This window comes from Rhipicephalus sanguineus, chromosome 11 (genome assembly GCF_013339695.2).
Source record: "Rhipicephalus sanguineus isolate Rsan-2018 chromosome 11, BIME_Rsan_1.4, whole genome shotgun sequence".
NCBI classification, from domain to species: domain Eukaryota; kingdom Metazoa; phylum Arthropoda; class Arachnida; order Ixodida; family Ixodidae; genus Rhipicephalus; species Rhipicephalus sanguineus.
The window spans coordinates 40,031,676-40,608,391 of NC_051186.1; the positions used below are offsets into that span (position 1 = coordinate 40,031,676).

At 46.4% G+C, this 576,716-nt stretch overlaps 9 protein-coding genes across 14 annotated transcripts in view; 6 read left to right on the forward strand and 3 right to left on the reverse strand.

Annotated features, from left to right (window-relative positions):
* The window catches only part of LOC119374424 (poly [ADP-ribose] polymerase tankyrase), a 119,286-nt gene extending 20,529 nt beyond the window's left edge, over nt 1-98,757 (forward strand). For both annotated transcript variants that reach the window (XM_037644511.2, XM_037644513.2), the window contains exons 8-49: nt 7,872-8,012; nt 13,981-14,052; nt 14,145-14,259; nt 14,404-14,521; nt 15,839-16,002; nt 16,904-16,991; nt 17,864-17,974; nt 18,699-18,827; nt 18,972-19,049; nt 22,823-22,986; nt 25,249-25,355; nt 25,879-25,970; nt 27,080-27,254; nt 32,851-33,059; nt 35,978-36,217; nt 37,178-37,243; nt 37,346-37,402; nt 37,657-37,776; nt 37,899-38,045; nt 38,818-39,213; nt 40,354-40,433; nt 43,130-43,251; nt 43,770-43,992; nt 44,150-44,309; nt 50,097-50,173; nt 50,842-50,983; nt 51,829-51,918; nt 56,161-56,310; nt 60,483-60,712; nt 63,349-63,619; nt 69,529-69,843; nt 73,590-73,804; nt 79,224-79,329; nt 79,541-79,704; nt 81,978-82,119; nt 83,823-84,002; nt 84,496-84,703; nt 85,822-85,929; nt 88,020-88,216; nt 90,640-90,732; nt 96,960-97,095; nt 98,298-98,757. In XM_037644511.2, coding sequence (XP_037500439.1) covers nt 7,872-8,012; nt 13,981-14,052; nt 14,145-14,259; nt 14,404-14,521; nt 15,839-16,002; nt 16,904-16,991; nt 17,864-17,974; nt 18,699-18,827; nt 18,972-19,049; nt 22,823-22,986; nt 25,249-25,355; nt 25,879-25,970; nt 27,080-27,254; nt 32,851-33,059; nt 35,978-36,217; nt 37,178-37,243; nt 37,346-37,402; nt 37,657-37,776; nt 37,899-38,045; nt 38,818-39,213; nt 40,354-40,433; nt 43,130-43,251; nt 43,770-43,992; nt 44,150-44,309; nt 50,097-50,173; nt 50,842-50,983; nt 51,829-51,918; nt 56,161-56,310; nt 60,483-60,712; nt 63,349-63,619; nt 69,529-69,843; nt 73,590-73,804; nt 79,224-79,329; nt 79,541-79,704; nt 81,978-82,119; nt 83,823-84,002; nt 84,496-84,703; nt 85,822-85,929; nt 88,020-88,216; nt 90,640-90,732; nt 96,960-97,095; nt 98,298-98,425 — 6,326 coding nt within the window. In that variant the 3' untranslated portion in view covers nt 98,426-98,757. The remainder of the gene's footprint in view (nt 1-7,871; nt 8,013-13,980; nt 14,053-14,144; nt 14,260-14,403; nt 14,522-15,838; nt 16,003-16,903; nt 16,992-17,863; nt 17,975-18,698; nt 18,828-18,971; nt 19,050-22,822; nt 22,987-25,248; nt 25,356-25,878; nt 25,971-27,079; nt 27,255-32,850; nt 33,060-35,977; nt 36,218-37,177; nt 37,244-37,345; nt 37,403-37,656; nt 37,777-37,898; nt 38,046-38,817; nt 39,214-40,353; nt 40,434-43,129; nt 43,252-43,769; nt 43,993-44,149; nt 44,310-50,096; nt 50,174-50,841; nt 50,984-51,828; nt 51,919-56,160; nt 56,311-60,482; nt 60,713-63,348; nt 63,620-69,528; nt 69,844-73,589; nt 73,805-79,223; nt 79,330-79,540; nt 79,705-81,977; nt 82,120-83,822; nt 84,003-84,495; nt 84,704-85,821; nt 85,930-88,019; nt 88,217-90,639; nt 90,733-96,959; nt 97,096-98,297) is intronic.
* A 5,658-nt stretch (nt 98,758-104,415) lies between these two features.
* Nucleotides 104,416-125,921, forward strand: LOC119375545 (synaptotagmin-14). The gene is made up of 11 exons (XM_037645741.2): nt 104,416-104,994; nt 105,503-105,679; nt 106,529-106,687; nt 107,862-108,082; nt 109,105-109,317; nt 110,800-110,911; nt 111,929-112,086; nt 112,902-113,091; nt 113,935-114,050; nt 116,900-117,064; nt 117,667-125,921. The coding sequence occupies exons 1-11, from the start codon at nt 104,979-104,981 to the stop codon at nt 117,697-117,699; spliced, it is 1,560 nt and encodes a 519-aa protein (XP_037501669.1). The 5' UTR covers nt 104,416-104,978; the 3' UTR covers nt 117,700-125,921.
* Nucleotides 125,922-128,337: 2,416 nt separating this feature from the next.
* On the forward strand, nt 128,338-130,245 carry LOC119373609 (peptidyl-prolyl cis-trans isomerase sig-7). 3 transcript variants are annotated; one of them, XM_049410747.1, is made up of 2 exons: nt 128,338-129,611; nt 129,711-130,245. In XM_049410747.1, the coding sequence occupies exons 1-2, from the start codon at nt 128,483-128,485 to the stop codon at nt 130,079-130,081; spliced, it is 1,500 nt and encodes a 499-aa protein (XP_049266704.1). In that variant the 5' UTR covers nt 128,338-128,482; the 3' UTR covers nt 130,082-130,245. The 3 variants fall into 3 exon arrangements, with proteins under 3 accessions (XP_049266704.1, XP_049266703.1, XP_049266702.1); XM_049410746.1 differs by having other exon boundaries at nt 128,338-129,643; nt 129,734-130,244; XM_049410745.1 differs by having other exon boundaries at nt 128,338-130,245.
* Nucleotides 130,246-132,270: 2,025 nt separating this feature from the next.
* On the reverse strand, nt 132,271-169,344 carry LOC119373610 (serum response factor). Its single transcript, XM_037643662.2, has 7 exons — nt 168,550-169,344; nt 163,756-164,025; nt 138,929-139,079; nt 137,387-137,479; nt 135,652-135,849; nt 133,295-133,353; nt 132,271-132,592 (listed from the first exon to the last, which is right to left on the reverse strand). The coding sequence occupies exons 1-7, from the start codon at nt 168,886-168,888 to the stop codon at nt 132,539-132,541; spliced, it is 1,164 nt and encodes a 387-aa protein (XP_037499590.1). The 5' UTR covers nt 168,889-169,344; the 3' UTR covers nt 132,271-132,538.
* A 6,699-nt stretch (nt 169,345-176,043) lies between these two features.
* LOC119374612 (uncharacterized) lies at nt 176,044-181,837 on the reverse strand. Its single transcript, XM_037644778.2, has 4 exons — nt 181,669-181,837; nt 181,288-181,499; nt 178,147-178,203; nt 176,044-176,126 (listed from the first exon to the last, which is right to left on the reverse strand). The coding sequence occupies exons 1-4, from the start codon at nt 181,713-181,715 to the stop codon at nt 176,110-176,112; spliced, it is 333 nt and encodes a 110-aa protein (XP_037500706.1). The 5' UTR covers nt 181,716-181,837; the 3' UTR covers nt 176,044-176,109.
* A 265-nt stretch (nt 181,838-182,102) lies between these two features.
* LOC119374613 (ubiquitin carboxyl-terminal hydrolase 34) lies at nt 182,103-334,845 on the forward strand. The gene is made up of 76 exons (XM_049411107.1): nt 182,103-182,315; nt 182,604-182,694; nt 187,166-187,353; nt 192,354-192,469; nt 192,571-192,621; nt 193,782-193,931; nt 196,897-196,964; nt 197,144-197,336; nt 198,402-198,539; nt 201,355-201,573; nt 202,582-202,711; nt 207,529-207,629; nt 212,410-212,580; nt 214,312-214,472; nt 215,147-215,248; nt 220,319-220,568; nt 221,067-221,194; nt 221,815-221,904; nt 222,250-222,348; nt 225,725-225,807; nt 225,866-226,020; nt 229,395-229,671; nt 232,491-232,576; nt 233,886-234,113; nt 237,112-237,327; nt 238,148-238,345; nt 244,470-244,580; nt 245,957-246,097; nt 247,136-247,249; nt 251,506-251,592; nt 252,308-252,502; nt 253,180-253,308; nt 254,015-254,155; nt 256,369-256,524; nt 257,671-257,769; nt 258,735-258,914; nt 261,396-261,585; nt 263,803-263,966; nt 264,402-264,467; nt 265,080-265,226; nt 267,494-267,628; nt 268,894-268,988; nt 272,828-272,997; nt 273,988-274,138; nt 275,737-275,815; nt 275,964-276,017; nt 276,900-277,055; nt 277,674-277,738; nt 278,551-278,674; nt 279,553-279,618; nt 280,205-280,285; nt 281,013-281,095; nt 282,618-282,699; nt 289,574-289,732; nt 291,374-291,562; nt 292,636-292,740; nt 292,846-292,887; nt 293,683-293,787; nt 294,396-294,543; nt 295,148-295,245; nt 296,534-296,566; nt 296,711-296,759; nt 298,351-298,436; nt 300,505-300,588; nt 302,001-302,107; nt 303,590-303,767; nt 305,347-305,580; nt 306,433-306,664; nt 316,013-316,117; nt 317,711-317,832; nt 321,987-322,110; nt 325,509-325,588; nt 327,881-328,015; nt 329,536-329,652; nt 329,898-330,042; nt 333,024-334,845. The coding sequence occupies exons 1-76, from the start codon at nt 182,273-182,275 to the stop codon at nt 333,215-333,217; spliced, it is 9,864 nt and encodes a 3,287-aa protein (XP_049267064.1). The 5' UTR covers nt 182,103-182,272; the 3' UTR covers nt 333,218-334,845.
* A 14,314-nt stretch (nt 334,846-349,159) lies between these two features.
* Nucleotides 349,160-387,264, forward strand: LOC119374428 (glyoxylate reductase/hydroxypyruvate reductase). Its single transcript, XM_037644517.1, has 8 exons — nt 349,160-349,414; nt 361,962-362,089; nt 362,597-362,669; nt 364,002-364,118; nt 368,115-368,287; nt 370,876-371,035; nt 385,135-385,265; nt 386,836-387,264. Exons 1-8 carry the CDS (start codon nt 349,344-349,346, stop codon nt 386,964-386,966), a joined length of 984 nt encoding a protein of 327 aa, XP_037500445.1. The 5' UTR covers nt 349,160-349,343; the 3' UTR covers nt 386,967-387,264.
* LOC119375485 (transmembrane protein 135) lies at nt 378,945-451,231 on the reverse strand. 2 transcript variants are annotated; one of them, XM_049410917.1, is made up of 13 exons: nt 449,895-451,231; nt 444,963-445,099; nt 402,888-402,977; nt 401,737-401,770; nt 400,561-400,629; nt 399,935-399,981; nt 397,113-397,151; nt 396,470-396,581; nt 395,349-395,462; nt 394,274-394,411; nt 393,029-393,130; nt 392,041-392,108; nt 378,945-379,116 (listed from the first exon to the last, which is right to left on the reverse strand). In XM_049410917.1, the coding sequence occupies exons 1-13, from the start codon at nt 450,048-450,050 to the stop codon at nt 378,969-378,971; spliced, it is 1,254 nt and encodes a 417-aa protein (XP_049266874.1). In that variant the 5' UTR covers nt 450,051-451,231; the 3' UTR covers nt 378,945-378,968. The 2 variants fall into 2 exon arrangements, with proteins under 2 accessions (XP_049266874.1, XP_037501594.1); XM_037645666.2 differs by lacking the exon at nt 378,945-379,116 and adding an exon at nt 390,319-390,490.
* A 25,521-nt stretch (nt 451,232-476,752) lies between these two features.
* Nucleotides 476,753-576,716, forward strand: part of LOC119374972 (muscle-specific protein 300 kDa) — a 118,768-nt gene continuing 18,804 nt past the window's right edge. The window contains exons 1-12 of one of the 2 annotated variants that reach the window (XM_049410994.1): nt 476,753-477,746; nt 564,334-564,395; nt 565,821-565,916; nt 566,942-567,025; nt 569,059-569,151; nt 570,107-570,294; nt 571,308-571,504; nt 572,328-572,563; nt 573,495-573,800; nt 574,538-574,789; nt 575,553-575,676; nt 576,490-576,695. In XM_049410994.1, the coding sequence (XP_049266951.1) occupies nt 476,780-477,746; nt 564,334-564,395; nt 565,821-565,916; nt 566,942-567,025; nt 569,059-569,151; nt 570,107-570,294; nt 571,308-571,504; nt 572,328-572,563; nt 573,495-573,800; nt 574,538-574,789; nt 575,553-575,676; nt 576,490-576,695 (2,811 nt within the window). In that variant the 5' untranslated portion in view covers nt 476,753-476,779. Of the gene's footprint in view, nt 477,747-499,542; nt 500,301-564,333; nt 564,396-565,820; nt 565,917-566,941; nt 567,026-569,058; nt 569,152-570,106; nt 570,295-571,307; nt 571,505-572,327; nt 572,564-573,494; nt 573,801-574,537; nt 574,790-575,552; nt 575,677-576,489; nt 576,696-576,716 lie in introns of those variants that run through there. The other variant, XM_049410995.1, reaches the window with a different exon arrangement.

The window sequence follows — 576,716 nt, forward strand, 5'->3', positions numbered from 1 at the left end:
CCAGCAGTATCGGTATGCATGTAGCTTGGGAATAATCATGAAGAACTGGAGGGGTTACATAAACCATCCGAAGCCTCCCATAGTGCCCCCCTCTGAATAGCACAGATGTTGCTCTCAATTTCAAACCTCAGTCAGGTCTTTGAAATGTGTGAAACGTTGCTGAACTCGGCAAAACCCCGCTTTCCTAGCATTAAAGGCACTTATCAAAGGCACAATTTTTCTTTCTTGCTGTTGCTCACAGTTGTCTGTCATGCCAGCCACTGCGGCTGGTAGCATGAGATGACAGGTTTGATCCACGACTTCATCATCCCCACTTCAATGTGGATGGAATTCATAAATGCCTCTGTACTTGAGTTCAGTAAGGAACCTCAGGGAACTCAAATTGAGTGGAAGGCTTATCTTTGCAGCATGTCTCGCAATCAACTGGGCAGTCTCTGAACATTAAACACCACGGTTCAATTTGGTGGCTCTGTAAACGCCACTCTCGTTCTGATCATGTCGTTGGGGCGACTTGCAAGGCAACGTTTCGTTTTCTTCATTGAGCATGTGACAACTGTTTCCTTACTTCCTACTGTTTCCTTAAATTCACGTAATATGCACTACTGTTGAGTGATGCATTCCTATTTTTTCAAAGGTTGGTTGATGCACGTTCAATAGTCAAAACTAAATTTTGCTAGTTTTGTGCATCGGGAGGGTTCGGCACCACTCCTTCCCAGATTTCTTCGGGTCCTCGTCTTTGGTTTTGGGCATCGTGCTGTCGGAGTTGGTTGTCCTGGGAGCTGGTCTGGTATTCGCCTCCTCTGTGTCAGGCTTTGTGGAAGTCCGCTGGCTTCTTTCTCTCTTTATTTTTTTTTCTTCTTCGGAGATCACAATTTTCTCTTCCTGTTTGGGTGGACAGTGTTTACTGAGCTGGGTTTGGCTGGTTGGCAGTCTCTTGCCAGATACGAGACTCCAAAAAGTCACAAAAATGATAATCTTTGTTTCACTAATGTTTTGTACTAACACGTAAGTTAGCTGCATTAGCCCAGCCCGCTCTGTCTTTTTATCAGTTAGGGCTATTGTTGTTCATCTGTTCTAAAAAAATTGCTTTAACTGCCAACCCAGGTGACTCATGTTTGTCACAAAAGTAGTTGCATATGTACCATGGTTTCAGCAAAGCTGGAAAAAGTAGAAAGATTACTTTTGAAGAATGGACATGCCACAATGATATTTCCGGCAACTGATTATGTGTGGTTGTGGACATGATGATTTGAGTGACATGCACTGAATAGCAATCTGTTAAATGAAACAGTAATCAAACTGCTCTGATGCACTTGGCTTGGTTTCATAAACAGTATCTGCTTCGTGGAGATCCTGAAGATCACTAGTTTTTGAAATATCTGTTTGCAGAATTGTAAAAGGAAATATATCTGCATCGTGCTTGTTCCTACCAAGAGTTTTCACACATCTTGGAATGTGAATAGAAATGTTGGTCTATAGGTTATAGACCAGCACCAGGTGTTCTGGCGCCAAGTGGCTTCACAGAATGCACTCACAATATCAAATTTTTCAAACTTTCTTGTTTGATAGAATACTATGTGCAGTGCAAAACTTCAGTAAGACTGCAGTGCGGTGCACATACAAAAAGATGGATTTTTTAAGCTGGAGACTATTTGTTGTGGTTTTCCATGCTTAATCCAAAGTTTAGTTTTGGTACACGGCATCCTAATAATCAATCGCTTACCAAGTTTATTTTTTAAAAAAGTGTTAGGTTCTGAAATGTGCGCACAACATGACTTCACGATGTCCACCTCTGCAGATGACATGTTGCCAAATAAAATGGCCTCCTTTGTCCTTGCGTAATTAAAAAAAAAAAAGTTCTTTCATCTCTGCTGAAACTGGTGGTACAGAGCTGGTTGTAACTGCATGCCTGTAGTTTTTCCGGCCCTGTCAGTGTTTTTCCACATTGACTTTAGTAGCCAATCTTGTACCCTAGTTACCTGTGCACACTAACTGCTGATAACCATAACCTTAGTCGCACCTTTGCACTTAACTGCAAGGAATACCTAAACACATTGTACTAAATACTACGTACTTGCACACAAGTGTCACTTTGCAAAGCAATGACTTCATTTGAACCCTTGAATCTCCAGCAAAAAAAGTTCCATGAAGTTCCTTTTTAGCCCAACGTTTCTACGCATAATTTATGTCGTCTCACAAGTTTAATGGCAATTACCTCGAGAAGCAGTGAGGAAGGAACATGAGCCATGATGTAAAGCCTTCTTTAAGGTGTGTGCTAAACTGTGCTTAGCATGTCCAGGTAACTAGGGTATTAGTATTTGCAAAACGTGTGCTGGTGTGTTATCATTGGGCTGGTGTCTTTTTGAATGACTACTAGCAAGCTTGTGTGGAAGCCTCCCCACCTTTGCATTTTGTTCCTCTTACTGTCGTAGTGCATGGCTCTGTTGGCTGCAGTTGTTGCGGTTCTCTTTAAAGTGACACTTAAAGGAGGCTGCTGCCCCACATTTCTTAGCAGTTTTTTTCCTCCTGCACTGCTGTGCTGCCACCTCTAGCATTATTTTTTTTCTACCCCTATTGACCTCTTTTTTGTTTGTTTATATTTAGCACCATTGCTGTAGGCCTTTGTGCCAGCTGTGAAAGAGGGGGACGTTACAATGTACAGTCATGGACAATTCAAACGGGAACAAGTTGGGGTTAACCAAAACCGTTCGTCCATTCTCATTTCTGCCAGTGTGTGTAATGTTGGCATGATTTCGGTTTGCATACTTAAGTTGAGGCCTAAACCATCTTTGACATCCATGTAATTAGTGGTCTGAGATAGTGCTCTTAAGTTTTCACTCTCAAAACCTATTCCACTTGATAATCTCTCGTTCACGTTTCATTCGTCCATGGCTCTACAGCATATTGCAAAAGAATAAAGCAAAAGCCAGTGGCCAACTGCCCTTTACTTTTACGTAAGAGGCTTTGCTGTGCTGCATTTTACAAGTAGCAGGCTATGCTGCATATGTTTTTCATATTTGTACACTTAGAACCAAAAGGTGATGTATCACATGAGACCAGAAATGTGGGTATGTGTCACATAATTTTCTGTAGCATTAGCGAAATAAAGGGAATGAATCAAGGGGCCTGTTTTTGTTGGACACAGCCATATGACGAAGCTAACAGATAATGAGGCTGAAGAAAACTTGGAAGGCATACTTGTAGTTTTAAAGAGCAATAATTATGTCATGAAACAGGATGAAGACACTACTTGTCGCCAGTACAAGCCAAACAAACAACGTCCACATCATGTTTCCAGCACACCACCAGTTGCACTTCTCCACATTTTCTTAACATAACAAGTAACAAGACTCATGTTTTGCCACCCATGTGTTTGGCAGTTTAAGTACTCTTGGCTTTTGGAACATAATTACCAGTTGTACTACTTATGCCCCCTGCCCACTTGAGAACTTTCATTTATGCACAAGACACAGGGCAATGCAGGCATATCAGGGCCCTAGTGAAGTGGTGTGATGTTATCAGACAGTGCAGGCATATCAGGGTCCTAGTGAAGTGGCAATGTTACCAGGCAGTGCAAGTGTATCAATGACCTCGTGAAGATGATGCAACCGGGCAGTGCAGGCATATCAGGGTCCTAGTGAAGTGATGATGTTACCGGGCAGTACAGGCATATCAGGGTCCTAGTGAAGTGACGATGTTACCAGGCATGTGAGGGTACTAGAGAAGTGGTGATGTTATCAGACAGTGCAGGCATATCAGGGTCCTTGTGAAATGGCAACGTTACAGGGCAGTGCAGGCATATCAATGCCCTTTTCAAGTGATGTTACCAGGCAGTGCAAACATACAATGTCCTTGTGAAGTGGCGATGTTACTAGGCATAGCAGGCATATCAGGGTCCTAGTGAAGTGACAATGTTACCTGTAAGGGCAGGCATATGAGCGTACTAGTGAAGTGACAAGGTTACCAGGCAGTGTAGGCATATCAGGGTCCTAGTGAAGTGTAGGCACATCAGGGCCCTAGTGATGCAACAATGTTACCGGGCAGTGCAGGCATATGAGGGTTCTAGTGAAGTGTCGATGTTACTGGGCAGTGCAGGCGCATCAGGGCCCTAATGAAGCGACAATGTTACCTTGCAGTTTAGGCACATCAGGATCCTAGTGAAGTGTCAATGTTATCTGGCAGCATAGGCACATCAGGGTCCTAGTGAAGTGACAATGTTACCACGCAGTGTAGGCACATCAGCGTCCTATTAAACTGTCGATGTCGGTCAGGGTCCTTGTGATGTGACTATGTTACTGGGCAGTCCAGGCATGAGGGTCCCAGTGAAGTTTCAATGTTACCAGGCAGTGCAGCCGTATAAGGGTCCTTGTAAAGTGACAATGTTACCGGGCAGTGCAGGCGTATTAGTGTCCTTGTGAAGTGACGACATTACCATGCAGTGCAGGCATAGAATGTCATTGTGAAGTGGCAATGTAATCAGGCAGTGCAGGCATGTCATGTTCCTAGTGAAGTGACAATTTTACACAGCATTGTAGGCACATCAGGGACCTAGTGAAGTGACGATGTTACAGGGCAGTGCATGCATATCAGGGTCCTAGTGAAGTGTCGATGTTACTGGGCAGTGCTGGTATGTCAGGGTCCTAGTGAAGCGACATTGTTAATGGGCAGTGTAGGCACATGAGGGTCTTAGTGAAGTGCCGATGTTACAGGGCAGTGCAGGCATATCAGAGTCCTTGAGAACTGTCGTTACCAGGCAGTGCAGGCATGTCAGGGTCATGGTGAAGTGACATGTTACCAGGCAGTGCCGGCATGTCAGGGTCCTTGTGAAGTGTCGAGGTTACCAGGCAGTGCAGGCATGTCAGGGAACTGGTAGCGTCAATGTTAACGGGCAGTGTAGGCACATAAGAGTCCTAGTGAAGCGACATTGTTACCGGGCTGTGTAGGCACATCAGGGGACTAGTGAAGTGACAATTTAAGAGACAGTAGGATTGGGCGTGTTGGTATAACATGACAAAGAGTGCTTAACAGCGCAAACGACCGGAGGGGATAGAAGAGACAAGACAGAGCGCTGAACTGCCAACAATTTATTTCTTGCGAAGCTCTTCGCTTTTATACAGTCACCATTTGCACTAGTCATGCGCAAAACACAATGATAATGCATAAGTACATCACACCGACAAGCGAAGGAACAACTTTTCTTTATCGGTGAGCGCGACAGAAGGGGTGCTAACACAAGCATCTTTCAATGCGCATATCTTTTCTGCCTCTATGATCTCGCGTGTGGTGCGATCCCTGCATGTAGCAACAATAGTACACTCTGAAAATATCGGCCGGCAGCCACACGTGCTGCAGTGAACGGACAGCCATCCTTGTTTATAATGATTCACATTATACATATGTTCCTTCAGCCTCTCATTTATACAACGACCTGTTTGACCGACGTAATATCTTCCACACGATAACTGCAGCTGATACACCACATTACAGATACAAACTCTAAATTTATTTGCATGTTTAGTAGTGCAACCGAGGGTGGGTCTGGATGGAGGAACGGACAGCTTGCACAGGCGACTCAATTTTTGGGGGGCCGTAAAGACCACCTTCACATTAACTCGCTGTGCCACTTTCTTAAGATTGTGCGCTATCTTGTGCATATAAGGAACCACGGCGAAAGCCTGTCTAGCAGTGACAGGTTGGACTACGTTATCGTTCCCTTTGGCCTGAAGTTCACGCAGCACAAGATAGCGCACAATCTTAAGAAAGTGGCACAGCGAGTTAATGTGAAGGTGGTCTTTACGGCCCCCCAAAAATTGAGTCGCCTGTGCAAGCTGTCCGTTCCTCCATCCAGACCCACCCTCGGTTGCACTACTAAACATGCAAATAAATTTAGAGTTTGTATCTGTAATGTGGTGTATCAGCTGCAGTTATCGTGTGGAAGATATTACGTCGGTCAAACAGGTCGTTGTATAAATGAGAGGCTGAAGGAACATATGTACAATGTGAATCATTATAAACAAGGATGGCTGTCCGTTCACTGCAGCACGTGTGGCTGCCGGCCAATATTTTCAGAGTGTACCGTATTTACTCGAATCTAACGCGCACCTTTTTTCCGGAAAAACGAGTCCAAAAATCGCATGCGCGTTAGAATCGAGTACCGAAAAAAAAAAGAAACTGTTATCGTATTGCCATCGACATTTCAAAATGGCCGCCTCCTACGATTTCTGCCATTTTTTCAGTTCGTACGTGTGCTGAGGAGATTGTCATCCCGTTCTGTGTTCGCATCGACGGCATGGAAGTGCCGACTCCAAATACTCGACGAGTGTACCACGATGCCGCATTTAAAAGAATAGTTATTACATGTGCAGAGAGACGGACGGAAATCGGGCCGCATCGCGGTCGTTCGGATATAGTTCGGAGTTCCCGAAACGTGCGTGCGAGCTTCACGAAAAGGTTTCAGTGGACCAAAGCAGGGCTGGTTTCCCGAAATCGAAGAGCGTTGACAGCGATACGGAGTTGTCCGACAGCGACGAGGACTGATCGATTACGCGACTCGTATTGCCGCGGTGACAGTTTTAGCGGCAAGGCCCGCTTTTTGACTTTGTGTTTTACTTTTTTGAAACTTTAGTTCTTTAAAACCCAAATGCTTGTTCTTCTGAATGTGCGAAGTTTGACTCCTACGGACTTTTTTTGTTCTTTTCTCTCACTAAAAATGGGTGCGCGTTACAATCGATGTATTCATTATGACGACTAAAACTGCGCTAAAAACACAAAGACAAAGACGAGGAAAACAGGACTCGTCTTTGTCTTTGTGTTTTTAGCGCAGTTTTAGTCGTCATAATGAATCTTAACCAACTAGCTCGACTTGGTGCTCTACTTCAATCGATGTATTACTTTTTTTTTTTTTGGTCGCGGAAAACGGATGCGCGTTACAATCGAGGGCGCGGTAGAATCGAGTAAATACGGTACTATTGTTGCTACATGCAGGAATCGCACCACACGCGAGATCATAGAGGCAGAAAAGATATGCGCATTGAAAGATGCTTGTGTTAGCACCCCTTCTGTCGCGCTCACCGATAAAGAAAAGTTGTTCCTTCGCTTGTCGGTGTGATGTACTTATGCATTATCATTGTGTTTCGCACATGACTAGTGCAAATGGTGACTGTATAAAAGCGAAGAGCTTCGCAAGAAATAAATTGTTAGCATTTCAGCGCTCTGTCTCGTCTCTTCTATCCCCTCCGGTCGTTTGCGCTGTTAAGCACTCTTTGTCGTGAAGTGACAATGTTACCGGGCAGTGCAGGCATATCAGGGTCCTTGTGAAGTGACATTGTTACTGGGCAGTGCAGGCATATCAGGGTCCTTATGAGGAGACTGTGTTACCGGGCAGTGCAGGCATATCAGGGTCCTAGTGAAGTGTCGATGTTACTGGACAATGTAGGCACGGCAGGTTCCTAATGATGCGACTGTTAGTGGACAGTGCAGGCATATCAGTGTCCTAGTGAAGTGACGATGTTACAGGGCAGCGCAGGCATATCACTGTCCTAATGAAGTGACGATGTGAAACAGGTAGTGCAGGCATATCAGGGTCCTTGTGAAGTGACAGTGTTACAAAGCAGAGCAGCCATGTCAGGGTCCTAGTGAAGTGGCAGTGTTACCGGGCAGTGCAGGCATATCAGAGTCCAAGTGAAGCGACAGTGTTGCCAGGCAATGCAGCCATATAAGAGTCCTTGTGAAGTGACGACATCATAGGGCAGTGCAGGCATATTAGTGAAGTGGCTTCGTTACCGCTCAGTGATTGTGATGTCATATTTCTCATCTGCTGTGTGCCATTCTGTGCTTGTGTTTCTTCCTGTTCTTTCTTGCCGTCGGAGCAGTGGATGTGTCCTTTGTGGGCAAGGAGGAAGAAGAAGAACTGTCCGAAGCTTCACCGCCGGCCACAAACTTTCGGGGTCGTCGCCGAACAAGCCAGAAAGAGGATGTCGACATGGAGGAGGACGAAGAAGACTCAGACTCTGGTTCGTGCTGCAGCTGAAACATTTTGTTACGAAGTGGCACCAGTAAAAAAGCAGAGGAATGTGTCTGCGGGAGGTGCTTAGTCAGTTCCTACACATACAGTGAACTCCCGTTAAGACGAACTCAGTTAAGATGAATTCTCGCTTATACTGAACAACACGGGACCATTTGTTTGGTTTCCCATAGACTCAGTGCAAAAAAAATCGCTTAGACGAACCGCTCAACTGTACTCTTCTTTTAAGACGAACTTTCGCGGTGATCGACAACGCTAGCGATTCTGCGAAACGAACACTGCAGTCTTGGTGGGGCATTCAGGCGACTGAGAAAAAGCAAAAAAAGATTTTAAAAAACGCTTCCTGGAGCAAAGACGCGAAGCAAATCGCGACGCGGAGAGCGCGAGATAAACGAAGAAGACCGGTCAGCGGATAACGCTGGTATGCCCTCTCACCCCCAGCCTGTGGGTGGGGGAGGTCTGGGCTTTATCAGCAAAGAAAGCAACAAAAAGAGTAGGGGATTTACAAGTTCGACCTCCAAGCCATTGTGTCCTTTTGTATTCCCCCCCCCCCCCCCCCCCCGTTCTTTCTTCCGTTTCCCAGCTGGAGTACAAAGGAGAACAGAAGAACACAAGATCTTGGGGCCCCTCCGCCGTGGTCAACGGGCAAACCCAAGGGGAGTGGGGAAAAAAAAAAAAAGCGACAACAGGAACAGAAATGGTCGGTACATTACAATCGAGTACGAGTACGAAACCGAAACCACGATTGCGGTGCACTCCCGTCAGAGGGGTCAGGTGCATTGTCATCGCCATCACACAATGGCGGCCGAGCACATGTATTTTGTGGTCAATTCGCGTAGGACATGTGTGCGTTGTATCTGTTCCCAGTGAAGGTGCAAATTGTGATGAGCCATTTTGATTATGGAAGCGCACGTCAAAGGAAGGCTATTTTGAACAGGGAATATAGCTACGTCGTGTCTTTTTCGTGTGCTCGAGGCTTGTGACCGTGAGTAGCGCGATGGGATATCTTCAGCTGCACGTCGATCAGGAAAAGTGACTACGGTCCGAAAACCGGAAAATATGCGGACCTCGAAGAAAATCTTGCAGACTTTCTTAAGCAAGTCGGTGTATAATGACTTTGTCAGGACAACAGCACGCGACGTATCCAGAAGTGATCTTTGAGCCAGCAAAACAGGCTCACAGAAGAAAAAAAACTGCCAGGACAATAAATTTTACATTCTTTGAAGGAAAATTGTGCTTGTCTCTTAATTTTTTTTCTAATCGTCAACAAAGGAGCTTGTTACAGTTTTATCATTAAAATGTGGTAGCAAATATCTTCGTGAGCATTTTTATTTTTGAACACGCAAAATCGAGTGCTCGTAAGATTCGTGTAAATACTCTGCTTAAAGGCATAGTTTTTATTTAGGTGAGCCAAATAAATGCTTGTTCTTGTCTTTTTGCCCCCATTGTAAGACTACTCCATTCAGTGTTTTCAAGTAACATATTTGGATGCAGTGTCATGTTAGCATGTCTCTTTTTGGGGGCACTTCTGATAAGACGAACTCCTGATAAGACGAACAGATGACCGCGGTCCCTTCGAGTTCATCTTAACGGGAGTCTACTGTACTGATCTGACACATGCAATATAAGCTCATTAGCATGGCTAAAGAAAGACAAACGCTGGTTTGCTGGTGCCGACATAGTCAAATAACGGGGCAAGAATATAGTTAACTCAATCTAACGAAACCTGATTACGAATTTCCCAATCTAACGAAGAAATCGCCATTCCCTGGCCAGTGCCCATAGGGTTCAGTCAACTCATATTAACAAAGCTACCACATCTTTAAACCCAATTTAGCACAGTTTTTCCAGGGATGAACGAGTAAAATTTGCAGTTATTTCATTCTAATTTTGACACAGACGGGTTTTCTTCGGGCGTGTGCTGTAAGCTTATTGTGTTAAAACACATAGTCGCCTTACCCTAGCTCTATTTTAACCAGTTTAGATGAGAAATAACTGCTAAGGCATTCGAATTCTTCTTTATGCAAGTTAATTGATGGCTGACTCACACATCCACTACCACTATTATCGATATGCCAGGCCTCAACCATTAGACGCATTTCTCCGTTCCTGTGCCTGTACAAAACTGCGCATTCATCGAATTTTGGTGGACATTTACGCTCTCGACAATGTAAAGACAGATTAGATAGTGAGCCTCTGGTTTGCAATCTCTTCTGTTCCAATGATCTCTGGTTTACACAGTGGCCCGTCTGTCCTACATAGAAGAGGCCACAACTAAAGAGAACTTTATACGCCACACCTGTACGGCAATCGATGAATTTGTTGGCGTGTTTTGCGAAACAAATGTCAGTCTGCTTCTTGTCTGTTACTCGCTCATTCTTTCTCTGCACCGCGGCGCATATCTCACTTAGCTTATTGGCCAGCCGTAAAAACAACATTAACGCTGCACTTACTTCCCACTTTCTTTAGCCTGTGGATATGCAATGATTGTAAGGAATACCTATGACGCGTTTTTTTTTTTTTTTCCTATTGATATCTGCAAACATGTTCGGATTTAACAAAACAGACTTTTTTAAATGTTCAGTGACAGTGGCCACTGCAATGTGAGGATAACCTACATCTAAAAGACGCGGAACCTGGCTTTCATTTGTGCTCACACGACTTGGTGAGGCTAGATGTAAGGCATCACATGGCAATACCATTTTTTTACAACCTTAGAATGCTTCGACGAGAACAGCGGTTTTGAAGATCTAGGAGAATACCGCCAGCACACGTGGTTCTTCTGAAACGTTAAGGAAATGTGTAGAAATCGTATTCCATCATTCTGAGGCTGTTCTTTAGTAAAGTTCAGCCCTCCTCCACTTAATTAAAATTTTTCGCTCACGAAGAGTTGCCGGTGGTTCCTGCATCTTCATAAAAAACGAGAAAGAGCACAAACCGCAGGACAACAGGGTAACAGGGCAACAGTCTTGTTGTCCTGTGGTTCATGCTGTTTCTCATTTTCTAAGGACACGTACCAAGCAGCCCAAATAAGCACAGTGATGTGATAGCTGCGCCAATTGCGCCAAACTGCGCCAAGACGTGAAAGCTGCTACATCCTGCTACATCTCCGCTGTTTTGCGCCAAAACTGCGCCAAACTATAAGCACACTAGTGGAAAAACGTGCGCAGCGCGCCGCCGCCGGCAAAATGCGACACTCCAAAGCTGCCGCGCGGCAAAATTTTCGTGCCGCGAGAGGAATGTGTTCGTGCATCATTTTTCTCGGCACACTGCCCGGCGCTTTTTGGGGACATAACCATAACCGACATAACCCTCTCCAGACTGCTGCAAATTGGCGTGACCCCCCAAAAATGCACCTTGGAAGGAGCGGCTCGCCGCGAGCTGGTGTGACCGCACCGCCGCAGCAACATAGAAGTAAAATTTCAGTTGTTAGTACAGTGACGTCGACGCCTGTCTTATTTTTGCACCCTTTTTTAAGTTCCGCTACTCGAACGAGTGTTATACCCCTGTCACACAAACAACCTTAACCGTGGTTAAGCTGACTATGGTTACGGCTGACCCCAATAGGGGTAGCCACACAGTAGAAATAACAGCATGGTTTTGCAGCGATAAAGCGACATGCTACACAAGAGGCACATTGAGGCCACGAAGACGCATCGGAATTCAGCAGGTGTACTGAAAGCTCCAAAGACCTGCATATCAGACGTATTTGGACATGACAAAAATTGCAACCCAATCCGATCCAGGCTATTTGAGAACCCAAGTAAACCAATTTAGGAGGCGTTGATGTAAACGTAACCGGCTGATACGAATTCGTGAAATTTCCCAGCCGAATTCCACTGTGTCGAATGGGCCGAAATTTGGATGTTCCGAACTCTTTTCCGCGTCGCGGCGGGTGATACGAACTTTGGTACCGAATCCGTCTAGCGACAGCCGAGAGCAGAATGCTGTTAGCTTCGGAAGTACGTGCGCGGCCAGTGCGCACACTGTCAGAACTGTGGTTATCATTTGCCATAACCGCTGTGGGCGAAACCGCAGTCGCTCTTGACACTATCATGTATGGCGACAACGAAACTGACGGACTCCGAAAGTGCACGTGCGTCCAACGCCCACCCAGTCCAAGTGGCGCTGCTTCCCGCAAACGCCGCGGATAAAACAGCAGCAGATGCGATTATAGATAGCAGTACAGGCGACGCAGAACGTAGTTTTGAAGGCACGTGCGCAGCCTGCGCAGGCGGATTGAAAACGGAACTACCGTTTGCCGCAACCGCCGCGCACGAAACCACGGTCGCTATCAACGCGATCATTGATAGCGACTACGAGCTCCGAAGGTACGCGGCTAACGCAGCGGTAGATTAAAGGCTATATAGTCGTAGAAAAAGGCACGAAGCAGTGGTGTAGCCAGGGGGGCGAAGACCCCCCCCCCCCCCCCGCCGTGTTGTTTTTTGCTATGGCATACAGAGCCCAAAATGACACTTGACCACATCTGTCTACCTGGCCCCCACTTCAAATCAAGGAGGTGCCGCCCCCCCCCCCCCCCCCCTCCCCAGACAAAAAATTCTGCCTATGCTCCTGGCACGAAGCCTTTCGGCTTTCGTGTCGATCTTCACTTGTCACTATGGTTGAGCGGACTTCACTTAGTTTTCAGTTGGCCTCATGCGAAGCTTTGACGCGTGCTTTCGCGGCAGCCAGCTGCACCGTCCCTTATTTGTCCGTTCACGTGTGTCCCAGAAAGGCATACGCGAGTTCTTTTGACAGAAGTTAATGTTTTGTGCGTATATCGTGGTTTGAAAACAGGTCTTGCTAGTCTTTTGATGATATCAAATTTTGGGCGATATGAATATTGTCGTTCCCCCTTCAGATTCGTATCACCGAGATTCTGCTGTAGTTGGGAAACCCTACCTGCAATGTTAGTTTGGCCACTCTAAGCCATTATAAGACCGCAACGCCAATGGCAGCCTGCATTGACACCCTTGTCCAATGTTTACGCTTACGGGGCTGTTAGGTGAACCAATGGTGTTATGCAAACAGCCATTATTGGACAGAACTTTTTATTTCAAAACAGTTCCTCCTTATTTGCCTGTTTTGCTTGACACGGTTCATTTTTCCCCTTGGCAGTGAGCTTTTAGCTGATCCAAAAGCTGTTTTCCCTGCTCCCAAACGCGTTTTTGGCTGCTCCAAAAGCCCTTTTACCTGCTCCAAAACGCACTTTTTGCTGCTCCAAAAACCTGCTCCAAAACAGCTTCAGTCAATCACATCACTGTAAGCACTCTAGTGTAGTCCTGCATCTTCTCTGCTAGTCACTCCGGCCTTGCGTGGTTGAGCCGTTACTACACCAGGGCCCAAAGTGGCCCATTGTCAGCTGTGCACCCTATCTTGCAAGTAATCTATGGTGACTCCAAAGGTTTACCCAGCTGAGATGATGGTTGCTTATTTCTGCCTCTGCCGGCCTGCCCGGTTGTCGGCGTGTCAATGTTGCAGATTGCACTATCTTAAAGAAGTGTGAACTGAACATGTTTGCTTGCTTCTGTTTGTGCTGTTTGTTGTGCCAGTGTTGTGAATGCCAGTGTTCGCAGCCACCTAGTTGGATGAGTTCGTGTTTTCCGTTGTGCACAGACTCCGTGCTCGTTAGCTTCGTTAGTATACGAATGTTTACTGCAGTAACTCAAACCTCGATATAACGAACATGGATATAACGGATTAACAGGTATAACGAATTATCTGTTATAACGAAGTAAGTGAGGAATAGTCTTGTCATAGATACTGTGTTACAAATAAACGTTTATAACGAATTTTCGGATATAACGAAGTTATTTTCATGGCAGATGTGACTTTGTTAAAATGAGGTTTGAGTGTATATAGAGCTGATAAAACTGTTAACATTGTTATGGCTGTTACGGGCATTGTATTCAGTGTCTTGCATTTCGACAAAACCGACTTTTTTCATCTTTCCCCAGATACCGGGAGGCGCTCGAAAGGTGCCAAGGGCCGTCCTGTGGGCTCGCGCGTCAAGTTGAAAGGCAAAAAAGGTGCGTTCACTTCGAGAACACCCCTGTGGTGGTTCGTACTCGAGGGTACAGTTGCTCATATGGGTGTTTTTCTTTTTCTCTCTTGCGACTAGCATCGAAACCTTCCTCTTCATCCAAGTGGAGCTCAAGTACAGCACCTGTCGAAGCCCTGAGGCCAAACCCCAAAGTGGCCCTCCTCGAAAAGGACCCATACTTTGAGTCACCTAGGTAAGGGCGGACCACCGTCGCTCTTGATGTTACTTCCGGACATTGAAAAGTTCAGTTGAAAAGCTCCATTTGTGCTGGGCTGCTGCAGTAAGAGTGAATTGACAATCCGAACGTGAATCTGGGTTTCTTTAATCTTTGCTGCAGCCCCGATCCAGTGACGGTGTCCACACTGGCAGACAGCAAGCTCCTCATCCGTGCAGTGCTGCTGGGTGATCACACATTGTTGAAGAGTTTCTTGGCAGACCAGGACCGCATGTGTTCAGTGAGTGACGAGACCTCTTAAACTGCGCATCAGTTGCATTTGTTGTGATTACTACACAGAGTACTGGCCAAGGTCTCGCGAACCCGCATTGCGGCGCAAGACGGCAAAGCGCGTGACGACAGGTACGAGTCAACCTCCGAAGATCCGTCGTTGTCGCTGTGGTCGCAAACAGTTTCCACCAGGGCCTAATCTGACATCTCTTTGGTAGTGACAACACAGTTGTTGGCATTTAAAAAATATTGCAAAAGCTGTACGTCGTCAGGGGCTGCTCCATGCGCATGCAGTGAAACCACACGCGCACGCCATCAAAAACAAAGAGCGAACTCCATATGTGGTGTGGCCCCACATATGCGGCGCGAACTCGAAGCGTAGCGACATGGAGCAAGGCTTTTTTTCTTTAGTGGCGTCACTTGGTGTCACGTTAACGAAGTGCAGTTCAGAGACTACTGCAACAACCGGAGAGTGGCACCGCCAACACAAAAGCCGATTCTCTTTCTTTCCTTTTTCCTTTTTTAAAGCCGGCGCGGTTAGTGTGGTGGCTGGATGAGGTTTGAAGGGAGGGGCACGCCTGCACACACGCCCGTGGCGGCAGGAAAGCCGGCTCGAGGGGCGCAGGCCTCGCCTGCTCGCCTCGCACACACCCGCACGCACAAACGAGCGCTCGCTCTCGTCGCACAGTCGCCGAGACTTTGAGCGCGCTGCGCCGCCGCCGCTTCGTGCTCACATTGGCGGGGCAACTGCAGAAGATGCATGCAGCTCCTGCTCATGCCAAAATGACAAAATTCGGGGCAAAATCCCTAGGTTGTTGGCGGCGAAAATTCATTATATCAAGGGTGTCTCCCGCTGCCACTTTGTTACATAAAGGCCACAAATACACGTGTGTCTATGGAATAAACGGCGGGGAATAGAAAAACTACGTAATATCGAGGAATTCGTTGTATGGAGGTTCGTTATAAGCAGGTTTAACTATATATTCCTGTGCTGATTACAAATATATGGTTATTTTTTTAGTGCAATATGCATAGTTCCTTGAAATATCAAACATTCCATTTGCCATTTTGAGAGCGAGATTTTTTGTGAACTGAGAGAGCTACAAAGTAAATAAGCATATCACAATAACAGAACGAATAATCAGTTATTGAACGATTGCAGCAGCAGATTTTTCACCACTAGCCCTAAGTGTGACACCCTGGGGTGCTGGCCACAGAGCACCTTTGATGCATGTAACATGCGATGTGGGGAAGAATAAGGGCTTGACATTCGGCCGAGGCGAATTCGTTTGTGTGAGCGTCTTTTCGCTTTCTTTGTGCGTTGCAGTTGGGGCTGGTCCGCAGCGTGGATGTGAGGCTTAGTGCTCTAGACTACAGCGTGATCCGGGAGGACTACCACTCCATGCGCCTCCTCCTGGCTGCCACTCCGGAGCGGCTGGCTCCTCCCCCGACAAATATCCTTCTCTGCGAGAAAGGACCCGACAGCTACAGGTGATCACATACACTTCAGTGACTTGGTCGGTTTGAAGGGACAAGGCCACACACGGTGAACACAGTAGAACCTCATTCATACATTATTTTTTAAAAAAAAAAAGACGAGAAGAACGTACTATTCAGGAAAACGCACTATCCAAATTTGGTAAAACATTGCGCAATTTCACTTGATAACAATGTCGCGAACGTTTGCACTGGGAAATCCTACAAAACGGGAACATATCAGCAAGGTTCTACTGTAGCTGTTGTATTGCCCTTCCCTGTGCAGTTGTAAGCCAATATTTCCTTAGCAAGTTGTTGCGCAGTTGTGTGTGTGAAACTAATGGTGCAGTTCTCCGGTATGCTTGGCTGTGCATGCCCCATGCAGCTATAGTTGTAGTGGCTGAGTGCACAGGCAGCTGGTGTTCCCTATGTTGTAGGCGATATACGCCCAGTGCAAAGGCTGTGCAAGTCGTGATGGTTGGTGACCTTGTTCTTGACATCTTCTCATGCACCTTGTGTTGGTGGATGCATTATCTCAGTTTTGAAGACACACGTAAAGCAAGAAGCAATGCTTGGTGACCTTTCTTTTAAAAAGGCAGATTGCAGAAGTGAGAAATTTCATTCAAAATAACTCGTTGGGCAGTTTCTTAGAGTTCAAGGAAGGCTCTCCATCTTCAAATGTATGCAACTTTGTAAGACCAGCTATGCAGTTTGAATCATCTACCAGTTCAAATGAAAGAGATCGCAAATTACCCAGATTCTACTGTATCTTTGTGTCCTGTGCACTTGATGAAATAAATGTAACAGCTTTACATTTACAAAAAAAGTATTTCTCCTTCAATTCCAACTTTTGAGATTCGGATGTGTCCTGAAATCTAGTTTTACTGTGATGCCTGATGCCTGACATCTTTTGCAGATGGTTGGCAGCCGATTCGGGTGCACCTTGGCAAATCCCGCTGGTCAGAACGGAAGTGGCCAAAAATGGAAACTGCGCCTTGCTCTTGGTAAGTTGCGAGTTCGGCTTTGCAATTGTGTTAGCGCTTAATGTTACACTTGTTAACAGTGCCTTTGTGGAGTTTGCAAGAACTTGCTGCTGGTATGCCAACTCGTTTGCGAACTGATCATTCCCGTTGGGCACTGAACATACAGGTGTGTGTGCAGAGCATTAACTGTAAATTAAAATTGCTAAATGGTATATATGGTATCTCCTGTGTAGATCCCAAATGTCAACTGTGTTGTTGGAAACCTGTGGAATAAGCACTGGCATTGCACACCTCATTGCAGGGGTGTGTAATGTCGGCCTGGTTGTTGCACGGCCTCCGATGTGCAACACAACGCAACGTGACTATGGCAAATAGATACAGGTGCATTGTTGGCTGCCTCTCTTGATATGCTGTCTGGCTTATCTTCACAGACAGGAAACATGCAACTACGTAGCTGAATCGCAGGCGCTCCAATTAGTTTTGGCCTTTGTTCTTTCGTGCAACATTTCGTGCAACTCGTTAAATGGAACCTGAAGGGACCGGGAAAATGTGTTCTCTTTAGCAGGAGTTTCATTTACTGAGAGATGAACGGGAGTAGAATTCAAGTACAAAACCAATCATATTGGAGATGAAAAATTCTCGAACACCAGTTGTTGCTGGAGCCCCGAGGTGTCGCTGGAGCGGCACCCTGTGTTCAAGAATTTTTCTTCGCTTGAAGCTTCCATCTTTCCCTGAACTTCTGCAATCATATTAGAGACAGTTCTTCCGGTTAAGCAACAATTCCATTTAAGAGACATGCGGTTACTGAGAGTCCACTGTACTGCATTCTGATTCCTTCCAGAAACATTGGGCAAATTTGTAAGTGTTTGTCTCTTGTCATTGGGGATTTGCAGGACAGTGACCAGTACGTCCGAGAGTACGGGATCGATCGAAAGCGTGCTGTCCAGCTTGCCATCAAGCACGGCGTCTCGTTTCAGACCGTGGACCAGCTTCTTACAGGGCAGGTGGGTAGGCCTTGTCTGTGCCTTTGCTGCGTCGTGCTAAACGGGAAGAGTGCGTCATAGTGATAATCTTTCTTTTGGGTTATGCTGTGAAGACTTCTCTAAAAATTACTGGAGGCAACCCTCACACAAGTTCTCATGGGACCTCGAAGGAATGGTGGCTCATTCGACACTGAAATAAGAAGCAGTAGCACTTGGATATGCCCAAGTGCTGTATTCTTGTCTTTCGAACGTCTTTGTGTTGTTGTGGATCAATCACTTTTAACAGCAGATTAGCTTGCAGGTGCAACAAGTCACAATTAATATGCATGTGTTGCATTCCCTTACACTTGTATGCTGCTATGCGAACATTTTTGCCGGTTTTCTTTCCCCAAGTTTTTGCAATTTTATAGTTAACATTGCTTAAAGTAAACCAAAAGATTGTCTGTCTCTTTTTTGTGTGTGTCTTCATGCTGCAAATATGCCTACATTCTCAGGTCATCAGGATGGCATAAATGCCATTTTTTAAATGCATCCCTCCCTCCATTTCTTAAAATTTATGAATTTATGTTAGCACACTACGCAGTCTAGCTTTTTTTCTCCTTTTTTTTTCCTTTTTGTCATTTGCAGCAAACTCAGGCTTGCTAGGCCCCTGTGGTTTCTAGCATTTTTTTTTTTTCATTATTTAATATTTAGCCGTGTGGAGGGCTCTCCACTTACGTTTAAACACGCGAAATTTCGATTTCAGGAGCCACCGGAGGAACTGTGGAGCCACATTGTCGAGGCCCTTCGTCACGGCGAAATAACCTTGGCGGGGTCATTAGCGATTCGAGCCGAAAAGCACGGCCTGCCCCCACTGAACCCACTCTTCCGTCAGGTATGTTTGATCGCCTGTGCTGCCCACTGTTGTCGTTCAGTGAAATTTTTGTTGCTGGCGCCGTCTCCTAATCTCGTTAGCTCTATGACCGTAGTTGTTTTGAGGACGAATTTTCAAGAAAAGGGTTGATTGTTATTGTCGCAGGTATTGTTGAACCGTCAGCAGCCACTCTTGGAATTTCAGCCATCTGCAGTGCTACAGAAGACATTGGGGCCCTATGAGGTAATAGTTCTACTCCTCCAGGTACTAAACCAGAAAACTGCTCGTTGCATGAATCTGACCTTCAAGCTTGGCCAAGGTCATGCGAGTCTATCTCATCTTTGTGGCACCACGAGTGAAAAAAAAAAAATACAAAAGGCGTGCGAGCTGCGCGTCTACTTTGTCCATGTCATCTTTGCGCCGTTCGCGTGAGCAGCACGCAGTAGGGCCATGAAGGCACGCATCACGTCTCGTCGCAAAGCTGGCCAATGAGCTTCAGCGAAACTCTAGTTGCACTGAAGAAAATGTGCGCTCGTATGCGTGTCCTCAAGCAGGAACAACAGGCAGCTGCGCGCGAGACATGCTGCAGCTCATTGGTGGAGGCTTGTTGACAGGATCTTGTAGTTCTTGAGCACAAAAATAGAAGCACATCATCACTAAAGCTGCTAGTCTTATTTTGTAAAACTTCGTACATGTACTTTTTACTTTGTATAGTATTTCAGTGTGCTGCTGTCGCATTAATTGCTTCGTCATTCTGACAAGCGGTGCTGTTGAAACTATGTCACAAGTGTAGTCATAGACTTGGCATGCTTACTCAACACAGTTTTCAATATGCAACTGTTGCTATGCAGTTATTACCTTGTCTATCACAACCACAACTCGTGGAGTAAGGTTATGTCAAATTGTGTAAATATTTGTGCAGCTGCACTCTTCCGGTGTACAATGTGGCGTTTCACTTGCAAGCAAAAGTGATGCACTGTGGCTGCTGGTTCTTTCGTGCCTCTGCCAGAACCAGACCCATTTCATGCAATTATTGACCTTGTGGCACTCCACGTTGCCAAATTCTTTGACGTACCACCTGTGGGGATTGAGGTTTGCCCGTCGCCATTGCGCGGGTTTTTCGCCTATTTCTGCCATCCTCATGTCCGATCATGCCGCTCCCTTCCTCCGCCGTCCTACGGCGCTGGGCGATCGGGGGTGACGTTAACCCCCCTCACCCCAGCGCCGGATCTCGACGGTGGCGCCGCATTCGAGTCTCACGAGACGTTTTGCGCGGCGGGAGAGTGAGACTCTCTCTGGACCTCGTAGGGTAAGCATATATTTTCTTTCCCGTCCGTCAGCTCCTTTGTTTGGGCTCACTCGGACGGAGTTCGCTAATGGTGCCTTGCACCAGTGGCGAGCGGTTACCTTACGTTGTCCTTTCCGAACGCTAGGCTGAAGAGCGGTGCGGTGCATTCGCGCGTGGTCATACTACGCCGAAACCGTACCTATCGAAGCCAACGTGAGTGGAGTTTGCCCTCGCTCGAGTGATCGGGCCCTGTGGTCGCAGATCGTAAGAGTACGCAGCATAGTTGCGAGGGACCGTTTCCCTCAGCGGCGTGTCGCCGTGAGCCTTTTGCCCGCGGAGACGTGCTCGCGGCACCCTTTGTGTTGTACTTTCGCCCGTGGCGTGGTTAAGCCTGTTTTGCTTCTCCCGCCGCCTTTGGGAGTGGGCGTTGTACTGCGTTTTGTGGTGTTGCCGCAGGCAATAAAGTGTTGCGGATCTCGAGAGCAGTACCGTGTACTTGGCGCGCTGCGCTCGGCGCCTTTGCGCTCGAACGTGTGTGTGCAGCGGCGCGCTAGTACACGCGAGGCGACGGCAGACGTGGCCCTGTGGCTCGCTAAGTCCGAACCCACGCTAGTGGCCGTACTCCTGTGAGATTAATGCACACTACACACCTCAACACATCCAGCACACCGACAGTTCACAACTTATCGGGTAGCAACATTACGGGAATGGCATCTGAAGAGGGGATGCAAATACATGGGTGTGTGTGGATTCTTTGCTGAGGCTGGATGCCAGAAATGTTAGATATGGGAAAACACATGGAGTACAGCCTCGTTGATATGCTCCCGTTGTGTACGATTTCCCAATGCCAACGTTCGCGATATCGTTATCGAGTGAAACTGCGCGGTGTTTAGTAAATTTGTATTGTAAGCTTTCCTGGATAGTACATTTCTCCCCATTTTTCTATTTTTTTTTTATTACGTATGAACGAGATTCTACTGTCACGTGTTATCTCGGGGGTGCTTGCAAAAACGGATTGGGAGAGAGTGAGATGGGCACAGGAGACCGTGGTAGGACGGGCAAAATCAACAAAGTTTGTAATGAGCAAAACGGTGACAAAGGAAAAGGCGTTAAAGACACTGAATAATTCCAGACAAGAACTATTTACATTCTACAAAAATCTCAGTTCCTATCTAGAACTGAAACTAGCTAAACACTGCGTTATAGCTAGGCTTAGACAAGTCTCCAACTCAGTCTGGCCACTATGGGCCTTGTGACAATCGAACGTTCTTACAGATCGTCGCGACGACTCGAAGTTCCCGTTGCGTCAATCTCTCGTCGAGACCGTCGTCAACGTCCTCAGTAGGCCTCCGTGTTCATCGTCGGTTGCCTTCGTCCAGCCCGCTGCTTGCTCTCGTCGCGTGCGTCCCCAGTAGTCTTCTCCGTCCTCGGTCCGTCGAGGTTAGGCCTAACTGGACCTTGGTCCCTTGCTTCAGGACTCGACAGGTGACGGGCGTCTCCTTGACTGAACTGTGGTCGGCAGCCGTCCTGCCGAGAAGAGAAGGGCTGCTGGCGATCCCGGAACTGCTGTAGTGAGGGGCGACGGGTCCGGGCAGCCTCGCTTGGAGCCTTCCAAGGTCGACGGCCACTCCCCGGGCCTTGCGTTCCACCACCTCCAGAACCGAGTACCAGCCGCCTTCGCCGCGGGTGCAACGCTTGCTCCTTCCTCGATCTTCTCCGTCCGGCACCCCACAGCAAAGTGCCACGATCATCCTTCGTCGTTCACCATCACGGCTCGGGTCGCATGCCACGAGCCCCCATCTGGCCAATCCTCTGCGTCGACGTGGCTGGTGCGCATGCCATCGGGTGACTTTTGCTTCTCGCGCACCGTTGCCGCGCTTCCACGTTCGGCACGCGCCTCGTGCCCTTCCTTTACTCATCACATCTACCGTAAACAGCGGCTCTGCTGTTTACAGTAGACCCTCGGTAAACGAAACGGACCAAGAAAGTATGTTTCGTCTAACAGGAGTTCCGTTTACTGAAACGGGAACTGGGTTCCAGCATTCAGGTACGAAACCAATTGTATTAGAGGCAGTTTTATTTAAGCATACTTGAGGAGAACTTCTTGGCCTAGTTGGTATTGCATACTGGATGACATTTTGCCGCTAGTGGAGACACCGCACACAAATCTCTCTGACGTGCGGCAGGTATTATATTGGACAGACTGGCCGCTGTCTGAATATACGAGCCAGGGAATGTGACTGAAATCTAAAGAAAGAAAATGGACTCGTGCATGTTCGTGCGCACTGCAAGGTCTGCTAATGTGAACCACGATTTCATAAGGTCAGGATTCTGGGTAAGAGCAAGCATCAGACAGCACGGGATTTATTAGAAGCCTTTTGCATTAATAAGTTAGGTGGTGGATGTATCGGCGACACGCCGATACAGCTGCAGTCTTCAGAGAGCTGGCTATGTTAGGCAGTGTTGGTTGTTCTGCGCATTTGTGTGTCACATGTATATGTAAGCTCCGTTTCATGCTTGAAATAAATCATCTGCAAGTGCCGCCCTTGTCGTCGTGTTCGTGTCTTTCTTGTGTGTGTTGTCTTTACTAGCGGCAAAATGTCAAACAGTCAATTTAAGCTGCAATTCCATGTAAGAGATTTCTGTTTATGAGAGTCTACCATATATAATTTTTTGATAATGTACTTAGTACTGTTGTCATTTTGTGCCTTGCAAACACCGTCTTCAGGTGACGGCCCTGCACTGCGCTGCAGTCAACCCTGAGCACAGCTACCTGGCTCACCTGCTGAGCAGCGTGCCGCACCTCGAGGTCCAGGACGGCCAGGGGTGGCAGCCCCTGCACTATGCCGCTGTGGCCACCTGCACCGCGCCGCTGGAGCTCCTGCTTGCCAGGTGGGCGAGGCAGCAGGTCATGGCCATTGCTGTCTTAGTCTTTGAAATCGATGATTGCATTGTTTGTTTGACCAATGTGCTGTTTGTGGCCTAGAGTTTTCCATAGGGGTGTGTGAATATTTGAACTTTCGAATCTTTTTCGAATAGTGTTTGCATTCAATTTGATTCGCACTGGGATTTTACTATTCAAGGTATTCAAACTTCCGGAAAGTAAACATAATGGTTTCATGCGCTAAAAATAAAGTCACAGCACTTCTCAATGATATTTTGGAACTATAGCGTGCTCTCATGTTGACATTCACATGAAAACAAACAAAAAGGCAAGCGCAATGCACCCTCATGGAAAGTAAAATTTATTCTGCTGGCTTTAAGGTCACTTCTGGATACGCCTCGATCGAGTACCATTTCAGGGGCTGTTACCTTGACGAGCTTGGTCTACACGGAGCTTTTTGTTCATGTTTTGCAAGCTTGTCATCGAGGTCCGGATATTTTCTCATTTTTGGTTCGTAGAAGCCTTTCCTGGTCGACGTGCAGCTGAACATATCTTTCCTTCGTTTGCACCACTCACAGACGCGGGTTTCGGGCACGCAAAATAGTCTCAATGTAGCTGTCCTCAGCGTGCGACATATGAGCTTTCATAACGAAAGGGCTGCGTCACCATTTCCACTTGCAGGGAACAAATTCAATGCACGCAGACCATACTCGAGCATGAAATGAGCCTGTGCGGACTAGCTTTAAAATGCTATTGGTCGCCATTTGGTGATGATGTCACCATGTCACTACATCTGCCACTGGTGGTCGACTGTTGCTAATGCTGCGAACGGGGTTTTGATTTCGTACTTGATCGACTTGTTTTGCGAAACGTACTTTCAGAATAATGTCTTGGCGCTGCGAAATCAGCCTGTTATATAAAATTCATTAGTGTTGCCCTAGAAACGGTGAAATATCACTCGAAGCTCGCGCCAATACTGCATGTTACCTCCCCCGCGTCATTACATGACAGCTATCAGCAAAGCTTCGTTTTCACTCGGTGGACAGCGCACTGCCGCCAGGCATACGGGTTACCACGCAAAAGTAATTATTTTATGGCCATGTTTTGCACTACACTTACACGCAAAAACGCTACTTGGCCAGGTTTGCGAAAGCGCACACTTGTCCTGCGTTCGTAAAAGCCATGTGAGAAAGACATGCGACTGTTCCCACGGGAATGAACGCCGATGCCAACAACTGCGATAGAAGGCACTCGCAGCTGCGGAGTAGGAGAGGGATAGCGGAAGAGGAACTCCCGACTCGGAGCACACCGTTGCCCGCCACATCAGTTGGCCTTCAACTTCTGTGCAGGCTGTGTTGCAGCAGCCTACAACACTGCCTCCACAGATATTGCAACACATAGCTACAGTAAGTCCGATGGCAACGTTGTATACCTAGCGTCGACGTTGTCGGAAGGCTCGTTGACGTTGTGATTTATACTACCTCGACGAGGAACTATAAGAGGGCATGTAAGGTGTTGTCGACACCACATTGGTTTCACCAAATCTTGTGAATAAACACAATTCGGCATCCGCATTATCGCTTTATAACACAAGTCAGGTACACCGCTTTGCAGCACCTCTCCGTAACACCAACCTAGAGAAAGGAAACTCTTTCATGTTTCCACCTCATAAGAATATGCTTGGGGATCCTCTTCAACTTTTTTCTGTAATTTCACTTGGAAGTATTAGAAAAATATTCGATTCAATTTGCACTCATACTTTAATATTCGAATTCGCTTCACACCCAAAATTTTGCTATTCACACAGCTTTAAGTTTTTCATTGAAATTGTTAGGAGGAACGCCAACACTCCAGTCGCTCAGCTACCAAGGAGTGATAGGTAATACGTGGATTTTCCTCACTTTGCTGCTTAATTCACGCATCATTCGCAGTGTAGAGTCATGCTCTCTACACTGTAGGATGCCAATTTTCTGTGGGATACAAATAAGGACATTATTTTGCTAACCCTACGTTACCTGACTCGACCTTGCCTAAAACAGTGCAGAGTTTCGTGTTGTTCTTATGACACATGTAGGGAAGCCAACCCAGAAGCATTGTATCATTAACAGTACTTGAAATGATATTTAGCATGCATTTCTTTTTTTAATAGTGGGAACAGCCTACAGGGAGTACACTGGTTTTTTAACTGTGGATGCCTTTGTGAAATGATGGATTACGTTGACACCTCTAGTAAAATTTTACAATCTGGTTTGTGTTCTTTCCATGTTCAGGGGCACTTCTCTGTATGCCATCGACAAGAATGGAGACACTCCACTGCACAAGGCCGCCTCTGCAGGCCGTTCAAGTAACCTGGAAGTGCTTCTTCGATTCGCTACAGGCACGTCTGGCTCTTCTTTGCTGCAATTTATCCCTGACTAAAGGTACGGTTTTTTGGGCTAGTTGTTTAGATACATTAGAAGGGGTCATAGCGCTTGAAGGTATGGACAAGAGAGCGCTATGACCCCCTGAAATGTATCCAACCAACTAGTCCGAAAAGCCGTACCTCTAGATTTCATTTCTAGTACATCGGGCTCCTCTGCATGTAGTAATCGTTCTCTCTTGTTCATGTCTTCAAACGCTATGACCCCTTTAAATTTATCCTTGACATTGACATCTGCATTCTTTGCATTCCTTTCCAGTGATGAGTGATTTGTTTTGTTGCATGAATTTACATGGATGTGTTGCACTCTCTAAGTGTGCAACAAATCCATGCAACTTTGCTTGTACTTGGCGGATTCTAAATGTTTTTGCAGCAGTTGATTCGTGAGGCAGTAAACACTGATAGTGAGGTCATTTGGTGATTACTTAAAAGTGTTGCAGGGCTCCCTTAACGCACTGCGTTTTGCGCGTGGTTGCTGCAGGTGCTGAGAAAGGCAGTCTGTTCAGCGCAGTGGACAAACCCAACAACGAAGGCTGGACTCCCTTACACCTGGCTGTCAAGAACAACCACCTGGTAGGTTGGACTTGGGTTGCAGTGACTACATTTAAAAACCGCAACGCCAGGTTCGCGGCAGAACCGGGTGCTTCGTACCTTTTTCTCGACACCTTCAATGCATACTTTTCTTTTTATATTCATTGGAGACTTGTTATGAGGCGTAATGTTCAGCATGAGTTGTGTAGTGTGCTGTGTATGAATTCAGTGTATTGTAGTTCAGTTGTTTTATATGCCAGGGGTTCTCAAACTTTCTGGCCTCGGGAACCCCAATGGCTTCTCTACAGTGCTGGGCAAACCCTAACATTTCTGTTCAACCCTTAACTTTAGTGACGCTGCCGTGTGCGTCTCGCTATTCATTGACTCCCGATGTGTGGCTGTGATGTGCTGTGGCTTCGGTAAATGCAAAATGCAGTGCAAATTTTCTTGTCTAAATCAACACATTAGGTGTTAATGGGGACAAAATGGGAGCCGGTCGTATTCGTTCCGACCGCTCTCGAAACTCTAAAATTCCCTTCATGGAACCCAGTTTGAGAACCCCTGCTGTATACAATGATTGTTGATAGACGGGATTCAGCTAAACCTGATTTACGTAGACTTTAAAAGTCACATCTCTGTTGCTGCAATGATGTCTGTGATGATGCAGTGTTTTAATCACTGCTTCTTCTTAAAAAATCAGTCACCAGGGCCATTAAGACTGTCAGCTAACACCGTCGGCGTGTCGTTACTTAGGAGAAGCAAGCGACGAAAACTTGTGACGGACGCCAATGCCGAGCTCAAGATCCGACAGAGTGTTCGATGGCTCTGTGAATCTGGCTACATGGATGTTGGCTTGGAACATTTTTTTATCGAGATTATTTAGACACACTTTCTGGGTTAAAAGGACTCAAGGCAGATTAACTCTGCCTAACTAAGGTCCATACACCCATCCATAAGCTCAGGAGCAGTGACAGAAACGTTAGCAAAAACAGCAGGGACAGTAGTAAACATTAGAAAAAAAATTGCAAAATGTACTAGCTGAAAAAAAAAAAAAATCTCATTCCAGCTGTGACCCTTGTAATGCTCCAGAATACTGGAAGGCTATCCAGCTTTTACAAACGGCACCTGCACATTTGCTCTCTGCTCCACAGGAAGCCGCTCAAGTGCTGATGCGTTACAAGGCGGAACCAAACCGCATCCGCGGCGCTCCGTACAGCCAGATCAGCCCGTTGATGTGCGCGGCTCAGCAAGGCAGCTGCGACATGGTGCACGCACTGGTTGAAGGCAGCGGTCGAAGGCTGGACGAGGGCACCGTGGAACTCCTAGGTGCAAATTCTGTTTGATGCATTTCGTCTACCTGTTTACTGAATTCCATCTGCAATCTGTCAAAGCAATTTTAATTCATTAATTAATTTATGTATAGATGCTGCAACCTTCACCAAGGGTTTTAGCAGAGTTGATTTACATTTGTAAAGTTTTACAATTTGGCAAATACTATAACAAGAGACAGGGAATGGAACTATACGCTTTAGCAATGCAACACAGTGATTCACAGAAATCAAGCACACGAGCATAAAATGAAATATTTAACACCACGAAATGTACACAGGAGCACATAATAATTTTAGCACCACATTCAAGATATAGCACTACCAGAACTGTGAGAAAAAAAGGTTCATAAGGATGGTTCTGCAACGACTTCGTTATATGTTTATTCCATTTCGTAATTACCCTAGGAAGAAACGAATTGTTAGATGTAATATTATTGGTGCAGAAATGGGTAATTGTGAATTCTTTTGTGTGCCCTTCCCTCTGTTTTGCGTAGGCAGATTTGTGGATGTCTAAACCAAAATGATCCCAGAGATAGGGATAATCAAACTTTGCGAGTGGTGTCAGTGCATGTGCGTTGGGCATCTTTGCAAGGGTTTTAAAATTGCTTATGCGGATAAATACCGGCAACAGTGCAGTGTTGCAGCACCGATACACTTCATATCACTGAACAATAGATGTGCGAATCCCAGGAGCAACTCTGAGTGGGCCTGTTAGGAAGCAGCCTGTTGGCTTTGGCAGCCATCCTCTAACGGTTACTGCATAATATATTTGTACAAAACATTGCATTGCTCAAGGAACGCGATGTTATACTCTGTTAAACCTAAGAAAAAATGTCCGCTTCACCTACAGAACTGTGGTGCGCCTGCCCTCACCTGTGAAGCATAGTCATGCTAGCTGGTTCCCGCTCGAACCACAAGTACTTTATATTAACTAATGTAAATAGTAAGCATATTAAGAGTTAAAGGCTCGTTGTTAGTACCTAAAACATCGCATTTGGCTGAGCAGTGATTACTCGAATGAGCAGTATTTACTCGAATCTAGGCCGGCCCCCCCACTTTCGCACATCGTTTTTTTTTTTTTTTCGAAAAAAAAACATCGGCTTAGATTTTAATAAACACGGTAATTACCATCATCATGAACTGGCATGCGCTCGCTTTGTCTTCATCATCTACTTCGCTCCCACAACACGTGCGCCAGTTTGGCCAGTGTGGAATACATAACTAAGATGGGCGAGTCTGTTACATGATTAAAAATCACATGACGAAAAATCGTAACATCTAGTCACGTGTCTAAATCGTGCAACATCACGTAGTGCCTAGTCACGTGACTAAACCATGGAACATCACGTTACTAGTCCCGTGAATAAAATCAAGTAACATCAAGTAGCAACTAGTCACGTGACTAAAGCTCACGTCACTAAAAATCTCGTAATATCACATAACAACCGCTCACGTAACTAAAATCATTGTAACATCGCGTAACAACTACTCACGTGACTAAAAGTCACATAATATCCCGCAGCAAGTAGTGGCGTGACTAAAAAATGACATAACTAGTCACGTGACTACAATCGCATAGCATCACGTAACTACAGTCGCCGACCGTTTATTCTGACTCGGCGGGAACCGCCGAAAAGTCCGAATAATCGGGAGTCCGAAAAAAAGGATTCACCAGAAAAAAGCACTTTTATTGGCCCAGCGGCCGGAAAAAACTTGTCAGAGCGTGCCTGTACACATGAACGCTTACACGCCACCAAGTCGGCCTGTATTTCAGCCAATGTTTGGCCACCCGTGATGGTCGGCAGTAGCACTGTAACGGCCTATGCTAAATCCGCATTTGATGACTGGTGTGGAAGGTGCGTCATCACGGCAGTCACTGTCCACATGCGCTGGTTCGAGTAGCTGACGGATATCTGATCGCCCAACTCGGCGAAAACTCCCAAACAACTTCCACCTGGTGAATAATCGCCGCTTTTTTCGCCATCGTCACGGCCTTGTAGTTGCCGCGTTTCTTTAGTTCCGACGGCGCACATGGAACGGGCAGCGTCGGAGCAATTTCAGCAGATCAGGCCTCGCACGCCAAGCAACAAAAAAGGGAGCGGGACACTAAGCTCGGGATGCAGATCAGGCCTAGCCACAGAAACATCTGACAACGCAAACCCTCACACGCCAAAAGGAAACGACGTTGGGCTAGTTGATGTTGCAGCGTTTCTGTTGTCGTACTCTCTTTGTCCGAATTAGGATCCACGTCGTACTCGTACACGCTGTCATTCATCTCACACGCCGCACCGAGCCGATTCCAATCTTGGCTTGGCTTGGCCTGCTGTTCGGCCGTGGTAGCCGTTCAATGGATACTTGACTGGCTAAAGCCAAAAGGCAACCGTTACGTGTAGCGAACAAACATAGCCTTCGAGATCGGTAATTTCTGCGTGGATTTTTGACACTGGCACGATCTCCAGTTATAGCCAGTGCAACATTTCAGTGCTGGCAACCTATCAAAATTTTGTAAACATTGCTGACAACTTGTCATGGCGGTCAACGTCGCACTCGATCAGCAAGCCGGAGTCCAAAAAATCGAACGGCGGACTGTGGGGCGTCCGAATTTTTGGTCGCGAGTTTACATTACTTCAATGGGACGAGTGGCGGTGCCGCGAAGGTGTCCGAATAAACGAGCATGTCCGAATTTTCGGCGTCCGAATAAACGGTCGGCGACTGTAGTCATCTGACTACAATTACAGTAAAACCTCGTTAATTCGAAGGCCTCGGGACCGAGAAAAATATCCCAATTAAGCGGGATTCCCAATTATCCGAAACAACGCGAAATCAAAGAAATCAGCCAGAAAACGTGATGTACGGAAGTCACACCTTTATTGTGGCAAGTCAGCCTACTTGGAGAAAAATTCCTCCATGCGTGACTGACGCGTTCGGTAGTTCCCAGCACTGAAAGTCATATTTTCCAGCCTGTCAATGAGGCGCAGCATCTCAGCCTCGCCGCCGTTGCACTCGACGAAGCTGCGCACAACACTCAAGGCATCGATGACATCCGCCAAAGGGGGTGCTCGGGAGGGCTCGTCATCGCTGTCAACATTAGAGGCCGAATCGGTCGATCTCGCAGCTATCTCGCTGTCGATGTCGGCGTAACACATCTGCACTGTGCACTCGACATTTGCGTACTCGGAGAATCCAATTGGAGTGCACTCCTCGTCCGCGTGCAAAGCCTCATATCGAGCGCAGAGAGTCTCCCCTTCTTCATCAAACGGGCAAGTGACAGCGGTGACAGCAAACTCAGCGGAGGTTGCCTCTTCTTTCACAAAACCGGCGTGCTCAAAACACCGTCGAATAACGGTGGCCTCCACCTGCCTCCATGCGTGAACAATGAGGCAAATACCACCGAGGAGGTCAATGTTATACTCCTTTCCGTTGTCATAGCAAAGGAGCATTCGCTTCAACAGATTGTAGCGATATATTTTCCTGGTATGGTGTATGACGCCCTGGTCCATCGGCTGCGATAGCGACGTCGTGTTCGGGGGTAGAAAGACCAGCCTGATTGCCTGCAGGTTCTGAATGTCGCCGTGAGCTGGGCAATTATCGACGACGAACAAAACGCTGCGCCCTGCGGCCGCAAACTTGCGGTCAAGGTGCCGCACGTATTCTTCAAAGAGTGCAGCCGTCATCCAAGCTTTCTTGTTGTTTTTATAGATCAGGTCATCCTTGGATGGCAGTCGTGCATTTTTGAAACAACGAGGCTTTTCTGTCTTCCCAATAACAAGCAGTGGCAGCTTGTGCCCACCGCACATGCTTGCACCAAACAAAACAGTGATTCTATCTTTGTTCTGTTTCCGCCCCTTAATGTCTGCCTCCTTCAAAGCGAACGTCTTCGTAGGCAACATTTTGTAGAACAGAGCAGCTTCATCAAGGTTGTAAACATCTGCTGCTTCGTACTTGGCGAGTAGTGGAGCCAAGGTGTGCTGCTTCCAGCCGTCGACAACAGACTGATCCGCGCTGCCACTCTCGCCACAAACAGTCACGAATGTCAGGTTGTTGTGCTCCTTAAATCGGCAAAACCATCCATTGCTGCATTTAAACTCAGAATGTCCAAGTTGCAGCGCCAGCTGGTTGGCCTTCTCACGCAATATGGTCCCATTCACAGGAAGGTGTGCTGCGTTGGCTTTCTGCAGCCAGTCGATCAGAGCTGCTTCAACGTCGGCGTACGTAGGCGGGCGTACTCGTGTACGCTTTGACGAGTGCGTCTTGCTGTAAGCATCGAGAATTTTCTCCTTATTCTTGATGTTGCACAGCGTTGACAGAGGCACGTGGTGCTTTTCGGCGAGAGCCGTTTTCGACGCCGTCAACTTGCTGGCCTCTTCAATTAAGCACACCTTTTCGTGCAGGGACAACCTCTTGTACTTCGGCATCTTCCTTCCAAGCACACCTCAATCAACTAATTCATAGGGAAGACACTCAAGCGGAGACAGGAGACAAATGGAGCAGTCGCACCGAATCGCACAATGCTCGCCAGCCGACATCCAAATGGCACAAAGACTCCTCAAAACATTCACTTCGCTAGAGTGGCTAACATCGCTGTTGAGATGATGATGATCATGATCGCAACCGCACGCATCGCCGCCTGGCAATTGCTAAAACATGGCGTCCACGACGTATTTCCGGTAAAAAAAACATGGCCTTCGAGATCCGTACATCAAAAAAAAAATGCATGTTTTAGTTACAGCCTCCGAGATTCGCAACATCCTTTGCATATCTTGGAAGTCGCGGCCAAGTGTGCCAATTAACCGGGAAGTCGCAGACTGGCCGCACCAATTATCCGGTTAAATTTACATGTAAAAATTTGGGACCGCGCAAATAATACAAATTATCCGGGATTCCCAATTAACCGAGTACAAATGACCGAGGTTTTACTGTACGTAGAATCGCGTAACTATTCATGTGACTAAAATTACATGACATGTTCCCGCAAAAAGCCACGTTACAGCTAGCCAAGTGACTAAAATCGCAACATCACGTAACACATGCGTAATGTGGGGAACAGACTGTAGCCGGAAAAGAATAGCCAATCCTAGCCATACGTAGGGCTATTCGCAAAAACTTAGCATCCCCAGCAAGGACAAAAATAAAGTTTCATCTCTCTCTCTCCAGCAAAAGCTTGGCATTACTAGCAAAAACTTGGAAGAAGCTAGGTTGAACACTAGCTCCGCTGTTCGCTCCAGTTTTGCGTCACTAATGCAAGCTGCACACTACTTTTTTTTTTTACCTGTAACAGTGACACAAACGTGTATCAGTATGGGAAAGTCGACTGTCTGAAACATTCCAGAGATGTTTGACGTCACGAAAATGGAGTAAGTGCCATTGGATGGAGCACTTATGCAAATTCTCATTGGGAGGGACAGCGATAACTGTAGGCGGAGCTGACATTTTTTCTTAGGTTGTAACCGAGTATAGATGAGCCATAGGGTAGGGGTGCTTGCTCAAAATTTTGTGGTATTATCCAACATCCTCTACCACAAGTGTACGTGTTATGAGTTAAACTTTGTCCTCGTCGACTAAAGCGCGGCTTCTCCACACGCGCGTTCCAGACGAGTGTGGCCGCAGCGCTCTAACCCACGCTGTGCTGAATGGCCAGACGGCCGTGTGTGCCAAGCTGTTGCGTCTCGGCTCCAACCCCAACCGAGCCGACGTCGGGGGCAACTCGCTGGTGCACTATGCGGCTGCCTACGGCTGGCTGAGCTGCTTGCGCCTGCTTGTCGAGGCTGGGGCTGCACCACACAAGCAAAACAGCTCAAAGGTGAGCTTGCCATATTTGGTTGAATCTTTGAGCACGCTTTTCTTTTTTTACAGTGTTAAAGCTGTTTGAGATCACGACATCTGATTTTGGTGGCATGGTCCACCGCCACGGCGGTTGTCCGTAACCATTATCGCACACAATGAGGGAAAAAAAGTCCGGGATTGTGCGGGCTTTGTAACCGGGCTTTTTGCATGCTGTTCGAGCCTTCTGCTACAGAGCCATGCCAATGCTTGAAACATCTTTGCAAAAGGACCCTACACAGGCGTCATGTCGGGCAAGGAACCACTTTAACAGATGTAATATAGCGTGGTAGACGAGTAAATTAACAACCTGGCATCACACAATGCGAATTGCATAACGAATAGGTCATTTAATGTTTTTCATCCATTACAAAGGGCTCAGTGAAATGCTAAAAGAACTTGTTGTTGGGCTAGTTGGTAGATCATTTTCAAAACTTAATTAGAGCGCAACCACACGACACATTCACACACCCACACACCCAGACATCAACCACGCACAGCGCTCACTTCCAACTGATTTATTGATTGCACGGGCTTGAATATATACATGTGGCACATGCGCGCATTAACATCAGATAAGGCCAACACACACACAATCAAGGCATACATTTCCTTCCTGCTCCTTCCATCTCGCAGTCTAGATCTGATGAAGTGAAGTTCACTGGGAAACAGAGATAGCGACGGGGTGCTTACACAGCGGTCCTTGTCTTTTTCTATGGAAAATGCCTCTAACACTTCACGTGCAGTTTTCCTTGTGCTTCTGCCCAGAATCTTTGTCTCAGAGAATCCTGCGTCACAGCCACACATTATAGCATGCGCAACCAGGTGCGCATACTTGTCATCTCGTTTTATTAATTTTTGGGCGTGTTCCCTTAACCGGTCATTAACACATCTTTCGGTTTGACCGATGTACACCTTGCCGCAGGATAGGGGTATCGAGTACACGACCCCCGTGGAACATTTTACAAAAAGCCTCTCATGCTTCTTCTCGCAGCCGCGCTTTTTGCTATCGCAAATACGTTGGCACAACTTCCCGATTTTCTCGGGCGCCGAAAAGACCATCGGTACACCGTGCCTACCCACGACTTTCTTGAAATTGTGCGAGAGCTTATGGATGTATGGCACAACATCACAACAGTGTTAGAGGCATTTACCATAGAAAAAGACAAGGACCGCTGTGTAAGCACCCCGTCGCTATCTCTGTTTCCCAGTGAACTTCACTTCATCAGATCTAGACTGCGAGATGGAAGGAGCAGGAAGGAAATGTATGCCTTGATTGTGTGTGTGTTGGCCTTATCTGATGTTAATGCGCGCATGTGCCACATGTATATATTCAAGCCCGTGCGATCAATAAATCAGTTGAAAGTGAGCGCTGTGCGTGGTTGATGCCTGGGTGTGTGGGTGTGTGGGTGTGTGAATGTGTCGTGTGGTTGCACTTTAATTAAGTCAGTGAAATGCACATAATGCCTTATAGCTGCGCAGCAGGTACCTCGATTCTTTGCAGTATGGCATAGTGGGTGCTTCCCTACTTCGCAAAATTGATTATTTATGATGTAGTGGGCACCTTGCAACTGTACTTGTAGTAGTCGCCTCAAGAGAGTTTACAACGAGCTCAAGAAAGGCCGATCCCCCAGCTTTTACTGTGACTATGCTGCGTGTTCCACCCAGGCCTGGCGCTTTTTTCTGATAAAGCGAGTCCAAAAATTGTCGATAAAGCGAGCCCTACGGTATAGTCAAGCACGAGACCAAAACCACGTTTATGGAACGGGCAACAGCCAGCGTTCAGAGGGGCAGATGTAGTGTCATCTCCATCCCAAAATGACAGCGGAGCACATTTTGTTGCCAGTTTGCACAGGATCATTTTGTGCTTCACTACAACCTGTCAGCTCTGTTAAGTTTCTGAGGCCTTAGCTTCACACTTGCGAAGATCGTGTGACAAAAGTCCAAGTTCTACTTAGAACTGAATTCACTTTGGGCTCACTAAGACAAACGAGCAAACTCTCATCGTGACTTCGCTTGAAGTGCTCGTGCTTGTCAAAACCACCGATCACAAAACAAAGGCAGCTGTACTCACAGGAATAAGAAGGGTCTGTAACGAGCACACGTTTGGCTGCCACTGATTGATGTGCATTGCGAAAGACCCAAACTCGGGCAGCACTCTTCTCCAGCTCGTGTGTTTGGGTCTCGTTGATAGAAGTTAAAAAAAAGAAATCAGTGCCCCATCGACTCCTTCAAAATGGTCATACAGCGAATGAGCCATGCGTGATGACTCCCCCCCCCCCTGCGGCGTTCCTTGCAGTGGCCCTTGCTGCTCTCGGTACACTCAAACCTCGATATAATGAACTCAGATATAACGAATTATCGGTTATAACGAAGTAAATGAAGAATAGTCTTGTCATAGATACAGTGTTAAAAATAAACGTCTATAACGAAGTTATTTTCGTGGCAGGTGTTACTTTGTTATAATGAGGTTTGAGTGTAGTGGTGGCAACCCTTCTTTGCCAGTTCGGAGTCATTGGCTCTCCACCGGCGCTTGACCTCCACTTTGCGAGCTCACAACGCTGCGTTTTCAGCACGGTGACATCTATAGACTAGGGTATACTATTGACTAGCAAAATCACATGATGTCGTGAATCCACCACTAGATTTGAAATTGTCTATGCTTACACCTGATTGGTCAAAGTGAGATCACGTGACCTGCCGGCTCGGCCAATGGTTTTCTGCGTACACCGGCTACTTACTACTACAGCACAGGCTACTATAAGACGGTTTCGCTGTACAAAATAACAACGTGGTTTAACGTAGTCTGATGTTCTCACTACGGCATCTCTCATAGCTCCCAAGTTATGGGACATGAAATTCCGTGCGTAACCGTGACGATCACGTGCTGGTGCACAGGCGACACCGGTGCAGGTGGCCTTTCTCAAGGGTCACATGGGTGTGGTAGACTACCTGCTGGACCAGCCAGGTGTGGAGCTGAGTGCCGACAGCCCCACGGACTCTGCTGCCACAGGGCGGACCCTGGCCATGCGTGCGCTGCGTTCACGCCTCAGCGGCTCCGTGTATGCCCGGCTTCAGTTTCTGCTCGAGCGGCAGGGCTCCGACGCCAACAAGGTTGACCAGGAGGGCAACAATGCCGTGAGTCGTACTTTTCGCGTCATAACTGTAGTGGCAGTACTCTGCATCGCACAACAAGCCTGAGTGTGTGTAATACCGGTGTCACACTGGCAATTTTGATCGCGGTCAGGGCCGATCTGGATTAGGCTCAATCTGGATCCGCTGCTGCTACACGGTCACGTTGTGATCAGGCCCGATCGGGTCAAGACGATCGCGATCTGCGCATTGCAATCTGGCTCCGTGATCCCGATTTCGCTTGCGTCTGCACCAAACTTGATCCGGATTAGTTTGGACCATGTAGCAGGGATGATTGTTGATTGTAATCAAGAAATCCGATCTGCATCGACCCTGATCGCGATCAAAAGTGCCCATGTGGCACCAGTAATAGTGTACTTGAGTGAAAGAGTTGAACTTTTTGACTACCGAACAAAATTGACCGAACAAAATTGTAAGCAAGAAAATTAGATGCAGTGTGCAGAATCTTATTTCACGAGGTTCCACAAGTGCAAAAGATAAGACATTCCGATGAAAATTTCCTTTTTCAAAGCATAAATATGGGTGTCCACAAACGAGGACCTTGTTTGCAAATATGACAAACACAGCCATTAGGTGCAAATGCTGGCTTTCAGTGCTTCAAATATTTTTTTAATGGTTCCCAAAGACCAGTAGCATAACTTTTGTTCACATTAATTTGTATGCCAAAAACATACTAATTGCAAACCTTCAAGCAGTTAGGCCTAAGCAGCTGCGCAATCTGCCCATCACAGTTTTATTTTGTTTGCAAATCGGCCGCTATTGTTGATTTCTGCTGCTCAGTCTTGGAGCATGGATAAAGGACACTCTGGGCAACCAAGGCATGAGTTTTCAATGACACTGAGCAGTTTGCTGTTGTGTAACTTGCTTAAGGAGCCGTGTCCACGAATGTGGGTGGAGGTAGGGAAGAGGGGCTGAATATAGTTTTGAATCATTCTGCCTTTCCAGTTGCACCACCTTGTCCTGGCCGACAGCGAGTTCAGACACCGACAGAGATTGGAAGAATCGGACTTGGTGGGTGGCATGCACATGCAACTGCCACGTTTCTTGAAGTGTGGTGGTCCACATTACATTGAGCAGCAAGTTTTATAATCCCATCCTTTATTTTTTTTCCAGAAACAACCATCATCAGACACTGCTCACATAGAAGCTATGCAAGCTCGGCTGGAAAAGGTGGGTGATTCATTGAACTTTTCAAACTTTTCATATTGCGTGGGATCGTTTGGGAAAGAAGTGAGGTCTTTTTTTTTTCCCGTTGGTCTTCTAGCATCGCTGCAAGCAAATGTCTCAATGTAATGCTGTGTATCCAATAGATAGTCATTTAGCAGGACTTTGCTAATTATGCAACAGCATAAACACATGCATAAATTGAAAGTTGTAAAACCTACAACGTTGCTTTTTCTTGTCTTTGTTTCTGTTGTCTGCAGGAGCGTAAGGAGCACAACCGTTGGTTGGAGCAAGCCACCTCGCTGCTCCTGAACAGCGGCTGCAGTCCAACCACACTCAACAAGGAACAGCTGAGTCCGCTGTCCCTCGCCCTTCACAAGGTGGGGTTTGCACCGCTCTGCTTCCGTGTTCACCAAAAAATTAAAAAAAAAAAAATTTTTATTGCCTCCGTGATTTGACTAACAGCAAATTTCCTTCTCCGTGTTCGGTCGCGTGGCGATAGGGGAGCCTCCTGGTCGTGCAACTGTTGGTGGATGCCGGCAACCAACCCGAACTGGCTGCTCTGGAAGCCTCCCCAGACTTTCTACGCCAGGTGGCCCTCTTTGCCAGGCAGAGGGATGTGCTGCCGTTGCTCAATGCCCTCCTCAAGGTGCGTTTGCTACAAAGTGGTGGAACGAAGCACAGATGGGTAGGCCTTTACCGCAGAGGGGCTGCATTTTGCACAAGCCTGTGAGGCATCTGTTTGTTTTCAAATAATGTCTAGTAGAAGAATGGCGTGTAACACGCCGCGGTGGTTTAGTGGTAATGGTGCTTGACTGCTGACCCAAAAGCCGTGGGATTGAATCCCGGCCGTGGCTGCCATGTTTTGATTAAGGGGAAATGCTAGACGCCCATGTGCCTAGATTTAAGTGCACGTTAAAGAACGTCAGGTGGTCGAAATTTCCAGAGGCCTCCCACTACGGACATCCCTCATAGTCATATCGTGGTTTCAGTACATAAAACGGCAACAATTATAAAGAATGGCATGTAAAGATCGTGAAGCTGGCAGGCAAATATTTCTGGAGCCCTCCACTATGGCATCCTACATAATCATATCATAGTTTTGGGACGTAAAACCCCAATTACTAAGAATGGCATGTAACAGTCCCCCCCGCACCCAGAAGGATTGTGCTGTGTACATTTACGTCCATGTTCCTGTTATTGCAATTTTTCAGGTGTAAAGTTCTGCTCAATGCAATGGTGAACATTTACAAGCTACTAATACCTTTCATTGGTTTTCTGTGTGAAATACTCAGCAAATAAACAATGAAGACAGATGGGGAACAATGTATGTTAACAGCGTGTATCGTTAATTGATCTTTCTCTAAAAATCTCGATCTTTGAATAAAAAACTAGCCTGATCGCTGACTCTTTGCACTCAGCCTCCGCCCCCACCGCCCGAAGGAGCCAAGCCGGAGGAGCAGCCGCGGTCTCTTCGAGACGTCCTTCGCGCACAGGCCAACTCGCACGACCGCGAGGGCTTCACCCCTCTGCTGGTCGCCCTGCGGACCCTGGGCGAGCTGCGCAAGCCGACGGAAGAGCAGAGTAGCCGACTGCACACGCTGCTGCGTTTCCTCCTGGAGGAGCTGGGTGCCGACGCGGCCGCAGCCGTGCGGGGGGGCCCCTCTGCCCTGCACCTGGCAGCTCGCTGCTCAGGAGCGGCGGCCGTTGACCTCCTGCTCCAGCACAAGCCCCTGCTCGAACCGCCTGACCAGGAGGGCCTCACGCCACTGGCGCGAGCGGTGGCCAGTGGGAACAGCGCTGCTGTGCACTCCTTGGTGAGTTTGCACATGTTTGTGCAGTGTGTTCTTTGTTTAAATTTTACAGTGAAAGCTGTTCACAACAGATCACAACAACAGTTGATCTTGGCTTCGTTGTCCGCACCTGTGCTGGAGCGCAGGTGTGGCAGGCTTGACTTCACGTCGCGTGATCCGCTGTGGAGAAGCATCAAGGCTGCGCTTGCTCGGAGCCTTGCTGCTACAGTACCACATGACGAGGCGAAGGTTTAAAAAGCCTCTAAACAACCCAGAGGTCGAAATTTAGTTAGCATTGCAGTTGTGCACGGGTCTACAGCGAATGCTAGTGGAATTACACGTGTTTGATCATTGAAAAGCAGCCCTTGCTCATTTCACTCTTTTCTTCACTGTGCTCCATTCGTTGGCTTGTCTCGACCTCTCCGAGTACTCCTCCTTGCCATACAAAAGAGCAGGGAGTGCAGGCACCTTTCACTCTTCGTAACTAAGAGTTAAACCTCAGCCTGTCATCGCCTTTGCAGGACTGGGTACACAAACAGGTTTTGTTTACTGTGTAGTGAAGAAGAAGGAGAAGCGCTCTTGCGTCTGCCGCTGTGTGTGCAATCAATCTTCACGTTCTACCAGTGTTACCTTAATTGTGCAAGACATTAGTGCCTGATAACAAATTATGACGTGAAGCGGAGGTGCTGTGACCTTCATCCGCAACCTTTCATAGTTATTGGTCATTTTCAGAAAGTGGTGGAACAATGCTAAGTGGCGTAGGGTTACACACATCAAGGTGGCAGGCAACCATGGGTGGGAGACTGGATGGAAAGGGAGCGAAGCCCACATGCATGGCATGATCGCCATGGTGCATGCTTGAGACTCCACATGTAGTGACCGAAGAGACGTCAACAAGGCAAATTGTGTATGGTGCGGCTGAGCTGTGCTTGTACAGCGGGCATGAAACAAAGCATTTTACCCAACTAGGTGCACGTACGTGACAGTGTTGTGCTTCACGATTACAATTCTATACGTTTGATGTTATTTTCAGAGGAATAGGGGGTATTGGAACATTTTCATTTAACGACAGTAGGGTGTTAATGTAAAACACGGCAGCAGACTGTTGTGCTGAGCTAGAGGGTGTTTTCATGGGCTGCGAATGATGCTAACTAAATGTTGCAGGTTGCCGCTGGGGCCAGTGTCAATGTGGATTTGCACGATGGTGGGTCATTCCCCGTGAGCCTCCTGGTGTACGCCGCCATGTGAGTGCCTCCCTTTTGTTTTCAGCCTGTAGTTGCATCCGCCGTGTAATAGCTTGTTGCTTTTTAACAGCGGAGCTGTTTAAACTCTTCGTTCTGCCGTTTCGCGTGACCAGAAAGCTGTCATAGTCATGAATGGCCTCTACCTTACATAGCATCTCGCATCACCTAGCGCGTGCAACGCAATAACTAGGCCGGCACGCTTTCTCTTCTAATTGAGCCAAGCCATGCTAAGATCAAGATAATTAAGACCTTGCTAATTAGGATCTTACTAATTAAGACCTTGCTAATATGCTAGGTTGGCCACAAGCTCCAGTTAGTCCAGCCTTGCATCACTAGTGCAAGCTGCCCACATTTTCTTATTTGTAGGGATGGGCGAATAGCAAATTTTAGGTTCGAAGCGAATCCGAAGCGAATAGTGATTTGGTCGAATAATTTCGAATCGAATAGTTCGAATAGTATATAGGGCATATTATTATGAAAAATGAGCGTTTTTGTCATGACCCTTGCACAATATTTTTAAGAATTGGAACTAGGTATGAGCGAATGAATATCACTTTTTTGGTTTGAAATTAAGTGGAAGCAACCTTGAATAGTATCAAGATTTGAATAGCAGTAGGGTGCAGGTTAGAAGTGGTACAATATGTTACAATTTAAAAATTACTATACTTAGCGCATATAAGCCCATATAACACGATTTAGACTTTAAAAAAAAAATGTACACTTAACGTTGAAGTGTGGCTTCGCGGCAGTGCCGATTTCTTCTGTAAAGGTGGTTTCACGGTACAGCAACCTGACGCTGCAGTGAAACCACCTTTACAGGGGGTTACGTGCGGTCAAACATACATATATTCGTTCATTTCGAATACTTCGAAATTTCGAACAATATAAATTCGTGTCGAAGCGAATTCGAATACTGTAATATTCGTTCGAATATTCGAAACACCCGAATATTCGCCCATCCCTACTTATTTGTTCATATTGTCACAAGCCAACGACTACAAAGAGGCAGAAACACTACCAGGAAGAGAGAGAGCGCTCAAATGACAACGTTGACGTGTGTAATAGGCGATCCTCAAATCTAATCACGGCGTTAAAGTTAGTTTAGTACAGTTGACAAAAGTACGCAAAAGTACCTCTGTTGTATCTTACGTTACGTTATGTAAGCATAATGGGTTCAAGGGGCTCTCATTGTGCATTAATAACCAGTTTTAGTACTGCTCATGTAATATCTGTATTGGCGTTGCATACTTAAGAACACCAAGTTTTGCTTAGTGTGTGCACAGAACTTAACCTCACGCACACTGTGCGAAATGCGGCATTCTTACGTATGCAACACCATTACAGACGCTACGTATGGAATACTAAAACTCTGTATGTATGCGCCGATATAGCCGAGATGAAAAAACGTCTTGGATTTACTTCGTCGTATCCAGTAATTCATTATGTTTAATTATAAGCTAGCCCGAATGAACTTGTGCTCTTGCGCACTGTGCAAAACGCGGCATTCTTACGTATGCAGCGCCATCATGGATGCTAAACACAGTACTAAGGCTCGCGAGTTATGTGCTGATATAGTTGAGACGAAAAAACATCTTTAATTCTCTTAGTCATATCCAATAATTTTTTACCGGCTGAAACTGTTGCAGCGTTATCGCTCGGTTTCGTATATCGGCACCTTCTTGAATGTTGTTGGCCGTCCTGTAGAGCAATGACGTTTTTTGTAATCAGATTGCACGAGAGACGTGAATGTTGGCGTACATCCTGAAAAAAAAAGAAAAATGGGAGCACCAGTGATTCCATGTACAACGATGCACGCATAAATAGCCAAGGCGTTCAACTCCTACGTCATATTTCGATGATCGACGACTGCACTATCATTTTGTTTCGAGTGTTACTCGTTTTTGCCAGGCCCAGGTTCACCAACGGAAAGTTTAACATTTACCAACGCATTGGGCTGCTGTATTCTTCTTTGTCACCGGCGCGTGGCAGTATCGTTAATAGGAATGGACGATGAACAGGTTCCGAGGGCAACCACTTGATCCCACTACAGCACTGTCACGTTTAAGTGGCATTTTCTTAGCCAACACTGGAGACTTCAAGTTGCCATGTCTGCACAAATGTTTGCTCATTGAGACGCTCCAAACCATTTCAGTCCCGAATTAATTCTTTTGCACGTGAGCAACTGATCTTTACAATTTGAAAAGCGCATGATCATGATAGAAGAAATATATGAAAACATCTGTGCTCACCCTTTTCAAACAAAATTTACTTGACTGAAATAGTTGAATAATTTAATTATTATTTAATATTATCTTCAGTATTATTTATTAATTTATTACTTCAAAAATTATTCCGAAGGGATAGCATAATACCTAATAGTCAAAGTTCGAATGTTCGATACAAAACTAAAATAAGTGCCTTGCTTCTGTACAGCGGAAGAAGACAGCTTGGCATATTCAGAGAACAGCATGAGTGATTCTGTTATTTCTTTGTTCATGTGTGGCGTAATTTTTTTCCATCTATCAGGTTGCCAGCATATGTAGGGCAGATGCTAGATATGATTTGTAATGGAAGATCGTTGTTTTTTTTTTTGTTTTTTTTTAAGCATGGGGTTGCCCACTGATCTACAAAAGTTACAATTCCAATTGGAATCACTGGGCCTGAAAGGACTAATCGACACATTTCTGTCTCGGCAGGCACAATCTCCCCGGTGAACTCATTCAGCTTCTCCTGAAGCACAAGGCCAACCCGAAGGCTGTCAACCATGCCTCTGGCAACAATGCCCTCCATTATTTGGTCTCGCACCGAAGCAACCCAGGTGAGCGTTGTGCATCATTCGTGGTATTTGTGTGGTATGTCGGACGAAGAACTCCGAATGCTCGTTTTGTCGAAATCGGTCCTGTCCTGCTTGCTAACTGCAGCTGAGGGGTCATGGAGTTGCTGCATGTTGACCAAACGAGACTGAGACCCTTTTTGTGAAGCTGACGTCCTTTCTCGTTTGAAGCCATTTATGCATTGCCTGAATTGATGAGAGGAGCACTTTAAAGGGCCCCTAAACAGCCTCTGAAACTACAAAGAACAAGTACGTTATTCTCTCTCTGGCGCAATTCAGGATGCCAGCAGTATGTTACAGTGACGTCACTGTTGTAACTGGTTGCTACTAGGTTTTGATATGTTGCAAGTAGGTTTTCCTATGTTGTAAGTCAAGTGCCCCTTTTGCATTCCCCTGCCAACACCCATGGCTCCTCTGGAACTAGTCAATACGGTAGTTGCTGCTAGCTCGTTTGACTTCTGTCGCCTGCAGCAGACTTTTTTTTTTTTTTTTTCGTGAAACAGAGCTACTGGACACCGTGCGTGCGCTCCTGGACGCCGGCATCGACGTCAACTCGGTGAACGCCAGGGGTCGTTCACCGCTGCACCTGGCCGCCAACGCGCACACCGGTGCGGCCGAGTGCTCGACGGCCCTTGAGGAATTGCTGCTGCAGAAAGGGGCACGGGTGGAGGCCAGGGACGTCCGAGGGCGAATCCCATTGCACTACGCTTTCGTCAAAATCCACAGGTAGGTTGTTTGTTCTTTCGGTTTTTCTAGGAACATAGCCGTTCTTTCTCACTTGGGTTCGTATGTCACACAGTTCAGCAGGTTAGTCCGGCTTTACGCCTAAAACCTTCCTAGTAGTGTTTACTTCCTCTTTCAATGTTTTCTGACTTGCTTGCAGACACTGGGACAACACGCCATGTGATCCCCTGGAGCTGGCTACCTTGCTGCAGACAACTACACAGGCTTCATTGCTTGAACTTCAGGACGAGTTTGGCATGACTCCGGTGCACTATGCTGCCATCAGAGGATCGTCCATGTGCATGAATTCTTTCATTAATGTAAGTTGGTGCCTCCGGAGCTCTTTATTTCTTTGCCAAATCGTGGTTTCTTCTAAAGGGGATGGACTGTTACCCGCCTGGGTCTAACATGGGAGGGTCATGAATGCTAAGGACGGAGAGCCGATGGTCAGTTCGAGCGACGCAATGGATACCAAGATGTGGAAAATGCAGCTGAGCACAGCAGAGGATTAGGTGGACTGATGAAATTCAGAAATTTGCAGGCGTAAGATGGAATAAGCTTGGGCTGGACAGCATTAATTGGAGGTCATTGGAAGAGGGCCTTGTCCAGCAGTGGTTGTAGTCACGGAGGAGGAAATATTTAGGAGGCGAAACTCCCATTAGAACGGGCGTCGGCGGGCGTCCAGATAACGTCACAAAAGATACAAAAATAACATGCGACGAGGGAGGCACTTCAATTGGCGGCGCCTTGCGGCGCGAAGCCGCAACCGCCAAAAAAGAAAAAGAAGCGCTACTGGCCGGGCGAGTACGCCCGCGCGCATTCTCTTTAGCAACGTTAGTGAGCAGACGACAGTGGTGTTTGCTTCGGCAGGCACGCAAATTTTCTTTATGGATTGCCTTCTCCGTAACCTTTCTTTGTATGTAGCGACCGTGGCTGTTATAACGCTGCTGCTCTTCTTCGGCATTTGGTTGCCTGAGATGCGACGCAGGTATTTTGTTGAAACCTGCAAAAGCGGGCGCAAGTGTTACAGGGAAAATGTTGAGCAAGAAACGAATGCGGCCCAACGCGCTCTGCGTCCATGCTCCGTGACTGCTGCGGAGCGGGAGCAACGTGCCTGGCCGGATCCCTTGGAAACAGAAACTGCGGCATTTCTCTTGGGCGCTGCTAGATGCCGCCAGCGTGAAGTGGCTCTCCGGCAATGTGACGTTATCTGGCTGCCTCAAGAAGCGGAGTTGCGCCTCTTAAATGTTTCTTCCTCCGTGGTCGTAGCATGGGCTGAAGATGATGATGATGATGACAAGGTTTCGGGCATGACGAACAGTTTATTGTGGTGCACAAATCACACAGTGACAGCTGTGCCTGCGAGGTTTTACGTCTAATGTTCACGCGGTGAGATCTTTAAAAAGGCCAAGTTTCTTCGGCCCGGACAAGCCGGCTGGACTCTTTTATCTGCTTCGTGTGCAAGTGTAGGTGACAATCATAACATTGCATTCCTTCAGCGGCCGCAAGCTCAAAAACTAGACCGACATTACGGAAATATTTTTATTTGTTCAGTGTCCCGAGAATTGAGTGTTTTATTCTGGGGGATTGAAATTCTTGGACTCTTAATAATCGGAGCTTGCCTAAAGCATTTTCTGATCGGCAGAGCAACATATCTGAAATTTTTGGTGAGGATTAACTGAAAAAAAAAAAATGTTATCTAAGAATATTACATGTGTTGTTTTTGTCTTATTTTTTACTGTACACTGAAACCTTGATGTAACGAATACGTACAAAATGATGATAGTTTAAAGCAGCACAAAAGACGGAAGTACAACACTGAGAAGAGCACAGGACAAGCGCCTTGTCCTGTGGTCTTCTCTGTCTTGTGTTTCCATTCTTTGCGCTGCTTTAATCTATGAACCCTAACCAACGCGTCCAGTCTTATACGCTTTCGCAGTATATAATGAATTATCAGTTATAACGAAGTTAAGTGGAATCTCGTTGATACGTTTTTCACGGGAACCGGAATATAAAACGTATTATGCAAAAAATCGTATTAACCAAAGAGGTTAAAAAAAAAAAGGCGGAAAATATGGATACTGCGTCACCGACTCACTTTTACTGAGCAACATTGAAGTGGCTGGTCAATTTGCACCGCACTTTCTTCTTTCCGTCGTTATATGCAGCGGCCACACCTGGCAGCGATCTTTTCGCCACAATACTGACGCTGCTGCACTCTCAGCGCCAGGATTTCTAGATATATGGGTGAAGAGCCACTTTCGCGGTCGTATTATCCAATTTCGGGCAAAAAATGTGATCATGTTAAACGCATGAAAATACGCTACAGTAATAGCTCGTTAACTCGAAGTTGTAAAAACCAGAAAAAATTTCAAGATAAGCAGTTTTTCGAGATAAGCAAAGTTGCACAAATTCCACTGAGAAGTCCAGTTCTATCTAAAAATGTTATCACTAATGACCAGTTTCTTAACAGAAGCACCCAGCTGGCTCTTTGTAAAGGTTTTAAAGAAAAATAATGACATACCAGAGCTATCAACCAGCTGTGTTTTTCGGCACTGCCTTTTTATTTAGCGCAGAAAGACAGACTCAGGCTGGTCTGCCTCTGAGTAACACTTGCACCTAGCAAAGCTTTCTCGAGTTGCTTAACACATTGCATGTGGCGATCATCCGCGCCGCTGCACTCAACCTTATTTCGCATCAAGCGAAGCATATTTCTTGTTTCGGCTGATGTCGTCACCCCTCGAGTAGATGCGTCGACACTGCCGCGATCACCGTGCTTGACACCACGTTGTTTCGCATAAGAAAAGGGTCAAACCAGCCGATGTTGCAGGCGAGATCAGTGTAGCCCACCGCTAAGTCCAGAGAATCGCCCTTCGCTGGCACAATTGGCTCCTCTCACACAATGCAACCACACAATGAGCGCCGTTTTGACGTCCGGAAACTTCGAGTCTCGAATCCGCTTCTTTGATTAGGGCTACCTTTCTTTGCAGCATCAGTAACTTGCTTTGCTTTGGTGGCGTTATCCTCGCCACATCGCACAGCCGACGAAAAAATCCACGTGACGTGCCTTGCATAAATAAAATGCTGAAATCGCATCTCTGACGGTAAACAAAACGACGTGTACGACCCGTGCTATTTTGCAGAGCCTCTGCCTCTGTGCACGTGTATAGCATCACATAACGTGACACAGGGTTGCTTGACAAAACTGTTATGCCGCTAGGTTCAGACTTCACTTTCGGGAACAGTGTCCACTTCGTCGTAAGCGCGGCAGCCTCGTGCGAACCTTGCGAAACGTATGACATTTTGCCGCTAGTACAGTAGAAGCTCGTTATAACGAAGCGGAATATAACGAACTAATGGATATAACGAAGCAATCGTAATTCCCCTTGAAATTCCCATAGACGCCCATGTATTTAAAACCTCATTTTAACGAAGCTAAAATTACCTCGCAATGGATATAATGAAACTTTTTTTCCCCCACCGATCATTTACTGATCATTTTGGTAGCCGGCAAGTCAATGTCTTATAGCGCGCGACGGTTTACGTCCCATCACGGATGCGGTAATTCAAAACTCGCGCCTCACGCTCCCGAGGAGCCGCCTGCCAACACGGCCAACACGCGCGAAGGTGCGCATCTGCCTGCCTCCCCTTTCCAATGGAACTCGTGGACCCACCCGCGCACGTCACCCGGCCTCCCCTCTCCTGCGGAACTCGTGGACCCGCCCGCTCTCCTGTTGCGCGCGTGGACGTGTGGACGGCGACGCGGCAAACCGAAACCGCGGGGCGGGCGTTGTTGTTGCTTGTCGTTCGCTGCGTGTGCATCGGAACAGCGTCTCTCTCGGTTCCCGCCGCTAGACAGGAGATGGACGACGGCAACGACAAACGAAAGCGCAAAACGATTACAATCGAGCAGAAGGCGGCTATGTTGAAAGGCGTTGAGTCCGGCGTCAAGAAGAAAAAAGTTGCCCAAGATTTCAGCGTAGCGTTGAGCACGGTACCGCAAGCGTGTAATCGACCGAATTCTACTCAATATGAGCATGAAGCGCGAGACTACAATCGACCTCTACATGGCGATCAAGATGCTACAGGCTGCTTGGATGTCTGTAACAGCAAGCACGATCGCCAACTGCTTCCGGCATGCCTCATTTGGCGTCAGCAGCGGGGGTGACAGCGAAGATATCGGTGCTGCCGCCAATGAGGGTGCCGCGGGTGACCAAGACGTCGTGGGACGCTCTCCTTGACACCGGAGTTGTGCCCGACTGCGACATCTTCTGCACGTACGTCAGTGCCGATGCTGATGCGGTGACAACCGAAGAGCGGACAGAGGCTGAAATTGTGCGCGCGGTGACGGGTGGTGAATGACGACAGTGACGAATGTGTCGACGACAGCCCGGAGTTGGCTAACCCGATGTTCCGATGTCCGCGCAAGCGCTGGATGCGGCAGACCTGCTGCGCCGCTTCTTCGGCGCTCACGATGACGGCGAGGACGGACTCGACATAGCGGCAGCGGCCGAAAAAGCCATCATCCGTCTGAGGAAGACACGGCAGAAGTCTATTAAGGACTTTTTTTTCTGCTAAGTGAGCCGCCAGGTGGTGTGCCGAGTTTGGCGTGAATAAAGTAGCAGTTCTTTGCTGTTCTTTCTTTGTTTTCTTTTGCTAGTTTCTCTCCGTGCGACGGCCGTTTTTCGTTTGCGTGGCGGGCTGCTGTGGGATTTGGTGATGAGTACATCCTCTCTTGCGTGCTAATTGTCGATAGAAATGGATATTGGCTATAACGGACTAATGGTTATAACGAAGTAATTACGACTGCCCCTTCAACTTCGTTATAACGAGGTTTTACTGTATTTTGTGAAACGGTTCGGCAGCGAAGTTTTTGTTCCACTCTCAGTCGAGATTTAGAGATAACCGAAAGTGGGCACGGAAATACTTCGAGATAAAGGGTGTAGTGTACACGTACCTCACAGGAGTACGGCCACTAGCGTGGGTTCGGACTTAGCGAGCCAAAGGGCCGCGTTTGCCGTCGCCTCATGTGAACTAGCGCGCCGCTGCACACGTACGTTCGAGTGCAAAGGCGCCGAGCGCAACGCGGCAAGTACACAGTACTGCTCTCGAGATCCGCAACAGTTTATTGCCTGCGGCAACACCACAAAACGCAGTACAACGCCCGCTCCCAAAGGCGGCGGGAGAAGCAAAACAGGCTTCCCCCACGCCACGGGCGAAAGTACAACACAAAGGGTGCCGCTAGCACGTCTCCGCGGGCAAAAGGGCTCACGGCGACACGCCGCTGAGAGAAAATGGGTCCCTCGCGACTATGCTGCGTACTCTTACGATCCGCGACCACAGGGCCCGATCGCTCGAGTGAGGGCGAACTCCGCTCGCGTTGGCTTCGATAGGTACGGTTTCGGCGTAGTATGACCACGCGCGAATGCACCGCACCGCTCTTCAGCCTAGCGTTCTGAAAAGGACGACGTAAGGTAAGCGCTCGCCGCTGGCGCAAGGCACCGTTAGCGAGTTCCGTCCGAGCGAGCCCAAAAGAGGAGCCGACGGACGGGAGAGAAAATACGTGCTTACCCTATGAGGTCCAGAGAGAGTCTCTGTGCCCCCCTGCCGTGCGAAACATCTCGCGAGACGCGAAACTCGAGCGCAGCGCCCCCGTCAAGGTCTGACGCCGGGAGAGGGAGGTTAACGTCACTCCCCCGCTCGCCCAGCGCCGTAAGACGGCGGAGGAGGGGAGCGTCGTATGATCGGACGTGGGGATGGCAGAAATAGGCGAAAAACCAGCGCAATGGCGACGGGCAAGCCTCAATCCCCACAAGGGCAATAAATACATTGCACCTATGGGAAATCGTTCGGTACCGCAGAAAATTTCGACTTAGCCAATTTTTCGAGATATGCGTGTTCAAGTTAACGAGGTATTACTGTATTTCCAAGGGATGTTGGCCGGGAATAACAAGAACAACGTATTAGGCCGAGAAACACATTATACAGAATCGTATCGAGATTCCACTTTATTTTTGCGTCAGATGTGACTTTGTTGTGATGGGCTAGAAGTTTACGTATAAAAGGGGAGGTTATTTCATGGGTGTTTCTATTTCCTCCTGCTGCAGAAGGTGAAGTCAGTTGATATCAAGGACAAGGCTACCAACACACCCTTGGGCTTGGCAGTCCTCAACAACCACCCCGCGTAAGGCACTGCTAACCTCTTGTTAATGTTGCCCGGGCATGACAGATTGCATGTTGTAGTGTTTTATAAGGGACAAGTTAAGTGCAATGGTGTTTTTTTTTCCCTACCTTTCGTGCCATTCTTAGGTCCGTATTCACGAACCAACCTTATCCTTATCTCTCGCTTTCTTTACCGTTTCTGTGCCCTTAATGTGCTACATAAGCAAATAGTAAGCCAGTTCTCGCTAACCATCCTCGGTTTAAAGTTTAAATTTTGATGAAATTATCTTCATTGTGTCTTGTTTTATTTTTTTCTTTCTCTAAATGTGGTGCTCTAGTCCGCCTTGATGGCACAGCAGTTAAGTTACGGTGCTCGGCTGCTGACCCGAAGGACACGGGTTCGATGCCGGCCGCGGTGGCTGCATTTCAATAAAGGCTAAATGCTAGAGGTGGTCTAAATTTCTGGAGCTCTCCATTGCGGCGTGCCTCATAGTTATATCGTGGTTTTGGCACATGAAACACAGCAAATTATATTCCATAATTAACGTAATGCCCTACTCTCTAGCCACCACTCCTAACTTGTGTGGAATATCCCCCGAAGGCGATCGTTCGAAAGTGCATGACTGGTCCGGCACTCTGCACCGTGTTGCTTTTTGTCACTCTGAACAAAGGTGCACGTTGTCCGTGCAGGTGCGCGCTGTTGCTGCTGCAGAAGGGTGCCCTCCCAACGTTGGACCTGGTAATCCAGCGGAACGAGCCGTCGCAGCCGGGCCTGCGCTGGCTCTACGTTCGCAAGAAGATCCGCGCCCCGCTGCACTTACCCATCTTGCAGGTGCGTCGTACAATCGAACTAGTACAATCGTACTAGTTCGATTGTACTATCGAAACTAGTACGATTGTACTATCGAGGTACAATCGAAACTAGTTTCGATTGTAAGGTCGATCTAAAAATCCCCACGTATTGCTGCAAAGCTAGCTTTTCTGCATAGCTCTGAAGCACTGCCGTGAAGCCAGCTTTGCACACCGGAATTCGAGATTTTCTTCAGCGACATCGAAAATAAATTTCTTTAATGAAATGCTCTCACACTTTTATTTTTTTCTCTTGATGTGCGATTTCAGGGGGGTCGACTTACCGTCGTGTAAATACGGTACAAGCCCCGGAAAAGTAAAAATTTTAAAAAGAACTAGTGTATTTTGCAAAGCTGCTTTCCTTGCAATACCGTCAAGCAGTGCTGTCAAGCAAACCTCCACCACCGTAGAGGGCGGTAAGAAAAATGCAGAGGAACCAAGATGGCGTCGAATGGTTGAACAGCACAGGAATGGTGCTCGCTCGAAGTTGGGCTTGTTTCGGTGTTTGTTTGGCTGGCGCAGCAGCTGCCGCTGCCCGTTATTACCCGATTTGACGTACTTTTACAATGTATTTGTCGTTCCTAATCACAGGAAAGGTACAATCCAAATATACGATTTTTCGAAAGTCATGTTTTCTTGCTTTTTTTTTCTTTTTTTTTTCAATTTTTAAAGGGCGCGTCCCCCCGTAACGTTCAGTAAGGACATCAAAGTTGTAAAATTTGTGTGAGTCTTTTGTCGTAAAATTTGTGAGCATCGCATTTGCATGGAAAACAACTCAAGATCGTTCTTCCTGACTGCTTTTACTCTTTTTCTTCTATGTTTGTGCAGGAGCTCGTGAAGCGGTCATGGCAGGGAATTTTGCAGCAAATCATCGAGCATCTAGAGCTTGGTGGCAAGGGCCTGGCTCTCGCTGTTGAGGTGTGCGCCCATGTTCTGTCTTGTGCTCGCGCTTCCCGATGTTCGTTTTGGAAGATTCCTTCTGAGAATGCAACATTTTGTCGACAGGAGCTATCTTGTGTAATTTTCTAGATATGCTTAACAAAAAAAAATGGCATTGTACTCAGTTTCATAAATCAGGTGCAACACTATGAAAGCTAGCCAGGGGTCTTGCAGTACGTTCAAACCTCATTATAAATAAGTCACATCTTACACGAAAATAACTTCGTTATATTCGAAAATTCGTTATAAACGTATATTCCTAACACTGTATGTATTGCAAGACTGTTCTTCATTTACTTCATTATATCCGTGTCTGTTATATCGAGGTTTCAGTGTAGATGCTTTTGCTCCCAGAAATAGATCAACGATTTTACCGCCTGTAATGTGATTTTTTTTTTTTTTTTTCGTTTTTAGACAGAGTACAGTCAAACCTTGTTAATACGTACCCGCTTTAAACATACTAATGGTTAAAACGTAGTTGCGACGAATCCCCGACCGAGTCTCATAGAAATTAATGCATTCTCTGACCGCTTAAGCCGTAGTGGTTCGTCCTATGCCTATCGGTTAAGTGCGTACGTGCGCGTACCGCGATAACTTTTTCTGCCATAAATGTTTACAGCGCCGCTCAACTTGCCGACGCCATAATGTGCCACAAAAGGTCTTCTATCTTTTCTAGAATCGCAGAGAGCGGTCGATCAATGATTCCAACTTCCGCGCGATTGCGGCGACGTCCTTGCGGATAAGCATCAGGAAAGAACCAAGGCGTGATGGTGGCCGCCGACGATCGCGCGCCAGTAACCCTATCACCTTCAGCTATCTGCTTGGGCACGCGTGTGGCGCAGCGCTACCTTAAACCTACTGCACAATTTTGATAGGCGACAACCTCTGCGCTTTGTGCCGCCGATCACTGACGCCTCGTTGTGCGGGACGGCGTTGAAGTGCGCGCCGCTTGGTAGAAACGAAAGCAGCTTACTGTTGCTGAGTTCAGCGTCGCGGGCGCCGAGAAATCTCGCTGCATTGACAATTTCACGCCAAGCGCGAGTACGGTACAGCAAGCGTAGAGCTGTTGTAACCATACTGCACGCTTTTGTTAGACGGCCGCCTAAACGCGCCTCCGTCCGCTACCAGGAGTGCTGGGGCACGTGGAGATGCGGTGTGCACATCGCTTGCAGAAACCTCGTCATCGCTGCGATAACCCAACCACAGTAAAACCTCGGTGATACGATCACGGCTCGTACGAATTTTGGGGTGATACGAATTTTTCTGTGGTCCCGGCCAAGGCCCATTAGCCTGCAATGTATTCGAGTACGGTTGTTGCGAACCGATTTGCACCCCCCGACGTTTGATACGAACGTAGCACACCGGTACGAACAGGTCAGGCCCGTAGCCAGGGGAGGGGGGGGGGGGGCTCGACATTTTTAATACATGGTGTTTTACCACAAATAAATCATGAAAATAGGCGCTTTTCTTAAATAGTCAAGGCTTTCAGCAAGTGCTCCCCCCCCACCCCCGAAAAAAAGTCCTGGCTACGGGCCAGGCACAGGTGCTGCCCGCGCTGTCGCGGAAGGCGCGGCAGTCAGGCGCGGGCACGGGCATGCGCGCTGCTTGACCATCAACGGTGCGTCGTTGCCTCCGAGATAGTGCGCGCAAATCTTGGATGCGTTTAGGCGCCTTCGTGTTTAGATTACAGATGACGTTGACGTCACGTTTCTTTCTTCTTCTTCTTCTTCTCCCCCCCCCCCCCCCCCCCCCCCCCCCGCCCGCCCGACGCGTTGACGCGTGCTCCTGTGCTCGAGGCAGCAGCGTCTTTGTACTGTGTTAACACGTGCCTGCCACGTCGATGCAAGCCATGTCCCCGCAATCAGACGTTCTATGAAACAAGACTGAAACTGAGGCTGCGGGTCCGTCATGAAGTCCCATTAAAGGTGGATGAAGACCCCAAGAGACGAAGCGGGCGGTCTTGGCGAATGAGCTTGGCCTCTATCTATCGTGTGCAAAGCGATTCTTAAGTCACTTTCGCCGCAGTACTTTGTTGTCATGCAGAAAAGCGTAGTAAGATTCGGAAAGGGCTACTAGCGGTCACGGGGCACAACACATCTGGCTCGTTAATTACACAAGCACGCATGCACCGTATATTTACGAGTACAAGTATGATCGCCGACGTCTAAAGACTTTACTGGCAATCATTCGGAGCTGTTCATGACGTCGCTGCGGCCCTGAGAAACACTGAATCAAAACGTATGCCAACTTTCTTTTGTTGCATACTAATTTTCCATGTTTTCTGGTGATACGAATTTCGGATCATACGAATATTTTTGGTAACCCCGCGAGATTCGTATCATCGAGGTTTTACTGTAGCTAATTGCCACATCTGTGCGCGGTCTGAAGCGGAGTGGGGTGCGAAGAACATTCACACGGCAAGCGCGCGCGTACGGTACAGCAAGCGGCCCCGCATCGCAGTGACGGCGTGAGCCGAGCAGGCGACGCGCTGCACGCAACTAGCCAGGGACGATCGGCTCCACGCGGCCATACCGTGTTTCAATGAAACTTGTCAGCTTTAGCTTAGTGGCAGATCGCAATGCAGGCGCGTACACATGTATGGCGGAGAGCCGATACTGTCCGTTCTGTCGCTATGTCAGCCGCTGCGTATCGCGGACCCTGCAATAGTTTCGAAATGAGCCTTTGGCGTCTATAGGACGGTCGTGCGAGAGAGCCAGAATCTTTTCTGCACAAAAATAAAGAAAAGGCGTTGTGGTGGGTACCTGAGGCAATATCTGCTGTGGTACTGTGTTTATTTTTATGTTGGCGGTGATGGCGCACGTCAGGAGATGCAAATTTGTACTTGCTGGTTAATGCGTACTACCGTTTAGTACGTAGTTATGCCGCGTTCCCGTCAGGTACGTATTAACGAGGTTTCACTGTAATACTTGAAGACGCCTTGTGCCTTAGAAGTAAATTAACCCTTTTATACGGCTGTCAATACATTGTTCTGGATCCCTGTGCATCTCGTTGTTTTCGTATCATGGCCTCTGCAACCAGTTCCAGTAGCGCGCAGCTGGAGTCAGCCGCGGAGGCCACATTTACGATGACAAAATCCTAGCATGAGACGCGCGGAATTGGCACATTTTGCTGTCCAAACTGCTTGCATAGCTTCCCCAATGCCTGACGCATCAAACGGCGTACAGTGTCAACACTGTTGTCCTTAATTTTGCCTTCATAGAATAATTTATCAGTGTTATCTGATTTAGTGATTAACTTTAGCGACATTGGCTAACTCTGCTGGTTCGGGGCTGCTCCAAGTGTGGCAGTACAGTGGGCCTGGGAATGATATGTGGAGCACATGGAAATTAGAAGACCACAGGAATGCACTGTATGAATTGTGATAAACATAAACTTCGAAAACAATTTTTTTCCAGGCAGGGAAATTGTGTTTGAATGCGCAAAACTCTTTACGGAAACGAAAGTGATGGGACAGAGCACAAGCTATAAAATTCTGCGTAGTAATTTTTGTGGGAAATTCTGCGGAGCAGTGTTCTCCGCGGTGCTACGTTGCTTGTTTTATTCTTGCTTCCTGACAAGCATGAGAAGACTGCAGTTATTGTTGCAGAACAAACCTATCAACTGTGAGGCCTTCAACTTTTAAGGTTTCAAAACCAGGGCGAAGGTGACATCTCGTCAGTGTTGCCTTCAACCTCATCTGCCTATGCGCTTATTGTAATTTTAGTCTACAAGTTTTACGTAGTAACTTTCTTGCATGTCCCGCAATTAACATACAGTCCACCTTTCCATCTATTATTCAGGATACAGCTTACTTCCTTTGAATCATAGACTCCGTAATGAAGGGTACAGCGACGTTTCTTGTTTGACAATTTCTCGTTGCTTCGATCGGATTTGTTTTCGTTCTTTCCTCTCTTGTTCAGCATGAATGCAGACTGGAATCAACCACCTGATTATATTCTTTGAAAGCTCTTTGTCCCGTTAGTTGTGATTGATGTTTTCTGCGCGTGTGTTCATGCGCACATTTATTCTCCAGTTCATGCCTGAAATGCTTTTGAGGAGTCATGTTGGCGTTCCTTCCGTCCCTGTTTTTTGTCTTTTTTTAGTGGCAATTAAGACTCCTAACCATCGGGTGCCCTATGGTGATGATCAAGTTTGATCGACTCACTGAGTGAATGGTTGACTTTAGTGTTTGATATTCTGGAACTGCTGTCTCCTCTGCAGGCGGCCCTGAGGAGTTGTTCTTACGAGCTGGCGTTGAGGCTCATTGCCAAGGTGAAGCATGGCTGGACCCTGTACAGTGACAAGCAGACCATGTTGCATGTTCTTGCACGAGAGGCTCCCAGGGATGCCCAGCTGGAAATGCAGATCAAGGTAGGTCTCGAAGGAGGTGACGCCTCTCGATTATCCACTTCTGGCCGAGTGCTTCCCGTTACTTCATACTCAAGTAGGCAAAACTCTGCAGGGTTACTGTATTTATCTGATCATAATGCACCCTCTAAATCAAAGAGGCACTCGATCTCTTACAAAAAATGAATTGCCCATCTTTGAGCTTTTAGAATTGGGGAAAAGATTCAGCTTGCAGGAATTAGTTGCAGACTGCCATAGGTGATGGTAGACATTGGGATTTTTTTTTTTAGCAGTGGTGGTTTACCGTACCATGAGTGCAACAATAGCATATTGTTGTGATTGGCACCTAGCTATGTTTATCCGCAACATCTGTATTAGCCACTATAATCATCTCATGTTACTATACAAGAAAATAGTGCTGGATGAACAAGGACGGCAGAAGAAGACACACCCCAGTGACAGAAGTGACATGGTATGGATGTCCTTAGGATACCCCCGACAGGATTTCGGATATCCACTGTATTTCCGAAACAATTCCGGCGGACATCCGTCGCAGGTCATTCTGGCCACATTTTCGTGATCCCAAGGTCATCCCTAGCAAGTCCCGAAGGACACTGTGGACATGACAGGGAGATTAAAGGATCTCTTTTATTCAGGGTGTTTTCTAAAAGCAGTCTTGATTACACTTTCTTATGATCTGAAATTACTAGTATGCGCTGAAATTGCTAAAATTGGACTAAACTACACGCACAAATTTTTGTTACGAAGTGCATTTCTGACCAGAAGCACTCAAATTAGCACCTGAAAGTATAGCAAAAGCTTATGCATGCTTTAAACTGCTGGAATTGGGGCAATTTCATGAAATGAAATTCAATAGAAGGCAGCATATAGCTTAAAGGGGTACTGACACAAAATTTCGCGGCCGAGATAGCCTGCTGGATCGATTTCCGTGTACGTGCGTGTACCATCTGCGAAATATCGACAGCGAATAAAGCTTGGAAGGTATTTTATATGAATATTGAAGTTCGCGTGCGCGATCCAGCATTATAGGGCGCACCTATTGCATTGACACCCTCGGAGGTGACCCGAGGTGACCCCCCTACTTCCCCTACGTAACCGTTGTAGCCGGTACAACAAGTTGTGATGACGTCGTAGCCGCCATTTTTGTTTTGACGCGCTCGCCGCTGTGCTGTTGTTGTCTCAAGGAAATCGTCGCCAACAGACGACGATGAGGAGGACGACGACAACGAGGACGATGATGGCGACGACATCGCGCAGCACGTGCGGCAAGCGTGCGAATGCGAGGAGGCGACGCGAACAGCGCGGAAGTGCGTCACACTTCTGTGTGCTGACGTGATCGAGCGCTGCAGCCGCTAGGTGGTGATAGTTGCACCCGGAGGCTTGTCGTTTTTGAAACCGAAACTGACACTGGTCGGTAATGAGGAGCCTGTAATTAATTATCTGTCGCGCGCTGCAGCAAACGATGTGCCGTGTTATGACTAACAGGCCCCCAGCAACACATTGCAGCAAAAAAACGAGAGGCCAAAATTTTTGTGTCAGTACCCCTTTAAACATCTGCTTGTGCTAGGGAAACTCTGAGCCAAGTGTATTGCAAACACACACCTTTTTATTTAAGAACAAAGTTGTTCAAAATATACGTACATTGCATACTGTGACTAAGCATTGCATAACAAATAAGAAGTCGTGCTCATTGGAGCGAGAAAGAACTGACTGAAAAAATAATAGCTTTTTTCTCAGATTAAAATAAAATATACAAAAGTAAGATGTATGTTTCAAATGAAGGCTTTCATTCTACATGCACAAAACTTTCATAAAAGTCAAATCAGTACACTCACATCATCATTTCAACAAGTTTGCCTTTACACAGTAGCTTAGTTAACCCAGCTTGTAATTACACTAACCACAACTACTTGCTGTCCTAAACATAAACTTGCTTTGAATTGTACGGTCTGAAACAACTGCCTATACGACACCCTGCCGTGCTTTTACCAGACGCACATTTCCCAAAGCAGATGTTTGCCAACGCATTGCCAAAGCAGATTGAGAACACAAAATGCCTATGAAGGACGTTTTTTGAGGATGTCAGAGAAAGGATATTTTTTAGGATATCCTTTGTGGGACATATTCAACTCAAATTGCACTGGATGTCCACCTGCTATCCCTTGCAAGTCCATTGATGTCCACGGATGTTCAGAGTTGTTTTGGATGTCCGACGGATACAGTCAAACCTCGTTACAACGAACACCACATTAACGAACATTTCAAATTAACGAACTTTTAAGAAATCCCGTGCCGACTGCTTATAGTTTCAATGCAAAAATATTTCACTACTGCGAACTTCAGAATAACGAACGTTTCAGAATAACGATCGTTATTTAATTCCCGTGTAATCTTAACAACACCTCAGTACTACGAACTTGCATCCCGAAATGCGAGGATTCTTAGATTTCAGTGTATCGGCCATGGCAGTCGGAGCTGTAAGGTAGCAGACGACGCAGCGCAAAGAGCAGACACCCTCCCGCAAAAACCGGAGATGGCGCAGGAGGAGAAAGACGCGGGCGGAGAATTTTTTTTTTCCCTCCGTTGCGGAGGCGACAACGCATCAGGTTTTGTAAAGGCCCAACCGCATGCATTGCACGCGACTTTCGAGCGAAGGCGGCTGCGAGCCTGCGACAAACGGGCTCCGTCGCGCTGTCACGACCGGGCAAATTACGAAAAAGAATTACAGAGTACATGAATGACATGCCAAATTTATTATTGTCTTGTTTGAGATAAGGATGCCATAAAAGCGTTTCGTGGCTTTCTTTTTTCGCAATCTTATTTTTAACCGCGACAGTAGTATCTGCTGTGATCCCATGGGGCGCCCGGAAGCATACGCTGCCTACGCTACGTCGCACTTTGCAAACTGCGTTATGTTGGGGTTAGTCCACGAGGCGCATCTCGACAATGTTTCCTCTTGCTGTCATAGAACGTTTAAGAAAAGCCGCAGCGCCTCACATCGTTACTTCGCAGGGAGAAGGGCTAGCTCACACGACGACGATGTTGACATTGCAGCAAGCTACCATCGAAACATCAAAACGAACCGTCGATCAATATTAACGACAAAATACGGCCGCTGCCTCGCTCTCCGCGTGAGATGGGGCTGTAAATAAGGTAGTCTATAACTTGTATTCCTTGAAGTACGCGCCGATTGGAAGCATCACAAGCAAATTGCAACCGAAGCGAGGGTCAGAGATGCCGCCATTTTGCCGATCCGGGCGACAAGCGATGTTTCCTGGCTTTCCAGAAACCTGCGACGCAACAAGCGACGGCGATGGATGGCCCTCCGTGGCAGCAAATCCTGTCGGCTGTCGCTCAAAACTCGCGTGCATGCAGTTGGGCCTTAAAGGATTGCAGCGATGACATGGAGGACGATGTCACGGTAGCACCCGAAGATCGCGACGAGTCCGTGTCGGCCACAGATGCGTTGGACTACTTGAGGAAACTCCACTTATTCATAGAAAAAAGCAGAACAGCGACCGAAGCGGCGCATAAAAATGCGGACGGTCTAGAATCGTTCGTGACGCAGAGTTTGTGCTGCACCCGTCAAAAACGGTCACGGCCTATTTCAAATAAACGTGCCTTGTTTGACGTTCACGTGTGCATTGTTGTGAGAAACGAGTTCAAGGACGTACCGTTGCAAAGGTAGGACGTTTGCGTTACTGAAATTCTATTGTTATGGTAAATTTTTCGGCTTTCACTATAACGACCTTTCAGAATAACGAACATTTTTCCGCGGTCCCCTGAAGTTCATTATACCGAGATTTCACTGTATTGTGTTTTCATTGGGATGACACAGGCATTGTGTCGTGTCTTCTTCTTGTGTCCTTTGTCCAGCGCTGTTTTCTTCGATAATAATGTACCAACTACACCAAATTTCAAACGTACCGAGTCCTGAAGCTCTCGCAGCCGAAATGTTTTCTTATCGTGGTACAATGAACACGTATTGGTAATACCCTATCGTAAATGGTGTGGCATTACCAGCACTGCTAAAAGACTGTATTGTTGTCTTTCACGACTATGTATCAATGCAGCTAAGAAGAGTGATAGATTGGGTTAATGCCTTATCATGACAGGAAGCAAAAGCGCTTTGGTTGCATGCTGATCATGCATGCAATTGCTGTTTGGTGCCGTAGGTGGCGCAAGCTTTGATGGACAAGGGAGTACCAGTGATGGCACGGGACGAACACGGATCTTCGGTGCTGACGTATGCGGCCATGAACTGGAACTACACCCTGTGCCAGTTTTTCCTGGACAAGATGGGCATGGTGGCGGCGGCGTGCGCCGACCAGGACGCCTCCCTGCGCACTCCATTCACGGCCGCCTTCTGGAAATTGCAAAGCGACCGCCTGCCGGAAGACATGCAGTGAGTGTCGCCAATCGTAGCCATCTTGCCGATCACACTTTTCGTAGTGGCTTAGCGGCTACAGTGTTGGTTGCGGGTTTTATTCCTGGACCTGGCGGCCTCGTTTCGATGGGAGCAAAATACTGTTCTTGCATTTGTGTACACATTAAAGGAAGTCCAGGTGTTCGAAATTAAGCTGGAGTGCACCAGTACAGCATGCCTCTAATCTTATTGTAGTTTTGGCACATAAAAGCCCAGAATTTAACTTAAATTTTGTTTAAAAGTAAACATACAACAGTAGCAGCACTGACAGTGTGAATGCACCACCAGAAAAAAAATGTTCCACAAAACCTGTCAATTTTACTAAGTTTTATTCATTCTTGTACCTTAAATTTACACTGACAAAAAAACTATATCTAGCGTGATGAACCACACAGCGCGAGTAAACAACGGGGACACAGGAAGGGAACACACACAGCGCTGACTTACAACAAAATTTATTGGAGCAACATTTCACATATATACAGGGGATCAGCCAACCACTGCGCATGTCATAGCAGATAACTTTCTAATCAACTTGGAAAAGCCGACCGGAGAAATTGCAATTCTTTATCTGATAAAAATATTGACGGCGAACTAACACATTTGTCACCCAACCTTTGAATCATCTCTGCTTCAATTATTTCACGGACATATTTATTTCTATGTTTACAAACCATGTCAGCTTCCTGAAAGACTGGTTTGCACGTGCAGTCATTACAGTGCAGAGCGAGAAGGCCTCCCTGTCCTTTCGTGACATTGCTGGCATGCTCACGGAACCTTTCATTGATACATCGGCCCGTTTGGCCGATGTAATGTTTACCACAACTTAGCGGTATAGAATAAACTACGCCTACTGCGCAGTCTTGAAAAGGCGCTCGGTGTTTCTTTGCGCAAGAAACTTCTTCATCGATAGCTCTGTCTGGTTGAGTTAACCTACACAAAGAGGCCAACTTAAGCGGCGCAGAGAATACAGTTGGAACATGTGACTTCTGAGCGATTCGTTTGAGATTGTGTGCCACCTTATGAATGTAAGGGATGACCACTTTCTTCTTCTTGTTAATTGGTCGCGCCTCAGGTGGTCGCACCAGTTTTTTGAGCAGACCTTCAGCTACTGAAATTTGCAAATGCATCGGATAGCCCGCTAGAGATAAGCGCTCAGATTGGAGCTGCACTGCTTCTATCATTAGATGGGCACATGACTTTGACACAGCATTTCTGAAACAAAAAGAAGCCACACTTCTTTTCACCAATTTGGAGTGAGCTGACTGAAAAGGCAGTAGCGGTTTACCGGCCCTAGGATCATACCGCCAACATACGTGCTCAGCACCAAAATTCAACAACAAATCAAGAAAGCGCAGTTTTCCATCAACCGGAAGTTCATGGGTAATGTTTAAAGGATTGAAGCAATCCCGAGTCATATGAAGAATGTCAGCAACTTCTGATTCAAGTGAGGCGCAGTTAGACTGAAATAAAATCAAGTAGTCGTCTACAAATCTAAAAACTTTTTTAACAGAGCTCTGTTCAATCATTCTGGACAGGTCATTGTCAACGTTTGCTAAAAATAAATCACTTAACACTGGTGCTATGGCCGACCCAATACACACGCCTTGCTTTTGCAAGTACGCTTGTCCATTCCAAATTACATAGGTAGACTTTAAATACAAAGATAAAAGTTCTAAAAATCCGCTAACATGGATGCCAGTGTCATTTTGGAAAGGAATGCTTCCATATTTGTCAATAGCTGCCTCAACGCTACGCATTAAACCGGCCTGTGGAAGTGACTAGTATAAGTCTTTCACGTCAATTGAAAAAGCACTGATGTTTCTTGAAGCCTGGTCTTCCAAAAACCCGACAACCTCATCAGAGTTCTTGAGGGCAAAAGGGTCATTACAAGGCAGCTTGTTCAAGCATTCTTTTAAAAACAATGAGACTGCCTTTTGCCAAGACTCACTTTCCGAAATGATGACCCTTAATGGCCAGTCAATTTTGTGCGTTTTAGCACTGAAGAACACACTCAGGTGGTCCCTTTTGCTACTACTGATAGCTTTTGCCAAACCAGTAAGGTTCATAGTATTGCACAACTTTTTCGCTTGCATTCGCAACTTTTTCAGTGACACATCGTCATGGCAATCAAAAACAGCCAAAAGGGCCTTATTGGCCTTTTCTTTGAAGGACCTATGCGTTAGCAGTAAATTGTCAGATGAAGTATATTTTTTAAATGTTTATCAGTGATATAGCTATACAACATGTGCACTTATAACAGGGTAGCAACTTCATTTTAGGGAAGCTGAACTGTCTCCTAGCGTAGTCAATTTGTAATGGCACCTGTATTCAAACGCTAGTGTGCAAAAAACGAGGCTTTGCTGACAGTTGTGGAGAATCGATGCTAAACAAGACACGATCGTACAAAGAGGTTGGAACGGAAGTGCACTTGGTCGTCTGTTTTCATTTGCACATCTTGATTAGAGCAGATTCTCCTTGGCAGTCGTGTTGAACTAGCTAGCTTTAAAATTGCTGCTCATTGAGAATCATCAACAAGCTCTTCTGAGCGTGCTGTTTCGTATCTCATCTGCACAGCAGAAAACTTCATGTTGACTTGCTTCTCATCCGCGCAGGTCGTGGTGCCTTTCGCTGCTCGAAGCAGGTGCCTCCGCAGACCTGCTGACTTGCTTTCCCCTCCAGAACTTAGAGTTTCCGGGCACGACGTGCCTGACGGACGACACGCGCATCCACACGGCATCTCCGACGGCTGCGCGCCTGTCGCCTCTGATATTGGCAGTGTGCAAGCGCAACTACGCGGTAGTCAGAATGCTGCTACGAGCGGGGGCCAACGTCAACTTCCGAGATGGCCAGCAGCGCACAGCCCTCATGTACGCCGTCAGACTGGTACGTATCTGTAAAGCATGAGGCCTGATTCCTTTTTTTTTTTTTTTTTCTGTGGAAAAAAAAAATATTATGAGCTGCACCTGGAGAGCCAGACTATGGGTCCGTTCGGTTCACCTGCACCAATCTGAACCGGTTGACGGCAGTGGATGAGACGCTCGGAAGTTGTGCAGCTAAAGTTCAGTAGTGCAGGCGTAGCATGACACTGGAAATGAATGACGAGATGCCAACACGGTGCAAGCCTTACTTTTGTTTGCCTAGTGTACCCCGTTCACGTAACTTTCAGAGGTGGCAAACCACACATACATGGACAGTTTATTAAGTGCGAACAAACCCCACATTGCATAGAAATAGTACCGTAAAATCCTGAGTTGTGCAGTAATTAATGTTTCCAACGCGAGTGTAGAAAAGAGCATTGAAGAAAAATGTCCTGGGTTTGCTTCTATCCGCTTTTTCATGTTAGTTGTACGCTTCTTTTAAATAAATTTTGGTGCTATGTTTTATTTTCACTATACTGTTATTTTAATGACTTGCCATGTGCCAAATAGGCAACATTTCATTTATACAGTCGAACCCGGGATATCGAACTCGCCAAAAAACGTTTATTAGTTCGATATACAGTTAAACCTGGATATAACGAAATTGACAAATTCCCGAGAAAATTCGTTATAAACAGGTTTTCGTTATATCCAGTTTCAGCACGAAAATTCGGAAAAGAAACGCACAAATTAAACACAAGGGGAATTGAAGGCAGAGCTCACCCGAAACATTTATTTAGCGGCAAAAAACTGTGTTATTTTGCTCTATTGCTTGTTTGTGAGGGATGGCAATACTGAACATTCGTAGGACATTAATACAACGCTGCTCCGTCATCGTCTAGCCGTGGCCTCCGAGATTGGCTCCGGCAACGCGCAGTCGCGTTGCCGGAGCCAATCTCGGAGGCCACGGTCTCGCGAACCCGCGGGAAGCGGCGCAAGACGGCAAAGCGCGTGACGACAGTGACGAGTCGACCTCCGAAGATCCGTCGTTGTCACAGGGTCGCGGACAGTTTCCACCAGCGCCCAATCTGACATCTCCTCGGTAGTGACGACAGCTGTCAGCTGCGAAACTGACCTGGTTCTAGAGACGCTGGGGTGGGGAGCGGTGATGCGGCGGGGAGCTTCGACGGCGCCGGCGGGGTGCGGGCCTAAGGAGCTTCGCTCCTAAAAGAAATCTCAAAAGCTGCACGTCGTCAGAGGCTGCTCCATGTGAGCGCAGTGAAACCACGCACGCGCGCATGGCGTCGAAAACAAAGCGCGAACTTCATATGCGGTGCGGCCTCACATACGCGGCGCGAACTCGAAGCATAATGACACGGAGCAAGGATGTTTTTTTTAGTGGTGTCACCTTGTGTCAACTCAACGAAGTGCAGTTCTACGAACTGCAACAAGAGTGGCGCTGCCAACGCAAAAGCGGGTTTTCTTTCTTTTTTATTTTTAAAGAAAGTCGGCGCGGTTAGCGTGGTCGCACCCACGAGAGGCTGATGAGGTTTGGGGGGGGGGGGGGCACGCCTGCGTGCGCGCCCGCAGCGGCAAGAAAGCCGGCTCGAGAAGCGCAGGCCTAGCCTGCCTGCCTCACGCACAAACGAGCACTCGCACTCGCCTCGCACTCGCCGGGGCAAGAGTGCGCCATGCACAACGTCGCCGCTTCGTGCTTTCGTCGTGGGGCAACCACAGAAGATGCATGTGGCTCCTGCTCGTGCCAAAATGACAAAATACGAGGCAAAATCCCTAGATTGTCGGCGGTGAAAATTCGTTATATCAAGGGTGTCTCCCACTGCCACTTTCTTACATAGAGGTCGCAAATACATGTGCTTCTGTGGAGTAATGGCGGGGAATAGAAAAACTTCGTAATATCGAGGAATTCGTTATATGGAGCTTCATTATAGGCAGGTTTAACTTGTGGGGATCGAGGTTTGCCCATCGCCATTGCGCGGGTTTTTCGCCTTTCTGCCGATCCGCATGTCCTCTCATGACGCTCCCCTCCTCCGCCGTCCGTCGGTGTTGGGCGAGCGGGGCGACGTTAAACCCCCTCACCCCGGCGCCGAATCTCGACGGTGGCGCCGTGCTCGAGTCTCGTGAGACGTTTCGCGCGGCGGGAGTGAGACTCTCTGGACCTCGTAGGGTAAGCACGTCTTTTCTTTTCCGTCCGTCGGCTCCTTTGTTCTTGGGGCTCGGACGGACTTCGCTAACAGTGCCTTGCGCCAGCGGCGAGCGCTTACCTTATGTTGTCCTTTCCGAACGCTAGGCCGAAGAGCGGTGCGGTGTGTTTTGCGCGTGGTCATACTACGCCGAAGCCGTACCTATCGAAGCCAACACGAGCGGAGTTTGCTCTTGCTCGAGCGATCGGGCCCTGTTTTGGTCGCTGATCGTGAGAGCACGCAGCATAGTCGCGAGGGAACGTTTCTCTCAGCGGCGTGTCGCCGTGAGCCCTTTTGCCCTCGGAGACGTGCTAGCGGCACCCTTTGTGTTGTACTTTCGCCCGTGGCGTGGTTAAGCCTGTTTTGCTTCTCCCGCCGCCTTTGGGAGCGGGCGTTGTACTGCGTTTGTGGTGTTGCCGCAGGCAATAAAGTGTTGCGGATCTCGAGAGCAGTACTGTGTACTTGCCGCGCTGCGCTTGGCGCCTTTGTTGTGCTCGAACGCACGTGTGCAGTGGCGCTCTAGTTCACACGAGGCGACGGCAAATGCGCCCCTGTGGCTCGCTAAGTCCAAACCCACGCTAGTGGCCGTACTCCTGTGAGCTACGTGGTCACTACAAACTGTACAGTTAAACCTGCCTATAACGAACCTCCATACAACGAATTCCTCAATATTACGAAGTTTTTCTATTCCCTGCCGTTACTCCATAGGAGCACATGTATTTGCGACCTCTATGTAACAAAGTGGCAGCGGGAGACACCCTTGATATAACAAATTTTCACCGCCGACAACCTAGGAATTTTGTCCGAAATTTTGTTATTTTGGCACGAGCAGGAGCCACATGCATCTTCTGCGGTTGCCCCGCGGACAACTGCGAGAAGCGGCGGCGTCGCGCACGGCGCGCTCGAAGCACCGGCGACTGCGAGGCGAGAGCGAGCGCTGTTGGTGCGTGCGGGTGTGCGCGAGGCTCCTCAAACCTGCTTTCTTGCCGCCGCGGGCATGACCTCTCCCCCCCCCCTCCCTCCCTCCCTCTTTCCCTTCAAACCTCATCTAGCCGCTCGCGGGTGCCAACACGCTAACCGTGCCGGCTTTCTTTTAAAAAAAAAATCGACTTCTGCGTTGGCAGCGCCATTTCGGTTGTTGCAGTAGTCTCTGAACTGCACTTCGTTAACGTGACACCAGGTGACGCAACTAAAAAATAAAATATCCTTGCTCCGTGTCCTAACGCTTCGAGTTAGCGCCGCATATGGAGTACGCTCTTAGTTTTCGACGCCATGCGTGCGTGCGTGGTTTCACTGCGCGCGCATGGAGCAGGCCCCGACGACGTGCAAATTTTGCTATTTTTTTTAATGCCGACAACTGTGTAGTCACTACCTAGGAGATGTCAGATTAGGCGCTGGTGGAAACTGTCCGCGACCATGGTGACAGTGACGGATCTTCGGAGGTCGACTTGCCACTGTTGTCACGCGCTTTGCTGCCTTGCGCCGCGGGTTCACGAGACCGTGGCCTCCGAGATTGGCTCCGGCAACAGGCCGTTTCGTTGCCGGAGCCGATCTCTGAGGCCACGGCTAGACGATGACGAAGCAGCGTTGTATTGATGTCTACGAACGTTCAGTATTGCCATCCCTGACAAACAAGCAACAGAGCAAAATAACGCAGTTTTCTGCCGCGAAATAAATGTTTTGGGTGAGCTCTGCCTTCAGTTCTCCTTGTGTTTAATTTGTGCGTTTATTTTCCGAATTTTGGTAATAAAACTGGATATAACGAAAACCTGTTCATAACGAATTTTTTCGGGAATTTGTCAGTTTCGTTATATCCAGGTTTAACTGTATGGCGTAATTCGATATAGGCCAGCTATAGGATTTGATGACACAAAGGCACATACCAATAAGAAAAGTACTTTATTAATATGGTGGCTTACTTGCGTGCCCTACTTTGGAACAAATTAGTCCTGGATTTTCTTCTGTTTTAACGACTTCGCTGCCTGCGACAGCACACACGCCTCCACATTGTCCGAGTTGGAGCAGCTCATGCCGCAACCTTCCATATTCACGCAATAGCGCAGGACCAACGCAAGTGCACTAAGCACTTCGGAGTGATTCACTAATCACTTCGGCACTAATCCTTGTCGTGCCGTTCTTTGAACCATTGGAGCCAGCCGGAACCGCCTTGGAAATCGTTCCTGCCAAGCAAGAAAGCAAGGTCCTTGGCTTTCTGCTCGATTATAGGGCCGGACACCAGGATGGTTTGCGACCGAACGTCCACAAACCATTTGTAAACGGCTGCTTCGACATCTTCGTACACAGCAGTGCGCACACGTCGGGCGCCACGGGCACCTGGCCTTTTGTCTGACTTGGCCCTGATGTCTTTCTTGTTCTTCAGGATAGTACTCAAGGTGCTCCTTGGAATCTTGTACGCGGCGGCGACGTCGGACTTCTCACTGCGCTCGACTCTATTTATGATTTCGAGTTTCGCTGCGAACGGCAAATTCTGCCTCTTTGCACAAGCCATGACGACAGTGCGCCAAGAAAGTTCACAGAGCGCCAACAGGCAACACCACCAGCACGGACCACGCTGAATGAAGACTCGAGGAAAAGAGGCAGCAGCAGACATGCAAGCATAAAGAAAGAAAAAATTTTCTGCGTCTAGGTTCCCCAAGAAAGACTAAAAATGGCGCTCACTTGTACCGCCTCCGCGCCTCGGAGAAAGCATGACGGCCTCCGATTGGCTGTAAGCGCTGCGAGCAGGCCAGGATCATTTTTTGCAGGGGGTTGTTCGCCCGTGCACAGCCAGGTCTAAACCACTTTTTCTAGGGTGGCGCCGGCAGTTTTCCCCGCCACCGCGAGGGAAAGCCAACTTGCTGGGGCACTTTTGAGGCATATGGAGTTTGATATATCAGTTGTCATTGCTATTTTTGTTTGATGTAACAGTAACTTTTGCTATATATTCTCAATGTAAATTTACCGTGTTTAGAAATTCCTTGCTATTATGTGCGAAGACCACGATATGATTACGAGGCGCGCCGTAGTGGGGACCGGATTAATTTTGACCACCTGGAGTTCTTAAATGTGCACCTAAAGATAAGTACATGGGTGTTCTTGCATTTCACCCCCATCAAAATACGGACGCCGTGGCCACAAGAATCGCACCCGCATCCTAGGACTTAACAGCGAAACAGCTTAACTTCTGAGCTACCACCGCGAGCAAAGCAACATTGCGATGTATGTACACACCAGATTTTCCGTTCGATCGCCCACTACTAAGCGCAAGGCATCATTAATAATCATCATCAACAACTAATATCCTCTAGCGGGCCCGGGCCATGCCCGGTCATGAACACGCGCACCCTGGATAAGTTTAGTAATGAACGTCTGGGCCCGGGCCAGGCCTGGGCTTGGAACCATGGACCCGGGCCCGGCCCGGGCTTGGAACCACGGGCTCGGGCTGGGTTCGGGCTTAATAAAGCGGGCCCGGGCCGGGCCCGGGCAGAAAAATCAGGCCCCTGCAATGCTGTAAGCTCTGCACCTCTCCTTTTCAAACAAACAGCGTGGTTCAGAGGGCACCATCGCTGCACGCTGAGAGGAGTGGCAAGGTGCAGCGCCTCGTGAACTGGTTCAGGTGGTGCGGGGGAATTGAATTGACCCAATAATAATGTTTAACTCAGTTATCTTCAAGGTAACGTTTATTCTTTCTATATAGTTTTGAACCTGCTTCACGGTGTCATGCACTTTGCAGAACGACATCAAGATGGCCAAGCTGTTGCTGAACGGCAGCTACGACCCTGAGCGGGACACAGACCCGTACGGGGACGTGCGGCGCACGGGCTTCAAGAAGACGAGCCCCGTGGACCTGACGCACCAGGACATGTACGGCTGGAACGTGATGCACCACGTGGTGGCGCCGCTGGCCAACTACACCTTCTGCTGCCCCGCTATGCTGCAGCTGCTGGTGCACGTGGGCACGCCGCTGGACGCACCCGACAGCAATGGCGTCACTCCACTGCAGCTCGCGGCTGCGCGCGGCGTTGCCACAATAACACACGCTCTCCAGGTAAGGGGGAGCCCCGTGCTTCGCTCAATTACCATGATGATGATCATCATCATCGGTCTAATTTACAGTGTATATTACAGATGGGTTTCGGTGCCGCCACATTGTGCTGTTAACGTTGCCGTTTTGTATCGGTAACAGTTAAGGGGAGACACTGGTCCGAAAATTTTTTTTTTAATTTTCAGTATTTCCAGCTGAAATTTTAATACAATATGTATCTTTCACAGCTGAAAACAAATATGCAATTAGTTTTTTGCTATCACTTTTAGATTTTTAAATATTGACTGTTACATAAACTTGCATTCTGCCCAGCCTTTTGACATCTTCCTCATAAAATATTGTTACAAATTTGGCATGACAGCATTCTATGAAGGCCAGGGAGTGCAACAAAACCATAATTTTATTTTTAGCTTCATTGATACCAGAGTTATGGCCTTTGTTACTCATCAGAAATCTGAAACTGTTGCTTAACTTTGTTGCTAATTAAATCCCTGTTCTAAGTTAAAATATCACATTTTTTGGTTTTGTTGCACTAATCGATGTATAAGCTTTCAAATGCTGCAAGAATTATCAAAATCCGACTGCTACATCAGAAGATACTGTGGGCAATGGCTTAGGGTGTGATGAAAAATGTTGTTTTGAGAAAACGACAAAAGAAGTTTAGGAACATGCTGAGCATTTATATTCAACAAGAAAAGGTGTGAATCTGTGTATTAACCATGTTAGAAGCCACCAGGAACGTAGTCATCATCATTCTCCTTGGTGCGCTTTCTTTTCATGGCATGTTCGAAGTTTTCAGCATGCTCATGCTTCCTCTCTGATGCCACTAGTCGGCGACTGTCCTTTTCTGAGCATCTTTCAGCGGCCACAACACTCTGCTGCAGGTGCAGCTCCTTCAATATGGCGGCATCTGCTCTCCCTTTGCCAGCGTTGAACCTTGCGACGGCTTCGGCCACAGCAGCTTCAACAGTGAAAAGGGACGCGTGTTTGTTCTTGGACACGAGCGACCAGATGACGGAGTGCAGGCTCTCGTTTGGGTTCTGCGTTTTGCCTCGCTGACAACGCTCCAGCAATTTCTTGTCAGAGAGGCGCGTGTAAACAGGCCGCAAGGCATCAACCACATACTCCGGCAGGTTGTACCGATGCTTCGGAGGAGTCTCCTGCTTGGCAACAGCCCTCTTGTACGTGCACCATGACTCTTCACCAGTTGGGCAGTGCTGAGGGCTTGCATCAGTAGATGCCACGTGATAAAAGGTTGCCCAGACAGCATTATGCATGGCCTCTATGTTTCCTTGGTTACTTTGTAAAATAAAGCCCATCCATAATATGAAGTGAGCTTCGTGACCAGCTCGCCTGTCAGTTTGCCCTTGCCGCCAAGGCTTGGCTTTCCTTCGGCTCTTTGTTTTTGCAGGAGGTTTCGAAGAGCTGTGCCCATGCGCTTATGCACATGGTTGACACAGTCCTCTTTTTCTATTGGCACGAAGCCATATACCTGTGCCTCCTGCAGACTGTTGAAGGCCCGGCTGTTTCCATCGCACAACATGGTTGTGTAGCGGAGCCCATGTTTCTCCAATGAGCGGCCAAATAAAATTTTTGCTGCTTCCACCTCCATTTGTCCTGGCCTACTGGAGGTATTCTTTTGGCAAGTGTGGCCAGCTAGCCACTCGGCATACCTTGGGTTGTCCTCCTTCGGCCCTAGCTGGCAGCCCAAACAGAAGTTTGACAGGACGACGAAGTCGAGCACATAACCCGTGAATAGTTCAATCACAGTCCCTACACAAATATGGGATGAGTGGCCCCTGGTCAGCCAAGTCCCATCAAAGGAAACGGCAATGTTACCAGGATTTCCAAAGTTAAGTTCGGAATACACCGTTTTCACGGTGCTCGCGCAGTCCTCAATAACACGCGCGGCAACCTTCTGCGCGGCAGGGTTCATTTTCAATTTCACATAATCCTGGTATGTCTTGGTATGTAGGCCTCTCCGTGAAATATTTAGGGCGGAAAAAATATTCAGCGCAGTTTGTCCGTTTCCTGTGCTCATTGCCGCGCGAACCGCGAGCACATTAATTTCAAAAGGGCCGTGCGCTGCGTCCCCCCCTGCTCTCGGCGAGCTCCATACGGTCTTCAGTTTGCCGCACTCGTCACATGTCAGAACAAGTTTCGCGGCGATGCCATATTCGCGGTCTTCCTTGGAGATTCTGCTAGGCCCGCCACACACACCGCACTTCATACACTGAAGAAGTTCGTTCACCAACTCTAAGCTAACGATGGTGAACGGCGTACCAGACGTTGTGGCTCCATCCGAGTCTTGGAAAAAAGGCCGCTTGCGTTGTGTGGCAGACTTCGATGAAAGGTCTTGCAGAACATCACTCGCACGACACTCGAGGGCCACTTTTTCAGCGTCGGAAACCAGGGGAGTGTCAACGCGCACAGCTCTCGTGTGATCATGGGACGCGGCTATCGCGTCTGCGATCGCGGGTGCCGCGGCGGTGATAGCGCTGGCACAGCCTGCTTCGTCCGAGTTCTCGGCGGCAGAAGGTCTCACTGGTGATAAGGTGCGGGCTCTCGGACGCTGTTTTCGCCTTTTTCCGAACGCCTGAGCACTCCGGAACTTCCGATGACCGCCTGCCATTGCACCGAATTCACAGCCGTTGTTAGGCCTCTACGCAAAATGGCAGCTTGCACGCCGCGGTCTAGCAGACGAATCCCTTCGCGTCCAATGGGAAACCGGGAACTGCCCCACGTGACAAAAACGCACCAATGATGTGCGAGTATTTGGTTTTTCTTTATGCGTGATAGCTGCGTTGTTGCTAGACGAAAAACGTTCTTCTGCTAGGAACAGATAATAGAAAAATGCGTCTTTAAAATGAGACCAAAATGGCCGCGCTACTTGGCGCGGTTCTCACGCGCTGCGGCGTTGAATACGACCGTTTTTGAGGTGGTTTCGGAAGCGAAAATGGTCATCAAACTGACTTTGCGGCCCAATAACTCGACAAATACGCATTACAGGGCTATAGTATTTTAGGAGCAGCTTCCTTAGAACTTAATGATTATGAAAAAAAAATACTTCAAAAAATCGGTTTTTCAGAAAATTTTCGGCCTCCCATACCCGTGTCTCCCCTTAAACGAACAGTGCTCTACATAGTAGACATATTCGCACAAAAACAGTTGGGTTCGTGCATTCGATGTTTCGTGACCTTATTGATTCACATTGCGATATACAATAATTAGAAAGCATTTAACTAACAGCCCAAGGTGGTGGCACCCACGCGTCTAACGTAAAATTGTTTATAGCTAGCCTGAATGTCTGCGGTGTTCACAGATAACTCTTAGCGGGTCTGTGCCACAGATATTGGGCAAGCACCACTACTCGCCACTGGTCCATTAAATATGAAGAAGGGCTGTTTTGGATGTGGCTGTAGTGATTTGACCGCTTGTGAGTGAAGTAAAGAAAAGGCACGAGTTCAATGTTTAGGACTGCTAGATTTTTCAGACAATTTAGTGAGTCCGAAAAATCGGACATTGACTGTATTCTGCACAGAGGACAAACAACGGGCAACATGATAGTTCGTCTCCACAGTTTTTACGCCTTGTGTTTGGTTGTCCATACGCCTCCCACACACCTCGTTTTTCAAGAAAAAGCGTAGCTTTTCGTGTAAGAGTCGCGGCAAGTTTCTGTGCAGGCTAGCATCCATTGTGTCCATTGTGTTGATTGAGACCATGTGTGGACATGTTCTTGCCTTTTGCAGAGCGCCATGCAGTTGGCGCATGACCAGGTGCCCAAGGTTGCCGTGCACTCTCTGCCTCCTGCGGTACACCCCAAGGAGCTTGGAGAAGTCAAGTTCACTTCAAATTTCGTCGACGACTCAAAAGCATTCTTGGAGAAGTTCTCCGCCGCGGCCACTTCCAACCAGAAGGACTCGCGGGAAGCAGTCCCTGACCCTTTTGCCAACATGGACGATGGGTAAGCTATGTTCAGCGGAGCGCAAGCTTGTTCACGTCACATATAGAATATGCATGCTTTCTTCAGAATTGATAGAGAGGCTGCATTGTTATCGTCCAATCTTTCTTATATGCAATCTTTGATGTTGAATACTGCAGTCACCAGCACCTAAGCTGTAGGCGCAAGTACTATGCACAAAAACTAGAGCTGTGCGAATAGCAAAATATTGGGTGCGAAGCGAATTCGAATATTGAAGTGTGAGAGCGAATCGAATCAAATATTTTTCAAATATTTCTAGAATATTTCTCGAATATGTTTCGAATACTTCGAAGCGAAATTGGACAAAAAAAAGTTAGAGAGGATTCCTAAGCATATTATGAGATAGCAACATGAAAGTGTTTCTTTTTGCTAGGTTGATGAAGCACTGGTGGGGTGGTGTTTCATAGTTTTCTTATCAAGAATGAGGCAATCTAGAGGCCGAATTGTATTTATGTACATGATCTGGTGCAACCAAAGTGTTGCCGACGACACTTTACACGTGATGGGCAAATATGCCATTTCCTCAGCCTCTCCTTGTAGTGTGCACGTATCTCACAGGAGTACGGCCACTAGCATGGGTCCGGACTTAGCGAGCCACAGGGCCGTGTTTGCCATTGCCTCGCGTGAACTAGCGTGCCGCTGCACACGTGCGTTCGGGCGCAACAAAGGCAGTGAGCGCAGCGCGTTGAGTACGCAGTACTGCTCTCGAAATCCGCAACACCACAAAACGCAGTACAACGCCCGCTCCTGAAGGCGGCGGGAGAAGCGAAACAGGCGAAACCCACACGAAGGGACGCCATCCGACCCAACGCAGTGTGGGTGAAGCTCGTCGATACATATCCTGTGATAACGTGGCGAGCCGCTCACAGCAGTGCTTAGGCACAGCGGGCTCGGGCTGTTGGCCGTGTGCCCGCGGAGACACCTGATCCCGACATGACAGGGCCTGCTCATTGACGACATAGAGCAAGCTCCGTGGATTCACATCCTCCTCTTTCAACTTCTGTGGAAGCCCAACTGATGTGGTGGACAAGGGTGTGCTCCCTTCAAGTCCGGAGTTCCGAATCTGCCTCGTAGACGTCGATATATAAGAACATCTGAAATTTTAGATGCTAAAAAGCTTCGGCTTCTGATTTTTCGGACTTCCTGCTCAAATTTCAGGTCCAAAACACTTCTGCCACATCTTTCATCTCCATGTTGGAACCAGCGTTTTCTTTAGTTAGTACATTTGTGACCGTAGCAGAGCTTGAAAGGCAGCTTTGCCGCAATACCAGGGTGTGATGAGGTGAAGCATATTAAAAATCTACGGACCACGTCCAATTGGACGTTAACTGTGTCTTGGCAAAGTTCGACCGTAACTGAGCTTGAAAGGCAGCTTTGCCGCAATACAAGATTGTAATGAGGTGAAGCATATTGAAAATTTGAAGGGGTCACTTTCAATTAGACATTGACTGTATTTGTTTTTGGGAAGTTTGAATAGTTTGAATAGTGAAATTCCAGTGCGAATCGAATCGAATAGCCACGGCCGCTGGATAAAAAGCGCACGGGTACGGCCTGCCGCGTGCTCCGAAACCTGCGTGACGGGCCTAGTTTCCCGGACCACCGCCGCGGCGCCACCGAGGGGGGACGGGTTTCGCGGACGCCCGCGGGATCACATGCGCGGCGCGCTTGCGGCAGTTATGCTTGAGCGCGTGCGTCTTCATGTGACGCCCGAAATCTTCTTCTAAAATTTATCTAGCATGTACACATCAGTTAATTACCGATATTTCTTGTACATTCTTGCAGCGCTTGGGAATTTTCGTTCTTGCCTTGCCAAAGGTGCAACTTCGCGCACCGATCGCTTTTTGCGGAAGTTATCGCGTGGGCATATTTTTCTGGTATCCTAGAAGACCACAAGTAACCAACCTGGAGGCGCTGCACCTTTCTTGATGCATCGAAATTCTTTATTTTGGCTCTGAGTATGTTGCTTCAGATTTAATTATTTCATTTCAAAAACGTGATCTCAGAAACTGCAGCGGCCACTGTTTATTTGACACAAAAATAAGATAAACTTCTTCCTTCCTCCAAACATGTTTATAGTACACATACGGTACGGTATCGCATGCAACTGCCATGAAGTTATGCTTATCATATGTGCGACCATCTCATAGAAGGAGATTCGAGTCATTTTGAAATTTCAGTGACTACATCTTCAGTACTGACAACTGGGCGAGCTGTTACTGATTAATTAATATGAAAACTGTCAGACGGAAATAGTGATTAAAAGCCTGAAAAACACACGAACACAACTGCTTGCATTCCTGCGCTTTTCAGTATTTCTGTATCTTCCCATTACGCCGTTTTCATGATCGTGCAACGAATTCAACAGTGAACATAAAATCTGGACGAAATGTGAGAAGTTACAGTCGAGCCCGACTATATCGAACCCGTTTATATCAAATTATCCCGTATATCGAACAATTTCTGAGCACGGTAAATTTACATTGAGAATATATAGCAAAAGTTACTGTTACATCGAACGAAAATAGCAACGACAACCGATATATCAAACTCCATATGCCTCAAAAGTGCCCCAGCAAGTTGGCTTTCCCTCGCGGTGGCGGGGAAAACTGCCGGCGCCACCCTAGAAAAAGTGGTTTAGACCCGGCTGTGCACGGGCGAACACCCCCCTCCAAAAAATGATCCTGGCCTGCTCGCTGCCAGCTGGCAGAGTTCCCGGGTGCTATCAACGGATCGACATTCAACGAGTTCGTCAGTGCAGACGATGATGTCGCCATCATATGGCAGCTACAAGATGAGGACTATGTTGCATACGTTGTGCCGACCGTGAGCCAAAGCGACAGCAATAAGGAAATTGACGATGGCCCGTTGCCTACATTCTCCGAAGGAATTAGTGCACTTGGGTTGGTCCGGCGCTATTGCGTGAATATGGAAGGTTGCGGCCTCAGCTGCTCCGACTCAGACAACGTGGAGGCGTGCGTGCTGACCCAGGCAGCGAAGTCGTTGAAACAGAAAATCCAAGACTATTTTGTTCCAAAGTAGGGCACGAAAGTAAGCCACCATATTAATAAAGTGCTTTTCTTATTGGCATGTGCCTTTGTGTCATCAAATCCTATAGCGGGCCTATATCGAATTATGCCATATATCGAACTAATAAACGTTTTTTGGCGAGTTCGAGAACGAGAGTGAGAACCCGGGTTCGACTGTATTTTATTTATTACGAATTCAGGGCTCATCCCTGCTAGCTGCAAACGGCGGCGTGTTGCAAACGTTGTTGAAATCCAGTAGCCGTGACACGTACCATCTTCCTGTTTTCTCTTACCCCCCTCTCTCTCTCTCTCTCTCTCTTTCTCTCTCTCTTTTTTTTTTAATATATATATATATATATATATATATAAGTTTCCACCTTTCAGCCCACGGCACCTTTGTCATCGGTTCCGGTTGTTTACGAATGCTGTCGCCTTGCGGTGGCGTGCGTTGCCTCGCAATGCCATGTGGTACTGATGTTGGTTGCTGTGAAAAGCACGTGTATCCCTTTTATTCAGAGAGTTGGGTTGTCGGTGGTCATTAGCGGTACGGGGCACAGACTCAAACTTACCTCAACAAAACATGCGGAGACAAAAAAAGGGCAGAAAAGCGGCTGGTAGGCGACGACAAGACTTCATTTCAAACAAATATACGTGGCAGCCAACACACACATTGCGAGCGACTCACAGGGACAAAGTTAAGGTGGGTCGCTTTTGACAGCTGTACGGTAAACAACAACAACAAAAAAAGTGTGTGCGGGGGGGGGGGGGGGGGGGTTCCAGACCAAGACATAACTCAAGATACAAACCCATATCGTGGTTTTGTAGCTTGAGTTAAAGAAAACTTCAGTTGTAGCTTGATTCTTCAAGATATTAGCCACTCCAGTGATCGGCCTTATATATATACATCAATTTGATGACATTGCCCTGATAAGAACTGTCAAGAATATTTGCAAGCCACTTCTAATGAATATATAATTCCGCAGCCTTTTCAACAAAGTTACGACGAGTGCGTCACTATATTTGTAGAATCCGCTAGTATCAAGCATCCGAAGCTGAACTACTTTTCGGCACAGTATCATGTATCAGACATCATGAAAAGAATTCAACGTATGTTTTTACATGCACTTCCCGTGTATAAAGAACATGAACGTGTATTGTCAGATGTTTCAAATAAATACTTGTCGAGCATTTTCAGAGAGGTGCTGAAGAAATGTCACGGAAATCAATATGTTAAAATAACAAACGATGCATTCATTACACGCACATAAATATAACAACCACTTTTTCACACATTCAGCGCCATATAATGTTGCTACGCGCATTGTGGAATATTCTTTCAGACACAAAGCAAAAAGTTAGTCCTGGAAAAAAATGCCAGGAGCTCGGCACGTACACGGAAACTTGAGTGGCTATTTAACCTAATTACGCGAACAGACTCGATTGAATGCATGATATGTCATGATCGACTGTGATAGATGAGATAGAAAAAAAACCGCTTAGAACAGCCGAGTGAGACCGCTGTTGTGACCACCACCAACTAATTTGCTGCGGCTGCTGCCCCAACGGAGCCGTTGGCACCCGTTTCCCCTTCCCCGCCCCATCGCGCCGCAGCGGCCGCAACTGCAACTAGGGCCAACACGCGCTCTCCCATAGAAAACCGCCCGACGCGGCAGGCCGTACCGTGCGCTTTTTATCCGGCGGCCGTGGAATAGCAATCACTATTCAAAAAATATTCGAAATTTCAAATATTCGCACACCCCTAACAAAAAACGAAACTCAATGAAGCTGGCAAGAGAATTGGTCTCTAACATAACAGAACATTCAATGTGGAAAACATGTTACAATGTTTGAAATTGATGATAATCAGTTCCAGCCTTGACAAAGACAAGTCCACTTGTCAAAAATTCGGCTAGAGCACACACCTCTCTGTTTACGGATTTTTTCAATGTTTGAAATAGTTATTTGTGCAGCAATCTGAGTAACTTGTGCAGCGAGGAAAGGAGAATAACCGCACAAAGGATTCTAAAGTTTTGATAATAAGGCTTGAATACGGAAGCTTGTTCCATTCTAAAATGGTTTTGGGGAGCAGTTTGAGAAGTTTGTGTTTCAGTTTTCAGCCTTCCTTGAACAGTCTCAGCAGGCAGTCGTTAAATGGGAAGCTGCCACCAGGTGTGATAGAATGAACTATTGCATGAAAAAGAGAACAATTATAATGTGGTTTTAGTGCAGCACAGTGAAGTTGTACGTATTTGTTTGTTACCACTGCGCTTTGAAATTACTGCTTGACGCCCCCTCATAGTCCTCTTCATTCCTCCGTGCAGTTAGTTGTAAACATAGTTAAAAGTGTGTGTGTGTTCTTGCCTACCATCTTGCAGGGAGGTGGTCACGGACAAGGCTCAAAACGTGCCGTACGACGCACTCCTCACCATGGTCGATCTGAGCTATGGCCAGTTTGGTCTGTACAGTTTTTACAAAATGCAGGTACGTACCCAAATTGGTAGCGCTGTCAGGGTTGTTCAGCATCTGTTCCGAGTGCGAGTTGCTCACAGTCGGGGGTTGTTACTTCGTGAAATTTGCACACTTGAGCATAAATTGTCACTTGGTTAAAATGTCAGCTCCGCCCACAGTTACGTTTAATAGTTCGTTATGTCAAATCTCTACTGTAACCTGGTCCTGTCTTTATCTTCCGCAGCTTATTCAGCGAGGAAGTCTCGTGGTGCTATTCTGTCGCTGGGGCCGTGTCGGCGACTCCGGCCAGTGGTCCCGATCGTGCTTCAGCGCAGTCACTGAGGCAGCTCGTGAATTTGCGCGCCTCTTCCGCTCAAAGACTGGCAACGCTTGGGAGGACCAGCAAAGGTGAACGAAAATAAAAGTTCGGAATTAAAGTTCCATGGTCTTTGAGTGCCAAGAGCCGAATCGGGGGCAGTGTGTCTCTTGCAAGACGCTTGTTTGGCAAGCCTGGCCTAAATCTGTCAAGTTAAGCTGGTCGTCAGGGTCACATTGCTTCCTCTGCTTCTAGTCAGTCAATCACTTTAATATTTATAACGAACTTGAAAGTGTCGCGAAAAGTAGTCGTTGTATCAGTAGTTCGTTGTATGTGGACTCGCCCTTAAAAACATGCACTTAGCGGCCAAGCCGTTTTTTTTTTTTTTTTTTTTTTGCACTTTTATTAAAGTGCTAACAACCCCTTCGGTGACAAGCTAAGCCTTTTCGCGTCGTGAAGCGACGCCGGCTGCGTGCTCACGAATGAATTAACCGCCTTTGCCATGAGCTGACACCATTTCACCGAAGTGCGGTACCGCGACGTGGAGCCGATCATCCCTGGCTAGTTGTGTGCCGCGCGTTGCCTATTCGGCTCGCGGAGTCACTGCCGGGCCCCTTGCTGTATGCCGTTTGCGCGTTTGTACGTTCTTCGTGCTTGCTTCACTCCGGACCGTGCACAGGTGTGGTGACTAGCCTCTTCGTTCAACGCGGCGAAAACAAGCATTTTGCAAGCAACGCGCACTCTACGTCTCCGCAATGCTCTCGTGGCCCTGCACGACGATGCGCGGCGCACTTTAGTAGACACCTAGTCAAACACACAGTATACGCTCGCAGTATACGTTTCTCGGTGCCCGCGCCGCTTAACAACAGCGAGCTACTTTTGTTTCTACAAAGCGACGCGCACTTTAAAGCGGTCTCACACGACGCGGCGGCGAACTTGCGAACGGCAGCATGGCGCGCTCGTACCGCCGTCAACCCGCAGTGTACGGCAGATATCTACAGATGACTGTGATAAGGTTGTGGGCTATAGCATAATGGCACGTTCTTCGACGGCCGCCACCTCGCCTTCGCTCATTTCTGATGCTTATCCTTGAAGGCGTCGCCGCAATCGCGCGGGAGTCGTAATCACCGATCGACCGGTCTCTGCCGTTACCGAACAGACGGACGACTTTTTGCGGCACATTGTGGCGTCGACGAGTTTAGGGACGCAGTGAACCTTTTTGCGATGGAAAGTTATCGCGGTTATCACCTCTTGCATTTATGCCTTTTTGCGTTCCAGGCATTGTTTGGTTCATCGCAGGCGGTCGTAGCTGCAGAGAACGGCGTCAGGAAAGGTTACCTTGCGAAAGCTGACCGCAAGGCTTCATGCTGCCTACTATTTATTTTTTCCTCACTGCCATTCTGCCACTGAAGAAACGCCTGGAAAGTGAGCGACCTCGCTCGCAGCGTCCGAAATCTGCGTGCGGTGCTCGCCGATCTGGGATATCTTAGTTGCGAGCACCGTGGTCGCGAGTAAACTGGAGCGGGACACGCATGAGCGCGCGCCCCTGTCACGCTTTAGAAGGAATGTGTTAACTTTTTTTCGCTTCGTATGCGCCATATTTTTACCGCGACCGTGTCTGAAGTGTTCGTTGTAAAAGTAGGAGGCTTTGAAAAATGTTCGCTATATGTGGACGCAGCTTCAATGGTTAGCATAGGAAAATCGTAAGTGCAACCAGATATGGTCGTTATAACTGATAGATCGTTATAAGTGGGTTCGACTGTATAAAATACGCTTGGTGGCACAGACAAAAATTCATCTATCGGGCTTTATAGAGCCTGCTTGCTCGAATGTTGGCAAATTGGACATGAAAAACGGAAGGGTATAAAGTGTGAGATGTTCCTTCTTATCCTAAATCTACTAATAATGCTTTAACGGAGTCAAAATTGAACATTTTAACAGCTTTTTGTACACAAAACGCTTTCGCACACAAATGAAGATTAACATATGGTCATGCACACCAGAGTACGTGAACATGAGGCCACAGTATATGGAATACCATTCCATTTGCTCCACATGTAAGGGACCTGACATATTTTGAAATGGCCAATTTTCATTGGCCGTTTTGGATACGAAAAACTATTCGGAAAAGTGCCCTACGAGTGCTTTTCTGAATAGTATTTCGTGCTCCACGGTACGGTACAGGCCCGCATATGTTTTAGGGTACAGGTAACTGTGTCACAAAATGGCGCTTACAAACCACGAGATCAAGTCCAAGGAAGCATTTCTGCTTTAGCATATTTAGGTGCTTGCTGCTGTCTCACAAGTTGTACAATGTGAGCATTTGCCTTGTGTATTGAGTGTCTTGCCTTGTGCATTGATGCAGCTTCAAGGCCCAGCCGCGTAAGTACCGGGCCGTGCAGTGGGAGAAACGCAAGAGCCCTCCGCCCAGCAATATTCCCATCAGCCTTGGCGATCCGTGCAAGTCGCTGCTTCCCCCGCCCCTACAAGATCTGATGCGTAAACTGGTGAGTGAAGCTGGCCCTTGTGGCCTCTTTAAAAGAGCTTCGGTGTGGTATCCAGCTTCAGCTTTGGCTCTACAAGTTTCCCTTTCAATTATATGCTATTAGCCAGCTGGTCAACTGAATTTAATGAAGCTTAATAAGAACTTGTTGTTGGGCGTGTTGGTGAGTACTAAATTCTAGGAAGGAGCTGGAACAAATCAGCCAGTGAACTCTGGGAGGCGTATCATATAAAAAAAAAAAGGTACCAACTGTGTTAGCGACACGTCTGTCTGGTTGTATAAAAATGAGATTAGGCTTTTTGATGCCACATGCCTGTAGCCTGATAAGTGGTGACGTCTCGTTACGCACTCGTCATGTCTGCGCACCAGTGTGCTATTTATTTCATTGCAACCCTTGTAATAAACTAGTTATTGATAGCGCCTCTCCTGTCTCTCACATGTGTCTGTCTTTTTTAGCACTGAACCACGATGTTAATGAAGCTTTTTGATCTTCAAAAGACTGGGCTCAAGGGGCCCGTGGTCGTAGATTCTGGTTTAGCTCAGAAATGTTTTATAAAACTTGATTTACACTAGCACATACAGGAGGAAGTTGGGAGATGCTTGTAATTTATAAAATGCAGTGGATGACAAATTGCTCTCATAAATCTAATGTCGAAGACACATCCTTACCGTCCGATTGAAGCCTTCGCAAAAGTCTTGACAATGGTAATAGGGTGGTACAGTGGTTATGGTGCTTGGCTGCTGACCCGAAGGTTGCGGGTTCGATACTGGCCACGGTGGTGTCATTTTAAACTGAGGTGAAAATGCTAGAGGCCCGTGGACTTAGATTTAGGTGCACAGGAAAGAACCCCACATGCTCAAAATTTCAGGAGCTCTCCACTACAGCATGCCTCATAATCATATCGTGGTTTTGTCGCGTAAAACCTCAGCAATTAACATTGTTACTGGGGTGGCTACTTGGGTACGTCAGTTTGTGTTCTTGGATTAAATATGCTGGAATTTTAACATGCAAAAGCCAGAACACACTAACAGCGCATTATCCTTGTGGATGCCATATTTTGGGCTGTGAGCATTGTGGAAAAGCAGTCTCGGCACTTCTCTCAAAGGTTATGTTGCACATTCTGTTTGAAGACGAAATCGTCAGCACAAGAACAACTGAAATATGGAACGTTCCATATTGTCGCACTGGTTATTGTTGGCAAATGCCTTACAACGAACTTCCGCATTTACCTAATGACTTATAAAAAAAACAAAAAAATTGATGTTTGCGAAGTAAATTTGTCTGACCTGTACGGGTTCTTCCCAGCCTAAAATCGACCTCTAGAGCTGTCCTTGATTTGCATTTAATTATTAAAATGCCACTATTACAATGCAAAAGCTGAAATGAGGTGTTGTGCGGGTGTATCATGCAGAAGTGCATGACGTTTTGTGTTGGGAGACAACTAATGATGTCTTTTATTAATCTGGTGGTTTTGTCAAAGTGTATGACAACGTTTTGTTTATGGTGATGGTTTGTCAAAAGTGTACAAGAGTGTAAACAAAATGCCTGTCCCTTTACTGCTGTGTTTGCCAATACCGGGGTGAAGAACTCCTTCAAGCCATCCTTGAATGGCTTTTCCCTTCGCCTCCCATCACATGTGTTGTGATAATCTAATCAGAATCTAAATCGATCAATCAAATCATGTGCGAGTGTTGTTGGGGATGCAGGCGAACCCCGACATGCTGGTGAGCACCCCACTGCAGCTGGGTGCCCAGGGTCAGGTGGCACTGGAGCTGCTCAGTGCCGAGTCCCTGTCCACTGCGCTGGCCCTGCTTGAAGACATCCATCAGTTGGTGCGCGAGAAGGCCTCGCTGCAGGCGTCCCTGGAGCGCTCAGCTGAACAGCAGGTAAAGAGCCCTGTGACATATCATGGACTAAACAGTATTTTGAAGCGGGTCTGGACGAGCTCGGCTGAGCAGTATTTCAGTAAGTTCAAGTGAGCCCGGTTGAGTAGTGTTTTGGTGAGTCCGAGTGAGCCTAGCTTAGTAGCCTGGTGAGTCCAAGTTAGCCTGGACCAGGCATGTTTTGGTAAGTTAGCCCATTTGAACAGTCTGCTGAGCCTGGCCGAGTAGTTTTGTTAGTCCGAGTGTTATAGCAGTTGTTGTTATAGTGCTACTTAACCATTTGGGTCTGGGTTGGTCTGGCTCAGTGCAAATTTGGTGAGTCTTGAGTCCTAGTGAGCCCTGAGCAAAAAATGTAGTTTGTGAGTCTGAGTGAGCTTCGCTTATCTTGGCGAACTATGACAAGTGCTGATGCTAGAACACTCTTCTAAGCACTTGGTGATGATTTGTGCTTTTCCTGACTACACTTAACCTTGGACCCGCTCGTGTTTGCAACCAGGAGGGCAAGCTCCAAGAACTGCTGTCTCGCCTGGTGGAGAAGAGCGAGGAGCTGTACTGCCTGGTGCCCGTGCGGGGACGCCGCTTCGAGCGGCTCGAGCCCCTGTTCGAGGAGCGGGGCGTGTCGCGTCATGCGGACCTGGTGCACAGCCTGGTGCACCTCCACCTTGCCCACCAGCTGCTTATCGGAGCACAGCTCAGAGCACCTGGTGAGTTGGAAGAAAAAAAAACGCCAGGCCTGCGCAGAACACGCAGCACAGTCACAGCGAAAGCTGGAGGAACGGCCTTTCTAGAGCCTGTTGTATACTCTTGTGGAGATACTACTACATGTACAGTTGCAAGGTGCCCACTACGCCATAAATTTTGGGAAGTAGGAAAGTACCCACTATGCCATTATTCATCATTCTGCAAAGATGCGAGCTACCCGCTACATGTCTGTAAGGCATTATGTGCACTTTGTTGATGCTGTGGCTGATGACGATGAAGAATTACGGCTGAGCCTTTTGTAATGGATGGGAAGCTTTAAACCACCCACTCACTACAAAATTCGCATTGCGTGAGGCCTGGTTGTTATTTTACTCTTCTAGCGATTCCTTGCCCGACATGACACCTGTATACGGTCTTTTTGTGAAGGAGATTCAAGCACCACCGTGGCTCTGTGGTAGAATACTCGACTATCATACAGAGGGCCTGGGTTCAAATCCTGCTCGATCCTGGATATTTTTTTTTTTTTTTTTTGTAATTGTGCATGATAGCAGTTACGGACACCAGTGCCGGTGGACAACTGTGCCAACAAAATCGGCGGTTATTGTGATCTTATAACAGCTTTCGCCGTAAGAAGGAAACTGTTGTTCTTCTCTGCATTTGAGAAGGGGCAATGGTGCACCCTTGTCTGCGCAGCCCAATGTCTTGCTTGTACTGTATGAGTATGCTTTTTTTTTTTTTATAATCATATCTAGTCTGAACTGAATGCAATTAAAAAACCGTGTTAGTCAATATGGTGATCATGAGCAAGTTCTGAGAACTGGGCAAATTGCAAGATCTCTCACTAACACTGGACGCTGCCATCAATTACTGCGCTAAATAACACAAAGATAAACAGAACGCCTTTATCCATGTCATTTAGTGCTGCCTTCAAGGTGCAATACGAACTCGCCCAGCAAACCACCTTTCTGATATTTTTGTACCTGTGTAAACTGTGAATGCCAGGTCACAGTGATTATCGGTGTGCATGTCATTTACTGCGAATGGCACTGGATGTGTAGTGGGCCAGGGAGATAAGTTGACATATGTGCTGATGACACGTTTTTCTTCTTCTTCCTCGCAGAGGTGCACCCACTGGACTACGTGTACCTCAGCTTGCGCTGCAAGATGCAGCTCCTGACGGAAGAGGGTGCCGAAGTCCAGACTATGTTGCAATACGTACACAACTCTTGTGAGTGGACTCTCTCATCGTTTTTCTGCGTTTGCACCGTTATAGCAATCAGCCCTAGAATGCCAAAGTAATTTAATATTAATGGGAACTAACAGACAATAATGCCAAAGAAAGTATAGGGGTGTTATCTCTAGTACTTAGAATATAAATGTGAAGAAAGTAAAGTGGACGAAAAGATAACTTGCCGCCGGCAGGGATCGAACCTGCGACCTTCGAATAACGCGTCTGATGCTTATTCGAAGGTCGCAGGTTCGGTCCCTGCCGGCGGCAAGTTATCTATTCGTCCACTTTACTTTCTTCACACTTTATCCTAATTACAACGAATAACATCCCCTATACTTTCCTTGGCATTATTGTCTGTTAGTTCCCATTAATATTGTCTCTAACTAAGAAACGAGCCTTTAAAAGTAGTTTAATGAGTGTCTCGTCAGTGCATAGGTTTTTGCTTGTGGCCTCTCTAGCGTTGCCTAAAGCAGTGGTTCTCAGCCATGGATGTTTGGGGACCACTTTTGGACTGGTGGAAGTGATGAGGGACCCCTTGCAGTGAGAGGAAAGGGGGAGATCATAAATTAACACAGCATGCAGCATGCAATAGGTGCCTTTTGTTTCACCCTGACAAAGAGTGGTCAAACTAAAGTGCCACGCCAATTTGATTTAGACAGCTTGTCAATAAGTTGTGCAGTCTGCAAGCACATTCAACCTCTTTCCAGTTACGTTTGCTCTTCAAATATGCAAGCCTGGAAAAAGCATGCTCGCATGCATATGTCGTAGAAAACTGCAACAAAAGCTTTACAGTAGAGCTGTGCGAATAGCAAAATTTTGGGTGCGAAGCGAATTTGAATACTGAAGTGTGAGTGCGAATCGAATCGAATATTTTTCGAATATTTCTAGAATATTTTTCGAATACTTTGAAGCGAAATTGCAGAAAAAAAATGTTGGAGAGGATTCCTAAGCATATTCTTATAAGATAGCAACATGGAAGTGTTTCTTTTCGCTAGGCTGATGAAGCACTGGCGGGGTGGTGTTTCATAGTTGTATTATCAAGAATGAGGCAATGTAGAGGCTGAATTCTACTTATGTACATGATTTGGTGCAACCAAAGTGTTGCCGACAACACTTTACACGTGATAGGCAAAGATGCCATTTCTTCAGCCTCTCCTCTTTCAACTTCTGTGGAAGCCCAACGGATGTGGCGGACAAGGGTGTGCTCCCTTCAAGTCCGGAGTTCCAAATCTGTCTCGTAGACATCCATATATAAGAACATCTGAAATTTTGGATGCTAAAAAAGCTTCGGCTTCCGATTTTTCGGACTTCCTGCCGAAGTTTCAGGTCCAAAACAGCATTAATTGAGCCCCCACCTCTGCCACGTCTTTCATCTCCATGTTGGAACCAGCATTTTCTTGAGTTAGTACATTTGCGACCGTAGCGGAGCTTGAAAGGCAGCTTTGCCGCAATACCAGGGTGTGATGAGGTGAAGCATATTGAAAATCTAGGGACTACTTCTAATCGGACGTTGACTGTGTCTTCGCAAAGTTCGACCGTAACGGAGCTTGAAAGGCAGCTTTGCCGCAATACCGGGGTGTGGTGAGGTGAAGCATATTGAAAATCTAGGGACCACTTCCAATCGGACGTTGACTGTGCCTTGGCAAAGTTCGACCATAACGGTCTTAAAAGGCAGCTTTGCCGCAATACGAGAATGTAATGAGGGGTCACTTTCAATCGGACGTTGACTGTATTTGTTTTTGGGAAGTTCGAATAGTTCGAATAGTAAAATTCCACTGCGAATCGAATCGAATAGCAAACACTATTCGAAAAATATTCGAAATTTCGAATATTCGCACACCCCTACTTTACAGCCATCTCGTGGAGAGGGGGAAACATAAGTCAGCTACACCGCAATGCAAAGGTGTTTAGGGGTGAAGCATACAAAAAAAAAAAATCTGAAGGGATCGCTGTCACGAGACATAGATTGCCATGTGTGTGTGCGTGTGTTTTTTGAGGAGGGGTTTCACGGACTCCCAAAAATGGCTTTGCGGGCCCCCATTTGAGAACCATTGGCCTTCAATTTGTCTCTGTGCTCGTCCTCGCAGCTGAGAAGCCTCCCAAGGTACTGCGGATGTTCCGACTGACGCGAGACGGGGAGAACCAGCGCCTGGCCTCCTGTGGGGTGGACAACCACTGGCTTCTGTGGCACGCCGTTCAACCGTACAACTTATTGGGCATCCTAGCCTCTGGGCTCGAGCCGAGGCTTCTGGTCGATCACTGGATGGGCGACCACCAGGCCAAGGTAGCTATCTCAACGGCGAGCACTGCGCATTTGCCTACCATTGCACAGTTTGGTTACCTAGTCGGTTAGTGTTGCCTGTCTAAAGAAAACTGGTGTGTTTTTAATTTAAGTGTGAAGCACTTTAGGGGCCCGGGCTGTCATATGCTGTCGTCGCTTGGCATAACGCAGGCAAAGCCATGTACTATAGGACAGCCACCTGTGGCATATATTGAGCGCACGCTTGCGCCAAGGAGAAGTCTTCTTCCTCTTGTTCTTTGAGCGCCTTGATGATGATATTAAGTGTGGAGGATGCTGTCGTCGCTTGGTGTAACGCAGGCAAAACTTGATAAAAATAGAAAAAAAAGAGGAAGCAAACAAGAAACAGAAAGAGAGAGAAAGAAAGGGAGAAATATGAAGAAAAATAGAAAGAAAGAAAGAGAGAAAGAAATAGAAATAAACAGAGACAAAAAAGCCAGAAAAAACAGAGAGATGAGAGAAATAGCACGCCGTTAGTATGACGAGGAATGTGCCGTCTGTGGCAGAGCCGTTTCGCGCTGCGCGCTGGGTATCAAGGGGTCGTAAGTTCTACGCCCAGTGACGAAACTTGTTCTTCTAGATTTCTCTTTGCCGTATGTTAGTCTTTATATTTTACAACATCATATCCGTGACGGAAATGCGTCAGTGGAGCCGTGGTGGACCCCGGCATAAAACACTTTCGTGTTAAAAGAAAGAAACGAGGAAGAAATAAAGAGAAACAAAGAAGGCCGCTCAGCTCTGCACTTGCTTCAGGCTTGGCACCCCTAGTGGAAAGCTGCCTTAATTTTTTTTGTTTCTCAGGGCCGCATCAACATCATAGACAACTCTGAATGATTGCCAGTAAAGGTTTTGATGCAAGCAATCATACTGGTACTCGTTATTATACAGCATGTGCATGCGTGTGTAATTAAGGGACAAAATGTGCCATGTCCCACGTCAGCCATTAGCCCCTTCCCAATTTTAATATGCTTTCCCACATAACGCAAGTGTGCTGTGGTGAAAGTGATTTCAGCGTGTCTCGATAAGCGATAGGCCACATGTGGTCTCTTGTTTGGTGTTCACTTTCTTTTTTTCAACTAGCAGAAAGTATGCATTATACGAATTTACACTACAGTCGAACTCCGCTACAACGAACTCCGCTTCAACGAAATTTCCGGTACAACGAAAAATTCTCGGTTCCCCGTCAACAGTCCATAGGAGTCAATGCATAAATATGCTCGCCACAACCAACACTTTTTCTGCTGCCGTTCCGCTTCAATGAAATTTGACGATGCCATTCGGGGCTCAGAAATTTAATTTACCGTGCAATAAACACAATCTCGGACATTTTGATGCATTTTAGAACATAAAAATACGAATTCAAAGTCTGAATCGCGTGTTGGAACCACCAGAAACCGCCACTGTTGACAGCATGGGGGCCGCCATTGCTTCATAGCGACGGCGATCATACTGCCCTACTTTCGCAACTGGCTTGAGTTGCTTCTGAGTCGCAGACAATCCGAAGCCAAAGCTCAGTTGTCAACACTGGGGTGCAATCGTAAAACGATAGCTTTTCCAATGCCTTTCCAATACTTTTCGTGCTTTTCGCGCTTCGCTAGTGGTCAGAGCGACGATACATCCGCCACATCCGCGTTATCAACACGAGCAGACATGGGGTGCAGTCGCGGAATGGTGCCTTTTCCAATGCCAATGCTTTTCGTGCTTTTCGCGCTTGGCCAGTGCAGCCGGTGGTCGGAGCAACAATTCGTCCGCGTTATCAACGGGATCAGCAAGCCGCGAGTGGTGGATAAGAATAGCATAGAATAAGGCGAAAGTCATCGCTCTGCGATAGCACGCCTGCATGTCGCCGTTGTTGGCGAATAGCTAGTGTTAGCGTGTTGGTGCAACTGTGCAGTTCGTGTTGCGTGCCCGTGCTTGTTTGATTCGTTCGCGGAAGCCGTTGTTTCTGCGTGCTTTTCAATGTAGCGTCGCTATGCATATATGAGAATCGCGTCGTAACGCTGCTGGGGACGCAAAGGAAGCAGCAGACACTTTTTGAATATTGGAATTAATAGTTTCACTGTTCTATAGCTCAGATCAGCCATATTTTTTTCGATTTCACTGCAACGAAACGTTCGCTTCAACGAACATTTTTCCGAGCACCGTCAATTTCGTTGTAGCGGGGTTTGACTGTATAGAGCAGTTTGGATCAAGCGACTTAAGACATTCAAAACGTGGCAGGCCAACTGAACATCCTAAATTTTATCTAATTAACCAACTTTGTTTGAAACAAAACAAACCGAAATTTGTTTGAAAACTAGGAGTCCACTGTATAAAAGAAATAGTTGTGGCAACGCTGACCAAACGTTTTGAAAATATAATAAATCTGAAATGCAGCTTCACGAGCAACCTTTTTCAATTGCGTACAGGGAATCTGTTTGGCTGACCGCTTCGAACAAGCACGTTGGCTATGCCAGTCTGGCTCTGTGGCGCCCGGTCCCAAGTACATGCTGTTGTGTGAGGTAAGCATCCTTCGCGGGTTTGGTGCATTCGCTTTCATCCATCACCTGCTGCGGTATCTTGGTGGCTTGGATATTGATTGCACCATTAAAGCTGAAGGTCACAGGTACGGTTCCTGGCCACTGTGAACAGTAATCGAACCCGTGTCCTTGTGGTTGCATTTCCGTGGGGTCGAAGTACATCAACACCAATGTACTTCGATTTACCATTGTAAGCCCCCCATTTCACTTTTTTTTTTCTTTCGTTTTCATTTCTACTTCTCATTACTAGGGGGTGTGCAAATATCACATTTTCAACTTCGAAGCGAAATCGAATAATCAAAATCAAGTGCAAATCGGATCGAATATTTTTCTGATGTTTGCAAATGCGAACAGTACAACTGCTCGCTTTTGCAAAAAAAACTTTTTCTCCATCCATAAAAAAAAGTAAGCTTGTTGTACAGCAAATAATATACAGGAATGTAGCAGTTTATCTATTTGTGCATGAAGTTTGGCAAATTTTAGCACAGGTGTGTAATTATTTGTGCTCATTTTCAACTTTTTACGAAGCTTTGTGGTGTCCAAATATTTCGAATAGTAAAGGTGCCTTGCGAATCGAGTCGAATATTTGAAGTTTCGGATATTCGCACACCCCTGCTCATTACCTCATAATTGCTGCAGTTCAGTAATAAAACCAGTTCTGCCCCCTATGTTCTCCTTTCTTTTCAGGCTTCATTACCTGTTGGCTTCACGTAGTTTTTAACAAAAACTGGCCTTCTCAATTGGTTCCCTTTTGTTTGCAAACATTACAAATTTTCTTTAAAATTGAGAACTGTCGTAGTACTCTGCATGCTGGGCTGGTGTCCGTTTCTGTAAGCCCTCACTTGCTTCTTGAGCACATCTCTTAGAATGTCCAGATGTCAGTGCGTGTTGAGGAACACCAGATGATCAAATTTGTGGAGCCTTCCACTATGGTGTGCCTCGTAATCATATTGCTACATGCATACTGCCAGCCCCTTGCACCATGCGCGTGTGCGCCGGACGAAGAGAAGGAAGATCTCTCTCTCCTCGGGCTCTTGGCTGAACCGGTCAGCGCTGCAACCACTCCTGTAAATATATCGTGTAGATAATCTACGGGCTACAGTCTACCGAGTCTTCATTCACGTAACATTTGGTGGAGGTGGAACGTTCCCCGTCCTCACCACGAAGCTTCGCAGCGGCCTCACCGTCCAGTTTCCGGCCATGGCTACCACTGACAACAGCTCGTCTCGGTCTCCAGCTGCGGCGCCCACCACAACGTACCTTACGGTGTCCCACCCCCGCGACCCCGGTACATTTTCCGCCCAAGCTGGCCTTGACGTTGACTACTGGCTCAGCATGTACGAGCGTGTTAGCCAAACTCACCGATGGGACCCCACCATGATGCTTGCCAACGTAATCTTCTACTTGGGAGGCACCCCGCGTGTCTGGTTCGAGACCCATGAGACCGAGCTCACCAGCTGGGACATTTTCAAGGAGCGACTACGCGACATCTTTGGGGACCCGTCCGGTCGCCAAATGACAGCACGAAAAGAACTTGCCACCCGTGTCCAGTCATCGACCGAGTCGTACGTCTCGTACATTCAGGACGTACTCGCGCTGTGCCGAAAAGTGGACGAACAAATGTCCGAGGTTGACAAGGTGGGCCACGTACTCAAAGGCATCGCGGACGACGCCTTCAATTTGCTCGTCTACACAAATGTGTCGACCATCGACCTCATCATTAAGGAATGCCGCCGCTTCGAAAGGGCGAAAAGCCACCGCGTACTGCCTCAATTCGCTCGGCTACCGAACACGGCTGTCACATCAACGTGCTCCGATCTCGGCGCCACACCACCCTTTGAGGAGAATGTGACGCGCATCGTTCGACGGGAGCTTGAAGGCGCAAGTCCAGCGCCCTTCCACACACCTCCCTTTGACCAAGCCGCTGCCCAAGCAACCCCCACGGTCTCTGTTATTCAGGCCGTCGTGCGTCAAGAAATTGCTAATCTCGGTTTCCCTGTCGCCTGCTCCGTCTCTCGACCCGAATACCGACCGACGCCAACGAGTGCACCCCGCAACGACTCCTATTTCCCTCCAAGATCCCGCAACCCATCGGAATGGAGAACTCCCGACGACAAGCCCATCTGCTTCCGCTGCCACCGGGTGGGTCACGTCTCCCGTCACTGCCGAACCACCTGGACGCCGCCTTATTGGGGCCAATTCTCGTCGCCTTCTCGCCCATACGCTGCACCTCACCGGTATCCGCCCAGCCGTACGTACGCTGCCTCTGACGCACCCAACAGCCGCCCTACTGCTCGGTCACCGTCGCCCCAACGCCGTCGTTCCCCGTCGCCTCAACCACGCCGCTATTCATCGCCGCCGAACTACGTCTCGTCCCGGACGGAAAACTAGGTCGTGCAGCTCCTGGAGGTAGTGCTGCATCATTTTCGTCTGAACCAAATCCTCCGTTGACGCTCCCTACGAACACGAACTTAATTGATCTGCAAGTGGACGGTATTTCTATGACAGCGTTAATTGATACTGGAGCTCAGGTGTCTATCATCAGTGCGCATCTCTGCCGTCGACTTAAGAAAGTACTCACGCCTGCTACAACTAAAGCCGTACGCGTCGCCGATGGCGGTACTGTTGCCGTCACAGGAATGTGTACCGCTCGAATAAGCATTGCCGGCCGCCACGTTCCCGTCCTCTTTACCGTGCTCACCAGTTGCCCTCATGACCTCATCTTAGGGATGGACTTCCTCTCGACACATTCTGCCCTGATTGACTGTTCTGCCGGTACTCTTTGCTTGGAACTTCCTCTTCTGCCCGATACTAGCCCCAAGCTCCAGAACAGCCTTTGTATCACAGAATTTATTCGCATGCCACCTAAAGCCCTGACATTCGTCGAAATGGCAACGTCTTCACCGGTGCTTGACGGGGACTATGTCGTCACGCCTATTGCTGATGTCCTTCTGGCGCGCGACATCACTGTACCACACTGCGTTGTCACCGTAACCGCTAACCGGATACATCTCCCTGTTGTAAATTTCGGCTTCACGAAGCAAGTGCTACCCCAAGGCATCTCAGTCGCCACGCTCCGATCATTATCAGATGACCACGTCACCATTTTCGCTGCGGACGTGTGCTCAGATGTTCCTTGTCGCCCGCCGGATACCACACGCCTCGACATGAAATTACGTCACATGATAGCCCCGGACCTCGAACCTGAGCAATCAGCCGCTCTAAGCCGCCTTTTGGCTTCTTACCGCGACATCTTTGACGTCGATAATCGACCACTAGGCCAGACTTCTGTTGTAAAGCACCGCATAAACACCGGTGATTCTCTTCCCATTCACCGCCGACCATATCGGGTGTCTGCCGCAGAGCGCACGGTCATTCAACAAGAAGTGAACAAGATGCTAGCCAGAGGCATTATTGAACCCTCGTCGAGCCCTTGGGCGTCTCCCGTCGTGCTGGTTAAAAAGAAAGACGACACATGGCGCTTCTGCGTTGATTACCGCCATCTTAATCGAATTACGAAAAAGGACGTTTACCCTTTGCCCCGAATCGACGACGCTCTTGATTGCCTACACGGCGCGCGCTACTTTTCTTCAATAGACCTACGCTCTGGCTACTGGCAGATTGCTATGGACGAGAAAGACCAAGAAAAGACTGCGTTTGTAACTCCCGATGGCCTCTACCACTTCAAGGTTATGCCGTTCGGTCTGTGCAACGCCCCAGCCACGTTCGAGCGTATGATGGACTCTCTGCTACAATGATTCAAATGGACAACCTGCCTTTGTTACCTCGACGATGTCCTTGTATATTCGCCTACATTTGAAACCCACCTTCGGCGTTTGGCAGCTATTCTTGACGTCTTCCGCAAAGCTGGCCTCCAATTGAATTCGTCGAAGTGCCACTTCGGTCGCCGGCAGATTACAGTCTTGGGCCACCTCGTCGATGCTTCAGGTGTGCAGCCGGACCCAGAGAAAATTCGTGCAGTCACGAGCTTTCCTGTACCCCAATCAGCCAAAGACGTCCGGAGTTTTGTGGGACTCTGTTCCTACTTCAGAAGGTTCGTGCAAGATTTTGCAACAATCGCTCGACCACTCACTGAACTTCTGAAGAAAGACGTGCCTTTTACGTGGGGTCCCGCTCAAACCGCCGCTTTTTCTCGCCTCGTCACACTTTTGACAACGCCGCCTATATTGGCCCACTTCGATCCATCCGCTGCGACGGATGTCCGAACCGATGCTAGTGGTCACGGGATCGGAGCCGTCCTAGCCCAACGACAACAGGGACACAACCGCGTTATCGCGTACGCCAGCCGCCTCCTTACAGCTGCCGAGCGCAACTATTCCATTACAGAGCGTGAATGCCTTGCTCTTGTCTGGGCAGTCTTGAAGTACCGCCCATATTTATATGGCACGCACTTTTCTGTAATAACGGACCATCATGCGCTCTGTTGGCTTTCGTCACTAAAGGATCCTACTGGCCGTCTTGGTCGCTGGGCTCTGCGACTCCAAGAATATAGCTACACAGTGACGTACAAGTCGGGCCGCCTACACCAGGACGCAGACTGCCTGTCTCGCTACCCGGTCGATGAATCGAGCACCATCTCTGACACCGACGCCGACACTTGCGTTTTTTCACTTTCCTTACTAACAAACATCGGCGACGAGCAACGCCGTGATGCGTCCTTGCGTACTATCATCGAACGCCTAGAATCATCGTCTACCGACCGGTCCCATCGCTCGTTCGTCCTCCAAGATGGTGCACTCTACCGCCACAGTTTTCACCCAGATGGACCAGCCCTGCTGCTTGTTATTCCGAAACACCTCCGCTCGGCTGTCCTTCACGAACTTCATGACCTTCCAACGGCCGGTCACCTTGGTGTATCGCGCACTTACGACCGCATCCGCCGACGCTTCTTTTGGCCAGGGCTTGCACGCTCCGTCAGAAGATATGTTGTGGCGTGTGAGAAATGTCAGCGCCGCAAAACACCATCGACGCTTCCCGCCGGGTACCTTCAACCCCTTGACATTTCGTCAGAACCGTTCTTTCGCGTTGGCTTAGACCTACTTGGCCCGTTTCCCGTGTCTTCCTCTGGCAACAGGTGGATAGCTGTGGCCACAGACTACGCCACGCGCTACGCCATCACACGAGCTCTTCCAACAAGCTGCGCCACCGATGTCGCCGACTTCCTCCTACACGACGTGATTTTGCAACATGGAGCTCCACGCCAGCTGCTTACGGACCGTGGTCGCACATTTCTGTCGAAGGTCATAGCCGACATTCTGCGGTCATGTGAAACGAGGCACAAGCTTACTACGTCCTACCATCCGCAGACAAATGGCCTCACGGAGCGTCTCAATCGAACACTTACAGACATGCTTGCGAAGTATGTTTCTTCCGACCACTCCGACTGGGACCTTGCTTTGCCATACGTGACATTTGCGTACAATTCTTCGCGCCACGACACTGCCGGTTACTCTCCATTTTTTCTCTTGTTCGGCCGACAACCAACGTTGCCCCTGGACACCACCATCCCGTTTCCCGCAGTACCGACCAGTGAATATGCCCTTGACGCTATCACCAGGGCTGCCCATGCACGTGAAACCGCCCGCACTCGCCTTTTGACTTCTCAAGGAAACCAACGGCGGTTGTACGATCGCAGACACCGAGACGTGCACTTCTCGCCAGGTTCCTTGGTCCTGCTGTGGTCGCCCACCCGTCACGTTGGGATGTCGGAAAAACTGATGTCTCGATACACAGGTCCATACAGAGTCGTTCGTGCGGTAACCCCGGTGACTTATGAAATCGCTCCTGTCGCCTCGTCGCCTTCCTCTTCCACACCGGCCAGCGATATCGTACATGTCGCACGCTTGAAGCCCTACCACTCTCCCAGTGACGTTGACATCTGATGCGCCGAGACGGCGCTTCTGCCGCCGGGGATTATGCTACATGCATACTGCCAGCCCCTTGCACCATGCGCGTGTGCGCCGGACGAAGAGAAGGAAGATCTCTCTCTCCTCGGGCTCTTGGCTGAACCGGTCAGCGCTGCAACCACTCCTGTAAATATATCGTGTAGATAATCTACGGACTACAGTCTACCGAGTCTTCATTCACGTAACAATATTGTAGTTTTGGAACGTAAAGCCCCAATTATTATTGTTATTATTATTATTATTATTATGATCTTTGAATGTGCGTGTTTGTTTACGGAACAGGTTGCCCTGGGTCGATGTCGGGACCTGGACCTTGGTCCGTCCGGCAACACGGAGCCCGGTTCTCCCGGAAGTCATGAGAGCACTCGGGCTCTTGGTCGCTGGCAGCCCCATATCCTGGGCACAGTCACGTGGCACAGTGAGTGAACGGTTGTCTCTCATTCACTTTCTGGAACATAGGAATTTGGGCTTGCTGTTTGATATTTCAAGAAATTTAGAACGCCACAACAGTGAGCATCTTTCACATGCTCATTGTCCGTTGCATGCTGCCACTACAGTCAGTTACAATCTAAGAATAAATACAAGCTCTGCCTGTAAAACCGCAGAGCTCTTCTCAATCACCTATGTGCAAAAGTCATGCAAGCTGTTTTCTTTTCGAACCATAAGTACTACTTCTGGGCTAATGTAAATACCACGCTTATTGAAGAATAAAGGTTCGAAGTGTATAGTGATTTGTTCGAATAATTTCAAATTGAATAGTTCGAATAGTATACAATTATAAAGAAAAATGAGCATTTTTGTCATGACGGAACTAACCTGCACATTATTTTTATGAACTAGGCATGTGTAAACGTCACTTCCTTGGTTCGAAGTGAAGTGGAAGCAACTTTGAAGAGTAGGGTGCATGTTGTAACTGGTAGAATACGTTACGCTTTAAAAATACTATGCTTAGTGTATATAAGCCCCTATAACACACTTTTAAACTTCAAAAATAATTAATTGAGGTGAAGATAATATGTACATTTAACCTTGAAGTGTGGCTTCACAGCAGTGCGGATTTTCGTTGGATGAGTGGTTTCACGTCATAGCATCCCCACGCTGCGGTGAAACCACCTTTACAGGGGGTTATATGAGCTCAATTATTCATTCATTTCGAATACTTCGAAATTCGAATAATATAAATTCGTGTCGAAGCAAATTCAAATGCTGTAATATTCTTTCAAACATTCTAAGCTGCCCAATATTTGCCCATCCCTACTAAAATATGACCTTTGGCACCCATGTCAGAATCTCTCATGAAATTTGCCAAGTCGTTCAAGTTTTCGACTTAATACCAGCAACACGAACACGTGTCTGTATGGGTACACCAACTGTCTGACTCATGCGAAGAGTGCTTGACGTCACGGAATTGAGCAAATGGGATTGGACGGAACGTTTGCGCAAATTCTCTCTGGCCGTGACAGTGATGGCAGGGGGTGGAGCTTGTGTTTATTCTAAGGTTTTATAAGCCTGTGCAAATATTCGAGCTTTTGTGAACTCAACCGAATGTCTCGTATTAAAATAGGTGGAGTTGTCGGTGTCATTTTGCGCGCCTACAGAAACTCGTGCCATGCGATGCAGGTTCTACGGTGCCGTTGGGTCCCAGCAACAAGGCCGAGCCTCACCAGAGCCCCCTGAATTACAATGAGTACGTAGTCTACAAGCCGGCCCAGGTGTGCCTCCGCTACCTGCTGGAGTTTGAGGACTGATCAAGTGGCAAGAACAAGACAACAGAGACAACCTTTTTAGAATCGGGGAAGGGCGTTGGGGAGGGGAGGGGGGGGACACTTTTCACTGGGGAAGCGGTTCAAAGAGCCCATCTCTTACCACGGGAATGAAAATGTTTTTCTTCTCTCATCGTCGTTCATGGCCATTGGGACGCATACCACCTCATTGTGCAGGAGAATGTTTAAACGCGCGCACTTTTTTTTTTTTTTCTTCTCTCTCTCTCTTCCCCCTAATATGTACAGTCCAAGGCCAATAATTAGTTGGCTTTGGCAGCAAGAGAACTGCCTCTCAATAAAATGTCAGACGTAAGCGACTTGTGTGCTTTCCTTCGACACTTTGTGCCATAGATGTTGGCCGAATGGGAGCAAATGCCTTGGACCGATGTTTCAATAGGGGAGCCTACTACATAATACCCATATGCGCAAAGATCCACACGACAGCGACGAGCAATGCGACGTAGAAACAGTCGCTTACCAAAGCAGACCCCATTGGCACAACAGCTTCAGTAATGAATTTCTAATCTCCATTTCAAACATCAGATGTAACACAAAGGCTAGGGAGACTTCTTGCACTAAATGTGTTCGCACCAAGAAATAGTTCGTGGTCTTACCGCCCATAATGCGATTTCCTTTTTTCTTTTTTTAGGCTGAGTTATGCAAGATGTTTTGTGCCTTAGAAACTAACTGCGTTATACGGCTATCAATATGTTGTTCCACATCACTTAGCATTTGGTTGTTTTCGGTTTCTGATATTTTAATTGCTGTCGATTGCGACTCCTTATGCATAGACTCGTAGTCAACTAGCATGAGCATTTACAACCGCGAGACTTGCAGAGTTGTACATTTTGCAGACTGAACTTCTCGCATTGCCTCAACAGCATTGCACCTAATGTGTGAAACGGAGTACAGTGTTGCTGACATGAGACCAGCCACTCTACTGAAATTGGACTGGCGTGTTGCCAGTGGTATCTAATGTACGAAGCAACATAAAATATTTCTGGAAGTCTCACGTTAACTTTTTTTTTTCTGATATGCGTGAACATTTAGTTATTTGCTTTTTCTGTGCAGCACTGGCCGTGCTGCACAAGCGTATATTTTGTTCAGCTTCTTGTTATTGGCTAGTCAGTCATACGAATTCCAGGCAAGAAGCGACAGTCGCTATATTCGCAAAACCAAGTGATCTGTTGCATGACTGCCGCTTTCGTAGCTCATCGTATGGATTTTTGCGCGTATGGAGTTTTGCCTTGTCTTCGTCAATTGGTGCATCCTTGACAGGTTTTGAGAAGGTTGGACATGACGCCACATCACGCACGTGACAACTACAGACAGGAACACCTTGTGATGTGGTGTCACTGGCCAACCCTTTCAAAACTAACATGCCAAGGATGATGGGGCACTTTTGACGAATATAGGTCCACCTATCGAAACGCCATTCAGTCTGTCTGAGGCACTTGTTCCTGTTCCAACCACCTCTACAGCACTGTGTGTTCTCATCCGTCAGTCCCCAGCTGTACTTTAGATTTCCTTCGACACCTTCTTGCGTGTCCGTGCTGTGCTTGCACATGTATGTATGGGGATGTGCATATTTCATTAAATATTTTGGAAAAAAAAAAAGATTTCGTGCTTACCACTGCTCATCATCGTCATCAGCCATGGCATCAACAAAGTGCAGATGCCTCACGTTAACGAATGTAATATAGCGTTGTAGGAGAGTGAAATAACAACTGCGCGTCACACAATGCGAATTGGGTAACTAGTAACTAGCCCATTACAAAGGGCTCAGCCATAATTCATCGTCATCAGCCACCACATCAACAAAGTGCACAAAATGCCTTGCAAATGTGTAGCGGGTACCTTTCTTCTCCTCAGAATGATGAATAATGGCCTAGTGGGAGCTTCCCTACTTCACAAAAATTATGATTTATGACGTAGTAGATACCTTGCATGTGCACTTGTATTAGTTGCTCCAAGAGAGTTTAGAACAGGCTCTAGAAATGCCATTCTTCTAGCTTTCGCTGTGACTGCTGCGCTTTCCCTGCAGGCCTTCCACAGCTGCTGGCAGGTGGCGAGACAAGCTCATATTAACGAAATCTTGTCTAAAACTAACTTCCCAATAAACAAAATCTTCTCTTTCTTTTTCATTCCATCGGGACTAAGCAATAGTGCAAAGAGTGACATCAAGTGATCAGGACAAAGAGAGAGAAGCAACTTTATTGAGGACTATAAATCTTTTTGCAAGATTCAAGAATGAACGGTGGCAAGTGCAGTCATTTTTTTCCCACGATTTTAAGTAAAATATGCATGCCCTGCTAGATGTTTTTTTCTTTACTTTTCTTGAAGCCTTTACTATGGCAGCGGTTAAAAGCACTAAATTAGTTTTCTCGCATTCATTCTTTTTATCATGGCATTGTACCACACAGCGATTGTCAACTCATAGCATTATAGTAGCGTCACTCTTCCTCATAGTCCTTTTTCGATGGAGGCGAAAATGTTTGAGGCCCGTGTAGTTAGCTTTAGGTGCACGTTAATGAACCCCAGGTGGTTGAAATTTTCGGAGCCCTTTACTACAGCGTCTCTCACAATCGTATCGTGGTTTTGGGACGTTAAACCCCAGATATTATTATCTTTCTCATAGTCACCTTTGTTACATGGGGAAGAAAACAATGCCTGCCGCCACTGAATGAAGCGAGGTGAAATCAGCGTGCACGCAGGAGTAAATACCTCTTTTTAAACAAAAACTACCTTGTATTTGCCTCAGTTATGTTATTTAGAACTACCTGACTCGTGGCCTATTGCCCAGAGTAGGTGTGACATTGGCATAGCCAGAGGGATAGGGAGCTTGATTCAACCCCCTCTCCCACAATATTTACATTGTGTGTGTGTGTGTGTGTGTGTGTGTGTGTGTGTGTGTGTGTGTGTGTGTGTGTGTGTGTGTGTGTGTGTGTGTGTGTGTGTGTAGATATATATATATAGATAGGCACACATACAAACATGAACATGAAGGGTGATCATAACCCCACCCCCTTGAAATAATATTCTGTCTACACCCCTGGAATGTGAGCCAATAGATCTGAGGACCTTTGTCCACGTTGTGGTGTATGTCATCATAGCCAACTCAAGGATGTGATCCCGGAACTAAAGCAATCAATGCAGTGAATTGATGCTTTGAATGCTGTGTACTATTCCTCGGGTTAGTGCCCCAGGGATTTATTTATGAGGTCAGTCGAACCAAAATTTTTGCATGTTGTGCATATCCAAAGCTGTGATGTTGCCTATATCGCGCAGGACATGCATGTAGCCCCATCTGAAGAAGTCTGCAGTGGACTCTTGGTGAATGAAAATCTTAAAACGGAATTGCTGCTTAAATGAAAAGACTGCCTCTATTATGATTGATTCCATACTTGAATTCTGCACCCCTGTTCATCTCTTGGTAAATGGAACTCCTGTTAAAAGGAACACATTTTCCCGGTTCCTCCAGGTTCTGTTTAACGAGCGTCTACAGTACATGCACTGGTTGAGGACTGTGTGACGCACAGTTCCTTAATATCCTCGGTGTGAAATAGATATGCATGATAAAAGCACGCTATTGCTTTAAGGCTTTTTGAGCGGTGGTCGGGGTTGCTATGTTTTGCCCCGCCACGGTGGTGTAGTGGTTATGGCGCTCGACTGCTGACCCAAAGGTCGCGGGATCGAATCCCAGTTGCGGCAGCTGCATTTTCGATGGAGGCAAAAATGTTTGAGGCCCGTGTACTTAGATATAGGTGCATGTTAAAGAACCCCAGGTGGTCGAAATTTCCGGAGCCCTCCACTACGGCATCTCTCATAATCATATCGTGGTTTTGGGACATTAAACCCCAGATATTATTATTATTTTAAGGGTTGCCATGTTTGGCTACTTTTTTAGGCCGGTGGCGGCAGAAAGAATGTCTTGGCTACTTTTTGGCTACATTTCTGTCCCCTCGGTTTGAGCCACTTTATCAATATACGGTGACTGCGCAGACGCTGGTGTTCAAGTATCCGGTACCAAAATATAGCAGCCAAGGTGTGTTTTCAGCTCCCGAAATTGACTTTGCCACTTGTGGTACACAAAGCCAAACGCTTTTGGATATACGGCTTGCACTCGGGAAGAACTGTTGCATGGCACCTCAGTTTGCAGATGACCTTTTGTTGACACAACCTTAAACCGTAATTGGAAATAAACAGCACATTAGAAAGCGCTCCGCATCTAGGGCGCTCTGCAATCATCAACGTTAGAAATCGGTTTTCCTACGAACTGCTTCTGTCAATTCTTATGATTAGATACAAAATGCGACTCGGGAATGTTAACACCTCGGACTTTGTCATCACGCAAGAAATTGTTGCAAAAGACCCTACAATTGACGCTTCAATCCCAGCAAGTGTGATTTTGAGCACACATATGCTGTACTCATTTTTATTGCCGCCAATAGGCTGTTGCTTATAGTACTTTTTAAGGAAGTCACGCAAGACACTTGAAGAGAGCGCAATTTTTGCAGTAGCACAGGAGACTAGTCACCTGCAAGAAATTATTCTAATTTTTATGTGTTGATGCTGTACTTATTTACATTTTTGTTGAAACGCTTTTGGATTTAGTCACTTAAATAAAAACGTCACAGTTGTTTACAGACATGCGTGGCTACGTTTGGTTACTGTTACTGTCCTTGGCTCAAGTTGGCTACTTTATGGCTACTTTTTCTAATTTTCTGGCTATTTTTCGTGTTTTCGAACTGGCAACCTTGGCAGCAGTGTTCTCCATACGGCAACACTGCACCATAGTTGTCAGCACATAGCAACTTTAATTAGTCTGCAAAACCTGCGTTAGTCACTGTCGTCACTTTACCGTACAAATCAAGCAACTTGCGCAGCTAGAATCGTAACATTGTGCTGTGTTGGCGTTATGCGGTACGGTATAGACTATTTTACGGATGCGTTTCGGTGCCGCCATATTGGGCTGTAGCCTTGCCGTTTTACATCTTTAGCAACTAAATGAACAATGCTATGGTAGATGCAGGCACATCAAAAGGGTTGGTTTGGTGCATTTGACGTTTCATGACCCCATTAATTCACATCGCAGTATACAAAAATAAGAAAGCATTCTTTTACAGTTCAATGTGTCGGTGCCCATGTGTCTTACGTAAAATTGTCTAATATCAGAACTGCTTATAGACCCCAGAAAAGCAAGCGTATGAACGCCTTCTTTCCCAAAATTGTGGTTTGATGTACCTGCTTGGTTACTCTCTCACCAGTCTCACCAGTTCAGCATTGCAATATCTCCAGGATCTGCCCAGCCTAGTTTTGGCTCCCACCTCTGGTTGGACACCGTTGCAGCCATATGCGCCGGTTCCATATGCTTCTCTGTGCAGCTGCTTCAATTCTTTGTTTTCACAGAGGCTGGCCAAGACACCAGTCTGTGTTATTGCAATGTCTAAACAGGCAGCCATTGGTTAAACTACTGTGCAGAGCACTGTAGCTTATTTTGCACACATAGCACTTAAATCACAGTGATATCTTTAGTATGTTTATAATTTACACATTTATACGAAGACATATTTTATTTCTCCATACAGCTACTTACACCAACATTTTATTATTTCATGTGACATTTTTATTTCGTTATTACCATGTGCCTAGCACTCTGGTTAAAATGCCCTTGAACCAAGAAAACCTAGTTATCAAAGTCAGTTAACAATATGTTCTGTTCATCACTGGTAAGAGTGTAATCAGTTCAGTTCATTGTCACTTGAGTACTGGTGCCATTTGTTTTGTTTTTTTCTTCTTTAAAGTTGTTGGGCACGGCCGTTGCCAGGATTATTTTAGTGTGTGTGGGGGAGGGGGGGTGCCTCCCCTAGCGCAGCCCCTGGTTGTGGGCATTTCCTATCTATCCATCTTCGGTCCTCACAAATTCACAGGTGTTTAACTACCGTTATGTTGTTTCCCTTGATATAATGGGCTGGAAAAAAAAAGAAACCAGGATTATCACTGATTATTTTGTAGCAGTATTGTAGCGGACACGAAACTGTGCACCCGGGCTATGCAAACAAGCTCCTTCTACTTCCGCGCTTGGTGAAAAAAAATTATCAAGTAAATCATTAGAATCAGCATAGTACAAGCAACACTCCGAACGAGGCCTTATGGTTCGGCTTCGCCACATTACGATTCACAGTGCGGTGAAGCCCACACTCACAACAGGGATGCGCCTGACGGATCTCCAAAACGTTTTTCGATAAAACTATCGCGCTTGCTTCGTTCTTACGATGCTAAAGAAAAATAATGGCTAATCGTGTCACGGCCGCCTCATTCAACACCGCATGTTGACGTTCCGTGGAGAGCGGCCGGGAGTATTAAAAAAAAAGAAAAAGAATGTGGGGCAGCCAATCGCCAACTGGCTCGGCAGCCGTCAGCGACACCGCCGATTCGTTCATGTTTCCTGTGCTTTCTGTTTGTGTTGGCTTTAAGCGCAACTGTCAGGCGCGTTCATTCTCCTCCTGCCGAGCTACCACACCGCACTACATCCAAGATGCAGATGCTCACAGGTGAACTGCACGCTTCGCCATCGACCGCTTGCATTGGGCCGCGTAGCTGGTGCGCAAGATGCCGTCGTCTCGGCGGGGTGCGCGAAAAGTAGGGCGCGTTATTAGGCCTAGTCGGTGTCTCCGTAGTAAATAAGAAGCACGTTGTGAAACCTAAAAGATATGCGAGGACCGAAGCAGTTGGTCGGCTTCCTCGGCCTGCGTTGCAAACTCCCCGGGAAACGGTCAATGCGCGGCATCGTTAACACGCTCGTTTCGTTTTGCATTCGCGCTTGCCGCACGCTTGTTCCTGCTCCCGTGTATTCGGAGCATCGCCGATTGCGACGTATGTTTCTCGCGGTCGCGTTGCAAATTGAAATGTTGCACGATGCAATGCGAGCACGACCGACAATGCGACTAGGCTGTGGCAGCTTGGATGCTGAGCTAGCTGGTGCGCAAAATGTTTCCAAATCTTGAGATCGGTCGTCATCAGGACTTAACAATCTTTTTTTGTTTGTTTGTTTTGTCGCAGTGCCAGTCGAGACGACCGTCTACCTGGGTGCCGTGGGTGTGATTTTGGTGATGCTCGGAGTGTTCTACCTCTACCTGAGCAAGAAGGTTTGCTTCACGACCATTGGAGGCTTCCCGTGCTGCGATGGTGCCGTATCGTCTCGTGAACGCGAGCGACAGGTGATCGCCAGAAACTTGGGTAAGTGGGCTTTGCCGCATTGCACTTGCGCATTGAGGCGTAGCCGCACGTTGGTGTCCTGTTGCACATGTTTTTCGGTTTCGTGTATGTTGTTCATTGATGTGCACTCGTTGGCTTTGGCAGCCAGATTAATTGAGCATTACGCGTTGTTCACGTATGTATAATCAGTGTGGTGGTAGTAAACTTCATTGCGGGGCTACCCGTCGTGGTAGCAATTGGTGGCTTAGGCGGTCGCGGGTTCGATTCCCGGCCACGGCGGCCGCATTTAGATGAAGGCAGTGCATAAAAAAACACTTGAGTATTTATAGTAGGTACACATGAATGAACCCCAGGTAGCCAAAATATATTCATAATCCCTGGCTACTGCGTGCCTTGATAATGATATCGTGGTTTTGGCTCGTGAAGCCCTCAGAATTGAGATAATAATTTATTGGTGAGCTGTTGAAAACATTTTTTTTTCTGTGTGAATTCCTCTCACGTAAGTTTTCCTGCGGTATAGCATTTTGTTAAAAAAAATTTGCCAATGCACACTGAAGGTTTTTTGCTCTGTGTAATATATTGAGCTGCTGTAGAACATAGATGACACACATTGGTTTGTTATTGTTGATCATTATATTTTGCTTTGTGATTGTCATTATAGTGTTGCAATGGTGCATTCATATGTGGGACTTTCCATCTATTGCAATAAGTAATACATATTGATTAAAGTTGTATCCCATAGTTTCTGTTGTCTGACATTACTAATATATGTGTAGCAAGCACAAGAATCGCTTATACTTATAGGACTCTTAAGAAAGCCAAGTTTGTATTTTGTCTTAATGCATAGATTTTTGTCGTTAATGTGCACAGGGGCAGCGTATGCCTACGATGACGTCGAGTCATCATCAGAAAGCGACGAAGAAGTCATACAACAACTGCATCATTCTGCCAGCCTGCAGGGGGGCTTTCTCAACAGCACATCAGCCCGAAAAGTGTCAAGCATGGGCCACTCCACTGACCATGCACACGGTAACTATTTCGTGTACTTTGCTAACAAAGTCACAACGTATTGTTATCATCGTTAGAAGAAATGTTTTCTAGCAGTGTCCTAACTTGCCGTCTAAATAAAGAAGAATAGAAATGATTGCTTTATGCGTTGCTCGTAGCTCACTGCTGTAAGTCTAATAGCTAACCAACATAACTTAACCTAACCACAGCAAGCACAGTATTAAGTCATGCTCATGACAACTAAGTAGCACATTATTGAAATTTTCATGTTCTTTTATTACAATAGTTTAATTAAGGAATGAATATGACAAAATTATATGTATATTGCTTTTAGCTCTGTGTTCTCATTATTAACAGCAGCACACAAGCCCTTACAGGTGAAGTTACAATGCAAAGAAAGACGAAGTTTAAAGAACAGATGCAGATTTTTATCCCCCCCCCTCCCCTTCATGTTTCTAGTCTGTTTGAGACATGTACACGAATCGGCCACATCTCAAGCCTTGTTTATTATCATTCAAGCAGTGCATTTCTTTCCCTTATATTTTGCCCTGTAAAGCTGCTTTACAGTGTTCCAATAAGTGATCCTGCTTATAGTGTTGTACTGACTACAGTAGACTGTTTAAATATTATGATATTTGTGCAGCTGGGTGCCTTACACTCCCGACAGTATTCAGTTCTCAAGTTTCCTGTGCATGCATGCACAAACGGTATCAAGCCAAGTGTAGTGCACAGTACTGGGCAGGCTTTGCACAATACTGCACATAAATGCGGAGTAATTGGATGTTGGACAGTCATTTGCCATGTGTGTACGGCTCTGTATGCACATGCACTTACACTTTTTTCTTTTGTTGATACTGCATAGACAAAACAAACATCTGACGCTACGGGGCAAGCTCATGCTGCCGCTTTATTAATGATTTACGGTCGCTAGTTGGGCGAGTCGGTGCATCTGCATCTTTACACATAGCGCAAAGGAAATAACGTAGATGCTAGAAGAAGAAACGACGAAACAGGAGTGCTGTCAGGAGTGCTGAGCCATAAACGCTTATTCACACAAAACCATACACATATAGAAACATTTACACATGCTTAAACTAATGACTGCCAGAGTGTTATTGCATTGGTCTGCCAGTTTCTAACAACATTTTTCTTTTCTTTTTAATGAGAAAGCTTTTGTGTTGGGTCTTTGTTGCAGGCAATGGGCACCTGCCTCAACCAGATTTGGTTTCCCTTGCGGAGAACGGTCGTGCCGTATCTACGGGGGCAGAGGCAGCGGAAGCGGCAGACACGAGCAGGGCTTCTTCCAAGCCAGTACAAGGAACTTCTACTGTTCGCACCGCTTTACAGTACGAGAACGGTGCTTTCCTGAAGGCCGAAGACTCTCCACTTTCATTGGCAGCATGTGGAGGAACTGACGTAAGTAACTGCACCTCATTAGCTAACCTAGGATCCTAAAAAAAAGATATCTGTCCATGAAAATTATCTTAATACACAGACTACAACTGTGTATCACAATTTCTCATGAACACATCGCAGGGTGTACAAGTTCTAGAGGTATTGAACAGCGAATGTCCTTGTGACGTGTTACATGACTAGCATATTGGAAAAGCAGACATAAACTAAGTGCCCATTCACAGTCTAAAACAGCAGTTAATGTTATCTATAGTAGTGTGTTGGCAGTTCAATTACTATTGCTCGGTAAAGTGATATGGAGAGGGAAGATTAGAGCTGAATTAGTCTAGATATGCCAGTACTCCTGCTATCCTATGCAAGGTAGTGTTATGCCAAACAGGTGGTTGAGTCAGTAGGCCGTCTTTTGATAAACCTTTCCGCTTTTCTAGATTTCAATATTCCTTTCCTGCCCTGTTACGTTTTTTTTAAGTGCGAAGCACTTTAGGGGCTCAGCCTGCCGTATGCTGTCGTATGCTGTCATCGTATGCTGTTGTAGCTTGGCATAACGCAGGCAAAGCCACGAATAGCGTAGCCATCTGTAGCATATTGCGCTCGCTTGCACCAAGAAGAAGTCTTCTTCCTCTTGTTCTTCGAGCGCCTTGATGTATAGAAATAGAAAAAAAGAGGAAGCAAGCAAGAAATAGAAAGATAGAGAAAGAAAGGGAAAAAATAGGAAGAAAACTAGAAAGAGGAAGAAAGAGAAAGAAATACATAAAGAGAGAGAGGAAGAAATAAATAGAAATAAGAAGAGTAAAGAGAGGAAAAAAGGCAGAAAAAAACGGAAAAAGATGAAAAGAAAGAAAGAGAGGAGGAAAGAAAGAGAAAACCGAAGAGAAACAAAGAAGGCTGCCCAGCTCCGCACTTCCTTCAGGCTTGGCGCCCCTAGCGCGAAGCTGCCTTAATTTTTTTGCTTACCATATTGCCGGTTCTCAGGGTCACAGATCATCGTATTATCAGTGCGCAATTTTTCCACTGCTGTTTTACAGGAGCCCATGCTACTTGACTTGGCTGAAGAGGAGTTGAGGTGCGTCGCCGAGGCGTCCGGTCTGCACGGTCCTGGTCCTTCGGAGCAGACCACCCGCTGCGGTGCCCTTGAGCTCATGTTTGAGTACAATGAGTCGGCCCGCAAGGTCATGGTCACGGTCCTGAGGGCACATGACTTGCCCAGTCGAGACCGTGGAGGGGCTAATAGCGTACAAGTAAGTTGTGGCCAGCTTAAGCAAAGCATGTGCACCCATGTAACCAAAAACCATGATGACACTCTTTCCTTATTTTTTTTTTTTCTTCAGCAAAATCTGCGTATTGTTACCTACTAAATAGTTACCTGGTCAATTCTTACTAACTGGTCCTTACTTAGTCTCGCATTTCTTGCAAGGTCCCACAAATATAGCATAATCCAACCTCTTTTGCAGCAATGTATAGCCTTGGTTATCTCTCATTCTTAGCAATTTTACCTCAATTAGTGTATGACGAGGTGTCAATCAGGTGACAACAGTGTGAGAAGCTGCGCACCTATTGGTCAAGCTGGGTATGAAAGTGTCAAGATGCCTTGAAGTAATAAGGGTATGCACAGATTCTTTGAAATCAGTAGAGCTGAGAGTCAATATTATCACCTTTTAATCTTAAAAACGATTGCTCAACTCCACTACCTGCTCGAAACTGGGAGCACATGCTTTAGAAGAAGCATTGCTAGTATATACTCGCGCAGCATGCCACAACTCATGTCAGCCAATGAAATGTTTCCAATAGTAACCCTTTGCGACATGGATTATGACAGATTATCTATAAATGCATGAAATTTACATAATTTGATTCCAAGCTTCTGGAGAACAAATTTAAAGCAAGTGAAAGTGTTAGACTAAATTACAGCATATTTTACAGCAATTAATTGCAATGACAACATAAATAATTATCTAATTATGTACAGACAGTTGTGCTATATTTCTTCGTAAATGGAATTCAGGGGCACACTCAAATTACATGCTATAGTTATCTGCTGGTAGCGAGCACAGGTAAAAAAAATATTTTGAAATTCCTGCAAAAATTTCCCACGTCTGAAGCCTTGTTAAACATGGTGCTGCCTTCACCAAAGTGATAGTGTATAGCAAAATATTTGAACCGTAAGTGATATAAGGGAACTTTAGGCAACAAGAATGCTTAATTTACCATTGGCTCGATGTTTGCAGTCTCTTCCTAGCCAATAATGCATATAAATGGCAAAAGTAAAGTCTCGTGCGACACCTTGTCGCAAAGGGACAAAAAGAGTGTAAGGCAACAAATAGCCTAAAGTCTGCAGAAGTGACACCAGAAAGATTGTGCATGTGGTGACATTGAGGGATGAGATATGTACTGATTAAAAGTTGGGGGAGTAGGCAGCGGCAGTGCTTTAGTTCCTATGTTAATGTGAAAAAAATGCCATTTATTACACACATCTACAGCTGAGTAGTAGACTGGCAGTCCTCGCTTTTATTCTGTGATGCTCAAATCATGTTTCAACATTTCTGCTTCTTATTATGTGCCAGTCTAGGGATTCAGCCATGTGTCTTATATCTGCATGTGTAATGTAACATAAATTAAATCTCGCTCTAGTACTTCCTCTGGTTGCAGCAATGCCTTTAAACATGGCCTTAGTAATGTTGTGAGTGTTGTTCTGATGCACACATTTCTTTATTTCTTTAAAGGTACGGCTATTGCTGCTGCCTCATAAAAGGCAAAAATTCAGAACAAAAATAAAACAAGCTGGCGAAGATATGACCTTCAACGAAACCTTCGCCTTCACGCGCATCAGCCCTGGTAAGGCATTTCGTCTTGGACTAGAGAAGAACTCTTGAGTGTGTGAACGCACCTGCTAGAAGATAATGCTAGTTGTTACACTTTATGCCTAGCTCAAGTTAAGGCATGTGCTGTTCTCAAGTGCAGTGGTGTAACCAGGGGCTTGCAGTATGGATCATTGTAGCTGTGATGCACTTTGTTATGAAAAAAACAAATGGAGGGTGTGGTAGGGAGTACTGTTGTGTCGTTAGTGCATGTTGTGCTAAACAGCACGATCTACCTAGGCAGTGATATATCAAAGATATATTTTGCAATGTTTGTTAGCTGTATTGAAAATGTTTACCTTTCTAGTTTCAACAAGTTAACCTTTCATTTTCTTGTATGCATGTGCGCAATAGGTTCAGTGTGAGGCTTTTTAGGGACTACTAGTTGACTTCTGATCATTGAAGCAAGTTATGCTACATAGCTGCAACAAGGCATAAAACAAATAAAGGTACACATGAACACTCGAAAACACGGACAGATCAAGTAGTGCATACCATTCAGCCACTTCATCATGAACATATGTGCATTTTTTTTCCCTTTTATGCCGTGTTACTGCTGTACAGAAAAACTCAGCTTTACAAACAACGGCAACACATAAGCATATGCTTTACTAACGCAGCTGTCTGTCACGTTTGTGCATAAGTATTTTCAAGTTAGAGGTACTGCTGCATCCCAAGAAGAACGCATGCTTGAAACACTGGCAACTCTACGATGTTAACAGTGCACGTGCTTGACAACAGATGCGCACTGATTGTGTAGCACTTATAGCTACAGTCAAACCTCACTACAGCAAAGTCACACTTGACAAGAAAGTAACTTCGTTGTATTTGAAAACTCGTCATACATTCGAAACACTGTTCGTCACATGACTACTTTTTAATTTACTTTATCACCGATAATCCGTTACATCCATATTACTTATGCTGAGGATTGACTGTAGCTCATGCTAACCTGACAGTGGTGTGCATGCATATTCTATAACTTGCTTCACAGAGGAAGTGAACACTATGGGGCTGCGTGTACGGTTGTACGGGTGCGAACGCATGCGCCGGGAGCATCTCGTCGGGGAGACCGTGCTGCCTTTCCAGTGCCTGGCTCTTGACCAGCCTTCCACCATGTGGCTCATGCTGGAGCCACGGTCTAACCTGGCTGTAAGGATCGCCACTTCTCAACATCCTAATTGCATGTCACCATCCTAACTTGCACTGTGTTGCTGTAGGTTATCTTTTGCATTTTAACAACAAACTTCCGTCTGGCATATCATACTTCCCGATCGATAGCCAAATAGATGCAAGGGTTGGAAGGATTAAATAATGAAATGGAGGATACACTACAGCTTTGTCTGTGCCTTGTCTTGTCTATGTGTTTAAAGCACTATCTTCATACCCACTGTGGTGGTGCTTAAGTTGCTCGACTGCTTACTTGAAGGTGGCGGAATCGCATCCCGGCCATGGCAGCTGCACTTCAATAGAGGTTAAACGCTAGAGGGCCATCTACTTAGATTGAGGTGCACGTTGAAGAACTCCAGATGGTCGAAATTTCCGGAGACCTTCACTACGGCGTCTCTCATAATCATATCGTGGTTTGGGATGTAAAACCCCAAAAATCATCATTAATTAAAATACTATCGTCATCTTCATTTTGTGTTAATATTTTTAATGGCTGTGAACCTACTAGCATGGTAAGGGGAAATCGTATGATGCAACAATGCTTGCTTGGCTTCGTGTGAATCTAACGAAACTATAACTGGCATGATTGTCTCTTCACACCACTAAGCTAAATATTTGCCATGCTGACAACATTTACCTGTAATAACAAATTTTTATTGATTATTGTCATAAGTTTATTAAAGACGGGGTGCTCCATTCCTGACATTCTATGTATGCTTTAGTGAAGCTCCCCCCCTCCCCTTCACTTTCCCTATGCAGGCACAGTAGTGCACCTAATTATTTTGCTCTTGTCACAGCATTGGGATTCCAAGTGTGAGATTTCCAGCTTGGCCCGATCAGACTCGACAAGTTCGGCGCAGTCGATGCAGCACGGAGGTCTTCCAGAACTGCTGCTAGGACTCGCCTACAATGGCACAACCGGGCGCCTCGCTGTCGAGGTGATCAAGGGTAGCCACTTCCGCAATGTCACCATGAACAGGGCCCCAGGTGTGCCAATTGTCTCATTATGTTAATGAATAATTTTATTAAGCTGGTCGAATTTACTTGTGCAAGCTCATTGCCAACCATATTTCCAAAGGAGAGTGCAGCCAGCACCACCTAACGAGAGTTTTAATTAATGCACTTAATTAACTGACATCTGCAACTTTGCTCACGCATCACTTTCAAGGCCATTCCCTCCTGCACGCAAGAGCTGCAGTTCAAGTAGGCCTTGTGCTTTTGCAATTGGTCCAGAAGTTTTGCACTTTTGCAATTCATGATGTGCACAAAGAACACAATCATTTCTTTCCATTCTTTGTCGGCTTTCACGCTGTGCACATCATCATGAAATACATACGAACTACCTATCCCAGTCCTACGCTTTGCCACTACACTTCGAGTGTTTATGTTTTTAGATATTTCTAGGTCCCGAAAGCAGCTTCGCTGTATTATCTTGAGCTTCACTGAAGCTTTTTAAAGCACAGTAAAAATGTTGCGGTTATATGAATACTGAAAGATATAGATGCTAGCTGTTGTTGCATAGTACTTGCTAAATGCTGAGGATACACATTGAAGTGTAGTTTCTAAATGATTACAGTATAGTTTCTAATTAATTAGTTTTTAATTATAATAGCTGTGTGTACAGTTTATTTAGTCGGCAGCAAAGCCTTGGTAAACATTCATAAAATTTGAGTTTCTCTTATCTGACAACTCTGCTCAACCATTCGCACACAGCATCCTTTCTGGCCTTCCTATAAATGTGTAATATGGAATTTGAGCTAATGTGTGTCCTGTAACCTTTGCTTATTTCTCACCGATTTCCTTTTTTTCTTTCGTTTCAATTTTGTGCAGACACTTTCGTCAAACTTACGCTGATGTCTTCGAGTGGTCAAGAGATAACCCGAAGCAAGACGTCCGTTCGGCGGGGACAGCCGAATCCTCTCTTCAAAGAAACATTTGTGTTCCAGGCATGTATTTGCTCTTCTATAGGGATGGGCGAATATTCGAGGGCTTCGAATATTCGAACGAATATTACAGTATTCTAATTCGCTTCGAGATGAAGTTATATTATTCGAAAATTCGAAGTATTCGAAACGAATGAATATATGCGTATTTGACCGCATACAGACGCCTGTAAAGGTGGTTTCACCGCAGCATGGGGATGCTATGCCGTGAAACTACATATCCAGGGGAAATCTGCACTGCCGCGAAGCCACACTTCAAGGTTCAGCACTTTCACCTCAATTATTTTTTAAATCGAAACTGTGTTATACGGGCTTATATGCATTAAGTGTAGTAAATTTTAATACTTAGCGTATTGTACCACTTATAACTTGCACCCAACTGCTATTCAACCCTTGCTGCTATTCACAGTTGCTTCAACTTCACTTCCAACCAAAAAAGTAACATTCACATGTGCCTAGTTCTAATTCTTAAAAACATTGTGCAAGTTAGTTGGTTCATGACAGAAATGCTCGTTTTTCTTTATAATATGTATATGTACTATTCGAACTATTCAATTTGAAATTATTCAACCAAATCACTTTTCGCTTCGAACCTCAAATTTACTATTTGCCCATCCCTACTCTTCTATCACGACTAGCTGGCTCTGTTGCTGCTACACAATAATCTGGTAACAGTGTAACACTGCATTCACAAGTGATCAAGTGAGTTTTGGAAATGACTACAATATCTAGCTAAGCAAAAAGCTCTGATCTGAGTTACGGTAACCAGAAACTCCATTGCAATGTGATTGCAAAGCTTTAAATGGGGTATGCAGTAAAATATGGCACGTTAATTATGGTGTAAAAGCACGGGACATGTGAACAGAGAAGGCGCTGACTGTCAAGTGATTTTTTTATTTAGAGTCATATAAGCCAGAGGACACAAATGGGGCACTGTGCAATGTTTTGATAAAGAAAGAGTGTATGTGATATAAAAGTGACTTGCAGTTAACGTGGAAACTTTGACAATGTTTCTTGCATAACACTTATGTGAAATCTGCAATGTCGTACAGACATCATCAGAACCTTGTTTTGATGGGTGTCAAAATCAAAAGGGATAGTGCAATGCTCACATTTCGCACCTGTAATCAAGTAGTCAACCTTTTTTTCTAAGACAGTGTTTTCAAAGCATACTGACCTATGGTTTGTTTTGCATTTCTTTAACATGTAGCTGAAAGCATATATAGTATCAGGCAAACATTACGTTGTCTGCTTGTTTATTATTAAGTTTCCTAGAACTACACGTTGTTATAGTTCAAGCTGTTCCAACTTGTCTCTGAGTTAAATATGTTATGACATATATGAGTATGTGCTAGAAAGGATTAGCGCTAAAGCCTCCACAGGTAGAATCTGTTCCCCGCAGCACACCTATCAAGAAGCTTTATTAAGACAAAAGCCTTAAATGCCTCATCAAACGCGAAATTTGACCATTGGTGTCCCGCGGCGTCGGGGACCACATGAGTGATGCAAAAAATCATCACGTGGTCGTCACCATATGACGTCATCATAACGTCACAGATCGCCAAAATTTGTGATATCATCATGCCGTGACATCACATGATGCCGTCATCGCATGACATCGTAGCTTAAAGTGGGCAGATCACGAAGGCAGTGCACAACCAGGTAGAGTGCCTCCGATCCTGGAGGCAATGCAAAGCCACGCTAGGCGCACAAAGCTTTTGGAGGGTGGCGGGCAGGATCAATACATCAAGTGAGAAGAAAAAGAAGATGGCTTTCGCCTTTGAGTTGTCTTAGGTGAATGGATAAGGGACCCTGAGCGTTTTTGAACTCTACTTGTAAATAGCCTTAACTTGGTGGGTTATGCATTCCTTATTATTAATAAAAAAGGCTTACAGACAATGAATTACACTATACTGGCCATATTAAACAACTTACTGAAAACGAATCGAAGACATCTAAATTAAATGTGTGTAATGTACTTTTATAAAGTGGATGAATTGATATAGCCGTTTTGGCAAGAAACGTTTTTTGCTTTAGGCTGTTTTGTGATCATGCATGTGTATGTATTTTTCGTGCACTTATGACGCTTATGTATCTGCTATGTGTTACAGATATGTTCAGTTGCACGCCAACTGTTCTGCGAAACTTTGCAAGGGAAGGCAGGGCGCATCGAGCTGCGTTGAAAGGCAGTTTTTTTCCTGCTTTCCCTTTTCAACATGGGTGTACATGTTGTGAGAAACAAATCAACCCATAACATTGGAACTTGAGCAAGGCAGAGACAGTCAAGATGCATACGTTGTCTGTCATCTTCTCAAGTTGCGCTGTTTAGTACATGAGAAGCCGTAACGATGAGCTCACTTCAGTCTTTTAAGGGGCGATGTGGCAATGCGAATGTTAAACTTGGTCAAAATGTTCAATTTTTCAATTTTTTTTTTTGCGATCCTCAAACCATCTTTTACGTCATGGTGAAATAGTAGAACAAAATAGGCAGTAGAAGTTGAGAAAAAATCACTTTATTAGTGTGCTGTCATCAAAAACTATGAGAAAATCGGGCTTCAGAATGTACAAATTTTGCAGCTTTCCCTTGGCACAGTGCTGCCATTGTGGCATCATCGTAAAGGGGAGAGATTGGAGCTCAAGGTAGCCACAATGCTGCATTTCTCCAATGAAAAATAAAACCAGATTCCTTCAGAGTCCCATTTCCTTAGCTTGGAGCTCCATTTTCTTTGAGCTCACTTTATCACAATAAATAACAAAGATATAGTTTTCATTGCCACATCTCCCCTTTAGATTCACATGATCATCAACACAATCTTTCGTGACATTTTGTCTTTCTTTTTCTTTCATCCCAGGTTGCCCTCTTTCAGTTGCCAGATGTGACGCTAATGGTTTCTGTTTACTACAAGCGGTCCATGAAGCGAAAAGACATGATTGGTTGGTTCTCGCTGGGCCTTAACAGCTCTGGTGAAGAGGAACTCTCACACTGGAATGACATGCGTGAAAGCAAAGGAGAACAGGTAAGATATGTTCCACACATGATAAGGCAAGATAACCTTGGCAGATTTGGCAGAGATGTCATCATGAAAGACTCAGACAGGCAGGATTAGAAATAACAGGAATAATTGTGGAGAACCGAGAGTTGTATTTTGCATGGAATCACATGAAACACATTGTGTTTTTATATGTACACATTATGTCTTACCAAAGCGTCTTTGCATACTATCGTGTCAAGTGAGTTACGAAATTTGAACACTTTGCAGGGCACTCGCACGTTGGAGCTAGCTCATACTGAGCATCATAGTCTGTGTGTGCGTGTTTTCATCCCAGATGGACTATTTAACCATCGAGAAGCATTTGGGCTGCCTTTATTAACGCTGTTCAAACTCCCAGTTGCGTACCCACAAATCTCGTTTTGGTGAATCGAAAATCTGGTGTGCAAATCTTGTTTTAGTTATTTGTGAAAGTGAAGTTTGCAGTTGGGAATATTCACGTTTATCTACAAGTTATTTAGTTAGCTTCCATCCCTAAGTTGAATCAATAAACGACATGGTTCATTAATTAGCAACCAGTCAAGATTCCTGTATGTCAACTAGCACGTTCTGTTTTGCGTCCTCACCAGATGTGCAGGTGGCACGTGCTCCTCGACAGCTAGCAAGCTGAGCTCGTCCACAGGGCGACTTCGCTTCCATGCCTGAAGAGAAGGACAAGTCTTGCAGAGTCGGCTCAGTGAGAACAAGGTTGAGATCGAGGAAGCTGCCTGCCTCCGGGAAGACGGGAAGTGCGTACTTATCTAAGCTCGTCTTGAGTACGGTACACATTTTTCGGCTGTTACCTTCAGAAGAAAATAATTTCGGCGTCTCCTTAGCCAGTTCTCTTGTTACTCAAATTACACAAACATTGCAAGACTGCACTCTCAATGTTGCGTCGGTTTGCTCATTCATAACTTGAGAAAAATGAGAAAATCTGACGCGAGCGCGATTGTTCGAGCAGCACCATTTTGTCGTACGAGTGCAAGTATGGCGGAAGCCTTTCCCAAAAGATCAAGACTGTTGTCGCACACATCTGGTATAATCACCTGATTTGCGTGACGCTTTCCGGAAGACACGTAGAACATATTGTTACCTCTTCTTATGCACCGAGTCTGGTGAGATGTATTATATACGGTGCTTCCGACACCGTCGGTGTTATCTTCCCGCATGGCAGTGCGCGAGACCTCCTCATGTCTTGACTTCAGCACCATTGCTCTTCAAACTCAACCAATATATTGAAGCCACTCATGAAATATGTAAACACAATGTGTGTTCCCCTCCCATTTTATGTCTTCTTGAGGTTGGCTTTAAGATCAGCCAAAGCACTCTTTATGGGAAGGATGCATGTGGTCCACGTGAAGTATACTCAAACATATCTGTGCTCAGAGACTGTGCAAACCTCCGAGGTGCACATAGTGCACATTTTTGTATGTGCAAATGGAGTCGCATAGACTTTCTTTGACATTTGCATACAGCATGACTGGTCGCTGCTTGTGGATGGTGACTTAATTTGTGAGCTGTGTGTGTGCGAGGAATGCACTGGTTGATAGTCTGTACAAGGATTTTTTATATATGTGATTGGTTTGAATGTCATAAGCATGTTTTTCATGTGCAAATAGGGTCATATAGACTTTCTTCGAGGTTTACATGCAGCATGACCGGTCGCTGCATGTGGATGGTGACTATTATTTATTTATTTATTGTATTTATTATATTGTGAGCTATGTGCATATGGAAGGAATGAACTGGTTGGTTGTTTGTACAAAGTACTTAATCATTTATTTCATTTTCTTCGCATATGTGTTTTGTTGAATGTCATACATGTTTTGTTTGCATGTGCACATGCAGTCACATAGACTTTCTCGGTATATTATATGCAGCATGGCCGGTCGCTGCTTGTGGACAGTGGCTATTATCTGTGAGCTACGTGTGCATACAAACAATGCACTGGTTGTAGTTTGTACACATATTTGTCTGTCTCATTTATTTGCATATGTGTTTTTGTTTGAATGTCAAAAGTTGAGTGTTTGCCTGGCGTGCTTTGTAAAACAGATGGCCAGGATTTTGGCGCTTTATTTGAACCCATGTCTGGCCTAACGTTTTTCTTTCTTCCTTCTCAGTAAGTGTTTGTTGTAGTACAGCTCTAACCTGAGGATGTGATTGAAAGGACTTTGATATTTGGTATTGCTGATCTATAGTAGCAACATGAGAGTTTCAGTATGAAATGTGTTATTAGAACACTAGGTTATGCAGGAAGGAGACTAAGTAAAGACCACAAATAGGTGAAACAGTTTGCACAATAAAAGTAGCAAACAAACAAAACAAAAAAAAGATTGTGTTAAGCTGTCCTAAGAATCTTGTTCACAAATAGAACCTCCTCTTGAGCGCGTAAGTTGTGACACTTAGCAGGTTTGATGTTCGGATGTTTCACACTGTTTGTCGGGAAATCAGTTTTTTATGTGAACAGTCTTGAATAGCACATCCCACAACATAGTTTCTTGTGATGCCTTTAGCTACCCCGTAGCCTTGCACTTTCTAGTCATTGAGTGCTCCAAATACGTATACTACGTACATGTGTCATTGTGTGTGTATAACTGTCAGGGCTGCCTCCTTGACATAAAATTTTCGTGTTGAGTGAGTTTTGACGGAAAGTCATGTGGTGACCAGGTATATATTTTACTATGAGTAAGTTTTTGGCTTCTCGGTTTCGTGAGTTTTAGGTTAAAAATTTTGCTTTTCTGTATAATACTGTCGATTGCTGCCCACAGAAGTACACATAATCGCCGAGTAATCAACTTTTAAAGTTTGCAAAACTGTTTCGCTGTTTCTTTTTCAGCATTTATCAGAGCGCTATCTAGCTGCCATTTTGAGTCATGATTCAACTGCAACCCTGAGTCTGCCTGCAATGTTGTGAGCACATGTTATTCACTTCATACCACTAAACATTTTCCGAGGCAGCTTGTACAAACTGTAAGTTCACTAGAGGACAATGAAAGTGTAAACTTGAGAGCCCTCATTTTTTCTCATTTAGCGCTAATCACAGACACTAATCACTAACTGGACACTAATAACTAATCGGAGACGTAGCTTTCGTTTCAGCTTTTAAGCATGTATCGCGATACCATTGTAATGTGGCTGCTGAACACTGTAGCACTGCTGTAATAGTCACCAACATAGCCGTACGATTATGAGAACAAAGATATGATCACCCATTACTAAATTGTCCTAGGCACATTCTACGTAGGCAGCGATACGATAGGGAGTTTCGTTGAATTGATTCTCATCAAACTTTTTCATGTTTCGTACTCACGCCCATAGAAACTTCAATATGATAAAGTGATGAAAGCATTTCGTTGCTTCTTCATTGATACTGGCATCTGCGATGAACACCGAGTTGACAGAGTCACATGCGTGTCTCATACCTGTGGGCCTGGAAAACTTGCAGACTTTGTTATGAGAATTTTTTGATAGACATCTTCCCTCGCTTAATGCAAGAATCGATCTCTTTTTTTTTGTTTATTATATTAACCAGGTGTAAAGGAATAGCCATCACCAGCAAGAGGCAGCAATAGCCCCTTAGCTTGTTTGTACATTGATTAAAAAAAAAAAAGAAAGAGAGACAGAAAGAAGGGAAGAAAAACTGAAGTTGCAGTCTTCAGGAGCTGTATTTTGCAGAGCAGGCAGCCCTGACGTGCGTTGCCTCTCGTGTCTAAACATCTTCGGTCCCCGAGCGCAGTTCTCAAAAGTTTGGGAAATATTCTGGCCGAGGACACAGTATCACTCTCGCCTAGGGCTGAGATGCCCAGCATCAGTGCTGGTGGTTGTCCCTATGGGAGTGTGGAAGCCTTTCTTTCTCTCGCCTGTTGTCCCGCTGTTGGGCCTTGTACGAACACACGTTTATATATTTTGCAAACACGTTTGGCAGCCTAGTCTGCTTCGATTTTTTTTTGTCTTGAGCTTAAGCCACTGCCGGCTTTGCAGCGCCCCAAGAAGCAAAATTAGCGCAGCAACAAGTTGGCCCAACGTGCGTATCAACTTAGTAAAAGCTAGTAGAAGTGCTCTGCCCAGTCATGCCAGAAGTGGTTTTCTGATATGCCATTGAAATAATGGTAAAATAATTGGCTCGAATCGTACATGCGGCCAACTTGTCGGGTGTTGAGCCAATCTGTTGCGACAAGCTTTGTGTAATACGAATGCTACAATGTGATAACATTGCATAAGCTCACTTTTTTTTTGCCAACCCTCAACAAACCTATACAATACTGGTCTGGTTGTTTCACATTGCTTTGATAGTGATCTGATAGCCGTATAAAACATGAATAATGGAGGTTCTGCATGATGCATCGTCAACCAACTCAGTAGCACTCTTCTGAATGTTAAAACGATAGAAGTGTGCTTATAGCCGCAATGTTTAAATGCTTTGTTATGCGACCATTAAAGCGTTGCAGGAGAAATAAGAAACGATCCAGTTGATTCATACTTGTAATCAGCATATAAAAATGACAGAGATGGGTGTGTTTCTGTCGTTTCTGCATAAACATCTGTTTCTGTCAATTTTCCAAGCTGGTTCTAAGTACTAGTATACATCAATTCTAACTCTTCCAGCTTCCTACTTTACTACAGTGAGCCGTACGTTGAGCTGAACTTAATTTTCTGGCAATGCTGACTTCCAGTGGAAGACGAGTGAGCTTCCAGTGATTGGCTGTTGGCTATGTGCACTTGGGGCGTTGCAGGACGCTGATGTGCAAAGGTAGTTCCCACGTGCATATGTGCTAACGCGGAGCTCAAGTTTAGTGTGGTTCATATTGAACTGTCAATTAAGTGTTGAGCCGTGTTTTCTCGTGTGTTGTGCCACCCCAGCTGATGTATCGTGTGCAGACACGCCACATATAAGCGGGTGCAGTCTGGTGCATCGACTTCCCGGACTTACGTGAGAGTCACAGCATCCCCTTGAAATGCACGCCGTTGACGTTGCGAAATGCATAATAAGCACAGTGCCCCCTCCTCGATATGTAAATGTTGTTAACCTTGTTTGTTTCCAGCAGTTGCAGCAGGTTAGCTTAACCTGCTGTTGACTTGCCGTTGACCATAAGCCCTGACGTAGATGGTAGCCATTTTAACATTTCCACTGGCATCTAATTTTGTGAAATGAATGACCTCGACCTTTTACAAAGTACTTCTTCCTGGCAGTGTTCTGCCCTGGGGTAGCATGTTAATGAGCTATAATTACAGTCCCTCATCAACAGCATGAGCATGCTTTTGCAAACTTCATGCTTTTTTCTTTTCTACCCGCATCGAGGCATTTGCCGGTAAGGTGCAAGACGGAGTTCAAAGCAAAATTTTTAGGGAGTCTTATTCTCTGATTTCGCAAACTTGGCTAAACTTGCTATGTAGTTTTTGTCATTCAAGCTGCGAAAAGCTTGATGCGTGTTCACTGTTTTGTTTTTAGGAGTGCCAGGGGAAGTGGTTAGAAGTTTTCTTTATTGCTGCAAAGTGTTGCTGAATGTACATACTTAAAGACGATAGACAGCACAAATACGTAGACACATCCAAACCAAACAATATGTAAGACAAGCACAAACACACACTGGCAAAGGCTACGAAATAAGCAGAAAAGGCATGGCGTGTAAAGCATGTGTGTGAAGAAACTACAAGAAGTCAGTAGCCACACATGCACGTAAAAAAAACTGTCTTTCTATTACACAATGCTCTCACTTGTTTTTTCCTACATACACCTGTTTGAGAATGTGTCTACTTATTTTGCGCTACCTATAGATCTAAGTATGTCTAACACAATACTCCAGTAACAAGTTCTACTAGATTGTGTGTTTCAGCTGTTGTGCCAATGTTTTTGAGTTCACATGCTACAGTTTCTTAACACTCAACTTGTGAATGCCTCAGACATATTGAAGCTGGAAGTATTTCTGGTACCACGTACACGTGACAATCTATTGTTTCCTGGTTGTACCATTACTCAGGATGTAAAAGATATCACATCGTTGCTGATGTCTTTTGCATTGCTGTTGTGTGTGAATCTGTTAAAGTGCGTGCCAAGTTAAAAAGTTTGTGTAGGATGATTCCAGGCACTAAAAATATAAATGGAAGAAAGCTGGCATGAACAGGTCATAAGTTTGTGGTCAAATAATACCGACTTTGAAGCTAACGTGTTTTCATGTTAAGGAGTGGTTTCAGCCAAAATCTTTATGACTAGTAGTTTAAGCTTAAGCTTGCATCAACTAGAGAGCATGCAGTCTACATGTTTAGTAGTTGATTTCAAGCATTTTCTGTTGAATTTTTGTTACTGCACATTTGGTTTCAATGGGCAAATGTTCAAATTCGAAGTAGTGTGTGTCACTTATATACTGACAATTGCCTGCCTAGGAAGTTAGATCGTTAACCGCAGTGATCTTATCTTCTTAAAAATTGGTGATTTATGTATGTAGTGTGTTGAGACTCTTGCAACTTATTTGTTTGTGCCGAGAAATGTGTGCTGCTTGTCAACTGGATGGATGTATTTGGCAAGCTGTCGGCTGCAGCTTGCACCATAAATATGAAATGTGATAACTTTCATGTCTCTTCTTCTGTTCCCAGAAACATTCATAAGACTTCTTCTTCTTGTGCTTGTATTTGTATTGCTAAAAGGCAATGTAAAAGGGTGCAGGGGGGACAGTCAAGAAGCGTTGTACTCTTGTATGTTTCTTTGTTTTTCTGTGTTTCACCAAACAAACTTAACGGAAGTTCACAATGTGGAGGAAGATCAGCAGCAATCAGTTTTCTAAAACATTGAGTTATATAAAAATTTGCCCATGCCCTGCAATCCACAGTAAAACCTTGTTGTAATGAAGTTCTATGTGATATGCTACAATCTTTTGTGTGTCCAGCATTCCTATTCGTATGACTGTTTCGACGTCATTATACCCAATGATTTGTTGCATGTGGTGGTTTGTTCCATCATATTGCTTATTGCATCTGATAGTTTGTTATATAAAGGTTTGACATGCTAACCTCCCGGTTTAACTTTGCAATCTCATCCGATGTTCGTTAAATACAAACCTTTTATGGTTACATCCTTATATCCAATTATTTGTGACATCTGGTGATTTATTATATCCAACAATTTGTGATATTCAATTATATTTCCTCTGTGATATTTTTTTAGAGGTTTCCTTACTAGCCTCCTGGTTTTACTATGTTGTGTCATTTAACAGTCCTTGTAAACATACAATCGTTTCACACTGATGACCGTGAGAAACCTTTTATGTGTATGTCACTGTATCCAGTGATTCATTATCCATTACTGTGTTATATCTAGTTATATTTGCTGTATCAAGGTCTGACAGTCAAGCCTCCTGATTAAGCTCTGTTGGCAGAGCAACTGCGCCGGAAATGTGATGGGGCTGGGTTCACTGCACAGAGCAGAATTGCTTACCTATGCTTCATCTGCGAAGATTTCCGAGAAACCTGCAGGAGTTTTCTTTTGCTGTGTCACATCAACCTCGGCCGAACGCCAACTTTCGTGTTCATGTCTCCTCTTTGTGAGCATACAGGTGCTTCAAGTAACATACTTCACCTCAGAGGGCAGATATTCTGGGTTTCACCGCTCACGACGGACGAAATCCGCCTGGGTAAACAAGAGACCACGTTTTATTTACGCGTATATCGCGTTCACAGCGTGTGATATTTTTTTTCTTTGTCACTCGTAATTCATCGTGGTTTTGTAACTTCACTGGCACTGTGTTTGTGATCTCTGCACTGCACACTTGACCTTTCTTTGTCCTTCTGCACTGCACTGTCATGAAACAATGTAATTCCATGTGAATCTCACAAAATTTAGAATGATTGACAGTTCGGTATAACAGTGCACAAGTAATGTGTTATCTAGATATCGAACTGTCTAATGTTGTGTCAGCTGAAATATATTTAAAGATTGACATATTCAATTTGCGTACGTCAGTTGTGACCGTGTGAGTATCAACTGTGTCTGTGAATTTTTTTTTCCAATGTTGAACTTGTCTCGTTCTCCTTTGGTTCTTGCAAAATGTTTCGCTTAACTAAAGGTGGCATCAGCAGGCTTGGCGTACTGAACATACCACGCGTCGCCAATCAAGGTTGATGTCCTGTTGACATCGCAATTTTGTCCTGACGTGCGAGTCGAAACAGTGGTTGCATTAGATGCAATGAGGGTAAAGCTCACATCAGAGCATTCACATACCATGTAACGAAATTAAGAAAAAAAATGGTGTCACTGTGATAATGTGACATAAACATGCTTACGCATTTAAAAGTGTGTCACTTATGGATCGATTGATGTGCACGAGCCAAAAAGCAAGAGCAAAGTGCTTCAGTGTCAGCGTCAATGAGAATACTGTTGCTTTAAAGGAACACCAAAAAAATGCGAGTTTAGTAACCCAAGCCTGTGTAGTACACCTTCGAAGACTTGCCACACGGCTAGATTCTAAGCGCTAACTGTCATGTATTGATTTGATAAGTGCGCATTTTACAACCTGTGTCATGCGACTCGGTTGTGGTTCAGTGCCGTGATTATTATGCACATTGGTTAAAAGAAAGCTGTTATCTGCACACCAATAACAACGGGAAGAAAACATTTGCCAAGTTTGTCGAACTCCAAACCCAAAGCAATGTACGTGGCAAGCCCAGGTTGTAGGTCACTTGTAGCAGATGTTGTTACGGGGGCAATTTTTTTTTTAAGAAAAGAAGTTGCCTTTGTGCGTGCGCATATAAATATATATATTACAGTTCCCACACACTGTTGACTGTTGCTTATGGACAAATCATTCTGTAAGAGCCTCCTTTCTTTGTTGCACATTAAATAATGTTTGAAAAATTCACTGTCTGGCCTGCAATCTTTTTTTGCCTGGATCCTCTCAATGTAATGCTCTCCACAATGGACAGCTGGACCTTTAATAACTAGCGAAGTTACCAAAGTTTAAATATTACTTGGAAGTATAAACATTTACATTTGTAACAAATATTAAATAGCAGCATGATCTCAGTTGAGCATCTTGGTAGTCTGTACTATAAGCTACAAGATCAAAAGGTTGGAAATAAATTAATGAAACAGACCTCGCAAAGAGCTTAACTGCAGCAATGTGCCATGCAGGTGCAAATGTCCTTACTTTGTACGAAAGAAGTGTGCAGCTCTAAAGTTCAGGCAGTGCTAGTGTTTAAGGAAGTTCACTTGTCCATCATGTCGTGCTTCAACTTCAGCACATGGGTGAGTCTGTCCTCAGTCACCTGCTAGCAAGGCAGAAACCCTTGCGTGTAAGCACCTGCAACTATAAGCCTGCCACCAAGAACAGGAAAAATAAATCGCTTATCAGTATGGTTGAGACTCATTGTTAGGCTTCCATAAGCTCTTTATGAAAGAACGGAATTTTGGGGGGCTCGTTTCTTTGTTTGATACAACCTTAATGAAAACCAACAGATAATGGCTTCATTATCTGTTGGTTTTCATTAAGATATCAAACAAAGAAACAAGCTGCAAAAAATTCCCTTCTTCCAGTTATTCATAGTGAGGGTCTCTTCCCAGCAGATTTGATGCCTTTAGGTCATGGGCGTCGGCAGGATTTTGCCTTGGGGGGAGCAAACCCGTATTACATCGCGGCTGGGGGAGGGGGGGAGAGAGAGCTGGCATAGCTTGGGTGGGGGGCAAGTGCCAGTGTGGCTTGAGGAGGGCAAGTGCCCCTTTTGCACCCCCCTGCCTACGCCCATGCTTTAGGTAGTATGCAAGGGCTTATTGGTCAGCTGTCCGCTCGTACGTTAAAAGGTCACGTGCTACGTGACGCTAGCTGGCTAAAAAAAGTGTTCCACACTCGCCGCAATGGCTACGAGAGGCGCTGACTAACACTTCAAGGTTTGCATGCACATAAATACCCAATATAGTGGATGAGAGGATGACTGTGCCGCTGTAGCTAGAGCACCAGGCGCGTTATCCGAAGGTTGCAGGTTCGGTCCCTGCCGGTGACAAGTAGTCTTTTCTTCCACCTTCTTTACATGTATATCAGTCACTACAATGCACTTCAAACAGTAATTAACATTGCCTATACCTTCCTTGGCTTCGTTATCCGCTGGTTTTCATTAAGGTTATAAGTTCTTATTATGTTTCTGAAAAAATGGTTGAGCTCTTGGGGAGCTAAAAATATTTTTCCGCAGCATGATGTGTGATCCATTTTTCTCATGGTGGATGTGAAGTACAGTGTTATAGAAGTTCACAGTAATGTGTAGTTAAAATCCTGTGACACCTGATGAATGAAATCAACAGACAAGCCATATTAGTTGTTTTTAACTGTAGTGTAATGATTATGACTGAAAGTGTGAGGAATTAGTGGATTTTTTTTAAGGCACCCTTTTCGACAAAGGGATCCGAACCAAACCAACAACCTTTGAATTTCATTTTCACGCGAAAATATATGGAACACAAAAATATTCTAAACACTGGGTAATAAAAAATGCAGATATCAAAATTTAAAAAAAAGGACTATATTTGATCTTACGCTACCGGAACTAAATAATGGAACCGCAGATGAAGTCTAGGCTCGCGATTAAAGAAAGTACTGCCGTACTGCTCGCTATTGCGTAGTAGGAGCATAAGGTAGCCAATAAAAACAGCAAGGTGCAGTGTATGTAACTTTTCAACTAAAAGACATGTGCAAACCAATGAAAAGCATAGTCTAAGCTAGTGCATCATATTTTTTTAGGCTGAATCCCTCGCAAAACACTGAAAATATGCGGCAATTCACCGGCACCCATCAGCGGCCTCCATATGACACCTATATAAGATGCAAGCAAGCAAGATGTACTAGGCTGAAGAAGTCAGTCGCGCACAAACCCCATAGGGCAGTACTTCGTTGTGGTGCTGTTCTGTGAAGACTTCCATGTGTGCGCAATATCAACCTCCAACCAGTTCCCCATGCACGAGGCCCGTGCGTTTTAGCGGGAACGGGTACATTCGGCACTTATTATTTCTTCTTCTTCCTTTTTTTTTTTTTTTTTTTTTTGTCGCCGGACCACGTGGTTGAATTATGAGCTCCATATGCTTCGGTGCACAGGTTAGCGTGAAATCTGTTCACCAAATACAGAGGATGTTGTTCGTCTGTGGATCACTTAATTCACAAATTGTCACGTGGAGAACACGATAAACAAGTGCTCTCAGTGCTCTTGCCCCTTTGGCTTGCGTCAATGCTATTGACATCATGCCCGTCATAATAAACCTTTGCGCGGGTTTTATTTCGACGTACTCCACTTGTGAAGGAAATCGTAAGCGCTGTCAGGCGCTGTGCCGGTCGGTCATTTGTTTTGAATATCTGAACGTGAGTGAGAATAATGATCTTTCGGGGGAGTGTTGAAGGCGTCGAGAGCTGCTAAGAGTACGCGTACTTTAACGACATGGCTGTCGTGATCGAGACGACGTTGGGCGACCTGACGGTCGACCTGTACACGACGGAGCGACCTCGAACGTGCCTCAACTTCCTCAAGCTGTGCAAGCTCAAGTACTACAACCTAAACCTCTTCCATAAGGTGGAGCAAAACTTCGTCGCTCAATCGGGCGACCCGAGTGGTACCGGTCGCGGCGGTGAGTCTATGTTCTCTAAGCTGTACGGAGACCAAGCGCGCTACTTCGAGATGGAGAAGAAGCCGCGTCTGAAGCACCTCAAGCTCGGCACTCTCTCCATGGTGGGCAGCGATGACGGTCTCCACGGTTCGCAGTTTATCATAACGTTGGGAGAGAACTTAGACTCTCTGGATGGTCAGCACAGCGTCTTCGGTTGCGTCGCCGAGGGTTTCGAAACGCTCGAGAGAATCAACGCCGCCGTGTGCGACGGCGAAGGCAGGCCTTACCAGGACATACGCATCTGCCACACGGTGATCCTTCACGACCCGTTCGACGATCCGGCGGGACTCGAACTTCCGGACGCGTCTCCCGAGCCGACGCTCGAGATGCTGCGTAGCGACCGCATCGGGGCTCACGAGGTCGTGGACGACACTCAAGGGCGAAGCATGGAGGAGATCGAGGAAGAGATCAAGGCCAAGGAAGCCCGAGCGCGGGCCACGGTACTCGAGATGATCGGAGACCTTCCGGACGCGGAGGCAGCGCCCCCCGAGAACGTGCTGTTCGTCTGCAAGCTCAATCCAGTGACAACGGACGAAGACCTGGAGATCATCTTCAGCCGCTTCGGTCCCGTCAAGAGCTGCGAGGTCATCCGGGACCGCAAGACAGGCGACTCGCTCCAGTACGCCTTCGTGGAGTTCGAGCAGCGGGAGCACTGCGAGAACGCCTTCTTCAAGATGGACAACGTTCTGATCGACGACCGGCGCATTCACGTCGACTTCAGCCAGTCGGTGGCGAAGCTGCGGTGGAAAGGAAAAGGTCGTGGGGTCGAATACATCAACGACGACAAGGGCGGTAAGAAGCCCAGGGGTGCCCGTTACGAGCTGAAGGACACTGCACGGCGGGGTGGTGCTGGCGGTCAGTATGATCTAGTGTGGAGCGATGACGAGGAAGAAGGCAGGGAAGGTGCCAAGCAAAAGGAACGAAGCGAGCGAAGCCTGAAGGACAGGAAGAAGGATAGGCGCAGGGAGGGCCACAGGGATGACGAGGAAGAAGGCAGGGAAGACGCCAAGCAAAAGGAACGAAGCCAGAAGGACAGGAAGAAGGAAAGCCACAACGACAGGCACAGGGATGACCACAGGGACAGCTACAAGGACAGCCGCAGCGATGGACGCAGGGAGGACAGACACGCCGACAGCCGCAGAGGAAGGCACGAGGACAGTCACACAAGCGGTCACAGAGGTGATCACAGAGACCAGGAGAGAAGAAGTCACCGGGATGAGTACCAGGAAAGGAGTCGCGAGAGAGACCGCAGGGACGAACGGAGAGAAAAGGACAGGAGCCACAAGCGTTCTTACGATCACCAGTCATCGTCATCATCTCGCCACGAGTCGGACAGCAGAAGTCGAAGCAAACGCATGCATCACGATCGTTGAGTGGCGTTGCGTGCTACGACAGTGTTCGTGTGTAATATACCCATTGCATTGCATTTCTCAGTCTTCATTGCAAGTGCAATTGTACAGACATTAACTGCCATCTGCTGAAGCATGATGGGGTCATTGAGGTCTTTTTCAATGTGCATCAGAATAAATTTTGTTGAAATTTATTCAGTATTTGCGATATTTAAAATGACATTTGTAGTACAAGAATCGATCAGGACTCGAATATTGGGAGTTCATAAACCTCAATAAGACAAGGACAAAAAGCACATGCACTCACTGTAGATGTACCATCCTTTTCGTTTTGAGCTGTTTAAAATTACAATATGTTGTTCCAACTTGCCCAAGCAGAAGTATTCAACCTGGATACTGAATTTTTGACACGGCTTATTTCTGTCGGGTCAGTTCAAGTCCCTTGTCAAAAGGATGGTTCCAGGCTGCGGCTTCCCTCACTTGCCCACTGTTCAGGAATTCAACTATATGTCTATACGCTAATCCCCATGGCAATCTCTTCCTTCAGGCAACAGATGATAACTTTAGGCATCCACCGTTGGCCAGCAGTGGCCATGTGACTCGTTTACGAACTGATACCAAAAGTCATGCAGAATGAACTTGTGTTGTTTGCTATGTACGTACAGTAGGCTCTTGTGAAACGGAACCTGAAGGGACCAGGAAGATATGTCCCGTTTAACAGCTCTGTTTACTGAGAGAGTAGCAAGTGTGTGGAATTCAAGTACGAAACCAGTCATATCAGAAGCAGTTGTTTCATTTAAGCAGCAGTTCTGTTGAAGAGATTTTAATTTACTGAGAGTTTACTGTATATGCAAATGCATCATTGAATATTGATTGAATGAAGGCATTGTTGCAATTTTAATGGTGGATAGCCTGCATTAGCATATGTTGTTGAACAGTTACCATTGCTTAGCCAACACTAGCAATTATTCAGCCAATAGTAAGTTATTGTTGGCAATTATTCAGCCAACTCTAGCTGACATTAGCCAGCATCAATTAGTACGGGTAATGGGCGAGTGAGTGTGGTAGGCTGCAGTTAGCAAGCACTTCACTGTTCGATCACAGTCCACAAATGGCAGCGCTACACTATGTTCTCGCATAATGTGAAAAGGTACTACAAAGACTATGATATAGAATAGAAAACATAGGACTATGTGCCACTACCAACCATAGGTCGGCAAAAAATGTGGAGCGCACTCAGACTCACTCGTGAAATACATTTTGCCCTTAGGGCTCACTCGGACTCACACTCACCAAAATTTTCCTCAGTTGGACTCACACGAACTCAGAATCACGATTTTTTTTTTCTCTGGACTCACTCGGACTCAAACTCGCCAAAATATTACTCACACAAACTCACTCAGACTCACTGCTCGATCTGAGTCTGAGCGAGTTGAGTCTGAACGAGTCTGTTAGCATATAATTAGCTTTTTTGACCATGGTGTCAATGCTCTTTAACAAACATCTCGTGTAATTGGTGCTCTAGGTGGCGCATTTTGATCTTGTACTTTCAGATACAAGTTATCAGTGGTTGCAGACCTGTGGGACAATTTTATTGAAAGAAATGACTCGCATGAACATTCTGCGGGGGAGAGCTCAAGGCACTTCACCCCGCCCCTCCCTAATTCACGCATCTGATGAATAAACATTCAGCTGATATATGAACGCTAGTGTGTTAAATTATATGTGAGCAGACGTGCGTATAACTGTGAGTCGACATAAGGCTGATAGTAATGTTGAAGTTGAATAGATAGAAACATAGTTCGGCAAAAAATGTGGAGCTCACTGACCCACTCAAGAAATATATTTTACGCTTAGGGCTCACGTGGACTCAGACTTGCCAAAATTTTCCTCAACTGGACTCGCTCGAACTCAGACTCGCTAAAGTTTTTCTCAACCGGACTCACTTGAACTCAAACTCACCAAATTATTACTCACCCGGACTCACTCAGACTCGCACCCCCGGCCCGATCTGAGTCCAAGCGAGTCTGAATGAGTCAACTCGTGAGCGAGTTTGCCGACCTATGCTACAAACCGACCTGTATCAGTCACTACTAGCAACTGATCAGTTGCTAGCATAGTGTTGTCCTGTGTTGTCTTTTTTGTTCATATGATGAGTCTAACAATATTGTGTTCTCACACATGAAACAACACCAGGCAAAGTTGCACAAGACTGACGTGTCATAAAAGCTTTATTGCCACTGCAGTCGAATGACCAGAGTGGGCATTCAAAATAGACTCCACAGTCGTCATAGTAATGATCGAATGCAAAAAGGGTTTTGGCCGGCTGTTCTGCCTTCTCAGGTACTGTCATGATGGCACTGCTAGTGCAAGGCTGGCTTTTCGATCCTGTACGTCGTGTAGACCAAGAAGAAGCCATTGCCGTAATCACGACGGCACACCTATAATCGCGCTCTCTTTATTAACGTCGAATCTTCCGGGCTATTTGCCCGTTCGTTCTCTCTTGGATGATGAGCTTGATGATGTTGCACCAGCCTGCAAAAGGAAAAAAAAGCAATGTTAGTACAACTTATTATCCCCTTGTGGCTAATATACAAACGTGCACTTATATAAGCCATCAGATAAACTCAAGCATTCTTTACAGTGCAGTACAAAGTATGTGAAAAGGGTGTTACTATAGCACCGTGAAACATAATCAAACTTTTCCTACAATATAAGAGCTTTCTCAATGCATACTGTACCATGCAGCATGACAGGTTTTCAAGGCGAAAGCCTTAGATACCTCAACAAATGCGAGAAGTGACCATCGGCGTGAACAAAAACGATGCAAAAAGTCACGTGATCAGAGATTACGGCTTGGTGACATCATCATGATGTCACACATTGCCAAAATTTGTTACGTTACAAGATGACTTCATCGCATGACATCATCGTTTGGTCAAACGTGGGCCGATCTCGGAGGCAATGCTGCAAAACAATGTGAGGTAAAGAAAGCTGTGATGCCTCCGAACCTGGAGGCACTGCAAAGCCACTTCAGGTGCAGAAAGCCTTCGTGGGGGGAGGGAGGATAAATACAATTGACTGAGAGGAAGAACATGACTTTCAACTCCAAGTCAACTTACGTGAATGCATAGGGAACCCTGCGAGTTTTTATGACATTAGGTCCTTGCAAATTGTACCTTTGATGGCTACTCACAAGAAATGCAGTGTGGTCTAACATCGATGCCAAAGACCCACCTGTTGCTGTGCCATTGACACAGGGACTGGGATTGTGATGTACTGCTGCGTGGGGCAGTCTGCAAGCAAGAGCAAAACACATTACACACTTATTAAAAGTATTTAAAACGCACTTCCCATGCTTGCGGGCATGCATTTCAAATACTCTTCAAATTGTTTCTTTGGAGCAGTAAAGACAGCGGAGAATATGTTTGATTAGACAATTATATAAAGTTTATTTTTATCTTATTAAAGTTTTAGAGAGCTGCATATATATGCTGCACTGCACATATATGCTGCATAACATAAATTTTTCAAGGTAGAAAGCATTGTATGTGCAAGATCTGCATAAATGTAAGATCTCAATTGAATGTGCAAACTATTATCTGAGGCGGTATTGTAAGAGGACCACTTTTTGAGATCCTTTCTCTCTTGCAAGACTGCTTCACTATTAGACGTGTCGGCATCGATGGAAGGTTGTATACTTAGTACTCTGACAAGACAACGTGCTCGTCAATGTGGCAACAATGCTGTCGCTCGTTACATGCCAATGCATCCTACGCTAGTCACGCAAAATCTTGCATATGGGAAAGTATCCCCGAGAGTAGTCAACCAAGAATGCGGATTTCATGCACATGTTGCACTTAACTTTCCTCTGTTACGCTTGCTTTTTGCTTCCCTAGCATGTGGTCCCTCTCTAATTTTGTACCGCATATGCCCTAACACATGTAACTAAATTATTCAGTTGCTGCAATTTATCGCAGTGCCTGTCTTGTTTCAATGCCATTATTAAGTCCCATTTTTGTTAAAAAAAAAACAAAAAACATTCAACTCTTCTTGGTTTTCACACACTCTCAACTATTACCTCGCCAGTACAGTCCCGCAGCTTTCGTTATGGTGCGCAGAACTTATTGAGGAGACAAAGTCAGGGGCAGGTGCAGATCCAGGTTTTTGTTCAAAGGGGAGGGGAGGAAAGAGGGTCTGGCATTAAAATGACGTCATAAGGAAATAAGCTCTCGATTGGTCCACATACGAGGGATGTCAGTTGTAATTAATATTGTCTCCTAACCTGCTTTGCCATGCAGTCCCGCAGCTTTCGTTGTGGTGCGCAGAACTTATTGAGGAGACAAAGTCAGGGGCAGGTGCAGATCCAGGTTTTTATTCAAAGGGGAGGGGAGGAAAGAGGGTCTGGCATTAAAATGATGTCATAAGGAAATAAGCTCTCGATTGGTCCACATACGAGGGATGTCAGTTGTAATTAATATTGTCTCCTAACCTGCTTTGCCATGCAGTTACATGCCCATTCTGCCTTGTCTCGCATAACTATTGTGCGTGATGAAATGATTTCGTTTTGTTCTGTGAGTTTTTTGCAGCGCAAGCAAAGATAACAGCATGGAGCCGAAAAGTGCAAAATCCTGATAGTGCTGACACTGCCCACGTATTTGTGAAGAAATAAGTGGCAGGGAGGAGATAGTGCCTGTAGGAAGGGTAGCGAAGCCGAGAAAGAAACAACTCTCTCGTCTTCAAACTCAGAGTGGTTTAGGGGCCCTTTAAGGGGAGACCCTGCTTCTGAAACATATTTCTTGTTTTTGAGCGTATCATTATGAAACTTTCACAGCTTATGTATTTTTATGTGCTGATTTCAAACATGCAATTATTGTTCTAATACAATATGTAGTTTTGAAACTATTAAATAGTTTTTGTATTGTTAGGAGCAGGCTTTATTTCTAAACTGTGAGAGTTATCAAGCAAATCAGCCTATCGCAATAACCTGGAATCAATGCTGTATGCAATAAGGCAAGAATGGATGTTCTAAGCCCATTTGAACAAAAGTTATGGTATGTTGAACATTCCCAGCTTGATCCCAGTTTGACCGAGCTCGAAATCGCTGACTTGCCGAGTGTTCAACGTACTATAACTTTTGTTCAATTGGGCCTAGAACATCCATTCTTGTTTTATTGCAAACAGTATTCATTTCAGCTTATTGTGATATGCTGATGTGCTTTATAACTCTTACAATTTATAAATAAATCTTGCTCCCAACAATATACATGAAATATTTGATATTTTGAAAACAGCATAGTGTACTAGAAGAATAATTGCATATTTGAAATCAGGACATATAAATACATAAGCTGCGTAAGTTTCATAAAAATGTACTCAAAAACAAAGAAATATGTCTCCGAAGCAGGGTCCCCCCTTAAATATTAATTAAAGCCTTCTTGTCTTTCCAGAACCAAAGAACAGTGACATCCAGTAAAAAGAAACAAGCTCGTGACATGCCGCACGCCGGCGTTATGCGCGAAACTTCTAAGAGTGGGGCATCCCCTCTGGATCTGAGCCTGGTTGGAGGTAAGGACGAAGTAGTATGCACGTGCCTCCATCTGTCTTGAGGGAGACTGGCTGGCTAAGGTTCAGCAGCAGTGCTTCGGGCAAGGAGCCACCGGGCGGGGCAGCGTACAGCAGCCCCTGCGGCGTCTGGTACATGAGGGTTCCCAGGGACGACTGGGAACCGGGCAACACGGTGACCGTGGCTGGGCTGCAGCTGCTACCCGACGAACCTCCGGCGACGGCACCTGGCAAGAGGCGCACCAAGACAAGCCGAGTCGAGGTATGAATACCAGACTCTCAATTGACCGTTTACTAGAGAGAAACAAGCTTGATAGAAAATTCAGACTCTCCAGTGTACCGCCACTTCTATGTCATGTTTTTCTTTTCTTCTTGGCCTCTAACTGTACTATTCAACTTCAACACAGTAAAAACGGACATAAAGAATTACGACATATAACATTAAAAATCCTAAAGGTGGTTGCCCATGCTTTATTTCAGGGAGTATCCTATGGCTACAACGAAACTAAAAATGCAAGATTCAACTCAATATTCATTGCAGTGATGCAGATATCTGTTTGCTAGCTACTCAAAATACGTGTTTAGGTGGTAAAAATGTGAACTAGTCAGCAGTAAGCAACTTCGAATGACACATTATTAATGTGTGCGAGACTTTCAACCAACAGCATGCCCTGAATGGCCTGCAGTCAGCAAGCAGATGTACTGATCCCATGTGACCACTGTGGGAGAGCACGCGCGCCCATTTCCTTTCCTTAAGGCTGGCGCGATCGCGAACTGACGGCGGGAACCGGGGGACCACTAGGAGGGGAGCACCGTCGCCCTTTCCGGACAACCCCTTCTTTCCCGCCACTCCGCGCGCCAATCCTAGCTTCCCGGCTCGCGGGAAAGGGAACTCGCCCTGCGAGAGAAACGACCCTCGCGGTGGGGAGGGACACGGGAGGTGAATAAAACAACCGAGCAGACAGGCAGAGAGTCTCTCGTGACCTGCTGACCTGCGAAGTAACACCTCACCGCCCCGAGACCCGCCAGCCGATCATCGACCGAAGGTGTAAGCGTTGCCCTTTGTTTTTCTACGAGAGCGGACTATCCCTCTACGCGACATTTACGCGTTATTACTAGCGTAGCAATAAAGTGTTGTTTGTTGTGCTAGCCTGTTGCCTTATTCGCCCGAACCCGTCGTAGCTGCGATGACGCGCGCTACGGGAAGGGGACGTTGACACGGTACGACTATTTGCGGCTGGGACCGGAGCTAGGCTTCTGCACCAGCCGTGCATAGAGCGGACCCCCCTCACCACACATAGTATGGCTTTGTATTAGTGACACTGAAAAATGTTGACCATGCACCACATATCAGTACAGCAAGGAGCAACAGGCTATCAAGATCTTCTCATTGTGGAGGCATAATTGTTTTTGCATATATTCAATGGCAAAATATGTTAGCATAGGAAGGTATGCACGGGCAGGAAGTGTATTGTTTGTATGAAGCCAACCACATTTACACACATACTATGCACCTGCACTGGCTAATGTTGGCTAACTGTCAGCTGACAAGGTAACTGACAGTAATCAGAGATAATTAAAGGTAATGCTAACATATTCATACTGCGTTTCCAGCTATTTCACTAGTGATCTTTTTTCCCCAGCACCGTCTGTGGTTACAAAGCACGTTTGATCTTACAAAGGTATTTTCGTCTCGTACTTCCTTACGGCAACAGTCGGCTGTATTTGACTTTCGGTAAACCTGCGTACATTTGGCCACCTCACCTGCTAGTGATACGACGGGCTGCCCGCCTATGCGGTAGATAGGTGCAAGGTCGGCAGGGTTGGTGACGCTGCTCGCCGAGGACACCACAGAACCTGTGAATGAGAATGCAAGGCGGTCAAATATTTACACACTCAAGGCACAAAAGAAGTAGGCTGAAAGAATGCTAACGACACACATCTCAATTCAAAGTGCTCTTCACAGAGCCAAACTCGTATATGCGAGTGTATACTGTCTCGTTTTTGTGAGCGAATGCCAGAGATAGCGCAGACTTAAAGGGACACTAAAGAGAAACAACGAATCGATTTAGATCGATAAATTGTGCTCTGAGAACTCTAATGTCGTTAATTTCGCCATCATAGGTTTATTAACAGAGGAGAAAGTCAAGTTCAAAGTTTCATTATTAAATTTCACGCCGAAATCTTCCCGCGTGACGTCACAGATTTCAAAGTGTATTTATCGTATTTCGGCACCATTGGCTCAACAAAATTACCCCAAACTTGGTATGTTAGGTCTATGGCCCCCTCAGAGGACAATGTACTTTACTTTTACCGATTAGGAACTACGTAGTTTCTATAGTAGGCGCCGTCAAAACATGTGACGTCACGGCAAATGGTGCAGAAATTTCAAGGTGGCGTCACCACCCACATTTTGTTTTTGCGCGTTTTCTCGCTTACTAAGCGTCTTCTCGCAGCAAGCGTGGTGTTTTTGGGATTGTGAAAGAGTGCTTTACTAATATGAGAAAAATTGTTTTGCTCTTTAGTGTCCCTTTAAGTTACGTGCCACTGGGTACATGCTTGACCGTCATTGAATTAAAACATTTTCAGCTTTTCAGGGCAGTGCGGTGAGGTCAAAGTAATGCAGAGGCACCAATACTCGGTTACTACTTAAGAGAAAAATGTCAGCTCCACCCACAGCCATTGCTGTCCCTGCCACAGATAATTTACATAAATGCTTCATCCAGTAGCGTTTACTCATTTTTGTGATGTCAGGCACTTCGCAAGTGTTTCAGATTACTTTCTCTGTCTAAATTGCTATACTAAACTGTCTAAATTGCTATATACTAAAAAAAAGGTGCCAGTGTTTCAACATGACCACAGGCTGTTCAAACTTTTGTTTTTCTGGAATGTAATGCAAGGACTGGACCCTGTTTATACACTGAAGCCGTCTTAGTTTATTCTGTGCCATTCATTGTCATTGTCTTCGTCCTTGTAGTAGTAATAGTAGGTGTCGCGTAGGTCACGTGACCAGAAGAGGGGAGTGAATAAAGAAGAAATAAATAAGATGAATGATGGTGCTGATGATGCTGCTGGAAATGTGCGAGCGTACGTATTTCAAACCTAGCGGTGGATAAACGACATCACGTGATCTCGCCAGTCAATCACATACATTCACATGCTTACAGCTTTGCTGTCCAGTGGTTTTCACAGTGTGAAACTGGCTGACCCTTTTTTTTTTTTTCAGTAACTTCAACTGCAGACCCCACAACAAACACACCACTCAGTTCATGGCTAGCCGGGCAACAATTTGTGAGTTCTGCCCACCTGAATTAAGTACCGAGTTGAGTGCTGGCGATGGCGACCCATTTGTGGTCACACCCTTGTTTGGGGACGGCGGCGAGTCCGGGCTGGAACCATCACTGTCACTGTCGTCCTGGCAACCACTGAGGAGGCTGTTGAACAGGGCCTTTGAATCCTAGAACAAAAGTAAATAAATATCCAAGGTTCTTGTCATTAATTAGCAAAAAATGCCAGGCCTGCGCGGAAAGCGCAGCACAGTCACAGCGAAAGCTGGAAGAGCGGCATTTCTAGAGCCCGTTGTAAACTCTCTTGAAGTACACTAGCAAGGTCCCCACTACGCCATAAATCACAATATTTGTCAAATTGGAAAGCACCTACAACGCCATTATTCGTCATTGTGCGCAGAAGCGAGGCTCCAGCTACACATATGTAAGGCATTATGTGCACTTTGTTTACGTGACGACTGATGACGATGAAGACTTATGGCTCAGCTCTTTGTAATGGGTTGGAAGCTTTAAACGGCTCACCAGTTACATAATTCGCATTGTGTGACGCCCGGTCGCTATTTAACTCTCCCACCATGCAATATAACATATATTGACGTGAGAGAGAGAGAGAGAGGGGGGGGGGGAGAACTTTGTTGAGACCCTGAGGAAATGGATGATGGGCTCATGGGCTTCCTTGGCAACCAATGCAAGTGCACTTGCGAGGAACCCACTACGCTATAAATCATAATTTCTGTGAAGTAGGGCAGCAGCCACTATGCCATTTTTCGTCATTCAACGGAGAGCCGTGGTACCCGCTAAAAACATGTAAGGCATCATGCGCACTTTGTTGGTGTTGTGCCTGATGACGATGAAGAATTATTGCAGAGCCCCTTGTAGTGGGTTGGAAGCATCCAACAGCCCACTCGTTGCTCAATTCGCATTGTGTGACGCCTGGTTACAGAATTCGCGTTGTGTGGTGCGTGGTTGTTATTTCACTCTTCTACCACACTAAATTACATATGTTAATGTGGTTCCTTCTGGACATGAGGCCTGTATAGCGTCGTTTTGCAAGGCAGTTCCAAGCACCGGCATGGCTCTGAGGTACAACACTGGGCTCCCACGCAGAGGGCCCAGGTTCGAACCCCGTTCCATCCTGGAAATTTTTTCTTATTTCGAGCGATAGTGGTTACGGACACCGGCGGCGGCGGCGGCGGCGGCGGACAACTATGCCACCAAAAACGGCCGTTGAAATGATCTCATAACAGCTTTCGCTGTAATTCTAGCACACCAGAGAGGTACCAGAATACTAGAGGATTGCGAAGAAGTTGCATCTACTGAATGAGTTGAGGTGAAAAAACATACAGAGATGTTTCAGGACTCGTGTGGGTTACTTTTGTGATCAGCAAGCTCGTTTGAATCCTGAAACATCTTTATGTTTTTTTAATCTTGACTTTCTATGTTCTTTCGCCTTAAGGTGTGTTGCCACCCCTTAAAAGGAAGCTTTTTGCAAAAAATTAGTTTTTTAAATTTTTTGACATGCTAAGAATATACATGCATTCACAATTGCGGGGCAGAAAAAATTACATCTCTATCTGGCCCTGTTCAAAAGTTATGGTCTTTTTTTGTGACTGCCCTCAAACCAAGAATGACAGGTTTGGAAAACTTAACTCTCGTTTTTCTCGAAACCCGATTTTCAGTTGTTTTTCATTGCATGAAAGACTAACTTTAGAACAAATCAAGATTCTCCAGTGAAACTTTCCATGCTTCTTCAATCGACATTAACCTGTGCAATGAACTAGGAAAATTGATAATGATGAGTAAGTTTTTATGTTATAAGATTCTAACTGAAATACTACCTTATGAAATGAAAGACATTCTGGTTTTTGAGCTATAATATACTTAATATTGATGACAGCACAAGCATTCCAATTTGTTGCGCAGCCTACATACACAGCTATAATGCTGCCAAGCCATTTTCTTTTCCTGTGTTTGGATTGGTAGTTATGGCTGTTGACATACTTTGGGCGTCATTGGCAATTATATTACAATTCATTTCAATTTTTTTACTCGAAACACTTGAAGTGTCGTTTTAAACTGTCGTCCCTAAGGCAGACACAAAGCAATCAATTTTGGGTCGAAATCTAACAAGATCTCTGAAAAGGTGGTGACATAAACATCTCTATAAGTGTTTTTTCAAGGGTAAAAAACATGTCACCATGTGCAGCCTCCTCTGGGCAAAATGGCATTCTATGCTGCAGGCTTTACTACCGGTAACTTCGCCATAAACCTGTTTAGTCCATTAGTACCGCAAGTCTGCATTATATACATCCTAATTCATCCATGAATATTGAAGACGTTCAGGTTTGGAACCATGTTTTTTTCTCCACATTGATACCCCACTCGGTCATAAGTTCATCTGCTGAGTATTTGGCTTGACGTCCAGTTAATCTCTGAAGGGCTGCCTGCTTTAGTTTCAACTCACACATATTAACTTGAATCCCTTAATGCAACCACACACATGACCTCATTATGTCCATGCATGGTGAAGAGATAAGTTGAATATCATTTTACAATGTTGAATATCATTTCACATTTTACAATCTGATATTAAAATACCTCAGTTATATCCAATACGCATTGCAAAAGTTGAATATCATTTTACATTTTACAATCTGATATTAAAATACCTCAGTTATATCCAATACGCATTGCAAAAGTTCTTTGACAGGACAATAGCAATGAACCATATTTATTAAACTTCGTAATAGCCCATAATTCGTTATATCAGCATTCACTTTTTCGAGATTTGAATGTCTGACCAAATGACGCAGCGGGCTTGCTTCTCTGCACGACAAAAAAAAAAAAAAAAGTGGTTGCATGCTGATTAAATTGCAATCCCTTGTTGTTTACTGCAAGCTTGTCTGATTACCTTCACTGTAACAAAAAAAAAAAGGTGGGGGGGGGGGGGACCGGAGTGGTCACAAAGCACATTACTTCTGACAAACTTGAAATTAGACCAGAAAGTGGTGAAAATGCTTACTAAAGGAAAAAAAAAAGCCCTCACTCGTGATGACAGACCACGAAGGCTATATAGCATAATTTGAACGGCGAAAAGCGAGCAACAAAGCTTAGTACACAAATTCGCCACGTCATGCTTCACACTGGAAGTAATCGGCCAGGGGTTTTTGAATGGGATGTAATCCGAAGTTAGTGAATACGAGGTCTATAGACGTCCCTCTGGTTGTTGTTGGATGCTTACGGTCGTGAGATGCATCTGAGAGCTTAACGCGCCCCTAGCGGTCTCCATTCAAACCGGAGCACGCGCCGGGTAGAGTTACTGTAAAGGTAGCATATACAGTAACTCTAGCGCCGGGAGCAAGCGAGCGCCCCTAACGGACTCCGTGTAAACGAGAGCTACACTAGACGCGTGGGGTAAAAGGCTCGGCCCTAAGGTGCTTCGCCCCTAAAAGACAGAAAGGTGTCTTCTCGGCGCAGCACCGCTGCTGTTCAATGAAGCAGACTTGACGGAGACACGCACGTAGAATGGCAGAGATACACTTTTTGCTAGAATGGGAACAGCGAATTATAAAGAAAAAAAGAAAAAAAAAAACCGCCGTTGCCCGTGTAAATGACCGCGAATGGTTTACGGATACTTCTCTATAAGTACCTGTGCCGTTGCGCCTGATATAAGCCTATGGATACAGACGTATACAGTGGCGCTCAATACGAGTTGCAACACCGTGGCCACGGTTGAAGGGGCCCCGAGTCTATACTGTAACATCGGCAAATGTGAAATTGGTTTTGTAGATACCAGTATTCGAAGCAGTGTTTACGTCACTGATTCTTTTCCATGTCGATGCCACCATGGTGTGTCGGCGCCGCTTTAGACTACGCGTGTATGTCTTTTTGCGCCACAATTATTTTGCCAAGTGCGGAGCTATCTGTCTCCCAAGAGAGGAACCGGGTAATTTCCACTTGTCGTTCTGAAGAAAAAGAGACCGGGGGGGGGGGGGGGTGAGAGAACAAAGTAACGAAACAAGAAATAAACATGGCGGCGGTTCCGCACTTTTTCGCACCAAGCGCGCGCCTAAAGAGCAATACACCATATGGCGCACGTTTTACTCGCATGTTACCCTTCGTCCTCGATCGCATTTTGCGTTTTATGACATGCTACGTCGCGGCGGAGGCACGCAGGCCACGGAGTTCACTTGGAAGAACCTTAGTGACGCAGTTCGCAAAGACACCCGCGCGTATAAGTCCTAGTTTCAACGTCGCGAACTGTACGCGTTTTCATCCTGATGTTCGCGCACGCACGTAAGATACCTGCGGTGACGATAGAGGTACAGGCAGTGCAGGGCCGTAGCCAGAAATTCTTTTTGGTGGTGGTGGGGAGGGGGGGGGGGCAGCCCGTAACTAAGGAGGGGTTGAGGGGGTTCTGACACCCCCCGAAATTTTTTCATGCTTTAACTTTTCGGGTGACAGTAAAATACTTGCACGCCTTCACAGCGACCACCAGTTGCCAAAGACGTTCTACACACAAACACCCCCCGAAAAAAATTCCTGGCTACGGCCCTGGGGGGGGGGGGGGGGGTTAACCAACCTTTATATATGTTTGTGCTATATTGCCACACGCCCTTAGTTCTTTATTTTTCATGTGATCGGGTTTCTCCCCCAAGATTTGTTTGCACCACTCGGCGCATGCCGCGCCGCTATGTTTGGGAAGCTTCACGACTGTTTCAGAATGTTCCGCTAAGATTACGCGCAAGACGCGAGTCAAGTTTATTCGAGAACTTACGCCAGCACCAGTGACGCTGGAAGGTTCGATCACAGATGGATAAAAGACGACGCGCCGACGAACGCATTAGCGACTGTGATCGCCGCTGTCAGTGTACAAAATACGGTGATTTTTGTACTTTGAGTTACTTAATTTTTCTTTTTGCATAGGTTCACACAATAAGGAATTTCGTTTCTACGAGCGTGACTGCCGCCTTCTTCACCGTCACTACCACGAGGCAACATAACGCATGCAAAACTGAAAAATATTGGGGGGTGGGGGGGGGGGGGTTGAACTCCTCTCCGTCCCGGTATTATTAAATCTCCTTGTCCGTCATTCGGAAAGTGACGCCGTCATTGAAGAAAGGGAGCATTAAGCTAATTCCTCCCATACGCGCGAAAGAAACAAAATACTCCAAAGTCCAAATATGGAGTTTTTGAGTCATTTACGCCCTCAATATGGTGAACTCAGAGAACACACGCTGACACGCATTTGCGCAGGGTGGATAGAAACTGCGCGACTCCTTCTGATACAGGTACTCCTTCACAAGAATTTATCTAAAATTTCGATTTTTTTGGGGGGGGAGGTACTGGGAACCTCCTGGGGGGTGTTGGGGGGGGGGGGGCTGTGCACAAATGCTTGCTCCCTATACTCCTTGAAAACAACGATAAAGAGAGAGAAAGAATCAGGTCTTCCTGCAGCGCCAGGAACATTTTTCGAAGGGAGGGGGGGGGGGGAAGGCAGGGGCAAACCATACTCCCCCCCCCAGGGGCGTAGCCACGTTAGGGCACACCGGGCCCGTGCCCCCCCCCCCCCCCCCGAAATTTTTTTTTTGCCATAGCATACAGAGCAGAAAATGACACTCGACCACATCTGCCTGCTCGTCCCCACTACAGATCAAGGAGGTGCCCCCCCCCGAAAAAAATTTCTGCCTACGCCCCTGTCCCCCCCCACCCCCCAACCGCTCCTTTGGCTACGCCAGTGCTGTCAGCTATGCCACCGAGCTAGCGACCTGTACCTCATGTACTGCCTGTACTTGCATACACGTCCCAGCCCTTCCAGCTTACATAACCCGCCGCTATGTTATTGCGGTTACGGAGGGTGGACGTATATACGTGTTTATACGCCGTTCCCGCTCGCCATAACACACACTATAACCACGTCCTCCTTATTGTATAAAGAAAAAGAAAAATGCGTCGTAAACGAGGACGGACGCAGGTCCCGGAGCACAAACGAAGGAAATAAAATAAAAAAAAAGATGGGGGACAGAAACGGCCCCGTGGCATGCGGAGAGGTCTGGCAGCCGGCGGATGACGCAGCAGCGGCAGCCTAGGGTCCACGCAGCGTCTCTCGGGCCGGGGTTTCCGTATCAAAAAACTACGCCGCTGCTAGGACAGGCTAGAAGAAAGCAGCAGCAACAGCGGCATGCGCCTATATGCAGTCGCTCCTCAAGGAAGGGGGTTGGCGCAGCTAGGTTCTGTATATAGCTTGGCGAGCATTTGTGGGGGCAGTTTCCAAATCCGGGGTCGGGGAGAGCGCCAAGTTTGTCCCGGGGGGAGGTTCCCCTGCCGAAGCCCATACTTAGAACGGCCTCCTTTTGAAGCCAAACCCTGCTTTGCTTGCTGCTGCCGCCGTCTCAACACGGCCGCTTCTTCCCAGCGCACAAGACGAACGCAGCAGGGGTGTGCTATTCCGCCATGTTGTCCAATTCGCTGTATTGTCAGCTTCCGATTGGCTTACAGGGATGCCACAGCCTGTCTGATTGGTTCAACGTGCCACCGTCAGAAAACTTAACTGATAGCTTGCATGTGACGTCAATTAACGGATCGCTACTCCTACATCATGGCGGCATTGATGACGTCAGGGCGGCGTAACCACGTGGTGAACAACCCGCTGCATTATGATGACGCCACTGTAGTATTTTTGGCAGGGGCGTAGCCAAGGGGGGGGGGGGGTTGGGGGGTTCAACCCCCCCCCCCCCGAAATTTTTCAATTTTGCTTGCATATATAGGCACGCACACATACATACACACGCACGAACATACATAAAGTATGGTTGAACCCCCCCCCCCCCGAAAAAAATTTCTGGCTACGCCCCTGATTTTTGGCCTCTGCGCATGAAAAATGAAAGAACCTGCATGCGATGTACTGATAACATTAACGTGACATCACAAACTTCGCGTCCCATCAAGTTGCATGGTACTCCAATATGGCGGTGGCGGTTTCAGTGACGTCAGTGCAAACCACGATAGATTTGGTAATGCCATGCAGGACGCAGTCTTACATAACGGTTCGGAAAGCGAACAGCTATAGCTTAAGCCCTCGCCTGATTGGCCAGGTATGCCCTTTTGATGAAACAAGCGCGAGTCTGGCTAACCACGCAAGCTTGGGAAAGAGAGCAGGGACTCACCTGCCGAACCGAGACTCCGTGCGGATGACTACTCTAGCTGAAACCGTCACAGAAAAAAAAAAAGAAAAGAAAGAAAGTGCTAATCGCGAGCAGTTGTGTCGCCATTTAGCAAACGAAACGCGATCATCCACGTAATTTTCTCTTGCCAGGTCGAATTGATGATGAAAGTTTTATGCAGTCGTGGGACGAGCCTCGACGTGATACCATATACACGCACTAACTTCTTTTGTTTCTTTCCCAGACCGATCACGTGGTCACGATCATAGGCGGGCGCAAGGTTCTCCATGGGGCGGGGGAGAAGTGGGTGAAGTTTAACAGCGTCTCCCTTCCTGTTCCCAACCCCCTTTCACTGAAGTCGTTACGATGAGAACGTAGTGCACAGACGAGGTATTAGGAGAGGACAATGTGAGCCAATAGCTAAAGCATAGCACGCAAATGGCAACGCCAGCGTATTCATGGAGAAAGTGCGAAGGCACATGCATGGGCGTCGGCAGGGGGGTGCAAAAAGGGCACTGCCCCCCCCCCCCCTCGAACCACCCCAGCACTAGCCCTCACCCAAGCCACACTAGCGCTCTCTCCCTCCCTCAGCCGCGATGCACACACTGGTTTACACCCCCCCAAGACAAAATCCTGCCGACACCCGTGGGCACATGACGGCATTGCCGCCGACATGTGTTCAGCGAAAAACGAACAGGCAGCCGCTTATACGCCTGTCAAATGTAACCATTCTTTCTGAATGCATCGTGCTGTGACACCTTCCTGGCACTACTTTATTCCTCCAGCTGGCACCGCTTTCTTCCGCGCATCAGCACCGAACGATTCGTCTTCAAACTGTTCTGTGTTTTGTTGCTGTTCAAAGCAATTCTTTACAGAGAGATGGCGCGCATGCAACGGTCTAATTAAGTCTGCGATGTTTTCTGCTTGTGGTTATCGAGAGCACGACGGCGATGTGGATGTGTGCAAATTCCCTTATAGTGTAGCTATAGTGCCTAGCGTACAATGTGCGTTTGAACCTAACACGCACAGACAAATACGCGCACGAACGTACATAAAGGCTGAATGAAACCTCCTCCACCCCCACCCCCCAAGAAAAAAAATTCTGGCTACGCGCCTGCCGGGTAGCAAAGGGGTGGAGAGTTCAAGCATTCCCCCCCCCCCCCCCATTTTAATACAAATTGTGCGCACAGTTAGACCTCGTTAGTTGAGTTGACTTCGTTATAGCCACGAATTCGTTATAAACATTTTCCATTTTACCGCCAGTATCGCTCGGCGAAAGGGATATAACGTGATCAGCTCGAAAGCGTTGGGGATTTTTTGGTTTCGGAGAACTTAATTAGTTTGTTATATCGGATACACTTACATAATTTTACTTTGTTAAAACGAGGACTCGAATTCATGCATGTCTATGGTGATTTCAGAGGGACTTAATTATAACGTACCCATTTCGTAAAACAAGGCTTGGATTTAAGAACGTTATATTTACAGACACACACATATGAGAATGTAGAGCCCCCCCCCCCCCCGACCTTTCCTGAAATAAAATCCTGTCTGTACACCTTTCCAGAGCAGGCTCCCAGGGTGCCGCCATAACCTCCTCTGGTCTGTGGTAAATATGCGTGACCCTCCAAGAATGCACCGCCGAGGCAGTGACACCAGCGTTTGTACTCCCGTGCCACAGATCCAGAAAAGGTGGCGTTTCTTTCCCGTGAAAAGGTCTGCACATCAGGCTGCAACGCTTCGTCCCAGTACCACTTTCACAGCAAAGCGCGCGATATTAGGCAGTTTTAGAATAGCGTACGCAAAGCTTTGCGTTAGCTTTTCGCGCAACTGCGCATGCGTCATACGCTAACCGCTTGCGGGCTCCCGTCCGCAAACACTAACGCTAACTTAGCGTACGCTATTCTAAAACTGCCTAATTAATGCGGTTGAATAAATGCGGCCGCTCTATGAGGCGACTCAGTGCGGCGAAATTGCCGCGCAAAACTTTTCCAAGAAACAGCGCGCGCTAAGCAAAAAAGCCGCAGCATCGAAGTCAGAGAGAGAGGGCACTGTACGTGGGGGTAAGTTGACACAGCACTCGAAGCTTTTACGTCCAATCCGCGCCTCCGACGCGTTTATGCAAACGTTTGGACTCCCACCAGTTTTTCCGAGATGTTTTTTTCCTCCCGCTCAGAACCTGTCGGTTACGAAGTGCAGCCGCGGCGGCGGTGGGTTCTTCGTCTACGTACGCCAACACCCACGTCGTGCACGCACGTGCGACGAACGTTGTTGGCGTCAAAGTAAACTTGGCGTTAGCGCCAAGACTCGCGTGAGACGATATACTGATGCGCGGCTGCGTGTCACTATACTGTGCCGGCGCTGCATGGCTACGCGCATTCTCCGGCGCATAAACCACTGGAGTACCGAAGCAGTCGCTCGCGAACACGAACGTTTATTTTAAAGGGACGCTAAAGAGAAAAACTTTTTTTTTCTCATATTAGTAATTTACTCTTTCACGATACCAAAAAACACCACACTCGTTGCCAGAAGACGCTTGGTAAGCGAGAAAACGCGCGAAAAGAAAATGCGGGTGGCGACGCCACCTTGAAGTTCCCGCACCATGTCGCCGTGACGTCATAAATTTTGAAGGCGTCTACTATAACCCACGTGGTGCCTAATCAGCAAAACTGAAGAGCATCGCCTTCTGAGGGAGCTAGAGAAAATATATACCAAGTTTCAGGAAATTTTGTAGGGCGCCAGTGTGGCCAAAATACTAAAAAAGCATTTTGAAATCTGTGACGTCACAATCGGAGATTTCGGCGATAAAGTTAAAAGTGAAACTTTCGACACCGATTTTCTCAGCTATTAATAAACCGTGGCGGTGAAATTAACGCCACTAGAGTTTTCAGAGTATAATTTATCAGTCTGAACTAATTTATTGTGTCAATTTAGTGTCCCTTCAAGCTCAACACTTTATACCCTTTGAAACCAGTAACATGAACATATATTTTAATCTGAAGCGTTCTGTTGGGATTGATGAGAGTTTCAGAATCAATTTTTTTAGGCCAGCATAAAAAATCATCTTCCGAGCTAAAAGAGGGAAATGATACTCTGTTAATTAGATGTGTTTAATTGTTTTTGCTTCATTGTAATAGGCATTGCTTTAGGTATTCTCATATAACTGTAGTGTATGGATATTTTCATCTAGCAATAATTCTCCATGAATCATACACTTGTTACACTTTTTGTCTCATGGCTCTGCTAACTGAACTGTTAACACAGTTTTGTTGTGTACATTGTCCTACTTAGTTTGTAGTCATGTTTGCTGGTCCTGTCCCCCCCCCCCCCAAATAATATCCTCAACTGAAGGCCTTTAAAAGTATTGTAAATACATAAATGTGCTAACCACATTACACTTTTTCAGTACCAAAATCAAATGTGCCTGAATGTGACATGTAGCAGAACATGGTGCGTGCCAATTCCAGTGTGCTTGAAAGTGTTTTGTGACGTATCGGTATTGGAAACCACTAAGATGCATGTGCTACTTGCAAACTCTATGCTAATTGAAAATGAAATTTGGTCTGCTCAGCGACTGCAACGCATACGCAGCCTTTTGCACATGCCTATGCTGACACACTAGCTCAAACGCTAGATCTTAAAACCCATGACATCTTGCACTGAAGCATACCAACAGTGGTCACTTTGTGAAGCTAAAACAAGTACAGTCAAACCTCGTTAGTACGTACCCGCTTTAAACGTACTAACGGTTAAAACGTAGTTGCGAGGAATCTCCGACCGAGCCCCATAGAGCCCAATGCATTCGCTGACCGCTTAAGCCGTAGTGGTTCGCCCTATGCCTACCGGTTAGTGCGTACCCTGCCCCGAGATAACTTTTTGTGCCATAAAATTTTACTGCACCGCTGAAATTCTCGACGCCACAATGTGCCGCCAAAGGTTTTCCGTCTTTTCTAGAAGTGCGGAGATCGGTCGATCACCGATTCCGACTTCCGCGCGATTGCGGCGACGCCTTTGCGGGTAAGCACCGGGAAAGAACGAAGGCTAGGCGGCGGCCACCGACGAACGTGCCAGCATGATTTATCGCCGACAACCTTATCACAATAAGTATCTTCAGCTATCTGCCCGGGCACGCGTGCAGCACAGCGCTACTTTAAGCCTACTGCACGCTTTTACTTGGCGACAACCTCAACGCGCTGGGCCGCCGATCGCTGCCGCCTCGTGCGGGGCTGTGTTCAAGCGCGCACCGCTTTGTAGAAACGAAAGCAGATCGCTGTTGCGGAGTTGAGCATTGCGGGTCGCGGACGCCGCGAAACCTCGCTGCATTGACGCTATCACGCTAAACGCACGCGTACGGTACAGCAAGCGTAGCGATGTGCACGCTTTTATTAGGCGACTACCCAACGCGCCTCCGTTCGCTGCCAGGACCGCTACAGCGTCGCGGAGGAAGCTCGACATCGCTGCGTTAACCGAACAAGCTACTCGCCGCATCTGTGCACGGTCTGGAACGAAGTGGGCACGAAGAACAATCCCGCGACTGATGCGCGCGTGCGGTACAGCAAGCGGCCCGGTAGTGACGGCGTACGTGAGCCGAGCAGGCGACGCGCTGCACGCAACTACCCAGGAGACGATCGGCTCCACGCGGCCGTATCGCGTGTCAGTTTTCGTTTAGTAGCAGATCGCGGTACAGACGCATACACATATATTGCGGAATGCAGACACTGTCCATTTTGTCGCTATGTCGGTCACTGCGTATCCCGGACCCTTTAATAGTTTCGAAATGCTCTTTGGCGTGGCCACCGCGCGCTATCGGGCGGTCGTGCGAGAGTGCTAGGATATTTTCTACACTTTGGCAAAAAGAAAGAAAAGGCTTTGCGATGGGTACTTTAGACAATATTTGCTGTGGCACTCTATTTCTCTGCTGGCGGCGATGGCGTACGCCAGGAGAGGCAAATTTGTACTTGGTGGTTAATGCGTACTACCGTTTAGTGCGTAGTTATGCCGCGTTCCCGGCAGGTACGTATTAACGAGGTTTCACTGTACTTGGTGAGGTGTTGTGAATGGTTTTCGGCATTCAATCTCACACAAGTAAGAAAAAGCGGCTATTAATTTGAACCGTTAGGATACGCCACATTAAACAGAGTCTTTGAAGTGATAACATGTGCAAATGAACAGGGAGCCTTTTTCAATAGCTTCCATTTCAGGTGCATAGCTAACTTCAAGAGCCCACATAGTTTTCAAATTCTATACTCAAGCAGTGTGCAGTGTGCTAGGAATAGTTAGGAAGATTTTTGGTTAACGTTTCTGCCTTCAAAAGCCTTTTAGCGTCAGATGCAACATCTCGCTCAGGACAATGTTAGCTGCCTCTTGCTTTCTTCCCAGTTATTGTCATGCCATACCTACCTCATCACAAATGATACAACTCATCAAAGTCAAGCTGTTTCACAATCTTAACACTTTTCGTACCATAACATCACCGAACCAAAACAGCTCATGATGCGACACGAATCAAAGACAACTGCGTTTAAGACATGCTTGTACTGTAGCCACCAAGTGAAGGCAACTAAAGGGATCATATTTGGAAAAGAGTTAATTCTATACGAATTAGGTTACTGTTGAAAGATAAGCTACATCATGTGAATATTTAGCAGTTACTGCTTGGCAAAACGTGGATTACAAGAGTACGTAAGATATGGCTATGTGAGTGCGGTTTTTCATGGCAACGCACATGTATACTTCACTTAATACTTAACAGGCATGTTATGGAAGCTGCTACATAAATAGTAATGAAATGACAGAAGTCGCCCCCCCCGCATTGTTATTAGCACAATTTTAAATCTGCGTCACTTTCCGTGAAACGACTTCTTCATATATTATGGCCACAACCTGTGGACATTGGAGCACACCAAGCCATGTGCTATTTGTGCATGTTTGTACTTTCAGTACAAAACACACCATGTTCCCGTTGCTAACGATGCGTTGTGGCTGTTGATTGCAGTGACACGTCTTTCTGCACTTGTTTAGAGGTAGATAGGTTCATATTTGCGACGCCTTCAGTTAGATAAATCAGATATGTCATTTTTCGAGACATCAATGTATGAGACTTCATGTTACATCAAAATTGCTTGGCACATACCCATATATATATTTCATTCACATGTGACTACACATTTTTGCTTGCTAATGTGAGCACCAAGAGAAACATTTCAATCTTTAGCCTTCGTAACACTGCCTACTATTAGCCATAGTTTCACAAGTGGGCCACATTGGAAAAAGCTTAACTCATACGTCCCTTTAGCTGGAGTCAGTCAGGAGCACATGCAACCAGAAACATTTGATTACATCACATTAGATTACATCTAGTGTGATGTAATCTTACTAGATTACATCACACTTTGGTTAACCATGCAAGTAAAGTGGTTCAAGCTCAGGTGTCAAAATAATGCAATCTGCCACACACTGTTGTTTCATTTGAAAGTTAAACAGACTAGTCAAGAACAAAAACCTGGTGCAACAGTGTAGGCTTGGTGCTAGTCAAGTGTCTCATTAAGAGAAGATGGTGCACATTTGTCAGTGACGGCATGAGCAGGGACGGAAACAAGTACTGAATTCCCAGTGACTTTTATTGAGAAACATGGCCTAATCATACACGTGTGATGATGGCATTAACATTTATGCACAGAGCTTGAAGCATCAAAGAAGCAGTGTAGAATCTGGCATTGATTTTGTTTCTTTAGTGCTTACTTGTTGAAAAAAAAAAAACAATAAAAAACGTGTAAAAGCCCAGTACAAGTCAACTGAAGCGATTGGAAGTCTGTGCTTGTCTGTCACCCTTCATGCCATTGTTGTGTATTTCTTTATCTGCATTTTCTTTTTATGAACTGCTTCTCTGCTGAGTTTGTACTTTCCATGAAATTTCAATATGCAACGTTCAACATGCTACTGCATGCAGTGACAAAGTTCCACAACAAAAGCAGTGTCAGAGAGGCAACGCTAGCGCTGCCAAACAAAAGGCACTTGACGCACATGAAATTTCTGTCTATATTTGTTTCATGCCTACATACATAATTCCAATAAAGAGACAATCACTTGGGCTTCAGCAAAAAGCTTTGCTCATAGATATGTCTGCAATCGGTAGTGCACAGACAGTTTTTTTAATTTGCTCGCACATTTCATTGCATGCTCAACTACAATTGTCATGAATAACACATCATTGGTACTAGTAGCAAATTGGACAATGCTCCAAATGCACGTACAACAACACACCTTTGTTGTACAGCCTTCCACTGCAAGGAGGCTTTTCCTTTAGCCCTTTGTGTTCTTACCATAGGCAATTGCTGAATTGATTTTATTTGAAATTGGTTGCAATGAGTGCATGGGTAATTTTTCTTCTTCAAATCCGAAGACCCCGTCTAGGTGATCACATATATGCCAACTCTCCTGACCTTTCTGTATGGTTTAAAATTTTGTGCATGTTGTACGATTTTAAGAATATGCTACACGAGTTTTCACATCAAACAATTCTTGAAATGTCTTATGCTCAGTCTTGGACTACTCGCTTAATAATTGGTACAAGGACTGAAAATGGGCACGTGCCATGATGAAATTTGTTCGCGCAAGTTCTTGAATCGGATAAAATTGACCACCGGAATTTCCCTAAAGAAAGCTCACTATGGTCTGTATTACTCTTCGATCTATGCTGCTGTGTCTAAAGCAATGTCATTAATGAAAAACACATGGGTTTTGCAAAACGTGTGCACTCTAGGTAAACGTTGCCAAAATGCATGCTACTTCCACAGCCTGCCATTCTTTGTCGCACTTACGGGCATCTATGAATTATAATGTTCACAGGTATGTTACAAAGGCGAGGCAAATAGTATGTGACCCCTTGTCAGGGTTTTAAAGATAGCCTGCGCTTTTATTTTCTGCTAGTTCGAGAGATTTCACCCTCGGCCTGTATGTAGCACCGTCATTAGGTTAAAGCTACTGTAATAGGGAATCAAACCCGCAACCTTGCACTCTGCAGCAGAATGTCACCGCTACATGGATGGATGTATGGAAACAACTTTATTTAAGTCGCAGTTACAGAGCCATTGTACTGTAAGCCATTGTAGCTTAAAATGCAGTGAATTTCATTGCAACCGTTCCATCAATTTGCCAAAGGACGATCCTTTTTGCAGCTTGTGTGCATTTCATACAACAGGGCAAGAACGGAAAAGCTTCCTTCCCGCGAAATCACACAACATATGCATCATGGAATGATGGTTTTGTTAAACTTGCAACTTGCTAATGCATACGGCGTTGGCACTAGAAAACTCGGGCTTGGAGTGCACGAAAACCAGGTCAAGACACGGGATAGACAGGCTTGCTAAGTACACTGTGAAAGGCTGTACACTCGGCCACAGTGCAAAAAAAGAAAGAAAGAAATGTACGGCAACTGAAACAAATTGGGGGCAATGATGTCAAGTTTCCATAAGTACATTCCACAGCACAATGGTTGCATGCGTATGCGTGCTACATCACACAACGTAGCCACATTAAAAAAACAAGGTAGCCTTCAAAAATAGGTATAACTCATTATTTCAACTCTTAAAGGGGCCCTGCAACACTTTTTCAACACAGTCAGAAAACGCTGCCGATCTGTAGTCGCAGCTCCTGAGAACACGCGAGCCAAACATTATAGTGCAGCATGCGGCCTGGAATTTACAATTCTCAAAGTTAGCTAGAAATCGTTCCCCCTTCTCTCGACAAATGATGCCATATACCCAATTTCATGGCCATTGGTTGGTTTGAGCATCGTGAGCTGCATGGTTAATGCGACCGCTGCGGGAGGCCGGCACGTGCCTGCGCGCGGCTCGCGATTACATCGAAAGTAAGCAGCACGTCAAAAGAAGAAAAAAAAAAGTGCTCGAGGTCATGACGCGTGCGTGATGTAACTTCTTTCCCCTGTGTCATCCCTCCCTGCTTAGCTTTCAGCACACTCGTGGGGTCGAGAGATGTAACTCTGTAACTCCACTCGTACATGACGGATTCTAAAAAATTTTGCGGTGGCCGATTCATGAGGCAATAAACTCCTTTAACAAAGCCATTCGATGGTTACTTGAAAATGTGTTGCAGGGCACCTTTAACCAAACTGTAAAACTTACCAAAAAAACATAACTCATGGGATAAAAAGAATTTAACAGCCATAGGCCATTGTAAGGCAAGGATTCCTTTAGCTTGACTCTATTTCTTCCTTATGACTCAGCGATTAATGACTTCTCAATCCTGGTGATAAAGTAGGCAGAGTGCCATCCAGACCAGTGACAAAATGTGATAAATGAAAAAAAAAAAATCATTGGTATGGGAGATTGTTACATTATTCTGGGTCTGGCTTTTTCTTTTGAGGCAATTTTGTGGGCAATTAGGCAAAGTCAAATGAATCAAAGAATGCTCATAGTTAATCACATCCAGTGACTGATGCTACACTAATAAAACTACTTTAATAAAGAAGCACACACGGCACTTGGTCGTTACACATGCGGCGAGCAAACAAAATATGCAAACAATGTCAAGGCCAGCTTGACGCATGAACACATCATGATGCAACAAGATCACACAACAGTCAAGTCAGTCAAAGGCATAGTTTAAAAAAATAGAAGTAATGTACATAAATTGTTTTGCATCACATCGCCGTAATACCAACAGATCATTATTTTTTTCGAAAGGCAGTTTCGCTGGAATGACTGGGCAATCAACCTTGCTTAGCATAAAAATTTTTTTAGGATGACAGAATTATGCAATGCAGTTTAGGGTATCAGTTCTCTGGTACACTAAACAGTTATATGAATATACCACTGCAAGGCGAATGCCTTTCCCAGTGACAGTGAATACGCGAGTGTACATAACATCTTAGTCCAACAAACGTTTGGTATAGTGATACGCCAGTTCCTGCAGCTTTGTCGTATTGAGGTTTAATTACCAGGCTAGGACTGTCAGACCCGAACAACAAGTGACATTATTGGCATTTTAAAGATCCGTCGTTCATTTTTTAAGTAGCAACTAAAATGTGTCGTTTATGCAAATTGTAACAACAAAATACGGTCAAACTTTGCTACGACGACGTGTGACATGAAAAGCTTTTGTAATAACTGATATTCATTACCCGCTAACATCAGTGAGAAATGTTACATAGTTACTTCATTATATCGTAAAGTTCATTATATCCAAGTTGCAGCCATATTGCTTTTGTCATGCGCCTTTGTTGCATGCTAAACTCCCGGAGCAACTATCAATCAAGAGTGCAATAGAGGCTACACCGTGCCTCCAGAAGATTATATATTTTTTCCTTCTTTACACACAACTTCATTAAGAAATGGATGTTGCTCAAAGAGTTCAATGTTCCATTGTTATGTACTTTAAAGAAAGGCAACATCACATTTACATACACTGCATTGTGTGACATATTGTAATGAAAAAAAAAAGCTTTTGCTGGCATTTGCTATGCACTGCACTTACAAAAGCGAAACAACACAATTTGCACAACCTCTTAACACGTGTAAAAAATATATATAACGGCGTTGTCACTTCTGTAAGTTTGGCACTATTGTGTAAACATCTATATATATATGTATTTTCTTGTTTACGGGCAGTGTTCGTGTCACAACGCTGACCGTCACGCCAGCAGCCAAGAAAGCTTCGCAAGGTGCAGGCAGGCAGTCAGCCAAAACAGTTTGCACACGCGTGCACGCACACACACACGCACGGACATACAACAACAGGATGCACGCAGAAGATTTGTTCCAATTCGAACGGTCCAAGTCCCGTTGTAATCTGGCGATCCCGGGTAGGAAAGGAGGAGGGAGAGGAGGACGATGCAGTCACGATGCTTTTCCCTCCCTCACGGTCAGATCATGAAAAACGGGGGCAATTTCTGGCTGCCGAATTCGGGGAGCTGCATGAGGGACGGCGGCGCCAGGGAAAACTGTAACAAGGGGGACGGAGTGAATAGGGGAGCGGGCAGGATGTGTCTTTCGTTACTATCATTATTATTTAAAGGGACACCAGAAAGAAATACCAGGTTAGCATAAACTGGTTGAATATCTTTTCCCGAAACCATGGAAATTCTTTTAACTGGTAAGTAAAAGGCCAATTTATACTGCCCCGAAAATGAAATCCAAGCTTGCCTCTTTAAGTTTTACAAAATGACCAAAACTCTGATCATGTCATGCAAGCGTGGTGGTGGTGTGAATCTTGGAGCATTTTTTGAAATTTCTGCAGCTCTTGTACCGGAAAATTTACTGACAGTTGTCTAAAGTTCCACATTTGTAACTGTAACTTGTTCCTCTTATTCAGTCACAGACTTGAACTTAGGCAGACATTGCCAGAATCTACGACGCTATAAGAAAACTAACCCAGTGTAATACAAGTTTAAATAGAAACTTCCCATTCTTTTTGCATTTGGTAATTGGCCAGTGTGGTGCCAACCCGCCAACCCTTTGTTACCACGACTATTAGGCATTTGCTAAGACTGGTAGTTGAGAAAAAAAGATTGAACGAAATCCAAATGAAGAATCTTTGTTTTCTTTTTACTTTAGTGTAAGCAATTCCAATGTGGTATCACCTCAACGCTTCCTTCATGCATCCTTTCAGCCTGACCAAGCCTCTGATCACAATAAGACTGACCTCTATGGTGTTTGAGCACTGCAATATACAATCCTAAGATAACTTGGTATTTCTTCTTAGTGTCTCCTTAAGGCAGTAGTAAGGAAAGCCAAGCTAGCTGGTACAAATGCATTGTGAAATAGTGCAAAAAAACTAAGTGGGTGTGTGAATATTCGAAAATTTCGAATAATGAATCGAATAGCATTCTGTTAGATTTGGTACTCGAATCGAACAGTGCATATTCGAAATATCAAATATTTTAAAAAATAATCGGCAACAACGAAAAATACTCAAAGGAACAAGACATTAGAACAGCGAGGGTTAACTTTTCTTGTTATCATCATCAAATGACCCAGATGCATGCAGCCCGTATATTTACGAGACTATTGACACTATATGGTTCACAGGATGAGGGCGAAGCGTTTTTGGATAAAACTACAGTGTCGCCGAAGCAACAGTGTTATCAGTCCATTATCTTCAGCATGACAATTATGATGATGTTAACTCATTAAAATTGCTTAGTATTTCTGTATAAGATTTATTTAAAAGCTATTGACAAAGTACCACCTTGCATACTATAGTCACAGCTGTATTTCAGCCTGCAGTTGCAAAATACTTCGAAGGCTTTAGTTGCTGCTGTATACGAGCTTGCCTCAGCCTAAATAATTGTGGTATTTCATTGTCAATTAGAAATCCTCGTAACGTTGCTTTATTAAAGCTTCCGAATATTTGTTTCAAATAAAATATTGTAGAATTCTTGGGCTGTTTTGGAAATTATTATTACCTTAGCAGTCCAGGGCTGCTTTGAAAATGGTTGTCTTGCTATTCAAAAACTATCTGAACAGTATTTGATTTGTGCTTGTATTCTCATCACTATTCAATTCGTATTCGATTCAGTTCTAAAATTCACTATTCGTACACCCCTATAAAAAACACAGGGACACAGAGTACAGGAAGAGAGTCAGTTGAAAGTTAGCACCTATATCGTCTCTCTAGCCTGTGTCCCCATGTTTTTTTCGCTATTCCACAATGCGTCCCTAAGGCAGTTGAACTTGTGCCCTGAAAGAATCAGACCAAGCAGGTTATTCTTGCTGTGGTTCTCTTGCGATTCCTCCAGCGACAGCCGTGACAAGTGTCCGTCCACGATGCTGTCTGCATGGCGGACGGGCATCCGCGACACTTTGGACATGTGCCAGCGCAGACCACTGACGGTGGTCAATTAAAAGGAGAGGAATCGTTAGTGAACCACTGCAACAACAGCCTTTGAGCGCCCAGGTATTCTGGGTGTTTTCTCAATGGGTTGAAGAATCAAACACTTTTTATCCTTAAAACAGTAAGCCTAAGCTTCGTTTTCTTACTTAAACTATTAATTAAGGAGGCACATCATTGTATATATTGTTTCTGTGAAAACAACAAAGAGGTTTTCTTTTATCATTGGCATACGAAGATTAGTAGAACCACGTGAAGTGCCAATGATAAAGATTACAGTTCATACCCATGCTGTACCAAATAAACTACCAGGAAAAGACTAACAGTAGAACTTTGCTTATAGGCTAATAAGTGCATACTGTATCAACTTGCTAAACTCAGTTAAAGCCTAAGAAAAAAACATCAGCTCCACCCACAGCCATCGCTGTCCCTCCCAAAGAGAATTTGCATCAATGCTCCATCCAATCGCACTTACTCATTTTGGTCACGTCAAACACTTCTCAAGTGTTTCAGATGGTTGACTTTCCCATACAGACACACGTTTGTGTCACTGCTTTTAGGTAGGAAACTAGAACGTCCTGGTAAATTTCGTTGGGGATTCTGACATCGCTGCTCAGCTAAATGTAACGTTGTAGGCAGTAACGACGAACCTTTAATTTATAACATGCGTTGTATTTACATTAGCCGAGAAAAAGTACTTACGGTTCGAGCGGAAACCAGCTGGCACAACTGTCTTTGACAGGTGAAGGACAGGAGCGCCGCGGTTCTGTGGGCGGAGCTGACATTTTTTTGCTTAGGTTGCAATGGAGTATAGCAGGTTTTCAATGTTTTATACTGGGACCACTAGCACATGTAAAAGCGCGTGTGAAAGCAACCGGCCATTGAAGGCTTTCACATCATGATTGAGCACCATTCTATGGTACTGTTAATTCTGGTTTAACATACTGGTATGCCTGAAGAACACCCTCAACTAAAGGGGGCTCAGTTACTTTAGCACATCAGGACACCTCCGTATTGCTAAAATCCTACAACAAGATTCTAATAAAGCAAGGTTGGAGCTGCTTTGTGGCAGCCAATGGGACACAATGGGTTACACCACAGCAAAACACAGTAGGTCATACCACAGCAGAAAAAAAAAAGCTTTTGTCTAATGTTAGTTAGTATGACACATTCTCATAGTAGCATATAAAACAATGGCTCCGATTTAATGCAGCACACACGACAAAGCAGCCGCAATCAGTTTGTCGCAACGTCCTTTTTCCAGCCTCTGCACTGCACAGCCAACATACTCATGCATATCTATGTCATGCTCATCGTCTCGAGATAAGACTTGCCATGCATTCGTGTACATGTACTCAAGAATCAAGAGTCACTGATAAAAGCAGACTGTTGCTGTACTTAGATGCCTGTAAATTAAGCAAAATGTACAACCTTTGCTCAGATGCAGTACACAATGGCGATTCACAACTGCGAATATAAGAGAATGTACTGTTTGCAGAAACACCGAAAAGTAGGGTGGCCACAGTACAAGCATGTCAGCCTAAACCTATCTAATACTGAAAGAATGTTTGAAGAAACCCCCTTAACTCTAATAATTTTTGAAAATATGCGCAGCCAACAGTACCATAACAAAAACTATCAGTTCGGATGCCATCTGCAAGGCATGCTGCACATTGCTATGCTCATGTTGTGCAATGCTCACGTCAGCAAGCTTTCAGACAAGAAACAACTGAGGCATGAACGAATGTCTGTTGGCGACTACTGTATGTCACCTGTGTTTCGATGAATATTGATGAGCCAGGCATGGAGTTCATGCGGAAAGAGTTAAGAGAACACGCTCGCTGTATCGGCCAGATGCGGTACTGACAGTAGTAAAGGGAAACCGAGGAAACGAAGCTTCACTTACGGGTCAGAGTAAAGGCAATTCGTTCGTGCTGGGCAATATTTTGATAACTTTTAGTCATTGCAGCAAGGATGGTGACATGCTACCAATGCGAAACAAGCTGCATATAAAAAATTTACATCTCCGCCTCCACTGGTTGTGTTCCTGTTTGAACATGGTGAACATTGTATAGCATTTCGCTGGTGAAGTTTTTCGTAACTTGGCATGTCTTGCATCCACTGCACATCCAAAATTTCAAGAATGTTGTCATTATTTCTATGATGAAAGAGACTGATCTAAGCATACTGCTTGCATGACACGAATTGTGTCATGCAATGTCAAATCTAGCACCCAGAATTACTTTGGAATTACCCTGACTGCATTAAATTTTTAATATTAGACCTTTACAAATCATGGGAACACTAATGCTGCCATAGGAGAAATTATATTGGTAGACGCAAGATAAAGAGTAATTTGAGTAGCCTTGTGGTCAATTAAAGTTAAGTTAGCTAACCTTTCATTTATTTATCTTAGGTGGCCAAAAGCAAATGTGCAGTCTGAAGCTTTGTCTCGAGGTAATTTAGTGAATAAACTTTAATTATTTTTACTAAAGAAGCTCCTGTAAGAGATGCACAAGCAAATACTTCCCACTTGAAGGCCTCCTAAAAGCAAAACTGTTGCCAAGGAATCAAGCTTACAACATTACCGTCGTTGACCACCATTTCTTCACGACAGCAGTGTCACCATCAGCGTGGTCCCACGAGCAAAGTGCCTTGCGGTTCACCTTCACCATCTTTGCTTCAGAAGCAGTGAAATGCCTCAATGACAGTTATACGCTAAATCTGCCCCATCACTAAGTCGTAAATACTTTCTGCAGTGTGGCAAGATTTTGGCAACAAGCGTTTGACGTTGCACCAGCATTGAACTTGCCATTGCGAAAAGAAGATTGACAGATGTGTCTTGGTATTCTGCCAGGAATCGAACCCACGACCTTGTGTTCAGCAGTGGAGAGGCACAATCGTCACAGTATGTAGCAAGTACGTTAAGGAGAAACATATCTAAGCCTGTTCATATAATCAGATTTTTAAAAATATGTTTGCACTTCAGCGAAAGGAAGGAGGTGTGTTGTTAGCAGAAGAGGCGATGGACAAAATGTCCGTGTCTCTATTTCATGCCGAAAGTGGGCCACTAGTGGTGATAATGTGACTCATATTTTTGAAGTACACTTTTGAGTATTCCTACATCAATTAACAGTGGCAGCAGTGCTTGTTACTCCCTAATGCCATATAATCTTCCTTTATTATTAACTTGCACTGGGTAAAGTGCTACCACATTCAAGACATAATAAGATAATTGGTTTGCAAAGTTTCAAGAACTGAGTGCTGGGAGATTTGGTAATCCACACTAGCTGTGCTTCTCTCGTGTTCCTTTCTGCTTGCCGCTCTTTTCAGCATGCAGTTTTTCACCAGAAAGCATCGAGCCGCTTACTGCCACTTGTCGTCATTCCTCCGTGGCTCGTCAAGTACTCTGACCATGACGAGACCAACATATTTGGTATCTCAGAATTGTGGTAGTCTATCTATCCAGCTTAATAAAGACCAACTACTACAGAATTATTTTACTATGTAACAGGCATAGTTTCATTTCAGTAAGCACAGATATAGAGCAACTTACAAGATAATTTCTTTTTTCTTTGAAATATGAATGTATGCATCGTGAGAAGCTGGCAAAAATGCACTTTACTGGAACAGGTAAGAAAGGAAAGCATTTAGAGCTAGATGAGTGGTCTGCAAATGAGCATTCTCGGTTACAAAAAGAACACCTTGCAGGAATGCAGACTTATAGATCTTCAGCAAAGCAATTACTTGCCCCGTATTGCCGGTGCTTTAGTTGGGTGGCTAACCACCAGTTGGGATCTTATGTGTAAGTGCACATGGCCTGCCTTAAGATATCAGAAATTAGAGCACCATTTGTCCTGAACCTTTGCCATGTGGTTCTTACATTGTTGACATTTGAGCAGTAAACAAAACGGTCTATATAGCCTGCACTCTGTCACATTGCGTTCTTTTTTCCATGCTCTAAGAAATTTCTCTAGGGGAAAAAAACTGTTATAGGATGTTATGCTTTCCCATGGTACTTGATTAGGTGTTCCCTTTATGTGGTGCCCTAAGAAACGCTAACTGTGGCGTTCTACTGTATGACTAATTTGGCAAATTCAAACTGTGTTGCAGTGGGGTCTTTAACACAGTTTTGTAAGTGTTTCTTTTCTGAATACTATTCTGGGTGACTAGGCGCATAGCTAATTGAGGCAATGTGGCACAAGGTAAAATAACTTTTGGAAAAGCAAATCAAGGACAAAGACAGAAAGAGCGGCGTAGGGTGGTTTTTCGGCTTCTCCTCTTTAAGTGAAGCTTTCATAAATAGAAGATTTTGGTGGCATCCGCGAAAAACCCGGTGCCGGCAAGCACATAAAAATGCAGCCCTCGAAGGTGTGCCTGTCACATGCCTATTTGTATGCGCCGTTTTCCAATAATTGATGCTCTCTCGATCGTGGACTTGTCGGCGACTCAATTGTTTCGGATATGGCTGAGCTACTTATCGAGGACACTTGTCATTTCGCATTGCCGTATTTCATTGTTGCCTGGATAAGAATGCAGGACCGTCGTTGTTGCCTGCAGCAAATGAAGTGTTGTGCTGCTAAGCACGTGGACGAAGGTCCAATTGCCGGCATGGAGGAAGGAAACAGTTAGGAGGGAGCATTGTACAATGCGACAGAAAAAAAAGGAAAAGTAGTGCGTCACACACGTGCATGCCAATCTTCGCTTGCCCCCATTTTCCTGACAGAGTACCTGAAATTTTATTTACCAAAAGTTATCTTGCTCTGTGCCACATTACCTCGATTCCCCTTTCTAAAGCTGCAAACGCGAGACAACAAATAAGACGTGGCCCTACCTTGTTCTCGCTGTCCTCCGTGACGCTATAGGTGAGGTCCGTCTCCTCAAAGCCCGTGGCACTCATACGCTGGTCCGGTCCCGGACCCGGTGGACCCGTTGTTCCCTGGGGCGGGTCGGGTGAGTTGAGGCACGTCTGGATTAAGGCCTTGCCGGCGTCGGACGTGATCATGGGCTGTAGCTTACGCGTGGCAAACGTGTACACGTGGCCCGTCTCTGACGCAACCAGCAACATCACCTGGGTGCCTGTCAGCGTGGACAGTTCGTACGCCTGAAACACACAGACAGCAACAATGGTTCGCTATAGTGGTCCTCAAATACTTAGGACATCAAGGCACCTTTTAGACATTCTTTTGCAATAGCAATTATAGGTATACCGTGGAAGCATATAAGTCATCACTGTACAGCTTTAAACACAGAATGTCATACAGTTAACTAGAGGGAAAACTGGCGCAACTGATACTGCCATATGCATGGGAATGCTAAGATGTGTCGGATTCGAATTGGCATTGTTCACAGCGAGCCCGGACACCTCAGAGACGCATCTAGCTCCAACACGTTCTTTGCATCTCTGAATGGTTAATTTTGTATTGAAGCAGCACGTAGTAATCTTGTTCTGTCTTAGGATTACACAGAAGCAAGTATTATTTTACTTTGAGAACTTCCGCTTCGATGTACACTTTTATGAAACGTAAGAGGTTGCGAGTGTCCGCTGAAGTTGAAATAGTGACGACAAAGTAAGTGTTCACTCAGCAGCAATTTGTTGTCCGTTTCTTTCGCTATTTGGTTTTGCTGTACAGACGAGTGAACTTTTATTCTAGAATATAATATGGGCGAATGAGATCCATTTATGAAGGTTTTATTTTAGAGAAGCTTTATATGTGCAGCCATATCCACATTTTAGTCCAAGCCACACTCTCAGACAAAGACGTAAGCACCAAACTTCAACTGTAGCACATGAGGCAGACATGACAAGTGCTGAACTATAAGCTATCATGAAACAACTAGCCCACCAGTACGTCTTAATCTACACTACTAATACTACTGGTGCTCCCCATTGCACTAACGCCGTGAGACATCATTTTGTAGCTGCCGAAGTGCTGTTTCTTTCTTTTCAGCGGAAGGTGCCTTGCATGCTGTATCGCACTAACATTTCACACCTGCCTATAGCTTTCATCACTACACGAGGAGTCTAAACGCAATGTTACACCTTGTTACTACTGCCAATGCTTTGCTGTTCGCGTGAAATTGCCAGTTTTTTCTTCTTTCTTACACATCTTTTTACATATGGTATAAATTGCATAGAGACAGCATATGTGAACACACTCAATTAATACCATATTGTAATACCTTCGAAAAACTGCCAAGAACCCCTTCCACATATGCACACGGGTTCGTGAAACGTGCGTGCGTTCTCCGTCATAATGGAGAAGTATAAGCATAGCAACTGTAACGCAACTCTAACAACTGTCTCTCTGACTGTAACGTACGTCCAGTGCGCCTGCGCGTGTCACTCGGCTGTGTATATAACTAGGGAAGCTTTTCTGAATAAAGCTTAGTTCGAGTAGCGCCTGCCCTGTCGCATTCGAATTCGCGCTATTCAGTATTGAAGAATATAAGCACTACATATCAGCTTACTGCGTTTGGTGTTCGTAACACCTATGTTGCTGTTGGCATCGTTAACTGTAAACAAATGGTTATATAATACATATTTGACGCTTCAAAATTTGTGTGTGCGTATACCGTTTGCACATTTCTCTAGCGTCATTCTGTAATGTTTCGCTCAATGTGAAAAAAAATGCCAGGCCTGCCTGCACTGAAACCGCAGCACAGTCACAGCGAAAGCTGGAAGAGCGGCGTTTCTAGAGCCCGTTAAGCTCTCTTGGGGCTACAATACAAGTACACTAGAAAGGTACCCACTACGCCATAAATCACAATTTTTGTGTAGTTGGGAAGCACCTACTATGCCATTATTCGTCATTCTGCGGAGAAGCGAGGCACCAGCTACACGTCTGTAAGGCATTATGTGCACTTTGTCGACGCGACGACTGATGACAATGAAGAATTATGGCTCAGCCCTTTGTAATGGGTTGGAATCTTTAAACGGCCCACCAGTTATGTAATTTGCATTGGGTGACGCCCGTTCGCTATTCCCCTCTCCCGTCATGCTGTGTAACATACGTTGACGTGGGAGAGAGACGGGGGGGGGGGCGAAGAATTTTACTCAGACCCCGAGGAAGTGGATCATGCGCTTATGGGCTTCCTTGGCAACCAATACGAAGAACCAATACGAGAAACCAATTGCGAGGAACCCACTACGCTATAAATCTTTGTAAAGCCCTTTGTAATGGGTTGGAAGCATTCAACAACCTACTCGTTGCGCAATTCGCATTGTGTGACGCCTGGTTACAGTATTCGCGTTGTGCGACGCTTGGTGCTTATTTTACTCTTCTACCCATGCTATATTGCATATGCTAATGTGGTTCCTTCCCGACATGAAGCCTGTATAGGACCTTTTTCCAAAGCAGTTTCAAGCACCGGCATGGCTCAGAGGTTGAATACTGGGCTCCCACGCAGAGGGCCCAGGTTCGAACCTCGTTCCATCCTGGAATTTTTTTCTTATTTCGTTTTTTTTTTTTCTTATTTCGAGCGATACTGGTTACGGACACCGGCGGCGGCGGCGGCGGACAACTACGGCGCCAAAAACGGCCGGTGAAATGATCTCATAACAGCTTTCGCTGTAAAACTGCGACACAGTCACCTTCCTGTGCATGCTTCGCACAACATCGATTCCCACGGTACGTGGGATCTGCCGAATTTTTTTTCTATTGGCATCCGTCACATGTTTTGCCACTCTAATAAATGGCTTGCACTGATGTAACCGGGAAGCCACCATAGGCGTGCGCAGGGTTCCCCTTCAGTGGGGGCGAACGTTCGTCGCAGCACCCTAATTATGTCAATGTATGGCGCCCCCGAGTCGCAGCGCCCTCCCTCCCTATTATGTCAATGAATGTGTGGGGCTGACTTTGGATGTTTGGCATCAGAATTTCAAAGAGGCTACGGGCCCGCCCAAATGTTGTAGTGCTTTGACACCTGTGAAAAGTGTATATCAAGCTTTTAGGTCACAGTGCTGGTATTTAAATGACTGTCGAAAGCACACTCGCTTTCGTCTCAACATTTGGTCTTCTCAACATTCAGATGAGTGTTTACTGCATCTACAACAGCACCAGAAAAGAAAACCTTCAAGCACCAGCCATCAACAAACTGTTGCCAACAAGTTAAATGCAAACCAAGTATAAAGCAAAGCATCTCTCCAGTATAATGATCTGGGAATGTTTCCTATCTGTTGTGAACTTCTAGAGGTACGTGTCAGTTGCTTTTCGAAAGCTTACTCGTTGAATCAGCCATACAAGGTTGAACAAAGGTTTGAACGTTGGCTAGTTGGTAGCATACATTACTAGTTTCCTGGAGCAAAAAATAAGAATTACAGAAGAAAGATGGGTGATGAATATGTGTCTTTCTTCTGTCATCTGTATTCTTAGCACTGGGAAACATCGATCCAGCTTTACCAGTAAGTTGAAGGGTTAGACAAATGCGCTTTCTTTCCAACGCTCCACAGCACACGGCTAACAGCTAAGCGTCCTGTTTTTTAAAAGGCATAAGCCAGTCATCACGACCGTCCGTGAGTGGGAGGGGCAGCGCGGCCGCAATTCGCTTTCTCCGCTTGGGCGACGCTCGCATATCTTACACGGGTGTCACACCATGCACACTCGATCGAGCCCCGATCAGGATCGAATTTCTCGACCGCGATTGGCTCGTTTACGCATCCAGCAAGGCAATCACGATCAAGAAACTTGATCGTGATTGGCTTGCTAGATGCGGAAACGAGTCAATTAGCGCCAACAAGCCAATCACGATCAAGAAATTCGATCCCGGTCGAGTGTCGATCAGTACACGGGCGCTTTCGATCTCGATCGGGACCGATGGGAGATCGAACTTCTCGATCCCTTCCGCATCTAACGCAAATAAGCCAATCGAAACTCGATAACGATCGACACTGCGCCGCGTGTGACGCCCGTACTAATTTCGGATCGGATCGTAATCGCAACTGGGACTGTCGCCAGACGCAAAACCAGCTCTCTCGTAGTACGAGTAATTGAAAAGGGGCCAGTCGGCTACTACTCCGGCACGGTCGACGCGTGGGTGTGGGCCGAGTGTGTGGGCAACAGTCCAAGCCGGCCCGTCTCAATCGAGGGTAGCGAGCTGCGCGGCTCTCATCGGAACAAATTAAAGCTCACGACACGAGCACCGATTTTCTTCACCGTCGTGCGCCGCACCACCTCCCCTCGCTCTTCTCTCAAACTAATTTGTCACGCATAATGCCGCGCCAGCCAAAGCGAAATACCGTTCGCTGGCTGTGCTATGCGAAAGATCAGAAAGAAAAAAGAAAACAGGCGGGGCCCCTCGCAGCAAGCAATCCCCCCCTCCTCCATTCGACAAACGATCGTCGGAGGATTGCGGAGGAGGAGAGTGCCGTGGTGATTGCACGTGCGCCGTCAAACCTCGATCGGCCGAATACCGGGCTGCGACCGCAGTCCCAAACACCCGAAACGAACGTCAGACGTCGGCAATACGTACTCTGCACGCTAAACTAACGGATCGGGGAGGCGCAAGAATCCGTATTCGTCGGGCAAACGGGCAGATGGTGGCCCTCGTTCGAGGGATCGTCACTACTCACTTTCATGCAAGCACACTCGGCACACTCGAGTCGAACGTTGCGTTTTCTCCCTCTTACCTTCTTCATGATACCCGTCTTCCGCTTGCTGAACGTCGTGTACCGGCGCAGCTTGTTGTCGATGAATTCCATCTTGATTTTGACGCGTCCCTTGGTTTTCTTGCCGTTCGGAGGCGGCACCTTTTTGGGCTGCTGCTGCTGCTGCTGTTGGTGATGCTGCTGCTGTTGCAAGAGCATGTCGTCCAGCGTCATGCCGGCGTCGACGTCGGATTGCTTCTTCTCGGCCGAGTTGCCGACGATATCGTCCAAACTCGCAGCCGTGTCGCCTACCAGTTGCGCATCGAAAGGCGTGTATGCCATTGCTTTGAGTTCCTCATGTTGACTCGATGTCTGCATCATAGCGAGGCAACGAAAACTTTCTCACCGGAAAGGGATCGGAAGTTTTCGTCAGTGATCGAGAAACGGTCCGCGCTTGTGGTCCATGTCTGCGTACATCGCTGACTCCACGCCCGATGCCGTTACGAAAATCAGAGGCACCCACACCGATCAGGCTTTTTCCACAACACCCTCGGGCCGCGCTTGAACACACACACACACACCACCGCAACTACTCACTACGACCACGCAAAAACTGAATGCCGCTTGGCTTCTTCGCACTGGCGATTCTTAGTTTTTTGTCTCGATGTGGCTGCCACCGCTGAGTTGACGCCGCGTGCCGTTACTTGGGTCGCGAGATAAATTTCAAAAAAAAAAAAAATAGACATAAGCTAAAAGACGATGAGCACGACGCGTTTATCCGAGACGATTGGCGCGTCGGCATCAGCACGACACCACGAAACGACTCGGCGCACTTGCGCGCCGCCGAATGGGCGTGGGGGGCAGGGCGAGCCGTGGAACGCACGGAACTCTCGTCTCCTTCCGCGGCTGAAAGTAGTCCGACACATGGGACGCATTTGTCGTTTCAGAGAAAGAAACGGGAAAAGTTCGTGAAAACTGCCGTTCCCGAGGGCCCTTAGGTTCGAGAATGCGTGCACCCACCTACGGTTTGCCGTGATTTGCGGCGCGAAAGTCGTCAATCTACGACTAGCGGAGGTGCGTCCCTGGAGGAGATCACCTGTCGACGCGGGTTTGCCATATATGGGAATGAACGTCGCCATATATGGACCGTCCTGCCATATATGGAATTGGGACTAAACTTGAAAAGTTTTTATCCCGCTTTTCTCTCCCACATCCTCGGAGCGCGCCCGCACAAAAGTTCGCGCTTCACCGCGATGTGCCCGTGGCGAGATTTCGTTGCCTCGCAAAGAGATGCGTTTTGGAGACCGAATGGCCCCCATTCCTCCCATGAACTTTTTACCTTCTCATATATTTGTCGCTGAAAAAGCTAGCTCAGACTCACAAATTTTAGTCAAAAACCTCATTAGGCTCTGCCCGAGATATGTTACAACTCAACTATTTTTCGCTTTTGATGGCTTTGTTCAGCAAGAACCTCATTTCCAACTCCAATGTGAAAAAGAAATGGAGTGATGAATATGCAATTGCAATTGTGCAAATGTTGGTCAGCTTGCAACTCAACTATTAGACTGAGATTGCATCAATGTTCCTGTTGAATGAAATCTCGTTGATACAATCTTTCACCGCGGGGAACGTGAAAATTAAGCGTACTATCCAAAAATTGTATTGGCAAACTCCGAGAGCTTGCAAATGAGTGTGCTCGACACCTCAAGAACAGCAGGCAACACACTTTTATAAAGCAAGTAACAATTGAAATAGCTCGTCTGTTCGTGCTCAACTTTCCTATGTCCACGAAAAAAAAGTTTTCTGGGAGTTAAAAAAAACGGTGTCATTTTCTCACTCAGATCAGCATTTGTGGGTTGTAGGAATATATGCTATTTAGGCTAGTATATACTTACATTATTACCAAACATAAAATTATTTTCAAAACATAACTACGCACATACATTGTCCATATGGGGGGTTGACTGGGTTGACTGGGGACTGGGGACAGCAAACATATGCGGCAACATTAGCCGAGATTCAATCGACCATAGTAAGCCCATATTAGCAGTCATTAACCCAACAATAGTCGGCGCTAACCATTGCTCGGTAGCATGCGAGTGAATATACAGTAGGCTAAGACACCATTCGCCTATCTTCAGAAATTGTGGGGTATATGCTGAGGTATGCCCTTGTAAAGACGACCTTGCGATTGTGATAACAGGAGCAAGCATGTGGCCCCAAAAAACTTTCGGTTATGTGACCTATGCAATTCACCAGAGCAAAAAGCGTGTTTTTAAGCTGTTTCAGTGTATGGAAAGTTCGAAGAAGCATAGTCAGTCACTGTCGTTGCACACTGCACCAACATTTTCATCTCATATTCTCAAGTGATCTTGGCCGTATATCGAGTGATTACCTACAGCAGGGTTGCTGCTGGTGGCTACTTTGCACCAGTTTGGCCACTTTACGATCCTGCATGGTGATGAAAATTTCCGGGTGGCACCATAGCTACATTGAAAATTTATTTTGGCGCATTTAATAACCGGTTTCCTTATTATTTGCACATAAAATAGCAAGAAATCCCAAGGAATAACTATTGTTTCCAAGCTTTCCTGTCGTGTTAGCCAATGCACATGCATGTCCTCCCTTTTCCTGCGGGCTGGTGCACATCAAGGAACCCAACGTGCGGCGCGACTGCGTAGACGCAGTGACAAAGTTGCATACAAGTAAGCAAACGCGTGGCTAGCACACTGTTGACGCTGCCCACCATGTATGCTGATGCTGTGCACCAGTTTTTAATGCTGAAGCACAGTGCCTGTTCTGTGAACTTGACAGAGATATCTTCAACAAAATGAAGCTGGACTGTTCATCTTAAACCAGATTTCGCTACTTGAATCTGGACTGGTATATGGCAACTGTATATCAATATCGGTCTACGGCTTCAAGGAAAAATAGCTTCAACATTTTATTTTCCTACAGAGTTGTAAGCCCAAAATTGCTTTGGAAAGAAATATTGTAGACAAATTGCATGCAGGCACACTAAACTTGTAATAATTACTTGTAATTTATTTGCAACTTACCCATGGCTCGAAGGGCAAGCAAGAGGGAAATGTATTGTGCTCATTATACTACACTTTTGCTTATTCAAAGTAATAATATATATTTCTCAATAATAACTCTATTCATAATATCACTTTCATTGTATTTGGCTACAAATTTGGTGCTAAATTTATATGGCACAGCTACTTTGGCTACTTTTAGCTTGTGTTTTGGCTACCTTTTCAAATATGTCCAACAGAAATCCTGACTTACAGGGATACCTTCAGATGCATGGTGCAACATTATTGTAGGAGCGAGTCTGAGCATTCTCGTTGCCAGCTCCTCCAGTCAGTATACACTGAAAGGTCTAGAATTTGGCATTTAGTCTATATCTACCTATTAATAAAACGCTTGGGGAATCCTCTTGGCACTTATGAGGATTGCGTACAATGGGATTGTGTTATGTGCATGTTTTTGATTAGAATCGAGCTGACATTTGCCACAGGTAAACTCGCGTTGGTCTATGTTCATAGCCAATGCTCATCATAAAAGAAGGCAATGTGGGCAAACATGGACACTAGAGAAGGGAACAAGACAACACAAATGCCAACTATCAACTGAAACTTCAGTGGAAAAGAAAGTGGACATAAAAGCTTATCTGCGCATGCCTATAGGTATGGTAGCACTACGTGTTGTCAATCAGGCACACATAATGATTTACGCTAGGGATAAATGTTTGGGTATTTCATTTATTTTTCATGTAAGTTAAGTTAAGGCTGGGCCACCCCTGCACTTCCACTACTATCGATACGCCAGGCCTCAAGCATTAGATGCATGCCTTCATTCTTGTACCTATGTAACACTACACATTCCTCAAAATTTTTTTTGCTTATTTAGACCCTCGACAATGCAATGATAGCTTAGGTGGTGAGCACCTGGTTAATGACCTCTTATGCTCCATTAGTCTTCGACTAGCACAGTGGCCTGTGTCCCCTGCGTAGGAATGGCCGCAGCTAAAAGGAACCTTATATACGAGTCTGTAAATTTGTTGGTGTTTTTAATGAAACAATGTCTATCTGCCTTTTGTCTACTACCTGTTCAATCTTTCTCTGCACGGAGGTGCACAACTTAATTACCTAGCTTATTGGCAGCCGTAAAAACAGCACCACATTTACTTCCCACTTCCTTTAGCCTTTGCGGTATGGAACGGATGTAAGGAATATCTACAACTCGCTTTTTGTTGCTATTGCTTTCTGCAGTCATGTGTGGACTCCACGAAATGAACTTCAAGTGGTTAGTGACAGTGAATACTGAAATGCGAAGATAACATACAACAGATGCATAATCTGCAAGTAATTTTGTGCACGCACGATTTGGTGAGAGACAACTTAAGGCATGATATGGCAATTTCGTATTTCACAACATTAGAACGCTTCGACGAGATGTTGAAACGTGGATTTGAAGATCTAAGGGAGTACAGCCAGCACATGTGGCCCTCCTGAAACGTTAAGGTTCCCGTCCTTTCATTGACAGTCGGCGTCTGTGTTGTTTCGATTTCCTCTCTTGTATACGCGTTTGCAAGCCTTGCCTTCTATTAGGATGAATACTTACCAACTAGATCAGCTTTCTGTCGTTCATAACCAATAACTCCAAGTGAATGCTATGTTGAATGTGTTCAAACCTGCACACAAGTCTTAATATTCGCTGAACACAACAGTCTTTATAAATAGAACTACATGAATGTGTCCATGTAGCAGATTTCTTTAATGCCAGTAATGCTATAGCAAGAAAACTAGGGTATAGGATGGGGTGAGCCATTGAAAATGAGACACAGGTGTCATTAAAGCTGAAAATTAGTTTTAAATTGCAAAGGTAGCAACCAACGCTTCTTTACAGAAACGGAACTAAAATTTGGGCGTACAACAAAAACTAGATTTGTTATGTTTTTTTACGTTTGTCGATGTATGAAAATTGCCACATATTAGGGTTGTTTTTTGCACTAAAAATACAAATATACCTAGGCTACTAATTCTAGTTCCAGTTATGTAAATTTCACTAATTAACACATGCGAAAATTTTTGTTTGCTTATGCCTTCTAGTTCCCGAGAAAAAAGTACACAAACCTCCAAAAATGTTTTGAGAAAAGCGCAGAGACCATGTTGAGATACAGCCACATTTCCTGTCAATGTGTCGAAGAAAAAGGACCGAAAATTATTTTTGAAACCACGAGTACTCGAGTGTGATATCCGAAAGATAAAGAAATTCTCTATCAGATGATTGCAAAATCTCAAAACCGAAATTTTTGACCACACCAAGACTCACCCCACCTTAAATAGCAGTTTCTAAGTCAGCATAATAGATCCCGAGCTAAATTTGAGACAGCAAATCTAGGATACACAAAGTATCATTGGAAACTAATATCAGAATGAATTTCGTGGCTCTGTACTACTTCAACCATCTGGTTTTCTTGAACATGCATCTAGTGAGAGTCTTAGTACATTCGTAACTTTTGGGTGTTAGTGGGATACAGGGGCGTAAGCATGAGCAGCCTGAAATCCCTTTAGAGCAGCCAGGGTGGCGATGCCATCTAGTGATGCACAGCTCAAAGATACAATCATAACTATAATTGCTGTGATGAAGTGTACACTGTCAATTTTTATGAAAGGGAACACGCGAGCGTGTGGCCGGCGAGCTCCGGCGGCTGCTTGTAGCGCCTTCAGGCGTGCGCGAGAGCAACCACGGTCGCTTTTCGCGTCATCTAGTGGCGAATAAAACAACCAGTCATGGGTAAAATGCAACTAGCTGCAAGATTGCAACCCCCTCCCCCTTCAAGCCGATTACGCAAGAGGCCGGGCCAGCGGCGTGTCGTCTGCTGCTTGTAAACTGTGTTTGGCACGCGGGAGCAATCGAAACGCCGAAACTCTGCCGCTTGGCTTTTGGTGAAACGCCGAAGCTCTGCCGCTTGTCATTAAAGAGGAGTGGGAGAAGCTGAGAAGAGACAGGTCCCTAACCGCCGCTCTTTATCAATCCCTACCAGCTAGAATGGCAGCTGTCAGGGCCGCAAACGGTGACGCCACCAGGTACTAACAATTCTCATAATCTGTTTTTACTTTTAATGTTGACGTCAAAAGCAAGACGACGTTTTTCCAGTTTCAATAAACGCATTGAAATTTTTTTCATGTTTCATGCTCACGTCATTTATGTTACTGATAATTATCGATCAAAATCTTTACAACCATGACAAAGCCTTTTATACTTCTCTTTGATGTGCAGTGCCATTTCGCGCTCTCATCACGAACCCAGCGTAAGTCACTATGCATGACTTTAAAGCATCGAGCTCAGACATGCCAGTACATTTTTTAACGACAGGTGACACGTTCTCGGCCAAGTGGGATTCTACTCAGAAAAATGTTTTCCACAGCATTCGATGCGAGATTTGAAAACCGGAAACCAGGAACGAAAGTTCACTTGACTGCACCGCTGTCGCTGAAATCGCTCTAAATCGGCCGAAGTGCAACGCGCGAAAGCCAAGCGGCAGAGCTTCGGCGTTTCGATTGCTCCCGCGTGCCAAACAGTTTACAAGCAGCAGACGACACGCCGCTGGACCGGCCTCTTGCGTAATCGGCTTGAAGGGGGAGGGGGTTGCAATCTTGCAGCTGGCTGCATATTACCCATGACTGGTTGTTTTATTCATCACTAGATGACGCGAAAAGAGATCGTGGTTGCTCTCGCGCACGCCTGAAGGCGCTGCAAGCAGCCGCCGGAGCTCGCGGGCCACACGCTCGCGTGTTCCCTTTCATAAAAATTGACAGTGTACATGCTACTTTGCTGCCGGCGTAAACTTTCAGCAGTGGCAATCGTGAAGATGTCACCTCTTCAAACCTTTTTCAGCAAGGCCACTCCTTCAGAGTGTCACAAGATGTGCCTGCTTCCACTGACCCATTCTGCTAACGCCCTCGCGTGCACCAGATATAATAAGCCTCGCTAATATCTAAGCCTGCAAGCATTTTCAGATTTCAGTCCCACTGAGTATGGCCACTGTGACCAGGAATCGAATTTTAAACATTGTGCTTGGCCAAGCGAAGACTTCTTGGGCATGTACAGTACTCGCGGATTGAAAAGCATTTTTTTAAAGTATAAAGACTTCTATGAGCAATGTTGCTGCAAATCTGGCTGCTAAGGGTAATGTTGGCTCTGATGTAAGTGTTATAGTCGAAATTAAGCTGATACGTCATGAATTGTACATGCTGGAAACGAAAGTATGAGCATTGCTTAGTCCTAAATTTTCGACTTTCAATCTGCGGGTACTGTATACATGCACAGAATGCTGCACCATTTAGTCAAAGAATATCACAGCAACCTGTCGTTGCAAGGCCTCACTGTACGAGACAGGTTCATGCTATTTTCGCACCCTTTAATAGATTGCTTTGACGTGGTCTGGTTGCACAATGGCTGAGTTTAGTCAAGGCACCATTTCGGATGAAGATGGAAAAAAAAGGAGTCCAGTCGATGCAAAAATTAATGCGGCTCATTCGTTTATTCGCTTTCCTAGGCGCTATGCCCAACTTGGTGCATGCTGGTCCGTTAGTGGTGCTGGTGCTCTGAAATAAAGAGAACAACAAAAACAAGCGTTACGCTCATGATTTTAGCTTTCAGTAAGATCTACGACGCAAGTTTTTGTGGCCTGAACAACAATGAACATCCCAGACATCGAATCTGCCTTTATGATAAATAGGTATGCGTTGTAATGCACTATTAGTGCAATTAAATTAGGCAATCTGATCTGAGATTATGCAAGGTGATAAGCGAATGCTGTTAATTGGCTGGAACGATGTAGTGTCATGATATCGTCACCATCACTTCATCATCAACTTTTAAAGACCATGTAGCTGATCATCTTCAATACGTTGACTGCTTATCGTTCACTGCTTTAAAGTAATAAACTGAATTGAACATGGCAATGTTAAACGGCGACTAAACAGGCTCTGACTTTTTCTTTTTTAATGCCTCCCAAGCAAGCTTGCTTATTTGTACAGAAGGCTGCGATGATCACATTTTGCGAATAGCAGAGCACTGCGCAGATGCTCCATTTCAAAAAAAATTACAGGCCTGTGCGAAACACGCGGCGCAGTCACAGCGAAAGCTGATGGAGTGGCCTTTCTAGAGCCCCTTGTAAACTCTCTTGAGGCGACTACGGCAAGTACAGTGGCAAGGTGCCCACTACGCCATAAATCACCATAATTTCATGAAGTAGGGAAATGCCCACTAGTATGGCAGTATTCATCATTATGCGGAGAAGCAAGGTACCCACTGATTTAAACCACTCAATCGTTACGCAGTTCACACTGTGTGGCGCCTGCTGTTACTTTACTCTTCTACTATGGTACCTTACATCTGCTAATGTGATTCCCTGCCAGGCATGACAAGTGTATAGGGTTTTTTCGGGGGAGTTTCAAGTACTGGCTTGGTCCTGTGGTAGGATACTTAACTGCCATGCAGAAGACACAGGTTGAAATTTCGTCAAATCCTGAATTTTTTTTTCTTATTGTGCACGATAGCGGTTATGGACACCGGTGCGGTGTACAACTATGCCAGCAAAATCGGCTGTTGTGATCGCATAGCAGCTTTCGCTGTAAAACGATTGCCGTGCCCTCTCCAGCGTCTATCCATTCATCTTCACCTGTGAAGTAACATAACATTGTCCTTGGGCAACGTTATGAAGCACTGAGCTTGTCGATTGGTCTTGAGTGCTACAAAATGGCACCTTGGCCCTGCTGTGATGTGGTTTTGGCCACGCAGTTTTCGTGTATTCGTTTACCTCGTCAATGCCTCGCACTGCGCTTCCTTGTTGCCCCGCCTGTGGGTAACTGACACGGGTGACACGTGGACGAAGCCTTGCTCGGTTCACTGGCTGTGCGCAGGTGACGTAATCACAGATGCCATGTTACGTTGCCAATGTGGGTGCAGTCACGACAGCGCCTACCCTTCTGCGCGGCGCAGAAGGATAATAATAATAATATCTGGGGTTTAACGTCTCAAAACCACGATATGATTACGAGAGACACCGTAGTGGAGGGCTCCGGAAATTTCGACCACCTGGGGTTCTTTAATGTGCACCTAAAGTACACGGGCCTCAAACATTTTTGCCTCCATCGAAAATGCAGCCGTGGTGGCTGAAATTTGATCCCGCGACCTTCGGTCAGCAGTCGAGCGCCATAACCACTAGACCACCGTCGCGGGGCGGCACAGAAGGATAGGGAGGCCGAGAAACCGAAACTAGCCAAAGCGGCTGTTCTATCCTCTGCAACTTCTTTATTACATCATTTATTTGCAAAATTCTTGCGGCAGCATGTTTGAAACATACAAGTACGCAGTTATTCCTTCATCACAAATTTTGTACTTCGGAGTTCTTTACTGGCCCTTTAAACCATGCAGCAATTAAAATTAAATTTTAAGCGTGATCTATTTGGCTAAACAGCAGCTGCCACGATCGGCTGAATTTGGAGAGGTTTGCAAATAAAGCTTATCTTCAAAACCTGCGAGTTCAGTGAATCGGCACACACCAAGTGACCCAGAAATGCTGTCAGAAGTCACTCCAGTCACCTATCTGCATAAACTCACCTTCTGCCTGCTTGCGCATGAGTTCCCGGTGAGCCGCAACTGCCTGTGGGGAGTTGACTGCAAGAGTAAAATCAAACACCAACATCAGAATGCTTCACCACACGAATCATACAGAGAGAAAGAGTCAGACGACTGAGAAGCGGTTCCCCTCTAGGCAATATTGTAGGAAAGAACTACAGAAGATTGAGCTATAGTCTGTTACAACCTAGGAAAAAATATAAGCTCCGCCCACAAAACTGCGGCACGCTCGCCCTTCACCTGTGAAAGATAGTCGTGCTAGCTGGTTTCCGCTCAAACCATAAGTACTTTTCTCGACTGGTGTAAATAACACGCATATTAAGAGTCAAAGGTTTATTGTTACTACTTAAAGGGACACTAAAGGCAAATATTAAGTCGACGTTGATTGTTGAAATAGCGGTCCAGAAACCTCGTAGTGCTGCTTTTGTACCAAGGAAGTGCTTATTTTGAAATAAAATCACGTTTTTAGTGGTCCGCATCGCGTTAGCGCGCTTCAAATCTCCCGCCTGAAAATACGACTTTCATACGTCACTGCTGCCGTGCCCAACGTTGCCCGCTTTTACTGCGCGGCCGCCGACACTAGTAGCAGCCGAGCGGAAGTAGCGGGACCCACAGTAGCAACAACGGCGCTGCGGCAAAGACTTGCTCGGATGGGCACATTCAAAGCCTTCACCAAGTTGCGGTTTGTCTCGTAATCCTCAGTACGAAAGTGCAGCGAGCACACACGCAGACGTTTTGACTGTTTAGCACACTGGCGCAATGGCATGACACTAAGCCACTTCGAGCGTAAGGGTTCATTCCACGGCACCCAGTGAAAAGACACACCGGTTTCCTTGCTGCGCAGCACTGGCGTTGTGCACCATTCGGGCATCCGGCAATATCACACGCATGCGGCATTTTGTCGAACTTTCTGTCAGAGCGACTTTCACGAGCACGCAAAACATGCACGGCAGTACGCGATCCCGAAACTACCACTGAGACGGGCGAGGCGCAGTTCGGCGAAAACGGAACCTTAGAATCACGCGCGCCGTTCCCCATGGCAACGCCACGGAGGTTTTGTTTTCCATGAATCAAGCGGAAACGAACAAACAGCATTTTATTACGTCTTTTGATGCTCGGAATGTTCTTTTTTTACTGCTGCTAGTTTGATTACTAGTGATTTATTGTAGGCCGACTTCCATACGTCATCGGGATCACTTCGAAAATGTCCCACTCGTGGCGCTCATCATGTGATACATTTAGCTTAATTTCTCGGTAAGTAGGGCACTGCTGTTGATAATATTGCCGTTTTAGAAGTTGTCATACATTGGGCTTTCACTCTGACATAAATTGTTATTTGCCTTTAGTGTCCCTTTAAGACGTTACCTTTGGCCTGAGCAGCGATGTCAGAAGGCCAGACAAAATTTACCAGGACTGTTCAAGTTTACGGCCTAAAACCTGCGATACAAACATGTGTCTGCATGGGAAAGCCAACTTTCTGAAACATTGATAAGTTTTGATGTCACAAAAATGAGTAAGCGCTATTGCATGTTGCATTTCTCTGTGGGAGGGACGGTGATGGCTGTGGGCGGAGCTGACATTTTTTTCTTAGGTTGTAACCGACTAATAGTTCATGGGGATTTACCATGAAAGAGGGTAAGGCGTGGAGACACGGACGTGTAAAAAGAAAATGAGAGACAATGCAGGCACCTTTGTCTCCTTGTTTTTCTTCTCACCTGTCTGCGTCTGTGTGCTGTGCCCTCTTTAACATTGAAAGAAACTATGCTCGCTTGGCTATTGTGAAAGGCCTCAGAAAACGCTTGTGTCGCTGCTCAAACAAAACAAACATTCTTGTTAAGCGGAACACGAAGGGTCCGGAAAAAAAATATGTTCCATTTAATGGAAGTTTTGTATACCGAGAAAGATGTGAAGGGGTGCAGCAGTCAAATACTAAAGTGAAAACCCAACCAAATTCGGAGGCAGTTGTTCCATTCAAACGGCAATTCCGCATAGCTGGTTTCCGTTTACCAAGACCTTTCTTTAGCTGCAAAGGTCAGTATGCACTCTTACAAGTACCTTCGGTAAAACTCCACTGGCAACTGAGTTTATTAATGTTAGCTAGAGCATGAGTTAATAACATAATAACAATATCTGGGGTTTTACGTGCTAAAACCACAGATATGATTATGAGGCACATCATAGTGTTGGGCTCTGGAAATTTCAACCATCTGGTGTTCTTCAACGTGCTCCGACAACGCACAATAGAAGGACCTCTAGCATTTCCCCTCCATCAAAATGCGAATGACGCGGCCGGGATTGAACACTTGACCTTCGGTCAACGGTCGATAAAAATGGTTGTGATTGGATGTGGCTATGAACTGGAGTGCACTCGAATTCGATTGGACCCGCGATACTTAACGTGTCATGTGTTACTTATAGCCGGCGAGTTGCAGTGGTCATGTACGTCAGTGCGAGTGACCACTGGTCAGTGTGCAGGCCTGTAAAGTGTGACTAAAATGAGGGTGAACACGAAGTGAGTGAACATTGGGAGTAGTAATTACAGAGGTCAACACTCTTGTCTAGAACACTGGAACGGCGCCCTCCGGAATGCAATGAAGACGTCTGTTGATTACACCCGCTTTGAGAGGCCCAATAACAGATTGCTTGCATGTGACGTCACGGACGCAGCTTCTGGACGTACTGGTACTCCACGATGGTGGCTTTGATGACAAAGTTTCAGTTAACCTGCTTCAATGTGATGACGACGTGGCAGGAACGCCTCTGTGCGTAAATAACGAGAGAAGTCACATGCGATGTTTTGATAACATTAATGTGACATCGAAAACCTCGCGTCCTCCAATGCTGGTGCTCCAACACTGGCTTCAATGACGTAAATGCCATCTATCTATAGCATGCATGGCCACTAAGGACGAATGCTCAAGTGTGGGTTATCTGAAACTACTTGTTACTGATATACACGGCGCCGGAGTGTGCTGGAACGTGCCGTTCCAGTGTTCTAGACAAGTGTGTTGGCCTCTGTACTGCGGCAGGGTATTATATGACGACCAACCACAACTGCTACCGCAAAACCTCGCTTGTGGGGCCGGAGCCCACGCCGGCGTCCTTGCACGGTACAACACTCACCGGCCTTGTTAATGGGATACACCATGAAGACCATGTATAGCACCAGGCCACCGCAGAAGAAGTATCTGATGAGCCAGAACTTCTGGAAGTGGAACTTGTAGGGGAACTGGGCGATCTTTGCCGACGCCGTGTAGGGGTACTTCATACGCCTGCTGTGCGCCCCGGTGGCAACCGTCTTGGCCGAGGACGCCGCCGCCGAAGTAGACTGCTGCCTGCGGATGATTGAGATATATCTTCTTTAAAAAAAGTGCGTGCTGCCTGGAGTCACACACGAGTGATTAACATAACCTCACGAGTTCCCGTTTCGCAGCGGTGTAGAACATGCGAGGCGTACCACGTGAAACTTCGCAAAGAAGCGTTTTAAACTAAGACGTTGGATACCTGGATAGTCTGGCGATAGCACCGGCCACCAGCCGCACGGACTGCATCCTTGATTCTAACGGTATTTAACTTGTTAAGCAAAAGTTATAAGCAGCCAATGTGCTAACTCAAAGGACAAATGGAGGCCGCACGAAAGTTGTTGAAATGTAACAGTAACTCATTCGAACTAGTCGCTCTTATCTGTGATGCTGAAGGTCTCCGCAGCTCTATTAAAGCGCTGCAAACGAAATAGATGTCTAATTAGTGGTTCGAAAAAAATTGTGTAGGTAATTGATAATTTTCTAGAGTCATATTTCAAGTTTTGCGCAGTGACGTTGCCTACATTTGTAGCGTAGGTGTACTAATAAATTTGTTTCGCAACTCAAGCGTTTGCTGTCGGCGCCGTGGTAGCGGGCGCATTCCTGAACCGAGCGCGTCAAACTGGCTCACTGAACTTGTTTTCACGACTCTCAATCCTCAGTATTCGTAATGGCGGCCTCAGCTGACGAGCAAATAGTCAACTTTCTATGCTAGCGAGCCGCGACCGTAAGCAGTTAATCAAGTTTAAGCGCGCAATAAATGACAAGACATCGCGGGACGTGATGTCAATGCAACAGATGTCAGAATGTGTGACGTCTGCTGCTCGCTGCTAGAACTTTTCGAGAAATGTAAGCAAGGCATGCATTTTTCTCGCTCTTTTTATTTTTCCCCCGATGGTGGTGGTAGGGGGGGGGGGGGTATTGCGCGGTTAAGCCTACCGACTGACCCCCCAAAATTGCTAGTTTATCATTCCTGCATCGACGTTTTTTTGTGTGAACGGTAACGTTTGTCTGAGAGCGTCGCTACAACCGGCGCGTCCGCTGACTCCAGGGCGTCCATAACGATTTGCAAAGGCGAAACCTTGCTGTGCCACCGCGGAGAGCTTTTAACTCCTCTCTTTTTTTGACTCCACGCAGATGATGCTGAAAACTCGTGCGGCCAGCGTTCACCACTCACCAAGAACGACATACTGGTGCTGTGCAGCTACGTGCAATCTTGGAACCAGAGGTAAAGTTTTTGTCGCTTGATCGTGGCATACTTCACTCGCGCGTCGGATGATGCTTCCCCCATGTTGCTCGAGCTTAGACGGGTCGCTGTGCATCCCTGAAGCTAACGCGCTTTGCGGTGGACTGATCTGACGGACCGGTGTGTAATCTAGGAAACGGTAAACAACTGCCCGGTTTTTATCGGCCTCGCAACAGCCCTGCGACGCGTCCTGTGTCCACGAAGGCCGGAGCGGTACCCCTAATGAATCCGTGTCTCACGCACGTTGGTTGTTGTTGTTTGACCTCGTGCATGTGCCATACTTTTTGTCACCCGCAGCGCTTGCGATGAAATCAAATACCTTTAAACCTCCTGCCCGTTCATGCGTTAACAACCAGGCGTTCGGCACATTTTACGCGATCACTGTCGACTAGAAATCGGTGCACACAGCGCGATCGCCGTGCGCTTACCGGAAAGGGTTTGTTGTTGTCTGGATGTGTTGGATGTTGCGCGGCTAGCAACGCCTCCGCTACCTGTCGTGTGCTTATCGATAAAACGTGCGCAAAACTGGACCCCGCAGCTGCTGCGGGTAAGGTCCTACGGCGCGTCTGTTGCAGTTGACCGCGTTATGGTGTAGATCCGCTGGAGTTTTCGTGCCATTCGCAGCCGAAGCCGAACCTGTGGTCTCAAAGCTGTCTGCATCCAAATGCTAGCGGAGTTTAATTCATAGCACCTCTGTGATTCGGGGGCGCTTTAGCTTAAGCCCCCTGTCGCGTTTTATTCGGGCAGCTTTGGCATTGATTCTTGTGAATCCAGGTTCTCATAGTAAAGTGAATGAAGAGTTGCATTAGGGGCAATTTATCATACATTTGCCTTGGAATATTTGCACCGTAAAGTCCACACACAACAACACAAGATTGTACGAATTGAGACTGCAGTGAAGAAGTCATTTACGGTATTCCTCTGACCTGCTGAAGAGTATGTTGGACAGACAGGAACACGTATTAATGCAAGACTTAGAGAACGCCGAAATTGTCAACAGATTACCCATTCTGGTAATCTTGGTCCTCATGCGTCGCAGTTAAAGTGTGCACCGCAGTTCGAAAAAAAAAAACCATTTTATCAAATGTGCGCGACTCAACGGAAATATTTTTTACTGAAGCAAATGTGATCACACATGCAGGAGATTGCGTGCCATCAATAAATCTGTTAGGAGGAATTAAGGTTATTCGAAGAAACTAACTAACAAAATGGTAATTGATCTAAACAAAATACTTAGGAGTGCACACGCTGTAGTGATACACTGTTCTGTTATCTTTCTTGAAGTAACAAGAATGCTACCCGTGTATGAATGACAAAATCACTTGCAACAAAATTGACATAGTGGGACTGCTTGACAAACGCTTCAGCATGGACCCATTGAGGGCGCTGCAGCAGTTGAGAGAGCTGTGTGATGCAACCAGTGGTGGTCTAACTCCGCCATTTGCTCTATTTTGCAACAATCCAACCACTCTGCACACTTCGCTGTGCCAAGTCCAGTATAAGTTGCTCCAACTGCGCCAAAGTTCACAGTTGGGGCCTTTCACACAGCAACCGAGCGTTTTCCGACCAAAATATTTACATTTTACATTGCCTTGGCGCTCTATGGCCATTGTAGCCTTTGCGCCATTAAACCCTAATAATAATAGTAATAATAATGTTCTTGGTCTGGTTCGAAGAACCTCGAGAGCCTTTGGTATTGCGGCGGAACGCCTCCCTCTCCCGCTTTTCACCAATGCGCTTTTTCTCATTAAATCATACATATTCAGAGTGTACAAGTACTTGTTCCTGGGCAAGTTGGTGCCTAAGTTAGCAAAGCATGTTATTCCTGGTGCAATGCTTGAAACATGAAGAAAGGACAGATAAGAGAGCTCCACTGTCTTTGCTTCTGTGCCTTTTTTCGCATTTCAAGCATTGTGCTAGAAAAGTACATGCTACCTGCTCATTTATGGCAGCAAGGCTGCCTTGAAGCAGACAAGACCACTTGTCGAAACATTGGCAAGGCTGCCTTGTAGAAGACCAGACCACTTGTCAAAACATTGGCAAGGATGCCCTGAAGACAAGGCCACTTGTCAAAACGTTGGCTCCATCGACACCCCCTCTTCAAGGCTTTTTCTTCTCTGCCTGCACTATGCACCATCAAACGTCACCAGCAGCAACCTTGCCACTGTGAACTGCTCCAGTAACTCGGTAAATTGGAAGTGACAGAAGTTTACAGTAAAACTAATCTTTTGGTAAACTATGAACTGCACTGGGGTCACTGTGTCATGAAAGGAAGCCATCATTCTTGTTTGTACAAGTTTCTTGTCCTTGAGAAAAAAAGCGAGAAAAGGCAGGGAGGTTAACTGGATGCACATTTGGTTTGCTACCCTGCACTGGGGTTAGGGATAAAGGAGCAAGAAGAGGTAGAATGGTATCGAGACAGGGAGAACACTGATCATGTGCACATGCTTGGAGGGGCACATCAAGTCTACAGGTGGTGGCAGAGAGCTGTTGACTTTGGGTACACGAGCAACGCCTCGATTGCTTCCTGCGCAATTGACACACTTGGCCATTGTCCTAGAATGGGCATGGTCTCACGTCCAGTCAATTTACTATCATCCATGAGGGTATTGCTGGGTGTTGTATGAGCGCAAACACACAGGATGTGTTCAGTGGTCTCTTCGGTCCAGCAAGAGTCACATGTAGATTTGTCAGCCATTCCAAAGTGAAGCGAGCATGCCTTTGTGAATGCAATCCGCATGCAGAGCGTCCACACACTTCCCTCTTTTTGGATTTTGTTTTGCATAACAAAGCTAAAACAAAGCATGTATTTCATAATTGCCTTATAATAATTTTGATGTAGTTCTTTACCCTTGTAGACTATTACTCTGTTTTTGCTTTTCTTTAGCTTTGTTGAAGTACTACATACGAGAACTAAAGAATGTTTACTAATGCATTGTATGTTGTTTTAGCTGTCAGGGATAGGGGCAAGAACCAGGTGAAGCTGCTAGATAGCAGCTTTTTGTTCTTGCCCTTGTGTTTGTTATAATGCTCACGCTCTAATGAATGTCAAATGAATCATTGATTGATATTAGTTATCTCGGGCTTAGAACAGGGGATCTTAAAAGGCTGCGATATTTAGAGTAAAACAGCGATGAAAATGAGACTATACTCGCGGACAACTTTTCTTGACAATGAAGCTACGGGCTTCTGCGCATGTACTCCTACACAAAGTAGTCAGGTTTGGCGTGTTTCATACCTCTATGGAAAGTGATGGCTGCGCGTCATCAGCATTGCATAGCACTTTCTTTGTCTGCTTAGATGGCCATTTGTTAATAAACTTCATTGCAAATTCCCGAGTCGAGTAGACGGAAGAGCCGGAAGGCGACGGACACTCACCTGTAGACATAGGAGCCGTTTAGTGTTTAAGGTAAGCGTAATAGGTGTGACATTCTTACGCTCGCAAAAACGCAAGACAGGCCCATAGCCAGGGCACCCCCCCTTTCGAAATTCTGATGGAGGGGGGTGTTTTACTGAAAATAAATAATAAAAATAGGTCTTTTTCCGAAGTAGCCAAGACTTTCAGCAAGACCCCCCCCCCTCGAAAAAAATGCCTGGCTACGGACCTGATGCGAGATGACAATGTATAAAGCAAAATAAATATAAATATCTCGCTGGTGTGTGCTGTGTCCAGTGCCAAAGAGCTTCCTGTGGAAAATGGAGTGCTTTTTTTGTTTCTCATGTAGAATGCATTCACTAGCGGTAGCATTCGTGCAATTTGGCTTCGTAGCCTTCACTTCATTGCCTAGAAAAGTTGTCCTCAAGTCTAGGAAAAAAGGTTGCAGAGGGTCCCTAAGCATATTTTTTTGAAATGAGAACACGAAAGCGTTTTATTAGGTTTTATGCTCCATTCAATCACCTTTGCTCATTTTTGTGACGTCATACACCTTACGGAAAATTCCGATAGTTGGTGAATCCACACAGACACATGTTCGTGTCGCTGGTTTCAAGTCGAACATTTGAATGTCCTGGCAAATTTCGTTGGAGATTCTGACATCACTGTGTAGCCAAAGGTCATATTGTGGGTAGGAATGACGAGTCTTTAGGTTTCAGTATGCTTTTCGATGTGGTATTTATATTAGCACAGAAAAAATACTTATGGCTCAAAAGGAGACCAGTTCTCATGACTCTTTTGCATGGGTAATTTACAAGCGCGCCAAGGCCTTGCGGGCGGAGCTTACTGTAGAATAGATTTGAGTGCATAAAGACTGGACACAGGCAGACGAGATGGCTCAGTGAGCGTTTGTTCAGTTGTGTTGTCTTCTTGTGTCCCATCTTTTTGTGCTCAAATCTATTCTAGACGATGAACCAACACAACCAGCAAAGAATTGTATTCATTCTTAGGTTTTAAGCAACGATAGTCATGTATTAACCAGCTCCCTGAAGTGCTACATTCTTATGGTTGAACACGCAGGCAATGCACTTGCTGCTACAAGGACCCACAGAGCTTCGACAAGTTCAACGCGGTCATCCAGGGCCTGCTGCAAACGGTGCTGCTGCTGCTACGGCAACTGCGGCAGCGGCTGAGTACTGCCGACGATCGGGAAGTGCCGGACGAGTCTGCCCTGCTGGACAGCCAAGATAGCAACCATGCAGCTGCTTGTGAGTTAGCATGCTGTTTTGCATGTAGTTGTAGTAGATGTGTTCCGATGGAGTTGTAGATGTGTTTTAATGAAGTTTGATGTGTTTCCATGGAGTTGTAGTTGGGTTTCGAAGATGTTGTTTAGGTGTTTCATAGATGTGTTGTAGATATTTTTGGATGGAGTTGTGTTTCGTAGATGTTTACATGTGTTTCGATGGAGTTGTAAGGTGTGCTTCCCAGATGCATTGTAGACATGTTTCAATGGAGTTGTCTTAGTCACAGGGAAAGGGAACGCTTTAATTAAGAGGACATAGAGGCAATTGCTGAGTAAATCTAGGTTGTCGGATTAGCCTTCTGTAAAGCTCTGGAATTTCATGCAGAAATTTTAAAGAAGTGGAACTTTGACTTTCTTTTTTAATAATCAACCTAATCTAACACAAATATAGTTTTTGAAATGACTGCGATATCAGTTTAAATTGATGTCGTACTCCTCTTGTAGTGCCCCTTTAAAGTTAGCTGCATTACATTTTTCACAGGTTCACACATATAGAGCTTTAACGTAATGATGTTTCTTTTTTTTTTCTAATATAAGGTGTCAAGTTGCAAAGGGCCAAGTTGAGTCAAACTGCAGGCATATTATGTTACTTGTGCTAAAGCCCTCTTCTTAACAGACAAAGTACCAGACTGGCCTCTTTGTTGGTTGTAGTTGAAACACATCCCTTAGTGTCTAAGCAGGTGGTGGCTGAAGAGACTGCACAGCTGTTTGCAATTCGAACTCCTCGCATCGATGGGGGCATGGATTTGCATATCCTAAACTGTGTTGGAGACCTCTGAGATCTGGCTTTATCAAATGCCGGACGATACAAGACTAAAACATCACGCTCTATTGCGGTCGCTCGTGCTTCGTTTACTACTGACAGGTACATTACACGATCAGAAATACCCAATGAAGTGGACTGGAAAGCACCTTCTGTCATAGCTCAATTGGTAGAGCATTGAATGCATAATTTGAAGGTTGTGGGTTCGGATCCCACCGACGGAAAGGGCAATTTTTGTCCATTTTAATTCATTTCAATTTACGTCATAATTACTTCACTACGGTTAGAGACAGCAATTAATGTCTCCTATGCTTTCCTTGCCATAATTGTCTGTTGGGTTCATTTGGTTGTGTCTAACAAAGAAACGAGTTCCCCGAAAAAAATTTTCTTTCTTGTGTGCTTTTAGTGTTTCAGAAAGAATTGTCCCGTTTTTGCAGTAGCCGTGACAACGCACCGAGTGTTATTGCTGGCCTGTCTTCAATCCTGTCAGCTGACATCCGCTTGTGCTGCCCTCTGCAGTCCTCTTTGCTTTTCTTTTCACCATTTTCGTTTCAGTTTCGCCTTTCGCTACCAGCCTTGCGTGGTGGGATGCATGAGAGCATTGCATGGGAGCATCTTCATGTCGGTGTGGTGCAGTTTGCTTTCAGAATCATGCTGTTTCGTTCATGTTGACAGTCATCTCTGATGGTTTCTGCTGCACAGTTTTTTTCTCTCTCCCTCTCCCAGGTGAATTCTTCATGTGTTACCTGCAAGTGCATCCCCTCTGCTACCAGCAAACTCCTTTCCTTGCTTTTCGCTCCCTATCCCCTCCTCGGCAAGGTAACCTGACCTTGTGCTTGCTGCCCACTGTTGCCTCCTTTCTTTCCCTTTTGTCAGCTAACTTGGAGGAGTACTGGCATGAGGGTTTTCAATGTGGTAATTTATTGCATAACCCATCACATAGCCCTCATTTAATGTAGGCACCACACAATTGAGTTTTCCACGTGTGACAGCAGTGCCAGAATGCATTTTCTGCGACAAATAGTTACTAATGCGTAAAACCTGTTTAAAGAAAAGTGTGGGCCAAAACTTCGTGCCCTCTATCCTATCCCACACTTTTTCCCTTTAAGTTTCTTGTGCTACGAACTATTTGTCACAGAAAATGCATTGGAACCAACTAGCTCAACTTTCTTCGTTAACGGGGGCTTGAATGCACAGCCTAGCAAGAGGGAAATTGGGCCGTAACCAGAATAGAGGGGGGGGGGCGGGGTATATGCGAGTTTCCTGCCATCTGGTTTGTCTATTGGGCATACCATGGCTGGTACATGTGCATCTCTCCACCCCCTCTTTCTCTCTCTTTTTTTTTTTTTTGAGATATGTTCACGGGCCTGACTAGAGGGAGTGGGGGGGGGGGGGACGCGCACATGCGTGTCATCTTTTTTTGCACTCGTAGCGGGCAATATTGGGAACACTGGGCTACCATAGGATAGCTACGTTGCGCCCTCTGTTCACAAGACGATGCCTGTATGCTACACTTGCTTTTGGTGCCACACTTTATGTGTGGGAGAACCGCGGGGCAGAGCTTTTACAGATTTGAAAAATTCGTGTCAGTGCCCCTCTGGTTCAGTTGGTACATTGATGTGCAGATGTGTAGGCACTGTGGAATGCTTCTGGCACCAAATGCATGCCCCCCCCCCTCCTTTCCACTTTGTCCTGTCTCTCACTCGAGTTTCATGCGCTTTCTGTATCCAGCGTTCTCGCCCAAGTGTGTCAATGTTGTGTCGACGAGGAAGTCGGGTGTATAAAGGGTTCTTGCTGAAATATGGGCCTCTTTCAACCCGAAATTCAGCTCAGAGGTGGAAGTTCAAAATGTTTGGATCATTTTTGCTTGCATTACTTCGATGTTTCATCACCGATTAATCAGACGTGTGGATTGCCTGTGGCAAACTTCGGCAAAAAATTAAGTTGTTTCGCGGGTATGACCTGCATAGCTATATACTACTGCCGAGGCAGGGAAACCGTTTTCCTTTCTTTCTTGTGGTGGTGCATTTTAGAATGCTCATTAGGAGGGATAGCACTTCTATGTTTGAGCTTTGCACCTGCCTTCTTTTACGACAAAGAATTGGCCACTGCTTGCTCTGCAACTGGGCAAAAAATGTTCGATTTTCATCACTAAGGGGGTGTGTATGTTGTCCTTTCCACAGTGCAAGTTGCCATTATGGCATATTGCTGCCATGCCTTGAAGCAATGCTTGCTCATCTCATCCAAGCGAATCGGACATACAAATTTTTTGTAGTGTAATGGTATATGAAGTATACTGTATGTTATTACAGATAACACACTTCTGCATGTAACTTGCACCCCCAACTGCTAATTGTGGCAACAAAAAGAAAATAAAAAATGCCCACATACTGTCGTGAAGTTGCCTTCCTTGCATTACCATAAAGCACATCTTTGAAAGCTAACTTGCTCTCCCAAAATTGGACATGTAACTCACACTTCAACTTATATCCAAATTTTCGGTATATTTCAAGTGGGTTTTACGGGAAAAAATACAGTATTTCAATGGTTCAGATGTTATGACAGCCTCTGTCACTGAAACAGCAGCACCATAGTTTTCGTTTTGATTTAAAGACAGGATGTGGAATGGTGTGAGGCAGCGTACATTTCTTTTTTAATCATTGTGAAATACACGTTCTTGCTGAAAATTGAAAAAGGGGGGCATGGTCTCTATTCATCAGAAAAACCAGTGGATTGCCGGCGCCACCAGGCACTGCATCCAAGCATGATCTGCCTCCATGTTCGGCCTCTGTATAAAATTCAAGCGTGAATGAATGACAAACTGATGATTAAACTGGAAGAACCGCTTATGCCAGGCTTCGTCATTGACACGACTTTCGATACGAGTAATGCTTGAATGCAGAATCTGTGAAGCCACATATGAGGTGATGTTGTGTAGCTGCGTACCTTAAAATTGCAAGAACAGGTTGAAGCTTTGCGTGCATCCTCAGCAAACATGGGCATTATTCTGTGTTGTGTGCTTAGCCTCTTTTCTTTTCCTTTTTTTTTTTTGTGCACGCACATCTAGAGATGTGTGCATTTCATAGTGTTCACTATGCTTGCATGTAATTCAATGTGAAGGGTTGTGGAGGCGTAGGCATAACTGCGTGATACTCTTCACACAGAGAAACTGATGCATAAACACGTGCTCAGAAAGTCTGTTGCTGCAGTTAGACTCTAACGTTTGTAAGAGCCTCTTTGGCAGTTGCATATGAAATCCCCATGGTAGCTAAGCGGATAAGGTGTTGCCCTGTTAAGCTTGAGGATGCATGCTCGATTCCGTGATACTGCGACTGCTTAGATGTACAGTGCTGATTGATTAAAACACCATGTCAAAACTTTTAGTGTAACGACTGGTATGCAAGTTTTCACCAGACAACAGTGCGTTGTTGCTACAAATATAGCCACTCTGTTTAATGTTGGCTCTGATGTAAGTGTTTGATTTGAAATTATGCTGCTAGACATGAACTGAACATGGTGGAAACGAAAGTGCTTGCATTACTTAACCCTAAATTGTCAATCCTTGAGCACTCTGCACAGTGGTCCACTGTTAAAGGGAACATCGGATCGCGCGTCGTCCACTCAGCGCCACCGCTGACCGGTGGCTGCAACGACTTTCGTGCAGTCGTAGTAAGCGCCGGGCGCGGTGCTCTTTTGTCTCGTGAACAGCCTGCTTCGCGACGATTTGAAGTGCGGCAGCTCAGGGTACAGCAGAAGACGAAAGAACGCAACCGACAGTGCTCACTGTGCCTGCGTGAAACTCATTGCAGCCCACCGGCAGGCGCTGGCACCAAGTGGGCGACACGCGATCCGATGTTTCCTTTAACAGTGGATTACTGTGTACATAGATTCAGGTGCTTATTAAGGGAACCCAGGTGGTCAAAGCTATTTAGAAGTCTGTCCGCTACGGTGTGCCTCATAATCGTATTATGGTTGCAGCATATAAAACCCCATAATTTAATTTTTGTGTTGTTTGGTTGTGTATGAGTGCTTGGAGGCGTGTGCCTTGCAGGTGTGTGAGGTGTTCACAAATTGCTGCCGATTACTTCAAGTGCCTCTCGGTTTCGAAGCTTTCATGCAACTTTTCGTGACAGACGTGTACTGTGTGAAGTTTAAAGGTGGTGTCATCATCTTGCCGCTTTTCTTTCGTACCATGCCTGTAGTGGAAGGCTGGTCCTTGGACGACCAGGAGAAGCTCCTGCATTTCGCCTCTAAAGTGTTCCTTCTCAACTTTCCACTCTACGTGGCCTTCAAGCACAGCCTACACTCAAAGCTCGAGGTAGGTGGTTTGTTGAAAAGTTATGGTACATCACGCAGATTCAGGCGGGACGTTGAGTATGCAAACTCGGCCCTGTTGTTTTTTTTCTGCCCCCTTTGCAGGAGGTGTCACAGGCAGAGATTGCAGCTCTCAGCACCGTGTGCGATGTGAATGTAAGTTGCTGTCATCAGTTCAGTCGCTGGTATTGCTGATACACTAGTATTCAGATAAGGTAGAAGTTCAGGGGAAGATGGATGCTTGAAGCAACGAAAAATTCTTGGAACACGGGGTGTCACTGAAGGCAATGTTTCAATAAGTGGTCTTGTCTCCTTCAAGCCTGCAACTCTGCAGCCTTGAAGAAGACTGCTTGTCGAAACATTGGCTCTAACGACACCTCTTGTTTCAAGGATTTTTTATCGTTTGTAGTATTCAGAGCAACACTGCAGCATGTTGCACTGAATTTGACGGGAATTAGACGAGCAGTGCTTGCACTGACATTGGTAGATTGAGTTGATGGTGAGCCCCGGCATTTTTGCACGCATGTATCCTTCGTTTCGGTTGTGAGTGGATCCTGCAAAATCTTAAAAACTGAAATGAATTTTTTTGCAAAAGCACAGCGAGATTCTGCAATACGGGATGGGCCTGTGTGCGTCTGAATACGAAAGTGCTTGAAGTGCAGAGTGTGTGTTAAATTGTCCTGTGACTTTATCATTCGACGATGGATTTACGAAAGCTTTGTGGTAGTCGTGTGGAAGAAGCACCTTTGGCTCATTGATTTGAAGAAGAATGATGTGGCTGCAATAAAAGTTTGTTTCGCATTGAATTCTGTGCTCTGACAACTTTGTAAACACTGTTGCAGTTACACAAAAGCAGTGTATTTGTGGGCACTTGATGTTTTGCGACAGGCATACTTGATCTTATGACATCTTGCAGTGCTGTAAGTGTGCTAGCGTAGATATTTTTTCCCTCTGTAATACTTTTCTCGCTTTCCTTGCACTTATCTCCATGCTCTTGGCACTTCGAGGTCACAAACAACATGTGGCTTTTGTTGTGACATAGTATCCTTGACAGAAAAGTAGAGAGGGCGCAGTTTTTGAGAAAGGAAATGCAAGCAGGCCATACTACAATTTATTGTTCTGTGGCGAAAAAACATCCCAAATGCTTCCATTTGGCTCAGAGTGTTATGGGCTGCGTGGCACATTGTACAAAATCAGTATGCGGAACTGTGAAATGTGTACCAACATGTGCCCTCTTTTCGGTCCTAGCGTTGGAGTACCATTGCAATCTGTCCTTGCACTTGAATGCTCGAAGGCACTCGAATGTTCCCGCGCAGGATCTGGACATTCCAGTGCACCTGCTCCGCAATGTGGCTCACTTCTGCGGGCAAGGGGGTCTGTCTCTGCTGCACTCCTGTTTCCAGGAGGTGCCGCCGCAGAGGCTGCCCATCGGGCTGGCCCACGCTCTCGTTTCGCTCGTCTCAAATGTGAGTGGTTTTCCTTGTCACTGCATTCACTTGCTTCTAATGCTTTCTCTTGAAAACCATTCTAAATATGACATTTGTATGGTCAAAGTCTGAAATGAGAGATTGAAGGTAGGTCAACTTAGCTTGCCAAGAGGAGTGTGGTAGTAGTGTCAGAAGAACGAGGTTTCATGCCACTTCTTCACCCTCCTTTGCACATATATGTCAGACCAAATAGACCACCAAGTTATTAAGCAAGGAAGGTTAATTAAAATTCTGAAGTTAGGCTGACTTAGAGTTGCTGTACATGGAGGTGCGAATACAAGGGGTGTTCAAATGAAAAGGTACGAAACCTCGTAACAATATCACCGCTTACACAGATGCCTATGCCGCTATGGGAGAATGTAGCGAGATATCTAGGGATGCGATTGGAGTCTCTGCCGTGGATCGGAGCATGCGGGGGCGCCCGCATGCACAGTAGAGTGGAGGCTCTTATAAAGGGCGCTGTCCAATTGACACGCGGCAGTGTGTGTGAGGACAGGATGGTGTTCACATTGCAAAATTCTACGATTGAGGAGTGGCGGGGCGTTAAACGATTTTTGACAGCTGAAGGTGTTAAACCGGCCACCATTCATCGCCTGGGACTTCCATGTGTTTGGTCCCCTGAAGAAACATCTAAAAGGGAAGCGCTTCAACTAGGACAATGCTGTGTGTCTACTAAATTTCGAGGCTGGCGTCGCCATAAAATAACGCAGAAAAGATTTGCCCTGGTTATCTTGCAGTGTTGCCTGTCTCGAAACTTAGTAGACACACTGTGTAATAACATCCGGATGACTGCTTCCCATATATATCTGTCTTGTTTCTGTTTTAACTGCGAAGCTGTTTAAGTTAGCCGTAATGTGTCCCACCCTATCCAAAAAAATAAACGGGTATTTGCCACAGAAATTGGGTAAATCCCACTACTCACCACTGGTCCACTAAAAAGGAAGAAGGCAATACAGTCGAACCTCGATATATCGAACGGCACGGCGATCGCGAAATAGTTCAATATATCCAGAATTCGATATAAAAAATCACGTAAAAAATGCGTCAAGAACTTGTGGAAAACAACCAACGAACCAATCGTGGTGCAGTAAATACTCACTTGAAGATTCAAACAAAGTATTTATTGTGTTGGCTTAAAATACTGAAAAAGAGTAGCCTGCTTTTTGTTGGCAATGGCGTGTTTGACGACTGCGTCCTCAACATAGTCCAGGCGATACACAAGTGAAAGGCCGGTGCCTTCAATCGCGCTGCAGTGGTGGCGCGCAAGGGCCAAAGTGGCTACGACCTCAGCTGATGTCGGGAGCGGGGCACCATCAGCGCTTGCGGGATCCACCTCGGCAGCGTCTTCATTCGGCTGCTCAGCGGTAGCTTCGGCGACGATCTCTACATCCGTTAGCTCCGCCGTTGTACCAGTGCTGTCGTCACCTCCAACGAAGTCTTCGATGCACATGCTTTGCGGCTCCGCACCAACAAAGCTCTCCAGCTTGCTCCACGTTTCGGCGAGCTCGCTTTCTTCATCTGCGCATGCCAACTCAGCTTCCTCGGATTCTTCCACTGATGCTTCGTCAGTGCGTCCACCGAAGCCCGCATGCCGAAAGCAGTTGGCTATCGTCGACTGCTTGACGTTTTCCCACGACGCCTTGAGCAATTGGATGGCGCCCAAAAGATCGATCTTCAGATCTTGGCCCATCCGGAGTCTTACAAGCAAAATGTCGATCAGCCGACGCTTGTAGATAGACTTAAATGTGCGGATAATGCCCTGGTCCAACGGTTGGAGCTTCGAAGTGGTGTTGGGCGGCAGAAATACCACTTCGATGTTGCTCAGCTGGGCATCGGTGTGGTGTGCCGTGCAGTTACCGACGATAAGGCATACCTTCCGTCCCTGACGCACCAGGTCCGAATCCCACGCCTTCAGCCTGGATTGCTTCCAGTTTTGCTGCAAAAGTCAGGGTCGTCCGTTTCTTCGTGTCTGCAGCCATCGCTACACACACCACAACGCGCGGCAGGCCTAACACGAGCACAACAACGACCGATGCGACGGATGCCTGGCGATACTATCAAGGAGGAGCTGGTGCAACAAGTGCAGTGCGTCATTGCTGCAAGGCTGCGGCGTGCGTATGCCGCTACGTTCAAGTGGCGCACTCGGCGCCATCGATGTGTGCAGCAGTTGTAAACGCCCACCGCGCTACCGCTATTTTCGAGAGTTGCGGGAAAGCTCGCCGCCTGTCAACGGAGCGCGGGCGGTTTGGGGTGGCCGAGTTCGATATATCCATTATACGTCAAACTTCGTTCGAAATAAAAAATTAAAAATGCATGCGATTTCCCACGTGATATAGGAACCGTTCGATATAGGCAATAATTCGATATGTCCGTGTTCGATATATCGAGGTTTGACTGTAGTTAGCCCAACACTATGGGAATGGGAAAGGCAACGCCGGCTATGAGGAGACCCTGAATCGATAGAAGGCCTACACCAACGACAACGTGCCCATAGATCTATGAGAGGCGTGAACGCTTGGTTGCAGCGCGAGTTTGTCATGTATGTGACTGTATGAGAGGTGCGAACGCTTGGTTTCAACTCAGGCTTCTTTCTCTGGAATCACAATCTGTGATTGTGTGTGGTTTAACTCGAACCTCTCTGCGCTGAGAACGTAGAAGCAACCTAGCATCATCTAGCTAAAGCCTAGCAATGACCTCAAAGCAACCTAGAAACAGCCCTCATCACCTAGCTAAGGCCTAGAAACAACTTAGAAGCAACCAGATTAGTCTTCAGAATCGTCCAGTTTTGCTGTTTCAAGGCTTGCGCGGCTTAGTGCTGAGTACAAGCTATCTCTTTTATCTGATGCAAAAATTTCACAATGCACGTTTTGAAGCATTGGTAGGTGTTATAGTTAGTGGTGCTCACTTTTTGCTCTTTCTCTCTTTCTGACCTTCTCCTGGACAGTTGAAGCTGTGGATGAACCTGCCATGCATTGTACAGCACTTGGTTCCCCTGCGGTCGTCAGTCATTCGGTGCGTTACCCAATACTGCTTCAATAATCCTTTTATCAAGCAGTGAAGTGAGTCTTGTCCTTGGACTATACTCATAACACTTTTTGCAACGTTTATGGCTTGTTTCTCGTCAAGATGAGAAAAAAAGAAGAAAATGCCCCACGATTTATGAGCTTCGTCGACGCCGCTCTTGTGCGCAGGTACTTGTGCAGCCGATGCGAGGGGGAGCTCCGGGGTGCCACCAGTCGCAGCCTGTTTGAGCTGATGCTGGGGGCGGTCAAGGATCCGCTGGACGTCCACCTGGCCCTGGACAGGGAGGGCCTTGAACTGGCCTTTCGGTGCTTCGTCTCGCCTACGCTCACCATGCGTCTCTCGGGCATTGCCCAGATCAATGTGAGTGGATGCTTCGGTAATGTTCGCCTGTTCATGTCCTTTCTGTGTTTTCTTTTCAGGGACGACCAAATAGAGATCTTTTGAGACTTAATTGAATAGCGCCAGAAACAAATAGAATATTTATTTTTATTTATTTATTTATTTATTGTACCCTCAGGGTACCTTTACTTAAAGGTACCCTCAGAGTACCTTTAGAATAGCAAGAAAACTTGCAGGGTCCCTTATACTTTTGCCTAAGATGACTCGAAGGCGAAAGCCTTCTTCTTTTTCTTCTTAGGCAATTGTATTGTCCCCCTGCCCCCAAAAGCTTTCTGCACCTAGTGTGGTTTTGCGTTGACTCCGGGATCAGAGGCATTGCAAGCCTTCTGCACCTCATGTGCCTCCGGAATCAGTCCACCTATGAGTAAGCGACGATGTCACGTGATGACATCACAAATTTTAGCGACCTGTAATGTTATCACATGATGATTTTTTTGCATCACTCGTGTTGATGCTGGCAGTCTCTTTTCGTGTTTGATGAGGCATTTAAGGCCTTAAAAAAGAACAAGTTCTTTTTACCATTATTATAAAACAGTGTTCATCTCTATGCAAGTAAACAAATTAGCCTATCCCGATACATAACATGTCACATTTTGGGCCTATTATGGTCAGTAATGAGGTTCTTCTGTAATTAAGCTGGTGTTTCACTTAACGTGTAACTGTGAAACACCAGTGTTAAGTGAAACGTGTAACGTACTGTTTTGCAACCCTCCCCTTTGATTTTGTAAGCTGGTCTACCTAATTTATGTTGAAAATAAATTGCATATCTCAATAAATAAACTGTCTGAAATCACTGTTATACCCTACTGGCAGATGGGCTGCTTTGATCACGATTTATCGTGATTGTCCACGTGACGTCAGTGTAATTCTGGCTGCAGTCTTCGTGTCCTCGGTTGGTTGGCTTCTGATGGAGGAAATTGACCGTATTGCCGTAGTTTCACGGTTGGCGATGGTTGGATGATGTTTTTTGTGATGCGTGTAATTGTGTGGTCACGCAATTTTTTTTTTTTCCATTCTGTCGCGCAGAGCCACATCAGCATGCTGAACGAGCTGTGCCACAACGAAACGGTGGTGGGAGCCCAGGCCATGGCAAAAGCCCTGGCCGCATGGCTGGTCGAGTATCGAGTCGTCGAGCACATCTTTGGGCCCAACCTTCATGTGGAGGTACGTGTTTGAAGTGTCCCGTTTGCTTTCATCTGATTTCGTGTTGCATCTGTTCGTAAGGAAATTGAAGTTCGCTGCTCAAGGTTTTTGGTGACTTTGCACAATGCTTGGTCATATTCCTTTGCGACCTGCATTATGATAAACTGTGTATAAATGGGTGAGATTTACATAATTTGATGCCGAGGTTCTGGAGAAGAAGGTTAAAGCAAGTGTTGGTGGGGGTTATAATAAACTACAGTGCATTTTGCAGCAATTAATTGCAATGACATTGTAGACAATTAACTAATTGTTGTACAGTCAGTCATGCCATATGTCTTCATGAAGTGAATTCAACGAACCACTTAAATTACATGCGATCGTTATCTGCTGGCAGCGAGCAATTCTAAAAAGGTAAAAAGAAATATATTGTGAAATTCCTGCCGAAACGCCCCATGTCCAACTTCTCGTTAAAACACAGTACTGCCTTCACCAAAGCGATCGCGTGTAGCAGAATATTTCACCTAGAAGTGATGCAAAGGAACTTTAGGTGACAAGAATGTTTAAATTACCATGAGGTCAGTGTTTGTGGTCTCTTCCTTGCGAATGGTGCTCAGAAGTGGCAAAAGTGAGTCCAGTCTCCAAATGAGGACGCCGTGTCACAAAGGGATATATTGGTTGTCCAAGTCATTTCAGTGAGCATTTGGAAGGTTAGAGCTCCCTTTAACTCGTTCAGCACTGCATTGCAATGAGTGCACATGCACACCATGTTTTAGCAGCACCACCATTTCATTCAGATATCGTAATCAAACTTCGAGGGAAACAGTGGAAGCTCTCTGTATTGAAAAGCAAAAAGAAAATTGTGTTAGCCACCCATCTGTTGCATTACTTGGAAAAGAAGTTGTGTTCTTGTCGTTTTTATGTCGTGGCATGTAATCACGAGCTGTGCTATGTGCACTTTTGATGAGTTATTTTGACTATATCTCGCAGATCGGCAGGTTTTTAAGGGAATGTTTTTGGAAAAAATAAACCAGTTAGATTTCACCCATCCTTGTGTTGCTTTCCTTTGTGCCAGTGTTCTTGCACAAGTACTTCTTTTCTAACCAGCATGGGTTTCGAAAGGGTCTTTCTTGTGAGACTCAACTTTTCGAATTTACTACTGACTTACATTCTAACATGAACAATAATCTACAGACAGACTGCATATTCCTTGACTTTGCAAAGGCTTTCGATCGTGTTGCTCACTGCCGCTTGATTTTAAAACTATCATCGCTAAAACTAGATTCGCTTACGCTAACATGGCTCCGCAACTTCCTAACAAACCGGCAGCAATTCACTATCGCAAACAATTCCTCTTCATCACTTTGTTACGTTTCCTCTGGTGTTCCGCAAGGAAGTGTTCTCGGCCCCTTACTTTTCCTCATCTACATTAATGACCTGCCGGACAGTTTATCATCTTGTATGCGCATATTCGCCGATGACAGCATTATTTACCGTCCCATCCGCAGCAGTAGTGATCATCTTGCCCTTCAACAAGACCTTGAGCGTATTGGTGAGTGGTGCAATACCTGGCAGATGACATTAAACGTTTCCAAGTGCAAACTAATCACTTTTACTCGAAAACATCATAACTTTAGTGGCCTATACATAATTGGTAACAGCATTGTGGAACGCGCTCAGCATTATAAGTACTTAGGCATAAACCTAACTCCAAATCTTTCCTGGTCCACACATATCACTTCCATCTGTGCTAACGCATCAAAATCATTAGGTTTTCTACGCCGTAATTTATACAGTTCTCCTTCCGATGTACGGAAACTCGCGTATCTTGCTTTAATCCGTCCGCAACTAGAGTACGCCTCCTCCATTTGGTCACCGCATCAACAATACCTAATTAATATGTTAGAATCTATCCAGAACCGAGCCAGTCGATTCATTACGCGTAATTACAGCTACCCATCTAGCATAACACAGATTAAACAAGGCCTTGCACTCGAGCCACTAAAAATCCGCCGTGACATTTCCCTTTTATCACTATTCCACAAACTCATCCACACTAGCATGATGCCATTTGTTCACCTTAATCTAGCTCATCGAACTTCACGCCGATTACATAACAACCATAGCTTATCACGCATGTACGGTGAAACTGACGCGTTCAACCTTTCGGCTCTTCCACGAGCGATTCGATTGTGGAATGACCTACCAGATGATCTCGCATCACAGCGAGATCACGCAAAGTTTTTAAACAACCTTAAAAAATATTTATGCATCGAAATTTGATGTATGGCGTTGCAATGCTGTAACCGGTACGTTTTCTTTTTCTTTTTTTCCCCCTGTTTTTATTTTATCCTCTGTATTCAGTTATTTGCGAAAAACTCTTTCGGCAGTTATCATATCTTGTTAACTGTTCGTGTTTAAATAGTTACTTTATATATCTTTTGTGTAACGCCTTTAGACACTACATTTCGCTGTTTTAGTATATTTTGCATTACTATGTTCGTGTGTTCAGTTACATCTGTAATAATCTGTATTTCACCTATGTATATTTATATCTTTTTTGTACACGCTGTATTGCCCCCCTTACACAATGCCCCACGAGGGCGCTGTAAGGTACTCATAAATAAATAAATAAAGTACCGTTAAGATGAATGTCTTTCAGCTAGGCTGACTCACAGTATTGCTGCCCTCACTTGTCATCGTTCTACTTCCTCCTTTTGTGTGGTCTAAGTGACTTACTGTTTAAGGTCTGTTTAAAAAGTCTATACCAGATGAGTCCAGCAAGTAGTGCTACTCTGTCCCAACCTGGCATCGTGGCATCGTCGTCATCAACTTGCAGGTGATCAAGCAGAGCCATCTGGTGCTCGGTCTTTTGGCGTCCGAGGGTCAGCTGACCACTGCGCACCTGGATGCTGTGTGGGCTGCGGGTCAGCTGAAGCACTGCGGCCGGCAAGTCTTGGAGCTTTTGCCGCCCCTGATGCGCAGCCTACGGGACGGGCCCGCGCTTCACCTGTACGCTCGCCTCTGTGCCTTGCCCCCCCGGGAGCACAGCGAACAGGTGAGCAGTGGGTCCTTGAATGGGCTGCTGAAAGTTAAAAAAAAAAACTTTGTTGAAATTTGAGAGATAGTTTTTCATTCTAATACAGTAGAGCTCTGCTGACACATTTTTTAAGGGACCCGAAGAAGTAAACGTAAGAGCCAAAAAAACAGGGAAAATGAAAAAAATATTAAGTGGTACAGAATTTTATTTCAATGCTTGTGCTTGAAAGAACCGTGCAACGTTGCCTAGTGTGTTTACTCATGCTGCCTGAGCAGCACTAAAAGTTTTCCATGCCAGGCCAAGCTGCATGAAAAGTCGATGTGATCTTATGTGGTCAATTGGCCGGCTCAGAGCACACTTGCGACATATCGTTAGGGAATGGTCCTGCAGATGCAACGTAACGCTCGCGCAGCAATGTGCGATAATGAAACTACCCTTGAGGTGCGACTACGCAAGCAGAAACTACCACTGAGACGCGACCGCATGAGCAAAGCACAGTCCGGCGAAAACGGAACTTTTGAACCGTTGCGCCGTTCGCCATGTTCTTTTTTTCTTGAATCAAAGAGAAATGCACAAGCAGCGTTTTATTACGTCTTGTAATGCATGGATTTTTATTTTTTTATTAAAAGTAGTTTGAGTACTAGTGATTAATTGTACGCTAGACTCTTGACGTCATCGGACTCGTTCCAAAATGTCTCACTGGTGGTGCATATTGTGTCCTACATTTACCTTAGTTTCTCAATTACTAGAGCACTGCTGTTGATAATATTGATGTTTTAGATGTTGTCAAACATTGACCTTTCCCCTCTAACATAAATTGTTGTTTGCCTTTAGTGTCCCTTTAAGGCAAGACAAAAGGGTTATACAGAAGCTTCATTTCATCCTATGCGCAATGTATCATATTGTCTTGGCCACTTGTCCAAAGAACTGGCAAAAACAAGTTGCATCCACATATTTGAACGTTGCACCTCAAGGGGATGTATTTCCACGGTTTGCGGCATTTACGGTGTGGTACCATCTATGCAGACTCTACTGCTTGCCTCGGCGTTGACCAAGCACATGTGGGCCAGCAGTGGCAAGGCAGCGCGTGGTCGGGTGTCCCCCTTTGGCCAACTGACGGGCTCAAGGCCACACGGCAGGAGGTCGCCAGTCAAAGGTACTTGCTGATGCGTGGAAATATGTACACAGCTGATGCCTAGATGTGTCAGGATTGCTGGACATATGGCATGCTTCTGCTAACGTCAGGCTGCTGGTTTGATTCCCAGCAATCAGCAGCCACATTCTAAAGAAGACAATATCTAAGAACACTCTTGTACTTAGATTTTTGTATATGTTAGAGAACCCCGGGTAACAAGAACAGATCATAAGCCCTTCAGTATAGTGTCTCTAATAGCAGTGTGTTTTACAGAGGTGCTGTAAATGGCACACCTTCATGATTTTGTGGCATCTGTCCGCGTACAGAAAACACCTAGCACCACCTAGGGAGCAGTGGTGCATTGTGAAGTATTAAAATGGAGCCCCTGGTGCCCTCTATAGAGAGGCGGAAGAAAATACAGTAAAAGCTCGTTAATTTGTCGCTTGTTAATTAGGAAAATCAGATAATTCAGATGTGTTCTCTGGTCGCAGCTAGCGTATGCATTGTTTAATGGCATCAAACTCTTGTAATCCGGTTAGATTTGGCTGCAACCCGGTTAATTCGGACGATCCTCGGAGCGTGCCGACCCTGAAGCGCCACAACAGTGCAACGCAAAGGAACGGAAACGGCGTTCGCAGACAGCCGAAACGGCCACGCTTTTTCAGAAAGGCGTGGTTGCCACCCACAGTCGCGTTATTGGTATGTAATAAGGTCTGGGTTCAGAGCACGTTTCGCATGAAGACACGGGGGTCAGTTCAGCCGCGTTCACACCGTGAACGAAGTCACAAATGACGAAAATTGCGGCTTTTGCACTGTTGTTAGGCAAAACAATTACCGGATTGACATATTCAGCAAGAAAATAAAAGTGCATTGATGTAATAGACATTTATTTATTGTTTTCTTGATACTTTTGATAATTTGGTATTCGGTTAATTCAAACGGCTTTTTTTGGTCCTGTGAAATCCGAATTAATGAGCTTTTACTGTAATGCACTAGAGTAGGAAAAACTCTTTTCAGTATGTGTTTCATACATGTTGCACCACATCAGTAAAGTCTATGCAGTGTGTTGGCGCAGTCGTGCATGGCAAGTATGAGTCGACCGCACGCTGTGAAAACACCCGAGGAGCAGCGCGTTTGTGAGGAATAGCAACGAAAGCAAAAATGGCCGTGCTCCCGTCAGCTCCGCTGGGCATCCACCTGCAAATAGGAATGGTCTAGATTTTTTTGTTTAAAGATTTAAACTAGGGGTGTGCGAATATTGGAAATTTCGAATATTTTTTTAATAGTATTTGCTATTCGATTCGCACTGGAATATTACTATTCGAACTATTTAAACTTCCCAAATGCAAATACAGTTGTCCGATTGAAAGTGACCCCTTCAGATTTTCAATATGCGTCACCTCATTACACTGTCGTGTTGCGGCAAACCTGCCTTTAAAGCTCCGTTACGGTCGAACCTTGCCAAGACACATTCAATGTCCGATTGAAAGTGGTCCCTAGATTTTCAATATGCTTCACCTCATCACACTACGGTATTGCGGCAAAGCTGCCTTTCAAGCTCTGCTACGGTCGCAAATGTACTAACTCAAGAAAATGCTGGTTCCAACATAGAGATGAAAAATGTGGCAGTGATGAGGGCTCAGTTAATGCTGTTTTGGACCTGAAATTTGGGCAGGAAGTCCAAAAAATGGGACGCAGATGCTTTTTAGCATCCAAAATTTCAGATGTCTTTGTATTGGCCTCGAGGCCCACCACTGGAAACGCCGGCGCCACCGTCGGCGTGACGTGCTTGGCAGGATCATGTGGTCTCAGCGGCCGCGTCGGCTGCTTGTGGCGCACTGCTGCGTGCTTTGAAAACGAGTTTCAAGTCCCACATGCGCTGCGATCTGTTCAAATTCGGCAGTTTTCTCTCATTTTCTACTCAATTGAAACCATTATAATAGAGTGGCTGCCTCCGAAGGCGACGAACATGGGGCTCTACCGCTCGGTGCTGCAGTGCCGCGCTTACGCAAAGGAGCCCAGTGTCAGCCTGCACTGGTAACCGCGGGACAAGAAGCAGCGCGAAGCATGGGTTTTAAAGCTAAGAACCGGCAAGTAGCCATCCGCTAAGAGTCTTGCGTGCAACAAGCACTTCTGCGACGAAGACTTTCGTTACTACGTCGGGCCTGCGATGTTCAGTGAGTAGCAGACAGCGCGCACTGAGACGATGGCTCGCGCGCTTCCCGCCGACAAATGATGCTTATCTGCAGCAGGATGGTAAAAGCGCTACCTTTTACCACGTGCGATGCCATCTCAGAACCCTCCAATGCGACCTCTTGATCGTCGGCCCCGTGCTCAGCGTCCACAAAATCGGCTGCAGATGTGCAAGTCATTGCTTAGATATGTTGAATTAAAAAACCCCTTATGCATTCGTTAAAGATGACTAGAAGGCGAAAGCCATCATCTTCTTGTCAGTCGATGTACTGATTCTCCCGCGCCCCCCTCCAAAAGTGTTATGCACCTAACGTGGTTTTGCACGGCCTCCTTGACCGATCACGGAGGCAATGCCAAGCGACCATGACGTGTGAATACGTCATCATGTGACGTCACATTTTGTGACATCATAATGACGCTACATATTTTGGCGATCTGTGACGTCATGATGACGTCATATAGTGACACCATCACGTGACTATTATTTTTTGCATCACTCGTGTTGACGCCGCCGACGCGGGACGCCGACGAGCAATCTGCCCATTTGATGAGGCATGCATTGCTTCATAATGCTTCATAAGCTACATAAATTTTGCATTGCCTCCGTGATCGGCCCACCGGCCAACCCCATGTATTTTCTTGGAGCCTCATTTATTTACGTGGGAAAGATGCCACCCTGTTGTCGTTAGACACGACACTGCTGCCAAAATTGCTAGGATACACGTCAAATAATTACTATCCTGTATTGCGGCTGCTCGTTGCAGCAATAACTTCTATTTTATTCACCGCTATTTCAAGTTCATGTGGGTCCTAGTTCACAGCCGACGTTTGCAGAACAAGTCCGCAAACGTTACTGTATTTTCTTTCTTTTCCTAGGCCTCACATGCTACTACATGCTCGGTCTCGTAGACTGGTTCTCCTTCCACCAGCAATCTCGAAGTGGTGAAGCTTTGGTCTATGAATTTGTTGATGACAGAGAGCGACAAGTTCACTGGAATGCCAACGGAAGGATAATTAAGGAGCATTAAAAAAAGGCGTCGCATTTGCTCACGTTTTGTGTGAGCACCAAACGAAACGAATGCGCTGAATAAAGAAACAGAAGCAGCGGCATTTGCCCGCTGAGAAGACAGATCAATACGCAGTGCGAGACAACTTGTCAAATGACATTGAAACGTACCCGAATTTAGACCGAAAAAGAAAAAAAAAACACTGGATCGTCGGGACGGCAGATCACAAAGTTGCCATGCGCACCGAAGCCGCAGTTGTAAGGAAATTGTTTTTGAACTGCTCTGATAGCATCCGCGCAACAGTAGTTGTTTGTTTACTCACAAATTCTCATATTTTGCGGCCTAAAGTTCACAGCGCGGTGCCAAAACGCGCTCGTAGCAAAAGCGAAACCATCAGTACGAACATACATGCAGACGCTCATACATGCAGAGGCACCGTCGGTCGTCGCGAACCCGTGCGATCGCTGGCTTGAGGCTTCTTTCTGTTATGCTCCATTTGGTTATGCAGGCAGTCTACTCTAACGAGATATTTCATATAGTTTGCACTCAGCGAGTGACTACCTTTCACGCAAGAAGCCGGTTCAGGGGTCTCCAACGCGGTGACAGCGTGAAGCGGGTGCTCGGTTTTTTGCAAAGAGACAGCGACTGTAGACTATCTTGTGCTTTCAGTTCATCAAAAATGATTATTTTGACACTATAGAACACAGTTCATTTCGAAAGTACTTACAGAAATGCCCTGGAGGGCTTCCGCGAGGTGTTTTTGTAGAGCGCCGACAGCAAAACATATGGGGAGCGCGAAGGCGGTATCCTGCCTAGCACGCAATCGAGGCGCGTCCGATAGAGGGCCACTCCGTAACTCCTCGAGGCCAATATCGACATCTACGAGGCAGATTTGGAACTTCGGACTTGAAGGGAGCACACCCTTGTCTGCCACATTAGTTGCTCTTCCACAGAAGTTGAAAGAGGAGAAGAGGCTGAGGAAATGGCATCTTTGCCTATCACGTGTAAAGTGTTGTCGGCAACACTTTGGTTGCACCAGATCATGTACATAAATACAGTTCGGCCTCTACATTGCCTCATTCTTGATAAGACAACTATGAAACACCACCCCGCTAGTGCTTCATCAACCTAGCAAAAAGAAACACTTTCATGTTGCTATCTCATAAGAATATGCTTAGGAATCCTCTCTTGACTTTTTTTTCTGCAATTTTGCTTCGAAGTATTCGAAAAATATTCATTTCGATTCGCACTCACACTTCAGTATTTGAATTCGCTTCGCACCCAAAATTTTGCTAGTCGCACAGCTCTAATTTAAACCCCTTGATTTGACTATTGTTGAGCTTAGCTTTTGTACGATTTCGTGGACAAGTTGCATATGAACTTGGTTGGCTCTTTTCCTTGTTTTGAAGGTTGTTAACTGGGAGTGGAGATGATGTGTAGGTTATTGTTGTCAAAATGTAGTACTTCACTGAAATGAGTAACCCTAAAGGAGAGTTTGAGGAAACCTACAAATTCGGGCATGCAACAGTAGGACAGGATACGGTGCACAGTTCTTATGTAGGGGTAATTTGTGTTTTTTTTCTCTCCGAGACTTTGTGCCTAAATGTGCGTCTCTTTGTTTTGCTGATTGTCTGGCAGTGTCCAAAAAGGGCTTTCACGAGGCCACTGATGCTAGTGAAGAAGAGGAGGACGAAGATGACGATGAAAATCCAGTGGCCTTCCCCTCGCAGGGAGCTCAGGTGAGTGTGCTCGGTCCCGCTCGTAGAAAAATTTAGAAGAATGTGGCCTGCACGTCATTCGCTTGCTGTAAGACAACCGAAGTTGGTAGGGATTTGTTGTGGAAGAAAGCAAGGCACGCAAACATGGACGCTGGAGAAGGGAGGCGGACTTTTCGTCACATGCATCAGCAGTGCATGTGACGTCACCAGAGTACAAGCTGCGGCCGATTGGTACATGTTGGAGGGATGTTAGTTTTCATACTTTGCCAATCAGTCTTGCGTTCAATCTTACAATCAGTGCAGACATAACCTCGACATCTCCTAAAAATGTGAGGGGGAGGGAGGAGGTAGCACCTTGGGGAGAGAAGCGAAGGCAAGAAGAGAAACTGCGACGAGCTTACAGTTGTTCAGGGGCCCTGAAAGGCATGGACAACTAATTTTTCTGGACCTAGGTTTTTTTACGGCGCAATGGTAGGCTCCCCCTCGGCAGTGGTTAAACCTTGCAGCAGTTGATCCCAGAAGCGCTTGGTTGTTGTGTAAACAGTTATTTCGATCTGTGGGGATTGAGGCTTGCCCGTCGCCATTGCGCGGGTTTTTCGCCTATTTCTGCCATCCTCATGTCCGATCATGTCGCTCCCCTCCTCCGCCGTCCTACGGCGCTGGGCGAGCGGGGGTGACGTTAACCCCCTCACCCCGGCGCCGGATTGCGACGGTGGCGCCACGTTCGAGTCTCGCATGCTCGCGTCTCGCGAGACGTTGCGCGCGGCGGGGGAGTCAGACCCTCTCTGGACCTCGTAGGGTAAGCACGCATTTTCTTTCCCGTCCGTCGGCTCCTTTGTTTGGGCTCGCTCGGACGGAGTTCGCTTACGGTGCCTTGCGCCAGCGGCGAGCGCTTACCTTACGTTGTCCTTTTCCGAACGCTAGGCTGAAGAGCGGTGCGGTGCATTCGCGCGTGGTCTTACTACGCCGAAACCGTACCTATCGAAGCCAACGCGAGCGGAGTTTGCCCTTGCTCGAGCGATCGGGCCCTGTTTTGGTCGCTGATCGTGAGAGCACGCAGCGTAGTCACGAGGGAACGTTTCTCTCAGCGGCGTGTCGCCGTGAGCCCTTTTGCCCGCGGAGACGTGCTAGCGGCACCCTTTGTGTTGTACTTTCGCCCGTGGCGTGGTTAAGCCTGTTTTGCTTCTCCCGCCGCCTTTGGGAGCGGGCGTTGTACTGCGTTTTGTGGTGTTGCCGCAGGCAATAAAGTGTTGCGGATTTCGAGAGCAGTACTGTGTACTTGCCGCGTTACGCTCGGCGCCTTGTTTGCGCTCGAACGTGCGTGTGCAGCGGTGCGCTAGTTCACGCGAGGCGACGGCAGACGCGGCCCGGTGGCTCGCTAAGTCCGAACCCACGCTAGTGGCCGTACTCCTGTGAGATACGTGCACACTACAGATCTGAAAAAAAGTTGGAGTACCTCCTTCAGAAACGCTGAGAGGCAATAGCGATGCCGATAGTCCTCCATGCAAACTGTTTATCACGCTTAACGCTTTGCTTTCACAGGAGGGAGTGTAACTGTGGCTAACCACCTTCATTTTGACATTTTCAACCATTACTGAATAAAAAAAGCAGGTAGAATGAGTTTTCCGAACGCTCGTCATGTGAAGTTTCTTTACCGCCTCGCGAGCCAGGTGCTACCAATACTTCTCCAACTTGTCGGCAGGTGCCGCTACTCTCTCAGCTAACATCTTTCATTCTGCCACTCATGAGCGTCGGATCATACGTCAAGTGAAGGTGGCACCACTGTTCTGCTCACTACAAATGAAGGCTTATCTGCACATTCTAAGTTCAAAAAGATTATAATAAAAAGAAAGTGCACTGCATTTCAGTACAGTGGAACTTCGATTATACGACTCAGGGGACTGCGCAAAATCGTCATATAATCCGGGCGTCGTATAATCGAAAAACCGAGAATATAGGCAGTGACGGTCATTGTTGCCCCACAACAGTGGGCACATAATGCCTAAGAAAGTCCGCGGCACAAACCTGCGCTGCTCCGAGGAACGTAGATTAAATTAATTGAAAAAATGACAACCACGCATTTTATTGGGGGTGTGAACGAACCTCTATTTCTCACCTTTTAAAAAAATCTGTGAATTTCTTCTGAGAGTTTGCCCAGCCACGACGCTTCAGCTTTCTTTCGATAGCTGCAACATCTGGCAGCAAGTCACCGATCTCGTCGCGTGCGCAAGCAAACCGCCGAATGTGGTCGTCGTAGCACAACACGTCCGCGTAAGTCGGGAATGGACGCGCTAGCCTCTGCAGCGTCGTCCATCTCTTCCTCGTCGGAAGTTCCCGCAGTGTCGGGACGCACAGTTTCGATAATGTCATCCAGCGACACTTCACTGCACACTGCAACGTCTTCGTCGGCACCAACATAGTCCGCGAAAGATCCAGGCAGCTCCAGGCTGCAGAACTCTGGTTCGTTGTCAACAGGCACTGCAGCTTCACTGGTAGAACAAGCACCACTGCTATTAAAGCCGCAGTGCCTGAAGGAGTTGGCGATGGTTTCTGGCCTGACTGCGTCCCATGCACTAGCAATGTAGTGCATTGCATCAAGCACAGAAAGCTTCTTATCCAACTGCTTGCGTTCCATGCCCGCCAGCCGACGCGCACCAGAAACTTCCGATATTTCTGTTTCATGCACTTGATGACGCCAGCGTCAAGTGGCTGCAGCTGGCTAGTGCAATTGGGGGGCAGAAATACAACTTTCACATTTCTCAAATGCGACATATCTGATGGATGGCATGGCGCATTGTCAAGCAGAAGAAGAATCTTTCTGTTCTTAGCCCCCATTTTGGAGTCCAGCTGCTGCAGATATGTAGAAAACATAGCAGCTGTCATCCAGACTTTCCGGTTGAACGTGTACTGGCACGGCAGCCTTTTCAAATTCTTGAAGCATCGCGGCTTCTCAAACTTGCCGATCACGAGGGCAGCAAGCTTTTCAGAGCCGTCTTCATTAGCGCAAAGCAATACGGTAAGACGCTCATTGCTACGATTACCCCCGTGACAGCTCTCTCCTTTGAATGCCAATGTCTGTTCTGGCTGCATATTATAAAATAATCCAGTTTCGTCCGCGTTGAACACGTCGGACGGCTTGTATTCCCGTATCAATTCCGGCAGCAATGCAGTCCACTTTTCTACAGTGTCGGAGCTGACTGACGCGCTCTCCACAGCAGCGGCTGTACACAACTCCACTGCGTTTTTTAAAGCGATCCAACCAGCCATTGGAGGCTTTAAAGTCGTCAATGCCGCAGCGCAATGCAACTGTCTCAGCCTTCTCCTTCAAAATTGCGCCATCCACGGCAATTCCTGAACTGCGGGCCTGACGCAACCACTCAACGAGGGCCTTCTCCATGGCAGCATATTTGCCATCTTTCGCGGCCTTCCTGTTCAGGCCGAACTTTGCCGCATTTAGTAGGATGCTGTCCTTCTTCGTGAGGATCGTTTTCAGCGACGACTCGGGAACGTTCAGGTCGCAGGCAATGCTGGCCTTTGTTGCTCTGTTCCACTTCTCCGCCTCCTCGATTATGCGAAGCTTTTCTCCGAGCGTCAGCGGTTTTCGGTTCGGCGACATTGCGAGACGGAGCACTCGCAACCAAGAATTCGAAAGCTTCCTCGCACACCAATGTCCGAACACAGAAAATTTTGCACGTGGACACAGCAGCTGCGGCGCAGCACAACCAACCGATGAGGCAAACACGTGAAGGAATGGCTGAATGGCAGCACGGCAGTAGGCCTATTCGATTTGCAAGCTTCGACCAATCGCGAGCGGCTAAAACGCTCCAGCCCTCTGGTAGCTAGACAGCGGCGAGTTCCGGTTCCCACGGCTGTCGCAAACGTTGGCTCAACAATCGCCGTTCAACACGTCCGATATAATGACACGAAATCTAGTGAAAGTTATCGCATACTAGAAAGCGAGCTCGAAATTATCTGCCATGTTATCTGCTCACAACGGTCACTACAAAACCACCCAAAAGAAGAGAGAGAAAAAAAAAAAGGCGACAACGGAAGTGTGCAGTGCAATGTGACAAAACGAATGCACTCCGGCTGGCTCCCGCCAACGTTGGCTCTGGCTAGCTATGGCTGACCGCGTGTCGAAAAATTGAAGAGGTCATGTGGTGGCAGCGTGGATACGAACTCGGTTCCTCGGTTTCCCGACTTTTTTCGCCCGGCCGCAGTGTGTTTGCATGCCAGCCCGTGTCATCGTAGGTCTTTTTTTTTTTCTCGGACAGTCCAGCGAAGCGTCGTGCGAGGCGGGGCCGGCGTAAAATTGCGTCGTACAATTGAGGTTTTTAATACATTATTTCTATGGGGGTTTTGCCGGGACCAAGCCAATTCGTCGTAAAACGCGAATCGTCGCAGGACCGGGGGACGTATAATCGAAGTTCCACTGTATTAATATAGAGGCCATTAGTACACCAATAAAAGGTCACAGGATCGGACTCTTCTGCAACTTCGCTTTCTTGCCGTGTGAAGTGCCAAAAGTAAACTTTCGCGACTATATTGCAGAAACAAGAATATAAATCCTTGTCTAATGAAAAAACAAAAACAAAAAAACACGGGGCTTGTTTTAGCCGATACGATAGAAAATCTTTCCACTAGTGGGATTATCTCGATTCGTGTTCTGAGCGGTTGTCCGTCCCTTTGGAGACAGAAGGGTATCTTGAAGGGCTAGTTGGTATGTTACTTCGATGGACAGGTTTATGTAAGCAGGTGATGCCATCTTTTACAAGACATGGGCACACATGCTAACGTGCAGGTATCCGGGAGCAAGGACTCTTCTCAGGTGGTCGGAATGGCCGAGTCGGAGGCGATGCAGGTGGCCATGGAGTCCTCTTCAGACAGCCAGGGGAGCTCCCCTGCCCACCACCCCCAAGGTCCCGTAGTGGGCATAGCAGCACTCAAACCCTGGACCACTGGCGAGGCCCATGTGAGTGGCACATTTGGATAAGTTACAGCCACACCTGAGAGCTCTCTCATTTCCTGGGCGGGACATGGCACTTAGAATTAAAAAAAAATTTCTTGATTGATTTTGATGATACTTGCCGATCTTATGTCTTTTTGTGTACAACACAGTGGAACCGTGTTGTCTCTTTGGGATAATGTTCATTACAGTGGGGTTGGCTTGCAGATGCTCAGCGACGGAAAATTTCAAATCAAAGTAAAATATTTTATACATGTTGTCCGACTCCGGTATGTGGGGAGCTTTAGCACTGAATACCGAGGAAACGAAAAATGTCCCTTTTGCGTTGTCTCAAAATCATGTCGGTACTCCTTTAAGGGGCTCACAGTATAGATCTTGCTTTTCCCCTAATGTGTATTTTTTAGAGCTGTGCGAATAGCAAAATGTTGGGTGCGAAGCGAATTCGAATATTGAAGTGTGAGTGCGAATCGAATCGAATATTTTTCGAATATTTCTCGAATATTTCTAGGATATTGTTCGAATACTTCGAAGCGAAATTGCAGAAAAAAAAGTTATAAGAGAGGATTCCTAAGCATATTCTTATGAGATAGCGACATGAAAGTGTTTCTTTTCGCAAGGTTGATTAAGCACTGGCGGGGTGATGTTTCATAGTTGTCTTATCAAGAATCAGGCAATGTAGAGGCCGAATCCTATTTATGTACATGATTTGGTGCAACAAAAGTGTTGCCGACAACACTTTACACGTGATAGGCAAAGATGCCATTTCCTCAGCCTCTCCTCCTCTTTTAACTTCTGCGGAAGCCCAACTGATGTGGCGGACAAGGGTGTGCTCCCTTCAAATCCAGAGTTCCAAATCTGCCTCGTAGACGTCGATATATAAGAACATCTGAAATTTTGGATGCTAAAAAGCTTCGGCGTCCCATTTTTCAGACTTTCTGCCCAAATTTCAGGCCCAAAACAGCATTAATTGAGCCCCCAACTCTGCCACATCTTTCATCTCCATGTTGGAACCAGCGTTTTCTTGAGTTAATACATTTGCGACCGTAGCGGGGCATGAAAGGCAGCTTTGCCGCAATACCGGGTTGTGATGAGGTGAAGCATAGTGAAAATCTAGCGACCACTTCCAATCGGACGTTGACTGTGTCTTGGCAAAGTTCGACCGTAACGGAGCTTGAAAGGCAGCTTTGCCGCAATACGAGAGTGTGACGAGGTGAAGCATATTTAATATCTAGGGACCACTTCCACTCGGACGTTGTCTCTTGGCAAAGTTCGACCGTAACGGAGCTTGAAAGGCAGCTTTGCCGCAATAGCGGGGTGTAATGTGGTGAAGCATATTAAAAATCTAGGGACTACTTCCAATCGGACGTTGACTGTGCCTTGGCAAAGTTCTACTATAACGGAGCTTGAAAGGCAGCTTTGCCGCAATACGAGAGTGTAATGAGGTGAAGCATATTGAAAATCTGAAGGGGTCACTTTCAATCGGACGTTGACTGTACTTGTTTTTGGGAAGTTCGAATAGTTCGAATAGTAAAATTCCAGTGCGAATCGAATTGAATAGCAAACACTATTAGAAAAATATTCGAAATTTCGAATATTCGCACACCCCTAGTATTTTTTGTTCAGCGCACCATTCATTCACTGAATGGATAGATGAATGAATGAATGAATGAATGAATGAATGAATGAATGAATGAATGAATGAATGAATGAAAATGAAATTCTGTTGTGTGTTGACAGGAGGATGAGGAAGAGAGTGGGATGAGTGCTGGTGAGGAAGAGGAGGAAGAAGAGGAGACGGAGGAGGAACTGAGCAGCGAGGAGGAGCGGTGCCCCGTGGGCACCCAGAGGCCACCCCAGATATTGGAGAGGGCACTGGTTGGCAAGGCAAGGCCACCTGGGTGAGTTCTCATTGAGCAATCTCGCATCAGATCATGCGACCATTTGAACAACCCTTGGCAGTGCATGGTGTAGTTGCAATAGTTTTCTGCTGCTGAGCGTGAGGTTGCGGTTTCGATTGCTGGCTGTGGCAGCCGCATTTTGTCCAGGGTGAATTGCAATGACGCTCGTGTACTCAAATTTTGGTGCAGGTTGAAGAACCCTGCAAGGTTGGAAACTAATCCCGAGAAACATTGTCGTTTCTTGTGCCAGTGTTCCGTTGGGTTGTTAAAATCAATCAATCAATCAATCAATCAATCAATTAGTTGTTCTTAGTATCGGCAATGTTTTTTTCCACAGTAATTGTTCATTCGTACATGTTGTGCAGTTAATGCTTTGCAGTTTTGCCACATGTGTTCAAGAATTCTTTCTTTGAACCAGGGAGTTCATCAATGTCGTATGGCACAAGGTGCATTTGCTGCAAATGTCTGAAATTTCTTGGATGTTGTTGCCAGTGTTGTTGCGAGAGACACATCTAATCAGATTTAGCACGTGACGAGAAATAGTGTCGAATGACTTTCGAACTATGTGACCAACAATGCTTGCTCCGCAATGTGGCCATTTCTGCTGTGTCATCATGGCGTGGCATGATGACAGTCAAAATTTATGGGCCTTCGCCTTCTACCTCATTTTGTAGATTGGGAGGGCAACCGCATTCATCAAGGGGAGAGGGTTCTGCTCTTCCCGTTGAGTTATCACAATCGTGGCACGGCACGGATGGACCTTCATTACCTTCCCGGTGAGTCCCGGTTTATTTTTTTTCCTTGTGATTTTTAACAGCGAAGCTGTTGTAGCTTGCCGTAGTCGGTGCGGTGTCACCATAAAACTCCTCAGCTGGGTGTGCGCCACAGTAATTGGGCAAGCCCCACTACCATGCACAGCAGGTGCGAGTGTCAGACGAAAACGAACACATGAAAAAGAGAGAAAGAAAGAGGAAGAGAAAAATAGAGCGAAATGAAGGGAATGAAGACATAAAAAGACAGAGACTGAGTAAAACATTGAAAAAGAGAGAAAGAGGTTGAAAGAAGCAGACAAAAAAAGATAGAAAAAAAATAAAAAAATAAGGAGAAACAAAGAAAGAGAAAGAAAGAAACAGAGAGAGAAAGAAAGAGAAGAAAGAAATAAGGAGAAACAAGGAAGGCCATGCAGCTGCGCTCTTCCTTCAGGCTTGGCACCAATGGTGCGAAGCTGCCATGATCTCTTTTTGTGTGATCGGCCATTGATCTCATGCTTGCTTCGTGCATCAGGCTGCTACACATAACGTAGCCAATTAGAGCAGTCTACTTTGCTGTGTGGTTGATGGTTACAATTTTGTCCCAGTACAGACGAACCCCCCAATAACGAAAACGCCGGGGAAAGGATTTTTGTTCGTTCTCGTGAGAATTCCATTGTCGCAAAAATAGAAAAATGCGCACACCATTTACTTCGCACAACCAAAATTTATTTAAAGAAGCCACTGATCTTGCTGTGTTTCACGTTGCTTTAAAAGAGCTTGACTGCTCGAGCCTAGCAGCTCAATAAGCTTTGTGTAGCTTCGTCGTCGTGGATGCCGAAGAAAGTGTGAATGATGCCAACAGCATCAAGAACTTCGTGCAAACTTACTTGCCTTTCTTGCGCTTCGCTGCTTTCCTCACTGTCGTTGTCACTCTCATATTCTTTGTGCACACTTTCGAGGATAGCGTCGCTGAATTGTTCGTGCACAATCAGGTCGGTGTCGGCACACAAAAAGTCGTGCAGTTCAACAGTGTCTGGTATCGCTCCATCGACACGGCAAAGCGCATTTCATGCTTCAGCTAGTGGATGCAGGCCAACGCTGCATGCATTTAACTCTGTGGACGTTCGCCGGGGACGCCAGATTTCTTCATTACTGCGAGAATTTTGTTCTTGAGGACTTGCCAAGGTCTTGAGGCCTGCAAACACAAATACATGTGTGGCAACAGTGCGTTATGAAATCGTGTTATGTACTCAGAGGCAAAAGGTTTTGATACTTTGGGGGAAATGTCAGTGGTTGCAAGGAAAAAAAAAATTGGAAAGAAAGACAGGTCTTTGAAATTAACTGCGAGCATCTCCTCGCGATAAGGCCTTCATAAGGCTTTACCTGGCATGACAGCATTACCATTACATGCAATGCAGTGTGTTAGATGAGGTTGTTCGAGACAAATCTAGGGATGGGCGAATAGTAAATTTGAGGTTCGAAGCGAATAGTGATTTGGGTCAAATAATTTCGAATTGAATAGTTCAAATAGTATATTATCACATACTATAAAGAAAAATGTGCATTTTTGTCATGACTTACTAACTTGCACAATATTTTTAAAAATTAGACCTAGGCATGTGCGAATGTCACTTTTTTGAATTGAAGTGAAGTAGAAGCAACTTTGCATAGTAGCAAGATTTGAATAGCAGTAGTGTGCTAGTTATAAGCGGCAAAATATGTTACGTTTTAAAATTTTCTATACATAGTGCATATAAGCCCGCATAACAAGCTTTTTAACTAAAAATATTGAGGAGCAAGCAATATGTACACTTAACCTTGAAGTGTGGATTTGTGTGTGTGCGTACTTTCCCTGGATAGGTGGTTACACGGCATAACAGCCCCGCGTTGCAGTGAAGCCTCTCTTATACGGAGGGTACATTCTGTCAAATATATGTCCAATCGTTCATTTCGAATACAGTAAAAGCTCGTTATAACGAAGCGGGATATAACGAACTAATGGATATAACGAAGCAATCGTAATTCCCCTTGAAATTCTCATAGACGCCCATGTATTTAAAACCTCGTTTTAACGAAGCTAAAATTTCCTCGCAATGGATATAACGAACCTTTTTTTTCCCCCACCGAGCATTTACTGACCATTTTGGTAGCCAGCAAGTCAATGTCTTATAGCGCGCGACGGTTTACGTCCCATCACGGATGCGGTAATTCAAAACTCGCGCCTCACGCTCCCGAGGAGCCGCCTGCCAACACGCGCGAGGGTGCGCGTCTGCCTGCCTCCCCTTTCCACTGAAACTCGTGGACCCACCCGCGGACGTAACCCGGCCTCCCCTCTCCCGCGTAACTCGTGGACCCGCCCGCTCTCCTGTTGCGCGCGTGGACGGTGTCGCGGCGACCGCGCGCCGTGGGCGCGGGCCTTTTTGCTGGTCGTTTGCTGCGTGTGCATCAGAACAGCGTCTCTCTCGGTTCCCGCCGCTAGACAGGAGATGGACGACGGCAACGGCAAACGAAAGCGCAAAACGATTACAATCGAGCAGAAGGCGGCTATGTTGAAAGCTGTTGAGTCCGGCGTCAAGAAGAAAAAAGTTGCCCAAGATTTCGGCGTAGCGTTGAGCATGGTACCGCAAGCGTGTGATAGACCGAATTCTACTCAATATGAGCTTGAAGCGCGAGACTACAATCGACCTCTACATGGCGATCGAGATGCTACAGGCTGCTTGGATGTCTGTAACAGCAAGCACGATCGCCAACTGCTTCCGGCATGCCTCATTTGGCGTCAACAGCGGCGGTGCTGCTCGGTGCTGCCGCTAATGAGGGTGCCGCGGGTGACCAAGACCTGGCGTCGTGGGATGCTCTCCTTGACGCCGGAGTTGTGCCCGACTGCGACACCTTCTGCACGTACGTCAGTGCCGTTGCTGACGCGGTGACAACCGAAGAGCTGACAGAGGCTGAAATTGTGCGCGCGGTGACAGGGGTGGTGAATGACGACAGTGACGAATGTGTCGACGACAGCCCGGAGTTGGTGAACCCGATGTTCCGACGTCCGCACAAGCGCTGGATGCGGCAGACCTGCTGCGCCGCTTCTTCGGCACTCACGATGACGGCGAGGACGGACTCGACATAGCGGCAGCGGCCGAAAAAGCCATCATCCGTCTGAGGAAGACACGGCAGAAGTCTATTAACCCCTTCAGGGTTTTCGCCGTACATGTACGGCAGAAGCTTCCTGGTACCAAAGGGTTTTCGTCGTACATGTACGGCATAGCGTTTATTTTAAAACGCGCGCCTTTTTCGATCATTTCTTTTGTTTGGCCTGTGCTTCCACACTTCGGGAATATGTGGAATTTTTTTCATGCGCCGATGTCTCTCCGTTGTATTTTTTTTTCGCTTCCCAAAACGGCGCGCCGCCTATCGCTCGCTCATCCGAGCGCGTTCGCAGTGCAGCTGGTTTAAAGTGCGCACGTTTTTTGATGATTTCTCTTGCTTGGCATGTGCTGCCACGCTTCGGGAATATGTGGAATTTTTTTCATGCGCCGATGTCTCTCCGTTGTTGCTTTTTTTATGCTTCGCAAAATGGCGCGCCGCGTGCCGGCTATCGCGCAACCGAGAGCGCCCGCGGCGCGGTTCGGTTTCAAACGCGCGCCTTCTCCCGTTTCTCTTGCTTGGAATGTGCTGCCACGCATCGGGAATACGTGTAATTTTTTTAATACGCCAATGTCTCTCTGTCTTTTTTTTTTTCTTTCCAAAGAGGCGCGGTGGCTTGTAGTCTCGCATCAGAACGCGCGCACGCGGTCCGGCTCGTTTCGCTTTCGTCCTTCGGGTGGTTTTCGCTTCTTGCGCCCGCAAAGCTGATGGCTGTTTGGTTTCTAATCTCTCAAAGGGTGACCGCTTGTTACTCTCTCATTTATTGCACCCCGGCGCGCGATTACATCTGTTTCGGTGCGGCGCTAAATTACACAAACGACGCCGCTGTGATTGCGTTTCCCGTCTTGGGCTCTCGGAAAAACTAACTACGTCTTGTTGGCGATAAGACGAAGTATTACTGTAGCTTTTTCACTCGTTTTGCTTTCCGGACGGGCGCAGAACCATAGTTTTCTTCCGTGCGCTCGCTGACGCACTTCGCTTACGTTATGGAAGCGCGCGCCCGTTGCACTGCTGCCGGTGAGTCGAGCAGCGATTCTTTCGATGCGGACTATTCCCGAAGTGCCAAATCAGAATCTGATTCATTGGATTTCAGTTCGTCAGACGAGGAGTTTTTGACGAGTTTAGTCTCCGATGACGATAAAGCAGCGACATCTGAAACGCGTGCGCGGGGAGCCATGTTTCAAAGATTATCACACACTGAAAAGTTTTTAGTGTTAGAGCATGAGCGTTTTTAACCAGAAACGTACTCTGGTGCGCTTATTTTTGTATATTTGTGAGCTATGTTTAATACAATGCATAATTTTTATTCATAAAAAAACTGTGAAGCTTTCTTTTTTAGGATTCTGCTTGATTTTACTATGAATAAGCCATATGTATGTAACAACAAAACTGATTTTTTTGTCACTTTACGGTCACGAAAAAAAATTTTAGACAATTTTTTTCTTAAATAGAATCGCCTGAAGAATTTATTTCAGCAATAAAAAAATTACACATTTTTGGACTGGATTTCGCGAAAAAATTCGACCCTCAAAGGGTTAAGGACTATTTTTCTGCTAAGTGAGCCGCCAGCTGGTGTGCCGAGTTTGGCGGGAATAAAGTAGCAGTTCTTTGCTGTTCTTGCTTTTTTTTTTCTTTTGCTAGTTTTTCTCCGTGCGACGGCCGTTTTTTGTTTGCGTGGCGGGCTGCTGTGGGATTTGGTGGTCAGTACATCCTCTCTTGCGTGCTAATTGTCTGTAGAAATGGATATTGGCTATAACGAACTAGTGGTTATAACGAAGTAATTACGACTCCCCCTTCAACTTCGTTATAAACGAGGTTTTACTGTACTTTGAAACTTCTAATAATTTAAGTTCACCTCAAAATGCTCGAATATTCACCCATGTGTAGACAAATCAAATGCCATTCAGCAAGCACAACCATGTCAAGACTTTCCCGCTTGAATGTTTTTCGCAGGACTCTCGCCCCACGAGAAACCTCGAGTCCCGACGGGGGCGGCAGCTGCCACTCCCTGGAGGCCAGCAATCAGTCGGACAAGAACATGGCCGACTTCGAAGGTGAGGAGGAAGGGTCGACGACCTGGCCCCGGGTCATGGTGACGACTCCGACCTCCCGGGAGGTGCCTCTCACGTCGCCCATCAACGCCAGCCAGGTGTGTCAACCGGGCAAGACGCTGCTCTGGGACCTGCTGCAGGACGGCAAAATCGTGAGTGTGGTCGCCTTGTTCACTTACGGGGTCTCTTGTGCATTTGGGAATGGTGGACATGGCAAGTACTAAAGTGTCTACGCACAAAAAGGGCATATTGCTACGCCTGTACAGTAAACCACCTAAATGAAATACATTCAAGGATCCTCAGTTGAGACATACTCAGTTGAGACACACAAGCGCTGAAGAGGTTCATCTGTGCGTGGTTGGTGCTGAAGCCTAGCTCCGGGTTCCAGCCACACATAGCTGTACCATGCACGTGTTAACGTCCGCTTCCCTTAGCGCGAGCAATCGCAGCTATGACGGATTTGGGTGAATAAGGCAGCTGGCTAAGTCAACAAACAACACTTTATTGCTTCGCCTCACTATTGCGTGCCTCACTTGTGTTTTACCGAATAAAATTACAAATTGTCATTATGATATTAGTGAAAGCAAACCTGCTTTGTCTTAAACATGATTTGGCCAATTTCGTTGATGTCACTTTTGCTATACTTGCAGGAGGAGCTGGGTGAAGAGCTGGCCCTTGAAGCTGAGAAGGTGCTATGTAGTTTGGTGTGCTGGTATGTGGACCGCAGTGTGAGAACACAGTTCATCGAGGGCTGCCTCCGAAACCTGGCACAGAGCAGGTGAGTGGCTGTTGTCGAATGGGCGGAGGCATCATAGGACGTTTATAAACATGCCAGAAACTCGAATGAGAATGACAGCTGCCGAAAAAAATGCGATGGTGTCCATTTGCAAACTTGAACGCCCAATATCCGTTCTGGACATCTTCTTAGCTTAGTTGTTGGCGTCTTTGTTTGGGGGCGCGAACTAAGACATACAAAAGACCAATAGACAAGAAATGTTGTAGACACATATGGCCATTCAAGCAGTGCTGTGTGTACGGTGTTCTTTTGTATTTCTTATTTTGCGTCCAACATAGGTAGTTTTCAAGATTACAGCAGAACCTCATTCATATGTCTTTGAAAAGAACATGGGACAAAATGTACCACGCGAGGAAACATGCAGTCCATATTCACCAGAATATCGAGCAATTTTGCTTGATAACGATATCGTGAATGCTGGCACCGCGAAATTGCACGCAACAGGAAAGTATCAATGAGGTTCTGTTGTATTTGTGGCCATTATGACTGCAATTCTAAATTAGAATCTTGCTTATTTAAATAGAAATAATAGTAATTTTGTCATCCATGTAGGAAATTGCATAGCCTGCTGCACTAATAACTTATGCTTCCTCTATTTTTAGGTCTGTGGTCGTCTCACTGCGCCTGCTACCCAAGCTACTAGCATCTTTCCAGCAGCCCAGGGAAGGCGCAGACACACACTGCGTCACCATGTAAGCATCTTCACTTGAACCTTTGTCAGTCATGCGATTCTAAAGTTGTTCTAAATTGGGAGGTGCGAGTTCAATTGCAATTTCTGTACCTCACAGTGATGTACACTCAAACCTCATTATAACGAATACGGATATAACGAATCATCGGTTATAATGAAGTAAATGAAGAATAGCCTTGTCATAGCTACAGTGTTACAAATAAATGTTTATAACGAATTTTCGGATATAACGAAGTTATTTTTGTGGCAGATGCGACTTTGTTATAATGAGGTTTGAGTGTATCTTGTGCCTCCTATCACAATTGCTAAGCACGTGGATGAACGAACCGATCTTTCTTTGTTGCAGGTGGGCGGAGCGTGAACACGGAATGATGCGGCTATTTCTCGAAGACCTTGTACGATACACAAACAGTCGCAAGAAATTCTCTGCACCCGCGCACAAGCTGTAAGGTCCTCTTTGTTTCCTTCTTAGTGCAGACGTGCATTTGTGCTGTTGCGTTGATATAGTACTCACGGATTGAAACACGAAAATTTGGGGCTAAGTAATGCACATACTTTCGTTTGGAGCGTCTACAGTTTGTGTCACATCGGCGTAATTTGGCCCGAACAATTACATCAGAGTGCACATTACCTTTCGCAGCCAGATCTGCAGCGACATGACGCGGTTACCATGAGCATTTGCTCATAGCAGTCGTTATACTAAAAAGAACGATGTCGCGCTTCAATCCATGAGTGCTGTGCGTTGTGGTGCCAAACCTAAACAGCCTGTCTTGTTATACGTTACTACCTCTAGTGGGTCAATGTAATAGTAATGCCATATGTGGCATGCGAGACTTGTGAGGGTATTAGTGTGGCCTGATTGACTCGGTTGTGAGTGTAGGTCTGCATACTCACTCGCGAGGTGACTGTGTCTGACTCAGAGTCTGAGTCAGCCTGGCTGAGCACATGGTGAGTCTGGGTTAGAGTGAGCCCCAAGCGAAAGTGTTTCATCAATGGAATCTGATTGAGTTCTGGTTAATTTATTGATCTATGGTTGTGAAACGCTTCTGTGATGCGGTATGTTGCCTGTTGAATTGCCCTAATCTACAGTCAACTCTCGCTTGTTCAGACAGCCGATAGCCTATAATGTTAGTCACCTCAAGTTGAATAACTTACGGTAAAAAATATTGTCCAGATATCATAAAATAATATGCAGATGTATGTAGATACTCCCCTAGTCTAAACAGATGCATGAGCCAGTTTCCTTAAAGGGGTCATGAACCACTTTTCCAAGTAATGATCTAATGGCCTCAGTATCGGAGTGTACTGCCTCCCGAATCGATTGCCGCAAAAATTTCTCGAATCCGTCAAGAATCAGCGGAGTTACGGGGGTTTGGCGCACGCTCCCAGCGCTTTCTCTCTTTTCTCCTGCCGGCGAGCGCACTGGAAGCTAGACAGGGAGGGATGGCATGGGGGAAAGAAGTTACGCCAGCGCGCGTCGTGAAACGCGATCGCTCTCCCGCTGTGATTCGCTTGCGCGAGTGCGGCTACCGTGTACTGAGGAGTGCGGCGCCGGCAAGTGGCGGCACCCCGCGGCAAGAAGCGCATCTGATCCGAACGCCGCTCTCGATTTACGTCGGCTATCGGCCAATAAGCATGCTATGTCTCTTGCGACGTACAGCGGACAGACGCCCCGCCCACCGACGAGAGTGAGAACCGGCCTCTGTTTGAAAAGAGGGTGCCTGGGGAAACGGCAACTTCGCGCTCCGCTTGTGGCCATTACGCGGCGCGCACGACTGTAATATTTGGCAGAGCAGTTCATAGCCGTGTCAGCTTTCCGCAGGATGTGTTTTTTCAATCAGCCCAAGGGGTGCTTCATGACCCCTTTAAGTCACCTTCTGTTGACTCTCGTCGGTGTGCAGAAACAGCCCAATTGTCATCTATTCTTGTTTTGATCAATTTCGGCTTCTGAATACAGTCGAACCCACTTATAACGATCCCACATATAACGATCTATCGGTTATAACGACCATATTTGGGTGCACTTACGATTTTCCTATGCTAACCATGAAGCTGCGTCCAGATATAGCGAACATTTTTCAAAGTCTCCTACTTTTACAACGAACACTTCGGACACGGTCGCGGTAAAAACATGGCGCATACGAAGCGAAAAGAAGCCTGCCTTCTAAAGCGTGACAGATGCCTTCTAAAGCGTGACAGGGGCACGCGCGAGCGCGTGCCCCGCTCCAGTTTACTCGCGATTAAGATACCCAGATCGGCGAGCACCGCACGCAGATTTCGGATGCTGCGAGCGAGGTCGCTCACTTTCCAGGCATTTCTTCAGTGATAGAATGGCAGTGAGGGAAAAAAAATAGTAGGCAGCATGAAGCCTTGCGGTCAGCTTTCGCACGGTCACCTTTCCTGACGCCGTTCGCTGCTACGACCGCCTGCGATGAACCAAACAATGCCTTGGAACGCAAGAAGGCATAAATGCAAGAAGTGATAACCGCGATAGCTTTCCATCGCAAAAAGGTCCACTACGTCCCTAAACTCGTCGACGCCACAATGTGCCGCGAAAAGTCGTCCGTCTTTTTGGTAACAGCAGAGACCGGTCGATCGGTGATTACGACTTCCGCGCGATTGCGGCGATGCCTTCGCGGATAAGCATCAGAAAAGAGCGAAGGCGTGGTGGTGGCCATCGATAAACGTGCCGTTATGCCTATAGCCGACAACCTTATCACAGTCATCTGTAGATATCAGCTCGGCTGCGCATGTGGCGTACACCGTACACTGCGGATTGACGGCGGTACGAGCGCGCCATGCTTAGCCATGCTGCCGTTCGCAAGTTTGCCGCCGCCGCGTCGTGCGAGACCGCTTTAAAGTGCGCGTCGCTTTGTAGAAACGAAAGTAGCTCGCTGTTGTTGAGCGGCGCGGGCACCGAGAAACGTCGATGCACTGACAGCGAGCGTATACAGCGTGTTTGACTAGGTGACAACTGAAGTGCGCCGCGCATCGTCGTGCAGGGCCGCGAGAGCATCGCGGAGACGTAGAGTGCGCGTTGCTTGGAAAATGCTTGTTTTCGCCGCGTTGGAACGAAGAGGCTAGTCGCCGCACCCGTGCACGGTCCGGAGTGAAGCAAGCACGAAGAACGTACAAACGCGCGCATACGGCATACAGCAAGCGGCCCGGCAGTGACTCCGCGACCCGAGTAGGCGACGCGCTGCATGCAACTAGCCAGGGATGATCGGCTTCACGTCGCGGTATCGCGCTTCGGTGAAACGGTGTCAGCTCATTGCAAAGGTGGTTAATTCACTCGTGAGCACGCAGCGGACGTCGCTTCACGATGCGAAAAGGCTTAGCTTGTCACCGAAGGGGTTGTTAGCACTTTAATAAGAGTGCACAAAGAAAAAATACGGCTTGGCCGGTAAGCGCACGTTTTTAAGGGCGAGTCCATATACAACGAACTACTGATATAACGACCCCTTTTCGCGACACTTTCGAGTTCGTTATAAACGGGTTCGACTGTATTTATCTCGTCAGCTGTTATTGATCATGCTGCTTCGACCTAGGAAGCCGAGTATTGATGTAACCATAATTCACGTTTACATTGAGAGGGCCTTCAAAATGTATTTTAAACATAGGAAGCTAACTGACATTGTGAAACTTTGTTGAATTTATTAGAATTTTACCACAGATCTCATAGCAAATAACCGATATAGCTAGCAATCCTTGGTAACCACTGTCTATTGGTTTCTGCCAAATTTTAAAAATTATCTTTAATATTGTTTAAGAATGCGTGTTTTCGAACGTCCCTTCTTCTTCTTCTTTTTTTTTTTTTACAGTTATACGCACAGAGAACAGATACAGGTGCGGCTGCATTTCTTGTCCTGCATCTTCTCCGCGGCCGGGTCGCCCGACGACTTTTGTGAGTAGAGGTCGCTGAGTGGGCTCGAACGTTGAGTAATGCTTTGCACGACTTTCAGGTTTGAGCCGGGACCAAGTGGACGTCCTGTGGTCGTGTCTCGCGTTGGACCCAGAATGTGGAGATGAGCTCTTCAGCTGGCTCCTGAGTCAAGTCCGCAACAAGGAACAGCATGCCCTCAGTCCCGACCTTTTTCGTCACCTACTACTGCACAAGGTAGATTTCTTGGCTAAGTGTCGGTAATTCCAGAAAGCTTGTAATCTCTCATTTCACAGTACAGTAGAACCCCGCTGATACATTTTTGAAGGGACCATAGGAAATAAACGTAAGAGACGGGAAACGTAAGAGCCGAAAAACAGGAAAAACGACAAAATATTTAGTGGTACAGAATTTTATTTCAATGCTTACGAGCAGCACGAAAATTGGCACGCTCAGCCGCGATCTAGTCGATGGATAGAAACGCGGAGCTGGGGACGGCCTCATCCAGAGAAATGTAATCAACGTATGTGATTTTTTTAATACCAACAGCTGTAGGCATGAAAGACTACCGTATTTATTCGAATCTAAGCCGATGTTTTTTTCGAAAAAACGATGTGCGAAAGTGGGGGGGTCGGCTTAGATTCGAGTACAATGATTAGGTTTTCTTTTGTTTCTGGCCTTGCGAATTTCGGGGGTCGGCTTAGAATCGGGGCCGGCCTAGATTCGAGTAAATACGGTAAGCACACGCAATCACGACCAGCGCGGCGAGTCCGACCGCGCACCGCGCGCACGACCATGCGAGCTCCAACCAGCTCGAACTCCTCCCGTCCTCCGACAAATAACGATGATGATGAGTCTACGCCAACGCGATGGCAGAAGTGAATGCCAATCTTGAAGGCCTTGCTTTCGCGAGCAATTACGTCATAGATGCCATGTTTGTGCTGTACAAATCTCAAAGGCTATGCTTTTGCCAATAGTAAATGCCAATCTCGAAGGCCTTGCTTCCGCGAGCAATTACGTCATAGACGCCATCTTTGCAATACGAATCTCGAAGGCCATTTTTTTGTTTGCATCAATAGAAAGATCCTGTTGCTTGCGCCTCTCATGCGGCTAATATTACAGTCAAACCAGGCCAAGCTGCGTGAAAATGCACCATGGCCACTCTCTTCGGTAGTGACTCGGTCGGCTCCGAGCGCACTTCGCGACGTATCATACGGGAACGGTCCGACAGTTACGGCGTAACAGCGGGGTTCCCAATACATTGTATCCTATGGGAGGTATGCCGGGACCGGCGGAAAACGATGTAACAGCCGGGAAAACGCAGCAGTGAGGAACGTAATAGCGGGGTTCTACTGTAATATAGCTGAACTGGTTTCGAATCAAAATTGTAAATACTTGGAAGTGCTGAAGACATGGCGCAACAAAAAGGATTAGAAGTACAAATGTGTACTCGCAATTGGACAATTCAATGAAGGTAACACTGCTCGTTATACAAGCCACTGCCATCATCATACTCCTGCGAGATCGGCACAGCATGAAAGAACTTGAGTGAGTGGAGATGGGTAATCACTAATCAGTGGAATGGAACTGGAACTCAGAAAAATTGGGGCAGCTGTGCACTAGTGGTGCAAAGATTGAGGAAACAGCGGAGCCGGTAGCCGTCTCCTCCTCCTTTCTCTCCTTCTCATCCTGACATTCCTTTCACACCCCTTGCTACTATAGTATACAAGAGTATGCTTTTTTACCCTTTTCCCCTCATCGTTTTCCTCACCCTCACATCAGACCTCCTCACCTTCACTTCCCTTTCCCACCACCTTGCTAAATTACACTATACATGGCTTTGCTGTGCTTTACCCTCTCCTCTTCCTCACCTGCACTTCCCTTTCCCACCCCCTTGCTATACTATACTATACATCGCTATGCAATACTTTCTGTCTCTTCTTATCAGTTTCTTTCGCTCTCTCTGTTTCTATTTCTTTCTCTCTCTGTCTTTTTCTCGTTCTCTCGCCCATAGCAACGCAATCATGTGGTTCCCATAAATGCTTGTTCTGCTAGCATCTCTGGATAGCTGAATGTTTATGACGCTGCCCTTCGGATCAAGGTTACGTGGGTTCAAATCCTGCCTCACCATGTATTTCCCTTTCTCTTTCTTTCGTCTCTTTCTCTCTCTCTATACTCGTTCTCTTGCCCTTCAGAGTTATTGCATCCCACTCGGGACAAATCGGCGCACATGTCCTGGAAGCGAAGCAGAAGATGAACAAGAGGACAAAGAGAGCGCGTGCCACTTCCTGATGATAATTTCTGTTCACGACTAACAGGGCTTCTCCGAGTTAAACAGCTCTTCTGTTAAAGCTCTCGTGTAGATGTGAGCTCTGGGTGGTCGAAATTAATCTGGAGCCTCCTACTGGCGTGTCTCTCATATCCCATCAATCGGTTTGGGATGTTAAATGACAGAATTCGATTTTCATTCCAACGAGGGGACTTGTCTAGCAATGTGAAAGGTTGGGCTAGTTTGTGTCTAGGCTTACAACGCGAGGCTACGCGTCGGCGAAATAAAACTTGTCAGCATCACAATGCCATATCACTTTTGGAACTTAGAATAATTTTTTATTTACATTGTTTACGTCCTTGTTCGTTATGTCGTCACTGACTCTATCCGTGCGTGTGTACTAATCGTATCCCTGGCAGTGTTAGCAAGTTTCACTCGCGCCACTGATGGCATGCATAGAACATCCTTTCAAGTGCAGGATTCGTACTGTTGCATCACTGGAGATGATGTTGTGTTCAGCTGTGTTTGTTTCTTCTTGTTGTCGAGGCATTGCCTTTGATGCTGACTTTGCATCTTCCTTGAAGTGGAATATGCATGTCACCTTTGTCACTATGTCTTTCTTGTTCCATGGCCATCCTAGAAAGGCCATCCGGTTGATGGCCATCAAAGTGCCACAACTCTGTCGACTCAGTGGAGTTGTGGTGCTATTACACGGCAGTTTTGAAGGGCCGTTGAGGGGTTCAGGCATTTCTTGCAAAAATTGTGCGGCGCTATTGGTCTTCATTCGTTTTCATGTCACCGAAACTTAAACAATATCCATTTGAAAGCACAAATATGTCTGTTATTTTTGTTCAAACATTTTAATAAATTGTTTATACGTTGTTTGCATATATGTTTAGTTTTTAAGTTGTTTAGCAGCTAAACTGTGGCAACATTTGCGCGGCTCGATACGGCTGCTATATATTCTCGACAACACAGGCACGTCGCTGTTTCGAGAGTATCGCAGTTCGTACTTTTCAAGCGGCAAAAATACATTATTAAGTAATTAATATCGCTCTCATATATTATTTTAAGAGCTTACTAGTTTGATTATTTTCTTTCTAATCGTGAGTCAAGCACACTGTGAACAAGAAGGTACGCTCGCAATGTTTTTGTTTCCGTAGCTCAATGTATGTTGGGGTTTCGATAGATTTGTAGGGTGCTCCGTGGACTCGATAGACTGTTGAACTGGTGGCCTTTGGAAGCCCACGTAGTAACTCGAACATTACCATTGAGTCAATGGAATGCCGGTTGAGAAGCCTTCCAAAAGTCCATGTGACACGGTTCTTATTCTCTCGCACAGCTGCCCCAGGTTCCCGCTGCTTCTACCAGCATGACGGCACTGCACCTGCTGCAGCAGCTGAGCGGCTCGAACCGGGTGGCTCCCCCCGTTGAGTCTGTGCTGCTCAGTCCGCGCCCTTCCAGCTCCACGGGCTCGTCCCTGGAGCAGGACCACTGTGTCAGCTCCTCGCCACAGCTGGCCAGTGGCATCGACCAGCTCTGGGAGATTGCACTCAGGGCGTCGAGCACCGACGTGAGCATGGCGGCCATCCAGTACCTCAACAGCTTCTACCTCCATGGTGAGTGCCACAACTGTTGTGCAGAGTTGTGGCTGTAAAAGTTGTCTCGTTGGCTATGGCTTGTTAAGAAGTATTTTAGGGATGTTATCTTGGACAAACTATAGGCGGTTGTCTGCCGTGGTGGATCAGGGGCCACGGTGCTGGGCTGTTGACCTGAAGGTCGCGGGTTCGATCCCAGCCGCAGCGGTCGCATTTCAGTTGAGGTGAAATGGTAGAGGCCCGTGTGCGATGTCAGTGCACATTAAAGAACACCAGATGGTCGAAATTTCCGGAGCCCTCCACTACAGTGTGCCTCATAATCATATGGTGGTTTTGGCACATAAAACCTTAGATATTATTAGATATTATTCTTAAACTATAAGCAGTTATTAAGAATAAATGTAAGCCCCACCTAGGGAGAATGTCTTACCCAGAGAGAATTTGCATAGAAGCCCTATCTAATCGCATTTGCTCATTTTTGTGGCGTCGAGCATCTAACGTGATTTAGGTAGGTGATCTTCCCATACAGACTCCTGTTTGTGTTGCTGGTTTTCGGTTGAAAATTTGCCAAATTTTCAACCGAAATGCTGCCAAATTTCAGCGGAGATTCTGACATCAATGCTCTGCCAAACGTAATATTTTAAGTAGGGAGGATGAACTTTGAATTCTTAGTGTGTGTGGTAGTATTTATACCAGCAGCGAAAAAGTACATACGGTTATAATGGAAACGACCAATCACAGCTTTCTTACACATCTGAAAGGCAGGTACGCCGCAGTTCTGGGGGCGGAGCTTGTACTTGATCTTAGGTTGTAACAAACTATAGGCAGTCTGTTAGCATTGCAGAAATGACACCTATTCGTGAAGAAACAAGAAAGAGTGTGCTTAAATTGGTGCTAATATCATCAAACTGTAGCGCCGGTGAAGAATCCAGAAACACTTCTAGAAGTAATGAACTTGTGCTTAGGCCATGTTGTGCCTGGAAAATGAACCAACACTATTGTGACAACTGTGGCAGCTTGTGCATTTGACAGTTGTGAAGTGACAGCACTAAAGTTGATCCCGCACTTGTTGTTGTGTCACTGCACAATCAAAGGCTCTGGCTTGTGCTCCCATGTGTTCAAAGCTGTACAGAACAGTTACCGTCGGGCATGTAACCTGATCGCGTGTAGTTGTTTCACTGTCAGATTAGCAGCAGTGTTCGCAGTTTCAGATTCAGCAAGCTTGCCTTGCATGATACAGTCAAACCTCGTTAATACGTACCCGCTTTAAACATACCAACGGTTAAAACGTAGTTGCGACGAATCCCCGACCGAGTCCCATAGAGCTCAATGCATTCGCTGACCGCATAAGCCGTAGTGGTTCGCCCTGTGCCTACCGGTTAGTGCGTACCCTGCGTACCGCGACAACTTTTTGTGCCATAAAATTTTACTGCGCCGCTCAACTTCCCGACGCCAGAATGTGCCGCCAAAGGTCTTCCGCCTTTTTGAGAAGTGCGCAGACCAGTCGATCCCCGATTCCGACTTCCGCGCGATTGCGTCGACGCCTTTGCTGGTAAGCATCGGGAAAGAACGAAGGCGAGGTGGCGGCCACCGACGAACGCGCCGACATGACTTATCGCCGACAACCTTATCACAATAAGTATCTTCAGCTATCTGCTCGGGCACGCGTGCGGCGCAGCGCTTACTGCACGCTTTTATTAGACGACAACCTGAACGCGCTGGGCCGCCGATCGCTGACGCTTCGTTGTGCGCGGCCATCTTCAAGGCTGAAGTTGAATTGGTGGCGCAAATGCTCGGTAGGATCGAAGAACTTCAGCCATGTAGCCCGATAGCAAACGCTACTAAGCCGTCATCAGGCGCGCACCGCTTTGTAGAAGCGAAAGCAGATCGCTGTTGCGTAGTTAGCGTTGCGGGTCGCGGGCGCCGAGAAACCTCGCTGCATTAACGCTATCACACTAAACGCACGTGTACGATACAGCAAGCGTAGCGCGGTTGTAACCATACTGCACGCTTTTATTAGGCGACCACCCAACGCACCTCCGTCCGCTGTCAGGACCGCTAGAGCATCGCGGAGTGCGCATTGCTTGCATGAAGCTCGTCATCGCTGCGTTAACCGAACAAGCTACTCGCCGCATCTGTGCACGATCTGGAGCGAAGTGGGTACGAACAACATTCCCACGATAAATGCGCGCGTGCGGCACAGCAAGTGGCCCAGTAGTGACGGCGTGAGCCGAGTAGGCGACGCGCTGCACGCAACTAGTCGGGAGACGATCGGCTCCACGCAGCCGTACCGCGTTTCACTGGAACTGTGTCAGTTTTCGTTTAGTAGCAAATCGCGGATAGACGCATGCACATATATCGCGAAAAGCAGACACTGTCCGTTCTGTCGCTATGTCGGTCACTGCGTTGACCGCGTATCCCGGACCCTGCAATAGTTTCGAAATGCTCTTCGGCGTCGCCACTGCGCGCTATCGGGCGGTCGTGCGAGTGTGCCAGGATCTTTTCTCCACTTTGGCAAAAAGAAAGAAAAGGTTTTGCGGTGGGTACTTTAGGCAATATTTGCTGTGGCACTCTATTTATTTGCTGGCGGCGATGGCGTACGCTAGGAGATGCAAATTTGTACTTGGTGTTTAATGCGTACTACCGTTTAGTGCGTAGTTATGCCGCGTTCCCGGCAGGTACGTATTAACGAGGTTTCACTGTATGATGATAATAGTAAGGATTCACAGGAAGTGGTTATGGCCAAAAAGTAAAGCACTGCCGCTGTAGTGATGTGGTTTATCTGTGTGACGTAGTCTTGCATTAGAAAATTGACTTCCTCTTTATGTCTGAATTCACAGCTCACCAGGGCACTCTGGAGAGGGAAGAAGAGTTTGCACAGAGATGCATGCACAGCCTACGAACAGCAGCGGACAGCCTAGCTGAGGTGAGTTGGGACTGCACTCCAGTACAACTACATATTCTTTTAGAAGTGCACTTTTCGTGAAAATGCGAACAAGAACAAATCGCAGCATTCGGTTATTAAAACTGCTCTAACTTAATTTTTAAAGTAACTTAAAACTGGAGATACTTAATTATTAAAACTGCAGAGAGCGTCTCAGATGGGGAATATGAGTCTGGAGCCTAGAGAATGCGGAGTTCCTTTTCAATTGCTTCGATTCTTTACTTATCATCTACTGCTTATGACCTGCTGATGTCGGTGATAATGTTCACGGAGCTTCACTTTCACCGCTAATAAAAGTGTGAAAAGAAGAATTGCAACGGAATTGCTGCACTGTTCGGTCTAGTCTCCTTCACTGTAGTATGTTTATAGCTTAGGTGTTGTTTTGAGTGCCAACAATTACCTGATGGAATAAGACAGTGCAGATTGCAGAGACGAAGTGTAAACAAAAAAATCTGCGATGAATGGTCGGCACAGCACTCGTACTGTGTTTTTCTGCCTTATACTACGTCTCTGTAATTTGCGCGGTTTTTTATTTTTCATTGTGCAAGCATATTTGCTTGTTGCAAATTTCCATCCTTTCGAAGCGGTTAAGGGGGGCACAGGGTTTGAAAACTTTTTCTTTGGGTTCTTTATCGATTTCGATGAAACTTGCGAAGTTTATGGATATTTGTGTGCTGATTTCAAATATGCAATTCATTTTCTAGTACAACATGTAGTTCTTTAAATATTCATTCCGTATACCCTTTCCAAAGCAAGAGTTTTCCCAAACTGAGGGAGTTGCTAAGTAAGTCAGCACATCATAATAATCTGGAATGAGAACTGTATTTAAGAAAACACTAATGGATGTTCTAAACCCATTTGAACAAAAGTTATTGCATGTTGAACATTTACGAGTCAAATCTCAGCTTGACATCGACTCACTCACAAATGTTCAACACACCATAACTTTTGTTCAAATGGATTTAGAATATTCATTCTTCTTTTCTTGCATTCAGCTCTCATTTCAGATTATTCTGATGTGCTGATTTACTTGGTAACTCTCTCAGTTTGGGCAAATTTTTGCTCCCAAAAAGCACATGAAATTTTTTATATTAAAGAGCTACATATCACACTAGAGAAATAACTGCATATTTGAAATCTGCCACAAATATACATAAACTCGGCGTGTTTCATGTCAATCGACAAAGAAGTAAAAAAAATTTTTTTCAAGACCCATGTTTCCCGCTTAATTGTTTGATCGATCAATCAACGAATTGGTTGTGCCACTAACCTCGCTTTGCCTCGTTGCCAGCACCCACAGGAGGCCGAGGAGACGACGCTGACGGTGGTGCAGCGGGCACTGCAGCTGCTCAAGCTTCACCTCGAGGCATTCCAGCGGCGCTACGCCTTCCACCTACGTCGGTGGCAGCTTCGGGACGGTGCCGGCCTCAGTCCCCACGGAGCGGCGCTCCAGGACCCCAGGGGGGTGGGCAACTGTCCGCTCCGCATCATCTGCCAGCCTGCTGGGCTTTCTCACAAGGTACGGCTCTCCTCAATTGGAGTTGCACTTTTGCACGCTATAGTCGGTTATCACCTCAGCAAAATTGTCTGCTCCGCCTACAGCCATCGCTGTCCCTCCAAAGAGAACTTGCATAAATGCTCCATCTAATAGCACTTGCTCATTTTCGTGATGTCGAGCACTTCTCGCACTTTTGAGATACAGTAGAATCTCGGTGATACGAATCTCAAGGGGGAGCGAAAATATTTGTTATCACCCGAAATTTCGTATCGCCAAAAAACTAGCCACCCGTTTTCAAACTGCAATATATGCACGAAACACTTATTTCTGTCAAAATAACTCGTGTGTATGTCTTTCTGGGACACACGCGAATGGACCGATAAGGGATGGTGCAGCTGGCTGCCGCGAACGTGCGCGTCAAAGCTTCGCGTGAGGCTAACTGAAAACTAAGTGCCAAAGTCCGCTCCACCATAATCATATGTGAAGAACGACAGGAACGCCGAAACGTTTCTTGCGTTTTGCGACTTTATTGCTTTTAATCTACTGCTGTGTTAGCGGCGTACCTTCGAAGCCGCATAGTAGCTATCGATGATCACGTGGATAGTGATCGCAGTTTTGTGTGTAGCAGTTGCGGCAAATGGTGTTTCTGTTTCCAATCCATGTGTGCTGGCCACGCACGTGCCTTCAAAACTATGTTGTTCATTGCTATCTATGATTGCATCTGCCATGGTTTTGTCCGCAGCATTTGCGGAAAGCACGGTGAGTGTTGGATGTGCATGTATTTTCGTAGTTTCGTCATCACCATGCATGCTTGCATCGATAGTGGCTGTGGTTTCATTCTCAGCGGTTGTGGACGATAACCACAGTTCTGACTGTGCGCTGACCACGCGCGTACTTTGAAACGTTCCGGAGCTCGCTGCTCCCGGTCGTCGCTCAACTGTTTCTGTGCCAAAGTTTGTATCACCCATCGCAATGAGGGAAAGTGTTCGGGAAATCCGAATTTTGGCCTATTGGACTCAATAAAATTCGGCTGGGGAATTTTGTGAATTCGTATCAGGGCCGAAATTTGTCAGTCTAGTTCATATCGCCGCGATTCTACTGTAGTCGATTTTGCTGTACAAACACATGTTTGTGTCGCTAGTTTCAGGTCGGAAACTCGAATGTCCTGGTAAATTTCATCAGGGGCACTGACATCGCTGCTCAGCCAAATGTAATTTTTTAGGCAGTACTGATGAACCTTTAACTTTTAGTATTTGTAGTATTTGCATTAGCCGAGAAAAAGTATTTGTTGTTCTTGCAGAAACCAGCTAGTTCGACTGTCTTTCACGGGTGAAGGGCCGGCGCACCACGGTTCTGTGGACAAAGCTTACATTTTTTTCGTAGGTTGTAACTGACTAAAGTTCAGTGACTGCACCTTGTCCTTGACTTGAGAGTGAGTGAAGAGTTGCCTTTGTCCCACTTTACCATGCTAGGGCAAGCTGTGCAAATGTTCTCAGATCTCTTTGCAATGACTGATTTGGGAGTAGTGCAGGCTGTTGTGTAAATGCACCGCCTGTCCCATGTTTCGATGGCAGTGTTTCGTGCTTTTTGATTGAAGCACTTGGTCTAGCTGCCGCAAGTACCAGAGAGTGCATGTTTGGTGTTTGGCTGGTTGTTCTTTTTGTTTGGGTGGTGGTCTCGTTTGCTGCATTTCCTGGCAAGCTTACGCCAGCACTTTTGTGCCCTGATACTACCGCCACGTGGGGGCATGACGATGGACAGCGAATGTGGTTTCCATTCCTGCTTGCGTTCGTGAAAGGCGCTTGACCTCTCGTAGCAGACAGCACACTTTGCTTGCTTCAGCACCTTCATCTGTGATTCGCTTGCACCATGCACATATGTGCTATGCTGCATTTTCGCGACATGGCACTTGTGTGTCACTGCATGCAACATCGCCCAGAACTGGTGGAGGCAGTGCAGCCAAATTACGGTATAATTGTGTGCGTTCCGTGGAAGTTGCAGGGTCAGACAAATCTTCAATGTCTCACAAGTGACTATCTGATGGTCTAAATCTAAACAAGGCAGAAGTTGAGGAGAAGACGGAGGCTTGCTGAGATGAATATTCTTGAACACGAGGTTTTGCTGGAGCCAGCGGTTCCCCAAGTGGTCTTCTCTTCTTCAAGGCAGCATCTTGAAGAAGACAAGTGTACGAGGCATACACTTACACCCCTTAAGGTCGACGGTTGCCGCCTTGAAGGAGACAAAACCACTTGTCGAAACATTGGCTCCAGCGATACCCCGTTTTCAAGAATATTAAAGGGACTGACAACCAATCTTTATGGTACCTGTTTTCATGAGCGCAACAGAAAGCTTACCAGTCAGTGTGTATTCACGGAATGGCAACATGGAAAACGCCAGGAAACATTTATAATCAAAATTTTCGATCTGCAAAATGTGAAGTCATATACACACAACACGTGCTGAAAACAGTGGGAGGTGAGCGCGAGAGCGGTTTGTGTTCGTGCGCGGTGGTTTGCTGCGCAAGCGTGCACTCCATGCACACGCGCCACGGCTCAACATGTTCCGCTAGTTGACATGAAGGCAGTGCTGCTTCTCAGCGTGCAACTTTTTTTTAGCTCGTAAGCAGCACGGAATAGAGTGGGAATGGAAATACTATACATACTCTAATTTTGAGCACTAAATATGATGCGTATGAAAGCACCAGACTACATACAGCAATGTGAACGACTCCATAATCCAGCTTCAAGGCTCTTCCACTAGGCTGCTTGACATACCGTTTTTTTGTGACTTAAAAACGCAATTGGAAAATATAAATCCTACTCAGATTGTGAAAAGGATGCTTGAATCTGTCACTATAATTCACGGTCTTTTCATTTCCACCAGGATCTAATCGCATGTTCTGGCCAGAATTCAGTCCCTTTAATCTGATGGTCTTGTACTGGAGTAGACTGCCTCTGGCTGGTCACTTGAGAGGTTGTTGGCCCGGTGTGCATACTTACGAGCATTCGTGTGCTTGCAGACAACGTTAGAGCTCCAGAGCTGGGACCTCGTGGGCGATCTTCGTGCCGAGGTGGCCCACTGGTGGGAAGGAATTCAGCCGCAGCTGCAACCGCAGCTGCAGGCTACTAGTGAGGGTGGCCCCGCAGCCGTCCTGCGCATGATCACCCAGGGGCAGGAGCTCACCACCGATCTGGACGAGAAGCCTTTGGCTGACCTCGGCTTCAAGGATCACCAGGTTGTAAGAGCAAGCGCTTTGATATCAGTTTCCACCCTGATTTTGTGGCGAAGAGTAGGCATCTTTGATGCAGGTTACTCTGAGTGGTATCTTTGCCACCGAGAGGGGGTGATTAGTGTGACCTCCCTACTACATCTTGGGTAAGCTCTGTCATTGAGGAGAAGCGTAGGTCACTTTGAACGCAACACTTTGTCGTGAGCGTGACCGACTCGCAAAGGAATGGGAACGCTGCTGTAAGCATTTGGCGCTGTCTCACAGGAAAAGCACTAGTCAGCTTGAATGCAGCACTTCTCCATCAGTGTGATCAGCCTGCAAAGGAATAGGATTAATACCGTAAGCAGGCCTCTGATTCACTTCTGCCAGGGATGCGATCATCTGCTTGAACACGGCACTTTGTCATAAATGTGAATGACTCAATCTATAGCAGGAATCTTAGTACAACATTAGACATTCGATGCTGTTTTTAGGAGAACCATAGCCTAATTCCAACACGGTGCATTGCTTCGTCACGATTGTTGCTGACCAATGTAGGTGCAGGAAAGTTAGTGCGGACGCTCAGTCCTGACATTTTCTGTATGGAGGTCGAAGGAACCACGTTCTTGCCATATTTATGGCTTCGAGAAAGAGTGTCTTAGTCCAACACCTTGACAAGTTTGATTGTCTCGGACATTCACCGCTTTGAACCTGGCGCAGATTGTGCTTGTGTCACGTGGTCTGCCACATCCCATATTTATTGCTCTCAATAACTGCTCACTCCTGGCCTGCACTTTTCGTCTGTCTACATCTAACGCTAACCACCTTGAACATGGTGTGGTTGCAGATTGTGTTCGTGTCGGTAGGAGCCACGAGGCAAAGGCGGCGGGCAGGGGGGCCCGGCCTTCCTGAGCCTGCAAGCCTGCTTCCCTGCCCACCACGGGAGCGACTACCCACCTTGGTGCTCCTGCGGCCCACTTACCTGGAGTGTCTCTTCTCACTCATGCAGCTTCTCGGGAATGTCCGGACGCGGAACCGGGCTGGGGTGAGTTTGCGCCATATAGTTGTGGCTCTTTGGGCTGTTGTTTCAGCATTCATCTGAAACAATATGTTGAACATTCACGAGCGAAATCTCAGCTTCACAATTGACTCAGTGGTGAACGTTCAACATACAATAACTTCTGTTCAGATGTGTTTAGAACATCCATTTTTGTTACATTGCACTCAGTTCTGATTCCAGATTGTTGTGATATGCTGATTTACTTTGTAACTCTCTCAGTTTAGAAAACATTTTGCTCCCCAATGGGCACATGAAATATTTTGTATTTTAAAAACTACACAATATACTCGAAAAGTAATTGCATATTTGAAATCAGTACACAGATATACATAATGTTGCCAAGTTTCATCAAAATCGATCTAGAAATACAGCAAAATTTTTAAGAGCAGTGTGCCCCCTTAACCTTGAAGTGGGCCTCTGCTGTGGGGGCCTTAAAGGTCCAAGCACCCGGTGTCGGTTCAACCCCCCAAGATCCTTTTTTCCCCGAACACGGCAAAGTCATGCACGGCGAGGCGCCGCGTGGGATGGGGGTCCGTGGTGTCGCTACACACGAAACGCCCGCTTGCAATAGCAGAGCTGGGTCAGAGCGTAATTCACGGCAGTGCGGATTTTTTCTGGAAAGGTGTATAGCACCCCTCCACTGCAGTGAAATCACCTTTACAGGGGGGTTACATGCGGACTAATATACACTTATTCGTTCATTTTAAATACTTCGAATCGAAGCGAATTTGAATACTGTAATATATTTGAATATTTGAAGTTCGAATATTTGAAGTGCTCGAATATTCGCACAAGTCTAGTAATTACCCACAGCAGACGTTATACACTCAAACCTCGTTATAACGAACACGGATATAACGAATTATCGTTTATAACAAAGTAAATGAAGAAGAGTCTTGTCATAGCTACAGTGTTCCAAATAAACGTTTATAACGAATTTTTGGATATAACGAAGTTATTTTCGTGGCAGATGCGACTTTGTTATAATGAGGTTTGAGTGTACTTAAGAAAATTGTGTCGCATTTCAGTCTGTGAGTACTGTACAACATGCCTTGTGCGGTCCTCTCTTTTACCTAAACAATAGCAGGAACGATAACGATGTGAGCAGAGTTGGTGCTATAGTTTTCTCATGCTGCAGATTCCGCTGGTAAGCTGTGGCGACTCTTAAGTAGCTTAACTCAGTGATTCCACTCCTGCGCCAACTGCGCCAAAGTGCGCCAAATTGTATTTACTGCGCCATCCTGATAATATCGACGAAATTTGCGCTAAACTGCGCCAAAGTCTCAGATTTGGGGGCGTCTATCACCGGCAATCGCACCGCCGGCGCGTCAGAACATGTGCAGCTTGATCTTGGGGCTGCCAATAAAGTCGCTATCATGGACCAAGAATTATTCCGCTGAATAAATAGCGCTCGCGCGTGCGTTCCGAGTAAGCCACGATGCCATGCACGGTGCCGACGCAGCTTCTGTTCTGCAAGTTGGCTCGACAGCGAAACGCGCTCTCCGCAGAGGCTCGTGACGTCTAGGCCTATCGGTAGCGAGAAAGTGCGACGGCGATTGATCGGCGGACGTCGTCTGTTGCAGAAACGCTGCTGATAGCTCGTTTCAAGCGTCGCACGGCACGTAAGGAAAGCAATGTTCAGTAATAACTACATGCGTGCCGCTAAAATGTCTGTCACTTCTGTTTCCAGACATCGCGGAATGAAATCTGGGATCGCTCGCAGTAGATATATGGGACAATATCGAATTTTCCTTGCTTCGCGTTTATGGAAGAACACGCGAACGGTGGAAACGCGTTGACAGTTTTCCTCAGATATACTTTATCCATGGATCTTTATCCAGAAGTGCTTTTTCGTAATTCCTTCCGCCAGCACGTCAGAGTTTGTAATCACTCTGCGGTAAATACCCCCTAAAAGGCCCTGCCCTTTCGAGCTCACGTGCTAGGGTTCCAATTCGAATTTTTTGCTTGCTTTTTTTTTAAATGTCATCTCAATAGTAAAATCATATCTCCTGGTCGGAGCAGCCGCAAATGCGCAGCTGTCAGTAGCGGGCCCGTCGCTGACGGCCCACGGTGAAGTGGCTACGCCATGTTACACGTCCGTCCCTCGCTTTCGGGGGTCAATAGCTAATGGTTAAAAAAAATTCAGTTTCGCTTAAGAGCGAAGCAATGAATGCGATACCAAAAAATTGTATTGTGAAACGAAGTAAGACTAGCAGCTAACTCTTTTGGATCCGATCTCGCGTAACTGAACAAAACGCTGGTTTAAGGGAATATGGCCCCTCCAGGAACCGAAGAGTTTTCTTGCTCTGAGTTTTCTAAACGCGAAGTAAGCGTTGAGAGCACAGCAAGTTTACGAGCCGTCTCCTGATGCTTCGAGATAGCGCGCGCGCAAGCGACTGCGCCCTTCGAGCGATGCGGTCCCACCCCCTCCCCCTTCCGCTCCCCTGGCGTCCCTTCATGCTCCTTACGAAAGACGGGCGGGGCGTTTCCTCTCTGTTTGATAAGCAATCGACGGCAGGCCCGCACGCGGGAAGATGTTATCTCATGCGCTGTCCGTGCGGCGGAGACAGACGGCCGGCTAGTTTAATCTCCGCTTCAGCCGCGTTTGTCAGAGCGAGCTTTTACCCGCGGCTAGAATGCGCGTGGTGATGTTGTTAATTTGGACTTTATAACGGAAAATTACGGCAATGGCGACGGCAAAAATCCGCCGAGAGTGTCCATATAATTGCTATCGCAAGGGTCAATGTGCGGGGCAGATTTTGCGCCCCCCCCCCCCTTTTAGGTGATTAGGGGGGGCGCCCCCTCTGCCCTCCCCCCCCTCTGTGCGCACGCCTATGCTCCTGAGATGACTTTTTCCATGAGATTTGCAATGAATCGAAATTTTTCTAGCCAGGGGCGTAGCCAGAAATCAGTGATTCCACTCCTGCGCCAACTGCGCCAAAGTGCGCCAAATTGTATTTACTGCGCCAGCCTGATAATATCGACGAAAATTGCGCCAAACTGCGCCAAAGTCTCGGGTTTTGGAGCGTCTGTCACCGGCAATCGCACCGCCGGCGCGTCAGAACATGTCCAGCTTGATCTTGGAGCTGCCAAAGTCACAACCACGGACCAAGACTTATTGCGCTGAATAAATAGTGCTCGCGCGTGCATCCCGAGTAAGTCACGATGCCATGCACGGTGCCGACGCAGCTTCTGTTCTGCAAGTCGGCTCGACAGCAAAACACGCTCTCCACAGAGGCTCGTGACGTCTATAGGCCTATCGGTAGCGAGAAAGTGCGACGGCGATTCATCGCCGAACGTCGTCTGTTCCAGAAACACTGCTGATAGCTCGTTTCAAGCGTCGCACGGCACGTAAGGAAAGCAATGTTCAGTAATGACTACATGCGTGCCGCTAAAATGTCTGTCACTTCTGTTTCTGGACATCGCGGAATGAAATCGGGGATATGGAACAATATCGATTCTAAAAAGACAGGGCGTGTAAACAAGGACACAAGAAAGAAGTCAGGACACCACAAACGCCGACTAACAACGGCGTTTGTGGTGTCCTGACTTTTTTCTTGTGTCCTTGTTTGCACGCCCTGTCTTTTTAGAATGAATACTTACCAACTAGCTCAGCTCTCTGTTATTCTAAACAATATCGAATTTTCCTTGCTTCGCGTTTATGGAAGAGCACGCGAACGGTGGGAACGCGTTGACACTTCTCAGGTATACTTTATCTATGGATCTTAATCCAGAAGAGCTCTTTCGTAATTTCTTCCACAACACATCCGAAGTTTGTAATCACTCTGCGGTAAATACCCCCTAAAAGGCCCTGCCCTTTTGAGCTCGCGTGCTAGGGTTCCAATTCGAAGTTTTTACTAGCTCTTTTTTAAAATGTCATCTCATTAATAAAAGCATATCTCCTGGTCGGAGCAGCCGCAAATGGGCAGCTGTCAGTAGCGGGCCCATCGCTGACGGCCTACAGTGAAGTGGCTACGCCATGTTACACGTCCGCCCCTCGCTTTCCAGGGTCACTAGCGGACGGATAAAAAAGAACTCACAGTTTCGCTTAAGGGCGAAGCAATGAATGCGATACCAACAAATTGTATTGTTAAGCGAAGTAAGGCTAGCAGCTAGATCGCTTGGATCCGATCTCGCGTAACTCAACAAAACGCTGGTTTAAGGGAATATGGCCGCTCCAGGAAGCGAAGTGTTTTCGTGCACTGAGTTCTCTAAACGCGTAGTAAGCGTTGAAAGCACAGCAAGATTACAAGCCGTCTCCTGATGCCTCGAGATAGCGCGCGCGCAAGCGACTGCGCCTTTCGAACGATGCGGTCCCCTTCCCCCCCCCCCCCCCCCGCTCCCCTGGCGTCCCTTCATGCTCCTTACGAAAGACGGGCGGGGCGTTTCCTCTATGTTTGATGAGCAATCCACGGCAGGCCCGCACGCGGGAAGATGTTATCTCATGCACTCTCCGTGCGACGGAGACAGACGGCCGGCTAGTTTAATCTCCGCTTGAGCCGCGTTCGTCGCCAGCGCTCGCGAGCTTTTACCCGCGGCTAGAATGCGCGTGGTGATGTTATTAATTTGGACTTTATACGGAAAATTACGGCAACGGCGACGGCAAAAATCCGCCGAGAGTGCCCATATAATCGCTATCACAATAAAAATGAAAAAAAAAATTGAGGAGCCATTTAACTATGTGAAGTGGATGATAAGCGAAGCTGTTTCGCGCATGGCACAGAGGTGACATGGTGGAGGACAGTTTGGTATGTAAGGCCAGGTTGTTAACGGCCAGGCTGTTAACGTTCAATACGCAATATTAATGGGAAAGCCTTAGAGGCTTTATCAAACACGAAAATTGACCGTCGGCGGCGTCAATCGATTGATGCAAAAAATAATCATCATGTGATGGTGTTATCATCACGTCATAGATCGTCAAAACTTGTGACGTTATCATGGCGTCATATATTGTGATGTCACGTGATGACGTCATCGCAGGACATCGTCGCTTTACACTGCTTCCGTGATCGGTGCGCCGATCATGGAGCTAGCGCAAAACCAGGTGAGGTGCAGAAAGCTTGCAGAGAGGATCAGCCCGGCGATCGAGAAGAAAAATAACGTGGCTTTCGCCTTGGAGTCTTCTTAGGGGAATGCATTAGGGATAGTGTGGCTCTTTGCCATTGAGGCGCTGCTGTACATCACGGCGTTTGTCTACCACGTCTGCTGATAACCACATAGATGTATTTAGAGTGTTATTTCATAAAGTGCAATTTTATTGATCCGGTATTCTGTTTATTTGCTAGTGTCGAAAATAGTCGACGAAGAGGTTAATCCAGAACACTCAACTGCATGAGTTCTTATTTTTTCATTAGCCAGTGAAGTATGGAGCTCTCCTGAGATGATTTTTTCCACGAGATTTGCAATGAGTCGAAGTATTTCTAGGCTTCATAAGAGCCCCATAATAATTATTAAGGTGCTTGAATGTTAATGCAATATGCTTCTGTAGTGTACCCCAGGATGTAAAATTTGCTGCTCCAGAGTGCTCCCAGATGTAAAATTATCTGCTCCAAAGTGCTCCAAGATTACAATTTTTCTGCTCCAAAGTGCTCCAAAACGGAAATTTTGCTGCTCCGAAAATTGCTCCAAATCAGAAGTCCTCGGTAGCATCACTGCAGAAATTTTTTTCAGGTGGGGGGGGTTCAACCATACTTTATGTATGTTCGTGCGTTCGTTTGTATGTGTGCATGTATATACACGCTAGCAAAACTGAAAAATTTCGGGGGGGGGTTTGAACCCCCCCAACCCCCCCCCCCTTGGCTACGCCCCTGTTTCTAGCCTTCATAAGAGCCCCATAATAATACTCGGGTGCTTGAATGTTAATGCAATATGCTTCTGTATTGCACTCCAGGATGTAAAATTCGCTGCTCCAAAGTGCTCCCAGATGCAAAATTATCTGCTCCAAAGTGCTCCAAGATGAAAATTTTGCTGCTCCAAAGTGCTCCAAAATGGAAATTTTGCTGCTCCAAAAATTGCTCCAAATCAGAAATCCTCGGTAGCATCACTGTTAACTTCTTGGGCACCGCTGATGGCTTGAGCTAGTTTGCATTGCCTCGTTCTTTTGCCACAGGAACTGGTGTTGCACACGAAGGCCCAAGTCCTGTCGAGACGAGTCTGGGAAATACTCATCATGCTTCCTACGTCACCCGCTGTGCTTCGTCAATTTGTACAGGTCGCGCAGGTAAGTTGTAGCGACATAGTTGGAACGTCTCTTTGCCACAATTTGAGTGGATGTCAACGGTCTGTGTTGCCGCAGTTGACATTGCTGCCGAAGTGCCGTATTTTCCCGTTTATAACCCGCATAAAGTATACAGAATATTCGGAGCTAAAGTGCGGGTGCTAGTTATTCGCGAATTGCGGGTGCTAGTTATTCGCGAATTGCAGTGTGCAAGTTGACTTAATGGCACAGCTTCACTGTAATGCAAGGAAGGCATCTTTACATCAAAACTTGGGGATTGTTTTTTGTTTTCTTTTTTTGGCAGTTGTCAGTTGCTTCCAGTGTGGGGGGGTGCGGGTTATATACAGGGGCTGCTTAGACGCGAGAAAATACCGTACATACTATTGAAACTTGATGTGTGACCCCACCGTAGTAGCTTGCTGCTAATCTCTAGGACGTGCGTTTGATTCCTAGCCATGGCGGCCAGACTTCACTGGGGGCAAAATGCTAGAACGCTTGTGTACTTAATTTAGGTGCATGTTTAAAAATCCCAGGTGGTCAGAGTTAATGTGGAGTCTCCCACTATGGCATGCCTCATAATCATTTTGTGGATTTGGCACATAAACCCCAGAATTTTTAAACCTTGTGGTTGTTGCGGTGATGCTATCAACCACAGCCTCCGCAGACAAAGAAAGACAAGGATGGGTGCAGTGACCACCAAAATGTGACAGGATGATATGGCAATGTTTCATTTTCTTTAGTAAGACAAAATGCATGAGGTAAAAGCTGCCCTTGACATAGGCTTTACGATAACCTCCTCTCGCTAGGCACTCTGTGATTCTCCTAAAGCACTTATAAAGACTACAGAAAGAGTAAACTTGATTATGCATGTACTTGAAGCTCTACATTCGGAATCTGGAAGCAAAGATGTGATGTAGCAAGAGCAACTTGAATTGGCACTCTCTGGACATGTGTGCACATTTTGGCCAGTATCTTGACTTGACCAGCTTGCAGCTGACAAGCCAACGTACCGATCATGTGTGACCACTCCAGTAGTGTGATTATGTATTAATGAACGACAGCTTGAAGCGCGCACTTTAATTTAGCATTCCTCATGTGCCGTGTATTTATACGCAAGCAGCTGACGGGCTGTTTTTTGTTGACAGCAGTATCTGTGCTGGTCAAATGGGGGCATCACACCTGTGACTCTTTCACGTAGAGCCAATCTCGTTTTTCCCGTTCACTTACCAGAAACACGAAATACGAAGAACGTATTTCATTGTTTGATGTTGTATTGCTACGGCGTGTTTCCGCAGTAGGTGAAATAATGATTCCGCACTTCTCTACGTAAGAATCGTGGATTGTGGGCGACTCTTTCCGCCTGTGTTTGTGCATTTCAGGAACCCGAAGGTGCAGCGGTTGCCCTTCAAACTTTGCTCAACCCAGAAGAACCTCAGAAGCTGATGTACTCCCTCCAGATCGTGGAATCCTTGCGTCAGCGTGGATCTCGTTCCCACATAGTTCAGCCAAAGGAGAGCGATGTGAGAAGCGTGACTTTTTTTTTATTTTACCAACTGGGGTGTCTTAATGATGTTATTTGTGTATTAGCACTAGCGATTAGTTATCAGCGTCATTACCAGCAAGCAGAAAACCCTTTCTGCTTATCTGCATTCCCGCATATACATTCTTAGAGCACTAGTCACTTAGGCACATTGTTTTAGCGCCTTCTGTAGTCTTTAGCTCCAGCTTGGTGGGCGGTTGCTGAGGATTCGGTAAGTTTCGCTAATGTTCTTGTGTACGCTAGCAAAAGTAGCGGAGTTCTGCTAAAATCTCTCTGCGTGCTTAGTAGCTAAACTTGGTGCGTTCATTCAAGCTTCGTGCATCGGTATGGCACTTGTGAACTTCTTGTGGATTCTCTCAAATCTTAGCACATTCCGAAAGACTGAATACGGGGCTCTGCAGCACTTTTTCAACGTGGTCAGAAAACGCTGGCGATTGGTAGTCGAGGCTCCTGAGAACACGCAAGCCAAACATTATAGCGCAGCACGCAGCCTGGAATTTACAATTAATTCTCAAAGTCAGCTAGAAATCGTTCCCTCTTCTCTTGACAAATGATGCCATATACCCAAATGATCACTGATTTGATGGCTGATTTGAGCATCGTGAATTGCATAGTTGCCACGACAGCCGTGGGAGGCCACCAAGTGCCCGTGTGCGCGCTCGCGATAACACTGAAAGTAAGCTGCACGTTCAAAGAAATAAGAAGAAAAAGTGCTCAAGACCATGACACGCACGTGACGTAACTTCTTTCTCTTGTGCCATCCCTCCCTGCTTATCTTCCAGCGCGCTCGTCGGGACGAGAGAAGAGAGAAAGCAATCACAGTGTGCGACGAATCTCTATAGCTCTGCTTGTACTTGATGGATTCTAAAAATTTTTGCCGCGGTCGATTCGTGAGGCAATAAAACTCCTTTAATAAAGCCATTCGATGGTTACTTGGAAAAGTTTTGCAGGGCCCCTTTAAGAAGTTTAGGTAGCAATTGGCACGGAATAACCAACACTCGTGTTGCATTCTGTTCAGGTGGACGTGCATTCCCAGAACAATGGACCCTGCTGCTCCACAACCAATGAAATTGGAGACGATGCGAAAGACATGGGATTTTCAGTTCCCCTCGGCCCAACCTGGGCAGAGAAGGTGACAGACCACCACCGCCACCACTGTCATGATCATAATTTATCGTAGCCTTAAATCGTTAGCTGCATGTCGGCGAGTGTGCCGGCTCCAAATCCGGTCATCTTTCTGGCTTGTAAAACCCCAAATAGTATTATTATTATTATTATTATTATTATTATTATTATTATTATTATTATTATTATTATTATTATTTTAAGGGGGGACGTAGTCTTTGAAAACTTGAAAACCGAAAAATCGCAAAAAAGTTGATTTTTTGGCAAACCATATATTCGGGCAGTATGTGTCATAAACTACCTTTTCTGTAAGTATCAACGTCTAATTCATTGCGAAACCATTTAAAATAAAATTTAGAACAAGCCACGGCAGCCCTAGAGCGGCGCGCGAGCGCTCAAAATACCCCAACTTGCAGCGATCACAGTTTCTCGACCGCTTGATGGAGCGACGCCATTTTGGTGTTGTTTTGTTTGTGAATTCTTGCACTTTTTTCCCCCGTCACCCACAGCACCAGCGGCAGCGCAGGAGAGGAGCAAGCCGCTCATGATTGGAAGGCTCGCAAGAGCTTTCAAGTTTCCCGCGGCTGAGGCGCGCATCTGGCATTGGGCGAAGTGCACGCTCCATTACGATGACGTAGTGCACTTGCGCATAATGCCACCACTCGTCTGCTGCTTCTCCGTTGCCGGCGTCCTCTTTTTGTGTTCCGCTCGCTATCATCTATCGTTGCAGCTGTTCGCATACTCTTCACGTTTCAACCGTCTTTATGAAACGATTTTCAACTGTCTTTACGAGACCGTTGTTGCGTTCGCTCACGATGCGCCCAACGAAAAGGAAGACTCTACAAGCGTTCGGTGCAGCGAAGCGAGTTAAGAGGCTTGTCCGCACGGTGAAGCTCTCCACTCTCATGTGTGCCGACGGTGATCGCGCCAACGATACCTGTGCGGCAGCTTCTGCTTCATCTATGCAAGAGAATGGTCGCATCGACGCGCCTAGCAACGGGACTCCTGCTCCACCGGTGCAAGAATTTGTCGTAACAAGTGCGCCTGGTGTCTCGTGCTCATCAACAGCGGCTTCCACGTTCGCTCTTTCATCGGCCTCGAAGAGTGCGATTGCGTCGTCAACTGTGCATTTGCGAACAAGTTTTCTGACGTGCGAGGAAAAAGAGGCACCGGATCAACAACGCGCATCTGTGCAAAGAGAACTTGGCGCTATGCCAGCGATGGAGCGGAAATTTCAGGTAATGGAGCGCGATCATGAAGCTGCCACCGCTAAAAGTGAAGGCGAAAAATTTTTCCTTGGTGCAAATGGATGCCCTGGACAACCTGCAACCTGGGACCCCGTGCCAGCGGTGCACCACGACTGGGATGAAGGTACGAGGAGGCACCCAACTTGGACTTGCTACAAAGCTTGAAAGCTTGAGCTAATATGCTTGCATTGTGGAGTAGTTGCAAGCTTGTGGAGTTCTGCTCGTCAGGAAGACTCAAAGGGCCTTTGATGTGAATGTAAGAGCCATTATGGCAACAAAACAGATAGGCAAGGGACAAACAGCTCTATTGGGCAGCAATGAATATGTCCCATCGTGGCCTCCATCACAAGACTTTTCAGAAGCACCTGAAAAAATTCAGGGAACCGCAGACACAGTGCATCGAAAATTTCTATGCAGAATCTGCTTCTGCTGTAAAAGCCACTTCCAAAGAAATGGATCAATATTTCACCAGGGATATAACAGTGTGTTATGATGGAACATGGCACAAGTGTGGGCACACATCCCATATTGGAGTTGGGGCAATTATCAAATACCATACGGGCCTCATCTTGGACGCCGTTGTTCCGTCTAATCAGTGCCTCAGTTGCCAAGTAGGGCCAAAGCCTGGAGACGCAGACTATGCATGCTAGCTGGAGAATCATGTCTGCCAGAAAAACACTGACTCTAAATCAGGGAGAATGGAGGTTGAGGCAGCTATCATCTTTTTTTCACGCTCACTGTCGAAGCACAACCTCCGTTACACAACGCTTGTGTCTGATGGAGATAGTGCCACCTTCTCTGCCCTTGTACAAGAAAATGTTTATGGACTGGTCCCCATTTCAAAAGAGGAATGCTTGAACCATGTGCAGAAGAGGATGGGGACAGCACTTCGCAACCTTGTGCAGAAAAGTGACAAGGCTTTGGGAGGGAAGGGCAGGCTGACAAAGGCCCTCATCGACAAGTTGACAGACTATTACGGCTGGGCCCTACGGAACAATTCCGATGATGTGGCTGCAATGCAGTGGGCAGTGATGGCATCGCACCACCACGTGACGTCGACGGACGGAGAGCCCCACCACGACTTGTGCCCAGAGGGTGCAGACTCTTGGTGTCGTCATAATGCCAGCAAGATTAACCTCTTAAGCATCCATACAATCTGCCACGCTATGTTGCAGATGCACTTCTACCCATTTATGAGAGGCTGTCACAGGCTTCTCTTCTGCAACACTGCCTGGGAACAAAGACGCAGAATGCATCAGAGGCCTTTCACTCTGTGCTGTGGTCCCTGATGCCCAAAGAGCAGCGTGTGTCACTGATTGCTGTGGAGACAGCACTGCATGAGACAGTTCTAAGATACAATGCCGGCTGCTACTGGCCCACCCAAGAGCTAGCTTCATCAGTGGAGCTAACACCTGGCCACCTGGCCATTCAATGGGCAGCCGAGAAAGATTCTCTGCGCATGAAAAAGGCTAAGAAGCGATCACTAGAGAAGATGGAAAGGCGGCGAAGAAAGAGAGTGCCAAAGGACACCTCCAGTGACGCTGCAGGATCATTTTAGAACTACATATGTGCTCAAAACTTTGAAACGTCGTTTTCTTAAAATGACTTTTGGCTAGTGAGGCTGCTTGTTTCAGCCATATCTCTGGAACCACTGATCGGATTTCCATAAGTCTTTTTTTATTATGTACTTGAATAAAGGGTGAGACAAGCCCATTTTTTCAATATATTGTGTCTGTTATTTATGATAGCTAATCAAAATTTGATTGATAATATCCTAATCACCAACACTAAATTTGATGGTCTGCTAAAACTTTTCAGCAAGGAAATTCAAAAAAAAGGGCTCTGTCCCCCCTGAGGTATCAGTCTGGGAATCATCATAGTTAATTTCAGTTCCAGCACCCTTTGAAAGTTCTCCAGGCCTGGAATAAGAGAACCATGTGCACTATTCTGACAAACTGCCGTAACTTGAGAACCAGGGAACATATCTTCATGAAATTTTGTAGTTCAAATGCTTTGCTATGAGTCTATCCTGAAAATTTCATTAAGATATCTCAATAAACAAAAAAGTTGGTATCTGATGGTAGCCTCCCCCCTTCAGGCCCTTTAGCAAGGCATTACGTAAAAGGGGATAAGAAATAACATTAAGGACATACTCTCAAACCTCATTATAACAAAGTTGCATCTGACACGAAAATAAGTCCAAATGTATCCAAAAATTTGTTATAAACGTATATTTGTAACACTGTATCTATGGCAAGACTATTCTTCGTTATAACCAATAATTCGTTATATCCGTGTTCATTATATTGAGGTTTGAGTGTATCACAACACGAAGGCAATATTTGACAGAACAGCTGAACAATGCAGAACAAGGTAATCTAGTTGGTGTAAGTTGTATTAGCGGTACTAAAAACATTTGTAGGAGATATTAGGGAATCAGAAACTGAGAAGAATACAAATCATATGCAATAATAAGCGTGTCGACGCTATTACAGGCAAGGAGATACAAAACGCATATAATTTAAAGACGCCTACTGTGGGAAGTTCGTTAATTGCAAGTCTAAGCCATTTTATGGTGTAATCAAGGGGGTTCAGAAAACCGAACAAGATGGTGGGAAGTGGGAAAATTGCACTGACAGCTTGCTGAAAAGCGTGACAGAATGGTTCTTTATTTTTAAGGCAACACGAGAAGTTTTGTATGGCCAGACATTCTCAGGATCAGCTTTAACTTGTCAGAGCATAATTACACATAAACTGCTGATTATAAATCTTGTATGCACTTCATTAATTGAGTGGCTGATTGGGCAAGTTGGTGATTCGTGTTACTTGAGCACATAACTAAACAAAAGTTACTTGAGGACCTTGTGCGAGAAGCACCGACTTCTTGTAGTCCTTGTTTAGTTGCATGCTCGAATTTCTAAGTATCGGTTTGTTAATGATCTCGTATGTAAACATACTTTCATATTTTGTGTTTTAGTCTGCAGCTGGCTGAAAATATGCACTCGTTTGCTTTCAGTTCGTGGAGTGCGGGGGCTTGCGGCATCTTTTCGACATCTTCACTTCGGGAGTGCTGCATCCTCATGAAGGCGAGGAGTGGAATGAGGCAAGTTGCTCTTATTGCATTTAGATTTACTGAAGTACGATTCAAAGTTTATATTAGCAAGTGGCTGATGTCCGCACTGTTGAGCTGTTCAGTTGGCATGCAGCTCCCACAGCACTTTCCTCCTGCTTTTGCTGCTCTATTACTGAAGAAAGAAAAATGTCTTGTGCTTATTACTAAACGAGGAACAATATTCCTTAAAAACGCATAAGAAAGCTTAAACTCGATTTCCACATCATGTTAGATTCGCATAATCTGTGGCGGTGAATAAGTATTGACAACGAAGGAGACTGTTTCCGAAGGAAATGTCTGCAAGTCGTGTTTTGATTATGTTGGCTCTTGGTGGGGGAGGGGGGGCAGGCAAACGTTTTGGGGCAGTGGCTGCCCCGTCCACCCTTGTACCCCCTCCTGGCACCGTCCCTGTTAGTGGTTGTTTGTGACTTCTATACTAATCAGCAAAACTAAAGGCCGAAGTTCAGACGCCCTTCAGCTTCTATTTTTGTTTGCATCTACCTCGAATTTTCTCTCACGGCCAACGCTGCTTTTTCACTGACAACCAAGGACGATGCCACTGCCACCGCCGACACCGGAATTTCTGCAAAACGAGCTCTTAGCGCTATCGTGTTAAAAAGAGACTGTGAGGGGAGAGGGGAGACTCAAGTCTTGTTATTAAATCTTGAAAAAATTTATATTTTTTCTTTTTTTCCAACGTGTGCAGTGGGCTGAAGACTGTCTCGCCTGCTTGCTGAGGGTCCTATACCAGCTGAGCGTCGAAGGCGGAGGCATGGACATGACGTCCGACGCCTGCCAAGAGACTCTGTCCGTAGACGCTATCTTGGAACAGCCACGGAAGAAGGTCAAGCGTCAACGCCGTTCCAACCCGGATCGACTGTTCGTGCCGAGGCTAGGGCCAGTAAGTTCACCGTTGCTACATCTGTCACTGAATTGAGGTTTCAAAGGGGTACAGACAAAAATTTTTAGTTGTTGTTTTTTGTACGTCAAATGAAAGGCCAACATCTGAAAAGCCTAGAAAACGTACTGGTAAGCGTGAGTGCACCCGGAATAATTAATACCCTGATGTCATGATAGGTATGAGTTTCTCGTCACGTGCTCACGCATGATATCGTGACGTTTCTACGGCCGCCCCGCTCCGTGGCTCCGTTGGTGCTGCACAAGCGGCCATTTCAAATCTTTTGGTGCCTAAAGTCATGTCATCGCAGCTAGCCATACTGCTGCGTGAAGTCACCAGAATTGATGCTGTAGCCTGACGTCACAATAGTGTTGATGTCAGTAGATTCGCCATGAGAAAATCTGCTTTGATGTTGAAATAAAATATCAACATTTACAGCGCTTCATACTTGCTCAGAGCCATCTCTGTATTCCGGAAATTTGTATGGCAGAGTAAACTTGGCTTCGAAAATTGGTGTCATCAAATAGTTGTTTTGCTGTTGTCATAATAATCATTGTAGTCTCACAAGCGCATTCAGATGGGTAGCTGTTAGAAGCTTGTGTGATAAGGTTTTGCTAGTTGAATGGACAGACCGTCTCGCCCATGTTTCATGTGGACTGTATTTTTTTTTGCTCTTACAGGTGTTGCTTCAGATGCTCTCAAGCGCTGAGTCCCTAAGTCTCATTCGGCTTCTTCAGGGCGCACTAGGAGAAGGTGCCCTCTTACGAGACCCGCACGAACTACGCACTGGCTTCTGGGGTAGGCCTCAGGTGAGTGGGGTTGTGTCATAATCTATACTGAATCAGTGTGTGTCCTTGGCACCCATCTAACAGGAACTTGTTTCCCCCTCTGTGAGATATCTTGACTGAAACCAAGAAAGTATTGTTTAACAAAAAGAACATTTTCTTTCTTTAGGTATGAAGATCTGGTAAACATGGCGCATTTACTCAAGCATCTTGCGCACCTTTTTTTCTTAATCTAGGGTTTCAAAAACAATGTGCTTAAATTATGCAAAAATTTGGCGAATAATTCCTCAGTAGTGCTCACAAAGGTCATGGCACGCAATACAACACACATTACTTGATTTTGACCGAGAGATCTACCGACCATAAAGTGAAAAAAAAACGTTGCTAAAGTTGCTACTTGGCCGAGTTGGTACAGCATACTGGAAATTTATTACAGTCCAAAAGGAGGAATGTAAAAAAAAAGGACAGTGCTGTTTTCTGCGTCTTCCTATTACCAGTGTTCCATCTTCTACGCTGTACTAAATTTCGGAAGGAAAAATTAGCTGTACAAAAGTGAGTGAGGATAAACATGGATAATAAGCTCCTGATAAACCCGGCACGTGCGTTTAGAGTTTTCTGCAGACAGAACAGATTGCTGCGAGCAGCGTTTCAAGAGGGTGGAATTGAAACGTTTCTTCAAAAATCTGACGTGAAGGTTGCCAATGTTGCTGAAGTTAAGGAATCGTCGCAGGTGGTGCAATGCGTCATGCGGCTCTTGGCTTCGTGGGCTCACTCTCGGCCCCCGCCACCGGGACCTCCACTGTTGCTTCAGCCACCGCCAGGCCAGGGCTTGGACAACTGGCTGCGACGCCTCGTGCTGGACGATCCCGATGTATGTACACATTCAGTTAGCTGCTTTTATGTTTGGAAGGATTTATCCTGCATTAGCAGCACTATCTCTTTAATATGAAGGATTTTATGGGAGGTAAACCAGGGTTTTAGGACCTGGTTTTATAACCAATATAGAACCAGGGGCCACTTCTGCGTCAGAATAAAAGAAAGAAAAAGCATTTTTTGAGCTATAATCTAGAGGAAAAGATCTCTATGATGCAAATTAAGTAGGGGTGTGCGAATATTCGAAATTTCGAATATTTTTCGAATAGTGTTTGCTATTCGATTCGATTCGCACTGAAATTTTACTATTCGAACTATTCGAACTTCCCAAAGACAAATGCAGTCAACGTCCGATTGAAAGTGACCCCTTCAGATTTTCAATATGCTTCACCTCATTACACTCTTGTATTGCGGCAAAGCTGCCTTTCAAGCTCCGTTACGGTCGAACTTAGCCAAGAGACAAAGTCCGGCTAGAAGTGGTCCCTAGATTTTCAATATGCTTCACCTCATCACACCCCCGTATTGCGGCAAAGCTGCCTTTCAAGCTCCGTTACGGTCGAACTTAGGCAAGAGACAGCCAACGTCTGATTGGAAGTGGTCCCTAGATTTTAAATATGCTTCACCTCCTCACACCCCGGTATTGCGGCAAAGCTGCCTTTCAAGCTCTGCTACGGTCACAAATGTATTAACTCAAGAAAACACTGGTTCCAATATGGAGATGAAAGATGTGGCAGAGTTGGGGGCTCAATTAATGCTGTTTTGGACCTGAAATTTGGGCAGGAAGTCTGAAAAATCGGACGCCGAAGCTTTTTAGCATCCAAAATTTCAGATGTTCTTATATATCGACGTCTACGAGGCAGATTTGGAACTCCGGACTTGAAGGGAGCACACCCTTGGCCGCCACATCAGTTGGGCTTCCACAGAAGTTGAAAGAGGAGGAGAGGCTGAGGAAATGGCATCTCTGCCTATCACGTGTAAAGTGTTGTTGGAAACACTTTCGTTGCACCAAATCATGTACATAAATACAATTCGGCCTCTTCATTGCCTCATTCTTGATAAGAAAGACAACTGTGAAATATGACCCCACCAGCGCTTCATCAACCTCGCGAAAAGAAACACTTTCATGTTGCTATCTCACAAGAACATACTTAGGGATTCTCTGCAATTTTTTCTGTAATTTCAATTCGAATTATTCGAAAAATGTTTGAGAAATATTCGAAAATTATTCGAAATTATTCGATTCGATTCGCACTCAATCTTTATTATTCGAATTCGCTTCGCACCCAAAATTTTGCTATTCGCACAGCTCTAAAATTAAGACATGCGAACAATCTAATAAAACTATAACTATGATGAAATATACCCTGCAGCATAAGTTAACATTGAATAATGTGTGTAGTTTGTGTGAAGCTTACAGTATTTGCTAGCATAACACCAGCATTGGCTATTGTAGGGTGGTACTGGGTGGTATTTGCAAATGTTCGGTGATATTGGTTAGTCCTTCGAGAAATCGCAAGTTATGACCGTCACGTGTGGTGGCCTGCAATCTTCACTCGGATGTGGCCATGCAACATGGTAAAATTTTGGGACTTGTAAAAAAGTACTCCTGCAATTGGTGGGTGGGGCAGCCACGCTCATAGCTCAGCCACTGAGATGCTTCGATGTTGATCGGGTCATCGTGATCAGGCATTGCAGTGTGTAGTGGGCCGTCTGACATGCACACATGTATGTGGGTGTCAGGCAAGTTGCGCTATGTTTTTTCAGTGTTCGAGTTTAAGTTATTGCCGTGCAACATTTTAGGGCATAGTTTTCTAGTTGAACCAATGCCCTTTCCATCCTGCAGTCTTCTACGATTTTCTTCTTGTGTTTAGGTTGTGTGCCTAGTGCCTCGCAACATGCATGTGTACTCACTCCACTTTTACAGCTATACTTATGCTGTATCTTGTAACCTCACACGTAGAGCATCAGAAACTTAAGCTAGTTGGTAAGGATTCATCTATAAGGTATGGCATGCAAACCTGGAGACAGGAGAAGAGAACAAAACGTTTGTGTTGTCTTGTTCTCTTCTCTTGCGTCTGTGCTAGCACCCCTTACCTTCTTTTATGATAAACCTAATGCCATTGTTTACAGAACTTTTGTAATCTGATTTTCAAATTGAGCGCTTCAGACGACCGTGAAGGATGACACGTCTCTGGTGCCGTTTCCGTCCAGCCCGCCGTGCGACGTGAGGCCTGCACCGGCCTGTACCGGCTCTGCCTCGGCGTGGATGCGGACGGCCGCGGTGGGCAGGCGTACATAGGTCCCCTGCTGGCCAGCCTCCTGGACTTCCTGTCCGCAGCGCAGAGCATGCAACCGTTGCTTCACGATGTGAGCTGGCAGTCTTTGGGAGTCGCTTGTATAACTTATTCTTGGGATTAAATGCTTGAGCTTTTCACTTTGAGCTGTAAAAAATATAACGAACACGGATATAACGAATTATCGGTTATAATGAAGTAATTGAAGAATAGTGTTGTCATAGATAGTGTTACAAAAAAATGTTTATAACGAATTTTCGGATATAACGAAGTTATTTTCGTGGCAGATGTGACTTTGTTATAATGAGGTTTCAGTGTATTGGGTAGAAGAGACACTAGTGTGCCTACATCGACATAGGGATTGATCAGAAAATGAGAACATGGTACACTGCTTATAAGAGACTGCTCATATGAAGGGCAAGAACTGTTGCCCGGTGTGTGTCTTTTATAAAGGTGCTCAACTGTTTAATGAATGTGGTTATAATGAATTATTGGTTATGTAGGGATGACGAAGCAAACTAGCCAGCAAGCTTCAGTGTCAATGATAGCCACGCGAGCTCGCGCTTGCTTGGACTTTAGCTGCTTGGCGCCCACTGCTCTGCCCTTGACACTTCTTGACATTCCGTGATGTCCACACGTTGATGAATCTTGTCACAGTTATAATGAAGTAAATTAAGAATATTCTTCCCATAGATACAGTGTTAAGAATACAAACTTTAAACTAATTTTCGGTTATAACGAAGCTATTTTTGTGTCAGATGCGACTTCGTTATGATGAGATTTGAGCGTATAGTTCAGGATTCAGGGTACTGTAGGATCCTACTGATATGTACCTTGTTGCATTTGCACACTCCCACACCATGAATCTCAGTTATAACTTGTCCTGGTCAATATGCACCTGTGGCTTTTATTTTGAAGTACCTTTTCAAATATCCTCGTGCAAATAAATAAAACTTTATTTATTTATGCACACTTAAGAAACCGCTTGAGATTTCACTCCACTATTTTTTTCCCAGCAACCGATGCTTGCGAAAATCTGGGCTGTCCAAGTTGTCTTGGCACTGACTTTAGAACTCAGTTGACAAAATTTATTTAAAATAACTCTGAAGTGACATCAAGTTGGTTAAATTAATCTTTAGCTGTATGTGATTGTCTAATTTCTGTCTTGCCCCCCCCCCACCACCACCACCTTTTTTTCTTTGTTATTATTCTTTATTAGGAGGGGGAGAAAGAACCTTATGGACCTGGTTGCCGAGACTACTTCTTTTTGGTGTGCCAGCTTGTAGACAACTTGGAAGATGAGGTGTCGCCGGACCAGGTAATTTTTTAAATCTTTGTTTTCAAATTTTAATGTTATATGCAACGCGAGAGCCAAAGTACCAGCGAGAGTGTACGGTACTCCCTGATTGAAACACATCCTTTTTTAAGTGTGTAGCACTTTAGGTACCCACCTTGTCCTTCTGTAGGTCTCATGTGGCGTGATCACGCTCAAAATCAAGTGGTCAATACACGCCTAAAACAAGGCTAGCAATGCTCAAAACTGGGTTAAAATAAATGAACAAGGTAAAAAATAATATAATTAAAAGAAATAACCAAAAACTTGAAGCAATCAAGATAACTTGAGATCGTTAAAAACACTTCGGAAACATGCAGCTGACATCCACGTCGTGTAAGAAAGGGTGCCACCGCCTCATGAAGCGCACGATTTCTCCTCCCACCGGCGCTTCTCCGGCACCTTCATCGCTACATTTGAAGTGGGGAACAACCTGCCGTAACAAGCAAGAAGTCAATAAAGCGCAGCAAAAAGTAGCACGCATGTCGCACTAAGTGTGCGAATCTCCCTATCAAGATTCTACTTGTGCTGGTGAAACCCTACATGCTTACCTCAAACATTGACGTCATCGACGGTTTGGTAGATGGAGCACTGGGAACTCTACAAACGGGAATCGCTAGGTGCCCGTGTGGAGCAGTTCCTCAGGTTTCACAGTAGTGGAGCTGCATTTAATGCAGGAATTAGAACTACACCAATTGCTACGCAAGTTTTTTAGTGTAACAACTCCTATGAGCAATTGCTCATGATAACCGCATCATGTTGCTGCAAATCTGGCCAATAAAGATAATGTTGGCTCTGATATAAATGTTCGAGTCAAAATTATGCCGATGTGACCCAAACTGTAGATGCTGGAAACAAAGGTATGGGCATTACTTAGGCTTAAATTTTCGCTTTTCAATCAGTGAGTACTGTGCAGGGTGTCAGCATATAACCTGTGTTGCTTCCTGCAGAAACCTGTTGTCGACCTGGACAGCTTAGCATCGCGCATCGCTGAGGCCATCTTCAACAGAGACGTGCGAGAAGGGACGCTGCAGAGCTCTCAGGACGACGACGGCTTGTATGGGCTGCTGTCTCTAGCCACAGCTGTTGCTAAGCACAACCCCCCGTTCAAGTTCAGCAAGCAGGGTCAGGTATGTCAAATGCATGAGCCAGTTCTTGTTTATTTTTGTCTTCGTCCAGCAGGGATATGAAGTTGCATATTGCATCATTGTAGTTACAGTAGAACCTTGCTAAACGTCACCTGAACGAATCGGAAAGATATGTTCCATTCTACAGTAGTTTCGTCTACATAGAAGACAGGGATGCATTGCCCAAATAAGAGGCAGTTTATTCGCTTGAAGGGGCCCTGCAGCACTTTTCTAAGTAACCACCGAATGGCTTCATTAAAGCCTCACGAATCGACCGCCGCAAAAATTTTTAGAATCCGTCAAGTACGAGCCGAGTTACAGAGGTTTGTCGCACGCTACAATTGCTTTTTCTATTCTCTTGTCCCGACGAGCGTGCTGGAAGCTAAGCAGGGAGGGCTGGGACTGAGGAAAAAGTTATGTCACGTGCGTCATGAGCTTGAGCACTTTTTTTTTGCTTCAAACGCGTGGCTTTCAGTGTGTTTGCGAGCCTCGAGTCGCATCAGCTTCACCAACCAGTCAAGCCGCCCGTATTACGACCCACTGCCGCCGCCTACATAAACGACGTCAAGCCCAACTACATCGTCCCGCTGTTCACCCGCCACGTTTGTAGAAAGAAGAGGGAACGATTTCTAACGAACTTTGAGAATTGTAAATTCCAGGCTGCGTGCTGTGCTATAATGTTTGGCTTACGTGTTCTCAGAAAACTCTACTACCGGCCGGTAGCGTTTTCTGACCATGCTGAAAAAGCGTTGCAGGGCCCCTTTTAACCCATTGAGGGTCGAATTTTTTCGCGAAATCCAGTCCAAAAATGTGTAATTTTTTTATTGCTGAAATAAATTCTCCAGACGATTTTATTTAAGAAAAAAATTGTCTAAAATTTTTTTTCGTGACCGTAAAGTGACAAAAAATCATTTTTGTTGTTACATACACATGGTTTATTCGTAGTAAAATCAAGCAAAACCCTGAAAAGAAAAGCTTAGCTGTTTTTTTGTAAATAAAAATTATGCATTGTATTAAACGTAGCTCACAGACATACAAAAATAAGCGCACCAGAGTACTTTTCCGGTTAAAAATGTTCGTGCTCTAACACAAAACTTTTCAGCGTGTGATAGTCATTGAAGCATGGCTCGCCGCGCACGCTTTTCAGATGTCGCTCCGTGATCATCATCGGAGTCTAAACTCGTCAAAAAATCCTTGTCTGAGAAACTGAAATCCAATTAATCAGATTCTGATTCGGCACTTGGGGAATAGTCCGCATCGGAAGAATCGCTGCTCGACTCACTGGCAGCAGAGCAACCGGCGCGCGCTTCCATAGCGTAAGCGAACTGCTTCAGTGAGCGCACGGAAGAAAACTCTATGGTTGTGCGCCCGTCCGGAAAGCAAAACGACTGAAAAATCACCAGTAATCCTTCGCCTAATCGCCAACAAGACGTAGTTAGCTTTTGCGAGACCCCAAAACAGGAAACGCAATCACGGCGGCGTCGTTTGTGTAATTTAGCGCCGCACGGAAACAGATGTAATCGCGCCTCGGGGTGCAATAAACGAGAGAGTAACAAGCCGTCACCCTTTGAGAGATTAGAAACCAAACAGCCATCAGCTTTGCGGGCGCAAGAAGCGGAAACCACCCGAAGGACGAAATCGAAACCAGCCGCACCGCGTGCGCGCGTTCCGATGCGCAACTGAACGCCGCCGCGCCGCTTTGGAAAGCAAAAAAAAAAAAAATGAGAAAGACGGAGAGACATCGGCGCATTAAAAAAAATTGCACGTATCCCCGCAGTGTGGCAGCACATTCCAAGCAAGAGAAATGATCGAAGAAAGCGCGCGTTTGAAACCAACCACTCCGCGGGCGCGCTCGGTTGCGCAAGCGATAGCCGGCGCGCCGTTTTGCGAAGCATAAAAAAAGCAACAACGGAGAGACTTCGGCGCATGAAAAAAATTCCACGTATTCCCGAAGCGTGGCAGCACATGCAAAGCAAGAGAAATGATCGAAAAAGGCGCGCACTTTAAACCAGCAGCACCGCGAACGCGCGCGGGTGGGCAAGCGATAGCCGGCGCGCCGTTTTGGGAAGCAAAATAAAAATACAACGCAGAGACATTGGCGCATGAAAAAAATTCCACGTATTCCCGAAGTGTGGAAGCACATGCCAAGCGAGAGAAATGATGGAAAAAAGGCGCGCGTTTTAAAAATAAACGCTATGCCGTACATGTACGACGAGAACCCTTTGGTACCAGGAAGCTTCTGCCGTACATGTACGGCGAAAACCCTCAAGGGGTTAAGCAGCTACTTCCATTTACCAAGATTCTGGTGTACTTTGTCTCTCATACGTTCCTAGTTTGACTTCAGCCTTTGGTCAACATTGGTAAGCGTCATTAAAGAACATCTTGAGAATGTTGAGCAATTGAGTTGATCAGTTTTGACCCAGGCTGACCTCTAATCTGCGACATTGCTACCGACCGACCAAATTTTTTCCCTCGGCGTTTCAGGAGTTTGCCCTGGGCATAATGGGCTGCCTGTTCACTGTCAGCAACCAGAGTGGGCAGAGGCGCCTGCTTCCAAAGTGCAAGTCATCCGGGGTGCGGGCCGCGGCATATGACCTGCTCTTGGAGCTGGTGCGGGGCTCTGAGGACAACTTCCGGCTCATCCATGCCCGTCTGCTCCAACAACACTGCCCGAGTGAGTGACGTGCGACCGGGAGTCTGACGGGGTCTAAGATGTGATTCTGTGCACAAGCTGTACAACAGGCCATGTGCTTCCCGTTCAGAGCTTGATGCCATGTTGCATGTGTGAAGGGTTTTAAGTGCATAGCACTTTAGGGGCCCAGCTTGTTGTCCATCCATAGATTTCATGTGGCTTGATCACGTTCAAAACCAAGTGGTCAATGCAGGCTTAAAACAAGGGTAGCAATGCTCAAAACTAGGCTGAAATAGATGAAGGTCTAAAATGATATAATTAACAGTACAGTGAAACCTTGTTAATACGTACCTGCCGGGAACGCGGCATAACTACGCACTAAACGGTAGTACGCATTAAACACCAAGTACAAATTTGCATCTCCTAGCGTACGCCATCGCCGCCAGCAAATAAATAGAGTGCCACAGCAAATATTGCCTAAAGTACCCACCGCAAAGCCTTTTCTTTCTTTTTGCCAAAGTGGGGAAAAGATCCTGGCACACTCGCACGACTGCCTGATAACGCGTAGTGGCGACGCCGAAGAGCATTTCGAAACTATTGCAGGGTCCAGGATACGCGGCCAACGCAGTGACTGACATAGCGACAGAACGGACAGTGTCTGATTTCCGCGGTTTATGTGTGTGCGTCTAACTGCGATCTGCCACTAATCGAAAACTGACACAGTACCAGTGAAACGCGGTACGGCCGCGTGGAGCCGATCGTCTCCCGGCTAGTTGCGTGCAGCGCGTCGCCTACTCGGCTCACGCCGTCACCGCTTGCCATGCCACACGCGCGCATTTATCATGGGAATGTTGTTCGTACCCACTTCGCTCCAGATCGTGCACAGATGCGGCGAGTAGCTTGTTCGGTTAACGCAGCGATGATGAGCTTCATGCAAGCGATGCGCACTCCGCGATGCTCTAGCGGTCCTGGCAACGGACGGAGGCGCGGGTGGTGGTCGCCTAATAAAAAGCGTGCAGTATGGTTACAACCGCGCTACGCTTGCTGTATCGTACACGTGCGTTAGTGTGATAGCGTCAATGCAGCGAGGTTTCTCGGCGCCCACGACCCGCAACGCTAACTGCGCAACAGCGATCTGCTTTCGCTTCTACAGAGCGGTGCGCGCCTGATGACGGCTTAGTAGCGTTTGCTGTCGGGCTAGTTGGTACATGGCTGAAGTTCTTCGACCCTGCCCGAGCATTTGTGCCATTAATTCAACTTCAGCCTTGAAGACGGCCGCGCACAACGAAGCGGCAGCGATCGGCGGCCCAGCGCGTTCAGGTTGTCGCCTAATAAAAGCGTGCAGTAGGCTTAAAAAGTAGCGCTGCGCCGCACGCGTGCCCGAGCAGATAGCTGAAGATACTTATTGTGATAAGGTTGTCGGCGATAAGTCATGTCGGCGCGTTTGTCGGTGGCCGCCACCTCGCCTTCGTTCTTTCCCGATGCTTACCCGCAAAGGCGTCGCCGCAATTGCGCGGAAGTCGGAATCGGGGATCGACTGATCTGCGCACTTCTCAAAAAGACGGAAGACCTTTGGCGGCACATTCTGACGTCGGGAAGTTGAGCGGCACAGTAAAATTTTATGGCACAAAAAGTTATCACGGTACGCAGGGTACGCACTAACCGGTAGGCATATGGCGAACCACTACGGCTTAAGCGGTCAGCAAATGCATTGGGCTCTATGGCACTCGGTCGGGGATTCGTCGCAACTACGTTTTAACCGTTAGTACGTTTAAAGCGGGTACGTATTAACGAGGTTTGACTGTAATAACCAAGAAGTAATTGCAGTACACTCAAACCTCATTATAACAAAGTCACATCTGCCACGAAAAAAACTTCGTTATATCTGAAAATTCGTTATAAATGTTTATTTTTAACACTGTATCTATGACAAGACTATTCTTCATTTGCTTCGTTATAACCGATAATTCGTTATATTCATGTTTGCTATATTGAGGTTTGAATGTAATTAACTTATAATCACTGAATTGGAAACGTGGCTGACACCCGCACCGCGCTAGAGAGGGTGCTACCGCCTCACCAAGCACTCGATTGTTCCTTCCACCGGCGCCGGTGTTACGAACTCCTGCGAGAGATCATTCATAGACGGGGACTAATCTCAGCAAAAATGACTCAGCAAAAGTGACTTCTTTGCACCAGAAGTCACTATACTTCAACCGAAAATTTTCATGTCAGTGCCCTTTTAACTGCCGTTTGCAGAGTCACACAGTCCCTATCCGTGGGACTACTGGCCCCACGAGGACGGCCGGTCCGAGTGCGGCTACGTCGGCCTGACCAATTTGGGTGCCACCTGTTACTTGGCGTCTTGCATGCAGCACTTGTTCATGCTGCCTCAGGCGCGGGCGTCCATTCTCTCTGCACAGGTGAGCGTTCTGAAGCTAGTGTCATTGTAATGTGTTAGCGTTAGGAAAGAGACTGTTAAAAAAGTGCGCAAGTTTGCACCACTCTGAACTGGTTCACTGTGGGGCATGAGAAGTTAAAAAATTGTCCAGCTTGAATTCACAACTGAGATTGAGGGATGAAGGTTTGGAATTTTCTGGGTGGTTCTTCATTGTGCATCTGTGTATGCCTAGGGTCTAGGTGTGGCCATACGATGCACTGCCGTGTATGGGTGTTTTCTCTTCCGAGAAACCTCAGTTGATGGTCACCACCATGTCATATCCCCTTATCTTCTTTTGCCTGTGTCTATTGGGCTGTAATTACCACAAAGCTATGCCAACTTGCCCTGCATTCCATCTTTTGAATTTATGTGCATTTTCGCCTGTTGGAGTGAAAGTCGTTTCCATTTTCCTTTTCAGACAATAGCCGAGGGAAAGCATGGCCAGACACTAAGGGAACTGCAGCGGATGTTTGCTTATCTTCTGGTGAGTCCTAAAGCGCGGGTTTATATAATAAAAGAATCTGTTTTTCTACTTTTTACGGGCACGTTATACTGCAGGGTGACCATGTTGGTGTATCTACCCCTGACAGGTAGTCATGGGACGGGCAGTCACGTCGATTGTTGAAGCATCGGCTAGAAAGGATTAGTTTCTTGGTAATCATCCCTAGGCGTGAATTGCGATTGGTTTGATAGCTTTGCATACATATAAGTTGCCTTGGCGATCCCAAGAATAGACTTAGAGGTGAGTGCCTGTGTAGGTTGTCGCTGTGCCTTCAATATGTTGTTTATTCGTGCCACAAGTAACGCACATTTTGTGGCCCTGCCTTTTCACGGATTGGTGACATCGAGCGTGTTCACGGCTACTCATTGTAATGACGTGATGTGTGTACGGCTTACATAGGCAACAAAATCTATTAGCCCCTCGTGCACCACTTATCTCAAAAACAGCATCAGACTAACCAGCGAATTAATTGTTAAGAACCCATTTCTCGGGTGTAATGCATTTTGTATAGGATGGTTTTGCCGACTGTGTACATGTTGTCACTCGTTACGTGTGTGCTCTGGTGTGCTCACACTTTTCTCACACCACTTTCAGGAAAGTGAGCGAAAGGCCTACAATCCGCGAAGTTTTTGTAAGGCATACACGATGGACCACCAACCCCTCAACACCGGAGAACAGAAAGACATGGTGGAGTTCTTCACGGACCTGATCAGCAAGCTGGAAGAGATGACACCGCAGTTGGTATGTTGCGTAGATGTTCCGTTTTTCTTTAAAGAGGCCAGCTGTAATGAAACCTTGCCCCATGCAAAAAGCTCTTTCGTTTATTAATTAGGTTGATTTAAGAGTACCTTACAGGCCCCGAAATGCATTGTGTGGGAGGGCATGCACAAATACATAGTGACAATGCGAGCAAAAAGCTTAGCAGTAGGCATGTGCAAATAGTAAACTTTAGGTTCAAAGTGAATTTGAAGTGGATAGTGATTTGGTCGAATAATTTTGAATTGCATTCGAATAGTGTATATCACATATTATAAAGAAAAATGAGCATACAGTAAAAGCTCGTTAATACGACTCTTGTTAATTCGGAAAATCGGTTAATTCGGACACGTCATCTTGTCCCTGTAAATACACGCATCACTCTATGAGACTGGGCGCTCGTTATTTCGGACAGATTTGACCGCAAATCGGATAATTCGGCGACTTCCGGGCCGCTGGCGAGGCTCGAAAACGAAAAAAGAACAATTCGGAACAAAAGTGAAGCTCAAACGCAGCATCGCCGTGGACATCAATTGTCGACTTGGCTTGACTTGAGACTGGTTGAACGCCTTTTCTTTGCGTGTGTTGTTGCCAGCTGTTGCCGGTGCCATTTTATTGCTTTGTTCCCGTTGGTGTGCTGCATCGTTGAACGTCGTTTTATCGAGGAACGATTCAGTATGGCTCCTTTAGCTTGATTTTTGCTGGTGCTTTTGTGCTGACTTTTCGTGTGAATGCACTTTCCGCCGATGGCAACGCCGGCGACGCTGCCCAAGTACGAGGCGAAGGACTTCACCACCAAAGTAGAAATTTTGCGCGTCCTGAAAAATGGGCTCTGCTGACAAGAAGTTGCTCCTGTGCCATGACGTCGGCAAACAATACGACGTGAGTCTCCTGAGCGCAGTTAGCATTCTTGCGTATGTGTGGCAGAACACGCCTGCGCATGCCATTGCCAACTGTTTCCGGGACGGTGGCTTTGTTGTACCTGACTCCAGCGATGCCGAAGTGTCGCCGGACGACGGTGCCGACGATGGGCAGGATTTCGGAAGTGTTATGCCTGATGCAGTGACACTAGAGGATTATATTGGCATTGATGATGGCGTTGCCACTGCCGGCTGCCTGACTGATGAGCAAATTGTCAAGGAAGTGATGCATGGCAACGAATCCGAGAACGAAGAGCCTGAAGAGGAGCAGCCACACCATGAGCCACACGGGCTCCCTCGCACTGTGAGGGAAGTCGCGGAGGCCCTCGTCGTCCTTGAAGAATTTTGTTTTGGCACTGCAGACAGCATGCGAGCTGCTGAGCACCTTGAAGAGCTCAGAAAAATTGTGTCCGCGCGAATTTCTGCTCGAAAACAGACACGCATCCGCGATTACTTTGTAAAGTAAAGGTATGTTGAAAAAACACTTGCATTTATTGTGTTTATTTCGACCATTCGATAATTCGGACATTCGGTTAATTCGGACATTTTTTCCGGTCCCTAGAAATCCGAATTAACGAGCTTTTACTGTATTTGTCATGACCCAACTAACCTTGACGTATGATCCGATGCTCGTGGCAGTACGAACGTTGTTAGCTGAGGGCCTAGTGGCACCTAACAACAAGTTTGAGAAGTACGAAGAGCGCCTCGAGACCTCCGCAATCAGCTCTGGCAACGCCTTGCCGGACCTAATAGCGGAGGCCACGAGCGCCTCGCTTGCGGGGTGGTAAAAAGACTTCATGTGATGTTCAGCGTTCTGAAAACTTATTCTACCTGCTTTTTATATTCTAAAATGATTGTCAATATCAATATGAAGGAGGTTAACCACAGTTTCATTCACTCCTGTGAAAGCAGAACCTTGAGCATAATGAACAGTTTGGCGAGGAGGGCTATCAGCATTGCTATTGCTTCACAGCGATGCTGGAGGACGTCTACGTATAGTTTTAGAGGCTTTCAGATCGAAAAATACTGCTTATAAAATAACCATGTGTTTTTGGGATGAACCGCTGCAGCTACAAACGCTACGTAGGGTGAGCTTTTTGTGACGCCATAAAAAACTGGGTTGAGAAAAACCGGTTGTCAGTCCCTTTAATGGCTGTCCCTGAAATGAAAAAAAAAAAAAAAAAGACAATTACCAGCCACGCAGCTCTGCCGAGGTAGCTTCCATGTGCTACTGAGTTCGAACTTATTTAACCGAAACGAAATTGCGCCGCACTGGGCCAACGATAATGTCGGTGAGCTGCTCAATTTGGGGGCGATGTTCATTTCTTGCAGAAAGAGTTGGTGAAGCACCTCTTCTGCGGAGTGCTGTCCAACAACGTTGTCTCGCTAGACTGCAGCCACATCAGCCGGACGCTGGAGGAGTTCTACACTCTGAGGTGTCAAGTGGCCGACATGCGAAACCTTTATGTGAGTGACACTTTCGATTGATTGATTGAGTGAGTGAGTGATCGATTTGTTGGTTGATTGATTGGTTTTAAATTAAGTATACATGCAGCAGCAAGTAGAAATTAACTTTCCTAAATGGAACCAATTTCATAGAAAGTGGTTCACCAGTTGTCGAGCAGGAAAATTTGTTTCTCGCTTCTTTAAATAGAAACATTTGAGTTGGTCCGAGCTAAGGCTTTGTCTTCCAGCATTTGGACGATGGTGCACGCGTAAAACACTGGTACACCCAAACCTCGATATAACAAACACGGATATAACGAATTATCGGTTATAACGAAGTAAATGAAGAATAGTCTTGTCATAATACAGTGTTACAAATATACATTTATAACGAATTTTCGGATATAACGAACTTACTTTCGAGTCAGATGCGACTTTGTTATAATGAGGTTTGAGTGTATAACAAATTATTAAATATAAAGTAAACTAGAGATGTGTTTTGCCAATATTAGTGTTAAAGGGCCAATAAACAACCTCATGGAAAAAAATGTGTGATGAAGCGATAACTGTGCACTATTACAATGTGAAGATGCTGCCGCAAGAATTTTGTGAATAAGTGTTTAATAAGGAAGTTACAGGGTATAGAACAGCCTACTTCGGCTGGTTTCAGTTTCTCACTCAGCCTTCCCACCCTTCTCGGCAGCGAAAAGGGGTAGACATAGCCCGTTGTCGCGACTATGCCCACTTCGGCAGCGCAACACGACGTCAGCGATTACGTCATCGACACGCAGCCAACGACTGAACAAGGCTTCCTCCACGTGGTGCTCGAGTCAAGAGTGGCGCTTGGGTCACCCTAGCGGCGCGGTGAAGAAGTGCAGTGAATGCACCGCTAAAACGCATCACCGCAGGGCCAAGGCGCAGTTTCATAGTGCAGAGGACCAATTGACAAAGTCGGTGTGACGTAAAGTTACCCATAAGTGACTTTACATCACTTCATGGACGAGGAGGACTGGACAGGCGCTGGAGAGGGGCGCAGGAATTGTTTTTAGGAATGAAGCTTCTGCGCGACGCGTAGCACTGTATATTCATAAAATGTGATTGCCGCGGCTTTCTGGATGAATTGGCGAGCTTGTTTGGGAGATTTAAAAAGAAATGAAGTCTGAGCCTGTTGACTGGCCCTTTAACACACATCATTAATAATGGGAGTTCTTGGCACATGGTGTGACTTTGTCATTGCGACGTTTGTGTGGATTGTTTTTCAAACAGAACTCATGCCCGCTTTACAGGAATCCATGAACGAGCTCACAGTGAAGGACACACTAGAAGGCGACAACATGTACACCTGTTCCCAATGTGGCAAAAAAGTCCGGGCAGAAAAGAGGTGCGTCGAAATGGTTGACACGTGTATGCTCGTCCTGACCTACTTTTCCATGTATTCATCAAATGACCTTGGTATTGGAGCTTGTTGCCTCACGAATCGATTCCGCAAACATTTCTCGAATTCGTCAAGAACGAGTACAGGGATTTATTGCATGCTTTAAGCGCTTTCTCTCTTTTGTCCTGTCGAGAGTGCTGGAAGCTACACAGGGAGGGATAGCACGGGTAAAGAAGTTGCGGCGTGACGTTGAGCTCATGTGATAAAATGTGATCGCTCGCTCCCACTGTGATTCGTGTGCACGAGCGTGGCTCACTGTGTAATGTTAGCTGGCTATGGAGTGCGTCGCCGACATGTGGTGGCACCCCGTGGCAAGAAGTGCATCTGATCCAAACGCCGCTCTTGATTCATGTCGGCTGTTGGCCAATAGCGTGCTATCTGTTGTTCAACGTCAAGCAGCAGATGCCCCGCCCATCGAAAGGAGTGAGGACGGCCCTCTGTATGAAGAGAGCGTGCTTGAGAAAATGGTAACTTTGTGCTCCGCTTCTAAACTCTCCTTGCCCCATACGACTGCAAGGCTTGGCTGAGCTGTTCATAGCGGTGTCTGCTTTCCGCCAAGCCCGAGGGATGTTTCATGACCACTTTAAGGGGGGACGCGGCTTTCGTATTGCGAAAAATGGCAAAAAAATCGATTTTTTGAAAATCGCATTTTCAGTTTCTGTAGCCCCTTTTATATCCGATTCCAAAATATCTTCACCGAAAACCGCATAGAAGTGCTGTAAAAAAATTGTTGCGCCTGCCGAGGTGGCGAAAATTATTGGGGAAATCGCAAAAAAACACTGATCTTCAAAAAATCATAGCTACGCAACGACGCCACCGGGCGCCGATATCTTGGGCTCATCGGAAAGCGCATTTCTCCGTCTTCAAATTCCCCGCCGCAGCTGGCTCCTCCCTTCGAAAACAAGCGCACAAAAAGCAAATGTTCGAAGGTCGTCTCGAGCCCTCCGATTGGTCGCGTCCGCCATGTTGCCCCATCGCGCCTCGCCATTGGTCCGATGCTCGCTCCGGGAGATCGTCGTCTGCAGCTCGTGCGTCTCGAGCTCACGGCTGTCGAAAGTCGCGCTACTTCGTGGCGTATTCTCAATCGCTCTGTGTTCACGGCTCGACGATAACTATGCACAAGAACTAATTTTTAGTTTGGAGCTACTAGCGGAAGCTCAGAGGGATTACGATGGCGCACCGCACTCGTAGCGAACGTCGCAAACGCGCGTCTCGGACCGACTCTAGCGTTGGCTCGTCGGATCCGTGGTTGGAGGTTCTGCTTATGCGCACTTCGGACGTCGTGACGAAGATGATCGCAGGACGACTCTTTGTACTCGCGACCACGCATTACGTACTTTGAAACATCGGGCACCGCGGCCGGCGCGCCTACTGCTCGGAGTCGTCACTAGGCCTAACTCCGCTCACGGCGTCGGCACGCGAGACGAACCTCGAACTTTGCGGGCAAGAACAACGCGTTAGCGGACTCGCGGCAGTGTGCTTCTTCGCAAGGAACGAAGCGCTTCCCTCGCCCGGCTCCTCGGTACAGTGGATGGTCATTTTACGCATCGGCAGCGGACCCCACGGCCAAGCTCGTCGCGCAGCGGGCGCGCGTCGGCGTCCCGCAATGCGAGGCCAAACACGTTGCGCGCCTATTTTTCGTCGCCGCACCTAGGCATATTGCGCATCGTCACCGAATGCCGCCACCCAGCACATCGTGTGCCGACTTCCCGGACTATGCGGCCGAGCACTTGGAGGTGAAATAAAGCACTGGTGATGCAATTTAGGCGCGCTTGGGGCCGTGCTTGGTATCGCCGTAAGCGCTCATGAATCATCTGAAAAAATAAAAGCCTCGCAGAAAACCGTGTCCGCGACCGGGTGAATGATGAAGCGCATCGTAGGCGAGGTTTGCAAATTAGCTTGACGAGTGAAACAGGGAGATGAATTCATATCTGCCCAGTTCGAGTCTTGAATAAACTGCTAAGGAATTCCTATTCCACCAATGTCTTGGTCATAACTGCCTGTTATTTAGGAGGAAGGGATAGGTTGTCATGATGAGAGCCGCTCTTAATTAGTATCCTATAAAAATGATTCAATGATCAATTGCAATCAAGACTGTTATGTTAATGAGATCATGAATACAAGAAAGCTGGCAAATCATCATAGTACATGACCTACTTGCATTACAATATCTTGTTTTTTGTCATGTCTATTACACCACTTCATAACTTCGTTTAAAATTCATGCTACATGTTCTTTGTATATCAGAAAAGGATTTTAAGAAAAAAGAAAGAAAACAAAGGCACAACAGATGAAAGGCCACATGTGCAGGAGGTCCAACCTTATAAAACACATTAAATATCACAATCTTCTTGTGTTTTAGAGAAGCAAGGCACCTGAAACTATAGACAGGGCACTCAAGAAACTGCACATTACAAAGGACTCAAAAGGTTATGACTCCAGTGCCTTTTGATGAAGTAATATCATTGGTACAACTTTAAAAGCCATTTTCTCAAAACGACTTTTCTTGCTTCCTGCTTCGCTTGTTCCGCTGATTTCTCACTCACCGCTATGTCTATTTCAGTTCCGTTTTTTGTTCTATATTCCTTGAAGCACAGTTCAGGGCGTGACATTCTTGCTTTTTCAGTATGGCCTTTTGATAATTAGCTATTTGACGAGTTGCACAAAGCCTCAATGCATGTTGCACAGTCACCTCATGAAAAATGAAAACTAAAAAGAATTTTGTTGCAAATAAAAAAATCTAAGAATGTCACGCCCTCAATCAGACATCTTAGAATGCATAGCACTTTGAACGAGTTTCCTATCGCATTTTTTAAGCGATTCAGACTCGGAACAAGAGCAGAAGGTGGAATATATTGTACATCAAAAAGTTGTAAAGATATATTCATGAAATTTCTACAGTAGCATTAAAAAAACATTTCAAATAAGTGTGCCAATTTTCATCAAAATCCATGAAGAAATAAGAAAGTTGGTACCGAAAGCCACGTCCCCCCTTAAATAATTAATCATACCTCTATTAGGGTGCAACTTTGCTGCACAACAACAAAGTGCTTAGGCATAGCGTTACGGTACTAACGTTATCTTAACTAGCACTGAATAAGAGGCTGGGTCCGAGCTAGTTGGTACACTGACATTATGAAACCGTTAAGCGCACAAAGACGGGAACAAGAAGACGACACACTGTGCGTCGTCTTCTTGTTCCCGTCTTTGTGCGCTTAACGGTTTCTTAACTAGCACCACCCAGCACGGTAGCATAGCAGGTAGGGCGTCTCACTCCTGAGCTCGTGGACGCGAATTTGATTCCCAGCCAAGGTGGCTGCATCTCGAAGGGGGTGAAATGACAACACCTGTAAGCTTAACCCTGGCTGGCCAAGGTTAATCCCGAGTCCCGCACAACGGCGAAGTCTCACAAGAAATGTTTTAGCGCCGGCACGCCAAGCCCCAGAATTTAATTTTTAATGCAGTATTGTAATGCTACATTAAATTACTTTGATGAAAAAATTTATGAACGTGGGGTGTTGCTGGAGTCGACGTTTCAGCAAGCGGTCTTGTCTTCTTCAAGGCTGCAACTTGAAGCTGCAGCCTGGAAGAAGACAAGACCGCTTGTTGAAGCGGTTCCAGCGACACACTGTGTTCAAAAATTTTTCATCTCTTCAAGCTTCCATTTTCCACTGAACTTCGGGCTAAATTACTCCATCATTTGATCCGAGTTGTTTAGTGTCCTTGGGTTTGTGACTTATTTGTGCTTGACCTCTGACACCGTCGCTCGGTGTTCCCCTCTGCAGGGCATGCATACAGCGGCTTCCACGCATCCTCTGCTTCAACACCATGCGCTACACCTTCAACATGGTGACCATGATGAAGGAGAAAGTGAACACCCACTTTTCCTTTCCCCTGCGGCTGGACATGTCCAACTACATGGAGAGCAACTTGCTTCCCAGCCAGGCACGCCAGGGTGAGTGCACTACCCACGTGTTTGCGATGTTGTTTCAGGCCACGTCAGTGAGTGTAGTTTCGGGTTGTGTAGAAGTGAAGCAGCCTCTGTGCAAAATTTGTTCCCTTAGACGAGGATCAGTTCTTCATTTGCGAAGCACTTTTCTTTCTGAAGGAACCATCCTTTTCTTGAGCTACAGTTTAGCTGCAGAAGTTTTCATAACTGCTTGCTAATGATAGCTGCCTCTTTTTCATAGAATAAAAAATAATGAAGTGTAAATTCTTGCGTTATGTTGCACTCGAATAAAATGGAACATAAACGCAGTAATAGCAAAAGTCTCTCTTGCCAAGTTTTCATTCAAGCAAAATGTGCTGATGCAGGGTAGTAAGCAGGCTTCAGATGCACAAACCAAACCACTACACGTGATCCAGTAACAAATTCCAGCATCTTCAGAGATGCATCAGAAGTGCTTTTGTTGCTTTTTAAGGCACTTTTATGGGTTTCCTCTGTAGCTTTGTGCCACTCACGAGTGGGTGACATTTTTTTTTTAGCCTCTCCGGAATACACAAAAGGGTTTATGGAATACCACTTACCGAAAGATGGTATTGACCACTTGTGGTGCTCCGTGCAACCCCAACTATAGACAGGTTTGTTTGTTTTCATGTAGTTTTTGTGAGCAAAAGGAAATTTAGAAAGGCAACTCGTTCGGTATTAAGCTGCTCTTGAGAATTTACACCAGTAGAGAAGTAAAATGCTCTAGGTTTCTGAAATAACATTTTTATGCTTGCCTGGTTCCTTTAGGTCCCGCCAGATGGCACCCCCTATCCGGCTACGGTATCCGGTATAACGCTAATGCAAATAAGTTTGCGGACAAACTAAAACTCTCGAGTGCTTGGCCAAAGCGTATATGTACTAAGTTTAGCACGTGATAAGGTGTGTGTTGTGCATAGATGAGAGGTTGAGATGTCTTTGGATGGAAGTTATAACTGCTTCTTTTTCTTGTGTGCGCAGACAACGGGGAGGCAAAGAAAGAAGCCCCGGATGAAGATGCGGGAAGCTACGAGTACGACCTCATAGGTGTCACCGTGCACACGGGCACGGCAGACGGCGGCCACTACTACAGCTTCATCCGGGAGAGGCAAAACCCTGGCAAAGACAAGTGGTGAGATTTCTTCGGATCATAGAAGAGAGAGAGAAAATAGCAAACGCTTTCTGCTTGTGTTTCGCTCGTTTTGGTTTCTAGCTCAGACTCAACAGACCAGTTCATTTCAAACTGGTTTGTCGAGTTCCCACGGTGATGTTCTAGTGGTTACTCAACAGACCAGTTCATTTCAAACTGGTCTGTCGAGTTTCCACGGTGATGTTCTAGTGGTTATGGTGCTTGACCGCTGTCCCAAAGGTTGCGGGATTGAATCCCGTCCACGGCAGCCGCATTTCAGTGGAGGCAGAATGCTAGAGGACTATGTATTTAGATATTTAGGTACACATTAAAGAACCCCAGATGGTACATATTTCCAGAGACCTCCACTACTACGTCATCCCTCATAATCATATTGTGGTTTTGGGACGTAAAACTCCAACTATTTGAGTTGGCGCTAGACAGCACTGCCTCCCCCCCCCCATTGCTGTTTGTGTTGCAGGATGTCTTATGGTTGTGAGCAGTGATGCGCTTGCACATACCTGTACTGGTTTGCGACATCAAACCTTATAATGTGATATTTGCGATTGCCTTGAATGCCTTTCACATAGTGATCACACAGTCACACATAAATGTCTAGCCATTGACTGATCAAGGAAGTGCAAATTAAAATCTGTGACTGAAAACAGGATCACTACAATAGAACTCTAGTGCTAAATGTCTGGAAATTTGTTGCAAGTGTTTGTTGGCACATCGACTTCACTCTTATACCCCTGTCACACGGGCACCTGTGAACTACGTTTAACTCCCTCGTCTTTTCCTCGAGGGAGATGGGGTTCATGTCACACGGTCACCATTTCGCTGAGGAAGTTAAATGGAGCTTTTGGTGGAGGGAGTTCGGTAATGACCATTTCGGCTCGATGGAGTACTCTCGTTTCCAGCCAGCTACTGCTACGCTGAAAACCGCACTAGCAAAATCGTCCTAATGAGCTCAATTATAATTTTGCTCTTTTTTTGCGTAGCATTTCACGCCCCGTAGTGTGAGTTTTAGTTGTATTTTTTCGGACATCAGCGCTTGTACTCTCCATACCAACGCCTCGCCAAGCCGCCGCTGTGAAGCGTCGCGCCATATTTGTTTCTGCACGTGTGAGGCGCTGTGACAGCAATGGTGATTCCGAGCACTTCATCAACACACAAAAACACGTTTTTGTTGCTTTAAAAAGGCGACTGCACCGGCAAAAAATTGGACGTTTCGACGAGCGCAGCAGCGCTGTTTCTGCCCCATGCGGCAACCGTCGAAAGCTTGCACCGAGCCGTGTAGCACGGCCACTCGGCCACAACTCCATTCTGGTTAAGCTCCATTAAGGAGTTAAATGCCGAACGGAGATAAACGGAGTTCGGTGGTGACCGTGTGACAGGGGTATTAGACCTACGTGCTTGTATGGAGCAGAGGGCATCTCCCATTTTGTCTTTTTCTCACTCCTTCGTGTACTTTATGACATAAATAACATTGATTGATTGATTGATTGATTGATTGATTGATTGATTGATTGATTGATTGATTGATTGATTGCCGAGGTCTGAAGAGTTAATTGAACTCTCTCGAACGCATTTCTTCCCAGGTTCCTGTTCAACGACGCAGAAGTGAAGCCTTTTGACCCCTCACACATTGCTGCTGAATGTTTTGGAGGAGAGATGACGGTGAGGAGCACACTTCTTTTGTTGTGCAGAATTAGTAGATTAAAAGGAACTTGATCATTAATTCAGTTTCATTTGAATTATGCCTTTGTCTTGGGACCTTTGTAGTCACGTTGACTGAATATCGCATTCGTGTTTGTTTTATTCACAGAGCAAGACCTATGACTCTGTCACAGACAAGTTCATGGATTTTTCCTTCGAGAAGGTATGCATGTTTTATTACTTCGTCTGCATCATTGACTATATGCCTAACAAAGTGCACCTCGGCACTTTCTTTATCTGTGATGTTAACGAGCTCAGCTACAATTCACTAATTGTGACCTTGGTATTGGTAAAGCAGTTCTGCGAAAGTCCATAGAACTGAATTGTTTTTGTATACTATTTGCAGAGCTCCCTTACTTTTCTGAAAATATCAGGGTGTAAGAAGGGTATGCTGTGCGTAATTACAGAACCTGAAGGGACCAGGCAGATGAGTTCCATTTAAAACAGGAGTTCCGTTTACAAAGAGATGAACAGGGGTGCAGAATCCAAGTACAAAACGAATCATATTAGAGGAAGTTTTGTTGAAGCAGTGGTTCCGTTTAACAGATTTCTGTTTATTGAAAGTATGCTGTAATTGCACAGTAAACTGCAAAGGTTCATGACATTCAGCTGGCTAGATGGTTCGTCTTGGAGGTCTTAGGAACACCGCAAGATACGAGGGTGGAGGTGGGAAAGACAGCAAGCAATCACCAACTAACAGCTCTGATGCAGGATGCAGTAAACAGAGATAGTTGTTAACCAGCTTTCGTGTGCTGTCTTTCTTGCCTCCATCATTTCTCACAACATTTAATGACGTGAATGCTAAGCAATTGCACTAGAAGTTGGCTAATCTGTTAAGGTCAGCTCCATTCTCGGTTGGTTGTAGCTTCACCAAACCAACTGCATCAAATTTCTGGCATTTGGTGATTTATAGTGGAAAATAAAAAAAAGGTCATGGACTTTTCCCTCCCCTTTTCTTTGTTGCATAAAAAAAATTGTTGCACAAAAACGAATTTCTTAGAAGTAGAGGACCTACATTTTACAAGGCATTGCTTTTACATCGCAGACCAACAGCGCTTACATGCTGTTCTACGAACGGTGTTCATCAGAAAAGCCCGACGGCAAAAAGACCACTGCACAAACCGCATCTGAAAAGCCTGTCGACACAACGCTAGAGCCAAAGCCAGAGACTACGTTGAGGCTGCCATCGGAACTGGCCGAGGTAAGACCTCCAGTAGCACTGAAGAAACTTTTTTTCGACAGCAGGGCTCTTCTAAGTTGAGCTTGCGTCGTCCGGCGTCACGCAGGTCACGTGACCAGAGGGGGGAGTGGAGTAAGAAATTAGTACAAGGTGATAATGATGATGTTCGAGGTAATGATGCTAAATGATGGCGATTATCATTGTGAAGATAAATTATGATGATGCTCGAGATGACATCGCTAAATTTTGTTGATGATGCTCGAGATGATGATGATGTTCGAGGTAATTGTGTTCAATGATGATGATGCTCAAAATGAGACTAAGCTGACTTAGTCTACCCTCACATACACTCATATGCTTACAGCTTTGCTGTCTGATGGCTTTCAAGGCGTGGAACTGGCAGAATATTTTTTTATTAGCTCACACTGCGAGCTGGTTGTCCAGAACCCACTCTCTCCGTTCAAGGACGTAGGGCTTTTGCAGCAGTGGTATGTTGCGCAAACCGCGAGTCCAGCTAGCAAGTTGGGCTAGTTGGTTTACAGTTGTATCGATACTGCACTTAGTAAAAACACTGTACTACACAAATAAATGCGAAGGACAAGGGCTTGACTCTGTGACTATTTATTCTTTGTTTTGCAGTGGATCTGGCAAGACAACATGCAGTTCTTGCAGGACAAGAGCATATTTGACCACACTTACTTCAAGTGAGTGCTCATTCTGAACGCATGTACAGCAGTGCTGTTAGTTTAGCTTAAGTTTAGGTTAACATTTATAGCAGCCATTGAAGGAACAGCAGCCATCCATGTGAATGAAGGTTAGCGCTGTTATACTAAAGAACATTAGTACATAGGGTTAGTACATAGGGCACAGCAGTGCCAGTGAAACTCAAGCAGTGAAAACTGATTACTTTTCTTGTGCCGTTAGGGTAAGACTGCATGGAATTTTCTGGTTTTATTATTTTTTTTTTTACGAGCTCTATCATTGTCAGTATTTGCTTTTCTGTACTGACTTCTAGGTAATGTTCAGATCCACACTTCAGTGGCAGCGCCTTCCGAGTAACAGAAACTAATCTTGGGAAGTCTATTATGACCTCTTGCTGAATTCATTGCTGGTAGCTGTTGATGAAGCTGGAAATGAGCCATGGCTACCCTGTTCCAATCCAATCCAATAGACATCCAATATAATCCAATAGACATCGTCTATTGGATTATATTTACGAGAAAAATGCTTAGTAAATAACTTGACAGGAGTCTTACTACCCCACATACACACGGTGATGTCGTGGCAGTAAGGGGAAGATTGAGAACTTGTAAAATTAATGTTATGAAGATGCACATGCATAGTCACAAGTCATGCAAGTATTTGTAGTTAACGTACAAATGCATGTGCAGCTAACACTTTCAATAAATGTTTTTATTAATAATGAAATTGTTGAGAAAAAGCAGCAAAAGTGTGTGCAAGTACAAATGTAGTCATAGCAATGACGTCCCCTTTCCTTTGAATTGGGTTTCTTCAGCTTTCTGTACCAAATGTGCGGCTCCATACCTCAAACGTTGTCGTGTGGCGAAGAAGCTACGCTGTTGGCTGCGCAGCTGGGAACATCGTTCGTGCTTGAGACCCTGATTCATGCGAAGGAGAAGGTAAGTGCTCTTTCATGCACATATCGTGTGGGTGGGTTAACGCAACTGATCATTTCCAAAAAGTAATGCGTGTATGTGCAAGAAGCGTGTTTTCTAACCAAATGTGCCGTACACTGCAAGTTTCGTTAGACGCTGGTAGATGTGCATCTTTGCATTCATAATCATAGGAATAACTCGTGGAATTCCATGGCTGGTTTTATTAGAAATAGCATCAATACTAAGCTAAAGGTAACTCTTCGAGAGTGTCCGACTTTTATTTTGTAACTAGCCAAGCATATACACAAAATGAGTAAAATTGTTTAATCTTCTAACTGGCTCTAATTAAGTTGGCCTTGTTTAAAAACCAGATTTTGTAGTTTAGCCACTTCATCGAAGAAGCACTCTATTGAGTGTCGATTGACAGTCTATTGACTGTCTTTTGACAGTTGGTCGGCAGCTGGCTTCCGTTGTATTACCTCAGCGAAGGGTAGAGGTCTTGACTTTATGATTTTTACGCGAGCAGTTCTAAGCTGGACGGAGTACACAGGCAGAAAGAAAATTTATGGCAACATGACAGCTCTGCCTCTTCTGTTTTTTTTCTAGCTTTATGTCATTACCTGCAGATTCTTTTTCTTGCTTAGGGTATCGGCCATTTGTTTTTTTGGGTGATGGTCTTCCATTGTGCTTTGAAGCTGTTAGCAGTATGGAAGTTGTTTCATGGGTTCACAGCGACTCCAGGCTTGGTTGGTACCCTCTTAGCAGTTCGAGCATTGTAGTACTTCGTTCATTAATATCCTCAAACAAACTGACATACAAGTAATGAGCAGGTTGAACTCTTGAGTTAACCATGCCTCTGTTTTTTCTTTTTTCTTTTTTTTTTTTTTTTTTTTTTTGTACAGCCTACCATGGCACAGTGGATTGAACTCCTGACGAAGCAGTTCAATGCAAGCAAGGCCGCATGTGAGGTAAATTCGCAACCGGTTTGCCTTTATATATTTTTAATGAAGCTTTCTTTGGCCATTCATCTACATAATGTATGGACAAGTAAACAAGACCAATCCCAGAGAAAGTGTAACAGCTGCTGGTCCGGTTACGGAGATGATGCGATTAAAGGTGGTGCCCTTAACCCATATATGCCCAGCGTCCTACATATAGGGCGCTTCTTTGATGCACTCTAACATCACTATTTCTTTAGCTGTTGACTAGCGCCACCTACAGCACATCAAGCAGGCCTCATTGAGGCCTGCTTGATGTGCTGATGCAGGCCTCAATAAGGCCTGCATCAGCAACATACCTCAACAGGTCTACTACCGTGACGCTATCGCTTGACTTTGATCTTCGACCTGTCACTTAGCTGGTGTCATCGCTCTTGTGCTGTCCTGGCTGTTAAAATTTTTCTTACTATTATAATGTTCTTGTGCCTTTTATAACTATAATTCTAGCCCAGCAGGTAATGATCATGCAGGTAGAAATGGCAGAATTTAGTAAAATGAGTCAGGGTTGGCTATTGGTTCCACTCTGAGCCCTTGCAATGTGCCGTTCACCTTTTAGTGGTTCTTGGATCACATGGCTGAGGACGAATGCTGGCCCGTTCAAATTCTCATCAAGTGCCCCAACCAAGTCGTGCGACAGGTAAGTTACTTCTTTGAACGATGGATTGAAATTTTGAACTGCCAGAAATATGTTCCTGGCAGGGAACTAGTAACTGGGTAACTAGTGTTGTGTTGCCAACCAGTATTCACTATTTCCACATTTGGGATCATAATTTTTTTACTAGCTTTCAATAATATTCCTCTGCTCCTTTAAATGGAATTGAAAGACCTGGATTGAAATTTTGAACTGCCAGAAATATGTTCCTGGCAGGGAACTAGTAACTGGGTAACTAGTGTTGTGTTGCCAACCAGTATTCACTATTTCCACATTTGGGATCATAATTTTTTTACTAGCTTTCAATAATATTTCTCTGCTCCTTTAAATGGAATTGAAAGACCTCCAATATGACAATAAAGCCATAGCTCTCCTTGGATGTACAGTAGACTCTCGGTAAACAGAATCCTCTTAAACGGAATTACTGCTTAAATGGACAACTGCCTCCGATATTATTGGTTTCGTACTTGGATTCTGCACCCCTGTTCATCTCTCAGTAGATGGAACTCCTGTTTTAAATGGAACATATTTGCCTGGTCCCTTCAGGTTTCGCTTAATGAGAGTCTATAAGGCCATCATGTTACGTGACCTGTTATGATTTCGCAAACACATTTTATGTGTGTTGACTAGTCTGCGCCTGTCTTCATTGACATGTTATTGCTCGAAGTGTCATTAAGCGGAACGTTCTCCTCTGATCTTATTTCGATCTCAGCTTTTTCAGCGGCTTTGCATCCACGTGATCAATCAGCTGCAGCCCGGCCACTCGTCGCTGTACCTTCAACCGTACCCTGACAGGTGAGACTGCTCGTTTCGTGGAATAAGAGAACCGTGCATGTGTGCACATGTTTGCAAGGGCGCCTACTGTCAACCAGTGTGCATCATGATGTTGGCAGTTTCTGATGTGCGAACTCTTTTAGTGAAGAGCAGTCACTCAGAGTCACACTGAATGTGGCCATATGGCAAGGCCATTTTCTCACTGTCATTGTTTCAGAAGCATATTTCTTAATTTTTTGCAAATAAAACTGTCACAGAGTATGTATATTTATGTGCTGATTTCAAATATGCTGTTATTTTTCTGGTACAACATGTAGTTTTTTAAAATGGCAAGTTTTTAAATATCAGATATCATTTCATGTGCCTTATTAGGTTCATGTGCTACGTGACGCCATCTGGCAAAAAGAAAGAGTGTTCCACACTCGCCGTCATGGTTGTCATGGAGTGTTAGTCAGCGGCGCTGACTAACACTCCAAGGTTGTATGCACATAAATGCCTGATAATGTGGACAAGGGGACAACCGCTGCTGTAGCCTAATTGGTAAAAGCATCGGGCGCACAATCCTAAGGTTGCAGATTGGGTCCCTGCCGGCAGCAAGTTGTCTTTTTGTCCGCTTTACTTTCTTCACATCTATATCATAATTACTACAATACCCATAAAACAGTACAATTAACTTCTCCCATAACTTTCTTGGCTTCATTATGTGCTGGTTTTCATTAAGGCTGTGTCAAACGAAGAAATGAGCCCTCAAAGTTCCCTTCCTTCATTTATTAAGAGAGAAAGGAAAAAGATTTTTTTCTGAACTGTGACAGTTACGAAGCAAATCAACACACCACGATAATCTGGAATGAAGACTATAAGCCTATTTGAACAAAAGTTACGGTATGTTAACTCTCGTGAGCGAAATCCCAGCTTGACATCAACTCACTCGCATATGTTCAACGTAACACAACTTTAGTTCAAATGAATTTATAACATCCATTATTATTTCACTGCACACAATTCTCATTCCAGATCTCTGTGATTTGCTTTACAATTTGCTTTGTCATTTGCTTTGTATTGATTTGTTCTGCAATTCTCGTTGTTTGGAAGAATCGAATCTCAGCCGCCGCGGCTGCATTTCGATAAAGGTGAAATGCTGGACGCCCGTGTACTTAGATTTTGGCGCACGTTAAAGAACCCCAGGTGGCCGAAATTTCCAGAGCCCTCTACTGCGGCGTCCCTCATAATCACATCGTGGTTTTGGGATGTTAAACCCCAACAATTAATTATTAGTTGCTGTATGCAAGAAAATCTTGCTCTAAACATAAAAACTACATGTTGTATAATATTTGCATATTTGGAATCTGCACATAAAAATATGGAAGCTGGGAAAGATTCAGAAAAATCTGCTCAGAAACAAAAAAAAATGTTTATAAGGCAGTGTATCTCCTTAAGTTGCATGCATGACACTTTCATATCATGGGTTGACATAACAAACAGTTTTTCTTGTAAATGTGGCTTCAATGTACACTTATGCTGTTATTTTACTGCATTCTTGCAGCGACGACTCGTCTGATGTGGACATCAGCCAGATCGGCCAGTACTCGTGCGTCACGCGCTTTGTGCGAAAACTGTTGGCGCTGGTAAGTTGTACAGTTGTATCCAGACGGCTTTAAACAAATATGAGTGCAGGCCTATTCCTCAGTGTCTTTTGTTAAAATGAATGAATGAAGGAATTAATTAACCCTTTGAGGGTCAAAGACGCACATTTACGTCATGCCTGTATGTTTAAAACGCACGCCTTTTGCGATCATTTATCTTTGGCATGCGCTGCCACGTTGTGGGAATACATGGAATTTTTTCCTTGTGCCGATGTCTTCTTTTTTTTATGCTTTATACAGTGGTGCACCGGCTAGTTTTGGTTTTGTTCTTCGGCCGGTTCTCGCTTTTTGCGCCCGCAAAACTGATCGCTTTCTGGTTTAGAATCTTTCAAAGGGTGACCATTTTGTTACTCTCTCATTTATAGCTCCCCGGGGCGTGATTTCGCCTGTTTTCATGCAGGTGCTGACTGAAACAACCGATGCCGATGTGGTTGCGTTTCCCGTTTCGGGCACTCACAAAACCGCTTCAGTCTCCTTGGCAATAAGACAAAAGATTATTATAGGTTTTGGACTAGTTTTGGCTTTTCAGACGCGCTCACAACTGCACAGTTTTCTTCAGTGCGCTCACCCACACCGATTGTTTTCGCTGTGGAAGTGCGCACCGGTTTCTCTGCCACAAGTGAGTCTAGCGGCGATGCCTTTGAATCGCTGCTTAAGGGGAGACGCGGGTCTTGGAACGGTCAAAAATGGTCAAAAAATCGATTTTTCGCAAAGCTTATTTTCGAGGCGTTTGTACTTCTGAGCACCTACTCTCAAATTGCTAACGCTAAATTCGGTCGGGAAACGCGATAAAATCGGCTTTCAAAGCACCCCGGCAGCACTAAAATGTCCCCAAAAGGACGAAATTTGTTCGAACTTCCCGCGCGCGCCATGAGCGTTGCAGCGGGCCGAGCGCCGCCATCTTGGGCTAGATTTGAAGCTGTTTTCTTTGTGCACATTTTGCGCCATCTCAAAATGGCGTCGCTCAAGCAGAACGGCCGCCGTCGCGGGTTTTCTGAAGGTCGTTTCCAGGCCACTGATTGGCTCTCACGCGGCGCGCTTTTCAAGCGCGCCTTTCCGAGTCTCCCATTGGCTGGCGCGACCGACACGTCATTTTTTTTTTCTTTGTGTTTGGTTCTCCGCCGTGGCTGTCCGTTTGTGTGCGCCTGCTTTTGCGATCGTGCGTGTTTCTCGACGGACCGTGTCTCTACTTTGTGCCGGTAGTTTTTCCACGCGATCGAGATGCCTGGAGACTCTCGTCTGAAACCATCGACGCAACGAGCTTTTGGAAGCCGTAAAAAACGGGCTTGGAACAAGAAGGCGCCGGCTACAAGTGCACCGTCGGCAGCGGAGTTGGAGTCGCGGCCGGACCCTTTGGACCTGCCGGGAACTTCAACTGACGACACCGTGGGACCAAGTTCGACTAGCGAAACACTTCGGGTTGATGCCGCGTACTACTCAACGGCGGAGCAGGCGCAGCGAGTTGAGAGATCGGCGCAAACGAAGACCGTTCTGTCTGGAAAGTCGGCTACCCAGCGCAAGTTCGACCTTCTTGGAGTAAGCGCGGAGTGCCAGACCGGTGACGCCGGGACCGATTTTTTGCTCGTCGATATGAAAGTTTTGAATAACTTTTTTGCACAAGCGAAGTGCGACAAATGCGACGCAAAAAGTCTCAGCGTGAGGAAGGCAACGGACAAGGAGTACGGCCTTGCGGTAAAGCTTATTTTTTCTTGCAGCAGTTGTGATTTCGAGAAGAAGCAATTTTCTTCTCCGAGAGTGAGCGGAACTGCCACCATCACTCCCTTCGAAGTCAACATGAGGGCCATGAAGGGGATACAGATGATAGGCAAAGGTGTTACTGCCCTTTCGGACTTTTGTGCGTGTATGAACCTTTCGCACCGAGGCTTGCACCACAAGACGTTTCAGGGACACCTAAAAAGTTTAGTGAAAGCCTGCGAAAACACAGCGACTGAAAGTGAAGCTGCTAGTGTGGCAGTAATAAAAGAGCTGTATACAGACTTCCTGAACCCCATAGGGAACATCGATGTTGTGTTCGACGGCTCATGGATGACGCGAGGTCGGAGCTCACACATAGGTGTGGGCTGCATCATTGAGCTCTACACTGGCCTTGTAATTGACCATGTTGTTTACTCAAACTTTTGTCTCGGCTGTGCCCTGGGACCACAGCCTAGAAAAAGACTCTCTGCGTTTACGCAAGGCAAATGCAACTCATCTGAAGAGCACCAACACAAAAAAGACTCTTGCAAGGAGACACAAAACGGGTGCAACTGAAGATTACAGTCCTGGACTACTTTGAAGGTATTCTCTCAAGCATAGCAACCTATTACCCAGGGTAACATGCTGCCTAACATCTAGAAGGTTCTTCCTAAAGACTGAAAAGACATGAGCAGCCAGTCGCTTGAGCCTCATACCCCATGGCTTTTCCAGAACCCCCCAGCCGCTTGTCATGGTGGGGTTTTGATCATGCTTTGCACATTGGAAAATTTTTTTAGATATGATTCCTTGGGTGGAACAAGACACTTTCTGTTTTGTTTTGAAGGGAAACAGATGGGGAACATGTGAATAAAATTTATGGTTAAAGGTTCCTTTTAGAAATTTATACAGTGCGTGTCAATCTTCAAACGCGATTTTCTCAGCTTCACATTTTTTGCCAACTTGACCAGCCTTACGGATCTTTTCATTATGTTTTTGTAAGGTAATTTTGATAAATTTTATACCGTTGAATTCGTAAGAAATAGGACTGTGGAGCTATGCTATTTTTTTGTGGCTAAGATGAACATATGAAATTTTGTGAACAATAATGTGAGCTAATTGCATTTCAAGATTACACAATGTCAATACAATTGAAAGTTCTTATATGATGATATATCTCAGTGACAATATAAATAGCATAGCTCCACATGGCAGGTCTTTGGCTACAGCTGCATCTTAAACAGAACCTAAAAATACTGAGGGAAAGTGTCTTAATGACCCGTAAGAAATTACCTAATTAGATTTCACTTATGCTCTCACAATTTGATAACTAATTGAAGTACATGAAAACTAATTATATTTTTGAAAACAGGAGGAAGAAATACATATACACACCCAATTTCATTACAATATCTCCAATAATAAAACTTTTCGTTTCGAGACCAGTGTCTCCCCTTAACTGCCGAATCAGAATCTGATGCAGTAAATGTGATCCCGTCATATGAGGAGTTACTTACGAGGCGTTGACGTGTGAGTGATATCTCAGAAGCGTGTGCGGCAAGACGATGCTGACTGGATCAAAAGCAGCTTTTTTCCCCCCGTGTTTCCACTTAACGCCACTTTGTGCACTTATTTTTATACGCCTGTACAAAAATAAGCGCACGAAGTGTTTGTGCAGACGTTTATTTCAGCGCATAATATTTTAAAGGGACCGACAACGGATTTTTCTCGACCCATTTTTTTACGGCGTGACAGAAAGCTCACCTTTTGCAGTGCTTTTAGCTGCAGTAATTAATCCCAAGAGCACGTTATTTTACAAGCAGTATTTTTCAATCTGAAAAGCTCTAAACACGGGACGTACCTTTCCTCTAGCAACGCTGAGAATTGATAGCGATGCCGCCAGCCCTTCTCACGATTTGTGAAAGCTATCGTTGTTCTGCTTTCGCAGCAGTGCCTGTAACTATACTTAACCATCTTTATTTAGAGCTTTTCAACCATTTTTGAAAATAACAAGCTGTTATAATGAGATGATGTGGCATTATAGGCCTTCCCTGTGTTTGTACTGCGTTGTGTGCGCATGCGTCCAAGGTTGCCTGCGCCTGTGTCATGGGTGGCTTGTCCCGGCATCATTACTCTCTCGATGCACGAGCCAAGCCAAGTCATCAAAAATGTCACTACGCGTATGCGCGGCCGTGCCGAGTAGCAGCACGCGTCATTTCTGAGACGAAGTGTAGGTAGCAAAACTGTGTCACTCCAAAATCTTAGCGACCTGGAAACTGTGTGCACGGTTACATGAGCACGCTAAACGGTTGCGCAAGATGCGCTGACAAGCACGAGATCATTACGTCGCACGAAGGCACCACCACTATAATGCATACTACTAACGCAGGCCTATATGTACATTTTATGGAGTAACACTTTTTAATATAAAGAAACGAACAATATATCAATACTAATAAAAGAAATCGTCAACCGCGTACAGCAGTCAACGGTCACGTGGCCGGGTACATCGGATCATTCATGTTTTTGCCGCCAGAGGCACCACAGGTCATTTTTCACGACTTTCGAGTAAGATATGAAAATATAAATCCACCTGTCATGAAAAAAAAAGGGTTGGTTTGAGTCAATGCAAAGGGACGATCTTTGCATCAGTGGAGTCGTCTCATTTCATGTTCTGGGCAGTTGTCGGTCCCTTTAACAGTCGTATAGGTTTTTTTTAGAATTTATCTCACTAATAAGCCATATTTATGTAACAACCCAAATGATTTTTTTGTCACTTTATGGTCACCCAAAAAAAATTTTAGACAGTTTCTTTCTTAAATGGATTCGTCTGAAGAATTTAATTCAGCAATAAAAAAATACACATTTTCCGGACGCATTTCGCAAAAACAAATTGACCCTCAAATGGTTAATGTGTCAGTGTCTTTTATAGGGCTTTATCTTACTCTTGGGATGTCAAGAGTTTTTTTCTCAAAGCGAAATGAATGCTGTGTGTTATGTCGGCAGTGGGAAATGTTTTCATGCATGCACATATGGCAACACTTCCAAGCACAGGGATAAATTATTACGCTGGTTATCTTCTGTTTGCTCTGGCCTAGGTTTCAAAAACTTTTTGCAACGGGAGGTGCGAAAACACTGAAGGAGAGGTAAGTCATTTTGGTGGCCCCACCGGAAAAATTTTAGGGCTGTCATACGTTAAAAAGGGTACTGACACAAAATTTTGCGGCCGAGATAGCCTGCGGCACCAATTCCCGTGAACATGCGTATATCATCTGCAAAATATCAACAGCGAACATAGCTTGGAAGGCATTTTAAAAGAATTTTGAAGTTTTCATGAGCGATCGACACCCTCGCGCTACTGACACCCTCAAAGGTGACCCTCGGTGCAACAAGTTATGATGACGCCATAGCTGCCATTTTTTTGCAGTGTTCGCTCCAGCAGCTTACTTCTCGGCGGCTGCTCGCGAACTGCGTGGAAGTGCGTCACAGTTCTGTGTGCTGACATGATTGAGCATTGCGCCGGCTAGGTGGTGATAGTTGCACCCGTAGGCTTGTCGTTTTTGAAATCGAAACTGACACTGGTCGGTAATGAGGAGCCTGTAATTAGTTATCTGTCGCACACTGCAGCAAACAATGTGCCGTGCTATGAGTAACAGGCCCCCAGCAACACATTGCAGCAAAAAAACATGAGGCCAAAATTTTTGTGTCAGTACCCCTGTAATAGAGAGTAATAGCTGGGCGGGTTTGCGAGCCAGCGCGCCCAGCGGACGAGCGGAGAGGTGAACTGCGCATGCGTGGCACGCTGCGAAAGCCGGCGTCTTTACTGAGCGAACCGCTCGCCCGCTCATTTCGTCTCCTCAGCGAAGCGTGCGCAGCGGACGAGCATGCAAGCGTTTACCAAGATGGCAGCCCCCAACACAAGCGGCGGCATGTCGTCGGTGGCACCTCCAATAAATCAACTGAAATTTTAGAAAAAATGCCTTTTGCAATATTGTTTTCGCAGTAACTTCAATTTTATTCGGCAGGTGACGTAGCAAAGCCTCTGCTCAATCGACAGTAACTTCAACCTTGTTCAACATGTGGCGCAGCAATGCGATCCGCTGAAACGAGCGGGGCGATGCTTACCTAATACCCTTCTTTTCGTCTAGCGCTCCACTGCCCGCACCGCTCCTCCGCTGGGCTCGCTAGCCCGCTGAGCCGCTTAGCTATTACTCACTGTTATCGAGGGCTGACTTTGCACATCCGAGAACTTGATCATGGGCCATGGGCAACCAGTTGTCAGGGCACTTGAAAACAAAGAAATTGCATTTGTTATTATTTCTTTTATTAAGTGGCAATCACCATGATACCATAATGCATTAAGGTAAGTATAACAATGTAAACCAGTGATTTTCCTGGTGTTGGTGGGAAGCTGAATTTGTATAGTCAGTGCTGCGTGTAAAAGAATGTCATGTTGAGGTTGTGTTGTCATCAGGTTGATGACTGATGCATAGTTTGCAAAGTTGTTTCAAAGTCGAAGCGAAGAGTGACGATGCACGGCAAGAAATTTAAAGAATTTTCGTCGCAATAATACAATTTCTGTTGTAAGCGCTTGCATTAATTCTAGTTTGTCTTAGTAACTAGCCACACTCAACGCTCCCGGGTTTAAATACATAGATACTGTATTTTTTCGCATATAACCCGCCCCTGCATATAACTCGCACCCCTACCTTTAACTCTACAAAAAGAAAAAATATGTGCATGTAATTCGCACCCCCACTTTTTAAGCACATTTTTTCATTTTTTTAGTGCTGGTTAGTATATGCGAAAAAATACGGTACACCCGAAAAGGTGGACCGGAGGACGACTGCCGCCGTAGCTCAATTGGTAGAGTGTCGGACGCATTGTTTTAAGGTTGCAGGTTTGGTCCCTGCCGTCAGCAAGTTGCCTTTTGTCCACTTTAACTTCTTCACATTTATATCATAATTACTACAAGTAACGTCCCCTATACTTTCCTTGGCTTGATTCTCTGTTCGTTCTCAATAAGGTTGTGTGTAACAAAGAAAAAAAAATGAGCCCTTGCGTTCCCCCTATTTCGTTTGTTAGGACCTAGTGTGTCATTGTGCTATGCCTCCTGAATGCTTATTTGATTGAATCATGTCTTTTTCTTGCTCTATCATCACAGATCGAGCACGGTGCCAAGCAACACCTGCGGCACCTGACCGAGTACTTTGCCTTCCTGCTTGAGTTTGCCAAGATGGGCGAGGAGGAGTGCCAGTTCCTGCTCTCCATCGAAGCCATCACCACAATCGTCTCCTTCTATCTTGGCCACAAGCTGGACTATGTGAGCACCATTGGCAAAGGCGCTTCTTGGCAAGCATCGCGCACGTTTTCGCCAGTAGCATTTTAAGCAGACTGATGCATAGCATTAAAGGGACACTAAAGCAAAGCACTAAATCAGTTTTAGACTAAGACATTATTCTTTGAGAGCTCCTTTGTCATCAATTTCGTGGTCGTTTGCTCAATGAATCAAATAGCAAATGAAGCTCAAAGTTTCATTTTTTGGTGTTTTATGATGAAGCAGCAACGCCAGTACATAATATGTCACATACTTCTACGTATTCTTTCGTACTTTGGCCGCATTGAAGCAATAAAGGTTTCCTGAAAAGGGCCATCATATGTCTTTGGCTTCCTTAGAACTCAATGCAATTCATCTTCATCAACAGAGAGCGGTATAGATGTCGTCATGATCTGTGATGTCATGGCGAGCTGGTACAGGAAGTTTGAGGCAGCGTTGCCACCTGTCTTTCACCTTCTCTAGCTTGCTGAACATTTTATGTTGGTAAGAGTGTTGTTGACATTGTTGAAAGATAAGTTACCAATACAAATGAAATCATTTTTCTAGTGCCCTTTAATAGCTGAGGCCGCAGCAGACCTGCCACACCTCTTGTGGCCTTTTTCTTACTCGCCTGTATCGAGGTGCCACTGCCAATCAAAATTGCAACCACCCGACTTCCTACTGGATCATAAACCAGTGGATTTATGATCCACACTGTGCTAAGTCCATTTACTCTAACGTGGTCGTTCAGCTGCTAACACATACAGATGCGGACTCCTTCAGTTTAGCCGCACCATACACGGCTCACCTTGCCAAAACGTTCTCTACTTGCCACGCTGTCATAGCCACCACAGTCCACATTCACACACTGCACCGCCTACCGTTCCCTGTCGTCCCGCTGTCCCCATCCTGTCACACCACGTCTCCCCACTCCCATAGTTGCCTACTCTCTCCTGCCCGCATTTCTCCGCCACCTGGTGTCGGTCTGGTACCCTCACAGCTGTTACAAGTCATTCCTGCACATTGAATTAGACGCTAATGAGGAGATGGAAGATGGCTATTAAAGAAGCACTCGTGTTGTTATTCTGCCATTCTGGTTGCAGCTTCTTTACCTGTCATCTTCGTCGCCTTGCTGGCAGCTTCATCAATCTGTGGGAAGGGCTTCTATCAATGCTATGACTATTTGACACTACCAGCTGTGTATGTGTGTATGGTGCACCAACTGATTAATGCCACAGAGCAGGGTACCAAATTAAAAAAAAAAAGAAAGAAAAAGGAGCAGCTGGGCTAGCTAGTTGCACGACTTGTGGCACATATTTACAACACTATGTACTGGTCCAACTCAAATGTAATTGAACTTGTTTTGTGTTGGTGTGCTGTAAATATATCGCGTAAATTTACGAGAAGCTACATGCCAGATTTGTGTCTGCAGCCGCCTCAATTTGCCACAAATATTGGAACCCTGCACTGGCTAAAGGAAGCGTTGCCGCCATAGTTGTAACATTTGCGCCTGTTTGTAGAAATCCAAACCAGACAGAAAGGGCTCCACGGATATTTAGTCTTAAACAGTTTCTTATTTTTGTGCATGTTTGTAGCTCTTCTTTATCGATGCACACCTGAGACGTGCGCGCTGTCGCTGTTACCTAGGTCGAGATGGTGTCCGAGGAAGAGGACGAGGAGGAGGAAGAGGAAGGAGGTGCGCCCGTGTCCAAGTGCCGACCAGCCTCGCTGGACAAGATGGTCAGCCTGGTGCTTCTGCTGGTGGAGAAGTCACGCGCTGAGGACCATCGGTTACAGCTCTCCCAGTCGGACTACAACGCCCTCACGGGGGGGAAGGTACTGAGCACATTTGCATGATTGCGCTCTCTTTAGTAAGCATTTTGACAGAGATAGTTGCTACTAATCAACAAGAGTAGTGCCGAGGGCTTGTTGGTGGCATCATTCGTGGCACCGGCGGCAGCTTTCTATGGAAGACGGCTAGCTGGTGTCAGCCATCATCAGCTGGCCCGTGCTGCGTTTTGAAAAGCGGGCGTTTCAACTTCGCACTGCGCTTGTCAACTCCATGCACCATGCACGACTACAAAATTTGGCTCTGATGTCTGTAGTTTTGTCTTCTATCCACTGAATGTGTTTTCACACCAAGCCTGAAAGGGGACTTGGGGCACCTTTGAGTTTGGTGAGGCATGGGAAAAAGCTCACTTTCCAAATTTTATCCGTTGTTTGATCGAGGCCTGTGAAACAAATGAACCAGAGCCCTGCGTTGCTCCTTTCCATCTCCTAAATGCATGCCCCCCGAGATCTGTTACAACATTGACTGTTCATGAATTCATTGTCCCGAGCACTATGTTGTCACAGATCTCGAGGTCGTACGTTTAGGAGACGAAAAAAGACGTGTGACTCACTTGTCGAATTTTATCCATCATTTGACCAAGGCCAGTGAAACAAATGAACCAGAGCCCTGCATCGCTCCTTTCCACCTCCTAAATGCACGCCCCCCGAGATCTGTCACAACATTTTTCGTGTATTTGTTGTCCTGTGCACCACGTTGTCATAGATCTCGGGGGTATGCATTTAGGAGGTGGAAAGAGACATGTGGCTCACTTGCCGAATTTTATTCGTTGTTTGATCGAGGCCTGTGAAACAAATAAACCAGAGCCTTGCGTTGCTCCTTTCCAACTCCTGAACGCGTGCCCCCTGACATCTGTGACAACATGGCGCTCGGGACAATGAATTCATGGACAGTACAAGCAATACCCCTGAGTGCAGTGGTTTGTGCATGGAGATCCTATGCGCCCCTCCCCCCCTTCCCAAGTGCAGTGGTTTGTGCGTGGTGATCCTATGGCCCACCCTCCCCCTTATTTTCTCTCATTTGTGCACGTTGGACTCAAAACACGTCGTGACCCCTGCAGGGCTTTCCATTTCTCTACCACCAAATACGGGACAACATCTGTCTCCGCCAGACTTGCAACTTGATCCTGAGTCTCTGTCGGTGGAACGAGTCCCTTGCTCCTCATGTGAGACCTTTGTTTCTCTGAGTGTTCCTCATTTTGTATAGTTCTTGCGCTTGACCTCTGCCTACAAGTTCATTCTGTTTGCTTGTCTTTTTCTCATTGGACCAGATTGTCAACATGATCTTCTCCGCGGTCACCAAGCAGCCGGAGGTAGGTGATTGAGTGTCTTTTGTGCGAGTCGTTATGGTCACTGTCTTTCGCAAGTTTTGTGTTAATTTGCCTGAATACGGTATGGCTTCTTTAGTGCTGTCATGCCTGCTTGCTTTTTCCTGACGAGCGTTCCCACCAGCTAAATAATTGTAGTGTTATCACGCGCTGTAAGACGTGCCCTTACATATCGAATCATTCTGGAGCGTTATTGGCTATTTTGATGTGTATAAGTGGGTTGCTTGAGTGATGTGAGCAGGACGTACATTCTAGAATGTATCTAAAAACCGCAGATTACATTAAAGCGTATAATGTACGTATAAATAGCTGACACGTTTCATTCGTCGATCAATATTCTGTGACTGTGCTCACTGCCACATTGTGCTTTGCGTTACTTGCACTTAGCTGGGCCCTAGTTTGCCCCATGAAGAGGTCGATCTTTTACTCAAGCTTGGGCTGCTCTATTTTATGTCGCTGCAACGTGACATTACGTTCTTCAATGAGCAATGTGACAGATGACTTAGTGCCAGGAAATGTAATGGGCGAATGTCATAAACATATTGGTTAATATCAAGTCAGGAGTTAAACAATGTTAATGGGAAAGCATGACAGCTGTGAATATTTTGGTGGTTTTTATTATGTCACCTTTTTTTGTCACTTTTTGTTGTGAATAGGTATTACTGTTAAATGTAAAGCCCCTCGCATTACGTCATCGCCAATGTTGCCGGGGTTGTGATGCTAGTTGGGATGTCTGTCATGACGTATTGTAACACTTTGTCCTGACGTGCCTTACTACAGGCAAGTGGTCCTTTCTTCAAGCTGCTGTCAATGCTGGTGGAATTTGCTGGAGGGCCGCCAGGAATGCCACCCTTCACTTCGCTTGTCCTACAACGTGTCTGGGAGGTAAGCGTGCCTGTCAGCTTCTTGGCCAAAGCGACTTATTGGTGAACCACCCCATTCCTATTTAAATTCTGTTGCTATTTGAATTCACATTAAAATATTTGGTACTAGTCACCCTTTGCTTTGACTTCGCTTCAAACCAAAGCAGGGATATTCGCACAAGCCTAAACACCAGCGAGTCTTGGAGGTCGTGCGAGCAAGTTTTTCGCAAAATACTTTAGCTCAACCAAATTGCAAAGCGACTGGTCACAAATCACAATGGGTTGAAAAGTAACTGTTTTTGGTTCACTGCTAGATTTGGCAGTTGTGACTACAAAATCACATAGTGAGCGACTTATCCAAAACAATCACTTTTCTGCTAAATGCAGCCATTTGCGACTTTGAGTGTGCTCTCATTCACAATGCAAGCATCTTCAGTGTAATGCTGCTATTTTTGCTGCCCATGTACCCATGGCTGGTCACACTTCATTACTTCGCATTATTCATCGGTACATTGTGATAAGGCAGACTTTTGACGCTGATTGGTCAAGTCAGTCAGGGCATCTGCTTGTACAGTCATCGTGTGCCTGCGTAGTTGCTAGACTGAGCTCTTGGTCACTCCTCCTCCCCAGGCATCCGAGTACTGCCCCCTGCAGTGCCTCGAGTGGTTGACAATGCAAGTGCCTCGGAACAAGCTGGCACACTCGTGGGTCCTTCAGAGCATGGACGTCTGGGTGGAAAAGTTCCTCATCGCCCATGCCCTGCAGAGGGTGCGCAATGGTACGTATGAGCGGCGTTCGATGTTTTTGAATGTGTAGGTGAACGCGAGTTCGATATTCGCATAATGCAATGCTGTACTCTTGTACGGATTTCCTAGGGGGGTGTTATATCGCGATTGATTTGATATGTCCCGGTTTGACTGTAGAGCGTTCACATTGTCGACGCTGCACACTGTGACTCTGTATGGTAGATAAAAATTGACGCAATTTTGCACTAGCTGTGGCATCTTTTGTTAAGCTTAACAGTATAAAAACAGGCAATCGTATCTCGTCTCGGTAACAGTTGAATGTGTGTAGTGGTCTGTCCTCAGACTGAGTAGAAACTGAGCAAAACCTGTTTTTTTTTTGGAAAAGAAGCTAGCACAATGACGACCTATGGTGTACTTGTTTTGGACAACTGTTGGTCAGCTGAAGGTTTTCAGCATGTAAAGTAAATGCTTGGCTTTGTTGTTGTGTACATCAGCATGTACTTCAGTGTTGACATGTACATATCCTTTTGACAAGTTTTCTAAGTTGGCATCTATAAAGTCAGTAGCTCCTATTGAAGCTATGTGTACATAAAGGAAAATACGTAGCTAATTGGCATGCCTCACTTACTTTTGCAGTGGCAGCCTTGTTGCTGGTTTCCCTAGTGCCAAGCTCCCAATTCCGGCAGGCCTTCCGTTCGGGGAGGAACGGGTTGGCTCCACACAAAGAGCTACCTGTATGTACCTTAGTGAGTCTGTGCTTTGACACATATATGCGTTATGTTGCAACGTGTTTGATTATGATTCACAACAAGGTTATCATCTCATGTACCTATACAAAAGTCGGCCTCCACTGTTTATTCACCATGCATGATTCCGTTCTTGATGGAAGCTATCACTTCAGCAATTACCAGCTGATTTTGACCAGCTGGTTAGGATGAGGAATGGACAGGTTGATAAAGGTTCCTTCTGAGCGGCAACTCGTCAGAAACGAAAACAATCTTTTTGGCCACATTACAGTTGGCCCACTCCTCTTCAATCTGCATGGCTGGGCATTGACAGTCAAACTAGCCTTGACTGTCACTGATTACTAGCACTAATTAAGAACTGAGTGTTAGTCTGTTGAAGTTGAGCTAGGTGGTAACAACTTTTCATGAGCAGTGGCATTTAAATGGACAAATGAAGCACTCTGATGTGACCACGCAGCAGATGGATGCCTCCCATTCAGTGTTCAGTGTTGGTCGTCGACGGTGGCACTTGCCGCAGAAATTGGTGTCAACTGACTGGCCAACCCCAACTGGGGTCAACGACTATGTCATTTAGCACGTTCATATGGCTCACTTCTGGCGTATGAGGCTGTTTACAATGTGGTCCTTGTGTTGTCAGGCTCCCTGTTGAGTATCATAAGTTAAAACGGCTTCTAAAGATACGGTAATTTTTTAATTCTTGTTCAGAATCAGAATCAAATTTTATTATTACAACAAAATCAGGTTGTTACATCTCAGTATACCGAAGGAGGTCCCGGAGTCAGAGACTGAGTTGGGACCTCCTGTACGTGGTAAACATTAAAAAAAAAAAATTAGACTTGTAGCATCGACAGGAAGGAAGAAAAATTGCAATTTGCATTTGAAGGTAAATGATCATGCACATTTCAGAGACATAACACAAAAAACATGAAAACACGTGATATATTTAACAACAGTAAAAAAAGAAGGTTTGCACATTAGACTATATATCAAAAAATGCGAAAGCATGCTTTAGGGGCCATGTAAAAGAAATGCTACATAATGTTATATTGATTGATAATTAATTTTTTTAATTCTTTGACAAATGAGCTTAGAGCCGTTGATAATAAGACAGATGGCAGTGAATTCCATATGAAAAATGCACTGAAATGAGCGGTCTGTGTACTGTAGTTAGTGCGGATTTTCGGCAAGATGAAGTTTTTGTGAAAAGGAAATCTAGTGTTGTTAATGTTAAGAAGTTCCGTTCAACTGATCCCAACTGTTGCCATCTATGTTTCAGATGAGCCCAGAAGCTCTCGCTGTGATGCATCAAGTAAGTTTGGCTGATATTTCTGATAATTGTTCATGATGTAGGCTTAGAAGCCGCCAAAGATTAAAAGAAGTTTGTGAAACTGTTCCAAAGTACTTTTTGGTGTTCTGACCAGCCTTTTATAATTTTATTTTTATTACCCTACAGGTTTACCAGTTCCTATTGCGATTGCTCAAAAAAGCAAAAGTGTATGTTGGTAAGTTATGTGACCTGGAAACTTTTTTTTTGTTATCCTTAGTTGCATATTGTAACATTGTTAATACAGTCGATCCCGGATATATCGAACTCGGATATATCGAATTATTGGCTATATCGAACAGTTGAGAAATCCCCTTGAATTTCTCATGCAAAAGTATGGGGCTGGTGTGCACGTATATCGAACTCCCGCACAGCGAAACATTCGCTATATCGAACGCTGCCCCACGCCGAAGCCCAGAAAGTGCATTGTTCCTAACAAATATTCATCATTTTTCGGCCGCATTCTTATAAGTTCCAGTGCCTCGTCGCGCGCAGGTGACGAAATTGCGTTGCTCTAGTTCGGTGCGCAGCGCTTATCAGTTCACCGGTATATTTGACGCGCGGTTCGCAGGTTTTAACGCATGGGCTAGTGTTTTTCAAAGAGGCTGATTGCCGAGGGCACCAAAATGAGAATTCGAAGTGACTTGGCAGCCTTGTAACGCTTGCATTCCCTTCCTTGTCTTTTCGCGCACGATGGCATGCGGGCCCGCAAAGCGTGGCCTTCGAGATCTGCAACCTCGTGACATATTTTTAGTGTTTTCGGTTTTAAAATGCGCGTCTCAGAGGCTACGCTTTTTTTCGCATTTCTCGCCAAAGTAGCGGCTGCCGTCTGCAAAGCCACAAGTGCCATCGGTATCGCCAACATGTCGACGGTGGAGAAATGTTTCTTCGTGCAGCGTTGTCTCTTGCGGAAATGTGTACTTCGCACTTTGTTCTTGATAAATCGTCATTCGGGAGTCGAACTAAGCATTGTCCCGCTCGTAGCGATAAAAATGATGACCGGTGCTTGGAACGACGTCAAGTAAAGCACCGTCGCGCACTGTTTCCTTACGACCCTTGGTGCCAGGTGACGATTTCGGGTGCGTCATGACCGCCGACTACAGCGTACGGTGCGTCAGTGAATTTTGCGACTTAGCGTTTCCGGGCGCCGTATCGGACGGGAGCACAGCGAGTGATTTCATCGGTGCAGATAACGACGTAGTTGTTTCTTACTGCATCGATGCCGAGATCATAGCTGACGTTGCCGGTGCTGCGGAAATGGACCTGTGCGGTTTGAAGATGCCAGCCGCCATTGCCACCGCTAAACCCTTTATCGCGCTACAGAGCTCGCATCAGTGTTCAGCGTCGATCACCGCAGTTGTGGCGGAAGGTGCTGAATTTGCTTATTTGGAAAGCTTCAATAATATTGACGATGACTTGATGAATTCACGGTGCGCAAGAAGCAAGACAAGTTGGCGGACTTTTTTCATGTGAAATAAAGTGCGCTAACTTGCAAAAGAAGTTCTCGCCTTGTTCTTTAGCATATGTTAGCGAATCGTCATGTTCGCGCTTTTTACGATTTCAGAAAACTGTGTCGTGGCCTGCAGTGCTTTAATTAAAGCCTTACATACGCATATTTCGTATTTCGAATTATCGATATATCGAACTATTTCGCGGTCCCCTTCGAGTTCGATATATCCGGGATCGACTGTATTACTGTGCTTATTGGGCCCTAAAAAATTGCTTTTGTCTCTGATACGTTCCCACTTTGACTTGTGACTTGATTTCAGATCCTGCCGTTCATGGCACTGCCAAGTTGATGTACTACTTTGCGGTCCTCACCTATTGTTTAGTAGGAAAGCAAGAGAAATTAATGGTAAGTGTTTGATATTTGGAAGTTTCAGGATATCTTATTGAGCCAATGTGGCCAGAATGCAAGGTACTAAAATGGGAAATTTGTGACGTCACAATGACATTCAGGTGCCAAGATTACAATGCAAAATTAAAAAAAACGAGACTTTTTGCTTCATTTTATCATATAATAATGCACTTGTGATGGTGAAATGGCTTACAATGGAGTTTTCAAAGAGTAATATATCAGATTAGTTCGATTTACCCTTTGACTTTGGCGTTCCTTTAATGAATCATTAAATTAACGAGGTGCATGTCCGCCTCGGTGTTACAGTGGTTACGGTGCTCAGCTGCTGACCCAAAAGTCGCTGGTTCGATACCAGGTGCATCAGTTGCGTTTCAATGGAGGCGAAAAGCTAGAGACCCGTGTACTGTGCAACGTCAGTGCACATTAAGGGGGGACCCTGCTTCGGAGATATATTTCTTTGTTTTTGAGTACATTTTTATGAAACTTTCGCAGCTTATGTATTTTTATGTCCTGATTTCAAATATGCAATCATTTTTCTAGTACACTATGCTGTTTTCAAAATATCAAATATTTCATGTATACTGTTGGGAGCAAGATCTATTTATAAATTGTAAGAGTTATAAAGCAAATCAGCATATCACAATAAGCTGGAATGAATACTGTTTGCAATAAAACAAGAATGGATGTTCTAGGCCCAATTGAACAAAAGTTATAGTACGTTGAACACTCGGCAAGTCAGCGATTTCGAGCTCGGTCAAACTGGGACCAAGCTGGGAATGTTCAACATACCATAACTTTTGTTCAAATGGGCCTAGAACATCCATTCTTGTCTTATTGCATACAGCATTGATTCCAGGTTATTGTGATAGGCTGATTTGCTTGATAACTCTCACAGTTTAGAAATAAAGCCTGCTCCTAACAATACAAAAACCATTTAATAGTTTCAAAACTACATATTGTATTAGAACAATAATTGCATGTTTGAAATCAGCACATAAAAATACATAAGCTGTGAAAGTTTCATAATGATACGCTCAAAAACAAGAAACATGTTTTAGAAGCAGGGTCTCCCCTTAAAGGACACCAGATGGTTGAAATTTCTGGAGCGCTCCACTTCGACATTCCTTGTAATCATATTTTGGTTTTGGCTCATAAAACCTCGGATATTATTATATTATTAATGAGATGCACAGCAGAAAAATGACATTCCTTTCATATGTTTCACCGTAGCATATTTCGGACGCGTTATTCGAAGGTCGCAGGTTCGGTCCCTGCCCGCGGCACGCTATCTTTTCGTCCACTTTTCTTTCTTCACAATTACCTTACATTTATTACTAAAAACATCCCCTATACTTTCCTTGGCATTATTGTCTGTTAGTTCTCATTAATATTGTGTATAACAAAGAAAACGAGCCCTTGAAATTAACACTTCTTTCCTTCATTCATAGCGAGGGTCTCGTTCTGGCAGACTTGATGCCTTCAGGTGGTATGCGAGGGATTATTGGTCAGCTGCCAGCTCGTAAAAAAGATCACGTGCTACGTGAGGCCAGAAAGGCAGAAAAAGAGTGTTCCACACTCGCCGTCATGGCTACTGGCGGCGCTGACTGACGCTCCCACGTTTAAATGTACACATATACCCTATAAAGTGGACGGGGGGATGGCCGCCGCGGTAGCTCAGTTGGTAGAGCATCGGACGCGTTATTCGAAGGTCGCAGGTTCGGTCCCTGCCCGCGGCACGCTATCTTTTCGTCCACTTTTCTTTCTTCACAATTACCTTACATTTATTACTAAAAACATCCCCTATACTTTCCTTGGCATTATTGTCTGTTAGTTCTCATTAATATTGTGTATAACAAAGAAAACGAGCCCTTGAAATTAACACTTCTTTCCTTCAACCGTAGCACAAGTTGTTCAAGTTAATGGTGATTTTAATGAGGCATGCCTGCATTTCATCAGCTGACACATTAGTCACATGGCCAGCCGTGATACAACATCTGTACTGGGAGTAAATGTAGAGTGTCCACAGGTTGCCCTTGAGGTTGACGTCTCCTGCTTTTGATTTCAGTTCAGCCCGTTTTTTATTGACCTCTGGAGCCTATTCCAGCCCGGCCTGTCAGAACCAGCCATTCCTGTTCATCATAATAAGCAGGTGAGAAGATTTAAAGACATTTCGTTTGACCTTAATATTAAGGAAAGCAGAGGATGTGAAGTCTTATTCACTGGGGAAATTTCTGAAACCATTTTCTGTACTTACTAACCTTTGTAATTTGTGCTTTTGTGTACACACAAAAGTAAAAGTTTACGGGACACAAGATTTTAGTAAACCCTATATTCCTGCTTTGTCTTGGAACATAGTCTTCAGTCATATGTTTCATCCTATGGTAGTTAATGCCACCAATCGCTAGATTAGGAGCGCCATTCTCTAACAGAGTAGAAATACCATTTGCTGTGGAACCCACGTCCTGTAATCTTTTGCTGTTGGGTATACTTTCTGTATGTATTCGAAACTACAAAATTGGTAACCCGTGTTTGCAGAGACAGTAACCAGAAAGATTAGCTCTACAGTCGAACCTTGCTATGAAGTACTGTAAAAGCTCGTTAATTCGGATTTCACGGGACCGGAAAAAATGTCCAAATTAACCGAATGCCGAATTAACGAATGAACAGGAAAAACAACATTAAAATCAAGTTGGAGAAGCATACCTTTATTTCCTGAAATATTTTGCAATGGTCGTCTGCGTTTTCGCGCAGATTCCGGCTGACATTACAGTTTTTCTTAACTCTTCCAAATGGCCAACAGCACGCAAACTGTCGGAAGTTCTCAGGCAAACGTCCTCTAATGTCAAAAGCGCCTCCGAGACTTCCCATGAGGTGCGATGAGGTCGCGACATCATTAATAATTTCTTGATCGGGCAGGAGACCATTCGTGGCGACACAATGATCAATCGCGATGTAGTCCTGAGGGGTCATATCTGTGGGAAGGACAGCATCGAAGGTCGGGCAGTCATTGTCGGTGGACTTGGCTGACACCTCGTCGATGCCATCGTCAGCCACTGCCGCATGCTCGGGCCTCACATGTAAACACGGTCACAACGGGAAAAAAAAAAAAGAGAACTCTGCAAGGGGAAGAGACTGTGCCACAGTTTTGTGTAGCACACTTTTGTGTAACACACTTTTGTGTAGCGGCAGCCGTCAGCATTTGTCCGAATTAAGCGGTGCGGAGCCCAATTCTGACGAATTAACGAAGGTTTGGTCCCATAGATTAACATGCACTTTGGCGAGGACCAATAGAGCCGTCCGAATTATCCGAATTTCCGAATTAACGGGTGTTGAATTAACGGGTGTCGAATTAACGAGCTTTTACGGTAGTTCCATCCATTAATGAGAATATGTTCGTTAATCAGTATATTTGATACAGTGCACACCACTTAATAATGTAACCACTTATAGCGCAGAAGCCGCTTATATATATTCATTGCAATGTTATTTTTTACTTTCTGATTGACTTTATAGCAGAGCATTCAGCTTACTGATAACTTCTTTTTATTAACTTTTTTTCAGACACTACTGCTTTTCTGGTACCAGGCCTGTGTTGATTGTCCCGAAAACATCAAGCTCATTGTTCAAAATCCTCATGTCACAAAGAACATTGCCTTCAATTACATCCTGTAAGTGTTTGCAGCACATGCCAGTCTTTTGTGTTTGCAGACTGAGCTGGGAGAACCGTGTTAAGAACGGTGTATCTTGTGTAGAGCTTTATTCCAGATGTGGATACGATATTAGATGCCTCTGCATCTGTGCATGGAAAGTATTCGCGTAACCTCAGCATTGTCAAGTCTGGCCCTGCCTGCCTACCTGCCTGACTGAGGGTTCAATTTCATTGGGGGGCATGCGGCACTTGTACTGCAGTATTAAGTAGTACGGAAAGTTGAATGCCATTCGTGACAGCTGTCTTGTCTTGCTAAAAAAGGCTAGTGACATAGAATGACAGACGTAATGGATGCTTCCATTGATAGCACTCCTTCTTTCTCTACTTTTATAGCGAAGCTGTATGTAGCTAGGTTCTGACGGATTGTGTCCATGGACAAAAGATGCATAGAAAAACAGTTTTCGCCGAACTCATTAACCCTTTCCCCCCTGTTGACGAGTATAGTGATCTGATTTTGTACCAAAATGACCAATGACTGCTACATTAGTCATAAACAAAAATTGGCCCCACATGGAACCAATGGCGACTACACTTGTCATAGTTGTGTTTCTTGACGCGAAATTTCCGCGCTTGTCCATGTTGGGGCATTTGAGCTTTTATTTTACAGCCATCTTTCATTGTTTTTCCATGCGGTGAAGCCATCTTCCAGTTATCATTTTTTTACGCTATTAGTGAAATAAAGGAGCCCCGTTGAATTGGAAGAATGGTACAGTTTTATTCGCAAAAAAAAGAAAAAGCTCTAGAAATTGAGCGAAGAAAGTTTTTCGGTAAATTTGGTACAATTTTCTTTCTTTTATGGTAGGGAAAGGGTTAGCTCGACTAATGCAGTGTTTTTGTGTCGAAAAAACAGATGTGGCGTGAAAGTAAACATAAAGGTGTGTGGTTTTGCCAACATGGCAGAATGACGTGAAAATTTTGCCTCAAAGACAAGACCACTTGCATAAGAAACGAACATCATGCCGTTTTTGTACTTCAGAAACAACGGGATCTTTGGGTGTATGTCTCTTTATTTGCCTAATACCATTAATGATATTGCATAAATTCACTATAGCAATATTAACTATTCTAGACCCACCATAGTCGCAGCTTCACTGGCTTCCGTCTTCACAGTTGTGGAAGGGCTCTGAATTTGTCCACATTGTCTGCAGTGCTGATGCATGGCTGCCAACATGAATGAAGTGTAATAACCTGCTAGTTTAGGCTAGTTAGTGCACGTTTGAAAATTTTATAAGAGGGCAAAGGATAGGACAAACAGGCTGAGACAAATAGAGCGCTCATCGATTAGTATTTTTGATCAGCCGAAATATTGTTTGATAGCCAGTACTTCGTGTGTCTCAGTCTGTTCGTGTCATCCTTTGCACCTTTAATTCAATTTTTTTTTCAATTAATGAAGACCTGAGAAGACAATCGCGTCATTCTTTCTTGGGTGGTGTTCCAACAGGGCTGACCACGATGACCAGGACGTGGTTGTGTTCAACCGGTGCATGCTGCCAGCCTATTATGGCCTGTTGCGCCTCTGTTGCCAGCAGTCGCGGGCCTTTGCCCGGCAGTTGGCTGCACATCAGAACGTCCAGTGGGCTTTCAAGAACATCACCCCATATACCACCCTGTACACAGCGGTAAGTGTCATGGAGGTACAGCAGGCTCTCGTTAAGCGGAACCTGAAGGGATCAGGAAAATGTGTTCCATTGAACTGATGGTCTGTTTACTGAAAGATGAACAGGAGGGCAGAATTCAAGTACGGAACCAATCATAATAGAGGCATTTAAGTCGAGGCATTTCCATTTAAGGAGCAGTTCCGTTGGAAAAGATTTTCATTTACTGAGAGTCTGCTGTATAGCACATCATTATGGATGGAACGTAGCTAAAGCAGGTTGTCGCTTGTGGAGCTAGCACCAACTGATAAGGTGATGTCAGAGTGAATTTGAAAGAAAATGCTGATGCGGTGGCTCAGTGGTTATGGTGCTGACTACTGAGCCAAAAGACACGGGTTGGCTCAGTGGTTCGAAAGTGACCCGAAAGACATGGGTTCATTCCTGGCTGCAGCGGTTTGATGGAGGCAAAATGCTAGCGTGATGTTAGTGCACCTTGAAGAACCCCAGGTGGTCAAAATTATCAAGATCCCTCCACTGCAGTGTTTCACATTGATTGAATAACACATTGATTTCTTTTGTACACCAGATTTTTTTCTGTTTGCTCTGTACTACATTAGTAATACTACGCTTTGGTTGAGGTGCTAACAGTAGAGTAGTAATAGCGCGCTTGCCATTTGAGAAACCAGAACTGCACTGTCTCAGAGGCCTCCATTGGTCACTGTGCTTTGCTGTGTCATCAAATTTCGACTGGACAGAAATGACCACATGTTGCTCAGATCTTGCAGTGGCAGGCAGATCGAGTCACCGTTGGTCTTGTCCACCGTGTCAATTCCATATCTGGGACTCTCAGGACACTTGCGGAAAGTTGGCAGTATCGTTGTTGAAATAAATGCTTGTCTGCTATAAATGTAGAGTAATCTCCGTTGCACGAACGTCAGTTTAATGAATATTTCATAACAACAAACTTCTTAAAAATCTTCAGTGATTTTTCTATGCATTTTATGGAAAAATTATTCACTTAGAACGAATTTCTGAATAGCAACTATTTCAGTTGGACGAACTTGATTAGTACGCGTGTGCCATTTTTAAAATCAGTCCAATGAAATTTAGCGAGGAAACTGGGAAGATGAATTGGCAGATCCAAATTCTGTAACTCTAGACATGGCAGTAGGATGCCTTGGAATGTTTTAAGACTTCGTGTCTCGGAAACAAGCTGTGCCAGAGGAAGTGCACAAAACATGCTCTGGACAGCGCTTTGAGTGCACTGGGGAAATGAAAATTGCAGACTTTTTCGAAACGAGATGGGCGTAATGAGATAACTGTTGCACACTTCATACATATTGATGTACAGGATCTTTCACTATAAACACTATAAATGGCATTTCAGACTTTCGACTCTCTGTATGCTGTGCACTGTGCTGTGCCATAGTCTAGTGAATATTTAGTTTATTGAACTTCTTAATTGAACTATTTCCTTGGATCCCTTGAAGTTCACTCCAGAGAGTTCACTGCAGTGTGCTGCGGGCAGAAACCCTCGCCCAAAGATGTGTGGACAAGTTTCGAGCATCCCCGACTGCTTTACTGCTTTCTCTCTCTCGCGCAGGCGGTGGGTGAGTTGCTGAAGCTCATGGAGCTGTTTGTAGCTCTGCCGAGGAGTGCAAGCGAGCAGGAGCAGCGCGAGGTGGCGTTGTTCAAGCGCACCACCCTGGCGCTTTACTTGAGCCTCGACCCTCGCGTCTGCTGGGCCACCCTGGTGGCTGCCCTGCGCATCCTCATCTCCACTCCGCAGGATCGCTTGCTGGCCCTGGCGGCTGGAGGACTGCCCGTCCTCTTCCAGGTTGGCGCTGCTCATTCTTTCACATCGAAGTTGTGTACGACTACACTCAAACCTCATTGTAACAATTCGTTATATCCAAAAATTTGTTATAAACGTTTATTTGTAACACTGTATCTATGACAAGACTATTCTTCATTTACTTCGTTACATCCATGTTAGTTATATCGAGGTTTTAGTGTAGGTACTGGTGGATCGTGTCCGCGGACAAGACGCGAAGAACAATTTACGGTGAACCAATAAACTAGACTAATTCAACGTTTTTCCATCGAAAAAGTGGACATGGCACAAAAGTAAACATAAAGGTGCAAATGAGTTCTGCAGAATTCCGCAAGGTGGCGAAAGGGTTACAAAAGGGAAATTGACAACCACCTGTTTGTAGCACAAAGCCGCAAGGAAATCCGTACGGATTTCTCAGAAAGAAAGCTTTTAAGCTGCCCAAAAATCCGTCCTGATCCTGGGATCGAACCCAGATAGCTCTTACGGCTGTTGTTGAAAAGATTAGTTTGACTGTTAATCTTGCTGAGATAGCTCTGGCTACACGTTTGACAGGGATAGCTCTTCAACATATTCATTAGCCTGCACATATTACTATGATAGATCAGCTACCAGAAGTGCAATAATTGGCCAGTGCATTTCACAGCAACACCTCCTACAGCTACCACCAATGCATTAATAGCCTGCACATTTTGCAGTGATAGTTCTTGCAGTGAGTTTGATGTTCGATAAACTTCCATTCTTACAACTGTTCTGCTTCTCACTTATTTTCTTCTGGCCTGCTACTTTTTATCTTATCTATTCTCAAACTTTATTTTGTCTGTTGTTGTCCTGATTCTTGATTACTAAAATCGACAGGCCCTGCACACACTGCACGTAATGTACCACGAGGCAACGGCATGTCACGTGACGGGTGACCTGGCAGACTTGCTGTCCCTGGTGCTAGAGCTGTTGCGCACATGTGCTTCAGCCAATGCAGCTGAGCCACTGGCCACCCTGCGGTCGTGGCCGCAATTGGGTGACGGACTTCGGCGGCTGCTGACACTACTCAACAGCTACGTGCCTCCGCAAGTGCGCCTTCTCTGTCTCGGTGAGTCAGCACATCTTGAGTGGCAAGCCCGTTGCCGATCATAGGAAGTGCCCAGTAGAATCGCGTCTATTCGTATTTTGCTGGAAGCCCCCTGTGGTTGCTAGCTATGGCTAGGTCAGAGGTTTGATTACCAGCGGCTACGTTTTATCAGCGGAGCTGTTCGAAGTCTTGCTTGTGCTGTTTGCTTGTCTGTCCGGTGTCACGCAGGTCACATGACCAGAGCGGAAGTGAATAAGGAAACCAATGAAATGATGATGATGCCCGAAATTATGTTGATGATGAGGATGATGCTCAAAATGATGATGATCATGATGATGATGCTCGAAATGAGACTAAGCTGTCTTAGTCTACCCTCACATACACTTGCATGCTTACAGCTCCTCTGACCAACAGTTTTCATGGCATGGAACTGTTTTTTTTTTTTAATCGAGACAGAGTGTAAGAACGCTTGTGTATATCTGTGTTGGGTTAGGTTAGGTTGTTTTGATTGTGAACCAAAACAGATCACAGTCCATCACTACATCTCATTGCCTCTGTGTTGATTTCCGATGTCAAAACCTCATGGGTCACTTGGTCATTGTTCCTGCTGTTCTGCAAAAATGTTGAGTCGCTTGTGGCACCTAGTTTATGTTGTCACATCAGTTGCACTAGCTTGTTGAACCATCATAAGTACCAAACCATCATAAGCACCAAAGACACCGCTGCATGAGGTTTTCGCCAATGGTTCCCGCCTTTCAAAGCAGAGCGATGCCTGGTTAACCACAACAGTGGAGGGGGATTGAATGGAGAAACAAAACTGACCATTTACTGTACCAGGGATATCCCGTGCGGCATGAATTAAACCATTGTCAGGGAGGAGGCACTCACAACACGTGTCGTCGATAACACACTTTATTCCCTACTGCCCCTTCTCCCCACCGTCGCCACTGTCCATCCTCATGATGATGATGACGGCACCGACTGTCGCGCCATCTCTCGGCCTTACGGTTGCCGCCTCCGCCACACAGTCCTTACACGTCTCCCCCCCGTACAACGTGAACCCATCAAGGGCATGTCCAGTTGGGGTTCATGGTACACTGTCAGCTGGTCAGCGTGGGCTATCCCTCGACGGCGTCCTGTCGTGGGATCTGTCAGCAGGAAATCATTAGTGCCTACCTTCTTCGTAATCCTGAAGGGGCCTGAACGTCTTGGTGCGAGTTTTGATGATACGCCTGTTGCTGCATTACTTAGGGTATGGCTGTCTAGGAGAACGAGGTCGCCTGGCTCCAGGGTAACTGGCCGCCTGTGGTGGTCGTAATGTGCCTTTTGTTTTGCATGAGCAGCAACTTGTTGCGCGTGAGTAAACTCAAGGGCCTGGGCAAGGCACTGCCGAACTTCTTCGGAAAAGGCATGATAGGCCGCAGAAGGCGGTTCAACGTTGTCCTTGGTGCCAGGTGGTTCCCATGGAGTGCGCAGCTCTCGGCCATAACAAAGGAAGGCTGGTGTAAAACCTGTCACAACACTCTCCGCAGTGCGGAGGGCAAAGGCGATCTCAGGGATGTGCGAGTCCCACTCCTTATGATTGGTGCAGTAGGCCCGAAGGCATTCTTTAACTGTACCGTTGTGGCGTTCTACCATCTGTCCCGCGGGGCGGTAAGGCACAGTATGACGATCTTTGATGCCCCATTGCTTTAGAAGGCCTTTCCAAAGGGTGCTGACGAATGGTCGGCCGTTGTCGCTAGAAATTGATACCGGTATGCCATGGCGGCTGAAGACTTGCCGCATACAGTCAACAATGTTTTGGCTAGTAGCGGCTCTCAGAGGAAACAATTCAATGAACTTTGTGAACTTGTCCACTACCACCAGCAGGTACTGGTGGCGCCGAGGTGTGAGCGGTAGTGGTCCAATGATGTCTACACTGAGCTCCTCCATCGGCGCAGTGGCCCACTGGCTGCTCATAAGGCCTGCTGGCTTTTGGCGATTGGCCTTGGAACGCTGGCAAACTTTGCAGCATCTGACATATTTAGATATGTTTGCTCGCATACCTAGCCAAACGAAGCGAGAAGAAACACGCTGCAATGTCTTAAAAAAGCCTGCATGTGCGCTAGTGGGGTGATCATGTGCCATTTTCAACACGAGAGTCCGCAAGCACGCTGGTAGCCAAGGCACTTTTTGGTTTCCTCTTTGCTGAACGAGTAACCCACTAGACTCCAGTTCTGTCGAAGCGGCCAAGTCCTTAATTAGGCGTGATTGTGGGTCGTCCTCCAGGAGTGTTGTACCCTGCATGACGCTTTTGAGTTTGGCAAGGTATGCGAGCAAACATATCTAAATATGTCAGATGCTGCAAAGTTTGCCAGCGTTCCAAGGCCAATCGCCAAAAGCCAGCAGGCCTTATGAGCAGCCAGTGGGCCACTGCGCCGATGGAGGAGCTCAGTGTGATTGTTGTTGGTCGAGGGTATTGCAACACAGCAAGCACCTTGCCCTCATCAGGTCTACACTGCCCAGGTGAAATTACATGTCCGAGGAACTTGAGTGAATTGCGGCAGAGTTGGATCTTGTCTGGATTAATGGTGAGGCCTGCTTTCCTGATGCGCTCTAGTACACATTGAATGTGTTCCACGTGGTCATCAAGGGTGTCTGAATAAACCAAGACATCGTCCAGGAATGCCATTGCAAATCTGTGATTTACACCATCCAAAACAGTATCCATCAAAGTTTGGAAGGTTGCTGGCCCACCTGCAACACCAAAGGGCATCCTGGTAAACTCGTAGGTGCCCTGGTGGCAGATAAATGCGGTCTTGGGAATATCCTGCTCCCGCACTGGAATGTGGAAAAACCCTTGTGAAAGGTCGAAACTCGAAAACCATTGCGCCTGGCCCAACTGTGCCAAGAGCCAGTCAGTCCTGGGCATGGGATAGGCAGGCACCCTTGTACGGCTATTCAGTGGCCGATAATCGATGGCAAGGCGGAAGCCGCCAGACTTTTGCAACCAGAACAGGGGCGCTTGTCCACTGGCTGGTGCTCGGGCGTATGAGTTCATGTTGCAGGAGATCAGCGATTCAACTGTCCATAATGGCCTTTTTTTAGCATTGACAGGGCGAAGCTTGCAACGTACAGGTTGGCTATCCCCAGTGTCAATGCAATGTTCAGAAATTGTTGTGCAACCTGGAGTAGCTGTAATGATTGGGCTGAAGTTCTCAAGCACTTGTGCGAGACGTGGGTCTACATTTACTTGAGACGCGAGGTATGTGGGGTTGTTGGGTGCTGGAATTTCTGAGTTGGCAGTAGGCGCAGGTCGCTCGGCAAATATTGCTTGCAGGTCGTAGATCTCTTCGCTGTCTAGCCCTCCTTTAGGCCGGTACTCTCCCTTGGCGAAAGGCACCATACACTGCGGTTCAGTCCCGATCGTCCAACCTCCAAGTGCAACATGAAGGGATATTCCGGTCACAGTCAGGAAGTCTCTCCCGAGTACTACATCCCTACAAAGGTCGGGCACACACAAAAACCGCTGCCGGCGAGAGCCTGCTCCCCAGTGTATCTTGCATCGGAGTGAGGTAGCAGATTGGGACCAACCTGTGGCCAGGCGGAGCGCACGTACCTCTCTTTTATGGCTGGCTCCTGTTGCTTCGGCGGCTGCCATCGCCTGCTGTCCCAGAAGGCTTACGCTGGACCCAGAGTCTAAGAGCGCCTGGAACGTCGTCGCACCGATGCGGATGTCGAGCAGGGGTTCCTTTCGGCCAGCAGTAGTCGCAACCTGGAGCGCGCTGTCGTAGATGCTCGCCGGCGCAGCATCTACCAACGTCGGTTTCCCGGAAACCGATTGTCTGGGCATTCAGCCCGCATGTGCCCCGGTTGACCGCAGTTAAAACACGTGGGCGGCACATTTTGCCTAGCCGTAGCGCACTGGCGGGCAACATGGCCGATCCCTCCGCAGCGCTGGCAGTGGACCTGTCGTGTGTTGGGCCGCTGCCAACGAGCGGCCGATGGCGAGGCGTAGGCTAACGGCTGCGTCGGCGTCGGGACGGTGGAGGCCGGATGGAACTGATCACGGACGTATGACGGTTCAACAGCTGCAGGGTGTAGTGGCCAGTGGTATGCCGAGGCAGCGCTGGCCGAGGGCACTACGGTAGACGTAGCCGTACCCACAGTGGCCGTCATTGACATCGGTCGCGGTCCGAGAGCGTTAGCAGCCGCCATGTGTGGTCGGAACGCCAGGTCCCTTGCGACCTGATTTGCTGGTGGAGGTGGCGGCTTGTACTGCCAACGCCGCCACGCTCTTTGCATCAATCCATCCGCCGCGGCGGCGAGCTCCTTCAAGGTTGTGAATGACGACCCTTCAGCGAGGTCTTGCAGCTGCGGGTGCATTTGGCGGAGAACCCGCTGCACTTTTTCTTCCTCAGTCACCGGCTCTCCGATACGATCATAGTATGCCGATATGACGTATATAAATTCCTTTAAATTTTCCTCGGGGTGCTGAGTTCGCTGTTCGAGCTCCTCCTTCAGGCGGCGTTTGGAGTCGATAGAAGCAAACTCCGCGCGGAAAGCTTTTGTGAATTCGTCCCACGAGTTGAAAGCGCCGACGAATCGCCACCAAAGCTTAGCGCTGCCCTCCAAGGCAGCCGGCACCACGTTGCTAAGTCTTTGGGCCTCGTCGATACCGGACACGAGGCAAAAGTTCTCCAAACGTTCCAGGAACACCTCTGGCGACTGCAAATCGTTGAAGCCCGAGAACTTCGGCGGTTCAACGAGCGGTGTAGAAGTCACGGCATGCGGCTGCGAGGGTTGCGGCACGGGCACCGGCACACCTAGGCCTACCGGCGCGGCCGTGGCTGTAGCGGCCATCACACGTTGCCGCAGCAGGGAGGCGACTTGCTCGTGCTGGATCACCGATCCATCGGTTTGGCCGATGAGATACTGCACGACCTCCTCCGGAACGATTACGTTTTCCATTTGATCCCGGACGAGCCCCCACTTGTCAGGGAGGAGGCACTCACAACACGTGTCGTCGATAACACACTTTATTCCCTACTGCCCCTTCTCCCCACCGTCGCCACTGTCCATCCTCATGATGATGATGACGGCACCGACTGTCGCGCCATCTCTCGGCCTTACGGTTGCCGCCTCCGCCACACAGTCCTTACACCATATTGTGGTATCATTGGCATCTCTGATGACTGCTATGGCCAGTTACAACCTAAGAAGAAATGTAAGCTGCACCTGCTGTCCCTCCCACAGAGAATTTGCGAACATTCAAAAATTTTGAATAATGAATCGGATAGCGTTCTATTAGATTCAGTACTCGAATTGAATAGCACAAATTCGAACTGCCGAAGTATATTTTAAATACTTTTCGAGTAATCAGCATTGACGGGAAAACCCCAATGGTACAATGCGTTGGAAGAGTGAAGGAACATTTTACAGCGAAAGCTGTTATGAGATCATTTCAACGGCCGTTTTTGGTGGCGTAGTTGTCCGCCGCCGCCGCCGCCGCCGGTGTCCGTAACCACTATCGCTCGAAATAAGAAAAAAAAACGAAATAAGAAAAAATTTCCAGGATGGAACGGGGTTCGAACCTGGGCCCTCTGCGTGGGAGCCCAGTGTTGTACCTCAGAGCCATGCCGGTGCTTGGAACTGCCTTGCAAAACGACGCTATACAGGCTTCATGTCCAGAAGGAACCACATTAACATCTGTAATTTAGTGTCGTAGAAGAGTGAAATAACAACCACGCATCACACAACGCGAATTCTGTAACCAGGCGTCACACAATGCGAATTGCGCAACGAGTGGGCTGTTGGATGCTTCCAACCCATTACAAGGGGCTCTACAATAATTCTTCATCGTCATCAGGCACAACACCAACAAAGTGTGCATAATGCCTTACATGTTTTTAGCGGGTACCACGGCTCTCCGTTGAATGATGAAAAATGGCATAGTGGCTGCTTCCCTACTTCACAGAAATTTTGATGATTTATAGCGTAGTGGGTTCCTCGCAAGGGCACTTGCATTGGTTTCCAAGAAAGCCCATGAGCCCATCATCCATTTCCTCAGGGTCTCAATTAAGTTCTTCCCCCCTCTCTCTGTCTCTCTCACGTCAATGTATGTTATATTGCATGGTGGGAGAGTTAAATAGCGACCGGGCATCACACAATGCGAAATACGTAACTGGTGAGCCGTTTAAAGCTTCCAACCCATTACAAAGGCCTGAGCCACAATTCTTCATCGTCATCAGTCGTCACGTAAACAAAGTGCACATAATGCCTTACATATGAGTAGCTGGAACCTCGCTTCTGCGCACAATGACGAATAATGGCGTTGTAGGTGCTTCCCAATTTCACAAATATTGTGATTTATGGCATAGTGGGTACCTTGCTAGTGTACTTGTATTAGTAGCCCCAGAGAGCTTACAACGGGCTCTAGAAATGGCGCTCTTCCAGCTTTCGCTGTGACTGTGCTGCGCTTTCCGCGCAGGCCTGGCATTTTTTTTGTTGTTTTAATTTGTGAATTACCAAGATGCATGCAGGTCAAGCTCCTACGGGACTATTGAAGTTTTACGCATCATCAGATGAAAGAATTTTTGCTTTAAACTTTATTGTTGCCGAAGCGCATGTGTCCTCAATCTACAGTAGAACCCCGCTGTTACGTTCCTTTCTGATGCGTTTTCCCGGCTGTTACGTCGGTTTCCGCCGGTCCCAGCACAGCTCCCATAGGGTACAGTGTATTGGGAACCCCGCTGTTACGTCGTAACTGTGGGACCGTTCCCATATGATACGTCTCGAAGTGCGCTCCGAGCCGATCGAGTGAGCACCGAAGAGAGTGGCCATGGTGACTTTTCACGCAGCTTGGCCTGGTTTGACTGTAACATTAGCCGCATGAGGCGCAAGCGACAGGTACTTTCGGTTGATGCAAACGAAAGCATAGCCTTCGAGATCTGCATTGCAAAGATGGCGTCTATGACGTAATTGCTCACGAAAGCAAGGCCTTCGAGATTGGAATTTACTGATAACAAAAGCATAGCCTTTGAGACGTGTATTGCAAAGATGGGGTCTATGACGTAATTGCTTGCGAAAGCAAGGCCTTCGAGATTGGCATTTACTTCTACCATCGCGTTGGCGTATTATTTGCCGGAGGAGTTCGAGCTGGTTGGAGTTCACGTGGTCGTTACTCGTGCGCGCGGTTCGCGGTTGTTCTCGTCGCTCTGGTCGTGCTTGCGCGTGCTTAGTTCTTTCACGCCTACAGCTGTTGGTGCTAAAAAAAAATCACATACGTTGGTTACATTTCTGTGGATGACGCTGTCCCGAGCTCCGCGTTTGTACCCGTCGACTGGACCGTGGCTGAGTGGTGGAGCCGCTTTCGGGGGTAGTTCTACTTTCGCAAGGCGTTCGACCGTTTACTACAAGCCACAGTGGTCCGACACTATGCCAATGGTTCTACAGTATCGCTCGGAGATGCCGACGCAACCGGCGACAATCTCGTGAAGGTATCGCCGTAAGTGATCGCTTGTCAGGTGTCGGCCGTGGTGGCACTAGATTTATGAAAAGGATGTGAGACTGCAGGTGCTCGAAAAACTTTTCGTGCTGCTCGGACATGAGTAAAAGCACCAGGCAACGTTGCACGGTTTCTTCACGCGTAAGCATTGAAATAAAATTCTGTACCACTAAATGTATTGTCGTTTTTCCCGTTTTTCGGCTCTTGCGTTTCCCGTCTCTTACGTTCATTTCCTACGGTCCCTTCAAAAACATATCAGCGGGGTTCTACTGTAGTATCATTATCATGAGATTCATGATGTTCATTCATGAAATATTATTTAAAGGACCCCTGCAACACTTTTCCAAGTAGCCATGGAATGGTTTCATTAAAGGAGCTTCTTTCCTCACGAATCAACCTCTGGAAAAATTTTTAGAATACGTCCAGTATCAGCGGTGTTACAAAGATTTGTCGCACGCTGTAATTGCTTTCTCTCTTGTCTCGTCCGGACGAAAACGCTGGAAGCTAAGCAGGGAGGGGTGGCACGGGGGAAGAAGGTAGGCCTTGTGACCTTGAGAACTTTTTTTTTTTCGAACGCGCGGCATACTTTCTGTGTGATCACGTGCGCGGGCAAGTGACGGCCTCTTGCGGTAGCCGCAGTAACTACAGAGTGCTCCATGTTCAAATCAGCCAATGGCGTGGAACTTGTCTCATTGATGCCGTAAGCATCATTTGTCAAGCGAAGAGGAAGCAATTTTTAGTTGACTTTGAGAATTTATTGTAAATCCCAGGCTGTGTGCTACGCTATGTTTGGCTCGCGTGTTCTCGGGAGCCTTGACTACCGATTCAAAGTAAACATGGCGTCCATGACATAGTGGGCCAGTGTGTGGCAGCAAATGCGCTTTTTAGTTCTCCAAGAAAAATATACTTATAGTATGACTCGCAAATGTACGCTGAGCAATCGAAATGTTTCTCCCATTCACATTTATTGTGCGTATGTTTTCCTAAACGCGTTAACGATGCGAGCGAGAAAAATTGATATCAGCCGCAAGCTGCCATACTACTTGTGGAGCAACACGAATGTGCGGAAGCCCCGCCTCCATAACCTTCGCTCCACTGTCAAGATAAGTTGTCGCCGAGTATAGTAAATTTTATCAGGGATTCAGACATCGCTGCTCAGCCAAACGTAATGTTTTTGGTAGTAAGGACCAACCTTTTAACTCTTAATCTGCGTAGTACTTACATTTGCTAAGAAAACATACTTGCGGCTCAAGCAGAAGCCAGCTAGCGCGATTGTCCTTCACAGTTGAAGGGCAGGCACACTGTGGAGCTGTGGACGGAGCTACATTTTTTCTTGGGTTTGAATTGTCTATAACTAGTTACGGGCATAGTATCCTGTCCTCTGTGATATGTCTTGTTGCTTTTGCTATATGGGCAGTGTGACCCGGACGGAGGACCGGCGTCCAAAGCTACCTGCACTATAAAGTGCAAGAAGCAGTTCGTGCCGTGCTCAATAGGAGTAGTTTACACCATTCCACTGTCATGGGGTTTTTTAAAAAGGAATTTGGGCAGACTGGGCACAGCATTAATATCTGTCTTAGGGAGCACCACATTACTGTCAAGAACTCCGCTAGCGCGAACCTGGCTGCGCACTGCAAAATGTGCCATTGCGAACCACTGTTTCATAAAAGAGATTGTGAAAGAAATGAAACGAGTTGTCAGTCAGTGCTCGTGTGTGTCTGTTCCTTTTAGTCCTCTGAATGGCTCGCGCTACCCATATTGCAAAAGTAGCATGTTTAATTACCAACTTGCCTAGTTTGTCATTTTAATTCAGTGTATTGTTACTCTGGCGAGCGTCGTTCTTACAGCTTTTTACTTTGTTTCCCTTCCTTGACGTGATACAGAAGTGCTCAAGGAGTTGGTGACCTTGCTTCCTCGGGAGACTGTGGGTCCCGTTGTGCCACTGCTGGCCAGCTGCCACAGCAGCTTTCTCGAGAGCAACGGGCTGAGTAAGATCTCATCCCTTTTCCTCAAATTCTTCGGAAAATTCTTAGTTGCACTGCTTGTGTTGCTGTTTCAGAGGTTGCTCTAGTAGACATAACAGTACGTTTTTATTTGTTTAGATGGCAGATCATTTATTTAATCCAGGGCATAGGTCGGCAAGAAATGTGGAGCTCACTCAGGCTCACTCAAGAAAAAAATTTCACCATCTCCCACTAAAGGGAACCATGTGGGGATGTGAAGGAGCGCATGGGTCGACTTAATGTTCCGTTCATCACGGGCACTTTGCCCAATGTTAGCGTGTCCTTGCATGTGGAGCACACCTTGAATTTACTGTAGTTGCTGTTGCTGTTACTCATCTTGAACTCTTGTTGGAGCACGCCACGCGGGTTCATCGCATGTCTGCAGGATCTCATTCCCTGACACCGTCACGTGATTGCTGAGAGAATGTAAGGGGGAGAGGCCACAGCGTCTTACCCAGACCCTTACACAGGCCTGAACGCGCTAGCGCATGCCAGCGCGTTCTGACTAGGTTACAACGCGTTGGTTCATCGCGCGTCTGCAGAATCTCGTTCGCCGACGCCATCACATGATTGCTGGGAGAGTGTAAAGGGGAGAGGCCACAACGTCTTAACCAGCCCCTTACACAGGCCCGAACGCGCTAGCGCGTGCCAGCACACGTAGTTTTGTCTGCGTTACGCCAAGCTAGGACAGCATACAGCAGCATGGGCCCCTAAAGTGCTCTGTACGTATCATCATCAAGGCGGTCGAAGAACAAGACGAAGAAGACTTCTCCTTGGCGCGAGCGCACGCTCAATATGTTACAGATGGCTATGGTAGGTTTTAGAAAGCGGACAGTCGCCAATAGAACTATGGACAAAGCCCAGCGCAAAAGCTGCTTCGCATCTAATATATTTTGCGCTTAGGCCTCACTCGGGACTCCGACTCACCAAAATTTTCCTCTGCTGACCGCACTCACTCGGACTCAGACTCACTAAAATTGTTCTCAAGCAGACTCACTTGGACTCAAACTCTCTGAAATATTACTTACTCGAACTCACTCAGACTAAGGCTCACGGCTCGATCTGAGTTTGAGTGAGTTGGCTCATGAGAGAGTTTGGCGACCTATGATCTAGGGTGAGGTTTTTTTTTTATCAAATGTTTAGTTGATTTACAGAGTATTTGACGGATTCTAGTGTACAAAACGAATGTCTTGCAGCTTTGTGAGTGGCATAGTAACTTGTACTTGCGTCAGTTCAGGATGCCTGGTTACCTCGTTCTTATTTTCTGCTTACATTTTTTACGAATCTGTACAGTAGACAGTCATTCATACACTTTTGAAAACAAGAACGAGAAATAAACACACCATCCAGAAAAACGTACAATCCGAATTCCCTAAAGCATCACGCAGCTTTGCTTGATAACGATATCGCAAACGTCAGCACTGGGAAATCGTACAAAACGAATGTGTCAACAAGGGTCTACTGTACTTAACACTTTCATTAAATGCTTAACGGATTCTGTTGGATATCAAGTGCAGTCTTTTTCACATTTCTTCAATGAAAACACTGTTTGCACAATGTCTCGCTTTTTGCTTGCAGTGACCACGGGTCCATACTTTCCCCGGAGAGGCCAGAAGACTTACCCGACCAAGACGACGGTAAGGCCACAGCGTCCCATTCTGCAGATGTTCCTCCATCTGAGCCAGCTGGAAGCATCCAAGGTGAGAAGCGACTCGCCATGTACCTGCCTTTAAAGTGCCCAAAATTGATGCGTCCTGCATTGCTCTGAAATATGCAGTTAAGGGGGGACGCGGCTTTCGTATCGCGAAAAATGGCAAAAAAATCGATTTTTTGAAAATCACATTTTCAGTTTCTGTAGCCCTTTTTGTATCCGATTCCAAAGTATCTTCACCGAAAACCGCGTAGAAGTGCAATAAAAAAAATTGTTGCGCCTGCCGAGGTGGCGAAAAGTATCGGGGAAATCGCAAAAAAACACTGATTTTCAAAAAATCATAGCTCCGCAACGACACCACCGGGCGCCGATATCTTGGGCTCATCGGAAAGCGCATTTCTCAGTCTTCAAATTCCCCGCCGCAGCTGGCTCCTCCCTTCGAAAACAAGCGCACAAAAAGCAAATGTTCGAAGGTCGTTTCGAGCCCTCCGATTGGCCGCGTCCGCCATGTTGCCCCAGCGCGCCTCGCCATTGGTCCGATGCTCGCTCCGGGAAATAGTCGTCTGCAGCTCGTGCGTCTCGAGCTCACGGCTGTCGCGCAACTTCGTGGCGTATTCGCAATCGCTCTGTGTTCACAGTTCGACGATAACTTTGAACAAGAACTGCGTTTTAGTTTGGAGCTACTAGCGGAAGCTCGGTGGGATTACGATGGCGCGCCGCACTCGTAGCGAACATCGCAAACGCGCGTCTCGGACCGACTCTAGCGTTGACTCGTCGGATCCGTGGTTGGAGGTTCTGCTTATGCGCACTTCGGACGTCGTGACGAAGATGATCGCAGGACGACTCTTTGTACTCGCGACCACGCATTACGTACTTCGAAACATCGGACACCGCGGCCGGTGCGTCTACTGCTCGGAGTCGTCACTAGGCCTAACTCCGCTCACGGCGCCGGCACGCGAGACGAACCTCGAACTTTGCGGGCAAGAACGACGCGTTAGCGGACTCGCGGCAGTGTGCTTCTTCGCAACGAAGCGCTTCTCCCCGTCGGCTCTTCGGTAGAGCGGATGGTCATTTTACGCATCGGCAGCGGACCCCACGGCCAAGCTCGTCGCGCAGCGGGCGCGCGTCGGTGTCCCGAAATGCGAGGCCAAACACGTTGCGCGCATATTTTTCGTCGCCGCACCTAGGCATATTGCGCATCGTCACCGAATGCCGCCACCCAGCACATCGCGTGCCGACTTCCCAGACAATGCGGCCGAGCACTTAGAGGTGAAATAAAGCACTGGTGATGCAATTTAGGCGCGCTTGGGGCCGTGCTTGGTATCGCCGTAAGCGCTCATGAATCATCTGAAAAAATAAAGGCCTCGCAAAAAACCGTGTCCGCGACCGGGTGAATGATGAAGCGCATCGCAGGCGAGGTTTACAAATTAGCTTGACGAGTGAAACAGGGAGATGAATTCATATCTGCCCAGTTCGCGTCTTGAATAAACTGCTAAGGAATTCGTATTCCACCAATGTCTTGGCCTGTTATTTAGGAGGAAGGGATAGGTTGTCATGATGAGAGCCGCTCTTAGTATCCTATAAAAATAATTCAATGATCAATTGCAATTAAGACTGTTAATTATGTTAATGAGAGCATGATTACAAGAAAGCTGGCAAATCATCATAGTACATGGCCTACTTGCATTACAATGTCTTGTTTTTTGTCATGTCTATTACACCACTTCATAACTTCGTTTAAAATTCATGCTACATGTTCTTTGTATATCAGAAAAGGATTTTAAGAAAAAAGAAAGAAAACAAAGGCACAACAGATGAAAGGCCACATGTGCAGGAGGTCCAACCTTATAAAACACGCCAAAGGTCACAATCTTCTTGTGTTTTAGAGAAGCAACACACCTCAAACTAAAGACAGGGCACTCAAGATACTGCACATTACGAAGGACTCAAAAGATTACGACCCCAGTGCCTTTTAATGAAGTAATATCGTGGGTACAACTTTAAAAGCCGTTTTCTCAAAACGACTTTTCTTGCTTCCTGCTTCGCTTGTTCCGCTGATTTCTCACTGACCGCTGGGTCTATTTCAGTTCCGTTTTTTGTTCTCTATTCCTTGAAGCACAGTTCAGGGCGTGACATTCCTGCTTTTTCAGTATGGCCTTTTGATAATTAGCTATTTAACGAGTTGCACAAAGCCTCGATGCCTGTTGCACAGTCACCTCATGAAAAATGAAAACTAAAAAAAATTTTGTTGCAAATAAAAAAATCTAAGAATGTCATGCCCGCAATCAGACATCTTAGAATGCATAGCACTTTGAACGAGTTTCCTATCTCATTTTTTAAGCGAGTCAGACTCGGAACAAGAGCAGAAGGTGAAATATATTGTACATCAAAAAGTTGTAAAGATATATTCATGAAATTTCTACAGTAGCATTAAAAAAACATTTCAAATAAGTGTGCCAATTTTCATCAAAATCCATGAAGAAATAAGAAAGTTGGTACCGAAAGCCACGTCCCCCCTTAAGGGAAGATGCTACTCGGAAAATTCAAGTTTTTTCTAAAATTGCATATATTTTTGTTTTTACTTGTTTTGTCAACTTTATTTTCTCTACTTTCATGACAAAAAAAAATTCAAGGATGTATTTAAAATGGAAATAGGTTAAAATCACTTTTAAAGGGCACAACGTGGCTATTAAAAAATAAACAGAGCTCATTGTCTAGAGTGCCCTGGAAAATGTCACCTGGCTGCTTGCCATTGCATTTCGCATGGGGAGTTCACCAAAGCCACATTCTCAAAATAACCTCTCATGATAAAATAACCTCTCATGATGGAAGAAATACTTTTAAAAAGCATATCTTTGCCACATAGATGAGCTTTCATTTCTACCTTTAAAATGCATTTTTCTCAAGGTGCAATCTCGGGCAACTTCTTGAGTTTGGACATCACGTTTTTCGTACTTCTGATGGCCAGATCGGAACGAAATTTTTCCTACACATTCCTTAACATGTGAAGAGTGCAATTATCTCCTTCAAAACATGATATCATTTATATAGTTACTACAAAGTAAGCAATTAGTATTGGTTGAGCATTTTAACACTTTTGATATTATAATTTTTCTTTTTCATTAAAATGTCTTATACACACTTTCTAGTTATTTGCATTGTACAATTAATGTGGAGTAATATGAGCCATTAATGGCTCATAACCATAAAAGTTTAGTGACATGAAAAGTGTGTCCAAAAAAGAGCTATATTTTACACATGTCATGGCACAAAACGAAAACTATGCAGCTTACTATAAAACTGATTACATATTTAAAATCAGTGTAAAAAACTATGTAAACAGCTAAAATTTCATTGCCCTAGGCTACAGATTAAAGAAACTTTTTTTTCGAGTAGCATCTCCCCTTAATTTACGAGTAGTCCTTTGCAAAACTCCTCTAAGCCATGTAACACTTTTATTTAATCTCTAAAACTGACATATTAACCCGTTGCGGTCCAAAGTCTTTACCCACCTTCTGTACATTCCGATCCGAAACTAAAGAAAGCAAAGCTCAAGTAAAAGAAGTTGACTCTTTTAAAAGACGGGGCATAATGCAGTGAGAAAACTCACGCATGAATCAACCACGAAAGAGCTTGTCCAGCACTGCCCAACAATGTACCACTGCGACCGTGTTGCGTTGTTGGGAGAGGCCCAGTAACAGACCGCAAAGGGTGAAGTTTGTCCGCTTTTAGGGGCTCTAACGTACGCCACTTACAGAACTCCTAGATCCGTTGTTGGTGCAAAATAACGGATTTGCTGAGTTTTGTTGCATGTTGCTTGCAGAACTGTAATATTCATTTTCTGGCAGAATGTTATGAAGTTAAGAATTTAAGTTTGGTGCTTTTTATAGAACTCTGGTATCCTCTTGAAGAAGTTACGGATTTGTTGATTTCATACCCGCTCCAATATTTTTAATTAATTTTTTTTAGGCATCCAATTTCTGCTTCCTCTCTCGAATTGGGCAAATATTGGTCAAAGGGGAGCAGCAGTTGTCTTGTGAAAGCATCTTTGCATTTAAGTACCTGAACGACGAAATCAGAATTGCCATCGTGCTGGAGATACTTTTCTGATTCCAGGCTGAAATTCTTTTATGCTGAATGCATACCTCTAGCGTGGGAAGTGTTTCACAAGTCTACATTAAATATATAAATATTTTTTTTCAGGGAGTCGATCCTGAGTATGACCAGGCCCTTTTGGACTTCTTCCTCCCGTACCACCAGTTTGTGGAGACTCTCTTTAGAGCAGCCTTGTCCCAGGGACTGATGTCTCAAGACCTGGTGAACCTGAGTGAGTCTTAAACATGTCCAAAAAAAAAAATGACAGTTTTGTTTTTTCTTAGTACAGTAGCCGACTGTTTATTTGGACGCTGATAATTCGGACATGCTCGTTTATTCGGACACCTTCGCAGCACCGCTGTTCGTTTCATTGAAGTAATGTAAACTTACGACAAAAAATTCGGACGTCCCACAGTACGCCATTTGATTTTTGGATTCTGGCTGGCTGATTGGGCGCTATTCTGAAGGCCATGACAAACTGTCAGCGATGTTTACAATATTTTCGCTAGGTTGCCAGCACTGAAAGGTTGCACTGGCTATGGCTGGAAGTCGTGCCAATGTCAAAATCCACACAGAAATTATGATTGCCGATCTCGAAGGCCATGTCTCTTGGCTACGCATAATGGTTGCGTTTTGGCATTAGCCATTCGAGTATCCATGGAACGTCTAGCATGGCCAAACCGCAGGCCAAGCCAAGCCACGCTCGGAGTCAGCTCGGTGTGACGGGTGCAGCAGGTGTTTGAGGTTTGCGTTATGTGTGTTGTCAGTCATTTCTGCGGCTAGGTCTGATCTGCGTCTCGCGCTTCGTGTCTCGCTCTCTTGTTTATTGCTTTGCGTGTCAGGCCTGATGTGCTGAAATTTCTTTGATGCCACCCGTTCCATATGCATCGTCGGGACTAATGAAGAAACGTGGCAACTACGAGACACTGACTATGGCGGAGAAAGCAGCAATTATTTGCCAGGTGGAAGGCGGCCGACCTAATCCGAAGATGCTAGGAAGTTTCGCTGAGTTGGAGGATGATGAGATTGTACATCAGACCCTTGAACCAGCACAGGTGGACAGCGTGGCCGATGATGATGCGCCGCCCTTGTCACAGCCATCAAATGCGGACTTAATGCAAGCGGTAGCAGTGATGCCCAAACACTGGCTGAAATAGAGGCAGGCTTGGTCGCGCATTAGCCTGCGTGCCTGCAGGCATGCATTGACAAGTTTTGCTGGCGACTGGGCCATAAAGGCGCTTATTTTCTGGTTAAATCTTTTTTTACGGACTCTCGATTACAGTAGAATCTCGATGATACGAATCCCGCGGGGTCACGAAAAATATTCGTATTAGCCGAAATTCGTATCACCGAAACACATGTAAAACTAGCTATATTAACAGTCAGAGGCAAACTCATTTTTAGGAACACATAAAAAAAACATTTATTTCTTGCAGAAAAAATCTCTGTCTTTCTGCTTCTTTTTTTTCGCGAAGTCACTCAGCAGACTTCTTTGAAATCCGTAAAAACGCGTGCACGTGTCGTCGCTGATTTCATCAGCGGCCATAGCACGCCTCAGGACGTCGAGCGCGTGCAGCGTTTCAGCCGCCGGTGGTGGTCCTTCACCATCGCCCTCGTCTATGTTGTCGCCATCATCGCTGGAATCGGCAACCTCGCATGTGGCCTCCTCAACAATATCCTCCACCGTGCGCGCACCACAAGTGGCGAGGTTGTCATCCGCCGTGCAGAAGTCTTCAGCTGTACACCCAGCATCAAGCAGTTCCCAACCCTCAATTGGCTCTTCCTGCTCTGAGGGCACCTCTTCGGAACTCCTGAAGAAGCCGCATTTCGCAAAGCAGTTTGCTATGGTAGTCGGCGTTACTCGATCCCAAGCCATAGCGATAAAATGGATGGCGTCCAGGAGGCTTATTCGCAGGTCGCCTTCGTGTTTTCTGTCAATATTGGCAAGTAGGCGGCGCACAAGAAGGCCCTTGAAATGATGCTTGAGGTTTTTTATTATTCCAGCGTCAAGCGGTTGCAGGTGCGTCGTCGTGTTCGCGGGCAAAAAGATCAGTTTGACGTTTTGGAGCGTTACTTGCCTCGGGTGGGCGGCGCACTGGTCAAGAATCAAAACAATCTTCCGATTCTTGCAGGCCATCCTTCTGTCAAGGAGCGACAGAAATTCTTCGAACAGGGCCGCCGTCATCCACGCCTTTTTGTATGCGCGATAGACGCACGGCAAATGGCTCTCGCGCTTGAAACACCGAGGCTTTTGGGATTTGCCAATTACCGTCAGCTTAAGTTTCTCCGACCCGTCGGCGTTACAGCACAAAAGCACCGTTATTCGCTCTTTGCTTTTCTTGCCTCCTTGGCACGCTTCGCCTTTTAAGCAAAGGCTCTTCTCAGGCTGAAGGTTAAAAAACAGGCCAGCCTCGTCTGCGTTAAAAACATCACGAGGCTCATACCCAGAGATGAGTGACTGCAGCTTCGCGAGCCAGTCGCTAACAACGGTCTCGTCAGCCTTCTTCGCTTCCCCACAGACGCTTTTGTAAACGAGACCGTGTCTCGTCTTGAAACGGTGCAGCCACCCACCTGAGGCCTGAAATCCGTCGATGCGCAGAGCAAGTGCGATCTCGTCGGCTTTCTCACGCAACACTTTGCCATCGATGTTCACACCAGCTGCAGTAACCTCCTTAAACCAGGTCAGAAGAGCTTCTTCAAGCTTCACGTGTTGGGCTGTCTTCGCTTGCCTCGCGTTGACGTTAAATGAAAGCACATTCTTCATTATTGAGTCCCGTTGTCCAACAATTGTGCTTAATGTCGACGTTGCGAGGCCTAGCTCCTTAGCCAACTCCGTGCGTTTTCTTTTGGGATCCTCATCGACCTTTCGAAGAATGTCCAGTTTCTCCTTAAAGGAGAGGGCTTTCCGCTTGCGAGACATAGCTTGCTGCCACTCGGCAAAAAAGGCACTATCACAACAAAGCAAGAACGCGGGCTCGAGCACAGCAACCACAACCACTCTGTCCGACGGCACGCATAGAAGAAAGAAGCTCCCGCGGGCCGTGCCTCTCCCTCTCCGGCGTCTCCGCCTGCCGGCCTGCCTCCGCACCAAGAAAAAAAAAACGTGGCCAGCGCCATCTGTAATCTTCAAGAGAAAGCAAAAGGCACACTCCGGCCTCCGATACACGCAGATCTTGGAGGCTGTCGCGCGCTGCTCGCCGGCGGCGCTGGCAACGTGCCAAACCGGCGGCGCCGCACGCATTCCAGCGCCGTAAGTGCACGCTGCTATCTTCCGCGGCCGTCGGTGGGGCCAACGTTGCGTTGGGTGGGGCGGCGTTTATTCGTATCAAACGACGCGGGTCAAGAATCAGTTCGTAACAACCGTACTCAAGCACGTTGTAAATTAATGGGCCTTGGCCGGGACCACAGAAAAATTCGTATCATCCCGAAATTCGTATTAGCCGTGATCGTATCATCGAGATTCTACTGTATATGGATTTTGCAGTGGTTCCCACCAAGCTTGAATAAACGGTCGGTGACTGCATTCCCATTATATGTTGAGTGCATTTACCAGATAGTGGAGATAACCATGTTTACCGCCATTTGTTCCGTTGATGTGCTGGTCAGTAAAATGCCTGCTTGTACTTTTAGGTGCCATGGTGTCCATCGAGGGCGTTCCATTACACATCGATCTTATTCCTCGGCTTTGGCTGGAGGTCCTTCAGGGGGAGGCAAGTTCTTTCACTTTCACTTTATTTCCTTAAAGACCCCCTTGGTGAGGTATTACATAAGGGGTGGTGTTTAATAAATCTATACGAGGGTGTTTCTAATAGCTTCAGAAAACATAGATGGGTTATTGATGGCAGAAATGGCATGAGGAAAGCCGTTTCGTTGCTTGACTTCTTCTTTTTTCTTTTTTTTGCACGAATTGGGCATACTATGAGTGCTTGTATTTTACTCGTGTCCTGTTGTGTGAACAGTTAAAACAAATTGTTTTTTTCTGATTTTGATACGCTACATTCTTTGAATTGTAGGCAAACTTTGTATCCTATCTGTCACCCATTGGGACATTCTAAGCTACTGAGTTGATATTCACAGTGCTTAAAGGCCAACTCCGGCGATTTTTTGACCATGTCTAAGTAATGGTGCTTTTATGTTCCTGAGACGCTCCTGTCATGGGCCTGATAGCAGAAATACTCGGCAAACTGGAGAATAATTTTAAATAAGCAAAAAAGCGCAACACCGAAACCGAAACCCAACCGAGCATACTGTCTTCGCGTGATGTATAAGTGGGGACAAAACCGGAAATCATGCAAGGCATGCCGGTCCCGCCAGCACGTAGTATGAAAGCTGTGAAAGCGACGAAGAGCAGACGCTCAGTTGAAAGGTGGCTCCGTCGGAAATCTTGTGAGTGACTGACCGTGTCACGTGCGCAAGCTGAGCTGTTGAAAAATGACAGCTGCGATTCCGACGCATTTGGAGGCCAACTATAATGGCCATTCCTCTTCGATGAAGTGAAACACACCTGTTTAGCTCTTTGCTTGCCTGGTTGCACATTCCACCGCCAGATGGTGCCACCTGTCCAGGCAGCTCAAGTTTGTGGGGCCGTGATCGGGTAAAATGCTATCGCTGAGAAGTTCGCAGACTAATTCTAAGGCTTCTTAATATTGCTATGAGAAGACTGCATAAGTTTGGCAATAGCGGCGTTCAACATCGCGTTGGTACGGCCCAAGGAATTAAGCCAAGTATGAGCCACCTTTCGCACCATTAGGTTACGTTGTTTCGCACGATGCGCAGCTCACCGTATACCGATAGGCCTGGTCACAGTGCACCCTGTATATGCTACGGAAAGTGTTTCCATGGTGTTCACGCATGTGCATTCTTTAGCTGGTACGGCATTACCGTACTTTCCGTGCGGTAAACCGGCATTGCTAGCTAAAACACTCTAATACAGAGACGCAGGGTAATCGTTAGGTGCGAGTGTTTCGTGACTGCCAACGGGGAATCGTGTGCAGCCCACAACGCGACACCACCTGCCACCCATCGCACGCATTACCACAAGAAACTGAAATTCACACGCCCAGCCAACGAAGCGCTCGCCAAACACTCGCGATTGTTGCCTTGCGGGTAGCAGACGCTCTAGGGGCCCCTCGGTTCCGTCACTTCCGCTTAACAAAAATGACGTCACGCATACAATGTTGCCAATAATTCTGGGAAGCGAGGTGGGGAGAGTCGGGGCAATCAATAAAATTCATTTGCAATGAATCTGCGTATGCCTCCAGCTTGTAATTTGGCATAAATAACGGGAACGTACCCAGCAAATTTTATTGAGATCCATGGACCTAGAAAAATCGCCGGAGTTGGCCTTTAATGATGAATATTATTTGTATAGCCTTCAGTCCTCACTGTTACATGTTACAACAACAGCAGCCCGCATTAAAGAAAAGCTGCAAGAAGAAGCTTACATTCCAGTTTACTGTGTTGCAGCATGTTCCTCTAAAGTACATTTCATGTAATGACTAACATTACTGGTGTATGCCAATTCATTCTAGCACTGTCTCCTCCTAACGCAATGTCTCCTCCTAGCACTGTCTCCTCCTAAATACCTTCAAGGGTCCTTTGAGGGCAGTATAAAACGTGGTGTTGATTTGAACACATTAAGCATCATGATGGCTTGTACTGATGGGGCTGGTATTGTTAAAATAATGCTACTTTTGTGTAAAACATGATCTCTGAAAGACTGATAACACTGTGCTTGCATTCACGCATGCAAGGAGGCCATGGCACGGCTTTTATTTGCATTAGTTTCATGTGTCCTGAAGGGTCAATTGTTGTAGAAACATGCAACAGTTGGGTGGTTGTGTTGTGATAGTAAGGGATACATTTTCAGCAGACTTGAATGCAGCAGTGCCACTGATGGCACTTCACGAAAGGATGTCATCAGCTTGCGATCATGTCGCAGCAAATGTTGAGCGCATTGATGTCATTCTGGCCTTCATTTTCTTTTTTGTTTGATCTTGCAGAAGTCCACAGAGTTTGGCGAGTTCCTGCGGAGTAGCACGTACTGCACCAACTGCGTGTCGGCCGTGCTATTAGAAGAGCGCGGCTATCTCAACAACCCCATGGTTTTCCGGCTATTCTCACTCTTGGTGCCAAAGGTTAGTGTGTGTCCGACCCCTGTACAAGAACGACGAAGTTGTCGACGGGTTGACTGTGACCAATGAGCAAAATAAAAGCTTTAACTTTTTTTAGTTAGAACCATGTGGAGTGAATGGACCCTTCATGCCTGCCCACCGACCACCTGAATGTTAAAAAGACAATGTTATCTTTCTCATAATAGCTTCATTAATTATTAATTCAATTATCCGTGCCACGCCATGCTCTTGGCTATTCGTCTATGCCCTCAGTGCCATTGCTTTGTACACTCGGCTTGCGAGCATATTTGTATAATGCATGAATTAATGTTATGGATTACTTCAAGCCAGTAATTTCAAGAAAATTGCTCATGATTTTCCTAATTACTTTTGACTGAAACATGCATGGCACCTTCCCTTATGGCATAAAAATTTGACTAAAAGAAAATAAAGAAAAATAACAAATACAAGTTAATCTGAGTGCCAAACCTCAGGTGTGGGAAGTTGAACAAAGATCTCAGTGATTTCAATGTATGTGCTCTGTAAAGAAAGTGTGCAAGAGTTGTGCATGAATCATGAACTTTTGTTAAAGAAAATTTCTTTACTTTTTCACAATAATGGTAATGTGATGTCAATACTTTCGGCTGTATTGCGATTTAATTACATTATAAAAAATCTAGAAAAGTAATTGGCAATGTAATTCAATTACTTTTCAGTAGTAATACTGCCATCTCTTTTTGTTGGATGTTTCTGGGAATACATTGCTTTTCCTGCGGTCAGTCATTGGTCCTTCTAGTAGTACTAGGGAAGACATGGAGACTATTGGCACAAATTTTAAACATTTCCGGATTGTTGCTCTGAATAAAAACACTGGTGCCGAGAACCCTAAAAAGAGTATTGTGGTGCCTGGGAATGCATTGAATATGCTTTTAATATCACTACCTTAAAGAGAAATGTTTGGTTTCGATATTGAAGGGGCGGTATTGCAGTGACGTGTAAACACAGTATGACCTCACGGAGAGGCAGTAACTCGCAACATACTAGCGGCAGATCTGTCACCTGCTGTCAGTCGCACATGGTGCACCTAAACAACGATGATTGAATGGTCATGCAGCAACTCTGACAGCGATTTCTGCGATTTAGGCCACATGCGGGAGGCTGAGTTCGCAAACCCAGTGCTCTGTGTTGACTCTTCATGATAACATCCATTGCCGTGGAGCTGGTTTCAGATACTGGAGGGCGAAAAGCTTAAAATTGAAGTAAAATGTGCTGTCTGACTCTAATGTAGGGAGAGCGTTCACAGTGCATACTATGAAAACGAAAAATGCCCCTTTTGCAATGCCTCAGAATCGGGTTGGTACTCCTTTAACACTTGCGACATGTTTTAACATAGTCAAATGCGCTGGAACACAATTTTCTCTTTACTTATCGATGTCTGAGTCACTATTCACCAATTGTGATCTCATCTGCACATGCCTCATACATCCTTTTTCAACTTCTCCTTCAACTTCCTGACGTTTCTGTAATCGATGTGTCATTTCTAGGTTGGCAAGCAGGTTCTCAAGGAAAGTGTCACCAACCTCATCCTCTCTCGGGCAAACGCCCTGGTGACGTCGGACGTGACACAAGACCTTAAGAAGCATGTTCATCGCGTCACCGCTGTGAGTGCTCGCCCCGAATTCACTTTCTTGTTTATTTTCTCTTTGCGCACTGGGATTCCTCCCTTTGGATTATGGTGTAAGTAATTGTAGTCTAGTGTAACAGCAGTTGGTTGTAACGAGATGTTGGAAGTGACTCAAAGGTTTGGAAGTGACTAACACTGTATGTGATTGAATATTTTGAATACAAATTTTATTTAAGTTAATATATTTTCTTCCCCTCGCTCTCTTCCTACTTTCTTTTATAGGACCTACGTGCAGTCCTCCTTGTGCTTTCGGTGCACGAGGGCATAGCACCGGCCTGTCTTGGCTTGGCCGACTACTTGCGCTCACTGGAAAGCCATTGCAAGGATGTTCTGTCCAAGGCTGAGAAAGAGAAAAGCGAAAGTGAAGGTAATTATTTTTGAATCCTGTGAGCCTTTGCTTTCTATAATTTTTATCAATTTGGACCCTACTATAAACTATCTTAATTAACAAACTCCATCCTCCGAACGTTTTCAGTATGATCTAGCGTTCTTTACTGTTCAACTGTCAAAGCAGTCCCTGAGTAGTGCATTATGCCTGTTTTGTTTTGTAGAAGGGTCCACTCAGCTTATACCTCAACCAAAGATAATGCTGGCATTGGATCGGTTGCTGTATTCATGCTAGCTGGCTTCAGTGTTCTTATAGGACTGAGCCAAAGAGCTTTCTTATTGGCAGTGGTTTTGGCAAAAGCAAGCATAAACTCTCTTCCAAGTTTCCTAGTAGTGGAAACACTAAGGCCTTCACATTCTCAGTGATTCCACTCCTGCGCCAACTACGCCAAAGTGCGCCAAATTGTATTTACTGCGCCATCCTGATAATATCCACGAAATTTGCGCCAAACTGCGCCAAAGTCTCGGGTTTGGGGGCGTCTATCACCGGCAATCGCACCGCCGGCGCGTCAGAACATGTGCAGCTCGATCTCGGGGCTGCCAATAAAGTCGCAATCATGGACCAAGAATTATTCCGCTGAATAAATAGCGCTCGCGCGTGCGTCCCGAGTAAGCCACGATGCCATGCACGGTGCCGACGCAGCTTCTGTTCTGCAAGTCGGCTCGACAGCAAAACGCGCTCTCCACAGAGGCTCGTGACGTCTAGGCCTATCGGTAGCGAGAAAGTGCGACGGCGATTCATCGGCGGATGTCGTCTATTCCAGAAACGCTGCTGATAGCTCGTTTCAAGCGTCGCACGGCACGTAAGGACAGCAACGTTCAGTAATAACTACATGAGTGCCGCTAAAATATCTGTCACTTCTGTTTCCGGACATTGCGGAATGAAATTTGTGATCGCTCACAGTAGATATATGGGACAATATCGAATTTTCCTTGCTTCGCGTTTATGGAGGGGCACGCGAACGGTGGAAACGCGTTGACACTTTTCCTCAGATATACTTTATCCATGGATCTTCATCCAGAACAGCGTTTTCGTAATTCCTTCCGCCAGCACGTCCGAGTTTCTAATCACTCTGCGGTAAATACCCCCTAAAAGGCCCTGCCCTTTCGAGCTCACGTGCTAGGGTTCCAATTCGAATTTTTTGCTTGCTTTTTTAAAAATGTCATCTCATTAGTAAAATCATATCTCCTGGTCGGAGCAGCCGCAAATGCGCAGCTGTCAGTAGCGGGCCCGTCGCTGACGGCCCACAGTGAAGCGTCTACGCCATGTTACACGTCCGCCCCTTGCTTTCGGGGGTCAATAGCTAACGGTTAAAAAAACTCAGTTTCGCTTAAGAGCGAAGCAATGAATGCGATACCAAAAAATTGTATTGTGAAACGAAGTAAGACTAGCAGCTAACTCTTTTGGATCAGATCTCGCGTAACTCAACAAAACGCTGGTTTAAGGGAATATGGCCCCTCCAGGAACCGAAGCGTTTTCTTGCTCCGAGTTCTCTAAACGCGAAGTAAGCGTTGAGAGCACAGCAAGTTTACGAGCCGTCTCCTGATGCCTCGAGATAGCGCGCGCGCAAGCGACTGCGCCCTTCGAAAGATGCGCCCCCCCCCCCTTCCGCTCCCCTGGCGTCCCTTCATGCTCCTTACGAAAGACGGGCGGGGCGTTTCCTCTGTGTTTGATGAGCAATCGACGGCAGGCCCGCACGCGGGAAGATGTTATGTCATGCGCTCTCCGTGCGGCGGAGACAGACGGCCGGCTAGTTTAATCTCCACTTCAGCCGCGTTCGTCGCCAGCGCTCGCGAGCTTTTACCTGCGGTTAGAATAAGCGTGGTGATGTTATTAATTTGGACTTTATACAGAAAATTACGGCAACAGCGACGGCAAACATCCACCGAGAGTGTCCATATAATTGCTATCGCAAGGGTCAATGTACGGGGCAGATTTTGCGCCCCCCCCCCCTGCCCCCCCTGTGCGCACGCCTATTCTCCTGAGATGATTTTTTCCATGAGATTTGCAATGAATCGAAATATTTCTAGCCGTCATAAGAGCCCCATAATAATACTCAGGTGCTTGAATGTTAATGCAATATGCTTCTGTATTGCACTCCAGGATGTACAATTCGCTGCTCCAAAGTGCTCCCAGATGCAAAATTATCTGCTCCAAAGTGCTCCAAGATGAAAATTTTGCTGCTCCAAAGTGCTCCAAAACGGAAATTTTGCTGCTCCAAAAATTGCTCCAAATCAGAAGTCCTCAGTAGCATCACTGCATTCTTCTTGTTCTTCTGCTTCTTCTTCCTCTTTCTATAAGTTGCGGGGGGTGGGGGCACGCATTAATTTCAATGCTCACAGAATCCTGCCTGGAAAGCTCTCTTGTATTTTCCGCTACACACTTTGGAAGACTTCCACAGACCTTGACTTCTGGCTCACAGTTTTGAGTCGTGTTTGTAACTTTTAGAAATCACGTTAATCAGAAGGACTTGAAAGACTTTATTGAAGTAGTTGATGCAGTACACATGATAGGTGGAGTTTTCGAGGAGGTGTTTTTGAGTGAAAACTGTTCAAGGCAATTCCTAAGGGGAAGGTCACAGTTAGCATGCAAGTGGAACACATGGCAAGTATCGCGCAATTTTAGAATGCAAGACTGTTATTAGAACTTGCTTTTGGGCTAGTTGGTAATACATCATCTTGAAAATTAGGCACCATTTGGCACTCCCTCATTCACACACGCATATACAAAGGACTCATGCTCGGAGCACTGTTTGTGGGGTGTGGTAATGAGTATATGGATGTGTGAATCAGGGAGTGCCAAGTTGTGCCTAATATTTAAGATGGCAAGATTGTTACTCGGCTAGTGTGCATAAAGAGTAGGTAAAGACAAGGAGTCTACTTGCGAATTTGAGAAACTTCAGTGAGTGTGTTTCATCGAAATTCCGACTTCCATCTCCCCGCGCCTGCTTATTTTCATAGACGTGCCCGACTGTCCCCCTGCCAAGAAGCCCCGGACTCCACCCACGGACGAGGACCGACCGATTGGCCCACGTTCTCCACCGGAGCCGCCTCCGCCGCCCAGCGAGGCGGACCTTTTGCGACCGCTTCTCGAGACGGTCCAAGCCCTCCTCAAGCTGCTGCCCGGCGGAGAACAATCCACGGCATCTTCCTAGCATCTTCTCCTCTAGTCTGGCTGTTTAAAATTTCGTTTTTTTTTTCTTCGTATGATTTCGAAAATGCCGAGTGGTCAGCGAAGCGAGCTTTTCTGCTATCGTGGCGGGGGGGAATGGCTCGCAAGTCGGGTCTGCGGAAGAGCGACCGACTATAACTGCACCGCTCGGCAAAAACCAGGTCCTCTTCCGTCAACAGCAACGGAGGTGGAGATGTCAACCCTCTTGCTGTCGTTGCTGCCACTTTTTGGTTTCCTGCGTTTTCAACTCCCACGGAGTGTGGCTGCATGCGGTCGACAATGACAAGGAACACGCGGCAGTGGTGCACCCATTCTCCGCTGCCGCCACCAGCTGAGCGTCCTTCCGATTTTTTTCATAAATGCGCGAGGACATCATTGCCGCCACCATTTATGGAAGCAGCCAGTTTTTGAGTTTCTTTATTTTATTTTTTTCTTTGTTTGCCACACCACACTTCAGCTGTGATACTTTAGTCTTGGGTGAAAGCTTGCTTGCCACTGTTTTTCGTTCTTCCGCGCTGAGCCACTGTTTATTTCTTCATTTCTTTTTCTTCTTCTTTGGGAGTCAGAACCATACTGTGTTTGCAGATTTGTAGCGTTTTTTTTTTTTTTTTTTTTTTCACGCATTCCCATCTTCTCCGGATACCTACAGCTTTTCACATCCTCCTCAGTTCATTGAACGGAAACAGTTTTTGCTCGACGCGACGCAGATCGGTGGTGGGCGTTTTCAACCCGAGAACAAGAAGAAGTGAAGGTTGAGGAGTTTTGCCAGAGCACGGCGTTTGCTCGGCTTGTACATTTAGTTTTATATGTTTTGTTTGTGCCCGGGAGCGCAGGGAGCGGCTCGCTCCTTTTACGAGTGGCGCCAGCCGCCGGTGCTCGTTGGAGGGGTAAGGGTTGCAGACAGTAATGGAGCTCTCCGGTTGACCGGCAGCCGAGTTGTGGGAGGGAGAAAGAAAATCGGCAACATAAATATTGACTCTGCGACGAAAGACACCGTTCTTTTTTTTTTTTTTCATCCTTGTTTGTGTTATTTATTGCCATGTATGTATACGCGACTCGCCGATATTTTTTTTTTCTTGAAAGACGGAGACGGAAGTGTTTGTTAGCGGTGTCTGGCGTGAAGGCGTGTGTGGATGTGTGTGACTGGAAGTTTTTCTTTCGTGGCCCGACTTCTTCGGCTTTGGCGCTGTTTCCTTAAGACAGCAACTGTTCGTTTCTATTCTTTCCTTTTCATCGACGGTTGCAGCGAGAGATGCGCTGTAATAATCACGGCATGCCCGCTGCTGCCAACCGGCATCCACACCTCTAATGGGTGGTTAAGCACTTTTTTTTTTACATCATCAAAAGGACTTTGCGAAGCTGCCTTTTTATATATTGTTTCCTCACTTCATTCGACAGAGGGAACGGGAGCTGTTGAGTCACTTTCTTGAAGCCAGCTTTTGTTCTTTTTTTTCTTCCCATCATCTCTGTTCTCGTGAAACTGCCAGCTGCATTTATCTGTTCCTGGCCGTTATGTACTATAGTGGCTGTGAATACTAGGTCCTCCTCTACTTTCAGAGTCATGCTCAAAAGAATAAAAAAAAATGAAAATTCTCGGTCCACCTGATTCCTCCATGTGTTTTATTGTTACATTGATTCTGCTATCACTTGCAAAGTTAACCAGCACGAAAGACGAGACGAAAAACACATCTACAAACATGACCTCTGCTGATGCATGTGCTACATGTGTCTTTCGTCTCATCTTTCGTGCTGGTTAACTTTGCAACTGTCGCACCAATTTTCCCAGACAAAAGCACTCCTCGGCTATCATGTGCTGTCCCTCTTTTTTTTTTAACAATACACTTAAGGCACACGAAAAAGAAAAGTAGGTGGAGTTGTATTGTGATGCATTTCATAGATTAGAAAAAAATATTGTGTTACTTATGAAATAGTTGCACGTATGTTACAATTCGATGTACTAATGTTTTTAGTGACCAAAATGGGCTGCCAAGCTCAATCAGGCGGATGCGATTCCCTGGCAATTGTGGCTGCATTTCAGTGGGGGTGAAGTGGAAAAGCACACAAGTGCTCTTAGATTTTACGCTTGTAAGTTGATTTAAAAATTTTAAAGGGCCCCTAAACCCCCTCCGACATTTCCCCAAACATTTCAAGTAAACAAGCGCATCGCGTGCTGAATGCCGTCGCGATCAATGATGCCACACGCCGCAGCGCTACAGGTCGCGGGCGCGCCACAATTTCGAAAAAACAATAACTTCTCCTTTCCGGTCCCCGCCATTCCCGCCACTGACATGTGTGACATCACCAGTGAAACTCGATGACGTTATCACTTTCGATGCTTGCGATTGGCCGAACGACAACCGACGACTTCCGGTTACTCCGCAAACAGCTGTTCGCGCGCACCTTGCTGCTCTTGGTCGTGTTGCCGCTTGCGAATCGACATCTGCGGCCCGCAACCGCCAAGTCGCTAGCGTAATTACACATCCACGCCTTGCGGTTTGATGAGCTCCGTGAACTCGAGCTCGGCTCCTCATCTCGAGCCGAGGTGGTCTGGCACGGCGTGTCCCCGTACGGGTCCATCACGTTGGCGATCCTTTGAAGGCGTGCGCGCAACACAGGGTCCATACCGGCACGATTCGTAGGGGTACGGGCCGGCACGGCAGCAACAGCGGTTAGTCAACGAACAGTGCACCCAGATACAACACAGAGTTGACGGCGAGCTGGAGCGTCGGAGTCGCCGGAGTCGCGGCAACCGGAAGTAGACGCTGTCTCGAACAGCGCGTCAGCGGTGACGTATGCCGCGCGAGATGAGGAAGGGCACTCAGCTGACAGCGAGGAGGGCAAAGCCGTTTTGGAAGAGGGTAGCGCAGGAGAGAGGGAAAGAAGCGATCGTCGCGTTCCGATCATCAAACGCGTGTAACTCCGCTATTACGGCACCGTTTCGAAAAATTCTCACGGCTACGTGTTCGTTGTAAACTCGAGCACAACTTCCTCACCTCAACTAAATTTCGACCGCTGGGTGGTTTAGGGGCCCTTTAAAGGGACACTAAAGGCAAATATTAAGTCGACGTTGATTGTTGAAATAGCGATCCAGAAACCTCGTAGTGCTACTTTTATGCCAATGCTTATTTTGAAATAAAATCACGTTTTAGTGGTCCGCATCGCGTTAGCGCACTTCAAATCACCCGCGTGAAATCAGTCTTTCACACGTCACTGCTGCCGTGCCCAACATTGCCCACCTTTACTGCGCGGCGGCGTTTACTGGCGGCGTGCGCGATTTGGGCATCCGACATCCCATGCATGCGGCATTTTGTCGAACTTTCTGTCAGAGCGACTTTCACGAGCGCGCAAAACACACGGCAGTACGAGACGCGACCGCGTGAGCGAAGCAGGGCGCCGGGCGAAGCGCAGTTCGGCGAAAACGGAACCTTTGAACCACGCGCGCCGTTCCCCATGGCAACGCCACAGAGGTTCTTTTTTCCATGAATCAAACAGAAACAGAAGCGTCTCTTGATGCACGGAGTGCCTGGTGAGATTTCTCATGTGCGTGATTAAACAATAAAAATTTTGTTCAAAACGCCGTTGATTGATGAAATAAACCAACGAAAGACGCCAGATGTTTTCTAAAAGCAAAATGAAAGAACGCCAGATGTTTCTAAAGCAAAACGAAAAGACGCCAGCTGCTTAACGAAAGACGCCAGATGTTTTCTAAACAATGAAAATTCACAGCGTACATGTAAAATTAAAGTGAGCTGCGAGTCGTCATAACTCATCGAACCTTTAGTATAAACGCGCCCGATCTCACGTCGGTGATGATGTACTGGGCAGAATTCACGGAAGATTCACGGTTTACCGATGAACCTCCGCAGCTTCGCCCACTCATCATCATTAACTCCGTGGATATGCGGTGTTTTTTCTTTTTTTCCATCAATCAAACAGAAACAGAAGCGTCTCTTGATGCACAGAAGGTTCTTTTAGGGGCGAAGCTCCTTATAGCGGCACCCGTTCGTCCCCGTCGTAGTAGTGTGTAACCAGTCTTAAAAACGGAGGGGGCGTGCACACATGAAGACTCCCTAAAGACAATGCGCTGCGACAGTACGTAATATGTATCGCCCTCTCCTTTCCTACGCTTCCCCCTCTTTCTCCTCTCCTACGATTCCCCTTTTTAATTTTGTTTAAAATTCTCGTTTTTAGACGGGCAGAGAAGGGGGCTTGCGTCTTCCGTCGTAATAGCGTCATTTCTACTGTCCCAGTACTACAGTTATTGTCACTCTCACAGCGCGCGCAATGACGGGGAACGAAAGATCGCCTGAATGCTAGCGCAGTGGAGTTATTGTTTGCTTTTGCTCTTCCGCCAACGACCAACCTTCATTGAAAATCGCCGGAAGGCGGCGCAATTTTGAGCGCGTCCTTGGAACGCCGGCCAAATGAAAACGAAATGAGGCTGCATGCGCGCTTCTCGCGTCGGCGGTTGTTGGTCGATAAAACCAATAAAAGTCCCGTCCTTGTCGGCGATTCTTGGCGATAGCCTCCCAGACGACTCGAGCATTGGAGTAGCCAAGGGGGGCTCAACCCCCTCCCCCCCCCCCCCCCCTCCCCCCCCCCTCCCGAACTGTAATTTTAAAGTTTTGCATGTGTAAAGGCAGTCTTACGTGAGGCAAATGGGCGCCGCCTCCTGGGGCTGTTAAACGAATGTTTTCTCATTTTCGTATGTCGTTTCGTCAAACAAGCAAGGCCATGAAAGGCCAAGTGCACCAACCCAACCGTTTTCATTCGTATGCGTCTACCGTCACACTGTTCTTTTAGTCTAAGTTAAAGATACAAAGCGGCGAGGCTATACAGCCCAATATGGCGGATCCGAAAATTCCGTAAAATAGTCTATACGTACACGCACGAACGTACATAAAGGATGGTTTGAGAACATACATAAAGCCAACTTTGAGACTTCCTTATTTATTCAAACAAACACACACACACCGCGTTTTCTTGTTATCTTTAGTGAATCGGTAAGATATTTTGCGAGAATTGTTGCACCGAACTTCTCAAAGGGGTACTGTCGCAGTTTTCTTAGTGTTTTAAAGTGAGGCAGAGGCGTTGTAGTGCATGTGTTATTTAACTACACTGTTAGTCACTGATAAGTACTGGTATTATACGAGCAAGTACGGTAGCTCTAATTAACGCGAACTATACGCTTTTTTTTTCGAATTTAATTGATAAGCTGGTGTGTTTCGTCCTGATTATAATAGTTTGTTGTGGCCTGCTTTACGTCCCATTTTTTTCTTCTGAATTTTACTGCGTATAACGTCCTTTTATTTTTATTTTATTTTTTCGATTCGGACTTGAGAATTGCTTCGGATGCTCCACTTCTTTTCTCATAGAATGCTTTAGCATTAAGGTTTTGCTGCATCTTCGTGACATTTCGTTACTGCGCTGTTCCGCATCGACGTGGACTTTCAAAACTGCTTAACAGGGTCAGAATGGTATTGTTTGGTAAAAACACCTAAATACAACGTAGCGCTTGCATCACTCTTTTTTTTTTAAATGTTTGCATGCTAATATTTAAAAGAAATGATCCATGCACCATTCTGGAACGCTGACAATGCAGCCTTTATCGGGAGTATATTGTTAAATATCCGATTCCATTTCGGGGAGTTCTCGCACTCCCTAATTACCGTTTTGCTTTTGGAGTGAAAGTCCTTCTCTAAGGGTGTTTAAGACTCCCAAAATTGAGTCTACGTAGGCAATCGTTCCAGTTATGAGATCAGTATAGTACTCACCACTGCTGAAGCCATAGGAGTGATTCGGGGTTCAACCTCTCCCTTCGGTAAATTTTTACATTTGTGTGTGTCTGTGCATATATATATATATATATATATATATATATACATATCTATATATATATATATATATATATGGGTCATTCCACGCCAACTGTCCCAGCCGGGGCGCTCGACAAAAATCAATTTCTCTGAAAATATCTGAGAAAATTACACACATATAGACATTAGTTCTACAGTATTCTCCCAAAATATTTTGAGCGCCAAAAATTTTTCGGGCACGTGAGCGCCATTTGAACTTCTCGATATGGTGGAAAACCAGGTACGAAAGAAAACTTCGCTATAAATGGACCGTTTCACGCATTCATTCGAAACTTGCTTTTTTTGTGTTTTTACAGCATCGCGCTTTTATTATAGGACAGTTGCTTAGAGTAGCTTTATATTTTTCACTCCTTGGTGCGTAGGTTAAAATTGAGTAAATTGCTGCGTTTTCGAGAATTTTTTTACAAAAGACGATTGTAGACCAAGTACATCAATTATTTTTATAGAAGTGTCCATAACACGTACTATCTCCTAAAATTGTTGTTTTGCCTATATGTGGCGCACAAGCTCTAAAATAAAATCCTAAACTTGGAAAAAACGCTACATTGGCCTGTGTTCAGACGTATGTAGCACCCTGAGGTGGTCCAAGAAAAAATAAGCAGAAAAGCGCATACGATTGAGAATTACAATACCTTCGTCCACGGAAAGGTTAATCGAAGTAGTTTTTGTTTTAGTGAAGAAAAAAAATTTTTGAATTTAGTCCCACCATTGCATTATATTGCTATGGGGGCAGTGCAAACCGACTGAATTTACTGCTTAAAAAAAAGAGGTAGTGTATTCGTAGCACATCGTTTTCGGCTCCTTTTGTTAGGGCTTTATAATGTATATTACATATCAAGGAGATGATAAACAGAGGTACAAATATAACAATACCATTGGCTTAGATGCCGAAATTCCCCAATAATGAATCGCGTTACCTATTGCATTTTTTACGCACACCGGAGGCGGAGGTGGTGGCGCCGGACAACCACGCCACAAAAATAGGCTGTTGTGATCTCATAACAGCTGTAAAGCAATGCATGCCACCAGACAGACAAATTCTACTTTAACCAAAACCTGCTGTCTGCAACCATCCAAATAACGATGTGAAAAATAGCTTGGCATATCCCGTCTGTAGTGTCACGGACGACGGACGGAATGCGTGAATACGCGGCGCGTTGTCACATCATGTGCCGTTCGTTGCGGAATACTTTGATGAACTCCGTTTGGATCCGCTATAAATGACCATGCTCATGCCTCCTTTATCCGGTTTACATGAACTCTGAGACTTAACTTATTTTAACGCCAATTGATTCTCAGAGCCGCATGCAATAAGTAACGCGATTCATTATTGGGGAATTTTGGCATCTAAGCCAATGGTATTGTTATATTTTTACCTCTGTTTATCATCTCCTTGATATGTAATATACATTATAAAGCCCTAACAAAAGGAGCCGAAAACGATGTGCTACGAATACACTACCTCTTTTTTTAAGCAGTAAATTCAGTCGGTTTGTACTGCCCCCATAGCAAAATAATGCAATGGTGGAACTAAACTTCAAAAATTTTTTTCTTCACTAAAACAAAAACTACTTCGATTAACCTTTCCGTGGACGAAGGTATTGTAATTCTCAATCGTATGCGCTTTTCTGCTTATTTTTTCTTGGACCACCTCAAGGTGCTACATACGTCTGAACACAGGCCAATGTAGCGTTTTTTCCAAGTTTAGGATTTTATTTTAGAGCTTGTGCGCCACATATAGGCAAAACAAAAATTTTAGGAGATAGTACGTGTTATGGGCACTTCTATAAAAATAATTGATGTACTTGGTCTACAATCGTCTTTTGTAAAAAAATTCCCGAAAACGCAGCAACTTACTCAATTTTACCTACGCGCCAAGGAGTGAAAAATATAAAGCTACTCTAAGCAACTGTCCTATAATAAAAGCGCGATGCTGTAAAAACACAAAAAAGCAAGCTTCGAATGAATGCGTGAAACGGTCCACTTATAGCGAAGTTTTCTTTCGTACCTGGTTTTCCACCATATCGAGAAGTTCAAATGGCGCTCACGTGCCCGAAAAATTTTTGGCGCTCAAAATATTTTGGGAAAATACTGTAGAACTAATGTCTATGTGTGTGTAATATTCTCAGATTTTTTCAGAGAAATCGATTTTTATCGAGCGCCCAGACTGGGACAGTTGGCATGGAATGACCCATATATATATATATATATATATATATATATATATATATATATATATATATATATATATATATATATATATACACACACACAGTGAACTAGACATGCGTACGAAAGGATTTATTTAGCGTTTCGGCCGCGGGTCTAGCGGCCTTCATCAAAATCTTTATCATCAGAACGCTTTACGTCTCCGTTTAGATGTGAACTCGAAGCCTTGCCAGAGCAACAGATTCCTTTTAATAATGTCAAGCGGTCATTGAATCACGTACACACTGCTTCGGTGAGTAGCACGACCGTGCGTTTCTATCTCTGACTTGTATGCTGTTCACTCTTCTATGTGATGTTCGATCCATTCCAAGGATAAGAGATATAAACTCCAGTAACGATATCAAACAATTAGAAGGGCTCAGTATACTCTGAAAATCTACGCTATAATAGCATCATTTTGCAACTAATTGGCTTTCGAAACGACCGTTAGAGTGTGTACTTCAGAAGGCCAGCTATATCTTCTGGAGCCACAGATACCTTTCTTGGATAACAGTCAAGTGATACCCGGGCCGCCGTTTGTTTTCTGTAGAGGCACTCTTATTTGTTACGGTATTCCGAAGGGCATAACATGCGACGACCCAATGGACCATCCCGGGAGCTTACGTGTTATGACCACTATGGCTTATCAGGTGTCCGTCCCAGAGATTTTTGTGCGCGGTACGCTATCTAAAAAGATTACACCGTGGAGACGGAAACCTCGGACAATGCGGGTCACTCTTTTTTTTTTTCTTTTTTGTATGTGGGGTCATTGTTGTCTGTCTGAATACCATGGGGAGGTGTGTGCTCTTCAGGTGTGGCACGGTCAGCATATCATGCCCTTCAAGCCGAGAGACCACGAGTCCACGATACAAAGTTTTTGTCGTCTGAAGTGGACGCCAAAGTCACGAACGCGTGTACATATAAACTTTTATCTAGAAGTGAGTACTCGAGCCTCTTCTTAAGTTCTGGTTGGTTCTTTCCGCCCATTCAAGTGTCCTCCTTAGAGGAAATGTATAAACGAAGACGCCATGTTATTGTTTCTTTACAGGAGGCGCCTGTGTGTTGTCTTTGAGACGTTGTTGTTGTTCTTTATTTTATATGCGCGCTGATGGCTCACACGATATTGCGACGCCATCGGAGTCGTGGAGCATAGCCAGAGCTGTCCAGGAGTGGTTTAGCTTACACTTTAGGGGATAAAAATGAGTATGTGTTTATTTGATCTTTCAGGCAAGTCCTGACTTGCCACGTGTATGACTCTTTCTTTGAAAGAGACAATTTAACTCTTTTTTGGATTCCACGACTCTACGACGAGAGTATAACGACCTCCTAAGGGAGTTCACGTGTCTCTTTAAAAGGAAACTAAAGTGAAAGACTGAATCAGTTTACACACAGATAGATGATACTCTGAAAACTCTATTGTCGTTAATTTCACCATCATAGGCTCATTAAAGAAGAGAAAATAAAGGTCAAAGTTTCATTTTTAAATTTCGCGCCGAAATCTGCGCACGTGACGTCACGGATTGCAAAACGTTTTATTTGTATTTGGGCCGCACGACATGCTAATTCTCTGGCCCCCTCAGAGGAGAAAGCATTTCATATTTACCGATTAGGAACTACGTAGACCCTAGCGGACGCCGTCAAAATCTACGACGTCAAAGCGATTGGTGCGGAAACTCCCAAATGGCGTCGCCATCCGCATTTCCTTTTTGCGCGTTTGCTCGCTTACCAAGCGTCTTCTCGCGTCAAGCCTGGTGATTTTGGTGTTGTGAAAGACTAATTCACTAATACGAGAAAAATCGTTTTTCTCTTTAGTGTCCGTTTAAAGAGAGGCATACACGTGGCAACAAGGTACTCACAAAGAAGAGTCAGAGTACTCTTTTTTTTTCTTAGAGTGTAACGTATTTTATAAGACGAACTCGGGCTTTCACTATCAGACGTGCTTCGTAAACTAAACAAACAACTTGAAAGCTAAGCTCGGGAAGAACTGGTTCGTTTGGTCTTGACGTTACATCTTGGTAAAAGTTTGACGCAGAGAAATCAGTTGTACGCACACGAAGACGCGAGAACTGAGCGTTCGTGCAGTATTTTTATTTTTACTTTTTTATTGTGCGCTGAATAATCGTTTGCTTCTTGGATCTTACTTTTTTTTTTGTTGCTGCTGTTACTTCGAACTCTTAAAGAGTCTAGGTTGCTTTTTTTTTCAAAATTTTAGCGACTTTTTTTAGAGACTTTTTAGTGACGTAAATATTCATGCAGTAAGTTTCTTCGGTAAAACTTCTCGAGGGACTGTGGCAAAGTTTATTCACTCAGCCCAATGTAGTTCAATGTATCTACATCTGCGTTTGTCGAACCCTGTGAACACGTACCTTAGAGTTTATCAGTGACTCATATCTGCGTGGGCATCGGCTGTTTTTTCTGCATGAAAAGCGGGATCTCGAGCCGCGGTGCCGGCTTTCGAAAATAATAATATCTGGGGTTTAACGTCCCAAAACCACGATATGATTATGAGAGACGCCGTAGTGGAGAGCTTCGGAAATTTCGACCACCTGGGGTTCTTTAACGTGCACCTATAAATGCGTTCGAAAACCAGTATTTGTTTTCCCTTAGGTTCTTGCGTCCTGACCGTTGGCTTGCCACTGCAGAAGTTGTAAACTAAAGCTATATGTAAGAACGATTACTAAGACATGATCAAAGGAAGCGTTAAAGTATATTAAAAATTAACCGAGCATTTTATCATCGTCGACGCCGTCAACATAATCATCACCATCGTCACAACTTTTCGCTGAGGACAAAGTAGTTTGAGACGCAACCTCCTGACCTTGTGTGAGAAAACCAAATATGTTACTGTTCGCAAGCACAGTCCAAGCAGGCAACGCGGGGGGGGGGGGGGGGGGGGGGAGTCAGGGCGCTAAATCTGCCCCAAACATTGACTTATTAAGGGGGGGGGGGACGCTGCGATGAACATTCATTCCACCCCTCCAACCCGTTCATTTCCTTTCCCAGTTGAAAATGAGAACAAAACTTGCCCTGAGTACTAGAGAAATTTCTGTTAATACAACAAGATTTTCCTGTAGTTACTACAAGAACCCTGATGCAACGACAGAATTCCCTGTTATGCAGCAGATCTCTCTGCCGTGACAACAGAAGTGTCTTCTTTCGCATGTGTACTGTCACAACACAGCTTGGTTTATTGATGTTATTATTTTTATTGTGATTATTCCTTCTAGAGTTTATTATCAGGGATATTTTGCGTGCCCTAGTACTAAGACCTGTGGTTGTTCCTAGGCGCTTCAATTAATTAGGCAATAAATAAATAATTACTAAATGAGGAATAACTAATTAGTTATTGGTTGATCGATTTATCATTTTTGAGCGTCGCTCCGTTGCCGTTTCGTTCGCATGCCTGTACAGACAGGCACCCTTGAAATCAGTTAAAACTCCGAGCAGGCCACTGCCTCGCGTGCAGAAGCAAACGAGTCCATTGAGAAACCCGCCTCGCACGTGCATACCGGCACGTTTTCGCTTCTGGCTCGGTGCCTGTTAAGCGAGGGCCCGCCTAACGAACTTGACCGAACGCCGACTTCTCTTCGCGAGCGAAATATAACGCGCGTTAACCGACGCTGTATATTCATATGCATATTGTACATTCATATTCATATTAACAATATGAATATGTCGCATCAACAAGGCCAAAAATACACCCTCGCTAAGGAAGCTGTATACTACTACAGTCGTGTACAATACGAAAGGGAACATTGAAATTACCTATCAAGGGTCATAGCAACTAAACACAGTTGGCAAGCGTTGACACAGTTGAACACAAGTTTAATTAGCTGTTTGTAATCGACATTGTTGCTTTTCTTCATCATAGTGTGTTTTTAATGAACATATGTCATAGTAATGTTTTATGTAAGTACATATAATAATATCTGTACGGACTCTAATTGCGGTAACTTGTGTGATCACCCCGTGTGTATCGGACTCTGACCTTAGAGGTATTCTTTATACTGCAGAGAACACATGCTCACATAGTGCTTTTGATTATTTTTTATTCTTTTCTTATTTTCTTGTGCTTTATAGTTTTTCTTGTTTTCGTGTGTTTCTTCAATACTATCTATCATGTTGATGGGATAGCCGGCCCTAACGTAGCCTATACCTCTCCATGTTTTGCGTATATAAACAAAAAATTAAATGCTCAAGTGCAGAGGTATCATGCAAGTCACTACATCGCATTCATGTCGGTACATTACAAGTAATCGTTGATTAAATACGAATTCGATGTTTCCTCTCATACTGTTCACGACTGTACGTATGTCTTTGTATTTTGTCGGCCTGTGACGTCACGATTACGTCATATGGTGACGCCATACATTACGATGATTTCTTTGTTTTGCATCACTCGTGTCACGGCCGCTGGATAAAAAGCGCACGGTGCGCTTTTTCATCCAGCGACCGTGCTCGTGTTGACGCCACCGACGCCTACGGTCACATGTCGCATTTGATATGGCATCTAAGGCTTTCGCCTTAATACAGTGATTGGTACAGAAATGTTGGTCGAGATATGCATTTATTCGCGCGTGTAGCAAGCACGACAGAAAGCAAGAAGGGATGCGACTGAATGCGAAGAAACATCAGCAGTGCGCACGTGCGAGCGATGACTCGGTATTGCATCCACTGTCTGGCCCGCGTTTTGTAACCCGCGCCGCGCCCGCCGGCTGACCCCGAAAATACGAGCGGCCGGGCGGCCCGTCTCGCACACGTCACTCGGCAGAAAACACACGAGACCGGGCGCACGTTGCGGGCCTTTCCTTCGTTTTGACGACCTCATCTCTCCGAGGCATTTAGATCCGGAGCACATAAACACCTAGTTGAAAAAGTCACCACCTCTCAACTAGATCAAAACTAACACACATATTGAACTTGTATATGAGTACTTACAACTTGTAGCGTCATCTATTAACAAAATTATAAACAGTTTTTTTTAAGTTTATATGCCATAAATTAGGTAGAAGCGTTGTTACGAGTCTCACATAAGCGGTGCGCACATCTACATAAACCTGTTTATTCAGGTCACGATTGTACTTCGAAAGCGGCTCTTTCGCAGCTTGTGTTAACGGGATGCTGATGGGATTTCGTTCGTGCAATGACAGGTTTGTGTGCTCATCGGCGCTTCCTCCAACTGCGATGGGGTCCCAACGGTCACTCGATCGCGTCTGGGAGTGCAATCGGCGCGCTCTGCGAGCCGTAAAACGTGTCGGCTTGGGATCACACGATCCGGGCCCGTGGGGCCGCGCATTCGCGTTGCGCTGATGTTACACGCAGCTAGAGACGGAGTCGTATTGGGGCACTCCAGTAATGAGGTCGCATGCGTGGTCACTTCTACGTTTTTTTTTTTGTTTTTCTGTGTCTCTATGTGACTGAACGGCGTTTAGGACAAATGCCAATCACGGAGGAATGGAGGAAGATGTACTGAAACGGGACGACGTGTTGCTACGCGTGTTACGACTGCGCGGCGTCGTCATGACGCAACCCTGTCATCAGCTGACCTGGATTCATGGATGTGATGACCGCTTCCTTTTGAAAAAAAAAAGGCACAAATCCATTGAGTGGAATAGCTAGGCTAAGGCTACGATGGCATAACAAGAACGACGACAAAAACGAAGGTAAAAATGAAGCTTTACAGCCGGTTGATCTCAATATGAGCTTAGAAATGATTTGAGTCTTTCTTTATTTCTCTTCTCAAATGAATTACACGCTGCTTTGGTACGATTCAGTGCGGCAGTGCCTTTGTCTTGCACGCATTTACACTCTTCGTTATATTCACTCAATTCTGAATTTATTGAGTTCGGAACGTGTCATATACGAGCTAGCTTGCTCAACTGTGAGATGACATTGAAAACACACTGGACATTTTCAGTCTGCACGCTTTTTGTTGACTTAAGTAAACCCGGTCGCGTATCTTAAAGAAGAAACGCTAAGCTCGATAGCAATAACAAAAAGACGTGAAAGCGGACATTTTGGCTCCTATGTAACGCATATACATGTAAGTACAAAGCTTGCACATCGGTATTACACTTGGCATCCGTCTCAAGGACATTTTCTAACTGAACCAACTTTCTTAGAACTCACAAAGCCGCTGTAGAGAATGGATTCACAATGTTATTTGAGGTGCTGATTTTTTTTATGCGTTATAATTGGGGCGTCATGACTTAACAGACGCAGGTCGCAGAAGTCTGAGGCTGACTACGTTGTGAATGTTTGGGGAGTTTAACGCTTGCCTGTTAAACTAGCGCAACGCTTTTCGCCTATTTTCGTCATTTTTTTCGTCAATATATTTGTCGGGCTAAACCAATAATGTAACAACTATTGTCGCTGTAGAAAGTACCCATTTAATTATATGATTAGTTCTTTAATAGCTGCGCACATATTGGATGGTGGTATACATAAGAAACCGGCTATCCCAATGGACAGTTTAAGTGTTTCGACTTTTCCCAATAAATACTTGCACACTGCACGAACAAACAACACAGTAAGCCTACAAAAATATAAACAAGAAAAGCACGTTTTTTTTTTAAAATATGCATGCGGAAAATTGAATCTCACATACACATATCGGCGCAGTGGTTCTTTTTACATGATTTTCGCTTTGTGTCACTATTTCACAGTGAACCCGAATCCGTGCCAGGGCGACAGAGAGACAGACAGACAGACAACTAACTTTATTGAATCCTGAGGAGTTACTGACAGGACCCCCTAACGGGAGGCCGTGGGCGACATATTTTTTTAATAACTGCTACAGTAACTGCATTACGTGAGCACTACTTAAGCGAGAACGGGCTCGATCAATATCTTCGTGTGGTTGTTTTGGTAGGGGCTCTCGGGCAATACCACCACTATTTTGCATCATACGCGGTTATTCCAAGGCTCTCGGGTGATTTGTAAGCAACGAAAATAATTCGAACAAAGTATCAGATACTAAGCGTGATGCAGTAAACCACGGGAGCTGATGAGTCAGTTTGTTATTGCTCTCTGAATGTTCGGACATTGCGTACAGAAAGCTCCTGCCCGGAAATAATAAAAATGTAAGTCAACATTAATAGAGAGAGAGAAAGAAAACATCATAAGAGGGGGTGGGGGAGGTAAACTTGCAGTGACCACAGCAGTCACAGTATTGTTGAAACCACGTGCTGTTAGGAATGATGTTACTATTGCGTCAGTCAAATAATTGTATGACGATAACTATAAAAAAGGCAATAGACAGAGAGGGAAGGAGAAAAAAAAATAAATTCTTAACTACCCAACTAATCACAGTGCTGTCTAACCTGGGTTTCTGGCACACTTATGAATGACGTTATTGTTGCATCAGCTACAGACAATCACAAAACGCAGAATTCATCGTTTTCGTTCAATTGTTGTTTTGCGGTGTACAAAACAAAACAACGTTCGCATTGTTGACCGCTCTATACGACGAGGGCATAGTTCTGTTTCTTTGTTAAGCAGCGTAGTCGATCAAACAGCTTTAATTAGTGTTCTCCTATTGATGCTTTATTTGGAACGCTAGCATCGTAGTAGTTAGGAAAGCCGAGTTAGTTGGTATGAATTCATTGTGGAATAGCGCAAATAGCGAATACAGTGCGCATTCGCTATTTGTATCGTCTCTCTAGCCTGTGTCAGTGTGTTTTTTCCCTTTTTTTAACTATTCCGCAATGCTAACATCGAACAAGCCGCCGTTAACAATATGAACTAGCTGGCAGGCGGGCGTCGCCGCGCGAGCCGCAGCCGCCGCCGTCTGCTCGCGTGGTCACGTGACTTCGAGGGCACCACTGCGCAGGCGCAACGAGGCTCGCGCTCCTCGCGCTACAGCAGCGCCGAGCTCGTGGACTGCGGCAGTCAGTGCAAGCGGCGGAGAACGAGGCAGCGAGCCGGCGCCTGCTGACGTTCAAATCTTCGGTCTCCTCCCAGCCTACCGCAGGGCCGCTTCCTAAACCGCCGCAGGGGTCCAGTCGCTCATCGCAACAACCAGCCATGTCGCGCCCCAAGGTGTACGTCACCAGGCCGGACATCCCTGCCGAGGCGATGGCCAAGCTCAAGCAGCAGTAAGCCTGACCTACTTTCTCTTTTCATTCGCGCGATCGCACTTTCGGAACCCGGGCTGGGTCCTCTCTTCTGACAGGTCTTTCGATTCTGACAGGTTTCGGATCCTCGCCTGGGAGTCGAGCGCTGAGAGCTTTGCGACGGAATGCGATTTGATCGAGCTGCTTTTTATTTATTTATTTATTTATTTTGGAAGATTTGGAACGACCCGAAACGATCGGTCGAGGATTCATCGAGGCAAGAACACGAGCGGCTTTAATTTGGCTCGACGCAATGTTTCGGAACGATTCTAGGAGAGAGGATCTACAACGCGCGTCGCATCTGTCACGGATTTCAAACCAAGCCCGCCAAAATGTTCTCCCCCTCTCCCCGCCAGATCGTATCTCGCGTAAGATATATTTCCGTTGCGAGAGCTCTTTTGAGAGAGGTAAGAGAGAGCGCGCGTTTTCACGAACTAACCAGTTCAGGGGTGTAAGAGCTTTCGGTTAAATTTCCCCCACTTCGCGCAATCTGACTCGAGCGCGTTTCCGAGAAAGCGCTTGAACAAGAGGCGCTCTTCCTTATTCGAGGAACGCTGGCAGATCGGCTTACGTTAGCTTGCGTCGGCAACTGTGTTGCCGTTCGGTCGCTCTCTCCGTCTCGACATCCCGAGGGGTTGCTTTTGTGCGCGAATTGCCGTGGAGGAAATGAAAAGCCGGTGCGGTACGGAAGAGTGGGGGAGGGGGGGGGGGGGCGACGCGAAGGTCAACTGAATGACAACTCTCCCAGCGTGCGCGCGCTCTACGCGCGCTTGCTTTCACGTTCGTCAGTCGTTTTCGCATTTTTCAGGAAGTCCTTACGTGCCCGCTTTCATGCATTCGAGTTCCGAGTTTGCGATCTCTGCAGGAGAACAGTTTAAGCCGACTCCGCGTTCCGACTCCGCTGTCGGGGCTTGGTTTATTTTAGTCCCCTAACCCGTTTAATAAAACGTTACTACAGCTGCGTCGGCGGCGGAGGCCCGCCGAGGGGTGAACGCTCTCATTCTGTGCGTCAGTGTGCCCAGTTTTGTTTTACGATCGCGTTCAGAGCGCCAGTCTGTCCCGTTCTACGCTGCGCTGTTTAGTGCGTCAGTGTGTTCTGCGTTTTTTTTTTTTCTATCGCGTTTAGTTACCCGCCACAGTGGTCTAGTGGGGCAGACCCAAAGGTCGCCGGACTGAATCCCAGCCGCATTTCAGTGGAGGCGAAAATGCTTGAGGCCCGTGTATTCAGATTTAGGTGCGCGTTAAACACCAGATGGTCAAAATTTCCGGAGCCCTTCACTTTGGAGCCTCTCATAATCAAACCGTGGTTTTGGGTCGTTAAACCCCAACAGTTATCAGTGTGCACCCACGGTTTGTTGTACGCTCGCGTTTAGTGCGTCAGTGTGCCACATTTTTAGTTCGCTTTCTTTTTTTTTTTTCGCTTTTAAAGTTGGAGAGAAGGCATACGCGGAATCGTGTAAGCGTTGGAAGCCAACGTGACGGAAGTACGCGAGCGTAGTAGCGAAGCAGTCGGCGCTTACAAATGCGTTCACCCGCGCGTGAAATACGCGGCGGTATGCATGGCCTTGAATACCGGAGATAAGGAGCGCGCTATATGTGCGCTCCTTATCTCCGGTATTCAAGGTGTAGCGTGCGTCCGTGTGTATGTACGTACTTGCGAAGTCGATGTTGCAGTTTATTCCGTGTAGCTGCCTTCCGCTTTTAGAAGTGCCGCGCGGTCGCTTATCTGCGCGACGTACTGGGCGAGCCGTTAGTGCTGAGCAACTAGTATCGTTTTCTTTTGTCAACGTTTATCGCCAGGAAACGAAGCTGACGCCATATAAAGCTTGGTCTTCTGTCAACAGAGATATGTATACATCCTCAAACGATTACGTCACTTATAATTGTAATCAAAACGTTTTGAAGTCATTCCTGACTGTCGGCGTTGCGACGGAGTTAATTTACTGCGCGATGTGTTGCGTAAGCGGAGATAACAGAAAGCCGGCTTTGTCTCAGGACCGATATGCGTAACAGTGAAACCCGCTTGTCGGAACTGAGTGTTTTTTTGTTGTTTTTTTTTTTTCGTTGCTCTTTAGTTTGTTGCGGGACAGCTGGCGTAGAACGTAGATGCTTGCTGCGTGGCTTTTTGCCGTCATAAGTTACGACTGCGTAGTTGTATAAATGGAACAAATACATATATACAAACGTAGCACAGCGTACCGTTTCACAATCGGTACTGAAAATTTCTGTGGTTCGTTTTTTTTTTTTTTTTTTGCAATCGACGTTTTATAACCTAGCTAGCTTTACAGTGTACGTAGCAGCTGCCGCATCGTCTTGTGTTTTATAGCGTTGCTTTGTTCTTCGCAATTTATGGCATGATGTCAGCTGTGGAAGTGGATTCCGGCTCTGCGAATAGCTTGAACTGAGTGCATGCGCTCTACGTGCGGTGGCTCGATCGGTTGGATAAGAGAGATCACGGGTGTTGGCTCGTTGGGGTGCGTCCTTCGACGCGTTCGTACAAGTGGTCTATTATGTTTGCGCTGCATTTATTTATATCTCGAAGTACACTACTAGGTTTTGCGGCGGTTGATCCTTGAGAAGCCGCGAACTTCTATCGGCTTAAACGGACACGTGAAGTACTATAGAACAGTTTCTGCCGCTGTACAATATGCGGTATCCGGCAGTTTAAGTGGCATTCTGCTAACTTAGTACAGAATCTTAATGAGCTGGACAGTATTAAGAGAATTTTGGGCGTGCAAGCGAGGATGTTGGCGTTACATCGGAGTACTGTTTAATTATTGAAGGAACGAAAAATGATAGGCATGACGTTAAGAGTTTAGGAGATGGCAACGTGGCTTGTATAGAAAGCTTCTACCAGGTGAAATACTTTGGCCTTGTCATATAATGCGTCAGGCAAATAAGCGCCGATTCATTAGAATTACGGTGTGGGTGTCGAAGATAAAAGAACTAAGCGCAATTTAGGATTGTAGGTATACCTACTAGTGGTGTTGCAAAACATTAGAAATTTTAAAGGCAAAACAGAAAGGCGAGCTGGTTGGTTCATTCTTATATAATAGAAGCGCTAAGAAGACAAGGGTATGAAAGTGCACAACACGAACGATTACTCACAACTGAAAGCTTTATCTTCTGTGTTTTTGCTTTGTCCACGGTGCGCATGGACGGGTATTAGGTCGGCGAGAAATGTGGAGCTGTCTCAGACTCGCTCATGAAATATATTTTGCGCTTAGGGCTCACTCGGACTCAGACTCACCAAAATTCTCCTCAGCCGGACTCTCTCGAACTCAGGCTCACTAAAATTTTTCTCACCCGGACTCGCTCGAGCTCGCCAAAATATTACTCGCCCCGACTCATTCAGGCTGACTCGCGGCTCGATCTGAGTCTGAGTCTGCGTGAGTCGACTGAGTGAGAATGCCGACCTATGGGTTTAGTTATATATTTTTGTTTTCAAGCAATAAACCTTTCAGTTGTGAGTAAGCGCTCGTGTTGTGTACTTTCATGTCCTTGTCTTATCAGCGCTTCTGTTATATAAGAATGAACTTTAAACGCATAGGACAGAAACGTGTTTATATCTCGGGCATATCGTCCGTCACCCTAAGGTTAGATCGTCTAGCGATAATTGTTATGACGATGTAGCCGTCGTGCATGCAGCTTCTTTAGGGTGGACGCACCTCTACTCTGCCTATCGAGATATCGCGAAAGAATGCGAGATTTCAGCGGAACTTAGTGGGGAGGTGGACAGGCATGGCCACGCAACAAGAAATTAGTAATTTGGCATTGACCATGCATGTATACGATATGAATGGGAATGTATGATACTACGGTACATTGGGCACGCCTAAGCCATGTCACGGCCCACTCGAAATTTGACCTTGAAATGACCTTGGCCGAATTCGGCCGTACAATACTGCATTCGCACAATACGTTGCCAGGCGAAGCCATAAAACCTCAAAACATTTTTAACGTGCCGTTTTATACTGCGCTCTTCGTAAAGTTAGTATCAGTGTATGCAAATCAGTCCGATTTATTAGTATACTGTCACCTTTACTATTACGTACTCAGCATAAGCGTTTGAAGCGGTGGTTTCAGCGTGTCTTGGGCGCTGAGCTTCCAGCTTTTTTCAACCTTTCCTCTCTCTGTTGTGCCCCCTTAAAAGAGGCCCCTCGGCATCCCTCGTCGCTTTCCCATTATAACAGCACGCAAGGAGAGGAGGTAGCCGAGGTACGTTGCCCCTTTCCCAGTGTTGGGGGCCGAATTAAAGGCACGTGCGGTGCAAGAACCGTCTTTACCGGGACCAGCTGATTGTTTCTTTTCCGCAGTGCATTAGGAGCAACGCTATGGCGTAACTTGGGGCTTCAACCCTCCCCACCCACTCAAATTTTCACACTTTGCATTTATATATATACGCGTCATTTGTATATACAACACATCAACTGAGTAGAGAAAGAATATGGCTTTCGCCTCGAGTCGCCTTAGGTGAACGCATAAGGGACCCTGTGAGATTTGAGTTAAAGGAAGAACCTTGTCATAAAATTTATCCACCTGGCTTGTCTATGGGACATCTCTCGTAGAAAGGGTAAACGCGTTTGCTCGGGATGTTATCGGTCCTAATTCGCTTGAATGAACAAATGAAGGGGAATATAAGGTATTTTTCCTTCGTTCGACACGACCTTAATCAGAACCGACAGACAATCGAGCCAAGGAGGGTATAAGGGGGCGTTATTTGTAGTAACTGCGATATAAGTGTGAAGAAATCAAAGTGCGCGAGTAGACAACTTGCCGCCGGCAGGAACCGAACCTGCAACCTTCGGATAACGCGTCCGGTGCTCTACCAATTAAGCTACGGCGGCGGTCGTCCTCCCGTCCACTTTATCTCTCGAGGGATTCCCTCTAAGACACGGCTTTGTAGGACGCGTGGACCGCAACGCACATACATACAAATAACGTTATTGACATGACATACAAAGAACTTTATTGCACGTCGCTCGCTTTTTCGGCTTTTTCTTCGGCTTCGAAACGACTTGCGTGCCGTTATCGGTCGGCAGTTCCCGCGTGCGCTTCCTGGCTTTTAGCGCTGTTGCTCCGTTTTTTTACTTCGTTACTTGTGCTAGGCTCGACATGGAACGACTCTCAACAAGTTTGGGGTCTTAGAAACGACTTCCCCTCCGAAGTACTCTTTTCGGGTGCCACTTTTGGACTGTCACTTAAGGCTCTATTTTCTTTGTTTGTTTGCTATTTTGGTCTCCGTGAACAGACTACCCTGAACGTTTGCCAAGGTCACCTTGACGCTGTTCTTGGCTCGGCAGGGGCGGGGAATCTTTCCTCTAGAGGCCTGCAATGCGCGATCCCGCAAAGCTATACGATTCGTGTGAAAGCCCTCGTGGGTCCCGTCATTCGGTTTGAGGAGAGCCAAACGCTTTGTGGCGCGTTGTTCTGTGGACCGTCGTTTTCTGTGAACGATGTTCGGTTAATGTAAATCGATTTGCGCCAATGAAGTCAACAGGACGTTTTATGAAAACACCACCAATCCCGTTCCACGTCGATGAAATTAACACCGGTCGACAGGAATCAGTTTGAACGCCTTTCATTTCTTTGGTGATGCGGAGTACACAATCGTATGCAAAAAAAAAAAATCCTGCAGGAGTACTAATTTCCTTAATGTATGGACAGTGAATATTTTTACAACTAGTTGGTTCACCCTTAACTCGTGTACGCACTGCGCGAGATAGTCACCATAAGGTGCGGAAAAAGGACAGGCTACCTAAACCGCTTCTATACGCCTTTTCAACGAAGGCTGACAAAATTTGGAGCACAAAGAAACTAAGACAAGAAAGGACAGGACTAGTGCCAACTAACGCAACGAATTGCGCTTTTTAGACAACTGTTGATAACTAAAGGTCGTTTGTCATTTTGCTACTGTGCTTATCAATGTGACAAGCGCATGCGCCTGAAGTTACCTGGAATGCAGTGTTAATTATTTCCAATAAATCGGTTGTTAGTTGACGCTAGTCCAAGTCAATTCTTGTCCTCGTTTCTTTGTGCCTCCAAATTTTGCCAGACCAATGCAATGTTTACCTCTGGGCTGTTGTAAAAACACGTGACCCCCCCCCCCCCTAAAAAAAGGCACTGCCGAAGCAGCGACGTCAGCCTTTGTTACTATCGTACAGCAGTACAGAAAGTAGGTGCCCCTTCTCTCCTGTGGAATGGTCCACAGACGTGTGTATTGTTTCCCGCGCTTAATGGAGCACTCATTCTCTATAATGTCAACGCGCATTTCCTAAGAGCGCGATTTCCCATTGATGGCCTAACTTTACATTGTTTCAGTGCAAGGCGTGACCTTTTATTCCGCCAGTAGGCTATGTAATACCTCTACGGGGCTTTCTCCCCGGCGAACATCGATTAGGAGGACAAGGGCAGGTAGACGGCGCGCCAGACTGACGCTCTTTTTGTCGTTTTCTTTCTTTTTTTTTCGTATAACCGTGAGTGGTGCGCTCGATAAAACTACGACCACGTGTGCTGTACATGTAGTGGCTCTGCGTCCGCCATGGTGGTGTAGCGGTTACGGAGATCGGTTGCTGACCTGAATTAAGGTCGCGGGTTCGATCCCCGCCGCGGCGGTCGCATTTCGGTGGAGGCGAAATGGTAGAGGGCCGTGCACTGTGCGATGTCAATGCACGTTAAAGAACACCAGATGGTCAAAATTTCCGGAGCCCTCGGCGTGGTTTCGGCACGTAAAACCCCAGGTATTATTATTCTTAGGGGCTCTGTCTACGCCGTAACCGTTCGACGCTTGACTCTCGTTATGCTGATGTGAACAGCGCGTGGGATACACAAGGACGAAGAAACGACGAGTCAGGACGAAGAAACGACGAGGACTCGTCGTTTCTTCGTCCTTGTGTATCCCACGCGCTGTTCACATCAATATGGAATACCAACTAGCCCGGTCATACACCTTGTCTCGTTATGCGTTGGAGCTGCATGTTTTTTACGGCGAAAGCCTTAGATACCTCATCATACGCGAAAAGTGACCGTCGGCGGCGTCGGCGTCAACATGATCGAGTGATGCAAAAAATCACGTTATGACGTCGCACATATTTGTGACGTCATGAGGGTGCCACTATAACGCCACATGACGTGACGTCATAGGTAGGCCAATCACGGAGGCAGCGCAAAACCACGTTGGGTGCAGTCGAAGTCTTGGATATGCGCCGTTTTAAACAATATCGGCGAAGAAGACGCAAACGAGACAAAGCGTATCGTCTCGTTTACTTCTGTTCGTCTCTGCGTCTTCTTCGTCGATATTGTTTAAAACAGCGCGTATCCAAGACTTAGACACGAACCAACCATAGTCGGATACAACTTCAGAGGTCCGGAGAGGCCCCGCCCAGGAGTGCGCGCCCGTTAATGCAGCTCTGTGCGCATCCGCCTTTGTGGAGGAAATGCCGAGGACTTCTAAAGTTGTGTCCAACTATGGCCCAGTCATGGCCTTACTCACGTTGGGTGCCCAAAGCCTTCGGAAGGGGCGGAGGAGGATCAATACGTGGACTGAGAAAACAAATTGCTTTCGTCTTAGGCGAATGCATAAGACCCTGTGAGTTTTTCAAGCGAAGCTTCTGTAGCTAGCAGATTTCCGTGGCGGTGTCGTACTCAAAAAGCCCGACGCCGGTGAGGATGCGGAAACGCGGCCCTGGAAGGTGCCCCGTTCGCGCGTGTATTTTGTATACGTGTAGTTCTCCAATAATGTAAGCTCTCTCGGTCGTGGGCTTGTTGGCGATCAACAGTTTTCTGATACGGCAGTCTGATATTGTGTCGAGGTGACTTGTCCTTAAACGTTGCCACATTTCATTGTTACCTGGGTACGAATGCATGACCATCTTTTGTTGCCTAAGAACGTGGATGAAAGTCCAAGTCCCGGCATGGAAGAACGAAACGGTTAGGAGGGACCGCACAGTGCGATAAATAGAGAAAAGAGAAAACGAAAGAGAAAGAGACAAAAGACAAAAGACAGAAAGAAAAAGAAAGAGAAAGAAAAAGGACAGACAGACAGACAGACAGACAGACAGACAGACAGACAGACAGACAGACAGACAGACAGACAGACAGACAGACAGACAGATGGATAGATGGATGGATAGATGGATGGATAGATGGATGGATAGATGGATGGATAGATGGATGGATAGATGGATGGATAGATGGATAGATGGATAGATAGATAGATGGATAGATAGATATAGATAGAGATAGATTGATAGAGATAGATAGATAGAGATAGATAGATATATAGATATAGATAGATAGATAGAGATAGATAGATAGATAGATAGATAGATAGATAGATAGATAGATAGATAGATAGATAGATAGATATAGATAGATAGATATAGATAGATAGATATTGATAGATAGATATAGATAGATAGATAGATATATAGATAGATATAGATAGATATAGATATATACAGATAGATATAGATAAATACAGATAGATATAGATAGATACAGATAGATAGATATAGATAAAAGAAAGAAAGAGAAATACAGAGAGAGAAAGTAGTACGTCAGGAACCAAGCTTCGCCTACTCCCATTTTCCCGGCAGGGCAGGGGCTCTTAAATTTTTATTTACTGCTTTTGTGCTGGGTGTTGGGAATCCTTCGTTTGCTCCAACTCTCTGCAGTTAATAAGCCGGTGTTTTTTGTAAACACGCTGTTCGGGGAAAAGAAGCTGCAAGCGAGATGTGAAAGACGCGGTCTTCGGATTCTTTCTTTCTCAAAGTGTATAAATATTTTATGTTCGCGCCGTTCTTCTCTCCAAGGACATATTATGTGTTCAGCTGCTGGATAAACACTTGGTTTGCTTCCTCCTTCCGAGCCGCTTATGAGGTATTAAAATCTAGAAAGAAAAAATAACCTGGGGTGCTATCGCGTAACGATTCTATTTTTTATTCCAATGCTTTTCGGGCTTTTCGCGCTTGACCAGTGGTCAGAACGACGGTCCGCCCGCGTTATCAACGCGATCAGCCAGCCGCGAGTGGTGGATGATAAGAATAGCATAGAATATGGCATTGGAATCGGAAATAGCATAGTTCCGCGATTGCACCCCTGCAGTCATATTATGACAATTTGAAAAAAAGCGGAAGCGTTCGACTGCGACTCAAGGTTGTCCCGTCACTCCCGTATGAGAGAAAAAAAAAAGTCAAGGATGTCAAATTGGGTTGTTGTACATCTGGATATATATATATATATATATATATATATATATATATATATATATATATATATATATATATATATATATATATATATATATATATATGCACTTAATCGAAAAATCTCATATGACACGTACATGTGACCCATATCCAATAGTCTCGTGGATCATACGAGAGCACATATGATTCATGTGTCATGTGTGTTCATACGATATTATTTAAGGCGAACGCCTTAGATGCCTCATCAAACGTGAAAATTGACCGTCGGCTTCCCGCTTTGGTGGCGTCAACACGAGTGATGCAAAAATCATTTGAACTTAAACTGCGCTTGCGACGAGACACCATGCAGAGTAGAAGTAAACAGAATGAACGCAGGCTAACAACTTTCGCAGTTGTTAGTCTGCGTTCGTCCCGTCTACTTCTACTCTGGTCTCTCGTCCCAAGCGCCCCCCCCCCCCCCTCAACACACGCTCCTTGAACAAAAATCACCACGTGATGACGGCACCAATGACGTCATTACGATGCCACAGATCGCCAAAATTTGTGACTTCATAATGACGTCACATGACGTCACCACACCTCGTCGCTTGGTCAAAGGTGGGCCGATTACGGAGCAGTGCAAAACCGGCTAGGTGCAGAAAGCTTGCAATGGAGGCAGCGTAAAACCTCGTAAGGTGCAGCACAAAGGGGGGGGGGGGGCGGGGGAAGTTCTGTGCATCGACTTAGAAGAAAAAGGTGGCTTTCGCCTTGGAATCGTCTTAGGCGAATGCGGAAGGGACCCTATGACTTTTTTCCAAATATTCGGAAAACCGGAAGTGCTTCGAAGGGAAGCAAGAGTGTCACTGCATGCTCGTTCCGCTAATAAAGGGAACTCGAAACGAGAGCAGGATATGTCAGCAGGCACGCCTCGATGCCTCACGCAGCTGAGCGGATACGGCCGACGACGCCGCCGTGTTTTGGTCCGTCCTTGGCCTCCTCGCGTACGGTCGTTGGCGGCGGCGCCGGCTGTTACGGCGCCGCTTTCCGCTACACCAGGAAATAAAACGATAGTGAAGCATGAGGAAGAATAAGAGAAAAAAAAAGTGAGGTGGGATTGGGAGGGAGAGGCGTTTTAAAGGAGGCATTCGTACGACCTCTAACTGCTGCACCACGTGCATTTTTTTTTCTCAGACGTAGTACAACAAACTAGTAAAACAGCGCGTGCGGTATGCGACGGTTTGCGCAAGACCTTTCGCGTCGTGGAGGGCGCACTCGCTGAAACACAAATTATACCGTCTTGGCGGGTAGATAACCCTCTCACGAGGAGAGAGGGTTATCACGAGGAGAGAGAGGAGAGAGGGTCGTATGCGTAAGCGACGGCCTGAGGGTACGTTTACCATCCGACACGCGAAGCTAAAGTAGTAGTAATTGTTTGGTTTGGTCAAGTTAACTCATACTCGGTTTAAAAAGGCAGCTCGACAGAGACGGGACGACAGTCACGTACAAAGACATCACGACCGCTGTAGCTAGCGTACACCTACGCGTACGCGTTCCATGATCAAATAAATAAATAAATAATAAATAAATAAATAAATAAATAAATAAATAAATAAATAAATAAATAAATAAATCAGCCAGTCATTGTCACTTAGTTGGTCATTCCGTGATCAATCAATCAATCACTCAATCAATCAATCTAGACTCCGACGGGATACGCCGGTTAATTTTCGCGTTTGATGAGGCATCTGAGGCTTTCGCCTTAATAATGGTCATAGTTTTCACCGCACTGGCAAGTCTTGTCGAGTCGAAAAAACTTTATTGCAAGGGAATTCAGGATCTCCCAGGCCTCCGGGTCCCCGCGCGACCCCACCACATTCAAACGTTCGTGTCTAATTAGTACATGACGTTGGCAGCCCGGCGGGCGGCGATCTTCTGCCTTGCCGGGTCCGTGGAGCATAGCGAGGTCTCCCAGTCCTCCCAGGTTTTGAGTGGCACCGACCCGCCGGGAGGAGAAGACGGACAGGCCAGGAGAATGTGGGTTAGGTTTGCCCTCGGTGCATTGCACAGAGGGCAGGAAGGTGGGATGGGTCGGTAGTAGGAGAGGGAGGGGGCAGATAAAGTTGCGTTTGCAGACGGCGCCATAGGTGCTGTTCCCTGGTAGTAAGGGAAGAGTGTGGGGGGAGGGGTGTATGTTTGCCTTTCAGCACGATCATTTGCAGTGAGCTCAGCAAAGGTGCGCGCACGCTCTTTCGAGAAACCCTCCGTGAGATCCACCTGTGCCCTGTTTCTCGACCCTCGGACTAAAGAATCGGCGGCCTCATTGCCAGGGTTTCCCGAATGCGCGGGCACCCAGATGAGCTCGGCGCTGTGGGAGGAAGGGGGCTCTGGGTCAGCATGTGGAATGTGGTCGGGTGAACTCTGCCCCTAGCATAATTTAGCAATGCAGTTTTTGAATCGCCGAGGATGTAGGTAGCATCGGAACTGCCGAGCGCTAGCGCAATAGCGATCTCTTGCGCTTCTTCTGGTTTTGTTCCATGAGGTAATTCTTTTATTAATGAGAGGGTCGCACTCGCGAAGGAATGTGTGATAGCAACGAAATGGAATGTCATACCAAGAAAGGCTCACTCTCTTAGCAAACGCGGTCGCTGCAGCAAGCGAAATACTGCAGCGGCCTATGCGGTCTATGTCGTCCACGCAAACACTGTGATGGAAAAAATAAGCGCGCGAGCACAGGCGACCACACTCTGTAGATAAACGTACGGAGCCGAAGGCGGGCATCCCCACCATAGGCGTGCGCACAGGGGGGGGGGGGGGGGGGGGGCGCCCCCCCATTCAGCTAAGAGGGGGGGATCGCAAAGTGAGCCCCATACATTGACATAATAGGGAGGGGGGCGCTGCGACTCGGGGGGGGGGGGGGCGCAATGTCAGCGCTATGCATTGACATAATTGGGAGGGGGGGCGCTGCGAAGAACCTTCGCCCCCTCTGAAGGGGAACCCTGCGCACGCCTATGATCCCCACTACGGTGAAAGACAGGCGGGGCGACTCCCTAAGCGCGCCATTTAAGGTATGTTTGTATGTAAATGGTATGCGCCATTTGGCCCTTTGCGCCATCTCGCGGGTTGTACTGAACACGCCTCTGCCACGCCATGGCCTCCGAGATTGCGCGCCGGCGGGTTTCTCTCCGGCCGTCCCAACGGCACGGAGAGTAATTTCAGAGGCTGGACCTCTGTCAAGCCTTGTTAACATTTCGTCTTCTGTCTTTCTTCCAATATTTCAAACTTCAATTGTTATAACTGCGTGCTGTTGCATTTAACTAACTCTCCTCTTTGCTTCATCGCAGCTGCGATGTAACCCACTGGGACAGGGAGGAGCCCGTGCACCGCGATACCCTGCTTGCCAACGTCAAGGGCAAGGACGCGCTGCTCTGCATGCTTACGGACAAGATCGATGAGACTGTCATCTCGGCTGGTACGTTTATCTATCTATCTATCTATCTATCTATCTATCTATCTATCTATCTATCTATCTATCTATCTATCTATCTATCTATCTATCTATCTATCTATCTATCTATCTATCTATCTATCTATCTATCTATCTATCTATCTATCTATCTATCTATCTCTATCTATCTATCTATCTATCTATCTATCTATCTATCTATCTATCTATCTATCTATCTATCTATCTATCTATCACAGCTGCGATAGGATACTATCGCAGCTGTGAATATGAACTTTCAATGGACGCCATCGCCAACGCCGAAGTTCTGCTTCCGGGTTCCTCGTAATTATCGCAGAAAAACAATGGAAAGGCTGGACATTTCAGAGCATCGGTGGTCTTTTGATGTCGTATGGGCGTTGCTATCCGTCTTGCTCGGGATCAAGCATTTGCGTAATTTTTTCGGAAAAAAAACGCCGAGAAAAAAATTGTTTTCGAACTAATGTCCCGATGACGGTGTAATATTTGTTACAGGGGACAAGCTGAAAATCATCGCCACAATGTCCGTCGGCTTTGAGCACATCGATCTTGAGGAGTGCAAAAGGAGGTACGGTCTCTGTCTGTTTGTGAAAGCGTTTGTGCCTGGCGCTGCTGCCTTTAGCATTAGTGTGGAGGAGCGCGCAAGACAATGCTGATGTACGGATGTACTATAGAACTATAGAAGGATGTAACTATAGAAGCGGATGTTACAACTATAGAACACTGAGCGTCTCCGGGAACACTATTGTAATGTTGGGCCAAGAACGTTTTGATATTTCTTTAAATGGTAATTTGTGTAGTTTAGTTTAATTTATTTCAAACAAACATGTTTACATACATGCTTGATGCATATGGGAGTAAAAGCCACTAGAAAACAGCTTGACAAAACTCCCATATCGCTTGTGTTGTACATGGCAGTGACGTGCAGAAAACAGTGCACTGGTCAATCAACACATAATTACAGGGTCGTCAGGACAAGCAGTGACAAGCAGTACATTGCGGTAACAGTTATAATACAACAATACGAGGCATTTGTGTGATGGCATTTTTAGCTGTTAAAAAAACGGTACTCTTTGAAACTATATTACATTGACTCGTAAAAGATTTCTCGGATGTTTTTATGATGACTTCCAAAGATGCGCTAATTGTAAATGGCGCATGTTAAATCGTGCATTCCCTGCGAGATCGCCAGTCGTGCACTTTTGACTGACTGCTCTCGAGGGTGACAAGATCGGCACTCATGGTTAACGTGACGCTCGGGAAACATTGTATGACGTGTGCACTTAAAGGGGTACTGACACGAAAACTTTTCAGTTGTTTTTTGCCTAGAAAATGCAACTGGTTAAGTGTGAGTGGACCATGAAAAAGTATGCACCGTGAAAAGAATTACGGTACGTTTTTAAAAGCTAGTTTCGGTCCCTACTGTACTCTGACGTCACAACACGGTATGAGCTTCTCGTCACGTATACTCACGCAAGATATCGTGACGTTTCCACGGCCGCTCCTCTGCGCGACTCCTTTGGTAACGCACAAACCACCATTTTGAATGTTTTAATACCTTACGTCATCGTAACTAGCCATACTGGTGAGTAGCCGACCGTCACGATAGTTTCGATGTCAGTAGGTGCGCCATGCGAAAAATTTCAAAATAAAGTATCGGCGTTTAAGTAGATTCACGCTTGCGCAGAGCCGTCTGTGTATGGCATGGTAAAGTAAGCGTCGAAAGTTGGTGTCAGTACCCCTTTCATGTGTTGAGACCAGCATGCAGTATCACTGAAGGAACACGGTTGTAGGTGAAATATCGCAAAGCATGCGAGCCATATGCTCGGACGTGTTTGAGGCTACGTGTAATGCGCGTACAGGTGAACGATTTGCTGGAACGCGTTTTCTCCTTTTTCAGGAATATTACAGTGACCAACACTCCGAACGTGTCTTCGGACTCTGTAGCTGAAATGACCATCGCCATGGCACTGGCAGCTGGACGGAGGCTTGTGGACGGCGCGAATTCCGTCAAGGCGTGAGTGGTGGTTCCCTTGCCTCTTGCATCCAAAGCCCGCTTCTTGCATTTTTACTACCGAGCGGAGTCGCCGCCTGGCGGCTTCTGGCTGAACCGCGCCTAGTGTGGATTGCTCCATGCGTCGTCTGCTAGCCACGTTGTGTTTGCATGCGCGCGTACGTCATGCAGATCCTAAAAAGGCGGTTTGTTCCGTTGCGTTAGTGCTACTTTAACCGCTCGTACGGATGCCTAACAAGATGTAAAGAAGCATTTGGCCTTGACCGGCTGTATATGTGCTGTAATAAGATCAGTGAGTGCACTTGTCGAGAGTGCTGTGTGTGGTCGTCGTATCCTCCGTTCACGAGAGTCATATCCGTGTAGGTGCCGCTCTGTGGTCCAAGCGCATTTCCAAGTGCACTTGGCGTTGTCCTAAAGATGAGAAGTATTAAATCTCATGTGAATATAGCCTTTTAGCGGCTCGGTGGTAAAAGGAAAGGCTCTCATGCCCTTGCGCGTTGTGGTTAGGTGTGTAACTTCGGTAGTGTCGTTTATAGGTTACGCGACGAGCTTTAGTTGTGTACGGTCCTGGTCCCACTACAGAGAAATATTTCTGTCAAGTCACGTCTGACATTGGGGTAGTCAAATTGTCCCCTAAAAAGAACAGAAAATGTAATGACACGGAAACCACAAAACTGAGTTGCCTTGCGCAATTTTAACTTGTGGCGAAATTTATACAAAAACACCCATGTACTTAAATTAAGGTACGCGTTAAAGAGCCCTGATGGTCAAAATTAATCCAAACGGCGTACTTTAGATTCATGTCGTAGTAATTTCACGCGAAGCCACATCTTTTTTTCTTTACATTTTCTTGAGCGTTTGTGTTGCGTTGTTATAGATTGACGGAAGGCAGCGGACATTATTGGCATGAAAAAACGTACTTTGGTCCCGTGAAATAACCGGGTCTTTGTTCCATTACTGTCGTGCAAGTAATCAATCGAATAAAGTTCTGTGCTGTATAGTAGTAGTAGTAGTAGTAGTAGTAGTATCTTTTATTTTCTTGTTATACAAGAAAAAGGAACAGAGGCAAAAGGCATTTTATACGCCTGACAAGGGCCTCTAGCTGTACCCGAAGTTCGCAACACATGCACAATAGAAAAAAAAAAAAAGAAGTTTTGACACACCATAAAAAACCACATGAGCGCTAACAAAGAAGTACTGCAATCAACACAACCAACACATGACACGCTTAAAACACTGCAGATACGCAAGTCTTACACAGATAAATAAATAAATAAATAAATAAATAAATAAATAAATAAATAAATAAATAAATAAAACAAGAACAGAAAATTCGATGCATCGTGTAACCACATGAACAATAATAATAGAAAAAGACATTATCTGTTAGAAAAGGAACCGTGACTCACTTTCCGTACACAAGCAAAAAAAAAAAAATATTCATACCACGATGACACTACAAGTTTTGAGCAATATTGTCTAGTGGTGATAAGTTATTTCATTTTTCAATATAATTTCTTTAACTTGTTTTTTTTAAATGCCTCTAGAGAAACATGAAACTGTATGCTATTATTCAATTCATTAACTATTTTCATTGATTGGTATTCTATAGTTTGCTTTCCATAATTTGTCCTAGTTCTGGGTAAACGCTGTAAATTTCTTCTGGCAGGATAACGTTGCTGATTTTCTTTTGGTTTATACCACTTACTTTTGTGTACCTCTTGTAGTAGCTTGAAATAGTATATTTGGTTTGCCCTTAACATTTCGTGCTTATAAAAGAGCACTGAAGTGCGAAAACAGTCTATTCTACCATTGTAATTTTCAAAAATACGAAGTATTTTCTTTTGTAGCATTATAAGTCTGTTGTAATTTTTTTTTTTTTTTTGTCGTCCTCCATACTAGTACACCGTAAGAAAGTCTCGAATAGTTGCCTTTGCGTACTGTTACTGGAATAAAAACAAGCGTGTGCGTGTTAAACGTCTCCGTAGCGCTAAAGCGCTGTCAGCCACGTAGCTTTCCTCAGTAAACCTATCAACTGTCCTACATTTCATGGAGAACTGAATAAGAAATGGGATGAATATTTGAGCACGCAGGGCACAAACTACTGTTCGAACTCATCGTGAAGGAATACGGGCTTTCTTTTTGCTGGGGATATCCAGATGAACAAGAAGTAAATACCTAATTCAGTCGCGCTACAGCAGTGCGTAGTAGGTGGAACACAAGCTAAACATGTACAAATAAAACCGACTGTTGCCGAAGGCGAGCAACCTGTCCGCTGACAGAATGCGCTTCTCTCACGAGTGATATTAACGTTCGGCGCGCTTCGTGCATTAATTCGGGAATGAAGAGCGCACATATTACCAGAAAGCTGCAGTCAACGCATTTTGTTTGCCGGAAATCGGGACAGATCGCTCACAACGAAGCGCTGTTGTGTGCGTTTGTGTACGCGCCGACAACGGCCTATCCACATTTGCGCGGCGACGCTGCTGCCACCTGTAGCCCGATCTCGCGGCGATGAGGGAACCCAAGCTATGGTGGCTAGAGGGTACCCAAGCTCAAGTTTGCGGCGCTGCGGCTCTGGAGAGAAGCTCTGGCGCAACTGAGGGCAAGCGCAGCCGACTCGACCTGTTTGTCGGCAGCGGGAACACGCGCGCGCGCGCGTTCTTCAGTCGGTACGGAGAACTGGGGCGCCGTGCCGAGAACTTTGCACGCTGAACCGAGAGGCTTGCTGTGCAAAGCTGCATTTCCGCGTTGGCAGAAGCGACCCCGCGAAAGCGGGGGGTCCGAAGTATTGCTGTGTCGTGGGCTGCCACAACAGTGCTCGTTGCCTGCACGGCCGGTCTAGAGGCGCGCGCTCGCTCCTTAGCGAGCGCGCGCCTCCAGACCGGCCGTGGTTGCCTGCTCCCAGTTTCTATTTTTCTACCAGAGATGGCGCTGCCAGTCAAGAGCAGCAGCGTCACTCAGCGATGCTTGGGAAGCCTATGGTCGACCTTGTACCTTAAACGCCGTTGGTGTAACGCTGGTCACGTGATATGAGGGATTAGAGTGAGGCTCGGCGGTAAGGGGAAATGGCTGCGTTGCACAAGTATTGAGGGACCATGCTTGCACCGAGAGAGGCTCGGCAGAAAGGGGGAAGGACAGCGCCTCGCCGAGAGGAGTAGGTCGGTGAGAAGGGCTCGGTGGAGCACACAGAAAGGGTCCGTGATTCAGAAGTACTGCCACGCCGTGAAACCTGTTGACCCGTAACGCGCACAAACAAAAGAAACAAAGAAACAGAACTTAGCAGTAAGGGTGGAACTGCGAAAGTCCGAGTGAAAAGGGTACAACAGTTTCGCTGGTTGACGCTTTCCACAGCATGGAACTAGCAGTACTTTTTTATTGCTACTCTGAGAGGAAGTGTTCCGCTGATACGTGCATAGGCATGCGCAGTGTCCACGGGGGGGACATCTTTCTCCGCAGCGCATGCCTTCCCCACCTTTTGGTCGTGTTCAAAGGATAACGAGTTTTTTAATGGATGGAGAGAAAAAAAGCGTTCACGTGCTTCTCGCATGCCTTTGGTCCCCAGCGTTCCGTGTGTGTGGTGGGGGTGGGGGGTCATGCCTCATAATAAGTTCCCTAATGTTTGGATCATACTAAAACTATACTATACAAGGCTATGCCATGCGCGCTGTTTCTTGGGCGAGTTCGAAATTCATTCTGAAAAGAATAGCGCTTGTTGAATAACGAACTAAAGGAAGGCACACGGACACACAGATGGAAGCGTTTCTTTTTCTTTTTTTTTTTTTCGTGCTTCCGTCTGTGTCCGTGTTCACAAGCGCTACCCATTTCACTATGCCATGCTTTACCCGCTACCCTCCTCCTTTCCTTCCTGCCCACCCTCACTGCCCTTTCCCACCACATTGCTATGCTATACTAAACACGGCTATGCTGTGCTAGGAGCTATGAGCTTAATACTTCGCCTCCTCATATGTGTGTACCGTTCACTCTCAATGTGCGCAGAGGCGAATGGATTTACTCGTGGGGTCCCATGTGGATGGTCGGCCAGGGTCTTAACGGCGCGACCGTGGGCTTCGTCGGCATGGGCCACATCGCACAGTGTGTGCTTAAGGGCATGATAGGACTGAACATCGGCAAGGCCATCTACTACGACAAGTTTCACCCCATCAAGCCAGGTATGTGCGTATTCCTTTCGCAGGGTGTTGCGAAAGAGTGGTATACACCCTTCAAGGGGAGCACATGCAGATACACTCTAAGAAAAAATAGAGTATTTGGGGAGTATTTCTGCCACACAACAATAATCGTCATCCACCGCGCGTACTTTCCTCGCGTTATCACCGCGGTCCCGGCACTTGCCGGTCACGAACGGCGCGCGCGTTATCAGCTTGGTTTTCAAGAAAGGAAACGCGAGAAGAAAAGAAAGGCGACAATCGCAGAAGTATCGCCTTCGGTGCGCGCTCATAGGCTATTGAGAAAAACCGGAGATGTGAGGGCGCCATCTACTATTTCCGTCGACGTGATGGTGCTTTACGGCGCTACTGACATGCCTGGAATAAACGAACACACCTTATCATCGTCGGTTGGTGGTGAAGTCATAGCATTTTAGTGACATAGACGGTAGCTTCTATAGTATTCAGTCCTCGGTGGATGCGCGCAGCATTTTTTTACGTTGAAGCTTTCAGCGAGCATTACCTTGGGGTGTTTTCAGTACTCGTTCTTCGCCAGCGCGTTTTTTCGCGGTTTGAACGTTCCAGGAATATGAACCGTGCGTTGCTGGCATGGTTTATCGTGCGCCGGCAACATGTTGAGATGTTAAATGATGTCGCTGCGGTGGCACACTACAGCTGAACCTTTGAGTACGCCGCGTTACTCTCAACGAGAATACATTTCACACAGATATATTCTTTAAATATTATAATTGCATTAAATAACTGCACAAAAAAAGAACGTTCAAAGCGCTTTCAACACGTCCTATATTTCAAGTAGCCGCAGCCAAGCCTGGCCACTGCGTAGAAGCCAGCATACCCTCGAAAACGCCGGACTCCGGTCGCTCTGCGCGCGTACGGTACGCTACTCCTGTATTGCGGGACATTCCTAACACCAACGGGCAGTGCAACAATGACGTCACAGGCAAGTGTTTCTTCAGTTATTGAACGCACCAAATCCCACATCACCAAACGCGATACTATCGCCTTTCGCGATCGTTTGAGAATACTGGGCCCAAATGACGATTATTGTTGTGTGGCAGAAATACTCCCCAAATACTCGATCTTTTTCTTAGAGTATGTGTGTACTCCTTCGGCAGCGTGTTGCGGGATAGTATAGTATAAACCCTTCAAAGGGAGCACAATCAGATGTATGTACTCCTTCGGTAGAGCGTTGCGAGGGCGTGGTCTACACCCTTCAAGGGGAGTACCGTACCTTGAAGCTTGCGCCACGCACTTAGAAAGGTACTGATGTAGGGAGGAATGTCAATATGCCGCAGTGGGACGCTACCGGAGTTGAGAAAGAGCCGAGCGCGAGCTGTGTTTCTCTTGTCTGTTTCGCCGTCCGCCTTCAGCGTCCATATAAACCTCATAAGGTGCTACCTGTCAATAAATCCCGTTCCACTGCCTAATTTTCGAAGTTGTGTTTATTCTGCCATACAAAGCTTCTGTATACATATGGCTCTGAGCGAGTATGAAGCTCAGGAAATACCGATAACTTTATTTTGACATTAAAGTTGATTTTGGCGTGGCGCAACTACCGACATCGACACTAGCGTGACGTCAGGCTACACGCACCAGTATGGCTAATTGTGATGACGTCGGGGATCTAAACATACAATATGGCCTCATGTGCGTCACCAACGTAGCTACGGAGTGGCGCGACCGTGGAAACGTCACGATATCTTGCGCGAGCACGGGACGAGCTCATACCGTGTCGTGGCGTTAAAGTACGGTAGGAACTGGAACTAGCTTTTAAAAGCATAATGCAATAAATTTTTCAAGGCGCTATCACGCTGACCCGTACCTTTTCTAGGCTATTGAGGGCTGGGCATTTCTTTTGACGCAAAGAAACAATTCAGAATTTTCGTGTCAGTACAGCATTAAGGTTCAGTGGTTTACAGTACCACCCTCTTTCAGGAGTATAAGTGAGAAGTCTAGGGAACTTGTCTCTTAGTCAAGGAAGCTGGTAAGGTATTGACCTTGCGCTTGTCGATGCTTTTTCTCTGAACTTTTGGTCTTGATTGGACGACAATGTATAGATAGAAGGAAATATTGAGGGCTCGTTTCTTTGTTTGGTACAAACTAATTCTTCCAAGGAAGGTGTAGGAGACGTTTTAAGTACCGTTTTAAGTGTACTTTAGTAATTAAAATGTAGACGTTAAAAGAGTAAAGTGGACGAAAAGGCATCTTGCCGCCAACAGGGACCGAACCTGCAACCTCCTAATAGCGCGCCCGATTCTCTACCATTTGAGCTATAGCTATGGTGGCGGTCGTCCTCTCGTCCGCTTTATCGGGTATTTATAAATACCCGTGTCGGTTGAGCATCGGTTGAGCATTATCTGTTGGTTTTCATTAAGAATGTAGAGAGAGATGATTTAGTGATTTGGGGGTTAGGAAATACGCTCGTTCTGCAACACAGAAGGGTTTGTTTGTTAGATGATGCCGTACCGTGCAGATCCCGCAGCTTTCAACGCTACTCTCTCTATACCCTGATCGTTTCACTGGACGTGTGCGTGTGTGAATTAACGAGCCGTGCTCGCTTGTGCTTTTAACAGCGGAGGAGCTGGGCGCCACGTACTGCTCCATCGACGAAGTGGCCAAGCAGGCTGACTTCCTCATCACCCTGACCAACTTGACTGACGAGACCAGGGGCATGTACAATAAGAGCTTCTTCTCCAAGATGAAGAAAACTGCCGTCTTCATCAACACCAGCAGGTCTGTTTTAAACTCGCAACTCCTTAGCAGCAAATGTGAGGCCGGAATTTGCCCATACTTTACCTTAAAGGGGCCCTGCAACACCTCTTGAGCATCGTCAGAAAGCACTGCCGATCGGTAGTCGGGGCTCCTAAGTAGCACTGACAATTGGGCGAGTTGGTACAGATGCATGGCTTCAGAACGGCGCAACAAGGAAGACGAAAAGACGACGCGCGCTGGTGTTCGTGTGATCTTTCGTATTTTCGTCTTCCTTGTTGTGCCGTTCTGGGGCTTCTAAGAACACGTGAGCCAAACATAAAGCGCAGCACGCCGCCGGGAATTTACAGTTAAATTTCAAAGTCAGCTAGAAATCGCTCGCTTTTCTCTCGACAAATAACGCCATAAACCCGAAGTCCACGGCCATTGGCTTATTTGAGCATCGTGAGCTGCATAGTTACAGCAACCGCCGCGGGACGCCGCCACGTGCCCGCGCTCGCGATCACACTGAAAGTAAGCCGCGCGTTCCAAGAAAAATCACATCATATCCACGGAGTGAATGATGATGAGTGGGCGAAGCTGCGGACGTTCATCGGTAAACCGTGAATCTTCCGTGAATTCTGCCCAGTACATCACCGACGTGAGATCGGGTGCGTTTATACTAAAGGTTCGATGAGAGTTATGACGACTTGCAGCTCACTTTAATTTTACATGTACGCTGTGAATTTTCAAAACCATTGCTTTAGAAAACATCTGGCGTCTTTCGTTAAGCAGCTGGCGTCTTTTCGTTTTGCTTTAGAAACATCTGGCGTCTTTCGTTGGTTACGTTGGTCCTAATGCAAAGCCCTGATATGGAGGTGCGGGTTTCGAATCTCAGCCACGAAGATAGCATTTCGATAGGGGTCAAATGGAAGAGACCCGTGTATACTTCACGTGGTATGCCGTGGCCTAGTGGATTGGGCGTCCGCTCCGGGTTAGGGTGGTTCGAAACTCGTCGCCGGCACCCGCCGGTTTAAGAATTATGGGTGCAGCTAGGTGTCCTACCTAATGGCCCGGTGTCACAGGGGCGGTAATGCCTGGGAGTGTTGCGTAAAGTCCCATCTCTCCTTGTACGGCATTGTCTCGAACTTGACAAAGTGGTCCCGGATTATGAGTGTTCGTGGTTGTCATAATCGTAGCGCTGTTTTGACAGAGCATCGGACGCGTCGGTTCCTGCTGGTGGTAAGTTATCTTTTCGTCCACTTTACTTTCTTCACATGGTATTACTACACTCTAAAAAAAAATGTCTCAGTTCACGGCAGAAGCTGCTGGTAAATCGGTGCCAGAGGCATTCTGTTAATAAGGAACAGCAGGCTCCGTATCACAGAGACTCCGTTATTTATTTTTCTGTATCCGCGTTCACAGCATCCTTCTGTTATTACGTGCACGTCATATCTCTGTCATCTCAAACACTGCAGATCTGTCATCTCAAACACAGCAAATCTGTCATCCCAAACACAGCAAATCTGTCATCCCAAACACGGCAAATCTGTCATCCCAAACACACCATGAACCTGTAACTAGGAATACAGCAAATCTGTTACTTCAAACACACCATGACCCTGTTACTAGGAATACAGTATTTGCGGTATCCATAAAAGAGAAAAACGAAGGTTGCCGTATAACGGTCTGCCAGTGAATTATTCTGTGATTGTGAACGAAAACTGAAGCTCTCGTAAAACGGTTGGTTCACTTTAATGGCTTTTCTGTGCTTAAGGTTTTGTGTCCTGAAGGATTAAGTTTTAGCTTGAAGGAAAGAGTTGTTTCACTGAGCATTAAGTAAACTTAGGTTCGGTAGTAACTTAGTTTGTGAAAAATTAACACAAGCCCTTGTTGAATTGTGGAGAGGTGTGAAACGTCAGTACACTGTAGAAAAGCCGACGTTTCATAGGAATGTTTATGGAGCTGCTTAAATTCTCACAGTAGGGTGTTTTATCATATTCAATTACACATCACTATTTCTACACCACATGCGTGTACATTTGACAGCACTATTTTAACCTACACTAGTGCTGTCTTCATGTACTGTGCATGCGTGCACCACCTCTGCTGCAGCATGCCATATGAATAATAATGCACCTTTAACAAAACATGGATGAATTTATTTACACAAAATTTATTTACAAGTGTCACAAACCAGCTAGTGACATTTCCACAGACTGCCACTTCAGCACGTTGTTTATGTCTGAAAGGAATGTTAAAAACAAGTGATCAAAACACATCCGAGAAGCAACAACGTACACTCTTTATAATGCCTTCTCTGCACGTGTATATGGCCTTTGATGCGCATATCCAAAAAGTAGGGGCAGTTCACTTAAGACATTTCCCAACTGGCTCTGATCACGCTCAGAGTGAGCAGCAAGATTTTCAGAAATACTATATATACTGATCTCCAACTGTACGTTCTGCTGTTAAGCTCCATGTGCCACACACAGCTACAAAATATGGCTGAGCTTTGCTTAGCAGTGTTCATTGATCATAGAATGTGTTTTTCTTTATGCCGGAGGGGTGTTTGAGGAACCCTTTAAAAACTGAAAAAGTTTGAAAAAGCAACTAAGAAACATATGTGAATATAGACTACACTTAGTGGTTTAGATCAGTAGCGAAGCTAAGGGGTGGCACACCGGGCCCGTCGAAATTTTTTTTTCTACATGACATGCATACATAGCGCAAAATGACCATTTGCTTGCCCGGACCCACCTTCAGCTCAAGGAGGTGCCCCCCCCCCCCCCCAAACATTTCTGCCTACGCCCCTGATTAGGTGGATGAATTTCCCAACCACATGTAACATAAGCATCAGTGAGATTGATTACTAGGAGAAAATTAAGGTCGAACTTTCAATCTTTCTCTTTTCACTTCATGCTATATCCTTCGCGCAATACACAGTATCTCGATTGAGAGTAGAACAAAAACTTCGCCTTCATGTGTCGACTCTTGTGAAATAATAGGAGTATGTTTTGACAACAACCAGAAATATACTTAATAGTCCTGATCATGCATGAACAAAGCCACGTGACAGTTGCTGCTCCTGCGGTCTCCTTCACCTTATTTTGTAGTACAGTACGTACGACTTGCAAGCTATGCAAGCATGGAAAGTACTGTCTGCCCTCGATAAGACAACAAAGACACGTACACGCTTGGTGCATGTGACTTGCGGTTCAGGCTTGCGAGTGCACCTTATCAGGGGCGTAGCCAGAAATTTTTTTCGGGGGGGGGGGGGGGGGTTCAACCATACCTTATGTATGTTCGTGCGTGCATTGTATGTTCTGCCGCTTGGCTTTCGCGCGTTGCACTTCGGCCGATTTAGAGCGATTTAAGCGACAGCGGTGCAGTCAAGTGAACTTTCGTTCCTGGTTTCCGGTTTTCAAATCTCGCATCGAATGCTGTGGAAAACATTTTTCTGAGTAGAATCCCACTTGGCCGAGAACGTGTCACCTGTCGTTAAAAAATGTACTGGCATGTCTGAGCTCGATGCTTTAACAGTCATGCATAGTGACTTACGCTGGGTTCGTGATGAGAGCGCGAAATGGCACTGCACATCAAAGAGAAGTATAAAAGGCTTTGTCATGGTTGTAAAGATTTTGATCGATAATTATCAGTAACATAAATGACGTGAGCATGAAACATGAAAAAAATTTCAATGCGTTTATTGAAACTGGAAAAAACGTCGTCTTGCTTTTGACGTCAACATTAAAAGTAAAAACAGATTATGAGAATTGTTAGTACCTGGTGGCGTCACCGTTTGCGGCCCTGACAGCTGCCATTCTAGCTGGTAGCGTGTATATATACGCAAGCAAAACTGAAAAATTTCGGGGGGGTTTGAACCCCCCCAACCCCCCTTGGCTACGCCCCTGCACCTTATAACAGCCATATGTTTGGGTATTGGTGAAATTACTAATGACTGCGTGCCAAAACTGAGCTGTGACATTCTCAAACTACAGAGATGCAGCCCAGCATCAGGCTTCACCGCAATACGTTTGTGTAAAACGGTTACGTGACGTGTGAAATCACGTTATTGCTGAGCGCAAGCAACGCGTCATTGAATTCAGAAAAATTCAACTGCTCGCTACACTCCTTCCTGAATGTGCAGCTCAATAAAGAAGACGCAACACAGCGTGCGAGCACAATGGTCGTGCCTCAAGGCAGCCACTCCGAATCAACAGAATGCATTGAAATACGCCTACGCACAGTAAAATTACAGCTACTGCCTCTACCGTTTCCTGCACCTAATTTAGTAATAAGATATGTATGAGCAATGCATGCATGGCGAACACGTGTTTAATCTTATCCCTAATGCAAGCATGGCAAACACGTGTTTAATCTTTATGACCTGCGGCATGCGAGTGCGCCTTATAACTAGCTGCTTATGAGACTATTGGTGAGATAGGTAATGATCGAAACAGTGAAGTATTGCTTACCTGATTGTGATGTGTGCGAGGTGACAGACTTGGCAGGCAGTTGCGAGAGCGCTGACCAAAACCACGTACGGTGCCGGAGAACACGAACAACAATGTGAACACGGTGAACAGCGCGCCAACAACCTTTGCGCAGTGCGCGCCCCTGTGGTGGTATGCGAAGCACGTACTAAACCGATGGATGGACGAAAAGTTCATGTAAGCAAAGTAACCAGCGTCCCCTCAGACGCACACGTTTTCTATGGCGATTTTGAAAGTTGCGACCGAGCTCGAGCCATAACCGAGCTACCATCACTACCATTGCGGTGGCGAAAGTAGCGGCGGCGCTGTGATCGGCGGCGATGGGAAGCGCGCAGGGAAGGCGGCACCGGCGGTCTGTACCGGCGGCGCGGCTTTTAATCGCGCTCGCGACGCACTACGTAAGTCAAACCAACTTCTTTAGCGCCTGCCTTTCACTCTTTCTGTATTCTAGCCTATACTGCGATGCACCAATTCTATGGGGCGGTGACGGCCGTACACACCACAGCAGTCGTATTAATTGATATGTCGTTACAAATCTGCACAATGGACAGGTAAGAATAAAACAACCATTATAACAGAAACACGCATCTTACCGTTTATTACGCATTTCTAGGATACGATGATGAATTTTTCAAGCGTATTATGTGTGGCCATCTGCGCGCTTTTTTCTTTTTGCCTGTTGCGAAGAGTTATGGTGGTGGAAAAACTTTATTGGTTATTCAGGGGAAGCGGTAGAATGGTAAATAGTTCTCAAGAATGGATGTTCTTGTCGCAGGTAGTGAGAACATTTTAACAACCAACGAATTCTTCGGTGAAGAAGTGTATTCCTCGTGGATGTTCACCGAGCAGACTGATTAATACATAAAAGAACAAACATTTGCACGAGCCTTCAGAAGAATATTGTTCTCGCCTTATAGTTCAGAGTATTTCATTATTGCACTAAGTTACGTAAGTTAATCGCGCGTGCCTTCGTTACTGTGTTTCATTGATGGCGTGTTGATTAGTGTGCTAAATACGCAACGCACCTGCGATGCTAAGAACGTTCTCACAAAAGAAGTAAAGGCGTGCAAGCACGGATAAAAGGGATGAAAACAGGAGAACGCGTACACTGTCTGTTCTCCTGTGGGTCGTGCATTCTCACGATGTGATGAAGAAAAAAAAAACGTAAACTATTATACGCACAATCGAGATTCACATATGCGGGGATCCTCGCACGGGTATGTTTTTTTTTGTTTTTTTTTTGTCAGTAAGGGCTCGTAGACGCAGTACAAGTACCTGTTCGTTTTCAATCTTGCAGGTGTCTGCGAAATGCAGCCCTTCGACGAAGACCATAGATCTAGATGTAGTGCGGGTTCTACCTCTTCTGAACGACGTATCCGCTGCTATTTAGAGGCTAAAATTACGTGTACCATCTTTCCCGAGTGGCATGTTTGGAACTATCCCTTTCTATAATTCTCTCGTGTAAGTATGCTAGTTGCATTTCCATGCAAAATACCTAATCACTGAAACATATTGCTCACACCAAATCTCTTGCGCTAAAATTGTCAAGGGGTGCATGGTGTTGGATGGAATTCGGGATGCATGTATGGATGGATATTATAAGCGTCCCCTTTGTAACAGACACGCTGACCTGTTAGCCATAAATCTTTTTTTTTTTAATTCTGTCTAATTATTTTTGTATACCTAAGCAAAAATTTTCTTTCTGTGGAAAAAAAAAAGGCGTTTCACGGTACAGCTCCTTGGTTTTCATGCCATTTAATTGTCCTTTTTCCCCACTTTTCCGCCTTAGAGTTTCCTAAGGCGGAACCCTAACCCTATGCGGGACACCTCAGCGTAGTCGGCGACTACAGTGCTGCCACTATACGTTTGTCACCCGCCGCGACAGCTCTCTCAAGGCGCTGCACACGGCTGTTGCTTAACTGTTCTAGCTCAATGTATCATTGTCGAACGGAGTCGATGGTCCAAGTTCAGACAGTGTGTCCGCCATGCACACAAATTACGGAAGCACACTACATGCGTGTTCTTGAATTACAGAAGACATACGTTTTTCTGATGTTTTACGGAAAGAGCGACGGAACGGAAACGTCGACTACTCCTTTACGTCCAGTCCCGCTGTTTCGTAAAAGACGCAGCACAGTTTGTGCTCTAAACGTCCACTTCCGCCATTTTTCAGGAAACAAATCATACTCTGTGTTTCTTACGGTCTGCTCCGACGTTGAAATACGATATATTTTTTTCAGTGTACAAATAACAGCCCCTATACTTTCCTTGGCTCTCTTGTCTGTTAGTCCTAAGAATTTTTATTTGTCATTAAATTTTGGCAATCGCTGTTCACTAGGCAAAGGTCATCCTCAGGTGCTCCGGTGATAGAGAACAAATGTTATGCACTTCTCCTCGGCACAGAAGTGTCCAGTTAAAGAGTCCACCAAGTGGACTGCTTACTTCAGTATGACCTGTCTATACATTGAAAACAAGTCGACCGGCTTCAACAGTGACCGTCGGTTCCAACCTCTATCTAATCGGGGCACACTGAAACGGAAGCTTACTTTCTGGGCTCTTGAAGAACATTCTCGTAGAGTCCAGTGGTCCTTCTAGCTCGAGTGACAGGACAGACCTGATCGATGCTTTGTACCTGGTGTTTCCAAACGTTCATCAAAAATCCACGATCCTTCTTGGTCATGCACAGCACTCGCGGATTTAAAGGCGAAGTGAAAACTTTTATTGACTATAGGGTTTCTGTACGTAGTTTCGTTTCCAGCATCTACGTGCAGTTTGTGTCAAATCAGGGTAATTTTGACTCGAACACTTACACCCCCTTTAGCGAACTAGGGTGCCTCGATGCCAGCGCCGTATCCCGTTTACCGCGCCGCCGCCATATTGTGTCAGACTGGTGGACGTGGACGCACGTGCGCGCGTTGTGCTGTCACGTTGTGCGGTGTCACTTGACACGGTTATCACGAGCAATTATAGCATTCGCTATACTAAAGAAAAGAGTGATGTGTTTCAATTCGTGAGCACTGTATTGCTACAAGTCTGCTACGAGAGCTTAACGTATTTTAATGTGTGACTAAGCTTTAGCCACATACACAAAAAAAGAAAATTGTGAGCACCGCTCAGTGCAGGCCGCGCAGCAATGTTTGAAAATCTTCGCGATTGTTTCAGATTGTTCTGTTAAGATGACGCGCTGGACGCGAGTAGTTCAGTTTATTCGGGACCTAACGCAAGCACCAGCGATAACGCTGGAAGGTTCGATCACTGATGTATAAAAGACGACGCGTTGCACGGATGATCAGATTATTCGACGACCGACGACTGTGTGCGCCGATATCGTTGCAGTTTGATTGTCATTCTTTTTCTTGGTACGAGTTCGCCCAAGAGTTTCATCTTCACCGGCTTAAGTATTTGCATTCTTCACTGTCACGACCATGTGACAAGCCATACAGGAAATGAAGGCAGTGTTCTTTTGCCTCGCGAGTATTTCTTTATTGAGCCCAGACCCAGAGCGTCTCCTTGTATCTCCTGCTGACGAACCTCGGATCCAGCTCGGGCATCGTGACCGGCACGTCGGGCACAATGTTTGTGGTTCCGTAGCCCAGCGTCGCGATGGCTGGAACGTTGATGTAGCGCATCCTGAAGAGAGGGAGAAAGAGAGAGTGATGGAAAAGAAGACATGTAGCACATCGAAGTCTTCTTGGGGATTGATATACACCCACTTTCTGTAACGGGATACGATGATGAAGCAACGCGCCGAGCAACGGCGTGTCGCCGGAGTCAATTTAGAAGGCCACGATGAAGACCATAGAATTTCCCTACAATATTTGCTCGAGGGAACTCTGGTGCTGCGATCGTGCAGCCACCATGGGAGTTCGGTCCCTGCCGGCGGCAAGTTATCTTTTCTTCCACTTTACTTTCTTCACATTATATCCTAATTACTACAAGTAACACCCCCTATACTTTCCTTGGCATTATTGTCTGTTAGTTCTCATTAATAATGGGAATGGTGAGTAGCACATGGATTTGCCTATTTCTTGCGGCTTCGAACGCACTTGTCGAATGATTTATTGTTGTGTTTTGGCTTTTGTTTCAGATAAAGAGTGGTTCGTTGTGAACCTCGTGAGCCGATTTGAATTGGTCAGTCTAAAAGGGTCAGTGTGGTGAAGTGGGAGTACTGCTGACCTTTTGCTGAACTTCGTTTTGCGACAAAGCGGCTACAGGCCACACGAAGCCGCATCGAGCCGAAAGAACGAAGCTTAAGGCAAACCCATGTACTACCCATCATTCCCATTCTGGCTGAAGCGCCATGCGTTGCAGCTTCCATAGACACTATAGCGCCAGATTTCTCTCTAGTGTCCTATGAAACTCTATGATGAAGACCATGATTTCTGACTGAATTAGACAGTAGGCTATTGCTGGCCCTGTCTTCTAGCGTTTGCTACCTGATGTCACGTGACAACGAGCTGATGATGTGCAAATAGACACTCCGTCCCTTAGCTTGGCTCCAACCGGAACGGGCGTAGATCGGAGCTCAATAAGCTATACAGCCGGAAGCACAGCTGTCATCTCATGCCGACTATATATCTGCTGGTTGGCCTATGTATGCGCTTGCGTGTGCATATCGTATGCATACAAGCTGTAATAGGTTCCCAGTGGGGGGGGGGGGGGATTTTGCCGACTCCCCCCCCCTCCCTATCACTACGCCTACGATGCGTATGTTCGTGTGTTTGTACGGGCGCGTGTATAGATATTTTCACAGGAGAGGAGAAACTTCGCCATGCTGGGCTGTGGCACGGGAGTACAAAGGCTGACGTCACAGCCTCGGGAGTGCATTGGTGGGAAGTCACGCCTATTTAGCACAGCCCATAGAGGATTATGGCGGCGCCCAGGGAGCCGTCGGTGAAAAGGTCTATAGACACGCATATTGTGCTTCGCCCCTAAAAAACGTGCTCAAGATCACGACGCGCGCTGACGAACGGACGTAGCCTCTTGCCCCCCCCCCCCCCTTGTCATCCCCGCTGCGTAGCTTTCAGCGCACTCGGTGGTACGAAAGGAGAGAGAAATCGCTTGACGCGTGCGACAAATTTGTGTAACTCCGCTCGTACCTGACGAATTCTAAAAATTTTTGCGGCAGTCGATTCCTGAGGCAATAAACTCCCTTAATGAAGTCATTAGAAGATTACTTAGAGAAGGATTGCAGGGACTTTTTTTTTAAGACCTTTTTCCTGTGATGCCCGATTAGAGATTAAGTGGTTTTGTCCTGCCAACGTAGGAGCTTGGTTAATTATAAAAGATCGCTGTTCCCGACGAAAGTAACGTCCCAGTCCGCCGCGGGTGTATAGTGGTTACGGTGCTCGACTACTGACCCGAATGTCGCGGGTTCGATCCCGGCCACGGCGGTAGCATTTTGAAGGCGATATGCTAGAGGCCCGTCTACTGTGCATATGTTAGTGCGCTTTAAAGAACGCCAGATGGTCAGTTTCCGGAGCCCTTCACTACGGCGTACCTCATAATCGTGTCCTGGTTTTGGCACGTAAAACCGCACAAATTAATGTCAAAGAGCTCGTTTCGCAGCGTTACGAGGTGGATCGGCGTGTTTTTGTAAGCGTCGTAGTTGCGTGCACATCGTGACCTTACCAGGCACCTCGACTACACTGGCGTTTAAAAGATAACTTATGGTCTTACGCAACGTCAGCAATCGCTTTCGAGCACATACGTATTATCAAAACGAAGTGCACCTTACAGTGCGATGATGTGAATATCATGCGTAACTTTCGTTAGCATTTTCCTCCGGGGTCGAGCAACGCTTGAATGTAGCTTGCTGAATCATAGGAATACAAATGTAATGTTTATCAGACTTCTATGAAAGCGGAACCAACACTGGAATTTCTGCGAAACGTTAACCCGGCAGGACTCCTGTGTCATACGAGTACATATGTTTATTGATTTGCTCTAAAATGAGATAGCCAGCGAGGTAACCACGACTGACGCTGCACCGACGTTACATCTGCACAGGGTCTTTTTTTCAAAGCAGTTCACAGACGTGGCGTAACTCTGTGGTAGAATGCCTGACTGCCACGCAGAATGCTTCGGTTCGATTCCTGCTGGGATCCTGATTTTTATTCTTTGCATTCGTCGGGTCGACGCTGCCGATGTCGGTTTTTCTTTACGCTCTCACATTTAAGTTACCGATGTATGTTCTCGCCGTTCCTGGGAAGATATAAACTGTCAATCACCTGTGGCGCATACCCGCTTACCGAGGCCTGTGGTATACGGGTATTTGCCACACGTTTCTGGAGGGAAGTGTTTGACGACGTACGCGACATGATTTTCACGTTATTCAGGTCCTGACCAGGCAGTCATAATTCGTTAACCCTCTTACCCTCCTAGGCCAATTATGGTCTTCACCAAGCTAAGGAGGCTGTCACGAGAGCACCCAGACGTATGTGGCTAGATAGATAGATAGATAGATAGATAGATAGATAGATAGATAGATAGATAGATAGATAGATAGATAGATAGATAGATAGATAGATAGATAGATAAAGAGCCTTAGGTTCGCTAAGAAATGTTTCGCATTTCAAGTCCTCTACGACTGTAACGTAATGCAAGGGGTCTCTTAATGCTCGTAATATTGCTTGGCAGAAGCGTAGAATTAATTGCACCAGCATTTAAAACATGTGAATTGCACAACGGGTGGGTGGTTAAAGGGCCCACCTAAAGTCCCTAGATTTTTCCCTGTTCTTTCTTAAGTACCGACAACCATTGAAGCGCCGGCGACGAATCTCATTGGCTAAAGCGGGGGACAGACGGTCCGATTTTCCATGCGATCCGACGGCCGACGCGCCGGTGGGGGAGAGGGAATGGTGGCTGTACGATGCTATGAAAGGTCACCATTTCGGTTTCCCCTGCGCCGTGTCGGACGTCGAATCGCATGAAAAATCGTACCGTTCTTCCTAACTCTTTTCCAGCACCTGGTGAAACGCGTCCCCCATTCACTAATGACAGGGGGTTGACGGGAGGAGAAAGGCGCGTCGCGGTAGCATATTTTCCGCTGAAAGGTGCGTGGCTAATGTACTTAGACGCACATGGCTTTGTAAATCTTCCAAGTTAGGAAGAAAATGGCGTCGGACGCCAGCTGCGCGTGAGAGAGGGCCGTGAAAGGAGGCAGTTGTCGGTACTTAAATAAAAGCGAAAAATCTATGGACTTTAGGCCCACCCATTGCAAAGCGTGTAGGCATAATTAATCATCATTACCAGCAGCAGCAGCAGCGTCAACAAAGTGTGCAGCTGCGCGTGCTGCCTTGCGGACGCATAGTGGATACTTCGCCATTCGCAAAAGGAAGAATTATAAGTAGGCACTTCGCGGCTGTACTTGGCAACTGCCAATGTGATGCACACGGACGGTCCTTTTCTTCGGGCACGGTTGAGAATTCCACCGAGTAGCGAAGCCGCGGGCTAGCGATTGAGAAGGCGATGCGAACGCGCTTCGCTTACGTTATCGCGTTCCATTCTTCCCGTCCTCGAAGTTTTTTAAATGCGAAGCACATCTAGCCGCCTACGTCTGGGCCACGGTCTGGGCGCTCTTGTGGTCGTATACCTAATTTTGTATGTACCGAAATTGGCATACGAGGACACGAGTGTATGACGAACGCGATTCACAGGTCATGGCATGAATGCGTAACTGCTGAAAAAGGTTTCACGACGTTCGCAGCAGGCAACTAGTGCTGCCGCGTACATCGTGAAACCTTTTTTCAGCAGTCACGCGCGGCCACATGCCCGCGTAACACGGCATACGTGCATGCGCCAAAGCTGATTCATGGTATACGTCGGGGGTCTCAAACACGTGGCTCGCACGTGACTGTTTTCGTCCATATATACTTTTTTTTTCATTTTCTTAATAAGCATATCTATGAGCTACGTCACAGGCGTAACTGGTCTCAGACATCTTCACGAGATCGCCATTCTTTAAAATAAAATTGTGGAACAAAAACTATATTTCAGAATTAGCGTCCAGATTTCAGTCGTTCTGGAGATCGCTATCGAAATGTTTTACGCATCCAGACATCAAATATCCTTACGAAATGAAGTATACATGAGATATCGAAAAGGCCTCCTTTCAAGTGACGAGCTAACATTTTGTTCAAACACCCCCCCCACCCCTCCCCTCCTTCTTGCGACAATATTCAATCCTGGCCCATGCGGGCCTAAGTTTTCGTGACTGCGGCTCGCTAGGTGAAGTGAAATTAAGACCCATGGTATATATCAACCAAGGACAAGTGAGAATAGACGCTGGAAATGTTAACTCAAAAGCGTTAAGGAGCTCGTGTAGTAGCAAAAGAACGCTGTGCCAGCGTTGACGCGTTGTCGATGGGCTAAAAATTGCAATAGAAGCAACGAATAAAAATCGCAGCTCGTGCCGGAATGGAACCCATGCATTCTGCATGACACTCAAATACTCTATCACTAGTGCCACGCGAGGGCTTCAAACTATTTAGGAAAGAGATCCCACACAAACAAGCCTGATGTCGGGGCAGCGTCAAAAATTTGTTGCAAAGTGGGCTATCTGCTTTTAGGACAATTGTGGGAATCGAGCGCGCCCACCCCTTTGGCGCCTCGTTCCCCAGCTAGCGCGTGTGTTGGGCTCGCGCGGCTCGAGCGCCAGAGACCGCCGTTAATCGGCGGTATGGCGACCGCGGCGGCAGCGCCAGCCATGCGTCGCTTCCCGGCGCGCGGGCACGCGTCCGGGCATGCCTCGACATGCTCACATGCTCACGGCTAGCTTACGTCACTGCGCAACGCCGTTCCTCATTGGCCGCCAGTGACAACCCCCCTTTCCCCCTTGAGCTCGCTTCTGTCTGGCGCGGGCTTGCCCGCGTGAGAGATGCTCTCAGGCCTTGACGAGGGGTTGACGCGCTGCTGAGCAGGCGGCTTCTCGTTCGTGTGCTCGACGGCTGCCTTTGTGTGAGAGTCGTAGCTCGTAGCGCCGCAGGCAAGCGTACTTGCTCGGTCTTGCGGAGTTCCCTACACGGCCTGCAAGCCCGTGAGTGTAGTACTGTGCTGCATCTTGGGTTAATAAACCCGTTGTTGCTGTTACCCTGCCTCGTGCGTGGTTTCTGCGCCATGTCGGAGAAAACGACGAACCCGGCCGCAGCGTCGTAGCACGCAGCGGCAGTGGAGAACGTCGCGCCCCTACACGGTCGCGCTCGTAGGTAAGCCTAGTGCAAACCTATCTCCACACAATGTAACGAACATTTACAACGTAGCATGTCAAGCGTTGCTCGAACCGCAGCGTGCACTTGGTTGCGATGAAACTTACTTCGGACCATGAGTTACTGTACACTGTACACGCAAGTGTAGTCGACGTCCCACGATTTGCGCACAACTACTACATTTACACAAATCCAGGGGATCCAGAGATCCAGGGGAGGCTGCTACTGGCCGAGTGCTTCGCATGAAATCGATGCCCACGACGCGTGGAATCTGCCAGAATTTGTTGTTTAATTATTTTTATTCGCGGAGCCAATGGGTGGTCGCGCTGCACTCATCTGGGTGGAGCATTTCCTGCCTTCTTAATTTGTATCCGACTACAGCTTGTTCCAAAAAACAAAAAAATTGGCGCAACACCGATACTACCATACTTTGGGCCTGCAGGGGTGGTGTCGTCAACCAGGATGACCTGTACGACGCCCTGAAGAACAAAGTTATCAGGGCTGCCGCCATCGACGTCGCGATGCCCGAGCCGCTGCCCAAGGACGACAAGCTGCTCACCCTGAGAAACCTGAGTGAGTACCACGTGCATGCGGGAACAGCACCTGCTAGCCTTGCCGCACTCCTTAAGCGGGATACTGACCTTTAAGGGGGACACTGATTCTTCTTTAGCGCAAACCTCGTAGACAAGGGACGAAAAGATTGCGACACACGCCAGCGCTAACTTCCAGATAAATATTTGTTGTTCGGACGCATATTTATAGCAGTAATCGCGCGCCTGCGCCGCGAAGTTTCCACAAATAGCGACACCCTAAAGTGACAAGATTACAAGATAAAAATCAGTTGAATTATGTAATTCATCTGTCGTTATCACATGCTTCACCTAGAAAGCACAAGTCAGAGCAATAGAGGGCACACTGATACACTGGTCATAAGCCTTGGCCCTTTCGCTTTATAATAAATATTTTTAATCGATTTTGATAACTTGCTGAGTTTGTGTATATTTGTGTGCTGATTATTAATGAAACCAGTTAGGCAAAGGAAAGCATAGGGGATATTTGTTGTTTCTTTAACTGTAGTGTGATGATTTTATACCTAAATTGAAAAGAAGTGGACGAAAAATCGCCCTTTCCGTCGGTGGGACCTGAACTCACAATCATCGAATTACGCGTAATTCGAAGGTTGTGGGTTCAAATCATTACAATACAGTTAAAGAATTCGCAAATATCTCTTACGCTTTCCTCGGCCTGTTGGTTTCATTAGTAGTTTCTGGCAAAGAAAGGAGCCCTTCGAACAATTCCCATTCTCAAGTACATTATGTAGTTTTTAGAATATCAAACATTTTGGGAGCAAGATTTTCTCCTGAACTGAGAAATTTGCATAGTAAATTAGAATATCGGAATCTGGAATGGTAGCTGTGTGCAATGGAAGAAAAATTGATGTAAGCACATTTGAACAAAGGTTATTACTTATACATTAACGAGATGTTAAAGCTGGAATTTCAATAATGAATTTTCAACATACAACTTTTGTTCCAATATGGGGGCTTAGGACGCCCATTCTTTTTTTTTTCTTTTCTTGCACACAGTTTCCAATCCAGATTCCAGAAAATGCTCCCCAAAAAACGCATGAAATGTTGTATATTTTAAAAACTACAGATTGCGCTAGAAAATGATGGCATATTTCAAATAAGTAGATTTCTGGTTTTTAAAAGTATTCAGCCCAAGATACGCCCTAGAAGTAGACGCCTGTCAACCGCCGCTGACCGCCATTTTGCCATGGCGTGTGTGACGTCATGTGCTGCATGGATCGGAGCCGTCGTCTGCTACCAGATCAGCCACCTTTTCCACATGCGGTCGCTGTGTTGCTCTGTGTCTAGTGTCATTGTTTCAGCGTCTGCAAATCATTATGTAATTCCAGTAGCGAGCTGAACAAATTTGAAATAGCTTGATTGCGCGCGCTGCTGAGCACGAACGTTTGCAGGAATGCAGATGCTCACACATCAAGCAGCTTCTTACGTCACGGCTTGCGAGCGCGCCAGTGTTGCCCGACTCAAGGGCCGCTCGCGTGTATTACAAAAAATATTCAATTATAAATCAAGTGCACGACCACATGCACCAAAATTTGTCTGTTGATTTCTTTCAGTTGTGACTCCTCACATCGGCAGCGCTGAGCTCAGCGTTCGAATCAAGATGGGTTTCCTCGCTGTGGACAACGTCATCAACGTTCTCAACGGTCAGGCAACTGTCACCAAACCGGTCGTCCCGCATCAATAACCGGTCTCTCCAAAGGGACGGAGTGGTGGAGGCAACCGGACAATCAACTACCTCGACACTGGTAGCCGCTCCTCCGCCCTTCGCATTGTATTTTTTTTTAACTTAAGAAAAAAAAATTGACTCATTGGTATGCACCGGCTTGCGGAGTGCCACAGTAAAACCACGACGTGTCGTCTCGTTCGACCCTTGGCGAAAAAATGGCGTCATTCTTCTTCGCGCCATCCTCATCTTCCTCCCATTCCCTCTCCCGGCCCTTCGTAGGGTTTAATAAAATTGTGCCAACTTGTGGTTGTTGAAACGCCGCGCCCACCTTCTGGTTCCTTCTCCTCCTAGGTGGGGTGGGGGCAAGTCTGCCCCCATACCTTGTACTCGAAGTGTGTTCTAATACCCGCCGTAGACGGTTCGACAGCTAATTGGACAGCCGCCATCTTAAGTCCCATTCCAGTCAAATAACTTCGAGATGACTGCATCGGAGGCAAAAACGATGAAGGCTACTTCATGCTGTCGAAACAAGATGGCGGCTTAGCGAAATGCTCGTATCTCGCCGGTCTGGTCGTCTGCACACCAGCAAACACTTTCACGCGCTCAGGGTAAGCTACGTTCAATTTTTTCGTTTAACGCGAAAGAAGTCTGACATAACACTTGTTCGTTTTTCTTTACTTTCTGACGCGATGTGGCGTCATGACGCGCAGACGTCATCCAGACTCTCTCCATTTATCGGAGTACTGTGGCTCGAAACTGTCTTCTAAGCTGTCGACACAGACCGTCTACAATGCACACAGCCTCAGTCTGACCTGTCCCGTCAATTCAGGGTTATGGCCATGCAGGTTTCTGACGCTAATGACAGCCGAGGACTCCGTCGGTGATGTTGCGTCACGAGAACTACTGACGTGCTTCTCGCAACGGCCTGCCTTTGGCCCCCGGCTTTATGGGGGTTGAAGTGGGCAAAACAGTTGTATGCAACATCAGAGGTGATCGGCTGCTATTAGCGTCGGAAACCTGCATGGCTATAACACTGCACAATGAACATGAAGCGACGGGGTGCTTTTCACATTTTTGCATACATGGCAAAACTTTTCTTTTGTCAGCTGGGGTCCGAGGGGGTGCGGGGGGAGACACTGCGATGAAACTTCCTAATGCAAAGCCCTGATATGGAGGTGCGGGTTTCGAATCTCGGCCACGAAGATAGCATTTCGATAGGGGTCAAATGGAAGAGACCCGTGTATACTTCACGTGGTATGCCGTGGCCTAGTGGATTGGGCGTCCGCTCCGGGTTAGGGTGGTTCGAAACTCGTCGCCGGCACCCGCCGGTTTAAGAATTATGGGTGCAGCTAGGTGTCCTACCTAATGACCCGGTGTCACAGGGGCGGTAATGCCTGGGAGTGTTGCGTAAAGTCCCATCTCTCCTTGTACGGCATTGTCTCGAACTTGACAAAGTGGTCCCGGATTATGAGTGTTCGTGGTTGTCATAATCGTAGCGCTGTTTTGACAGAGCATCGGACGCGTCGGTTCCTGCTGGTGGTAAGTTATCTTTTCGTCCACTTTACTTTCTTCACATGGTATTACTACATTTTTTTTTATTTGCGACATAGACTTGCCCTTAAGGCATAATATTTGTTTTGTATATTTGTGTTAAATGTGCGCCGTTAGGCCGGTGTTGTGCATGAAGTGAAGAAGTGTCTTGTGGAATGTGTTGTCACGTATCCATCGGTCATAACTGCTTGTGTCACTGTAGCGAAGACCAGCTTGCAGGAGATGACGGTAGCGTTCCGACTGTAATCCTTGGCATGTCCATATAAGGTGGTATGCATCTGCTTGTATCACCGGAACAGAACAGTACGGGCATGTAGAACCAACTGGTAAATGCGACCAGTTCCATGTTGAAATACCAGCCGGTGTAAGGGCCACCCCTGCCCGAAGCCTCCTTTGCACAACTTCCTCCGCCCTAGTAAGGTGAAGGGGGAGAGAGCAGACACACGGTGGGATAAGAGCGCGTGTATCCTGCCGGAGAACATTTTTACGGGCACGGAGTGTATTTAGGGGTTGAGGTGGAAGGGGAATAGATGGGAGGTCTGTATTGGGAGGGCAGTGTGCCTGTTGGTCAGCAGCAATATTGTGAGGGTTCGCAGCATGGCCTTGAATCCAGTGTACCCTGATGCAAGTGGCTGTATTGCGGTTCATCTTATGTATCGCCTCGCAGCCCCTATACTTTCCTTGGCTCTCTTGTCTGTTAGTCCTAAGAATTTTTATTTGTCATTAAATTTTGGCAAGCGCTGTTCACTAGGCAAAGGTCATCCTCAGGTGCTCCGGTGATAGTCCATCGAGTGGACTGCTTACTTCAGTATGACCTGTCTATACATTGAAAACAAGTCGACCGGCTTCAACAGTGACCGTCGGTTCCAACCTCTATCTAATCGGGGCACACTGAAACGGAAGCTTACTTTCTGGGCTCTTGAAGAACATTCTCGTAGAGTCCAGTGGTCCTTCTAGCTCGAGTGACAGGACAGACCTGATCGATGCTTTGTACCTGGTGTTTCCAAACGTTCATCAAAAATCCACGATCCTTCTTGGTCATGCACAGCACTCACGGATTTAAACGCGAAGTGAAAACTTTTATTGACTATAGGGTTTCTGTACGTAGTTTCGTTTCCAGCATCTACGTGCAGTTTGTGTCAAATCGGGGTAATTTTGACTCGAACACTTACACCCCCTTTAGCGAACTAGGGTGCCTCGATGCCAGCGCCGTATCCCGTTTACCGCGCCGCCGCCATATTGTGTCAGACTGGGGGACGTGGACGCACGTGCGCGCGTTGTGCTGTCACGTTGTGCGGTGTCACTTGACACGGTTATCACGAGCAATTGCTCATAGCAGTCGCTATACTAAAGAAAAGAGTGATGTGTTTCAATTCGTGAGTGCTACAAGTCTGCTACGAGAGCTTAACGTATTTTAATGTGTGACTAAGCTTTAGCCACACACACAAAAAAAGAAAATTGTGAGCACCGCTCAGTGCAGGCCGCGCAGCAATGTTTGAAAATCTTCGCGATTGTTTCAGATTGTTCTGTTAAGATGACGCGCTGGACGCGAGTAGTTCAGTTTATTCGGGACCTAACGCAAGCACCAGCGATAACGCTGGAAGGTTCGATCACTGATGTATAAAAGACGACGCGTTGCACGGATGATCAGATTATTCGACGACCGACGACTTTGTGCGCCGATATCGTTGCAGTTTGATTGTCATTCTTTTTCTTGGTACGAGTTCGCCCAAGAGTTTCATCTTCACCGGCTTAAGTATTTGCATTCTTCACTGTCACGACCATGTGACAAGCCATACAGGAAATGAAGAAGGCAGTGTTCTTTTGCCTCGCGAGTATTTCTTTATTGAGCCCAGACCCAGAGCGTCTCCTTGTATCTCCTGCTGACGAACCTCGGATCCAGCTCGGGCATCGTGACCGGCACGTCGGGCACAATGTTTGTGGTTCCGTAGCCCAGCGTCGCGATGGCTGGAACGTTGATGTAGCGCATCCTGAAGAGAGGGAGAAAGAGAGAGAGATGGAAAAGAAGACATGTAGCACATCGAAGTCTTCTTGTCTTCTTGGGGATTGATATACACCCACTTTCTGTAACGGGATACGATGATGAAGACCGTGGCCTCCGCGATAAGCTCCGGCAACGCGCCGAGCAACGGCGCGTCGCCGGAGTCAATTTAGAAGGCCACGATGAAGACCATAGAATTTCCCTGCAATATTTGCTCGAGGGAACTCTGGTGCTGCGATCGTGCAGCCACCATGGGAGTTCGGTCCCTGCCGGCGGCAAGTTATCTTTTCTTCCACTTTACTTTCTTCACATTATATCCTAATTACTACAAGTAACACCCCCTATACTTTCCTTGGCATTATTGTCTGTTAGTTCTCATTAATAATGGGAATGGTGAGTAGCACATGGATTTGCCTATTTCTTGCGGCTTCGAACGCACTTGTCGAATGATTTATTGTTGTGTTTTGGCTTTTGTTTCAGATAAAGAGTGGTTCGTTGTGAACCTCGTGAGCCGATTTGAATTGGTCAGTCTAAAAGGGTCAGTGTGGTGAAGTGGGAGTACTGCTGACCTTTTGCTGAACTTCGTTTTGCGACAAAGCAGCTACAGGCCACACGAAGCCGCATCGAGCCGAAAGAACGAAGCTTAAGGCAAACCCATGTACTACCCATCATTCCCATTCTGGCTGAAGCGCCATGCGTTGCAGCTTCCATAGACACTATAGCGCCAGATTTCTCTCTAGTGTCCTATATGAAACTCTATGATGAAGACCATGATTTCTGACTGAATTAGACAGTAGGCTATTGCTGGCCCTGTCTTCTAGCGTTTGCTACCTGATGTCACGTGACACCAAGCTGATGATGTGCAAATAGACACTCCGTCCCTTAGCTTGGCTCCAACCGGAACGGGCGTAGATCGGAGCTCAATAAGCTATACAGCCGGAAGCACAGCTGTCATCTCATGCCGACTATATATCTGCTGGTTGGCCTATGTATGCGCTTGCGTGTGCATATCGTATGCATACAAGCTGTAATAGGTTTCCAGTGGGGGGGGATTTTGCCGACTCCCCCCCCCCCCTCCCTATCACTACGCCTACGATGCGTATGTCCGTGTGTTTGTACGGGCGCGTGTATAGATATCTTCACAGGAGAGGAGAAACTTCGCCATGCTGGGCTGTGGCACGGGAGTACAAAGGCTGACGTCACAGCCTCGGCAGTGCATTTTTGGGAAGTCACGCCTATTTAGCACAGCCCATAGAGGATTATGGCGGCGCCCAGGGAGCCGTCGGTGAAAAGGTCTATAGACACGCATATTGTGCACATCCCTCCTCACACCCCTGTTTCCGCCAAAGGCATATTACAGTGCCGCAAAGGAGAGGACAAAAAAAAATTGTAACGAAGGTGAAGAAACGGTAACATCAAGTAGACTTTCGGTGCATTGAAGCACGTATATTTCAGTGAGGCGGGTTTCTCATCTACTGTTCTACATTGGCCGGGACGTTGTACAAACCACTCGTTACTTGTCAGACGCGTTTTAATTACCTCTTTCCAATTACTCGATCGATGAACGCACGGTAAGATGGCCGCACAAGGTGGGGCTGGAGTACACCCTGGAATAGAATAGAAAAGAAAAAATAAAAGGGAAAGACAAAGAGACGTGTTATACTTAGTCCAGGAGCACCGCACACGGGAGCATGCCTATAGCAGCTCTCGCTTACCAAAATACGGCGAGATATTTTTATAGCAATACATTTCGTAAGCCCTCCTTTGTTTTTTGCCTTTAGCCATTGGATGAGACACCGCCGTTATTGCCCAATGGGCGCGCCAGATGACGAGAAAGGAATGAAAAAGGGAAATGGAAACAAGAAAGACGTGGCAAGATGGGGTCTTGAAGTGATAAAAAAATGAAACAGTGTTTCGACAAGATGACTCGCCTCCGTCAGGATTTCTGCCCTGACGAAGACAAGTCCACTTGTCGAAGCGTTGGCGCCAGCGACAAGGATTTCAAGGATTCTTCTCAAAGATTCAAGGTTCAAGGATTTCTCCTCAAGAACGAAATCGATAATTGCAACAAACACACGCTGTCTCAGGATGGAATGTGTGCGTGTGTGTGAGAGAGAGAGAGAGAGAGAGAAAGGTAAAGGAAAGACGGAGAGATTAGCCAGACGAAATTTCTGATTGACTATCCTGCTCTTGGGAAGGGGAAAGGGGCTGTGAAAGAATGAAAGAGGAGAATAGCATGTGACGACACTACATAATCATTACAATAGCACTGTCCAAGGACTACTCACCGAAATTCCATGGATGGAATGTGAAATGGAAGTGAAGTAGGCGTGTGTTACTGGCAGGCAAAATGAACTGAACAGACACGCGCAGTTAAACTTGCTGCGCATATCCGGCCTTCTAAACACACCAACGCACGTAACGAGCGTGCGTCGTCGTTACCAGGACAGCACGGCGATGGCACCATCGTATCTTCACGGCTATCGCAATATTATGCCAACCCTCCAGAACGTATGTGCACACGTACCACCGTTAGGAGAACACCGCAGCAAATGGCGAAGAGAGCGGAGTGGGTGCCTTCGGATCCGGACGGCAGGACGCCAGCTTCCTCGCCACGACTGTAGCATAGCTGCACGGAACAACAAGAAACGGGGCAACGTTTACTAATGGGCCCTCACCAGGCTACATTGCAATTTTGGTAACAAAATGTGATGATGATGATGATGATGATGATTATCTTTATTAGCACGTCCTTTGAAACGGGATGTCATAGTGTAACATCCATCCAGGCTATCTCTTTCTTTTTATCCCTTTATGGAAGCCTCTGTTTTTAGACTCTACTAGGGTAGTGTACTTTACATCTTCGCCTTTAAAGACTTCATTCTGAGGCGGTCACCTTTTATGACAGTGTTGCTTTGCGTAACGTAGAATCCCTAGTGTTCAATGACTGAAGCGACAACTCGACGGCCTTTTCTCGAACAGCCAATCGGCGTGCACTAAAAGCGACATTAATTATGGATATCTGTCCAGGAGTGATCGTCTCAGATTACGGCTCGAATGTTCTCTCTCATCCTTGCTTTCGTTGTTCACGAATATCCTAATGTCCCTCGCATATATGAACCGCTGTTAGTACATCTATTCGCTTTGAAACCCACAGCCTGTGAAAGATGCACACATTCCACGGGTATATACGCGCATCGATATTTCGTGCTGCAATGATTCGCGTTACACAGATTTCACAGCTATAGTTCCTTCTGGTAATATTTTTTTTAACAGCGCAATTCTTCTAAGTCGATCATTGGCCGTCCGGCGTCACCCAGAAGCAGAGCCAGGTCACATGACCAGGAAAGGAGGGGAGAGGAGCACCTGCGCCACGTAGGTCACATGACCAGTCCGGGGGAGAAGCGGACCAATCAGAGAGCGCGTCAGGGGAGGGCATGGGGTGCTTCTGTGCTGCGCGCGCATTCGCACAATTGTGTGCGCGCGGCGTGAGCCACCCTGTGGTCGTACATTCGTTTCTAAAACGAAGTCCATCACAGCGAAACACGCAAGGACCACAGTAAAAACAGAAACAACAGCATCATGAATCACAACAAAACACACATACAACACCAATATGCAGCAACAAAACACCGAGAATGACATCAAAACACATAAAAACACCGAGTGAACGACCACAGCTCTGTCTCATTCGTGAGATTTCACTTCGTGGATATGGGTTTTTTTACTCCTTTCCTATGTGTGTTTTAGTTCACGAGACACGCAAACAGACCTCGAGGAACTTGAAGACAAAAAACAGGGTGATCCTGGGACTTGGCCAGAGCGCCAGACAGAGTCCGGCCAGCAGCGCCGCGGTGGGGTCGTGCCAGGAACGACTCGATCCACGTAGCCTCAGGAGGCATCGGGTCAGCTGCGTGAATCGAATGACACTTTCGATAATGATGCGCTGAATAAGCAAACGAACTGCGAGCAAGTTAACCACGACAATGTTTTTGTTTTAATTATTGTTCACAAGAAGATGGAGAGGATGTCGTCAACAGCTGCCGAACAACACAAGAGAATCCCTAGCTGGTAGACGACGTTTCGATTAAGGGCCTGTCTTTTCAAGTGAAGCTCGTTATGAGTAATAGGTTGCGGCGGCGTTGTACATGACAAACCCGGCGCCGGCGAGCGTACAGAAATGCGGCCCTTGAAGTTGCGCCGGGCAGATGCGTATTTGTACGCGTTCTTTCCCAATGATTGGTGCTCTCTCGTTCGTGGGCCTTGTCGGCGATCAGCTGTTTCTGATACGGCAATCTGATCTTTTATCGAGATGACTTGTCATCTCACGTTGGCACGTTTCATTGTTACCTGGACGTGAACGCATGACCGTCGTCGTTGCCTGTAGAGACTGAAGTGTTACGCTGCTCAGCACGTCGATGAAGGTTCAGTGCCCGGCACGGAGGAAGGAAAAAAGTTAGGAGGGAGCATTGTGCAATTCGATAAGAAATAAATGTAGTAAGCCCGGCATGCACACGCAAAGCTTGCCCCTATTTTCCCGATAAGGGAAGTGCTCCTGATTTTTTTTCAGTTGTTGCTCTGACGAAGGCGCGTCTCTTATCTGAGACGTAGGTGCTTACAAAAACAAATTCCTCCTGTCCACGGCAAGAGAATTGTCTTTGTCAGGTGCTGGCCCTGGCGGGAACGAGGCCCGCTGATGCGCATTCTGACCAAGACACGCGGCCTTGTCTTCGTAAGGTACTGCCCTGACGAGGACTATATATTTTGGATGTCTGTATAGCTACATTCCGCTACCAACACCAGTGTGCATGATCTGGTTCGTAGCTCGTTTTTTTCCCCACACTTACGCTGTAGACGGCTCCGAACGATCCCAGGAAAAGTCCCGGTCGGGGGTCGACCCGGCGTCCCCATGTCAGGACGAAAGACGCCGCAGTGCCGACGCTTGTGAATACGACGAACCTCTGCGAGAAAAATTCGTAAAGCGAGCCCCAGTTTGACATTTATAGGAAACATTCGGTTCAAATACTTGCCGTTAAAGGGGCCATGACACCCAATTTTCGATCGTAATCTGTGTTATGTCGATTAACCCTTGTGCATTCACAAATAAGCAGGCGAAATTTTAGCGCATTTGGTCGAGCACTTAATTTATAATCGAATATTTTTATAAACACGCGAGCCGTGACGTAAGAAGCAGCTAGCTGTGCAAGCGTCTGCATTGCGGCGAACGATATTGTTCCGTGGTCAGCTGCACGTGATATCGAGATATTTCAGCTTTCTTCAGCTTGGCACTAAAATTGAACGATTTGCAGCGGCTGAAACTTTGGTAGAAGACGACGGCCCCGTTCCCTGCTGCACATGACGTCACACGCGCCATTGAAAAATGGCGGTCGCCGGCGGTGGGCGGGGTTTACAGCCGGCGACTTCTAGGGCTTGTTTCGCACTGAAATATTCGTTTACGGCGCACTTTTGAAATATGTATAGGTGTAATAGACCCCCTACTTCTAGTTTTCGCTGAAAACCACAAATCTTTAGCCGACCGTGTCATGGCCCCTTTAAAGGGAATAGCCCGTCAATAATGAACGCAATACACCTTAGCAATTTATTTACAGTCAGCGCCCTTTAAAATGTTCAGTTTTGCGTTTGTATATGTAGACGCTCACATACAAACGCACGAACATACATAAAGTATGGTTGAGCCTCCCCCGGCCCGCACCCCCCACCCCCGAAAAAAATTTCTGGCTACGCTACTGGCAAAATACACTGCGTACACCGGAGGCGTCTCTCGAATCTCCTGTAAATCTGGGCTGCACACAGAGGCGCGTTTGCGCTAATATACGTCCCGTTCATTTGCACTGCACAAACTTAACTTCTAAGATACCACAGAACACCGTAAAGCTAGAGACGAAGAAAGCTGTCTATCAACGAAATATTAAAATGGTGTCGCGTTTAATTACTTCAATGTCCGTACCGTTAGTGACGATGCGAAGCAGGACAGTGCCGTCCGGAACTTTCGGTCGTCGTTTGTGCCGTGCGCCGAGTCGCCGTGCTTGCAAGGGATCAGTTGGAAGCCCAAGAACATTCTGCGGGCATCGCGTACGCAAGACGCGAAAGCGCATGGTAAGCTGTAGTTTACGTATCATAATAGTAATGTAATATTATGATGATACAATAATAAATTAATGCTGTAATACTATAATAAGACCGTCGGTTACGAAGAGGAGAAAAGCTTCGCCAACGCGTAAAACAGAGAAGTGTCACTGCATCGGAGTCGATCGAAAGAGCGATTCGACAAGTATACATAACACGTGCACAAAACACAGAAAATGTCGATTTATACAGCCGACATAATCTCAAAGAAGTCTGTATCATTTGACAGCTGAGAATAAACTTCAGTAATTAATTGGGGATATATATGTTCATCTAAATGGCTTCAAATGTGCTACTAATAATCACAGATAGTGTGGAAGTATTAGATTGGTTCACGATTAGCAGTTAGCTTACTGCAAGTAAGCTAACTGCTAAAGAGCAGAAACAGAAACTATGCGTTGTTCGTCGCGAGTACGAGCTCTCGATTAATATTATCACGCGCTGCGGTTGAAGAACTCACAGACCGTAGCGCCTTGACACTCAGGTCCTTTGACTTGGTGGCCCTGCGAAAGACAAAAGAGGGCGCCATAGAGCAAAATCGATTCGTAATTAGTGTTCAGTAATTGCGCGTAAACAAAACTCGCAAACGCGTCCAGCAAACTGAAATGACACGCCTAATTATTGAAGCTCACAGGATCTCACGTCTCAAGGACAAATGCATAAGCATACCTTCTATCTCTTTATCAGCCAAAGAAATTGCACTGTATCTGACTGGTACGACACGTGTATGTTAAGGTTTTTCCTTTTGCTTTGTAATACGCCATGTGTATTCAGACTTCGGTGTAAATGCGCAATATTTCTGTCTGTGTTTCTTATAGTGTCACCGTTTTTTGTGTGCGCGACAGTTCACATCCAGATGAACTACCAACAAGCTCAAGTGAAACCCTCCTGAGGTACTCGGAAAAAAATTCCCCTTTTTTTCTTTCACTCACTCACTCACTCACTCACTCACTCACTCACTCACTCACTCACTCACTCACTCACTCACTCACTCACTCACTCACTCACTCACTCACTCACTCACTCACTCACTCACTCACTCACTCACTCACTCACTCACTCACTCACTCACTCACTCACTCACTCAGTCGCAGTTTGTAAACGGCACACACGGGGACAGGGACACACATATACTCAGCTTCGCGAGCGTTACATTTCCGTGTCGCCGTGTGTGCGCACTGTGTTTTTCCTTAATCGCGGAGGACGCGGTTGCGTTGCCGCGGTTTCTGCGTGAGCTGTCGTGGCCAAGAACAATGACGAGGAAAGAAACTGGGGAAAATGTCTCTCGCGAGACGAGCGTTTAACTTGGTCTCTGTAGCTCTAGAAACGTGCAACACTTTACAGATAGGCCATATACATCCTGACGTCTGCTACCTGTTCCAGCGTCCCAACTTGTTTACAGGTTAAGGTCGGTTGCAGGTGAAGCTGCCGAAGGTTTCTATATGGTTGTACAAATCTGTCGAATTCTTCTTTGCAACGTAAAGTGTTTGGTTGAGTACTATGACAGTAAATAGTCACGTGGTCCTTTACGAATTTGCCTAAAACGACTCGAAGGCGAAAGCCATCTTCTTTTTCTTCAAAGTCGATAGTATTGACATTGCCCCCTTCCCCGAAAACTTTCAGGGGTGGGCGTCTGAGGCATTGGAAGTTTTCTGCACCTCGCATTGTTTTGCAGTGCTTCCGGGATCGGCTCACCGCTGACCAATGATGTCGTGTGTGACGTCATGATAACGTCATAGGGTGACGTCATCACGTTATGATTATTTTTTGCATCACTCGTGTAGACGCCCACGGTCAATTTTCGCGTTTGATAAGGCATCTGAGGCTTACGCCTGCAACAGAAAAAAAAGCGCGTATGACAAAAATGTTTGAAGTCAAATTTAGGTTGCCAGCAACATGGGTGACAATATATGTTTATATTTATAGACCAATGTTTCGATAATGTACGACGGCAATCGATGAATACTTTATACTGCTTTGTAATATCGTGATAATATTTCAGAACGAATGCGGTAATCTTAGCATTCAATTTATTCGAGTAACACCTTCAATAATGACATCGTTGCAACGGCTCATCAGTGTAGTTTTATATATCGTAACGCACGTTCTTCTGTGCAGTGTCATCTGGGTTCTGTTCTCTTGAGCCGACGACATGGTTAAGCAGACATTTAGAGTTCGGAAGTTATTAGAAATTCTGTCCCACTGGAATAGCTTTTCGTCAAATCGTGGTTAGGCTCTATACTATACAGGCCAAGCGGCCGGTGTGAGCCTTCAGCTTCCGTAATACTGCACGCTTTTACCTCGGCGAGTGCCTGCAGAACGAGCGGGCTGGCTACGACAGTTTTGTGCGAATCGCCTGCAAGGCTTTAGCGCAAATAACGCCTGACTCATTGTTTGCGCCGTCATTACACGAATTCACCGACGTTGACTCAGAGAACAGCCATGTGTGTAATGTATACGCATTCATGTTTGAATCATTCGAGAGGCCTATCTTTGTTTTATTCCTTCGTTTGTTTGTTTTTTCTATTTGCATTCTTCAGACCGCTTATCTCTCGGGTGGTGGCGACAGTAGCGCCCCCAAGAGCTCTTACCACCGGCCATAAAGGCCGTGTAAGTGTTATTCTGTGCAGAAAAACAAACGAAAAAAAAAATAAAGAAGCGTATTGCTAAATTTAGTAGACCACAGGACACCCCATCATGGTAAGATAACGTATACAATCAAAACTTCGATGTGACACGTACAGAAAATTTAAATCTCTCAGTCTTGCGTTGTGTGCGCCTCTGTCCGAAAGTGTGTAGCCCAATGTGCCAACCGCCAAGCGAGCTTATTCTTTTGTTACGGTAATCAATGTTGCTCGGGCGATGCGTTTACGTTACGGTCCGTACGGTGGTGAGCGAAAGAGAAGTACATTTCGCGAACAGCAGTCGCCATGAACTCATTTTTAAGGCGAAAGCCTTATATGCCTCATCAGACGGGATAAGTGACCGGGAAAGTGACGGGAAAAGTGAGCGGGAAAAGTCGTTAACACGAATGGTACCAAGAATATTTTTTTTCATCACAATCACCATCCCTAGTTTCTTCGAATAAGAATATTATTATGACGACGAAGAAGATAATTATAATAATCCATCGGGTGCCTTTATCATCAACATCGTCTTCTTCTTCGAAGAAGATGATGATGAAGAAGGCTTTCGCCTTCGAATCATCGTAAGGAATACACAAGGGACCCTGTGAGTTTTTTTTTTATAATCCAAGGAAAGATAAAAGCATGCGTGAATGACGTACCGCGCCAGCCAGACGATTCCGGCCAGGCTAGCTGCGAACAATGGCACCTAAAAAAAAATGATGTGTGAGTTAGAGGCCAAACAAACATGGGGTATCCTTTCCATATGACACACATCTTCTCAGGAAAGCTTAGACACTGCAAACTTCGCGAGACAAGAAGATTACTTTGTTAATGTTTCCCTATTTTAATTATTATATTTTTTCCTATTAATAATATATAACCATATTTCGCCCTGTTTCAATTATTCTAAATGGCTACGGTTGCCGCAGGCGTGGCCATTTGTAAAACTAGCGAGCAGACGCCTGTCTGAAGGCGCGTAGTGGCGGCCGCTGTCACGTGCCCAAAAATGGTGGCGCCCCAGTCGGAAAGCAAAGCAGCGAGTTCGGTTCGAAGAACTTTGGAGCTTCGCACAACTCTTGCGGTTGGCTGTTATGCCCACCAAGACTTCGAGAGATGCGATGCTTCTTCGATATAAGCTGTGTCGTGATCTGTGGTGCTTGCAAGAGGTCCCAACAGATCACGTAGCAGGCGAAGATGTTCATGGAAGGGGGCGGGGGGATATCATTGAGTTCGCGCAATATAAATTTGTTTTCTGTTTTCTTGTTCCTCCCTTTCTGGTTCTCACCTGGAATCGGTCGAGACCTTCGGGCAAAACTCCGCTGTGCTGAAGGGTTGCGAATGCCACCTCGGCAGCCTGAAAAAAAAAATGATAAAAGAAGGGAATCTGTCGTTGTTGTTGATGGTGACGATGATGCTTATGATGTCGCTTTATTCGGGGATAAAAGGTACGTAGTTTTCCCGCGAGGTAAGGCAGGAGGAGGGCTTAAACGTCCTGACTAGGTCTTTACCTCGCTGGTGCAGCAGAAATAGCGGAATTCAGGTTATAACTAGTAGAACAGACATGTCCTAAGTACACACAGCACAATTTTTGAACACGAGGTAAAACATTTAAATATTACATTACTAATCATCTTGAATAATAGTCATTACTAATCGCACATCACTATAATGGTGAGACCCTCGCCGTGAGGCTCCAGGCAAAGTGTATAGGGGGAATCCCTCAAGATATCAATCTACGCGATGGCTAGGAGAAGCTGAGAATTCATACTATACGCAACACGAAATAAGATGCTGAGTTGCCGAGCTATAAGTTTGTCAGATACGGATAATTATAGATATGTAGACACCCCGACGTATAGGTGTATAGGACACTCCGGCTTATAGATAGTGAACTATAAAGCAGATATCTATGCGTGATTACTATTTGGCGTCACGTTCAACGAATAAGCGGAAAACGACAAAACTGTTCCAACCTCGACATCGTGGACATATTGAGGACGGAGGCGACTGAGGCATGGCCAGGTATATCGTGCCTCTAACGCTTCTAGCTGAGGCGCGGTAATCCAGTGACTAGGCCTCGTTTGGATAATGTGGCGGATTCGAATCCTCGCAAAAGCAAGACAGGTTAACTACAAGAAACCCAATCAATAAGGTAAGCAACAAGTTTAGAGAAAATATTGTTGAAAGACAACGCAAGTTTCCCATTTAGGTCACGATTCCCACGCTATATCTCATGCAGTGTTGTGGTACCCACAAACAATAAACTGCGCACTGCGCTTGGACCGCGTTTGTACGAAGGTGTATAGGTTTTCAACATAGGCGTTCACGTCGTTGTGACGTTTTACACCTGTACAGTTGTACAACGTTACAGTTGTTGTAAGAGTGGTGTACGTTGTGACGTTGTACAGGTGTACAACGTCATCACGACGCCAAAAATCCAGAAGGAGAGATTGGAACTCACCAGTCTGAGCATGGAGACCAGCAGCGCCTGGACCCTGCGGCAGAACATGAACACGTGTACAACGAGGAAGCGATAGTGCGCATGATAATACCAGGCAGGTCCGTAGCCAGGAATTTTTTTCGGTGGGGGGGGGCACTTGCTGAAAGCCTTGACTATTTGAGAAAAACGCCTATTTTCAATATTTATTTTCGGTAAAACACCATGTATCATAAAAATTTCGGGGAGGGGGGGCTCGGGCTACCCCCTCCCCCCCACCTGGCTACGGGCCTGATACCAGGTGAGCGATGAGTACGATAATAATGACGTTGATTTAATTAAAATTGAATGTGTGTGGATCAAGTACAACTCGCAATGGCGGAGATGTCAAGCGCCTAAAGGTTGCTACAGAAATGCGTCAGCATGCTCGCACGCGATCGAGGCAGTGAGAGCGATGTGCGTGCGATCGACCTGGCTTTTCAATACATAGCAACTACGTGCCCTTCCGACAGCCGTTACGGTGCAGTTTCCTTGACTAAGAATATGCGTTGTCATGGATGCATAAGCTCGCCTGTATGCATAGAATTGCACACAAAGGAACACGGAAATCTTGCGGCATTAGATCTACCGAACCAATTTTATAGCGAAGCCGTATATATGGCTGGGTTCTGGCGGATCGCGTACGCGCGCAAAAACGACGCGTAGAAGGACAATTTTTTAGATGCGAAGCATCTTATGACGGAGTTCAAACCGGTGGTGGTGGTGGTGTGCGGCGTAACCACCCTCACTGCGCACGCGCGAACACTCTCCACACACCCCTCTCCACTTCAACTCTCCCACTTTCCCCCTCTCCACTTCCCCTCTCCGCTTCCCCTCTGAAACGCGGGCTCGACATGCCGAAACGCTGCTTCGCATCGCGTCATGGTCCCCTTTAGCGGGAAATGGTGTGATTTTTTCCACCCTCATACCAACGAGCCGGTCGACTCACTGTGCCCTTACAGCGAATGCACATTTCGGCGAAGCGGCCTGAGTAACGATGTATTCTCATATATTCCTACCTATATTGTTGTCGTTACGGTGCGTGACCTTTACAACGAAGTGGCTTACAATGAAGTGGCTCGTATAGCGAAGCATTTTGAACATGCCGAGCTCTTCCTTCACAAAGGCGTCCTTACCGTCTCGGTTCTTCGAGCTTGATGCCAAGGTAGACCGCTGCAAGGCACGAGAACAGCACCTGACCCGGAGAGAAGTGGCCCAGGTAGGCGCTGCGTGTATGGGGCACGTGATACGGCTTAATTTTTTTATTTACTTAGAAAACACTGCGGCCACTGAAAAGTAGGCAGGCGTGGAGCGAAACAAATTATCAATTATGCACACATTAAAGAAAATTCAGCCAGTTCGACGACGTGAAAGCCGTCGGACAGAGAAGCTTAAGCATGCGAGCGTATGTGATTGGCTAGAGAGATCAGGTGCATCATCATTATAATCCTCATCCTTCTGAGCAACATCAACAACACGAGCGCCCCTAGCGGTGAGACGGAGAACCTGCCCATGCGTGACACCCATAGGCGTGCGCAGGCTTCCTCTTCAGGGAGGGCGAAGGTTCATCGCGGCGCCCTCCCCACCCCCCTCTCTATTAAATCAATAGACGGGGCAGACTATGCGCCCCCCTCTTCTTAGGTGACTAGGGGGGCGGCCGCCCCCCTGTCCCCCTCTGTGCACGCCTATGATGACACCGGAAGGACATGCACAAGGCGCAGAGTCGACTTAGAACAGCTCCGCCGAAAAAAATGGAAGAAATAATCAAATTGTGCATGAATGCACAATGGGTGTTCAATACAAAAAAAGCATGAAGGAATAAACAGTAAAGTACAAGAGAAGCAACGTCTGGGAGCACAAAGGAATTCAGTATATGTAAACGAAGCACTTCAAATAATACAGCCGTATTCATTAACGACAATATTGTCACGTGGTCGTGCCGTCGACGAAGGCAGCAGTCAGCACGTCAAAGATGAAACTCTTTATTTGGCCGAACTTGTGGCCGGGAAACTGAAAGTCAAACTACAGCAATACACTGATAGCGGCGAACAGAGCGTCGACCGTCGATCAACTGACAAGCGGTGAAGCGCGTCGGCATTTATACATGTGCCATCGAATATTCCAGCGTTATCGCTGGTTGTCGCGCACGTTCTAGAATAAGCTCGAGTGTTGGCGTCTTGCGCGCAATCTTAAAGGGATACTGACACGAAAATATTCAGTTGTCGTTTTTTCGCGTCAAATGAAAGGCCAGGCTCTCAAGAGCCTAGAAAAGGTAGTGCTAAGCGCGAGTGCACCTTAAAAAAGCAATTAAAACATGTTTTTAAAAGTTAGTTTTGGTTCGTATACAGTGGCCTGACGTCGCAACGCGGTATGAGCTTCTCGTCACGTGCTCGCACAATATATGGTGACGTTTCCACGGCCGCTCCACACCGTGGCCCCGTTGATGACGCACAAGCGACCATTTTGAAGGTTTTGGTGACGCACAAGCGGCCATCTTGGAAGTTTTGGTACCCGACGTCACGACAACTAGCCAGACTGCTGCGTGAAGTCACCAGAATTAGTACTGTAGCCTGACGTCAAGCTAGTGTCGATGTTGGTAGGTGCGCTACGAAAAAAATGACTTTAATTTTTAATACCAAAATGAGATATCAGCAGTTGATGAGCATCACATTTGCTCAGAGCCGTCTCTGCATACAGGCAATTTGTATGGCAGAGTAAACTCGCCTTCGAAAAAAGGTGTCAGTACCCCTTTAAGGCCGATATCAGGAATTGCACATTTAAGGAAAATTCCGACGTCGAGAAAATTGCGTTCATAATGAGCGTTTCCGTGATCGCGTGATGATCCCTTCGTTGGGCCGTTTTACAGGCTGACGAACGCTGGAAAGAACATGAAAGACGCCACACCGATTCAGCCCGAAAACAACGCTCCGGAGACGGCCGCTACCTATAAATTAAGAAAACATTACTTCAGATACGCCTTCGCCAAGCTTCGCTTATTTCCTCGATTGGGGAAGGGCTCCTTAATTTTTAGATACGAAGCAGCTTATGGCGGAGTTCAATCCGGTGGTGGTGGTGTGCGGCGTGACCACCCTTACTGCGCATGCGCAAACCCTCTCCACACACCTCCTCTCCTACGCTCCCCCTCTCTCGCGCGCCTCATTCTCTCCTGTACAACGCCGCGATGAGTGCCAGCGCATGCTCGTCCCCTCCCCCTTTCTCTCCTTTCCTTCGCTCCCCCCCTCTCGCGCGCCTGTCGACCGCGTTCCCCGCTCACCCTGTGAGAATTAACGGCCAGGCTAGAGGGAAGACACGACGTGCGTAGCGTTCCTCTTCGCGTTCCACGACGCTTTGAATGGATGGATGCAGCTTACGGCGCGGGACTTCGCCCCAGCTTAAGAACCTGGCGAGCAAGCTCCTAAAAAAATTACACCATCTCCAGCTCAAGCGAACCATCTCCTCGCTGCTTCGCATCCACACATGGTTCCCTTTAGGGGGAGATGGTGTAATTTTTTTTTGTCTGTGCTTAAAATAACTGAGAACCGTTTAGAGTAGCGATCCCTACATGGGACTGAGCCGTGTGTGCGACTCCGTCGCGTTCCGCAGGGCCAGATGTAGTTATATTGAATTCATTCAACCATACTGGAGCAACAAAATGGTGAATGATTTAGGCAACTACATGCTTCGAGATATACGCAATATACGGTAATAATTTAGAGCACCATGCATTCATCTACAGGAGGGCGCCATGCTGTCCCAAATGCCAATAACCATGTTTAGAAAAAAGTCACAGTTTCGCCGCAAGGCCGAAGCAATGAATGCGATAGCAAGAAACTAATGCTGTATGAAGTGAGGCTCGCCAATGGATACTCTCAGTTTGAACAGCGCAAAGGCGGCCGAAGCAGCAAAGGAAACTAGCGTGCTTCAAGTGTCGAGCTGTGACACTTGATAGTTCGCGCTCATCTTCTGTTTGTTCGTTTAGCGGCGTCCCTTGAGCTCGAGTGGCTTTCGTACGCTCCGTAACATGAGCGCGGACATCACGGTGAAAGCGTGAAACATCCCTCTTCCCCTCAGCACAAGAAAACCGCGCGAGCAGACAGCGGAAGGGCAAGGTTCTCCCTGCGTAAGTATATCAAGAAGCGAGCGAGCTCGCCGACGACGTTTAAATGCGCCTGTCGCGCTCCTAACGCCATCTCGCTGGTAATGAAGAAACGCTTATAAGCGCAGCCGTCTTTGAGTCCGTCCAGCGTTGAAGCAAGGGTCGGTTTCTTCGTATACCCATAGGACGCGAAATTCAAACGCTCCGCCGACGCAAGCGCCGACAGCGCCGAGAGCGCTATTGAGTTACGCCCCTTGCAGAAGGCCGCCAAGCTCAAAGGGCGATGACGTAGCGATTACGTCGCTTACGTCGTCAGGGCAACAGTAACAACAGCCGCTCGCCTCCACCCCTCTTTCTCATTCTCCGCGCGCCGTTTTCTTTCTTTTATTTTGTGCGCTTGCTTTTCCTCCTCTCCCATGTCGCGCACCGTTTTTTATTTTGTACGCTTCCTTTTCTCCTCTCCTATGGCCCGCGCCGGGATTTTTTTTTTGTTGTTGTTCACGAGCGCTCGCGCGCGTGCTGTGCTTGGCCGCGCATTCGCGTTTGCCCGCAGCCAGCATGTGCTAGAGTATAAAGGATGAATCCACCTACAACATTTCTGTTACCTCTTTTTATTGTTCTGTTTCCGAAACTCAAGATTTGCATGTAATGGGGCACGATACAAGTTCAGGAGAAGAACAGAAGGGAAGAATTCACAGTGTGTGCATGACTAAACACAGAAGTTCATTGTAAAATTTAGAAATTAAAAAATCGAACACATTGGAAAGTGTAGGCTCTTTGACGTACACACATATAAGAAACACGATTTTCATTCGGTGCAATACCGAGCAAAGTGCCGAGGAGCCTCTGATGAGAGGTAATCATGTAGTTTAAAGAAATGTCAGTGCATGACAAAAACATAACGAAGCGCAAAATATGTAAATATGAAATAATATTGCAATGATTCACTTATTAACCGTTGAAATGATACGAAACACAAAACAACCACTTACATATTTGCTCAGATTTTGCACAAATATACATGAAATGCTGGACACCTTCAGCAGATAAACAAAATGAAAAAGATAAGATTTAGCACAGTAAGTAGTACATTGCGCTAAAAAGAGCAAGACACAATATATGGCACTTGAACACTACTTGAAAGTTAGTTGGTGGCAACGGGATGCAGGCCATGGTCAGTTTATGCAGCAGCACATGACATTCGAAGAAAAGCGTATTACTCAACGACCAGGTGAAATAAGCCTATACGCAGCTTTTCTTTCACCGCGAAACAATGCCTAGCTGAATATAACGTCACTGAAGGGAGGACGTGATGTTGGGTACACTGAGCACTTCATTGTGATAAACACAAACAGTAAACTTCTGCATATAGGACATCTCTTATGCCTACACATGAATCCTTAGAGCGGTTTTTCCATAGGTAATAACAGAGACAATATATAAACACACAAACTACTTCTTCAGCCGTAAGTACATAGCATATTCACGCACCGAGAAGAAGCACTGGGGGCAGGGTAGAAAGCTGGTCTTGAGTTGCGGATCGAGACTTCGCAGAGCGCTGATTCTACAGCTGTTAACCCCTCCTTGGGCAAAGGCATCAGTTTTAGGGGCGAAGCTCCTTAAGGCGGCACCCGTTCGTCCCTCGTAGTCGTCGTGGTCGTAGTAGTGAGTAACAAGTCTTACGCTTTGACCTCCAAGGTGGTGCCGGTGGGAGATTTCTCCTGTGCGTTGTTGAACAATAAAAAATTCGCAGCGTGCGCGTTAACTAAAAGCCGAATTCTTCTGTCTCTCATTCCCCATTAGCAGCCATTGGCATGTTCCAGTAGGAAACGTTAGTAGAAGTAGAAGTGTAAGTGTTAGCTAAAAGCCGACTTCTTCTGTCTCTCATTGCCATTAGCAGCCATTGTTTACCTCCAAGGTAGTGCCTGGTGAGATTTCTCCTGTGCGTGATTAAACAATAAAAATTTTGTTCAAAACGCCGTTGATTGATGAAATAAACCAACGAAAGACGCCAGATGTTTTGTAAAAGCAGAACGAAAGAACGCCAGATGTTTTTCTTAAAGTGTAGTAGTAGTAGTTGTATTTAGCCACCTCGCCCGATCGTCAACGGGCGAGGTGGACCGGCAACGGCGCGAGGACCCTGCCGTACGAGAGTTAAATCACACTAAAAGACATACTTTGCGGGCGATACACTCTACTTTCAACTTTTCGTCTTAATGTACATGATAAAGAAATTATTTCTACGAAAAACGCAAGGCACACCTTGAGCAATATGTTTGGTTTTGGGACGCTAAATGGAACCATGAGGCGATGCGAAGCCGGAGCACTTGCACGATCGCGTTCCGTTGGCTTTCGTTGGGCATGCTACCGACCTCGCGTCGTGGAACGCGCGTCCTGTCTTCCCTCTAGCCTTGCCTTTAATTCGCACAGGGCGAGCGGGGAATGCGGTCGCTCTTGGCGCTCTTTCGCTCGGGAGCGGACTTCTTCCTTGCATTTCACCGATCACAAGTGATAATGAAGGGACCACGTAAACCAACAGTACAATAAAAGTTTGATGTTTAATATATACACGATGTTTCACACTCTTTATATTATGTACTGGGCGCATTTCACGGAAGAGTTTCACGGTTTACAGATGATTCCCTCCGTAGCTTCGCCCCACTCATCATCATTCACCCCTTGGATATGCTGTGATTTTTTGCCTTCTCGAATACTCCGAAAACGTTTCCGTCCTGAAATAAAGCAATTGAAAACTATTAATTCCAACGATACAAATTACGCAGTCGCATGAGGCAAACGTAGTTTCGTCGTCTCGGCTCAGTGCAAGCTGCGATACATTAGGCCCTTTTAGAATAGCGTACGCTATGTTAGCGTTTGCGGCTCGCTATTTCCGTCATTACGGGAGCCCGCAAGCGGTTAGCGTACGACGCATGCACAGTTGCGCGAAAAGCCAACGCAAACCTTTTCGTACGCTATTCTAAAACTGCCTATTGAGTCTCAGAAACGCGTATTTAAACGATGGCGAGTGATAAACAGGCAAAAAAAGCAAAACGCACTTCCATCACGCAGTTCTGTCATAGACGCAGAAGTTAAACTATGAGTCTCAGGTGCTTTAATTTCATTCCTTCTAGGAACAGCGATATTAACTGCAACATCGTGCTTTTCACGATTCAGCCGTAATAAAAAAACAATAACTGTGTTGTCCAACTGCAATTCGTAAATGTGTGGCTGCGAACGCAATTGCCGCATGCTCACCTTTAGTTTTTCGGAACCTCGAAGAATCTTGCGGAACTCGGCCGGTCTTGAAGTATCCGTGCACCGTTGCATGATGTACGAATGGTGCGTGCTGTTAACCACCACGGCGGCAAGAGCGCACAACACGCAAACACCACAAAAACTCCACACGCCGGCCAAAGCTCGCTTTATGTAACGGAACATCACGAAACTTTATGTCAAGGCCAGCGACTAGGACGGGCTCCTGTACGGCGGCGACGGAGCACGGCTGATGTAACGACCACTCCGATAAGTCTCAAGAGCGAACAATGACCCGCCAACCAGAACGGGAGACATGCAGGTGTCCGCCAAGCATAGCCTGCCTGCACGGCCAGCCTGGTGCCCGCTCTCAACACTCGCTTCGTGCTACAACTGCTACAACGGAACTTTCGAGGAATTCAAAACTAGCGTCGCGGCGCGCGCGCGCGCGCGGCCTCCGCGGGGCGCACAGCTTTGCCGGCACAGCGGCAGGCTGCCATTGGCTGCTTTAATTTTGAATCTTCATGAACACTCACGCCAATTTCACCTTCAGTTACGGCCCCTTTTAAAAGGCCGCCGAACTAGCAAATTATTCAAGATGGTGTCGGTGACGTAATCATGACGTAATTCTTTGGGACGCCGGAGCGGCATTGTTTCCGGTATTAGATGCGTGGAGGATCTGCCTATCGTGGCGTAGTGGCTAGCGCCACTCGCTGCGGAGGAACAGGTCCCTGGTTCGATTCCGCGCTTCGGAAACATATTTCTGAATTATTTTTCTTTGGGGCTTTATATATATATATATATATATATATATATATATATATATATATATATATATACATACATACATATACATATACGGTGCATGACGGCGGCGACGGCAAAATCCAGCCGAGACTGTCCATATAATTGCTATCGCAATAAAAGTTTATTACATCATAGGACGCTACTAACACTTGGGTACAGTATCTATACATCAAGGACTGTAACATATACAAATGTCTAAGCACTTTTTTCTTGAAACATTCTTACAGAAATGTCCAATGTCCAAGTCCACAGGACGCCAGCGCTCGAAAACTTACCTTACTAAATATTAACAACGGGTGCAGGAAGAAAAACAAAACGTGTCATTTAACGGAACCTCAATCAATGCTCCAGGGAGCGGCGGCGGCAGCATTGCTTAAAAATAATCCGTCAGCACTCGCCCAAGACGCATGTGTTGCGGCAAATATATTTTATTCCGAGCGTTGTTCTTCTAATCTAACGTAAGCCGTCACTGCGAAGTTGGTTTCAATGCCTTTAAATGTGGCTCGCTGATTTGCTCACTGGTAGTCGGTAGTTGGTGAGCAGCGCGAGTGGCGTCACGTGGCACAAAAACGAGAGGACGGCAAGCGAACGAAAACGAAGCGAAGATAGCTAAAACTTAGGATAACAGAGAGCTGAGCTAGTGGTACGTATTCACGTTAAAAGAGTGGGCGTGCAAAAGACTGGGACCACGGTGTTAGAAGTATTATAGGTGGACCGACGGCGCCTCCGGAAGCGGCGAACTTCTGTCCGCAGTTTGTGGCGTCTTGTTCACAGGGCCCTAGATGGCGCTACACTACTGGTGGCTCAAGAGCGGTATCAGGCGTGGTCGCTTCGGAGCCGCGACCGCCCCTCGAAATGAATAAAAAACTGTGCGTTCGCGCTATAACGAGCGCAAAAATAAATAAATAAATAAATAACAGCTTCGAATAAATCGAAATTTGGACGATACAGCCGCTACCTGTTGAATATTTGAATTTGCCACCGCGAAGGTTGGCGGTGGCAAATTCAACATATGCTTTCCTCATTCGGACAATTAAAGATGTGACAGTGATGTCACGCTGAAATATGACAAAAATTAGTTCTATTTGTAGAAGTATAGTTTAGATAGTTAGAAAAAATACCGCATTAGCCGTAGTATTACAACAGAAAATGCACACTGTCTTTGCTGTCGCGAACATTCGAAGTAATTTGCGGTCGTTGATCGCGGATAAAAAAGATGTGTCACGAATACGACTTTTTAGCTGGTCGTGCATAAAATACTGAATTTTAGCGAATGCCAGCAGCTAAGTTTGAGGCACCGACGAAGGATATGAAAAAGCATCCTGGTTTGGCAGTGCCAGAAGGGGAGACATTATGAATGGTGGATATATGTTTCCGATTCTTCTCTGTTGCCAACTGAGGAATATATTTCACTGTTTATGTCTCGCATAGTCACCCGAAGACAGCGTTACTACTTCGTCTTTCAAGGAACACGTCGATCGCGGTGTGCGGAGTCTTTACGAGCGTAGCCAGTCAACCGCGATGGTACACCGGTTACGGTACTCGGCTGCTGACCGAAGTTCCCTAGTTCGATCCCAGCCGTGGCGGTCGCATTTTGATGGAGGCGGCATGCTAGAGACCCGTGTACTCTACGATGTCAGTGCATGTTAAATAACACCACATTGCCGAAATTTGTGGAGCTATGCTACGGCGTGCCTCATAATCATAACGTGGTTTCAGCACGTAAGACCCCAGATATTCTCATTGTTAACAAGCGTAGCTTTCGCACGGAGAGAGAAAGACTGCACACGCACATAGGTGTTAAAAAAAAACGGGCCATCTCACGGCGTGGATGAACTCAAGACGATGAACTCAAAACGAACTCAATACTTCGTCGGCACGGCGTCATTAGCCAGAGCCGCCTTTCGTGATGTGCTCACAAGAACATGCCCTTTGTTCACTGCTTCCCACGTCTTCGTTATGTACCTCGGCTCGAAGTGCTTCTCCCACACGTAATCAGTCGACTGCAGCACGCGGTCCTTGCGCGGAATCGCATGGCGCCAAACATTCAGGCGTTCCGCATCTCAGGGTGCAGAAAAATCGACTTTTCAGTGCAGGTCTTGTACACAGAGTTGCACCGCGGCACAAAACACTTTTTGCCCATTTCACGGCTTTCTCACTCGAATAGCATGACCTGCCATCGCACAAAAAGAATTAAACGAGGAAGCAATGTGGCGACAACTGCTTCGTCACCGTGGCTTTGTCGGAAGAGAGGCCGGCGCGCGCCGCTGTGAGCCTCTTGACTGCTCCTGCCATCTCGCGGCGTGACGGCGCGGAGGAACCGAAGTTCGACGCAGCGAGCGCATGGCGCCGGTGCTGCGTCGTTCCACCTGTACTTCTAACACCGTGACTGGGACTTCTCTGTCTTGTGTTCGTGTTTGCACGCCCAGTCTTTTAACATAGCTAAAACGTTTTCGGATAGTCGTACATTTAACGTGGAACATTAATACCGCCGCGTAAACGGTACGGTATTACCGGCACCGCCGAAGCATACTTTCTGCTAATGTATAAAGCTGCGGTCGGTTACGACCTAACAATACATATTATCTCTGTTATGCTATTTGGAAAAGACCAAGGAGGTTTAAATAATTTTGCTTCAACCTCCTTGGAAAAGACACACTGTCCTTTATGCATTTGCCTAAGACGCCTGTAAGACGAAACCCATTCTATTTTTCTTCTCAGTATTGATCCCACCCAAAAGCTTTAAGCCACAAACGTGGTTTTGCACTGCCTCCGGGATCGGAGGAGTCGGAAGCTTTCCGCACTTTACGGGGTTTTGCAGTGCCTCCGTGATCGGCCCACCTTTGGCCAAGCGATGACGTCAGTGGTGACGTCATCATGTGGCGTCATAGTGACGTCACGATGACGTCACGACATTGTGATTTTTTTTTCATCACTCGCGTTGACGCCGCCGACGCCGACAGTCATTTCTCGCGTTTGACGAGGCATCTAAGGCTTACGCCCTAATAATAGGTGAACGATTCACAATACTCTGCACTCTACTTCGGCTTACTTGTACGCAGCTGTATAGAAAGCGAGTCATACGAGTTGTGTAGAAAGCGAGAATCAAGGACTTTGCTTATGTTTCGAGTAAGAAAAATGCAGACGATTTATAGTACTCCATACTACACTATGGGGGAGTTTTACCTAGCTGTCCCTAGGAGGTGGTCAGTGATGACCATGGCGAATTTTCTTATGCGATACAGATAAACTTCTGTGTCGCTGGTTTTAGGTATGGAAAGCTTAACCATACCGACAAATTTTAACAAATAACGTGATATCAGTACTCAGCAAAAGGTAACAGCAATGTCCTTTAATGCTTTCCTTCTCGTAATATTTCAGTCACAAACGACGACCGTTTATTTTCCAAGGTGCCTATGGTCGGCTACGACCTAATAAAAACCACACCATCTCCCGCTAAAGGGGACCATGAGGCGATGCAAAGTGTTTCGGCATGTAGAGCCCGCGTTTCAGAGGGAGAGTGGTGAGGGGGAAATGGGAGAGTGGAAGTGGAGAGGGTTTGCGCATGCACAGTAAGGGTGGTCACGCCGCACACCACCACCGGATTGAACTCCAGTATAAGATGCTTCACATCTAATAAATACAGGCACTGCCCCCAGAACCGCAGCGCGCCTGCCATTCAGATGCGCAAGAGAGTCGTGCTGGATGGTTCTCATTCTAACAGTAAGGACATTTTCGCTGCTAAAGTGGTTACTACGCGTATTAAGAATTAAAAGGTCGTCGTCCCTGCGCAAAGTATTACTTTTGGCTGAGTAGTGATGTCGGAATATCTGCTGAAGTTTGTCAGGAAGTTCAAGTTTTAATTGACGTGAACAGCGCGTGTAATACACAAGGACGAAGAAACGACGAGGACTAGCGCTGGTACGCAGAGGTACGCAGAGGGACAGAAGGTTTTCTTGCAATGCACTGTTCACAATGCGGGTGCGCTCCAGCATTTGATAACACACAGATTTTAGCTAGGCATCGCCAGGATAGCACGCGCATAATCATTGAAGCTGCTGCCATCGCTAAAGGCAATTGTATCAGCAAACCTTCAATCGCCCTCACTGAAAAAGAAATAGATTACCTAAGTTCATCCGGCCAGATAACCTAGATATACTCCGGTTGCTTCTCCTGACGTCTTTTCGCGGTTTCGTGGTTTTTGCTTATTAATTCTTCTTGGTTCTTGGTTCCCTCTCCATGCCCGCCGTCATGCGCAATTCAAATGAGCGTTGATCACGTGTGCCTACTTGTTCTCGTTTTTCTATGTTTGTGTTAATAAATTTCAGTTGGAAGTCAGCGCTAGTCCTCGTCGTTTCTTCGTCCTTGTGTATTACACGCGCTGTTCACGTCAATATGGAATACCAACTAGCCCGGTCACACACCTTGCTCAAGTTTTAAACCGATAACCAGCGACACCAAGATGTGTCTGTATGGAAAAGTCACCTACCTGAAATACGTGAAAGGTGCCTGACGTCACGGAAATAAGCAAATATGATTGGACAGAGCACCTACGGAAATTCTCTCTGGGTGGGACAGCGACGGCTATGGGCGGAGCTTACAATAGGTTGTAACCGACGGTGGTATTTAAACTAGCGGAGGGAAAGAACTTGCGCTTCCAACGAAGACCAGCCGGTATACGACCCTTACGACTGTGAAAGACAGGCGAACTGCAGTTTTGCGGGCGGAGCCACTATTTATTGTTCGGTCGTAACCGACTGTGGTCACATTAGAAAATAAAAAGTTGTCTTTTCTGTCTGAAATATCTTTGGCCGAGGAACAATTTCAGAATTTCTAGAAAAGATTGTCTGGACGCGTTCGCGTTTTTCTTCCTAAAACGAACGACAGAGACGTTTTTCTGTATGATGAATAAGACGCGTAACTAAGTGCCTGGTGTTCAGCGAGAGGTATAATTATATCGGTTTCATCTGGGTGTGAGACAACTCTGGAAATTTTCCACAATGGTGATAGCTTCCTGGAAAGACAGCTTAATAGTGAATAATTGTAAGGGTTTAACGTCCCAAAACCACGATATAATTATGAGAGACGCCGTAGTGGAGAGCTCCGGAAATTTAGGCCGCCTGGGGTTCTTTAACATGCGCCTAAATCTAAGTGCAAGGGCCTCAAGTATTTTCGCCTCCGGCCGAGTTTCGATCCGTCGACCTACGGGTCAGCAGTCGAGCACTGCAACCACTAGATCACCGTGGCGGATGGAGGGACAGCTTACTGCTGACTCATAGTAGAGTGCGTATAACCCCCTAAATCGTTAACAGTTTGTTCTAAACACAGACAACTGTAATCCTAGGCGTAGGTGTCTGGTAGTGGCATCGGTGGCAATCACACGTCGGCGTTCGTGTTCTCTGGCGTATTCCTTGGCCTATCTTTGTGCCGAAGCGGATCTCGGAAGCCACGTAGCAAGATGCACGTGGTTTGAGATGTGCTCCGCCAGGTACCGTAACGACCGCAGCTTCTCACAAGATAACCATCTGCTCGTTCAATTAGCGCGTTCAATTAATTTGCATTAATTATCGTGACAGATAATTGGCCCCGACCTTAAGTAAGCTTATGCGCCAGTGTTGCCCGACGATCAGGCCGCTCGCGTCTTTATGAAAATGTTTGTAACGCCCTCCCTTGGGCGGCGAACAAAAACGGAGAGCGCGCGACCTCAAGGGAAGAAAATAAAATCACACCATCTCCGTTAAAGGGGACCATGAGGCGATGCGAAGCAGCGTTTCGGCATGTCGAGCCCGCGTTTCAGAGGGGAAGTGGAGAGGGGGAGGGAAGGGGAGAGGGGGATGTGGGAGAGGGGAAGGGGAGATGGGGATGTGGGAGAGGAGGTGTGTGGAGAGGGTTCGCGCATGCGCAGTAGGGGTGGTCACGCCGCACACCACCGCCGGATTGAACCCCGCCATAAGATGCCTCGCATCTAAAAGACGGCGATTGGCAGTGGCACCACAGAGAAAAGGAAACAGGACTATGGTGGCACGTGAAGCCACGGCTCGTGTTCCCTGCTGGCGTCGATTCTGGTTCAGCCGTCTTGATCCTTCGCTCCTGTGGCATAAGTAGGGCTTCGTGTTTTCGAATAAATCCGAAAAAAATCGATAAACACTCGCCCGTCAATTTTTGGACAATTCGGATTTATCCCATAAGCTCCTATTTTAACGGCCAGTATGACCCCCGCCCCCCCCCCCCCCATTCTTTTTTTCGTGCTTCACTTTGTCTTTTATAATCTGTGTTGTTCTGTCAATAAATCCAGTTGTCAGTCAGCGCTGGTTAGTACGTGTTACGTGTAGTTTCTTTTATGGGGGTGTGTGTTCGCGCTGGTACTTCCTTGCCCCGTAATGAACCAACTCGTCCAACAATAAGTATTGGTCAATATTACCCTATTCCGTTCTTTATCGAAAGCGCATGTTCTAAGCGGTCATTCATACATTGGCCGGTTAGACCAATATGAACTGTACCTCCCGTCAACAGTACCTCGTAGACCGCATCCATCGAACATTTATCAAAGGGCTTGTCGCGCACGTAGCGGGAGACGTCAACGTACTACGTAGGGCTCCCCGGAGCGCGACACGCATCTTGATATACGGTCCCCTGGCGGCCGTACGGCCCTCTGACGATATCAAATATACAGCCCTCGTAAAGTACGCTTGCGTCTAACTAGCTTTAAGGTTGTAATACGCGCAAACGTAGGTGTTTAGTATTCGTGTATCTGTGCTTGTGTGTATATGTGTTTGTGCGTTCAAACCATCCAGACAACTAAAATACGCTTCATGTGTTCTGATGTTTTCGTGTTCAGATATCATTTCACCTAAGACACTGGAGTATTGAGAATAATGCATAATTAAAATCCGAATTTCGGAGAATCGGGGATTTACGAGAAATAAACTCCGATAAAGGCCGAATTTCCGTCAAAAATATAGACCCCGAAAAACACGCTCCGAATTTCAAGAAAAATAAACTCCCAAAACGCGGAGCCCTAGGCGTAAGCCTACATATTCAATTATAAATTAAGTGCTCGACCGAATGCGCTAAAATTCCGCCAGCTTTTTTGTGAACGCCCAGGGATTAGCCCACCCAACGCGGATTATGATCGAAAATCGGGCGTCATGGCCCCTTTAATCCAGTGTTTTCTGCGCTTCAATATAATCACCGTCGCTAGACCACGGCCCTCTTAGGTCGCGATTACCCACTCGAGTGCCAGTACGCTGAAGTCGTGTAGGCTGCATCGATCCGTCCTTGCTGACTACGCCCCTTTTGAGACTCGACAGGAACTCGACAACTCGAATGGAGCTCGACAAGCGAATTCCTTTGGGGGTCAGGGAGACGAGGAAGTTATGCGCTGTGTTTTGATTATCTTTGCTCGTGGGGGCGGGTGGGGCGGAGTGGCCTTTCCCCCTGGCGCCGTCCCTGCAGCGTGCCATCATCAGTGTATATCTCTCCCTCGAAATGAAACCTCGCACCTCTCCAACATTTGACAACGCACCGTTTACTCGTATTCCCATGAATGCAATCCTGGGGTTTCATGTCTCAAAACCACGATATAATGACGAGGCACGACGACCCTCTGGATCTATTCTGAACACCTGGGGTTCTTCATCGAGCACTTAGATTAAAGCAAACGGGTGTACTTGCATTTAGCCCCCAACGAAAACGCAGCCGCCGTGGCCGCGAGTCGAACACGAATCTGCGAGCTTAGCAGTTCCTGTGTTGTTTTTTTTCTTTCTACTCATTGTTTTGTAGTATATGTAGACGTGAACACATGGCTTGGTTGTGAGCGCCTTGGGTTCTCGCACCTTCGTCTTCTTATAGCGCTGTTTTCTTCCAATTCGCGTCCGCCTCGGTGCATGGTAAAGTGGTTACGGTGATCGGCTGCTGATTCGAAAGTTGCAGGTTCGATCCCGGCCGCGACGGTCGCATTTCGATGTAGGCGATATACAAGAGGTCCGTGTACTGTGCGATGTCGGTGCACGTTAAAGAACACCACACGGTCGAAATTTCCGGAGTCCTTAACTACGGCGTGCCTCATAATCACATCGAAAAACCCCAAATGTTATCTTCAATTCGCTATAATGTGGTCACATTTAGGCGCACAAACCTTAATCGGACGCAGCCACTCTCGGCGCGCCTCATAAGAGGATCGTGGCACGAAAATAACTCATAATTTAATAAACCCGGAACGTGCGGCGACGCTCGTGTCCAGAATATCATCGCGAATGCAAAGGAGACCGCTTTGTCCTCGCAGAAATACATGCAACTATATATTTTTCCGGACATTATAGCAACAGCCTTTGCGAGCAAGTACTGCAAATGAAGATGACGTCAAGATTAAACTGCGAAGATCTTGCATTTATTTAGCCTTTTCGCGAATGCGAGCGTTTTATATTTCGATACAACGAAAGCGACAGCCCTAACTACGCAGTTTGCTGTCGAAGAACACAGGGGAAGCTTCTAGAACATGCCATGTTCGGCAGCAGCACGCTGACATTGTTTTTTTTTTTTTTGAGATTTTGTTTTTGGGACATCGGCCAGTCTCGCTGATCGCGGTGATAATGCCATCGTGGCGGCTCGCGAGCCCAATGACGTAGGTGCAAGATTGACCAATCCGCGAACAAAGAAAGCTTTCTAGTCGTATCGACGCATGCGCCAAGCAGCTTGGGTTCGCGGTCGTCGTGTTCGGGGAGCGAGCAAACGGGGTCTAGAGGACCGGCATTTCGCGTTCGTCTTTCCACCTTGCTGCGTGTTGTGCTCGTCTGCCGAGTTCTGCGTTATTACGGCTGTCATACCTACGCACTTACAGGCTTGCAGTGTCTGCGCTTGACGACATGACACGCGCGTTACCGTGCGTTCCACACGGATTCAACAAGGACTCGACAAAGAACTGGCTTCAACCTCCGGGTATTGAAAATGTGAGGAACGTCTCGAGAAAATTTCGTCGGTGCCCGGCAAGCCTTCTGACACCTCAGCTGACAATGTGCTGCGGTTGCTACCAGAGACTGCCCGCTGCTTGACACGCGCAGGAGTGGATACCAACTTTAGCCACGGACATTCTTTTTTGCCCTCCAGTTCCTGCTTCACCACAGTTGTCGCACTCCACGCGAGCCCCTGGAATACATGCGACGCTCGGCTTCATTTCAGACCTTGAGACGTTACCTTAGGCCTAACACCAATGGCTCTCCTGCGAAGCCGGAGAAGCAAGTCGCAAGTCATGCCTTGCCGTGGACTCGTTTTTCGTTGTGCGCGTTGACCAGTCGTCGGCGTCGCCCGGACTAATAACTTTTAATTACCGTGGACCGCTCCCCGACTACCAGCAGGGGCCACCCTTCTTCACGGAGTGTTTGGTCATCGGTCAACAAGTAAGATAGGGAGTCCCCGAGCTGGCGAGGGTGGTACGCAGCTTAGAGAATCTGTCAGTTTGAGTTTATCGAATTGGCACTACGCTTGGCGTCTGGTTACGCTTGAAAAAAAGTTACGTGAGGTTAGATGCGTTGTAAAATTAAGCCCGAATCTTTGAGGGCGTGCTGCGGCCGCGTTATCGGGTGTTCGCCGTGACGGAATCGGAGAGGACGGGTCACGTCGTCGGTGTGGCGACGAGCTTCAGGTTGAGCTCGCTGTTAGGCAGGATAGCTAACACTAGGCAGGGTAGTTTGACAGCCGTCCTCTTTCGATTGCGTCAGGGAAATTAACCCGTTCCGTATGAAGTTTCGTGACGAGGTAGTTCGCGCGCGATTCGAGTTTCATTAAGCAAATTGGGGTTTTGAGGAAGCAAACAGCATGCGGAATTGCCTTGTCAGCTCGTTAGCTTTGTTAATGCTTCATAAACAAGCGTCATCAGGCTGCAGGTCAGCGCTTCCGCCTGCAGTCAATGTAAGTGGTCAACCTTGTTGCATTCTTTTTTGTGTGGGCTTTGTGTTTGCCGGTTACTGTGATACGCTCCTCACTCCGTTCGACGCACCGCCCGCTTTGTCCGAGTTTTTGGAACACGCGGCCCGCGCTCTGCGTACTACGTATATAGCTCACGGTGAGTACACCAGTCCTTCCTACATTCGTATTTCTGAAGTTCTGTTTGTTGAACGTTTCAGATGCCACGTCCCTGCAGGCTGCCATACATGGACGTCTGACCACGGCAAGTCATCCGAGCACCAAGCAGCTAGGGCTATCCATGGTTGCGATAAGTTTCGTTGCAACATTCTAAGAGATGACAAGCGCATCCGAGGCTGGCGAGAGTGGCGCGCGCTTACTTGATTATAATTTTGGTGTCTAATCGGAACCCCAGTTATGGTAGCCGGCTACTGCGGCCGGGTCTTTTTCCGTGACGGAATCGAAGAGGACTGGGTGCGAGTGGGCGGTCGCGACGCGTATAGCTTCAGGCTTAGCTCCAAGTTAGGCAGGCTGTCTGACAGTTGTCCTCTTTTTCGATTTCGTCAGGGACATTGACCCCTTCCGAATGAGTTTGTGAAGCGACCACCTATTTCGTGTCGAGTAGCCCCGCGCGCGATAGTGCGCTCGAGCGAAATGTGCTTTCGCGGAAGCAAAACTGCATTCGGAATTGCCTCGCCAGCCTTTAGACACAGCCCTGCTGGAGAGCATGCATCTTTGCCCTACAGCGTGGTTTCATTGTAATTGTTGCCGCTGTTCCCGTTTGCTGTATGTTTTCATAATTTTTCATTCGCGGTGCCATGCTTACTATGATGTTCTGAGGCTTACTTCCAGGCTTTCCTTTCCGCGTGACGCCGACTCTCTACGGGTCCATGGATGGAGCGCAGAGCCCTTGGACACGACGAACAGGTACGTCTTTTTTCTTTTAATTATTTGAAGCCAGGACGGGAGTATTGTGGGCAAAGACGTATCGAAGCAAGTGCGAAGGGATATACACTCTATGCGGTTCATGTGGAGACGAGGAGGAAACGGCTGAACACCTGATACTTTTCTGTAAAGGGATTCACCCTACAGTCCAAGGCAATGGGGCTGATTTTCTCAAAGCATTAGGGTTTAGGGTCAGCGAAGGCCAGATAGAATTTAAGCAGCTGGTAGAAATAAGCAAGAGTAGGTTACCGTACTGGTGACGAAAATCAAGGCAAAAGTGAAATTTTGTGTTTCACTAGTTCGAGTTAGTACTTCATTGAGTTAGGCTAGGTGGCGTGAGCCGCCGCCCGATCAAAACGGTAGGGTACAACCCCATCTAGCCATCCATATATGTTTAACAAGCGGTCGTTGTATTCTTTCAGATCCACCAAAGCCTGCAGATGTCCCGTTCCTGTACGAGCCGTGCATCGAACACTGTCCTTGAGCCGGTGTCCATGGAGAGGTTTTGTCGAACCCAACACGTCCTGTAGCTTCGTCGGCAGCTCTTCTTCAAGATTTAATCGCCGATTGTCCTGTCAGCGGGAGAGACTTCAAGAAGTGTCGTGCACTACTTTAGGTGGGTATCACGTACGCACAGCTCTTCGTGCGAATGTGTTTTCGTGCGCTGGACAATTTCACCGTGATGCCATGCAGCCTGCCAACGTCTGCCTTCCACCAAAACCCACGACAAGGACATCGAGCAGGTTCCTGCAGATCCTCCAAGGCCTACCTACGTAGCTGAGATCGCCTTGAGCACCACGCGTCACATGGCCGGACGTCTCCTTTGCACTCTCTTTTGCTGATGGCGTCATCCAGCCAGACGGCACATTGTTGCTAATCTTGGATCTACTGCTGGTACGCGTCACTTTGGCGCAACTCTTCGTGCGGCTGTATTTTCCTTTGTTGAACAATTCCACCGTGTGTCGTTGCAGCTTGCCAAAGTCCGCTTTCTACTGCAACCCTCGACAAGGACATTGAGCTGGTTCCTGCAGATCCTCTACTGCCTACCTAAGTTGCGACCCACCTACATTCCACCTGCCTACCTACCTGCATTCACGAGACAAGAAGCAATTGCGGTGGGCTGGCCCCAGCCCCTCTGTGACCTGCTGGCTGACGACTACTCCCTGTGCCTGCTATACATTCGGTAAGTATCGAGTACGCAGGAATGCAAACAAGAAGCTCAGCTGGGGGAAGATAGAGATTTGAATAGATGAAAAAAAAAATTCCTTGAGCGAGGAATGTTGCTGGAGCCAATGTTTAGACAAGTGGACGTGTCTATTTGCTGCCTTGACGAAGACAAGGCCGCTTGTCGAAACGTTGCCTCCAACGACATTTGCTGTTCGAAGATTTTTTTTCCTTTCCTCTATTCGCAGAGACCAGGCCCATTGAGCTCCGCTGACTTTTATACACCAAACGGATCTGCCCACCCGCTTAAACTTTTTCGCGTTTTTACTTATTCTTGTCAGTCTTCATTTTCTCTTTACTTTCCAATCTTCTTTCCTCTTGCTCTCATATCTTCCTTTCCTCAATCTCTTCCCTCCTACCGAAAGGCTAGGCTGGCATTGTGCCCGTTTTCTCCCTATTTCCCCTGTGTCCGTGTCTTGGGATTGATTGAATCAACTAACACGCACGTGATATGTCGTTTCAGGCTCTCAACGTGGGTTCTCGCCTGTACCACGCTGAAGATTCGTCCATCCCCAGTCACTGACATCGGTACCATTCCTGGCGTTACCTCAAGAGTGCCTACGTCCTGCCTCATCGTTCTGCCGGGGATTCTGAACCATTCAAGTCTCCGCACGTTTGTAAGATTTCATGGCGTCCGGTACTGTTTTCACTGCGTGTGGGTGTCCTCAAGAAAGACTTTGTGGTCGCCGTCCCTTGACCAGCCGTTGGAAGTTGTGCTGTACTTTTTTGCTGTAGCCTACGCAGGAAAGGATGCGTCAGCTAGTTATCGTAGCAAGCTGCCCTACAGTGAAAGTTATGCGTTGCTCTGTCAATGGGCGACACATCTAACAGTGAAACTTATACGAAGCCGAAGACTCGAACAAATGTTCGCGTTACATGCTCCAAAGCCCTGTCTTAAGCTCTGATGTTCCAGTTATGAGTTTATCTGTAAATTTGTGACGGTGAGGGTAAGGACATTTGTTTACGTTGTGCGCTTCTGTAATAGTGCACTTATGTGCTAGTGCCATGTTTGCGCGCACGTTCATTTTCTTATACGTTCACAGCTCATCTATACTCTTGTTGGGTTGTGAATGGATCCAACTTGCGTTTCAATACAGTTGTGTGCGCCTGGTGATGTGCGTACCTGTCCTTATTGTGTCCCTGGCAATAACCTTAACCCGTTGGCGATTCAGTTTCAAACCGTTACGAATCTCTTCGTCAGCTTCTTAAAATTTTTTCCCCAGTCGTACTGGTTGCAGGGTGCCGAAGGGATGGTTCGTTATTGTACATGCATATCCCCTTTGGAATAGGTTGAAGCACCTGTTGGCTTTAGCTCGAGCATTGATTTCGTGGTGGTAGTTTCATTCGCTGAATTGATTTGTTCTAACGACGTCGTCCTGCTGTATCGGCAGACGTCCATTTCGCAGTGCCCCGAGGTTTGAGCACGGGGTGTTCATTCATTGAACTGATTTCTTCTAAATTCGTGGTTTAGCTTGTTTCCGGTGTTCGAACTCGGGTTGTGTTCATTCGTTGACATGATTTGTTCGAAAGTCGTTGCGCTGTACCGGTAGAAGCCTTATTGACGTGTCCCCGAGGTTGTAACTCGGGTTCAGGTCATTCGTGGAACTGAATTGTTCGAAAGTCGTCTTCTATGGGTAGAAGCCCGTTTGGCTTGTTCCCGAACTCTGGTTGAGTTAGTTCGTTGACCTGATTTGTTCGAAAGTCGTCGTGATGTTTTGGTAGAAGCCCTTTTGGCTAGTTCCCGAGGTTTGAACTCGGGGTGATTTTATTCGTTGACCTAATTTGCTCGAAAGTTGTTGTGTTGTACCGGTAGTAGCAAGTTTGGCTTGTCTCCGAGGTTCTAACTCGGGGTGTTTTGTTCATTGAACTGAATTGTTCGAAAGCCGTCGTGTTCTATCGTTAGAATCCCGTTTGGCTTGTTCCCGAGCTCTGGTTGTATTAATTCGTTGACCTGATTGCTCGTAGGTGATGGTGTTTTGGTAGCCCTTTTGGCTAGTTCCCGAGGTTTGAACTCGGGTTGTTAATTCGTTGACCTGTTTTGTTCGAAAGTCGTCGTTTTGTTTTGGTAGAAGCCCTTTTGGCTAGTTCCCGAGGTTTGAACTCGGGTTGTTAATTCGTTGACCTGATTTGTTCGAAAGTCGTCGTTTTGTTTTGGTAGAAGCCCTTTTGGCTAGTTCCCGAGGTTTGAACTCGGGGTGATTTTATTCATCGACCTAATTTGTTCGAAAGTCGTTGTGTTATTGTACCGGTATAAGCCAGTTTGGCTTGTCCCCGAGGTTCTAACTCGGGTTGTTTTCATTCATTGAACTGAATTGTTCGAAAGCCGTCGTATTCTATCGTTAGAATCCCGTTTGGCTTGTTCCCGAACTATGGTTGTATTAAATCGTTGACCTGATTGTTCGAAGGTGGTGGTGTTTTGGTAGCCCTTTTGGCTAGTTCCCGAGGTTTGAACTCGGGTAGTTAATTCGTTGACCTGATTTGTTCGAAAGTCGTCGTTTTGTTTTGGTAGAAGCCCTTTTGGCTAGTTCCCGAGGTTTGAACTCGGGTTGTTAATTCGTTGACCCGATTTGTTCGAAACTCGTCGTTTTGTTTTGGTAGAAGCCCTTTTGGCTAGTTCCCGAGGTTTGAACTCGGGTTATTTCGTTGACCTGATTTGTTCGAAAGTCGTCGTTTTGTTTTGGTAGAAGCCCTTTTGGCTAATTCCCGAGGTTTGAACTCGGGTTGTTAATTCGTTGACCTGATTTGTTCGAAAGTCGTCGTTTTGTTTTGGTAGAAGCCCTTTTGGCTAGCTCCCGAGGTTTGAACTCGGGTTGTTAATTCGTTGACCTGATTTGTTCGAAAGTCGTCGTTTTGTTTTGGTAGAAGCCCTTTTGGCTAGTTCCCGAGGTTTGAACTCGGGGTGATTTTATTCGTCGACCTAATTTGTTCGAAAGTCGTTGTGTTGTACCGGTATAAGCCAGTTTGGCTTGTCCCCGAGGTTCTAACTCGGGTTGTTTTCATTCATTGAACTGAATTGTTCGAAAGCCGTCGTGTTCTATCGTTAGAATCCCGTTTGGCTTATTCCCGAACTCTGGTTGTATTAATTCGTTGACCTGATTGTTCGAAGGTGGTGGTGTTTTGGTAGCCCTTTTGGCTAGTTCCCGAGGTTTGAACTCGGGTTGTTAATTCGTTGACCTGATTTGTTCGAAAGTCGTCGTTTTGTTTTGGTAGGAGCCCTTTTGGCTAGTTCCCGAGGTTTGAACTCGGGTTGTTAATTCGTTGACCTGATTTGTTCGAAAGTCGTCGTTTTGTTTTGGTAGAAGCCCTTTTGGCTTGTTCCCGAGGTTTGAACTCGGGTTGTTAATTCGTTGACCTGATTTGTTCGAAAGTCGTCGTTTTGTTTTGGTAGAAGCCCTTTTGGCTTGTTCCCGAGGTTTGTACTCGGGTTGTTAATTCGTTGACCTGATTTGTTCGAAAGTCGTCGTTTTGTTTTGGTAGAAGCCCTTTTGGCTTGTTCCCGAGGTTTGAACTCGGGTTGTTAATTCGTTGACCTGATTTGTTCGAAAGTCGTCGTTTTGTTTTGGTAGAAGCCCTTTTGGGTAGTTCCCGAGGTTTGAACTCGGGTTGTTAATTCGTTGACCTGATTTGTTCGAAAGTCGTCGTTTTGTTTTGGTAGAAGCCCTTTTGGCTTGTTCCCGAGGTTTGAACTCGGGTTGTTAATTCGTTGACCTGATTTGTTCGAAAGACGTCGTTTTGTTTTGGTAGAAGCCCTTTTGGCTAGTTCCCGAGGTTTGAACTCGGGTTGTTAATTCGTTGACCTGATTTGTTCGAAAGTCGTCGTTTTGTTTTGGTAGAAGCCCTTTTGGCTTGTTCCCGAGGTTTGAACTCTGGGTGTTTTAATTAGTTGGCCTGATATGTTCGAACGTCGTTGTGTTGTACCGGTAGAAGCCAGTTTGGCTTGTTCATAAACTCGGGTTGTGTTAACTCGTTTGCATGATTTGTTCGGAAGTTGTCCTGTTCTATCGGTAGGCATTTTGGCTTGCTCCCGAGGTTTGAACTCGGGTTGTTTTGATTCGTCGGCCTGATTCGTTCGAAAGTCCCTGTGTTGTATCGGCAGAAGCCCTGTTGGCTTGCTCCCGAGGTTTGAACTCGGGATGTGTTCATTCGTTGACCTGAATTGATCGAAAGTCGTGTTGTACTGCTTGAAGCCAATTTGGCTTGTTACCGAGGTTTCAAGTCGTGTTGTGTTCATTCGTTGAAATGATTTCTTCGAAAGTCGTCGTATTGTATCGGTAGAAGGCATTTTGGCTTGCACCCGAAGTTTGAACTAGGGTTCTGTCCATTCGCTGGCCTGATTTGTTCGAAAGTGGTCGCGTTGTATTTGTAGCCCATTGGGCTTGCCACAGAGGTTCGAACTCGTGTTCTTTCGCTGACCTGATTTGTTCGAAAGTCGTCGTGTTGTATCGGTAGAAGCCATTTTGGCTTGCTACCGAGGTTCGAACTTGGGTCTGGTTCATACGTTGAACTGGTTTATTCGAAATTCTTCGTTGATTTGTATCGGTACGAGCCCGTTTGGCTTCGTCTCAGGTTTGATGTAAGGGTGGTTACATCAGCCAATGAACCATTCTTTTGTAACCTTTTGTATGGAAGTGGTCGAAACACCTGTTTGGCCATTGTTTGGGTCGGTTGTTTTCTCGTTGCAACAAATTTGTTCTAAAAGTGTTTTATCATAAACAAGAGTGTCGTTCGTCTACCCGATTCTCATGCACATTCGCCGATTGTGTCGACAGTCTTTCGTTTCAATGGAATGTCGTGATGATTATATGAGTAAATCCCCCACAATTTTTCTGTGGAGCATCGTCGGTGGAACCGTACCTGGAGTGACTGCTACTTTCCGTTGACATCCGCCTCGGAGCCGGTTAGACTTCGGTTAGAGTCGGTTAGGTTTGGCTTCGACCGGTGGGTTTATCTGGGCGCAGTTCTTTCACCCATTAAATATAACTGTTGTAAAATCATTTTTGTGTGGAATCTGTACCCGTTTAGGCATATTCCACAGAAATCTCGGAGTTGCTTCGTTCATGCAAACTTTTCCGTGTCGGACGCAGCGATTTCATACGGGGTCTCTGTTTCAATTCATGTCGTTCATTACCAATTTAATACATCAACGTGCCACTACAAAAAGCGCATAATGCGAACAAGTGGGAAAGGGGTGGGCGTCTGCCCTCACCAACAAGCTTTCTGACGATGGCGAAGGCGTGGATATTTGTAATCTACAATAAAAAATGAACTCAAGGAGCACTGATTTTTGGGCTAGTTGGTTTTCCATCGCCGATCACTTAAGCGCGCTCAAACAAGGACAAAGGGAGGCAACGACAACACAAGCGCTTTATTTTTTTGTGTTGTCGTCGCCTCCCTTTGTCCTTGTTAGCGCGCGCTTAAGTGATCCGTGACACAATAAAAATCTGGTTCAGTGTGCTAGCCACAGTTCTCGTTGTTTATCCAGTGTGCCCGAATCATTGCGCTTTGGTGGATGTGCACAAGCAATCCGCTTTAGGGTGCCGTTCTGCCGGTGCTGTTTGTGGATTAACCTCACGTCTTCCGGGTTTGTTATACTGATAAATACGTGAAATGCAGACGGCAATGTTGTTGGACCATGGAAACTTGCAGTGTTTGTTGCTATTATAGACATTAAACACACCGTCGAGCATCGAATCAGCATGCTTTGTCGAGGGTCTTGGCTGAGTGTGACTATTTCTCGGTCGCTTGTACGTACAGTACGGTCCACTGTTAAAGGGAACACTCGAATGAGCAACTTTCATTTTGTTGGTCCCCTAACGGCTAGTGGATGCGGAAAGATTGTTCGTGCGCGTTACTAATCTATCATACGGGTTCGGAACTGTCAACCACCAGTAGTGTTATCCAAATCTAAGTCACTATATATAGGCTTTTGCAGGAGAGCGAAATCCGGACATACCCGAAACGCAAGTGTTCCCTTTAACAGTGGACCCGTCTGTACATCGGACTGTGCCTCCGCCGTCGCCACTTGTTAATCGCCTACGTTTCCTCAAAGAAGTCGTGGTTCATTTCAGCAACTTAAGTGTGTATAATTGTCACATGAGTATGAGTAACCGATAATAGTTAGCTTTGATCACCGTAAGCTCAAATAATTGTCAGCACGTTGCTTGGAGAGCAAATAAAAATGTTGCCAACACTGTTCTTGGCAAATTGCTACATGGATTGCGGTTTTCTGCATACGCTCCTCCAGTTTCCCCCTGTTTTGCTGTGTGGCTTTCAACCGAAACCACGAGCACGATGGTACGTATTATTTTTGGTTCTTATGTTCTTATCAAGGCCGCGGTGGCACGCGCTTCTGTACGATGCAAACTTATTTTCCGCATTACGCTAATAGAACTGTAGTTCAGATTAACATGTATATCCAGAGATAGAGCAGACATCGAAATAGAAGTTGATGTAGAGAAAGGTGAATGACGTCGCAAATAATTTAGTACGCGCAGGTGAAGTGATCAAGATAGAGATAGCAATATAAACACCAGTCTGCCTAATAAATCGTGAAGAAACTCCATGAAGCACTCTACATGGCTCGAGAATTGCTATTTCTGTCCCCGCCGCTAACTCCGAGCAACGCAATGTATATAGCGTCGGCTAACTTGGTAAAGAAAAATCATGCTTTTCATGACATGTGTGTCATTATTTTCATGTTCTGACCTGTCATTTATGTTCGCAATACGGTCATGTTATGCCATACCAATTTTGGTATACATCCGATTAACGAAACGACCAGGAGAGCACAGTCGTAGGCGGCTAGATGGATAGACAGATACGCTCAAAGTCGCAGAAGTTCGCTAAGAAATGCTTCGCATTAAAAAAAAAAAAAAACGACTCTGCCAAGGGATCTCGTGACCGACGCGGAATGAGAGCTTCAAGGTCTTTTAAGCAGGGGCGTAGCCTAATTTCTTTTTATTTTTATTTTTTGAGCGGGGGTGTTCTACCACCCTCTATGTATGTTCTTGTGTACATGTGTTCTGTGCGTGTATACATACACATGTAAAATTTAAAAATTTAGCGACTAAACGAACAGTGCTACGACAGCCGCATGCGCATGAAACAGGTTGGGTTGCTACATTCCACGTTTCATAACCTTGTAAATTTCACATCGCGATTCACAAAAATAAGATAACATTCGCTTAACAGCCTTGGGTGGCGGCGCCAGCGTGTCTTAGGTAATATCGTCGATAATGGCGCAAGATTTAACCATAGAAAATCGCTTTAACGTAGTAACTAATGCCGCGCTTCTATGCAACTGCAAGGCGTCCGCGTAAACATTGACATCATTATACGCAGTTTCGATTTGCTTTGGCGTCAACACTGGCACAACGCACGCGCGACTGGTTTGGCAGTGTAACGAGATCATACCAACGTTGATACTGCCGTCGAGTGCCTAGCGTCTAAGGCAACCGTAGCGCCATTACAACGTAATGACCAGTATGAGTACGTAGTGGGCAGTATGAGCAAGTATTCGGAAGCGCCGTGTCAAGCAGCCTCAGGCACGGCATCCAGCGATATATGGGGGACTAACGTTGAAAACGAAGTGGACGAATGGACCAAGGTAAGTTAACCTGCGGAGGACCTGCATTTCTGCGCCTCGATTGGCACGTCGCTATTGTCACGCTTTTTGTTTACTTATGTATTCGTTCCCTACGTATCGCCCGACGGCAGTACAGCAAGGGAGCTCGGTTACACCAACACCAACGTTTTGGTCTGCAACAGGTGTGGACAGACCTTTGCATCGATGTGGTATACAGATGCAAACACGTTGTTTGTTGGACAGAGTAATAATTTCTTGGGTTTTACGGGCCCAAAACCACGGTATGATTATGAGGCAAGCCGTAACGGAGGGCTCCGGTAGTTTCGACCGGTGGTTACGGCGCTCGGCTGCTGACGCGAAGGACGCGGGCTCGATCCCGGCCGCGGCGGTCGAATGTCGAAGGAGGCGAAACGCAAGAGGCCCGTGTACTGTGCGATATCAGTGCATTTTAAAGAAGGAAATTTCGACCAGATGGTCGAAATTTCCGGAGCCATCCACTATACGGCATGCCTCGTAATAATATTTCTATTTATTTATTTATTTATTTATTTATTTATTTATTTATTTATTTATTTATTTATTTATTTATTTATTTATTTGTTTATTTACAGTGGTCTTGGCACACATACACGCCCTAAGTAACACAGACACGGGAACACATTCAAGCGCGAGGGTAAGCAGTAGCTGCCTTTAAGAAGACAAGACCACGTGTGGAAACGTTGGCTCAAGCGGCACTCCCTGTTTAAGGATTTTAATTGCGTAGCACTTTAGGGACCCGGCTTGTCGTTCATCCGTAGAACTCGTGACGTGATCACGCTCAAAATCAAGTGGCAAATACAGGCCTAAAACAAGGCTAGCGATGTTCAAAACCACCGCAAAATAAACGAGAAAGGTCTAAAATATCATAATTAACAGAAATGACCGAGAAGCAGTCGGAATAATTAACTTATCGCTAAACACGTTTCAGAAACATGTGGCTGACACCTGCGCCAGGCAAGAGAGAGCGTCACCGCTTCGCCAAGCACGCGATTGCTCCTTCCACCGGCGCTTCTCCGGCGCCTTTGGCGCTACATCTGAAGGGGGAAGCAAGCTTTCGGAACTCACTGAAGACTGCACGTATTTCAATCGCCACAACAGGCAGGCAGTCGATAAAGCGCAGCAAAAAGTAGCGCGCATGTCGCACACCGAGTTTGCGAATCTCCTTAACAAGATTCTACTCGGGTGCTGGGGAAATCCTACATGCTTACCTCAAACATTTCCGTCATCGACGGTTTGGTAAAAGGAGCAGTGGGAACTCTGCGAACGGGAATCGCTGGGTGTCCGTGCTACGCACTTCCTCGGGTTTCACAGTACTGGAGCTGAATTAGCGCAGGATTTGGAACTACAACAATCGCTACACAAGTTGTTGTTTTTCTTTTTTCGTCTCTTCAAGCCTACTTCTTCCCCTGAATGTTTACCATGTTTGGATTTCCGTAGCACTATCACGACACAAATGAAGTCATGTTTCTAGCGGGTTCTTATTCTACGTATGAAGCGTGCAGTAACGTCACTCCCTGCTTAGTATGCTACAGCTGTCGCTTTCCGCAACAATAGTCATAACCGATCTCGCGTACTTTTCTGTGCGTCATCGTCACGCGCTCGGTGCTTCCAGGCCATGAACGTCGTACACGCTATGAGCGTGTCTTATGATTCTTGATAGAAAAGTGACGAGCGCCTAAATTTCGAGAAAGGACACCCGAAAAAACCAGATGATGATTATTAATGCGAAAGCCTTATATGTTCGTCGGTGAAAGGTCACGTGTTACTCAAGTGAATGTGTGTATGTGCAGTTGGTGTACCAAAAGTCACATGACCTCAATGTAACATGACATCAGTGACGTCACACATCACATCATCACGACACCACAGTCACCAGAATTTGTGACGCCATCGTGACATCATTATGGCGTCATGCTGACGTCACATGGTGGCGTCATTGTACGACATCGTCGCTTGGTCAAAGGCGGGCAGATCACAGAGGCTGTACAAAACCATGTGAGGTGCAGAAAGCTTGTTATTGCCTCCGATCTCAGAGGCAGTGGAAAATCACGTTAGGTTCCGAAAGCTTTCAGAAGCGGATGACCAATACATCGAATGAGAAGATATAGAAGATGGCTTTCGCCTTTGGGTTGTCTTAGCCGATTGCATGAGGGACCCTGTGAGTTTTCATGTTTAGAAATGCTTAACGATTTAGAATACGTTGTCGGTGTTTAGAAAAAGTTAATTCCATCGTAGGATGAGACGAACACTGAGAAACAGTGTCTATACCGCAAGAACAGTAACATACAGAAATGAAAGCACAATAACATGAAACGTTTTTGCAGAAAACAGGATGTCCCTAAGACATACACACACTTATCACAGTATACCCAATGTACATGATGATGTATATACATAATGTATATGACTTCACGAACATGCAAGTATACATGTACAACAGATGTTATGCCGCAGGCAATTTACATAATGGGATAGTGATAGCATGAGATTTATATATACAAGAACGCACACGCAACGGTGACATAAAACACAGAAAAAATAAATACACACACATTATAGGGAGCCGAAGCTCAAGTTTGGGCGCCGCGCTCGCGCGGCTGGGTTATGCGTTACTGGGGGCAGACGCTGCCCGCGAAGGCGGTTTGTCGCCAGATTTGCCAGAGGCGGCGGCAAGGACACGTGCGCGCATGCGCTCCTCATTCGGCCCAAAGCAGTGCTAGCCAGCAATAGTTACATTGTGACGCACCACAGATGCAATGGGAGAGCTCTGCGCGTGAGCGGCAGTGTTGTGGCCGTGGATGCCCCCAGTTGCGATAAGAGCAGTGGCGCCGCTCGACGTTGCCTTGGACGCCCATATACACGTGTCAACCACTGTACGATGACTTGGCTACAAAAACCAGGTGAAGCACTGCCATAAAAAATGAATTTTATAGCGAACACAGCAACAAGGAGCTGGAAAATCACGACACCTTATTTAATATAATCTCCATCAGTGATACAGTTAATACGCGACCACCGCTTGCAAGTGCAACGACAAATGTTTTGTTTCGAGCGTCGTTCCTTTAACTTAACATAAACAGTTTCCTTGAAGTTGGTTTCTGCGTTTAGCAAAGCGGCTCACCGAGTGTTGCAGTTGATAGTCTGTCGTTTGCGAACTGTGCAAGTGGCGTCGCGTGGTCGAGCACGAGACGATGACGAGCGAATGAACACGAGGCGAGGCCAAGATCCTTGACCTCCGTCTAGCTGGACACAACAGACGCACACTGATAGGCACAAAAGCACTCTAGTCGATTACAAGCAAAAAATGATTCCAAGCGCGGCTTTACCATTGCAAAAACCAATGGACAGTCGAGCTGAGGGAAAGCCTCAGCGACGAAAGTACTGCGACGCTTCACTATGTTTTACTCTCCCTTCCCCCTCACTCTCACACCCATTTCCGTTTCCCGTTCACCTCCATCCTCCTGCCCCCTCGCCTCACTCATTCCTTGTCTTGACACTCCATTGCTTTACTCTCTCCCTTCCTCCTCTTTAGCCAAGCAATAGCCAAGCAATGCTTAACTCCCATAAACATGGCTTTGATCCTGCTATGCTAAACCATGCTTTCGTTCGCCTAGCTTTGCACTACTTTGCAATACGTCGCTGAGGCTTTTCCTCAGCTCCGCTGGTCATTGGTGTTTGCGATAGTAAAGCCACGCCTAACTACTCAGTCGATAGTATTGATGATATTGCACCCCCCCCCCCCCCGCCCCGCGGAAGGCTTCTGTCTAACGTGGTTTTGCACTGCCTCCGGCATGGGAGTCAATGCAAGCTTTCCGCACTTCAAGTGGTTTTGCACTGGCTCCGTGATCCGCCTGCCTTTGACCAAGAGATGATGTGAGATAACGTCATCATGACGCCTAACATTTTGCCGATCTGTGACGTTACGTTGTGACGTCATCACTCGGACAAGGTCACGTGGGATACATTAGGAGACATTATGGTCTCGCGCATGTCTCGCGAATGGGAGCGCCAACATGGCCAGATAAGGCTTTGGCCTTAAATATGTAAGTTTCACCCCCAAAACCGTGGTGCGCCTGTCCTTCACGTTTGCAAGAGAGTCGTAGCAGCTGGTTTTTGTTCGAAGCACAAATATTATAGGGTCTTCCAGCAGTGTTAAATTACGGTGTTGTAAGTACGGTAATTCCGTACGGTCTTGGCAGACACGCAATTATATTAGTCTGCAAGACCCGTACCAGCCACTCATGATCTCACGCGCATCGAACAACTCGCGCAGCTAAAACGTTTTCAGATCGTGGTACATTTATTTATTATTTTATTTATTTATTTTTACATACTGCAGCTTCAATGAGGCTATTGCAGAAGTGGGAAAAGAGAAGAAAAAAATGTTGCAGTGGCTTAGCTCGGCTATGCCAGGATAACGTAGCGTTAGCAAAGGTTCAGCTGATTGATCTTAGCTTTCCTGATTGTCTAGGATTAGCTTGATTATCATGCTTACTGCTGCTCCAACGTGGTGTACACCGCCGTGAGCGGCGGCGTGCCGTCTAGTGAGCATTCTTGAAATCACCGGAGAGAGCGCAGCTACGCTCATGGCGGGACCAATGAGAAGTAGTTTACACGCCGCCGATAACGGACAAGGCGCGAGCAAGCTCCTAAAAGAAAGCAGCAGGTCATGCCACTGCTGCCACTGCCGGACTGCAAAGGCGTGCGGGCGTTCCTAACGCCCGCGCACCTTTCCATACCGGCCATGGTCAGGTACGCCATCTCCAAGCTCCGCTCGGCCCCCATTTCCCCGGTCAAGGAAGGGCTGAATTTTTGTACAATGCCACAAGCATTAATATGCATTCCTGTGTGGGCCACCTTGCTAAGTACGTTTAGAACTGAACTTCGCAGTAACAACTTACGTTGTGTTAAAAGGATTGCGCTCGCTACAAAAATCTTTACCGTTTCCACTTAAACTCAGGTTATTACGAGTGTTGTATAAAATGTTTGATGCGGTCTCTCCGCTGCTAACCGGAACAGAGACGGAGGTTTTATGTGTAGGTTATCACCTCGTATATTATCTTTGCCTTCGTCATCGCTCTTGAGATTATTTTTTGTTCGCTTTGTCCTGATGTAGACATTCTATAGTCGGTGACAAGCTAAGAATAAAAAGTAAACTGTACCGCTGTCCATTTGTATTATGCGCGTCCAACTACGGCCGATCTTTACATTGACGTAACGGTTAAGACGAACCAATGAAAAATGCAACATGGCGCCGTTCGCGACGAGAGGCGCGGTACAGCTGCACCGAGACCGAGATCCGTCATTTCGAATTTCCTGCGGTGTTTGTTTATTTCAGAAGAAGCTATTTCCTAGTGTTATTCGCACGTACCCAGCATCGCCCTCGCCGAACGTCATCCGATGCAGTAGAAGCTTGCGACTGTGCCTCGTTTGAAGTGCACCGAAGCGGCAGCAGCTCGGAGTGTTTTACGACGCTTTAGCGCGTTCCGTCGTTTCGGCAGCGTCAAGTTGGAGCACGGCGTGTGTTCCCTCCATCGTTTGGATGCATCAAGCATATCGCCTGAGGGTCACCACATCGGCGATTGTCGTCGCGTTCATTCGTGTGCAGTGAGGTGAAAGTGAAGTCGGAATGTGCGCGTCTGTGTAGAATTTACCGCCTGCAAAAGCCATGGCATTAGTGTTGCCACGTGTGCGCGTGTGTGTGTTGCTTGGAGCTCGCAACGTGGGAATCTTGGTGATCTATTGTGATATGTGCCGTGCTGTGCGCCTATATAACTGACGTATGTGTGGACGAGGCGAGAGAGAAAGAAAGCGATCGACATAGCCCGTTAGCGCAACACAATGCGAAAGTTAACAAACCAGGTGTGGAGAATATGCAGTGGTGTGTGATTTATAAGAAGATAATTGTGGTCATCTGATGCGTTTGTGGTTATGTGACATGTGTCTATTGGCGCAGTTGCGTCGTATCAACGGAATTTAGTTCCACCAGCCCAGAATGATTTGCTAGGTTGAAGTGCCCGTCGCGTAAGTATCGCGCTCGATGCACGAACGCCTTGCTATGAGAAACGCCGTGCGAGGTAATCGTTGTCTGCAAACCGTGAAATGATGCGCTCGCTGTGACACGTCGATTGCATGGATCATGATCGTAACTGAAGTGACGCCGCTAAAACTATTATTGAGTGAAAAAAAAAAGCTTTTGTTTTTAATGGCGTTGCATCATACTTCACGATATCATATTCGGAATCCTTGTTTTTGTCTAACGTGCGTTTTTTAGTATTTCGCGTGTATTGTGTGCACGTATTACGCAGTGATAATTTGTTGATATTAAACTCGTGAAACTTATAGTGCATAGACCCTTTTTTTAAGCGCTTATCCCTTCTTGTGGAGCCTCACCCCCTCACTATGCTTCACGAACAAATGAGGAGGGGGGAGCCGGAGAGCTGGGGCTTGACAATGTACGATAGGAATGTACTTACTGATTGTGTCCACCGAGATTATCTATGTAGACATCTATATGTTTTCCTTTTTTTCTTCGAGGATGCACGTGCTTTTTCTATGTCCGAGTGAATATTTGTCGTCTTCTGGCTCCTGATTTTTTCATTTCTACATTTTTTCTTATTTATTTTTTTTTGTCGCTCTACCTGCACGGAGGACGATGCTATAAAAGCGCATCGAAGCCTCGTAAATTTTCTCTTGATAAAGATCGGTCTCCGATCAAAACGTTGACAAATAAACTGTCTTTTGAGAAGCGTGTATCCTTTTCCTATTTGTCTTACGGTAACCGATGACAGCCTTTTCACAATCTACGTATATATATAAACCTTCGCACAGATAAACACATATATAGAAGGTAGGGGCCCCTCTTCTAGCAAACGTGGGCCCCCCTGCTGTAATTCCCACTGGGGTGACGCAGTTATGCAATAAATTAATAATAAATTAATAATAAATTAACTAAAAACTTGAATGTTCAAGGGCTTAAGTGGTAATGGCAGTGCCAGTGCAAGTTGTCGAAGCGAGAAACAATTCCACGTAAAGCTTTTAGTCAATGCCAATTTAGCCGCGTGCACCTCATTGGCGTGAACGGCAACGCACGCAATGGCCCCGACAGTTAAACGCCATGTGTGCTACACGCTTTTATTTCGTTGAAACAAGACATCAGATGAAGCCTTGGCGTATTCCTCAAACACGATTACAAGCTAGGCGACTAGAGACGCAAATGCGGTATTTACGGCAACAGAAGAGTCGAAATTCACAAAGGTGATCTCAGACCACTTCGCCATACTTCGCTTTGAGTCACAGTTGCCATAGTTACAGCAGTCAGTAAGAAAGCTGGCGGCGAGAGTTTCGCAAAAAAATTACAAATGACCTTATTAAACGTGAATAATGTCCCTGTTTTGTTCTGTGAAACCGTAAAATAACGATTCCTTTATTTTAAGTTATATGTTAAATCTGGCATTATTTGTTTTAATATCATATTATGTACTGCTCAGAAACATCGCCTTTGAGATGTACGTTACTTTTTCGTATAGACTCCGAGATGAACGCGGCGGGGGGTGCGATTTAAACAACACATATATTGTTATGCTGACGCTGAACTCCGTGCCTTCACAATTTATTTTATCTAGCTTTGCTTTCTTTATTTCAATATCAGTGCAGTATTGCAAAATAAGGTTTATATGAATGAAAATGATTGCCATTGTTTAGGAACTACTTCGTTTGCAGCGCGGAGGCATGCAAAATATGAGCAATGCGGCCTCGTGGGCGGAGCTTATATTTATTCTTAGGTTGTCACCGACTATAGGAAACCGCGTTGTAGATACAACGGCGGCCTTGCTGTTCCCCCTGGTTCCTCCAGATCGTGTAACACGTTCGAGTCCTGTCTCGTGGAGCGCAACAACGGCATCCTTTCTGCCTGGCCATCTCTATGTGGTGTCTGGGATGGAGAGTATTCCCAACACGAGACAGACTGCAGAGGTGGGCCATGGTCCCATCTTCTACTTGTCCAAACTGTCCGCTGCAAGAGTCCAACCAGCATGTGCTGCAGCAATGTGTAATTGGTGTAATTGCGAAGGTATTTTGGAGAGCTGTTAATACCGGTTTCCGTGGCCTAGGAGTTAATCATTTCGTCACGTCTGGTCGTTGCTCGCGTAGTCGCTTTGCACGCCTTCTAATTGCTGCGGGGGATTTTTGTTTGTGGCGTAACAGGTGTGAGGCTGTTGCAGCGGGTCACCGTCGTCGTGCTCTGTTTCCGATTCTGGAACGTTTGTACTCCGAACTGCTGTCGTTTTTGTCGGAGGAATTGTTCTTCCTTGGGGAAGAGGAATTTCTACGACAGTGGTCGTGCCGCTTCCTGTCGGTAGCAAATGGACGTGTGCGGCTAGTTTTTGACCTGGCCTGGTTCTTGTAACCAGGTCACCAAGCACTGATCTATTAATGCATATAATTTGTTTGTATTGATTATTTCTGTGTGTGCATGTTCCCGTAGGTGTGTGGGTTCTTGTATATACACATTTCATGCTAACACTGTACATTTATGTAAATTACGTGTATCATATCGTCTGCTGTACATATATGCTGACATGTTCACAGTCATGTATACTGTGTATACATTGCCATTTACATTGTGTATTTTGTGAAAAGTGTGTGTATGTTAGTCCTTGGTAGCATATGTTAAGGGCACCCTGTGGACATGGACATTTCTGTTAAAACGTTTCATGTATATTTGTGTTTGTGTCATGTGTTTAGTCATTTGTGTATGTTAATGTCGTTGTTGTATAGAGACTGTTTCCAAGTGTTCGCAGCGTCTTTTGATGGAATAATTTTTTCTAAACTTAACATGCATCTTGTTGCCTTGCAGCGTAGAGAATCATTTATAAGTATTTAGTGTATAATCGCCCCTAGTTCTTACGTTTGACGGTTCAATAAAGCTTCATTTGGGAACTGCAAGATATCCAAGATTTCATTCTCAAAATAGAGACAGGTTACTGCATGCGCCTTGATAGTACTAGTACTACAGAGTACGTAGTTCCCTGAATCGGGCACCTTTCAAGCGCAGCTCTTACAAATTCGAGATTTCGATGGCGGCGGCACAGTTCGCGAAAATCCCGGCTCCGGCGAGTGCCAGGAATGCGGGTGCGCACAAATGAAACCTTCGAAGGTGCGCCAGTTAGATGCGTACATTTCTACACGCCGTTTTCCAACCGATGCTCTCTCGATCATGAGCCGGACAGCAATCAGCCGTTTTTGATATGACAATGTGATCTTTTTATCGAGGTCACTCCTTGTCTCACGTTGCCATATTTCGTTGTTGCCTGGACGCATGACAGTCGTTGTTGCCTGTAGCAACTGAAGTGCTGCGCTGCTGAGCGCGTGGGTGAAGGTCCCATGGAGGAAGGAAGCAGTTAGGAGGGAGCATTGCGCAAGGCGATAAAGAGAAAGAAAGAAAGAAAGAAGAAAGAAAGAAAGAAAGAAGGAAGGAAGGAATGAAGGAAGGAAGGAAGGAAGGAAGGAAGGAATGAAGGAAGGAAGGAAGGAAGGAAGGAATGAAGGAAGGAATGAAGGAATGAATGAATGAATGAATGAATGAAAGAAAGGAAGAAAGAGAGCGAGAGAGAGAAAGAAAGAAAGAAAGAAAGAAAGAAAGAAAGAAAGAAAGAAAGAAAGAAAGAAAGAAAGAAAGAAAAAGAAAGAAAGAAAGAAAGAAATGTAGTACGCCACACACGCAGACAAAAGCTTCGGTTGTTCTCATTTTCCCGATAGCGCAAGGGCCCCTGACTTTTTCTGAACAGATTTAGCTTACCCAGAGTACAGTGCAATCGTTCGCGCTTTCACTGCTCCACTGTTTAGCGCAGTGGCCGATTCCTTACTATTAAAAAGAGCTCTATACCCTCGCATCTCGCTCTGAGCGAACGGTGATAAATCGAACAAACGTGCCTGTTAACTACGCAATTGAAGAAGACCGGTCTCCGGCCGAAACACCGAATGAATGTCTTTTGTTGTTTTTGTACGTGCGCCTGCGCTTCTTATTACTTATTAATCACCGGATCCATGGAAGCTGTACTTATGCATATCTATATACGAAAATGAGCGTGCACATGCCTGAAAAAACAAAACAATTCGTTTACTAACATTGCGGCCGGTGGCCTGACCTTCATCAGTCATGTAATTCGTGATGCACCTGACATGCATGTCAGGCTGGCCCACCGGCCGTAACGTTAGCAAACGAATTCTTTTGTTTTTGGACATGTCTATGTTCTTAATTTTCTTATATTTATTCTGGTTGAGCGTGTACGTTTTCTAACTCTCTGTCTCTACACACACACACACACACACACACACACACACACACACACACACACACACACACACACACACACACACACACACACACACACACACACACACACACACACACACGCGTACGATATATATATATATATATATATATATATATATATATATATATATATATATATATATATATATATATATATATATATAATATATATATATATATATATATAGGGAATGAAGAAAGAAACTACGACTTTCGTTGATTCGGCACTGTATATTTTTACTAACGTTTCGTCTGGTGGACCAGACTTTGTCACCTGAAACTTAGTGTGCACATTCGTGCAGGCTTCCTGAGTGGACAACTAGCGCTTATCTAGCTTCATTATACTGTATATTGCTGCAGATGATCACTTTGCTAGAGACACTACCATGTTCGACGATCGTTCGACGTCCGACGTTCCAGGGCCAACGTCAAGAGTATTTTTTTCTTCGCTCGAAAAGCATACAACCAAAAAACAAACTGTGCGGGCATTCTGGGCCTATTAGTTGATTCCTTTTATGCAAGGATTAAAGCTGACTGATTGCAGAATAATTAGAAATTTAATTACACGCTAATCAGCATTAATTACTGTAACTCACACAAAATAACAGATTCTTTTGTTTTATTTCTTGGAATGTAATACTGAGTGCCTTGAAATCATGCCATGGAAATTTGATGCATTTGCAGACAGTGCACCATAATTCGTGACTGAAAGGGATAAATATATATAATAACCTGAGGCTGCCTACTAAATCGCATAACCTGCCACACCACAACGACACACTATCGCGTTCCACTTAAACAATTAATAGGTTTCCCGTGTTTCCTGTGTGAAATATAGAGGCCCGTGCGTTTTGATTTAGGAGCACGTTAAGTTAACCCCAGGTGGTCGAGATTTCCGGAGCCCTCCGCTACGGCGTCCCACGTAATCGTATCGTGGTTTTGGGACGTAAAATCCGCAACGTTTACTCTCGTATATTCTGTGTTTTCTCGTTTACCTCGCATCCAAGCGCTTAACCGGTGAACTGCGCAACATTGTATCTCGGTCAGGGCTGTATATATAATAAAAGATCGGCGCGGTCTACTCGTAACGGTATTAGCCAAATCGGGCTGCGCAATCTGTTTCCGCATACCCTCTTATCGCGATATCTGGAGAGAGGCTTAATTTATGCGGAAGAGCGAGGCTGCAGAGTGCTAGCACGCGCTCGTGCGGAGAGACGGTGTTGTGTAATTACTAATTCGAAGGTTGTGGGTTCGGATCCCACCGACGGAAAGGGTGACCTTTTCGTCCACTTTAATTCCTGTCAATTTACGCCGTAATCACTACGCTCCAGTTAAACACAAGAATTAATGACCCTTATGCTTTCCTTGGCCTAACCTTCTTGGATTCACATCGTAGCGTCTAGCAAAGAGGCGAGCCCATCGAAAAAAAGAAATTCAGTTTCTTTTGTTCATTCAGTTAAAGTGAGTCACTTTATCGGAAGTAAGCAGAGATCTTTTTGGATCGCACTCTAGTAAAAAAAATTCTGAGCTATAAATGGGGAAAAATGAACCTCGAATGACAGAAAACAAAAGCAAAAATGTTACGTCGCTTTTGCTCCTAACCCGAAAGGCACGGGCTCGATCCCGACCACGGCGGTCGCATTCCGGCGGAGGCGTAATGCTAGAGGACCGGGTACCGTGGGCTTTCAATGCACTTTGAAGAAGCCCAGGTGGTCGAAATTAAACGGAGCCCTCCACTACGGCGTCTCTCATAGACTGAGTCGTTTTGGGACGATAAAGGAACACAAAAGTGAAACATTAAATCAGTTTAGACAGATAAACTATTCCTTCAGAACTCTATATTGTCATGAATTTTGCCATCATATAGGATAATCTCCAGATGAGGGAATGGCCGCAGTTTCATTCTCGAATTTCGCGCCGAAAATTCAACATGTGAATGTGAACGTGACGTCCCGAACTTCGAAGTCTTCTCGCGTATTTTAGACACATTGGTCCAACGAAGTTTTCTGGATGCTTACGCATTAAAGGGACACTAAAGAGAAAAATGATTTTTTTTTACGTTTTAGTAAATTACTCCTTCACGATACCAAAAAACAGCACGCTTGCTCCGAGAAGACGCTCAGTGAGCGAGAAAAGGCGCAAAAATAAAATGCGGGTAGCGAAGCCACGTTGAGATTCCCGCCCCAGTCGCTGTGACGTCATAGATGTTGATGGCGTCTACTAGGGCTTACGTAGTTCCTAATCGGCAAAAAAAAAATGAAGTACATTGACTTCTGTGGGAGCCAGAGAATTAACGTACCAAGTTTCAGGAAATTTCGTTGAGCCAATGCGGCCAAAATACAAAAAAAAAGACGCTGTTGATATCCGTGACGTCATCATCGGAAATTTCGGCGGGAAATTCAAGAGTGAAACCTTTAGCATTGATTTTCTCATCTATTAATAAACCTACGGCAGTCAAACTAACGACAGTAGAGTTTTCAGAGTATAATTTATTGGTGAACTAATGCCTTGTCTTTCTTCGGTGTCCCTTTAAAGCAAAGAAAAGAATTGGTGGAGCTACGCACTAGTGTTGCGGAGACAGAAGAGGAAACTGCCGAGCCTTCCCCCCCTCCTTCCCTCCTCCTCACCCTCACATCACTCCTCCTCAACTTCACGTCCCTTTCCCATCCCTTGCTATACTATACTATACTATACTATACTATACTATACTATACTATACTATACTATACTATACTATACTATACTATACTATACTATACTATACTATACTATACTATACAACGCTATGCTATGCTTTACCTTCTCCCCTCCTCTTTTCGCTCCTCCTGACCCTCACTTGCTGTACTATACTACTCATGGTCATGCTACGCTACGAGCTGCTTGGCCCATACCCGCTTTCTGTGGCGCTCCCCCACCCAGTTTCGCGCGGACGATCCGTGGGTTTTGCGAAGCTCATAAACAGCTCCGCTGATTTAAAAAAAAAAAAAAACTGCGCAGTGCCAGTGTCGAGAACGTCTATTATACTAGAGAGACCGCTGAATCGTAAGACGTGCCATACTATGCCGCGATCGTATCGCGTTTCACCTTAAACGATCGTACGCTTTCGTCGTCGTTTCGCCGCGTGTTTGGCTCGTGAGCTGGCAACACTGCAACTCGGTCAGGGCCGTACGTACCCGCGAGTTACGTGCGTACAAATAAGAGGGCAAAGCAGTTCACTTGTAAGAGGTGTTCGCCGTATCTAAATTCCGAATCTCCCCTATACATCTCTAGCTGTTATCTCCCGAGATCTGGACAGACTAAATATAAATGCACGCGTAGTTCTTCTACGGAGATGAAACGCGACAGTGCACTTACGCATTCGTGCAGAGGCAGTATAAATATAGCTTCTCTTTTTATTTACGTTAATTTTCTTTTTTTAAGAGCTACGCGGGCAGGTTGCCACACCACGTGCGGTTTTTAAAAGACCGCACGGCCACCCGGTCTTCCGACTATATAGTGTACTCCTATGCATGCAAGCTTGCACGTGACGTCATGGACGGAGCTCCTAAAAAGCACTGGTACTCCAACATGGTGGCTATGATTACGTCAAGGCACCATGATTACCATAGGCGCTCTCAGGGTTCCCCATAAGAAGGGGGGGGGGGCGTCCATCGCAGCGACCCCCCCCCCCCTAGTCGAGACCGAAAGACCACATGCTTCACAATGGATGAAAGAAAAATGAAAATGAAGCGATGACGTCACAATGGTCTGCCTTTGGTCCTTGGCTTGCAGGGAGTAAAGATGGGAAGTTAACAGTTCTTGGAATTCAGCATGAGGGGCCATCGGCTGCCATTATCGTTAAAAACCTGCGTGGCCGTAACCCTGTTCCTTAATGGCGGGACAGGTACGACTTTACGACAGGTATGGGGCAGACACTCCGCCCCTCCTTCGGGTTGGTCTTGAACCTCCAACCCGAAATTGCAACCCTTCAAAGTGATTAGGAGGGCCGCCGCCCCACTTAATCACCTAAGGAAGGGTGCAATTTCAGGGTGAAGAGTTCACCCCCCCCCCCCCCCCCGAAAATTTTCAGTTTTTCATGCGCGAATGCAAACGCTCGCACAAGCATACATAAAAGGGTGGCTGAACGCCCCCTCCCCCCCCCCCCCCCCCCGTAAAAAATTTCTGCATTCGCCTCTGAGAAGATGGCTAGCGTTAAACCGTGGATAAAGCGTTAGACCAGCTTTATGAATATAAAATAGTCAGTTCATGTTATAGACTATTTTGCGGAGGGGTTTCGGGGCCGTCATATTGGGCCGTTTTTCCATTTTGTACCTTGCCGCTTTGTACAATTAACAACTAAAGGAACAGTGCTACGGCGGACGTAAACCCATGAAAACGGTTGGGTTGGTGCATTCGACGTTCCATGACTTTATAAATTCACGTTGTGGTATACAAAAGTAAGAGAGAGAGAGAGAGAGAGAACCAACTTTATTGAAGTGAAAAAGATTATTTTCACAGAGGAATTTCAGAGAGTTATTTTCACAGAGGTCAGGCCGTGCCTGGACGCCATCTCCTCAGTTCGTTGAATGGCCCGGAGCTGTATTTCGAGGCCCGTATTGCAGAGTACGCCTCGGGCGAAGGAGTGGTCAGGTGATCAGGCGGGGGTGGATCCTCGCTGCAGTCCCATAGTATGAGAAAGGGAGGCGACGGAGCCACACTGCGAGCAGTGCGGACTGAAACGATCGGGGTAAATGTGCGTATATACCTGTGGGCACGGGACGGAGTTGTTTGTAGGCGACGCCACGCGATCTCTTGTGGTTTTGCGAAAGTTGCGATGCGGCGGTGGTTTTGTTCGACGCGCGAGGCGATAGTGCTGGGCTATTTCCTGATAGGAAGTCCGGGGCTCGCCGAGGTCCTCGGGGTAAGGAAGCATTCTTTTAACAGCCTAAAGTAGAGGCGGCGTCCGTAATGTCTTACGTAAAATTGTCTATCAGGAGGAGAAAGACGGTAATAAGAAGCCATCATCATCGTAAGTGTGTGTCTCTCACCTTGAGATGCATGCGAATGCGCACAGGAAGAAGAAGCAGTAGGCGATGCTGAGGGATGAACGCAGGCTGTTTCCGATCACGTAGCTCAGTATCAGCTGCTCCAGGGGCTCGCCCTTGGCCCGAGTCAGCGCGCTCGTCTGTAAACACACGCGCAATAGATGTAGATATGGGCGCGTGATTAGAGGGGAGTTACTATACAACGTGGAATATTTGATCAGTCCTCAGGCCGATGGCCTGGATAGATTAAACTCTATACGCTGTCGAGACGGGGGAGAAAAAAATAGAGGAACAGGTCTGCGACCGTCGGGCGACGAAAGAGGTTCAGGGTTGTTGGCAGTGAACCGAACTCTTTCGCCTTGAAGCGGAGTTAGGAGGAGTGGAGATACGAGATAGATATGCGGAAATTAGAAGCTTTGGAGAAATATAGAAAAGGAGATTGTAGGGCTAAAGTGGGAGGGGGGGGGGCTTTCCTAGATGCTATAGATTAAATATAGCGATTGAGATCAGATTACTGATAAGCCTGTAGCAATATTTGCGGTGAAAGCAAATAAAAGAAAAGAAAAAACAAAAGCCATGAAGCATTCGTGTGTGGTTACGAACACAACGGAGGAACGTGGCAAAGCCGCAGCGAGGAATACGTTTGCAGCATACACTGATTATAATATGTTCGCAGAACGTGGACGACGCGACGTTAATGGCATTATTATGCAAGTCATCTTACGCGAGGTTACCGCGCTGCTGTTATATTTATTGTCCCGTGTTCAGCTGTAGTGACGTCAGACATTCCGAATATTAGACAAATATTCGACAGCGTTTCGGCGAGAAACTTCACTGAAGTCTGCGGTTTTCGCCTCTCTTCTTTTTTTGCTGTATTTCGCGCTGTTGCCACAGCATGTATACAAACTCGCCACGAGGTCAGTGTCTTGTCAATATTTGTCAAGTCATCGAAGATTTGTGGAATAATGCACAATTACGGCGACGTGGCTGTAATTCAATAGGATTTTACCGTAGACAATTTATTATCTTATCGTTGCTGTTTGATTTCCTCAATTCTTGTCCACACGCCCACCATAGCCCTATGTTTCTGACTGCGGAACATCCTTCTGCGCATGCGCCTCCCGTAATTATTAATTTGTCACTGACAAACTAATTCTTGTTCTGGTGGTTATGGTATAACTTTGAAGGCAATCGCGGCACCTAGCAGAATTAGATACGAACGTCAACGTTTTTTTTAGACTGACTGACAGCGCTGATGTGTGTTTTTCTTTTCTTTTCTTTTAGCTCGCGCTTTCTTATCCTTAATCCTCGTCATTCGGCATGTCGGCATGTCTTGCATGGGAAATCATCTTAATTAAATTTAACTTTGGACCATGTTAGTACACACGTTGGAAGTGCGAAGTTGGAGCCGAACGACGCAATGTCGGATTATCGAAGACTGACACTACTCGCAGAATAACTGCCTCGGAAATCTGCTGAAGCAAAAGACACATGGTCCCTTATGCACTCGCCTAAGACGACTCGAAGAAGAAGATGATGATGTGCCGCTACACATGACTCATACCCACACTGGGGGATTGGCCAAGAATTGTAGATATGAAGTTTTAAACATGGTTAGTTATAACTAATGTTTAAAGACACAGGACAAGCAAACATATAAAAGGAACGAGCGCAGTAATTATTTGTACATTCAGACCAGACTACTCATCATAACTAGAAATTATAATAATGAAATTAATGTGTAACTGAACGTCTTTTTCTTTTTTATTGATTTCTTTTTCAATATTGATTCATTGCTACTATAGGAATTAGTTTGCAATTAGGAATTTAAAAATCGCATTCGTTTTGTTTCATGAAGGAAAGCACTAACAGCATCAAAAACATTCCTGTGGCTGACGCCCAAATCCGAAGCACCGAGGGTGAGTATAGCGTCTATTGTTAAGATTATCCCCAGCTTAGCACATGGAGTTTCAAGAAGTCTTTTTCTTTGCAATATATAGCGTCGACCCGATAAAAAATAGTGCTCTACTGATTTGATTTCTGAACGAAATTGACACAAGGGACATATCGCCAGACCAGCCCTGTGTGCATATAGATTCAACGGGGGCACTCGGCATCGTAACCTAGTTAATATTACTTCCAATTGTCTAGTTTGACACCCCTGGATTTTCCACGGTAATTTTAAATGTCTAAATTCTGTCCATGAAGTTATTGATTTTATGGCGTCTGCATGACAATGGCCTCCTCCTCCTCCTCCTCCTTCTTCTTCTTCTCAGTCGATTGTATTGATCACCCCCCCCCCCCGAAAGTTTTTGCACTCCGGTATAGGCCCACCATTTACCAAGCGACTATGTGATGTGATTACATCATCATGAGACATCATGTTATGTGACGTCATGGTGACGGCATAAGACCACGCCGCAAATTTTGGCGATCGTGACGTCATGTTGTCGTCAGCCCATGGTGCTGATTATTTTGCATCACTCGTGTTGACGCCAACGCCGCCGACGGCTAGTGCTCGCGTTTGATTAGGCCTCTAAGGCTTTCGCCTTAATAAATAGATAAACGGGTGCCGCAGAGAAAATCCTTCTGAACTGCTAATAGCCGTAGGGAGGTCGTTGAGAGCCTAATTGAGATGCCAACGCATTTCTTAGAACATTTACCTGGGTACGTTAGGTGCAGATTATGCGGAACAGAAAAAAACGGGAGCGTTGCCAGTATTCCACCGACGGAGACGCACGGGGAAGTGCGTAAGCAAACACGAAACGTTACGCACCAGAGATCATAGAAACGAGCAGTCACAAAAGAACAATGAACGCGATTGCACCTTGAAAGAGTAAAAATTTTAAAAGAATTGCGCAAACAGCTCAGAAAGAAGCAATGAACGATGTAGCCCATCCTTTAGGTACAGAATCCGAAAATGGCACCAGCGAAACAAAAGGGGGAAAAAAGAACAGAGAAAATTGGGAAAGAAATTGTACACTTACAAGCCGTGTCCTTCTTTCTCTCTTTGTCGCTCACTTTGTTTATTTCGCGCAATTTTAAAAATGTGAAGTATATATACATTAGCGCGATCCTGTCAATTGAGGTGACCTACTTAGAGGTAGATGTTGCTAGCACATATATTCCGACGTCCAGGATGCTAATTTAACAGCTTCACTAATTAACTTTCTGGTTATTCGCTCTGGGGCACATGTTCCAACTGTGAAATGGAGGCTGAATATGCACGATTGAAGTCATGAGTGCCAAGCCGAATTTGTAAGACCAGAGTTACTTTCGGGACTTCATCAGAATCCAAATGTACAAAAATAATGCATTGGCCCGTTGCTAAGACCATGCGATATTACGATTTCCGATAAACAAACAAAATTTCGCTGCTCCGCAGCTTAAAGTTTACAATTGCAACGGCTGCTTTGAAATGAAATAATTAAACGTTACTTAATTCACGTCGTTTAATTATCTTCCCAGGAGTGTGGCAATTTGTTGTGCAAGTAACACTGCACATTCCATAACAACGCTATATGTTGCAGCAATATGTTCGATTCAAATAGACGACCTAACCAACTAAGTAATTAACAAACAAGCAAGCAAATAAAAAACAAGCTAAAAGCTAACTTATTCGGTTCAAACAAGCAAGCCAACAAGCTGACTTACGTATTTCCCTCAAGCGAAGAAACACACACACACACACACACACACACACACACACACACACACACACACACACACACACACACACACACACACACACACACACACACACACACACACACACACACACACACACACACACACACACGCACGCACGCACGCACGCACACACAAAACAGACAAACAAACAAGAAAGCAACCAAGCCAACAAACAAATAAGCAATGACTCAAAATAAGAAACAAAAGCGTAGTACAGTTTGAAGAACACATAAAGAAATCCTTGAAAACAGGTTGCAGAAACTCCAAGGGACAATCAGGCAGGAAAATACATTCTAAGAAGTCATTGGCACTTATTCTTACCTGATAAGCTAGAATAAGTTGGTCCGCTGCATAACGACAAGATTTCTGCTATTAGAGAGCTCGTGAACGGCACACGAGGTGGGAACACTTTTCTGTGCACTTATCGTTAAAGTGTACATTCCGGCAATGCCTGCTGAAGTCGGCCATAACGACTCTTTCGCATACACACGACAAATGAAGTCGCCACGTCCGCTTCGACCGGGGCGAGCCAACAGTGGCATTGCCATACCCTAATCAACCACAGTACGAGACATGAGCCGCAGAATACCTTTGATCACATTATCAGTGTACTCAGAGCGGTCTGGACAAGGGCGATCTTCCAAGACTCGATCAGAGTCCGTGCCAGTTGCCATGGAGACGCTGTCCTAGATTTTCCTCTTCCATCAACAAGAGAGGGCAATATAAGTGCGCCATGCAACTCCCAATGTACAGATTATACCTGGCCTCGTTTGACAAAACCCGTGGACCAATCACGACGCGACTTCCCGAAGGAAATCAAGCCAGATACATCTGTTTGGATACAAAGTCCGCCAGCGGCTTACGCAAGCAGACAAAAGTAGGCCGATGAGCTACTGGTTTACCACAGGACTGGGGTGTCCAATAGGCCCTACTCTTCCGCCAACAAGGAAGGGGAACATGTTGTTTCAAGTCTCAATCAAGATTGGTCCCTGTCTTCTTGTGTCCCTGTGTAGTTGCGTGCTCGTATTTCAAGTATCACGAATCATCAACCCGCCCAGTGAACCACTCTGACAAGATTTACCGTCGAAAGGCTATGTGTCTGGACCGATAGGGACAAGGCTTCGCGACTAAACACTATCCGTACCTCTCTCGATCTGTTTGTAGATGCAAACCTGCAATGGAGCTAGCACGTTTGTTATGCATACAGGAAAAGCGAAGCGTCTATGGAGACTAGAAAGGGCATACCGAGTAGAAGATCAGGTGCAGCGGGAACGTCGACGCCATCACATCTTTGAAGAGGTCGATCCACGCCCGGTGACACATGGGCGTCCAGGTGTGAGCCGTCTCGTAGCAGTTGAACGGCAACTGGACGTCCCACAGGTTGCTCCAGACTTGACCCATGGCGATGGTAGTTGGGGTCACCCCGGCAACGCCCCTCGTCCGGGTTGGGGTGCGCCGATGAAGTCGACTGGTCTTCTAGAAACGATTACCTAGATTCCCCTTTTCGGTTCTTTAGAAGCATCTAGTGGACAAGTCCTTGAGTGAACCTGACAGAAACACGGAGAAAGTGCGCCAACTGCTTCGTCACCAACTGCGTCGTCGTTGTACGGAGAGCCCCAGAAGTACTCCTGGTACCTGGACTTGTCAGGTGATTGTTCCTGGGTCGTCGATCGGGTGAGCGACTTCACAGGAGGAGAGTTAGTTGGGCGTACAAAGGATACAGAAATCGAGACAATGCGGTGAATACTTCATGTGTCGTGGCTGCACGGACCAGTCTGTGTTCTTTTCAAAGCCGGGCTTGCAAGAAGACCGCTTCTCTCCTCGACCAAATGGCCAGTTCCTTTGCTTCACAGCGAGACGGTCGGTAATCGTTCGTGCATACCACGGATGCAGGGACGCAGACAGTATGACGACTACTTCATCTGTTGTTGACGTACGCATCCAACAGTCTTCTCATCAATGGGATTCGCCAGAAGGATTTGCCTTGGATCGTGGGACCCAGCGGGACCCGGACGCTTCGTTCGTCAACAGTGCTTGGTGGCGCAGTCCTTTTGTGTTCACTCAATTGCACTGGCTTGTGACAAAGTGACCACTGCTTTCGATGACCAAGCCGCTTCGCTCGTCAACATTAAGGGGGGCAGTTCCCTGTATTCACACAAGTAAAGACTAGATACAAAGTCACCACTGTTTCCGACTGATCGACGCACCTTTCTCGTAGAGCTGGACCTCCCTGGTGACCGCTTCGCGCTCCGGCCGCTTCAGCTCTACTGACCACCACCGGACGACAAAGCTCACTTACTGGTACGGAGCAGCGCTGTACACGGACGGTCTTACGCACGCAGACAATGGTCACGCCACGCTACAAACACCGCTCGCTTGAAATGGTCCCGGTGCGCTTACGCTCGCGCACACGAGGAACAGCGAAGACAATGGCCCGTCGGTGAGATGACGTCCTTGGAAGGCGTGTGAAGGAGAAGTGCCAAGACTATGATCCGTTTTGCGGCTGCTAAGTGAGTCAGTCCCGAGGCTCTCAGAGGGGTTGGAGGTGGGTGGCGACGTCAGGAAGAGTGCTGGACTTGTGGAACGCCCCGCCACTTACCAAGGTACGGTGCGCTGGACCTAAGAGAACGGACGTTTACTACGTCCACAAGACGCTGTAGTTCTTTTTCATCAGCGAGAAGAGACGTTCACGTGCTGCCGACGAGGATCCGAAGGTGTGCGGAAGTAGGGAACGACGTTTCTCTTATCCGCTTGCGATCCGAGTTTCGATTCAACCACCACCACCACAACCGTGCGCCCGGAGACGGATATCGGGCAGATACTGCGAATGCGTGCAGCGTTACGCATTTCCCCTCCCGCATCTCCATGCTTACCCCCCACCACTTTTCGCTGCCAGGGGCGTCGACTTGGAGGGCACGCCGGGCGAAAGAGGTTCACTGCTGAAGGAAGGTCGTCTACCGCCGGCTGCGTCGCGCGCACACATCTGATCGCCCTTGACCAACTGGCACAAACACACACAGATATGACAGCAGTGAGTGTGTACTAAAGAAAGAAGGAAAAGGAAACGAGTTTAAACGACTGTAAGCGGTGTAATGACTCACCGCGAGCTCGTATGCATGTGTGTGTTTGTGTGTGTGTGTGTGAGAGAGAGAGAGAGAGCGTGAAGATATGGTCTTTCTATTTCGCGCAAATTGCGTTACGTACCATCTCCTTCCTCCCTTTCACCCTTCTCGTCATTGAAAAGACTCATTACGTAGTGTAGGCGACACCGGCACGGGCGGATTAACCTTCCCGCCGCCCGCAATTTCTGGGGCTTTTATTTTCTTTTTCCCCGTTCATTTTTATTTGCTTTTTTTTCCCCTTTGTCTCGTGTGTGTACGGAGGAGCGCGCCCTGCTCGTTACCGAAGTGCCCTTTTTTTCCTCGTGAGAGAATTCCGTATCGCCCTGTACCGTCTGGAAGCGGTTTATTTCTTAAGGCGAAAGCCTGAGATGCCTCATCAAACACAAAAGTTGACTGTCGGTGTCCCGCGTCGGAGGCGTCAACAAGAGTGATGCAAAAAAATCATCATAACTTGATAGCGTCACCATATGACGTCATCATGACGTCACAGATGATATCCGAAATTTATGACGTCATCATCACATCACTATGACGACATCACATGATGTCGTCGGTCGGTCAAAGGCGGGTCGAAAACGGAGGCAAGGGCAAACCCAAGTGAGGTGTAGAACGCTTGCAGTGCCTGCGACCGTAGAGACAGTGCAAGATCACGTTAGATGCAGAACGCTTTTCGGAGGGGTGAGGGAGGATCAATACATCGACTGAGAAGAAAAAGATGGCTTTCGCCTTCGCGTCGTCTTAGGCGAATGCATAAGGAACCCTGTGAGTTTTATTAATTTTTTTTTTTTCGCGGAAGACGTGAGGAAGGTGCCGCTGTTGCTGTTGTTGGATGCTGTAGATGACCGTCGCCAATTCAGACTGCGGCGGGAGCGTCCACTGCGTTGGAAGAAGACGAAACGAAGAAGAAACAACGAATAATCAGTTGCTCCTTCCATTACGTCACTTTCGAATCATACCTAACTTCCCTTATCCAATTAAGGCAGAAGTTCAGGGGCCAATGTTATGCCTTACCCTCTCCCCTCCTCCTTTCCCTCCTGCTCACCTTTACACCACTCCTCCTCGCCATCACTTCCCTTTCCCACTCCCTTGCTATGCTACTATTTACAAGGCTATGTTGTGCTTTCTTTCTCGCTCTTTCTGTCTCTTTCTATCTCTTCCTTTGTCTCTCTATGTCTTTCTCTTTCATTCGTTTTCTCTCTTTCTCTGTGTTCCTTTTTTTCTGTCCTTCTTTCTCTTTATCTTTTTCTATGCTATGTTTCTTTCCTAATCAAGCCAACACTCATTGGCTTGATTATCTGTTGGTTTCATTAGGTTGAATACAAGAAAGAAATCTAGCCCTCGAAAAAGTTCTTTTTTTTTTTTTTTGCTGAGCGCCGGCGCAGATACAAACGCGTTGGTATCCTGTTCCATAAGTTTTCCTTCTATTTACGTTAGTCGCCTGCGCTCAAAGAGACCGACAGCCAATATATGTGGAACCTGTTCTATTCAGTGCAACGGAAAGTTCACCGGTCAGAATGCATAATCACAGAATGGCAACGAAGAAAATTCCGTGAAAAAGATTGTTTTAATCAAAAATTCTCGTTCTGCAGCACCGATGTAGTCGTGCAAGAAACATCCTGCATTTTGTCTCCACCGAAATGCCATCGCCGCGGCAGGAATCGAACACACATCTTTCGGAGTACCGTAACCACTGTACCACCTCGTTAGGTGCTGAAAGCTTTCCCACGGGGGCCGGGGAGTTTCAACACATGGATCGAAGAAAAAAAAAAGAACTCACACCATCTCACGCTAAATGGGACCACGAGGCGATGTGAAGCAGCGTTTCGGCATGTCGAGCCCATGTCGGCATGTCGAGCCCATGCATGTCGAGGGGGGAGGGAAGAGGGGAAAGTGGAAAGGGTGAGTGGAGAGGGGACGGGAGAGGGGGAGTAGGAAGAGGAGGTGTGGGGAGAGTGTTTGCGCATGCGCAGTAAAGGTGGTCACGCCGCACACCACCACCACCGGATTGAACTCCGCCATAAGATGCTGTGCATCTAAAAGAAGATGGCTATCGGCCTCGACTCGTCTTAGGGAATGCATAAGGGACCCAGTAAGTTTTCTCTGTTTTTTATTTTCTGTCTCTAAACCGAGGCTCACACATCTAATACGCACGGTAAGTCTTCGCGAACACGGCACCGGTGATGAGCCCGAGCACGGCGACGACCACTAGTAGCGCGATGAGCAGAGCAGCTCGCCACTTCCAGCTCGAATCGCCGCTGAGCCCGCCTCGCCACCCGTTGCCGGAGGCGGCGCCGTTGGCGGTAGCGGCGGTAGAAGCAGCTCGAGATGGGCGTCGAACCGAGGACCTACACGGAGGGCGAAACAGCATCCGTCACCGAGGTTCTCGTTATTGAACAGACAAGCGAGGATAGATGTGGTGCCCTAATTGACACGCTTAGCATGCCACATTCCAGTAAGTCTATATTTTATCCGTATAATTTCGCAAAGTATATGCGGATTCCATATAAATTCCACTAAGTCTTAGGGACAAGACATGGAATTAGTGGAATGCGTACAGAAAGATTCTGTACGGCGTACAGATAAGCACGTAGACACAGACTGACACGCAAAATTAGACAGGCAGGCACGGTAGATAGATAGATAGATAGATAGATAGATAGATAGATAGATAGATAGATAGATAGATAGATAGATAGATAGATATAGATAGATAGATAGATAGATAGATAGATAGATAGATAGATAGATAGATAGATAGATAGATAGATAGATAGATAGATGATAGATAGATATGTAAAGCACGCATGCTGATAGACAGATAGAAAGACAGATTGACACAAAATAGAACAAGTTTGAATAAAATGAGCGTTCCATGTCGAATTCCCCATAAAATACCACTGTCGCTCAATATGCTGTTAGACAGGTGTAGCTGCATCTTTTATTATTATTTAGTAATTGTTCGGGTTTAACGTCCCAAAACCACGATACGATTACGAGGGAATGTTGTATCTTCACGTTTGTTGTGTGTGTGCGCGCACCTGTTATCGCCTCATCTGGCCTGACTATCGAGCGATAGTCCCAGCATTATCTTCCTGCCACTCGGTTGCCTATAAATGCGGGGTACACTTTTCAATGAACGTTCTTTCTGTTCTGCTGACTACGTTGATACCTTGCTGGTTAGGCGCTGCTATGTGCACGCCATTGCTACGCTGCAGGGACGCTGTAGTGAAGGGCTCCGAAAATTTCGACCAGCTGGGGTTCTTTAACGTGCCCCTAAATCTAAGTACACGGGCCTCAAGCATTTTCGCCTCCTTCGGAAATGCGGCCACTGCGGCCGGGATTCGATCCCGCGACCTTCAGGTCAGCAGTCGAGCACCATAACCACTACGCCACCGTGACGGGTAGTACTCTTCTGTAGCAAGGTTCCCAGGGTGTTGACGTCGACCTCGACGTGGTATACCACTCGGAACCGTTTTCCAGAGGACGCTCGAAGGTGAATCGTGCTGTGTTGTGCGCAAGTAGTTACAAACGCACGCACTTCGCAACAACAAGCGCTCGTATGCCGCTAACTGCGGTCTGAAGACCTTGCCGGTCCTAACGATGTACTGTAACTTCTGGGTTCTTGAAGTTGAGCGCGAAGGACTGGGTATAAAAGTTAAAAAGAAAAAGCTGCTCATTAGGCAACTTGAAGGAGCTGTCACAAACTTAATGACAGTGATGGCCGGTCTTTTCCTTGAATTTGTAATTTGAGACTCATAAAGAGAGACAGAGAGAGATGTACGAAAGAGGACTCGTGCTGTAGTTAACTTATTTACCTAGAAAGAAAGAAAGAAAGAAAGAAAGAAAGAAAGAAAGAAAGAAAGAAAGAAAGAAAGAAAGAAAGAAAGAAAGAAAGAAAGAAAGAAAGAAAGAAAGAAAGAAAGAAAGAAAGAAAGCACTATACAACGGTAGCCGCAGCCGTGTACGCTCCTTAATGACGTCCCTCATAAACATGCCCTCTCCGCCTTTTCTCACCAAACTATATAAAAAAGGTATATATATTTACCGCTGAGAAATGAACTGCATCAAAATTATGGACAGGTGGCTAGGCTGGTTGGCCTTCATTTTTTTATGAAGCACCACAAGACGAACGAAAAACATCCTGCACGCTCCTTTCTGTAGTCCTTCCTCTAATAGTTAAAGCTGTGTTGTTTCAACGATGATAATCGCACTGTCGACACGTCGGTTTAAGTCTTCTACCATATCGACGTAACGTTCAAGCAAGTGGCGCACGCTTGCGTCGTGTGCGTTTGTGTTAGTTTTCGTGTGTTTGTGTTTGCTTTCGTGATTGCGCGCGTGTTTGTGTGTGTTTCGAGCACGCGTCTGTGTTTTAGTGTGATTGCGTGAGTGTGCTTGTGTTTGTATGATTGCGTGTGTGTGTGTTTGCAGGGTCTGCTTGTGTTTGCGTGTTCGCGCACGTGTGTGTGTGTGTGTGTGTGTGGTGTGTGTGTGTGTGTGTGTGTGTGTGTGTGTGTGGTGTGTGTGTGTGTGTGTGTGTGTGTGTGTGTGTGTGTACGCAAGCTCAACCATTTCTTTGACGTCACCTAAGTTTTCTGCGCATCCATTTGTTGGTTTTCGTCGTGTTCATTTCGTTACATTAAACTTCATTTGTTAGAAAGCACTCGGACTGTGTCCTCCTATTCTTGTGTTCCGTCTTGTTTGCGCTGATTTCCTACCTCTCTACCTTACTACACGTATTTTTGCGAGTATGCTTACACGTGTTGACGTGTGCGTGCAACAGATGACAAGCGCTTTATAAGGTGGAGGCAGAAAGAAAGGTGAGAAGACGAGATTAAGAAGTTTGCGGGTGATAACGTGACCGGCAGCAAGCACAGGACCGGCTTGATTGGCGGAACATGGGAGAGGCCTTTGCCCTGCAGTGGGCGTAGTCAGGCTGATGATGATGCTTAATTGTGTGTCGACTGTTGCAGATAAATCTCGATGTTAATTAAATATCGCCGTGGTTGCTATAGCCTTGCATGTTTAGATGACTAGACTTGGGCGAGTTGATAATTTATGACGAAGAACACTTCGCGCTAATGTCACCTCTATTTCATTCGTCAGGCCTCACTGGTCTGTGGCAATATTCTTTGGCGACCTATATTTATATCCCTTTATTTTTCTTTCTTCTTTTTTTCTTAGCCGTCGGGAGCCTCAGGCTCTCGCGCCCGTCGCATGCAGACCAGGCCCTGGGTGGCTCCTAGAGCCCCTCTTCAGGACTTTAATAAAGTTTGCCTGCCTGCCTGCCTGCCTGCCTGCCTGCCTGCCTGCCTGCCTGCCTGCCTGCCTGACTGACTGACTGACTGACTGACTGACTGACTGACTGAGCTAATTAATTTCGAGGTTAGGCCGTGCAGAGTGAACAAAACACTATCATCATCATGACCGGCCTCTACCTTCTAGCGCGTTGCTCGGCCGGCGCGCGCTCTCATCGTCCTCTTCTTGATCTTCTTCACTCCCAGAACACGTGGACCGATTTGTCCGGCGTGTGGCGCAATAACTCGGATGTGCGAGAGAACGAGTACGGAGAGAGAGAGAGAGGACTAAGAGATAGAAAGAGAAAGAGAGAAAGAAAAGGAAGAAAGACACACAAAAGAGATAGGAAGAACATAGAGTAAGACAGAACGAAAGAGAGAGAATCAAAGAAATAGAAAGAGAGATAGAAAGAAAGATGCAGAGAGAGAAAGGAAACATACCGTAGCCACGTATAGTATAATACAGTAAGGAGTGGGAAAGGGAAGTGAGAGTGAGGAGGAAGGAAAGGAGGAGAGGAACGCCCCTAGCTCCATTCTTTCCTCAGTTTTCACACCACTAGTGCGTAGCTGCCCCGATTCCTTTAAAAATAACCTCCGTCGAGATTACATTGCAGTTGGCTTTTACGGTTCAAACATCGCACAAGGCCACACGGTTCCAGAGTGTCTATCGTTCAAGCCTGTGCGGGCACAGGAGTCCGCAGTGTTCACCATCAGGGGGGCGCAGTTCCGCCGCAGCGCTCCCCCGCTTCGACCCCCTCCCACTGAGGCCCTAAAGATCAGAACGCAGTGCAAAGACGAAATATCCCCTCCCCCCACCTTCTTCAGTGCGCACGCCTGTGTGTGAGGGCGTCTGGAAATCATAGCGCTAGCCTGCTGGCGCGCCGCCCAGCGGGACGTATTTCGATCTCGGCGCCCTTTTTTTCGTTGCCGAGTTTTTACGACAGATGCCGCCCTACAGCAACAAAATTCAACATATCTCGGCGCTTTCTAAATGAAAATGCAAGTATTTTTTTTTCCACAAGCCAGAAAAGCGTTGAACGTCTACATTTCGGAAGTGTGTACAAGTCTAACGGGAGCGTTTAACTGCTCAGTAGCGCAGTTTAACTGTATTTCAAGAAATGTGTCCAAAATCCTCAAAAATCAAGACAATGCGATATTTGCTCGCTGCCTTCACAAATGCGTTTTCTGTAGCGGCAGGTATCTTAAGATGGTTAAAGACATCATTTGGGACAGTAATTAAGAAGGTAAATAACTTCTTAATTATTGGAGTTAGGCGGTTATGACAAATCGGAGAAATGAAGTTCTTCGTGTGTAGAACCCATCGCCGTTTAGATATAGAAAAAGCGGCCTCTAGTAATTATTGTGGCGTAATAAAATTCAACCCAGTTCAACGGCGAAACCGAAACCGAAGCACCGATTAACGCAGCAAGCAAACGACCAGAATGACGTCATTCTTCAAGACAACGATGACAGAGCCGCAGGACGCGCACTGATTATTCTGGACGTCTCATAAGAATATGGCAGTAGCGCTCTTCCGCATTTCGGTTTCGGTTTCGCCGCTGAATTTCCAACTCACCTTATGTATGAAATGATGAAAATAAAAGATTTTGATTTATTTATTTATTGATTGATTGATTGATTGATTGATTGATTGATTGATTGATTGATTGATTGATTGATTGATTGATTGATTGATTGATTGATTGATTGATTGACATCGCAATTATTTCTAGAGGCCGCTTTTTCGAAACCTCAAAGCTGCAACTGGTTTTCGCATGAAGGACATAAATTCTCCCATTCGACATAACCTCCAAACTCCCCTAAGTAGAGGAAGTTAATTAATCTAACTTTCTTAATTACTGCCCCAAATGATGTCTTTAGCCATCTCAAGGTGCCTGCGACTACAGAAGAAGCAATTGTAAAGGCGTCGAACAAATATCGCCTTTCCCTAATTTTTGAGGATTTTGGAGGCATTTCTTGAAACACCCCGTATATACAAGCCCTCCTTCCACAAGGCAAACAAGGCATCGTCGCTGTCATGCATTAAATCATATCTTTGCTAAGACAAGTTCTATTCCTTTTCACGAACCATTTCAAAATGGAATTATCTGCCAGCACAGTATATCATGTGACGGCTCTGTTTGAATACGTGCATTTTTTATATATTTTACAGCGGGGCTGCTAAGCTACTGTGATTCCGTTAGTCTTCAACAGAAAAATATCATCGTCATGAACCGGCACGCCCTCTCTTCTTCTTCTTCGTCCTGCTCTTCATCTTCACTGCCAGAACACGTGCGCCAATTCGTCCGGCGTGTATGCAATAACTCTGATGGGTGAGAGAACTAGCACAGATAGAGATAAGGAAAGAGAGGGGGGGGGGGGGAGAAAGAGACAGAAAGAAAGAGTGAGAGAGAAATTCTTGGCGAAAAATTTCCTTGGCATGGCGGGATTCTAACCGGCGTACCCACGATTCCAAGGTGAGCGTCGTAACCACTCGGCTATCCAGGCACGCCGGCAGAGCATAGCATAGCCTTGTATAGTATAGTGTGGCAAGGGGGTGGAAAAGGGAAGTGAGGATGAGTAAGAGATATGTGAGAGCGAGTAGGAGGGAAAGGAGGACGGGAGAGAGTAAAGCATAGCATAGAAAGAAAGAGCGACATAGAAAGAAAGGGAAGAAAGACAGAAAGAGAGAAGAAAGAGAGAAAGCGATAGAAACAAGAAAGAAATAGAAAGAAAGAGGAAGCGAGAAAAGAAAGAAAGAGCGAAAGAGAGAAAGAGAAAACTGAAGACAAACAAAGAAGGCTGCCCAGCTCCGCACTTCCTTCTGGCTTGGCACCACTAGTAAGAAGCTAGCTTAATTTTTTTTTTGTACCTTGATTGTGTCGTTTTTTTTTTTGCAATTCTGTTACAGCCTTCCGAATATCAGTGTAAAGGTATGTGTGAACATGCATTTTTTTTTATCTGTATGATTTGTTTTGTTAGCAATTAATCATGCCCTTCCTGCAAGGACCACAATGTGGTCTGCAGTATGTGCTAAATAAATAAATAAATAAATAAATAAATAAATAAATAAATAAATAAATAAATAAATAGATGAGTAATAATAAGACATTGGCGAAGGAAAGGCTAGGAAGTAATGGGAATAAGACTGACACGTGCGTGGGTAATTTTACAAGATTACGTGAAGCATTGTGTGTGTACCGTTTATTACCGATATTTGTCCCCATTTCGCGATTTGTTTCCTTTCTTTTTTCTCTTCGGGAATTACAATTGCACCATCACTTAGGACCGTACTCACAAACCAAAATTATCCTTATGTCCCGTTTTCCTCATTGATAATGTACCCTCAACTTTGCTTCATAATCAAATATGAAGACAGTGTTCACGAACCAACCTCAGTTATCTTTTGCCGTGCTTGCGGTTTTCTATGTACTACACCCTTACAATTTTTCAATAATATCGCGCAAGCCTTGACCCCTGGACATGGTTGCGCCTAACATAGGCGAGAAGTAAAGATATTGGTTAAATGACGCGCAAGCGCAGAGATCACGTTCGTGCGCGAGCACCATCTGCTACGCTGTTTGCTTACAGATGAATATATGCACTATCAGCCTTATATGTGCGATCATGCGTTCAGAAAGGTGTGACGCTGATCGTCGTATTGCTGATTTCGTTGCTACTCACCGAGAAACTACCGTATCCTGGGTTGGATGCTCGTGCGATATTAAAAAAAAATTGCAATGGTGTACTTAACTCGCGTTAAGGACACGAAAATGATAAAGAAAACGAGAGATAAATATACGGTTGGTTTGTGAGTACGGGCCTTAGGCGTCCAGCTGTTTACGAGCACATTGAAAAATAATAGAATAGAATGGAATTGAATAGAAAGTAGAAGCAAGTCGGTACCTCGTGAGAGAAGCCTCTCGTTCCTGCTGGGCTCTGACGGGGGGCCAAGTCGAGGGTTTAACCTTGGCGGGAAACCGGACGTCTCCGAAGCCTTCCATCATGTAATGATGATGATAATATTAGCAAAATGACCGTGCAACCCACTGCGGATGATAAACCAGGAATTCACCGGAAAGTTGCAGGGAAACTATCGTCGCATTTTGAGCCACTGGCAGGAGAATACAACGCTAAGCGAGCGCCTGTTCAATGCAGATTGGCTCTTTTAGTATTAGGCTTATGACTGTTAGGTTTGTTTTCAAGAACTATTGTTATTAGCTATTAAGTGATGTTAAGTGACGCCATGGAACGGAAAATGACAAGCGTAACACTAAGAGGTTGGAAGACAGCAGAGTGGATCAGTGGACAAATAGGGGTAACCGGTACCTTTAGGTATTCAGAGAAAGAAGTCACAGTTTCGCCGCGAAGGCGAAGCAATGAATGCAACAGCGACAAATTGGAAGGCTGCACAAAATAAGGCTAGTAGCTAACTCATTTAGGATCCGATCAGGCGTAAATTTACAAAACGTTGGCGTACGGCCGCTCCATGGAGCGAAGTGGTTCTCGTGTTGCCTGTCACCACAACCCGAAGTAAGCGGTGAGGGCGCAGTACGCACAAGGGCATTCGCTGTCGACTGATCTCAGGCGAGATAGCGCTCGCGACCTCGCCCTTTTGACCAAAGTTCGTGGTTTCTCCCGAGCGACACAGCATCCCCCCCACCGGCACCCTTCATGTTCCTTCACCCGACGGAGCCGGCCGGCGCGTTTCACCTCTGCTTGATCCACGCCCGTCTGCAGCCTTCGCAAGTTTTAATGCGTTCATAGAACACACGACGCACGGAGTGACGTTATCGATTCGGACTTTATACGGAACATGACGGCGACGGCAAATATTCACCTCGAGTTCCCAAAAAGTTGGTATCGCAATAAAAAGTGGAACTGGGTGCGTTACATGATGCCAAAGACGGTTAACGGATGGTCACTCAGAGCGACGGAATGCATACGAAGGGACAGGAAACGCACCCAAGCACGGCAGTGCGTTACGAGATGGTATGACGACATCGAGAAATTCGCGGACATAAAATGGAATCAGCTGGCGCGGGACAGGGTAAATTGGAGGTCATTGGGAGAGACATTTGCCCTGCAGTGGACATAAGACAAGCTGGTTATGATGATGAATAAGTAATAGTATTGACAGTCAAGTTACACGTAGCAGCTACTACTCACAATCGCTCGCTATTAAAGGTCGTGCCCGTTAATGGCGATAGAAAGTCAAGGCTATACACTAACGAAGTTAACAAGTTCCATAAATATCTGGAAAATCAAATTGCCGTAGTGTCATCATGAACAATTTAATTTTAACTTCTCGCGCGAGCGGTGCGCGGCTCTTGGGCCAATCTATTCAGCGATTACGAGTGTTCTTTTTACCACATGGACGAAAGAAGTGGAATTTCTTTCGAAGTGCTCGTTTATAAGACACAAACAAATTGACACAACAGAAAATTAGGCGAGGGAGAGCATAAGGGACATTAATTGCCGTCTTTTAAATATAATGTAGTAATTGTGACGCACATTGAAGTGAATTAAAATGTATGAAAAACCACACTTTCCGTCGGAGGGATCCGAACCCACAACCTTCGAATTTCACGTCCGATGCCCTATATATCTAAATGCCACATAACTTTAAAAAAAAAGTTATTTATATTGTTACTATGTACATAATGAAGACAGAAAGCAACGAAACAGCTGTTCTATATTCAAGTGTAATGTGCGAACTCAATTGGCAACTCGCAGCACTTTGAAACTCTTCTTTTAGTTATCACCATCTATCAGGGAGCGAGCACTGAAGTCATGCCAACTGACTACAAACTGCAACATATCTGCGCTTCCTTATACGCCGCCAGGGCAAAATGAATGCCTTGCTCTCTCCCTTCTCTCCCCTCTAACCACTCTTTACTTTTTATCGCCCTTACTGGCTACAAGCCCGTTCGTTTCACCTTTACAGGTCCAACGAGAAGTCGTCGCGAACGTGTAAAACCGGAAAACAAAGCGACAAAGCAAAATACGGGACGGGTCCCCGTACGTCTGCCAACGCATTGTGTAATACGCGACGACCGCGCGTTTTCCTCGACTCGAACTGAAATAAACACGTTTTACTCTTTCGTACCGCATCTGCTGTGCCCTTTGCGAAAGTAAGGCTTCGTACGTACTTTTGGCATTCAGCTGACTTGCGTTGCATTTGCGTAACGTTTCTTCAGGGACCTCGGACTGTAGATAAAATTATGGATATGTTTTAAGGCGAAAGCCCTGGATGCCTTATCAAACGCAGAATTCACCGCCGGCGTCGACGTCCAGCGGCGTCGGGGACGAGTGGTACAACAAATCATCATCACGTGATGACGTCACCGTATAACGGTATCATGACGTCACAGATTGCCCAAATTTTTATATGACGTCACTGTGATGCCACGTGACGTAACGTCACATGATGACGTTATCACCTGACATCGTAGCATGCTCACAGCTGGGCCGATCACGGAGGCAATGCAAAACCAGGTGAGGTGCCTCCTATCCTGGAGACCAAAAATTGGGGGCAACACTACACTTGTCTAACTACAACCATTAATTTACCCTATGCTTTCCTTGGCTAACTGTTGGGTTCACTTGGTTGCGTATAATAAAGAAACGAGCCTCTCTAAAAAAATCTCCTTCTTTCTTTTATTCCCTAGAGTGTGTATGTTAGCGTAATTATGCTCCCCATAAGTGGAAGCGCGGTCACCGCTGCAGGCAGTCGAACCCGTGACGTCAGGCTCCGCGACAGAACGCTGTAGCCAGTGAGCAGCAACCGTGAAGGGATTGAAGAAGATAAAGAAAGAGAGGGGAAAAAAAAAGAACGACATGGTTGGGGGAGGAAACGTGGAGTCATGTCGGCGTGGACCGCGTGAACCGTAAACAGTGGATGCGGCGATTTTTCGGCCCCTCTCCTCTCTCTCTGGCCGGAGGAAAATATAGCCGGTTGACACGCGGGAAAATCTGGGACGGTCTCTTGGTTATGTTTCGGGGCGGCGCACTTCGTTTTAAAAGCCGCTAAGCTTTCTCGGCGAGCTCTCCCTGTCTCTGCTGGCCGCATTTACTTTAATGAAAACCAGCGGATAATGAAGTCAAAGAAGGTATAGGTGACGTTAATTCTACAGTTTTAAGTGTATCATAGTAATTGGGATATAGATGTGAAGAAAGTAAAGTGGACGAAAAGACAACTTGCGGCCGGCAGGGACCGAACCTGCAACCTTCGGTTTACGCGCCCGATGCTCTTACCAATTGAGCTCCGGCGGCGGTCGTCCCCTTGTTTCACTTATCGGGTATTAGCCATGACTCTCTTCTTTATAAAGGTTGTGTCGAACAGAGGAACGAGCCCTCAGAATTCCCTTTCTTATTTCACCGGGGTTATTGTAGTATAACGCATTTGGCGGGCTAGGTGGTGCGTATTGATGATGACGTTTTCTTAGCTCTGAAAAACGACACGGCAAATGAGGCGGGAGACCGCGCTGCTCTCACCTGACATATTTCTTGCTCATCTTCAAAAGCGTGCTTAGTTAACACAGACACAAACGAAAAAGTACAGGACATAAGGCAACAGTCCTGTACTTTTTCGTTTTTTTTTTTTTGTCTGTGTTCACTAAGCGCACTTTTGAAGATGAATCAACACCAACTAGCCCACCTTATAGCCCTCTTGAATATTTATTGCGTCACACCACCATGTGGTGGGTTCGATCCCCACCGGCGGGAAGTTGTTTTATCGACTACTTTAATTCATTTCTAGTTTACATAATAATAACCATACTACAGTTAAGTACTACAAACATTGTTTCTTATGTTTTTTTACCGCTTCATCGCCTGTTGGCTTGATCACGTTGTTTCTTACAAAAAAAAAAAAAACAAGCCCCGAGTCGAAAACCTCAGATTTTTATAGACGGACTTATGTACAAGCTCGAAAAAGAAAGGAGGAACGCGAAAAAAGGAAGGGAATATTCAACAATAAAAAAAAGGTAGAATACATTCAACCACGTTACCGCATGCATAACACATGACACGTGTCAGTGACGCTGTCTGACTCGGAGGCTGATATGCCTTCTTTGACTATCGTCTACCTTCTTTGATCGTTGAATTTTCCCTTCCTTTTTCGCGTTCCTCCTTTCTTTTTCGAGCCTGTACATAAACCTTCCATGCTCAAAATAAAGTAAGTTGTTAGCCTGCGCATCACCCTGTGTTGTCTTTCATTTTCTTCGGTCTTGATGTGCTATTCTGGACATTGTCGAATTCCGCCATTAGTCAAGTCTGATTGGCCAGGAGGGCTGCTACGGCCTCTCCGATTGGCTTAAAATGCCGCTGTTACTGAATTCGACAAGATGGCGGAATTTGACAGTGTCCAAGATAGCACCCCTTGTCACCTGGCAGCCTATTACAAGATTAAAGGGACACTAAAGGCAAATATTAAGTCGACGTTGATTGTTGAAATAGTGGTCCAGAAACCTCGTAGCGCTGCTTTTGTGCCAAGGAAGTGCTTATTTTGAAATAAAATCACGTTTTTAGTGGTCCGCATTGCGTTAGCGCGCTTCAAATCTCCCGCCTGAAAATACGACCCTCCTACGTCACTGCTGCCGTGCCCAACGTTGCCCGCTTTTACTGCGCGGCCGCCGACACTAGTGGCAGCCGAGCGGAAGTAGCGGGACCCACAGTAGCAACAACGGCGTTGCGGCAAAGACTTGCTCGGATGGGCACATTCAAAGCCGTCACCAAGTTGCGGTTGGTCTCGTAATCCTCAGTACGAAAGTGCAGCGAGCACACACGCAGAGGTTTTGACTGTTTAGCACACTGGCGCAATGGCATGACACTAAGCCACTTCGAGCGTAAGGGTTCATTCCGCGGCACCCAGTGAAAAGACACACCGGTTTCTTTGCTGCAGCACTGGCGTTGTGCACCATTCGGGCATCCGGCAATATCACACGCATGCGGCATTTTGTCGAACTTTCTGTCAGAGCGACTTTCACGAGCGCGCAAAACACGCACGGCAGTACGCGATCCCGAAACTACCACTGAGACGGGCGAGGCACAGTTCGGCGAAAACGGAACCTTTGAACCACGCGCGCCGTTCCCCATGGCAACGCCACGGAGGTTTTGTTTTCCATGAATCAAGCGGAAACGAACAAACAGCATTTTATTACGTCTTTTGATGCTCGGAATGTTTTTTTTTTACTGCTGCTAGTTTGATTACTGGTGATTTATTGTAGGCCGACTTCCCTACGTCATCGGGATCACTTCGAAAATGTCCCACTCGTGGCGCTCATCATGTGATACATTTAGCTTAATTTCTCGGTAAGTAGGGCACTGCTGTTGATAATATTGCCATTTTAGAAGTTTTCATACATTGGGCTTTCACTCTGACATAAATTGTTATTTGCCTTTAGTGTCCCTTTAAGTCAAAGCAGTCACTTTGCTACTAACTTGGCCGCGTGATCGGTGCTATTCGCAGGTGTGAACGAGCCTTTAAAGGGACCCTGAAACGGTTTTGACGATTATGTACGAACACATTGAGCCGGTAGAACAAGTCCTAAGGATCATTTACAGACCGATTTAAGCTCTGTGCGAAAACTGTGTAATTTATTACAAGGCTTTAAAGCTGCGAATCGCCACCGATCACAGCGGCTCAGCCAAACGCGTTTTCAAACCGCCCACTTCCAGTGCGGGTCGTATTGGAAGCGCGACGTCACGCAGGCGGCTGATCTGATTGGATATGTCCAGTACACGTCACTGAACCTTCTGTGGGCAGCGAGCGTCGTCTGCCTGTGTTACAACGTACTCCGTGTTGACGTGAGCTGAGCGACAGTGTTTATCTCGAGGTTTCTTTTCTTGGACATAATTTCCCTAGCCGTGTCGTGTACCACATATCTAGCAATTTCAAGCAATTGGTGACTTGTAAAGCTGCGACATCGTGCAATGTTCGTGAGGCATCTGGCGAGCGGAATCCCTTCAGCACGTCGCTGCAATGAGCGTCGCGCTCTCGCTATCCGTTCAACGCCACGATCCACGCTTTTGTGGCTGTAACTTTACCCCTGAAGACACAACCACATTGCCCGAGTTTACACTTATCGATGACCGTTCTCGAATTATTTTTGTTTGTCCGCATGCTGTTGCAGATTGTCGCCGTATAGAAGAATAAAAGTTCTGCTGGTAGTGTGGCGGCACCTGTCGGAGCAGATATCAACCACTCCGCGAGCTTCGTCTTTGTTGGGCCTCCGAGATTACGCGCAACCGGTCGCGAAGCTCAAACCCTCGAGTGCGCTCATGAGAGCGCTGCGATCGCCGGCGATGCCAGCATGTGTGTGAGTTGAGGGTGCAAGGCAGTGGTGAGGAGGAGGGTATAGATATAAATTCCGTAGCGGCCTTGGTACACAGTGCGGCGCTTAATTTCTGGTGCGAATGATTTGGGGATGCTGCTGCCTAAACGCTGACAAAACTTCAAAAAACCGTTTCAGGGTCCCTTTAAGTTGGTGAGGTGGTTAGCCACACTGATTCTCGTGACTGGAAATGATCAGGGTAGAGAAGGAGGGGGTGGGGGAGAGAAGCTGAAAGCTGCTTGACGGTGAAGCGGATGGGCCGGTTACTGCGGTGCAGAGGCAAGAAGATACGGAGCGCGCGTCTAACACATGCGACGAAAGACAACAGAGGCAATCCAGGCCCGAGTATATTGCGGTAGAATATAGGTGCGCGGTGGCTGCGCAGGCCGTTGGGGTGCGGCAGATAGGCAAGACGACAGCTATAGGGGAGCATGCCGACGTAATCTGGGACGTATCGCGCCAAGCGGGCCGTCAAGTGCCTCCGGTGTGTTCGCATGGTCGTTCCGCAAAGACTTTCTCGGAGAAGTCTTTGACGCGTCGCCCTATTTACACACACGCACGCACGCACGCTCCAACATTCCGCGCAGGCCAGCGTTTTCTTTTGACTCCGCGACTCAGAAGCAGCTGTCGCTGCTGCATCGAATAGCGACAGGTTACGGAACCTGCATTTTCCCTCTCCCCTTCCCTCTTATTCGTCATTCGTCCATAGAAGAAGAAAGGAACAGGCGAACAAGTGGCGTTTTCGTCAGGACTCGATCGTTATGAAGTCATGGATGCCGACGGCGGGAAGTCAACCGCTTCCTCGACCGCAACGACTCGCAGGACTTCGGTGAAGAAGACTTCGTGGCGTGGGCGACGTGCGTGAATTCCAGCGCTGCAGTACCGGGGTCCAGGTCCAGGTCCGGGGTTCCGGGCACCGGGCTGGGGCCTCCGGCTTCGAAGGCACACTTCTGCTTCTGCTGCTTCGCTAGCAGACGACTCAGTGCACAGACGACAGCGTCGTCGTTTTTTCGGCGCCGGCGCCCGCGCCCCGGTGTTCAAAATTAGCAGCAACCGTTCGGCTCCTTCGCAGTGAAAGCAAAGAAAAAGGGACGGGTAGGTGCGTGTGTGTGGGTTTCGGAGGGGGGGATGGGGGGCAGTGAATGAGGGAGAGGTGGTGTTGAAGCTGAGGGTATAGAGAAGAACTTTCTCGAGCATCCTCTCAGCTGTCCTGGCTCAGTGTGTGCGTTCCTCATCCATTTTCACCCTCTTCTGCATCCCTCTCGCCCACAAAGCGCCACCACACCCTTCGTTCGCAAGCACCTCTTCGTTCCCATCTTCACGGGTCCTTTCCAACACCGCCGGCGCCCAGTACCGGTGGGCGAAGCAGCCAGTGCTCGCGCCCCTGCCTCCATAGCCGCGACAGCGGGTCTTGGCCGCACAAGAAGAAGCCGTAGCTTCTCGAAAAGCTGCGCCACGACTTCAAGAAGGAAGGAGGGACCTGGGGGGGAGTAGCCGTCTTGAAGTGCACGCCGCGGTCTACTACCGATCACCCACACCGAGCTGGACGAAGGGGACCTCGTCTGTGGTGGAACGTCGTATAGAGGGAGGATACCCGGTACGAGACCCGGACGGCCAAAGGGACTGGACTTTGCTTTCTTTAGCTTCTTTCTTGTACCGTCACTCGTCTCACATCTCTGCGTGATCTTCGTTAAAACGTGCGTCTGCAAGTTTGGGGTGGCGTTGTGGGCTTGAATAAGCGACAAGGCAGCTGAGCCAGCGATCCCTCGCCACTGTCGCTTCGGAGGGGGACGTGCTTCAAGAGGACGTGCCCTGACGAGGTAAGCAAGCAGCAGCGGTTTCTAGAAAGAGCGCCTTAGCTCTCCATCTTTCTTTCTCTCTCTCTCTTGCCACTTTTCAGACCTTGTTCGTTATACAGGGTGTTTCAACTAACCTGAAATTTCGCGCACTCTAAAGAAAAAACTTGAAAAATTAAACAGGGCTGCTATCTTAGCATTGATGAAATAATCCGACATTGCTGAAGAAACATTACAGCTTTTCTATTGAATATTTTTCGTTACTTACTATTTTAAAGGTTAATTAAGCAACATTTGTTAATTACATGGCTTATCGTATTGACAGATGTCTTGGCATGGATGAAATATTCCGACGTTTCAGAACAAGTGGTACAACTGTTGCATTGAGGATTTCTCGTTAAAGTTGCTAATTAAAAGGTTAATTAAGCAATATTTGTTAATTACCCAGCTTGACGGATTAGGAAAACAAATATCCCGAGGTGCTGCGTACGACTCAGAACAATATTGGGCCAATTCGGCATGCGTAAATCATGTGTTTGTTTTTGTAATACTAAGCGCAAGTTAGCTGTAACACCCTGTATACGTCTGAGCTGCATGCCTACTTCGCTTCTATTCGCAATGCCCACGAACTATAGGTGGCGCGCCGTGCTTTTCAAGATGGCGCCAGGAGGAGGGTCAACCCGTTTGTTAGCATAGGAACAGATAGGACGTGCGGACGTACGACCCGTGCTGCTTTCACCGGATGAAGTCATCAGCTGCGCTGAAATGGATATGAGACTAAAATGCTTTCCCAAACCATGGAAAGTGCTAAGTACTCGCCACCTAATTATTTGCTGCGGCGTGAAAGGTTATATTTCAGCTCCGTTAGCGTGCATAACGATGCTTTGCGAAATCCTGTGCGTGCTACATAAAACTGCATGAAATAGAACTGACGTATGAGCTGAACGGCACTCCGAGGTAGTACGTGCTGAGCCTGCCTGACGGATTTGTCGCAGTAGTAGGCCGCCAGCGAGTAGCGCCATCGCTGCTGCACGGGACCGGAACGTGGTGATGGTTTACAAACATCATACGCCGTCGTCATTACTTGCGCAGTCGGGAACGCGGAGTTACGTCTTCAACGGAACACAAGCATTTCATATCCCATTCAGTAGCGCTTGCGTCACCGCCATGCTGAGACTCTAGCCGTGTGCATGCAATTCACTTCACTCGCATGTTGCAGGTTCGATCAGCACGATCGAAACATGAATATCGAAAAGAATGCACATCGCGTGCCCGCGGGACCTCCCGCGTGCGGTGTTATGGGATTCATGCACTACAAGAAACACTGACCAATGCTATATGCAAGTAAAACAGGGTGAGCTTCAACTGATTATGTCAGACGATAACATTTAACTAACCTACGTGGCTACAGAAAGCCTCGCGAAGCTGATAGTATGTGTACGCTGTGAGCTATAGTATTGAAAGTGCGAGTTGCCACGTATTTTCACGAAAACTTCGCGTCTCGCAAGAACGAATCAGATTTCCTGTGTCACGGAGGGCCCGGTTTGTTCACTGATGCAGGGAACATGCAAAGCCGTAGTGTTCTTTTCTTGCCAGCGCGTTAACACTGAGGCTAGCACAGCTGAACAAGGGAGCGACTGCGTAGTGCTGCCATTTTGTCGTCTACTAACCCTCCTCGAGAGGACGCTTCTGAATTCCGCTTGGCGGCGCGACAGTCTATGGGCATTGCGAATACTGTGCCGTCCAGTGCTGCAACAGTTTCCTCCCAGACAGGGCCCTCTGCTTCTTTCTTTCTTTCTTCCTTTCTTTCTTTCTTTCTTTCTTTCTTTCTTTCTTTCTTTCTTTCTTTCTTTCTTTCTTTCTTTCTTTCTCTTTATAACTGCTTCTGACGTGATACGTTATGTTATAACTGACCTGCACGCATGTCCCTCTCGCCCCTTAAGCAGTGCACGCGGCTGTGGTGGCCTTGAAAAAGAAGGCTCCCCGTCAATATGCGGTTGTAGACGTGCCCGCCGTGTTTTCTATAGTGTCCGGTGTCTTCCATTTGCCCCGGCGTCGGCAGCGTCCCGTTAACCGGATACGCCGTGCAATTCGAGAGAGAGAGAGAGTACGCGCCGGTTTCCTCCTCCGCCTCCTTTCTTGACGAGACGAAGCGCTGATGCTGCAGGCATAGACGTTTATGCTGCGGAAGCACCGTCCGATGACAGCAGTGGCTTGACTCATCGCATTAGCGCACAGGTGTAACTTTCGTGTATGTGCATGTGCGCATGTGTGTTCGGCGTTATCATCGCAGTGTTCGGCTTCGCCTGCACAGAACCTTAACGCTTGTTATAGGCATGGGCTGCCGATGTAGAGACGGCTGGTGAGTGTGTTTATCACCCTTTTTCGATAGAGGGAGAGAGGGACGATTAGGAGAGGGTGAGAGACCGCTGGTGGTATAAAGCCCATATCCCATAGCCCAGCTCGTCGCCACTCGGGCTTGGATTACCAGGATTTCATTTAGTGCGATCCTGTCTTGCAAGACATAATGAATGGTGTCTGTGTGTGTATTATAAAATAATAATAATTGTCGGAGTTTAACGTCTCAAAACCACAATATGATTATGAGAGACGCCGTAGTGGAGGGCTTCGGAAATTCTGACCACCTGGAATTCTTTAACGTGCACCTAAATCTAAGTGCACGGGCCTCTAGCATTTTCGCCTCCATCGAAAATGCGGCCGCCGCGGCCGGGATTCGATCCCGCGACCTGCGGGTTAGCAGTCGAGCACCTTAACCACTGGACCACCGTGGCGGGTCGTGTATTATCCAAGTATACAAATGTATTATGACAGTGCGTTGTACGAGTAGGGGCCTGCAAGGGCTTTGCTGTGTAGGATTTGAAGCGGTGTTTCGTGGTACCAGTCATCGCGTGCCCAATGGTCGTAGCTGGTCGTGCTACTTTAACGGAGGCCAGCTCACAGTACAGTCAAAGCTCATTATAACGAAGTCTCATCTGACACAAGAAATGGCTTCTTTATATGCAGACATTCATCATAAACGCACATTCGTAACACTGCACACTTCGTTATAAACGATGATTCGTTATATCTGTGTTCCCCATATCGAGGTTTTAGAGTATCTAGCAGGTACGGTTCGCAGCTATACGCCTTACAAAGAGAAGGCGGTGGTCTTAGTCAACAATAAGATGAATGACAAACCACATGCTTGATAAGGGTGAACGTTGTGGTGATGTGACATTCCTTGTCATTTCTTTCTATTACACGTAACGATATGTCGTTAAGTATGTGTACGATTACTTCACACCTGAACTGACTGTGTAGATTAACGGCTAAGGTGTCGCAGTGCGAAGCTCGAGAGTAAGGGTTTGATTCTTGGTGTTTTCTTCGGGGCGACATACAAAAAAAAAAAAAAACCCGGGAACTAGATTTAGGTGCACGTTAGAGAACACCGTGTGGTCAAAGTAATCCGGAGCCCCCCCCCCCCCCCCCCCCCCCCGACTACGGCACGCCTCACTCACATTCACGTCGTGGTTTGGGAACGTAAAACCGCAGAATTATAGTGAAAAATTTGCGCACACCTCACGAAGACATAACGAAAAAAGTGCGCAGGGACCAGCGCAGTCCGCTGGTCCTTATATACGCTGGTCCTGCTCTGATCCTTGTGTACTTTCTTTCGTTGTGTCTTCGTGTGGTGTGTGCAGACTTTCTACTATGCAGCAAAACCAACTAGCCCGCCTTTCCGTCTTATCGCAGAGTTATATTTATTATTTTTCTTTAATTTTTTTTCTCATCCTTATGCTTTCATCTATGATTTTGCTTTCCCGTCAGTCAATAAAAAATAGAAACATGTTACGAAAGTAATTATTGTCTTCCTTTCTTTATGATACGCACTTGCTATATTCAATCGTGCATTGTGTTGATGTGGAACGAACACAGCATATTACCACGATTTGTACGATCTTTTAAAGGAGATAGGTCGTATTAACGGCGTGTGCAGCTGATAAGTGACGACTATGGCAACGGCCTCATCTACATGCAACCGTCGTTCGTTGATTTTTTTCTTTTTTCTTTTTCTGCGTGTGCGGTCGTAATGTGCGGCAGCTTCGCGAATCGCTTAGCAATGAGACTCGCACCCTTGACCTTGGAAACTCGGACGCTAATGCTCAGCCAAGGCGCGTCCGCAGCAAACAATAGAGTTCTCGCCTTTCTTCTCGAGTCTATGGCGCAATGGCGGTGAGAATTTAGTCGGGATATACGTACGACATCCTTTCTTGTCCTCATTGTCGCTGTGCCGACGAAAGCAAATAATCACTCTAGCATGACGTTCGCTCATTAAACCAAGTACACATTGCTGATAATGGGGTCGAGCTACCTGGGCAATTTACTGCATTTTCATATGACGGTGAAGGGGCAAACGAGCATTCGTCCAACAGTTACTTAGACTTGTCTCTTCTCAAGTGCCATTTCTGTAGAGGCCAGTATAAAGTCAATATTCCGACCGGTATAAAATCAATAGAAACACGACACTATCTATATAGCGTTTTCTGTAAGGGCTGCGCCATGGTGACCATGAACCAAATCGTCCAGCGCTTAGCTTCTTACGTCTCAACATGCATCTATTTGCAAAAAAAAAAAATGTGAATGAAAACATGACAGCACCTCCATAGAGCTTTTGAAACAACTACTCTTTGGTGACCATGTAGCCGCGCGTACAAAACTTACTCCTGCTGCATCCCAACGGACGTTCTACTTTAGTCAGCTTAATATTAATGAAAGAACAAGAATATATTTCTGAGATTATTTTTCTAGCCTTCAAGCACCTAGCCTCGCTGCATCTCAAGTTGCATTCCTCTTTTTTTTTTTTCAAATAAGCATATAGTCAACAGAAACAAAACATCTCCGTAATGCTCTTGTAAGGGCACCAGCCGGCCTTTGGTATGTATCAACTCGTTTAAAACTTACCCGTAGGGTTTTTTAGCAAAGGTAACATTGAAGCCAGGATCAGGTCAATAGGAAACACTACAATTTCTTTATTATGTATTTAAAGGGCAGATGACATCATGCACCGTGTACCATATTTCATGATGGCACCATGTACCAACTCGTTTAATACTTAGCCTTGGTGCTTTTCAGAAGAAGTAATATCGAAGTCAGCATCAGGTCAATAAGGAACACTGTTATATCTCTATAATGTATTTAGAAAGGAAGGTGATTCCATATACCATAGCACCGTAGACCATGTACCAACTACCCCAACACTTAATTTTTCTGCTTCTCGATTGACATTTCATTGAAATAAACATAATGTAAACATAAGCACTACACCATTTATAGTAATGTTTTCTTTTTTTTTTGCAAGGGCTGATGCTCTTTGCTCTGGCGAACTGAACGCAAACAAAGCAATTAGCTCAGCGTCTTTCGGGAAGGCGGCTGCGTCTTTATATTTAGAGTGGCCCAGTCGGGGAGGCAAGAGGCCCGAAACATTTGTCAAGAGTCGTGGAGTTACAGAAACGGCCGGCTCACGAGTAGGACTCTCGGATAGGTGGGACAGCCTAATTAATCCTCCTGGAGTCGAGTCCTCGCTTCACGGTTCTGACAGTGCATCCGGGGGATCTTCGTCGTAACATATAATATTTGCGCTGCATTATGTAGCTGTCTATGCTATATAAAGTGCCCATGAAGTGACGTCACAAAGATGCGATGCACCTGTCAGCGGCATCCCTCTTAGTGCGGGCAATAAAGGACGGAAGAAGGCGTTCTTTTTTTCAGATTGACGTATACATGTACGTCAGTCTGAGAAAAAACAGCAAATAATGAACTCGTATATCAAATACAGCGAATCTGTATAAGACTCTAAGAGAGTTCTCACGGCCTTCAGAAGTCCCTAGAAGTATTCTTAAGCATGTATAAGTAATTCCTGAGTAATTTTAAGCACTGTTGAAGTCATTCTTACGTCTTTGTTGAGCTTGTAGAAGTCATTATGAAGTGATTCTTAAGCTTAAGTTGTGTCTTAAGCTTGTGGAAGTCGGCTTTGACGCTGTCCAAGGTCTATAGCGAGTTCGATTTCGAAAAAATGCTTCACTACATCCAGGGCAATTTTTTTTTCGTTTTAACGGAACTTTACTATATCCGAGCTTAGTTTACATTTAATTCTGCAGTCTCAGCTATATCGGACGAATTCCACGCGTTTCGCTGGCTCTTTTCTGTACAATGTGCGCATGCGCCTAGTGAATACTTCCTACTTTGCAACTGTCGTAGCACAGAAGGAACATTGTGAAACAACTCTGTAAAGCTTCGTCGTAAGAAGGAAAAGAATGTGTGTCGCTTTCGATTCATAAGATTCATAAACACAAAATTTTGTTTAATACTTTAAGCGCTCTTATGGTGCTTGTTATTCAAAGCAGAGAACATTAGTGTCACCATGCTTTAAAACGACGCGTCTCTTATACTGCCCGTTCATGTTTTTTATGTGCATTGCTGTTGTTAGCGAGACCTTGTGATAACTCGACCTTCACTTAAGGCCTTGTCCGAGGTCCATGTGTTGTGCTCTGGCGACTTCATTGAGCCTTGCTCTATCAGGAATGTTTTCGTCCCAGTGTATGTATTGAATGATGTGCCTATCTGTGAAATGCTGAAGTGCATCTTTCTATGTTTTAGTCGCTGCTTGCAAGCGCCGGCAAGCTGTCTGAATAACCGCAGTATACGTCATCATTTGCATTCATCTATGTCTTGCATATAATTCCGAGCCGCATACCCCAAAGCCGACACGCTGTTCCCTGCCGCCGTAGTACACACGTATACGCTTCGACGTACCACGTCTCTGTCGTCTGCGCTTTTCTATAGAATGACATAAAATGCTACAGAATGTATAGAAGGCCATAACCATCCGCTTTCCGCAAGCAGTGCAGGCCATTCTCGCTTATACTTTTGAAGCTTGCAGGTGTAGTGCCCCGCTTCTGCAAGCTAGCAGCTGTAGCCTGTGTTGCAGAGTGATCTTCTGTACGCGAAGCACGCGCAAGGACGAAACAGAAATATGGAATGGATTTTTTTGATAGCCTGTCCCTGAGGGTCGAGGACTGCCGGAAGCAATCCTGGACTGATAGGACTTCCTCGGACAATGAGTTTTGCTAATGCAGTGTCCGGAGTACAGTCCGGAGCGTTGACAGCTGGTCTAGTTGGTTCTGGTGAATACTATGAAACATTGTACTGGCGAACAAAGAAACGAACAGGATAGGAAGAGGCACACAACGAAAAACTTCAACAGCAGTTGAGGTCTGGCGTCTCTTCCGTGTCTTTGTTCGCCAGTACAATATTTCACAGTACAGTCTGGAGACTGTCAGGGACAGACAGTCGAAGAGGCCTATTCTTCCTTTGAGTTTTGCCCTTGTGCGCGCTGTACGCGTAGAAGGTCCCGCCATCCCCAACTCGCCCAAGCCCTGTAGCAAGCTATTTGCTTTAGCGGACAGTCTTTGCACGATCCGTTCATGGCATGCGGCGGCGACGACCACTTAGAAGCAAGCGGCCGTCTTTTAGCTCCCACGGGGCCCCAAACACCGTGTTTGTCGCCCAGGTGGTTCCGGGATGGGCAATCGTCAGGGGCGCGGCGCCGGTCGCGTTGGCGAGTCGCCCGGCAAAGAGGGCGCCGGGCGAGCCCCCGAGGCGCCAGATTCGTCGTCGCTGCCGCAGCCGCCTCAACCGCAACCTCAACAACAACAATCTGTGGTTGAAAACCCTGCCGCAGACGGTCACGGGGAGGACGACATGGCTTCTTCATGGCAGCAGCAGCAGAAGGAGCTCCACCAACAGCAGCGGGAGTTGGAGCAGCAACAACAGAGGCGCCTTCAGGAGCAGCTAGCCGCTGCTCGCAGCGCCTCGGCGGTCCCGCCGACGCCACCGCAGCGCCCGGCGTCTTCAACGCCTTCGCCCCGCCAGCCGCCGTCCCCGGCTGGCGTGCGTGTCATTGAGGTCAAGGCCGACGTCTGGAAGCCGCCGGGCCCCGCCGGGACTACCTGGACCCCGCCCCAGCATCAGCAGCCGTCGCCTCAGTTCCACAAGCACGTCCAGTTCCAGACGCCTCCGTATCCCGGCGGACACGATGGCTCTCCGACGATGCACAGACCTCAGCCTTCGCCCTCGCCTTCTCCCAAGCCGTACAGACCGCCTACTGGCGTTGCTGCTGGTGCTAGTCAAGTCCACTACGACCAGCCGTGGTCTTCGACTCCGCCTCCGCAGCGCCAGCAGCAGGCTTCGCCGCGGTCTCAGCCCTCGCCGCGACTTGGTGTGCAGCAGCAGCAGCATCCGGTGCAGCTAACGATACTGACGACTCCGAACGTAACGACATCGACCGGCGGTGGTGCGCCGAGTCCTCGCCGCGTGCCGCTGGACGTGGTGCCTCACCCGTCGGGCCAGCGGGTGTGGTCCGAGGAGCCCATCTGCGAGTACGTGGAACCCGGAGGCCCCAGCCTGGCCCAGCAGATCGCCCAGCAGTCGCAGGATTACGTGGATGAGAAGGAGCTCGAGTACCGTCTCGCCATCCAGCAGCTGCAGAGTGAGTACAGTACACCTGCACGTGTTCCCCTCATTCTCATCTTTAAGGCTAAGTACAACAATATTTCACTTAGCATAAATTCACTGTGAGTGAAGACGTGTACAGACGGTTTCACTGTTAAAGGGAACGCTTAGGCGCAGGGCATGTCCGGATGTCGCTCTCTTGCAGAAGCCTAGTGGCTTAGGCTTGCATAATACTGCTGGTGCTTCACAGTTCTGACTCTTTTTTGACAGACTAGAGCCGTGCAGGAACATTGTTTCCACATCCACTTACCGCTAGGGGACCAGCAATATGAAAGGTGCTCATTCGAGCGTTCCCTTTAATAGTGGACGGTACTTTACATACTACACTACTGAAGCAATCTTTGCAAGGCCCACAGGGCTAGTAACTGTATAGTCCTCTTGTCAGCAGCCTTCAAACGCAACCCATGGTACCAGAAGACAGCACGTGCACCTCGTGGTTGTCGTTATGACGTAGGTCAAGGCACGCCGCTTCCGAGATGCTTCAGCGACTCCTTTACCTTTAAGCGAGCGTTCTAGGTCGTGTCCTTACTACGCGTCTGTAATAGCGACATCTTTCTTTCAGCCTCGGTGTCAATAGCGGCTATTTTTGCGAGCTTCCCTGGCGCTACCACTCGTAATTCAAACGTGATAATTTGTTCAGAGGCTCGTTTATATCTACACGATCTGAAACTAGGTCTTCTTTATGCGTCTAAAACATTGTTGCAGTCGGCATATTGCTAACATATGGCGCGATCGGCGCCCTCTCATCTGGGCGCCTACAGAAATGTAGCCCTGAGACGATCTCGGTCTGACAAGTAATCCGGGCATTGGAGCTGATTTGTGACACCTTTGCATAGCGAAAGCAAGCGCGTTGACTGTGTTATACGGTAGGGACATGATCGAGAATTCCTTACGGTGGTACTCTATTCCAAGTTTGCTCCTACAGACGGCAGCCTATAGACTCAACTTCGTCGTATAGACTAATTTGCAGGTGTTAACCCACAATAAAGGCGTCTTTTCGTTGTGTCTATAGGATGCCCAAATGTCAGTGTAGTGTCTAGCCAAATGCCTCACGACCCATCTTAAACGGGTACAGTGCCTCACGGCAATGTGTTAATGAGGTGCTCGCCCAGCATTTTAGTTCTACCTCCCATGCCACTACATCAAGCATCGCGAACGTCGAACCATTTTTGACCACTGATAAAGGTGTTGACTCACAATGGCGTACCGAATGGAGAACAAACACTCCAAGTCTAGAAAAGGGACCTTGTTGGCAGCAGGACGGATGGTCTTATCTTTAAGGTGTGACAAGAGGTGTCCAGGTTCCGAACAATGTATTTGGTGAGAAATGGATCGAGTCAATCGCTGCTCTTGCCGTGCCTTAAGGCCATCACGAGGAATTCTCACCTTGGTTTTCGAAGGCGAGACTATGTCGTTCAGAGAGGAACTTTTGATAAAGCACCAGGTGTTATAAACCAAAAACATGCTGACACACCATATGCTTGACAAAGCAGCGCTACCCAACTAACACACGCCTCGCTGCTACAGCTGAAACGTATAATTTTTGACAGGCTTAATTCGATCAAGAGAAATTGTCATTTGAGAACTTGGATACTTGATGCAAAGGAGAAGACCATATTGGCGCTTCCGGTATACGCTGGAGGGAATTCTTGGGCGTCGATAGTTACGCAAACCAGCGACTCTTTAGGTGATTGCCATACACTAAAGCACTACTTTACCCGACTACATTACCCGGATTAATCTGACCACCTGTAGTTCTTTCACAATCACCTAAATGTACAAATACACGAGCGGTTTTGCATCCCCTACCCCCTCGTCGAAATGCTGCCATCGTGTCCGGAATCGAACCCGCAACATCGAGTAACATGCACTGCCATAGCCAGTGGGCTACCACTTCGTGTGCCTCTGCTGGAGGCCGCAGGTGCTGCGGAGATCGGCGAGGGGGAAAAGTCGGCCTATACTTCAGACAGTGCGATCCGTGTTTACTCCAACTGATAACGCGTGCTGCATCAACACCTCCAGCATATATCTTAGAAGTCTGCTTGCTCCAGGGCTGTATCCGCAAGAGCTATGCCCAAATGTGTATAGCTCTTAGGCACGCGCTGTTGGCGCATATATATGTTCACTGTGCGTCAAAATTCGTCATGCCTCCGGCTGGCGCCGCTCATTCGTTTATTAATATCGTATAAATCGAGGCCGCCAAGACGGAGGGGTGCATGACCTTGACGTAGATAGCTGCCAAGTTCCGCTCCCTGCCAAAAAATAACGCCAGATGTATCAACCTTGCACCAAATGTCAGCCAGCATCGTTCGTATTGCCTGCCAGATAAAAAGGAGCCGGTGTTCGCATGAGTGTTCTTATTCTATAAAAATTGTTGCGGTTTTACGTCCCGAAGCCACGATATTATTGTGAGAGATGCCGTAGTGGAGGGCTCCGGAAGTTTCGACCACTCGGGGTTCTTTAACGTGCACTTAAAATCTAGGCACACGGGCCTCTGTCATTTTGCCTCCATCGAAATGCGGCCGCCGTGGCAAGGATTCGATGCCGCGACCTTCGGGTCAGCAGTGCAGCACCGTAACCACTAGACCGCCGCGGCGGGTGTTCTTATGTTATAAATTGTTTGTGAGAGCAGGTGCCAGAAATCGTGAAAGCGGTCATTGGTCACTTGCGAAAGCTGTCGACCAATGGCGAGCAGCTCTCATGAACGAAAAGCTTTGGGGATTCGGGCCCAAGATGTATTTCGCAAGCTTCATCTAAAAACTGCTTAGATGAGGTTTTACTGGAGGTTGGATTAACGAACAAACACACCCGCCACGGTGGTCTAATGGTTATGGTGCTCGACTTATGACCTAAAGGTCACGGGATCGAATCCAGGCCGCGGCCGGGATTCGATCCCGCGACCTTTGGATCCCGCGTTTGGATGGAGGCGAAAAATGCTAGAGAACCGTGTAGTTAGATTTAGGTGCGCGTTATAGGACACCGGGCGGTCAAAATTTCCGGAGCCCTCCACTACGGCGCCCCTCGTAATCATATCGTGGTTTCGGGACGTAACATCCCAACAATTATTATTAATGAACATATAAACGATTGATTGAACCTATAAACGATTGATTGAACGTTTTATTAGTTTAAGAAGGAGAGATAAAGAGATGGAACGGCGTGCGCGGGGTTCAACCCCCCCCCCAATCCCCCATCCTCTAATTCTCAGTCGGTCGAGTTTGAAAGTAATGAAGCTTCGCGATGGATGTATAAATGAAAATGACGCAGCGCTTCTCACGACGGGCCGCCTTTGGTCTACGGCTTTCTGGGGGTAACGGTAGGAAGCAAACAGCTCTCGGAATGCAACATCATGTGTCCTTCTCGGCCGCCATTATCGTCAAAAACATGCGTGGCAAATCCATGCGCCTTAGACAATGCCGGGGCTGGTCTGACCGAGTAACGGCACGTGGCAGGCTTGGCACCCCCCTTAGATGATTAACGGGACTGTCTAACCTACCCTACCCCCCCCCCCCCCTCCACACCTGTGCACACGCCTATGTACAGTCGTCAGCAATATGAGCGGGAACACTTAAATTACATTTTGAATGCTAAAGCGGCTACACTCAGTTGTCAAGCGCAAAAGTATTCATTATCCTAATCCATAAATCATAAATCATAATCATAAATAATAAATCATAAATCCTAAAGTGGAAAGGTATCTATTGCAGTTCAATAGGCCACATTTATGTCGCTACATTACAAGTAATTGTTGATTAAGCACCAGTTAGTTGTTCCCTCCTATGTTACGAGTGTACAGTACTCGCAGATTGAAACGGGACAATTTAGGGCTAAGTAACGCACATACTTTCGTTTCCACAGTCTTCAGTTCGGGTCATATCGGCGTAATTTCGACTCGAACGCATAGATCAGAATCAACATTATCTTTAGAGACCGGATTCGTCGCGACATGGCGTGTTTATCTCGAGCAATTGCGCATACCGGTCGTTATACTAAAAAAAAAGTGATGTCGCTTTTGAATCCAAATGTACTGTACGTCTGCTCTCCCCTCACGTTACTATCTCAATCTCGTGCACGTGTGTGTTGTGTCTATGACGTCACCAGCGGTTGGATACACCCTGACGGTCAGAATGGCGGGGAGTTTACCACAGAAACGCTGTGCGCATTTAAAATGTAGGCGTCGGAAGTCGCAGTGGGCAGGCGAACCCAAGCAGCCAGCTCTCTGGCCAGCTCGTCACCGTCCCCTCCTCCACTTGGCACGCAACGCGCCGTCCCTAAGGGTCACCCTATATGCATTCGGGTGGCAGAAACGCGTGCCTCGCTTGCGCACGCGTTGGCCGGCGACAGTGTTTTCCACGTCGCCGATGGCTTTGCTCACAGCCTCATCCCACCGCTCTCTTTGCTGCGCCGGAAGGGCTGCGCCTCTGGCTGGCCGGTGTCTCCTCTCTCGCACTGCCGTCGTGGAGAGGCTATTTGGAGAGGCTCTCGGTTGGGCCCTGCGTCCGGCTCTCGCGGCTCAGGCTATACTTAGACAGCCCCCTTTCCCCCCTTCTCCCATAGCTCCACCAGTATAGTGGCGTTCGGTGCAGGCAACAAGACGCCGCAAACAAAATGAAGAGTAAAGAAGAAGGAAAAGCAAAGAAAAATGACAATTGAAAAGTAAGGCGAGAAAGGGCTAAATACTGCGGTATGGGCCACCGGCGTTAAAGGACCGTTGCTGTGAACCTCAGATGGGCGAAAGTGGCGCGCAACATGCTTACAAAAAAAGAAAGAAAGAAAGAAAGAAAGAAAACCTCGTAAACAAAAAAAAATTGATAAGAGAATGTTTCAGCCAATCACGATGCGGGCATATCGTTTGCGAAGCCGTTTGACCAATGCGAAAACGCACTTACAAAAGATAAGCGTTGCGAATCAGCCCCAGGTGACGTTGCAAAAAAGTTCTGCGGAATCCCGCAAGTTGGCGGAAGGGGTGCGAAATGGAGAATTGGCAATCACCCTTTTGCAAAGCCACAAAGAAATCCATACGGATTTCTCAGAAAGAAAAGCGTTCTTAGGTGAAGAAGAATTTGTCCTGATCCGGGGATCGAACCCGGGACCGAGGCCTTTCCGAGATATCCGTGTGTATTTTCTTGTGGCTTCGTGCAACCAGAGTCCTTCAATGTGCAACGAATGGGTGGTTGTCAATTATCCTTTGTCGGTTGACGTTCCACGCATTTCCCGTTGAATGCGTTTGTGTAGAAAGTGCAGTGGACGTCAACAGTATGGCCAATGCTGAACGTGGCAGCAATGTATGAGAAGAGCCGCCGTGTGGGACGCCAGAACAGCTTACATCTATGGCCACCTGCGGACGGTTACGCCAGATGGACTGTTTTAATTGCGCTCTGCGGGTGGTTTACACGCTTTTAACTGGTTTAGTTACACCGTGCTGACAGTTTGCACCTTATGGACATTGTTTGACTTCGCTCTATGGACTGTTCGAACCCTATGAACTGATCTGATTACGTTCTATAGAAGCACTTCGCATGGAGATCTACCATGGACGATACTGTGTGTTGCTGCGGGTTCTTCACAAAAACTTCACAAGCATTGCTCACCGTGATCATTTCAATTCTAACCTGCGCAATCTGCAGAGATATATGTAAAATCCAGCCCCTCTCTTCACTTTTCAAACCAGCCCGTGTTCCTCTGCTTCTGTACTGTTGTTTAATTATTATGCGCTGTAATTCTTATTTGCTCTAAGTTTTTACGTGCTCCGTAGGTAGTAATGTTAACTTCTACATTTCTTCCCTCTAACATGTGATCGGCCGTCGAACATTTACTTTGCATAATTCAACTATTAATACAGGTATATCGTTTATATCTTTTTTTTTTTAGCTGTCTGTGTTCATATCATTGCCGTTGCTTTTTTTTTTGCATTGCACTCATTTGCTACGCCCGTGCCCTCCCCTTTGTAATCTTAAAACACTGAGGCTAATAAATAAATAAAATAAAATGAAATAAAAACTGTAAGAGAGAAAGGAAAAGGCTGAAACGACTTAGAACTGCCGCGAACCGGCGTAGGCGACCACTGACACTGGAGTTCAAAATGGGGGGAGGGGGGGGGGGTTAGAATGGATCGGTCTTCCGCTGTCGAGAGCACGTCAGCGTCCGTCCGAGACGGTAATTTAGGAAGCGCACTGCCATCCCCCGCCCCATAGACGCTCCAGCGTGGAGCAAACGCAGACAACGGTTTCGCCGCTTCCCCGTCCACGCTCAGTGCAGTATAGCAGTGACGTCATAGAAAGGAAGGAGCTTACGCTGGTTAAAAGAGGTGGAAAAACGCGCTCTAATGCTGCGCGCATGCGCCGTAGAAGCTTTCATTCCGGACCGTAAACCCATAGGGCGCGGCAGCGTCCGCGGCTTTAGTGACGTACAACGCGAGCTTTCGACGTCACCACTGGAACTCTTTTCACTCGGCTGGCTGTGTTCCAGCAGAAAGTGCTCGACGAGCCCGCCGCAGTTGGCTACAGTCGAACCCACTCATACTCAAGTGCCATGAAATTATAAACGATAACTGTTAGTTAATGACGGTCGGCGCAAACAAGACACGAAATACAAGAAAGCACACGACACAGGCGCTGTCTTATCAACTGAAAGTTTAATGAAAAACCCGCCCTATGTGAACAGAAAGGGGGGTACTGACAAAACCTTTGGACAGCGAAGCTATAAGCACGCGAGTGTGTGTGATTGGCTAGAGAGGTCACGTGGTGTCGCAATTCCACCGCTAGATTTGAAATACGCGCGCTTACACGCTTCAAGCATCACCATCGTCATCATTTCGTTTTATTAAATGCGAAGAATTTCTTAGCAAACCTTTGGCACTTCGAGCGTTTCCTATCTATCTATCTATCTATCTATCTATCTATCTATCTATCTATCTATCTATCTATCTATCTATCTATCTATCTATCTATCTATCTATCTATCTATCTATCTATCTATCTATCTATCTATCTATCTATCTATCTATCTATCTATCTATCTGTCTGTCTGTCTGTCTGTCTGTCTGTCTGTCTGTCTGTCTGTCTGTCTGTCTGTCTGTCTGTCTGTCTGTCTGTCTGTCTGTCTGTTCCCTGTATCTATCGCAAGCCACCGTCGTCATCGGAGCTATGGCGGTCACATTAGTTTCGGTAGCTCACGTCACTCATCATCATCATCATAGACTATGAAGATTATTTTATTATGATAATGACATAACTCACCGAATCATCTGATTGTCACCATCGTCATCGAATAACAATATGATGACCAGATAGCCACACCCTTGACCTTCGAGTCACTTTAGGCGTATGCATAAGGGCCCCTGTGTGTGTGTGTGTTTTTTTTTTGCGATTATTTGTTTGTACCGGTTGTACTTAAAGTAAGGTGGAGGCGAGCAGTGGCGTAGCCAGAAATTTTTTCGGGGGGGGGGGGGGGTCAACCATACTTTATGTATGTTCGTGCGTGCGTTTGTATGTGTGCGTGCCTATATACGCAAGCAAAACTGAAAAATTTCGGGGGGGGGGTTTGAACCCCCCCAATCCCCCCCCCCTTGGCTACGCCCCTGGAGGCGAGCTGTACGGTTCCCTTTTCACGCGATTTCTCGCGCTCTTCTCGCTAGTTCTCGGCAGCCGCCCGTGGGCGTGCGGGTCTGTGCACCTCTTTTCTTTGTTGTATAGACGTTTGGCATTTCGCTTCCTTCAAGGCCGTCCTCTCTCTCTCTTCCCCATCTGCACATCTCTCCATAACTCTTCCTTCCTTTCCTTCTTCCCAGCATTCTTCGAGTTCCGGTGTGCTCTAGCTCTGTTTCCGTATTGGTTCCTCTGGCTTGGAACAGAGGGAGAGGAGAGGCTGCCGAGTTGCTTTTCGACGACTGTAAATCACTCGGCTTGCTTGAGCTGCCAGCAGTGAAAATGCGTGTGAGAAGGCATAGAGAAAAAAAATAAAAGTGTTTCCTCAGTTTGCCGGGTAAAAGGAGTGCTTCGCGATGATTGACTTCCTTCCTAGTCGACTTTACCTCGTGGGAAAAGTACATGCCGGAGCACTCGCCACTTGAAGACATGGCGAGTTGGCAATATTAATTGCTCCTACCGCACAGGGGACGTATACAGGCTGTTTCGAGAAATGTGTCTGAAAATCCTTTTGAAAAATCGTGGCAGCTATAGGCACTGGTGGTGCGAAGGCACAGGAAGCAGCTGAGCTGGTGGCCTTCCCTCCTTATTTTCCTCCTCACCATCCTCACATCACCCTCACCCTCACTTCCATTTCCCACCCCCTCACTGTACTACACTATGCATGGCTATGCTATTCTAGGAGCTGCTTTGCACATACCCGCTTTCAGTGGCGCATACCCGCTTTCAGTGGCACATACCCGCTTTCAGTGGCGCATACCCGCTTTCAGTGGCACATGCCCGCTTTCAGTGGCGCATACCCGCTCGAGGTTATGCAAACGCCACGCGGAGTTTTGCGAAGCTTAAGAAGCTCCGCTGTTAAAAAAATAGTGTAAAATGCAATACTTGCTCGCCGCCTTTGTAAATACTTTTTCTGTGTCACAGTAGCTAGTTTTAATCGAGTCGCTACATCTGCATCTTTACACACAGCGTGATGGAAATAACCTTTATACGGTACGAAGAACTTTATTTAAAGATCCGGAGAAGTGCCACCCCTTAGGGTGACACCGCGGGCCGCTCCCACGTGGGGACAGTTAGACCTAGCCTAACCGCCGCATCGCAGGCTCTCTGGACAGCCCAAAGTTGATGCTGATATTCCGAGCTCTTGAGGGCCGAGCTCCATTTCTGCTCTGTGAGGTCCTTATCCCCACGTAACCAGGGGCACCGCCAAAGCATGTGCTCTAAATCGCACGTTCCACCGCAGCCAAGGCATTGCGAGCTGAAGTCACTTGGGAATAGACAGTGCATGAAAGCAAGATTCGGATAAGAATTAGTTTGTAGCATCCTAAGGGTCATCGCCCGTGGTCTCGTGAGCTTTTTGTGTGGTGGAGGAAATACTCTTCTTTCCAGATAAAAATGCTTCGTGAATTCATTAAATGTGAATAAAGTGTCTCGGAACTCTTGAACCCTGCTCTGTGACAAGGCTTCTCCTCCCGCGCGGAGAGTTAGTACGCGCGCTTTTGGGAGTGGGCGATGTCGTTGAGGTTGGTGAGCGAGTCCAAAGTTTGACCTAGGTGTGCCGGGAACCAAATGATTGTGTGCATAGTTATGGTCCGGTTCTTAAGAACGTCATGTGCCTCTTTCGCTATGGAGCCCGAGGCAAACGCCCTGACTGCCGATCTAGAATCCGAGTAGATTTGCGTCCTCTTATCATCCAAGAGTGCCAAAGCAATAGCAACCTGCTCCGCTTTAGAAGAAGTGGTCCCAGTCAGGGAGGCCGACGAGATAATTTCACCTCTGTTATCTATTGCGACCACGGCATAGTGAGATGAGCGATCATATTGTGCCGCATCTACGAAGCAGACCGATTGAGGATCATCCTTGATCTTCTTCAGGATCGCAATCGCTCTTGCTCTACGCCTTCCCTCATTGTGCTGCGGATGCATATTGCGAGGGATCGGTGCGACAAGAATATTTTCTCTTTGCTCCTCGATGATTGGATGGCTTCTCTCCTCTGCCAGCACTGGATTGAGGCCCAGAATGGCTAAGATTCTTCTCCCTGCCAAAGAGCAGGATAGTCGAGCAAGCTGGGCTGATTCTTGTGCTTCGATGATTTCATCCAGCGTATTGTGCACACCTAATTGAGAAAGGCGTTCTGTGCTAGCCGTCATAGGAATGCCTAGCACCCTTTTGATGCTTTTCCGAATGAGGGTGTTAAGCTTCTTTTTCTCGAACTTGTGCCAGGTGTGCATGGCCGCTACGTAGATGATGTGGCTCATGAGGAAGGCATGGAAAATCCGGAGTAAATTGTCTTCTTTCAGGCCTCCTCTTCTATTAGTCACCCTAGTAATGAGTCTGATGACCATTTCCGTTTTCTTTGTCATCCTATCTAACGTAAGCCTATTGGATCCATTGGATTCGATAACCATGCCCAACATGCGTGTGGACTCGACTCTAGGAATGAGGTTTCCATCACGTGTGGTTAGCTTGATATCGACATCTGCGAGTGGCTTCCATCCCCTGGGCTTGGGACCTCGTCTGATTGGTCTATAAAGGAGTAACTCGGACTTACTAGGGGAACATTTTAGTCCCGTGTTTTCCAGGTATGATTCAACCTCATTGACTGCCGATTAGAGACTCGCCTCAACATCTCCTTCACATCACTTGGTGCACCATATAGTTATGTCATCTGCATAGATTGTATGACTAACTCCGTCTATAGCAGATAGCTTTTCCGAGAGACCTCTCATTGCTATGTTAAACAATAGTGGTGAAACGACCGCTCCCTGCGGTGTTCCTCTAGGGCCAAGCTCGAAAGCCTCTGTTGTTAGGTCTCCAATTTTAAGTGTCGCTTTCCACCCCTTGAGAAAGGAGCTGATGTAACCGTGAAAGGATGCGCCCAAATTGAGGTCCGATATGGCATTCAGAATGTGTGCGTGAGACACGTTGTCAAAAGCTTTTTCCAAATCTTTATATGTAATAATCTATATATGCAGCAGTTCAGGGGAAGATGGAAGCTTGAAGTGATGAAAAATTTGTGAACCCCGGGCGTCGCTGGAACCGACGTTTCGACGAGCGGACTTGAAGAAGACAAGTCGACTTGCCGAAACGTCGGCCCCTGCGACATTCCGCGTTCACAAGTTTGTCAAATCTATTATGTGTGTGATTTGCGTGAATAAACCTTGAGTCGTGAGTCAACGCTCGTGTTTCGCCGTTTTTTTTTGTTGTTTTTTTGTTCTTCTCGTGTATTGTTATTTCCTTCGAGCTGTGTGTAAAGATGTTTTTCTGTGGCGGCAGACAGGTTAACGTATAACTGCAGTCGGATACAACTTCAAGAAGTCCGGAGAAGCCCCCCCCAGACGACCGAAGCGCTGCACCGGTCGCCTCCGCGACTAACGAAATAGTCCCGCCCACACACTCGGCAATGTTCTCCGAAGGCGGGGTCATCGGCAGTCCAGCTCGTGACGTCAGTCTGGAGTGCGCGCTCATTGGTGCAGGCTTGTGTGCATCCGCCTTTGAAGAAGAAATGCGGCGGACTTCTAAAGAAGTATCCGAGTATAGAAACATCAATTACGGTAGTAATTAGAGCAACTAATCAACTACTTAATTAGCGGAGAGTTGTCATCGGATGTAATGGGAGCATAACAACACATCTAGCGAATGCAGCGTGCTTGCCCTCCCTATCACCAGCAGAGTACAAGAGGTACCTTTGGGAGTAAATATTAATTAATTAATTCATTCATTCATTCATTCATTCATTCATTTGTAACAAAGAATGGTCTCTTTTTTTTTACAAATTTCGGGCGGTGAAGTGAACTGGAGACGCGTCCTATACACGAGTCTATACGGTATACAGCTTCCCAAGCTGTCCTCTTCCTTTGCATTTTTCGATCTACGTTTGAGAAAGGACCCGCTTTTTCGACGTCGCCTCGGGGTCTATTTAGGGTGGCTACTCGGGGTCTATTTAGGGTAACCACCCTAGTCTATTCTTACGTCACCAGCCTCCCGCTTAAAGAACTAGACAGTATGTATTCAATTCACTATATCGCTAATGGCGGGTCGTCTCTAGAGTGCCAGTTCTTTCGCAATCCGCTAACGACCTTGGTCGTCGTCACGTGACCCAAGCTGACAGCTGTCTTTCTTAACCTACGCACTTTCTCGAGTTGCAAAGTGAAAGCTGCGAGTGCTGCCGTGCGCTTTAAGCGTGCCTGTCCAGGTCGTCCGAGAAGATGATATATTTTGTCAGTCTCTAAAACATTCCGCTATAAAGAACACAGGCACTCCTTGTAAGTCATTTATGCTTCTTTGCATAACGCAACTTATAGGGGTTGGAAAAGGCGGTTGGGAGGCATCTCTTCGTAAACAGTTAAATACCAAACGAATACTTGAATGAACCGAGCTATGAGAGATTTCTTCTTATAAACCTCTGTTTCTGTTTCCGGCATAGATAGTATATAATTTCTACAGACTTATTGCTTTACGCTTTCATGTGTAACATGTACAAATGTTAACACGTATGTCTACCGTAAAATCCAGAGCAAGCGTCCCCCCGCCCCTCCCGGTATTTGCATTGTTTCATTCACTCATTTTAATTACCCGATGAGGTGAATAAAAACAGTGAATGCATGCGTGTTCAATAAAGCATTTCATTAGAAGCACGGGTGGGCCTTCTTTATTCTGAGCGGCTTTTTCGCCACCATCTTGAATTTTGATCCATGACCGAGCAAGCGCCCCGCTCACCCCCCCCCCCTCCCCCCCGACCATATCTTGTCGGATGGGGGGCACTTGCTCGGGATTTTACGGTATATGTGTGGCATATTCCCAAGCTACACGAAACAACGAAAAAACAAGTTAGATGACGGCAAGAGTTGTGCCCGAGGCGTCACTGGAAGTCAATAAACTTTTATTTTTTTAGACATCCTGGAATGTTCACATTATGACAGCACTTTTAACTTTTTCTCTATATACACAAACATACACACCGACGTACTCGAAATAATCTACTAAACGTCTCTGGACAATCTTTATATCATTAATTTAGGACACGGGAATGGCGGGTACTTTTCCAATGCAGTACCCTTTTTGAACCCTCAAAAGTACGGCTTTCTTACGTACAATATACTCTGCAATAGAGAACAGAATACAATAGGCTGAGGTGAAAAAGGAGAAAGATAAGAAGGTGGCTTTCGCCTTCCACTCGTCTTGGGCTTAGGCATAAGGGGTCTCGTTACTTTACTCGAGGAACCTTCCAATCCGGGAACCAGGCTTCTCTCTTCAGGCTCGCATGCACCTATACGCACACTTCTCGAGGTGTCTCGATATAACGAGAAAAAAAAAAAAAGCGGTACTCGAAAATACTTGCTCAGACAAACCCGTCGGTACGTGTATCGGGATGACATACGAGCAGTGTCTGTGGGTGTTCGAAACGATGTCAAGGCCGAGAACACAAAAAAGAAGACCACACAGCGAGAGCTGACGCGCGTTTGCGATGACGTAGACGCTCCATGGCTAAAATCGAAACGTCGAAGACCGGTTTGATCGGTCAGAAGAACTGCATCGTTTAACTGCGTTTAATGGGAAACCGTTATTGTTTCGCTCACGTCGCTCTATAGCTAAAAAGTCGCGATATTACTTGAATGATTCAGGGCCCCACAGCATAATGTCGAGCTTCTTTTAATATACGAAAAGTGCCTTTAACACCTTAATGTACGAAAGATGTCGAAGACTGACATCACATTTAACAATAGCAAAAATAAATTCACAATAATTATTTGTATTTATTGCCCGACTAATCAAGTACTTGACATGGCCTGCCAAGAGATGGCCATTTCGTCTGACACCAATAACGCAAGATAAGTAAATAAGTACACACAATAAGTAGGATAAGTTGTACCATTGTAATCTGGATGCCTCTTTATGTATCTTCTGACCTTTTGTAAATCTTTGGAAAGGAGCCAGAACAGAGAAGGAAAAAAAAATGGCGACGCTTGCACTAAGTCGCGCAAGGCTTGAAACAGCGAAACTGGACGATTCTGAAGACTGATCTGGTTGGCGTCTATGGGTTGTTGCTAGGCTTTCGCTAGGTTATAGTTACGAGACGGATGTGCAAACTCCAGAACCGAGCGTTCGCACCTCTCGTAGATCTACGGGCACGTCGTCGTTGGCGTAGGGCTTCCATCGCTTCGGGCTCTCTTCGCAGTCGCCGTTGCCTTTCCCGTTCCCTAGTCAGGCAGCTTCGAACTAGTTGTGCCAAGCCTGAAGGAAGGGCACAGCTGGGTGGCCTTCTTTGTTTCTCTTTATCTGTTTCTTTCTTTCTTCTCTTTTTCTGTTTCTTGTGTCTCTATTTTGTATCTGTTTCTTTCTATTTCTTCCTTTCTATTTCTATCTCTTTCTTCTCTTTCTTTCTCTCTGCTTTTTTTCTCTCTTGATCTTTCTTTTTTTTTATCTCTTTCTCACTCTTTCTGTGTTTCCTTTTCTTTCTCTTTCTCTCCCTATCTTTCTCTGTGTTTCTATCTTGTTTATGTCTTTATTCCCATTATTTCTCTCTATATTTCTCTCTCTCTCTCTCTTTCTATAGCTGTCTCTATCTCCTAGTGAACCAGTGGTGGGCAGTGGGATTTGCCCAATTTCTGTGGCACATACCCGTTCATGATGATGATAGTTTTCTGATAGGCCACACAAATAACGGCCAGCTTAAACAACTTCGCTGTTAAAAAAAGACTGCTCCAAACAGTCTCCATGTGCTAATAAGGCCGCTAATGGGACTCGTTTATACACGCAACAGCAAAAGTTTGTGAGGCGCGAAATGTTTCAAAACTCTATATTCTCTGTTTGTCTGGGAAAAAAATCTACAAATAAATGTTCCAGTCTGTAATTGGTATTGTAACCTATAGTCACCCGCTGGATTAGAAGCGTTGCGCACAAATAGAGCAGAAATATGCACTTGTTGTAGAGTCGTTGTCCTGTAAACTTCTGCTGTTGGGTGTACGACTTCATCTTATAACGTACTATCAAATTGACTGACAATTAGACCATATGAACGAAAGACGAACACAGGACGACAGCGCGTTTTAAGATGACGTCTCTATAGCTTAGCATTTTCTTTCGGTCATAGCACTGTGAAGACATTGAATCCGTCACGAACATATACCGGGTGTTAAAAGCTAAGCGTTATGGTTTTGTTAAAATTCAGCACAAGGAAGGACTCGAAAACCACCTTTGCAGATAAGTTATGTATCCAGGGGGACACAAAGTGAGACAATAATTATCGCTGTCAGCCGCCCAATTAACTAAGATTGAATAATGAACTTTTTAATAAGGGCAGCAAGCGGGCATGATATTGAAAAGTTAGAGGCTGTCGCCTTCCTACACAGTTCTACTTGGAAGAATTGTTCTGGCATGTCTGTGCCCCGAGATATCCCGCTGCAAAGTTTAATTGCGGTTTGCATGATTACTCATGCAAGACGGTGAGGATCGGCGCAACGTTCCTCCCTGACGTGACGACCAGTCATTGCTTGTTATCGCCAGCCGGTATACCAAAAGGGTAACCGTTATCATCTTTGCCTATGCCTTCGACCCGTTGTGAGATTAAACGCCGCACGCAACTGCCGCGGCACATCGGGCAGGAGCTTTGCGCCAGTGCTCACTGTCTCGCATGCGTAATCATGCAAACTGCAATTAAACATTGCAGCGGGATATCTCGGGGCACAGACATGCTAGAATTCTTCCAAGTGGAACTGTGTAGGAAGGCGACAGCCTCCGACTTTTCGATACAAACATGCCCGCTTGCTGCTCTCATTAAAAAATTCGTTATTCAGTCTTAGTTAATTTGGTGGCTGACAGCGATAATTATTGTCTCACTTTGTGTCCCCTTCGATGAAAGGCTCGTCTGCACAGGTGGGTTTCCCGTACCTCGCAGTGCTGAATTTTAAGAAAAACATAAATCTTAATTTTGAACACCCTGTATATTAAAGTCCTAATCTGTATTTGAGATCTAACAATCTTACACATCATTGCAGTATATAGGAGAAAGGCAGGATACCGAGATCGCCTACTGCTCGAGAGCCCAATGCGCGCGCACGCCGTATTCGCTTCGCGTCTTTCCAATAAGCGTACAGGGGGCGCTGGCTAACACGCTCCTCATGCAACTAAAAGTGTGGGAACTACATAGCACATTGTAATAGAGTGCCAGATATTCATCCAGGCAGGACCCGCAGTGGGTAGGCGTCCAGTTCTCTTGGAGTTTTCTGTGTTCAAAGCGGGTGGAAGGACGTATTGAACGGCCAGTGGTTGAGGCAATAGGCAAGATAAGTTTCGCGCGTTTTTAAAAGGACAAATCAGCGAAGAGATTGACAGAGCCAGAATCGTTATGCAGGCGCAGGCGACTGTGCGCTATACAGCGTGTTTCAGGTAACTTGCGCCGAGTGTAAGAACAAACGAACATGTGGGCTACGCATGTCGAATTGGCCCATTATTATTTTGAGCCATATGCTGCGCGTCATGACATCTTTTTTTTAATCTGGGCAATTAACGAAGCAAACTCGTCAATTAACGAAGATTGCTTAATTGACTTTTAAAATACTCACTCCAGCGAAACATCTTCAATGCAATAGTTGTAGCGCTTGTTCAGACACACCGGATTATTTCGTCTATCTAAGATAACTACCTTACTTTTTTTTCAGCTTCCTTGTAAATTGCGCGAAATTTAAAGGGACACTAAAGAGCAAAACGATTTTTCTCGCATTAGTGAAGTACTCTTCCACGATACCAAAAACACCACGCTTGCTGCGAGAAGACGCTTAATAAGCGAGAAAACGCGCAAAAAGAAAATGCAGGTGGCGACGCCACCTTGGAATTCCCGCACCATTTGCCGTGACGTCACATATTTTCGACGGCGCCTGCTTGGGCCTAGGTAGTTCCTAATCGGCAAAATCGAAGTACGTTGTCCTCTGAGGGGGCCAGAGACTTGACATAACGAGTTTGTGGAAATTTCGTCGAGCCAATGGCGCCAAAATACGTTAAATGCTCTTTGAAATCTTTTACTTCACGAATTACAAAGTTCGGCGCGAAATTTAAAAATGAGACTTTGAACTTGGTTTTCTCCTCTAATAATAAACCTATGGTGGTGAAATAAACTACACAAGAGTTCTCCGAGCACACCTTAACAATCTAAACTAATTCATTGTTTCTCTTTAGTGTCCCTTTAAAAGCATGCTTGGCGCAAGTTAGCGGAAACACCTTGTTTTAAAAAAGGAGGCTTAAATGAAGAAAAAAGAAGTGGGGAGGGGGGGGGGGCAGAAAGAGACAGCCATGATGTCCGACTACATTACAGGAAAATAACATTATCATAAAGAGGCTAGATGGATACTTGTAGCCGCCTCTCTTCAAATGGTATGCAGTGAACATCACCGTAATCATCATCTCATCTGTCCACAAGTAGTATCTCCGCCCCATTTCCCACGTACCAACCTTTCCGCAAGCTTTGGGGTCTTGAGTATATATATATATAATTTTTTTCTTCATGCGCGTTAGCAGCGGCAGCTCTCATCGCAACGAAAATGTGGGAGGAGAGCTTTTTTTTTTCTTTTTTTGAGGAAGTGGGTCACTCGCGTCGCCGCAATTAACGCACACCGGCTCGTGGAGCGGTAGAGTGTATGCGTTGTGAGGAGGAAGGCAGTGGAAAGGGTATAGCGGGGAGGGGGCTTTAAGCGATTCCCGGAAAGAAACCAAAGCCCGTGTGCGGCTGCGCTTAGCCAACTTGCATGCGGCTCTTACCGTTCGCTCTCTCGTATGCCCCCCCCCCCCCCTACCCCCTCTGTCTCATCCTGACGTCACACAACCGCTCACTCCATCTCTCTCTTCAGCTGTGGCGGTACTCTCTTTCTCTGCTTTACGCCGCTCAAGTCGTGGGGATTTTCGTAATAACCGGTCTCTCTTGAGTGTTTTTATTTTCTCTCACTCGTTTCCATTCTGCTCTCGGGAATATCCGCTTTCAAACGAGATTCTCCTGGCGTCCAGGGGGCTGTTTTGTTTTAGTGAAGGCGTTAGCAGTGCTGAGACGGGACGAAGAAGAGACGAGGGCGGTCCCTGATGTTCTGCTGTAGCCACATTTGACACAGTATTAATCCTCATAATCATTTTCAGCCTATTTAGGGGTCAACTTCAGGACGAAGGCTCTCCCAATCTCCAGTTCACCTTATTCTGTGCCAGCTGATTCAATTTTATCCCTGCGAACTTCCCAATTTCGTCATTCCATCTCACTCTCTGCCTTCCTCGACTGCGTTTCCCATCCCTTGTTAACCATTCTGTTGTTCTTATACTGTCCACTTGTTGTCTGTCCTAGGCATTACGTGGGCAGCCCATGTCCATTTCTTTCTCTTGACGTCAGCTAGGATATCTGCAACCCCTGTTTGTTTCCTGACCCATTCTGCCGCCCTCCGATCTCTTAATGTATACTGCCATCAATTTACGCTCCACTGCACGCTGCGTGGTCCTCAACTTTTTCTCTAGTTGCTTTGTTATCCTCCACGTTTCAGCCCCATATGTTGGAACCGGTACGATCATTCAAGTCTGACACGAGGTATCCACGGGAATAAGAACATTGACAACTTGAGCCCGTTTATATATGCGTGTTTAGTCGACCGCTAGTGTAAAACACACACACACACACACACACACACACACACACACACACACACACACACACACACACACACACACACACACACACACACACACACACACACACACACACACACACACACACACACGCACGCGCGCACGCACGCGCACACGCGCACACACACACACAAGAAAATAAACCACGTTTGCTGGCGCCATTTTTCCCTTCCTCCTTGGCAGCCGCTTTGGACGGAGTTTGATTATGGATAACCCTCGTGACGCCACGTTTCTTTTGAACCTTGTGTGGCCGGTTACTACAGATAAAGCTACATTTACATGTTGTTTACATTCTACTGACTCTCCGTTTCCTTAAGATCGGCTGCAATGTTTTGTTGAATGCCAGCGCGAACGCCAACTGAAATATAATTATCGGAGATTAAGGCATATTCGTGGTGTATTACACGTTGTGAGTCTCTTTTGAGCCATGGTCGCTACGCGATTACGGAAAGCCTTTCGCGTGCCGAGCCTTTCGCGCAACGTTCAGTGTACGAGTGAATATATTTGTTTATTATTTGACCTTGGCTCCCTCCGCACGTGTTTTCTGATGTCGCAAGCGAGATGCGGACGTTGTCAAAAGAGACACAGCTATAGCGACAAACGAGTTAAGTTGGTGGTTTCTTCAACGTGTCACAGTGTTGCGTTTATAATGTGGTTTGTAAAAGTGCTCGACAATGTAAACAAAACACCTGCGTCTTTGGTGCTGTATTTGACAATACCTCCCTCAAGCCATCCTTGAATGGCTTTTCCTTTCGCCTCCAATAACATGTGTTGTGATCAACAGATAGAATCAAATCAAAATCAAATCGTGTTGGTTCAGATGCATCGGCGAAATCGCAGCGGAATAGGCTTAATTGGGATAATCCGTCTGCTGCAGTCTTTCCAGACGGCAATTAAAAGCGGCTGACATGTCGTCTGCATGCACCGTTGGGAACAGAAGTAACAGAAGTATACGTGGGTAATCCGTCTGCGTATACAGGCTTTTCCAGATGGGGCCAATACTGTCGCCTGCTTCGTTTGAAGCAGAAGGACGTTGTTGCTATGGCTGTTTCTGACGCTTACTCTTCAATATTTGTGTTCTATTTGTTTATTTTGCCCCCAACCTCCTTCCCTTGCGGGTATCCGGATCACGTGTCATGCGTCGTGCTTACAGCGGCAAGGAAATGACAAGGCGGGACGCCTTTGTGGCGGTCGCTGGCCGCCGGCATACGGACGTATCCGCAGGCCACGCACATATGCATAATACATATACTTCAAACGGTGACCACACGAAGCGACGCGTATGAACTCCTGCTACTGCATTCCAAATGTTAATCCTCAACCCTCGCCTCGGATACTCGTACGAGATTGACACGAGACACTCACGCACACGCCTTGCAGTTTGATTCGCGCATACGATGCAACGTGACGGCTCCCAAATGTTAATCCGCGGCCCACAACACCTTTAGCCTAACTTCTCGAATCCAAGATTATGCGCGAGAGGCTCGCAATTTCTTCAAGAAAGCCGCCGCCGCCACGGCCGGCGATCGACTGACTTCTTTTCGCGAAACGTCATTTCAATGGACGTCGTTAACCCTTTCACCTTTTCGCTTCTGCCGCTAGGGGAACAGCCAGAAACGTTTTTTTTTTCTTTCCTTCTTCTTATTGTTAGACACAATTCAGCCGCTGCTATTCCTTTCGGGAGCTTTCTTTCTCTCCATTGAAAGCGGGGAGGGAAGGGGCCGTGGCATGTATTTATTCCTCTTCTGTCTCAACCCAAGGTCCTTTTTCAATGCGCTATGCTACTTTTCCTCCTTCCATTCTTTCTCTGTCTTTCTTTCTTTCCTTTACACTGATCAGTATCTTTCTTTCCTAGAGACAGCTATGCTGGCTTTTATTTACTTTTTTTTAGAGCCGCAATATTTCTCCATGTTCACAGGCAGCAATCTATACACCTTTTCATCTCCCTCACTCTCTTATGCCTTCTTTCTTTCTTTTTTCACTCTGTCTCTTTTAATTCTCTTTACCGCCTGCCCAGCCAGAGCGGCTGGGCAAACGCGCAGGTGCGCAGCGCGAGCTGCCGACTCATGGCGGCAGCTCGGCTAAATAACTGTACGCATTTGTCTTCTTCTTTATTTTATCTTTCTTTCGTTCTTTGTTTCACCATCGCACTCGCTCTCAAGTGAACCACCACCCTTTCTCCTTCTTTCACTCTCTGCGCTCTCGTAATCGTGACCTCCATAACCGATAGAGCAGCCAGCCAAAGCCCGTGGCCTTCGCACGGCGTCGTCTGCTACGCGGCTGTCGTCTGCTGCTGCCTCCTGGACAAACGCGCCATATTTCCTACCACCCTCCCCTACTTCTCACGGTCCCTGGTAAGCTTCAAGAACAAAAGAAAACAAAAGGGACTGCTTAAAGAACGACGCTCAAGGCGAACGAAAGCTCGGAAGCGGCGCCGCGACTTTGGCTTTCTTTCGAAGGGCGCGTGCGTAGTACTACGAATTTGGCTGGGCGACCTTGTTTCGTTCGGCGGCGCAATCGTTGCTGAAGCGATGATTGAATAAAGGTAACGCCGTCGTCATCTGGCGTCTGCTCTTCATTGTGTGTCATCCATCCGTATGGGTGCTAAAACAGTACACATCCAGCACCAGCGCCCGCAGTACCGTCGTTTGTCGTCTGCTCTCCATTGTTTTAAACTGGTGCGCATTTAGCGCCAGTTTAGAGCCCTCAGCGTCGTCTTCATTAGTCATATGCTCTCCATTGTGCATCATCCATCTATACGGGTGGGCTGAACTGGTGCACATTTAGCACCGGTTTAGCGCCTTCAGTTCCTCTCGTAGTATCATCTATCCATACGCACAATTGCGCATTTCGCACCCAGCGCGTAGCGCAAGTGTAGCGCCGTGTAATTGTAACCGTTTTCCCTCTCTTGACCACGCATACAAGTACGTCTACCTGTTCGTACGACGCATCCACTTCCGTGTTTCTTAAGGTCTGCGAAAGAGAGACGGGGAAGAGATCAAGAGGGGATGAAGATGGCGTGCCCATAACTACTACGAAACAGCAGACGACGCCAGTTGTCTGCTGTCCGTTCCGCATTCATCCATGCGTCACTAAATGACACAATGGTCATTAAGTGATTGCGGAACCCGCACAGACTATAGATTACACACGCGAACGTTCCTATTCGAGGGATACATTCACCTGCCGTGTTTCCAGGAGGGGGGCAAAAAATGATAAAAGCGAGCGGCGTACAAGAGAGATAGAGGAAGTCAAGAAGAGGGAGAAGGGCATACTAAGGAAGGAGGGAAGCTGCTGTCGCCATAGCAACTATAACGCGACTGTACGCTGCGGCGCGCCTACTGGCGGAACCGAGTAGAAGCGCGTAGCCGCGCTAGGCGGAAGCGTGTTGGTAACTGGCCTGGCTCGCTCCCGACGCAATCCCTTCACATATTCGATCGACGGCGACGCTAGCGGAGGCGGAGTGCGGAGCGCTCGGTCGGTGGTGGCAGTAGTGTGTGGAGAACGGTCTCCAATCGCGCACGCAGTCGAGAGCTCGGGGTTCCCCCCCTGAGGCACGACAGCTCGGACGGGGGGAACAAGCCTAAACCTTGGTCTTTAAGTTCCCGCTTTGGCTGTTTAGGAGAGGATTTGGAAGAACAGGAACACACAGCGCCGGACAACACGCGCTTCACCTGATGCGTGATCGGTTCTGCAAGCGGTGACGGCTGTGCTTGGAGCTTCCTATAAAACCCAACGTCTCGGGCGCGTTTCGCCCGATCGTTTTGGAGCCCGGTGTTTGTGAAAGCTTGCTGGTTCCAAGTTACGTCCGGAGCACGTGTTTTTCGTGGCTCGCCGTGCTTACTCCTCTCATCTTCACGGGGTCCATACCCCCACCATCTTATGGGCCGCCGTCGCCGTGCCTTCGTGTTTATTCGAGTGCTTTACGGTGAAGCCGTCCGTCACCTGTGACGACGGCTGGTTTGTGTGACAACGAGGAAGACAGAGAGGAGAGAGAGGTGCGGGATCTTGACAAGACGTCGCGATGTTTCGTCGGACGTCGTCGACGACGCCGTCGACGCCTCAGTCGCCTTCGTCTCCGCAACGCGACGCCCTGGGTTCGCCGAGTCACAACGGTCGGCCCAGGCAGCTGCCGGTGCACGAGCCTTACAAGGAACCGCCGTGCGTGCGCAGGGGCATGCAAGTGCTGTCCAGTCGCCAGTACGACCTGCACATTCATTCGGCTCGAGGTCAGTCTCTGGTCGCCGAGACGTTTATCTCTCTATTTGTTGCTTCTAGTTAGACAAGCCCGCATGAGCACGTGGTTGTCCGCTCGTAGCGATGCTAGAATGGGGGCGTGTCGGTCTCGGAGTACCGGGAGCTCTCTCAACATTGCGTCATCATCATCATCATTATCATCATCACGACAGGAAAAAAAAGACTCAATCCATGAAAATCGCCTGTTCAGTTCAGTTCAGTTGATTCTATTACCATCCACACTTATGGACGAAAATATTTTGTCTCGTTAAAGACTGCATGGGATACGTCCTTTAGTGAGTGCTAACGGTACGCGTTAAGGTATGGGCTTTTGCCCGTACGTTTGTAGGAATGTGTGTCGTGCAGAAGTGTTACTTACGGGGTGCTCTGTAACGGAGACGTCATCAAGTGAGAATGACATTAGGTGGGTTACTAAGCTTATAAAATCGTCGCCGTCAAAAGGTGTCAAGTGGGCTGGCAATCTTCATAATCGCTCTTGTGACCTATGAAACGTCACTTCCTTATTCCCCGTAACGATTACGTGGTTAGGAAGCGATTGTTGAGACATTCGCCACGGCGCTGACAGCTATGCCTTCACATGACAAGCTATATATTAGCGGAATTTTGTGTGGTGTTTATACAGGTCACTCACTCTGGAAAGCGTCTATATTAGAGGCACGTAACTGATAAGAGACATCCTTATGTAATGTTTGCAATTGGTTACTGATATGGGTAATCGTTGGTCGAGACACGATATACACACAGAAACAGAAACACTTGCTACGGTGTTCGTTCGGCCCCGTTGCATAAACAATTGGTCGTAAATGTGTCGCAGGATACGCCGACGTACGATCTCGCCGTGTATGACTCTTCGTATGTGATTAGCCTCGTCACAATCGCTGTATGTCGTTTCGAGGGCATTTGGTCAATTCCGTGCTCCAGTGGCAACGCATAACGCGTTTGCGGGATCGCATAGAAGACGGGGCTATCGCAACAACCTCTTCCAGTTGTGATTATTTGTCGATTAGGCGTATGATCGTGTGCACTCAAGAGGCCGAAGATACTTGAACATGTGTTGCGTTTCTTTCATCTGCAGTGCAGTGCCCGCTGACAAGAGTCGATTATATTATTGATTTTGCTTATAGCCAATATTTGAGTGTTCGTGGGGGTAGTGTGGATGGTCGCAGAAGAGCACGAATTACAAATTCAATCGTGTTTTGACAGAATATGTGTTGTACCCAAAAAACGATCGATAGAAAAAACGTAATCTTTATAATGACATTTGTCCATGAAGTATTATCTATGCATAACTACACTTCTTAATTAAAGTGTGATAGATGCCCATAGTAATTAACATAGCCCAGCTTCTGTAGCAACATTTGTTAGGGATGATGCCCGACAACGCGTGGCGAATGACGCGCGCGACCATGGGCGCTGGAGAGCCATGCACGAGGCCGCGGGTTCGATTCCCTGTCACGGTACTCCGTGTTTCAAAGTGAGGATAAATTGCCGACACGTCCCAGCACCTAGATTGAGCTGCAGCTTAAACAAATCAATGCGGTCGAAGTTGATCCGCTCTCTGTAGTCCTATCCCTCACTACGGCCTCCTTCTTGTGAACTTTGATCTGCGAACTTTGAACTGTGAACTTTCAACTGAACTGTGAACTTTAGGGAACGTTAGGCCCCAGCATTCCATCTTTTTTAAATTTAAATTATCAAGAATAAAGAATTACTTTTCCGGGTACGGCGGCGCCGTCGGGGCTGCACGAAGAGGAGGCGTTTTCCTCCAGTTCGGCGTTCATAAAACTAATTAATTAACCACGCTCTTATCGCGTCGCTTGAGCGCTGGCTTCGAAGAAAAGCACTGCATGCAAGGGCGTCGGCTCTCGGCAGTGGCGTGCGCCTGAGAAGAGAGGCCCTCGAGGAAGGAAGGGCGGGGTCTCCTCTCCAGGTGATCGCGCGACCGCACGAGCCATCTGTGACGTAACCAGGTCACGTGTCCCGTTTTTCGCGAACGTTGAGTATTATAGTTGATGCATTCGAACTTCCTACACCTTTTAATAATAATAATAATTGTTGGGGTTTTACGTCCCAAAACCACGACATGATTATGAGAGACACCGTAGCGGAGGGCTCCGGAAATTTCGACTATCTGGGGTTCGTTAACGTGCGCCTTAGTCGAAGCGCACGGGCCTCTAGCATTCGGCCTCCGTCGCAATGCATCTGGGATTCGATCCCGCGACCTTCGGGGCAGCAGTAAGCGCCATGACCACGAGGCCGCGTACACATCTTGATGTGTCAATACGCGTGTTCTGGTACACTCCAAGAAAAAAAAAAAAAGAATCCTTTGTTTCCTTTTGTAAATCCTGACTTGCCATGTGTATAACTCTCTCTAAGGAGACAAGTGCACTCTCTTTGGAGATCATTATATACTTTCGTAGGAGAGTTTTGGGACCGAAAATAGAGTTAACGTGTCTCTTTAAAGAGAGTCATAAACGTGGCAAGCCTGGACTCACCGAAATGAGTAACACACACTCTTTTTTCTTCCTTAGAGTGTACGCAGAGAGGGAGAGAAGCAAGGAGATGCAGGGATGTCAGGTTTGCTACCCTGTACTAGGGGAAGGGATAAGGGATACAATTTCAAGTATGAACACGTGTGATTCGATCATATTATGCAAGACTTACGTAGTGCAAGTACAGTCTACGTACAGGCAGCATCGAAAGTTTAGAGACAACGCAAGGCGAGGAAAAAGCTAAGTAAACCCTGTGTTTCTGCAGCTAGCCTTGAAATTAGATTTCCGGCCTGTTCTAAAACGCGCTAACAACAAGGTACTGCGCAGTTGGACCTAATACAATTGTGTGTTGCCGGGAAATCCAAAGTTTTCTCAGACCTAGTGGTCTCCAAATTTCTGACGCCGACTGTAGTATCAGAATGCTTCCTTACGTAATTCGCGTACGTTGCTGGGCACCAACTATACAGACTGCGTGCCGCAGTTCACTTAAGGCATCCCCCCCCCCCCTTCACACATGCACATGCAGGCTTAACGTGAGTTGTATACTCTGTGTATCGTGCTTTAGCGGGGCGCTATATACCTTGTCGCATATGGCGATCAATATTGCAAACGCTTGTGTCATACGCCTGAGACGAGGGTCGCTTCACCGCATAACACCACGGGTGCATTATGAAACACTTGCGTCGGCGCGCGCGTTCCGGTGTGTGTAAGAGAGAGAGAGAGAGAAAAAAAACGCGAGCAGCTGTTTTTTCACCTCCACGTTTTCGGGGTGCGCCGCAGGGACGCCCCCTTTTTTTCTTTTTTTATTCTTTTTTTACGAGAGCTGCAGCCGCGAGCTTCGCGGGTTGTCTCTCCGTGGTCACGATCGCGGCCGAAAAACCCTCGTAGGAGAGAGTGAAAGGGGAAGGGATATAAACATGGCGGTGAAGTTCTCTCTCTCTTTTCGTCGTCGACAGCAATCAGCGGAGTATTCATGATGCGCGCACAAGACACGCTCGTTTAAGGAGGACGGGAGAATCGGATACGGCATCTACAGATATTGCGTGGGAGCTTCCCTCGACGTGTGTACCTAAAAAAAAAAAGGTCAATTACAAACTAAGACTAAACACAAGCTCCTTCTCCATAACTGCGGCGCGTATGCCATTCATCAGTGCAAGGGAGTCGTGATAGGTGGTTTCAGTTGTAACCATAAGTACTTTTTTCGCTGCTAATGTAAATACTACGCGTATTAGTAATTAAAGGTGCGTCGTCCCTATTTAGAATATCACGTCTTCCCGAGAAGCGGTGCCGAAATCTTCGCGGAAGTTTGCCAGGAAGTTCAAGTTTTTCGACCGAAAACCAGCGACACGAACATGTGTCTGTATGAGAAAAATACTTATGAGAAATGCGCGTAAAGTGTTTGACGTAACGGAAGTGAGCGAATGTGTTTGGATAGGGAATCTATAAAAACGTTTCTCTGTATGGGACATCGACGGCTGTGGGCGGCGCTTGCATTAGGTTGTAACTTGTAACCGGTTGTAGCCACCAGCGTATACGACTTCAAGTAGAGGGCGTTGAAGCAGCTGGAAAAAGGCGTTGGTCATGAGTTCGACATGCGGAATATGACTTTCTTTTTCTTCTAGCTTTGCTTCCGAGAAACTACTACGTGGTTCCTTTGTAACTTCGTACTGTAGTTTCAAGTTGAAAGCATACTTTCAAGTTTAACGTCTTGCAAACGTCTTGTAGAGACGCTTTTAGAGTTTCACGTCTACCGATCTTTCTAGACTGAACTTGAAAGGATGCCGAAAAGGCCATGGCACGCAGGTTTGCCACCCAGACTAAGACGATATTTTGTCTGTAGCATGCGAAGCTGCGTTCCTGAGAAACCGGTTTTTGTTCTGTTTGTAGCTTCGCACTGTAGCTTCTCGGGATAAAAGCATTTTCGCCCCTATGCAAAGTGCGTACACACAAAATATAAAAAAAGAACACTGTGGTCCAAAGCAGTTCGTCTAGAGTGGCCCAATAACGTCTACGCCGTAACTACCAAGAAAAGGCGTTGGTCGTGAGTTAGACAGTGTGGTCAAGATGGATCCTTCTATATATCCACAAAGCTTTGTTTCTGAATAACCAGTAAATTTGTACGCACAAGACGTTAAAAAAATACAGCGATACGAAAGGCGTCTACGAGACGTGTAATAAACGTCTTTGTTGATATCTGTGTTGTCAGGGCTTGGGTATATGAAAGGGCCCTGTGTACTGCATGCTACCCGCATAGACGTACAGCGTTCGCTATGTATGCTTACGCCCACGGCTCGACCTAGATATCGTCCGGGAGTAAACATAGTCCCGTCAGAAACTGATCGCACACGTAATGAGGATGTCCTTCTTTCTATACGGGGCTCGCTGACAGAGACGTCTTGAAGACGTCTTGGAATAACGCACGGAAGCGTACATAACGCGCCAAGGCTGCAGCCGCGAGCGCGTCGAACGGAATACGCAGCCCTGATATTGGAGGGTGGGAAAAAGACCGCGACGCGCTTTCGTTTCGCGTGCAGTGTCCACGCTTCGCGCGTATTATACGGCGCCGGCTTCTTGTTCAGGACCTGGCGCTCGCTTTCCTTGAGAGTTAAAAGACAAAAAAAAAAAAGAGTGGTAGCGCAAGTTATAGTATAACGAAAAGCCCCCGGCCGACGCCGCGCGCTAACCGTTTCAAGGTTAAGGGCGTCCGTTCTTTCCTATCAAGTTTTGCAGCGCGCCACCGTGGGTATTAATGTTAGTTATTCACGTTGCTGGAGTATAGTTTGTACGTGCTTGCTGGAATACACGAGTCCCGTAACCATCACGGAAGGAGACGAGACGAGAAAGAAGACTGCATATGTAGATGTTTGCGAGTGTGTAGTAAATTCCCTTGTAGAACATAGCTGTATTAATTCCGGATACACTCTAAGAAAGAAAAAAAAAAGAGTAGCTGTTAATCTCCTAAGGGAGTTAACTTGTCTCCTTAAAGAGAGTCATATACGTGGCAAGTGAGGACTCACAAAAAATAAGTCAGAGGATTCTCTCTTTAGTTTTTTTCTAAGAGTGTAGGGTTCGGCATTGTTCTGCTATCCGAGCTGTTCTACCGTAACGAACGTAAGCAAACTAACCGACCAACTTCGAATTTACCATTCGAAGTTGTTTAATGGCAGATTTGGTCTCCATCAACCATACCACACACTGTGCCGGCTCCTGGAGTGGCATTTTCGTCAGTGCCTCGTAGCAAAGACAAAAAAAAAAAAAAAACGAAAGAAATTAGAGAAAAGAAATTTGTCGGAAGTGTTGACGTATAGATCAAAACTTAAGGGGCCTAGTGCACAAAACTTCTGTTGCGTAAGTGCGTTCGTCAATTGATCAGCCGCCTTCGCTAATAATATGTCCCGCGTCGTGATTGGCTGAAATATTCTCTTACGAAAACTCTATAGCTTAAGAGGTTTTTTGTGAATACAGGCCATAGGTGTACATGAACATTACGCCGCAAAACCACAACTTTCTATCGATCCTCAATTCCGACTTATGCGCGATCAAAGTTGGGAGCATCATTTAGGAACATCCCGTACATTGCTCGTCCGAACTGCCCCAGTCGTTCCACTTAGCGTCGATACCATTTAGGAGTGGCGTGGCCTTACTGGGATCATCGTGTCGGTTATGCAACCGTGACGTTTAGCAAGCTCTCCGGTGCACGCGTTCTCGTATATTTGATCGATGCGACCAGCCGGGCTGCGGTGGGAGCCTCAAGGCTAACGGGTTTGCGAAATAGCACGGGCTATTCCCCGCACTCGTTTTCTTTTCTTTTCTTTTTTTGTTATTTATAAATTGGTTGCCGCGCTCTCTTTCCCGTCGTCGAACCGCCCTCTCACGCTTGTGTCAGCTATTACCGGGAAGAGCGACCAGATGCGGCGCTTCCTATATTTCTTTTTCGTTATTAATTATCCGTCATTTTTTTGTTGCGTCCCGCATACACGCATGTCCGCATGCTTGTTCGACGAACACGTGGATTCCTCCTGGTAGAAAAAAAAAAGAAGAACAGTGGCAATTTAACGGTAAACGTAAGAGAAGCGCTTTCGCCAGGGGCGCAGCCAGAACTTTACTTCGAAGGGAGCTTAGGGGGGGCTACATCTCTTTATGCGTGTTAGTACATATGTGTTTGTATGTGTACATGTATATACATACAAAATTGAGATATTTCGAGCAGTGGCGTAGGCAGAAATTCCTTTCAGGAGCGGGGGGGGGGGGGGGGGGGGGGCATGCCCTTGATCCGACGTAGGGTCCGGGCAGGTAGGTGTGGTCGAGTGTGATTTTGTGCTCTGTATCCCATGGGGGCAAAAAAAAATTTGGGGAGAGGGGGGGGGGGGAGCACTAGCCGGGTGTGCCCCCCCATCCTCTTAGCACTCGTTAGCGGCTGGAGATTGTTCTAGAGATGTGCAATAAAACTGGAATAAACCTTGGCCAACGAACTTCCAAATTTTTATTTATATTGTCTATTTCACTCTCCATGAACTCACAGGTATAAAGTCCAGCTTGAGTTCTTCTTTGATTTGCATTTGCTAAACGAAAAATTCTTAGCATTTCTTGTGAGAGTCCGCAGTTCAAAAGAAAGAACAAGTCTGCACGCATGAATGGCAATTCGTCTACAACACGTCAGCACGAGCGATCTGGAAGCCGTCTAAATTCGTCCGCGAAATAGACGAGTTCCACGTTCGCACGCTACGTGCATACTACATACTATGACAGGCGAGTTAACTAAGAAAAAAAAAAGAACATATGTGCGTACGCGTCTAGACGTAGTGGCTGCAGACGAGCTCCGCAATTTCTTGGATGCGTCAGCAGTGGGTGAAGTGACGGCATTCCCATGCATTGCAGTCACGGCCGTTCGCGCTCTTCTTATCTCGAAGTCAAAGAGATGTCTGCTGGAGTCGAATATCGTTGAAGAGGCTTTGACTCTTGGAGAGAAATGGCGACACATTTCTGGCGTTTTATTTGCTTCTTTTTCTTTCATTGTTTTTTCTTTCTTTTTTTTTTTCATTCGTGGCTCAGCTCCCCTAAGCATTTCCGATGATCTTACACAACTACTCCAACTCCTTATACTCCGCACTCGAGTTGGCGACGTGTGTGTAACATATTTGACTCGACAAAGCGTGTCCCTTACTCAGCAAAGCTGGCGCCGTCATGTCATACTCCTACGTCAGCCTCTAATAATAGCGATGGCGCGCGTGTTCGTTAATGAAGTCGTTACGCTGGAGATCAGATGATGCAAGTGGGTAGTTCAAATTACTTGGTCTAACGCTAAAAGAAAAAAAATGAGGAAAACATGCAGATCGCCGTAGTAGTGGAGTAGCCATATATCTTAGCGGCAAAGATCTATAGGACGCGGGTTCGATTCCTGGCATTGGAAGCCGCCGCATTTTGATGGGATCGCAAAATGCGAAAAAAAAAAAGCCCACTCTCGAGTGCTTCGCCGTCTCTGTTTTCACATTGACGTGAACAGCGCGTGTAAACACAAGGACGAAGAAACGACGAGGACTAGCGCTGACTTCCAACTGAAATTTATTAACACAAACATAGAAAAACGAGAACAAGTAGGCACACGTGATCAACGCTCATATGAATTGCGCATGACGGCAGGCATGGAGAGGGAACCAAGAACCAAGAAGAATTAATAAGCAAAAACCACAAAACCGCGAAAAGACCGGAGTATGTCTAGGTTATCTGGCCGGATGAACTTAGGTAATCTATTTCTTTTTCAGTGAGGGCGATTGAAGGTTTGCTGATACAATTGCCTTTAGCGATGGCAGCAGCTTCAATGATTATGCGCGTGCTATCCTGGCGATGCCTAGCTAAAATCTGTGTGTTATCAAATGCTGGAGCGCACCCGCATTGTGAACAGTGCATTGCAAGAAAACCTTCTGTCCCTCTGCGTACCTTTTGGTTATGCTCTTGCAAACGTACGTTAAGGCACCTGCCCGTCTGGCCGATATAAGTCTGTCCGCATGAGAGTGGAATGCTATAAACAACGCTACTAGAGCAGTCAACGAATTTATTCTTGTGGTTAATTTTGGATGCGCTTTCATCCCGTTTTAGAGGGTTAGTCCTGACACGCAGCTCGGACAGCTTGTGCGGTGCCGAAAATACGACTGAGATGCCCGCCTTTTCACCTATCTTTTTTAGCTTATGAGAAATGGCATGCTTATACGGGATAACCGCCACCTTATTTCTCGCTGGTGCCTGAAGATCAGGAGACCTACTCGACGGCTTGAACTTTTCCCGCAGCTTGTCAGCGACAGAGACGAGAAGGTGACGGGGATAGCCGGCTGCCTTCAATCTACCTATCTGCGAGAAGAAGCTGTCGTGAATGGAGTGATGGCAGGACTTAACAAGGGCGTTGTGCAAGCATGCTTGGATGATTCCCCTCTTAACAAGTTTACTGTGAGCCGAAGTGTACGGCAGGAGAGGTTTTTTGGCGCTCCATTTTTTTTTAATCACTCCATTCACGACAGCTTCTTCTCGCAGATAGGTAGATTGAAGGCAGCCGGCTATCCCCGTCACCTTCTCGTCTCTGTCGCTGACAAGCTGCGGGAAAAGTTCAAGCCGTCGAGTAGGTCTCCTGATCTTCAGGCACCAGCGAGAAATAAGGTGGCGGTTATCCCGTATAAGCATGCCATTTCTCATAAGCTAAAAAAGATAGGTGAAAAGGCGGGCATCTCAGTCGTATTTTCGGCACCGCACAAGCTGTCCGAGCTGCGTGTCAGGACTAACCCTCTAAAACGGGATGAAAGCGCATCCAAAATTAACCACAAGAATAAATTCGTTGACTGCTCTAGTAGCGTTGTTTATAGCATTCCACTCTCATGCGGACAGACTTATATCGGCCAGACGGGCAGGTGCCTTAACGTACGTTTGCAAGAGCATAACCAAAAGGTACGCAGAGGGACAGAAGGTTTTCTTGCAATGCACTGTTCACAATGCGGGTGCGCTCCAGCATTTGATAACACACAGATTTTAGCTAGGCATCGCCAGGATAGCACGCGCATAATCATTGAAGCTGCTGCCATCGCTAAAGGCAATTGTATCAGCAAACCTTCAATCGCCCTCACTGAAAAAGAAATAGATTACCTAAGTTCATCCGGCCAGATAACCTAGACATACTCCGGTCTTTTCGCGGTTTTGTGGTTTTTGCTTATTAATTCTTCTTGGTTCTTGGTTCCCTCTCCATGCCTGCCGTCATGCGCAATTCATATGAGCGTTGATCACGTGTGCCTACTTGTTCTCGTTTTTCTATGTTTGTGTTAATAAATTTCAGTTGGAAGTCAGCGCTAGTCCTCGTCGTTTCTTCGTCCTTGTGTTTACACGCGCTGTTCACGTCAATATGGAATACCAACTAGCCCGGTCACACACCTTGCTTCTATTTTCACGGTAATAATAATATGCGCTGTCATAATTGTCACTGCTATAATCATAAACTCAGGTGTCACTATTACTCGGTTCCTTCTTCTGTTCCTTAAGAACAGTTTGTTCCCAAACGTCGGGAGGAACGTGGAGCAATTCGAAAGTCACTTCGGAACGTCATTTCGAGCAATTCGAAAGTCAATTCGAGGAGCAATAAGAAACGTGGAGAAATTCGAGGAACAATTCGAAAGTAATTTCAAAAAGTCAATTCGAGCAATTCTAAATTCACCGTTTCGAAAGTCAGTTCGAGAAGCAATTTGAAAGTCTATATAGTGCGGTGCACACCACGCGAAAGATCAAGCCATCGGTTTTTCCCCGTAGGCTCGCTCACGCTTGCGTGCATATCAACGAACAAAAGGCGTCGTGCCGTTCGAGATGAATCACTGTCTACAGCGAGCGGCGGCGTGCCATGGATCGCGCCGCATTCGCAGGCGGGCTTATATAACACTAAGCTGCAGACTCGTGGGACTTATCTCCATGCGTGGGCAACCGGAGTATCCGGCTCCGGACGGGTGCGCGCATACCGCGACGGTGTAGGTTGCGGGCGCGTGTACTGCTCAGAATATATTTGCTCCGACTCTCGAGGCGTTTCTTGTGTGCAATCCGCGTGCAAAGCGTCTCGCCGCCGAGATTTGCAGGGCTGCGAATGAGCTACTAGACGCAGCTGAGGCAAACAAGTTGTGAACTGTGTAAACGGTACGTGTACAGTGCTTAGTCTTAAGAAAGGCAAATAGACCCTTTTCGTAATTGTAAAGCTAGCTTTCCTGCGATGCAGTTGTCCCAACTAATGGCGGCCCATTAGTCACTTCTGGAAACAGCACTTTCAAGCGCAATTTGCTTGCACTATATGACGCGGAAAATTTAGACGCAGCTCTCTTGATGTAAACACGCATAATATACAAGCCCGAGCACACGCATGTAGGACCACCTCTCCACTTGAAGCACAACAGGTGCCTCCATTAGTTGCCCCAATATGCAGCGCAGGGAAGAGCACTTGCGGATTATGAAAAGCGTCGATTGACAAACACCCGCATGTAGCACGAAGCCTCCAGGAAATCCCTGCGGATTTCTCAGAAAGGAAAGCCTCTTAGTTGCCTAAAAATTAGTCCTGGTCCGGGAATCGAACCCGGGACCAACGCCTTTCCGGGACGGCCTCTCTGCCAATTCAGCTGAACAGGAAGCTAGCAATCGGCATCGCGAGGGCGAATTAATCGACAACTCGAAGCGCGTGGACACAGAAGTACGGCAACCATGAGGCAGAAAGCTAGATGAGTAGATCACAATGAAGAAGTTTACCGGGATAACGTCGCCGCAGCAAGCACAGGACCGTGTTAGTTGGCGGAACATGGGAGAGGTCTGTGCGCATGCGGTGGGCGTATCAGGCTGATGATGACGGAGATGATGATAAAAAACCCGCAGTGTTTGAGTGCTGGAGCCCGCATGCAGTGGCAACAGCAGCATCAGCGTCATTAGCTGTAACAACGATAATACCCGCCTAGCGGTTACTGTGCTTGGCTGCTAACTCGAAGGTCGCGGGTTCGATCCCGGCCGCAGCTATCGAAATGCTGGAGGCTCGTGCATACTGTGCGATGTCAGTGCACGTTAAAGAACACCAGATGGTCGAAATTTCCAGAGGCCTCTACAACAGCGTTCCTCATAATCTTATCGTGGTTTTGGCACGTAAAACCCCAACAATTAATAATAATAATAATAATAATAATAATAATAATAATAATAATAATAATAATAATAATAATAATAATAATAATAATAATAATAATAATTACTTCTGCTCAAATGGAGTGTACAATTCGATGTCACGCATCAGATGCGCTCCTTGAATCCACGCGTTCGACCTGGCACGGTTTGTTGGGCGTAACACAATTCGTGTGCCTGCGCGCGTGCTTAATAGGCGCGTAGTACGTCGTACAGACGTCCCGAACGAGCTAAACACGAGCCGTACTTTTCGAGTCGTGGCGTCGCGGAGACGTCGTGACCGCGGAGGGCGCTGCTACGTAGACGAGACGCGGATACACATGTCACGCCCTTGATGGCTCGAATTTGAGGCGGTCGGTTCGTGGAATGGAGGGAGAAAGATGGAGTCTGTCGCGTCTGCCGAGTTTCGATTGTGTGGACGCGAGCGACAGGGGCGTAGCCAAGGGGGGGGGGGGGGGGGTTGGGGGGGTTGAAACCCCCCCCCCCGAAATTTTTCAGTTTTGCTTGCGTATATATACACGCACACATACAAACGCACGCACCAACACACATAAAGTATGGTTGAACCCCCCCGAAAAAATTTCTGCCTACGCCCCTGGCGAGCGAAGCCTGACAGGCCGAGAAAAGATAGAGAGGGATTTAAAAAAGAAGTGCTGTCTCGCTTGGTCAAACGATGGAAACGTTGGAAGGCTTTCCGACCGCGTATACAGTGAATAAACCATTCTGAAGGCATGTATCTAGCGCAGAGGCTCCCAGTAGATCTCCTGTAGACCGCTTGTGCCGTTTGCGTGGATTAGGCATTATTCCGTACGGATTCTTCCTACTCAGGATTATTCACGACTTCCCATTGACGTCTTTCGTACTTGGTTGTTTGAAGGTTCTCTGGTGCACACTCACTAGTCTGTAGCCATAGAACCATTCTGAAGATATGAATACGACGTTCAGCGTTCTCAAAGACATCTTATAGACTACTTATGTCCCTGTTTTACTTAACAAACATTGTTTACGACTTACCAGTCGTGGTGGTCTTGTGGTTATGGTGCTCGACTGCTGACCCGAAGGTCGTGGAATCGAATCCTGGACGCGGCGACCACATTTTCGATGGAGGTGAAAATGCTTGAGACCCACCCGTGTACTTAGATTTCGGTGCACGTTAAAGAACACCAGATGGTCGAAATTTCCGGAACCCTTCACTACGGCGTCCCTCATAATCATGTCGTGGTGAATTGGGACGCTAAACCCCAACAGTTATTAATTACTGTTGTTTGCGACTTCGCATAGATGTCTTACAAGCGTACATTTGCTCGAAAGTTGCGAGGTCTTACAACAAGGTAGCGAAGGAAACGTTCTAGAAGTATGCATCCGGCAGACCGCTTTCCTGTTGATACCTTGTGTACTATTTATACCTTTCTAAAAGATTCCTTTTTTTTTTTTTCACGTCACTTTTCTTTCGACTTGCCACGGACGTCTTATATACCTGCTTGTTCAAATGCTGTCAGGCCTGCTAATCACGTATAGGGAAGGTATCTTCCAATGATACATCGTGCAGAACTCCTGTAGACATCTTATTGACTACGCGTTCTCTCCGTACGAATTTTTGTATTTTTTTTTACACAGTGTTATTTAGTACCCACGGGAGTCTTATACAGTTACTTCAGCGCTAAACTTGTATTCAAGGGAGTCGATTTCCTAGAACGAAGTTGTTGAAGACTCGTGACATACATCTCATGCACTAGTCTATTAAGAGCTTCCGCATACATTCTTCCGCTTTCCTGGCACGAGAGTGTAGAAGCTGTAAATTCCCATTAGAAAGAACCCGCACTTGGTATGGATTATTCCGCTTCACTTACAAAATATCGTTTGAGACCCCCAACGATCACCTTATGGACGACTTTTGGTCTTCGTGTACATTGCTATCTTTTACGCGATATTGACTGCTTGACTTATTGATGGCCGCTGCATGGATATATACATAACAGATTCCACAAAACACTGCTTTATCATACACAACGCGCGCTTTACAGAACACATATAGTACACGTATTCACATGCCAATAAAAAAATATCGACTGCTAAGCTCACATCGCGCCTTATCTCTAAAACTCTTGACACAAGCTCCGCGGACAGACGGGACTGGAGTCTGTCAGCATTTAATTATATTTCGTATTAGAGTGCAATCAACGCTAATTCTTTTGCAGCATGAAGTCATTTATTCGTTTTCCCCTACATCACGAAGTATCTTGAGTTGTCATCCACAGCTGTACTCGTTAATACAGCACAAACCATTTCGTTTCGTAATGTCTCTGGAATGTCGCTTTGTCACATTGTGTCGTACGAGCCTGTCACTGTGTCAATCGCTTGACGTAGAGGCACGCTGCCAAGGCCAGCCCGTTTGTGGGTCAAGGCTACAGAGTGATAAAAAACATCGAAACTTCCCTCGAATGCTAAAAACAAAGCGGCATGCTTTCGATAATTGCTCCCGCCCAGATGTGCTGTTTTGTGGCAGATGAGAAAATCGCCGAGCAGGCAACTTCGCTGGCGCCAACATTTCAACAAAAAGGACTTGCCTTCGTCAGGTTGTAGTCGAGTCCTCCTGTCGAAACCTTTGTCACCAGCGACGTCCCCTGCTCTTTTCTCATCACTTCAGGCCATCGTATTCCCCTGAACTTCTGACTCTATTGTTCGTGTTCGGATTTATACGGGAAACTGCAGCGGGTGCTGCCGTTTTCTCTGAGTCAACGTTGGAATGTCATCTGTGGTATTGCCACTTGCATAGATCGACTCGGAAATACGCGCACAGAAGGCATGAAAAATTCGTGAACACGGGGTGTTGCTGCAGCCGACGTTTCGAGAAGCGGACTTGCCTTCAAGGCTGACAAGTCCGCTTGTCGAAACGTCGGCACCAGCGACCCCCCGTGTTCCCGAATTTTTCATCTCTTCAAGCTTCCGTCCTCCCCTGAACTTCTGCCTTTTTTGTATGTGCACAGAAGGTATAGACACTCTCGGAGTCGTTGGTTAGTGCGTCCGTATCCCAAATTGCCCCTTGCCCAAGTGTAATTGCCCTTTAGCACCTAGATCAATTTCTCCTAAGAGAAAGTAAAGAAAGTCGCGCCAGTGTTGGCGAACGACATTGGCGCGACATTGGTGGTAGTGATGTTGTTGCTGCATGTGGTTTTAGCCAGGCAGACCAATAACTCCGCCCGAGCTTCTCTTTCCGGTATATTGTTTACCAAGTGTCACCAAGGCCAGTCTCTCTCAGATATTTCAAAAGAATAACCGACACTTCCTCGCGAACCATAGGCACACCTTCTGGAAACACTATCTGCACTCGGGGGGAAACCCCCTTTTTTCCCATTCTGTCCCTGAGCTTCCTGCTTTCACTACAGCAGAGCAGTCGCGAGTAGCAGTGGTTTGAGGAAAAGAAAGACGTTTATTTCTGCAGCCAATAATAGAGCACGGCTAAGCGTATTTGGTTGGAGATGTAAGAGGAGTGAAAGAACAAAGCAGAAAGGAGACGCCACCTTCTTGGAATAAGAGTACCCGCAACACTTAGCGCCTGGCTGGTGTACCTCTATCCCCATCAGCGAAACCAATGTGTGTACACTTAGTGCCTGGTCGGTGTACCCTTAAAAACCAATGGGCACTGGGAATCGAACCCAGTACCTTCCGCGTTGGAGGAGGACGCAATGTAGCCACTCAAGCACCGCTGCGTGTGTGAGTGGAGGGACGACGGCAACCGTTGCCCCTTCGTCGCTACGCTATGCAGAGATTGCCAGAGCCGACAATGCACACAGTTGTCCGTGACCGTCAAAGGAAGACACCGCCAGTCGTATAGGATAGCATATATCGCTATCGCGAATAGACATCCGGCCTGTATCTTTGTGCGGGTTCGTTTACGACTACAAGGGCGGCCTCCACGGAGACGTGTTCATGCCGACTGCTGACGCTTCAGAAAGCGGGGTGGATGATCCGTAAGCACGAATTCAGATGGCCTTCATATAAGACTTCAAGCGCTTGCGTTTCTATGGACTTGTCCTTCTTACTGCGGAAAGATAGAGAGAAAAGAATGGGAGAGAGGGAATATATTAACCAGTTCAGAATAACCGGTATGCTACCCTCCTACACTGGGGAAAGGGATAGGGGAGATTAAAATATAGAGGTAGAAAGAGAGAGAAAGAGGGAGAGGGGGAGCACACACACATACACACGCACACACGAAGTCACACTCCACATAGTCACAATATCGCTATTAGTCTATAACAGTGTGTGCAAATTTGTTGTACTGAAGAATTTTAGCAATGCCTTTGTCGCCGTCATCCGCGATGGCTTAGCAGGACGGCATTCTAATATGGTTGCTGCCGTAATCGGTATTTGGTCTGTGCGAGCTAGGGCAATGGCGAGCGATTGTCTCTGCGCATTGTAGCGAGGAGAGTCGCGAAATATGCCTTGTAATGTCTCCTTGCTTCCGAAGTTGTCACAATGAGGGTTACCAGCCATTCCGATCCGAAAGGAAAATGACTTCGTGAATGCTTAGAAAGGCACGGATGTTAGCTAGAGGAAGTTCCGGTTGGCTACCCTACACGGGGGAAAGGAGTATTGTGACGCAAAGAGGAGAGTGAAAGGAGAGAGAGAGACGAGCACAACGTGACCGCGTGCGCCGTAGAGCGGCAGCAGCTGGTGCTTTCTAGTTTTAAAAATGCACATACCATATATGAGCAATTAAATATCTACGACAGGCTATTCTCTTTGTCCTAATATAAATATGACTTACATGCATTTTGGCTGCGACTGACAAATTTTACTTCGTTGCTGCTTTGTGGACTTGTCCTTTTGTCTGTGTAAAGCGCAGACGCTATCTGTGCAGATTGAAGTCTTCAACTTTTAGTCTATTCCCTTTAGTGTAATTAATATACAGGTGGTCTACATAAATCGTGTTTATGGCACGTTAAGCCGCATATTTTAATTTAAATGTAAAGTAGCCTGCGCTGCATATCTACAGACATGTCATTTTGACAATGAAAAGTGCACAAAGCGAACAACAACAAAGCGATCGGTAAGTAGACCTATTATTTTTTGTCTAGTGATCAGACGATCTTTACACATAGACAATAGCAAGTAGACTAATTGTACTGCATTGCTTGTCTATAGACTTCTAGCCCTGGAAGGTGCACAGACTGTCTACATAGCTAAAATTCGACAACCATCATGGGGTTGTGTCTCTTGGTCTATAATGCAGTTGCGTTGCATATATTGGCTACACACGAAAGACAATAGACCATGTAGAATTCTTTCTATAGACATGTTCTTCTAACTGTGGAAGGAGATCGCGCTATATTTAATGGACAAATGCTGTAGCAACGAGGTTGTTTCCACTGGCAAAATATACTTGCGGTCTACAATATTCGCTATGAACTCCCTGTAGACTATAGCAATATGCATAGTCAAGCGATAAAAACACATAGAGTCCCTAATGCATTCTCCTAAGACGACTCGAAGGTGAAAGCCGTCTTCTTTTTCTTCTGAGTCGATGTATTTTTCAAGCATGTCCGAAAAAACTCATATGGTCCCTTATGCAATCGACTCGAAGGTGAAACCATGTTCTTCTTCTGCTTCTCAGTCGATGTATTGATCCAAGCTCGCCCCCTTCCGAAAGCCTTGCGCACATATAGTGGTGTTGCATTGCCTCCGGGATCGGAGGCATTCAAGACTTTTATCACTTCATCTGCTTTTGCATTGCCTCCGTGATCGTCGCTTTTGACCAAGGTATGATGTCGTGTGATGACGTCATCGTGTGACGTCACGTTGTAGTGGCGTCATGATGATCGTTGTTGTGATTTCATGACCGCTTTCGCTGTAAAAAAAAACAGGACTGATGTGATCTCAGTCGATGTATTGATGCCCCCTTCGAAAGCTTTCGGCGCCTAACGTGGTTTTGCACTGCCTCCAAGATCGGAGGCATAGCAAGCTTTCTGCACCTCGCCTGATTATGCACTGCCTCCGGGATCGGCCCGGCCTTGACCATGCGACGGTTTCGTGTAATGACGTCATCGTGTGACACAACATTATGATGTGACGTCGCGACCAAGTCATAATGACGTCACGAATTTCCATGATCTGTGATGTCAGTCGTAATCTCTGATCACATGACCTTTTTGCAACGTTCGTGTTGACACCGACGGCCACTTTACGCGTTTCAGGAGGCATCCAAGGCTTTCGATCGCCTTAATAGGCTATGACGAGACTATCTGTCATAAGTTCCCGAAAGCACTCCAATATCTCGCCACCTCCTGAGACAGCGGCGATTATGATAATAATGGGTTGGACTGGAGTGTTTGTCTTCTTAAGGTGACTGGTGTTGATACTCGGATACCCCATCACGTCTCGATCTCGGCTGTAAAGATGACGGAGCAGATAAAAGTGCGCGGTACAAACACTTATGCGTACACAGTGCATGCTGCCAAGTTATTGTCTTCTTTCTTTCTTTCTTACTTTCTTACCTTCAAGCAGCGATGCTTGACATAGGATGACTGAGTGATCTGTCTTCACGTTGCAATGGGAAGGCGCAAAGACGGCGACACAGCAGTAATTACCTAGGCATATGATCAAGAGATAACACTAAAAAAAAATCTATATCTGTAATGTACACACTGTCTCCGAAAGACCAACAGCCGGATTGAAAAACTGACGATATGATTAGAAGAAAAACGGTTAATTTTCACTGTCGATTATATTATTACTGTATGAAATATACGACACGCGTATGATATACGACGTATGCGATATCATGGGTATGAGCATATGATCTATATATAATGTGCGCGTATTAGTATATGGCATATATGCGTTGTCCTGTGCTTTAAAAAAAATATAGACAGCTGCAGAATACTAGCGAAACTTTCGGTATTACCAAGGAGGTTTAAACCTTCATGGGCATAGCAATCAGCGAACCATATTGGTTTCCTCGAAAGAGATACTATTTAGACTGTGCTTGGAACCACTATATAAACGCGGGCTTTGCTTGTGCGAAAAGCCCGAGGTTTCTTTTTAAGAGCAGTGCGGTGTGTATGAAGCAGATGCCCGGCGGCACGACGGTTTGTTTTTTCTCCTTTGATTTATTATATTTTCTTTTACGAGAGCAGCTGTTGAGGCGCCAGCATTTCCGGCACCTCAACAGCGCACTCATCAAAGTTTTCACGTTGGAAACTCTGATGCACTTCATAATTATCTATCTATCTATCTATCTATCTATCTATCTATCTATCTATCTATCTATCTATCTATCTATCTATCTATCTATCTATCTATCTATCTATCTATCTATCTATCTATCTATCTATCTATCTATCTATCTATCTATCTATCTATCTATCTATCTATCTATCTATCTATCTATCTATCTATCTATCTATCTATCTATCTATCTATCTATCTATCTATCTATCTATCTATCTATCTATCTATCTATCTATCTATCTATCTATCTATCTATCTATCTATCTATCTATCTATCTATCTATCTATCTATCTATCTATCTATCTATCTATCTATCTATCTATCTATCTATCTATCTATCTATCTATCTATCTATCTATCTATCTACGTCTTGGCGCTCTCGTGGTCGGCGCCTCCTTAGCTTGGTACGTACCAGAATTGGCATAGAAGGACGTGAATGTATGTCGAACACGATTCGCAGGAATAATGTGAGTACCCTGTCGCATATCTCATGAAATCCTTTCCATCAGTAACGTGCAGCGCATATCCGCATACCGCGGCCTATGGTGTACGGGTGTATGCGCCACAGGTGATTCAGTCTATAGGTAAGTAATAAACTTTATCATGGGTCCAGAGAGAAATTACTGGCCTATATAAGCCCAGACTTCTGAAATCTTGGCGCGACAGTGTGAAGCAGTCCGTGTGACAGAAAATGCGGTGCGTGTCGGCTGCGTTGTCGATCGGTGAAATATACCGATGCATGCAAAGGATAAAAATCACTGCTCCAGCCGGAATCTAACCCAGGCATTATGCATGGCAGTAAAGTATTCTACCACAGAGCTACCTTAGTGCTTTAGCGTCTCTCATAATCATATCGTGGTTTTCTGACGTTAAATCCCGGATATTATTACCTTAATGCTTCAAACTGCTTCGGGAAAAGACCCCATACAAGAGTCATGTTAGGACAACGGTGGTCTAGTGGTTATGGTGCTCGACTGCTGACCCGAAAGTCGCGGGATCGAATCCCGGCCGCGGCGGCCGCATTTTCGGCGGAGGCGAAGATACTTGAGGCCCGTGTACTTAGATTTATGTGCACGTTAAAGAACCCCAGGTCATCTAAATTTCCGGAGCCCTCCACTACGGCATCCGTCATAATCATATCGTGGTTTTGGGACGTTAAGCCTCAACAATATATATATATATATATATATATATATATATATATATATATATATATATATATATATATATATATATATATATATATATATATATATATCCCCTCAGTGGTCATTTATTTCCGTTTTCGCCGCTAATCTACAGTGTTACTACTTATGGCCTCTTAAAGAAAAAAACAGAAGGAAGAGTGCGCACAGTTGTGCAATATGCATTCGCTGAGCCACGCTTCTTATCTTCTTATGTGGACAAAAAGACGGCGATACGAGGTGCTAATTCGCGAATCTCGTCGACGCCCTCGTTTTTTCCAGCCAGGCAACAAAGAAAGAAAGAAAGAAAGAAAGAAAGAAAGAAAGAAGAAAGAAGAAAGAAAGAAAGAAAGAAAGAAAGAAAGAAAGAAAGAAAGAAAGAAAGAAAGAAAGAAAGAAAGAAAGAAGTATCATACAGACTTCGCGTGCGAGTCCCTAGGAAACCGGAATGTCACCAACGCTTCGACCTTGGATCGCATGGTGCGCGTCTCGCAGCGAAGAATTTATTCTCGAAAGGCTGTTGTTTCGTAACCGCTCAGCAATCGCGGATACGACAAATATTAAAAAGAAACGCCAACGTTGAGGGAACGTGAGCGGAGAACGTTAGAACGACATTTTACTGGACACAGCAGCAAACAGCTGTACTCGTAGGTCACGTCGCCCCATTAATTAATCGCCTTCCTTTCTTCGAGGAGGGACTTGTATCTCTTTTTTGGAGATGCGTCACCTTCTTTTTGTATGAAAAGAAGTGTATGCGGCGGCGTGGCGTGCATTTGGAAAATCAATGGCGGCGGTCTCTTTGTCAGCTGTCCTTCGGAAAGGAATCGCTGAGGATGTGCACGGAGATTCAAACTGCACCCCAACGAGAACTTGCACCAAGTGGCCAAGTTGCAACGAATAATAAGTAGGTTGTACAAGATGTCACCTTAACGATGCAATTTGAAAGAAGACCTTTCCCATATCTCACATATGGGTCATTTCTGATGCGTGTTTCGGCGCCAGGATATCGAGAACATATATCGATACCTATCTCCGATATGAGCAAAATCTGGATGCCGATTTTGAAATATAGAGTTATATTTCACGGTTATGTATCAACACATGGTGGCCACAGGGGGTGCCTCACGAAAAAAAATGATTTAGACCAGTCACGCCTGTGTAGCTCATGGATATAATTCAGAAAGAAAAGGGGACACGAAGACAGTCATGTGCGGGCCGCGAGACGCCAGCAAGAAGTCCGCGGTGGTGGTGGTGGAAAACGTTTATTACTCTATATACAGCGAGAGGTGTGGACGGGGTGAGCCGGATGGGCCCGCCCTTCACAAACACTAGGAGGGATCCCTAGTCCGGTATCCCTGTAGCTGCCGCGGCGGCCCGGGCTCTAGCCACCAATGCTTGTTGGGCTTGGAGGTCGGAGCAGCCGAGCAGGACAGCTTCCCAGTCCTCTCGGGTGGGGTGGGAGTGGGGTGGGTAGGCAGGATTGGAGGAGCATGCCCACACCATGTGATAGGTGTCAGACGACTCCTCCGCACAGTGCGGGCACGCGCCCGAGAAGGCCGAATTGAAATGTGGCCGCGTGTTTGAGAATCATATGCTATATGCCTTTGTATACTTTGACCTACCGTTATCATTCGTTATCCAAGCTTATCTATCCTTATACCTTTATTTATACAAGCTTCTATCTATATCTACCCTTATCACACTCTGTGTAATTCTAATTCTCCGTGTCTATCGCAAGCCATCGTCATAATCGGAGTTAGGGATGCCACGTTAGTATTTTTGTACCACACGTCGCTTTTTCAAGGCCAGCGTCTTCGTTGATGCTGCAGCTGATAATGATTATTCTTTAGGCTGGTGTTTTTGTTGATGCTGTGGCTGATGCTGACGACGATGTTTCACCTCATATGCGCTGTCGACGCCACAGGACTGTCACACTCCACGCCTCATGAGACATATAAGCAGGGGCTTTGCCATTTAGAAAGGGGGGGGGGGGTTCAACCTTCCACCCCCTTCGAAATGTTTCGATTTCGCATGTGTATATATACACGAACACATACAAACGCACGCACGAACATACAAAAAAAAAGATGGTTGAAAGGCAGAATGGGCGTGCAACTGCATGGAAAAGCAGGGTAAGAGACGAATCGCAACTGATATCCCTCGTATATTGACCAATCGAGAGCTTATTTACTCATGACGTCACGTGTTACACATGCCGCTGCTCTTGCTGCCCTTGCAGCGAAAGTGCAAGTTCAGTTCGCGAACTTTAAGCGCAACTAAACATGGAGAACCAGGGAAACATCGCTGTTTCATTCGACAGATCGTGGATGACGCGTGGCCACTTGTCGCATATTGGCGTCGGTACCGTCACTGCATCACGAATTGCGTTGAAAATACGGAAACGCCAGGAGATGATAACGCTCTCGTTTTTTTTTGTGTGTGTGTGTTTTGAGAGGTTGTTAAGGCCCTTAAAGGAAAAACCGTGTTCGTGTGTAAATCTTGCTTAGTTCTAAATCCTGCGCTTAATGCAGCTCCACTACCGCAGCGGTGGCTACATGGTTGAGCGTTCGCTTCCAATGCGGGAGGTACAGGGTTCGATTCCCAGTGCCTACCGGGAGCCCACCGCTTTTTTCCTAACGGGTAGAGGAGTACACCGACCTGGCGCTCGGTTGTTTCTGGGTACTCGAGAGGTGGCCCCAGCATCCGCCGCTGCTGTGGGAGGCAGAGAATTGCTGCCGCCAGGTACCTACCGGTAAAATAGGGACAAGCGCACTTCCGGCCTGGTGCTTGGCAGAACGAAGCGCATAGTCGCTTGGGAGGGCCCCCACGTGTGGGAAATTGGCGTCATGGGACCGCCAGACCTAAAAATAGGGTCATCCTCTTTTTTTTTCCCCCCATGGCGCTTGGCCACCACGTCGGCAATCGTACGATGATGATGATAACTTTCGGTACAAAAAGTCGTCGCCACCATCGTTTCGAACGTCATCATCCTCGCCATTTCATTTAACTAATTTGTAGAAAACCATCATCGTTATTATCATCATTATTTTGCACTGGTTTTGAGCACTGTTAGCCTTATTTTACGCCTGTATTGACCTCTGCGTCACCAAGCGACAGTGGACAGACGACAAGCCGGGCCACTAAAGTACTAGGCACTTAGAAAGCTGAGAACAGTCTAACGTAATGTATAGTACCGAGGAGGCATCATTGTGTTGCCACAACTCAGGCCCTGACACATACCCCTGTCCGTGGGACGAGGCGTTGGTTCGCCCTTATCAGGTCACCCCTACCGTCGCGCTTTGGTCGATTTGACCTTACTATGACCTCTAGGCTACTTGTTAGCGATCAGAAACTTTCGTTTCCTAGCGATATAGTCGCCCATATCTTGTGCTAACGGTAGCTTCGCGGTCCAGAACCGCGCGGCGCGCAGTGCAACCCTATAGAACTTCCAGCAACTCCCCTGGTGTCAACCTGGGAGCCTCCTTGCACCGGCGGTGAGTCAAACCTTCTGGACGAAGTTCTGATATCATGCAGGATATGCCACGAACCCCACTTCAGAGCTTCGCCTCACCGTCTCCCAGTACGTAGCAAGTGTTCTGTACGCTTGCCTACGTCACTGGTCAGTGAAGGAGGGATAGGGCGACCAATTATACCTTCAAGAATCGATTATGGGTGGTTCATTTCGCATGAGCTTGCGAGAGAAGCTCCCTGCCTTTCAAAAGGGACCCAGCAACACTTCTTCAGCGTGGTCAGAAAACGCTGCCGATCGGTAGTCGAGGCTCCTGAGACGCGAGCCAAACATGATGGCGCAGCACGTGGCCTGGAGCTTACAATTAATTCTCAAAGCAATCTAGGAATCATTCCTTCTTCTTTCTACAAATGATGCCACATACCCAAACGATCGCGCCTTATACCCAAATTCACGGCCATTGGCTGATTTGAGCGTCGTGAGCTGCATAGTTATTGTGGCCGCCGAAAAAGGCCGCCACGTGCCCGTGCGCGCGCTCGTGATCACACTGAAAGTAAGCCACTCGTTCGAAGGAAAAAAAATTCACTTACGATTACGATGCTGCCTAATGCGAATTCTGAGCGCAGCTTCGTGTTGGGGCAAGGCCAACTGTGTTTGAAGTCTTGGCTTTCCGCAAGGTATCGACTATGCCATAAATCATAATTTTTTTGAAGTAGAACAGCACCCACTGCGCCATTATTCGTCTTTCTGCGGATAAGCGAGGTACCCGCTACACATATGTGCACATTGTTGATGCTCACGTGGCTGACTGACGGCGAAGAATTATGGTCTGAGCACTTTGCAGTGGGTGGGAGCATTAAACCACACACTCGTTGCGCAATTTAGCATTGTGTGATGACTGGTTGTTATTTTAATCTTCTGCGCGCAATATTATATAGGTTAACGCGATTCTTGCCCGACATGACGCCTGTATAAGGTCTTTTTGCAAACGAGTTACAAGCACCAGCGGATGACTCTGTGGTAAAAGTACTCGACTGCACACAGAGGGCTAGGGTGTTCGAATTACATTCGATCCTGGCTATGTTTTCTCATTTCATTTTTTTTCCGCATGTCTATCGGTTACGATTAGACATGAAACGGCTATAACGGCAACGGCGACGGCGACGCCGCTCAACGCAGGGAACGGGCGCCCTAAGGGCTTGCGCTCTTAAAAGAACGTGAGTGATCAAGGTCATGACGTGCGCGTGACGTAACTTCTTCGGGAGAGAGAAGAGAGAAAGTAGTCACAGCGTGCGACAAATCTCTGTAACTCTGCTCGTACTTGACAGATTCTAGAAATTTTGCGGTGGTCGATTCCTGAAGCAATAAGCTCCTTCGATGAAGCTTCGATGGTTACCTAGAAAATTATTGCAGGGCCTTTTAAACAACGGAGCGTTTCTAGGTCGACCCTTCACCATCCGGCGTCACGCAGGAGCAGAGCCAGTACACGTGACTAGAGAGGAGTATCAGTGAAGCTGCGCCAAGCATGTGACATGTCGCCGGGGAAGGAGCGACCAAACAGAGAGCACACCGGGGGAGGTAATTCAAGCTCCTGAAAAATAATTAATGTAGCGCCATTCGTGTCAGTGTACATATCCTCTCTCGTGCTCTCGGTTATCCCCCCTCCCTCCTCCTATTTCTTCCTATTAACTTTCATTTTTTTTTTACCTTTTCCCCACAACGCAGGGTTTGCTGCCTTCCAGCAGCGTAGCCAGAATGTTTCGCTGGGGGGGGGGGGGGGGGGTCAACTACACCTTAAACATGTTCGTGTGTGCCTGTGTATGTGTGCGTGTATATATACACATGCAAAACTGAAAAATCTCGGGGGGGGGGGGGGTACTCCCCCTCCTCCCCCGGCTACGCCTGCTGCCTTCCTGTCTTTCCCGCTCTCCTCCGTCCTCCTTCGAATAAAAGAACAAGGACCCTGTAGAATGTCAACAGCTGCGCACGTCCTTCCATCCTCCTCGAGGGCTTCATCTGTCGGCGCGACAGGTCGCCGAAGAAGACTGCGCGCCCACACGAGTGACTGACACCGCGAGCGACAAGGATGTTTGGGCTGTAGAGGCACCCCGCTGACTGTGCGCGCCTCGCGACCGTTTCTGAACTGCTTTCTCAGCTCGCGCTCGACAGAGGCGCACTGAGGCGCAACGTTACAAGTCACTCGCGCACGTCACAAAAGGTAAAGTACAACGCACCCGCGAAGCACGGGACAGGCGAAACACGAAGGACGAGCACAAAACCAAGCACACCACGCGTATGCAAGACGCCTCTATGTGTAGGGTAGCAAACCGGATCTGTGTTCTGGTTAATCTCTCTATTCCATATGTTCTGGAGTGTCAAGACAGTCTATATCGGCCAAACATAATCCTACATTAGTCGAGTAGGAGGCGTCCCTGTCCAGCTCTGTCCCCGGGCAGCAACAAGCCCTGATCGACCGCGTCCGGACGGCGTCAAGAGCCAATGGTCTTCCGGACTAGGAGGTCCAACCACTATACTCAACTTGTTAGAAATAAATGTTTTATTCTCTCTCTATCTTACTTTTTCTTTCACATATCTATCTATCTATCTATCTATCTATCTATCTATCTATCTATCTATCTATCTATCTATCTATCTATCTATCTATCTATCTATCTATCTATCTATCTATCTATCTATCTATCTATCTATCTATCTATCTATCTATCTATCTATCTATCTCTCTATCTCTCTCTCTCTTTCTTTCTTTCTTTCTTTCTTTCTTTCTTTCTTTCCTTCTTTCTTTCTTTCTTTCTTTCTTCTTTCTTTCTTTAAATTGACAGACTTCACGCTAGCCGCGCAGCTAGGGCCTGCTCGGCGGAGGCAAGTGTAAACACACGAGGCGCGCGTGGGCGCGCGCCGTCGGTCGGCGCTTTCGTGCAAACACGCGCGCTCGCTCGAAGACGCCGAGAAGTGGTTACAAGTGGGTTCAAGCGAGTCGCCGGCGTATAACTAGACAGCTGGGCTCACCCTATAGGCTAGTAAAAGCTGTACACAAGAGAAAAGGAAGCGAAAGTGAAGAAATGGTTATATACGTTCGTTCGAGGCGCCTCGGGCGCTCGCGCCTCGCCAGCTTTTATAGTTGTTTACGTTTCTCGGGTGTCCGTACGATGAGAGACGCCGTGCACCGTGCTGCGATATACAGAGCGAGGGAGGAGTGTGAAAGATGGAAGAGAGAGACCAGACGGGAAAGGGACTTTCATATTTATCTAAAGGCGAAAGCCTTAGTAGCCTCATTAGACGCGAAAAGTGAACGTCGGCGGTGTCAACACGAATGTTGAAATATAGTAACGTCATCACTTGGCCAAAGGTGGGCCGATCACGGGTGCATAGATAGATAGATAGATAGATAGATAGATAGATAGATAGATAGATAGATAGATAGATAGATAGATAGATAGATAGATAGATAGATAGATAGATAGATAGATAGATAGATAGATAGATAGATAGATAGATAGACAGACAGACAGACAGACAGAGACAGACAGACAGACAGACAGATAGACAGATAGATAGATAGATAGATAGATAGATAGATAGATAGATAGATAGATAGATAGATAGATAGATAGATAGACAGACAGACAGACAGACAGACAGACAGACAGACAGACAGACAGACAGACAGACAGACAGACAGACAGATAGATAGATAGATAGATAGATAGATAGATAGATAGATAGATAGATAGATAGATAGATAGATAGATAGATAGATAGATAGATAGATAGATAGATAGATAGATAGATAGATAGATAGATAGATAGATAGATTTTCTTGCGTGGACTTGACTACGCCAAGGCAGCATGTATGACGAAGGCATGTTCACTTGGCGAAACGTTGGCGCCCGCGACACTCCCGGTTGAAGGATTTTTTCATCGCTCCAAGCCCCCTTCTTCTATCTTGTTTGGATGCTAGGTGCCAGACATTCTAACGTAGGCCTGTACGATTCATTCATTCATTCATTCATTCATTCATTCATTGAATCAAAACCGCACCCGGAGGTCGCCTTGCTCACGCACGACCGACAGCTCACGCAGTCTTTCAGGTAACGGAATGGGAAGCCTGTTCGGTGAAAAGAACTCGCACTTCGGCAGCTTCTCAGTTGCCCTTGAACGCCCGACAGAAAATAAAAACAAACGGGAAGAAAAAAAGAGAGGAAAAGAAAAAAGAAACAGGGAACCTCTGAGGGTCGTCCCGTAAATAAGTATCTCTCTCTTTCTGTTGCCCCTGGTGTTCTACAAAAAGCTTCGCCTCAGTTGTATGCATAGCGTCGCTGTCGCTTAAGAGGCAGAGAAGGAGGAAGAAGAGGAAGAAACGATAAGTCACAACATGCTGCTAAAAGGGAGGTAGGAACAGTACAAAAACCACTTCTTCTTCCTTCATCAATCAGTCTTTTACGCGAGCGCGAAGGAAAGGAGGGCGCCGGTGAAGGAAGAAGAGTTGCAACTGTTCACAGAGGCGTGGAGAGAGAGGATGTAGAGCAATCCTCCTTCGGGTCTTCTTCGTCGCTTCTTCATCTTCTTCCGCGGCCCGTTCTGCAGAGCAGTTCAGGGTCGAGACGCCGACGGAGGTTGCAACGACGACGTTGCAACGGTAGCACGCAGCGTCGGTCGGCGCCTTGGCTAACGTGCATGGCTAGCAAGAGCGCACGCTTCATTTAGCGTTCCCTCTCCGCCGCCTATCCCTCTCACCCCTCGCTTCTTTTAGCGCTTCCTCTCCCCTCTTCCCGCCTTGGTATTTCCTTTAATATACCCTCCCCCTGCCACCACCTTCACGCGCACAAACGCCTCGGTATTACTTTTAGTTGACCCCCCTCCCACCCCAAGCTTATCCCAGACATACCCAACCCCTCGGTTCTTTCTTTTCAGCTGGGCGCTCGAACCTACTCCGTCGGTTTTTGTTTTCGTCGGGGCTTGCTTCTTTCGGGCGTCGGGGAATCGTTGCACCACGAGGAAAAGGGTTTTTAAAGAGGGAGAGGAGGAGTCTCTTTGTTTTAGTGCAGTTTCGAGCGGGAGGAGTTTTTGGCAGCAGCCGGCCGGTCGCACACTTTTGAAGGACGTCGCGTCGCACTGGTTCTACGGTGGTACGTGCGGGTATAGCAGAAGCGAGAAGCTGGTTTCTGCCGGTCCAGGAGAGCGCGTTCTCCGCGGTGTCCTAGCTAGCTTGATTCATAGCTGTATACACCTGCCCTTCCGCAGGTGGTCTTCCGTGTAATGCTGTCTCGAGGCCTGACTGCAGGGTCTAAAGGACGTCACGCGAGCTCGCGTTGGCAGGCACGATTATTCCGCGGGGTTGTGCTTCAATCGGTTTAGCCCGAGTTAGTAAGCACGACGCGCTGATCTGCTGCGTGCTCTCTGGACGACAACTAGCGCGAGATTGTGGGTGAGATACAAACTTCACCGGTATCTTGGATATCCTTGTCAGCGGGTTGATCGCCTGGCTTTCTATACTCTAGGTGCCATGCGGTCAACCGGCTGACAGCCCCTCGAAAGAAAAGAAAAAGCTCTTTCTTTCGTTCACTCATAGCGAGGGTTTACTAGTCAGCTGCCGCCTCGTGCAAAAGATCACGTCCCGCGTGACGCTCTCTGTAAAAAAAAAAGATTGTTCCACACTCGTCGCCAGGGCTACTAGCGGCGCTGGCTAACACTCCTAGTGCTAACACATGCAGCGCTAACACAGGCTAACACAAGCGCAGAAATACCCAACAAAGTGGACGCGGAAGCGCCTTCCGTCGTAGTTCTGTTGGTAAAGCATCGTACGCGTAAATCGAAGGTTGTGGGTTCGGATCTCACCGACGGAAAGGGTGATTTCTCATCCACTTCAATTCATTTCAGTTTACGTCACAATTTGTACACTACCTTTAAAGACAAGAATGTACGTCTTCTAAGCTTTCCCGGCCTAACTGTCAGTTCGATTAATTTGGTTGTGAAACGAGTCCCTCGAAAAAAAGCAAATTCTGGTTCTTTCGTACAGGCGATAATTAGGACATACACTCTGACCGCATAGGCGTGCTCACAGAAGGGGGGGGGGGGCAGGGTGGCGATCGCTTACCCCTCTATTCCTCTAAGGGAAGCGCCAACTCTGCCCCATGCCTTTACTGAGTCGAACCTGCCCCGTCATTGTTTAAAGCGCAGGGCTGAAGTCTATGCATGTTTTTGACGATAATGCCAGACGAGGACCCCTGATGCTGCATTTCAAGCATTGCCTGCTTCCCGTATTTACCCCGGAAAAAGCCGGGGACCAAAGGCAGGTCGTCGGGAGAAGCACGTCATTGCTTCATTTTCATTTTTGCGTCCATGACAATGATTGTGTTCTTTCGGATTCAACCAAAAGGTGTGGGGGAGGGGGGGGTGTAGACAGCACAGGAGGGGGCCACTGAATATACAAGGTTTTGTTGAGATCTGTCGAGTTCGGTAACTCCAGCGGCGACCCCTAGCGGTGCGTAAGGCGTGAATTGGTGCTTTAATACCGCGGGCCGAGAATTTGTCGCATGCGCACTAGCCAATTAGCCAACAATAAAAGTGCTGGTACTACGCGAGTAAGTACGATACTCAACACGTAGCAGGTTCCAGGCAAATTATGCACTTCTTTTTTTCAGTGTCGCACCTGCTAATGCTCGCACATTAAGAGAACGGGCGACAGTGTGACATATAGACATACGCTTCATCGTTATCCATACAGACAGCTTACGCATTCCTACACAAAATATTCCAGCGCTGCTTTTGACGAAGACAGGACAGAGAATTGCATGACGGGACAGGTGCTGTCCTTTCTCTTCTCTGTCCCGTCGTCGTAAAACGTAGCGCTAGAATATTTTAAGTGGGAATGTATCACCAACTAGCGCCGCAACGTATTTTGTTAAGCTTACGCATCGCCCACTTTTCAAGGGAATGTAAAAAGATGTCCACATCATTGTGTCACTGTGCTATCGAAAAGGCAGATGCGGTGCTCTGTCGCTCGACGTATCCGGCACGATTCCAGCGCATTCTTCCAGCCAGTGGTAAACAAACGCACCCGAAAGAAATGCCATGGATATCTCGCGATAAGGGAGCTACGCGAAGTTGCGATGCTGCGATATTTCTTTCGCCCAAAAAGGACGCCGTTTTAGAGATGGCGTCTGCGCGTAAAAGATTATCCTGTTTGCTGTCCTAGAGTCGTAGCTATACATCGCGTTGATGATAGCTGTTTTATGTTTCCGGCGTTTGCGCCTTGCTTGCCTTCCCTGTATCCGGGAAGTTACTGATTTCCTGGTACCAGAAACGCAGCCAGGATTATATTGCGAGGAGGTTGAGGTCCGACACCATTATATATGTGTGTGCAGGTGTGTGTTTTTATGTGCGTGTATGAATATACCTACATAAAAACTTTAAAATGTTCGGGTGGTTGAACACATCCCCCTCCCTGCAACGCCTCTGCATTGAACTGATAAGCATGCCGTCTGGTGGGCCACATGGGCTTGTTTATAAATAAGGTGAGCTGAAAGAACTCGTATTAATCTCACTGGAGTTAACACACTCACGGCATCACGGGGATCTGCCATCGACTTAACAGTTGTAATAGATAGATAGATAGATAGATAGATAGATAGATAGATAGATAGATAGATAGATAGATAGATAGATAGATAGATAGATAGATAGATAGATAGATAGATAGATAGATAGATAGATAGATAGATAGATAGGGAGATCGATAGATAGGGAGATCGATAGATAGATAGATGATAGATAGATAGATAGATAGATAGATAGATAGATAGATAGATAGATAGATAGATAGATGATAGATAGATAGATAGATAGATAGATAGATAGATAGATGGATGGATGGATGGATGGATGGATGGATAGATAGATAGATAGATAGATAGATAGATAGATAGATAGATAGATAGATAGATAGATAGATAGATAGATAGATAGATAGATAGATAGATAGATAGATAGAAAGAAAGAAAGAAAGAAAGAAAGAAAGAAAGAAGAAAAAGAAGAAAGAAAGAAAGAAACGATAAAGCTAGCCAATGAATTCTACAATTTTGCTAATGAAGTATGCTTTGCTGAAAATAGCAAATAAATTCGTCACCACTGGCCTAACACGTTTAACCGTGGCACAGCCCTGGACTGAGGGCCCCATCCAACGAAGATTTTATTTACAATCATAAAAGTTTATTCTCTCTCTCTCTATCCGCGCATTTGAACAGCTCTTTCAAGCCTTTGACGTCTTTCCGCCATTCATCACTAAAAGCATGAGCGCGTGATTTCAAGAATCCCGTAATTAAGATAACGGGGTAAGAAATGTTACACAACCATGGCGCGCGCGAACGCAAAGGAGCCGGATAATCCCTTTTATGGCGGTAGGGCGAAAACAAACCGGATAAGTGGTCTCATCGCGTCGTGTTTATTGTCCCGATAACGAACAAACAATGAAGGCTGCTGGCAAAATAACGACGCATAGATAAAGATGACAGCGCACCTCTGTTTACAGAGACTTGGCTAAGTAAATCTGTTTTGTGTTATCAAGAAATCTCGGCGAACTTTTCCGATGTCAATACAGGGCAACGAAAGACCATCTCGCAGTCATCAGGTTATCAAGTACTATGCATTGTAATAACCAAGGAAGTGATAATAACTCCATTTCTTGAGGAGGTAGTAAATAGCGGTCTGATATTCGACTTGACTCCATCTTAAGAGTCGCCACGATCGTATACATACACTCACGTCTACTCGTCGATGTCACCTCGACACAAGATGACACAGGACACAGGTTACATAGCTTTTCGGTTCAAGAATATTCTATCTCTCTCTCTCTCTCTCCAATGAGCGATACATCACGCTTCTGAGATCCTAAACTGCGTTGGGAACGAGACACCAGAGTAGAAGAAGACAGGACGAAAGCTGACTATGAACTGATTTATTGAAACCACGCAAACTATGAAGGTGGCATTACACCTCCAACGGGACTCGAGCTTAGAACTGCGGCATATTCTCGGCCCATGGCAAAGCACCACCTGCGCGTTACGCGCCACGAAAGCGCTGTTGACGTTCTTGCGGGCCTAACCCTAACCAGCCCTAGCGAAATTTTGAAAATAGTGTGTGCTGTTATGTGTTTGTCATCATCATCACCCGGCACCTGTAGCATCACGTCAGGTGATTAGCCAGGCTAACATCTCCATAATCGCATTAAGCATTTCTCTATCTCTCTCTTAAACTTGCCTCCTGGGACAACGCGCATGCGCAATAACACTCAGGACCGCGGGCGTTCTCGAAATAATGTCTTACCAGCTAGCCCCCCACCCCACACACGCTCCTTGGATGCACGCTTCTCTTGTCACGTAAACGGCTTTTGATAAGTTCCACTTGAACACCGATAATGCCTGCTCTGATAACCGGCATTCGGATCTGATATGGACTGTCGAGTGGTACAGCAGAAGGCGAGAGATGCGCTGCTGTCCTTTGGAAGACGTATGACGAAAGATAGGACGGCGGGGTCGCGCACTTGGCCTATAGCCGTTGCGAGTTGTGTTAACACCTGACTTATAGCTCACAACGCAGAGGTGAAGGTCATTCACGCATATGACGCGTACGTATGGTGGTCGCCGGAATGGCCGTTTAGGGTTAAGGTTGGATGTCTGTATAAAGAATACTATCAGTACTCCTTTTTGACGCTGCAATACATACATACGTTAGTTGCCGGAATCATGTAGAGTTAAATGTATTTGCATATACAGTACGAGTACTCATTTGCAAGGCGATTAATATATGGGGTGAAACATGCTCACAGAAGGCGGACGCCCATCTTGTTTTTACAGCTACCTGATGCGCTGGTCTAATGGTTATGGTGCTCGGCTACTCACGCGAAGGCCGCGGGATCGAATCCCATTCGCGGTGGCCACATTTCGATTGAGGAGACATGCTGGAGGCCCGTGTACTTAGATTTAGGGGCACGTTATAGAAACCCAGGTGGTCGAAGGTCCTACAGCCCTCCACTACGGCGTCCCTCGTAATAATACCGTAGTTTTGGGACGTAAGACAGCCAGAATTATTTTTACAGCGTGTGTATCAGCTTGTGGGTCAATCATCCAATGTCTAATTGCACCGGGATGACAAGGAGTTTGATGAGGATACGTCTTCCTGATCTTACACTTTATTTAACGGGTGTGATGACGACTATTTTCGATGATGAAATTTAGTTCTGACCCTAGTCACCCGCCGTATTTACAATGGACAGCATCTAAATTGGCTGGCACTGACTAACATTAACTAAGTACTGGCTTGCGTAGGCTAGTGCTGGCTAATGTTAACTGACCTCTGGCAAATGTTACTAGGTAATGTTCACTAGACGTTGGCTTATTTCGACTGATGTTGTCTATCCGCTGTGATAACGGCAACATTGCATTCATTCGATCTCACTTCCTGACTTACTTCTGCCTATTTGTTTTAGATGTTCGTGCAGCCTAGGCAAATATAGACATTGATTCTTGTAAGGGCTATACGAGCTACCTGCATATGTACCGTCTTGCTACCGGCGTTCCGTGTATCGTGCCCAGCGAAGCTACTATAGGCTTTCATTCTCTCTTTATCCTCGTCTTTTTGTCCCTCCGCACGTACGACCACGCCCAACTACAGACGCCCAGCGGTGCATATCGCGCGTGTAACAACTTGTACGTGCTCCTTACGCAAGCTCTCTTTTGTTTGTACGCTCCCGCGCGTACAGCGTCGAAGCGTGTATATTAATTCGCGGTTGCGTCGTCAGGAAACTGGCGACGTGTGTGAGCCGGGTTTGCTCGTGTGTCGAACAATTGAATAAAGGCGTCTATTTATTAATGGGCTTTTCTTTTTAGGCGAAGCCTTTATAACTCATACATTTCTGTGGCGGTGTCTTACGCGAAATACACGACGCCGGCGAATGTACAGAAATGCGGCCCTCGAAGGTGGGCTGGTGACGTGCGTATTTGTCCACGCGATTTTCCAATAATTGATGCTCTCTCGATAGTGGGCTTGAGGCGATCAGCCATTCCTGATGTGGCAATCTGATCCTTTATCGAGATGACTTGTCATTTCGCGTTGCTACGTTCCATTGTTGCCTGAATATGAACACATGACGGTCGTTGTTGCCTGCAGCAACTGAAGCGTTGCGCTGCTAAGCACGTGAATGAAGGTCCGATTCCCGGCATGGAGGAAGGAAACTGTTAGGAGGGAGCATTGCGGAATGCGACAGAAAGGAAGTAGTAGGTCAGGCACACTTGGTAAGACTTCGCTTGCCCCCATTTTTCCCACAAGGAAAGGGCTCTTAATGGATTTTTCTTTATTTACCATGCAACGATTTGGTGAGACGCGTCTTAGTGACTGCGTTTTTTTTAGCACTGATGAATGAGAGCGGCGTTGGAGGAGGGGCGCTGAGTCAAAACGCGTGAAGGCGAGACCACTTCACGCTGCTGCGTAATAAATGCGAAACATTCTTTGTGTATTAAACTCTGCATGCGTCACAAGATGGCGCCATCAACGTGGCTACTCGCGTCTACGTCACCGGCGACCCGCGGCTGTTCCCACGAAGGAAAAAACGAAGAGTGTACTATATACGCTGCATACGAAACATGTTGAGCCATTCTAACCGCGTACGCGTAATCATCGAGAGCCTTATATCACTCTATTGCAAATCAGTTATACGGAATCCCGCAATTGGTGGCGTAAGGGTTAAGAAAGGGGAATTGAAATTGCGGGGAGGGAAAGGGAATTGAAATTCTTGTGGCTTCGTGCTACGAATGGGTGATTGTCAATTTCCCTTTCTTATTTCACTTTCTCACGATGCAATGGACCTTTCTCAAGCACACGAGCTCCAACAACGGGCGCAACTGCTCACGCGAAAAGCTCTTTGATTGCTTGAAAAAGGTCTATTGGCCGGTGAGAACGCTGCTGACGTCACCCGTAAATCGAGGAAGGTACTGCACTTACGAAAATTCTGTCAGCCGAGCAACTCTTTCTTTTATAGAGTTGCGTGAACACTCGAACGCCTCCCGCAAAAGCAAAACATTACCCGGTCGAAACTATTGGAGACAAGCGCGGTCGAACTTTATTGGTCAAGCACGGCAACTCTCTTTCCGTCTACGTATCCACACGTCACGCTCGTGGCCCACAGTTTCGTACGTATATCTTTTTACGCAACCGACAACTCATTACACTTTCCTCTCTCCTTTGTGCTTTCGCAATAATGGAGGGGGGGGGGGGGCAGCCCGGAAGAGAACACGGCGCTTGCGCTCCGATTGCCCAATGCTGTGCGAAAGCTAGGTCACGGCCATGCAGATTGTTGGTCTAATGACGATGACGCTGCCGTGCATTATAGAGCACAACCGCAACCCCCCTCCCCATCGCCTCCTTTGCCCTTTTCTCAGCAATCTCCGCTCGCGGCGAGTAAGGTCGCAACTTGCCACGCCCCCGCAGCGACATTAGCGAGCGCTGCTTGCGTCATACCGTTCTTCGTCTCGCGTTGTTTGAATCAATACACACCAGCAACTTGATCTGTATAGACAGAAACAGCTGCGTCCATGGAGACTTGAGTGCGTCGTACATTAGGTGTGGCTCGATGCGCGCGCTCCTCCGCTTTCTCACCTGCGAATGCGCGAAATGCTTTGTACACCTTTCCCGCCTTCATGCAGTGTAATGACGATGTACACATAAAGAAATCGCGACGTGAGGTAGTCAAAGGGGTTTCCTTTCGAGTTGCGTAGCGTAGGTAGACCGGCTATACCGGTATAGCTTAGCAGCTAAGGTGTCTGTTACGCTAAGCATTTATCAGTGCGTAGGCACTCGTAAGTTCGAGGACGCGCGTTCGATTTCCGGCCCATGCAGGCAAAACGTTAAAAAAACACAGATAAAAAAACACCCGCGTACTTATATTTGAACGAAAACTAAGTAGCATGGCAATGTCTTCATTGGTCTGCATTTCTGTAAAGATAACAACAACAAAACAAAGAACTACATCTCATTGCGGCAACAGCAACAACTCGATCTTGATAAAACTGATGGTGTCCGTTGCGTCACTTGCGTGAAGGATTGACGCGGCTGCCGTCCTCAAAGCTACCTCGAATACCCATCGGCTGACGGAAGATGGAGCAGCCGTAGCGTTACGAAGATGGACGCAACAAAAGTTACACGGTATCATGCATTTGCCTCGACTCAGTATACTAGCAGAGTATAGACGGTATACTAGCCGAGTATAGCTAGTATACTAGCCGAGTATAACCAACATACTAGCTGTTGTACTTGCCGAGTCGACTCGACTGTACTCGGCATACGACTCGAACACGAAAGCGATCTTCTTTTTCATTTTGTTCTTTTTCTTCTCAGTCGATTGCTCTGACCCTCCCGAAAGCTTTCTGCACATAACGTGGTTTTGCACTGCCTCCGGGATCGGGGGGATTACAAGCTATCTGCACCTCACGCGCTTCTGCAGGGCATCCGGGATCGGCCCACCTTTGACCAAGCGACGACCTCATGCGATGACGGCATCGTGTGACGTCACTATATGTATGTGACGTCATGATGACGTCACAGATTTTGACTATCTTTGACGTCATGATGATTTTTTGCATCGTTCGTATTGGCGCCGACAGGAACTTCTCGCTTTTGACGGGGGCATCTAAGGCTTTCGCTTTTATAACGATGACAGGAGCTGTTGTATCCGTCTTGTTAAAACACGCTACGATCAAATTGCCTCAAATCGCAACTGGTCAGCCCAAGCCAGAGTTCTGAGAAGTCTATATAATTTACCTTCTTTTTCTTAACGTTTTTCTTTCTCGAGATGTGATGCACCTTGGCACCTGTCTCATCCGATTTCGAGTTGACAAGTATGACCTTGAATAAGATACTCCTCGTACAGCTCACACAAGTGATACGCGCAATACACATGTTGTGGAGAGCAGCTAAGTCTCTCGTCTAGCAGGGTGTCTCGTCTGCCATGGTGTCCGATGGGCACGCCAGTGTTGCTTAAGCCTTTGGCGACAGCCTTAAACGTGAAACGCCCCGGATATTTCCTTCTGCGTTTCTTTTCTTTATCAGCTCTTTCTGTGAATCTCTCTCTCTCTCTTTCGTCTTCTCTCTCGCGCTTACTAATGACCTGCTATAAGATACAGACTCTCGGAGGGCACCGGCCCAGACAATCTTAACCTCTACTTTTTTTTTCTTTGTCGACATTTTCTTACAGCTCTCTTATGCATGTAATACGCAACTTGGAGTGTCTTCGCTGGCCCTGTGCCGACTTCGAGTGTGCGCGCTCTCTGTTATCGGTCGCTCGCTGATGTCATGCGATGAGCTGGCCGCGCACTGTTTGGCGTCGTATCGCGCGTGGATGTGTCGAAACGTCCCCACGTATGCAAAGCTGTCGTCTACTGGGGCACTCGAACAGCAATCGATATGCGGGCGCTAAAGAAGCTGTCGACCCCATAATTGCCGCTTACGGCGATATTACGGCTGTCAAGTGTTTTCCTTCAGCCAGGTCACTTGGCGCCCGCTAGACGATATCGTTCTGGTATTTGACGCCCTATATTTGCTTGATAGGCTCGAGGCGTGTGGTTTATTCCTTGATCGATCGATCGATCGATTGATGTACGATGTGATTGATATAAGATGCGTTTTTAGAGTGCACACAGATCACGGTATGCTCGAAAGCTTTTACACTCAGTCGAATTTATTGATTGATTGATTGATTGATTGATTGATTGATTGATTGATTGATTGATTGATTGATTGATTGATTGATTGATTGATTGATTGATTGATTTAAAAGCTGTTTGTCTGGCGCTCCGGCCTGAGGTCTAGACAACTTGCGGTGCGGAGGAGGAAAAGACGCCTACAGACTAGGTCTTATCCTAGTCTATCTTTCCTCAGCGTCGTCTCTTCAGAGGCTTTCGAGTCTAGCTGCCCTGACTGCGGGGAGATCAGTAACGTTGAACATATGCTCTGGCGGTGCCCCTCGTTACGGGGCCCAAGTCGGCTCACAGAACAGGATTGGGATTCTGCCTTACGAAGTTCAGAGTTTTTACCACAACTACGGGCTGCCCAGAGAGCCCATGATGCGGCGGTGAGGCTAGGCCTCCCCGTCCCCACGTGGGAGCGGCCCGCGGCGTTGCTCTAAGAGTATAGCGTTTCTCAGGACCCAATAAAGTTCTATGTCTGTCTGTCTGTCTGGCGCTCCGGGACAATATTGACGAGATTGGCTTGATAAAATTTCCTGAAAGCTCGAGGGCGCGGGTTCGATTCCCGGTCACAGTAGCCGCATTTCTACGGGGCTTAAATGCAAGAACACCCGCGTACTTAGATTCAGGCACACGTTAAAGAATCCCGGGTCGTGGAAATTGATCCGGAGCCCTTCACTACGGCGTGCATCATGACCATATCGTGGTTTTCGCACGTAAAACTTCAGAGATTATATTAATTGTGTAAGGCCCTAGCGGATGCCGGCCTTAAAAATATATGACGTCAGGGAAAGTTATAGTGCGGGCACCACAACGTGGCGTCACCACCAGCAGTTTTTACGCGTTTTTTTTTTTTTTCATTAGCAAACGCGTCTTATTCACGTGCCATGACTGGAGTTTTTGGTATTTTTAAAAGGGTAATTTGCTAATGCGATAAAAATCTCTTTTTTCTTTCTTTTTTTCTTTTACGATTAGAGTCCCTCTAATTAGCAGGCACAGACCTATATAGACCTTGACCGGCGCGTACTTTCACGGTCGTTTGCGCCACTACTCTGTCCCTGCCTTTCTCTCTTTTCTTCGTTGTACTATAGAGTGGCCGCATTAATCGATATGCAGCCGCTAAAGTGCAACCGCGTCTGCGATCGAAGAACATTCCCGGCCCTGAGGCGCAGTAGACGGGACGCGTACTACGCATTCCGACTTGGCACGCCCTCTGCATGTCTCCACACGCAAATAAGGGACCGTAGTGGGTCGGCGGATATGGCGAACGTTCTTTTCATTTGGCGTTTGCTTATCTGTTTTCCCCTCTGCTGACGGTTTATAACCACTACGGTAGACTGGCCGAGATAGCCTATTAGATAGGAAGAGGCAAAGAGGAAAGCGAAAGAGCGAAATAACAGGCCACAAATAGACTAGTGAGGCAAAAAAGAATGTAAGAATCTGGGGTTTTACGGAGAAAAACCATCACACGATTACGAGGCACGGGAGTCAAGCCGCAGTCAAGGTGAACTCGCTGTACGTTTAGCCTGCGGCGCACAAAATAAGTCTGCAATTGCTGTGATCAAAATATCGAAGTGTGCTTGTGCAAGGTTTATTAAGGCGACTGCCTCAAATGTCTCATCAAACGCGAAATTTGACCGTCGGAGTCGGCTTCCCGCGACGTCGGTGACAAGTGATGCAGAAGATCATCATCCCGTGATGACGTCGCCATATGACGTCATCATGACGTCACAGATAGCCAATATTTGGCGTCATTATGACGTCGTCATGTCGTCACTGTGACGTAACGTCACATGATGACGTCATCAGATGACAGCTCGGTCAAAGGGAGTCGGATCACGGAGGCAATGTAAAACCTGGTGAGGTGCCTCCGATCTTGGAGGCATTGCAAAACCACGTTAGGTGAAGAAACATTTCGAAGAATGGCGGGGCAGCATCAATACATCGAAGGAGAAGAAAAAAGAAGATGGCTTTCACCTTCGAGTCGCCTTAAGTGAATGCATAAGGGACCCTGTGAGTTTTTTTTTATTCCAGCATGATACAGTACAAGGCTACGAAAATTTCCGGGCCCGTGGTTGGGATGCTTATAGCTCGCATGCCGTTCGAGACCTGAAAGCGCGGCGTTGAAAAGGCACCGAAGATAGGTGACGATTATTGTTGTGCAACAAACGTATACTCCACAAAGGGTGTAACCTGTCTTTAACGTATTCATACTGACAATTTAACACCTTTAATGGTGTACATCAGTTCTGTCACCAGATGGACACCGTTGCACTGCAGGGTGGTGTCGCCTACACCCTATACATGGGAGGAGATGCTATTATAACACCCTACCCGAAAGTTGTCCAGCGTAAGGCGTTCAAAGGTGCTCAGCATACGCTGCTTGAATCACGTGTCTGCTGTGTGATGCAAGAGGAGTAGCAGCACTCTTTTATAGTAGGCCCGCTCGAGGAGCGTGACTCGGGAATGCCTCTTCGTCACACGTCCTTGTGGACAGCGAGCGGTGCGTCTGGCTCGACTTCGAGACGCATCGGTCTTTGCTCCGGCGCCAGCCGTTCTAATTAGACAAGTCGAGTTGTTGCTTGACGTGCGCCAGGTAGAGGCAGGTAGGCGGGGCGCGGCTTCTCAAAGGGACTGTCACTGGACGTCGTCCAGCTTGGATACATGGCCTCTGACGTCGCCGTTTCTGCGCACGCGCTGGAACAGTCGCGGTTGTTCAGGCTCGTTCGCACTAGCGACTAGCACCGGTCGCGAGAACAACTTGGTCGCAAATGGCCGCCTTTGGCTCGATCGTTCGCTGCTCGATTCTCGAGTCGCGCGACTGCAGTTATGGCGAGCGTCACGAGGTGAAAGTCTCGTTCACGTCATGTGTCCTGAACCACTAAAGTTCGGGACTCGTGACGTGAAAAGGCGCGAATAAGACGACAACACACGATGGAAAAAACACCAGACGATGCTGTGCTATAGCAAATGACATGTTTTATTAGGAAAAACATTTATTTATAACACAGTTGATCCCAGCAACCCAGACGGATTGACACAAACAGCTACACTACCACTCCGCGTTTCAGTTATCGGGATTTAATGCATCATAAATGATTTTTTCCACGAATAATTTATGTCAGTAGCGCATTGTCCTGTGTTTCTGTTTTCTATTCTGAATAGTCTTATTCGCGCCCTTTCACGTCATCGGTCAAAATCGACTCGCCCCACTAACTTTCTGTTGTGAGCAAACGGCCTGCGCAGGGTTCTCCATTTGGGAGACCCTCCAAATGGTCTCCAAATGGTCGCGCGACCAGTGCTAGGTGCAAGTGCGAACGAGCTTTTACAGCGGCAGCCTGAGACATACCTACTGCACTCCGTTTCATACAACAGCTGCAACGCAATGGAAGCTAGCGAGACTTCTTGCAGTAGATGGATTCGCACCAAGAAATAGTGCGATGATTTTGCCACCCGTAATGTGATGCCGTTTCGTTTTTAGACTGAGTTATAAATTAAGATGTTTCGTGCCTCAGAAATAAACGAACACCGCTATTTATGCGGTTGTCAGTAAACTGTCCTGGATCGCTTAGCGTCTCTTTCTTTTCGTGTAGTGGCCTCCGCGATTGGTTTCGGTAGCGCGCAGCCGGAGCCGATCACGGAGGCCACATTTACAAAGACGAAATCCAAGCGCGATACACGCGGACATGTACATTTTGTTGACCGAACTTCTTGCATAGCCTCCACGGCGTTGCACCTGATGTAAGAAACGGAGTATACACAAGTCGGGCAAGACACATAAGAACGGGTGCGCCAGTCATTGCAACTATCTCGCAGAACTTTGCACCTGCAAACGGCTAGCCTAGCTGTTCCGCATTGTAAACCGAATGACGTGCTGTAAAGCTATATATAGCCACGGCTTGGGAATCCGCATGAGTTATGAGTTCCCCCACCCCTTACATGATGCGCATTTATGGCGCTATCCAATGAACGGAAGTGCCGCGGCTTGCTCCAAACACGGCTTGAACGCAACAGCGAGGAATGTAACAGCTACAGTTTAAGCAATAAAATGTGTCGCCACGTCTTGTGAAACCGCGCCTTCGTGAAATCGTCTCTCAAGAGCCAACGCCTGGTTCCTTTGCCGGCTTCCTCTAAACGATTCGCATAGGGTTAACTCGCCATTCGGTAGAGTGTCGATAGGCTGTGCTCTATCGTCTCCCGATGCAGCGCTGTTTCATATATGCAAAGTGTACGTATCTTTCTCTTTTTTTCTTTATTCAGGAAAATTAATGAACAAGTACATTTCGTGTGGTTTTCCTGGTCAATATAGACTTCCACACGCAAAAAAAAAAACAAAAAAAGAAAAGTCTGCGGACATTATTGACAACCTATAGTCGGATACAACTTTAGAAGTCCGCGGCATATTATCCTCAAAGGCGTATGCATACAAGCCTGCACCAATGGGCGCGCACTCCAGACTGACGTCATGAGCAGGACGGCCGGTGAGTCCTCCTTCGGAGAACATCGCCCAGTGCATGAGTGGGTCTATTTTTTTAGTCGCGGAGGCGATCGGCTGCAGCGCTTCGGTCATCAGGGCGGGGTATTTCCGGACTTCTTCAGGTGTATCCGACAAAGTAACGCTGTCGCTGCTTACATGACCGTCTATAGTCGGTTACAACCTACGAAAAAAAAAAAATGTAAGCTCCACCCACAGCCGTCACTGTCCCTCCCACAGATAATTTGCATAAATGATCCATCCAATAGCGCTTACTCGTTTTCGTGACGTCAAGCACTCCTAGAAGGTGTGAGATAACTGACTTTTTCATACTGACACACGTTTGTGGAGCTGGTTTTAGTTTCGGAAACTCGAACGTCCTGGTAAATTTCTACAGGTATTCTGACATCGCTGCTCAGATAGAAGTAATATTTTATGTAGTAAGGACGAACCTTTAGCCATTAATATGCCTAGCATTTACATTAACCGAGAAAAAGTACTTACCGTAATATACCGAGAAAGCCCCCCCTCCCCCTACGTTGAAAGATAATCGCACAAAGTTTGGAGGGGGGCCCTTGCTCGGTCGCGGACCGAAATTCAATATGGCGGCCGAACAGCCATCAGGTTATAACTGACTGTAGCAACGTTGACGCACAAGAAGTAGCGTGATAACTGCAGAAGCGGGCTTCACCTCACGAGGATTCTTTATGCGAGGAAGCCAGACTTAAAGGCTTCCGCGACAAGTGTACAGACGCCTTCGAAATCGCTTTTGCGGGGGCGCGTGCGAGCTATCGCATCTACAAAATCTATCCCAATTGATTCAGTCACTAAATTGATCGGGAGTTGGATCTGTCAAGCAGTACTCCATTACTCCTGACCATCGCTGGAGCAGTGTGCCTTCTTTTTTTTCTTTAATTACCGGGGAAATGCTTGTTGTTGTGGAAGCGTTAAAAGGTAACGAAACACACCTGCTGTGTTTCTAAACACGGACATCGCATGGGTGGGGGGAGTTGAGAGCGGAGGAAAGAAACAAACTAGAAAAAATATGACATGACGTTCGAGTTGCTGCGGTATGCATGCCGCCTTTCCGGCGCTCAGTTTGATGCAATCAGCTCAGGTAGCGCGAAAGGTGAACAAAACAAATAAACAAACAAACAGACAAACAAAAAAGAACAAGACGTACTTACTATAGCTAAATGAAGGCACGCAGACCCTAAGACCCCAAACATATATTGGAACGCTTCCAGGGAAGCTTTGAAATAGCAGCGTCTACTCCAGCGTTCTCTCTCTCTCTCTCTTTCAATCTGTCTTTTATTATTTCTTTTTTCGTGCAGTAATTTCTTCTGCGCATTAGGCGGGGTGGATCTGCTTTACCCGCGACCCCTGCCTCACTTGGACGTCGGTCTTTGTTCGGAGCCTCTCGCTAAGACAAAAGTTTATGGTTAGCGCATATAGTAACAGGACGATGTTGCACGCTTCGAGATGCAACCGCATGGTGGGCGGGCGAATGAGCGCGGTGTCTTTGCAGGCAGGCATCCACCGGATGCCCTTGTCGCGTGCCATCCCGGCGTCGGGCGATGCCGATTATAGCGCAACACTAGGCACAGCCCTCCGAAACATGCCCGCCGCCACACCGCGGTGTCTCAACCCTTGGAGCTTGTGTGTGTGCAGAGGAGGGATGTTGTGACGCGCTGCAGGGTGTTTTGACACCACGCGCGGCCTCGCTCACACGTTCTCTCTCTTGTGTCTGTAAGGTGGTGAATGTGAACGTGTGTGTGTTTGGGTGCTTGAATTTTCTTTTGTGCGCTTTTGTTTGTCGTGGGGTGTTGTGTTGTGTTCTGTTTATCTTGATATTCTAGTACGGGCTTGTTTGGCATTAATCTGTGTGGTCATGTGTTGTGCCCTCGTGCGGGCATGTGAGTGAGTGAGTGAGTGAGTGAGTGAGTGAGTGAGTGAGTGAGTGAGTGAGTGAGTGAGTGAGTGAGTGAGTGAGTGAGTGAGTGAGTGAGTGAGTGAGTGAGTGAGTGAGTGAGTGAGTGAGTGAGTGAGTGAGTGAGTGAGTGAGTGAGTGAGTGAGTGAGTGAGTGAGTGAGTGAGTGAGTGAGTGCATCTGCGTGTGTGTGTGTGCGCGCGCGTGTGTGTTGTCAGAGCCTAGCCCCGTCTCCTACAGTTCTCGCGGAGTGTGTTTTGGATTCTTGTGTTACGCGTGAGAGCTATAAGATAATGTTTGGATATATTAAACAGTACGTTTCCTGTTTGTGCACTTGCTTACGATGTGCGCACGTACCTTGGTGTCATTGTGTTCATTTCTGTGTAAAGAAAAAAAGTGGTATGTTACGTAAGTTCACTTATCCGATATTCTTATATGATCATATCAGATTAGATAGATAGATAGATAGATAGATAGATAGATAGATAGATAGATAGATAGATAGATAGATAGATAGATAGATAGATAGATAGATAGATAGATAGATAGATAGATAGATAGATAGATAGATAGATAGATAGATAGATAGATAGATAGATAGATAGATAGATAGATAGATAGATAGATAGATAGATAGATAGATATGTGAAAGAAAAAGTAAGATAGAGAGAGAATAAAACATTTATTTCTAACAAGTTGAGTATAGTGGTTTGACCTCCTAGTCCGGAAGACCATTGGCTCTTGACGCCGTCCGGACTCGGTCGATCAGGGCTTGTTGCTGCCCGGGGACAGAGCTGGACAGGGACGCCTCCTACTCGACTAATGTAGGATTATGTTTGGCCGATATATTGGGACTGTCTTGACACTCCCAGAACATATGGAATAGAGAGATTAACCAGAACACAGATCCGGTTTGCTACCCTACACATAGAGGCGTCTTGCATACGCGTGGTGTGCTTGTGTTTTGTGCTCGTCCTTCGTGTTTCGCCTGTCCCGTGCTTCGCGGGTGCGTTGTACTTTACCTTTTGTGACGTGCGCGACTGACTTGTAACGTGCTGCCTCAGTGTGCCTCTGTCGAGCGCGAGCTGAGAAAGCAGTTCAGAAACGGCTCGCGAGGCGCGCACAGTCAGCGGGGTGCCTCTACAGCCCAAACATCCTTGTCGCTCGCGGTGTCAGTCACTCGTGTGGGCGCGCAGTCTTCTTCGGCGACCTGTCGCTTGGTTGGGCCGACAGATGAAGCCCTCGAGGAGGATGGAAGGACGCTTGCGCAGCTGTTGACATTCTACAGGGTCCTTGTTTCTTTTATTCGAAGGAGGACGGAGGAGAGCGGGAAAGACAGGAAGGCAGCAGTGGCGTAGCCGGGGGAGGAGGGGGGAGTACCCCCCCCCCCGAGATTTTTCAGTTTTGCATGTGTATATATACACGCACACATACACAGGCACACACGAACATGTTTAAGGTGTAGTTGAACCCCCCCCCCCCCCAGCGAAACATTTCTGGCTACGCTGCTGGAAGGCAGCAAACCCTGCGTTGTGGGAAAAGGTAAAAAAAATGAAAGGTAATAGGAAGATAAATAGGAGGAGGGAGGGGGGTTCTAAGATAACCGAGAGCACGAGAGAGGATATGCCTGTACACTGACATGAATGGCGCTACATTAATTATTTTTCAGGAGCTTGAATTACCCTCCCCCGGTGTGCTCTCTGTTTGGTCCGCTCCTTCCCCGGCGAGCTGGTCATGTGACCTTCTTGGCGCAGCTTCACTGATACGCTCCTCTCCTAGTCACGTGTACTGGCTCTGCTCCTGCGTGACGCCGGACGGCGAAGGGTCGACCTAGAAACGCTCCGTTGTTAAAAGGGCCCTGCAATAATTTTCTAAGTAACCATCGAATGGCTTCATCGAAGGAGCTTATTGCCTCAGGAATCGACCACCGCAAAAATTTCTAGAATCTGTCAAGTACGAGCAGAGTTACAGAGATTTGTCGCACGCTGTGACTACTTTCTCTCTTCTCTCTTCCCGACGAGTGCGCTGGAAGCTAAGCAGGGAGGGATGACACGGGGGAAAGAACAAAGAAGTTACGTCACGCGCACGTCATGACCTTGATCACTTTTAAAGACGATAGTCTTTCTTGGGGAACTTAAACGCAGAAATTTTGGTCTGTCTTTCTGTCTGTCTGTCTTTCTGTTTGTCGGCACGTCCCTCGATTCAGCCACTCGGCCAAAGTTGAACCACTTGCCCAAGGGCCAGCCGTCTTGAACTGGTACGGCTGTTCATACTTGTGAACGTTGTCGATCAAAAAGTAAATATCATACATATCTGAGGTGCAACATCACTAGGTAAGTATTAGGTGGCGTGTTCCTTTAATAGAAAATGCATACATACGTAATTTTAAGGACCCTAGTTTCTTAAGCTGCGCTGAAAATGCATAAGAATGGAAGCTTGAGCGAGTTGGTATGCGTTCATCTTTATTGAAACAGCGCTCACTAGACGACGACGAAGTAAAAGAAGGCCCAGTACAGGCGCTGCCTGTCCTGTGCCTTCTTTTACTTCGTCGTCGTCTAGTGAGCGCTGTTTCAACAAAGCTGAAAATGCGACTGCGCTGAAATTTGCCTTCCTCCTTGCCCTTCGCACGAGCTCATTGTTGTGTTTCGGTTTCTGTTCTGTATTGCACTGTACGAATGCCATGGGTTGGTGTTGAAAAACTTTAGTTTTGAGAAGGCCAAAAAGGTGAAAAAAAAATATTTAAAAAATGAAAAAGCAGCGTTGTGGGCGGCCTTCAGGCTGCCGGCTGTGGGCGCCGCTCTGGCGTTCCTGTTTTACCCAGGCGACGTGTAAATAAAAGAGTGTGTGGAGAGTACTCGTTGAGTGCGGACGTTTCTCTGCTTCAGCGCTTCGCGCCAAACCGCGTTTTCGGGCTGGCTGGCGTCCCCGCCGGTCGCGTTGGTCACCGCCGGTCTTCGCCTGCTGCTGCGCCGGGACTACCAGCACGCAACACAGCACTCATGTTTCCCGACGTATTGCCAGATGGCGTCCATATCTCACACAGCGCCTCTTCTATCGTCTTTACACGACATTTGCAGCGAAGCACGCAGATACGCGGCCAATTTTTTCTTTTAGAGCGCAGCCCTTAGGCGCCCGTTCCTGCGTTGAGCGGCGTCGCCGTCGCCGTTGCCGTTATAGCCGTTTCATGTCTATCGTAACCGATAGACATGCGGAAAAAAAATGAAATGAGAAAACATAGCCAGGATCGAATGTAATTCGAACCCTAGCCCTCTGTGTGGCAGTCGAGTACTTTACCACAGAGTCACGCTGGTGCTTGTAACTCGTTTGCAAAAAGACCTTATACAGGCGTCATGTCGGGCAAGAAATCGCGTTAACCTATATAATATTGCGCGGCAGAAGATTAAAATAACAACCAGTCATCACACAATGCTAATTGCGCAACGAGTGTGTGGTTTAATGCTTCCCACCCACTGCAAAGTGCTCAGCCATAATTCTTCGCCGTCATCAGCCACGTGCAGCATCAACAATGTGCACATATGTGTAGCGGGTACCTCGCTTATCCGCAGAAAGACGAATAATGGCGCAGTGGGTGCTGTTTTACTTCACAGAAATTATGATTTATGGCGTAGTCGATTCCTTGCGGAAAGCCAAGACTTCAAACACAGTTGGCCTTGCCCCAACACGAAGCTGCGCTCAGAATTCGCATTAGGCAGCATCGTAATCGTAAGTGAATTTTTTTTCCTTCGAACGAGTGGCTTACTTTCAGTGTGATCACGAGCGCGCGCACGGGCACATGGCGGCCTCTTTCGGCGGCCACAATAACTATGCAGCTCACGACGCTCAAATCAGCCAATGGCCGTGAATTTGGGTATAAGGCGCGATCGTTTGGGTATGTGGCATCATTTGTAGAAAGAAGGAATGATTCCTAGATTGCTTTGAGAATTAATTGTAAGCTCCAGGCCACGTGCTGCGCCATCATGTTTGGCTCGCGTCTCAGGAGCCTCGACTACCGATCGGCAGCGTTTTCTGACCACGCTGAAGAAGTGTTGCTGGGTCCCTTTTGAAAGGCAGGGAGCTTCTCTCGCAAGCTCATGCGAAATGAACCACCCATAATCGATTCTTGAAGGTATAATTGGTCGCCCTATCCCTCCTTCACTGACCAGTGACATAGGCAAGCGTACAGAATACTTGCTACGTACTGGGAGACGGTGAGGCGAAGCTCTGAAGTGGGGTTCGTGGCATATCCTGCATGATATCAGAACTTCGTCCAGAAGGTTTGACTCACCGCCGGTGCAAGGAGGCTCCCAGGTTGACACCAGGGGAGTTGCTGGAAGTTCTATAGGGTTGCACTGCGCGCCGCGCGGTTCTGGACCGCGAAGCTACCGTTAGCACAAGATATGGGCGACTATATCGCTAGGAAACGAAAGTTTCTGATCGCTAACAAGTAGCCTAGAGGTCATAGTAAGGTCAAATCGACCAAAGCGCGACGGTAGGGGTGACCTGATAAGGGCGAACCAACGCCTCGTCCCACGGACAGGGGTATGTGTCAGGGCCTGAGTTGTGGCAACACAATGATGCCTCCTCGGTACTATATACGGCGTTAGACTATTCTCAGCCTTTTAAGTGCCTAGCACTTTAGTGGCCCGGCTTGTCGTCTGTCCACTGTCGCTTGGTGACGCAGGGGTCAATACAGGCGTAAAACAAGGCTAACAATGCTCAAAATCAGTGCAAAATAAACTAATGCAATGATAATAATAACGATGATGGTTTTCTACAAATAAGTTAAATCGGGGATGGTGGCGACGACTTTTTATACCGAAAGTTATCATCATGATCATAATATAAACTACAGAAATAACGATTAAATAACCAAGAACAGGGAGCCACCACCTCGGCAAGCGTACGATTGCCGAGGTGGTGGCCAAGCGCCATGGAAAAAAAAAAAAAAAGAGGATGACCATATTTTTAGGTCTGGCGGTCCCATGCCGCCAATTTCCCACAGGGTGGGTGCCCTCCCAAGCGACTATGCACTTCGTTCTGCCAAGCACCAGACCGGAAATGCGATTGTCCCTATTTTACCGATAGGTACCCGGCGGCAGCAATTCTTTGCCTCCCACAGCAGCGGCGGATGCTCGACTATTTCACCAAGGCTGTGGTGGGTTAAGGTGCGCGCCCAGGGGCCTTTACAGAACCTTGTGGGGCCACCTTTCGAGTACCCTGAAACAACCGAGCGCCAGGTCGATGTACTCCTCTACCCGTTAGGAAAAAATCGGCGGGCTCCCGGTAGGCACTGGGAATCGAACCCTGTACCTCCCGCATTGGAAGCGAACGCTCAACCATGTAGCCACCGCTGCGGTAGTGGAGCTGCATTAAGCGAAGGATTTAGAGCTACAGCAAGATTTACACACGAACGGCATTAGCGCGGGAGTGTTTTCCCTTTAAGGGTGCCTTAACAACCTCTCAAAACACACACACACACACACACACACACACACACACACACACACACACACACACACACACACACAAACGAGAGCGTTATCATCTCCTGGCATTTCCGTCTTTTCAACGCAATTCGTGATGCAATGACTGTACCGACGCCAATATGCAACAAGTGGCCACGCGTCATCCACGATCCGTCGAATGAAACAGCGATGTTTCCCTGGTTCTCTAAGTTTAGTTGCGCTTAAAGTTCGCGAACTGAACTTGCACTTTCGCTCAACACTATCACGGCAGCAAGAGCAGCGGCAGTTGTTAACACGTGACGTCATGAGTAAATAAGCTCTCAATTGGTCCATATAAGAGGGATGATTCGTCTGTTACGCTGCTTTTCCATGCAGTTGCACGCCCATTCTGTCTTTCAACCATCCTTTTTGTATGTCCGTGCGTGCGTTTGTATGTGTGCATGTATATATACACATGCGAAATCGAAACATTTCGAAGGGGGTGGAGGGTTGAACCCCCCCCCCCCTTTTCGAAATGGCAAAGCCCCTGCTTATATGTCTCATGAGGCGTGGAGTGTGACCGTCCTGTGGCGTCGACAGCGCATATGAGGCGAAACATCGTCGTCAGCATCAGCCACAGCATCAACAAAAACGCCAGCCTAAAAGATAATCATCATCAGCTGCAGCATCACGCGGGCCTTGAAAAAGCGACGTGTGGTACAAAAATACTAACGTGGCATCCTTAACTCCCATTATGACGATGGCTTGCGATAGACACGGAGAATTAGAATTACACAGAGTGTGATAAAGATAGAGATAGAAGCTTGCATAAATAAGGTATAAGGATAGGTAAGCTTGGATAACCAATTATAACGGTAGATCAAAGTATACAAAGGCATACAGTATATGGTTCTCAAACACGCGTCCCGCGGACTTCTTGCTATCGCCTCGCGGCCCGCACATGACTGTCTTGGTCTTTTTTTCTTTTCTTAATAATTATATCCATGAGCTACACAGGCATGACTGGTCTAAAGCATTTTTTCGTGAGGCACCCCCTGTGGCCACCATGTGTTGATACATAACCGTGAAACATAACTCTATATTTCAAAATCGGCATCCAGATTTTGCTGATATCGGAGATAGGTATCAATAATGTTCTCGGAATCCTGGCGCCAAAACCCCCATCAGAAATGACCCATATGTGAGATATGGGAAAGGTCTTCTTTCAAATTGCATCGTTAAGGTGACATCTTGTACAACCTACTTATTATTCGTTGCAACTTGGCCACTTGGTGCAAGTTCTCGTTGGGGTGCAGTTTGAATCTCCGTGCACATCCTCAGCGATTCCTTTCCGAAGGACAGCTGACAAAGAGACCGCCGCCATTGATTTTCCAAATGCACGCCACGCCGCCGCATACACTTCTTTTCATACAAAAAGAAGGTGACGCATCTCCAAAAAAGAGATACAAGTCCCTCCTCGAAGAAAGGAAGGCGATTAATTAATGGGGCGACGTGACCTACGAGTACAGCTGTTTGCTGCTGTGTCCAGTAAAATGTCGTTCTAACGTTCTCCGCTCACGTTCCCTCAACGTTGGCGTTTCTTTTTAATATTTGTCGTATCCGCGATTGCTGAGCGGTTACGAAACAACAGCCTTTCGAGAATAAATTCTTCGCTGCGAGACGCGCACCATGCGATCCAAGGTCGAAGCGTTGGTGACATTCCGGTTTCCTAGGGACTCGCACGCGAAGTCTGTATGATACTTCTTTCTTTCTTTCTTTCTTTCTTTCTTTCTTTCTTTCTTTTGTTGCCTGGCTGGAAAAAACGAGGGCGTCGACGAGATTCGCGAATTAGCACCTCGTATCGCCGTCTTTTTGTCCACATAAGAAGATAAGAAGCGTGGCTCAGCGAATGCATGCACTCTTCCTTCTTTTTTTTTTTTTCTTTAATAAACCCTAAGTAGTAACATTGTAGATTAGCAGCGAAAACGGAAATAAAGGACCACTAATTGGATATATATATATATATATATATATATATATATATATATATATATTGTTGGGGCCTCACGTCCCAAAACCACGATATGATTATGACGGACGTCGTAGTGGAGGGCTCCGGAAATTTAGACGACCTGGGGTTCGTTAACGTGCACATAAATTTAAGTAGACGGGCCTCAAGTATCTTCGCCTCCACCGAAAATGCGGCCGCCGCGGCCGGGATTCGATCCCGCGACTTTCGGGTCAGCAGTCGAACACCATAACCACTAGACCACCGTGGCGGGTGACGACTAAGGTGAAAAAGAAATAAGCTTTATTGTGCAGAATGGGCCGGCAGTTTTGGTGGTATCCGGTGGCGGCGAGTATATGTTTCTTAATGCGTAAGCATTTCTGTGCCAACTCAGCAAGGAAACAGAGTGTCCATCTGTCCCTCTGTCACGTAAGACGAATAGCCACATAGAATTAAATGTAAACAATGTAACAAACTCGAACCTATAGACTCACAATTCGAAACCCAGTGTCTTGCCCACTGGACTAAACACCGAGAATGTGAATTCATCTGAACCACACCACAGCACTGAAAGACTCTGGCTAATTAACAAGAACTCGTTAGCTAATCTACTAATTATTAAGGTGAAAGCCTTATCATCATCATCATCATCAGCCTGTCTACGCCCACTGCAGGGCAAAGGCCTCTCCCATGTTCCGCCAATCAACCCGGTCCTGTGCTTTCTGCTGCCACGTTATACCTACAAACTTCTTAATCTCATCTACCCACCTAATTTTCTGTCTCCCCCTCACGCGTTTGCCATCTCTTGGAATCCAGTCAGTTACCCTTAATGACCACCGGTTATCCTGCCGACGTGCTACGTGCCCTTAGATGCCTCATAAATCGCGAAAATTGACCAGCGTTCCGCGTCGGCGGCGTCAACACGAGTGATGCGAAAAATCAGCATCACGTGATGACGTTACCATATGACGTCATCATGGCGTCACAGATCGCCAAGATTCATGACGTCATTACGACGTCATAGCGACGTCACGTGACGCATCTTCACGTGATGACGTCATCAGATGACATCGTAGCTTGGTCAAAGGTGGACCGATCACTGAGGCAGAGCAAAGTCAGGCGGGGTGCCTCCACTCCTAGAGGCAGTGGAAAACTGCGTTAGGTGCAGAAAACTTTCGGAGGGTAGCGGTGCAGGATCAATACATCGACTAAGAAGAAAAAGAAGATGGCTTTGACTTTCAAATCGCCTTAGGTTAACTGTGAGTTTTCTACTAGGAGCAGTTGTTTGTATGGGAAAGTGGTAGGCCGTCGTAATTTACGGCATAAACATCATTTTTTTTTAGAAATCGCAGAAGTTCCACGCACTCGAGATATTCATCACCGAATTTTAATGACGATATCCAAAGGGACCGCGCCCGGCGTGCGGGAAACACGGCGGCTCTGTTACGTCAGCGCAGAACCTGCAGTGACGAGGAAGTGACGAAATTTGAATGAAGGCGCGTCGCGGCAGTAATTTTGTCTGGAAAAAAGGGTACGCCGTTTAAAATATACAAGTCGATCGTTTCTTTGCGTTCTATGAGTGTTGCTTATGTGTTTGTTTCTTAAACTCTAAAAAGGCGCAAACAAACTATTTCGCATGTGTGCAAGCTCAAGCGCCGCAGTGGCGGCAAAAGATTTCCGCCCTGACGTAGAGTTCTTGCGAAGACGACAGTAACCTGACTGTCATAGCATTTTTTATTAAACATTCTGTATTGTCCAAAAAGAAAAAAAAACACCCCGTAGGTTTACTATTCCAAAACGTAAAGCTGTACTTCGCTCAGCTCAAAGTCTAGGTTGCTGCTTTGTGGAACTGGAACGGTTGTTTAAAAATAAATGAGTAAATGAATCATAAAACTAGTTCAACATGTTACGACAGACAGTTGCACCCATATATCCAAGGCTACAAAAAATATGGCTGTAAAAAATAATAAAAAGAAGACAAAAGAAAGGAGCGAACGAAGGTGCCCTGGCATAGTTGTATATGCTCAAAAGCGCACGAAAGTCATCTGTCATACTAAACGCACGAGACGCGATGCCTTCCTCACGACTCCGGACGCATTCGAGCTCGTAATACAGGTGTCGCTGAGAAAGTAGAAACAGGAAAGATGGCGCTGGGAATTACTCGTAATAATCGAAAGCGCCGCAACTTAATCCATCATTAAAATGCAGCAAGATGCTTCCCGTTCCGCAATATGTCGGTCGTGAAAAGAGCAGTGCAATCTTGTTCTTGGTACAAGTGCTGATCTTATATATACATAAAGACGGCATGCTACGCGACACGCTAGTTTAATCATTCCGGAACTTCACAGGTATTTAAAACAGAAAAAAAAAAGCTCTGGGAATTGACCGGATTACTCACTATAAGGCCGCAATCATTATGTGTCCTGTTCATTAAATTTCAGGAACGCACGCTCGTAGCTCTTCACACGTTCACTACAGATGGTCGCGAAGGCAACACAGCGTGTCGCCTGAAGATCTTGCTTTCTTTTTATTTTACCACCCGCTGTGTTTATGTCACCACACGTACACCTGTCTGACATAACTATGGCGCCTATTCGGCGCCATACACACAGTGTGAGGGCCTGTAATATATATTATATGAACTGTACTGCGTACAAAGGCGACTCCGGGGAACTGAAATGAATCCATCATTAAATTCAGGCACGCGGCTTATAGTGGGCTCCCATATACAGGCATGCACGTAAGAGCCGAGAATCGTATTATGCGGTAAAGGAAATTACGCAATCTGATGCAACGCCGGTCCGCAGCAGACGACGCGCCAGTGTATATGAATACGCACGTTCTGTCGTCTGTCCTTGCAGTGTCGCGGAACGCTGCGTTAATTAATATAGGTTGTCGAGCAGAAGTAGAATAGCAGACGACCTTGGCATTGCACGAGTCGACGTGCTACGCATTTATCGCAAATGCGGCTGCGCGTTTTGTTAATGAAATGCGCGGTGCTGTAACTGCAGAACGACACACGCTACAGCAGGAAGCAGCAGGTGCGCAGACGCATGCCTGCTATGGGGAAAAAATGTATTCGTTGCTTTTGTTTAATTCCATTCTTTCTTTACACGTGCTCGTGCGCGAGCCGTTATCTCGTCTGAATCGTCTGACGGTCGTCTGCTCGTCACGCATCCGTGCTTGTTGCAGAAGACGTGTCCAGACGATCAGCTTTTGCTGTTGCTGTGTTTTTCCGCATGGGGAAGCTACGTGACGTCCTTCGATGAACAGAGTATACCAATTTGTCGTTAGCTCGGCGCCCTTGCTGCGGTGTATACATACGGTCGGTTACAACCTAAGCTACGCCTCCGGAACAGTTCCGAGCCTGCCATTCATCTGCGCAAGAGAGTTGTGCGAGGTGGTTTCCGTTGTAGCCAAAGTACTTTCTCGTTGCAATTGTAAATACTACGCATATTATTCATTAAAAGTCCGTCGTCCCTGCTTAAGACACTAGGCTTATGTCGGAATCTTTGCTGAAATTCGCCAGCAAGTTCAAGATTTTTTTACCAAAAACCAGCAACGCGCGCGTTTCTGTATGGAAAAATCGCCTATCTGAAATACGCGTAGGGTGTTTGACGTCACGGGAACGCGCCAATGCAATTTGATGTGGCATCTATGCAAATTTTCTTCCGGGTGGGACAGCGAAGGCTGTGGGCGGCGCTTAACATTTAGTCTTTGGTTGTAACCAATGAGGTTTTTGTAACCGACTATAGTTGTACATGTCCAGCGCCCATCAAACGACGTGTACTGCGGTGAAAGCTGGTGTTTGCCATTCTGAGCTGCTATTCTGGACAATGCCCAATTCCTCCATATTGTCACATTTTGTAATGGCGGCATTTCAAGCCAATCAGAGAGGCCGCAGCAGCCCCTTGAGCTAATCAGAGTTGACCAATGGCGGAATTTCACAATGTCCAAAATAGCGCCCCTGAACACGGTCAAATTCCGCCATAATGTCAAAATTCTGTAATGGCGGATTTTAAGCCAATCAGAGAAGTCGTACATCAGGGCTAGTCAGAGCTCACAAGATGGCGATTTGACAGCATGGCGGAATTCGACACTACCCAGAATAGCACCCCTGGGAGCTCACATGCTTCTTCTGGTACTAGTACACTGTACTTTCGGACATTCAACTCCGCCATTTTATCTAATTCGCCGTATCGTCAGTTCCGATTGGTCCGGAGCGTTGTTACGGCCTCTCTTCCGATTGGTTAAAGTGGCCATCACTGCACTATCCGGAAATGTGGATGTGCTTGGTGATTTCCAGAGCATCGCATGATGACCAGGAACTCGAGGATGCGGGTTTGCTTCCCTACATGTCACAGAGGACGCATATTCGAAGGCGCGCGAAATGTAAAAAAGCCTACTTATATTTAGGCGTACGTTAAATTGGGACACCCGGGTGGTTGAATTTAACTCGGAGTCACCCATTACGGCATGTATCATAATCGTATGGTGGTTTTGGCACGTAGAAAAAGGGAATTTAATTAACTAAAAACTGTCGAGACAGCATATACATATATATAGAAACTGGGCAGCAATTCTCGGAAGGAGTGATCCACGGAAAGCATTGATGACGTCTAGATGACGTCATTGCCTCCATTCGGGAATGCTTATCTTTTGTCTTCCTTCTCTCGGGCACCTGTGCAAGCTGGCATTGCATGTAGTAGATGGCTATCGCGGTATTTAGTTCAAGGATCCTATAGCTTATTAATTGCGGCTACGGTAATTTCTCTCCCTGCCTTGTTTCCATGCTGGTCACCTGTCTTCCGTAATGTATGGCGCTCGTATTAATTATATTCATAATCAGCACGAGCTGCGCTCTTGTCAAACAACGTTCCAGCAGCCTGTAGTGTTAACATAGTCTCTCTCTCTCACTCTTTCTCTCTCTCTGTCTCTCGCTTTTCGTGTTGTAATGATGCCGAATGATTAGGAGTACATATTGAAGTGAATTGAAAGTGAATATAAAGTTTCGTACATTAAAATGAATTGAGAGTGAATCAACGTACATTAAAATGAATCAAGAGTTAATTAAGTGTGAATTAAGATTGAGTAAACGTACATTAAAAGGAATTAAGAGTTAATTAAGGTTGAATCAAGATTGAGTCAACGTACATTAAAAGGAATTAAGAGTTCATTAAGTGGGAATCAAAAATTATTCAAGTGGCATACGTGGGAATCAACGTACACTGTAGTGAATCAGTACTGATTCAAGAGTGAATCACTTGAATTAAGACTGCCCAGCAGATCATGTACAGGCTTTCGCCTGTGATCTCCTAAGCGTTATTCTAAAGGGACCCAGTGGTTTTTCCTTTTCCTCCATTTTTTTTTAGCGATCCTCTCCAATGTGGCATGTATGGTCGTGGTGACGTCATGGTCTGACTTCACCACGCCCACGTCGTCAATGAGTAGCCCGTGCATAGTTTTAACAAAGAATCGTGGTGCATACATTACGCTGTCAATACTTACAGGACTCTTCTTGCGAGCCTTTGCCGCCGCGTCTCGTCTGAGCGATTTAACTCTGGTAACTTCCTTGGGGAGTTAATTATACGTTACTTTATCGCCTGAGGCAGCCAAGTGATTGGTCCGTACCTCGGCCAGCCGCTTCGAGGTATCGCAAGTCAAAGAAACAAGTTAGCGAGGAGGAGCTAGTGGGAGGTTGTAGCCGCTCTTTAACGGAAATGGACATAGCAATTTGCGTCAAAGAGAGTCTTTATAAGCTGGCGCGCGTTTGTAGTAGTGGCCACGACGAAGTTGTACTACAAAAGTCACGCCTTGTACTTCGCGCTGAACAAACAGAATGCTTTGTTGTATTCAAGGAAGCAATGAGAGTTTGCAGTGAAAGCGGGCGAAAATATTTAAAGGGCAAGGTATGTCTTTATACCCGGCCGAATATAGGTCAAGGGTTCAGTTCCTGGCCTTGGCGGTTGTATACCAATGAGTGTGCACTGAAAGAAAAAAAAAACGCGTCCTTTTGGAATCGGCATAGACGGGAAGCTCTTTCGCATCTTCAATCGTGTTTCATTAGTCTTTCACCACAAAAGGCACACCTTTGTGATGAAACACGACGTTTGTATACATTTTGTGATGAAATTCCCGCTTGTGACTGAGCGTGTATCGTATTATTTTATATTATTTAGTTTCATTAGGTTGTGTATATATAACAAAGAGAACGATCGGACCCTTAATCTAAGGTCTCGTTCTGGCAGTATTGATACCTTCAGGTAAAAAGATCGCGTGCTACGTGACGCCAGCCGGCAAAGAAGAGTGTTACACACTCGCCGTCATGGCTGCGAGCGGCGCTGGCTAACATTCCCAGGATTACACACACAAATATGCCGGATAAAGTGGACGGGAGGACCACCACCGCCGTAGCTCAATTGGTGAAGCATCGAACGCGTTATCTACCGCCGGCAAGGTGTCTTTCCATCCACTTGAAGGTCTTTACATTTATGTAATAACTACTACAGTACAGTTATTAGTCTACAAATAATGCTCCCATGGGAGCATTATTTGCCAAAATAGTATGCATACTCTTCTTGGCTTCATTGTCTTCTGGTTTCATGTTTGAGGTTGTGTCTAACAAAGAAAACGAGCCCTTGATCGACTCCCCTTCTTTCGTTCTTTCATATGCCATCTGTGTAATTTTTCGTATCCCGTATACGCCTGTTCTGTATGGCCTCCGAAATTACCACGGCGCATACTCGGGGTTCGCCTCTGCATATCTCTGCATATCTCAGAGGCCACATTGTCACTAAGCCATCGCAGAGCGGGGTGGACAAAAACTTGCGCGGTCCCCCTTTCAGCATTGAGTGATCGTCTGCGGTAGATAAGAGAGGCCCCGATGAAAACACGAAAATAACGCTTTCAGTTATTACCGAACCAGGAACTAAAACTAGAAGTTGCCTAGCTGTACGCCCGACGGCTAAACGGCGCTCTACGCGGCATTAGTCACGTGGTTAGGGAGCGAGTACCTTTCCTTTAATTCTCTCCATCTTTTGTTTCTTTCTTTCTTCGGGCACTGTAGCAGCAGTGAGATAAGGACGGCGCATAAGTGAATAACCTCGCGCACGCGAACCACTTTCTGATTGCTCACTCTCAAATAGAAAGTTAGGAAAGAAAGAAACGAATACTGGAGCATAAATCTCCGAAAGAAAAGAAAGTAAAAAGGTAAGAGAATGCTCGCGGGTCACGAGATCACGGCATTCTTCCTCGCAAAGGCTATCGAGAGAGGGAAACGGGAAGAGAGGAACGGCGGCGGTTGCATAATGGAGTCCGCTAATAAATGATGGATGTATAACATAAAGAGGGCAGCAGTGGGGGGTGGGTGCGTCGCCTTGTCGTCTGCTGTCGGAAAAACAAAACAGAAGTTGCGGTCACCCCCTTTGTCGTCTGCTCGAAGGATCTTGTCGTCTGCTCGAGGAAAGAAGTGAAGCAATATGGGTGCGCGAAGAGGCTCTTCGCGTGCGCACGTAGCAGCGATGAACAAAGATGGAGTACTGCAATCTGCCGTCTCGATTATGCTTCAAGTTCCGTGCAGTGAGAGCAGAAGGCATGCGCCTGACGTCGGCTACATTCGTCTCTGTGCGAGACCTCCGAGATTCCTACGGCGAGCGTGGTGTGTATCACCCGATCTTGGAGGTCGGGCTTTATGATGATGTGCTCTAGAGTAATGTACTAGGACAGTGAGCGTGTACGCTGAATGTACTACAGCTTTTCATTATTGACTCGTTTTCTCAGGCAGATTGGTACTAACATACAAAATGGCACATGGAAAGGCCCTAGCTTTAGGACTGGGCTTTTAAATGCCTGTGCTTTCTCGTTATTCTTTCTTTTTAGTTAGCAAAATTTGCCTTTACAGTAGTTTTATGTACGTTTTTTTAAAATTTTTCTGTAATTTATTGCACTTGACTGTTCTTATTAATTATAAGTCTACCACTGCTCCCCCCCCCCCCCTGTAATGCCACCGAGGCTTTAGGGTAAATAAATAAATAAATATAAACGGATTCAAAGTGAGGGGACAGCTTGGTGTACGTAAAAGATCGCAAAAAAAGTACAAAAGAATGTATTCGGAGCTACGCTTTTGGCGTACGCTAATCTACTTGTATATGCAATTTCAGAAACTCCCTTTCGCCCTTCCGGCTTGGGACGCGACGGGCAAACATGAAACGCCTCAGTCTCTATCCGTGTGTGCAGTTCTGTGCAGTGCTTGCGGAAGCAGAGCACAGGTGCAAGCTGCTGCTTCGCCTTTTCGTTAACAAAGATCCGAAACACCGCTTCGCAGCTCGAAAAACAGAGGGGATTCTAAAAAAACTCCTTTTGCAGAGTAACTGCTCGACTCTGCCTTTTACTCCCCTCATGAGGGTTCTCGGTTACTCGCAATAAAGTGTGGCATGCTATGCAAAGGAAGTAATAAAAAAAAAAGCCCCATTTATCTGCTTGCGCCCATATTTGACTCTCTTCTTGGAATATTGCCAAATGTCTCTCGTACACAGTACCTTTCGTAAAGCATACTCGCTCTGCAAAAGGAGCTAAAGAAAATATTACATTGCTGAGTAACTGGATGATCCCAAGCTTTAATTTGAAGGAGTATTCCTGTACTTCTTGTGATTGCATGTGCTCAACCAAACTGAATCTGCTCGAATTGGGAGATGTACAATAACTTTTAAGAGGGCAGTAAAATAGAGGCAGGGTCTTTGATAGGTATTAAAGTATTCTGGTACAGATCGAGCAGTTGATCCGCAAAATGACTGAAAGGAAAAGAACAATCGCGTAAGAACAATCGTAAGAACAATCGCAAGAAGGCTCCATTCACACAATGCAGATGAAAGCATAGTTGACGTCTGTCGCTCTAGTATCATGTAACGTCATTAATAAAACTACGCAGTCGCAAGAAAGTGCCAGACAGCTGCACCATATGACACTGAACAGCGGCTCACCACACGAATGCATATGACTTTTACGACTTGATTTTGCGAATCGTGAACAAATGTATTCACAGCACCACGTGTATACTACAAAGATGTGCTGCAGGGGTTGACTGGCACTGCACACAACTATTTGGCATCGCGCTTAGTACGAGAGCTGTGCAGAATTCAGAAAGATCTGAGCGGTACGTAGAGGGTCACGACACCGCGGTTCGGACGAGCACCCGACCGCGGGTGAGAAGGAGGGAAGAAACAATAAAAAAAAGTTATTCTTCCGGGCGCCACGGCGGTTTGGGCGTGGTCCTCTCTCCCTTTTTTTTTTTCTTTCTTTCGGTTTTTTGCAACGGACACGCACCCTGCGTCCTCCCTCTCCGAGCTCAAACTCCGCGACCTATTCGTGCCGGAGAGGAGCAGAGGGAGGGCTGTGTTGATGGAGAGGGTCGTCGCGTGCACCTGCTTTTCGAAAAGGTCTTGTCGGGCTGATGAACAACGCTCTCGCCTTTCGCTTCCTTCTGTCTGCTGCTGTAAAGTTTTAAAGATGACCGCAAGAGTGCACTCTCTCCCTACCCTTCTTCCTGTCGTGCCACGTCGTCTGCTAGCTAAGTAGTCTACTAAACATGGATGCCTTGTGTATATGTGTGCGTGGGGACGGGAAAGGGGGAGGGGGTCTTTTGCTTTCTTCTGTCTGTCGCTGTAAAGTTTTAAAGATGATCCAAAGGTTTCACAGCGCATGCAACGAGGACGAGCAAAAAAGAGACACCCATGCACAGCTCGTCCTCATTGCATGCGCTGTGAAACCTTTGGATCATGCTGCACCAACTAGCCCAACACTCAACCTTTTTAAAGATAGCCGCAAGGGTGCGCTCTCTTCCTCCCCTTTCCTCCCCTCCCCTGTCGTGTCATGTCGTCTGCAAGCTAAATATTCTGCTACAGTCGGGTTCCTTGCGTGGGTGGGGGGATGTGAGAAAGGGGGGGGGGGGCATTTCTAGCTGCCAGCCTTAATATACAGGTGCTGGGGGGAGCATTGACTCCTCCGCGCTTTGTCAGCCGTCGTCACGTGCTGACTCTCCTTTGTGGGGAGTTATTTCTGTGCACGAGGTGTCACGCTAAAAGAGCGATATTTGCTCCCGTGGGGGAGAGAGCAGACGACACCGTCGTCTGCTGCTCAAGGGCAGACGGCAACCCCGCTGCTTCGTGTAAGACATCTTCTCAAGGACAGAACACGCTTTCGACGAACGGATCAAAAGTAGTCGCGTAACTGAATTGTATATCCCAGGTGAGAATGTGTAACTGGCAGGGGCGTAGCCAGAAATTTTTTTCGGGGGGGGGGCGTTCAACCATACTTTATGTATGTTCGTGCGTGCGTTTGTATGTGTGCGTCTATATATACGCAAGCAAAACTGAAAAATTTCGGGGGGGGTTTGAACCCCCCCAACCCCCCCCCCCTTGGCTACGCCCCTGGTAACTGGGAATCGCGGTTTTAGCTGCACTGGCTTTAGCTCTGAATCAACTGGTTCCAACTGGAAACCAGCTCGTCACATTTGAAGCCTAACTGGCTCCATCAATAGAAGTAACTGGTTCCAGTTACAAGCCATGCTGGGAACCAACTGGTACCGTGGCCAGTTGTACTGGAAGTAACTGGATCCACTTGGATCCATCTGGAAGCTTAATCATGAATGATTTCTTCTATTAGTTTGTGGCCTACGAAAATGTCACTCTTCGTAGTGAGTACATGTGTGACTAAAGTATACAAGGAAATCTTCAGAGCATAACGAGAATAGCGTCAGCCAAAAGCCTAAAGGCAAGATTTCTGAATACTTTCCAAAACCCAAATAGGTGCTTCGTTTGAGACATGGGTGTCGGCAGGGGGGTGCAAAAGGGGGACCTGCCCCCCTCAAGCCGCACCAGCACTTGCCCCCACCAAAGCTACATCAGCGCATCCCCCTCCCCCAGCCGCGATGCAACACGGGTTTGCACCCCCAAGACCAAATCCTACCGACACCCATGGTTTGAGATGTGTTCCCAAGGGCAGAACACCTTTTCGACCCATATGACAGGGCCTGCCGCGAAATTAGTGTAAATGCTTTCTTTCGTTTGTTTAACTGTAACTTGGATGACAGTCTTTGTAGTGACTACACGTGTGAAGCTAAATAAAAAGAAAAGTTTAGCTTGCACCAAGAACATCATCATCCGATTGGAAAACCCTAAACGTCCTCAGAGATTTCTGAATGCAGCCCGATGTCTCAGCAACTTTGATAATTATCGAGCTTCACTATTTTACCAGGCGCACATACTTTAATGCTTTGATGAATAGTGGGCCATTTTGTTCATGCAAAGATGCTCGCGTTCTTAGATATAGGTGCACGTTGACAAAACCAGGTGGTCAAAACTTCCCTGGAGTCATCCCACTAGGACATGCGTCACAGTCATATTGTGGTTTGGGCGCAGAAACCACAAAATTTAATTCACTTTAAATATTGGTTCCAGCTTTGGTGGCACGCTTCGTACAGCGCTGTAGCGACGAAAAGACGCAAATAGGATTTAACGTTTAGTGTAAAAGGGCACGTCTGCACTCTCATAGGATTTCTTTTTCATTAAATTCCGTGCGCATCATTAAAGCATCGACATTTAACCGCGTCAACTTCTCCAACGGGGTCTGATTATTCATTTCTCAGTTTTATTTTCCCTCAAGCCGTCGCGAACATGCACGAAATCTTTTTGAGCTGAAGAACACACACACTGTCCACGTGGTCTTGACAAATTCATGTACATGTAGTGAGTATTCGATTGAATGATTGACGTATAGAGACTGTGATTGCAACTATATTGGATAATTAAGGCTCACAATTCTGCGTCTTTTCTCTCTTTCTTCAGATGAACAAGAGCGAGTGCAGAAGAAAGTGTTTATGAACTGGATAAACAACTTCCTCTCACAGGTGAGTCTAGCGAGGCGGCTTTTACAATTGTAACGCTTGTAGGCGTGGGATCGAGAAGAGGGCGGGGAAGGGGGCAGCAGCCCCCACCCCTAAAACCTGCTCTATGCATTGCTTGGTGATCGTAAGAGACTCAGTGGGAAAGGTTTTGGGAAGAGAGAGGAGGGGGGGGGAGGCATTGCGGTAAAACTACGCCCCCCCCCCCCCCCCAATCGAGAACCCTGTGCACGCCTAGGTTTGCACTGTTGTTCCTTCGGGCTCACCCCCCAAACAGACCACAAAACTGTTTGTCCGGTCGTCGTGACTGAATTATTCTCGTAGCCACATTTTTCTCTCGAGTAACGTTATGTGTGCCAAATGCGGGACATAAAATATGTTGATTAAGACAAGACAATCCGGTGAGAAAGAATAATTAGAGATCACAGACGGCACTTAGGGGTGTGTGTAGGGCAAACAAACCAGAATATTTTATTTATTTATTTATTTATTTATTTATTTATTTATTTATTTATTTACAACATACTGCAGGCCCACATGGGCCCAGGCAGGAGGGGTAATTTGCAATACAAAACACAGAATTCAAAAAGGCGAAAAATATACAAATAAGTGCTTACATTTCAATTTCAGTGTTAGAATATCAGTAATCAATCAGGTCAATCGACTCACCTGAATCAATCAATGATAATGGCAGTGTGTTCCATTCGTTAATAGTGCGAGGAAAAAAAGAAAACTTGAAGGTGTTAGTTCTTGTGTGATATGGAGTTAAATATTCAGGATGATGATGTCTGGTTGGTCTTGTTGATAACGGGCTCCTGAGCTCCTGTTATAATATCTGTAACAGGAGCTCAGGACACAACTTGTCTACACTGCAATGCAAATCAGGCAAGTCACGCACGTCCCAGAACGGGAGCCGGTCGGCGACGTTGTCGAATTTCGAGTCATATTGTGGTGCTCGCCATCTTCTCAGCTCTGATTGGTTGAGAGGTCGCTTACGGCCTCTCTGATAGGTTGAAAACGCCGACGTTGCACAATTCTCTAATCACGCATAGTTTGACATTATCCACGGTAATATAATAAACGAGGACCCGTGGCCGTAACTCTTGAAAACGTCTTTACTTCGCATCCGACCTACAACTTCCTTTTCGTTTCTCGCGCTTAGCCCAAATCGTTCCCCACTTCTTTATTTTCAAAAGGCAATTTGAAAGCGAACCTGAGCCCGGGTCTCTAAAGCATGCAGGACCTCTCAATAAAGTTGCTTCCTTCCATAAGACAGTACCAGCGTTTCTCGCCAGTTAGGCAGCCCTAATAAGATCTCCACTCAAAAGTGCGTGTTTGGATCAGGCGTGTTTCGGTGTCAGCGATTACATGGCATTTGTTTGCGTTGGCCTTCATTTGATGCGCCGGTCTGTTGCTGTTTTTTTATTTCAGAGGACGCCACCTTTACGAGTAGACGACGTCATCGAAGACTTACGAGACGGCACGAAACTTTTAGCCTTACTAGAATGCCTTTCAGGACAAGTGTTGGTGAGCATATAATAATTGCCATCTCTGCGAAAAAAAAAAAAGAAAGAAAGTACGCTCAAGTGGTTTCGTTAAAGGCTTAGGAAGTACGTTGAGGAAACTAACGATAAATGCCGTGAACCATTGTCATAATCTGCAAAGGAGCCTGGGAATTAAACGCTGTAATTTTGTTTCTTCATGTCGGCTGACCACACATTCGAAGTTGGCGCGCTCGCTCGTGGAGCCTGTCGGGTTTACTCACGTGACCCGTAAACACCAATCGACGGGGCCCCAACGTGTGACGCTTGTTAGTAAACAAACCGAGGCGCGATGATCGCGCGTGGAGAATGGAGATGTTACAGTCGTTTCTATGTAAATTTATGCCGTTCTTCGCACGTCATGAGCATTAGGTAAGGCCACCGTGGGTAAGACCGAGCCTCTTGATGTAATCGTGAAACTGTAACCCCGTGCGTTACAAAAAACGGATATGAGAAGGTCATCCGCCCGCTGCAATGTGACAGCTTTCAGAAGCAACGGGTGTGGTCATCGCACTGAGCTTATAAAACGATTATCTACGATTATCGCCCGCTGCAGTATGACAGCTCTCAGAAGCAATGGGTGTTCGCGATCGCTTATTTTAAACGACACGGCGAACCAAAATTAGGCGGCCGTGGCGATGTTGTCAAAAAAAAAAGTGTTCGAAGGCAACTGGACAGTTATTACGGCAGAACAGCGCAAAAACAGGGCAGTGAACACACAGCACACAGCGCTGTGCCTTGTGTGTTCACTGTCCCGCTTTTGTGCTGTTCTGCCACAATGTTCATGAACCAACTAGCCCACCTAAGAACCCTTTTGCAAGTGGACAAATTCGCGCAACACGCACCACTCTAACCAGCTCCACGACTTTAGCTGTTGTCGACGTCGACTCCTTCGAAGTGTTTGTAGGACAAGCTAGTGTACGCTGACGAGTGTTATAACGCGACTATAACCGAATTGCTGTGTGTCGTCGTCGTTTATTTACACTCATCCAATCATTTCTCTCTTTACAGCCGAGGGAACGCGCTCGCATTCTGCGGAGGCCTCATTTCCTCAGCAACGTCAACACGGTCCTGCGGTTTTTGGAGCACAGACGGGTGCGTGGGTTTCTCGAATCCCGGATTAGTGGGTCCCACCCGCCGTGTCGCCTTACAATGGCGGGAAAAATAAAAAAAAGAATGAATGAATGAATGGGTGCCAGATTTAGATTCTCGATTCCGTCAATATTGTCTTTGGAACTTGTGGGGGGTCTTATGTGGTACCCGCACAATATTCTATCTAGTGCTTGTGCCAGCACGGCATTGTGTCATCCTTTCGTTCACGCCACGTTTATTTATTTTTTGTGTTGTTTTTCGGATATTAAAAATCATAATAAAAGAGAAAGAGAGCTTGGAGAAGCGAAAGGAAAACAAAGTAGGGCAGTAGACCAGATCATGTGAGAGACTGGTTTGCTACCCTGCGGTGGGGCTGGGGGATATTTATCTATTTGTAAAGTACTGCTAGCCTAAGAAGGCTGTAAGCAGGAGAGGGGGTACAAAAATGAACCAATACGTACATACTACCCAAAAAGAAAGTGACAACGACATGCTACATATTATGAGTACTTCTCTATCGCAATAATTGCAATGCTTACAACAATAATTACAATAATACATAACTACACCATAACTATTATCTGCTTCATGCTACTAATACATACTACACTCACCATAAAAGAATATATGCATTATATCCTGCAAGGACACCAGTTGGATGGTGCAAATGTTGGGTGTACTTTTTAAAACATTCACCCACAGAGCTGTTGAATTACACCCCTTTGGAGTAGTCCTGGATTGCACCCCCCTAATCAACGTGACACTGTCATCCAAAAAGTGGTGTTACACTCAGGCCACCGACCTCACTTTACCATCTGTGGGTCTACAGTTTACACCATATGTCACATGCTGGAGTTCATTGATCAAGTTACAAGCTACATATGTAAACATGTAGTCAAGATTGTGACAAACTCCCATCTGGGTGGAGACAAATATAGTGAAATAAAAGAACAAGGCCGACCGAGGTAAAAGACAATACTTTAAAGACGTCTTGGCTCCCGCAAGAGAGCCTTGCTCGCAATCCTTTCTTTTCGCAATCCTTTATTTCACTACATATGTAAACATAACATACTTGCATTACTTGGAACACGTGTCGCTGGAGCCAGCGTTTCAACAGGCAGACTTGTCTCCTTCAAGGCTGCAACTGCCTTGAAGACAAGTTCACTTGTTGAGACATTGGCTCCAGTGACGCCCCGTGTTCCAAGGGCTTTTCATCATTTCAAGATTCCACCTTCCCCTGAGCTTCTACCTTACTTGGATTACACTTGCGTTACGTGTTTTGTTCTGCAAGGCAACCTTCCAAATAAACAAAAGCTCAGACTAAATTCAATGAGCAGTTGAATGTCCTGAGTTAAGTATACGTCAAATAAAAAGAACGACTTTAGAAAGCTACGAAACAAATGTTTACAATCTATATTTTTGACAAGCGGTTCCACAAGCTTGGAACTGGATAACTAATCATCCCGACCAGTCATTTACATTTAACCAGGCTTTGAGGAATGAATTTTAGGAAACACGGTGGCTTATATGCATATATACATGTATTGGCATGTAGTTGCATGATTTTTGGGGAGATGCAACACTTTCCCAATTTTCCTAAGGGGGGTGGGAGGGGACTGAAGTACCTTTGCATTGAGGGAGACACACAAAATGATTTATTATTTTGATTAGAACTTGAAGTTTATCTATGCAAGGCTTCTAGCTGTATACTACATCTCTAGAATAAATCCTGTCAATAAGTGGGTATGCTAAGGTTTCCAAAATGCAAAGGGGCTGGTGGTGAGGGTAAACCCCCCTTTTTTCCTAGAGAGGTTCAGGAAGTGTGTGTGTGTGGGGGGGGGGGATCAGTGGTACACCCCCCCCCCCCGAAATTGATGCCTCTGCTTGGTTTTATTTGTTAGGTCACGTGTCAGTGCTGAGTACGTTGAGAAACCTTGGTGATGGCTTAAATCCGATGTTCCAGTTTAGCATACATGTGCTGAATCATTCTCCATGGGAGAGATGTTCATTGGACGTTCACATTTGCTTTGCTTCAGATCAAGCTTGTCAACATAAACGCCACAGATGTTGTGGACGGAAAACCTGCCATTGTTCTTGGTCTCATATGGACCATTATCTTACACTTCCAGGTGAGTGGCCGACTTGTGTACTTATTTCATGCTGCAAGGCTCTTTTGCTAAAGATGCTGAGAGCTTGTATTCTTGGTTGGTTATATGTAATGATACAAAAGAAATAGTCTTTTTTCATTGATTCACATGTCAAGAAATTACACTGCTAATGCCTGTTCTTGATCAGCATGTAACAAACATAATTACAAAGTTATATGTTTCTTTACTTAGTTATTTATACACATCTAGTCAAGCAAGGAAAGTGCTATAGTGAGTACATAGAACAAGTAAACCGCCAAAGCAAATAAACATGCTCGAAAACAATCCACATCAAGCTACATCTAGACAAAGGCAAGTAAGCGAAGAAATATTGTCTTAGGAAATAGACATGTAGCTGCAAATAAGCATGCAATATAGGAAAAAGAAAGTATTCTAGGACACTAACAAAATTTTTGTACGGGCAACCGGATGTTGCAGGGTGTTCAGTTCCATAGTTCTATGTTTCGGGCATGAAGAGCCGTATTTAAAAGAGTCAATTTGCAAATGAAAGATGGATATTTTAAACTCCTGACAGTTTCTGGTGGAAGTTATTAGGGAATACTTAAGTTATATAGTTGGCATGAAGCTTATAGCTGGCAGGATGGTAGTACATTGTCTACAGACTACCCGCCTCATTGCCTCAGTTGTTGCGGCATCCTGCTGCTAAACCCAAGGTCTCGGGTTTGATTCCGGTGTTTTTGGGTACATTCTGACAAGACTAGAATCCAAAGGTGCTCATGTGTACTTCAATTAAAGTGCACGTTGAAGAACCTTAAGCTGGTGAAAATTAATCCAGTACCCCCTCTAGGTCAGCATCTCTTATAGTCTGTGCGTTGTTTCGGTGGGTCAAACCTCATGATTCTATCGGATCTTTTACTTGATTACTGACTGTAAGATCTGTTGTGTGTTCGCTCTTGACTTGTCCATTCCCATACAGATTGAGGAGCACACACGTCTCCTCGCTGGCTCTCCAGCCTCGCTCGATGACAGCTCCCTGGAGTCAACCACGCTCCAGGAGCAGCTTGCTGCTCAACCCGTTTCTCCGAGGAGGCCAACCGCCGCGGAGCGATGGAAGGGCGGAGCCCGCAAGGCACTGCTGCACTGGGTCAAGAACAGTATCAGCCAGTAAGACACGACAGATACTTACATTTTACATGGTGTCGTTCGTTTCCTTTCACATGTGATTCTGTTCGTATGTCAAAATTTTTTTCTTCCTTACATGCTGTTGCACGTAACTGTTGTGATGGCAGCAACGGTTGCTTGCAAATTATTGTCATGTCCTGCTAGCTGTTCCTGTTTTGCGATGTCATCTTTGACTCTAGGCTTCCATCTTTGCACTCGGGAAAATGCTGCTTCTGCGGTAGAACAAGTTGTCACGAAACCGAATTACAGAATGTTGAAGTGCTCGCTAATGGTTGCAGGAGTATACTGACGTCACGTTTATGACTTGTCATTCTCTTGCGGTAAATAAAAGTGCGGGTGCTCAAAGTACTAAAAGAGACACTAGGAATTGTCCAAGCACCATAAATAACTTTTTATACTATTACTCTCCTCTAAAACCCTGTTTTGCTTTCGGTGACCCATAAGGTGGATGTGTCATGAAATCATGATACGCAAGATCGTTATCATGATCACAAGATTGCTGACAGAAGAAATGTACGTGCTGCTTCCATTTATTATATTTTTATGAATGACACCATCATATCAGACTCATCGCTGCGTGACGTCGGCAGACTCTGCTCTTTATTATGACGCCACAGTGATGTCAGTGATACACCAGGCTTGGAATTAATATGTATAAGTATTTCCCGAACCTCATGCTTGGGTAGTGTCATCTTTGTGAAGTGTTCATAGAATGAAATGCATCATTCTAAGTGATACACATACTTTTGTTTCCAATATCTTCATTTGGTGTCATACTGGCATAATGTTGGCTCATACACTTACATTGGAGCCAAAATCACGTTTAGTGGCCAGATTCATAGTGGCATGATGCAGTTATTAATGCTTTGATGCGAGCACTATACATTCAAGAAGCATGGAGTTTCTTTAGCTTTGGGAACATGTATACTTTGTACCTGTAGTCCTTGTTGCCAGGAGCTGATGTTGAGAATGCTTTCTGCATTGTCATTGTCTAGGCGATTTGGTGTCCAAGTTAATGACTTTGGACCAAGCTGGCGGGACGGCCTGGCCTTCCTGGCCATTGTGCACTGCATCAAGCCATCGCTTGTGGACCTGGACTCTGCAAAGAAGATGGACGCTCGGAACCGCCTGGAGAGGGCATTCTCACTCGCCGACCGGGAGCTGGGCATCCCGCGATTACTCGACCCCGAAGGTGCGATCAATCAATCAATCAATCAATCAATCAATCAATCAATCAATCAATCAATCAATCAATCAATCAATCAATCAATCAATCAATCAATCAATCAATCAATCAATCAATCAATCAATCAATCAATCAATCAATCTCCTTACACAGAATTCATGATATTTAAACGAGTAGCCCATGTGTATAGTCCCTGTTCCACTACAGGAAATTTTGTGCATGCCATTCACATGGCATACAGTTCAACAGAGAAACCATTAATTGACCAAGAAAGTGCTGAAATTTAATAGGGCAAGTTATCAGTCACAAGATCATTTGCAGCTGGCTAAATTGTTAAAAATGAGCGTTAGCTTATTGCTTGCAACTGCTTTCATTTTGACCGTCCGTGCATGCAGCTTTAATTTTGTGGTTATTGTGCCTTTCTCCATTTGAAATTTTCCTTCAATTGTCAGCACTTGTCCTGTGTTCACCTCTGCGTGTGTTGGAATTTCTTTTTTTACTTTTCATGTGTGATTCTATGCATCTTAACTTGCCAAGCTGTCCAACTTTCTGAATAACTACATGAAAACTGCATAAAGATTGTACAATTGCATACGTAACAGAGTGACTTTGTGTGCACTAAACTCTTGCTTTTTGAAAGTTGTATCTGGCTTGAAAATACCTTTATTATATCTAACATCGATAATTGCAACATATTCATAACACGCTGCTATCGCTGACAAACATTCTATACTTGCTTCGCTGTACGCAACAATTCGCTATATCCATGTTCAGTATATTGATGTCCAATTAGTTACGTATAGACAACCTGCGTCCTGTTTGCTCGCAGACGTGGACGTTCCCCAGCCGGACGAGAGGTCTGTGATGACTTATGTGGCCCAGTTTCTGCACAAGTACCCTGGCACATATGCCACGGAGCAGCCCCTCTCGCCCACAGTCTCCTCACCAACGTCGGCCGCCCCAGCACAGGACGACCTCTCCGTGCTCGAGTCCTTCCTCAAGCGGGCCGAGACCACCTTGCAGATCCTCCAGAGGCCACTCACCAACCTTCGAGAAGAGTACCAGGTAGGGAGGAACGGCCATCTCAATAAAAAAGCTCCTTATGAAGTTTGAGTACTGCAAACGAATGAGCACGGTGCGTACAGCCAGCATTGGGCAATCATTTCAGCAAAGTATGAAAAAGTAGAAACAGTGTAAAGTTTAAGCAGAAAAGCATGCACCCTTTCTCTAGAGAAAGTCGTGCTTCAAACGAGTAGCAGTCACTGCTTGGAACATCTCTGACCATGGCACGTGACTTCAGGCACGTAGGCAAGGGGGGGCCCGGGGGGCCCGCCCCCCCCCCCCCCCGAAATATTTCCAGCCCTCTATATTTCCAGGCAACTTTTTTTTTGTTTTTGCCATGGAAAGACTGTCTTTCGAACAATTAGGCCTGGGGCCGCCCCCCGAAAAAAAATCCTGGCTACGTGCCTGCGTGACTTCAGTTCGTCGTCCAATGTGGAGTGATCTGTGCTGTCTCTGGAAATGCTTCACGAAGCGAATGGAAAGAGAAGAAAGAAAAAAGGAGCAATTGTTTTTCACGTTAATATAAAGTGGTTCCTTGGCTCTGGTATGTGGGAGAGTGCAGGGAAGATACATTGCTTGCGCACAGTGGTGGAAGTGCGGATAATGCCTCCGATCAAAGTGGCCTTATACCTCGTACCATGCCCTTATAGGGGCATGGTACGAGGATAGTTCAATTTATTCTAACTCCTTCAATAGCGAACTCACTTGAAACATTCGGTGAAATGCTCCTGAGATAGGGTATTAGAACTTCCAATGTGTATCCAGAATTTGAAAAGGGGCCTGGTAGGGTGTCAATGATTAATAGCATCTGAGTTTGGACAGTGTGCTCTATTGGGCTGAGTTCTGCTTTATTGGCACGTGTCATGTAGAGGGCTATTTGCATATTAAAGTTTTCTAACCAAACTGAACGAACGTCTTCCTGATGCCTTTCCAGAGCTATCTGAACCTGTGCCGAGACTTGGACGGGCACCGTGAACTCTATGCCAGGCTGGGACGTCGTGCAGCCCGAGCAGACAGCACCGTCGTGCTGAGCCAAGCGTGGCCGCTCATGGAATCACGCTGGCGCGCGGTCGAGTCTGGACTGGCACAGTGGCGCAAGCGACTCGACGCCGCCCTTCCGGGCCGACTGGCTCAAGTCGCGGAGTGGCTGGCGCAGACCGAGGAAAGGCTTCGCAACGACAAGCTCGCTTTGGGACAGATGGATGCTGCCACCGTAGCTTCCAAACTGGCTGAACATCAGGTAAGAACTATTACTAGTATGGCAACTTTGCCTGTAACATGATGCTATGCCTTCGGTGTTAGACTAGTGGGAACCGACACTGGTGATTTATGTTTTTTCACCATTTTCGCTTATTGCTAACAGTGTAAATTGTTTTTCTTGTGATTTCTATGGCCTGTAGCAAGGCATCTTGTACACATCAAAATCAACCATAGTTTTCTAACTGGCCAGTGGTTGAGTACCAGCCTCTCATCGTAGCTATTGGCACAATGATAGGATGATCTCCCTGGTGGTGGCCACTCTCTGAAAGCGTTTACTGACGACAAGTTTCATGAATACCACCCTGGCCCCCTGGCCAGATTTTGCTGTTTTACATGGCATCAGTTGACATTCTCTTTAGACGTGATACCTGTGTTTGCACTTTTCTGAAAATCGATGATGATGATGCTCACTAATGGTGTCCCTTTTGAATTCAAGGGGACATATAGCCACCTTGAATTCAAAACAATGACAAGGTAACAGATGGTCACCTTGACTGCACGAGCTTGTTAACTTTCAATACATTCACTGTAATCTAGTATTCTGCTCATAAAGTTGCCTATGCCCATGGCTATCATGTTCTCATCTCTTCTCTAAATCCTTGCGCTTTCACACCTGCGTCCATGCCATTGAATTAGGGTTTAGGGTTGTCTTCTTATCTGTAATGCACCATTCCGCTGGCAGCTGTCGTAAGTGGTGTCTCGTTTGCCTAATTGCAGTCCATCCTAAGCGACCTGGATGAAGTGAAGAAGTGGCTGGCCGACCAGAAATCGTCGCCCGCCATTGTAGCCACCGTGGCTCCCGAACACTTGGCTGACATCGAGCAGCGGCTCGAAGCCCTGTCCTCGCTCGTCTGCAAGCGCCAGCTGCTGCTGGAGATGGAGCGACGCAAGCTCGCGCTGATGGCGCTCGTGCGGTCCGTCGAACAGCACGTCGCCCAACTGGAACAGAAGCACGGATCACGCCCTCAGGTGTGTACGCACGACACATTGGTGTCATTATGGTCGAACAAGTGGTTGCATGCTTTTGTAGATGGCTTTGAGGCTGTGCGTCTGTCATGCTTCCACCAGTGCATGATCTTTAATGCTTAAAACGGCCTTTGGACTCGAAGGTTGATATTGATAATTAATAGTTATTGGGGTTATGTGTAACAAAGCCACAATATGATTATGAGGCACACCATAGTGGGAAACTCCGGATAAATTTCGGCCACCTGGAGTTCTTTAATGCCTAAATCTAAGCACGCGGTTGTTTCTTTGCATTTCACCCCCATTGAAATGCAGGTGCCATGGCCAATAATCAAACCCATGCCCTTGAGATCAGTAACACAACGAAGGTTGATATTGGCATCACATGACTAGTTAGATGAATATTAATTGGCACAGCAGATAAGAGCCTGGCCTTTGTGCCAACCAACCTTAACTAACAAGAGTCGTTAGGAAATTAACATAAAAGTATTTTATTACCCTTTTAGTAAAGGTACAGTTATGGTCTGTAATTTATCACCCTTAATATCGTTACATTTTTGAGTTAGATAATGTAATTGTAACTCCTTACTTATCTTCCAAAATAGATACTAGTCTGACTGCCTTCACGCCTCCTCGTGGTATATCCAGATTGTTCAAATTGTTACAGCGAGAAAACCTGCAGCTCATATCCATAGAGAATTGTTGCTACCGTTCCTGCGGTGTGCCTCGTGTGAAATGCTGCAACCGGGTGACTTTCACTGTGCAGGTTGAGGAGCTGCTGAGGAGACACAGGGACCTCCTGGAGAGGGACCAGGTGTTCCAGCAGTTTGACCGCCTCTTCAGAGAGCTCCAGGAGGCCTTGGACATGTGCCAGAGGGGATCAGCCCTCGGTGAGTTGTTCCTTCTCTCTTGATTTACACCGCCACCAACTACAGTAGAACCTTGTTTATATGTTCCCGTTTTGTACAGTATCTTGGCACCAACATTCGTGATATTGTTATCAAGTGAAACTGCGCGTTTTTTAGTGAATTCGGATTCTACGTTTTCCCAGATGGTACGTTTTTCCCCACATTTTTTTTTCAAAAACATACGAACAAGGTTCTTCTGTGCCTACACAATTGATTTGGTAGAGTATAAAGAGCCGGTTTATTTTATGTGGGAAGTTCGGTGTGGTTGATGGATCAAGGCAAAGTATAAGGTCACACCAGGAACGACAGAGAGGCCAGACAGAGTCACACCAATAAAAACAACACACAGTGCTTTAATGACGCATGTTCTTTACACACCTGTTTGACTGAAACTTCACTCGTTTGTGCGCCCTTGTGATCACCTTTCCTTGCCGTCTTTCGTCTTATTGGTTGTTCATGCTCTTAGGCTGAGAGGGACTAGCCCAAGGTCACACCAGAAACGACAGAGGGAGCAGCGGACAGGAATGACAGAGGGACCAGACAAGCTCACACCAAGAACGACAGCACATCACTGTAATGACGCATGTTTTTAACACACCTGTTTGACTGAAGCTTCACTTGTTTGTGCGCCCCTGTGGTCACCTCCCCCTGCCCTCTTTCGTCTTCTCGATCCTTCGTGCTCATCCACGGTCCTTCGTGCTCTTTGGTTGAGCACTAAGGACAAGAAGGTCAGAGTGGCATAGGTTCTTAGTGCTGCATCATCTGTCAATGCTGTCACGAATTGCTTCATTTCAGGATTTCAGGAGGTCGACGACCAGGCCAGGTTCCTGAGTGACATCCACGACCACTGGACCAAGCTGTCGGCTCGACTACGCACCTCCGGCAACATTCTCAGTGAGGTTGTGGTCCAGTGGCAGAAGTACGATGCACTCTACGGACCCATGGTTCAGTGGCTGGATCAAGCCGAGATTGCACTTCAGTCCACTCTTGCTCAGAAACAGGTAAGTTGATGCAGATTCGTC

Coding starts and splice junctions, on each gene's coding strand:
- LOC119373609 (XM_049410745.1), top strand. CDS start 128,483: ATGGCTGTCGTGATCGAGACGACGTTGGGCGACCTGACGGTCGACCTG.
- LOC119373610 (XM_037643662.2), bottom strand. CDS start 168,888: ATGATGCAGACATCGAGTCAACATGAGGAACTCAAAGCAATGGCATAC. Junction 164,026..168,549: donor AGACGGGTATCATGAAGAAG/GTAAGAGGGAGA, acceptor TGTGTGTTTCAG/GCGTACGAACTGTCCACGCT. Junction 133,354..135,651: donor CTCCCTCAAGACAGATGGAG/GCACGTGCATAC, acceptor TCTTGCTTGCAG/ACTGCCCCACGCAGCAGTAC.
- LOC119374613 (XM_049411107.1), top strand. CDS start 182,273: ATGTGTGACGTCTGCTGCTCGCTGCTAGAACTTTTCGAGAAAT. Junction 193,932..196,896: donor TCGTTTCGCTCGTCTCAAAT/GTGAGTGGTTTT, acceptor TCTCCTGGACAG/TTGAAGCTGTGGATGAACCT. Junction 305,581..306,432: donor GACTGCCCGTCCTCTTCCAG/GTTGGCGCTGCT, acceptor TAAAATCGACAG/GCCCTGCACACACTGCACGT.
- LOC119374612 (XM_037644778.2), bottom strand. CDS start 181,715: ATGCAGTCCGTGCGGCTGGTGGCCGGTGCTATCGCCAGACTATCCAG. Junction 181,500..181,668: donor GCTATCGCCAGACTATCCAG/GTATCCAACGTC, acceptor AATCATCCGCAG/GCAGCAGTCTACTTCGGCGG. Junction 178,204..181,287: donor GTATCCCATTAACAAGGCCG/GTGAGTGTTGTA, acceptor TTACTCTTGCAG/TCAACTCCCCACAGGCAGTT.
- LOC119375485 (XM_049410917.1), bottom strand. CDS start 450,050: ATGGGTCAAGTCTGGAGCAACCTGTGGGACGTCCAGTTGCCGTTCAAC. Junction 401,771..402,887: donor AAGCTCGAAGAACCGAGACG/GTAAGGACGCCT, acceptor GTTCTGCCGCAG/GGTCCAGGCGCTGCTGGTCT. Junction 399,982..400,560: donor AAGGTCTCGACCGATTCCAG/GTGAGAACCAGA, acceptor ATTTTTTTTTAG/GTGCCATTGTTCGCAGCTAG.
- LOC119375545 (XM_037645741.2), top strand. Junction 105,680..106,528: donor GGTGATCGCCAGAAACTTGG/GTAAGTGGGCTT, acceptor TAATGTGCACAG/GGGCAGCGTATGCCTACGAT. Junction 106,688..107,861: donor CTCCACTGACCATGCACACG/GTAACTATTTCG, acceptor TCTTTGTTGCAG/GCAATGGGCACCTGCCTCAA.
- LOC119374428 (XM_037644517.1), top strand. CDS start 349,344: ATGTCGCGCCCCAAGGTGTACGTCACCAGGCCGGACATCCCTGCCGAG. Junction 362,090..362,596: donor TGAGACTGTCATCTCGGCTG/GTACGTTTATCT, acceptor TATTTGTTACAG/GGGACAAGCTGAAAATCATC. Junction 371,036..385,134: donor GTCTTCATCAACACCAGCAG/GTCTGTTTTAAA, acceptor TTGGGCCTGCAG/GGGTGGTGTCGTCAACCAGG.